Source organism: Giraffa tippelskirchi, chromosome 10, assembly GCF_054371585.1.
Source record: "Giraffa tippelskirchi isolate mGirTip1 chromosome 10, T2T-mGirTip1v1.2.pri, whole genome shotgun sequence".
NCBI classification, from domain to species: domain Eukaryota; kingdom Metazoa; phylum Chordata; class Mammalia; order Artiodactyla; family Giraffidae; genus Giraffa; species Giraffa tippelskirchi.
The window spans coordinates 95,577,887-96,135,904 of NC_137284.1; the positions used below are offsets into that span (position 1 = coordinate 95,577,887).

Here is a 558,018-nt window from a genome sequence, read left to right on the forward strand (position 1 = left end):
GTGAAAAGAAAATAGATGCAGAAGATTATATATTATATGATCCCATTTATAGGAAATATCCAGAAACAGTAACTCTATACAGACAGATAGCACATCACTGGTTATCTGGAGCAGGGGACAGGAGTAGGGAATGGCTATAAACAAGCGTGAGGCAAGATCTGTGGATGACGACATTGCTCTTAAACTGGACTATTTGATGGTTGCACAACTCTATACATCTACTACAAAGTGCTGAACACTTGCAGTGGATGACTTTTTTGGTATGGAAATTACACCTCAATCAAGCTGTAAAAAATGAAGGAAAAAAATACACTTCACGAGAAAGCAGGAATGATCCAATATGGGTGATGTAAAGGGTGGAGTCAATCTTGAAACAAAGATGTCAGTTAATAAATACTTGCACAGTGAATAATGAACTTTTGAACCTGGCTACTTCAGAGAAACAAAAAGTTCAAAACGTTTATGATTTTTCTCTTTGCCTCACTTGTATTTAACTTTTTTTTTTTTTGGCATGTGTGACCTTAGTTCCTAAAATCCTCTGTAGCAACGTGCTGGAAATATGGAGTCTTAACCACTGGACTGCCAGGGAAGCCCCTTATTTAACTTCCTTTTTTTTAGTCATTAGGAATAATAGTAATAGCACCTCTTCCACAGGGATATAAATAATATAATGAGATAGTGGACATAAAGCTTTCAGCATAGTGTTTGGCATGTAAGTGCTGCTGCTGCTGCTGCTAAGTCGCTACAGTCGTGTCCGACTCTGTGCGACCCCATAGACGGCAGCCACCAGGCTCCGCCGTTCCTGGGATTCTCCAGGCAAAAATACTGGAGTGGGTTGCCATTGCCTTCTCCAGTGCATGAAAGGGACAAGTGAAAGTGAAGTTGCTCAGTCGTGTCCGACCCTTAGCGACCCCATGGACTGTAGCCTACCAGGCTCCTCTGTCCATGGGATTTTCCAGGCAAGAGTACTGGAGTGGGTGCCATTGCCTTCTCTGATGTAAGTGCTAGATATTAGCTAGTAGTAATCATAAAAATATTCCCATTTCCTCTATAGATGTGAAAACACTTAAACAACATTTATGTTTCTCTACTTTCAGAGCTATGAAATTTCCCTTATGGTAAAAATGGAAATATAATCTAATAACTTTACTGGTTTAGCTGTAAAACTATTGACAGTAGATACATTCTGGTTTTTCAATCATTTTTCAAAATATAGCCACCTGCAAGGCACACATTGTTGTATTTTTAAAACATTAAAATAATTTTAAAAATGAGATATATTCACTAGCATGAATGAAAACTAGTTGATTTTAATTAATTTATCAAGAAGCATAAACTGTGTGCCAAAGATATCAGTTAAATCTTACGAGAATAAGTGATATGAATGAATAAGTAGGAATATCCTCATTTCTTCTCTGACATTTAACTCATTTGGTCACTGTTTACTTTTATAAATTATCACAGAATTATTGCATTGGAAGGAACCTAATTTGGCCATTATCTATCTTTAAAACTTTAAAACATTCTTCTCATAAAGAACTGATCGTACTTTAAAAACAGTCCAATAAAGAACCCATAACCTACTTGGTAGTGTGTCTTCATATTTCAAGAGAGTATTCTTTTCTTCTGTTATTTTCTGAAAAGAAATCCACTCTGCTTTTGGACAAAGGAAAGCACTGGCTTCATTGTAAAGTGAAGGTTATCTCAGGTGAATGACATAATTCTTCAGATAATCAGTTTCAAGTACAAATGGGGACAACTGAAAATAGGTGAGCTACCCAACTGGGTGTACCTTTTGTTGGAGAGTGAGAAAAGCAAAAGCAACAAGGACAGAGACAGGGACATGGGAACATACTTAGATGCCATGTGTGTAGTTCCAGAAAAAAGCTACGGCTAAAGTACCTTGTGATGTTTAAGAGGAAAATAATCAGTCAAGCAAAAACAAGGGATGGAGAGTTAACTTTAGCTATAAAACAGATGAACTGCATCATGTTAGGACAAGAATGCAATTTACAAGTATGTAAACTGCATTAATACTTTATTGTACTTGAACTTTGCTATATTACAATGAACATTACAATGAAAATTCAGAATATTTTGATTTCCAATTATCTGCATTTTTCTTATATGTATAAGTTCAGATATATATGAATATGTAATATTTGTGGTCTGAAAGGACTTTTTACACTATTTTTAGAAATCAATGGTAGCTTCATAGTTACTTACACTGTGTTTAAAAACGGTAATTTGGACGATACAGGGTGATGTTTCTAGTCACATTAACTAGCACTGATACTTATGGAATATTTAAAACTGTAACTGGAATTTCTGGGTTGGCCAAAAAGTTTGTTCAAGTTTTCCTGTAAGATGTTACAGAAAAGTCTGAATGAACTTTTGGGCCAACCCAATATCTCTAGAGCATAGCAGGTCAGGTAAAATTTTGACCCTGGAACTCTAGTGGTCCCAGTCCTTCGGTCATTAGCAGATTTATCCCATGTGAAAGAAGGCAGTTATCAGAAACTGCTGGGCAGGAAGCGGGGGTAGTGTCCCCTCAGACTGCTTGCTCAGTGTTCTTGACTTCCCTCCCTCCCAGAAGGTTCCTTTGTCATCTACTTTCTCCTGGATAAAGTATGGCATGGGAGAGGGAGAGGTGCAGAGTGTAATTATAACCCCGGCCAGGCTCTCTCCACCCCTGCCTATATGCCTTGGACAACTCTACCCAAAGCACCATTTTTAATAATGGATAACATCAGCAGCAAGTACAGAAGTCAAATATTACAAGCACAGCACTGATCACATAAATAAGAACAAAATTATCCAAAAAAGACTGAGCTACAACTTTTATTTTCTATATTTTTAAAATAATCGATGAGTTGGATAATTTATTACATTTTCTTACTGAAACAGAGAATTCTTGGCTTCTTTGAAAAGAGCAGATATTTTACCTGTGTAGGACTGAAAATTCATTTTCACATCTCTTGTAATCTTTTGCTTCTACATGTGTAGAATTTTCTTTCCAGCTGCCCTGAGTAAATAAAATTTTAGAGCTAGCTCTTACCACTTTCCCAGAATAAAATATCTGAATCCCAGAGAGGTTATCCGCCCTCCTCCAAGTCAAAACAGAAGGGTTGTGCATCGGAGCCCAAATTAGCATCTAGCCTCTCAGCTCCCCCAGCATCTGTGAACAACGCCTCACTGGCTCTACGCACAGATGCAAAGACACAGTAATGGGTTTAGCTCTAGTTTATGTAGAGAAAGCAAAGGACACTCACCTCTTTTCATTTCTCTTGACAAATCTAAACACAGTAAAGGATTTACATGGTCGATAGATAACACAACAAAGATGGAATTTGGTTAGCATAAACAACGATGCAAGTTGCTGTATATGTTATTAACCTCTGTGAAGTCTAGATGGTTAAAGGAGTTAAGATAAAACAAGCCTGACATTTTTTTAAGCATACTGTTGACAGAGCTACAAAGAGATGACAGGCTACACTATAAATAGTAAATAATTATAAAATGACATTAGCCTTTTAACAGATTATTTCAACAGTTTATTTTTTGCTAATGATGGGGTATTTCTTCAGTAAATTCGAATAATTAATTTCATATGAGTGAATGATAAGCTAGAGCTAGAAAATTGACACACAGCATTATCTTGAAATTTTAGGGGGGCAAAGTGGTTGACAGGAACTTCACCTATCTTTCGGAACCAAACAATGTTGAAATAAACATATTTGGAATAGAAAACGGTATCTGGCTCTTTCATATTTCAAATGTAAAAGTCCTTTGATAGAGAGAATTCCATTTTTTTCTGCATCTGTTTAGATCACATGACAATCGTGGGAGGCAACATTTGGATCATAGAATATAGCTATCAAAAACCTAAGTAATGTTTAAAGTAATGAAGAAGAAATTAGTTTTTCCACTTGAAAGAAATTCAATGATCAAATAAATTTAACATGATTATGGTGACTAAAGTAAAAATACCAAGTATAATGTGATAGTTTTCAGTTCTTGTTTGGCACATATATTAACAAATTTTCAAACATCAAACAATACAACATCGATATGTACTAAAATCAACTAGTACAGTAAGATTCCTAAAGCACAGTTAATTATTAACATCATAAAAACCTAATTTCCATATGAATTCTGTAACCAAGTACACTCTCTCTGTACTGTGCAAGCTGGTCCAAACACTGTCTTTTCAAGATTCCCCAGAATTCAAGAGCATTTTAAAGATAAATCATGCTGAACCCCACGATTCCTTATTGAATTCTGTGGATCTTCTCAACAGGCATTCAGTTAGGGGACTACACGCACACACTCATCACAATTTTGAAAAGAATGGAAGGCCTTCATACATGTCAGTTTTTAGTTTTATCCAATCATTAATTTTCTGCAGAGTTGTTTTTTCTTGACTTAATATTTTTGCAAGTTTTTTCATTTTTTCTTCATTTCTTTCTATGTACTTCAACCCTTCCAACTGCAGCTGATTCAGCTTTTCATTTCGACTTTCATCGAGAGGTATGTTTTCACACATAACAGGATTAAATCTAAAATAGGTGTCAGGAGGTAATAGACCATCAAGCATTACATGGACTTCTGTTAAAACAAAGAGAGGATAGAGCGAATTAAAAAATCAAATTATTCTGCAATGATCTAATTTTATGTTTACTTAAATTATCCTATTTTAGGCAAATCAGAAAGCCTTGCTTATTTTTCACATTCTAGCTAATTAACGGCAGGAGTAAAGAATCCATAATATTGAATATAACTATGAAATGAAATTCAATTCCTGATATATACCATATAATTCTGTTAAATTAGGATCCCAGCTCCAGGACTCTCTTCTCTGTTTTCGGTCCTACTGTTAGCCACTGCTGAGATGCCTTTTCAACCTTTCTTTTGTTGTTTTTTAATTTCCCGAGATCATCTTTATTGAGGTATAATTTATATACAATAAGGTTAATAAATTTTAAATGTCTAAACTGCCAGGTTTTGACAACTGTATACACTTGTTTGATCACAACCATGACACAGAATACTGTCCATCACCCCAAAATCTTCTTCATGCCTCTTTATGGTTGATTCCTCCCTTATCTTTTGCCTTTTCTAGAATTTCATATAAACAAACTTACAAATATATATATAGCTCTTCTGTGTCTGGTTATTGTTTTTACTCAGCAAAATGCTTCTGAAATACATGTTGCAGTATGGATCAACAGTTTCTTCCTTTTTATTGCTAAGTAGTAATTCACTGTAGGGATATTACACAATTTGTTCTCTCTGGTCTGGGTCTACTTCTCTTCAGTTTTCAGCTATTAGAAATAATCCTGTCAATTTGTGGATATATGGTTCTATTTTTCTTGCATAAATACTCAGGGATGAAACTGCTTGTTCATATGGTAAAAGTTTACTTATCTTATTAAGAACAACAACACTCTTTTCCAAATGATTGCACCATTCTGCGTGTTAACCACCAGGATTATCTGAGTTCTCACTGTTCCTTATCTTTGCAAAGACTTGTTATTGTTGGTCTTATTTTTAATCATTTTAGAGGGTGTGTACTGGTATCTCGTGGCTTTAATATTCATTTCCCTAATGACTAATAATGTTGAAAAATCTATCAGTCCCCTGTATATCTTCTTCAGTGAAGCATCTGTTCAAATATTTTGGCCACTTTTTTTCATTGATTTTTTTGTTTTGTTTTCATCTCTATATATTCCTTATATGATATAATGGAAGCATTTTCTATATATTTTGCATCTGATTATACATTTGGTTCTGATGATGGATCAAACACATATTTTACTAATATTTGACTTCAGTAGATAGCTTTCTCTTCATTAAGTGTCTTTTTAAGAACAAAATTTATAACTTAATGAAGTCTAATTTATCTGTTTTTCATCTTATGTACTATCAACAACTCTTTACCTAACCCAACGTCATTAAGATTTTCTCCAGGGTATTTTAGAAGATTTGCAGTTTTAACTCTTATATTTAGATCTATGATCTATTTCAAGTTAGTTTTTGTATATGGTGTGAAGGGTCAAGGTTCAGTTTTTTAAATACAGTTATCTAATTGTCCTGGTACTATTTGTTGAAAAGATTATCCTTTCCTCTTTGAGTTACCTTTGTCAAAAATCTTTTGAGTATACATGTCTGGATCAATTTTTGTATTATTAGGTACCACTGATCTAATGCAAACACCACCCTTCCTTACTGTAGTTTTACAGCCTTGAAGTCGGAGGGTCTAAGTCCTCTAATTTTGTTCTTTTTCAAAACTGTTTTGGTTACTCTAGGTCCTTTGCATACCCGTACGAATTTTACAGTCATCATGTTAATCTCTACCCCACAAAAAGTCCGTTTTTGATTTCTATAGCAGTTGCATGAAGTCTATAAATCAATCTGTGGTTTGCCACCATAACATTACTGACATTTCCAATTCATGAGCACAGTTATCAATTATTTAGGCCTGCTTTAATTTCTCTCAGTAATGTTTTGTACTTTTTACTGTTCAGGTCTTGCATATAACTTTAAAAGGAAACTGCTGTTTTTATACATCAATAACCATCTAATATTAGCAATTACATGTTTCACTCTAATTCTTCATTAACTAGAGTGTATGTGCACAAAGGCAGTATTTCATATTTCTTAAAAATTTCAAGTGAGCCAATAATGTGGTTTGCACAAGGTATACATATGAGTATCATAAGATTGGGTGATCAAAGCTATCTTTTTCTAAGAAGACTGCTTACGGTAAGAATATTTTATTGATGTGACAACAAAATTGTAGATAGTGAGAAGTCCAGAATGTCACCTTTTCTTGGGTTATCATATAATAGATAAACGTCCTTAGTGGGAAGTTTAAGACGCTCATGTAGGCTGATGACTCAGTCAGTAATAAGATAATAGAGAAAGAATGAGATTCAGAAGCAAGGGGCTGTTAATTGGGAACAATTCTTTTTACAAATTTAATAACAGATTTCATGTAGGACTTAAAAATAATATAGTAAAATAAGGAGCTCTAGATGTCAAGGCCAAAATTAGAAAGTCAACAAATACTGACTACCTACTATGTGCCAGGCATTGCAGTCAACATAGTTAGCTGGGTACATTCTGGTGGGACAGAGATTAGAAAGTGAACAGAAAAGGGCTCTCAGGGAAAGTGACATCTGAGCAGAGACCGGAATGAAGTTAAGGGAGGGACTTGAGCACATACTGATATCTGGGCAAGGCCTTACAAACAGAAGACAGATATCTGAGGCAGGGCCTTCTTAGGAAGTTGAGGAACAGCAAGAATTCAAGTGTAGCCAGACACACTTTACAGAGGGGACACAGCTTGAGAGCAGGGGAAGACATGCATTCAAAGGCTAGGTCTTCCAAGGCTGGTGAATTTCAGTGAATGAGGTGTTGGGATTTTGTTCTAAGTGTGATGGGAAGACTACAGGGTTTGGAACCAGGTAAAGACATGATGTAATTTACATTTTAAAGGATCACTTGGGCTTTATTAGGAAGGCTAGATTACAGGGGCAGCCAGAGTGGAAGTAAGGACTTATTCTAGTTTGCCTTCACGTTATTACATAATCCAGAAGTACTCTGATTCTCTCCCTGTTATCCTGTGTTTATCTGAACCAACCTCCTTTTTCTTTTTCTTACGAGTCTTCAACCAAGCCTTTGTGCTACTCCTGCCTCAGCTACTTCTCCAACTGTAAGGAGGCAAAAGTACCACTAGCTCCCACACAGAGAAGTTGCTACTGTAGAAATGAGTGAGGAGAAAGAGAAATTGCAAAGACCTGTTCCCATGTGCTTCCTAAGCCTGCAATACAGACACAACAATGTACTTTTTGCAGTGAGCATCGGCATCGTCTACCAAAAACTGAATTCTACAGGTGAAGTACATTAAGACAGCAAATAAACAGACTAACCTTCCGTGTCTGTAGCACTGTTGATAACATTAGACAGTTTGGTTTTTAGGCTCGTGTAGGTCACATTGTTTCTCACATCACTCTCGTAACGCCCGGTGCCCAGGGATACTATACACTCTAACGGGACGTCTGGCCAAAGGCATTTACACTCGTGCATTGCTAATGCGGAAGGGTTATTCAGGAGCAAACCTCCATCCTGCAAAATGCAAGTCAAACAAATATAGGAGGTAAATTTGAAGTGAAATTCTTTTTTACAAATGTGAAAACAAATTACATTTTCCACAGTTTGAAATTTACTCAGTTAGGAAAACTCAACTATGTAATAAACTTAACAAATTATTTAAAAACAAGAGATTCCTTTAAAGTGAATTTAGTTTATAAACTACAGCTGCAGAACAATTCATATGAAAATTCACTGGCCCCACTGGCTTTATTAAACTTTCCTTTACTATTACGGAGGTTCTTTTTGAACTTTGGATTGCTCTGAATATTTTGCTCAAAATTACTCAAATGAACAGAATTACTTTTAAAGGTTTTTATCCTTGTTTAGTGGTTAATAGAGTCTATATAAAATCTAACAAAAGAATTGTGGTTTTACCAAATAAATAAAGACCAGTTCTTTCACAAATCCAATAAAACCAAATTGGTTAAAGCAATTTAAGTTGAAATTTTATCAACAATACAATTTCAAAGTATCAATTTCATTTACTGCAGATATAACCTAAACAAAGTAAGCAAGCTTTATATTTCTAAGCATCATCAATAATCTACATTATTTTGAAGAATCCACAAGGAAAGAAAATAATTTTCTAAAAGTTTATAGCTGTTCAAAATTTAGTAGATATATCACCTGAGGTTTATGCCAGAAATGGGATAAAATGAACGATGCCCATCCCATACTCCACTTCTAATTCAGCAGAAAGCTATTTCTTTCATTAAATTATTTTTATCCTCAATTCTGTATTTATACTCTGCAACTTCTAATCATTTGGCTATTTTAGATGAAACATTTCATTATCATAAAAACTATAAAGAAGGACAGTTCCATTGGACATGGAACAGACTGCTTCTAAATTGAGAAAGGAGTACGTCAAGGCAAAGAACTAAAGAGCCTTCTGATGAAAATGAAAGAGGAGAGTGAAGAAGTTGCCTTAAAACTCAACATTCAGAAAACTAAGATCATGGCATCCGGTCCCATAATTTCATGGCAAATACACGGGGAAACAATGGAAACAGAGACTTTATATTTTGGGGCTCCAAAATCACTGCACATGGTGACTGTAGCCATGAAATTAAAAGATGCTTGCTCCTTGGAAGGAAAGTTATGACCACCTAGACAGCATATTAAAAAGCAGAGACACTACTTTGCCAACAAAGGTCCATCTAGTCAAAACTATGGTTTTTCCAGTAGTCATGTATGGATGTGAGAGAGGGACTATAAAGAAAGCTGAGCACCAAAAAACTGATTCTTTTGAACTGTGGTGTTGGAGAAGATGCTTGAGAGTCCCTTGGACTGCAGGGAGATCAAACCAGTCAATCCTGAAGGAAATCAGTTCTGAATATTCACTGGAAGGGCTGATGGTGAAACTGAAACTCCAATACTTTGGCCACCTGATGAGAAGAACTGACCCACTGGAAAAGACCCTGATGCTGGGAAAGACTGAAGGTAGGAGGAGAAGGGGACAACAGAGGATGAGATGGTTGGATGGCATCACTAACTCGATGGACATGAATTTAAGCAAGCTCCGGGAGTTGGTGATGGACAGGGAAGCCTGGCGTGCCACAGTCCATGGGGTTGCAAAGAGTCGGACATCACTGAGCAACTGAACTGAACTGATAAAGGATTAAGAAAAGAGAAAAAGGGGAGAAAAGAAGGGCAAACAAGGTTTAGCAAGAAGTGATAATAGTAAAATTAATCCCCCATCAAAAGTTCCCAAGTTTTCAGTGGTTTTACTAGCTTGCTTCAAAATTAAAATTCCTGTTCCTTAAACTTTACTTGGTTTCCATCCAAAAAAGTACAGAAGTTGACATTTTTGGTATTCACTTCAGCCCAGTGGTGAGGCATACCATCCCTTAAACATTTACAGAGTTATTAGCCCACTCTTGTTAGATGCCTTTTCTATCAGCAAGTCATTAGGCTAATGTAATGTTTACGGCATCTCCTGAAGCCTTTCCGCTCACACAGTATTCATACTCACATTTACTTATTTATTGTATACTTCGCGTTTATCAGCCACTGCTTATACTAAGCACTGAGGTAAAACAGACTTGAAAAATAAACTTGGTAAGTAAATTGATACTTATCTTTTAAGAGGTACACAGGATTGTGTTTTAACTGTAGTACATCATGCATGTGCTTAAAAGCCTAATATCTGGATACTTTTTACTGCTTTTAATGTATATTCATAAGTCAGAATTTATACTGGAAAATAACTGATGGACCATACAAATGAATGTCTCTTAATCAACTCATGTTTAGCTTTTTTTTTTTTTTTTTAATTTTGGCCATGCAGCAAATCTTAGGGGATCTCAGTTCCCTGACAAGGGACTGAACCTGGGTGATGGCAGTAAAGTGCCAAATCTTAACCACCGGGGAACTCCCTAATAGGGTGTTTAAAAATTTGTCTTTTATTATGAAAAAAATAAATTTGGTCCTTTTAAGCATTTTTAAGGTTACAATTCAGTGGCATCAGTAACACTCAGAATGTTTTACAATTATCACCACTATTTCCAAAACGGTTTTATTACACCAAATAGGATCTGCAACCATTAAGCAATGATTCCCCGTCCCTTCCATCCTATTTCTATCCTATTCAACTATTCATTCTTTATATGTAAACTCAGCAGAAGACTTCTTTGTAAAGTCAATCCTGACAAAATAAATCACATCTTTTATACTACTTCTTAACTCTGTACGTATTTTTATTATTGAATTTATCATCTTATTCTATAACTGTTTATATTCTTCTAGTTTTGAGTTATTTGATGATAAGATCCAGGAAACACAAACAATATGTCAGCAATTATTAAAAACCTTCATATTTTTTATGGTTAACATAATGTCTGGCACCGAATAAGCACTCTCAACATTTTATCCAGTTAAAAAGCAAGAGAGTTTCAGAAAAACATCTATTTCTGCTTTATTGACTATACCAAAGTCTTTGACTGTGTGGATCACAATAAACTGTGGAAAATTCTGAAAGAGATGGGAATACCAGACCATCTGACCTGTCTCTTGAGAAACCTGTATGTAGGTCAGGAAGCAACAGTTAGAACTGGACATGGAACAACAGACTGGTTCCAAATAGGAAAAGGAGTACGTCAAGGCTGTATATTGTCACCCTGCTTATTTAACTTATATGCAGAGTACATCATGAGAAACGCTGGGCTGGAAGAAACACAAACTGGAATCAAGATTGCCGGGAGAAATCTCAATAACCTCAGATATGCAGATGACACCACCCTTATGGCAGAAAGCGAAGAAGAACTATAGAGCCTCTTGATGAAAGTGAAAGAGGAGAGTGAAAAAGTTGGCTTAAAGCTCAACATTCAGAAAACTAAGATCGTGGCATCTGGTCCCATCACCTCATGGGAAATAGATGGGGAAACAATGGAAACAGTGTCCGACTTTTATTTTTGGGGGCTCCAAAATCACTGCTGATGGTGACTGCAGCCATGAAATTAAAAGACGCTTGCTTATTCCTTGGAAGGAAGGTTATGACCAACCTAGATAGCATATTTAAAAGCAGAGACATTACTTTGCCAACAAAGGTCCATCTAGTCAAGGCTATGGTTTTTCCAGTAGTCATGTATGGATGTGAGAGTTGGACAGTAAAGAAAGCTGAGCGCCGGAGAATTGATGCTTTTGAACTTTGGTGTTGGAGAAGACTCTTGAGAGTCCCTTGGACTGCAAGGAGATCCAACCAGTCCATCCTAAAGGAGATCAGTCCTGGGTGTTCATTGGGAGGACTGATGTTGAAGCTGAAACTCCAATACGTTGGCCGCTTCATGCAAAGAGTTGACTCATTGGAAAAGACCCTGATGCTGGGAAGGATTGGGGGCAGGAGGAGAAGGGGATGACAGAGGATGAGATGGCTAGATGGCATCACCGACTCGATGGACATGGGTTTGGGTGGACTCCGGGAGTTGGTAATGGACAGGGAGGCCTAGCGTGCTGTGGTTCATGAGGTCGCAAAGAGTCACACACAACTGAGCAACTGAACTGAACTGAACTGAAAATGAATACTGTTAGTTGTGGCCTGGCACAGGCATAATTTAGCACAGAAAATGCTAGGCAGGATCTTTCTGCTTAAAACATCCTTTACTTGGAAGGTTCATATGAAATATCATAATTTGTTTTAGGTTAATGTATTCTGAGTTCTGAACCTAACATTTTAAAATGTAAATAAGGACTAAAAGAAATAATATATTAGAATCTGCCAGTAAAACCTTTAGTGCAAGCTAATTTATCAGGATCTTTCTCCAAAGACAGTGAAAAAATGATTTAATTTTGGAAGAGGAGGTGGAAAGAGAGAAGGGATATGCATATGATCAACTTCATTAAACTGTATACATAAAATATGTGTAGTTTTTTGTCTATCAATTTTACTTCAATAAAGCTGTTAGAAAGAGAGAAGGGATAATTTTGTAAAAAGTAATTATTTCAAGACAAATATGATGCTACTTGGGTTGGGGGAGACAAATAATACATTAGAAGCTATTCAAAAAGAATTCTTCCTACTTTATAGTTTCCCAGGACATCTAATAAACCTTGCAACACTGTAATATCATTCATTTCTTTACAAAGACAAATGAAATCTACCCATCCACTAACTTGTACTTCAGTGTTAGTCACTCAGTTGTGTCTGACTCTTTGCAACCCCATGGACTATGGGAGAAGCCTGACAGACTTCTCTGTCCATAGAATTTTCCAGGAGGGAATACTGGAGTGGGTTGCCATGCCTTTTTCCTGGGGATCTTCCCAACTCAGGGACCGAACCTAGGTCTTTTCCATTGCAGGTAGATTCTTTATAGTCTGAGCCACTAGGGAAGTTCCATAATTTATAATTTATACTCTACCTGATTATAAAAAGGATATGAACTTACATTAAAACATATGTCAGACATGATAGTCTCATTTTAAAAATGAGACCAGAAATACTGAATGTAATTATTCTAAGGGCTAAGGAGAAAAGGATTGTAATAAATAGTGAGTTATAGTTTTAAAACTTCTTGGCAACTTTTGAAGAGTAGGAAGGGAACTTTGCTTGAATGTTTTCTTTGTTTAAGCAATTAAGATCATTCATATCTTAGAATACGCTAATCAGCCTTACATGGTGTCTTTGGAAGAGAAAAATATCCCATTTCTTCAAGTATCCAGAAAGGAATATGGAATAAGGAAAATATTTGCTCAAAAATGGTTTGCTTAGATTCTAGATTCTATCAGAATATTGAGTTAGATGTGCTAATCTTTCTGGAATCAAGTCACTGATTTACATGAAAGTATATTCTCTTCATATATGATTTTATGCATTATTTTTTAATTTTTTACAATTGAAGAACAGTTAATTTACAGTATCATGTTAGTTTCAGGTGTGATGGAGGTGGTGGTGGTTTAATCATTAAGTCATGTCTGCACAGCAATTCATTTATATATATATATATTTATGAAACTAAATATTTTCTTCAGATTCTTTTCCCTCAGAGGTCATTACAAAATATTAAGCATATTTCCCTGCATAGTTACATGCTTTAAATAACATTTATATCAATTATTTTAATCTGTATACCAGCCTAAGTTCAAAGATTATGGTCATCAAAATAAAAACTGCTTTGCATGGAAAGGAGTATCACTAGTCTACCTAAAATGGAAAAAGAATCACTGAATTACTTTGGTTTATGATTTGCATTCTATAGGACTAAATTAAATCTCAGAACTACTTCCTCTTAGATAAAGCATAAAGAGCAAATGAGATAACTTCTTTTGAAGTCTGGGAATGTATGGTCCTGAAATGCAGTAACTTTTCATCTGAGACTTTCACTAATATTTGGCATAACTGCAATTTTGTAGCATGACAAGTCTTCAAGTTGTAAGCTATAAACCTTAACTATTACATCTCCAAATACACTGTTATTTCTCCATTTATGACATGGTGAAAATACTGTTATTTCTCCATTTATGACATGGTGAAAATACTATGGAATATGAAGAAGTTGTCGTTACAAATGGCAACATATATATTAAAATACAATTTTTATTTTGACCAGTAAGTCCTGAAATAAAATGTCAGAACTAAGCTCTACAGCTAGCACTTTCTGCCCTGAGGGGGAGGAATAAAGCAAAGGAAAGTGAGAATGGGAAGTGCCTTACATAACTCCGCAATGACTGAGCTGACCAAGTAGGAAACAGTCTGCACTAACTCCAGAGACCAAAGGAACCAATTTTAATATCTTAACTACCAAGATTATAATATTACTTCTGGTAAGACAGAAAGAAAATGAGATAGCTGAATCCAACACTTAAAAATACAATATATCTAAGCTGGTACATAAAATTATAGAAGGTGAAATTGATAACAATATTTTAGATATTATAACATTAACACATATATAGATGCTATGCATTTATACAAAAAACTATGAGTTTTTGAACAATATCTAAAAATTATTATTAAAATAAGTTTTCTTTATCTGAATACCGAGTCAGACAGGAGAGTTAAGGTTATTGACTCCATCAAAGAATTTTTTAAGTGCAGTAGCATATAATAAATTAAGCACACATTAAAACATATATTTTGGAAGTTATCAGCTCAAAAGCTTTGTTGACTTTTTTATCACTGAGTATAAACTATGAGTTAAAATTTTCATAAATAGTGGGAAAACTTGATAGGGAAAATAATTTATGATAAATAAAAGTCTCTGTCACAGGAAAAGAATGTATCATTCAACATTACAGAAACAATGTTCAGCTTAACAGATCATTTAGCCATAAATGTTTAAATAGTATAATTATAGACAGCATGCTAACTCCATCAATTAACAGCTGAAACCCCAGTCAGGTCACTTAATTTTTCTTAAGACTTCAATTTCTCATTTGCAAAATGGACATCACTCTATCTGCCTCATAAGCAGTCATAATTAAATGAGGAAATATGTACAAAGGGCTATATAGGTGTCTGGCACCTAGTTAACCCACTGAGTGTTTACTATTATTATTTTATTACATCTCTTTCCAAATACGTCCACCAAATCTGTCAATTGACTGCATTCTGCATTTTTAGGGACTGTTTCACTTTTAATTTTTATCACATTTGGAAAGCCAAGCACGCATACTACTTCGTTTTTCCATCAAATTAAAATTATCGTTAACTGGTCATGAATCTCACTTCAGGAGATACAAACAAATCTTTCCTAAAATACGCTCTCAAACCAGAGGGCTTATTAATTTAAGAAAAACAAACAGCTAAAAATATCCTATACTGCACACACATCTTTTACCACATGGAGACATGAGGGAAGTTTCCTTGGTGGATCCCTCCAAGTTCAGTTGTAAGTGTCAACTCTTTTCAGTCATGTCAAGTTTTAGAAGACAAGCCACACAGTCAACTTACTTGATGAAGATCATTTCCTAACGCATATTCTGCAAAGTAGCCTGGAGCAGCGGATGAGGCTCTGATGGCCTGCCACATTTTATACTGACAGCCTCCCAAATAGTGAGAGTTGATTCCAGGAAAATGTCCATAGTTTCTGAACACAAAGGCTTTTGGTGTTATCCCTCTGTTCACTATGGTACTTACTGCAGCAACCTAGTCAATTAAAAAGTAGACAATATGCATTGTAAGCAGCAATATGTGGGACTGTAAAAATTAAATATTATTTAGTGGTATGAATGAACACTCTACAACTCTACCCATCAAGGTAAAGTGTATAACATAACTCTAATGTTAAGCAAACAGAAGCAGATCCTTTTAAACAGGCTTTTTTTTAATGGGAAAACAGTAACAAGGGCTGGGACAATTTTGAGAAATGCATTATGAGAGGACAGTAATGAAAGATATTCTTTGACTACATGATTTGATTAGCTATTTAAAAAGACATTCAAGAAGGCAAAAATTTGCAGACCTTTATATGATACTGCAGTAGTAGCAACAAACAACTACTTAAAGATGAATAATACACTATTTTCATATCACTTATAAATCAATCTTTGTTCCTGTGCTCTTTGAAAGCATTATGACTTTAGTAACTGAAACTCTAACACAATAAACTAATTCTCAAGGCTTTTTGATCATAGTTAATAACTGGTGGCTGGGTATTTTTTTTTTAATTAAAAAAACTAATCTTTATCACCTAGGGTCTCAGATTTTATCAATATCAGTGGAGTTTATATAAAATGTGATGTATCTGTTAATGACCTGCAATATGAACTTTAAGAAGCTGAATGGTACTGGTGAGGCCTGAGTTGTTAGGGCTCTATGCCAAGTCCTGCAAGAGGCCTGTGTGCTTTGCTATTTTATAAACCAAAAGTCACATTCCAAGTTCCTGTGAGTGACCCAAGTGTGTCTATAGGCCACTATGGATAAGAATTGGCCATATACTAAAATCTAGAGTCTTTCCATTAACTGGTATACAGGCAGGCTCAATTAAGAAATGTGTGGGTGGTTGCCTCATTTATCAGGAGTGAACTACTTTTTGAGGTGGCTGCAGTTCCCTCACGCCCACTCTTTTTTTTTTTTTAAAGTCTGGCAACACTCACGCTTTAAGAACAAACAAAAAAGAAGCCCTGAAGATACAAGAGAACAAACAAGAGGTGTAGCATTCATCCTTGGGTCCTTTCCAACCAGCTACTGCATCTCATCATCACGGCCTCACGTGGTCTGATGGAGCTATCCCTCCAGCCTCGTTGCACACACTGCCCTTGGATCCCTAAGCCCCAATCTTTAGGGCCTGCATTTCTCCAAGGTTCCTCCTGTATAGACTGTTCCCTTTGCCAGGATTGCTCAACAGCCTTTACACAGAGACCTCAAGGTACATTTCCTTACAGCAGCCTTCCCTCAAGTCCTTGTAAATACATAATTTCAGAGAACTGTTTTTGTGTTCCATAGCACTTATTTCAGGAAAACTGCATCTCATTTGTGTGATCATTTGACTAATGCTTATTTGCCCTACTGGACTGTAAACTCCATGCCTGCATTTACTCACTAATGTATCCAAAGTCCCCAGCACAGTGCTGGCACATGGGGTACATAATTAATATCTAAAGAATGAATGAAAATATGTGTAAGCAGGAGTGAAAAAGCAATAGAGGGAGATGTATTTGATTTTTTGTGGTTACAACTTATTATTCAAGAATAAATACAAGCTGCATGGGATTCCTAGGTACATAAACCCTTATTCCTTAATCAAATAACAAGTCTTATTACAGGACACAGAACTCAAGCAATACTCAGATCACAAAATAAATAAAAAGAGGAGCCATACCAAGACATACTCTAGTGACAATGACATTTTAAAAGTTGGGATTCCATTTGTATATTAATCTAATATATATTCACGAGGCACATGAAGTTTCTTTAAAAAAATCTATGGGGGGAAATGCCACAATTTTCCTTAAATCCCTAGATTAGATTAACCTTATAATAATTCTTTATCTTTAGTCCCAGTCTTTCATGTTCTTAAACTTTTGTTTTATTTTACTTGATATAGAAAAGCTCCAACGTTCACATTCTGTATCTTCATAAAATGACCCAATATATAAGGAATCAATATAATCTATTAACAGCAGTTCCTAAGAAAACTTTTCTTTTAATAAAGGGCCTTCATAATATTCCATTCACCTGATCTTCAATTTCATATAGGTGTTATATTTAAGAGACTCTAAACTCACCTTAGGACACATGGGGTTTCTTGCTGTTTCAATCATTAGTGAAGATCCCATCCTGTCCCTTTATTAAAGGAGAAGAATTATATTATATCAAAATGATTTTATTTCCCAATATCAGGGAACATACACTATACAGTTCCTGTTATGTGGGACAAAAAAGAAAAATCTCCTCTAGGAAGCTTACAATCCAACTAATGCACATAAAACAATATATAGCTACCTATTAACCTCCAATTCAAACTACAAGTATCTACAATTCTGCAGGAGGTTGTGTGTGTGGGGGGGAGGGGTCAATACAGGCTTTCTTATCTAGGAAAGACGGATGGAGGTGCAGCTTGACAAGGACACCACTGATTAAAAGCCCGACCATATACAGAGTAAAGGCACAGAGGCATAACAAATTTGTTGTTTTCAGGGTCCTCCTGATAGGATAAAGGAACTGTGCTGAAGTAAGAGTGCTGAACTATGGCAGGCTATATACAGAGCAGTCTAACTACCAGATCAAGACATTCAGACTTCAAACCTGTTTTAGCAATACAGAGCCTATGCCACCCCCAAAAAATGCTTTTTAAACCATCTGAACTGGCATATGAATTACTGCAACATTATAGAAATTACCCTTGGGCAGCAATTTTCACAATTCCATTACAAGGAAATTTTATTCAGTGCTGATTTTTTTTTCCATACTTAAAAATCATGTATTTTTCCCCTGTACTGAATATAAAGAATGTTTTTGTTTTTTTTTACCAACTTGCCTCAATAAGGAAAAATGCCTTTCTAACAACATTTTTTTCAAACAGTAATTACATTTCTGAACTAGATTATTAGTGAATTTCACATATTTACAAATTAGGTAGCAATATACACTTTATTATCTTTTATAAATACAATGTAAAATGCTTTCTATAAAGGACAAGATCTTTGTCTTCCCCAACCAGATCTACATGTTTCTTCTGCATGAAGATCAAGGCAATTTTATTCTCCTAAGGGTCTTTCACTTTATCTTTTCATAGAAATCTACTGTAAGATTGGGACAGAGATCCTGGGAGCATGCTACTTTCACACTTTAAGCAAAGGTCACATTTATTTTTTTGTTTAAGCCTTAATTTTATAAAGAGTTAAAATGTTTTAGTGAATTGTTATGAATATAATTTGAAGAGAAAATTGAAACATTAATTGCTTATTTTAGAGAAATGTTAAAATAAAATAAAACATTCCCAGACTCTACTGATGTTGTAATTAAAAATAGTGTCCGTTAAGTAACACAAAATCATCATCCCAAGGAAAAAAGAACATAAAAATGTTCTCAATAAACAATGAGAGGAAAAAAATGACCCAAAAGGCCAGGGAATGGGCATGGTAGAGCATTAACAGCAAGGCCTTCACTGAATTTTCCAATCTTCCCTTTCTGATTTCCATACCCTTGTATACAGTCCCTTTCCACACAGATCCTGGGTTTGAGTGGTTTTGGTCAACAGGACATCAGCAAACACTGCATTAAACTAAGGTTTGGTGAGTCTCATGCTCTGGGCTTGCCCTGATGGAATTCTGAGACTGCCACAGTGGGATAAACCCCAGGATGAGAGAGACCAGCTGCCCCAGCCATCTCAGCTGAGCTGCCCACTGGCTGCCAGCAGCCATGAGTGAGTTCAAACCACAGAATCATGAGACTTAATCATGACCTAAAAAAACAAAAAAACTTAAACTTTAGGACTAGAAAATAATATAAAGATTTGCCTGATTTCAAGGTAGAAAACATTTTCTAAATATCAAAGTTCAAAATTAAAGGAAAAGATCTGACTACATGAAGATTTTAAGCTCACATTAAAAAATACTGTTAATTAAAAAGCACATTTTCAATATATCAACAAATGATTAATACATTTATAATATAGTGCACAATGCCCCAGTAGGAAAATGAGCAAGTACTATGCTCTTGAAATCTGCACACTAAAAAGAAATTAAAAAAGTTCAAATTTATCAATAACCAACGTGATGCCAACTGGAAATACCAGTTTAAAAATCTCTAAAACTGACAAAGTTTTAAAAATTAAAATGTTTGGTGTTAAGTATTTCATGAAATGGAAACACAAATTGATGCTGGTGGCTAAGCTGGGACAACTGATTTAAAGAACAATTCAGGTATACACATATATCTATCTTTAAAATGATTCTTAAAACATGTATACTCTCTGACCCAAAAAACTTCACTGAAGAAGTTTATCTTAAATATATAACCAGAGATTTAAGTAGAGATGCAGGGTATCCACCAAAACTTTTATTTTAGGTGCAAAAATATCTGAAATATCCTCTTTTTTCACTAGGAAATTTGTTAAAAAATAGTACATCCATAAAACGGACTGTGAACAATCATTAAAACATGTCTCAAAAAATATCTAATGACATAGGAAACCAATCAAAATAAAATGCTAAGTGAAAATGCATATGCATTATCATCCCAATTTTATGAACAGTATGAATACAAATGCATACTGACAACCTCACACACACACACACACACACACTTATTTATCTCTAAGAAATTCTAGAAAAATGTACATCGCATGTTAATAGTACTTTTGGTCTCTGCAGAACTATACATTTTCACTATTTTCTTTATATATTTTCTATTTCATATTTAATAATTACTTTAGAAAAACATCAACATTGACCCAATAATTATGCTTCTTATAGACTGATCTACGGATATATTCTGAAGTGTGGGCAGAAATGTAAACTTTCCTACAACAGCACTGTTCATAATCACAAAAAAAATCAGAAACATAACTGTCCTAAATATTAGGACATAAATCTTAACATTAGGTTAAGAAAATATGGCATCACCCTGCAGAATGTAGCAGAGTCTTTTTAAAAATTTGTCAAGGGATTTTAATAAAGTTGAAAAAAGGGAAAAAGAAAATTGTAATTGCAATATAACTTCTACCATATAAAATATATATGAAAATATGTATCATTTAGGGAAAAAAATTAGAAAATACAAGGTCTTTGGCTCTGAATAAGACTGTGGGTGATTTTAAGTTTCTACTTTACGGTTATATTTTTAGAAAATGAGTATAATGGCTTTACAGTATTTTGGGGAAAATGTTTAAAAATTATTAAATCTTTTAGAACAATATCTGTTAATGACTTGAGAAAGGCTAATACTACAATGCCTTTTTAAATAAGGCCGGTGAACACCTGTGGATTCTGGTACCCTGAGGGTTCCTAGAACCAATCCCCTGCAGATGCCTAGAGGAAACTGTATGTGAAGGAAAAACAACAGGAGGCAAACATGTCCTATACACAATGTGGTCACAACTTTTAAAAAGGTGATTGTAATTTTTACATACCAATCTCACACATGTGAACCCATCAAAGCAGTGAATAGAATACAATTCACCAAAATATTAACAGTGGTTATTTCTAATGAATGAGGTCAACAACCGAGTATTGACATTTTTCTGCTTTGTTTAAATACAAGACATTTTTAAAAAGAATAAATACAACTTACTTCAGAATGTTTTCCCATGTTTGACTGTCATAAAATGCATGGCTCCAACTCATTTTGACTGTTCCAACAATGACATTTTGTGAAAACACATCTGATCCTAATTTTCGATAAAGTTCCTCACATTCATCCAGGGGCATATGAAACAATCCCAACATGAAGGCTAATATAGCACCTGAAAGAAAGAATCCTTAGTTTTTATCAGCACGACCATTATAGTACTTATAAGATCTTCTGACTCACAGACCTAGTTAAAATTCTAGCTTTCATACTTTTTGATTGTTATCACTTGAGACAAACCTCTTAACCTCCCAGAGCTCTAATTTTGTTCATCTATAAAATAAAGATAATTACAATAACTAAAATTTATACATTATTCTAACACTGGGATAACACATGTAAAGGGCATTACCAGGCCTCACTGAAGAGTCAACAAATACTAACCACTGATGATAATTTTAAAATATATAAAAAGGTGTTATTTTACATTAAATAACATATAATTAAGATACTGTGGTAGATAATGTCCTTTCTAACCTTAATTCCTTAATTTTAGTCACAGAATACAGTATATATGACAACTTATCAACTCATTAAAATAATTACACCTTCAGGTTGGTCCCAGGAACTCACATAACAAAGAAATTAGGTCTCTGGGATGTCTTTTTAAACAGCTGATTTAATACCCTAGCTGCAACTGATATCACACACTGCCATCTAGTGTACCTAACTGGCATAACCCTGAACTAAGGAGGAAAAGGGGAGAAGACTGCTTTGGGGGATGCAGAGAGGGTGGGAGGAGCAAAGATCTGTATGGCATCACTGCTTACAAAAAGAAACAAAAATAGTACATCATTATCATAATGCATTTTAAATATTTTATGTATTTTTTAAGTCTTATTCAGTAAAAGAAGACTTCAGTTTGTTTTAAAATTCACTGTATGGTATAACTGTGTAACAGAAATTGTTATTTATCAAGTTTCAGAAAACGTTTACACTAGAAATAACTTGCCAAAAAAATTAAGTTACTTTTCAGGAAAGCTACTATAAAGATAAACAGATATTTAAAAAACTGAATTTTACTGCATGGGTAGAAAAAAGAACAATAGGGACATTAACCTTAAACTAAATATGTACTTTTAACTTTATAAAAATTATATGTGCAAACAAAAGTTTTACATTAGAATATACAAAATGAAAAAGAAAGGAAAATTATGAGCACTATTAAGTTAAGGTTAACATAATCAAGAAGACACAGTGGAAAAGATACACTGTGTTAAGTGCAGAAATGCACGTATCACACAAGACAGTCTACTCCATGGATGAATCTCTGATTTAAATCCCCCTTATTGAGCATCCACCTACTAACCATGGTGCCAAAGCAAGAAGTTAGCCTGCAGATACATTTAAAGGTATGAATTGCTAAGACCATTCCAAATATTAACAGAAATGGCCAGGATAAAAAAAAAATTCCAAGAACATTTGCCCTGGGAAAGGTCTCTTTAAGAAAAGTTTCCATAATTATATCAATTGGGTACATAAGTATTACTTTCCTTTCCTGAGAGTGAGTCACGATGTATTTTTAACATACTAGAATATCTAAGAAGTGCCTCTGTAAAGAAAACTGTTTGACTTTCTTTGTATGTGTTAGTCGTTCAGTCATGTCTGACTCTTGAGACCCCATGGACTGCAGCCCGCCAGGTTCCTCTGTCCGTGGGATTTTCCAGGCAAGAACACTGGAGTGAGATAACACGCCCTCCCCCAGGGAACCTCCCCGACCCAGGGATCAAAGCTGGGTCTCCTGCATTGCAGGCAGATTCTTTACCATTTGAGCCACCAGGGAAGCCCCTTAACTTTCTTTAACCCAGGCTTTTCCAAATTTGCTATCATCTGAGGAATCACTGTTCAGTGGAACATCACAGGAATCACCAGCTCCTTATGCTTCTGAAATTATCCCCACAACCGTTACTGAGTTTTCAAAATGCAGCATAAATTAACATGCCCTTTGGGAATATGTCATACTTGATCCAGATAACACAGAGAAATCATTTGGCTTTGATGCTGGTAGTCTTTAGGACTACTATCATAATTCTAAAGAATGAGAAAAACATAGGAAAAAAAAAATCTATGATGACAAACTAATGTAAAGCAAGGAATTATCAGGGAAAGCAGTACAGTATACAGCAGGGATCTGTAACGCTAATAGTCCTTGAGCGTTACCTGGGCAGCAGGCAGTAGCCAGGGTGCCCTGAGAAGCCTCCTGCACACACAGTGGAGTAGGGGTCGGGGCGGGGGGGTGGGGGTGGCGGTGATACATGGGTGAGAGAGCTGATACAGGAAACAGAAAAACACAACAAACGGAAAGCAAAACAAACATTCACCTGATAGTGAGCCAGCGAAAAACTAGAAAATTATTCAGAAACAATCATATTCTAACTTGCCAATTTCTTCTATATAAATATGAAACCAGAATTTTCAATGTACATCAGTTAGGAATATTAGAATAGCAAGACTGTCCCTCTGTGAGGAAATTGCTTCTTATATCCTTCTTTATCTAGTTGTCTGAAATCAAAACTTAAACAGATAAATGTGAGAATCCGTTTAAAAGATTTCCTCACAGAGGGACACTTTCCAAAAGAAAGCAAAATCTTACCCATCCTTGATGTTCTATTGGTTCAAGTACAGTTTTGAATACCCACCATTTTGTGGGCTTCCCTGGTAACTCAGACGTAAAGAATTCGCCTACAATCCAAGAGATCCAGGTTTGACTCCTGGGTTGGGAAGATCCCCTGGAGAAAGGAATGGCCACCCACTCTTGTATTCTTGCCTGGAGAATCCCATGCACAGAAGAGCCTGGCGGGCTACAGTCCATGGGGTTGCAAAGAGTTGGACATGACTGAGCAACTATCACTCACTTTTTCACCATTTTGTTACTTTCCTTTAGGCAATTAATTTACAAACTGTTCTTGTCACTATGGCTTATTTAAAACATATTAGAAAAGCACACTAAAATCTATTTCTAAATGTTAACTTATTTCCAATAAGCATTTTTAAAAGTTCATTAAGCAAATTAAAGGACTATTCAGTATCAAAATATGAAACTAACATCCATCATTTCAGGAAATGTCCACCATCTTAATCATGAGAGTTTAATGTTCTTTTTCTTAATGCACTGCTGGGATGCACCACTTCCATATAATAATAACAATTACCTGTGCTTACACCACAAATGTAATCAAAGAGTTGATGAACTGGCTTCTGAGTAAGTTCAACTAATTTTCGTAGTGTCTGAAGAGCAACCACACCCCTGTAGGAAAAATAAAAGGCAAAAATGAGAATTTCTGTTTTAAGGAAAGCTAATCTATTGACTAAAATAATCCCTGGTTTTCTAGTTTGTATGCTAACATGAAACCTAGTAATATAAATTAGCATCAGTTAAAATTGCCAAAGGTTTCTGGATTGCTTTTGAAAATACAGTATCAAAATAATGGTATTAAAACCTGGGTTACAGCAGCACATTTTGAATTTACACTAGTCTCTCTTTAAATAAGACAATGAAGACATAGCAATATAAGGTATTTTAGCAGACACTATAACTGGAAATTCCTTAAACTCTGTATTCACTGGTTTTGGGATGTCATGCACTGGTTTCTCCACTTACCAACATGGTTGGTAACCTATGCTTCTATACATTTCATTTTCTGTAATTCAACAGTCATATTTTTAAGCTTTATTTTATTTATTCATTTTTTTAAAACTCTCAACTATCTCAACACAAGGTTCTGCACTAAGGAGGTATTAATTTATGCTGCTGACTTTGTTCATTTCTGAATCCTTACCAAAGGCAGCAAGTAGCTTCAAATGTGAAAGATGAAACAGCCTAGGAGAGGTGGGCCAATTCAGGGTGTGTGTAACAGGTGGACAATCCTTAATACTGGAGGATATACATACACAATGAAAAATTTTAATCTCAATACAAGGTGTGGAGCAGAGAACACTGTATTAATCAGGTACCATAAAATAAAGTTTAGTGCCAAATTGTGCTTTGATATTGCAAGCACAAAGTCACTAGAAAATATTGTATTATTAAAGTAGAAAATGAAAGATTATTTATTATTAATTGTAGAAATAATGTTAATTTGAAGACAGCTGATAAGACAAGATGGTTTATGAAAGAGACACTGCAGATTTAATGTGCCTTTAATGTGAGACATGAATTAAAGATCATGTCAGATAAAATTTATGAAAAGCAAATAAAGCATGCACACACACACATGCACATATGTATATATTCATACAGAAAAAAATATTTTAAGAAATAAATCAAAATAGTAAAAATAATCTTGGATACATGAGATATGACTGTTATGTTTGGCTTATTTCTCTATATTTTTTTTTCTCCCAAGTTTTACTTGTATAAGCCAGAAGAAAACTGTTTTTAAAATGCAGTATTCATAAAGTAATTCTGGACAAATTTTAAAATCAGTATTATTTCTAGGTTGATTCTATGTTCAATGCTGTACCAGGCTCTCTTTTATAAAAGAAATACAAGGCATGGGTTCCTTTTCTCATGAGCCTTCTTATCTTAACTCGTTCTATACAAATTTCCCATCCTAGCTGCTTTCTCATAGTCCCCTAAACCAGGGTTTCCCAACAGCAACATCATTGACATTTTAGGCAAGATATTCCTTTGCTGTAGGAACTATTCCAGGCACTGCAGGATATTTAGCACCAACTGTTCTCTTCTCACTAAATTAAAGCAGGGATCCCCCAGTTGTAACAAGGAAAATATGTCTCCTGACACTGACAAATATTCTCCAGGGGGCAAAATCATCTCCAGTGGAGATAATCACTGATCTCAATCCACCTTCATCCTAACCAATCTCTGGATTTTCCCAAAGGTCTTCACTTCAATTTTCTCCCTGTATTGACTAATAAAACGAAATCAAATACTCTTTGGTCACAAACCTCTTTTCACTCTATAGATCCCTCACTCTAAACAGACATTTGAATGCTCTTTAAGGTTCTTATTTCAGATCTCAACTCAAATGTTATTTCTTCAAAAACTCACAGTCATGATCACTCTTTAAAACAGCACTGTTATGCTCTATCCCTTCACTTTGCCTCATTTTTCCTCATAGCACACATTACATATTTCTGTTTTTCTAGTTGTTATCTCTTAAGGGAAGAGTAGAGATGGCAGGGAAGTAGAATACAAGCTAGAAATTTTAGGGGGAAAAGATTTATAAAACCAAGCCAAAGTGTCTAGCCAACAAATAATAAGGAACTACAGAATTAGCAAGCATGGATGGATTGCCAGTAGAAAGAAAGGAGTCTGATGGTGAAACTGGTGAATTTTACCAATTGGTGAAAGGAGATGATGAAATCTCCTTCTGAGCTAAAAATGCATTAAATATTTCCTGTGTACACCAGAACTGGCATTTACAAGAGGTAGGGAGTCAGGAAGTTACTGATAGAGGCTCCTTTTCTAACAATCGCCTTATTACTAGTTGACTAATACATATAGGTAAGATACACACAATAAAAGAAAGGTAACATTACACAACACTGCCAAAATTTTAAGAGAATCATGGTTGATAAACTGTCCTAAACTACCAAAAATGTCTGAGAAGATCAAACTAAAATATAAAGACTAGGTCACATTAAAATAAAAGAAAATTCAGGTATATGTTAAAAGAAGTTCTTAGAATTAAAATAAGTTCTTAGATTGATAAATCAGTAAATCAAGAAAAATAATTTCATGTTTTACTTTAGAATTTGATTTTATATTGACATAATTATCCTGAATCAGTTTAAAAAATTCTTACAATTGAACTGATCTATAGGTTTGTTTTTTTTCAATTGATGTATAATTGCACACAACATTGTACTAGTTTCACATGTACAATGCAATGATTCAACATCTGTATGCACTGCAAAATGACCACCCCATCTGTCACCATATAAAGTATAAAATTTTTTCCTTGTGATGGGAACATTTAAGATTTACTTTTTAAAGCAACTTTCAAATTTGCGAATACAATATTATTAACTACAGTTCCTATGCTGTACATTACATGCCCATGACTTACCTATTTCATAATTGGAAATCTGTACCTTTCACTTCTCTTCACTCATTTCCCCCGCCTCCAACTTGCCTTCCATATGGCAACCACCAAGCTCTTCTCTGAGTCTTTGCGTTTTCCCTTGCTTTGTTTCTTATATTTCATATATAAGTAAGATCACACAGTATTTGTCTTTCCCTGTCTTATTTCACTTAGCAAAATAACCTCAAGTTCTACCTATGCTGTCACAAATGACATTTCATTCATTTTTATGGCTAAGTAGTATTCCTGTGTGTGTGTATACACATATTCCTCACATACTCTTTACCCATTCATCCATCAATGGACACAGATTGTTTCTATATCTTGGCTATTGTAAATAATGTTGTAACAAACAAAGGTACATATATCTTTTCAAATTAGTGTTTTCATTTTCTTCTGATAAATACTCAGAAAGTGAAATTGTTGGATAATATGGTAGTTCTATTTTTATTATTTAGGATCTATAGTTTTAAAAAGATCATTTTTCTAACACACTAATGGATAGAGAGAACAGTCTTATAGTCACTAACGGGGTGAGGGTTGGGGAGGGATGCAGTGGGAGTTTGGGGTTAGCAGATATAAACTATTATATACAGAATGGATACACAACAAAGTCCTACTGAAGAGCACAGAGAACTCTTTTCAATATTCTACGATACACCTTAATGGAAAAGAATATATTAAAAAAAAATGTATGTGTGTATAACTGAATCACTTTTGTTATACAGCAAAAATTAAAACAACATTGCAAATCAACTAACTTCGTTAGAAAGAATTTTTTAAAAATCATTTTTCTAGCTTTACCTGGTTCCTCCACCATCAATTGCAAGAATCCGGATTCCTCTTCCTTTCACTGGATCCACATAGCCAATTAAGGCCAAAATTTCTCTAACTGCAGCCTGTAGAGTTTCATCCTTAATTTGTCTCAGTCGTAGTAAATAAGGAATAATTTTTTCCTATATTGAAAGTAAAGACATTTTGCTGCTTTTGTCACAAGAGTGAAAATATATGATTGTTTTTAATCAACACATGTAGATCATCTCATGTAATCAGAATGCCAGTGTTTATTACTTTCTCAGTAATCATAAATGATAGACTAGCTTTTCACATATTACTGTCAACTAATATCTACAATGTATTTGTCCTAATATCCAGGCCAAAAATTAACTTCAATCCAAATATTTTTTAAAAGGTTCAATGCTTAAAAATTAGAGAAAATGCCATTTGCTTAACACAAATTTACAAAGTACTGTCACAACAAAAGGTTAATGTAATATAGTTCACACAATATTTTGTCCAAATCCTAAAGAAGATGAAATTGCTTCATAGTAATTATTGGAAATTAAACTTGTTATTAACAGAAAAAAATAAACCAACTCATGTATACTGCATATGGAATACAAGAGTAGTTCATCATGAAATATGAACAAGTGTTAATAAATAAAACTAAGGGAGAAGGCAAAGGGTGACCATTACAAACAAGTAATTAGTTTAAACAAACCTAGGACCTCAAGATTCTAAGCATTCAACTTCATGTTGTTGATCAAAGGCAGGAGATTAAATAAATCCTAGGGGTTCTATCTTGAGTTTACCTGAGATTCTCTAGCTTCTATACACAGAAGCATCTCATCTTGTCAGCACCCCAAGTTTAAGAGAACAAAAGCATAGCACAGCTATACTTGTGCTTTGCCGTTGTTCAGTCGCTCAGTCATGTCCACTTCTTTACGACCCCCTGGACTGTGGCATGCCAGACTTCCCGGTCATTCAGTAAATCAAGTGACTTCACAATGCTGCAGTCATTTTGTCTACTATGATAAATCAGATTTGGAAGGGGGATAACTGCTGGGAAGTATAACTTTACTTCCCTTGAGGCACTTGCTGATTTGGGGAAGGAATAAAGGATTGAAAAGCTGGGCTTGGTTTAGACAGTGGGCCATGAATGGAGGCCAGAGAAATCAGCTGAGCATTTAGAATCTCAAGGGTTTGGAGCCACAATACTGAAGCCTTGAGGGGCCTCAATCACATGACTGGTTTCACCTCAAGACATTAGCTAGATTCTTTATGTGGAATTCCAAGTTCAAAAGCTAGAATGAAAATTCTGAATATGAGAATGGAATTCTCTGTAGTTTTGAGATTTTAGTGGTCAAGAGGGTAGTGGCAGTAGAGAACACGACAGGTTCTCAACTAAAAGTCCTAGAAGAATATACCCTAAAAATAGGGCAAACTCGAGGTGTCAGCCAATTGTAAGCCAGCCATGACTCAGCTCTGACCCTAACTTAACTGAAGCTATCAGTGCCTCACTCTGTATGTCAAGTGAAGAAGCAAACAGACTATCTCTGGAAAAAGAAATCATCTGATATAGTCTCGATCCTATGCAATTTTTAAAAATTTACAACATCCAGCATCCAGGAAAATTATAAGCTATGTGAATCTGGTACCAAACGACCAAACACTAAAAGGTGATCTTGATATTATTAAAATACAATAAAAATAACAAAAATAAAATTATTATCCCCAAACATATGTGTGTGTGTGTGTGTGTGTGTGTGTGTGCTCAGTCCCATCCGACTTTTTGCAACTCTATGGACTGTAGTCCACCAGGCTCCTCTGTCTGTGGAATTCTCCAGACAAGAATACTAGAGTGGGTTGCCATTTTCTACTCCAGGGCATCTTCCCTACCCAGGGATCAAACCCAAATCTCTCACATACCTAGGAATTAAATTTTCAAAAAAATCTAACAAAAGATATACAAGACACCTACATTGAAAAGTTTTTAAATATTGAGTGCCCTGGTCTGAATACTTGTGTCTTCTCAAAATTTCATGTGTTGAAATCTTAACTCTCCCAAAATGACAGTACTAGGAAGTGAAGCCTTTGGGATGTGCTTGGTCATGAGGGTGGAGCCTTTATGAATGGGATTAGTTCCCTTATGAAAGAGGCTCCAGAGGGATCCCTTGGAGACTCCACCAGGTGAGGACACAGTGAGAAAGCACCCGCTGTGAACCAGGAAGAGGGCCATCATCAGAGAGCAATCCATGCTGGCACCTTGATTTTGGACTTCTAGCTTTCAGAACTCTGAGAAATAACTGTCTGCTGTAAAACTACCCAGTTGGTGGCATTTTGTTACAACACAGCATCCCTAATAGACTAAGACATAGAGAGAAAATAAAAACAGCCCAAATAAATGGAAGAAGACATGATTCTCAAGGCTTGGGAGACAATACTGTAAAGACTTAACTCACCACAATTACTCCATAAATTTAATGTAATCTCAGGATGATTTTCTTATTTTTAAATTTTTTTGATAATATCAAATTCCCCAAGAAAAAGAAATGCAAAAAAAAAAAAAAATGGTTCTCTAAGGAGGACTTACATATACCTGAGGAAAGAAGAGAAGTTAAAGACAAAAGAGAAAAGGAAAGATATACCCATCTGAATGCAGAGCTCCCAAGAAGAGCAAGGAGAGATAAGAAGTCTTCCTAAGTGAACAATGCAAAGAAATAGAGGAAAACAACAGAATGGGAAAGACTAGATATCTCTTCAAGAAAATTAGAGATATCAAGGCAACATTTCATGCAAAGATGGGCACAAAAAAGGACAGAAATGGTACGGACTGAACAGAAGCAGAAGATATTAAGAAGAGGTGGCAAGAATACACAGAAGAACTATACAAAAGAGATCTTAATGACCTAGATAACAACAATGGCATGATCACTCACCTAGAGTCAGACATCCTGGACTGTGAAGTCAAATGCGCCTTAGGAAACATTACTACAAACAAAGTTAGTGGAGGTGATGCAATTCCAGCTAAGCTATTTCAAATCGTAAAAGATGATGTTGTGAAAGTGCTGCACTCAATATACCAGCAAATTTGGAAAACTCAGCAGCAGCCACAGACCTGGAAAAGGTCAGTTTTCATTCCAGTCTCAAAGGACGATGTTCAAACTATCACACAATTGCACTCATTTCACATGCTAGTAAGGTTATGCTCAAAATCCTCCAAGCTAGGCTTCAACAGTATGTGAAACAAGAACTTCCAGATGTTCAAGCTGTATTTAGAAAAGCAGAGGAACCAGAGATCAAATTGCCAACATCTGCTGGATCATAGAAAAAGCAAGAGAATTCCAGAATAACATTTACTTCTACTTCATTGACAACACTAAAGGCTTTGACTGTGAATCACAATGAAGTGTGGAAAATTCTTCAAGAGATGGGAATACCAGACCACCTGACCTGCCTCCTGAGAAACCTGTATGCAGGTCAAGAAGCAACAATGAGAACCAAACATGGGACAATAGACTGGTTCCAAATTGGGAAAGGAGTGTGTCAAGGCTGTATACTGTCATCCTGTTTATTTAACTTATATGCAGAGTACATCATGTGAAGTGCTGGGCTGAATGAAGCACAACCTGGAATCAAGATTTCTGGGAGGAATATCAATAACCTCAGATATGTAGACGACAATACCCTTACAGCAGAAAGCAAAGAGGAACTCAAGAGACTCTTGATAAAGGTTAAAGAGGAGAGTAAAAAAGCTGACTTAAAACTCAACATTCAAAAAACAAAGATCGTGGCGTCCAGTCCCATCACTTCATGGCAAATAGATGGGGAAACAAGGGAAATAGTGAACAACTTTATTTTCTTGGGCTCCAAAATCAATGTGGATGGTGACTGCAGCCATGAAATTAAAAGATGCTTGGTCCTTGAAAGAAAAGCTATGACAAACCTAGACAGTGTATTAAAAAGCAGAGACATTACTTTGCCAACAAAGGTCCATAGAGTCAAAGCTATGGTTTTTCCAACAGTCATGTACGGATGTGAGAGTTGGATCATAAAGAAGGCCGAGAACCGAAGAATTGATGTTTTTGAACTGTGGTGTTGGAGAAGATTCTTGAGAGTCCCTTGGACTGCAAGGAGATCAAACCAGTCAATCCTAAAGGAAATCAATCCTGAATACTCATTGGAAAGACTGATGCTGAAGCTGAAGCTCTGATACTTTGGCCACCTGATGTGAACAGCCAACTCATTGGAAAAGACCCTGATGCTGGTAAACATAGAAGGCAGGAGGAGAAAGGGACGGCAGAGGACGCGATGATTGGATGGCATCACCAACTCAATGGACGTGAGTCTGAGCAAGCTCCATGAGATGGTGAGGAACTAGGAACCCTGGCATGCTGCAATCCATGGGGTCACAAAGCACTGGACACAACTGAGCAACTGAACAACAAAGCTGATTCCAAAATTCATACAGAAGCACAAGTGCCAAGAATAACTAAGCCAATTATTAAGAGGAAGAACAATATTGGAAGATTTACACTACAGACATCAAATTTATTACAAAGCTACAATAAATTGGGCTTCCCAATGATAAAGCATCCACCTGCAATGCAGGAGAGCCAGGTTTGATCCCTGGGTTGGGAAGTTCCCCTGGAGACGGAAATAGCAACCCAATCCAGTATTCCTGCCTGGAGAATTCCATGGACAGAGGAGCCTGGTGGGCTACAATCCATGGGGTTGCAAAGAGTCAGACACAACTGAGCGACTAACACATGCAATAACTTAGACGGTACAATATTAAAACAAGGATAAACAATGTATTAACAGAAAAGAGTACAGTGTTCAAAAATATATCCATAAATAATCACCTGATTTACGATGAAACTCTTCAATAAATGGTGCTAGGTCAACTGGATATAGGCATTTCACAAAATCAAGGCTCCTACCTCACACTATACAATCAAACCTATCCTAGATGAATAGTATATATGTAAAAATGAAAGCAACAAAGTTTCAGAAGCAAACACAGGATAAATCTTTGCCTGATTTTAAAACAGGCAAAGATTTCTTAAATAGGACACAAAGTGCTAATCATAAGGAAAATATTTATAAACTGTACAGGCAAAGATTTCTTAAACAGGACACAAAGTGCTAATCATAAGGAAAATATTTATAAACTGTAGGATACTAAAATTAAGAACATCTACTCATCAAAAACCATTAGAAAGAGTGAAAGGTAACCCACAGAGTAGGCGAATATATTTATAAGACACATACATGTATAACATATACATATGTTGTAATATATAAAGACATATCCATAATTGATAAAGAAAATTTCCAGGTCAAATAGAAAAAGCTGATCAACCCAATGGAAAAACGAGCACGACCTGGACTAGGCACTTCATGAGGGCAGTAAACAGTTCAGCTCAGCCGCTCAGTCATATCCAACTCTTTGCAACCCCATGGACTGAAGCACGCCAGGCTTCCCTATTCATCACCAACTCCTGGAGCTTGCTCAAACTCATGTCCAATGAAGTTGGTGACGCCATCCAACCATCTCATCCTCTCTCATCCCCTTTTCCTCCTGCCTTCAATCTTTCCCAGCATCAGGGTCTTTTCCAATGAGTCAATTCTTCGCATCAGGTGGCCAAAATATTAGAGTTTCAGCTTCAGCAGTAAACAAATGGCCAATAAACACTGGAAAGCTGCTGAACTTCATAGTTACCAGAGAAGTACAAATTAAAGCCACAAGTTAAATCACTAAACATCTAACAAAATGGTTAAAATAAGAAGAAAATATAAGGCATTGGAGAGGAGGAAGCATAACCAGAAGGCTCATACAATCCTGGTGAAGGTATCAACTGATAAAAGCACTTTGCAAAACCATCTGGCACTATCCACTAATATGAGAATAGGCATACTCTATAAGCAGGACTACTGCTGCTGCTGTTGCTTAGTTGCTTCAGTCGTGTCTGACTGTGCGACCCCATCAACTGTAGCCTGCCAGGAACCTCTGTTCATGGGATTCTCTATGCAAGAAAACTGGAGTGGGTTGCCACATCCCCCTCCAGGGTATCTTCACGACCTAGGGATGAAACCTTGGTCTGCTGCACTGCAGGCAGATTCTTTACTGCTGAGCCACCAGAGAAGCCCAAGCAGGACTAGTACTCTTACGTTTTCCAAAAGATACATCCCAGTAGTACTATTCCTAAATATTTCCAAACAGGAAGCTATCCAAATGTCCACTATATTCATACAACAGAATACATAACAATGAGAATAAATGTTTCTTAGCCACACTCATCAGTATAGAAGGTTCTCACAAACATAATGCTGATGGGGGTGGGGGGACATAAAAGAGCACATTCTGTATCATTCCACTTATATAACAAGCAGAAGGAGGTACTACTAATCTATACTGCTAGAAAACTGGTCAATCTTTTTAAAGATAATGATTGGAAGGGGTCATAAAGAGGCTTTGGTAACATTCTGTTTCTTAACTGGGTGGTTGTTATATAGATGTGTTCAGTTTTTGAAAATGTATGGAGCTGTATACTTTCACTTCATGGGAGATAGATGGGGAAACAGTGGCAACAGTGTCAGACTTTACTTTTCTAGGCTCCAAAATCACTGCAGATGGTGATTGCAGCCATGAAATTAAAAGACGCTTACTCCTTGGAAGGAAAGTTATGACCAACCTAGATAGCATAGGTAAAAGCAGAGACATTACTTTGCCAACAAAGGTCCGTCTAGTCAAGGCTATGGTTTTTCCATTGGTCATGTATGGATGTGAGAGTTGGATGGTGAAGAAAGCTGAGCGCCGAAAAATTGATGCTTTTGAACTGTGGTGTTGGAGAAGACTTTTGAGAGTCCCTTGGACTGCAAGGAGATCCAACCAGTCCATCCTAGGGGAGATCAGTTCTGGGTGTTCATTGGAAGGACTGATGTTGAAGCTGAAACTCCAATACTTTGGCCACCTCATGCGAACAGTTGACTCACTGGAAAAGACCCTAATGCTGGCAAAGACTGGGGGCAGGAGGAGAAGGGGACGACAGAGGATGAGATGGGTGGATGGCATCACCGACCAGATGGACATGGGTTTGGGTAGACTCTGGGAGTTGGTGATGGACAGGGAGGCCTGGCTGCTGCAGTTCATGGGGTCGCAAAGAGTCGGACACGACTGAGCGACTGAACTGAACTGATACTTATAGTATGCATATTTTCTCTGTATAATATTTTTACAAAAAACTTCAAAAAAGACACAAGAAAAAGCTTGAAGGGCACCCTACTAGTCAAAGTTAAAATAAATTACACATTAAAAAAAAGGATGGGGGAAAGATTATGGAAACACAACTTATGAAAAATTATGAGTTCATAATGATAATGAAAAGAAAACAACACCAAGGATTCATCTCACCATTGAAGCAACTTTTAGAGCCAACTCTTTACTTTGAAAACTGGTGACTAAGTAGAAAGAAATTACGCATTTCTTTTACTTTTCCTGCAACATTGATTTCTAACAGTAACCAAATAGCTTTAGCTGGGTGAAGAAAGCTCTACTTTTACAGGAAAATGTCAATTATAAGGCAGTAGGAATGACAGAATTAGAAATTTATCATTCTGCAACCCTAATAAAATGACAAGTTTTGGAAACGATTAGGTTAACAGTTGGTGGACTAATACTTCTAGCCTAACTGTACAGTGAAAAGATAAGACTGTAATCTTCCAAATTCAGTGGTCAACCTTAGCATTACTAATTGTTGTTCAACCAAATATGTTCTGACATGATGCAATATAAGGTGCATAATATCATCTACAGTGTGTTTCAACAAGAAAACGCTCAACGCAATCAAGTCTTTATATTTAAATTCCAATGTGCAAGAAACAAAAAGGAAGAAGGAATACATCAACAATACCAAAAGGAAGCCAGGTAAATTCAGAAGGTTAGCCACTCTACAAGAAAATATGTATCACATTTCTCCAAGGTATTGAAGGGTCCCTAGATTTAAGGTCAGTTATGAGTTCTCAAAGTTTCTATTAACAAAACAGGTCACTACAGATTAAAACTGAAAACTATCCAGAAATCCATCAACACTACAATGAGTAAATAAGCTGCAATACATTCACACAATGGAATACAAAAGGAACAAGAATGAATGACCTACAACTACCCACAACAATGTAAAAGATTCCTAACTGTGCTGAGTGACATAAACAACAGTTTACATAATGTACAAAAACAGACAAAACTAATTTGTGATCCCTTTTTTGGCAGACTGTGACTGAAACGGGGTCTAGGGGAGACTTCTGAAGTGCTGACAAGTTCTGCTCTTCATCTGGGTGCTGGCTATGTGAAGGTGTATGAAAATTTATTGAGCTTTATACTTATAACTGCATGTGTATTATATTTCAATAAAATGTTTTTTTTAAAAGTTCATTAAAGTATGCATCTTTATCTTAGAGGTTTGCTTTCAGTGTACCACCCAAATGTTAAAATGACTTAAAAGCATATCCATATTTGGAAAATTTATCTTTTACGTAAGAGATTACACATATATTTAAGATAATTCCAAATTCTATGAACATGATATTCTAAAGTTTAGCTATTACAATAATGTATTATATGAAATTTCAGAGGGAAAATTAATTTAAAATGTGTAACTTTTTAGCAAGATGGTTATCAGACTGTTGAATAAATATGAACTAAGTTAACTGACAATTTTCTGGATGGCAAGTAATAGAATCACAAGCTCAACTGCCAATAAGATCATAAAAATTTTTAAGCTTTCAAATACAAAAAGATCATGAAATAAAAACAGGCAATGGTTTTACTTATGAGTTACAACTCCTGTCCGAAGAGTAGCTGCATAGCATATACACTTAACATTGCATTTAAGAAAACCTTGGTAGCTATTAGGCAATTCAACTAATACACTGAGATATATTTTCTATTTTAAAATGTTGGAAGTATCTTAAAAGTACAGATATGAGTACTAAGGCATAACATATTACAGAAGAAAAATGAGCATTTAGTGCAACGCATATCACAGAATAAACAGGCAATTAACTGAGTGTGTAAACCACCACATGTATGATAAAACCACAAAAATGTTTAAATAGAAAAATGAAAGGTGTTGCCTTCCCCATTTCAGAAGGTTTACTAGTACTTTTATTCCAAGAAAAAACCAGGTTAAAGGTAATCAAAATTACCTTGACAGCCACTCCTTTCCCCTCAGGAAATTCTAGAAGATGGAAAGTCAGTTCTTCAACCCTATTAATGCAGAGCCTTGGGTCAGTTGTTCTTCTTAATGCTTGAACTAATGCCCGGGTTCTGTTATCAATACTCACTCTGGCAATGATCTGCAAAGACATATTAAAATATGTATGAATTGAGTATGAAAACTGCTCCAGTGATACCAACAGATGATCAAAGTTCTTAAATCACATTAGGAAATGAAACTTAAAAATCTGACAAAAATTAAAACTTAAAATCACAATGAATAACAACTTGCCTTTTCTCGCTGAAGAGATAACCGCCTTTTCTCCTCTGCGTTTTTGTCTTTGCTGACCGCCTGCTCAGCTTTTGTCACCTCTTCCTGCTCTTCTAACTGACTCTTTGAATCATACTTTAGTTTGGGGACAAGTCCACCAATATAACCACCTACTAAGGCTTGTACACCTTCCGTGGGACGAGAAAGAAAGTTAGCAATACTCTGTTTAGTAGAAATGGGAAGAACCTCAGGTGTCCCACTGGGACTTCCAGGCTTGTCTTCAGAATATAAAGAAGCTTCTGAGTCTAGCTTCTTATCAGACAGGATGCCAGGATCTGGAGAACTGGGTTTCTCATCTTCAACCTTTTTAAGTTCAAGCTCTGATTTTTCCTGGAAATGTTGATCTTCCTTCTGTTGAGACATTTTTTCCTCACGCTTGAAGTATGAATTAATATGACTTGACAAAAAGTAGAATGACTCTCCGAATTTTGTGGTTATATTATTTGTGTAATGAAAAAGGCTTGGTTTACCTATATCGTCTTTTTCTATAATCTGACTTTCCTTTGCTGGAACAGAACTCTTTTCTGCTGACTTGTCACTATACTTTTTCAGAAACTTGATGGTTTGTTTAACGCTTTTCTGTTTTAACCAACCGCTATCTGTCACTTTTCTTAATATTCGAGAACTTGGCTTAAGTTGAGCTAAACGAGAGATCATTTCATTTTGCTTGCCAAAGACAGCCTTTGAAACAGAATTCAAAGTATTTTTAATACGGGACATACGAGGGCTCACTTTTGCAAGTCCCTTGGGAGCAGAAGTGCTAGGTCTCAAGATTCCAAGATGTAAACCATGGTGGCTCAGGGGGGAACAGTGCTTACTGCAAGAATGAGCTTCACTTTTGGTCCATTTACATCTTGTTCTGCTCGTATGAACACCTCTCTGTAGACTGATGTGGCTTATCCTCCAGTAATGTTCAGGTGAGCACAAGAAAGGCAGCTGCTTGCTCCTCTGCTTCCCACAAAGACTTTTCGCATTACTAAGGAGGTAAATATAATATAGATCTATAGTCAAATTAATAGACATAACTTAAAAATTACTTATTTTCTATACGTTATGACTTTCACTTCATTCCTGAATGCTTCATTTAAGAAATGCCATAATTCATGGTCTTACCTAAAATGGCAAGAAAAAAAAAAAAGATTAGGATTCAAGGTAAAACTGAAGTTGGGAAAGAGATAAAATACATTACACTACTTGAACTAAACTCAGCAACTTGTCTCAAAAGAAGATAGGACAATATATTTTCATTATGGCAATAGAGATTTCATTTTTAAGCAAATAGAAGGTAATTAATCTTTTAGTATAGAAATCAATGAGAAAAGAAAGTGAGTAGTAGGATGTTTCATGAAAACTAATTTAGAGAAGCTACCGGATAGATAAGGTCTCCTACAACACAAAACTGAACATGCAACTGTGAAACAAAATCTATATTCATAGTAAGCCAAGGAAAACTTAAACATAAAAATTCTTCTCTGCCCCTTGGCCTCCTTTCTACCTGCACTCTCTACCTACCACACCTCCCCCACCAGCAGGAATACCTGCTCTACATTCACAGCAACATTCTCCCAACATCAGCAAGACAGAACATTTTTTCTTGACCTTGTAAAGGATCACATGACCCATCGTGATGGTACTTAAGTCTGGATTATGCAAACTGTCAATATACATTATTTTATGTACAGCCTTCCGTTTCAGAAAAACTGATGTAAACTGTGTCTCGACTTCTAACAGGTGGAACAGTTCTCAGAGTTTTCTGAGATACTCTTCCTGGGTTATAATCCTCAAATGTGGCTCAAATAAAATTTCCCAATTCTTTCTTAGACCTACTGATTAGTTTTTCACTGACACAATTTAGATATTCTGCTGTTTTTCTTCTTTATTATTAAAGTCTTGACTACTGCATGTGACACTAGACTTGAAGTTCTTTGAGGACAATAGTCAAGTCTTATACTCCTATTCACTGCAAACCATTTATAGAATACTTAATCTGAAACTTAGTCCCCCTGAAACCGAGTTCCTCTGCTGAATTTATTAACCTCTATCCAAAATGTTATTCTCCTGTCCAACACCTGTTCCCCTCAGGATTGAGGCATATCAAAGAAAAGGGGGGACTGAAACCAAGCAGGACCCTATGGGACCCTCCCACGATGAAAGCCTCTCTGTGTCCCCAGTTTCTTGTTTTAAGAAAAAGGCCTTCAGCCTCCGAGACCCTCCCTGAGTTCCCAAGGGCAGATTCAAACAGTTAATTAAGAGAGTGAGGGAATGCAGAAAGAGACATCAGTGCAGAGATGGGACAGGGTCCTGGTTCATCCTGGGGGGATGTATATAATAATCTGATAGAAATCTCTTCTATGGGAACTAAGGCCCCTCCCCAGGAAGACGATGGTAATGTCAGGCTGAGCACAAGCCCTAAGACCCCAGACAGGCTGGAACCAGAAAGCTGATGACTGAGATTCTTGGGACACCATTTTGTCACTTCAACCTATCAGAAGAGGCCTCCCCACAAATTTTGCTTATAAAATCTCTTCCCCCAAACCCATCAGAGTTCAGGTCTTTCGAGCAGGAGCTGCCAGCTTTATGGCTCTTGCAATAAACCCTTCTCCCACTCCAAACATGGACATTTCAGTTTGTCTGGCCTCACTGTGTGTTGGGCACACATTCAACAACTTGATGCCAGATATAGTCCTAAACGCTGAGACCACAAAGAGGATACCAAGAAACTTTCAGTCTAGAGCTTGAGATAGCCTTGTAAAGAAGATTTCACGGTCTAGTAGTAACTGCTCATTTAATCAAAGAAGTCAGACTAGAATAAACTATGTGCATACATGCTAAGTCGCTTCAGTAGAGTCTAACTCCTTGAGACCCCATGGACTGTCCATGGGATTTTTTAGGCAAGAGTACTAGAGTGGGTTGCCACACCTTCTCCAAAACTATGTGCAACACCTAACAGACAAGGGGCTCATAACCACAATGTAAATGTCATTTAAAACAGACATTTTGTTCTTTCAATTGGTAAAATGCAAATAATTGATAATATCCAGTACTGATAATAACCTGGGGAAATGGGACACAGAGGGCTACCTGACAGAATCTAATGAAATTTTAATAGCTATCTATCAAAACTTTAAAGGCACATGTTCTTTGATTAGTAATTCCACCATAAAGAATCTATCCTACAGAAATAACTGCACAGGAGTACAGGTATATACACACATTCTTTGCTACATTGCCTGAAATATCAAAACACTGATAAACAACTCTTAAGTGTCTTCTAGAAAGGGATGGTTAAATAAATTATGGTAGATAACATATAATACAATGAATTACAATGTAATGTTATATAGCATTTGGGAACTAGGTGATCCAATGTATCCAATGTATATATCCTTCATATACAGTATAGAGAGGAAGGCAAACTGCTATAACATATGTATGAATATCATACACAATAGCATATGTATGAATAACATATGTATGAAAAGGATACACAGATGTAGACACAAAGGTATTATGTAATACGAGAAAACAAAAACCTATATATGCAGCTGAAATCTGTGGCTACACACACATACACACACTCTGAAAGGGTAAGCATCTATTTATTTATTTCTGTGAACTGAGAAGTGGAATTGAAAGGGAAGGGCTTTCGAGAGAAGGGCTTTTGAGAAGGGCTTTTACTTTTGGATGGATTCTATTATTTACAAAGAGAAGGCATCATATTTGTAATTTAAGAAAACAATGCAATGCACTTTAACAGATGGTACTATATGAATGGAAGACACAAAGTCAGAGTAGACATCCAGGTAAGTCTGAAAAAAAAGATGCTGAAAACTGGGCAAAAAAGTAATTCATCACATGGTAAAAGATGAGAGGGGAAGGAGAGAATTCTAAATAATGGGGAAAACAAACACAAACAAACAAAGAAAAGCATTTAAGAAAGTACACACAATATAAGCAAAAATTGCAAGCAGTCAATTCTTTCCAGGACCTGGAGCCAATAATGAGGGAGAGGCTGAAGGTGATACTGCAAAGACAGGAGGAGCCAGATTATGAAGGGTCTGACAATCTTGCCAAAGATATTAAAGATCGAACTGTCAATGAACTTTATTAAGCAAAGGAATGACATTAGGAAGATGCTTCCAGCAGATCTCTGACAGATGGAGTAACGGGACAAGACTGAGAATGACAGGAACCAAGAACCCACTGTGACTCTTCTGAAGATAGTGAACTAACATCTTTCCAAATTGCACGTGAGCATACTATTTTAAAATCTGTAGAGGGGAGGAAAGAAAAGAAGCAAACCTATCTGCCTTGCTTGCTCTTCTGAACCCCTCAGGATCTGCAGTCAATGTAATAAGCTGAATTAACACAAAAGTTCCACAATCCCCAACACAGAAATACATGATCAAATACATCTAAAGGACTCGTGGATAAAAAGCTATACTCAAAACTAATAATGGACTCCTGTAACTCAACAACAAAAATCAAATAACTCAATTAAAGAATGGTCAAAGGACTTGAATAGATGAAAGATGTCATCTTTCTCCAAAGATGACATACAGTAAATAAGGACAAGAAAAGATGAACAACATGACTGATATCAGAGAAATACAAATCAAAACCAAATGAGGTATTATCCCACACTTATCAGGATGGCTAATACCCCCACCTTCCCCATAAAAAAACAGAAAAAATATCTGAGAAATAAATTCTGTTTAAACCAAAAAACAAAACAAAACAAAAACGCCAGAAAATATCAAGTATTGATAAAGATGTGGAGAAGCTGAGCACTGAACCTGAGCACTGTTGGTGGAACTGGAAGATGGTGTAGTCACTATGGAAAATAGTAAAACACAACATTATAAATCAACTACACTTCAATAAAAGTTAAAAAACAAAAAACAGTATACCAATTCCTCAAAATATTAATAGAGACCTACCATATGATCCAGCAATCCTACTTCTAGGTATATATTCAAAGAAATTGAAAGCAGGGACTTAAAAAGTTTTCATAACAGCACTCATAATAGCAGAGGTGGGAACAACCCAAATGTGGTATATGCACACAGTGGAATATTACGCAGACTGAAAAAGGAAGGGAACCCTGTCAAACACTAACATGGATGACCGTTGAGGATATTAGGTAAAATAAGCCAATTACAAAAGGAACAAGTACTATATGACTCACATGAGAGATCTAGAACAGTCAAATTCATAGAGACAGACAGTAGAATGATGGTTACAGGGGCTGGAGGAATGGGGCAGAGGGGAACTGTTTACTGGGTAGGGTTTCAGTTTTGCAAGATGAGAAAGTACTGGAGGTTTGTTTCACGACAATGTGAATCTACTGGATGCTACTGAACTATACACTTAAAAACGATTAAGATATTAAATTTTATGATTTTTTTTTTTTTACCACAATAAAGTTTCTTAAAAAAGAAACCCCCAATAAAACAAAACCAACAGTGGAAAACCCACAGTTGAGGTATCACATACCTGGATCTGCAGTCACATTTCCTTTAAGGTGCAAAGACTCTAAGCAAATGGAAACTAGTTCGAGCTAGGGAACTCCATGCGGCCTCTGCAGAGCCCAGTGAAACCACCATGGAAGGACACTTCCAAAGCTCAGGCAAGAGACTCTCCAGTTCAGCAACCCCCACTGAAGAGGAACTCACAGTTAAAGAACCATCACTGCAAGAGACTACTGGCAAGTACAGCCAACAGGAAAAAGTGTAACCAAGATTAAAAATAATAGAAAAAAAATTAAGTAGGTTTAATACGTTCAATGATAGAACAAAAATAAGGAAGTAAAAAAAAAACTGTACAAAATGTACAGGAAGAGTAAAATTTTAGAAATGAAAATTCCAGCTACAAGCTAGTTACTAGATGTTACTGTAACATAATGACAAAGAAAGGCTGAAAATAAAGGAATAAGGGAGAATATATACCAAGGCCTATACAATTAAAAGAAACCAAAAAGCACTTTAAAGCAAAAGCATTAAATAAGATTAAAAAGGCATACTATTTCATAGTAAAAGGAATAATCCATTTATTGAGAGTTATTAAACAACAGTTTCCTAGGTCTTGGAGAACAAGACAACTTACTAATAAACAAGTAACTAATACAATGTATAACAACATTTTGAGAAGTACCATGAAGAAAAATAAGGCTGGAGGCTAAGGAGAAAAGGGTCCAGGAAGGGCTATTTCAGCTGATGTAGTCAGGAGAAGAATTGAGTTGACACGTTACTGGAGATCTGAATGAACTGAGGAAGCAAATTATTTAAAAGTATACAGGAAAAAAGCACTCAAGGCAGAGGAAAAAGCAACCAAAGCTTTGGAGACAGGAATGAGCTTTGTCTATTCAGCAATAGTAAGAATAAAGTAGTTAAAGGAAAGTAAGAAATAGGAAAAATGGTAGACATGGGTCCAAGAGTCAAGCAGAGAACAGAGCTATAAAAGCTGGGATTACAGTAAGGGATCCGCATTGTTTCTTTCCAATAAGAGACAATCCTCAAGACCAACTAGAATACACCTATCAACCTGGCAAAGAAATACAGCATATAAAGCAAATCTATCAAAAGGAGAACAATTAAGGGAAGTCTAGACAATCTCATGATCATACAGTTATCAGGCCAAAACTGCCAAAAAGAGCTATCAACAAAATCAACAAGCTGAATTTAACTGCTTCCAAATCACAACACTAGTAAATGCAGATAAGGATTTGGAGAGCAAATTGAGCTGAGACAAAAGTTAGATTGCAAACAGATAAAGAAGGTAAACTGTCAAGTGCCATCATCAACTAGAAAAGAGCAGGAGGACCAGACTCTCTATTTACAGGATAGTACAAATACAGATGTAGGCATAAATAGAAGAGTGAGGCTTAGACCAACCACTGGTGAATGGAATGAAGTTGTAACTAGAAGAAATTCAGGAATTGCTAGGTGGAGGCTCTGCTAAGGATGGAAAGAATTAATTTATGGGGGACTTCACTTGGTTATACTGCAATTATGCAGACAAGAAATGACAGAGGTTTGGACTGGATTAAGATAAAAGTACTATAATGGAGATGACTATTGCTCTGAGCCACACTTTGAAAATGGAGCAATCAGCGAAACATAGGACTTGGTGACAGGAAAGAATAGGGTAAGGAGAGGGAGGTGTCAAGACAACTTAAGGGTTTTTAACCAGAGAAATAAGGAGAATGCCATTTGTGGATATGAGATAGCTTAGAAGGGGGCCAATTTAATAAAAATCTCTTGGTTTTACAGAATGCAGAAACAGTGGGGTATTCACATGGAGACATACTACAGGAACACAGGCTGTTGGATTTATGTTTGGAGTTACTAGCACAGTGACAGCTGAAATCGTAAGGCTGGATTTACCAAAGAAGGGTATACAGTTAATACTTCTCCAGAATTTGGGGATCGCAAAATTTGATAAAAGTTTCTCTTCCTCAAAAAAATGCTTATCTGCATATATAGGCTATATTTTCCAAGACATTTCAGGATATTTATAGAAGTACCAAAGTATTCCTTGGGTTTCAAATTTTAAAATTCTGGTGTAGAGAGAACAAGAGTAGAGCCTTGACAGCCATTCAGAGTTAGGAAGAGGCAGTTTGCCAAGCAGATAAAAAAAAAAAGAAGCACAGGAGAAAAGACATGCAGAAAAGCTCAGGGCAATGGCAGGACGTCCGAAAAAGTACTGGACACTGACCGAAACAAAATATAATACACGGGAAATAGAGGTCAGAACTAAGACATGACAGGAAGATGTTCGGCTAGACCTCTATGATCTTTTCACAAATATATGTTCCACACACGAAGCAGCACGTACCCTTCAGCACAAATCCTCTGTCATTATTACTAAGCAAAAAAACAACTCAAAGATGTACCTTGATTAACTCTGCACTTGAAGCAAGTAAACATATAAACTAGTGAAAGTGATCTTTTCATCCAACATGACTTGTTAAAAGGACATTGCTCTCACGGTTTTAATTGAGATCTGACCCAGGAACATAAAAACAAGATCAACACTGAGAAAAAAGTTTAAGAAAAATGATAAAGTAAGAATATGTTCTTATATTCAAAGTACAATCAATGTGCACAAGAGATTTGACAAAAACAGCTACAAATGGGCATGAAATATTTGCCTCATAAGAGGCATTAAACTCTTGGTTCACAGTGTAATAAACGTTTCTAAAACTCCCGGATTTAAAAATTCTTAGTATTTCACTGTCGTAACAGCATTTCCTCGATACACTAAACCTACTTTTGTCATTTTTGAAAGCTCAATAACCAGGCCTGTAGACTGGGATACAGTTCAACTGGGATGTTACCGGAAGTAAAAAGCACCACTTTAAATAGGATTTTGTGACAGCTCCTCATGTATGTTTTTCCTAGGTGTCACCACTTTTTATTTAAAGTTATCATGGTATTAGGTATAGAAACCAGTCTCCTCCCCGCACGATGACTTACATGACAGCGACTGGAAGCAGTGCAACAAACCCTCACCTATTAAATAGCACACATCTGAAACCGATTAAGCAACAGGAGCGAGGGACAGAGTTCAGTTGTGGGTGGGGTGACAAAGAAACTGCTGATAATTAAAAACCTGGAGCAGCCGACTCATCAGGTGCACTGACAGTGGAGAATGATGCAGGTAGAACAGGGAAGCGGTTTTGACAAGCAACCAGGAACTGCCGGAGCACCTACTGCCCAGGGGAAGTCAGACAGACTCAGGGAACCTCGGCTGCGAGGTTCGGGGGTGGAACAGACAGCTCGGGGCGGGACCAGAAAAACCTAAACAGTCTGAGCCGTGCTGACCAGCAAAGCCCACCAGGCCAGAAGAGGCGGAGAGCATCGCGCACCCCTCAGGCCTGGGACCAGCGGACCCTTCCGGTGCCCGGTCGCCTTCTGGAGACCGGGTCCGGGCGTCTCCCCGCCCTCTCGCCCTGGAAGCGCCTTCCGAGGAGAGATAAGAAGTCCCGGAGGGCTAAATGAGTCCCCGGGGCGACCCGCGGCCTTCTCCCCCAGCCTACCGTCCCGCCGGTCCCCCACGGGCCACCTACCGGGATGCAGGCCGTAACTACTTGGGCGGCAGGGGCGACGCGCCTCTTCCCCGTCCGCGAGTCCCCTCTGCCCGCCAGCATCAGCTGAGCGTCCAGCACAAACACCCGGACAGCAACCGGGATGCCACCCTCCCCCAGCTCCGTCCCGCCCCAGCGGAAGTGACGCAAGGCGGCCCGGGTCTACTCGCCGGCCGGGGAGGAGCTCCTCCGCCTCGCTGAGGTCTCTGCCTGCCCGTCAGCCGCCGCTCCGCCCCCTCCCCCGACATGCGCAATAGAGCACGGCTGAGCGCGGGCGGGAGACGTGCGTGCGTGCACGCGCCTGCTTGCACCAGGAGAGGCGCCGCCTGGCGACCAGCCGTGGGAGTTTCTTTGGCTCCGCGGGCTTGTGTGCAGGGCTCCGTACGCGGTCAACTGAGCTAAGCATCCATCTCCGCGTCCGTTGAGATTTTGTCCGCTCTCCTTCAGGTTCTCAGAACCCGGGCTGGGTACCAGCCGCCTGGAGGATGGTGAGCGGCATGGACCGGGGTCCTAACCACTCTGCTGTCATCATTCCTGAGCTTCGCCACTTGGACTAAAAATCGCTGGAAAGCTCTTTCACAAACGTTATCCTGTTGGAAGTCAGCCACGCTCTTCTTTCCAAAAGGTCCCGCACTTAACACATTCGTTTTTCAATCCTAACATTTTATGCCTACCAAGTCTGCAAATAGCCTATACAACCCATAAGGCAAATACAGCCCGTGGCCTGTTTCTGTACGTCTGCAAAGTAAGAATGGTTTTTTCATTTTCAATAGTTAAAAAAAAAAACTTTTGGGACATTGACATGTGACATGTGACATTGACACAAAATTCAAATTCAGTGTCCTTTAAAAAAAAAGGTATTTTTTAGAGCATAGCCTTTATGTGTCAAGAAGCTTTACCGCTAAAACAGAGAATTTGGATAGTTGCTGTAGCTTCCTTTAAATAAGTTGAGGTTAGAAAACAGAAAAGTAGTCGTTACTAACCTCAAAATGTTACCATGACAGATGGTAACAGATCTTTTCTCTAGACTTGTCATGTCTCACACGGGTGAGTGTTACTGCTTTAGTCCATATAAGATGATTGTGAAGTGTTTAAGGAAGTAATTGTATGAGCTGTCACATAGTGGGTGTTAGACTTACACCTTGTTTTTTCTTTTTAATTAAGAGGAGGAAGACAGCTTGCCAGGCTCTTGGGGCAGAAATGGCTGGATTGTGTACATCATAATGCCTGATAAACCCCTGCAGTGCGTGATCTAGACAGGTTATTCAGCCATACTACAGTTAAAAGGTACACGCACAAGCTAAACTTGAGAGGCTTATGGAAGTAACCTTAGTTGCAGAGAGACGTTCCTCCCTGTTCTTAAAAAAATTATACTTGTTAAAACAATAAAGACTTTACTTAGGACTTTTGCCATAGGTATCAAGACTTCTGCAATTGGGGAGACAGATTGGGCTGAGTTACAAATACAACAAAGACAGTTGGAGATGTGTAGCCAAGGAGCAGAGGGGCAGGAGCCAGTGGATGGAAAATTACTAAGAGGGGACGCCAAGGGTAGGGGTGATTCTTGCTAAAGCATTTTAACAAGATTCTTGCTAAAGACTGACCAGTGTAACTAGATATCAAGGATGGGAGATTTTCTCTAAACTGACTCAGCAGGATTCTTGATAAAATTGGACTTGGAAGACCAAAGACAGGACTGGGTGGGAAGCCTTGACGGAAGAGGGCTCAGAGAAATCAAATTAAAGTTTGATAAATGAGAAAGTCTTTGTCACCATCCAATCATCTATCCCCCTCTCTTGTTTTCCTCCACTTCCTAATTTAGTCAGACTTTATCAAATATCTAAATTTTCCTCCCTTGCCAGAATTTTTAAAAAACTCTTGAATCCTTCTCCTTTGTTCTTTCTTCCCCACTGTTGTCCACCTCCATACCTTTAATCCCCATAACTTTAACCATCCTGAAGTCTAAGGATCTTAGTGCAGGATCTCTCAAGTCTTTCCATTGCTCTACATCTTGGCCTCCATTGCTTTAGTTTAAGCTTTCATCCTCAATCTTGCTAAACTGGTTTTCCAGCCTGTAACTGACCTCCAAACCAGAGTTATTCTCTTCTGGGCAGCCAAGGTAATTTTTCTAAAATGCAAGTCCAGTCACATGATTTCACTGATTAAAAACTTTATGCTTCATCTTCATGGAATTAGGAGAGGACAATGGCAACACGCTCCAGTACTCTTGCCTGGAAAATCCCGTGGACGGAGGAGCCTGGTAGGCAACAGTCCATGGGGTCGCTAAGAGTCGGACACGACTGAGCGACTTCACTTTCACTTTTCCTTTCATGCATCGGAGAAGGAAATGGCAACCCACTCCAGTGTTCTTGCCTGGAGAATCCCAGGGACTGTGGAGCCTGGCGAGCTGCCGTCTATGGGGTTGCACAGAGTCGGGCATGACTGAAGCGACTTATTCCATGCAGCAGCAGCAGCATGGAATCAAGTCTTCAAGCCTAATGAGCTTCCAACCTTAATTTCACTACTTTGCCCTTGTTCTTTACCCTCTGGCCATACTTTGTTGTTCAGTTGCCCAGTCGTGTCTGACTCTTTGTGACTACAAAGACTGGCAATAATTCAGTTCAGTTCAGTTCAGTTCAGTCGCTCAGTCGTGTCCGACTCTTTGCGACCCCATGAACCGCAGCACGCCAGGCCTCCCTGTCTATCACCAACTCCCGGAGTCTACCCAAACCCATGTCCATCGAGTCAGTGATGCCATCCAGCCATCTCATCCTCTGTCGTCCACTTCTCCTCCTGCCCTCAATCTTTCCCAGCATCAGGGTCTTTTCAAATGAGTCAGCTCTTCACATCAGGTGGCCAAAGTACTGGAGTTTCAGCCTCAACATCAGTCCTTCCAACGAACACCCAGGACTGATCTCCTTTAGGATGGACTGGTTGGATCTCCTTGCAGTCCAAGGGACTCCCAAGAGTCGTCTCCAACACTACAGTTCAAAAGCATCAATTTCTTTGGCGCTCAGCTTTCTTTATAGTCCAACTCTCACATCCATACATGACCACTGGAAAAACCATAGCCTTGACTAGACAGACTTTTGTTGGCAAAGTAATGTCTCTGCTTTTAAATATGCTATCTAGGTTGGCCATAACCCTCCTTCCAAGGAGTAAGTGTCTTTTAATTTCATGGCTGCAATCACCATCAGCAGTGATTTTGGCCATAATTATGGTTCCTCAAATACCTTGTGCTTTTTCATGCTTCAGTACCTTTGCTCATACCTCCTTCAAAACTAGAAAAGCTTACAAAACTAAACATACTCCTATTATACAATCCAGCAATTGTTATTCTTGGTATTTACCTGAAGGAGTTGGCAACCTGTGTGAACACAAAAACTTGCATGTAGATGTTTATAGCAGCTTTATTCATAATTGCCAAAACTTGGAAGTAACCAAGATAAACTGCAGTTAGTGAATAGATAAGTAAACTTTGGTATATCAGATAATGGAATATTATTCAGAGCTAAAAGCAAACTTTCAGCTATGAAAAGATATGGGGAAATCTTAAATGCTTATACTGATCTACACAGGCCATATATCGTATGATTCCAACCATATGAAATTCTGAAAAGGCAAATTATAGAGCTAGTAAAAACAAACAAAAAATCAGCAGTTACTAAGGATTGGGATGGGGGCAGGGTGTGAATTAGGCAGAACACAGAGGATGTTCAAGGCAGTGAAAACACTCTGTGATATTTGATAATGGATACCTGTCATTAAACATTTACTCAAACTCATAGAATATACATTACCAAAAGTAAACCCTAAGATAAACTATGGACTTTGGGTTATTATGATGTGCCAGTGTACATTCATTGATTGAAACATATATGTACCACTCTGGTGGGGATGGCTTTCCAGATGACTCAGATGGTAAAGAATCTGCCTGCAATGGGGGAGAGCCGGCTTTGGTCCCTGGGTGAGGAAGACCCCTTGGAGAAGGGAATGGCTACCCACTCCAGTATTCTTGCCTGGAGAAACACATGGACAGAGGAGTCTGGTGGGCTACATCCATGGGGTTACAAAGAGTCGGATTTGACTGAGTGATATCACAATCTGTAATGTATGTGTGAAGGCAGAGGTATATGAAAAATAGCTATACCTTCCTCTCAGTTTTGCTGTGGACCTGAAACTGCTCTAAAAAAAGTGTAATTGAAAAGAAAAAAAAACCAGCAACAATTATTCATTGAGTAAAACATGCCTTCCACGTGTGCTTGCTTCTCCACTTTCCCTGCCTGCACGGGATTTTTATTTATTTGTTTATATGCCTGTGAGTTTCCTATAGGCGCGGAGTATAACATAACTATACATGTATCCTTTGGGTCTAGCATACTACCCAGCAAAGTGTAGATTCTCTAAAATTTTGTATTATTGAATTGATTTTTAACTTCATTCAGATTACCAGTTAATAAGTTACAAACGGAAATTAAAACCCATTCATGATTCTTTTGATGTTAGAAAAAAATTTAAGAGAAAAGAGAAGTCCTTCAGGAAAAGATCACACTTGCAATAATGTTAAATACAGTAATTGTTCTACCCTATATCCTTTGGCTACTAGATAAAATAGATATCCACATTGCTGCTGTATCATTTATTTGTTCTCATTTGATATACAAGGTTTACCAGTGATGTATTATAGATCTTTCTTTCTCTAAATCAATAGTCAACCTCTCCTTCTATTGATTATTAAAGTTTGGCTTATAAGAACTCTTCGAAGAACATTTAGCCTCTTTATTGTTCAAACAAAACTCAATGCTGTAGCCAAAATAAATTAAGCAATATTGCTGTAAGATATTTCTCCAAATCATCCAAGTGAAGGATATGCCAGAAAATAATCCTAGAAGAATATATCCTGTGGTAGGCAGAATAATGGCCTAATCCCTTGAACTTCTGAATATGTTACATTATAATACATGGCAACAGGCACTTTGCAGATGTGATTAAGGGCACAGATTTTAAAAAAGGGAAATTATCCCAAATTATCCAGGAGGTCTCAATCTAATTATAAGAGCTTTTTCTCGTGCTGGAAGCAGTAGAGATGTGGTAGAAGACAGAGAGACTCTCAGGTGGTAGGGGTGGTTCAAACTGCTGCACAACTGCACTGACCTCACACGCTAGCAAAGTAATGCTCCAAGGTCTCCAAGCTATGCTTCAATAGTACATGAACCGAAAACTTCCAGATGTTCAGGCTGGATTTAGGAAAGGCAGAGGAACCAGAGATCAAATTGCCAACATCCGATGGATCATAGAAAAAGCAACAGAGTTCCAGAAAAACATCTACTTCTGCTTTATTGACTACACCACGGCTTTTGACTGTGTGGATCACAACAAAGTGTGGAAAATGGGAATACCAGCCCACCTTGCCCGACTCCTGAGAAATCTGTATGCAGGTCAAGAAGCAACAGTTAGAACTGGACATGGAACAACAGACTAGTTCCAAATTGGGAAAAGAGTATGTCAAGGCTGTATATTATCACCCTGCTTATTTAACTTATATGCAGAGTACATCATGAAAAATGCAGGCTGGATGAAGCACAAGCTGGAATCAACATTGCTGGGAGATATATCAATAACCTCAGATATGCAGATGACACCACCCTTATGGCAGAAAACGAAGAAGAACTGAAGAGCCTCTTGATGAAAGTGAAAGAGGAGAGTGAAAAAGTTGGCTTATAACTCAACATTCAGAAAACCAGATCATGGCATCTAGTCCCATCACTTCATGGCAAATAGATGGGGAAACAATGGAAACAGTGAGAGACTATTTTGGGGGGGCTCCAAAATCACTGCACATGGTAACTGCAGCCATGAAATTAAAAGACGCTTGCTCCTTGGAAGAAAAGCTATGACCAACCTAGACAGCATATTAAGAAGCAGAGACATTACTTTGCCAACAAAGGTCCATCTAGTCAAAGCTATGGTTTTTCCAGTAGTCATGTATGGATGTGAGGGTTGGACTATAAAGAAAGCTGAGCACAGAAGAATTGATGCTTTTGAATTGTGGTATTGGAGAAGACTCTTGAGAGTCCCTTGGACTCCAAGGACATCCAACCAGTCCATCCTAAAGGAAATCAGTCCTGAGTATTCATTGGAAGGACTGATGCTGAAGCTGAAACTCCAGTACTTTGGCCACCTGATGGGAAGAACTGACTCATTGGAAAAGACCCTGATGCTGGGAAAGATTGAAGGTGGGAGGAGAAGGGGACAACAGAGGATGAGATGGTTGGATGGCATCAGCAACTCAATGGACATGAGTTTGAGTAAGCTCCAGTAGTTGGTGATGGACAAGGAAACCTGGGTGCTGCAGTCCATAGGGTTGCAAAGAGTCGGACACGACTGAGTGACTAAACGGAACTGAACTTTTTAGTATAAATATGTCCCATAAAATGTCTTTAAACTGTGCAAAGGTAATTGTATTAATTTTCTTTTGCTGCTGAAACAAAATATCACAGTCAATGACTTAAATCAAATTTATCATGTCACAATTCTGTAAGTCAGAAGTCCAGGCAGGGTCAACTGGGTCCTCTGCTCCAGATCTCCTGAGATCAAAATCAAGGCGTCAGCTGGCCTAGTCTGATCTCTGATGGCTCTGTCAGAGAACATTCTTTAAAAGTTATTTAGGTTGTAGACATAATTCTGTTTTTACAGCTATAGGGCTGAGACTTTGATTCCTTTGCTGGCTGTCAGCCAGGAGCAGCTCTTCACTCCTAACACCAGCTGTGTTCCTTGTCAAATTGTCACTCCTCCTCCTCACCAACCTTCAGTTCAGTTCAGTTCAGTCGCTCAATCGTGTCCGATTCTTTTGTGACTCCATGGACTTCCTTGTCCATCACCAACTCCCAGAGCTTGCTCAAACTCTGGGAGTGATGCCATCCAACCATCTCTTCCTCTGTTGTCCCCTTCTCCTCCTGCCTTCAATCTTTCACGTACTGTTGAAGCCTGACTAGGAGAATTTTGAGCATTACTTTGCTAGCGTGTGAGATGAGTGCAATTGTGCGGTAGTTTTGAGCATTCTTTGGCATTTCCTTTCCTTGAGATTGGAATGAAAACTGACCTTTCGCAGTCCTGTGGTCACTGCTGAGTTTTCCAAATTTGCTGGCATATTGAGTGCAGCACTTTCACAGCATCATCTTCTAGGTTTGACATAGCTCAGCTGGAATTCCATCACCTCCACTAGCTTTGTTTGTAGTGAAGCTTCCTAAGGCCCACTTGACTTCCCATTCCAGGATTTCTGGCTCTAGGTGAGTGATCACACTATCGTGATTAACTCGGTCATGAAGATCTTTTTTGTACAGTTCTTCTGTGTATTCTTGCCACCTCTTAATATTTTCTGCTTCTGTTAGGTCCACACCATTTCTGTCCTTTATTGTGCCCATCTTTGCATGAAATGTTCCCTTGGTATCTCTAATTTTCTTGAAGAGATCTCTAGTCTTTCCCATCCTATTGTTTTCCTCTATTTCTTTGCATTGATCACTGAGGAAGGCTTTCTTATCTCTCCTTGCTATTCTTTGGAACTCTCCATCCAAATAGGTATATCTTTCCTTTTCCCCTCTGCCTTTTGCTTCTTTTCTTTTCACAGCTATATGTAAGGCCTCCTCAGACAGCATTTTTCCTTTTTGCCTTTCTTTTTCTTAGGGAGGATCTTGATCACTGCCTCCTATACAATGTCACGAACCTTCATCCATAGTTCTTCAGGCACTCTATCAGATCGAATCCCTTGACTCTAATTGTCACTTCCATTGTATAATCATAAGGGATCTGAGTTAGGTCATACCTGAATGGTCTAGTGGTTTTCTCTACTTTCTGCAATTTAAGTCTGATTTTGGCAATAAGGAGTTCATGATCTGAGCCACAGTCAGCTCCTGGTCTTGTTTTTGCTGACTGTATAGAGCTTCTCCATCTTTGGCTGCAAAGAATATAATCGATCTGATTTTGGTGTTGACCATCTGGTGATGTCCATGTGTAGAGTCTTCTCTTGTGTTGTTGGAAGAGGGTGTTTCCTGTGACCAGTGCATTCGCTTGACAAAACTCTATTAGCCTTTGCCCTGCTTCATTCTGTACTCCAAGGCCAAATCTGCCTGTTACTCCAGTTATTTCTTGACTTCTTACTTTTGCATCCAGTCCCCTATAATGAAACAGACATCTCTTTCGGGTATTAGTTCTAGAAGGGCTTGTAGGTCTTCATACAACCGTTCAACTTCAGCTTCTTCAGCATTACTGGTCGGGGCATAGACTTGAAGTATTAGAATGGTTTGTCTTGGAAATGAACAAAGATCATTCTGTTGTTTTTGAGATTGCATTCAAGTATTGCATTTCAGACTCTTTTGTTGACTGTGATAGCTACTCCATTTCTTCTAAGGGATTCTTGCACACAGTTATAGATATAATGGTCACCTGAGTTAAATTCATCCTTTCCAGTACATTTTAGTTCGCTGATTCGTAAAATGCTGATGTTCCCTCTTGCCATCTCATTTTGCCTTGATTCATGGATCTAACATTCCAGGTTTTTATGCAATATTGCTCTTTATAGCATTGGGTTTTACTTTTATCACCAGACACATCCACAGCTGGACATTCTTTCCACTTTGGCTCAGGCTCTTCATTCCTTCTGGAGCTATTTCTTCTCTCTTCTCCAGTAGAATATTGGGCACCTAACAACCTGGGGAGTTCATCTTTCAGTGTCATGTCTTTTTGCCTTTTCATACTTTTCATGGGGTTCTCAAGGCAAGAATACTGAAGTGGTTTACCATTCTCTTCTCCAGTGGATCACGTTTTGTCAGAACTCTCCATCATGACCCATCCATCTAGGGTGGCCCTACATGGCATGGCTCATAGTTTCACTGAGTTAAACAAGGCTGTGGTCCATGTGACCAGATTGGTTAGTGTTCTGTGATTGTGGTTTTCATTTTGTCTGCGCTCTGATGAATAAGGATAAGAGGCTTATGGAAGTTAGTTGTTGTTTATCTGAAACTTACATTTAACAGGGAATCTTGTGTTTTATTTGGCTAACTTAATTAGGAAGAATTGATGAGAAGCCATTGATAATTATTTCCAAATGAAAGGATGTGTAAAATGTAGAATAGGTAAAGAAAAACATTTAGTATAAGAAGAATGACAGAACACATAAATGAAAATAATGGCTGTACACAGCTTTTCCTGAGAATGGGGTAAAAGCCAAAAGTTTAGATGTTGGGTTGGGAGACAAAGCTGAAAATTTTACAAAGAGCTAAATCACAAATAGCCTTGGATGGCTGACCTAGAAATCACTCTTTTCAATGATGATTTACAGTGGGTTATAATTTTGGTGAAATAGATATTATAACTTTTTGTTCCATTTTTTAATTCGTTACAAATGAATGTGGCTATAGTAGTGGCAGAAGCTATTAATGAGCTAATTTAAATTAAATAAATGAATAAACAATCAAAAATACTTGAACACCTTGAGAAGAGGAAAAAATCTGTTTAAAAGAAATAGGAAGTTAGTTCTCTCTGGGAAAATTAGTTAATACTTAGATATGTGAGTCATAGACAAAGGCAAAGCAAGCCTGCATGCAGTTGAAATATTCAGAAACTATGATGTACTTACAAATCCCCAAAGAGCAGGAAGTGAAACTATTCAAGGGAATCACACTGTGTGAGTCAAGAGAGAATCTTAGCACATCAAGAAAGCACAAATGGAAAAGCTTTCCATTTCCCCCAGCCAAACACGTACAAATGTCAGAAATTTGGCAGCATGGTGGAAGGAGAGGTGCCCTGCTAGCTAATGTGCCAGGTACTATAACTCAAATGAATGGTTTTGAGTTAATTATACTGTACGGAGGAGAATTTCCTAAACTGAAGTAAAATAGTCCACCAAATGTTGTGTGGGCAATGGGAAGAGATGGGGAGCATGCTACCCCAATAACATCCATAATACTACCTGCTGGAAACCATCTGACGATATTGGTGTTACCTTCCTCCTCTTCCTTTGACATTACTGAAGTAATTTTAACTTTAAAATGTATTTGCTATTCAAATAGAAAGAGTAATTAAAACCTGACTCCAACCTCCTTGGAGAATATTATTTCAAATAGTTTCAAACTTCTTAAGCAATTTTGAAAGCTGCAAAAGGCACATTTTACACTATTTTCTGTGTTTTAAAAAAAATGGCTTGTCAACATATAGATGGCCAATAGGTACTGTGAAAAGATGCTCAACATCACTAATTATTAGAGAAAGGCAAATCAAAGCTACAATGACCTCACACTGGTCAGAAAGTCATCATTACAAAAATATACAAGTAACAAATGCTGGAGAGGGTGTGGTAAAAAGAAAACTCTCCTACACTGTTGGTGGGAATGGAACTTGGTGCAGCCACTGCAAAGAACAGTATGGAAGTTCCTCAAAAAAACTAAAAATAGAGTTGCCATGTGATCCAGCAATCCCACTCCTGGGCATATATCTAGACAAAACTCTAATTCAAAAAGATACATGCACCCCTATGTTCATAGTAGCACTATTACAATACTCAAATATGGAAACAAATGTCCATCAACAGATGAATAGATAAAGAAGAGGTGGTATGTATATACAATGGAATACTATTCAGCCATAAAAAAGAACAAAAATAATATCATTTGCAGCAACATGTTTAGACCTAGAGATTATTATACTAAGTGAAGTTAGTCAGAAAGAGAAAGACAAATATTATTTTTAATCACTTATATGTGAAATCTAAAATATGGCACAAATGAGCCTATTTATGAAACAGAAACAAATTGACAGACATGGAGAACAGACTTGTGGCTGCCAATGTAGGGGAGGGATGGATTGGGGGTTTGGGATTATCAGATACAAACTATTATATATAGAATGGATAAAGAAGATCCTACTGGATAGCACAGGGAGCTATATTCAATATCCTATGATAAAGCATATTGGAAAAGACTATGAAAAAGAATGTATATATATATATATGTGTGTGTATATATATATCTGAATCACTTTGCTGTACAGCAGAAATTAACACAATATTGTAAATCAACTATACCTCAAAGGGAAAAAAAAAACAGCTTCTCTAAACAACAAAAGAAATGACTAGCAGCGCTATATAGGTGTGATTATATACTCTATATTATAAAGTCATTATATTCATAGTTTTTTTAAACTTACACCCAAATTTCTTGCCTTTGCTTTATGCCCAGAATAAAATTGATATATATATATTCCATATAATGGATCTTAAATCTAAAGAACTCAAGATATTTTGACTAGTTGATTTAGTTAGCTTTATAATACTTACATAGATGTCTTAAAATTTCTTTTTAAGCATAATAATTAAAAAATAATATTTATTACTGATAAATGAATGAAGACAGAATTATTTCTCAGAGGTCCAATAAATTAGAACTCCTTGGTATAGTTCTAATGTTTGATTAAAAAACAAAGTTTAGGGGAGACCGGGATTCTTCATAAACTCAACCAGTTCCTACTAATTCCCAAATTATTTGTACAGCTGGATGTAAAGCCTCATTGCCTCTACACATCTCTTCCAACTGACAGTAATGTGCTACACAAGATCAGCAAATTGTTTCAGAGTGGGCTTTCCATGGATGCAATATTCTGTCTTCAAACATGTGTATTTAAGAAAGCAGTTTTATAGCTTCAGGTATGATCAGACTTTTAGAAAATGAATTAACTTTAATTAGATTCATGAGTTTTTTTTTCTCCCCCATGCAGTACATTTTAATTAGATTTGTTCTTTAATGGCTCTATCTGTGTATATAGACTGGGCAGCATAGCCACTCATTGATAAAACATTTCACAGCATAGAAAGTCAGAAGAATTCTTTATTACATGTGCTCTCTCTCCCTGTCCCAGATTTGAGATGTAATTGAGTACTACCTTGTGTAAGTTTAAGTTGTGAAACATGTTGATTGGATACACTTACATATAGCAAAATGATTACCAAAACCACAGTGTTAGCTAACACCTCCATCACCTCACTGAATTATCATTCCTTTTTAATGATGAGGACATTTAAGATACAATCTCTTAGCAATGCTCAAGTATAGGATGCAGTATTATTAACTATAATCCCCATGTGGAATACTATATCCCCAGAACTTCATCTGGAGGTTTGTACTCTTTGACAAATTTCCACATCCTACCCCACCCACTTCCCAGTAACCAACATTCTCCTCTTTGATTCAAAAGAATGCCAATATATTTTTTTTACATTAGAAGATATGTGGCTGTTTTGGATACATGATATCTCAAATATCCTCTTTTAGATTAAAAATCGAAGTACCAGAGGCACAAGAAAAAAAACAAAGTACCTGGCAAATATCGGTTGGCATAGCAAAATGATGGAAAGAAGTGATTACAGAAAACTTGGAAATAATAATAGCATGCTTTTCTGTAACACAAGAGGTTCCTCTGAGTTTTTCTTTATTTTTATGTAATTCTATGTTTTTTAAGACTTTTTGGGTTAATTTAGTTACAGTTTCTGTGTGTGCTATAATGTCCTCCAGGAGGGGACTTAGATGGTGGCCAAGTGTACCAGGGGAAAACAAAACATACTCACCTGGCCACGAGGAGACAAGGTTGGCAGCTTGAGGAACTTGGCCTGGTTGTATTTACCAGACATGTTAGCTGGGGAAGTAGCACTGTCAGGGGTGGGATGTGCCAGAGCAGGACCCTCACTCTCTCCTCTCTTTTAATGCTGTGTGTTCCACTTACAGCAGGACCGTGAGATCTCAGTGGAGATTGGCTCGCCCCTCAAACCCCCAACCCTGGGGTGTGAAGTAGCTTACCCATCCCGGCAGAACTTCCTACCTTAAATTCCAGTAGATAATGCCACGCCCAGGCATGATGGTGCTTGGTATTCTCAGCAGAATAGCTTCTTCATGCAGAGTGAGACTCAGGGCAAAGGCTGTTTCTGGTGACTTCTATACCTTTATGGTGTTGGATGCCTCAGCAGAAGTCCCCACTATGGCATACAGGGTAATAGGCCCTAGTGTTTGATCACTCAGATGTAAAATAAGCCTGGGACAGTACTTCAGTTCACCTAGCCAAAGTGGTTTTACCTGTTAGTAATTTAATCTGTTGCTTTAATAGTCTATTCTTTCTTTTTATCAACCAGATTATAGGGGAGATAGAACCTCCATTTAATGTCATGGTCTTTTGATCAATCACGACCTTTGAAATGTGACCACTAATCACTGTCGATTTTATTCAGGTATCCACACAAGCTACTCAGCTTGTCTAATCCAGTAATGGAGGCACCCTTTTTTGCACAATGACAGGAGAAAGCTTTAGTTAAACCAGACAAGGTGTCCACACAAACCAAGGCACATTTAGAACCCTTACTTATAGGGAGGAGGCCCAATATAATCAATCTGACAACCTCTTACCAGGTGGGATCTCCAGTGTATGCCCCCAGATTGCTTTGGCAGTTGCCTTGGGCATTGTTTAGAACATCCAGGACATGCTATTGCTGCTTTAACCGAGTCACTGTCTTTCAATAGCAACCCAGCGTCCTTAGCAATATGGTATCTTACCAGGGCACTGTGGTGGTCACTCTTTTTTTGCACTCAATCTGTTGTATTTACTGAAAGATCAGTTCTTTGAGTTCGTACTAGAGCTAGGCATCAGCTTCCTAATTACGGGGGATGTCCATGCTTTATGAGCTGGGACATGGAAGGCAATGAGGACTGCCTGAGGCTCTTGCAGGTGAACCCAAATGTCTTTCCATATATCCTGACCCCACAAGGGCTTATTTATGTCACCTGCCTATTGGTTTTTCATTGTCCAAGCCATAGGGTTAATCTCTTTAGAAGGGCCCAATTGTGAGTTCAAAGGGTTAATGACCAGGGCTTATGAATGACCCCTAGCGAATGCTCTGAGTTCCACCCACTGGCTGCTGCTGTCCTGTTTTTATCCAGATGGTGTCACTGTTGGACCGAGTGGCTACTGCAGACCAAGTGGATGCATTGTCTCCTTCAGATCCATTTGTATATCAGGCATCAGTGGGGATTTTCTTTCTTCTCTCTCTACAGGGTGCAGGGGCCACCACAGGAATAGGGGTGGGACATTTGGAAGATCTACTTAATCTACTTGCCCATCTCAGGGAAGGCAAGTGGACTGCACATTACAAGGAGAGGGGAGGGAAGTAGGGAGGAGCCTTCAATTGCCTGGGTCCTGCTCATGAGTCAGCCAGTGATCATATTCTCTTGGTTACTGCCTTCAATAGTTTATATTGTCTTGATATCAAGATCATGTTTCATTTCTTTATTTTAATATTGGGAAAGGAAATACAAAATTGGAAAGCTGGCAAAAGCTGCCAGTGGAAATACAAAATTGGGAGAAGGAATACAAAAATAAACTAAAATATTCTTTTGTTGTTCAGTTGCTCAGTCGTTTCTGACTCTTTGTGACCCCATGGACTAAAACACACCAGGCTTCCCTGTCCTTCACCATCTCCCGGAACTTGCTCAACTTCATGTCCATTGAGTCGGTGATGCCATTCTTACCACATGTATTTATTCTCTTGAAATAGCTTTAAAGCACAAACTAGATGATAAAATTGGGGCTTCCCAGGTGGTGCTAGTGGTAAAGAACCCAATGCTGGAGACGTAAGAAATGCGGGCTTAATCCCTGGGTAGGGAAGATCCCCTGGAGGAGGGCATGGCAATCCACTCAGTATTCTTGCTTGGAGAATCCCATGAACAGAGGAGCCTGTTGGGCTACAATCCATAGGGTCACATAGGATCAGACATGACTGAAGCAATTTAGCATGAACACACGCAGATGATAAAATTAATGAATCATTGCTGGAATCAAGCAAGAAGTCTACAGGTTTCTAAGTTGCCTGACTCTCAGAAATTATTAAACATTCATGTTTTCATGGGCATGCAGAAAAACATGACTTCATATTATTTCAAAAACAGAACCCAGACTACCTTCTTACAACACTTGTGAAGAAATGTTTCTTCACTTTCCCATGAAGAAGGAAGTATGTTAGTGTTTTAATATCTGAGATGTTTGATTAATATGGAATAAAAAGGAGGTTGGAAGATGGAATCTTTGGTTTTGAAATGGAAAGTGAGAAAACTTCCATGTTAAGAGGTGCAACTAAAAGTATCTCAACACAAAGGTTGAGATGACCCTAAGAGAAGACTCGCAGGACACTGTACAGGAGGATGTGTCCTGGGAATGTATGTTGTGTCCTAGAGTAGGATAAATGGAAGAAGGATTGGCAGTGCTCTAAGTTACATGCAAAAGTTTAGCTTCTTAACCTGAACTTGACAGCCTTCATTTAATAGTGGACAGACCATAAGGGGTTCATGCAGTAAATTGTGGACCTGTTCTCAGCACTCAGAATCCTTTAATCGTGTTCCTGAGATGACAGATAAAGACGCTGCTAATTGCCTCCTGAAAAGATCTACCCAATCCCTCCTGTGCACTGTACCACAACACTTTCAGTAGTGGGAGACAAGAAAGGGAGCCCTCTTCCCAGCCACAGAATGTAAACCATGGAGGTCTTAAGATTGGATGAGGAGTCAACAAATAACCCCTCTGGCCAACAAGGTGTAAAGACAGGTCTGCTAGAGGGCTTCCAGAATGTCTTCTTTCCTGATAAAAAGAGTCACCACGGTTTTTTGTCTGCCTCCCCACAAGGTTGTGTGAGGACAAGTGCAACAACAGCCGCCATTTTGTATCTGTGAGAGGAAAGCCATGAGACACACGGGAAACCAGCCCAGAGTTCCGCCAGCCCTGAGTGCTCAAGAGAAACCTCCCCTGGAGCCATCCATCCTGGAACTCTTGTAATGTGAGAGAAGAGCTTTCTCATCTTATTCAAGACATTCATATCAATATTGTTACTTGAAGGCAGAAATCACTAGGCTATAAATCACACAGTGAGGCTAATTTAGATTTGGTGTATTCCCACTCTGATCTGCCTTTAAGCTCCACCTCTAGGGTCATATCTCTCAGACTATAATCAATGCAGGAGATAGGGCAGGATGTTTTGCCAGTGGGTATACAGTGAGCCTGGCTACTGAGTTAGACATTTTCTACTCACCAGTCTGTTTCATGCTCCATAAAGCTGTGACTCTGTCTCAGTGTCTCCTCTGCAACTTCAGTTTCCTTTTAGGCATTTGGCCCCAAAGTAAACTTCAGTCCTTCACCTGAAGGATGAAACCCACTCTCACCCTTCTCAGAAGTGGTCCTCTGAAGGACTGCATCAAGATAAATCAGGATGACCTGGCAGTTTATTAAAAGAATGGGTGCCTGGCCCCCCCACAGGCTCTCAGGAAGTGCTGTGCTAACAAGTTGTCTAGTTAACTCTGATGTAGGTGAAAGCTGAAAACTCTGCCTTATCCTCTGACTGTCCTTTCCCTGGGCTCACGCAAGAAAAGGCACAATACCAGTCTCATTGCCTCTACCTACCCAGATCTGGGTTGCATCCACCTGGATTTCCTTTTGTTTTTTGCCCTTCACACCAGGTTGAGCCTGCCAAAGCCTGTCACTTCCACAGGATATGTCATTGGACTGCCCACCTGCCCCCAGGGGCAAGTCCATTGAGTGGAGTCCATTTCCTTGATCCCATCTTTTCTGGCTCAGTCTTTCTCCCCAGTGCCCACTATTAAGCCAAAATTAGTTAATTATCACATCTGTAAGTTCTTAGTGAGCCAATATCCAAGTGTCTGAAATCCACTAATTATCAGAAACTCAGATTTTTAAAAAAAAATTCCCTAAAAGAAAAATCTGAGCCATAAACTTAGAGAATGATTGGAGCATGAGAGCTAGGTCACCACTGCATGGTTATCTTATGAAATCAAAATGCTTTTGATGTATCTGTCAGCTTTGTATTTTGTTCCTTTAAAAAAAAACTCATAGGACAGGGAAAAAATTCTATGTTGCTTATTTATTTATTTATGTATTTATGTATGTACCTATGTATGTATTTATTTAGAAAAGCCCAAGACTATTTTTTGACCATGCCTCAAGACTTGTGGGATCTTAGTTCCCTGACCAGGGACTGGCCTGGGCCCTTGACAGTGAAAACCCAGAGTCCTAACCACTGGACTGCTAGATAAGTCCTAAGAAAACCCAAAACCTTTAATTTTCAACATGAGCTACATGGTCATGAAGATAGTGCAATATGACCCACTCCAACCCATGGGCCCAAGAAACCCTCCCTTCCCAGGAGCCCAAGAGACTCCTGCTCCCAGAGATGAAAGGGGGGAAAGGTGAGTGAGTGGAGAGCAAGACTGAGGCCCAGGGGTCCTGCCTTCCTGCCAACCCCTTAGAGGCAGTAGTAGAAAGGGCTCTAGAGATGATACCTGAGGCCCTGGGTTTAAATCTCCACTTTGCCCTCACAGAAGCTATGAGTCAAGTGGGTCCAGTCAATATGCTGCCTATTTTAAAAATAAAGAGATTCAAAGACTCTGTCCCTTGCCCAAAGTGATATGGTGCCCATCTGAGTCCAAACTCTAGTGTAAATAAGCAAAAAGCTTTCCTCATTAACAGCCCTGGTTTAGTTTTATATTCCATCAACTATGCTTGTTCTGCCTCCCATGCCTCTACAGTCAATGGGCAATTTTCAAACCTTAGCTTATTTGTTCTCATGGCAATATTTGTTCCTGTTGACCTTTACCTTTCTTGAAATCCTTTTATTCTTTGGATTCCTCAACAACTCTTCTCCTTGGTTCTCCTCTGCCCCATCTCCCCCAGCTTCAAGCACACCTGCTTATCCAACCAATGCTTGGTTGGATATTCTCCACATAAAAGCTGGCAACCTACAATTAGAAAAGAAAGGAGGTGAGATCACAAGGAATAGGAACTATTTAATGTATTGTGTTTTCCTTAGTAAATCTATTCAACAGAACTTTCTGTAATTGTGCATTCGACTTATGACTGAAGAAGTGAATTGTTTTAACTTAATTGAAATGGCCACAGTGTGGAGAATGGACCGTATTGGACAGTATAGTGTAGAGTCTCACAACATAAAGGATGGCGCATGGTGCATGGTCTGTGGGACAAGCAGGTTGTCCATCACCTAGGTACCAGTTAGAAATACAGAATCTCAGGCCCCACTCCAGATCCACTGAAATAGAATTTGCATCTTAACACGATCACCAGGTCATTCATAAGCACAATAACATTTGAGAAACATTGCTTAGAAAGTTTAATTTTGAAGCACTATAGTGATGGACACCTGTTTATATCCCAGTACATCTGTGGCTATTATTATACCTGAAGAACTTTCCTTCTGTGAATTTTTACAAAGTCCTTTTCAATACATTAATTAAATACTTCATTAATTATATCTTGATTGAAGTCTCACTGGATGTCAAAATTCTAAGATAAGTCTTTTATTTCAGAAAACAACTGAGTTTAATCTATTGACCTGAGCTACATCTTCTCTTGAGGGGGTATCATGTGTTAGTAAAACCACTGCTTTCTTTCCTTTGTTCTAAGGAAGTATTTTCTTCCTTTCATAAAGGAGTAGAATATAGAAGAGAAAAAAAAATTAAACTACATTGTTCAGTAATCTCCAAACAGGTAACCAGCTTGACTGTGAAATCAGGTCACTCCCCAAGGTTTATGAGAAGACTCATGCAAAGCGTTTAAAGATCTGAAGCTAAAAAGATTAGAGAAAACGTTTACGTTGAACAAATGTTTTTTCATTTTCTGTTGAATATCTCCATGTTCTGGGATCTCCCAAGGGTTAAAGAGATTCAATTTCCTAAAAAAGAGACAAGACTCTTTGGAATATGGTGAAGCTTCCAGATGTAGTGGCCTGGGAGATGGTCACTTTGGGTGACAGGACAGGTCATAAAGGAGGGTGGGCTGGGAGTCTCAGAGGCAGGGCGTCTGTGTGGCCTCTACTTGGGCTGCCTCAGTTCGTCCTGTAAAATTCAGTATTTGGATTTGTTAGAGCCTCTTTTAGGTCAGTTCTAGCTCTTACACTCATCCTTGAAAACCTGTAAGAATGAAGTTAAAATGATTAATCTCCAAAAGTCACTTTTAGAAAATCATATACATTTATGCATTTATTCAACAAATACTGAACTCATTCTACAAGTATGTGCTGCACACTGATCTGGGCACTGGGAAGTGACAGTGACAGTACCGTTAGGGTCAGTGAAATCCAGCTTAGGAAAGTGGTAAATCAATCAGCAGCTGATAATTCTCAAACCTTGTTTACATGCCTAAGCCATTGACTGAGGCTTTGAAATGCCAGGCAGGGTGCCCTGTTTGATTTAGAGTCCAAAAGTTAAGGACATAGCATATCCTTAGGTATGTTCCAAGCATCATATCTCAGTAGGCCAGAAGGCAGGCAATAGACTCACAATGAACAATTAAGCATTTAAAACACCTTTTGGAAAATCATATGTAAAAAGTTCAACTGGGGCAGTGTGGTGTGTTTCTTGAGCAGTTGCCTAACACTGTGGCAGTCAGAGAGGGCTTCTCAGAGGTGGTTAACACCAGCGCTGAGAACTAAATGACAAGAGGCAGCCTGACATGTGGAAGTGAGAAAAGCACTCTGAGCAGAGACTCACAGATGTACCTGAAACTAACACAACACTGTAAATCAACTTTACTCAGACATTAAAAAGAATGAAATAATGCCATTTGCAGCAACATGGATGGACCTAGAGACTATCATACTAAGTGAAGTAAGTCAGACAGAGATAAATATCATATGATATCAATTATATGTGGAATCTAAAAAAAAATGATACAAATGAACTTATTTAAAAAACAGAAACAGACTAATATTCATAGAAAGCTATCTTAAGTTTACCAAAGGGGAAATGGGGGTGGTGAGGGATAAATTAGGAGTTTAGGATTGACATATACACACAACTACAGATATATATAAAACAGATAAAAAACAAGGACCTACTATACAGCTCAGGGAACTCAACTCAATATTCTGTATTAACTTATTTGGGAAAAGAAGCTGAAAAAGAATAGATATATGTATATGTACAACTGAATCACTGGGCTGTACACCTGAAACTAACACAACCCTGTAAAACAACTATACTGCAATAAATCATACTTATGATTAAATCATAAACCTAAAAAAAGAAGAGGATTGTATTGTTCTGAACTGGGTAATTTCTAAGGTCTCATACAAAGGTTTTGTTATTTTTCTTAAAAATCTTGGCACACCTGAATGAAAAGAGCTGAATTCTGAGTATATGGAGAAAAATATACTAAATACATGAATTCTTCTAGCTGTGTTTTAACTACAATATATACATTTTTTAGTACTTTGAATTCCTTATGCTGTCAATGTGAACAATTAATCTGTGTGCTGGCCATAGTTTTGAATTATAGCTGACTTTTATTTTTAGGCTCCACTGTTGGTCACAACTGACATTTCCTAGTTAGTCCTTCGTCAGAGAAGCAAACCCTAAATATAGCATAGTTTCTATGGGAACATACTTTATCTTGAAGATTCCAAGAAACACATTTTATCTGAAAAACGAGACCTGCCAGATAAAATGTGAAAATCTAGGCTTACAACCCAGATTTTCTATTTTCAAAATAATATGATTTAAGGAGAGATGTTTAAAATGGATTGAAAAATTGGCTCCATGAGAAATCTTTCTAGCCGAGTTGAATTGGTACTGATCTGCTTTTGACTGTAAGAGTTGGAAATCTCATCTTTTATTGTTTTTCTTGAAATAATCAAGCACGTGACTCTATTTTGTTTAGATTCTACTGTTTTATATTTCTGTGGCTACAAACACTGTTGGGTGATCATGTGGCAGATGGCGTAGGTGGTGACGATATTCATTCTTTCCAAAGTAAATGAAAATTTAATCAGTTGTTACTGAAATGACTCATAATGAAACTCATAATGAGTTTGCTTTACAGGTTATAGAGTTTTGGGCCTTTTAAATACCTGTAGCTGAACAGTAATATGATTTGGGGCTGCATTTGCCTGCGAGTGTTGAAGGCATGTTGGTTTCTTTCATCTTTAGGTGTGCTAAACCCAATTTCCTTAAAATTATGCTTTGAGACCTTAAGACAGCTAAAGATGACTATGCAGTTAGAACAGAAAGTAAGAAGATTGATGGAAGAAAATTTAAGACTTTTGAGAAAAACAAAACGAGCCCTCTTATGGAAGCTACATCACCAGACGGACAAGCTCCAAAGGAATCATATCTCCAAATGGCAGATATTGAGGGAAGGAAGTCTTTGGAAATTGAACACCAGAAAGATAAATATTTTGAGCTTACTGCTGAGAATATGAAAGTCTCACAGGAAGTACTCCTCTCCATCATTCTTGTACTGAATATGAAACATTTAGGATATAATAAGTGCAATAAGGAACAGCACTGGGGGTGAAAAAAGCTCTAAATTTTTCATGCTAATAAGAAAAATTACTGCAAAGAAGTCATGGATAGTGAAAATGAAAGTCCTAACTTAAGAAGAATGATTTGAGTCTGTCTCACCACTAGCTTTAGAGATAAACATCTGTTGGTGGCACAGATGCTTTATCTGGGCCCTCCATCTTGACTGTGTAACTTCGGAAATTCTCAGTCTAAAGCTTGAGCTCTTTGCTAGTTCATTATTCATCCCCTGACTTCCTTTGACTGCTGTTAGTGAAGACTTGATTCTAGAAAATTGTTCTTATTACCTGCTCTGATGTAGATCACCAACAAATGACCAGGTTGTCTTGAGTCTTCCACCAGCAGCAAATCATAAGAGGAAAAGAACAAGTAAGTAGTTTGAGTGGTCGTTTAATGGTTTCTGCATGTGAAACAGAGCTAGAGATCTCAGTACTTGGTTTTTACAAGCAAAGAAATACTTAGAAATTTCCTGGGGTTGGCGGTCCTAAGGGTAAGGTCCTGAGAGAAAGGAAAGGGGATGATCCAACTCCTCTCTTTGTTATTAATTTATCCCAATGCATTTGAATATTTATAGGGTGATTCTGAGAGATAACTTCAAAAGGATGAAATTTTTTGTTTACGATATATCTTTGTGTACATTGTAGACAGAGAAGTAGTGTTAACACTTTTAAGACCAAGTCCATGTTAGGGAATTTGTTGGCTCTTTAGACATGGAGTCTTTCTTACTTCTCATAACATTCTTACAAACTAGATCTCATTCCCATATTTGCAATCGAAGAGGCAACTTCAGTGTTAAGCATATAAAAATCACTTAAACTGGTTGGACTTGATAGATTATTTAAGTTTACCTTGCTTTAAAGTCATTTCAAACTTACATCTTGTCTTCTTAGACTGCAGGACTACCGACATTTTAAAATTGTTAGTAGTTTTGTATTTGTTTTTTATAAATCACATAAAACTATTTTGTTTTGCACAAAAAGTATATAAGCATTATGTATTTTATGTAAATGTACTTCGCTAGAATGCATATTTCACCATATAAAATTTAGATTGTTATGCAAAATATAATTATATTTCTAAGTTACAATAAAATCTTATTTGAGGGTAGTCAACCTGACAGGGCCAATGTAAATTTTTTCATAAAGAAAAATTTAATTATTCTAAGAAGATTCCATGGTAGCAGAAGAAAAATTCTAAGATATTAAGGTATTCACTGTGGAATAACTTCTCCCTCAGAAACATATGCTCAAACTTCTGGCCACATGGAGAGCAGATACATGAGGAAAATGAATACAGATCATTCCAGATGGGAAAGTTTGACTTGTTGATGCCTAGGTCTCATATGATCTAATCAAAGGTCTGAAAATGTTTTTTTTTATTGTCAAACATTTATTATATACTTAATAATGCAACAACAATTTTATGTAACATAACTGTGTATCTGCCCCTATGTAGAGTAAGGAGAAAAAAGTGAATAATGTCTTTTTTGTCTTTGCTGTTTCACCTTAAGGATCATAACTTTGTGTGGTTCTTTTTTTTTTTTAGTTATAAAGTTGTCTCAAACACACTGACTCATTTAATTTTACAGTGATATAGGCAGTATGTGAAGTGAAAGTCGCTTAGTCGTGTCCTACTCTTTGTGACCCCATGGACTCTATAGTCCATGGAATTCTCTGTAGCCTTTCCCTTCTCCAGGGGATCTTCCCAACCTAGGGATAGAACTCAGGTGTCCTGCATTGCAGGCGAATTCTTTACCAGCTGAGCCACAAGGGAAGCCCAAGAATACTGGAGTGGTAACCTATCCCTTCTCCAGTGGATCTTCCCAACCCAGGAATTGAACTGTGGTCTCCTGCACTGCAGGTGGATTCTTTACCAACTGAGGTGTTGTAAGCAGTATGATCTTCTGTATTTCATAGCTAGAGTTCTGTGAGGCCAGATGACTTATGCATGCTCTAACAGCGAACAAATGATGGAGTGGCCCTTAGGTACGGCAAAGCACATTGCCAAGCATTCTTGTCTTTCTGCTATACGATCACTGCCCCTTATGCGTCCAGTACCTGAGAAACTTAAATGAAAGCTAAACAGAACCTACCCTCAAACCCCAACTTTCTACCAAATGTAGCACACCAATCCAGGAAAGTTTCAGAGTTTGGGAGAAGAAAAGAGTGAAGGCAATATGTATTTTATAGGCCACTTCTTCCTCAAAGCTGTTCACAGAAAATATTTTCAAGTGTCTGATATATCTTCTTACAACAGTTTCATGTGACTTACATGATCTCTATAGTATCTCAAACTGGATTTCCTGACAATAGGAAGGATGGCCTTTATATTATAGATCTGATATGGATGTTTGCTGGGTACATACAGGCCCTACCATCATTTAAACTTTATTTTGTTCATCATGATTTTTTGCATTAATTTTGATTCTAAAAAATATTGCATTAGACTGTTATTTATTTTGATGACTGAGTCTCTAGCCCTTCCTTAAATTTTATGCCAGAGAATAATATGTCTTATGCTCAGCCCTGTGCTGGTACGTGAATTTAGACATATCCGTGAACAGAATGCCTGACTGCCCAATGACAAGTTTTGTATTCAATCTTATTTTTGTCATTTTGTTTCACTCTCTGTCTTTTCAGTATTTTTGAGTAATGAAGATGTGTCTCTGACAATATTTATTGGGTACTCAGTTCATGGGCAGTTGCTGTGCAGTTTTAATATATCCACTCTAATTTTGTAAAACTTTTAATTCAAGGGTTTATGGCCTCCTAAGCATTTTGTGGTGAAAGATGGAGCTGACCAGTGCAACCACCCTGTCAAACGCTTCGAACACAGACCTGAGTCGCTGTGACAGGCACTGCAGGATGATTCTCATATCGCTGTACAGTGTGGTTTTGCTGGGAGGTGCTGCAGGAGCCATTGTGATGTCTTATATGATGCTCAAAAGGAACAGCCAATCAATGGTCGCCATGATTGTTCTCAATATCATCGTGCTACACTCCATTCTCCTGTTCAGCCTTCCCTTCCGCCTCAGCTATTATGTCTTAGTTGTCTGGGAGTTTGGATCCTTCACCTGCCGATTGGTTAGCAGCATAATATATGGTCATATGTATTTCACCTTTGTTTTCTATGTGGCCATCATCATAAGTCGATTGCTCATGTATTTTAAGAAACTCCAAACTCAGCTCCAAAAGTACCATGTGGTGGTTTTAAGCACTATTATTTGGATGGTGGGTAGTGTCATTTTTTTGCCAATAGTTTTTTTACAATATGGCACCAATCCAAGTTACTCAGAACAACAATGTTTTGAGTTCTACAAAGACCTCAAACACGAGGAGTTTATTATCTTGAACTACTCTATGATTGTCATTATGATGACAACAGTTGTTACCCTCTTTCTGATACAGATGTGGGTCATTGTTCAACTGGTAAAGGCTCTTTGGCCAGACATGTGGACCCATCAAGAGTACAGAGCCCAAATCAAGAGCTGCTTCTTCCTCCTCATAATAGTGGTTTGTTTTATACCCCACCATGCCTACCGGATACACTTCATTCAACATTACTCAGAGACAGAAAATTCTGAGTTAGTTCTTTATAACGAAATTTTTGTTGCTTTAACTACAGCCTGTTGCCTGGATATGCTGTGTTTTGTAGGTGGTGTTATCCATTAAATACGCCTATGTTACTTGCTTTGTAATCAGTTTCTCACAATTGTGATAAAATAGTTTCAACTGAGTGGCTGCTTCCACAACTTCAAAATTTTTCAAATTCTTGTTCTTAATCATCACCAAAATGATTTTTCCACAAAAAGGTAATGAGGATTGATTCTTTCCCTCTTCTCAGCAAACCGTTATTAGTTCTTCACTAACAGAATATGTTCGATTGCCTTAACTCTACACAAGTTGATCCCAACCATCCAGACTCAACCCTTATCTCTTTTTTTTCTTGTACTATTTACTTCTGCTACGCATTGGCTTTCCCAATGTATGCTCTTCTTTGCATTTATTCTCACTGAGCTTTGATCCTAGAATGTTCTTCAAGGTCCTGAAAACCCAAAGATAAAGACTCTACAGAAGGCTTAACTTAGTCAACTTATGGTCAACTTGGCGATGGCTCTATTTTGAAAATTACTGATATTTTACCGTATTTGGAGGAAAGAATTAGCTCAGAAAGTCAAGAGACCTAGAGTAAATTCTTTTGGGATTGATGGGGCATTGTTGTGGTTTTATTCTGATTAAGATATAACAGGTAGTCAGGAAGCTGAGATTACCTCCCAGATCTCCCTTTCCAGACATGCAGCCATAAAGCAGGAAAAGAAATAGGAAAAGGTGGAAAACAGCTGGACTTAGTATAAGCATGCTGGCAGACTGTATTATAGCCATGCCTCCGAGACTGTGGGACTATTCTGAAGCTTCTTTAAGGCACCATATATAAGCAGGTAGTGTTATACAAAATCAGTAAGTGTCAGTTAAACTCAATAAAGCAACCAAGACAACCAACTCAGATTCTACTTATCAAACACAGATATCGATAGATCCTTACACTTTGCTTTGCTTATAATTATACTCCATAAGGAGGGCTTACAAATTCTTCCCTCTCTAGTAAATTGGCCAAAGGCTTTAGTCTTGGCCAAGACAACTTCATGCCAGAGCACTGAAGAATCTGGCAGGAAGTTCTGACTTGGCTCCATTACCTTCTTGTCAAAAATCCTTCCCACTCATTCTGGGTTTTGGAGAGAAATTTAAAAAATTCACCAAGAATTATAAACGTACATGCATCTTGAAATTGGCTTCTGAGTTTCCATTTCCTTGTGATTTTCTACTGGGTCTATCAGACAAAAAGTCAAATAGATTACTGGAAAAGGAGGGAAAATTGTAGCCTTGTGCCAGAGAGAAATTGTGCAGTACCTAAAGTTTACCGTATTGTAAGATCAATATCATAAACCTGTTATATGGGAACAATCTTTTTTTTTAACGCATTTACTTTTGAACAGTAGTCTTCAGAATGGGAGTGGGTACAATAATAATTTAGTGGAATGTAAAAAGAGTAGTAGTAGAAATCTATTTCTATTTATTTTATATTAAAATATAGTTTATTGTACTTATATTCATAAAGGAACTTATCAGCAATGTATGGGTATAAACTATGTATAAATATTACTTAATGGGGATGTATACAATTTTTTTTTTTACTGATAAGGATGTAAGCTCAAAATAATCTGAAATCTACTGTTTCTGATGACTGTTCAAGCAATGACAATGTTCCCTGTCAAAATGTTTTTCTCTTAGGGATAAGACCATTCTTTCTTTAGTGAAAGTATCTTGATGAAATGTAATGAAATGTAACTATCAAGATAATATAGAAAGCATATCAGATATTACCATTGGATACTTAACAAACAAATGTATTTGTACAAATCATCTATTATTGCCCTTGTCAAATTGCCTTATAAGTATGTTTGTGTGTAATTATCTCTTATACTCTCCACAATTCAGACAAAAGGAATGGGTCTTATTTGATTGTGTATATTTAATCCTACCTTGAAAATCAAACCGCTCTTGAAGCTAGAAAAGTGTGAAATCAGACCCTGGAGGTTGGATATTGTGAGATCTAGGAATTGCAAATTTGGTCCTCAAGTAGTAATCATCTGTCCTATGAGCCCTCTGCCCAGGGTGGAAGCTGCTTACACAACAGGTAATAAACCAATGATCTCATAAATCCGGTCAGATGGAGGTTTGTGCTGGTATCTCTCAATCTGGATGATGATAAATATTGATATTTCAGAGTGAAAACTACTAAGATGGAGAGTACTCTAGATCTCCGATATTAAACAGATCAAGGATACATCTTCAGATTAGCTGATTTATCAGTAATTTTCTTTTTCTCTCAAGCAGTTATTTTGCTACTTGATAGCAAATACATCTTCAATAAAACTCTATGCATAAAAGCTTACTATTAACTCTTTCATTTATAAGGAGCTAAAACAAAGATAAACTCTCCACCTACTTTATTTATACTAAATCCAGAATCTTTAGTGCTTCAGGCTTACAAAGGGATTATCAGTTGGACAAAGTACTGTGAGCTGATCAAGTATTCATTTCCTGTCAAGATCTCACCAGGAAATGAAGTCCCACATTGCTGCTGCTGCTGCTAAGTCGCTTCAGTCGTGTCCGACTCTGTGCGACCCCATGGGTCTGCAGCCTACCAGGCTCCTCCACCCATGGGATTTTCCAGGCAAGAGTACTGGAGTGGGGTGCCATTGCCTTCTCCGGAAGTCCCACACAAAATTAGGCTAATTCAAGGATAACACAATGATGAGACACTAGTTATAAAGAACTGCATACAATGCAGGGAAATCCAAAACAATGGCACTCCAAGGCTAGTAATAGTAGCACTGTCACTATCCTTATGCCCAAAATGACAAACAGGGGTACTTGTGACCAAAAACTGGAAACAGGAGTATTGTTGAGTGAAAGTGAAAGTCGCTCAGTTGTGTCCGACTTTTTGGGACTCCGTGGACTACACAGTCCATGGAATTCTCCAGGCCAGAATACTGGAGTGGGTATCCTTTTCCTTCTCCAGGGGATCTTCCCAATCCAGGGATCCAACCCAGGTCTCCTGCGTTGCAGATGGATTCTTTCCAGCTGAGCCACAAGGGAAGCCCAATTGTGCAGTGAGCTGCTTTTAAAGAAGCTATGACCTTAAGCCAAGAAATCAATCATCCCATGGCAAAGCTGTAGAAAATAAACCAGTGGAATACATACCATCATCTTTTTCTTCTGCATCCCTCCAGTGTTTTGGTGATGTTCTATATTTGCTGAATTCACCAGAAGGCAAGGGAGACTGTTGAGGTGGTTAATACAACTAAGCTTTTCTGGGTAGAGAATCATGGAGAAAAATGTTGACAGACCCCTACTTCCAAAAATATTCTTTTTTTTAAAATAAATTTATTTATTTTAGTTGGGGGCTAATTACTTTACAGTATTGTAGTGGTTTTTGCCATACATTGACATGAATCAGCCATGGGTTTACATGTGTTCCCCATTCTGAACGCCCCTCCCACCTCCCTCCCCATCCCATCCCTCTGGGTCATCCCATTGCCCCAGCCCTGAGCATTTGTCTCATGCATCGAACATGGAATGGTGTTCTGTTTCACATATGATAATATACATGTTTCAATGCTATGCTCCCAGAACGTCCCACCCTCACCTTCTCCCTCAGAGTCCTTAAGACTGTTCTATGCATCTGTGTTTCTTATTCTGTCTCGCATATAAGGTTATCATTACCATCTTTCAGATTCCATATATATGCATTAGTATACTGTATTGGTGTTTTTCTTTCAGGCTTACTTCACTCTGTATAATGGGCTCCAGTTTCATCCATCTCAATAGAACCAATTCAAATGTATTTTTTTTAATGGCTGAGTAATATTCCATTGTGTATACGTACCACAGCTTCCTTATCCATTCGTCTGCTGATGGACATCTAGGTTGCTTCCATGTCCTGGCTATTGTAAACAGTGCTGCGATGAACATTGGGGTACACGCGTCTCTTTCAATTCTGGTTTCCTCGGTGTGTATGCCCAGCAGTGGGATTGCTGGGTCATACGGCAATTCTATTCCCAGTTTTTTAAGGAATCTCCACACTGTTCTCCATAGTGGCTGTACTAGTTTGCATTCCCACCAACAGTGTAAGAGGGTTCCCTTTTCTCCACACCCTCTCCAGCATTTATTGCTTGTAGACTTTTGGATAGCAGCCATTCTGACTGGTGTGAAACGGTACCTCATTGTGGTTTTGATTTGCATTTCTCTAATAATGAGTGATGTTGAGCATCTTTTCACGTGTTTGTTAGCCATCTGTATGTCTTCTTTGGAGAAATGTCTGTTTAGTTCTTTGGCCCATTTTTTGATTGGGTCGTTTATTTTTCTGGAATTGAGCTGCAGGAGTTGCTTGTATATTTTTGAGATTAATTGTTTGTCTGTTGTTTCGTTTGCTATTATTTTCTCCCATTCTGAAGGCTGTCTTTTCACCTTGCTTATAGTTTCCTTTGTTGTGCAAAAGCTTTTAATTTTAACTAGGTCCCATTTGTTTATTTTTGCTTTTGTTTCCAATATTCTGGGAGGTGGGTCATGGAGGATCCTGCTGTGATTTATGTCGGAGAGTGTTTTGCCTATGTTTTCCTCTAGAAGTTTTATAGTTTCTGGTCTTACGTTTAGATCTTTAATCCATTTTGAGTTTATTTTTGTGTACGGTGTTAGGAAGTGTTCTAGTTTCATTCTTTTACAAGTGGTTGACCAGTTTTGCCAGCACCACTTGTTAAAGCGATTGTCTTTTCTCCATTGTATATTCTTGCCTCCTTTGTCGAAGATAAGGTGTCCATAGGTGCATGGGTTTGGAAGCTGTGGTACATATACACAATGGAATATTACTCAGCCATTAAAAAAAAATACATTTGAATCAGTTCTAATGAGATGGATGAAACTGGAGCCCATTATACAGAGTGAAGTAAGCCAGAAAGAAAAACACCAATACAGTATACTAATGCATATATATGGAATTTGAAAGATGGTAACGATAACCCTATATGCGAGACAGAATAAGAGACACAGATGCATAGAACAATCTTATGGACTCTGAGGGAGAAGGTGAGGGTGGGACGTTCTGGGAGAGTAGCATTGAAACATGTATATTGTCATATGTAAAATACAACACCATTCCATGTTCGATGCATGAGACAAATGCTCAGGACCGGGGCAATGGGATGACCCAGAGGGATGGGATGGGGACGGAGGTGGGTGGGGGGTCCTGGAAGGGGAACACATGTAAATCCATGGCTGATTCATGTCAATGTATGGCAAAAACTATTACAATATTGTAAAGTAATTAGCCCCCAACTAAAATAAATAAATTTATTAAAAAAAAAATTAAAAAGCAAGTTACAATTAAAAAAAAAAAAAAAAGAGATGCAATGGACCTTTGTAGACAGGCTCCTTATTCCCACAGTGGACCAAGTAGATGAGCACAATTACCTGCAAGAGAATTTCTGAATATAACCTCACCCTATCAAGGATATATATCAAGAGTATGTATTGTCACCTACACTTCACCGTCTGGTGTTTTAGAAGGAGTATTATATATTTTCAATCACTGCTGCTTCACCAGGGTTAGATTGTCAGTAAACTGACTCGGATCCATCTCAATAGTTGCCAATAGAGGAAGAGGTTCCTAAAGAGGAAAGTTCTGGTACCTATGTTGTTGTCAACATGAGTCCAGAGGAAAACTTAGGTTTCCCCAGAGGTTTACCAGATGGCTTTCTGGGGTAACCTATGAGAAGAACTGGGATAAAAACACTAAAGCTTGTGAAATGGACTCCAGAAATTAGGTTGACTGCTAGCCTAAAATCAAGAAATAGTTACGTATGTTATAAAAACAAACTATAGGACGTCCCTGGTGGTCCAGTGGTTAAGACTCTGTGCTTCCCTGAAGCAGGGATGGGTTTTATCCCTGGTCTGAGAAGTTCTGCATGCTGCTATGGTGCAGCCAATCCCCCACCTCCACCACACACACAAAAAAAACAAAAAACCAAAACCCCAAACCCAAACAAATTGTGAATGGAACAATCATGGTGGGAGGTGTGTTCCCAGGTTGGATCATCAGAATCAGGATGAACCCGAGTAGGGAATGTTGGCAGTTAGAGTTGTGTTTTTCTTTCTCCAGAAAATCAGAGAACTAAAAAGCTAGTGAGAAAGATGCCACCTCAGAGGAATAGAGTGACCCATGTGAAACTTGCTAAAAACAGGGAATAAACTGGAAGTTACACACACGACTTGTACTCTAAGTATAGATATTACCAGAGAATTCACCCCCCATAAAAGTGGGTACAGAATACTTCCCAAGCCAAGCCAGCCACTCACCTTATCAAAATAGGACAAGTCTCACACTGAGGAGGGGTGATGAGAAAGAACACATCATGGGGCAATGGGAAAAGGAAGTTAGACTCCTGGAGAGGCAGGAGCTAAGGAAGCCTCAGAAGCACCATCTCTAAGAATTACCTACTGTAGGACACTAAAGAAAACTTGAGGAGTGTTGGATTTTTAAGCCAAGTGAAGAATCACAAAGTGATAAGGGAAGTGATAATCACAGAGGAAGTCGTGATGAAAAATCAGCAGGCTAAGATCCAGTGAATGTGGTTGATGGAGCTGCTGCACAAAGATGCCCAGTTTAGACCTAAATATGTGGAAATACTAAATAAAATAACTCAAATTTTTAGTACAACAACTTTAAATTTAGCTGAAAACTAAGAGAAAGAAATATCTAGGACAGAGAAGTACCACAGGAAATTGAAATCATGAGCATTACTGGACCAGAAAGGATTCATCGGAGTATTAGAATGGAGAATCATCCTTCACAGATGGGGCTGGGATTCTGACCTCTACATCTCTGCCAGTCCACACACTCTGAGGCGCTGAGAGGTTATGATTCACAGTTGGCCGAAACTACTTGTATACTGCTAGAAATAAAGATGGGCTGTCTTATATCTGAAGTGGGACTATAAATATTTCTCCTCCAATTAGTTTAGTGGCAGGAGGTGCTTGCCATCCATTGGAATTCTATGTGGATTAAAAACTAACTGATGAGAAATTCAGGTCCGAGAATTGTGCTAATCATAGATATAGATTCAGGTTTTCTGCTGAGGGAAGTAGGAAATCTAATTTGAGAAATTTACATACAACATGTCTGGTGCTGTTAATAATGACAGACCATGCAAAGGCACATGGGACATCATTGTGTAGCCATGCTTCTGCAGTCCTGTCACAGAAAGTGAAAAAAAGTGAAAGGGTCAGTTGCTCAGTGGTGTCTGACTCTGTAACCCCATGGACTGTGTATCCCTCCAGCGTCATGGAATTCTCCAGGCAAGAATACTGGAGTGGGTAGTCACTCCCTTCTCCAAAGGATCTTCACAACCCAGGGATCGAACCCAGGTCTCCTACACTGCAAGAGATTCTTTACCATCTGAGCCATCAGAGAAACCATGTCACAGATGCTCATACTAAAAGCAATCCCTGCAAGATGCACACTATTATATACAGAGTAAACAGAAAGGCCCTACTGTATAGTACAGTGAACTATATTCAATATCCTGGGATAAACCATCATGAAAAAGAATACAAGTATATGTATAACCAAGTCACTTAGCTGTACAGCAGAAATTCACACAACATTGTAAATCAACTATACTTGAATAAAATAAGATTTTTTAAAAGGCAATCCTTGCTAAAAACTAACTCACAGAAAAAGTCATAGACACCAAAAAAACAACAGCAAAAAATCACCATGAAGAATAGTGAGTTGACCTAATGTATTTGGTGTATTTGATTCCTAAGAATAAGAGAAAAAAGAGCAAGCTGAAAAGGCAGTTAAGGTAACTTTAATGATCAAATTCATATGGCATGAAAGGAGAGTATTTTTTTTTGTTACTTTAAAAATTTCCTGATATAAATTCTGCAAATGACATAATGAAATAACACACATACACACATACTCACACCCACACCAAGGCTTTACAAGATAAAGATAGTCCAGAAGAATGGTCCTAGATGAGAGAAGAGCAAGGAGAGGTAAATGAAATGTGGGACTCAGGACTGAATCCCAGAACAGGAAAAGGACATTCTTGGGAAAATGGAAAGGACCTGATAAGGTCTGTAGTGTAGCTAATATTGTATCAACTTTAGCCTCCTGGCTTCAATAATTATACTATGATTGTGAAAGATAAGGTAAGGGGAGAATGTATAGGAGCTCTGGGTATTAATTTTGCAATTTTCTTGTAAGTCTAAAGTGCTTTCTAAATGACTTTTTAAATATGAAGAAGGGAGGTAGGCACAGGGGAATCTGGATGATTGGCTGGGCTGGACTTTGGGGAGCCCTTCTTTCCAACCAGAGGCGCATAGGATTCACACTGCCCTTGGTGAGCAGCCGTGGCCGGCGTCAAGTGCAGGAGATGATGGAATCTGCACTGAGCAAGCGCACTTTGGAGGAGGAGGGGAGACGCTGAAGGTACCCAGACGCAAGTAGGCAGCAGGAAGTGGACGAACTTGGGAGCCAACTGCTCTGTAACTGCCGCCCAGGTCTGCGTGCTGGAATTTCAGTACGTGGGTGGCAGGGACGGGGCTCGCGGGCAGCCGGACGGGTGGAGGGAAACGTTGGCCTTCTTCCGCTGCCCGAACCATCCTGGCATCCATCGTCATCCTCGGGACCAGCACCAGCACCAGCATCGACGCCGCGGGAGTCCGGCCACCGCCCAGGCCTGCTGCTCACCCCAGGGACTTGCGCTTGGCTGAACTTACCCCGCGGAAACACAGGCCTCGGTAAGGGATTTGTGCCCTCGGGGATTTTGAGTTCTTGTTCTTGAAACGTCCGAATCTAGCAGCTAGACAAGGGTCTGTTTTGTGCAACGCTCATGAGAGAATCCCCTTGGCTGGATGTAGTCTTGTTTGTGGTCACTCCTTTGTTCACACTAGTGTCCAGGATACACACAGTTGGATCCATATGTAAACAACCTTGACACCAGGGAGCAGGATGTTTGGGCCTCATTGATTTAACATCTGCACAAAGTTTATGCTGTGCCCCAGAACACACTGGTGGCCTTGCTCTAAAAATTAAATCTCCTTGGAGAGGAACCTAAGGAAGATCCATGTGCATGTTCGTGGACAATTAACATGTGGCACACAGACAGACACTCTATAATCCTCCAGGAAAAACAAACAACACTCTGTTTAAGAACCTGTGTCTCCTAACAGCTCTGACTTCTTTGTCTCAGAAGCTACTGCTTTATGGGAATTCAGTCCCAGGAAATACAGAATGAAGGACAGAGGGTTCATTATTGAGCTGGCCATAGTTTTGCAAAACATACAAGTGGTTGCCCACCTTATAGAGCACCTTTAAAAAAAATGTTCAAATTTTTATACAATTTTTAAAGGTTACTTTCTATTTACAGTGATTACAAAATATTGGCTGTATTCCCTGTGTTGTACAATACGTCCTTGAAACCTTATACCCAATAGTTTGTACCTCTTACTCCCTATCCATGTGTTGTCCCTCCACCTCTCTCTCCCCACTGGCAACCAGTAGTTTGATCTCTATATCTGTGAGTCTGCTTCTTTTATGACTTACTTTGCTTCAGAATTATTGGGAGGGTAAGATAGTATGGCTGCTACAAGCATTTAGCACAGAGCCCAGCCTGAAGAACTCTTCAGAGACCACAACTCCTCTCTCTCCAAAAGTGGGGAAAGTACATAATCCAATATTGCTGAGGGAAAATTTCTGCAGTACTTAAGATGCTGCTTGAATGAATAAACAACATTATTTAAATTTCCTTTTACATGTTTTCTATTTTTCATCCCTCTTGCGTGTGACAGTGGATAAATGGCAAGCAAAAAGCGAGAAATCCAGTTACAGGTAGGCATGACACATCAACAATTCTTTACTTTGTGCATTGGCCCTTGGAGAGTTTTGACAGCCCCTTCCTTTTTGCAGGCGGTCATCAATAATCAAACCCTGTGGGATGAGATGATGGAGAACAAAGGCCTAACAGGTACTAGGCTTCCTAGGTGTTTACCATCTGGAGTTAGGCTCAGGGCATCTGGGAACCCCAACACTGAGCACCACTCCCCACTTCCCAGAGTAAAAACCTGCTCTGTCTTTTCTCTTCCCTAAGAATTGGGAGAAGCTGCTATTCGAGACTCTTTGCCTCTGTTCTTTCACGAATATTTCCATCTTCTAGTGATCGATGTTTACCAAGCCTGGTGTGGACCTTGCAAAGCAATGCAAACCTTATTCAGAAAATTGAAAAATGAGCTGAACGAAGATGAACTTCTGCATTTTGCTGTAGTAAGGATTTCCACTATACTATTATCTTATTACTTTCAATTTTTGAGGATTATCTTAATTTAAGCAATCTGTCAACTCTTCAAAATGGACAGTGTTTACTTGGTAATTTACTGTATATTTAATTCCACTAGGTCTGAGAGCAAATGTGATTTTTGTCCCATTCCTATAAAGCTAAGGTCATTTACCATGGTTTTGAATGTTAGAAAAACACAAAAATGAGTATCTGTTTATTGCCATATTTATTTTCACCAGAGCATATGGTGTGTGTTCAGAATAAGGACTGCAAATGGCATTTACTAGAAAGCCTGGGGTAGGACTCTGGTCATTTACCCAGTTAATGTTAGATATGTGACTCTACCTCTTTGAATTTATGAAATCTAATTAGAAGTCAATTATTTATGATTAAAATTTGGCCCATAAATTGAGATGCATCTTAACTGTAAGTTCGATTTTGAAGACAGTATGAACGAAAAAGAAAGTGAAATACTTCATTAATAACTTTTTATATCCATTACATGTTAGAATGATCATTTGGGGATATATTGGACTAAGTGAAATGTATTATTAGATTATTTTCACCTGTTTCTTTTTAGTTTTTAAATGTGGCCACTGGAGGATTTAAAAGTATGTATGTGACTCATTTTCTATTTCTATTGGACAAAAACATGTCCAGACCAGCTAGACCTAAAATGCAAAAGCAGATAACTCATGTATTTTTACTTCTTATCCCTAAACCTCATAATCCCTGATACAAATATGAAGCCTCAATCTACTGCATGTTCTCATATATACAGGCCTTCCTGACCCCTCCCAACCCCAGCCTCACAACGAATTTACTTACTGACCTTAACTTATGTTTTTCCATCCTCTTCTGCAGACACATTATTTACAGGGCTTCTTTTTCTTAGATCAAGGTTACAAATAAACGGTCTAAAGCTTAGAAACTCATCTTTTATTATTTTTTCCTCTTAAAGAAGGTGGGCTGCAAAGAAGAAAAAAAAATAAAACTGAAGATGCAACAAAGAGAAAACAGAAAGAAAAGTTTAAAAAAAAGAGAGTAGGTGGTTGTATACAATCATTTGTCAAGAGATTGACTTTGTCTTTTGAAATAAGGGGCATATAAGTTTTTAAAGGGCAGCATTATATTATTTGGAGAAGGAAATGGCAACCTACTCCAGTACTCTTGCCTGGAAAATCCCATGGACAGAGGAGCCTGGTAGGCTATAATCCATGGGGTCGCTAAGAGTGGGACACGACTGAGCGACTTCACTTTCACTTTTCACTTTCATGCATTGGAGAAGGAAATGGCAACCTACTCCAGTGTTCTTGCCTGGAGAATCCCAGGGATGGAGGAGCCTGGTGGGCTGCCGTCTATGGGGTCGCACAGAGTTGGACACGACTGAAGCAACTTAGCAGCAGCAGCAGCAGCAGCATTATATTACAACCTTAACTCTGAAGAGTCAGAACCACCTGAGTAGAACTGGATTGTGATTCTAGATTTGACTTTACTTTGGCCATCTGATGTGAAGAGCTGACTCATTGGAAAAGACCCTGATGCTGGGAAAGATGGAAGGCAAAAAGAGAAGGGGGCGGCAGAGGATGAGATGGTGGATGGCATCACTGACTCAACGGACATGAGTTTGAGCAAACTCCGGGAGATAGTGAAGGACAGGGAAACCATGATGTCGCAAAGAGTCAGACACAACTTAGCAACTAAACAACAACAACAGGGAGGGAAACTAATTTCAGAGGACAGAGAATGAGGCCTAAAGGGAATTGCCATATGCAATAGACAGTGGGTTGGTGTAAGAAATTATAAGACAATAACAGAAGGATCTAATAGCTGGGAAATGGCTCATGGAGAATCAAGGGTCAGAAAATTCTCGTGACTCATGGCAATCTGTCTGGAAGTGATAGGAGTGCAAGTTCATGGTCTAGGGATCATGAAGAAACTCCAGGTCAAAAAGGAAATTGGGGTCAATGGGGAGAGACAGCAAGGCAGAACCCCTGCTCACTTGTCTGGCTACCTGGAAGGGAACTGGTGCATAGAAAGCAAGGCGAGAGGAAAGTGTAATTTGATGCTGTGTTCCCAGATGGTCTGGAGTCATTAAATCCCTCCTTGTTTATAGATCCTGAGTAGGAACAGACCTGGGGTATGTGTGTGGGTTGGGCACTGTGGTGGAGGCTGAGGAGTGGGTCCAGGAGGATTGGCCCATGTGGTTTTTTGGGCTACCATTTCAGCACAGCACAGGGCTATGTGAGAATACGGTCTTAACAGTGCCTCCTCCCACCCAGAGCCTTCTGACTCTGTCCTCCCAGCAGTACCCCAACCAGCCAGACTTCCTCTACCTGCCTCACACGAATCAGTTTCATCACTCTATCTATTCCACCAGGGAGTGCTAGTAAACTTCCTAAAATATAACCCAAATATGTTCATATTGTTCATTTGTTGAATTTAACAACAAAAATGTGTTCATTGTCTCCAAATGGCTTCTCTTTTGTTTGAGCACAATCAACAATAGTACATTCACTTAGACTGATGCTATTTTTCTTCTATGACCTGCTTATTTAAAAAAAAAAAAAAAAATGTATAATAGCTTCCAAACCTCCACTGGGAGCAATGGAGGGGTGCCCTCTGCTGGATATTTTATTTCCTGCCGTTAACTAAAGAAAGACCCTTTCTGAACTTGAAAACTGGAATCCAAAACTAAAACCTATGAGGTTAATTACCTATTGAAATCACCCTAAGTTGCATGGTCAGTATAAAATTTTTTCTATTATGTGGTCTTTTAAAAGACTTGAAGACTTGTACTAACATTGTGCCTATACATATAAAAATTCAGTAAATGTCATGTATTATAGTTTTTAGTTTTTATGTATTATAGTTTTTAATTATATGCTTTATTTGCTAGTACTTTACTATAATATTAAATTGCAACAATGATGGCTAGACTACTTTTAAATGTAATCTTGGACTACTGTCCTTTAACATAGATTAGTTCCTTTTAAGTTTTTTCTTTCTTTTTTTTTGGAAAGCAGTGAAGCCTACATTTTGAAAAGAGAAAAATAGAGAAAGAAGGAAGGAAAGAAAGAGAAAGAAAGAAAGCGATGAAGAATCCAATGTGTTAAAAAAAAATGATTACAACACAACCCCTGTGGCTGACATAGGGCCGAGGGACCCTGCCTTGGCTTGCACTTCACTATCCTTGGCCATGGTTGAGGAACGTCTAGAAACCCAGTTTGGAAACAATCGCTCTAGGTTCCAAAAAGCAACTCTTATATAGAAGATCCTATAACACGCATCCTGATATCTGGCCCAAAAGATGTTACATTAATTTGCAGGAACACTATTATTTAATACATAGTTGTTGATAATCCATTTAAGACAACTTGAAATTTGTGAGAAAACTTTAAAATCAAAGGCTATTGTAAAGTAATTAGCGCCCAACTAAAAAAAATAAATAAATTTATTAAAAAAATAAAATAAAATCAGTCTTTTAAATCTGACAACCAGTTTATTCAAAAAGCATTTAGGAAGCTCTGACTGATAAGGTAGGGGGTGACATGCAAGGGTGAGTGTGATTCTCTGTGCATGTAGTTCACTTTCTAACAGAGGACATGAGCTAGGTTCGTACAACAGTAGTACAGTACTGAAAGGGACTATTGCTGCCCTGAGAGAAGGGCGGTGAAGTGTTATGTGAAGGGAAGATGATTTGCAGCAGAAGCGGGAGCCAGGCAGAGTTCTTGGAGGAAGGACACTGGAGCTGGGTTGGAAAAGGAAGGGCAGGAGCAGGTAACAAGGGGAAAAGCCCGGGTACAGAAAGCAGTCTGTGAGGAGATGAGTTTAGCTGCAGGTTGGGAGCTATAAGGATGAAGAGCGGGAAGTAAGGTTGGAGCCAAATGAGATAGGGTCTGAATTGCCAGAATGTGGAACTTGATTCTAAATACAGCTATAACATACTCATGAAATGTTGTAGTAAACATAATAATTTTCATGTATCTCTGCATTTTTTGAATATAGTACATCAAATGACTTGAATATAGTGTCCTTTATCATTATATAAAATAATTTTTTTTAGGCAGAAGCTGACAGCATTGTGACTCTCCAGCCATTTAGAGATAAATGTGAACCTGTTTTTCTCTTCAGTGTTGTAAGTATATTTATCATCTCAAATGTATCATCAGACCTCAATTCACAGCTAAAGAGCAAATAACATTACACAATGACTGGGACTGTTCTCTGATGATAGTAATTGTAGACATTTTTGCCTTACATTTGCTTGTCTGTTAACATACTTTATAACTTGACCTGTAGGAGCTCATAATGCATTGTGAAGATTAGACTACCATACACTGAGATATTCAGGGAAAAGAAAAACAAAATGGTATTTACCTTTCCTAAGGAAATAATCAGAGATTGTTATTATAGGATGAGGTATTATAGGAGTGAAAAATTGGAAATTTCTTAGGTACCCAGTAGAAGAGAATTGGTTATAAATATTCATATATATCAATACAAAGAAGTATTTATATGGTCACTATTTTGTAATATAGATTGCTTTTCTCTCTCTATTTACAAATGCATAGAAAGCAGGTAGTGTATTCATCAGAATGCTAATAGAAGTTTTCTGTGTATGGGAGAAGTATATATAATTTAAATTTTTGTCTTATTCTTTTCTATATTTTCCAAATACCAGGATAAACAACTTTAATAATCAAAAAATATTATAAGTGCTGGTTTCTAAAAGAAGATTCAGGTAACTAGTCACTTGTGTGATATAGAAGCAAAAAGGAAATTCTTCTCTGAGAGGGTTTAGACTGTTTCTTTGCTGTTGAAGAGACCATTTTTGATATTATAAATAATTATTTTAAAAACACGTCTCAAATATAACTTTTTGCTTCTGTTAAACAATAATCTTGCAGCTATTTTAGGGAAGTGAACAACAGGGTTAACTGAATTTTTAAAATTGCACTATAGATCATGCTGACTGTCAACTGGATAGGAAAGATTTGATGATTTATCTGAGGGGTAGCAAGCTGTTGTTTATATGGGGCCAGACAGTAAGTATTTTAAGTTTTGCAGAAGTATCATCTCTGTATAGGTCATATTTGCAGACCCCTGGCCTAGATATAATTCAGGGAACCAGAATGAGTAGCCATCAGAGGCAGGAATGGGCTTGACAGGTTAATGTGCCCATGAGGTGGCTTTAGTAACAGCAGTAGTTGGGAGCCTGAGACTCAGGAGGAGAGGCTGGGCAGGTGGCCACCACATAGAGTCTGCAGCTTTGGGGTGGCTATAACCTGCCAAGTGAGTCAGGTCTGAGCAGCAGACCCACGCTTACCTGAAGACAGGGCTCAAAATCTTCCTCTCATGCTCACATGCTGCCATCATCCCAGGACTGCGGGATCCTGGCCTCTCCTAACTACCAATGAACTTTTCTTCCAACTCACTTCCTGCAGTCATGCCTCACTTTGTTATCACCCATTGCTCCCATGTTCAAAATCCTAATTCAAGAACCTCCATGGGGAATATAGCCAATATTTTGTAATAACTGCAAATGGAAAGCAACCTTTAAAACTTGTATAAAAATTAAAACTTTTAAAAAAAAGAATCTCAATCCATGACCACAAAACCACCTTTGTTTTGGGCAGTGTTCTTAGCTGACAACAGATTCATTCCAGCCTGTTAGCAGGAAGGGCTTTTTCAAGGGTTATTAGAAAGCTCATGGAGGTCCATTTTAGTGATAAATGGTAATTAGAGTGTCAGGTTTCATTTAGATCTTTCTCAACTGGATTCTTCTCTTTGGCCTTTGAATATGATTAAATCTTTCCAATTAAAAAAAAATTCCTTTTGATACAATTCCTTTTGATACTATGTCCCTCTTCAACCTCCACTCACCTCTCTCCTCTACCTCAGAGCTAAATTTCTTGGAAGACTTTCTGTATTTTCACCCCATCTCTTCTCATCCCATTAATTCTTCAACCCATTCAATTGAACTTCTTTCAGATTATCCCACCAAACTGGCTAATGCTAATGTATCCAATTACCAGCCTGTTGTTAAACAGAGTGAGTGCTTTCAGGTCGTTCTGTACCTCTCAAATGTATTAAATGTGGTGGTCATGCCCTCCTTTTTGGAACAGTTGCTTCTTTTGACTTTTGTGACTTGGTTTTCCTTTTGCTTCCTAGGTGCTACTCACAATCCCCCCCACCCATTCTCCTTTACAGGTTCACCTTTCTTTATTCAGCCATTACATATTGACTTCATTATGCTATAAATCTCCTTAGAAAACTTCTCCCAAATACAGTTTAAATTGTCACCTCTTATATATTAATAACTCAAAGTTTATGTCTTCAGCGAAATCCTACACTTTGAGCACCAGACTTGTGTATCCAACCGGTCCTTTGATCTTTCCTCTTGATAGCTCAAGGACATCTCACGATGAACTGGTCCAATACTAGACCCCTCCAGCCCTCCCTATCCCCATTGGAAATGTTATCTTCTAGTGTTGCCTCATCTGGTGAGTAATATCTTAACATACCCAGTTTCTCAAGCCAGAAATAGAAAAGTCATCTTAGTGACTTCTCCTTACATTACACCCCATCCACATCAGACCTTGGTCCTGTCAATTTTACCACCCAAGCTTGCCTCACACTCATCTCCTTTTTTCCATTTCCAACAGAACTGCCATAGCCTGAGCTCCCACCTCTCCTATCTTCACCTCCAGAGTAACTTCTGGTTTGTGTACAAACATCTTTTCTTGTTCCATCTGTAACCTTTTCTCCATATGGTAGGTAAAATGATTTCTACAAACAGCAGTTCTAATTGTGATCCCTGTCTCTGTTTAAACATTTCAAAGTCTTTCCACTGCACTTAGGATAAAGGTTGCATCCTCCCAAGACCCACAAGCCTCTGCACATTCTGGGTCCCCTTAGCTATTGGGCTTTGTCTCATATCAGGCCTTCCCTTAGTTTCTCTGCTGGCTTTCTAATTTACCATGTTTATTTCCAGCCATAGAACCCTCACATCTCTATTTCTGTTTGCCTAGAATGATCTTTCTTCTTTTTATTTCTTACCTGTCCTTCACATTTTAAACCAAGAATCACTTCCTGATACTTATACCTTTACTTATCTACTTAACCAGAATAAACTCTTACAGATGCTCCCAGCTCTTTGTACCTCCCTTAGTGGTTCCCGTCACGGTTTTTATCTCACATGTGTTTGTAGTTTTTTTCTTTTTTAAAAATAATTATATGGTACCAGGACTACTGGCTTCCCCAGTGGCTCAGCGGTAAAGAATCTGCCTGCAATGCAGGAGACGTGGGTTTGATCTCTGGGTCAGGAAGATCCCCTGGAGAAGAAAATGACAACCCACCCCAGTATTCTTACTTGGTAAATCTCATGGACAGAGGAGCCTGGCGGGCTACAGTCTATGGGGTTGCAGAGAGTTGGACACGACTGAGCAACTGAACAACAACAAAAGCCAAGACTATTACCTCATACCACCATGCCTGGTACAATGGTAGTACACAAGTGTTAAGTAAATATGTGTTGAAAGACAGACAAAAGGGAAATAATATCAAAAATACTGAGGGAGAGTAATGTTGGGAGGCCTGAACAGAGCCAGTAAAATTTAATGCATGGATGGCCTGTCTTTGGTTGTAGGAGAATTAGTGGTAGAACTAATCATCTAACAGATGAATTAGAGGTAGAACTCAAAGAGGTGGATTTACCAAATGGACATTCTTTCATACCACTAATATTTATTTTTAAATGGCTAATTACAGTAGCTAAAAAAAGATTTGGTGAGGATGTGGGTCAGAGTGGGGTGACTTATTCCAGTTGAAGTATTAATTCTTGACTTACCCTGAAAATGACTTTCCTTCCTGCTTTTATTTCCCCTTATAGAATGGCACAATTGTTGCAAAAATCCAGGGTGCAAATGCACCACTTGTGAATCAAAAAATTATTACCTTGGTCAATGAGGAGAGGAAAATTGCAGCAGGTGAAATGGTTCGCCCTCAGGTAATACTTGGAATTACTAACAATTTTATTTAAAAAAATTTGTTTTCAAAATGATTTATTACATCTTTTTTGTTGTTTTCCTGAAGTGTTTCCCCTCGTTTTGTAACTATCTAGGTATCTAAATGGTGCAACCTTGTTGGGAAGTATTTTGATAATATGAATCAAAGGCTTAAAATAAAACGCATATCTTTTGACTGACAATTACACTCCATTAAGTTTCCTTAAGAAGATCATGAGACAAATAAAGAAAAGGATATTTATTTCAGTGTTGTCTATGTTACTAAAATTTTGGAACCAATCTAAATACCTAGCAATAGTGAATAGGTGACATAAATGTTGTAATGTATCACAAATTATATGAATTCATACAGTAGAATATTATTTAGTACATTCTAGCTCTGTTTATTGATATGAAAAGAGGGCCAAGATACACTGACAAATGAACAATAGAGTATTATACTTTAATATGATGCTTAGAATAAGATCCTATGTGTGTAAAGTGTACTACCTGGTAATAAAAAATAAAATATTTTGAAATTTTGAAATGAATCATAAAGCATGTAGAGCTATGAACATAATATACCATAAGAAAGAAAGCCACATAGGAAAGTGATTATAAATATAGACAGATAAATAGAAGTGACATATTGAAACATGCACACACCTATACATACACAACAACAAAAACAAGAAGTGTGAATTTAAGAAACAAAAAGTAAGGACTAGCTGAGAAATAATGAAAAATAAAAATTATGAGAAGGTATAGGCTCAAGCCTGTATAAGTATCTGCTATAAAAACTGTCAGCTTAAATCTAGAAAGGGTTAAAAATTCACAAAACAGTAATACTGGGTTAACCATTTGTATAAGAAAGTTATATCATTTCCTCATGGACATAAACAAATTTTAGATGAATGAAAGAGCTATGAAGAAACAAAGCATAAAAGTATTAGAAGAAAATATTGGAAAGCATTTATTTTGTCATAGGTTGATAAAGGCCTTGAAAGTATAATATAAAACAGATATCAAAAAAGAAAAAAATGATAGATTTGATTATTTAAAAGTTTGAATAAAATATAAAAGTAAAGCAGCAAACTTGGAGAAATGTTTGCCCTGTGTCTCAATGTGTTAATGTCCTTAGTGTGTACAAAGTATAAGCATTAAGGAAAAAAATGAATATTTTGGTGGAAAACTGACAGATGGCAAACATAGGGGATTTACATTTACAATAGTGATTTTTCTCATCCAAGGGCATTTTCCTTTATGTTTTTAGGTTTCTTGTTTTTCAGGGACCTTTGCCCTTCCTTTCTGTCTGTATCTCCCTCCCTCCCTCTTTCCACCCCCTCTACTTCTTTTTGAAGTTATAATAACTAGGAATTTTTGAGGACTTACTGTTTGCTAAGATTTTAAAAAAGATATCCTCATTTAATCCTTACAGAAACCATTTTACTCCTCACTTTTATTGAGATATAATTGACAACTAACATTTTATTAGTTTAAGGTATACAACATAATGATTTGATGTATGTGGATATTAGGAAATGATTACTACACTTAATTGGACATGACTTAGCAACTGAACAACAACAATAACTACACTTAGTTAACATTTGTCATGTCATTTTTTCTGAAAAAATTTGTCATTACAAGTTTTAAAATCTACTCTTTTAGCAACTTTCACATACACAATACATATCATTACCTATAGTCATTATGCTATACAGTATGCCCTCCAAACGTATTTGGAGGTTTTACCTTTTGACCTCCTTCACCCAATTCCCTGATTCACCATGCTCTGCCTCTATCAACTACCATTCTGTTCTCTGTGCCTGTGAGTTCATTCTTTCTAGATTCCACATCTAAGAGAGATCATACAGTATTTATCTTTCTTTGACTTATTTCACATAGCATAATGTGCTCACGCTCCATCCACGTTGTCACAAATAGCAAGATTTCTTCCTTTTTTATGAATGAATAGGATTTCATTGTGTATAGATACAATACCTTTATCCATCGTAAGTGTCCATTAGGTTATTTTCATATTTTGGCTGTTGTAAATAAGGCTGCAATGAACATGGGAGTGCTTTCTGAGACAGTCATTTCATAGTTGGTCATAATAGTCTTTAAAGATCCTTGTGTTTCTGTGGTGTTTAGTTATAATGTCTCCTCTTTCATTTCTAACTTTATTTATTTGAGTCTTCTCTTTTCTTCCCCCTCACAATCTAGCTAAAGTTCTCGTTTGTGTATTTTTTCAAAATCCAGCTCTTAGTTTCACTGATTTTTTTCTGTTGTCTTTTAGTCTCTGTTTTATTTATTTCTGCTCTGATCTTTATTTCCTTCATCTACTAACTTGGGCTTCATTTAGAGCCAAGCACTTGGGGCCCCATCTCTCTGTTGGAAGTCTTAAAGTTGGGGGTACTCGATGTTGGCGTCAAGCCCTTCACTCCTTTGGGAGATGCTGGGAGTTGTGAGTCCCCTCTCGATTTTATGCCTCTGTGTCGGGGAGTTTATGGTGAGATTATGACTCAGCCTCTCCTACCCAATTTGGCGTGTGTTTTTTTTCCTCATTTGTCTGATGCATAGGAATTGCCCAGTTGTTTTCTGGATTTCGCTCAGAGGGAACTGTTCCACAAATAACTGTAGGTATGGTGTGTCTGACGGAGGAGGTGAGTTCAGGAGCCTCCTATGTTGCATCTTGAATCTGAACCTAGGGGAACCTTATGAAGTATTTGTGCTCAATAAGACAGGCTTAGAAACATTATGTCCTTTCCTTAGAAACAGGTAGCTAGTAGGCTGTAAAAGCAGAATTTGAAGTCAGGCAGAATAACTTTTAAACATTTCTCCTAATTACTATACTGCATCTGGCTTTCGCTGTGTGTGTTCTGTACTATGGTTTTATTGTTGTTATTCTCATTATTCTTGCAGAATGACATCCTATTTTAATTAATAATAGTGGATATTTAAGAAATTTATTAATATCTGATATTTAATCTTATTTCATTTTGTTGGACACTTCTATTATTTAGGTTTCTCATCAATTGCCTTGTCTAGTGCAATAATAGTAATCAAATACAAGCCATAATGTGACCCACATACATAATTATAATATTCTACTAGTCAATTAAAAACAATAAAAAAAGGTGAAATCAATTTTCAAACGTCTTTTCTTACATCTGACATATTAAAAACATGCCCATTTAAAGATGTATTCAATATAACTTACAAGATTTTGCACAATGAAGTAACGCATAGACAAAATGAGAAGACAGTCTATGAACTGGGAGAAAATATTTGCAAATGATGTGACCAACAAGGGCTTAATTTCCAAAATATACAAAGAACTCTTACAATTCAATAACAACAACAACAACAAAAAACAACCCAATTGAAAAATGGACAGAAACCTAAATAGACATTTCTCCAAAGAAGACATACAGAGATCTAATAGGAACATGAAAAGATCTTCATCACTAATTATTAGAGAAATGAAAATCAAAACTACAATGGGGTACCACTTTATACCTGCCAGAATGGCCATCGTTAAAAAGTCTACAAATAATAAATGCTGGAGAGGGTGTGGAGAAAAGGGAACCTTCTTACACTGTTGGTGGGAATGGAAACTGGTGCAGCCACTATGGAGAACAGTGTGGTAGTTCCTCAAAAAGCTAAAAAATAGAGTTGCCATATGACCCGGCAATCCCACTTCTGGGCATATACCCAGACAAAACTATAATTCAAAACAATACATGCACCCCTAGATGAATGGATAAAGAAGATGTGGACACACAGACACATTTACATACACACATGATGAACTATTACTCAGCCGTGAAAAAGAACAAAATCATTGCAGCAACATGGATGCATCTAGAGATTATCATACTAAGTGAGGTCAGTCAGAAAGAGAAAGATAAATATATGATATCATTTATATTTGGAATCTAAAATATGACACAAATGAACATATCTATGAACCAAAAACAGACACAAATATAGAGAACAGACTTGTGGCTTCCAAGGGAGAGAGGGGGCCAAGGAGGGGAGGATTGGGAGTTTGGGATTAGCAGAGGCAAGCTATTATATATTAGATGTATAAACTGTATAGCACAGGGAACTATATTCAATATCCTCTGATAAACCATAATGGAAAGGACTATGAAAAAGTATATATATAAAACTAAGCCACTTTTCTGTATAGCAGCAATTAAACACAGCATTGTAAATCAACTATACTTCAATAAAATAAGAAAAAGATGTAGTCAATATAAGGAATAAGGTATTCCACATTCATTTTTTCAAACTAAGTCTTTGGAATGTGCTGTGTATTTTTTACTCATAGCACATCTTAATTTGGACTAACCTCATTTCAAGCTCTCAAATATAGCCATATGTGGTTAGTGGCTGCCCTGTTGGTCAGGGTAGATCCAACAAATACAAGACAGGTCACTATGAAGTTATAGCTGGCCTAATTATCTTATTCCTGATTATAAGAGAAGTGAATGCTTTCAGTATAGTTATTTCCAAACATTTTTGGTTCTGTAGTCCATTGAGAATCTATAATTATACAAACTTCTTGCCCTCAAAATGTATATACATAAATATATAAACTTTTCAGGTAGTTTACAGAATCACAGAAGCATTTTCAGGGCTTCTTCAGAAACTAAGAATCCCTTATCCTTCCTAGGGTTTTACTCTATGGAGGAAATTGGCTATTGTTTTGAGAAAGACATTTTTTTATAAGTTAGGGAAGTATATTTCTGCTTCTAATTTACTCAGAGCAATGGTCAAGAATGGATCCTGAAGCTTACAAATGTTCTTTCAGTTTTTAACATAATGATTGTGTGCTTATTGCTTTCTTGTTAATCTTTTCTTCTTTCTCATTTTATTCCTTGTGCTCTTACGTTTTAAAGGTTTTGTTTTTAAGCATTTTCCATATAGCATATATGCATTATTCCTGATAGTCTCCACATCCCAACTATTTAAATATTCCTTGTTTTATTTTAGTGGAAATGTTGGGGAAAAGTAGTGTTAGATAAATGCAGGCATATTTCCACTTTAATTTCTACCCCTTTGAGTATACATATTTACTAGAAACAAAATTTCTAAAAACTCTCTCACTATCATATTAAAATATAACTGTTTTATTTGCTTTCCTTTTTCACAGTATCATGAAATTGCGTTTGTAGACTCAGATTCAGAGGATGCTGGGGAACTAAGCTCTGAAAGCACTGGCAAGTAAATTTACTTTAATAGTGAAGGATTTGTGTACATGAATGATGTTCATTACAGCATCACTTGCAGCAAAATCCTTGTAATGACATCAGTGTTAATTGATAAGGTCTGGTAGGATTAATGATGATTTGTGCAATACCAGACTCAGCTCTTAAAAAGCAGTCTGTTTTGCTTCCCTTGCCTTGCCTTTAGTCTCTATGCCTGGAGTCTTTCAGAGATTACATTCAACCAGGGGCTTCTGTCCCCTGTGAGTAATCTGGACAGTAGTTTACTCCTACTTTATCCTTCATCATCTTTCCAAAACTTGTAAAAATTTCTTCCCTGATGACCTGCACTCCTAGTTTACTTTATGGATGAACAACTTCCTGCCTTCATTGGATTGTCTTGAGTGAGTGTGTGAATGTGTGTTCATACCCTGAAGGGATTAGAGGCAAACAAGATGCTAGGTGAGCTAGTCTGCACTAAAAGCTAATTATAAGAATGTGTAGATAAATGTGGATAAATTCATAGATGGTTAAGCCATTGGTTTATAATGTTTGCTTGCACTGAAACTCCAGCCACTAGTGATACTCAAGCTGGATGGATCATTGGTGTGACTCTAATGCATGTGAATTGTATTAAAATAACTAGTGCTGGGAATTCCCTGGTGGTCCAGTGGTTAGGACTTCACATTGTCACTGCCGAGGGCCTAGATTCAACCCCTAGTTGGGGAACTAAGATCTCACAAGCCATGAGATGTGGCCAAAAAAATAAAATAACTAGTACCCACCTACACTTTTCTTTTGGCCTTCTGAATGTAAGCTCTTGTGAATGTTTCTCCTGCATGCAAATACAGGAAATATACTTTGATTCTAAGTAGAAACTCTTTGGTAGTTGCAATGCCATAAGGACAAAGCTGCCAATGGACAAAATTCATTGGACATTAGTAGTTTACGCTTGCAGTTGTCAAATCCTTCGTTATCTAGACTTTGTGCCAAGAAAATGAAATCCATCCATTTTTTCCTAGACCAAATATACACTATTGTTATGATCAAGCCTGATGCTGTGACTGCTAGAAAAGTTCAAGAAATTAAAGAAAAAGTAAGCAATATTTCCCAACAATAGTTTAAATTAATTGTAAAAGAAATCTCTTAATTTTCAATGTGGAGACAAGCTTATCATTTAGAGTAAACTAGAACATAAAGAACATCTGGTACTGCTGCTGCTGCTGCTAAGTCGCTTCAGTCGTGTCCGACTCTGTGCGACCCCATAGACGCCAGCCCACCAGGCTCCCCCGTCCCTGGGATTCTCCAGGCAAGAACACTGGAGTGGGTTGCCATTTCCTTCTCCAATGTATGAAAGTGAAAAGTGAAAGTGAAGTCGCTCAGTCGTGTCCGACTCTTAGCTACCCCATGGACTGCAGCCTACCAGGCCTCTCCATCCATGGGATTTTCCAGGCAAGAGTACTGGGGTGGGGTGCCATTGCCTTCTCCGCATCTGGTCCTAGGTACCTCTAAAGGCTTTGGATGTTTTGTCTTACAAAGGCTTGACCTACTCAACATCCTTATTTAAATAACTCTGCTCTACTAGCATCCAATATAAAAGATAAAAATTGCCATTCTTATGTTGGATGGTAACAAATTCTTTGTATTTAGTTGTCATCAGTGCAAACTTCCTATAAGCTCACATTAGCTTGTATTAGTCCCTGATATTGTCACAAATACATGGTCCTTTTAGATACATGATAACTTAAAGAAGCATTTAAGGTTTTGCTTTTAGAGCCCAAAGAAAAATTTTTGGAGTAAAATTGCATTATAATCCAAAGGTCAGCATATTTCTCCTGTAAAGAGCCAGATAGTCACTATTTTCAGGTTTATCGAGCATATGATTCCTGTCACAGCAGTTTAACTCTGCCATCATCTGGAGAAGGCAACAAGACAATAAATAAACAAAGGGGCGTGGTTCCAGTAATCTTTGTTTCTAAACATGTGTGGTGGAAGGGGCTATGGTTTACTGACCCCTGAAGAGAGATTTTGTGTCGAAACAACAAAATTATATTAAAATTTGCAAGAATGTTGCATGTGCAGTAGAGGAGGTCACATGGGAAGCTGTCAGGAGGGATTGGGTATTTCTTTATGAATTTCCCATCATGCATTCTTTCTTCAGCCAAAGGAGCATTGATTAAACTACAATAAAGTAGATGGTCCATTTTATACATTGTTATACATGAGTGACATACACACTGAATTTGTCATTAAATTAAAAAATTTTAAGACAAAGCATGGCTGAATTTTCAATTCTATTCTTCCTTGTAATTTGGATATTTTTGTTGCTGTCAGAGTAAGATATACTAGATTATGAGTTACAGATTTAGCAAAGGTAAGCCTTGAAAAAAAGTTAAGAAAGTTAAAATAATTTTGAAAATAGATGGTTAAAAGTGCTTATAAATGTATGTCTTTTTGAATGATTTAGAAAGCTATGATATCTTTCCTTGGAATTCAGTTAGTTCTTTTTTTTTTTTTTAATCTTGAAACAATTCAGTTAAATAATAGAAATAGTGTGGAGTGTCTCCTTCAAGCCATGAAAATTTAAACACTGAGGTGGGGGGGGGGCATGAAAAGAACCTTCTTTGTTTACATATCTTTGGGCCTCTTGCAACTTAGTGCATTATGGATTGTGCTGAGGCATAATCATGTAATACATTCAAATCTGGATGATTTGTTAAGTCTAGGAAACAAATGTCCTTAACTTCTTTTACCTGTGGTCCCACTACCCATTTGGATCTGACCTTGTTCTCGAATTGAAGATTATCAAGGCAGGATTTGTCATAGAAGCAGAGGATAAGAAACCACTTACTGAAGAACAAGTAAAGCACTTCTATAGTCAAATAGTAGACCAGGTAAGAAAGTTAAACAAAAAAATACATTGTATGTCAAATACAGTGGATTCCTGTAAGTTTAGTATTCTCATTATAGAAAAAACAAATGAATAAGTCTGACCAACCAACTAAGCTCCAGATTTCCTTGGCGGTGTCCATATCATGGTTAACCCAAAGAGAGCGACTATGGAGAAAGCTCCAGTAGACACAGAGGCAGCCAAGCAAAAATGGATGCTCTGATTGTGTTTTATTGGAGCAAAGATCTCTTTATGGTATTTGTCCTCTAAGACTCTGTGCATCAGCCCCCAGAAAGTGAGTATCCAGACCTTTTCTATAGATTCTGATCAGAGGTTGAAGGTTCCTTGTCATAAACTTCATAGGAAAGCTTTAATCCTTTCTTTACCTACATGTAAATCCTTTTCGTCAAGCTATTTTAAAAATTCTCTTTTGTCTGGGGTAATACAGTAAAGACTTTGTATTGGCAAGTGCAATGGCTTGGGTGTCAGGAGATGTAGGTTCTAGAAATGCACTGTCCAATTTGGTAGCCATTAGATACATGTGGTCATTTGAACTTAAATTCATTACAGTTAAAGTTAAAAATTCAGAGTCTCAGTGGCACTAGCCATATTTCAAGTGCTCAGCAGCTGCCTGTGGTTACATATGCTGAAGAGCACAGAGCATGTTGGTCATGAGAGAAAGTTCTACTGAAAAGCACTTTGTAAACCAGCTACACCCCTCAGACCATCTTTCTTGGCTGTGGAAAAGGGTTGGACCAGTGACATCAGCATCACCTGGGAACTTTTGAGAAAATCCAGTTCTGGGGCCCCACCCTATACCTACTGAATCATAAAGTCTGGAACTGGACTCCAGAAAACTGTGTTCAACAAGCCCTCCAGTTGATTTGGAAGCATCCTATAGTTTAACAATTGTTATTAGACTGCCTTGACGATCAGTCCCTGCCAACTGTGAACTTTTGTCCTTCAGAGATGTGTTAGTTAACAGGAGGCTTGTGAGTAACTTTCTCTTGACCAATAATCATGAAAAGGAAGATGTCCCTGACTTGAGTAGGGGTCACCATTGTAGTCTATCCATTTCATGAACCTAATAATATTATTTTTATTTTATTTTGTAGCCCGACTTCGAGGATTTTGTTTCTTTTATGACAAGGAACCTAAGCTATATTCTAGTTGTTTCACAAGGAAAGGTAAAACAGCCTTCCTGGGATGAAAGTGAAGTTAACTCTGAGACGGAATCTAAAGAACAGTGGGATGAACAACAGGAGATGGCCAAGCCTTCGAGGATGAAGGGGAAAAGGTAGCTCCAGGCCAGGAATCTTATTGTTTACAATGTTTTAGCAGGTAACATAGTATAACATACAGATATCTCAAATCTAAAGACAAACATCTTTATGTTGAAGCCACAGGTATTCTTCTGAGTCCCAAATTTTATATGATCAACAAAGCCAGAGTTGCCCTGAAAGTTATTGTCAAGCAGTTTCGAAAGGGAAGAAATTCCTGTTTGTCTCTCTAACACTGGGTGCACCAATCTGGCTTCATGGCCCTGGATCCAGGGTTAGAATGGGACCAAGGCTGGTCTCTTCCAAACCAGACCCCTTTCCTGTCTCTCCACATTCCATTTCTGCCTCCCCTTGTCCTAGAGACAGCAAATGTCCTCTGTCCTTTTACTCAAGGCAGTTAGTGATGATAAATTGCTAAGAACTAAATAGTTGTACAGTTTTTTGTTAACAGTTTGTAAATATTCAAAAGTGAACATAAGTCACTTACAGAATGTTGGGTTTACGCACTTGCCATCTGTGCCTTTTATTCCTCTGAAGACTCAGAAAATCCAGGATTTAGCCCATGAGTTGTCCGAGTCATGTCTGAAAGAAAGGTGGGTGAGCAGGAGCAGGTTCCGAGTGGCTGAGTCCTGGGGCTTCCTAATGTGTATCTCCTCCCGCCAGGCAGCCCATCCCCACTGCATGTTCTGGTTGAGCATCTCCAGAACTCTCCTGGTTATCTTATTAATAAATTATAGCAGTTTTTTTTTTAGTTGGTCCATCCGCTGGTTCCTAACCATATCATAATTTTTAGGTATCAGGGAGACCCTAATACCATTAATTCCCAGTTTTAAGTGAGATAGACAGACTGGTAGGATAAATCAAGTGCTGACAAAGGACTTTGTAAACAGTAGGAGATACTGTGAGAGTTTTAAGAGAAAATGATACTTACTGGTTGGGGAGCAGGCTTGGGTGGGAAATGTTGGGCTCAAGATACCAGGTTTCATGCCAGAATTTTTGAGCTATTTTTTAAATGTTCTGTGAAACACTATTAACATAGCTGCCATAAGAGGAGTCAGTGTTTGTTGGTGCTGTTGTACAGGTAGGTGTCTATTGCATCTGACTTTCAGAAGCAGTTGTTCAATACACACATAATAAGATAATTTAAGCACTTGGCAGGATAGCGGTGGAGTGAGATGTGTCAATGTTGTTTTGCAAAGTTTGCAGCATTTTCTTTTTAATATTGTCCTGTGTTTATACTGAACATCAACCCAAGCAGGCAGCATGAAATTGTGGGTTAGGGAGCATATTTTTCTGGAAATCCATTTTCACAGATCTTATTCTGCAGACATGGCCTAACAGGTGCTGTGAACTTCCACCTGCCATTTTTAAAGTAGATTCAAAACCTAAAGGATCAAGGACACAAACTCTCATGTAGAATAAACAGTATATATAAGTATTATAGCCAGGTATATGACTGCTATACTAAATATGAAAAGGTTAACTATCCCATCAAATACAGAGATTACCAGATTAAGATAAAAAAAATTAAAAACTACCTAATGATAGCAATGACACCCCACTCCAGTACTCTTGCCTGGAAAATCCCATGGATGGAGGAGCCTGGTAGGCTGCAGTCCATGGGGTAGCTAAGAGTCACACACGACTGAGCGACTTCACTTTCACTTTTCACTTTCATGCATTGGAGAAGGAAATGGCAACCCACTCCAGTGTTCTTGCCTGGAGAATCCCAGGGATGGCGGAGCCTGGTGGGCTGCCGTCTATCGGGTTGCACAGAGTCGGACATGACTGAGGTGACTTAGCAGTAATGATAATCAATGCAGACAGGAATCATCAATGAGTGCTAAATCCATCGTATGAATAATATATGGACTTCCCAATAGTGCCCTTTCAGATAACAAGGATAAATAAATAATAAGGATATTATTTACAAAGTGAAAATTGTTGCTTTTCAGTGGTGAAAATTGGGGATTCCACTTTGAGTATGTTATTATAATTTCCCAGTGATGGGAAAAACTGACATCGTGTACCTCCTATTGTGATGTTTCAAGAAGGATACAGCGCCACTGAGGTGATAGTCCTATAGAGTATCATACCCAGAGTGTAATAGGAAACTATGGGGCCATTCCATAGTTTGAAACCATCCAAAATGAGGACTGGCCTGGAGTCTTCAAAATATTAGTATCGTGAAAGACAAGAAGGGCTGAGGCATTTGTTAGAGGTTGAAGGAGACTAGGGCTTAGGGCTACTGCATGCAATATATGATCCAAAATTAGGAAAAATTACTATAGATAGGTGGTTTCCCCAGTGGCTCAGTGTTAAAGAATCTGCCTGTAATGCAGGAAATGTAGGTTGGGTTGTATCCCTGGGTTGGGAAGATCCCTTGGAGGAAGGCAAGGCAAGCCAAGCCAGCATTCTTGCCTGGAGAATCCCATGGACAGAGGAGCCTCTCTGGCTATAGTCCATGGTGTTGCAAAGAGTCAGACATGACTAAAGCAACTTAGCATGCATGTATGCACTATAGACAGGACATAATTATAAAATTGCTGAAATTTGAATATGGATTGTTCATAAGATAATACTCTTATAACAGTGTAAACTTTCCTTGGATATTTAGGAGGGTGAATGGTGAAAATACCTGTAGCCAATTCTTAAATGGTTAAGTCAAAACACACACACACACGCTACACTCTTAAGTGGGGGTGCAGGAATAAGAGAGAAAGAACAAATGTGACAAAATGCTGACAGTTGATGAATCTAAAGTTCAATATCTTCGCCTTAAAACTTTTCTGTCAATTTACATTTTTTCAAAATAAAAAATTTTAAAAACTACTCATCTATATTCTGCTTCTTTGTTGTTGTTCAGTCACTCATGTGTGTCCTTCACCATCTCCAGGAGTTTGCTCAAACTCATATCCATTGAGTTGGTGATGCCATCCAACCATCTTGTCCTATGTCGTCCCCTTCTCCTTCTACCTTCAATCTTTCCCAGCATCAGGGTCTTTTCTAATGAGTCAGCTGTTCGCATCAGGTGGCCAAAGTATTGGAGCTTCACCTTCAGCATCAGTCCTTCCAATGAATATTCAGGATTGATTTCCCTTAGGATTGACTGGTTGGATCTCCTTGCAGTCCAAGGGACTCTCAAGAGTCTTCTCCAACACCACAGTTCAAAAGCATCAGATCTTTGGCACTCAGCCTTCTTTATTGTCCAACTCTCACATTCACACATGACTACTGGAAAAACCATAGCTTTGACTAGATGGACCTTGTTGACAAAGTAATGTCTCTGCTTTTTAATATGCTGTCTAGGTTGGTCACAGCTTTTCTTCCGAGAAGCAAGTGTCTTTTAATTTCATGGCTGCAGTCACATGTGCAGTGATTTTGGAGCCCAAGAAAATAAACTCTCTCACTGTTTCCATTGTTTCCCCATCTATTTGCTATGAAGCGATGGGACAAGATGTCATGATGTTAGTTTTTTGAATGTTGAGTTATAAGCCAACTTTTTCCCTCTTTTCTTGCACTTTCATCAAGAGGCTCTTTAGTTCCTCTTCACTTTCTGCCATAAGGGTGGTATCATCTGCATATCTGAGGTTACTAATATTTCTCCTGGCAATCTTGATTCCAGCTTGTGCTTCATCCAGCCCAGCATTTTGCATGATGTACTCTGCATATAAGTTGAATAAGCAGGGTGACAATATATAGCCTTGATGTACTCCTTTCCCAATTGTGAACCAGTCTGTTCATTTTCTTGGGCTCCAAAATCACTGCACATGTGACTGCAGCCGTGAAATTAAAAGACACTTGCTTCTTGGAAGAAAAGCTGTGACCAACCTAGACAGCATATTAAAAAGCAGAGACATTACTTTGTCAACAAGGTCCGTCTCGTCAAAGCTATGGTTTTTCCAGTAGTCATGTATGAGTGTGAGAGTTGGACAATAAAGAAGGCTGAGTGCCAAAGATCTGATGCTTTTGAACTGTGGTGTTGGAGAAGACTCTTGAGAGTCCCTTGGACTGCAAGGAGATCCAACCAGTCAATCCTAAGGGAAATCAATCCTGAATATTCATTGGAAGGACTGATGCACGTTCAGTTCTAATTGTTGCTTCTTGACCTGTGTACAGGTTTCTCGGGAGGCAGGTACGGTGGTCTGGTGTTCCCATCTCTTGAAGAATTTTCCAGTTTGTGGTGATCCACACAGCCAAAGGCTTTAAAGTATTCAATGAAGCAGAAGTAGATGTTTCTCTGGAATTCTCTTGCTTTCTCTATGATCCAACAGATGCTGGCAATTTGATCTCTGGTTCCTCTGCCTTTTCTAAATCTGTGTGAACATCTGGAAGTTCTCAGTGCATGTACTGTGGAAGACTTGGAGAATTTTGAGCATTGCTTTGCTGGCATGTGAGATGAGTGCAATTGTGCAATAGTTTGAGCATTCTTTGGCATTGCCTTTCTTTGGGATTGGAATGAAAACTGACCTTTTCCAGTCCTGTGGCCACTGCTGAGTTTTCCAAATTTGCTGGTATATTGAATGCAGCACTTTCACAGCATCCTCTTTTAGGATTTGACATAGCTCAGCTGGAATCCCATCACTTCCACTAGCTTTGTTTGTAGTGTGGCTTTCAAAGGCCCACTTGACTTCATATTCCAGGATGTTTGGCTCTAGGTGAGTGATCACATCATTGTGGTTATCCGCGTCATTAAGAACTTTTCTCTATAATTCTTCTGTGTATTCTTGCCATCTCTTCTTAATATCTTCTGCTTCTGTTAGGTCCACACTGTTTCTGTCCTTTATTGTGCCCATCTTTGCATGAAGATGTTCCCTTCGTATCTAATTTTCTTGACGAGATCTCTAGTCTTTCCCATTCTGTTGTTTTCCTCTATTTCTTTGCATTGATCACTGAGAAAGGCTTTCTTATCTCTCCTTGCTATTCTTTGGAATTCTGCATTCAAATGGGTATATCTTTCCTTTTCTCCTTTGCCTTTCACTTCTCTTTTTTCTCAGCTATTTGTAAGGCCACCTCAGACAACCATTTTGCCTTTTTACCTTTCTTGTTCTTGGGGATGGTTTTGATCACTGCCTCATATACAATGTTACAAACTCTGCCCGTAGTTCTTCAGGCACTCTATCAGATCTAATCCCCTGAATCTATTTGTCACTTCTACTGTATAGTCATAAGGGATTTGATTTAGGTCATACCTGATTGGCCTAGTGGTTTTCCCTAATTTCTTCAATTTAAGTCTGAATTTTGCAATAAGGAGTTCATGATCTGAGTCACAGTCAGCTCCTGGTCTTGTTTTTGCTGACTGTATAGGGTTTTTCTGATCACATGGATCACAGCCTTGTCTAACTCAATGAAACTATGAGCCATGCCATGTAGAGCCACCCAAGATGGATGGATCATGGTGGAGAGTTCTGACAAAACGTGGTTCACTGGAGAAGGGAATGGCAAACCACTGCAGCATTCTTGCCTGAGAACTGCATGAACAGAATGAAAAGGCAAAAAGATATGACACTGAAAGATGAACTTCCCAGGTTGCTAGGTGCCCAATATTCTACTGGAGAATGGAGAAGAAATAGCTCCAGAAGGACTGAAGAGGCTGAGCCAAAGTGGAAACAACACCCAGTTGGGGATATGTCTGGTGATAAAAGTAAAGTCTGATGCTGTAAAGAACAATACTGCATAGGAACTTGGAATGTTAGGTCCATGAATCAAGGTAAATTGGAAGTGGTCAAATGGGAGATGGCAAGAGTAAACATTGACATTTTAGGGATCAGTGAACTAAAATGGACCAGAATGGGCGAATTTAATTCAGATAACCATTATATCTACTACTGTGGGCAAGAATCCCTTAGAAGAAGTGGAGTAGCCCTTAGAGTCAACAAAAGAACCTGAAATGCAGTAGTTGGGTGCAGTCTCAAAAATGACAGGATGATCTCTGTTCATTTCCAAGGCGAACCATTCAGTATCGTATTAATCCAAATCTATATTCTGCTTAGAAGAGAGAAAAATAAAAAAATTAAGAGATGGCAACAAAATAGCCAGAAAAAATAAAGAACTAGAATTGAATATTGAAAGTGTTAAACTTGATGAAGAAGAACATGATGTAAAAGAAAACATTTGTGAAGAAGATATAGTGGTCAAAAAACTTATTCCCGAAACCACAAAGATGACATAATAAAAATATAAGTATTAGAAAGATAATAAGGAGAACTGGATAAAAGTAACATTATGGTCATAGATCTCAATACAAAGCAGAGAAAAAAGCAAGGATATATAGGAATGGCAAATATGTAGTCCATAATTGTGTATAATAAATGATCTATAATATTTGAAATATGAATATGTATAACCTTAAATCCCACAAGTAAATTTGCTTTGTTTACAAAGAAAACCTAAACAAACTTTTAAAAATTAAGATCTTACCACGTACATTTCCTGATTATAATCCAATAAAGTTGGAAATAAATAATAAATTTCAAATAGAAAACATCTATTTGAAAACATGAAATGTGCTCCTAAATTAGCCTAGATTCAAAGACAAAATTATAAGGAAAAATAGAAACTATCTGGATTGCTTTACATGGAGGAAAGAAAAAAAATTTTTTAAACATACTTTATTTTGGTGTCTTTAATATCCTCTCATGAAATCAAACCTATGTGATTTCATGTAATTGATTTTTGCACTGGTTCAATAAAACTGGAATTAAATACATATTCTTTAATGTAATAGAGATGTAACTTATCTTTATGTGATAAAGTTCAATATTCATTTGTTTTATTAAAATGTAAATTATTTGTGAGGATATATTATCAGTTTTAATTTTCTGGCATGATTATTAAACTTCAGTTTATAATTATGTTTTGGATTTCAACAGTTTACAACAATATCTGGAAATACAACAAATATCTCAGTTTTGTGATGTTGAAGAGAATATAACTAATACTAAGTTTATTGATGTCTTAATCCCTGATTTTAAAAAAATTAAAGGCATAAAATTTGAAAAGATACTGGCATTACTTCGACCAGCCCTCTTCAATGAAAGAACAGGTAAAAAATAAAGTATAAATTGTTTAACTACTTTGTACATATGATTTGAATAATTATATTAAAAGATATTAGTTTAAAATTTAACGTTCAAGAAAAAGCACTTGAAGTAAGAAATTTAATTGACACTAATTTACTAATTTTTCAATAAAAAGAATAAAACAATTTTATAGTTAAAAAGTTCAGAAAGTGCTTTCTAACCTAGGAATTTGTTAGGGCAGATTTAACATACAGGAATTACTATTATATATAATTATTATTATAGTTATTATAATAAAGATTAGAAGTATTCATGTCTGAAATGCCTAAGTTCAACACTTGGGTAAACCTCTTATTAATAGTGTGATTTGGAAAAAATGTACTTTACCAAATCTTTCTTCATGTTTAAATTCAGAAGGTTAAAATGAGAAAACATAAAGTGCCTAATACTTAAAAGGTGCTAGCTATTTGTAACCTCACAGAATAGAGTGAGTATTGGCAGAGCAAGAACAGAAACTATAAAGTAACACTATTAATTCTTTTTTATATCCAGTGTATGGAAATAAATTGATACTTGTACGTTGATCTCATATTGTCGGACTTGCTAAACTACTTAGTTCTAGGAGCTTTTTGACATCATTTCCTTGAGAATTTCTGTTACTAGGGTTTCTGAGGCCTTTCCAGGTGGCACAAGTGGTTAAGAACCTGCCTGCCAATGCAGGACACATAAGAGAGGAGGGGCGGAAAGATCCCATGGAGGAGGGCAAGGCAACCCACTCGTCTTCTTGCTTGCAGAATCCCATGGACAGAGGAGCCTGGCAGGCTACAGTTCATAGGGTCACAAAGAATAGGACATGACTGAAGTGACTTAGCACAGCACAGGATTTCTGAACATCAGACCTACTTACATTTTGGGCGAGGTAATTGTTGAGGGTGCTGCATCATGAGCGTTGGAAAATGTTCAGCAACATCTTTGGCCTCTACTCACTTCATGTCAGTAGCATCCCCTCAACTCCTAGTTGTGAAAATCAAAACACATCTCCAAACATTGTTAAATGCACCCTTGAAGGATTGAGAACCACTGATGTAGACAATAATATAATCTAAAAATTGAGACAGTTTTGCCTCTTTCTTTTTAATATGTACACTTTTTATTTCTTTTGCTTGCCTTATTGTACTGGCTGGAACTTCCTGCATGATGTTGAATAATAAGAGAGATAAGAATATATAAGTTACCTTGCTCCTGATCTTACAGTGAAAGCATTAAGTCTTTTACCATTAAGTGTCATGTTAGCTTTATATGCCCTTTATTTAAATTAAGGAAATTCTCACCTACTCTTAGTTTGGGGAGGCATTTTTTTTTTAAATCATGAATGGATGTTATAGTTTCTCAAAAAAATTTTCCTGTATCTACTGATATTTTTTCCTTGAGTTTAATAATATGGCAGTTATTTTGATTTTTAAATATTTAACCAGCCTTGCATTCTCCAGGGAGAAGGCAATGGCACCCCACTCCAGTACTCTTGCCTGGGAAATCCCATGGACGGAGGAGCCTGGTAGGCTACAGCCTGTGGGGTCGAGAAGAGTCTGACACGACTGAGCGACTTCACTTTCACTTTTCACTTTCATGCACTGGAGACGGAAATGGCAACCCACTCCAATATTCTTGCCTGGAGGATCCCAGGGACGAAGGAGCCTGGTGGGCTGCCGTCTATGGGGTTGCACAGAGTCGGACACGACTGAAGCGACTTAGCAGCAGCATTCTCCAGATAAACTATACTTGGCTGTTGTATATTGTCTTTTACTATCCTTTTAAACATATTGCTGGGTGTGAATTTTCAATATTTTGTTGGAGACTTTCTTGTAATGTCTTTATCTGGTTTTGGTATTAGGGTAATGGGTAAATGCAGACTTCATAAAATGAGTGAAAATGTTTTCTGGAAGAGATGGTGTAGAATTGATATTGCATCTTTTTAAAATCTTTACTAGAATTTACCAGTGACTCTCCCTGGGCCTAGAGTTCTCTTCTTCGGAAAGTTTCATTTGCCTTTTTAAACCTTGAACAATATGTATATGTTTTTTAGATGAATAGACTTTATATTTTAGAATAGTTGTTGATTTACAGAAAAATTAAGAAAGATAGTACAGTGTTCCCATATGCCTACACCCATAATAGTTTCTTCTAATAATATTTTATTGTGATACATCTTTATAACTAGTGAACCAATATCAATACACTATTATTAACTAAACTTCATAGTTGATGTTAAGGTTTGCTCTTTGTGTTGCACATTCTGTGGGTTTTGATAAATCCAGTGTCATCTGTCCCTTTTACAGTATCATACATAGTAGAACCACTGTCCTAAAAATCCCTTGTTCTTCTCCTATTTATCCATCTCCCCCTCCCAACCCCTGTTGTAATCTGATCTTTTTACTGTCTCTGTCATTTTGCATGTTCCAGAATGTCACAGAGTTGAAATCATATAGTAATAAATTTCTCTTACACAACTATATACACTTAAGGTTCCTTTGTATCTTTTTGTGACTTAAATAGCTGAATAACATTATATTGTATGAATATACCAGCGTATGTCTAGTTACTTATTAGAGGACATCTTAGTTGCTTCCAGTTTTTGGCTATTATGAGTAAAGCTGCTTTAGGCAGGTTTATTATGAGCGTGTAACATTGGTGATAAGGATATCTCTGATGTATTGAGTCACTAGGGTTTTAGGTTAAATTTTCTACACAATATAATCTTTATCCTACCAGCACAACAACCTGCTGCAAAATACATCTCCGTTCAGTTCAGTCACTCTGTCACGTCTGACTCTTTGCAATCCCAAGGACTGCAGCACGCAAGGCTTTCCTGTCCATCACCAAGTCCCGGAGCTTGCTCAAACTCATGTCCATTGAGTCAGTGATGCCATCCAACCATCTCATCCTCTGTCGTCTTCTTCTCCTTCTGCCTTCAATCTTTGTCACCATCAGGGTCTTTTCCAGTGAGTCAGTTCTTTGCATCAGGTGATCAAAGTATTGGAGTTTCAGATTCAGCATCAGTCTTTCCAATGAATATTCAGGATTGATTTCCTTTAGGATTGACTGGTTTGATCTCCTTGCAGTCCAAGGGACCCTTAAGATTCTTCTCCAACACTACAGTTCAAAAGCATCAATTCTTCAGTGCTCAGCATTCTTTATAGTCCAACTCTCACATCCATACATGACTACTGGAAAAACCATAGCTTTTTTGGACTTTATTGGCAAAGTGATGTCTCTGCTTTTTAATATGCTATCTAGGTTGGTCATAGCTTTTCTTTCAAGGACCAAGCATCTTTTAATTTCATGGCTGCAGTCACCATGTGATTTTTGAGCCCAAGAAAATAAACTCTCTCACTGTTTCCATTGTTTCCCCATTTATTTGCCATGAAGCGATGGGACCAGATGCCATGATCTTAGTTTTCTGAACATTGAGCTTTAAGCCAACTTTTTCACTCTCCTCTTTCACTTTCATCAAGAGGCTCTTTAGTTCCTCTTCACTTTCTGCCATAAGGGTAGTGTCATCTGGATATCTGAGGTTATTGATGTTTCTCCTGGGAATCTTGATTCCAGCTTGTGTTTCATCTAGCCCGGCATTTTGCATGATGTACTCTGCATATAAGTTGAATAAGCAGGGTGACTATACAGCCTTGACGCACTCTTTTCATAATTTGGAACCAGTCTGTTGTTCCATGTCCAGTTCTAATTGTTGCTTCTTGACCTGCATACAGGTTTCTCAGGAGGCAAGTAAGGTTGTCTGGTATTCCCATCTCTTGAATTTTCTACAGTTTGCTGTGATCTACACAGTCGAAGGCTTTGGCATAATTAATAAAGCAGAAGTAGATGTCTTTATGGAATTCTCTTGCTTTTTCTATGATACAGTGGATGTTAGCAACTTGATCTCTGGTTCCTCTGCCTTTTCTAAATCCATCTTGAACATCTGGAAATTCATAGTTAATGTACTGTTGAAGCCTGTACATGTACTATTGAAGCAAAATCGGTTCAGTTCAGGCGCTCAGTCGTGTCCGACTCTTTGCGACCCCATGAATTGCAGCATGCCAGGCCTCTCTGTCCATCACCAACTCCCAGAGTCTACCCAAACCCATGTCCACCGAGTTGGTGATGCCATCCAACCATCTCATCCTCTGTCGTCCCCTTCTCCTCCTGCCCCCAATCCTACCCAGCATTAGGGTCTTTTCCAATGAGTCAACTCTTCGCATGAGGTGGCCAAAATATTGGAGCTTCAGCTTCAACATCAGGCCTTCCAATGAACACCCAGGATTGATCTCCTTTAGGATGGACTGGTTGGATCTCCTTGCAGTCCAAGGGACTCTCAAGAGTCTTCTCCAACACCACAGTTCAAAAGCATCAATTCTGCAGCGCTCAGCTTTCTTCACCGTCCAACTCTCACATCCATACATGACCACGTGAAAAACCATAGCCTTGACTAGACAGACTTTTGTTGGCAAAGTAATGTCTCTGCTTTTAAATATGCTATCTAAGTTGGCCATAACCTTCCTTCCAAGGAGTAAGTGTCTTTTCATTTCATGGCTGCAATCACAATCAGCAGTGATTTTGGAGCCCAAAAAAATAAAGTCTGACACTGTTTCCACTGTTTCCCTATCTATTTCCCATGAAGTGATGGGACCAGATGCCATGATCTTAGTTTTCTGAATGTTGAGCTTTAAGCCAACTTTTTCACTCTCCTCTTTCACCTTCATCAAGAGGCTCTTTAGTTCTTCTTCACTTCCTGCCATAAGGGTGGTGTCATCCGCATATCTGAGGTTATTGATATTTCTCCCAGCAATCTTGATTCCAGCTTGTGTTTCTTCCAGCCCAGCGTTTCTCATGATGTACTCTGCATATAAGTTAAATAAGCAGGGTGACAATATACAGCCTTGACGGACTCCTTTTCCTATTTGGAACCAGTCTGTTTTTCCATGTCCAGTTCTAACTGTTGCTTCCTGACCTGCATACAGGTTTCTCAAGAGGCAGGTCAGGTGGTCTGGTATTCCCATCTCTTTCAGAATTTTCCACAGTTTATTGTGATCCACACAGTCCTAAGTAATTGACAATAACAGCTGAGTATGGAAAGCACTATGATAAGAGATGCCTCACTGGATATCAAATAGGATGTGCAGCCCATAATTGAGTGGAAGGATATGTATGGCTTAATCAACCAGGGACAGTTGCATAATACTTCCTGGAAGAAGCACTGTTTATGCAGAGACTAAAAAGTCAAGTTTGCATTAGCAAGGAAAAGGAGAATCTTGAGTTATTTCACTGGAGTGCCTGCCACAAAAGTCAGTCTCAAAACTGGGGTGAGAGATTATATTCAAAGAAGTCAGAACAATTCAGAATTAAAGAAGTAATGTTTGACAGATTTGTAAATGTTATTTTGAGATTGGAAAAATCTGACTGTAGACTGATGCTCATGGGAAGGAACCAACCAGTTGAAGATACAAGAAAGAGAGAAAAGATTAGGACAGGCCAAGGTCACTGAGAGTCAGGAGGAAATAATTTCTGTAGCAGATGTATAGGATTGGGCTTAGAGATTTTTATTCTATGTAGCAAGAGAGAAAGAGGGCTGGATAGACACAGATCCAGTTTATAGGTTTGTGGCAGGAAGTTGAGGGGCTTGTCTTCCATTACTTGGTTTCTCTGTGAATAAGAAGCAGTGTTATTGGCTGAGAGGACAAGAGGCAACCCTGTTGTGTACATGATGCATCAAAGGCCAGCCCTTTTCTTATCTATGTATGCCATTTCTACCCACTTTCCTGAGTGTTTCACACTCGAAAATGTCCCTTATTTTCTGGCAACATCACTTTCTCCCTTGCTACTGAGTTTTCCCTGTTAGCACAAAAACATGGTCCAACATAATAATAAACAAAATTCAGTGAAATAAAAACAAAACCAGAAAAACTGCCTTGGATCCTCCGCCCCCTTAGCTGACCCCCCGTTTCTTTACTCCTCTGCGATGGACACTTCTCAAGGAGTTGTCTGTGCTCAGTGAATCACCTTCTTGACCCTCACCCACTCCTGAACCCCCTCCAATTGAGCTTCTGTCAGAACTGTCCTAGTCAAGTTTACCAGTGACCTCCAAATTGCCAAATCTAACTTTCAAATGGCCTGTCTTCTGTTCATAGTTCTCAGTAGTATTTAGCAGTTTCTGCTTCCACATTGATCACCTTGGTTTGGATTGTCCCTGAAATCCTGACTCTTGTTCCTGGGAAACAAATACAATTTTTTCAATTTTTCTGAGCAAAGCAAATCTACCTCCAGCCAAGTTGCAAAGATATCACCTTCTACTCAATAATTTGTTGAAATAATTTTTCCCAAACAAATACAGTTTTCTCCTACAGAGAATTTTGGTGACAGCTGTCAGTGTCATAACATTTTGCTATTGTGATATGCAAACCATACTGACATTTAAGGATGGCATATAGGTGTTAATTAAAAATGGGGAAACCCAAAATTTGAAGTTGGTTAGTCTCATCACTCTCCCTCTTGCTTGACTCTCACCTCAGTTTTTGATTATTTTGTGTTTACTATCTTTGCCATTTGGTAGTAAATGGTAATTCATCACTCTTTAAATAAATGTTGACCTTTATTGATATTTAATTATTCTGGGTCACCTCAAGAAATTCTAAAGCAAAGTCTACGTGGATTATTTAACTTGAAAAAAACAGACATCTTCACCATATTCTCATGTATTTTCAAGAAATATAATGTACCTCTATTTAACTCATCTATTACATCTTTTATTCAGATATAATAGTTTTCTTCATTATACTTCTTGTTATCTTATTTTTCAACTAAATGCGGGAATATATGTAATGTTCTTTGCTCTAAAGTATTCACTCAATAAAAGGTAACCTGTTCATAGTTGTTGTTTTAGTGCCAGCTAGTTCTTTTCAGCATTATTCCTAGTTTTTAACCCCATAGTGAATGAAACTTCCCCCCCCAAACTTATTTTCTATGTAAGAAAGATAGTGGCTTCTGTATATTTTTACTTACTGACTCCCTTACTGAATTATGTTATTTAATACTACTAACCTTTTAAAAATACTCCTGAATTTTCCAAACAGTTTATATGCAAACACACTGTTATCCATTTTGTTCAATTTTGTTATTTTTATGTATGGCTTAGTACTTCCAGAATAACTATTAAATAATTAAAGGCCAGTATGATAACATTTTGCCTTTGTTCTACCCCTGACTGCTTTTAATGCCTCCAGTGATTTCAATTATGATGTTGGCTTTAGGTTTTAGGCAAAAATCTCTATACTCTAAAATATTTCTATCTGCCACATGGTACAAAAAGATTTTGAAGGTAATCCAATGACATGTCTTTTGATGGTATGTTTTGAAATTTATATTTTGTTTATAAAATAGGTGTACAGGTGTACAGTGGATGTATTTAGAATTTTTCTTATATAAACTAGTTTTCACGCTTTCCACAGCCCTTAGGTCCATTAATTTCCCACTTTTTACTCAATTATATTTCATCTTTCAGTTATCTAGAGCCTATATTTAAGCACATTAAAAAAAGATATGTACCTAGTTATTTTGTTTTCTGAAAGTGAAAGTCTTTCAGTCATGTCCGACTCTTTGTGCCCCATGGACTATACAGTCCTTAGAATTCTCCAGGCCAGAATACTGGAGTGGGGAACCTTTCTCTTCCCCAGGGGATCTTCCCAACCCAGGGATCGAACCCAGGTCTCCTGCATTGCAGACGGATTCTTTACCAGCTGAGCCACAAGGGAAGCCCAAGAATACTGGAGTGGGTAGCCTATCCCTTCGCCAGCGGATCTTCCCAACTCAGGAATCGAACTAGGGTCTCCTGCACTGCAGGCAGATTCTTTACCAACTGAGCTATCAGGGAAGCCCAACGCTAGAACCCTAGCATATCTGAGAATGTCAGTACATCACCTTTATGTATGAAATAAAACTTATCTGACTGTACACATTTTAAAAAATAAATTCCCCATTCTCAGATCTATAGTTTTTGGTCCACTGAAGAACTGGAAATGGCATCATAAATTTGACATGTTAAGAATACTGTTCACCTTAAATTAAAAATCTAATAATCTATTTTTGTAAACTTAAACTTCATATGACAATGAAATACGTTCTGTGTCCTTATGATAATATAGTCTGTATTGTGTGTATATCCAATAACCTAGCACTTTACAACATATGTGACTTTTTATTTAGAGGATGTTTTGAATATTATTCAAGATGAAGGCTTTAAAATACTGCTACAAAGACAGATAGTATTATCAGAACAAGAAGCAAAAACACTGTGCAAAGAATATGAAAATAAAGATTATTTTGGAGATGTTATAGAAAACATGACCAGGTAAAAGAGAATTCAGGTTGAGAAAGCACAGGTTTATTTATGTTTGAATCATTTAACCTTCTTTTAACTCTGCTTTCTGTTCAAGTTGCCAAACCTCTCAATTCTGTAAAGATGTGCTGAGTCTACTTCTTTGCCAGTATCACCTCCATTTTGATTCCCTGCTCAACTGTGTGTCTTCTGTGGTCCCCCCAGAATGTTATTAGAGCAATGCAAGTTCCAAGTGAAGCCTCTGGAGTCTAACTAAGCTGAATTGCAGAGCCAGTTTGTGCAGCATCATCAAGTCCAAGTAGACAGCTATGACTGATTCTCAAGGGTTTTGGTAATCCTAAAGATCACTAGCCCAAGGAGATGAATGGGATGCTAGAAACCTATCAGGTTTCTAGCAGAATAAATGAAACAGCAGCCAGACCAGAAAGCCAGCAAGCATGTATAATATAAATCAGCAGGGGCATGGGGACAGTACCTGTATTTTCCCTAGACCACTTGATCAGAACCAAGGCCCTTCTTTTCCCTTCCTTTCTCTGCTTCCTTTCTTTGATGAACATACTCTCTTGAGAGTACACCAACAGAAATTAATTTCATACACTTGGTAAAAAGGGTTATTTTACTATTTTCATCTAACAAATACACTTGGATTATCTATAATTAGCTACAAGCCATAGTTTCATTAACTTTGTTTTTCCTTTTCTAACAGTGGTCCATCTCTAGCCCTTGTTTTAGTAAGAGAAAATGGCTTAGGACACTGGAAACAGTTAATTGGACCAAGCAGTGTTGAAGAAGCCAAAGAATATCTTCCAGAGAGGTATGATTCATGTCATGGGTCCCCAGCTTTTTTCATGGGAGCCATTCTGACTTCCTTTTGGATATAGGGTACAGGAACTACAGCTCTCGTCCAAAGTAGGTTCTCAGGAATGCTCCTTTTGCTGCGTAAGGAGTGGACTATTTATGACTGAAAGCCCAGCCCAGTGCCAACCTGAATATGGCCAAGGCTTTGCAAGAGAATGTTGTAAGCTGCTTCATTTGGGGCTGGAAGTAAGTGGTGGCTACCCAGCCAGAAGTCCATATCTTGGCAGAAATATCTGCCCCATGCACTGTTTAGGAGAAATTCTCTTGATAAGGGCATGATAGTCCTGTAGGTTATTTAATTGATATAGGAGTCTTAGGACAATGATGACTAACTTAATATGTAGTCTACAGTTTGGTGGGAACATTTACAAAGTAATTTACTGATGAGTCTTAGAATTTTGTAATCAGCTCAAAACCTGGCATGTTACCTGTTACCTAGTTCAGCTCAGTCGCTCAGTCGTGTCCGACTCTTTGCGACCCCATGAACCACAGCATTCCAGGCCTCCCTGTTCATCACCAACTGCCGGAGTCTACCCAAACCCATGTCCATTGAGTTGGTGATGCCATCCAGCCATCTCATCCTCTGTCGTCCCCTTCTCCTCCTGCCCTCAATCTTTCCCAGCATCAGGGTCTTTTCCAATGAGTCAGCTCTTTGCATTAGGTGGCCAAAGTATTGGAGTTTCAGCTTCAACATCAGTCCTTCCAGTGAACACTCAGGACTGATGTCCTTTAGGATGGACTCGTTGGATCTCCTTGCAGTCCAAGGGACTCTCAAGAGTCTTCTCCAACACCACAATTCAAAAGCATCAATTCTGCGGTGCTCAGCCTTCTTTACAGTCCAACACTCACATCCATACATGACCACTGGAAAAACCGTAGCCTTGACCAGATGGACCTTTGTTGACAAAGTAATGTCTCTGCTTTTTAATATGCTGTCAAGTATCTGTTACCTAGGGGCACTTTAAAAAATATTTTTGATCTTAGCTGCTGGGCTTGGTCTCAGCTGAGGGAGGGAGATAGTATCTTATTCATCTCTGTTCTTGGCATGTAGCTGTTGGAAACAAACTGACTTGCAATTCACCTAAATTCTTTGTGCTAATTTCAGAGCAGGAGTGAATTCAGGAGAAGAAAAGCCCTTCTTCAAATGAGCAAGAATAAAGATGCTTTATCAAACACAGGAAATGTTTGCATCCATGCTGCCACAATAAATAACAGGACTTATGAAACATCATGTATATAAAGTTGAAGTGTTTTCTTATGGGTAGGAGATCTTCAGTTGGACTTGTCCTGAAGGAGGCATTCTGCACTCTTTTGACCTTCCTCTCTTATGTCTTTGTTCCTGTGCCAGGAAATTACTGTAAAGGATAATATGGCTTGGACACTCTTTACATGGTATGAGCAGGGTGCCATAGAACCTCTTAATGAAATGTAGCACAGAATGCATTACATGGCATCAGAGAGAAGAATCCTTATCAATACCTGGCCTATATATGTAGGCACACTCTTCCAGAAATTCTGACTCCAAGTGTGGAGGCTACATACCAGCACAGAGACATTTTCTCCAGGTGAAGGCACTCAGTAGCTGCCCCTTTTCTCCCTACTATTATAGTGAGAATTTAAATCCTAAGCCCTTATGATCCCTAATGTTGCCACAAGTTCACAATGACTCTTAGCCATTATTTTTGATTGCCTCCTTTTCTAAGTTGTCTTAGAAATAACTCCTGCACTTGGGCATCAGACTCTTTACCCTCCATTGCTTAATCTGAAACATGGTCACTTGCATACAAGAGAAACACAGCAATCCTACTCTCCTATCCTTACACACACGCACACACAGACACACACACACACACAGACACTTTTTCCAAATACCATGTCTAACACCCTAATAGGGGGCCTGCTTGTAGTTCTCTGCATTGAATGTAGTCGGTTCTGGTGATGTATCATTCATTGTACAAATCTCCCTGACAATCACAGGCTCTTAGTCTACAAATATCTTCAAATCAGAGATGTGAGAGCAGCCAAGGTCTGAATGGGAAGATCACGTTAGATAAGGAAATCTGAAATGGTCACTGAAAAAATTAGATTTTACCAGCTGAGCCACAAGGGAAACTCAGAGATAAGAAGGAGGTCTTAAAACTTAGGACAGAAAGCCAAGTTTCCAGTGATGTCAGTCTGTTAACAGGAAGGGAGGTTATTTGCTGTGGCTGGATTTTGTGGGTTGCTTGTTCAGGGCTATGTTTAAAGGGCGGAGAATTAATGAGCAATGAATATCACTTCTACTGAAATATAAATAGATAGGCAGAAGGACATAAAGACAGAAAAAGGTGCAACTGGAAAACACTGAGGAATAATGGTTGACTTTGGAGATATGTATTCATCTATCATACAAAAACAGAACTGGAATAAACTACCCTGGTATGGCTTGTCCATTACCATCAATGTCACTCCTGCCTTGTTCCACAAAGCCATTTGGTATGCTCCTTTTTTACTGCTGCTTTCCTTAGCTAGAGGGTTCCACTGCCATGTCTCCTGGATTCAGTGTTTACAACTTGGTATCTTTGGAATAGGTCAAATGCCATCTCTAGTGCTTGATATTATTTAGTGATTAAGGAAGGAGAAGGAATTTATCGACAGCTTAAGATGCACTGTATGTTTCAAACATCAGCAGATTACACCTTCAAAGACTCCTTCCGAAACAGGGTTTATTATCATATTCATATTTGAGACAACTGAAGCACAGACAAGGAAAATAGTTGATCAGTATTATGTAGCTAGCACGTGCTGCCACCAGAATTCGATATTTTGTTCTTTTCCACTGCACCACGGTGTTCATTCCATCTTTGACATTTGTCAGTATCCATTATCATGATTACTGAAATGTTCAACTCCTTTCTTCCTAATGACTGCTACCTCCTTAAAGGTAATAGCATGCCCCAAACCATTCTGCAATTACTTCCTTTTGCAGAATGCCAATATGAAGTTTTACATTGTGTTATGTTATTTTATATGTTATGTTATAACAGTTTTCGACTTGACTTCTTTTTCAAAGTTTATGCGCACAATTTGCAATGGAAGGTTTGCCTATCAACCAGTTGTATGGAAGTGATTCACTAGAAGCTGCTGAAAGGGAAATACAGTATTTCTTTCCTCCTCAACACACTGTGGCACTGATTAAACCTCATGTAACACAAGAACAAAGAGGTAAATATATAAAGATAGAACCACTGTATATGTTTTTCTTCAACTCCTGTGGAATTTTGCAAAGTAAAGTTGAAAGACTAAAGCAATGAGCATCTTCATTATCAGGCAGTAGTGTTCCAAGTTTAGGCTGTGAGAGATTTTGACCAGATTTCCTTTATTTAATCACCTTAATGGTGCCCTGCCAGTTCAGTGAGAAGAGTTCAGGTTGGCTGTCTCTTCCAATCTATATCTAGAAGTTCTATATTCAAGAAGTTCCTTGGCATTTGCATTGTGGAGATGAAAACATGTCTTCACTTTTGGCATAGAAACAGATTTCCTCCTTTATAGACCACTAGACATTTCAGGTGGTTTCTGGAAAGATGGATCCCAGAAACTGAACATCTACATTAACATATTGAAGTTCTTCTGAATGTCCCTCTGGTGCCTTTTCAGTTTAGTTTAGCACAGTTTTGGTGTTTTAAAACCACTGTATGCAAGTGATACTATGGCCTTCCTTAGCTATTTCAATCTACTTAAATACAGAACAAAAATGAAGGCAGTCTTCAAGACTATCAAATATCTGTTTTCCCTAGAGGATATCATGAAACGTATTAAAGAGACTGGATTTGACATAACACAGATGAAAGAAATACTCCTAACTGAAGAGAAAGCAGAGAAAATTTATTTTAAAATAAAAAGGAAAGAGTTTTATAAGGATGTCTTGGATGTTTTAGCTGAGTAAGTTTCTGATATATAAAAGTTCTTTGCATTGTAAACATAGTAACTGTTTGTTATAGAAACTTTGAAAAATACAAAAAATTCATTAAAACATTCTATCTAATCTAATTCATGAGAAAAAGCACCCTGGTAATATTTGGAGTTCACGTTTATTCTAATTCCTTTTTTTCCTTCTCTGTTTTCTCTTTGTTTCTTTAGGTCTTCACATTAGATATAGAGGCTATCTGCTTTTAAACGTCTGCTTTGCCAACATATTTAATCTTTAGCTTAGTTTCCGTATCCATAAAATGGGGATGTTAATAGGACCTACCTACAGGCTAAATAATTGATACATTGAAAGTAACTGGAATAGTGCCTAGCATGTATCCCTAGAATAAAAAACAACATTCTTCTAGAACAAAAATCCTGTTGAAAGCGACTTCCCTGGTGGTCCAGTGATTAGGACTCTGTGCTTCCACCGTGGAGGGCACAGGTTCAATCCCTGGTCAGGTAACAAAGACCTAGCAAGCCATGCAGCATGGCCAAAAAAACCCCAGAAAAACAAATCCCAGTAAACCTACTGGGTGAGGGAGAAATTAAAATTTTTTAAAAAAAGCAGAAAAATCACACTGATGAGGACAAAGAATAAAGATGAGGTCTCTGGACGAAGCTGTGGCATTCTGTCTTTAGTCTCTACTGTTACCAATAGTCCAAGTCTTCTGAAAGCATTCTTGTTTGCAGGGGTACATCTTTGGTCATGATTCTGACCAGGTGGAATGCTGTTTCAGACTGGAGACGATTGATGGGTCCCACAGACCCAGAGGAAGCAAGACTACTGTCCCCAGATTCTATTCGAGCCCAATTTGGAAAAAATATTTTGAAAAATGCTGTCCATGGAGCATCTAATATGGAGGAGGCAATGGAGACGATTAGTAGAATGTTTGAAGACTTTGTTCCTGAGAACCTTGAGGAAAATTAAAGTACAGTACCTCTTGAATTATTATTATGTCTCCTTATTACAGTGGCTGGACCTAGGACAAGGCTGGTCTATAAAGACCAGAGTTCTCCCCATATTCCTGAATCAACTTTATTTCCTGCCAGACACACTCTGCAGGTCTGTAGCAGCCTGGGAGCCTTGTAGATGCCAGGGACCTGAGAAGACAGTAGGGCAAGTGAGACATCTGTGGATTTGTCGGTGTTGGTTGCAAGCCCTGGTCTCCAGCTGTGTCTGTGCCATCTGCTATGACTCAGTCTCATCAGTCTCTCTCCTTTCTTCCCTTCCAGTTCTTTACTCTGAGTGGTCAAAGTCTCATTCAGAAGCCTCAACTCTATCCTTTAAGTGTCTGGAAACTTGGAGCCTATTAACTACCTGTGGGTACTATATGACCATGGAATAGAATAGAATATTAGAAAGTATAGAATAAAAGGCAATTAGTTCTATTATTTGGTGCTTATTGGGGAGAGGCAGCTACATAAAATGTATGTGCATTGAGTCTTGCTTAGTTGTTGATCGAAAGCTTTTCCATCTTGGACAATGTGGGAGATAAGAGTGTAAGACAGATAATTTTCCCCATAAAACCTACTTTCTTTCTTTAGTTTCAAAGAGAAGGCTCACAAATGTACACCCATGTGGCTCTGGTTGCTGACTTGAATGTGGAGTATAGTCCCCACCTGGGCAAGCCAAACTGAGAATCAGCCTCCAGAACATAATGAAGAAACAATGTGAAATGGAGCAATCCCTTCACACCCAACCAGTTCCTCAGGGAGAGATGAGCAAGCACATTGATTCCTAATATTATTGATAAGCTATGATTTCTCTAGATATAAGAATGTTGTATTAATAGATTATGCATAGAAATAAAGGTAAATTCTAGCATAGTGCAGCTCATTCCATTAGTCCAGCTCAGTTATAGACCAAAGCATGATGGTACGACCCTTGACCACTTATGTTGGGAAAATATGTATCGTATATGTGCTTGAACTGTGGGTTCTTAGTTAATACAAAACTATGAGTTCTTGGTTAATAAATAATAATTAAGGTTACTTTTAGGGAAATACAAATATGATGAGACAAAATCACAGAAATAATGTCTTATTATAACTACCATCTGTACATTATTAAGCATGTCAGTAATGAGTACCTGTGGAGCAGGTGGTGAGTAGAATTACATTCTGTTTATAGTGTCTATTAGAAATATAGTGTAGATCTAATGTCAGCATATCCCCCCTTTTGTGATGAGGGAAACATTATGAATAATATAGGGGATTTTTAATTAGTGTATATTTCAATGCTGAATTGATAGGTGTGTGTTTGATGGGTAGGAACTGGAGAAGGTAATGGATCAAATAGATCTTGAAAAATGGGTAGGATTTCCAAAACTGGAGGTAAAGAAGCAAGAAAGGAATTCAGTTTTAAAAGTTTTACACACACACACACGGGCTTCCCTGGTGGCTCAATTGGTAAAGAATCCACCTGCAATGCAGGAGACCTGGGTTTAATCCTTGGGTTGGGAAGATACCCTGGAGAAGGAAATGGCAACCCACTCTGGTAGTCCTGCCTGGGAAATCCCATGGACAGAGGAGCCTAGCAGGCTGCAGTCCACGGACTCACAAGTTGGACATGGCTTACTGACTAAACCACCACCACCACTACACACATATATTCACATTTTGCTAGTTTCTGTTTTATGCTGTCACTATATCATAACTCTCAGGGGGCTAGTATTGTGGGTATGTTTCAGACATTCAAGAATCATTTGTTCGGCTCTTGTTGGACATTGTTGCAGGGCTGTATATACACAGTGCTTGTCCTAAAGGAGCTTAAGACTCTAAAGGCTGGAGATAGAAAATTAATATGTGTTCTAGGATTCTTAGAGGTAAGCACAGAGTGAGCAGATGCATATATGTGACAGAGAGGGAAAAAGAGATTGAAGTTATCCAGACAGAAGGCACTGCAATAATCAAGTGGAAACTGACAGCAACCCAAAACAATGTGGAAATGTGAGTTAGTGATAAGTGAAATAATCAGAATTTTTAGAAAGCTGCATTGCACCCACAAGACTTGATAATTGGCTACAATTCTACCACATTACAGTTGAATTGTCAGAAGCCAAAAATAAAGACTGAAACTAGAGAGCAATAAGAGACAAACACTTGTTATGTACATGGAATCCACAATAATAGCTGATTCTCATCAGAAATCATGGAGGCCAGAAGGCAATAGGATAACACACTTAAAGTACTGAAAGAAAAAATAAAACAATCAACCAAGATGCCTATAGCTAGCAAAACTATCCTTCAAGACTGAAGATGAAACTAAGACAATCCTAGTTTAAAAAAAAAAAATAAATAAAGGAATTTATTACTACTAAATCTGCTCCACAAGAAATGATAGAGAGGGTACTTCAAACTGAAATGAAAGGTCACTAGACAGTAACTCAAAGCCACATGAAGAAATAAAGGACACTGGTAAAAATGTAAAAGCCAGTGCTTTTGGTTTCTAACTCTTTTTGCCCCCCTATGGTATCAACATATAAAAAAGATGATAAAATAATGATTATAAATATATATTAACGGGAACACAGTGTACAAATATGCAGTATGTGCCAACAATAATATAAAAGGGGAGAGACAGAAAAGTTTAGGAGAAAAGTGTATACTATTAAAATAAATACTAGTGATATATTCCACTATATACTATTGAAATTGGTATTCTTCACAGCAGGTTGTTATAAGTTGTTTTTTTGTTTTGTTTTGCTTTTGTTATAAGTTTTAGAATGTTAATTGCAATTTATGAGGAACCACTGAGAAGTTTTATAAACTACTAAAAAAAAGAGGGAAGCAAAATGGTGTGCTAAACATAAAAAGTCAACCAATACAAAAAGAGACAGTAATGGAGGGACCGAGGAACAAAAGCACACAGGACATATAGAAAACAGATAATTAAATGGCAGACACAAGTCCTTCCTAATCAGTAACTACCTTAAATGCACATGAGTGAAAGTGAAAGTAGAAGTAATACTCATATTACTCATCGTGTCCTACTCTTTGTGACCCCACGGACTGTAGCCCGTCAGGCTCCTCTGTCCATGGGATTCTCCAGGCAAGAATATTGGATTGGGTTGCCATTCCTTCTCCAGGGGTTCATCCCAACCCAGGGATTGAACATGGGTCTGCTGCATTGCAAGCAGATTCTTTACCATTTGAGCCACTAGGGAAGTAAAACGAAAGTGAAAGTTGCTCAGTCGTGTCTGACTCTTTGTGACCCCACGGACTATACAGTCCATGGAATTCCCCAGGCCAGAATACTGGAGTGGGTAGCCTTTCCCTTCTCCAGGGGATCTTCCCAATGCAGGGATCAAACCCAGGTTTCCTGCATTGCAGGTGGATTCTTTACCAGCTGAGCCACCAGGGAAGCATGGAGTAAGTTCTCCCAATTTAAATGCACATGGAGTAAGTTCTCCAATTTACAGGTGGAGAATGACAGAATGGATTAAAGCATGTGATCCATTAATATGTTATCTTCAAGAGACTCACTTTAAATCCAAAGACACAAAAAGCTTGAAATTAAAAAGATGGAATAGAATATTCCATGCTAATAGTAACTAAAATAAAGCTACAGTGCCTATATTATAATCAGAAAATTATATTTTACATCAAAGAAGTTTATGAAAAAGACAGTAAAGGATATTAGATACTGAAAAAGATTCAATTTATCAATAAATTACAATTATAAACTTATGCACAATGACAATAGAATTCCAAAATACATGAAGCAAACTTTGACAGAATTGAAGAGAGAAATAAGTTCCACAATAATAGTTGGAGACGTCAATGGAACTCTTTCATAATAATAATGGATAGAAGAAGACAGAAGATCAGCAAGGAAATGGAGGACTTCAGCAATACTATAGTCCAATTAGACCTAAATGACACACTGTTATTGCCTCAGGAGTGCTCCAGGACTTCAGTGGCATTAAAGCCAAAACTCTTAATAACCAGCAGATGGCATGCTTCACTCAGTTGTACATAGTTGTTCAAAGATTTTTAAAAGCAAGACATAGGGACAGGCTATTTTTTTCAGGTTGTAGAATGAGGTTTAAGTAGTCAGAAATCTAATAATGTCCAAAGAGATATATTCAGTTAAACTTTAGTTTGTGTTGGTGTTGGTCTTGAGGGGTTTGAACTTAGTAAAGTGATACGCAGCAGCATGAGGCAGGCATCTCGGGGCTGGGGTTGATGGTATCTGGGAATATATTCTTACCCCAGAGGAAGAAAGGTTAGAAAAGACTAGAAAGTTGTCAGGGCTCCAGCTCACTGGATCTTGAATCTTAGCTGGACCTTAGGCAGCAGATGTATGCCATTGGCCATTGTGGCTTAGGTAATTGGTGCATATACCTTGAAGCAGTGGGCTGAGATATGTAAACAAGATGAGAAGCGCATGATGGTGGGGCCATGGGTCCAAATACAGGGACTAGCTCAGAAGGCAGGCAATGGTGTATCTGTGAGGGAAGGAAGCACATCTAACCTGACAGCCAGACAGAGCTGGGGATGAGTCTCGTCTTCATGAACTATACAGTACAGAATAATCTCCAGCCTCTGGCACTCGATCAGTCATGCACCTTGACCCTGAGGCCAGAGTTTCCTTCATTGCCCTACTTAACCCTTGTAGCCCGCTTCCAACATAGGAGACCTGAAGCATTGTTGATTAGAGAGTAATACCTTCCAGGATCCCCTCCCTGGATCCTGTTCCTTGTAAGCAGATGCTTTGCAGAAAATGGACCAGTTTCCTAAAATGTGCTCTGCTATATTCTATGGCCCTCTACCTGGAGTCTCTTGGTGCCCTGAGACACCAAGAGTTGATCTGCTGCTAATGATTCTTGCCGGTACAGTGTTTGAACTTGCTCACCCCTTGGAAGTTACTCTGGGAGACCTCCAAAGCCAGTTCTTTTTTCAATGCTTTTAAGAAAGAAGAAAGTTTACTAAGCAATGGTTTATGTGATTTTCAGCTGCTAAAATATTTCAATGACATAATAAATACTTGAAATTATTAGATGACTAAATGGTTAATGAATTTTAAAAATCCATCTGTTTGATTCAACAACAGCATTTGAGAGATCCCTTGATACCATGATGAAACTTTATTCATAATACCATGTTTTGCTTAACCTCAGTGTTCTGAACCTCATACTGTTATTCATGTTATTACAATTTTGTGAGATTTGGGATCAGCCCTCTGGCTATGAGTCTTTTCTCTTATCTAAATGTAGTTGCTAATCAAGTATGCTCCTTTTCCCTCTAAAATATATTATTTATGTGATTTAAATTTGCCATTACAAAATGGTTCTCCTCTAGATATTATAGCTGCATATAAGAATTATCTAGTTGTAAAACTACTCTCATGCAAATATTGCAACTAGATACATTAGACTTATGCCTATACTGCCTGAAGTTGTAAAGGCAAAATTACACACCATAGAGATTCTTACTGCCATTGATTTCCTTTCAAAAAAGCTTTCCTTACATGCTAGTAGAAACAGACCTCTCTTAAGTAGAAGAGTAAATAATGTAAGATATGTAGGATATGAAGGCAGAACTGTCCCTGGGAGACAAGGGAGTCCCTGATGGCTGGCTTGGGTCAAGGTTCCCAGTAGTCTTGACAAGCCTTCCTTAGACACTGGAGCAGCCTGGAGAGTTTCTTCCCCAACTTTCTGTCCATCTTCCTTCTCTCTGTCTCAGCTCTCCCAGCCCTATTCAACTCCCGCCTCACTCTTTTTCACAGGTGTTTCCTCTAATAGGATCCACATTTGATTGAATTCCATTTTGGTGCCTGCTTCTCTGAGTACCCAGACTAACACACATGTAATCAATAAAAGTTTTCATGTCTACCTGGCTTAAATCTGTACTATATTTCATCACCCTCTTTCTCTTTGTCTCTCTGGTAATATGTTTGTGCATGCATGCTAAGTCACTTGAGTCGTGTCCAACTCTGTGTGACCCTATGGACTGTAGCCCGCCAGTCTCCTCTGTCCATGAGATGCTCCAGGAAAGAATACTGGAGTGGGTTGCTATGCCTTCCTCCAGGGGATTTTCCAAACCCAGGGATGGAACCTGCATCTTGTATGTCTCCTACACTGGTAGATAGGTTCTTTATCACTAGTGCTACCTGGGAAGGCCTAGTATGTTTACAGTATTTTCTAACTATAAAACCAACACATGTTCATTAGACAGAGTACAAGAAAGCATTTATGGCTTATACTCTTCTGTGCCACATTTTTTTTTCCTGGTTCTGAGAACTCAGTAACAGTAGAAAATTATTTGTGTCATGAAAATCTGTCCTCCCCTTATGCCTGGGGAGCCACATTCAGAAGTCCATTCTCACAAGTTATTGACAAAATTAGTCATTCATTGCCCAGTTGCCTGGAGTGTGGAGAATGTTGTCAGTTGAGGGCTCATAGATGAGAAGAGACATCAAGTTCGCAGTTCAAATTTAAGTTATAAGAAGGTGAAGACAATCTTAGTGGGGAGCTGGAAAATCACTTTAATACACATATGGGCCAAACGTTCTGCAGGATAACTGACACTAGGATCAAGAACTTTCCTGGCTGGGCATACTCCTCGGCCCAGCAATGCCCCTTAAATGAACTTATCCCCCAGGACTAATTAAGGCTGTGCACAGATATTAGCTATCAAGCTGTTTGAGTTATTTAGTACATTCAGTTAAGAGTCAACTTAAATCTCTAATAACATGAAGGTCTAAGTGATGCTCACCATGGAATACCTCATGGCCATTATAAATAAGCTGGCCTGGGTTTTAGTGATGTGAGAGCTAATTCAAATAAAGGGCTGAGTGAAGAAGGCAGGTTATGAAACAGTATAACCTGTGTAATAGGTTTTGTTTTTTATCATTATATAAATGCACAGAGGGAGACTGCAAACTGTGAGAGGAGTGACTGTCAGGAAGTGGAAATTTGGACACAGACCTATCTATAGGAACACTGTGTGACTACCAAGGCATAGATAGGAGTTATCCTGCCTCAAGCCAAGGAATGCTCAGGACTGCTGGCAACCCGCAGAAGCTAGGGAAAAGGATTTGGTAACCAAACTGATGGATTCTGAAGGAATTGGGAGTTTTCTGAAGGAAGTAGCTTCATCAAGGGGACAAGGTGGTGAAGTCCAGGGACCCTGGGCGTGCCTCTTCTCATGAGCACACCTAAACTGCAACTAACTACCAAACAATCATCAATAACAAAGACTGGAGCCTACCAAAAATGATATTTTACATCCAAAGAGAAAAACCCAACAAGATGGCAGGAAGGGTGCACCGTTATATAATCAAACCCCATCCCCCCAGGTGAGTGATTTACCTCTTATAAGTATTTAGGTGGAAAAAATATTTTAAGGGAGAAAAATTTGTGGCTCTCACACAAAAGCCACTTCCACACTTGTTATATTACTCTCAATGTGGGCTGATGTTCATTTTCAACTTTTTTATAACAGTGGTCTGGTTGATATTTTATCAATTAAAGTAATTAATGTACCTAATTAAGTTGTGATATGCAGTATATGATTTCAGTTAAATATTCAAAGGAAACAGTGTTTAAATTTGTCAGTCATTTCCAAACTCTCATTACACTGTTTCGCACTTAAAAAAAGTTTTGCAGGGAGTTTTTCCAGTTCCATTGAGAGTTCTAACTCCCCTCCCCACCCTCCAAATTCCTACTATGCTAAAGAGGTAATCTAGGCTATCAATGCCTTTTCATGGACTTTCCTGGGTTTCTTTAGATGCTATCCTAAATACCTATCTGGTTTTCCTTAAGGGCCAGAGTGGTTTGGTTTTCATACAGAAACATATATGGAGTATTTTATTGATACCTCTGTGTGGGTGTTTGTATTGGATTCCTTCAGCTCTGTTGCCGTGGGGTAGCAGGATGCAGGTGAAGTTACACTTTCAGGAGGAGATGGGTGCCCGTTCTCATTAACCCTGTTTCTTCACTCTGCCCTGGCTTACCCACACACCTCACCTCTGTGTCCCAAAGGCTACAGAGATGAAATTAAATTATCTGTTTAATCATCGTGTGTGAATGCAACGTGTAACTTACCCCTTCTCTGAGAAGCAGCAACAACGGTACATCTAAAGGAGATTTTACTCTTAAGCTTGCAGTTTGTTCTTCTACATCCTTGAGTGGTGGATGGACAAGTGACTGCAACTGTCTTTTCCAAGTGCAGAGCTGGTATGTGGCAAGGGTGCCACAGCAGGCTGAAGACCAGGGGCTTTGGATCATGACCCTCCTACCTCAGGCCCAAGGCACCCTTGGGGGCACCAGCAATCAGCAGAGAGGCTGGGCGTGAGGATACCTGGGATGTCCTGGGAAGTGAGATGAGTATCACACCCACAGGTGTAAGATGCTTGGGGATGACTAATTGATACCTGAATTATAGAGAAGAAACAAAGTGTTTCCAGTGCTGCTTAAAGGGGCTAGTAAGAAACATTGTGCATATGAAACCAGAGCATCTCCACTATGGCATGGTAACCAGAAAAGAAGGACCCAGACTTTGTCTGTCTGCCTTTCTCTTTTATCCATTTAGCAATACTATTGTTTTAGTTTCTAGGGTTTCTAGCTGAAAACAGAGCAGAAAGGCTTCTTTGTAAAAACAAAAACCATAAAACCAGACTCATTATGATTTTCCATGTCCTACTTTTCCAGATTGTTCAAAAATCCCCTTTGATCACAAAAATTCTTCTGCAAACAGTAAAGATCTTTGAAACATTCATTCCTCTTGCTTTCCTCTCTAGAAGCATTATATTTTCAATCACATTGTGAAAAACTGCTCACATCCTAACCACCAACTGAAATAAAACATATTGTAAAAAAAAAATTGGATGTTTTGTTTGTAATATGGCATTTATTTTTCAATGCACATATTAGGTCAAATTGTAAGAACAAAAGCATCTTTGCCCTAGTGGAGCTCTCACAGAGTCTGCACACAGTTTACTCTCAATACAATAAGCTTATTTGACCAGCTTTCTTATACCTTCCATACCAAAGGGCATACCTACCACTATGGTTTGTAGTGACTTAAAAAGAAAAATTGAAGCATATCATTAAGAAAAATGCTGCAAGATGTGTCTATGAAGAGGACTGTGGTTGTTAAGGTGAGGGATATGTGGCCTTCTATAGGCTGTCTGGGTGATGCCTGGCCTCACTCTGACAGGAAGTCCCCATTTCGGAAAGCAGTTAGCTCACGCTCGTTTTGGGTTTGTGCTCTTCGGAGCACTCCTAGCTTTGATGTTCTTCTTGGGGCTGGCTGGTTTGGGAGCAGGTGGCTTCCCCTTGGGCTTTGGGGCATTACTGCGACTGGCGCGCCCTGCTGTTCGCTTCTTGTCCTGGGTTGTCCTCTGCTGTTCCTGCAGCCTCTCTTCCCACTGCTGGGAGGCAATGTGTACATGTGACCATCAAATATGTCTCACCTCTTCATGCTATTAAACTGATATTCAAAATAATGCATATTTTCACTGTAATATACTCATCAAGACATTCATGATTACCATAGCTACTCTACCCTGTGATGTTGAGTATGTATCCTGTAACAGGTGCTTTGGAAAGCACTGGATATATATGGTGATGTCTTGACATGTATTTATTTCATTGAAACAACAGCCCTTCTAGGTAGACACCATTGTCATGACTGGAAAACAAGCATACTGATGTTATTTGCAGAGCCAACGAAGTCAGAGCTGGGATTCAAATTTACCAGCCTGACTCCACAGCCTAAGGCCCTTTGTTGTTCAGTTGCTCAGTCATGTCTAACTCCATGGACTATAGCACGCCAGGTTTCTCTGTCTTTCACTATTTTCTGGAGTTTGCTCAAACTCATGTCCATTGAGTTGGTGATACCATCCAACCATCTCATCCTCTGTCATCTCCTTCTCCTCCTGCAAAGGCCCTAATGTATGCAATTTTTCCCATAGGCCCTCTAATGTAACTTTCCTATGTAGCCAGTCATTCTTAAAAGGCTTTGCCAAGGCTAAAAGCAGAAATGGATCCAGCCTCACTAGGAAGTTGGGATTTCTTACCACACTTATAAGTTCACCTAACTCTCTTACATCTGAAGGAACATGTAAGCCCCACCCACATTTAGTAATCCACTCAAGTGTTAGCTACCCAGAGCTGATGAGAAATGCCATTCTAGACAGTCAAGATTCCATGATAGAAAAAGAATTTACTCTTCAAATATGAAAATGTCTAAGAAAAAAATGAAAAAGAGTCTACTTGAATAGACATCGATTTTCATTATAACACATATGTCCCTACTTTATGTTAGAGTATAAAAATTAGACCACAATCATAGGTCAGGCAGTAAAAATACAATGAAATGAAAAACAGAGTCCCCACCCTCCTAGGGCACAACTCTAGTCCTAAAATAATAAACTTATTACTGTGCATTGTTATACCATGATGATATTTTCATATTCTTAATAATGTATTGGAATATTTGCTGCCAAAGTGAATGACCCAGTTATGATTCTTGAAAGCTTTCTTTCCTCTCAACAATCTCAGTTTTCAAGGTGGATTTACCTTCTAGATTGATTCTTCTAATCTACTGAAGTCTTGGAAACCAGATAACCAACTCTGCTAGAATTTTCTGTTCAGTAAGACAAAATGTGCTCCTGAGAAGCTCATGAGTATTTAGCTTAGATGCAGCAGCAGTGTTTGGGCCTGTTATTTAGAAAAGGACTCAGTAGGAGAGGATGTGTTGAAACTACTTTCTCCATGCATGCAAGCATGCTCAGTTGCTCAGTCATGTCCAACTCTTTTGTGACCCCATGGACTGTAGCCCGCCAGGTTCCTCTGTCCATGGGATTCTTCAGACAAGAATACTGGAGTGGGTTGCCGTTTACTCTCCCAGGGGATCTTCCCAACCCAGGGATTTATCCCATGTCTCCTGCATTGGCAGGCAGATTCTCTACCACTGAGCTACCTGGGAAGCCCACCTTCTCCATAAACCAGTATTAATATACACTCTTCCCTTGCTCAAGAATTTTCATTCCTGCAAACTAAGAGAACACAGGCAGTCGCAGTATCTTTTCTGAACCGGGTAACACAAACTCTCCTGCATACATCTAAACATATTTTAAGGAAAAGGGATGCTTTTAAAATCCAAACCAATAACCTGATTTCTTCAGTTCTGGAGTGATTTCACATCTCTGGACAGAAAATTATTCTAACTCCTCTAACTGAGTGACCAATTTTGCTATGATGTTACCATTAAATTATGGATTTGACCACAAAAGTATTACTTTTGTATATGATTGATTTTGACAAAAGTCTTGAAATTATCTTGAATACAGGGAAAGAATCTTCTCTGTACAGTGACACCATGAATTTCAAAAGCAGGTATTCACACCCATATATGTCTGTATTAATACCACTGGATATTAATTCTGTTCAAGCATTTGACTGTCTGCTAAACAAATTAAACATAATACAGTAAAGAAAGCAATAAATAAATTTAATCTGGAAATGTTAAAAACCCGTAGATCAGTATTGAATGCAACCAAATCACCTTTGAAACTGAAGAGAAATTTATGATAAAAACTCCAAATGAGAAAAGTTATTCTTTTAATTACCTATTCAAAAGACAAATACTGCTACTGTTGCTGGCTCCTTTTTTTTTTTAATTTTTTTAAAATTAATTTATTTATTTTAGTTGGAGGCTAATTACTTTACAATATTGTACTGTTGCTGGCTCCTATCATAGCCTAGCTGGAGCTGGGTATGGCAACCCACTCCAGTATTCTTGCCTGGAGAATCCCCACGAACAGAGAAGCCTAGCGGGCTACGGTCCACAGGGTCACAAAGAGGCGAACACGACTGAGCGACTAAGCACAGCACATGATAGCCTAGAGATGAGAGAATATGAAGAATTCCCAAATACATGCATTTAAATCCATATTTATGAATTCCTAATTATACTTACTATGGATCTTTTACTGAGTTGGTCTCTCCATTTTTCAACTAAACAGTTTTCAAGAAGCATCATCCTGAAAAAAGTAATTTATCTTAATAAGCAATGCTAGTTATGAAAATAAAAATTTCAAAAATACAAAAGTTCAAAAATATAAAATACAAAAAATTGTAAAAACCAACATTCTTCAATAACCGTTAGCCCCACAAGTCCCATTTATATTTTACTAATATTTTCTTTCTGTGTATTTATTTTACTAATATCTCATATTTTATTAGATCACACTGTACATTTAGATCATACTGTGTATTTCCTTTCAGCATTGTATGCATTTTCTTATATACTTGAAAAATTAAAAAAATATAACTTTCCTAACTATATAAATTATAACTATGGATATACATAATATATTTAACTATTTCTCTATGGTTGAACCTCCCTTTTGCTTAGCTATTATCATCAGCATTGCACTGAATATCACTAGTGTGCACTGGCTAATTATTTCCTTAAGATAGATTTCTGAAAGTGGCAATCTGGGGTTGAAGAGTATGTATTTTCTTCTTAAGGTTTTCAGTGAATAGTTCTAAATTATTTCCAAAATGGTTGAACTATCATTTAATTCATCAACATTAAGACTAGGTAAGAATGGAGTCTTTTATTTGGGTTGGAAAATTAAGGAGGTAAATATTTTAATGTTTATTTACTATTTGTACTTCTTTGTATAGACTTTGTACATGCATTTCTATATTGTAGTCAACCTTTTAAATATTGATTTATATGTAAATTTATAGACTAATTTTTTATCAAGTAAGATCACTATCTTTTGTTATACCCATTGCAATAATTTTTTTTTTTTTGTCTTTCTCTTTCTAAAAAAAATTTTTTTTGGCTGCCTGGCACACAGGATCCTAGTTTCCAGACCAGGGATTGAACCCATGCCTCCTGCAGTGGAAGTTTGGAGTCTTAAACACTGGACCTCTAGGGAAGTCCATGTCTTTCTCTTTTTATTTTAGATTTTAATATGCACAATATTGTCATCAGATATGTGCACTGACATTTTTCCTCATAATTTCTTACATTACTTTTATGTTTACAGACAACTTTATTTTTCAGACAGTACACATTTATTTACTGAACTTTATCTTTTTTGATTAAGTTTTTAAAATATTTACTTTTTTACCCCATTTGAAATTTATTGAGTACAAAGTGAAAATACATACTATTTTCCCAAGTAAAGCTATTTGCAACATTTACTAAACAACAGTTTAATTTCTATTGATTTGCCACATCTCTTTTATAATAGAAGTTCTTGCATGCATTATAATCTGTTGCAAGATTTTCTTCTCTGCTTTATTTATCTATATGTCTACTGTTGCACCACATAATTTGAACAAGTGTAGCTTTACACTAACTTTGCTCATGATATAAGGCACATTTTCTCTCATCCTTCGATTTTCAAAATCTCCTTTACATGTCCTTACCACTTTATTCTTTCAAATGATCATTAGCATTACTTGTGAAGACATAAATCTCAATCATCCAAAAGATGTTTACTAGGATTTTGATCAGAATTACACTATCTATAATCTAATGGCGAAAATGACACAAAGGCTGTTATTTAACTCATGTATTATCTATTCACCTGTTTAGCAATCCGGCACATCCTCAGAGCTGCTTCTAGTACTGGAGCATATATAAGCATCATAGAAGAGACGAGCCCAGAAACAGTCATTCAAAGTTCATTCATTCAATGTCTTTAGAAAGACAAGATATAAGCAGTAAAACAGCTTTAAAGCCAAGAGCACAAGACAGTGTGAAGAGGGTACTAAGTACTGATGACTGAAGAATAAGAGAGTATTCAAGTGAAGTCAGTATCAAAAAGTGTTTTTTTGGAGAAATAGAATCTTGAGCTGTATCCAGAAGGAACAGGAACATTATTAAAGGCAGAGAATCAAAAGGAAGACTTTTTAAATAAAAATGAGTAGTTTTGCTGGAGAAACGAAGTGAAGCAAGTTATGGGGCTCTTTCTGGAACCTGTGCTGAAGTGTTTGATTTTTATATTTTAAGGACGTCTTACGTTGTAAGGATATATATATAAAAAGATGTTAGGCAGAGATAAGTGAGGAGACACACTCCCAGCTGTAGTGATGCATACAATACATGTGTGTGAGTGTGTATATGTGTTTATATAATACTCTAGTAAACAAATGTAAACTAAGTGTGGAACTGTGTTTCAAATGGCCATCTTTTCTTGGTTAGTAATTTATTAAAAAGGTCTTAAAAATTCAGTATTTGCTACAATAAGATTGATTTGAAAAGAACTGGTTTTACTCAATTTATTTGCTTATAAGTTTCTGAAATCAGGTAAATTCTGAAATTGATTTTTAAAGAGTCCACTGAAATACTCATATTTTCATTTTTCCTTAATTCTATGAAGAATTAACTGATGTTTAGGATATATGATATCCCAATCAAACCATCTATTAAAAGTGACTTTTTTTAAAAAAGCTAGTGCTGTTTTTTTTAAAAACAAACAAACTAGGACTTCTAAGTGGGATTTATGGTTTTCCTAAGCTGTGTGCAGTTTTTTCCTGCCTCTCTGTACCTACCGTGAGCGCCACTCGTAACACATGATGAGAACGTCTTGATGAGGCAGGATGTGTGGACACTGGCAGGAAGAATTCGTAATAAGAGGGACTTGAGTCCGAGGGATGGGTGATGAGGACTTGAAGATCTCTTTCACATCCACCACTGTCGTTACTTCATTACAGCCACTCCTCTGCACGGCTTTTATTTTTGCATGAATGACTGCAATTGAAAAATTGGTTTAAGTGTTGCTGAAGCTTTGGAGAGAAATATGGATGGTGTATTCCTGCCAACTCTGAGCCTCTCTTAAAGAATCACTCCTGTAATTATGGTCATGTCCAAGGTGCCCGAATGCAGGCAAAAAAGCCCACACAATCATATGCTAAATGTAAGGCCTCCCATATTGTCAACATGTCTTAAAAGTTCTGAATCATGCTGCAAGATGGAAAAGGAAATTCACAAGCAGGCTTACTCTGGGATCTGTCTTTAGGTCAGTGACTGCTCCACACTGGGCTACAGATAGAGTTTCAATACAGAATCCCATGGATTCTTCTCAGACCTAAAATTCTATAATTCTATGATGAGGGGGTTTTTTTTGGGTGGAGGGGAATATCGGGAAATGTAGTTACATAGAAGGTTGACTAAATTTTGTAGAAATACTTGTCTTTCTACTCTGTCCTGGAATGATCTGAAGTGAGAATCATATATTCTCAGATTCAGAAGGCACCTGAAAGTTTGTGGGGTTCAATCACCCATCTGCTGCTTGAACTGTTCCAGAGAAAGTTGTTACAGTCCTAACATTCTCATGCAGGAAGGAGTCTCTGAAGATGACTGTTCTCAATTCTTTAATTTCCCAAACTGCCAAAGCAGGGTCCGCGGTGGGCAGAGGTGGAACTGTTATCACAGAAGACTGGTAATGTCGCTACGTCTGATCATGCTTGCAGTTCTGACCTCCTTGGTCCCTTGCTATTACCACCTGCTATGGAGTTGTAATCAGCCGAGGATGGATCTGTCTTGGATTCCATCCTAGGAAGCTGGTTTATGAAGGAGCTAAATAATTTAAATAGAAAATAGTTTCATCATCAATGTGGTTACAAAGCAATGATGCCGCAGAGAACAGCATGACAGTGAAACTCAGACTGCCCAACTAAGTAACTAAGGCTGGACGGTGCCAGACAAGGGACTAAGTGGATCAGATTAAGATGATATCTACATATAACAGGTTTAAAAAACAGTAACAATAAGCTACTAGAAAAGATAGTGTTTTCCTTTTTCTTTGTTTTCCTTTTTTTTTTGTTTTTTTGGTTGAATTACCCATTTTGGCTATGTGTGGTTCTCAAATATGACAACCTAAATAAGAGGTTATTTTTTCAGACTTTTATAGTGCCATGATCTTCCTGCTTTTATGTGGGTTGTATAATACAAAGGTTCTTATGACATAAAATTTCAGTTTGAAATATGGAAAACTAAGTTACCAAATAAAACAAACATTTTTACCCAAATAGTTTCCACTATTTCAAAAGAAATAATTGAAGAAACACAAAAAACCCCATAAAATAGCCCAAAAAGATATTTTAAAGGAACACATTTTCAATTAAATTTACTTTCAAATTATGATACTAGAATTAAATTCACTGAAAACATTCAAGACAGCATGATTGACTTATTCTCTGAAGAAAGTGCTGACTGGGTCTTTCAAAGAAGAGAAGAGAGCATTTAAACTATGCTAATACTTACAGCCGTAGGTCTTGTGATTAACATATTCCCACAATTTTTTAAAAAGTGTTTTTATAAGTAAAAAGATACATGTGCACACCTTAATTCCTTGGTCTCTGGGCCTCAGGTCAAATCCACAGATCACTTACCCATCCTTTCTGCAGCAGTGAAACTTTTTTTCCCGTCCCCTCCCACTGCTGCCCTAAGGCCCTGCAGTGAAACCATGAGAGAAGTGAGGTGATGTCCTGGCTGACAGAACTTCTGGACAAATAGGACAATTAGGATCAGGTGTCACACTTGTAATCTGATTCACAGCACTGCCCTCACCCAGGTAATTTACTTTGTTTTTACTTGATTTACCCAGAAAAGCAAGATATATTCACAGTTGTTATTGTGCCATCTAGGACCCACATGACTGAGAGAAATCACCAACCCGCTTTTTCACTTCATGACTAGCAGACCTGGCTGTGTCATGTGCCAAGTCCCCAAGCCAATGGATTCAGCAGATGATTTACCGTAACTGTAGTTTTTGCTCAGATACGTCGCCAGGGTTGGCTTCACCTTTTTGCACTTGCACCGGTCTAAAGAAGACAAAACAGAGACAGAATGTTGAGAAAAGGTTCAGAAGTCACTCTGGAGAGAAGAAAGAGATGGAGCCTTGAGGCTAACAAACTTACCCGGGCTTAGGCGTTTACAGTCAATGTCAAGAGGCCTTTCCTGTACCATCATGTCTGGAGTGATGTCTATCCACTTAACGTCTGAAAAACACACAGGGTCACATGGGTGTGGTCAGTGATTTGGCCTCTTCACCCAGCTGGAGTAAGGAATCATATGGAGACACTGACTAACAGCAGCACACACAAACACACACAAATCCTAAATAGCAAAAATTATGTGTGATTGTCAACTACTTCTTCCATATAGACTCTTTGGGCTTAGGAAAGAAGACTTATGGCTGAGACTGCTTATCCAGAACAAACTGAAGTGAAGGCACATCCGTTTAAACTGGTTGATACATACAGCCAATCTGGATAAATTAGGTCATTCCCTCCTAAATCTATTTTAAAATGTTGATTTTCCAAGTTGACAGTTTACACTAATCAAAATAACCAAAATAGTCCCCAATTCCCACCTCACATTTTGCAGAAACAGTCCAGAGCTACCCCCCAAAGAAACATAACCCTGTATCATTTCTATAATTAAAGCAATAAATGTTTTTTTTTCTAAAACTGAATTAGAGAGGAGCTTCAATTTTCCCCCTTCACTTCACTTCGCCTCCTCCACGTTTTGGGCAAGGCTCTGAGGTATAACTTCAGAAACTACACTAAAGCAACACCATAATTTCTTTAAATGTGTAGCAACTTCAGTCAGGGATAAAAGGAGGCAAAAATATTCTTAGGTTTTATTTCAAGAAGTGGATTTAAACCTGTCTCTTCTTCCTAGAAAAGCAGCAAAAAGACTAAAGAGAAAAGAAGGAAGTGGTGGTTGAGTTCGAGTTAACTAAGATGCCACAGACGCTGGCATTGGGTCAAAGACCATGAAACAGACATCACAGTTTTCCAGGGCAACTAAATTTATAAACTGTATTCCTGGTGGGAAGTGACAGCTAGTACTGCTTTTTCAGAAAGAGCTTTGAAGAGCTAACGTTAAATGGAGAATCCTGGTAGGAGTGTTTTATTTATTAAATGATATATAGAAAGTGCTGAAAGCTGGTTCAGACCCAACTGTCGCTGCTATTACTATTTTATTACTACAAAGAAAAAAGTCTCTAATGTCACCTATCTAAGCAAAATCGCCCATCCCTCTTTATGGGGACATGGTATTCTTTAGCTCCCGAAATTCCTGTGGAGAAAGCAGACTTTTCCAGAAGACGTCACCAGCCCTTCCCACCTCCTCCAATTCGCTGAAGTAGAATGGGGGGCTGCCCGACCACCCACTGGCAGCTGTCGGTGTGTCTGTCGGGTTCTCACGTGGCAGTGACAGTCCAGAGTGCCTCCTCACCCCCCGCCCCCCACCTCGGTCCTTCCCCGAGTCTCACCGTCAGGGAGGTCAGTGACGATGGCCTCAGGCGAGATGCACACACCCCGGTCGTAGACAGGCAGCTCGTCGCAGGCCAGGCTCTCAGGCCAGCTGTGGTTGTACATCTTCATGAGGGGCTCGCAGTCGTCACGCGCGCGCTGGCACACCGACTTGCACGGCTTAATGGGGTCGTGCAGGAACTCCAGGGTGCAGATGGGCGCGTACATGGCACAGAGGAAGAACCGCAGCACCGCGCTGCAGTTCACATCCACCAGCTCCTCGTACTGCTCGATGGCCAGGATGGCGTTCTCCTGCGTGCTGTGGTGCAGGTGATTGGGCATCCGCGTGATGTTCCAGGGCATGTGCCGGCACATGGGGATGCGCACCGCTTCGCAGGGCGCGCCGCGCACGCCCAGCGCCAGGCGCAGCCACAGGCACAGCGCGGTCAGGATGGAGAGGAGCATGGTACTGCCCTCCCGCGCCGCCACCCTGACAGACAGAATGGCCCCCCTAGTCTTTCTCTCTCCCTTCCCGAAGGAAGAAGTCCTTTAGGGCACAGGGGATGTGCTCTCCCCAAACTCCCGTGGGCAGCCTTGGGGGCCGGTCGGGGATATCCGCAGTCCGGCGCGCGCGGCACGAGCAGCGACAGCTCTCAGCCTCCCCGGCGCGAACCCGCCCTGGCAATTCCAGTCCCCGGCCCGGCAGCTCCGAGCGCAGCCAACCCCGGCCATTGCCGGACCTATTTATCCCGACACCTCCCCTGACGTGGGCTCGGAACGCTCCCTTGGCAGCTGCACGCTCGGCGCGGGCTCCCCCTCGGCCGCCCCACCCCCCAGCCCTCTCTTGCAGAAGCGGTGACATCATCTCCTCCGGGCCGCAGCCCAGGGCTTGAATCCTGCATTCCCCCAAAGTCCTTCCTTTTTAGTCTGGCCAGTCCTTTTTCTTCAGACCAAGAAAAAAGAGCCTCTGGCAGTCGTTTTAGACACCAGATCCAAGAAGGTGCAAGATACGATTTCAAGAGAGGGAAGGACCGTCTTTCGAATCAAAGCTGAACTTTGCGCCCTCTGCCTTTTGGGTTCCCCAACTGTGAAGTTGGAGGGAAATGGAACTTCTGCAGCTCTTTACCTCTTAAACGTACTTGCTTTCTCCAGTAGGGGGCATGAGAAGCGCCGAGCGGTGAGACGTGTGGGACCAGGAGAGTGCAGTTGGAACAGGATGGACACATTATATAAGCAAACCGCCCCCTCCCGGCCCTGAGTTGTATGGAATTTGTTTTTGTTATTACTGTCGTGGCTAGTAGACATTACTTTGGGCTCAGGTTTTTTCCAGAATGGCCTTTGATCTGTACCTGCTCCAGGAAAAGGACTGACCGAAGGTGTCACAGCATCTTCCAGTTTGAGAAATGTCTTCCGTCTAACATTTCTCCCTCTTTCTCCTACTCCTTGTTCCTCTCTTCAACTTGAACGAAAGCAGAAGGCCAAGACGACTTTGATATCACAATCAGAAAGATTTTTTTCCTCCTTTATGCCAAGTGATTTCCAACCCAGGTGTCTAACATCTTGATTTACTTGGAAACTGTTATTTAAATGAAGTAAGAAGCTGTGTACCATGGAGATCAATGATGTATGTTTTGTTCTCTCTTTTATCTTATTTTTATTCGGAACAGGTAGTAGAATCCACTGCTGGCTCAGCTATCCCCAGAAAAGGGAGGTTTTACTGTTCCAAGTATACACTGATTTGCAAGCAGTAAGATTTTTGGTATATATTTTCTTAGGGCATTAGAATATGAAAGCATGTTATCTGAATGGTAATCTTCATGGTTTAGTTGGAAATCTGAACTTAAGGCAGACATTGGTTTTCTTTCCAACGCTTAGATCACAGAATTAGTTTAGTTTTGACTCTGATTAGGACTGAGGATTAAAATAGCCCAATAAAGGAAAAGCACAGCTGATGTTTACTGAGCATGTACAATGCACTTGATGTGTAAATGCATTACCTTATTTATTTTTTTCTGGGTACATGAATCAAACATGGTTAGTTGAAAAAGTAAATGAGACAAACACATTTCAGGATTCACCCAAGGAGTCCAGTTCTATTTATGGGAAGACCAGGGTAACCATTGCCTTCTCCCAGCAATGGCACTCCACTCCAGTACTCTTGCCTGGAAACTCCCATGGATGGAGGAGCCTAGCAGGCTGCAGTCCATGGGGTCGCGAAGAGTCGGACATGACTGAGCGACTTCACTTTCACTTTTCACTTTCATGCATTGGAGAAGGAAATGGCAACCCACTCCAGTGTTCTTGTCTGGAGAATCCCAGGGACGGGGGAGCCTGGTGGGCTGCCGTCTATGGGGTCGCACAGAGTCGGACACGACTGAAGCGACTTAGCAGCAGCAGCAGCAGCAGCAGGGTAACCAAATACAGCAGGGCCTGTCTAGAGAGGTATCTTTTTTCTGTAGAAAACCAAGCTTCAAATGCCAGTGCAGGCTAGTGAAATATCAAGCAAACAGGATAGCCCAGATGAGATCTCAAGCTGTTTTCAGTATTAGATTCTAGTAGGTCTAAACTCTGGTTTAGTGAAAATGAGTTTTAGCCCACGTTCCTACCAGGGAAGAAGATACAGTTTTGAGAATGAACTGGGCTCCCTACCCTTTTCCTAGGAATTGGCTGAGGAGGGCAAACTTGGGGAGGACTCAAACTTCTACAGCCAGTTTGAACCTGCTGCATTAGTTTAGCTCTGCAAGTACCAAGTCACAACATTTCAGGTACTTCCTTGATGTTCTCAGATGGAATATCCTTTAAGAAATGGAGGGGAAAAGCTGAGAACCCTTCTCCACAAAGCTCCTTGCTTACCCGATTAGGTCTGTTGGTAGTTTGGCTTTAGTGTTCCTAGGAGAGGGTGGCAGCATTGAGGAATTCATCTGGAGAGTGTGACAACCAGCCTCCTTCTTCTTGCCTGGCTTTTAGCACTCAGTCCAATACCCCATACTTGACATTGATTTGCCAAAATCTCATGTAACTGGGGAAGTTCCCCTGGTCAGTGGCTTCTCTCTGGTGGCTCCTCTTCAGTCTCCTCCAGGGCCTGCTTCTCTGCCCATCCTTTCAATGTCGGGAGTTCTCTGGGGTTCCATCCTCAACCCTCTTCTCACTCTCTACACTCCCCACTGCTCCAGGTTGTCTCAATCTCAGCACTAGTGACAAAAGCACTGGATAATTCTTTTTTGAGTGAGCCATGGGAGCTGGGGTGGGAAGGGTTGTCCTGCACATTGTGGGTAATTTAGTAGTGTCTTTGGTCTCCTCCCACTAGATGCTGGGGGCAGCTTGCCCCCTACCCCATTCTAATAGTCAAAAAATGTCTCTAGATATTGCCAACTGTACCCTGGGAGACAAAATCACCACGAGTGGAAAATCACTCTTCTACTGTCCTTTCTGGGTTCAGTGACCACATAAATGCCAATGGCTTCCAAATCCAGACCCCTAGGCCTGCTGGGCTTCCTTGATGGCCCTAGTAGTAAAGAACCTGCCTGCCTGCAGGAGACATAAGAGATGTGGGTTTGATCCCTGGGTCAGGAAGATCCTCTGGAGCAGGAAATCGCAAGCCACTCCAGTATTCTTGTCTGGAGAATCCCATGGACAGAGGAGCCTGGCAGGCTATAGTCCATAGGGTTGCATAGAGTCGGACATGCCTGAAGCGATTTAGCAGGGACACACGCAAGCCTGCTGGTCTCTGGAAATGTTTATCCAATTGTCCCCTGGGTATTTCCATCTGTATATCCCATAGTCATCACAAAATCAGCCAATCCTAAACTGAATTTATCTTCTCTCACTCAGAACTGAACTTCCAGTGATCCAAACCACTCAGAGGAAGTGGTCTTCCTCCAAGTCTGTCCTTTTCTCTAGTCTCCAACTCTTCCATCCTCTGCATTGCTACTACCAAGGTGTTAACTCAGACAGTACCTCCTCTAGATTGTGACCGCATCTTCCTCTTCCCCCTGCCCTCTGCCTTGCCCGGCCATTCTCCACACTGACCTTGGGGAGCTTCCTAAGACTTCTACCTGATGACACTCTCCCTAGCTTTACATTTATGGTTGGCTCCAAAACTTCAGAATTAATAATAAATCCTTAAAAGGATTTTCAAGGCCCCGAGTGATCTGGCCTCAGATTACCATCTGCCTCATACTTGAACCCCCAAATCACACTCATTTCTTCTTGCCCCACATCTGTCTCTCATCCAGGAATGCTCTCTCCCACATTCACCTTCCTCACTCTTCCTCATCCTTGAAAAGCAGATCAGGTGAAAAGATGATACAAACTTTGAAACCAAGGTGTTTGTTTTTGTTTTTTTAAATTAATTTATTATTTTAATTGGAGGCTAATTACTTTACAATATTGTAGTGGTTTTTGCCATACATTGACATGAATCAGCCATGGGTGTACTTGTGTTCCCCATCCTGAACCCCCCTCCCACCTCCCTCCCCATCCCATCCTTCAGGGTCATCCCCGTGCACCAGCCCTGAGCACCCTGTCTCATGCATCAAGCCTGGACTGGCAATCTGTTTCACATATGATAATATACATGTTTCAATGCTATTCTCTCAAATCATCTCACCCTCACCTTTTGTTTCTTAAACGGTTGCTTTTTACCTTGATTCCATCCTACAGATTCTAACCTTACACAGACGTAAACCATAAACCCAATTAACATTGTTCTTAATGACCCTAAACTTCCAGACACACAAAGGTGTAGGCCTGTGGTATTGTCAGGTGATGGGTGAGGTGATGGGTCTCACTGCAGATGTGGCCACCAGGCGTGTTCCTGAGTCCTCAGCCCAAGAGCAAAGGCATCGTGTCTAGTCCCACAGTGTCTAGGGTCTAGACTAGTCCCCATAGTGTCTAGTCCTGCAGGCTCTCTACTGGGAGTGGGGGCTGCCAAACGGCCATAATGAATGACTGGTGTCATTTCTTCAGGAAGGGACCCTTTTTTCCACTTTTAATTTGGAGTTAGCGGGTGGTAATTTTGATAAAGTCAGCCATGGCCACAGGACTGGAAAAGCTCAGTTTTTCATTCCCGTTCCAAAGAAAGGCAATGCCAAAGAATGTTCAAACTACTTACTGTACAGTTGCACTCATTTCACATGTTAGCAAGATTACACTCAAAATCCTTCAAGCTAGGCTTCAGTAGTAAGTGAACCCAGAACTTCCAGATGTACAAGCTGGATTTAGAAAAGACAGGGGAACCAGCGATCAAATTAGATCACAGAAAAACAAGACAACTCCAGAAAAACATCTACTTCTGCTTCATTGACTATGCTAAAACTTTGTGTGGATCACAACAAACTGTGGAAAACTCTTAAAGAGATGGGAATATGAGACCACTGTACATGTCTCCTGAGAAGCCTGTATGCAGATGAAGAAGCAACAGTTAGAACTGGACATAGAACTATTTGTGGTTCAAAATTGGGAAAGGAGTATGTCAAGGCTATATGTTGTCACCCTGCTTATTCAACTTATATGTAGAGTACATCATGTGAAATGTTGGACTGGATGAATCACAAGCTGGAATCAAGATTGCTAGAAGAAATATCAACAACCTCATAGATGCAGATGAGGAACTAAAGAGCCTCTCGATGAAGGTAAAAGAGGAGAGTGAAAAAGCTGGCTTAAAACTCAACATTCAAAAAACTAAGATCATGGCATCTGGCCCCATCACTTCATGGCAAATTGATGAGGAAAAAGTGGAAATAGTGACAGATTTTGTTTTCTTGGGCTCCAAAATCTCTGCGGACAGTGACTGCAGCCACGAAATTAAAAGATGCTTGCTCCTTGGAAGAAAAGCTATGACAAATCTATTAGCATATTTAAAAGCAGAGACATCACTTTGTCAACAAAGGTCCATATAGTCAAAGCTATGGTTTTTCCAGTAGTCGTGTTTATGAGATATGAGAGACCATAAAGACGGCTGAGGACTGACAAATTGATGCTTTTGAATTGTGGTGTTGGAGAAGACTCTTGAGAGTCTGTTGGACTGCAAGGAGATCAAACCAGGCAATCCCAAAGGAAATCAACCCTAAATATTCAATGGAAGGATTGATGCTGTGAAACTGAAGCTCCAATACTTTGGGCACCTGATGTGAAATGCTGAATTTTTGGAAAAGACCCTGTCTGGGAAAGATTGAGGGCAAGAGGAGAAGGGGGCTACAGAGGATGAGATGGTTGGATGGAATCACTGACTCAATGGACATATATTTGAGCAAACTCCAGTGAAGGACAGGGAAGCCTGATGGGGTCGCAGAGTTGGACATGACTTAGCGATTGAACAGCAACAAAAACAATTTGATAAAGGGACAGGGTTATGTGGGGCACAGCAAGTGCAGCGATCCAGCTTTCTTGATCTTGACTTTGAGTTCGTCCTCCAGTGTTGGTTGTCTGCTGAATACTCAACTTAGCAGAAAAATCTTTTCCTTCTCACCCCACCACCCCACCCCACCCCCCCTTAAAACGCGGATACTCTTCAGGATGCTAGTGGCACCACTGCCACTGCATTTCCTGTTGGCAGCAGAGAGCAAGTGAAAACAGTAGCGGCAGCGGGCAGCGGCCCAGGCAGAAACAGCTCTCACACGGGAAGCTTTCCCGTGGCCGATCCCGGCTCCCAGGCCTTGTGCGTCCCGATCCCAACAGCTTGAAAGGCCAGCCGCCGCAACCTTCAGCAACTTGGCCAAGACCGCCCTCGGGCACAGTTGGAGAAAGACCCGCTGAGTGCCTGGGCTGCTCAGCGCCCCCTTGGGCGCGGGCTGGCTCTCTGGGGACTGCGGCCGTGGCAGAAGGCGATGCCTGGCCGCGCGCCCCTCCGCGTGGCCCGAGGGTCCCTGGACACTTGGCTGCTGGGCGGCCTCTGGGTCTGCGCGCTGGGCTGCCTCTGTGGCGTGGGGACGACGGCGCCGGGGGCTGGGGAGGGGTCTGAGGGCTCCCTGGGGGCTCAGCGCCCTTGCCAGGCGCCGCAGCAGTGGGAGGGACGCCAGGTGCTGTACCGGCAGAGCACCGGGCGCTACAGTCGCGCCCTGCTCTCTTACGACGGGCTCAACCAGCGCGTGCGGGTGCTGGACGAGAGGAAGGCGCTGATCCCCTGCAAGAGGTACGCGGGGCGCGGGGAGCGAGGCCGGGTCGGCCCTGGGAGGGCGAGGTCGAGGTAGCTGCGCCGGAGCGCGGGGTTTCCAGCAGCTCCCGTCGCCTTCCTCCCATCAAAGACAAACTTCGCGGAGAGGATCTCTTGGGGACAGCAGAGTTGGGGGCTGGGTGTCGGGCTGGCCCACTGGGTGCGGCCTGCTGGCGGGCACTCAGTGAGACCTCGCAGGGCGGTGGCCGGTGAAGAAAGGTGGCGCCCCCAGGCCCTAGTTCGCCCACATTCAAAGGCTGCTGAGTCAGCCTCCTGACTCCTGGTGCCCCCTTCAGCCTAGGGTGTGTCTTCTGCACTATCTCAGCGCTTTCAGGAGCCATCTGTGAGGGAGACACGCCGAATACATATTTTATACGTGTTTTTTTTTTTTTTTTTGCATTTTAAAGGAATATGACAACTCTTACCAAAAGTGTGCGGGATCACTTAAAGAACGTCACAACTGGTGAAATTTTAGTCTACTCCCTTATAATTTCATTTTGCAAGTTTTACATTCGGTGATCAAAAAGCCTGTATGTCTGTATCTTTTTTATAGAACATGATCTCTTATGTGTTGTTATTTGCCATTTTAATAGTTGGCCCCTACCTATTTTTAATGGCTGCACAGTATTCCACAGAGAGGTGATGCTACAATGCTTTTTAACCACTGGGGTGATTATTCACCTTTCCGCATCTATTATGACAAAGGACACCCTCTTTCCTGAGACTGCAGTTTGTTCTGACCCCATTAAAACCTGATTTCTATTTTGGGATCGCCACCTGTCAGTTCCTTCTGCCTCATTACTGTTTCTCTGTGTGTGTTCCTCCAAGGGTTATGCTGGCTTCTCATATGGAGTTGGCATAATTAGGAGGTGCCATGTGAATGTCCACAGTTTAAAGCTCCAGTGGGCAATAAAATGTGGGGAAAATTTGATACCATTTCACCTAAAAGTGTTTGTTGAAGTATTAGGCATCTTGAAGACAGTATGCAAATGCAAGAATTGTTCAAAACAATATATTTGAGAATGCAAAATAGTACATGATTGTAAACCACCAGTGCTGAGGAGGCCTGGAGTAGCCGAGTCATCATGGGGTATTGGGAGTATCTTTCCTCTTTCAAGAAGATGACTGTTTTCTGTTAAGTCTGGAAGAACTTTGTAATAATAATAGCAAAATCCAGCATTTGAATACTTGTTATGTACCAGGCATGGTCCTGAAGATGTTCCACATACCGTATTATTTAGTTTAAAAATCACAACCACTGGACAATGCAGGTTTTATGATCTCCATTTTACAAGCAGAGAAATCTGGGGCCAATCCAGATAACTTTCTCAGATCAAGAGCTAGGACTTGAAGAAGCTGCGTGTATTCTGACATCTATGATATACTGGGCACTTGTTCATTTCCTTATTCATTCAATCTGCATATTTTGTGTCAGTCATTTTGTATAATCAGAGTGGGTCCTGGGTTTCAGGGAGGTCATGGTCTGGGGGTGGAATCATATAAGGAAGAATTCCCATATAGTGGGGTAAGGGATGAGCTGGACTTGAGAGCACCCTAGATAAGCACCTAACCTGGAGGTGCTTCCCGGAGGAGGTGGAACAGGAGTGAGTCCCCAAATCCCTGGACGGGGTGACCATTAGGGGGAAGCAGGTGTGGAGGGAAGACTGATCCAGGAGGATCCATCCAGGTGTATTCTGGGACATCCTGCCACAGGCAAGGCTGAGAATATTCCAAGAACTGCATGCCAATCACTGTTAGACTGAAGCATGGAGTATGGCGGGAGGTTAGGGATCCAGGGAAGGATATTTAAACAGTGGAATGCCATGGCTTGGTTTTTAAAAGAGCACTGGATGAATGGTTGAGAATAAAGAAGAACAAGAGAAGAAGCCGAAACATGACCTAGGAGATGTTTGTAGAGAGATCCAGGTGGAAGATGGGGTGTGGCAATGTGATGGTAAGAAGTGGACACTTTTGAGAAATATTAAGGATACTGAAGAGGCTTATTGAAGGAGGTGCAGATGATTAGATGGTATGCTGCAGGGTGGTGGTGGGGGAAGTCAGTTTCAGCTTGTGAAAGCTAATGGTACTGACGGCATCGAGTAGATGGTGATGCTATTTGCTGAGACGGGATTTGGCTTCTGCACTTCTGAAGAAGGGTCAAGTACCGCTCTTCGTGTGCATTGTCCTGAAGCCTTGTATAGTGGTGGCTTACGGATGAGGAGTCATGTCAAAGATGGACTAGGATTGAGACAGACCTGGGACCTGGGACCCTATGCTGCAGTGCTCGCACATGGACATACTTCTCCTCCAGCAACAAAATACAAAGAAACTATATGGGACTAAAAATAACTGTGCATGCACAATTAGGGTGAATTCTGGACAAAGGATACAAAGAGATCCAAAAACCCAATCACCACATTTGAAAGAGCCTGGAGCAAAAGCAGCCTACTATGTGCATTCCCCTGCACAAAACACCACTGATAAAGGGGTGGGCAAACCACCTAAGCCATCCCCCTCCAGCCCGACCCCTGGATACACCCCTACCCTCATCCTGTGTAAGGAACAAGCTTGCTCCCCTTGGGGATTTGTTTGTTCTTGTTCCCCTCGCCCCCTCCACTGCAGCAGCGGCACCTATAAAGCCTTGCCTGAATTTCTTGTCTGGCCTCTGATCAGTTTCTATTGATTAAAGAGGCCAAGAACCCTGATCAGTAACAGGATGGCCCAAAGCACACAGCTGACACAGCGGAGTGAGGACAGGAGAAGGAAAGGAGGATAGGGTTCATCCCCCAACCTCCCAGAGGTAGGATTTTCATGATTTAAGGGATTAGGCTTTAGAGTCAGATAAATCTGCCTCTGAATTCCAATTTCTAATGCAGGTCTTTGGGTTACTAGATGGGAATGCTAATGCTACTAATGCCTAATGTATTGCTTTGCTGTGGGGATGAAATGAGTTTAACTATGTACAGCACATAGTGCAATGTAGAAGGTGTGGCAGCAATTGTCCCTCTGGCCACCACCATCTTTGCCATCCCGGTAAATTTACCATAGTCCAGAGACTCGCTGCCAGCCCCGTGAGCTCAGAAACTTGACCTTGTGGCACCCTCCAGGGCCTTTTGTTTGGGAGCTGACTGAGAATAAACAAGCTCAAGTGCAGCACTGTATATCTCAGGGAGTGCTGTAGCTGGCATGCGGGCCAGAATTCTCAAATCTGACTAGGTCATTCTCTCCCTGTAGGCATAACTATGTAGAGAGCCAAACTCTAATCAGGAGGCTATGAGCGAAGAGTTGGAGCAAATTCATGGAGTCTAATGATTGCCTGCTTTAGGCTGGGCTGTGTGCTCAACGTTGAGCTTTCCATCATGCATAAGAGGCCAGCCCAGCGGAATCAGGTTAAGATTAAGCAATGCATCATTTTCACTAGAGAAGTTAGAAGCATAGAAGTCCCTGATCCTATGCTACCCCAACACTGCTGGTCCAGACCCCCTTCACTCTGCACAGAGCCTGGGCGGGTATTGCTCAGGTTGTCTTAGCAACCTTTCTTCTTCTGTGACTCCATGATCATTAATAGAGTCTTCAGATGTGTATATTATAGCCTCACTGAGGTCACAGCCAAATCTTGCTGGCCTGGAAGCTTTTTTTTGTTCCCATGTGGTGATTTCTTTCTTTCTTTACTTTTTAAATTGAAGTATAGTTGATTTACAATGTGTGGGTACAGAAAGGTGATTCAGTTTTACATATATATTCATGTTCTTTTTCACATTCTCTCCCATTATGGTTTATTACCGGATATTGAATATTGTTCCCTGTGTCCATCTGGTGATTTCTCACTTCTTCACACTTGCCCTGATCTGTCAAGTGTTAATCTCACAGTTTAGCTTTTAGAGGCAATTTTATTCCTTTTCTTCCCAATTTCTTGGCAAGGTTCTATTCTTACAGTCCCATCTCTGGCCCTAAGTCAGAAGCAGAAAAGAATGGTGTGCACAAATGCATTTTTAAGCTTTTAAATGTAGATTTGTTGGAATAAACTCTGAAACTTTTTCAGGTACTAGCAGTCTTGCCAAGAAACCAGATACGATTTGAAGAAAATATGGATGTGTTGTCTCTTCATATTTATTAGTAAGTTGAGAAGTAAGTTTTAGAATTGGATCAACTTCTTAAGATTTTTATTTTGCATCCAGATAGTTATGGAAAATCCCACTGATAGTTACTGTGGAATGACTAGGATTTTCCAGGCTTTCTTCTCCCTGAGATGATGGAAAAGATTAAATAACTTTACAAGCTTCAGATAAGACAAGCCTTAGCAGAGAATGGGAAATATTAGTAATTGATACCATTTTGTTTTCTGTTTCCAACTGTTTTTTCCGGTAAACTCACAAATATTACATTTGGAAGACTGAAGGAAAAGCAAGATTTTTGTATTTCAGTAACATAGTGAATTTTATGGGAGAAGCAGTGTAGATACTGGATGAATTTTGTTAGACTACCAATAACTTACTGTTCTTATTTACAAAATGATAGATTGGGAGTTGGAATTAATGAAGTTATTGATGCAAAGGGAGCAGAGTGGCATTGAGAGGATATGCACTGGTAAGTTAGACATGTATCTTAGAGGACTATTCAACTACCAATCCCACATGTTTGAGGGTTTCTTTTTTTTTTTTGCTAAAGGATGAAAAGAAAAGTATGCCTTAAATGGGGTGACAAGTATCCACTTTATCTTATACAAATTCTGATTAGTTCATCTCTGTCTCAGATTTTCCAGAGCATTCTACTTCTTGGAGAACAGAATATCGTTTCTCTTCTCTATTCTTGGAGAAAACCACCTAGTGTAGTGGAGAGCATGTGGAAATCCATTTAGACAGTCGTGGGATGCCAAACATGGCTTCTAATCCTGGCTTCACCCCCACAAGTTCCTTTGCTTCTCGGAATATCAGTGCTTTTCACCTTTTAATTTGATTTGAATGATATCTACAGTATTTATACTAAATAATATTATGGCTTCTTAAAAGCTAAGTACAAATAAAATTATACGATACCATGATAGCACTACTTGTACTTTTATTACATTAGGCTGATTCTTTTTTCTTGCAAGATGCAATGAACTTGACATAGATTCTAAATTTATTTTTCAACTTGTCCCTTTGTGTAGATAAATTCAGATACATCTCTTTCTTCTTTCACCTTTCCACCAAAGCTTGTGTTCATGGGTAGAGATGAGATGGGCTGCCTTTCTATGCTTTGGCTCCAAACTCAGAAGGCTGTCTGTCCTCTCCATGAAGCCTCCTTGTATACTGTGGGATTGAATGGGACTGTTTACAGGAGTGTCCCTCCAAGGATCTGCTGTGGAAGATTCATTCCAAGGGAAGTTATCACATGGGGCAGCTTTGACAATTATATGTGTTTGAGAATCAGGATAAGGGTTTTTTTCTCCAAACGCACAATTTTATTTTGAAACTACTTCACACTTACAGAAAAAGTTGCACTTATAGTCCGTAGCCATTTTTTCCCAAGTCACTTGAGAGTGGTTGCCAGCTTGATGTCCCCATGGCCCCCCAGTATTTCAGTGTGTATTTCCTACAAACAGAGACATTGTCTTGGGACACAACCATGCAAATCAGGAAATTAGCATGTGTTCCTTGCTACCATCTGAAATTCAGGTCTTACTCAAATTTTGTCATTTGTGCTTTTGATGTTCTTGTAGCAGAAGGACCCAGTTTATATTTAAGCATTGCATTTAGGTGTTGTGTCTTTTTAGTCTCTTTTTGTCAGTTAACAGTTCCTCAGCCTTTCTTGCACTTCAATATTTTTGAAGATGACATGCCAATTATTTAGAATGTTCCTTGATTTGGGTTTTTCTAATGCTTCCTCATAATTAGATTCAAGTTATTCACCTAGGGTAGAAATGGCACATCTGGATGTTTACTTTGATAACTTGATGACTGATGTCTGCAATATTTCTTAAGTGTGAAATGACACTTTTATACTTTGTAATCCGTAAGTATTTTACAGGGAGATATTTTAAGACCATGTACATATTCTGTTCTTCATTAAAGTTTCAAGTTATTCTTTTATTTTTATCAGCATGGATATAAGGATGCTCATTGAATTCCACTCGCTTTCACTATTTATTTGATGTTCAGATTTGGCCAGTGGGAAGCTCTTCAAGTTGGCTTCTATGTTCTTTTGACATGTCTCTCTTCTTTGAACATATCCTCGATTTCTGCCAAGATATTCCAAGATCATCTGTACTTTCCTTGCTGGAGTATTGGAATAAGTCATTTCTCAGGAAGCTCTGGTTACTTTTACTAGAGAATAATACTTGGAAACCAAGGTCCCTGCTCTAGCTGTGCTCATGGCTATTGGGTGGCACTTTCCAGGCACCCTCACAAGACAAAGCAAAAAGATACAGGCTTGAATACATACACACACACACACACAAACTCACTCATTCACACATATATGCACATATTTACATCCACATTTATTTCTAAGCTTCCAATTCTAATACATAGAGATATTTATACCAGTGTCTCTAATTCTGATTCACCACCACATGGGTCATTCTAGATTTCTCCCGTTCATTTTTTGTAACTCCCTTTTCAGACCATGAGAAAACTGGCTCCCTTTATTCAATTGCAGTAGGTATTAGGCATAGCTATGCTACCTGCTCCTTACTTGGATGTCTTCCTGTTGGGCTCTGCACTCCAGGCCAGGCCATGCAGAGACATACCTTGCTTGACCCTGCCTAATGGCTCTAGACTAAATTGTTTAATGAAGGAAAGGGAAGGTCAGGTTACATTTTTTCGTATGTTTTTCTTTGGGATTTCTTGGGGCTAACATCGTTGTAAATCCTCAGAATGTGTCTGTGTGCTGGGGAAAGTAAATTAGTATGAAATATTCAACAAATTTATTTGATCCTGAGCCCTGTTTTGCACGGGTTGGGCTTTCATTTGAGGAACTCTTTTCAGAATTTCAGGAGAATTACTCTTTTGCCCTTACTCCCTCCTCCTTGATCTCTGAAGGCTGGAGCCAGTATTTTATTAGCTCAGGAAGTCTGACTGCTTGTGGCATTTTGATCCTCGAAAAATAAACCATGCTGATTTGTAATACTGAGTTTTTCTTCACGAAAGAGATTTTCTTGGAAGCACGTAAAGTTTGCTTTAAGAATCTTAATTCTGTGGGTCTATTGACCCTGAATTTCAGAGGACTGATGCTGGGATGTGGAAAAAGTGGGATGCAGAGATGAGGAAAAAGAAATTCCAAGGAAGATAAGCCCAGGAGATTAAAGGCATTGGTGGAATAGGAGACTAATTTATAAATAGAAGCCAGAGGTGGTCGCCATACTGCTTTGAAAATATCTTTATTTCTCTCCATTAACCTTGAACTGTTTCTTCCTGATTCTGACCTCAAAGATGGTGGTCAAGGGCAAAGTGCCCAAAGATCTGAAAATATTCCACCAATTAGTGGTTTGTTTTTCCTGGAATAAATGTGATAGGCTTATATTTCCCCAATTCCAGTAAAAATCTTCTATTTTTCCCCTTTATAATTTATTTTATTTTACCCAGCTTTCAAGAAAAAAAAATCTTCTCTTGATCTTCTTACTAACTGAAACTGCATTCTCTTCATCTATTTAAAGCAAATCTCATGCTAATTCCCATTTTTGTCCTCCCATGTTCTCTTGGACCCTCTCCAAGCAAACTTTCTCCATCCGAGCTCTACTGCAATGGCTCTGATCAAGGACAGTATGCTCCACATTACTAATCAAGTGATCTTTTATCTGTTTTCATTTTACTGTTGGTCATTTCCTCCATCTTGATGTATTTTCTTCTGTGGTTTTCAGGACATCATGCTCTTCTAGTTCCCCTCCTTTTACCTCATTTTCTTACCTTCTCTTTCTCTTTACTGTCACACATCTTTACTGTCAGGCTGGTCCAAACCTTCATCATTCTTGCCTGGGTTTTTTGCAACAGCCACCTAACAGGTCCCTACTTCTGCCCTTGCTCCCTTTGGTCTCTTCTCAACATCGCAGCCTGAGTGATTTGCTAAAATTGTTGTATCATGTTGCTTGTCTGCTCAAAACCCTCCTGTGTGTTTCTATGTCTCAGTGTAAAGGTTTTGCAAGGACTTCACCATCCTGTGGGATCTGCTCCCCCCAGCCCCTCCACACCTTGTCTTGACCTCTTCACTCTATCATCCATCCATTATCACCTTATCATCAGCTCACTCATTCAGCCCACAGCCTCAGCATGCTCAGTCCATTGGAACTTGGGTGGTTGATTCTTCTGCCTGGAAAGCCTTTTCCCTGAAAAGCTGTATGACCCACTCGCAAATTAGACTGTCCTTTCTCTCCATGACATATACGCCACCTCACTGCCTTTTATCTTCAAGATATTTACTTACTATTTCATATTTTTTATTAACATACTATTTTAATATTTTATTAATATGCTATTTAATTTAATTTAAATTTTAAAGTCTGTTCCCTCATTTCCTCTGCCACCCAAAGTAAAGCTCCATTAGGTCCAGGATTTTTCCCTGGTTGTTGCTGTATTTCCAGCACCATAGAATAGCCCTACTAAATTTTTTTGAATGAGGGAATGAATGACAATGATAACATATATTCATTGTAAAAGGATATCTAAAATATAGATATGCAAAGAGTAAAAATTATCCATAACTATCAAGCCAATATGACTACTGGTAACATCTTCTAAATATCCTAGGAGACTTTTGGATGCACAGTTTACATACTGTAGCGCACACTGTTTGGTAACAGGCTGTTTTTCATTTAACAATATTGTGCAAGCTCATCCATACTGACTAGTCTGCTTGTATCATCTTTGAACTCCTGGCTTTTCCCCCTTCAGGTCTTAGCCCAGAGGGGCCTTATGTGATTATCCAATAAAGCCCTCTCCACTACGCACTCTCCATCTCATCTCATTCTGTTTTACTCAGGACACTATCACTGAGTGACATTGTCTTGAGTCTCTCTTCCCGGGAGTGAGAGGAGAAATTGATCAGTCTGGTATAGTACCGAAAGTCCAGCACCTAGAAGTGCTTGGCACATAGTATATCTCAATAATGTTTATTGAATGAGTAAATACCATTTTTATGACTTTTGGATTACTAGTATCATACATGTTCATGGTGGAAAATCTAGGTAACCAAGAATAGCAAAATAGAGTAAAGAGAATCATGTTGTCCAGAATTAACAACCCTTATATATGTGCTTCTAGATTTTTAAATTTCTATTTCTGAATATACAATTCTAAAATTAAATTAGAAACATGCTATGTGATTTTTAAAAATTTAACAAAACATTGCATATTTTCATGCCACTATGTAATCTTTAACAGAATCACTTTTAATGACTGCATGGTATTCTGGCTAATGGATGGAACACAGTTTCTATAAGCAATCCCTAATAGGGGACTGTTAGATTTCTTTCTCCTTTATGTCTCACTACTACAAATAACTACATGTATAACCTTGTATTTGTGTGCAATTTACTTCAAAAATATTTTGCACAGATTCCTGGATAAGAAAATGGTTGAAAAGGGATTACACATTTATAAAATTTTGACCACTTTGCTTTTCAGGAAGGTTGTTCCAGCTGATATTTCAACTGGCAAAATATGAATGTTCTTATTTACCCCACTCACACATATAAGGAGCCTCATTAATTTTTAGCGATTTCAAATATGATAAACAAAAAAACTGAAAGGCAAAATGACATACTGCAGTGATGTCATACTCCCTTGTCATGAGTCTCACTCTAAAGTGAATGCCTCTAATTAGCCACAGTTATGTCTCCTACAGGCTGCTGGTTTAACAAAGGTACACTATCATGTTCAGTGAATATTTTTCTGACCTATTTTATGAAGAATTTATTCTAATCAGGATGAGTCTTAAACTTCCCCAGCCTAGTGATTTATACTAATAGATTGCCTAACATTTAACCATCTTTGCATTCCTGAAGTAAATTCTATTATTATGTATTATCTTTTAATAGTCTGCTTGATTTGCTAATATTTAATATTCATTTTTAATCCATAGCCATAATTTAATTTGATCTATAGTTTATATTTTTGTGTTTTCTATATTTTAATGTCAGAGTTTCATAGTTTTGTAAAAGAACTGGCAATCTTTCTGCATTTCTGTATGCTCTATAGCCTTGAGGTTGGAAAAAACTGATTCATGAAACCATGTGGACCCAACTCTTTTTGAAGAAGTAACTCTTTGATCTCTTTTTAAGATCAAAGATCTAAGATCTCACTAGGCTATTATAAGGATTTTTCCTCTAGTTATTGACCAGTTTACTTTTCTGCTTAAGTCTGAGTCAGTTTTGGTTGTTTATATTTTCCTAGAAAATCTTTTACTTAATCAACATTGTATTTATCATCGTAACAAGTTTGTGCATGGTATTCTCTTAACTCTTAAAAAAATTCCACTTTATCTATCAATATCCCCTTTTCTTCCCAATATTCTATATTTAAATTTTCTTTTTTTCTCTAAATTACATTTTAACAATAAGCTAATGGATTTGTGTGATGGCTTTATGGTTTATTATTCATTTATATTTTACATCCAATATCTTCTTTGTTAAGAATAATTTTTGTGAATTAAATTTCAGTGTCTACCCACATTTTGAAAAGTTCTGAAGCAGGGTTATAGTGGAGCATACACTCCACTACAGGTAGAAGGGCATGCCCTGACCAGTACATCCCCCAGATTCCTTTCACCTATGAGCTACTCACAGCTCTTCTCTCATCAAACACTGTTTACTCACTGCTCCTCACTCTGGTTTGGAGAATTCCCCCTAATATGGGCATTGGAAGTTCCCCCACCACCAACGGTTTCCTTCTGAAGCAGTACCTCTTGAACCAAGAGGTCCTCTGAAGAATCAGACCCCTTGCAGGGTGACTGCATTGCCCTCAGACCTTCCAAAGAAAAGAGGAACTCTTGGGACAGATGGCTCCCAAACAGACGCAGCAGCTGCTCCTGGACAAAAAGGCTGCAGTTCCTTGGATGACCCCTGTCCTTTCATAGCAGGCTGTTGTGTTAGCTAAAGTTAGGTCTATTGGGAAAGGTACAGAGTGTGAATTCTGCCAATAAGTGAGGACCCTCTTCTGGGTTTGAGTTTTCACTGTATCTTCACATGGTGGGCATGGTCAGCTAGCTCTCTGGCATTTCTCTCTTTTTTTTTTTCCATTCATAAATTTTATAAAATTTGAGGGAGACATATCAATCCTACCAAAGTTATTATTAAAAAGGAAGGCCAGAACTTATTCCAAATATTTTATCATACCAGGATTATATGATAACAAAATCAAACAATATGCTGTAAGAAAATCACAAATTTCTTCATGAGTATAGATGTAAACATACTTAATAAACTATTAACATATTACATCCAACAGTGTATTCGTGCGTGCTCAGTCACTTCAGTCATGTCCGACTCTTTGTGACCCTTTGGACAATTGCCTGCCTGGCTCCTCTGTCCATGGAAGTCTCTAGGCAAGAATAGTGGAGCACATTACCATGCCCTCCTCCAGGGAATCTTCCGACCCAGGGATTGAACCTGCGTCTCCTACGTCTTCTGCATTGTAGGCAGATTCTTTACCCACTGAGCCACCTGGGGAGCTTTAAATCCAACAGTATGTAATTTTATATACATATATATAAATATATAAATACATATATATACATATATACATATATACACACACACACACACACACACACACACATATATATATATATATAAAATGGATCTTGACCTAGTGGTGATTATGCAAGTTTGATTTAATTGTTAAAAATTCAGTCAATATAACTCACTATATTTATAGAATAAACAAGAAAAATTATACAGTCATCTGAAGAGATATAGAAAGATCATTTGGTAACATTCAACATCCATGGCAGGCAGGCCCTGAACCCAGCCCCAGCAGGGCCTTCCTTCTGCCTCTGAGTGCTACTATGTGAATTTTTTTTTTTTAATTGGAGGATAATCCCATTCATGAAGGCTCTTGGCCAAATCATCTTCCAAAGACCTCACTTTTAAATACTCATCTTGGGCTTTAGGTTTTCAACATAACTTTGGGGGAGAAAAAAATTCAGGTCATAGGACCCAGAGACTCTGCTCTTGAGCATCTCAGAAGTTGTCAAGGAAGATGCTAGCCAATAGGAAGATAGTGGCACAGGGCCAAGGGGCACGCAGGTTCCTGGGTCTGATGTAATCTTGTCAGCTATAGGTGAGATATAACTTACGAGGACTATAGGAGGCATCATGAACCACCAGACTAGTTGGTGTGGCATCCAGGAACAGCCATAATGAATGCAAGGGCTTCACGGTTGCTTGAAAATACTTGCAGGGAAGACTGTGGTGAGCAAAACCATCTGCACTGATGCCAAAGCTACTAAAACATTGCCCCCAAGACCCTTAATGGAACACCTCTTATATCCTTTGCAATCATAAGGCCTGCTGCCCAGAGTATCTCACTGAGAAGCCAATGACCCAGGATCCAAGCTGGAAAAGGCAGACATTCCTCTGAGGAAGATGCCCGACCACCATGGAACTATCTGAGTTGGCTGAAGTCAAGTGGAAACAGCACCTGCTTCAGAATTTCCAGGACAACTCTTGGCAGAGAGGCCCTGGTGGAAGTGGGGAGGCAGAGGCAGTAAAGGTAGAGAAAGCCCAGGGGGATAGAAATTCTCATTTCAGGAAAAACAGGCAGTGGGCCAGTGAAAATTCTACAGCCTATGCTCTTGGGAGCAAAGGATGCTGGGAGAGAATCCACCTCATATTTAATATCCATTGAGATGCCACGTTATGTGCTGTGTTCTGGCGTGGTTTACGTGTTTCCTCTGGATATGGGAGTCCTCCCTTTCAGTCGAGCTCTTTGTAACAGATTCTATTTTGGACAGTGATTCTTCTTGCAGCCAGTGTTGGTTATTGTCTGGCTTACCCCTGAGACCCCAGAGGAGCCACCCTCGTGAAGGCTTGGTCCTCTTTGGGATCTGCTTTTCTGGTGCCAGAACACAGTTTCTTTTGTAAAAGATCAGTATTTATTTAGGTCCCACTTGGTATGTGGAAAAGAATTTAAAGTGTTTGGATGGCTTCTCATCTTTCCTTCTTTCACCACGCTGAGTCAAGCCTCTAAAAGGTCAACTTCTTCACTTGTTAAAACACAGAGGAATTTTTATAGTGTGTGTTTGTATAAATTGCTAAGTAGCTTTGCCACAATGTTCTCTGTTAAATGAGAAACATGAATTATTTTACTACTTTTATTATTCACTGCAGTTTCTTTTATATTTATATTCACATTCACCTGACTCCTAGATTTGATTCATGTCTTGGTCAGCTAGAGAATATATTCAATTAATTTTTTTCAGATATGGTATTGCTGTGGTGGTGTAATTTCAGAGATTTTGAATGTTGGGGAATTTCTTATTGTTTTTTCACATAATGATAATTTGGGGGCGCATATAATTCATTGGGTAATAATAGTATTTTTGCTTAAATTTTTTATGGCATTTAGAATTCTAGAAGAGAAGTTTGATACCAAAGTAATTTTGGTTTAGTTTTAACAATTTTTTTGTGCACAAGTCTTTGTAGACTGTATTTTGTTAACCTTGAACTTTTTTAAATTAAAAATTTTTATTGAAGTATAGTTGATTTACAATGGCTTAGGAATACAGAAAAGAGGTTCAGTTATATATATATAATACATAAATATATATTCTTTTTCAGATACTTTTCCATTATAAGTTATTATAACATACTGAATATAGTTCCCTGGGCTATATAATAGGTCCTTGATGTTTATCTATTTTATAGATAGTTGGGTGTGTATGTTAATCTTTGAACTTTATTAACATCTCTTGGTTAATGTGCAGTTCTAGGGAAATTTCTGGAGGCTTGATACTTTGTCTTCTCTATTTGTTCCTTGTAGAATATCTACTTATCATGTACTGATTCTCTTACACCTGCCTCCCCCCATTTTTTATCTTTTCACTAGCCTTTCATCACTTTTTATGTTTTTTTCACTTGAGTTCTGGAATAGCACCTTTTAACTCACCACTTCTGCTTTTTGCTTTTGTTGGTTCCCATAGCCAGTCTGCTTCATACTACTTTCACTGCAGTTTCTATCTTGATAATCATGTTTTTCATTGGAAAGCTATTCTTGTGGTCATACATTATTCCTTTTTTTCTTAAATGCAAAATCCAAAATCCTAGTGAAACTGAAAAATAAGATTTGTATTTTTGTTTTGTTAACTGTTAGCTGGAAGGTTATGTGCGTGTGTGTTTGTATTTCAACATAGTGTGTGCTGTGTGCTAAGTTGCTTCAGTCGTGTTCAATTCTTTGCAACCCCATGGACTGTAGTCTGCCAGGCTCCTCTGTCCATGGGATTCTCCAGGCAAGAAGAGTGGAGTGGGTTGCCTTGCCCTCCTCCAGGGGATCTTCCCAACCCAGACATTGAATCCGTTTCTCTTAGGTCTCCTGCATTGGCAGGCAGGTTCTTTAGCACTAGTGCCACCTGGGAACTATTATTTTCTGCTGAAAAGCAGAGTGCTGACTATATGACCCTGACTATGCTTGTATCCTCTCAACCTCCTTAATACCCCTGATATGAAGTTTTAGAAATCACCATGTACCATGGCACATGGGTATCTCGGTACTAATGACGTGTTTTCTTTTAGTGGTGGTAGAAAAAAACCTTCCTTGAATTATTGCCTCATGAGAAATTTTTTTATTATCTTTCATCAGATGAAAGAATATATGCCTACACATTGCCAATATTCATCCAGATACGTTTTTTTTTGGGGGGGGGGACCTCTTTAGTTTCTTGAGCATCCTTTTTTTCTTTTGAACTAGAATCCAAGTAGTGGAGGCCCATCACCTTACAGCTTCTTAAATTGCACACATAATTATTCTTTGACTTGACTTTTCCTAGGGCTGCATTTTCAAGTAATTGAATTTTCCTTTTGTTATGTGCGGTTGGCATCAGCCTGCATGATGAGTTGGTGTCTAACACGACAATTTTGAAATAGTGTTTTTCTTTTATGTCTCATGATTACTGGAGGGTGTAACTCGATCTTGGTATACGCCAGAATGTCAAGTGGCCGCAGCTCAGTTCTTCCTGCTGAGAGTCAGAGAGCCGGCATGCATTACTAATCTATTATATTGCATATTAAACAAATCCAAAATTTTTCCAATTTCTTCCATAAAAGCCAAAGTACTTTTGTAATCACAATATAATATTTGTCCACTCCCTTTTCTGTAATTTAGTATATCTTGGATGGCCAAGTACTTCTATGTGAATGGGAAAAATCATTCCTTTCCCCTGTGGAAGGAGGCAAAGAGTGTAGTATTAGTGAATTAGAGTGAGTCTGATTGGAGATCACATCTTGGGTTTGATCATGGCATCATTACTTACTACCAAATTATGCTTCGAGCCTCATATTTTCTCATCCATTTTTTTTTTTTAATGAAAAAAGCTAAAAATGTCAGCCAGCTGAATTTGCCAGTCTGTAACTTCTGCCCTATACTGTTTTTTTTTTTTTCTGACTACCCCAATTCAAGACAGAAAAACAGTTGCCATTTGGCTGTGAAGGCAGTAGCTCTTGGGTTCATTTATGCCCAGGCCAGGCTCTGGTATTTCGAGTTCTAGGATTAATCAAATCCTTGGACGCTGCTCATTCTGGAAGGGAAGGCTCTCATAGACTTGTTATTATAAAGTCTCCAACAGGTAATACCTATGAAGTATTCGTTTTTACTTGTTTCTTCTTTTGGCTGCAGAAAATTTGACTGTCATTGGCTTAAATTAAAAGGATGTTTGTTGTTTACTTCAGAATTCTGGTGATATGTGTTTGTAGGTTTGACTCAGCAGTTTCATCAGGTGTCCTGGTTCTTCTCCATCCACCCACTCTGCCACTCTTAGTATGCTGGCTCAGAGTTGCAACAGGGTACGCTGACATGTTGCCTCATGGCTTCAAGGTGGCTGCCTCTACGCCAAGCCTTATATTCTTACTCAACTATGTTCAAAGAAAATGAAGGAAGTGGAAGTGGAACAGAGATTCTCCTCTTCTTTTTTTTGAGAGCAAAGAAATTTCCAAAGGATTCCCTTTCCCCATAGACTTATTTTTAGGTCTTTAAGACCAGAACTGATAATACTCCTAGCTTCAAAGAAGACTACGAAAATGAGTATATGAGTATATGAGTATACTGTCTCAGCCTCTATATTGAGAGGCAGGTCAGGAAGAATGGGTGAGAATGCCTGCTGTGTCTTCCACAAAAAGCCTCATTATGCCCTCAAAAGTGTTGTTTCCTTCATCTCTCCATTTCATCTGAAAGAATTAACCTTTTGCTACATAGTAGATCACATCTTAATGTGTACATGTTAAATGAATAGTTTACTTGTTAAACATTAACTGATTATGGCAAATACAACTGTAATCAGACTTTCCTACAAAGCTATAAATCCTTGCATTTATGCAATAATTTCACATTCATTATCTAAAATTGTCTTCATAATGCTGTGAGATTTAAAATTTTAGTCTCTTTACATATGGAAAATACAGAGTTTAAAATTATGGTGATATACAAAAATAAACTCAAAATGGATTAAAGATCTAAACGTAAGACCAGAAACTATAAAACTCCTTGAGGAAAACATAGGCAAAACACTCTCCGACATAAATCACAGCAGGATCCTCCATGACCCACCTCCCAGAATATTGGAAATAAGGGCAAAAATAAACAAATGGGACCTAATTAAAATTAAAAGCTTTTGCACAACAAAGGAAACTATAAGCAAGGTGAAAAGACAGCCTTCAGAATGGGAGAAAATAATAGCAAACGAAGCAACAAACAATCTCAAAAATATACAAGCAACTCCTGCAGCTCAATTCCAGAAAAATAAACGACCCAATCAAAAAATGGGCCAAAGAACTAAACAGACATTTCTCCAAAGAAGACATACAGATGGCTAACAAACACATGAAAAGATGCTCAACATCACTCATTATTAGAGAAATGCAAATCAAAACCACAATGAGGTACCATTTCACACCAGTCAGAATGGCTGCTATCCAAATGTCTACAAGCAATAAATGCTGGAGAGGGTGTGGAGAAAAGGGAACCCTCTTACACTGTTGGTGGGAATGCAAACTAGTACAGCCACTATGGAGAACAGTGTGGAGATTCCTTAAAAAACTGGGAATAGAACTGCCATATGACCCAGCAATCCCACTGCTGGGCATACACACTGAGGAAACCAGAATTGAAAGAGACGCGTGTACCCCAATGTTCATCGCAGCACTGTTTACAATAGCCAGGACATGGAAGCAACCTAGATGTCCATCAGCAGATGAATGGATAAGGAAGCTGTGGTACATATATACAATGGAATATTACATAGCCATTAAAAAAATACATTTGAATCAGTTCTATTGAGATGGATGAAACTGGAGCCCATTATACAGAGTGAAGTAAGCCAGAAAGAAAAACACCAATACAGTATACTAATGCATATATATGGAATTTGAAAAATGGCAATGATAACCCTATATGCGAGACAGAATAAGAGACACAAATGCATAGAACAGTCTTATGGACTCTGAGGGAGAAGGTGAGGATGGGACGTTCTGGGAGAATAGCATTGAAACATGTATATTATCATATGTGAAACAGAACACCATTCCAGGTTCGATGCATGAGACAAACGCTCAGGGCTGGGGCAATGGGATGACCCAGAGGGATGGGATGGGGAGGGAGGTGGGAGGAGGGTCCAAGAGGGGGAACGCATGTAAACCCATGGCTGATTCATGTCAATGTATGGCAAAAACTACTACAATATTGTAAAGTAATTAGCCCCCAGCTAAAATAAATAAATTTATTTAAAAAAAAAAATTATGGTGATATAGTTCACCATCGGTAGACTGGGATCCTTAATTCCTTGACTAAAGCTTCTTTACAGTGCTTTTAACACTGTAATGTCTGTAAACATTATCCCGAGGTAGGAAAATTAGACAGAAAGGTTTTCTCCCATTTTCTCATAGTAGCATACACTTTTAGTATCTTTTCTAATGGGAGGAAATTAATGATACTCTACACCCAGTTAAAAATTCCACTGTTCCTTTTTGGGAAATAGTAGTACCTCATATAATATAAAATGGGAATTTCCTTTTGATCCAACAATCCCAGTTCTTAAATTTTAAATAGGAATATAAAAACAGAAAGCAATGTATGGCAAAACCAATATAATATTGTAAAGTAAAAAACACAGATAAATAAATTTAAAAAATGAAATAAAATAGGCCATAAGGAAGTTGTTGGAGACGATGCATTTGTGTAGGTATGTTTTAACAGGTGTTTACATGTGGAAAAACATAACATTGATATATTTTAGATATGTGTAGTTTACTGTATGCCTATTAACTGCAATAAAACTGTTGCAAAAAAAAAAAAAAACACAGAAAGCAAAAGGGCATATCTCCAATTTGTATTTAGTATTGTTAATACTAACAAACTGTGAAAATAATCTTAAGTGGTCATGAGTACGGAACTACTGAAGCAAATTATGATGTGTGTGTATATATACATACATACAAGAGAAATATGCATCTAATAAGTATTGTAAAGCATTGTCATGTAGGAAAATTGATGGAATCATTGATTACAAATTCCTAAATAGTAGACTGAACCCAATACCACATGAAAAAAGAATACATTATGACTGAGGTTTATTCCAGGAATGTAAGGATGATCCAGTTTTAAGGAATCTATAAACATCTGTGAAAGGTGGATGATAAAACTCAATTAACAATCTTGATACAAAATATTCAGTAAGAACAAATTGATCCTTCCTTAATATGATGAAATCTGTATCGTTCTTAATGTTGAAATCATAGCCCCTTTCCCACTAAACTCAGGAAGAAAACAAGAATGTCCATTAGCTCCATTTTATTTAATATTGTGTTTGATTCACTGGCCAATATAATCAGAGATAGAATATTTAGAGACATGAGAATTAGAAAAGAAGAGATAAAAATGATCTTTGCTAATGATATGGATATAGTATACTGGAAAACATAAAAGGCCTAAAGAATAAAACTAATTCAAACAGTAAGATAATTCAGGAAGGTAGCTGTATATAAAATTAGCCTGAAAAATCACTAGACTTAGTATATACAAACAATAATCTAGAAATAGCAAATAACAATGGAAGGTCTCATTTAAAAAAGCAACATCAAAAACAACAAAAGACTAACTACTTATGAATAAATTTAAAGAAAATGTGAAAAATCTGTATAAGAAAAATTTCAAATACTGCTGATATATACAAAATGACAAAACGAGATTTGAAAAAATGCAAATACATGCAAGGATGGGCACAATAAAGGACAGAAATGGTAAGGATCTAACAGAAGCAGAAGAGATTAAGAAGAGGTGGCAAGAATACACAGAACTATAAAAGAAAGGTCTTAATGACCCAGATAACCAACGATGGTGTGGTCACTCACCTACAGCTGGACATCCTGGAGTGTGAAGTCAAGTGGGCCTCAGGAAGCATAACTATGAACAAAGCTAGTGGAGGTTACGGAATCCCAGCTGAGCTATTTCAAATCCTAAAAGATGATGCTGTTAAAGTGCTGCACTCAGTATGCCGGCAAATTTGGAAAACTCAGCAGTGGCCACAAGACTGGAAAATGTCAATTTTCATTCCAATCCCAAAGAAAGGCAATGCCAAGGCACATTCAAACTATCTACAACTGCACTCATTTCACATGCTAGCAAGGTTATGCTCAGAAACCTTCAAGCTAGGTTTCAGCAGTACGAGAACTGAGAACTTCCAGGGGTACAAGCTGAGTTTTGAAGAGGCAGAGGAACCAGAGATCAAACTGCCAACATTTATTGGATCATGGAGAAAGCAAATGAAACTGAACATCGCTCAGTCATGTCCGACGCTTTGCGACCCCCTGGACTATACAGTCCATGGAATTCTCCAGGCCAGAATACTGGAGTGGCTAGCCTTTCCCTTCTCCAGGGGATTTGCCCAACCCAGGTATCGAACCCAGGTCTCCTGCATTGCAGGTGGATTCTTTACCAGCTGAGCCACAAGGAAAGCCCAAGAACACTGGAGTGGGGAGCCTATCCCTTCTCCAGAGGATCTTCCCAGCCCAGGAGAACGAGGGTCTCCTTCATTGCAGGTGGATTCTTTAGCAATTGAGCTACAAGTTCCAGAAAAACATCTACTTCTGCTTTATTGACTATACTAAAGTCTTTTCACTGTGTGGATCACAACAAACTGGAAAAATTCTTAAAGAGATGAAAGTACCAGAGCACTTTACTTGTCTCCTGAGAAATCTGTATGTGGGTCATGAAGTAACAGTTAGAACCGGACATGGAACAACTGACTGGTTCAAAATTGGGAAGGGAGTATGGCAAGGTTGTATACTGTCTCCCTGTTTAACTTCTACGCAGAGTACATCATGTGAAATGCCAGACTGGATGAATGAAGCACAAGCTGGAATCAAGATTGCCAGGAGAAATATCAACAATCTCAGATATGCAGATGATACCATTCTAATGCGAGAAAGTGAAGAGGAAGTAAAGAGCCTCTGATGAGGGTGAAAAAGGAGAGCAAAAAATCTGGTTTGAAACTCAGCATTCAAAAAACTAAGATCATGGCTTCCAGTCCCACCACTTCATGGCAAATAGAAGGGAAAAAAGTGGAAACAGTGACAGATTTTATTTTCTGGGGCTCCAAAATTACTGTGGACAGTGACAGCAGCCATGTAATTAAAAGACGCTTGCTCCTTGGAAGGAAAACTGTGACAAACCTATTAGCATATTAAAAAGCAGAGACATCACTTTGACACCAAAGGTCTGTATAGTTAAAGCTATGGTTTTTCCAGTAGTCATGTACAGATGTGAGAGCTGGACCATAAAGAAGGCTGAGTGCTGAAGAGTTTTCGAATTGTGGTGCTAGAGAAGACTCTTGGACTGCAAGGAGATCAAACCAGTCAATCCTAAAAGAAATCAACCCTGCATATTCATTGGAAGGACTGTTGCTGAACCTGAAGCTCTAATACTTAGGCCACCTGATGTGAAGAACAGACTCATTGGAAAAGACTCTGATGCTGGGAAAGATTGAAGGCAAGAAGAGAAAGGGGTGGCAGAGGATTAGATGGTTAGATAGCATCACTGACTCAGTGGACATGAATTTGAGCAAACTCGGGGCGATCGTGGAAGACAGAGGAGCCTGGGTGTGCTACAGTCCATGGGGTTGCAGAGTCAGACACAACTTAGCAACTGAACAATAACAAGGACTTTTTTTTTTTTTTGCGGTGTAATAGGATAACAATATCATACAGGTATCCATTCTTCCTTGGAGTAGGAAATGGCAGCCCACTCCATGGCAACCCAATCCAGTATTCTTCTTGGAAAATTCCATGGACAGAGGAGCCTGGTGGGCTACAGTCCATGGGGTTGCAAAGAGTTGGACATGACTGAGCACATCCAATCTTCCTACATTAATATTAAAACTTAACTCAGTCCTCCCAAATGCCAAAAAGTCGGGGTTTTTTGGAGCTAAATAAGTTAATTCTAAATTTTATATTGCAAAACTTAAAAAGCAAGTATTTAGGAAAGGCCTGGAAAAGGAGGACACCATGGAAGGTCTAGTAAATTCTACGAGATTATGAAATGGCATTCTAGTAAGTCTCTGTAATTAAACCAGTGTGACACAGGTGCATGGATAGATAGACAACCCAATGGAATAGAGTTCTGGTGTAGACCAGTGTACACCTAGAATTGGTGTATAAGGAGGGCAGCCTCTCAGGTCACTGGGGCAATGATGGACTTTTAAATCAATAGAGTTAGAACAACTGGGAAAAGATAACACTGTACCCATATGTCACATCATACACAAGAATAAATACCAAATGAATTAAAGATCTAAATGTTAACAAAAGAAAACCATACAGTGATAAGAGAAGTCATCGGTGAATTCTTTTATAACCTGGGAGAAGGCAAAGGTTTTCTAAATCTGACAAAATCTGAAAGCAGTGAAAGGAATCTGACTTCAAAAATGTGCATTGTAGGAAAAAATGTAAATAATGCCAACAGACAAATGGCAGAGAAAAAATATCTGCAACTAAGACACAAAAGGCTAAGTAAGTCACTAGCTACAGAAAACTGAGAAAGTCATATGGTCCTTAAACATATGAAAAGATATTTCAGCCGACTATACTGAATGAAGACAAATTAAAACTACACTATTTTAAATTCAACAATTTGTCCCTGGTAATGGGCTTCCCTGGTAGCTCAGTGGTAAAAAATTCGCCTACCAATGTGGGAGATGGAAGAGACAAGGAATTGATCCCTCGGTCGGGAAGATCCCCTGGAGGAGGAATGGCAATCCACTCCAGTATTCTTGCCTGGAGAATCCCATGGAGAGAGGAGCCTGGTGGGCTACAGTCCATGGGGTTACTGAGAGTTGGACACAACTGAGCAACTGAGCACTATTCTATTCATTGTGGAAGGGAAGTGACTGGGAGGGGCCAGAGAAGCCTTCGGAGGTGCTACAACTGGATATGGATGGGGGATCCCAGTTCTTCAGTTAGTAAAATTTATCATGCTCTACACTGTAGATTTATGCAGTTTAGTGTATGTTCATTATGCTCACCCAAAAAGGAAAATGTGTTGTTTTTTTAAAATCCTGACGTTTCTTACTTATCAGATTCGCACACATCCAAGTTTGACAGCATGATCTGTTGGCAAGACTATAAAGGAAACAGGTGCTCTCATTTATTACTGATAGAAGTGCAAAATTGTACAACTCTGTAAAAAGAAATTTGATAATATTTAACAAAATACTGTTGTCTTTGTAGTTTCAAATCAGTGATTTATTCAAAATATATACCTCCAAAATGGCACAAGATTATTCACTGTGGTGTTTGGAGCTATATAAGAATGGAAACAAGCCAGTGCTCACCAGTAGGAGACTGACTAAATAATCAACGCTACTTACCCACAATAAACTATTGCTATGACCATAAAAAAGAATAATGATAACCTCAGTGTATTAATAGAGACTGGAAAAGGCAAGGTGCCAAAAGTGTATATAGTATTCTACCCTTTTTATAAAGAAGAGAGAGCAGTAAGAGAACATACATGTGTTTGCTTATATTTTTGAAAGGAAATAAAGGAAAATAACAGGAAAGCCGATGAAAAGTGCTGTTTGTCGGGAGATCAAGGGATGGGGCAGGGGTTGAGATGGGAGACTTCTCTGAATGTGGTTTTTTACATTTTTCTGAGTTCTGAAACATGACAATTTTTACATATTTAAATAATAAAATTAAATCAAAGAGGAAAAGTGTGAAGTCCTTGAGGAAAAGTGTGAAGTCCTTGAGTTGACAACAAACAAATGAACCTAATGACAGATCAACCTGGAAATGTACCCACTCAGGGAACAGGCTTAATCCAAGTGAATTTTTACTGCAGTATTGAGTTGTATTCTAAGCATGAAAAGAATTACAATGAAATTTTAAACTTCACTGGGGAGTTTTATTCTTTGATAACACTTTTGAAAGTATTTCAGAGCTACTGTAGGATTAAGCAAATAAATAGATTATTTTAAAAGAAAATATATACAAACATAAAAAATGATAGAGAAGAACCTATAAATTAGATTGGAAATATATGTATGAACTCACGATTTTTTAAAAAATGTACAAGGCTCCAACCACTAAAATATTCTCAAAACAAAGACATCCCAGTGACAATGAGCACATCTAGGGCCCTGATGTTGGTTTCCAAGCTATTTCCCAGTTAGGTTCAGGGATCCTTAGAGAAATGACTGATTTTAGATTTGGTGCAAGAAAAGTCTAAGATGAGTCTGGGACACTTGTGTCACAGAAGGCCATGAGTCACTCAAAGACTAATGGAGTCATCTTATGGTCACAAATATCAGGTAGACAGAGCTCCTACTGACAAAATTGGGATAATTTGAGCATCAAATGGAATAATGACTTTAATCATTTGTTGTATGTTAAATAAAAACCCAAGAGTGCAGAGTGATACTAGATCGATGGATAGATGCCATTTGCTACACCAATGGTAACACTGAATCAGACACCAGTGAAATAATTGATTCAAGAAATGGTTTTACCTAAAATGATTGGGTGACAGATATTTTCAGCATCACAAGGTATTATCCACCCATTACTTTGCAGTTGGGGCTTCCCAGGAGGCTCAGTGGTAATGAATCTGCCTACCAATGTAGGAGACCCAAGAGACACGGGTTATATCCCTGGGTCGGGAAGATCCCCTGGAGGAGGAAATAGCAACCCACTTCAGTATTCTTGCTTGGAAAATTCTATAGACAGAGGAGCCAGACAGGCTATAGTCCATGGGGGTCACAAAGAGACAGACACAACTTAGCAACTGAGCATGCATGCACTTTGGCAATTGCAAAAAGAAATGCCTTTATGATGGAGACATTTGGAGTAATCACATGACTTGGTGATCAAAGTTGGTAGCATTGATAGTGGAATGGAACATCACCTATCTTCTGATGTGATGGGACATGAAGTACAGAGTCTTATTTGTAAGAGATATTTGGAAAATAGAGCAAATATGATGAAATGTAAAATTGTTGAATTCAAAATGGCAGATACAAAGATGATCATTGTACTAGTCCTTCAATTCTTGCATTTTTAAAATATTTCATAGTAAATTAGGGAAAATGATTTGACATCTGTATTTTTTGGAAATACTTGGAAGAATGTTGTTTTTGTTTAGTTGCTAAGTCATGTCCATCACTTTTGTGACCCCATGGACTATATATATAGCCCACCAGACTCCTCTGTCCATGGCATTTCCCTGGTAAGAATACTGGAGTGGGTTGCCATTTCCTTCCTCAGGGGATCTTCCCGACCCAGGGATGGAACCCATGTCTCCTGCATTGGCAGGCAGATTCTTTACCACTGAGACTCCAGGGAAGCCCACTACCAAGGACAAACTGTTGAACTTAAAGTACAGGTTAGAAAATATATATATAATTATTTTTGTAAAATGTGGTTCATACACTAAAAATTAATGTATTTACATACTTATGTTCATAGCAGCACTATTTACAATGCCAAAAGATGGAAACAACCAAAGTGTTCATCCTTGAATGAATTAATAAAAAATATGTGATCTATACATTCAGTGGAATATTAGTTAGGCTTATAAAGGAAAGAAATTCTGACTCATGCTACACTATGGATGAATCTTGAGGACATTGTGCGAAATGAAACAGCCCAGTCACAAAAAGGTATGATTCCACTTATGTAAGGTACTCAGAGTAGTCAAGTTCATAGGGACAGAAAACAGAATGGTGCTTGCCAAGAGCTGGGGAAGGAAGAAATGTGGAGTTGTTTAATGGGTATGGCGTTCCAGTTTTGCAAGATGCAAAGAGTTATGGAGATTGGTTGCACAACAATGTGAAAGTACTTAACACCACTGAACTGTACACTTAAAAATGGTTAAGGTGTTAGATTTCGTGTTATGTGTATTTTACCACAATTAAAATTAAAACTGAGAAATCAGAAGACACACATGCACAGAGTTGTTATTTCTGTAAATTAGAGTTTCAGTTTTTAGGAAAATGGATTTTTCAGGAAACAATAGAAATTGTCCATGCAGCCTGAGAATTTTATCAGAAGCCACAAAAATCCTTTGTCCCACAAGGTGAGAGGCAAAATGGTGCACTGGGCACTCCTCTGCAATCGGGTTGCTGTGGAAAGCTTGGCCTGCTGACCCCTTGGCTGGGCCTGGAGAGCCTGAGATCCCGGCGTCGGGGCCGTCCTGGGAACAGTGCTTTGCTTGGTGTCTGGCCAGCGAGGAGGCTAAGTTTGCAGGCTGTTTTCGACCCAGGGCTGGCCTGCCTACCTCGTCCTTCACACCCATTCTAGTCCCCCACCTTGCTTGACTGCAACCCAGGGGTGTGGTTTGTGACTCCTGTCCTCACAACTTCCTTCTCTTCAGAGCCAGGCTTTGATCTCACCTCCCAGGATCCAGTTTCTGTTGAAGTCTGTTACTCTTTCAGATCCACGGGTTATTACCCGCACAACATCCCAGACAGATGATTCATTTCAACCCTGGCTGATCTCTGCATTGTGACCTTCTGGCTTAATTGGGCTCCAGGCCCCTTTATCCTGGCTGTGATAGAGAACCCACATCTTGACTGTGAATATGTTCATATAAACATACAAGCCATGAACATCTTCTTTTCCAAAACTTTGAATGAGGCAGTGTTAGCATTAATATCCATATGAAATTTTGAAAAGATGATTATACAGTTCTATTTTGCTTCCCATTTAATTAATATTTTCTGTTTTACTTAAGGCACTGTCAACATAACGTCAGTATCAGACTATGCCCTCTTTTTTTTCAAATTAAATATTTTGAAAACTTAGAAAAGTACAGAGAACATCATAACAAACACCTGTGTTCAGACCACCCAGAATTAACAAATGTTAACCTTTTGCAGTGATTGTTTCAAGTCTAGAATTCTCGTTTTTAAATTAAATTTTACTTCTGTGTATGGACAGATCTGGCCTCGGGCAAACAGTGAAGTTGGCAGAGTTCCTTTTCTGCTGCCCTCCTCCCTTGCCCCACAGGTGACTGACAGGCATCCATCTGTGCCCTTGGCTCTGCCGTGGTCTGTGTGGTGCCTCTCCCAGAACAGCTGTGCTGGCAGCTGTTCCCGGGGCTCTCGATGGAACAGTGGAATCCTCAACTGTATTAGAAATGAGTCCTGGTTATGAGTCACACAAAAAGTTCCAAGCAGAAAAAGGAAAGTTATTAGAACAAAGGAAACATCATAATTCTGCAGGTGGATCTGTAGGCATTGGGCCTCAGAGAGGAAATAATTCAGAAAATGAATAGCTGTTGGAATCCCAGCTTGTTGCTGCTCCTCTATTCCTTCTTTACTTTTAGTTCACCTATTGCAAATTAGCCTCCCATGACTTCTGAGTTTACGTATGACACGACCAGCCACTAGAAGTGACTGACTAGTAGATATTTGGTATCAATTCCACATGTCTGAACGAGAGATAATCTGGTTGTTTCCCCCACCTCCCCACCCCTCCCCAGGTCAGATGTCCCCCTGTGCTCTGTGAAGCTCTGTGGAGGGTGACCAGCTCACATACAGAAACATGGCTGCCAGGCTGCCACTTCTGTGCTCATGTGGATTCTCTGGCTGAGTTTCAAGAAGGAAGCCCCTCTTTCCTGCACCTGGCTGCATATCTTTTAGTTGCATACAACTAGAGTATCAGCCAAAGCTAGGAATGACTGTCTAGCCTAAACACCTTAAACTTGGGGAAGCACAGTAAGATGAAGCTGATGGTGAGGAGAAGGAGGATGGAGGCAACCACTCCTTAGGGCGTACAGCATAGGTGCTGCTCTCACTGAAAGGGGAGAAGGAAATGGCAACCCACTCCAGTATGCTTGCCTGGAAAATCTCGTGAACTGAGGAGCCTAGGGCTCCAGTCCATGGGGTCACAAAGAGTTGGACACAACTGAGCGACTAACACTAACTCACTGAAAGGATCATGGAGCAGGATTTGTGTATGAACAAAGAATCCCCTATGATGACTGGACTGTGCTCTAAAGTTGATGCTAATATTTCTGTATTCCTCCCATGAATGTTTAGACTCTGATGTGCCACAGTCCAACTCCAAACTCCTCCAAAGGACTTATAATTTGATGTGAACCCTGCTTCTATATGAGAGATTTGCTCCATTTTTGAGCAACAGCGCATAAAATGAACACTTCCTTTTCTTCCTCCAGTCACTCCCACTTCTCAAAGTCTGTGCTTGGGTTTTACTCTCATAAGCCATGTCAAACATTTACTGGAAAAGCAGGGTCAATATTTCTAAATACATAAAATGAGGTTATATTCATATTTTTATGCTAGCTCATAGAAAATGGAAGTATAATACTACTAATGGTACTACTTGACCATACAGAAAGTTATCATTTACAATAATTTTTTGAAGAAAATAAATTTCAAACCCTGACTTGAGATGGAAAACAGGCATCCTCTGGGGGGCTTTGGGGTGGAGTGAGCCTTATGTACCATGGATGAGCTGTTGACTATTGTTATTTGCTCATGGAAAGCTATTTCTCTGGGCTCTTCTGCCTTCAGATGTTTCAAATTTCACTTTTGAAGTCAGGGTTGCAACCTCACTCCACTGGGTCAGCAACAGTGCCCTGAGTTTTAGACTTACAGCTGAATGCATGTAAACTCAGCGAGCTTCATCCAACATCAAGATGGCTTAGTTTTAAGAAAGATACAAGGCTGATGACCACACAGCATGCAAGGTGATGGCGGGTGGTCTGTGAGCTCAAGCACAGCCTGGGAATACTTCCGGCTTGCTCTGCACAAAATGTGTGCACTGGGCGTGAGGGATGAGGCTGAGAGCATGCAGACAAACTCAATCCAGCGACGCCATTTGATTGGGGTCCCTCAGCTTTTGTCCTTGCCTGTCTCAGCTCATTCCCAGTGCAGCTGCACCTCACCGAAGCCCATTCCTATGATGACAGTTGAGACAGTGGGGCACAGTTACCTGGTACATACTCAACTCTTGTCATCCTGTCTACAGCATATCCCTGTAGCCCCTGACTCACTGCTGCAAGGACTCAACTAAGACCAAGAGTCAAATCCTCCTGTGTCTCTAAGGCCAAAATGTCACAAACCAGCTGCTAACTCAAGGCCTCACCTCCTAATGTTTGTATCCCAAGCAGAGGGTCTGTCATACAATAGGTACTTGATAAGTTAATAGGGAATTGATAGGTAATTGTCTCAGGAATATTCAGTTTTGACCTCTGAGCTTTATTTTATATTCAAGTTGTTCGGGTGCCTAGTGTTTATAAATAAGTAAATAATTGCCTCACAAGCAAAACTTTTTTTTCTATTTTAACAGTAATTTGTATCAAAGGCCTTTGACATTTATGCTGATAAAAGACATGGTGACTGCAACATAAAGTCCTGAATGTTCTCTCTTAATCTGTCTTCCAGATTATTTGAATATATTTTGCTCTATAAGGATGGAGTGATGTTTCAGATCGAACAAGCCACCAAGCAGTGCTCCAAGATCACCCTGACAGAGCCCTGGGACCCTCTGGACATTCCTCAGAATTCCACCTTTGAGGACCAATATTCCATAGGGGGGCCCCAGGAGCAGATCACCGTCCAGGAGTGGTCGGACAGAAAGTCAGCCAGATCATGTAAGGGTTCAACAAAGTATTCAAGTATTGCATCTCAAGAGGCAGGAAGGGAAAAAATGTTTAAGCTCATTAAGGAAGGTAGTCATTAATAAGGAAATTTAGAAGCTTAATCAAATTGTTTAACTCCATTGAAGTGCCCACGTGTACTCTGTTAGTTGTGTAGTGCAGGGATCTCAGCATCGCATTTGAAACCCCTCAGCCTTCTAAGACCCCCCTGTAACTTTCTCCACTCTGACTGTTAAGGGATGCCCCCAAGGTCTGTGACATGTTTGTCTAAGGCACACGTTAGAATTGGGCACCTCCTTTTCCTTCCCCCCAAACACTAACTAAAGTTGTAGTGACCAGATCGACCACCATTATGTGTCTTTTATACAGAGATGTGAAGCAATTCTCTGCAGTGCTGCCCACACATCTCCACCAAGAGTGTTTCATAAACACAGGCCTTTATTGCTGTAGAAAACAGTATGATGGCTCCCTCTGAAATTAAACATAGAATTATCATATGACTTAGTAATTCTACTTTTTGGCATATACCCCAAAGAAGTGAAAGCAAGGACTTAAAGAGATATTTGTACATCCATATTCACAGCAGCACTATTCTTAACAGCCAGAGATAGAAACAACCCAAGTTTCCAACAGCAGACAAATGAGTAGACAAAGGTGGTGTATACATACAGTGGAATATTATTGAACCTTAAAAAGGAAGGAAATTCTGATACATGCTACAACATGGATGAACCTTGAGGACATTATGCGAAGTGAAATAAGCCAGTCACTAAAGGACAAAACTAGTCAGACTCATAGAGACAGAAACTAGAATGGTGGTTGCCAGGGGCTGGGGGAGGGGGGAATGAGGAGTTAGTGTTTAGCAGGCAGAGTTTCAGCTGGGGGAGATGGAAAATCTCTCAAGATAGATGATGGTGATGCTTTCATAACAATGTGACTGTATTTAGTGCCACAAAACTGTACTTAAAAGTGGTTAAAATGCTACATTTTACCACTATTAAAACATACTGTATTTTGCCTGTCTTCTACATTAAAGACTCAACTTGCCTTCCTCTTATAGATGAAACTTGGATTGGCATTTATACTGTCAAGGATTGTTATCCTGTTCAAGAAACCTTCACCAAAAATTACAGTGTGATATTGTCCACACGGTTTTTCGACATACAGCTAGGCATTAAAGACCCATCAGTGTTCACCCCCCCAAGCACGTGCCAGACAGCCCAACCAGAGAGGATGAGCGAGGACTGCTCCTGGTAAGCCTGCAAACACTGAAGGGACAGTATTGGACATCAGATACCAGCGGCCCCAGCTCTAGCCAGATTTGAGACTTGAGAAATGAGAGTCTTTGTTGGAGATAAATATCATAATTCTTTGATATGCTTGTTTCTTTGTATGGTTTTTGACTACTTGGGCTAGGTTTAAAAAAAGGAATGGAATGGAGAATATATGGCAATATATGAAAAGATGGCAAACACAGGGGCCTCAGGTATTTTCAGAGCCTGTCTGGACCCTGCCCTTTCTGTGTATGCAAGTGTATAGGTCATGTGGTAGCATACACAGGATGAGGGAAGGGTCATAAGGGGTGAATGTGTTATTACTGACATTACTGGGACTTGCTGGATTGCTGGCACATGGTGATAAAAAGAGCAGATTGATTGTGGTCGGTGTTAGTATTAATTTTTAAGCTCTCTACACACACTGGCCCCCTTACTGCCTGTGCCAGGGTAGGGATTGCTTCCACTGCTGCATCCCTCCACCACCTCTTCCTTTTCCCTCACCCTGTGCTCCCTTGGTCTCTGACACAGTGATCTCTGAAAATCCCTTCTGGCCTTAAGAGCTTTATGGCATGACCCAGTGGATGTAAATATTTGGGGAGGAAATAAAAGGCTAAAGTACAAAGAAATGATTCCGCTAAAGATATATTTTTACATAGGAGGGTTTGGAAAATCTTAATGTCTATTTCTGGGTAAGCATGAGCCATATATTCTTCCTTTTTTCTATGCAAGAGTATTGGTATGTGTGCTGATTCAACTTGTCAAGAGACCTAGAGAAACAGGTAGCATTCTAAAAATAGCTGGGATAATAATAATAATTCTAATAATAACTGGGATTCAGGAGACTCTTGTTTCTGAAATCCAGGATGAGAATTCCTTTGTACTGGAGCTCCTTTGATTCACCAGACTATGCTTCCTCTTACATCCCTGGGGCAGCATTTCATGACCTCTTTGTTGGTCTGACTTCTGCTCATCCTTCCCAGGTCAGCTCATGTATGGCCTTCAGAGGCTGCTCCCCAGCCTGGACTGGGTGCACCTCGTAGCTTGAACATGCTATTCTGATAATGCTTACTAGGCTGTGTCAAAATTTCCTGCTTCCTGGACACTGACTCACTAGCCTGACTATGAGTGCCATGAGTATGGCTACCATGTTCTGTTTACTTTTATATGCCCAGCACTAAGTGCCTGGCACATGGTCAGTGCCCTAAAGTTTGTAGAATGGAGAATGTTAGCCTCTCTGGTACTTATTTCCTCGTTTGCTAAATGGGATTTGGTTTGCTGATCTCTAGGGAGACATCTAGTAATAAAATTTATCATTCTAGATTCTTTCTAATATTGCATTTTATCTGGCCATCTATCTATCCATCATCTATTGCCAGGAGAAATGTGTGACACCTATATGTTATGCTGAAAACGCCTATATGTTATGCTGAAAACACCTATATGTTATGCTGAAAACACCTATATGTTATGCTGAAAACAATCTGTATTACTCACAGTTTATCTATACTGTTTCAATAAACAAATTTAATTGCACTTCTCCGTGTTCTTTGATATATTTGTTTTTGTAATAAATATGTATTCGGTTCAGTTCAGTCGCTCAGTCGTGTTCGACTCTTTGCGACCCCATGGACTGCATGCAGCACACCAGGCCTCCCTATCCATCACCAACTCCTGGAGTTTACTCAAACTCATGTCCATTGAGTCGGTGATGCCATCCAACCACCTCATCCTTTGTCATCCCCTTCTCCTCCCACCTTCAATCTTTCCCAGAATCAGGGTCTTTTCAAATGAGTCAGTTCTTTGCATCAGGTGGCCAAAGTATTGGAGTTTCAGCTTCAGCATCAGTCCTTCCAATGAATATTAAGGACTGATTTCATTTAGGGTGGACTGGTTGGATCTCCTTGAAGTCCAAGGTACTCTCAAGAGTCTTCTCCAACACCACAGTTCAAAATATGTATTATCTTGTAACAAATATGGCTATCAGTTCAGTTCAGTTCATTCAGTTGTGTCTGACTCTTTGCGACCCCATGGACTGCAGCACGCTAGGCTTCCCTGTCCATCACCAACTCTTGGAGCTTACTCAAATTCATGTCCATCGAGTCAGTGATGCCATCCAACTATCTCATCCTCTGCTGTCCCCTTCTCCTCCCACCTTCAATGTTTCCCAGCATCAGGGTCTTTTCAAATGACTCAGTTCTTTGCATCAGGTGGCCAAAGTATTGGAGTTTCAGCTTCAGCATCAGTCCTTCCAATGAATATTTAGGACTGATTTCCTTTAGGATGGACTGGTTGGATCTCCTTGCAGTCCAAGGGACTCTCAAGAGCCTTCTCCAACACCATAATTCAAAAGCATCAATGCTTCGGTGCTCATGGCTATAAGGCATGAGCCTTATATGGCTTATATATGGCTATAAGGCAGTCAAAACACTCCTCTAATGAATAAAGTACTTCCTAAGATCTACACCAAATTCATTATCTTTTCTCAAAAGCCTGCTTTTCCTCTTTAAAGTCCCAGTTTCCTGAGTCAGAAGCCTCAGAGTCATTCTTGACCCATATTTTCTCCTTCAATCCTCATAGGCACTTAGTGTCCTGAGTTTCACCAAAATAGTTCTTAAAGGTACAGCCTCTTGTCCATCCCCTCAGTCACACCCACATCCTGGCTCTTAGCATTGCTGACCTTTGCAAGATCTTTATACCCTCTGTCCTTTTCCTTGTTCTAGAAACCATCCTCTGTTCATTCATTCATAAGCCAATCCTGAACCCCTGCTATCTCCATTGCCTATGCTGGTTCCTAGAGTCACAGAGAAGAGTGCATCCTGACCAAGGCCAGTATCTGGACTGCACAGATGGGGGGAGACTTTCATAGCTGCCTTCGAGGTGGTCTAGCTTGATAAAGCATAAGTGACAGTGTTTGACCCACTTCTTTTCTCTCCACCCACAGGATAACCCTGCTCCATTTCCCTTAGCTCTGCATTTTTGCCTTCACCCACCTCAATACACGCCACCAATCAAATGAGAAAGGAAAGGAACTCCTCTTATTTTATTCGGGACATGTGAAGTTGGCACCCTTCATTTTTCAGCTTGTCCACTTTGGGAGTTAAGCCATTTCCCAGTTAAGCTAAATCTTCCTTGCAGAAGGATTTTGTGTCTGGTGGGACCTCAATACATACCTGATGATGCCCTGCTTCTGTGGTTCTCCACTGCCTCCAGGAAAAGTGGAGGCTCCGTGGCCTGGGTCCAAGGCCCTTTTGATCAGGCCCTGACTCCCTCTCCAGCCTCGGCTCTTGGCACTGGTCTCTCTTTTCAAATGGCCACAAGAGCCTGAGAAATGAAACTTGGGTTACTTCTGGGTGCAGGGGGTTTTATCAGTCACCAATCTTGTATAAAATTCTCCAGTGGCCAGAAGAGTAAAAAAAAAAGAGGACTCTCGAATAGGGCAGGGACTGGTTCCTATTAACAGAGAGGAGCATCCGATGCCTCACTTATCTGCATAGTCCTGACATGGATCAGGACCAGGGTTGGGTTTCACTTTGTGGACCTTCTGCCTTGTGTCTCTGACCTTTTATATTACATCACAGCAACTTCCTTCCACCCCTCCCAAGGCAAACTGCCAGGATCCATGCAAGCACAGGGGTCTTCTCTAACCTTGGCCTTTGACTCTGAAGGCCCTGCCTGGGCACAGAGCCATCCCTCCCTCTCCCACTGGCTCATGTGGAGTCAAGAGGGCCTGGCCTTTCTGCTCCCAAATGCTCTGATTATCAGGGTGACTTTCTTGTCAGAGGCTTTGCAAATTGAGATAATGTTGCATTTCCTAAGACTGGGACCCAGTATTCAAAATATAAAATTATTTAAATATTAAAAGGGCAGAAAGTTTAGATCTCTGAGGAGATTTCCTGTGAAGTACTGAGTTTCCCATCAAGCTAAATTCCACACCATTTGAAAACTCAGTACTCACTCTTTGCTGGATTTTCTTTACTAACTCCATCTCTCAGTGTCCCCTCAGTTACTTTAAATTGTTTTGCTGGTATAGTCACCCATGTCACACGATTGTATCTTTCAGTTTTTTGAAGTGTGTAGACTGTGTTTTCGTCCATCTACTGAAGGCATCTCAGATGCAGGAAGGGCATCCTTGCCTTTCTTATTGATGAAAAATGACTTCAGCTGGAGGAGATTATGAGCCTCTTCAACCAAAGTCTTGTGAGTAATTTGTGAGATTTAAAGGCCTTATGAGTGGAAAGCTCTTAAAAAAAATAAACTTAACTTTAACTTTATACATGGATATCCTAGTATCAACAATCTTTTTTTTTGGGAGGGCGGTGCTGCGTGGTTTGCAGGATCTTAGTTCCCTGATCTAGGATTAAACTCAGGCCACAGCAGTGAAAACACAAAGTCCTAACCACTAGACTGCCAGGGAATGGCCTCAATAATCTTTTGAGAACTCTGCTAGAATGATAACAACTGAAATATACTTTTATTTGTTTTAAAGCAGAATTATTAGTTCAGGAACATGTACAGAAAAAACATTGGGCTATAATTTGTAGTATATTTTATTCAGGGAGAATGACACTTTTATATCGCTATTTTAAAATTCATATTGCTTTCATTAGGGCAAATATTAACACAGTTACCGTATTTATCTCCTATTTAAAGATGAGAAGTGTAATATATTTTCAACAGTCAAGAAGTGGGATATAATTGGCAGTGGATACATCTTCCCTGGTGGCTAAGATGATAAAGAATCTGCCTACAATGCAGGAGATGCGAGTTCAATCCCTGGGTTGGGAAGATCCCCTGGAGAAGGGAATGGCAACCTGCTTCAGTATTCTTGCCTGGGGAATCCCAAGGACAGAGAAGCCTGGTGGGCTACAGTCCATGGGATAAAAAGTCGGACACAACTGAATGCACACACACAGCATTCTTGGTATTCGGGTAATCTAAGTATACGTGTTTGTGTGTGCTACGCTTCGGTTGCAGCTATAACATTCTCAGTGGTATGTTGTATATTTATTTTAACATACCATTTGCTCAAATTGGATAGTTAAGTGTTCTTTTCCTTCATTGGGGTACTTTTTGATGATAAGACAAGTACTCTTCTTATTAAAATATGACTGCTATCATTATAATTTCACTTGAGCTCTATAATATCAATAAAGAAAACTAAAGAAAGCCACAATAAGTCAAAGGTTTTCTTGTGAAATGGTTTTTCAAATCTACAGTATATTATTCAATAACCTCTCAGCCTAGTTAATTAGTTTTCTCAGCCTGGAGAAAGGAAACATAGTTTCCCAACCAGAAGGCATCAACCTAAACTATTGGAAAATTCCAAGTTAACTAAATATACAAACTTGTTTGGTTAACAGTATAGTCTTGGAATGGGGGGGGGGTTATATGAAATAGATATTTAAGTTCTCTTGATTTTGCTTCATTTTTGTGGCAGAAGTGGTACCTTTGTTGTGGATAGGTATAGCTGTCCTATCTTATGGAACGAGTACCCTTAGCAAAGTTAAGTTTTCCATTAAATTCTACTGCAAAATTTAACACAGTTAAATTCCAGGAAAAACAAAGTTGTGTAAAAGCTAAATTGAAAACTTTTGATGAGAAAAAGACTAAGATAAAAGTTATTTCTGAAACATTCTGTGATCACTTTAGTTGACTGGCAGGGGTGATCAACAGTTGCAATTTAGTATCTTATTATAAGGGTCCTTTGCTTTTACAAAACATTTTGATTCTAAAGTATTAAGTGGCCTTTCCTTAGTAGCTCTGGCTGCTCCAAGGGCTTGGGGATAAAAAAGTGAAAACACAAACTGATCTGTCTTGCAAGACCTTAGGAAATTTTAATGACCTATAGTGCACATGGGCATCACAGGAGTGAGTAAAGTGGTGTTTCAAACCCAACAAAGGTGTACACTTTCATGATGTGTCTTTTTGGTTAAATTTCTCTCACTTAACAGTTTTAATCAGATCAGCAACCACGTGTGTTCTTATTGCCATAACTCACACTATATTAAAGCAAACAATAGCACTGCAGAGATTTTAGATGGACCCCAGTACTTCTGGTAGCTTGACATTAAAGGCGTTGCTTAGATCTTTATGCGTCTAATATAAAAAATATCATGATTATAGCAATCCAATAAATTCTAGCTCACTCAATCTATGTCGCAAACAGCAAAGATAATTGAAGAGTAAGAATAAGGGTAAGAATAAAAGAATAGGAGGAGAAGGAGGAAAGGGGAAGGAGAAACCATTTGATATATCATCATAAATTCTCAATCCAAAGTTACTGATATATATATATTGATAAATAAGCATGGGAACAGTTTAAGCCATACTGGAGCAGCACCTTAGAGATTTTCTTTTCATATGTCTCTCTATTAAGTCATCCTAATATACAGCATTTCCAAACTGAATGTTCTTTCCTAAGCCACTAAACATTGGTCTCTTTTGTCAGAAATTTAGAATTATTTCCATGTCTGTGGATCTGTGCACCTCATAGTAGACGTTGTCATTTAATGATAAAGGAAAACAGCTTGAATGAGAGAGTCTACTAGTTTGGGGAGTACTGTCTTTGCTTTTTCAGTTCAAAAAATTCAAAATGACTTTTACTTTGTCAGAACAACTAAAGTTCAGTATTCTGGTGTGTTCAAGTGTGTAGCAATTGAACTTTGGAGGACACTTCTTAGTTTAACATTGTGTGGAAATTATATTATTATGTAGATAGTTCTTATTTAAAAATGGATTATCATACAATTCTAAAAACTCATGAATCTATTTTACTCTTTCTAAACCCCTTACCTTTCTAGTTCTGTCATGAGAACTTTGCATTTCCTGGATTAAAGGTTAGAAAGAGGGGGAAACAAGTCTTTAGATGATTCAGTTAGTTCCAATAATATACGAATGATAGATTTTTTTAAAAAAAGTATTAGCAGTGGGTGCTCCTAGAATGCAGATAAAAATTTCCCCAGATTCTTGCCATATATAACCATTTGGTATGACCAGTTTGTTCAAAAATAAACTATTTAATAATTTTTCTATTTAGATAGATCCATGTATCTCTAGAAGAATGTTAGTAGCTAATTTACTTAATGAAGTCAGATACAAATAGGCTAAACTTAATTGCTTCCAAACTCAGAAATAAGGTTAAGCTCTGTGACTGAAAACATAGGACCAATAAATAAGAGTTATTTAGAGATTTAAGCCATGGAAAGAGAAGGTCTGCATATTCAGGGCTGAAAAACTGGAGAAATCATGAAGTCCTATTAAAGCAAGATTGCCATTGGAATGCTATTTCATTAAGATGCTGTGGAAACTGGGCCGATATGAAAGAACACTAGCATGTTCTCATTTTGTCTGAAGACAAAGTGGTTTAGCAGAAGGAGGTTGGTTTATGTGGAATTTAGTTAGGGAATCTAAGACCAAGGATTTGGCACTGTTTGCATGCAGGAGAGAAAACTATGGAATCTGGCAGATATCTGGAGAACACTGGGGACAATTGTGAGATTAAAATCATGTGTTGTTACTTTGGGCAAAATCCATGAATATCCAGATTTTACTTCCCTCTCTTGTCAAGGATCCATAGAGGAGCATGCTCAGAAGACAGAGCCAAGTGAACCATCACCATTATTTAGCTGGGACTCTGGCCCCCAAGTACTTCTGTAGGACTCTGGGGAATTAGGCGAGATCAAGCAGAGGAAGTAGAGGCCAAGGAAGCCACAAACCAGAGCAGGGTAAATTACTAGGTGTGTCTACTCTACTACCAATCCCAACTCAAGTAGATCTTATCATCCTGGGTCAGCCAAAGGGCAACACATTAGACCCTCTGGCAGCAGAGAACGGGAGCAAGGACACAGGAGGAAGGCATTTGCCTTGGTGCCTAATACCATCTACCCTAGACCTTGGCTCTTCAGAGCAATAGCCAACCTGCATGAACAGAAACACCCAAAAAGAAGAGAAATATTTAACTAGGCCTATGGATCAGGCATAATTCAATAAACTCTGTGGCCAAGAAGAATTACTCCTCCAGACTAGGTGGATTCCCTTCTGATTAGAAATTTTACTTCTCAAATAATTTGTTATCACAGGCAAGTATTCTACTCACTGAAAAGATTCAAAGCACCATTGTAAAATAATGCATTGCCATTCTAGCTTATATGCCTGTCTCAACGAAGTTAAGTTGCTTAGTATTTGTCAGTTTCTGAGAGAGACTATGGAATATAACAGAAAGGAAATGGGCTTGAAAGTATACAAGCATGCATGCTATGTTGCTTGAGTCATGTCTGATTCTGTGATCCCATGGACTGTAGCTAACCAGGCTCCCCTGTCCATGGGATTTTCCAAGCAAGAATACTGGAGTGGGTTGCCATTCCCTCCTCCAGGGGGTCTTCCTGACCCAGGGATCAAATCTGCATCTCCTACAGCTCCTGGATTGCAGGCAGGTTCTTTACTGCTGAGCCACTGAGAAAGCCCTGAAATTATACACACTTGAGTTCAAATGCTGACTAGGTCCCTTATCACCTTGGACAAGTTATTGCAACTCTCTATGAGCCTGAATTTTCTCTGTGTCTACTAAAGGATTTTGTTAGGATTGAATGAAACAGTATAAAGTATGTAGTCAATGACTTTGTAGGTAATAGGCCCTCAAAATGGTAGATGATATGTCCTACGTTTGGTTTCTTTCCCCTGAGAGTCTGACCAACCCTTCACGGACCAACAAAATCAACCCTTTATGACTGTATAAATCTTCTAAGGATCTTACCTAAGGTGGCCCATGAAGGCAGCGCCTACTATGTGCTCATAGATCCACTAGCTGGCCTGCTCTCTGGGATACCTCTGCCCATTCTCCACTGCTTCACACCCATAGGCAGAAATGTACCCACTCTTAGCCATACTCAGGTACCATGAGGGATAATATAAGCTTAGTTTTTAAAGATAACAGTGACTTTCTCTTAATAAGTGTGGCTCTTGTAGTTCTTGCTGTTTTTCACAGAATATATGAAGGATACATAAGACTAAAATAGTATCAACCTCAGTCTTAAAGAATAGTAACCAGTACTTTATGTAGGGTCTCTATTCAAAATTTTATACTGATTACTTCATTTAATCTCTGCAACAATCTTTGAGCTAGAAACTTATTATTATTATTCCCATCTCATAAATGAGAACACTGAGGTTCATATCAATGTCCTTGACTTAAGAGGACAACTGATAACAATTTTTAACTGTTATTTGACTTCCTAGGTATATGTTGTTAGAACATTACTTATAAAAGTCATGTTTATTAAATGAGGAAAAGACTGAATGATTACATTCGAACACAGTTCTCTACATTCAGTTTTGAATACGAGCTGAATGGAAAACCATGAACATCATCTCTGTTTAATCAACAGCACTGCCTGTGGACTTCTGGGTTGTGGTGGAACCTTCTTATCTTTCCCTCGACTTCATGGTCAAGTGTCCATTTAAATAAACAAACAAACATATAAAGCTACAATAGTGCTAGAAACAGGAAGAATCCATCAACAGTTTATCAATCTGCAAGAATGATCACTAATTAGCCATCAGAGGGGTTAGCTGAGTAATGGCCAAGACTATTCTGCCCCTAAGCTTTGAAAAGCAACAGGCAGGCAGGAATAAGGTAGGAAATGTTCTCACCACTATTACTACTTCTGCCAAAAGTCTGTTCTGATCAGTCAGAAAGCCAGCAGGTATCTCCACAGTGGGAAAATATTTCTGGAGTAGCCAAAGTCATCGTTTCATCCTATATTTTCATGCCACTTCTCAATAACATCACTTTCCTGAATTAATTACAGGTAATACTATTTCTGGGGCTTCCCTGGTGTCTCAGATGGTAAAGAATCTGCCTGCAATGCAGGAGACTTGGGTTCAGTCCCTGGGTCTGGAAGACCCCCTGAAAAAGGGAATGGCTACCCACTCTAGTATTCTTGCCTGGAGGATTCATGGACAGAGGAATTTGGTGGACTACAGTCCATGGGATCACAAACAGTCTGACACGACTGAGTGGCTAACAACAAGAACAATATTATTTTTAACAGCAGCCAAGAGTGAAATAGGACAGGCTGTGGGCCATTGTTAACAGTATGTGAAGTTCCCAGAGAGAGAAAAGGGTCCTGGGATTGTGGTTTTCAGACTGAAGAAGCATCATCAGTTCATATTCTCAGGAATTCATTTAATCATTAAGCTTTACTGAGATGCAACTATGCATAAGATTCTCTTCTAGGTACTGGGATACAGTGAAGGAGAAGACAGGCCAGGTCCTGTCCTTAAGGAGCTTCCATTCTGGTGTTGGTGAGTGGGCAGGCAACAGACAGACCATTGAAAAAGCCAGAGAGTGAAGAGAACTATACAGACAAAAAAGAGTGATGAAGTAGAGTGAATAAATAGCCACTTTAGATGGAGATAGTCAGGGAAGGCCTCTTTGAGGAGGTGCACTTTAACTAGAAGCTCAATGTCAAGAAGCACCTCATTATGAAAAGATTCAGCATCAGTATGCAATAAATTCATCTTGTGTGAGGAAAGATATAGGCTGGCACTATGGAAAGCAGGTGCACAGCTTCTGAACAGAGGCTCACTTTCCCCTGTGCACATGGGGAAACTGTAAACTGAATGTGTCTGCCTGTAAACTGTAAATGTGTCTGTAAACTGTAAACTGAATGTGTAAACTGAATGTGTCTGCCTCTTAGGGAGACCGGCCTGTCGTTACTCAGTTGAACATCTGTTTAGACAGAAGATATTTTGAGGGTGAATTTTTTTTCAATCAATAGTTTAAAAAAATAATAGACATAATCAGAAATAAAATGAGAGCAAAAATTATAACTCACTAGCATCAGGAAGACAAAGACTCCTGGAAATAACCCTTACAAGAAATTTGTGGAAACTATATGCTAAAAAAGATACAAAAACTTCATAAATGTGCAGCAGTATATAATAATTTTAATCAGTTCCTGAAATTACCTACTCAGCAGTCTATAAATTTTTCCACTTAAAATGGGGGTTAAAAATCTAATTCAAACTCCAAATATTTTCCTTTGCAGTTTGACAAAATAATTTTAAATTCTGCCTTGGAAAAATAAAAAATCAAGGCTAGAGAAGAAAAGGAAGCACAGTTGTGTACTTTCCCTATGAAATGCTAGTTATAAAATGAAGTGTTAGATAAAACATTGGACAGACTGTCGAATTCACATATAAATCATTAGGCATAATAGTCTTGAAAGAGACACACAAATTTAACATTTCAAAATAAAGCATCATAAGCCCGTGGGAAGGATGGGTTTTCTTACTAAAAAAGTATTGGGAAAATAATTCTTTTATTGAGAAACAAAATATAGCTGTAGTTTTCCCCATACCATGCACTGAAATAAATTGTAGTGCATTAAAGACATGGATATTAAAACAGTATAAAACCGCTCCAGGATTTCTAAAAGAATACTAAAATAAAATATATGAAAACAGCCTGATTTGGATTCCAGCATTTAAGTAAAAAAGAGAGAGAAAGAAACAGATTGACTATATAAAATTGTCTATATAAACATTGACACAAAATATATATAATACTCTATATTATATATAATAGACTATAATATTACATATATAAATAATATAATAACATAAAGAAGATTAAAAGGCAAATGACAAATCGAGGAAAACATTTACAACATTTCCTACAAAATATGACATTTTATTAATCATTAGTCTTCATTGAAGACTCTTGAGAGTCCCTTGGACTGCAAGGAGAACCAACCAGTCCATCCTAAAGGAGATCAGTCCTGGGTGTTCACTGGAAGGACTGATGTTGAAGCTGAAACTCCAATACTTTGGCCACCTCATGTGAAGAGTTGACTCACTGGAAAAGACCCTGATGCTGGGAAGGATTGGGGGCAGGAGAAGAAGGGGATGACAGAGGATGAGATGGCTGGATGGCATCACCGACTCGATGGATATGGGTTTGGGCAGACTCTGGGAGTTGGTGATGGACAGGGAGGCCTGGCGTTCCGCGATTCATGGGGTTGCAAAGAGTTGTACATGACTGAGCAACTGAACTGAACTGAAATAAGCAAAGGACATAAGTAGATAATTCATAAATAAGAAAGACAGACGTCTAAGAAACATATTAAAATGTCCAACTTCAGTAGTAATCAAAGATGTGCAAGTTAAGCCATATACCACCATTTTCACCTTCTTTGATTGATAAATATTAAAAAGTTTATAATTCCCAGTGATGTTTGAGGGCTGATAATGGAATAAAGACTCATGCACAGCAGCTGACCTGTACTTTGGTGAATTTCTAGAGAGCATTTTGTGATATGAAGTTAAGAGCCTTCCAAAGTTTCTTAAGCCACTCTCCCTCCATTCTCATCCCAAATTAAGATGATCATTTAGCGTCATCAACTTTAAAAAAATTTCCAACTAAATTCTTATAGTCTAGCCGTGACACTTTTAGGTTTTAATGAATAACCTGACCATTTCTTGGCATAGGCTCCACGTTAGTTTTTAAAGAAAACTCCTTTGATTCATCTTTGAGAGTTGGGGCAATCTTCTTAGTATCAGTTTTGTAACTTTTATCAAAGGTGTTAACTCAACTTGATGGGCTATTAAAATTTTGGAGCCTTCCGTTTGCTGGCAATGGAATCGCTGGGTCCTCTTATCTCTAAAACACACATATTCAGGAGAATATATTTGGAGAACCACTGGCCTAGAAGCGAGCAGGACAAGCAGTCATTTGAATTTTTTCTTTTTTTGGAGGGAGGGATTGGCAAAAATCTGAGTTGAAAAGTGAAATTATGCTGTGATAGTTTCAATCACATTTCAGCCAGTGTATGAGAGCTATTTTGATGCCATCCTAACATCCCAGCTAGACTTGGACAGTCACATACTACTTTTAATGTGAGACCAGTTCATGGTTTCCCAGGTAGACTTGCTCTTCCTCAAGAGCAAGTCTGGTCTTCAACTTTTTTTTTTTTTTAATTCTCCATAGTTATTTGTACAGATAAATGATCAGTATAGATTTGCTAAATGAAGTTAATTCACAGAACAACAAACTCTGAGAAAAGCTTATAGAAAGTTCTGGGTGCCTACCCACAGCAGCAATTTAGGATTTACTGAGTAAGCCTGTTAAGGAATGTCACAAAATCCTTATCTTTTCATTATCCCAGTTGTAGCTGAGGATAAGCTGAATAAAATTTGAGGCTGAAGATTTTAATGACTGTAAAACTCCTTTAAAATTCTCTAGATTCGCTCTACCTCAGGATGCCAATAACAATGGCAGATAATCATGGGACTAAAATGGTATTATCCAGTTCATCCAGATCCTTAATTATGCTATGGGGAAAATGCGAGGGGGTGTGAGAGATGCAAATAAAGGAATTAGCTCTTACTGGAAAACAATTTTTAAAAACCAACACTTCTCATGTATCTGCTTTGGAGGTTTCTTTTTTTTTCTTTTAAGGGAAGATTTCTTGGAATGAGCTATTGAGGCTGGGTATTGAATGTTCTTTGTCTTGTTCTTTTTATATATATATATTTATTTTTATGTATACACTTTCAGACCAGAGATTTTGGGCAATATCCTATTTTGCTCTGATCGTTAACGAAAGGTACAGCGTTCGGCTGCTTGTCGCTCAAAAGCCAGTAAACAGGCCAAGTTGGTGAAAAGGAAAGTTTGCTTTGTTTCAGATGCCAGCAACTGCAGGGGAGTGCAGACATCTGTCCAGAGGCTGACTCCCCCCCTCACCCCCCGCACTGGCATCCAGTGGGGCAAGAGCTTTTACAGACAGAAGGAGGGGGTTATATGCAGAAATAGCGCAGTCAGCTCTGACAGTCATCTTCAAATTGGTCATCGGTGGTCTGACCAGCATCACCTTGGTTGTTTTAGGTACAGTTAATCTTCAGTTCCAGGGTCCGTTTGTTCCCATTCCTTTGAGGCCAGTTCTTGGAATTGTGGTGGCACATGTCATGGGTACAGTCTGGTCATCATGTAGTTAACTTCTTCTACCTGGGGTTTCAGTAGTTATAAGACAGCTCACAGGATATGGTTCAGAATATTATCTAGTTCTTGAGAAGGAGCTAAATGTCCTTGCCTATGCTTCATGACTATATTATTATTTGGTTATATATTATTATCTGGTTACATATTATTATTTGGTTATATATATTTATTATTTGCTTCAAATAATAAATTGAAACAATTTTGACTGTTTCAAACAGAAACAAATTTGACTGTTTTCCTTTGTTTCTGCATTTCTCATTTCTCTTATTAAACTTATTCTTTGGCTAAAGTTTTCCACAGACAAAAGGCAGGCAAAGGACATGGGGTGAGGATAGGGTGGGCAGCAAGGACCATAAAATCCTGCTCTGTTTCATGATGATGTTGAGATTTTGCTCTCTTTCCAGTTACGATAATAGTAATGGCTAACTTGTTTACAGCATTAATTAATCATCAGGCACCATCCTAAGTATTTCACAAATACTAATTCATTTAACTCAATGCAGTCTTGTTAGATGAATATTTTTTATTACTTATTTTATAGTTAAGGAATTGGAAGCACAGCAAGATTAAGTAGTTTGTCCAATGTCATAGAGCCAGGTAGTGTTAGCGTTGGGCTTCACACGTCAGGCTCTTCCTACAATGGGGTAGAGGGTACAGGGAGTCTGTTGACTTTTGAGTGAAACTGCGCATATGAAAATCTGGTCTGATCTATAGACCTTTCTGGGCTGTATTTTCCATAGCAGTAAAAATGAGAATCATAATTACTTCATAAGTTTAATAGAGTAAAAGATGATGTATGAGCCAACAACTACAACAGGTCCCTGAGCATGGTGGATACTCAGCATGTATGAGGTTCTGTCTTTAATGACAAGAAACTCTCTGAACAAAGAGAGTCTGTTTTCTCTGGTAGCCATGTAATCTAGGCCTTCTGTCCTCACCCTCAGAGGCCTGGTGGCAGGAAATAAGAATAGCATGAACGTGACCTTAACTCTCATGTCCCACAGCCTGCATGTTTGGAAGAGCTATCACTCACACCCGCACGTATTTTGAGTAAGTCTCTAAAACTGCATATAAGGAGATGAAAGTGAAGTCTTCTAGTGGACTGAATTTCCTGGGATTTTTCTATGGTGATGAAGCGGTGTATTATTTTTAAGTACTACCAGCCATAGGCCTCACCAAAGCTTCTAGGTTTTTTCAAAGCTGTAAGACAAAGAGGTGTATGGCATAAAGATTCTGATGCATGCTTCTGGGGTGAGTCTCTACCATCTCAAAGCAACCCAAAAACGAAATAAGCCTTGGTGGGCCGCAAACTGAGAAGGAGGGTGGGCCTGCCAGGGCCATTGGCCTGCAGTTCATGTGAGTGTCCAGTACCCTGGACTCTGCCTGCTGCCCCTCCCTGATACAAAGCCTGGACAGCCTGCCTTCCATAGACCTGGAGATTTGCAGATCTTGTCTGAGGATGATACGAGGAAAAACCTTGCTCTCTGACCAAGGTGGAATAGGACAAACCTGTTGGAAACTTGTGTATGTTCCGGGGGCTAGGATCAAAGCATCACCATGGCACCTGCCTCTGAGGAGTTCTCTGGAAATGGGTGGAATGAAAGGCATGGTGTTTAGAATGCAGCACCTGACAGTAATAGGGCTCCCCCCATCTGGCCCATATTACTGTTATGATATAAAAGCTGATGCTTCTGGAACACGATTCTAAGAGTATTGCATGAAATGACTCATTGAGTCTTCACAATGGCCTTATTATCTCTTACTATGAAGTAACAGAGACTCAAGAGAGCCCAGTAGCCCTCTCTCCAACACCTCCTCCTCTGCTGCCAATCTTTATTGACCTCCCCCTGCTCTCTGGGAGAAACCAGTCTCCATCACACAGCTGCTAGCATGTTCATGACCTAGCTTCCAAACAGCCCTTGGGGTCATTATTTTTTCCACTTCACATTCCACATTGAGGTTGTGATGAATTGGGTTCAGGTCTTCAAATGTATTATATTTTCCATTACCGCAGGACCTTTGCACAGGACCTCTGCCTGAAATCACCTCTCTCTTACTCCCTAAGCAGGATAATCACTACTTGGACTTTGAGGTAAACTTAGACCCAGCAGTTACCCCTACTGTTTATTGTTTACTCTTCTTTGCTTATCAGACACATTTTACTTTATTGTATTGACTGATGTAACTGTTGGTTTCCCCCCCTCTAGATTCAAGGCTCCATGTGGCCAGACTTTTTCCACAGAACATGGAGCGTACCATTGAGTGGGTCATCAAAAAATGTGTTTTGATGAATGAGAGATTGACTTTCTTTTGCTCTGCTGTCTCAGCCACACTACTGTTCCACCCCTGAAAATCATAATTTAAAGTGTCTGTTGATAATTATCATCATCGGTTTGACTTAATTAATCCTTTGTTGTCTCTATCCTTGCCAAGCAAAAGCAAAAATCTTTCTATGCCAAAATCCTTAGTTCAAAAGAAGTTATAATGTCAAACAATGAAGGAAAGCAGTTAAAACAAATGGCTTTTTTTTTATAGCTATTCTCCTATTTCCCTCGAAGCCACTGACACATGCATAACCCTGGTCTCTCTGTAACCTTACAGCCCCGGAAACCACACATCATGTGCTTTGGATCTCACATATCACTCATGCTCAGAGGCAGGGCAAGAATGGAAAAAGCTTTGGTTTTAGGGTAAAACAAACTCAGGTCATATTCCCAGCAGAGCCACTCTCTAGATATGTGAATTTGTGCATGAAGTTAAATCTCTCAGGGTCTCAATTTCCTCTTCTCTGAAATGGGGATCCTAACATCGACTTCATGAAGTGGTTATGAGGGTTCAAGGAAATAAATGTCAAGCGTCTGGTGAAGGGACAAACTTATAGCGAACAGTAGCTGATGCCAATTTTTTTTCCTCTCTTCTTTCTTTGCCTTATCCCATGGGATTTTGGCCCAGGAATTTTATAGCATCTGTGCAGGAATTATTGACTGGGCTTCAATGGATCTGTGAACACCCTGAAATTACATGAAGAGCTGTGGAAGTTGATAAGGGCTTTTATTTCTAGAGAGTATCTGGATAAGTTTCCTGAGGCTGCCGCAACAAACGATCATAAACTTGGTGGCTTAAACAATAGAAAACTTTGGCCTCACAGATCTGGAGACTAGAGGTCTGCAATCAAGGTGTCTGCAGGGTTGGTTCCTTCTGAAGGTGGTGAGGGACAATCTGTTTCAAGCCTCTTTCCAGTTTCTGGTGGTCTCAGGCACTCCTTGGCTTTAGAAGGTATTCACATTGTGTCTTCACATTGTCTTCCTCTATACATGTCTCTGTGTCTCCTCTGTCCATGGGATTTCCCAGGAAAGAATACTGGAGTGGGTTGACATTTCCTTCTTCAGGGGATTTTCCCAACCCAGGGATCGAACTCTTGGCTCTTGCTGCATCTCCTGCATTGTAGGTGACTTCTTTACTGCTGAGCCAGCAGGGAAGCCCTGTCTCTGCGCTCAGATTTCCCTTTTGTATAAGGGTATCAGTTATATTGGATTAGGGCTCACTCTAATTACCTCACCTTGAAATTAACCGATTGCAAAGACCCTATTTCCAAATTACATCATATTCCCAGGATCTAGGGGTTAAATTTCAATATATCTCTTTAGAGGTGACACAATTCATTCATAGCAATACCCATAGCTTTCACTGGATTCCTAAAGGAGTCTATAGCCCTTCCAAAGATTAAAAACTAGTGGCTGGAAAATCTGCTTTATGGCTTGTCTTATATAAATCTAATTGACAAGTTTGTAGGCTCAAGATGTGCCAGGGTGTGCCTTAAATGCTAAATCATGGAGAAACAACAACATGATTTTGATGAGGTTATTTAGGCATGTACTAATGGATGGAGAGTACAGAAAGTCTCTTCTCACACAAGACTTGATTCTGGTTGGCAACCGTTGCTGTTTGGTTAAAATCTTAATGGCTGTGTTAAGAATTCCTTGAGTCCCACTCATAAAGTTTACATTCCAGTGGGTGAGACACTTTTATCAAATAACATAAATGAACATATAATTATAAATTGAGATTAATGCTACGATAGAAAGAAAAATGATTCTCTAAAAGCATATAATTAAGGAATTTGACTTGGCCTGAATTAGTCAGGGAAGGTTTCACTGAGGAAATGATGCTTCCTCTGAGACTGGAAAAACAAATTCAAGTGCACCTAAGGAGAAGAGTATTTCAGGCAGAGGAACAGCACATACAAAGGTCCTGTGGTAGGAGGGAACATGTTACCTTAGAGAAATTAAAAGAAAGCCAATGAGGCTGGAGCAGAGATTTGGAAGTGGGAGAGTGAGAGAACGGTGTGAGGTAAAGCTTTAGCTTTTGGACACTGAATAATTTGGGATCTCATCCTAGGAGAAATGGGAAACCACCAAAAGGTGTCTCCATCTTAACCTGTGTTTCACCCTGTACTCTTAGCCTTACTCCTCTTGACTTTTTGAAATTCTTAGCCCTGATTCTTTAGAGATACTACTTTATTCTGGTACCTTCCTATTACTCTGGCTATGCCTTTTCAATGTTATTTTTATTTACTTATTTTTCTGTCTGTTCCTTATATGTTGCCTTCCACTCTCTTCCTGAGTCATCTCATCCTATTGCATCGTTTCAGCTACCACCCTTCTGTAGACACATCCAAAACTTTTCCTCTGGGCTGAAGTTGCCTTTTGCTATTTGCTTATGAAATAAACACTACACAATTTTGATCACATGAATATCAACATGGTCTGCTTGAACTCTGTTTTGGAATGCTATGCGTAACTTCTATATAGACGATGTTATTAAATCCATATCATTTGGACTATTAACACAGATTTGCCACAGGGCAAAAGAGAATGAATCACATTTCAAGAGGCTTGAACAAGGATTGCTGGGGTGCTGTCAGCAAGGCCTCCCAGTCAGCAGTGGAAACAGCTGACAGATAAGTTTGCCTTGTGCTGTCTCCTAATACATGAAACACATGCTTTGAGTTTGTTGAGGTTTCTGCTCATCTTCCCTAAGGGACCCTGAGTCAGGGTTACAGTCACCCTCTGCTTACGTCCATGTGGGCGTAGAACATCTCCCTAGCCAGTGGCTGAATGCATTTGAATGTTGATGTGGCAAGGTCTACGTGAGTACTGAAAATCAGATTTAATTGGAAGCTGGTGGGTCTGATGCTCAGAGAGTGATGCTTCTAAGGTACCTATTGTGGAAGAGAATCTGAAGGAATAGAGGAAGAAAGGAACAAGAGAGAAAAAGATCCAAACCAGTATTTACTAAACACAGCACAATTTGCTTTCACATATATATTAATACTTAATCCTCACAAGCATGCTGGAAAGGTGGGTATTTGGGGCTGGGAATCAAACATATTTATTTTGTAGTTGATGCTCTTTTGATTATATCTCAAAGTCTAGATCATGGATTTGGTGAAAAAATCAGAACTTTGAGTCATACTGGTTTCTCTCACTCCCATAAAGACTCAGCTACCATCGAGTTTTCTGAGCATTTTTCTTGGGATATCTTGTCCTGACCCTACACATTTAAGTTAAGACTAGTCAGCCAGAAACTCAAACCACATGGGACTCAAACCACAAAACCAGAAACTCAAACCATAGCAAGTACTGGCAAGCAAAGGAACCCGCAGTTGAACTGAGACAATAAACTCTGTCCTAGCCCCTAAATCTCTCCCATTTTATGGCAGTTCTTCCTGAATGCTAGTCTAGGTTTGTCCTCCTAATGTGGCTCAGTTTACAGTCTTTGAAACTGAACTTGTTTTCCCTTGTGTGTTTTTTTTTAACTGGCTTTAACTCAGTACTTAAAAGGATTCACCTGCCAGGCCCCTCATGGGTCGTAGTATACTTATTTTATTTCCTTGGATGCTTCGTAATTTTACCTGAGCGCAAAATTCTCGTACTTATTTACTTGGCTGATACTTCACATGCTCCACTGCTGAACCCTTCTAGGACAGGAGAGAATTTAGAAAGGACTATGTATGGAAGAATCGATTATAAGAAGAGCCTTTGAGTGCTTCAACAACAGCTTCCTTAAATTGTTTGTACTCTCCCCTGCTCCCATGACAGAAATATTATATTATGAAATTTGAAGGGAAGTTTGTCCAGAAAGAATGATCTGTTCTAGTCATCATTAATGGATTATATTGAGAAAGTGCTCATTCAGCCAAACCCCATTACCCTGGGAAAATTCCTTTCTGCTCGATTCAATTAGTCATTCTATCCTTGGGGACTCCAAAAAGTTTTGTACAAAATCTATTAGCATATATATTAATCGCTCTCCAGTGGTGAGTACCTGCGTTGGGTAATCCCAATATACGTGCATCTACTTCTGGATTTTTTTTTTGCCTCAGTGCTCAGAGCTTTGCAGCTAATACCAGTGCACTGAATTTTTGGAAGAGTTTACATTCTCACAGTCACCTTCAGCCATGATGTCCGGACACTGCTAAATCATTCCCTGCTCCACACTTGCTGCTATTCCTTATTATCCACATCTTGGCACTGACTGAGACATAGATACCCATTTCCATTGTTTCAACAAACAGACAAACAAGAAAATTATTCAAGGTCTTTGCTGAAGTTTTAAGCAGATAGAAGGGGATGCAGTCTAAGAATGAACATGAAAGCTCTTCAAAAGCCCCTTGGAAATTGCTCCATGATGCTTGGCCAACTCTTTCAATAATTCTCTCTCCTGCCTTTTTCCCTCTCCCCAGTTCCCACATCCATGTTCTTTACTAATTGAGAGGAGCTGAGTTCTTTCTTTACTTCCTTTCCTTTTCTTACCAAGGCTCTCAGTGACTCAGCTATTCCAAGCTGTTTGTCCAGGTATTTTGCTAAATTAAGGCAGTTGTTTCCATAAGAGCTGGCAACTAAGATGATAGCTTTTTTTTTTTTTGCAGAACATAAATACAGAGCAATTCTTGTTACTAGAGGAGTCGTACACCCACATGGATATAAACCTAAAACTAGCAATGGCAATTCTCTTTCATTGAACTCTAAAGGTGTTTTTGCTCCTCCTCCCTTTTTTTTTTTTTAAAAAAAAGATATATTTCAGTCTGGCCATTCACATCTTCTCAGCTGAAGCATATTTAAATTACTCCATATGTGTCTCTAGGCAGCATGAGAAGGTGCAGAATGGGGCAAATGAGCAGCCCCCAGACACACTTCTGATACATACTCTGGGTGTTGTCTACATGAGAGTGTCACATCTTCTGCATTTCAGTGATGAACTGGAGTATGCTCTGATTGTCAAAACTTCAGTGTCATTCAGGTCCCTAAAAATCAGGCAGGGAGGTGAATCCCTTTGCCTGATAAGCAAAACCAAGTCAGCCAGTTATTAAGATAATCTATTTTTATCATTATCTATGCCAACCAACATTCAAGCCACTCTGTGTCTCTGGAAACTCAGTGGAACCTAGTTAGAGGGAGTATGAACTTGGAGTCTGTAAGTTGGAAAAGCAGTGGATATTTTATTTTGGCTATTGTAAGTAATAAAAACACACAGGCTTCCCAAGGCAATAGAAACAAGCAAAAATAGACAAATAGGACCTAACAAAATTTACAAGCTTTTGTAGTACAAGTGAAACCATAAACAAAATGAAAAGACAATCTACAGATTGGGGGAAAATATTTGTAAATGATGCGAATGACAAGGGTTTAATTTCCAAAATATACAAACAGCTCACACAGCTCAGTAACAAAAAAAAACCCCAAACAACACAATTGAAAAGCGGGCAGAAGACTTAAACAGACATTTTTCCAAAGGAGACATATAGATGGCCAATAGGCACATGAAAAAATGCTCAACATTCCTAATTATGAGAGAAATGAAATTAAAACTACAATGATGTACCACTTCACACTGGTCATTAAAAAGCCCACAAATAACAAATGCTGGAGAAGGGTGGACAAAAAGGAACCCATACTATTGGACATGTAAATTGGTACAGCCACTATGAAAAACAGTTTGGAGATTCCTCAAAAAACTAAAAATAGAGTTTCCACATGATCCTGCAATCCCACTCCTGGGCATATCTCTGGACCAAACTATAATTCAAAAAGACACATGAACATCAAGGTTCACAGCAGCACCATTCACAAGAGCCAAGACATGGAAACAACCTAAACGTCCATTGACAGGTGAATGGATAAAGATGTGGTACATATACACAATGGAACAAAGTAATGCTCAAAATCCTTCAAGTTAGGCTTCAGCAGTACATGAACCAGGAAATTTCAGATGTCGGATTTAGAAAATGCAGAGGAACCAGAGATAAAATTGCCAACATCCACTGGATCAGAAAAAAAGCAAAGGAATTCCAGAGAAACATCTACTTCTGCTTCATTGACTACACTAAAGCCTTAGTGTGGATCACAACAAACTGTGGAAAATTCTTAAAGAGATGGAAGTACCAGACTACTTTACCTGTCTGCTGAGAAATCTGTATGCTGATCAAGATGCAACAGTTAGAACCAGACATGGAACAATGGACTGGTTCCAAACTGGGAAAGGAGTATGAAAAGGCTGCATATTGTCACCCTGCTTATATAACTTATATGCAGAGTGAAAGTGAAGTGAAGTCGCTCAGTCGTGTCCAACTCTTTGCGACCCCATGGACTGTAGCCTACCAGGCTCCTCCGTCCATGGGATTCTCCAGACAAGAATACTGGAGTGGGTTGCCATTTTCTTCTCCAGGGAATCTTCCCAACCCAGGGATCGAACCCAGGTCTCCCGCGTCAGAGGCAGACACTTTAACCTCTGAGCCACCAGGGAAGTCTCTATGTTAAATGCTGGGCTGGATGAAGCACAAGCTGGAATGAAGATTGATGGGAGAAATATCAACAACCTCAGATATGCAGATGACACCACGCTTATGGCAGGAAGCAAAGATGAATTAAAGAGTCTCTTGATGAAAGTGAAAGAGGAGAGTGAAAGAGCTGGTTTGAAACTCAACATTCAAAAAACTAAGATCATGGCATCTGGCCCCATCATTTCATGGCAAATACATGGGAAAAAATGGAAACAGTGGCAGATTTTATTTTCTTGGGCTCCAAAATCACTGCAGATATGGTGACTGCAACCACGAAATTAAAAGACACTTGCTCCTTGGAAAAAAAGCTGTGACAAACCTAGTGTGTATGCATGCTAAGTTGCTTTAGTTGCGTCTGACTCTTTGTGACCCTATGGACTGTGCCTCCCAGGCTCCTCTGTCCATGGCATTCTCCAGGCAAGAACACTGGGGTGGGTTGCCATGCCCTTCTCCGGGGGATCTTCCTGACCCAGGGATGGAATCCGCATCTCTTATGTCTCCTGCAGTGGCAGGCAGGTTCTTTACCACTAGTGCCACATGACAAACCTAGACAGCATATTAAAAAGCAGAGACATTTCTTTGCTGATAAAGGTCCATATAGTCAAAGCTATGGTTTTTCAAATAGTCATGTACAGATCTGATAGTTGGATCATAAAGGAGCTGAGTGCTGAAGAATTGATGTTCTCGAATTGTGGTGCTGGAGAAGACTCTTGAGAGTCCCTTGGACTGCAAGGAGATCAAACCAGTCAATCCTAAAGGAAATCAACCCTGAATATTCATTGGAAGGACTGATGCTGAAGCTCCAATACTTTAGCCACCTGATGCAAAGAGCTGACTCACTGGAAAAGATTCTGATGCTGGGAAAGATTGAGGGCAGGAGGAGAGGGGGGCAACAGAGGAGGAAATAATTGGATGGCATTACCGACTCAGTGGACTTGAGTTTGAGCAAACTCCAGGAGATGGTGAAGCACAGGATTGTAGTGGCATGCTGCAATCCATGGGGTTGCAAAGAGTCGGACACAACTTAGCAACTGAACAACAATATACAATGTAATACCATGCAGTCTTAAAAAAGAATGAAATAATGCCATTTGCAGCAACATAGATGGATCTAGAGATGATCATACTAAGTGAAATAAGTCAGAAAAAGAGAGACTAATACCATATGATATAATTTATATGTGGAATATGAAATACAATATAGATGAACCTATCTATGAAGTAGAAATAGACTTACAGACATAGAGAACAGACTTGTGGTTGCCAAAAGAGAGGGAGCTGGGGGAGGAAAGGATTGAGTGTTTAGGATTAACATATGCAAACTATTACAGAGAGAATGTATAAACAACAAAGTCCTGCTGTATAGCACAGGGAACAATATTCAACAGCCTGTGATAAACCATAATGGAAAAGAATATTGAAGAAAATGTATGTATATGCATAATGGAATCATTTTGCTCTACAACAGAAATTAGCACATTGTAAATCAACTATATTCAATAAAATAAATTTTAAAAGAATATATAGAGAGGCCTTAATAGACTTACATGTTACTTTAGATATCTACCTGGTTTATGCCCATCAGGGCTTAAATATCTCGACTGAAATTCTTCTCCCTTGAATGTTTTGAGATATTTGATCTTTAGGGTTAATGAGGGGCTGCTATATCTTTCTGAATTGTGATTATTTTCAAGTTTACCCTACTCTGTATAGAGAGCCCCTTAAAGTGTTAATAAATATAGACTGAATGAATGATTGAATAAACAAATGACCTTGAGAAAGAGAGAAGGAAAAGGGGGTCAGAAGAGACAGAGAGAAGAAGCTAGAGGATATAGGCAGGAGAAAGAGAGTTGATTTGAGAAATTCTTTTCCTTAAAAAAACACTGTCTAGAATGGTCAGAATCATCCAGTAATAATGTGTTATTTAAGTGGAACCCTCAACCCAACAGTAATGAAAAACAGCTATTATATTATGATGAGACACCATATCAGAAACTGACTTGGCACATTTTATTAAGACCATTTGATTAATAACAGAAGCAGCGTTTCTGGTTAAGCCTTGAAAAAAAGTATGAAAATTCTTTCAAAACAAATATCAATACTTACAGTTCACTCAAGACCTATGCCCAGATGTTTTATTTTTTGTAGGAAAGGGAAAAATAATTCTGAATTATGCCACCTATTCCCATGACAATACCATCTCAAAGTTCTCACAGTAGAATAATATTTTAAACATTAATTGATCAAATACTGTTTTATCTAAAACTAAACTAGCAAATATTTAAGAAGAAAAAAAGCCAACTGGTGGTTTTATCTTCATCATTTTTCTTTTTCTTCTTTTCTCCTCCTTTCTTCAAAGGTACCAATCAGCATAAGTATAAAAGAACCACTACCTAACCACAGGGTTTAATTCAAGGAAGACAGAAATTTCAGCTTTTAAGCCCCAAAGGTTCCCTGGTAGCTCAGATGGTAAAGCGTCTACCTACAATGTGGGAGACCTGGGTTCGATCCCTGGGTTGGGAAGATCCCCTGGGGAAGGAAATGGTAACCCACTCCAGTATTCTTGCCTGGAAAATCCCATGGACTGAGGAGCCTGGTAGGCTACAGTCCATGGGGTCGCAAAGAGTCGGACACGACTGAGTGACTTCACTTTTACTTTAAGCCCCAAAGTGATGAATCCAGTGATTCAATAAAAAAAAAAGGAAAATAATATTCTCATGGAGATAAAGTTACCTTCTTATGTGGAATCACAGGTTTTAATTTAAATGGCTCAGAAGCCTGGAGGTGGCCAAGAGGACTGATTTCTCAAGTAGCTTCTAGAAGAGCAGCTGCTGGGCACTTTCTCTTTCTTCCTTTCTCTGAAGTGGTATCTGGTGTGGTCACAGTGGAAGTGAGGCCTATGGCTGATTCAGAATTGTGTGAGCTTAGCCATTTTGGAGCTCAGACAGGAACTGAGTGGCATGGCAGGGGCCCTTTCGGCCCAGGTCACAGCAGTGGCTGATCGTCATGTGGGGGTTTTTCTCTTTGGCTCTGTCTTATGCATCTTTTCAGACAATATTTAGGATATTGAAGAGAATTAAAGGATACAGGTTGTCATATCTATATGCCTATATAGAGGCATATCACTAAATTTTCATTTTAGAACAGCTGCCATAGTAATAATTTATGCAGCAAGTACCATTTCAGGAGCTTCTGCTTTGACTCAGATACATTTGCTGAGAGTCTTATATGCATCATTATAGTCAATGATCCTCAATATATAAAGAAAGTACTATTTTTGTTGTTTTCTTAAATTAAAAAACATAAAAAATTTTTTGAAATATATATTTTTGAAACATATTTACAATATTATGTTAATTTCAGGTGTACAACATAGTGATTCAATATTTTTACAGGTTATGCAAAGTTAAAGTATTATTGACTATATTCCCGGTACTATACAATACATCCCTGTGACTTATTTATTTTATAATTGGCAGTTTGTGTCTCATGATCCCCTTCACCTATTTTGACCATCCTCCTCATGTCTGACAACCACTAGTCTGTTCTCTGTAACTGAGAGTATATTTTTGTTTTGTTATATGTGATCTTTCATTTTGTTTGTTTTAAATTCCACATATAAGTGAAAACATACAGTATTTGTCTTTCTCAGTCTGACTGATTTCACTTAGCATAAAACCTTCCAGGTCCATCCATGTTATTGCAGATGGCAGTAGTTCAAATTGCTTTTTAATGACTGAGTAGTATTCCACTGTAAATATACCACATCTTCTTTATCCATTCATTCATTGATGGATATAGGTTGGAAAGCATTATAATTATCACATTTGGTTGCACAGAAGATGGACCTGAAGCTTACATAGGTAAATTAATGTGCACTAGTTCAACAGGACATGGCCAGGACAGAGCTGTGATATGAAGTCAGGTTGTCTGCTCTAAAAGCCTTCACTTTAAGCCATTACATAATATTATATATTTTTGGAACATAAATACTTTGAAAATCAGGTATAACATATAAATTTTTTATCCATAACATTTTAACTTTTTTCCCATCGTTTCTGAATTCTACCCTGGCTTAGAATCACCAATACCGGTTGCCATGGATGGCCCTACAGCTCCTTTTCAGTCCTATTTGTAGCCATTCCCCACCCTTTAGTAGAACCACCCTCAACTGTTCCTATTCCCAGAATATATTCTGTGCTTTTGTTTAAACTGCACTTTGCCTTAAATGTCCTTATTCTCCTTTCCTAGCAGAGTCTAGCTCAATAGTTACTGTCACTCAGGAACTGGGAAATGGCATGAGATTGAAATATGGCTATTGAAATGTGTGTGTTTTAGTGAAACTGATACTGGTTGGAGTGAAGTGGTATTGGTTTAGGGAGTCCTAGTATTTGCCAACTGACAGCAGACATTTCTGATTTTCTATATTCACTGTGATTCTCCATGAACAGAAGAGGATTTCTCTCTAGAACAGGGAGAGGCAGGGCTAGAAAAGTTGCAATGGTGCAATTTCTTTATATTCAAGGGAAAATTTAACCACAGGGGAGGCTGACATGTTTTCCACATAAATGGGAATAGCAGTATTTCCAACAGGTCTTTGATCTCCCATGAAATTGTTTATACTCACCTCCTTGTTTTGTAGTTAAGGTTTATTAGAATGACCTCATTGAAGGTATATTGAATTTCTGTGCCTTTTCAAGGAAAAATAATAAGCATTTATATGCACTTGTTTTTTAACTTGTTGTAAGTTATCACACTGGACAACTTCTGTGCAATAATAAAAAATCCCTCAAATCCCAGTGACTTAAACAAAAAACCATGTATTGGCCACTTGCATTTACATATTAACAGCTGCTCATCATCTAGGCAGTTCTGCTCCATCATCCCCTCATTCTGGTCATTAGGCTGAAAGAGCATCCCCTAACATTACTGTGGCAGTGGAAAAGGAGCAAGAGAAAGAGAAAACAATTGCTGGTCCTTGAAACTTCTGCTTGGGAGTAGGGTGTGCCACCACCACTGGCCACTGACCAAATCAAGCTATGTGGCTGAGCCCATGACTGTGGAGTACACCCCACTCCCGGAGGCACTGCCAGTACGAATTGCAGAGGGTGCGGATGTACAATCCTCTTAAAAGAATAGTTGTTAGTGTTTACACAGTTGCCAAAGTTACTTAGATATCATCTATAATGTGTGTGACGTCTGTTGCTAAGGGTTATACACTGGATTATGTCTCCTCAAAGTTGACATCTTGAAGTCCTAGCTCCCAGTAACTGTAACAATGTGACATATTTTAAGAGAGGACCTTCAAAGAGATAGTTAAGGTTAAAGGAGTTCATTGCTACTGCTGCTGCTGCTGCTAAGTTGCTTCAGTCGTGTCCGATTCTGTACAACCCCATAGACGGCAGCCTACCAGGCTCCGCCGTCCCTGGGATTCTCCAGGCAAGAATACTGGAGTGGGTTGCCATTTCCTTCTCCAGTGCATGAAAGGGAAAAGTGAAAGTGAAGTCGCTCAGTTGTGTCCGACTCTTAGCGACCCCATGGACTGTAGCCTACCAGGCTCCTCCGTCCACGGGATTTTCCAGGCAAGAGTACTGGAGTGGGGTGCCATTGCCTTCTCTGGGAGTTCATTGAGGTGGGCTCTAATCCAATATGACTGATGCTCCCATAAGGATAGAAGATTAGGAGACAGACACACACAGAAGGAAGACCATGTGACGACATGGATAAGACCACCATCTACAAGCCAATGAGGGAGGCTTCAGAATGAAGCCAACCTTTCCAACACTTTGATCTTGGATATTTAGCCTCCAGAATTGTGGTAAAATAAATTTCTGTTTTTAAGTCACCATACTGTGATACTTTGTTATAGCATCGCTAGCAAACTAATGCATCAATGAACAAATTAGCAGAGTTTATGATACTGATAGTTTTACTTTTTACTTTATTCAGTTAATACCCATAATAATAGTAATCCCTAACAAACATGAAGCATTCACTATGTATTAAGTGCAGAATTAAGCATTCTACATACATTATCTCTCTTATTCTTTCAGGATACTTCTATGATATGGTACTAATATGATCCACATTTTTTATATTAACAGGGTTTGAGAAACTTGTGCCAGTTTATCCCCAAGAGCTGTGATCTGATCCTAGGTCATCTGATTACAGAACTAGCTTCCTACTATTGTCATCAAGGGATGTTCAGACATCTCATGGTATTTGTTAATCTCAGGAAAGTTAAGGGAATATAAAAATGAGTGAGCCATGAGGTGGTTGCAATCCAGTTACCAAAACAAGAAAAGGAGTAACTGTAATCCTAAGGAGGAGAAGGATAAATGTCATGTAAAAGGTCCTGTCCAGAATTGTTATTTATAACTTGGATGAAGAAATTGATGGCAAGATAAAAATGTTGCTGATGATACAGCTGGAAGAGACAGTATATTCCTCGGAAAACAGACTCAAACTTTGAAACAGAAGATAAAAGAAAACCATCTTATCAGAGGAGAATGACTGGCCAAATATAAAGAAATGGTGTATAATGAATAAATAAAATGAACTTCTCTTAAGTCCAAAAGATAGCTGGATCAGAACAACAAAGAATGAAAGCAGACTGTTACGTGAGCAAAGAGTATTTAAGCTTTATTAGTCAGCTAATTAGTCACTTATTATGGACACGTCATTCAGAGAATGTTTACAGAGTGCCCCCTCTGCATCAGGCACTGTGCTTGGAGCCTGAGATAGAACGATGACCATGTCAATGCTCTCAAAGTCCCCTCAGGCTGGAAGAAAGAGAGAGATGTAACTATATTATTATCAAAGAATTTGGTAGATGTTTTAAATGAATGAAGCATGTTTGATATACAGAAGACATTTTTACAGGGTCCAGGGAGGAAGACAGAGGAGACAATTTAAGTTGTGATAGGAAGATGAAGCTTGCATGATGCTTTAGAATGGATCAGTAAGTAAAAATTCATCAGTATTCAAAAGCTCAGGTCTATTTGGCATGGCAGAAATATAGGTTTAATCATGGGCAGAGGCATATGATGAAGCTGAAAAATTTGGTTCAGGATGGGTTTTGAAGGGCAGGGCAGTCAATGCTATAAAGTTTGACCTTTCTCTCGTATGTAATAACAGGGTGATGAAAATTTCTAGAGTAGACCCAGGACAACATTTGATTTTGGGGAGAAGGTGATTATTGTAAGCAATATAGTCCATGGGGTTGCAAAGAGTCGGACATGGCTGAGCGATTTTCACTTTTTCACATAGAGAAAAGACTGGGGGTATAGAGAATAGTTCCAGACAGATCAGTTAGGTGATGGTTGTAATTCTCCAAGTAAAAGACAGCTGAAGACTGGTCTAAGCACATTCTACTAATATTCATGCTGACATAACAGGAGTAAGTCTACCATTTTGGCTCAGAGTGAAGTTTTGAGTTGTTTTCTTTTTTTTCCTCACACAAGTTCAAGTGCTGATTCCTTCTATACCACTACACTCCCTCAAATGTCCAAGTCTCTGCCGTCCTTTAAGGAGTCTTAAAAAAATGTATTAGGTATTGAAAAGAAATACAGGGACTTCCCTGGAGGTCCAGTCGTTAAGACTCCACACGTCCACTGTAGAGGGCATGGGTTCAATCTCTGGTCGATGAACTAAAATCCTGCATGCTGCGTAGCATGGCAAAAAATTTTAAAAAATCAGTAGATTTTAAATGGGCTGAGTGAAATCTTGGGATATACATATGATATTCCTATAGGGGTATACTTGGGTCAGGGGTTGAGGTGCAAACAGCTCCCATAGGAAGATCTTCACTGGAAGGCAATAAGAGAGACACTAGCAACACTCCTGGGCAGGATGACATTCAGGGTTCTGTTGAATGGAAATGGACAGCTCTCAGCATAGGCTTGGCTCTACCATCTGTCCCTGGATTGGCCATAATGGTCTTTCTGTAGGCACAGACATTTTTACAGGGTCCAGGGAGGAAGACAGAGGAGACATTTTTAGGTTCTTTCTAAAAATTATCTCTGATCTCCTCCAAGTTATTCCTCCAGGTGGTCCAGAAGGTCACCCTGACCTCTATTCTTGTCAGGTTCTCTATCTTCCTATTGATTCCCTGGAAAACTGCAGTCTTAATTTATTATTTGTAGACTGATTTTATATGCTTATCTTTCAAATCTTTGCCTTTTGGTTTTCAAAAATTATCTCAAAAACTTAGTTCTTATAAAATAAGAGTGCTTATCTTTTATATGGACTTCAAAAAATGGTCTGATTTTCTTTGTGTTCATGCTAAATCAACCTTAACCTCCCTTCTTTTCATTCCCCATAAACTAAAGGGTATCTCTAAAGTCTGCATCCCTATATAGGAACACACATGATCAGGCAAGTATGGGGAAAAAAAGCATACTAATTGATTTTTTCCAAACTACAATTTTATTAAAATAATTGTTTTTAAATCTAGCTAAAATATATGATACCCTAGGAAAAAAGGTTCCAAAAGTTGGCTCAAGAAGAAACAGGAAATACCACAGGCTAATAACCACAGAAAACAAATTGCAAAAGATGTCAAAGTACTAAACTAGCTCACAAGAAGGATGATTATATAAAATTCCTATTATTTAAAAAAATGCCCTTAAGCATTGGTTTCCAAAATATCTAGGCACTAGAATCACTTGAGGGGTTGGTAAACATCCTTCTTTTAACACTTGGATGCAGGAATTATGGAATGGGACCCAGAAATCTAAATTTTAAGCAAACAGAACCATGTTTGGGGAACAATGAACCATGAATCATGCTATTCTTTGAGAAATCTGTTTAAAACCAGTCTTTAACAAGAAATTTGGATGAAAAATCCAATAGAGTGAAGTGAAAAATAGAACTTTCATTTATGTTTTATTTTCCTGATGAAAGAAGTTACTTTGAAGTTTTTTTAAAACTGATTGATCTGGTCCCCTGAGTCTGTATGTCAGGTGGCCAAACTGAACTCATAACCCAGCAGAGAAAGGTTCTGGGAGAAAAGTATGAACCCATCTGGCCCTTTCACGGTCACGTTTGCCCTTACACACTGCACTGAAATTTTCCTGGGTTACATCTTATGGTTTGTCACTAAATGAGTCTCTACAAAATAGACAAGTGGCATAATTATATTCTTGAAGTAATACATTTGAGAAAGAACTCCTAATAAGTTAATACTTTTCCTATTCATACTTAAAGAATTAAAACTACATCAGTCACATTATGAGGTAAAAACAAAGATGATCTAATCAGATATGAAAACCATCAGCTTTGGTTTTCATCAGCATCAAATAATGCTGAGTGATCAAAAACGTAATGGGAGACTATGAACATACACACAGTATCATCAACAACAGACATTCTAAGTGTTCACTGTGCATTGTGTGTTAAAAGGATGAGATTATCAGGATCTATGGAATTTAAAAGCTAAGCGTCTAGAATATTATTAATAATTTTACTTACAAATAAAATACATACACAAGATTATAAACACTGGAAGAAAGTATGGAATTTTCTCAAACAACTAAAAATAGAACTACCATATGATCCAGCATTTCCACTCCTGGGAATATATCTGAATAAAACAAAAACACTAATTCTAAAAGATATACGTATCCCAATGTTCACAGCAAAAAATGTTATTTACAATAGACAATATATGGAAGCAACCTAAGTGCCCATTAACAGATGAATGGATAAATAAGATATGATGTAGTATATATATATACACACACATATATATATGCAAATTGCCAACATCTGTTGGATCATAGAAAAACCAAGAGAGTTCCAGAAAAAACATCTACTTCTGCTTTATTGACTATGCCAAACTTTTGGCTATGTGGATCACCACAAACTGTGGAAAATTCTTAAAGAGATGGGAATACCCGACAACCTTATGTGCCTCCTAAGAAATCTGTATGCAGGTCAAGAAGCAACAGTTAGAACTGGACATGGAAAAACAGACTGGTTCCAAATTGGGAAATGAGTACATCTAGGCTGTATACTGTCACCTGTTTATTTAACTTATACACAGAGTACGTCATGCAAAATGCTGGGCTGGGTGAAGCACAAGCTGGAATCAAGATTGCCAAGAAAAATATCAATAACCTCAGATATGCAGATGACACCACCCTTATGGCAGAAAGCAAAGAGAATCTGAAGAGCCTCTTGATGAAAGTGAAAGAGGAGAGTGAAAAAGCTGGCTTGAAACTCAACATTCAAAAAACTGAGATCATGGCAACTGGTCCCATCACTTCATGGCAAATAGATGTGGAAACAATGGAGACAGTGATAGACTTTATTTTCTTGGGCTCCAAAATCACAGCAGATGGTGACTGCAGCCATGAAATTACAAGACACGTGCTCCAAGGAGGGTTATGGCCAACCGAGATAGCATATTTAAAAGCAGAGACATTACTTTGCCAACAAAAGTCCGTCTAGTCAAGGCTATGGTTTTTCCAGTGGTCATGTATGGATGTGAGAGTTGGACGGTGAAGAAAGCTGAGCACTGCAGAATTGACACTTTTGAACTGTGGTGTTGGAAAAGACTCTTGAGAGTCCCTTGGACAGCAAGGAGATCCAACCAGTCCATCCTAAAGGAGATCAATCCTGGGTGTTCATTGGAAGGACTGACGTTGAAGCTGAAACTCCAATAATTTGGCCACCTTCATGTGAAGAGTTGACTCATTGGAAAAGACCCTAATGCTGGGTAGGATTGGGGGAAAGAGGAGAAGGGGACGACAGAGGATGAGATGGTTGGATGGCATCACTGACTCGATGGACATGGGTTTGGGTAGACTCTGGGAGTTGGTGATGGACAGAGAGGCCTGGCGTACTGCAATTCATGGGGTCTCAAAGAGTTGGACACGACTGAGCGACTGAACTGAACTGCTCCTTGGAAGAAAAGCTATGACCAACCTAGACAGCATGTTAAAAAGCAGACATTAATTTTCCAACAAAGGTCCATATAGTCAAACCTATGATTTTTCCAGTGGTCCATGTATGGATGTGAGAGTTGGATCATAAAGAAGGCTGAGCGCTGAAGAATTGATGCTTTTGAACTGAGGTGTTGGAGAAGACTCTTGAGAGTCCCTTGGACTGTAAGGAGATCCAGCCAGTCCATCCTAAAGGAAATCAATCCTGAATATTCTTTGGAAGGACTGATGCTGAAGCTGAAACTTCAATACTTTGGCCACCTGATGTGAAGAAATGATTCATTGGAAAAGACCTTGAGGCTGGGAAAGACTGAAGACAGGAGGAGAAGGGGATGACAGAGGATGTGATGGTTGGATAGCATTACTGACTCGATGGATGTAAGTTTGAGAAGGCTCCAGGAATTGGTGATGGACAGGGAAGCCTGGTGTGTTTCAGTGCATGGGGTCGCAAAGAGTCGGAGACAACTGAGCAACTGAACTGAAATGAATGTGCACAAATACATATGCACACACTGGGGTACTATTCATCCATAAAGAGAATAAAGTCTTGCCATTTGCAGCAACATGGATGGATTTGGAAGGTATTATGTGCAGTCAAATAAGTCAGACAAAGACAAATACTGTATGATATCACTTACGCATGAAATCTGAAAAATACAAAAAACTTGTAAATATAATAAGAAAGAGGCAGACTGGCAGATCTAGAGAACAAGCTAGTGATTACCAGTGGGGAGAGGAAGGGGAAAGGGGCCGTGTAAGGGTAGAGGATTAAGAGGTACAAACTATTATAAATAAAATAAACTACAAGGATATATTGTCCACATGGGTAATATAGCTAGTATTTTATAATATGTATTAATGGAGTATAAAGTTTCACTATACCATATTCCTGTTACTTATAATAACATTGTACATCAACCATCAACACTCAGAAAACTAAGATCATGGTATCCAGTCCAATCACTGCATGGCAAATAGATGGGGAAACAATGGAAACAGTGACAGACTTTATTTTGGGGGGCTCCAAAATCACTGCAGATGGTGACAGCAGCCATGAAAATAAAAGACGGAGCATATTGTACAGTGTGAAGTAAGTCAGAAAGAAAAACACCAATACAGTATATTAATGCATATGTACGGAATTTAGAAAGATGATAACGATGACCCTATATGTGAGACAGCAAAAGAGACATAGATGTAAAGAACGGACTTTTGAACTCTGTGGGAGAAAGTGAGGGTGGGATGATGTGAGAGAATAGAATTGAAACATGTATATTACCATATGTGAAATAGATCACCAGTCCAGGTTGGATGCATGAGGCAGGGTGCTCAGGGCTGGTGCACTGGGATGACCCTGAGGGATGGGATGGGGAGAGAGGTGGGGAGGGGTTCAGGATGGGGGACACATGTACACCCATGGCAGATTCATGTGAATGTATGGCAAAAACCACTACAATATTGTAAAGTAATTAGCCTCCAATTAAAATAAATTAATTAATTTTTTAAAAAAGATGCTTGTTCCTTGGAAGGAAAGCTATGATCAACCTAGACAGTATATTGAAAAGCAACAAAGGTCCATCTAGTCAAAGCTATGGTTTCCCAGTAGTCATGTATGGATGTGAGAGTTGGACTATAAAGAAAGCTGAGCACTGAAGAATTGATGCTTTTGAACTGTGGTGTTGGAGAAGACTCTTGAGAGTCCCTTGGACTGCAAGGAGATCCAACCAGTCCATCCTAAAGGAAATCAGTCCTGAATATTCATTGGAAGGACTGATGCTGAAGCTGAAACTCCAGTACTTTGGCCACCTGATGGGAAGAACTGACTCACTAGAAAAGACCCTGATGCTGGGAAAGATTGAAGGCAGGAGGAGAAGGGGATGACAGAGGATGAGATGGTTGGATGGCATCACTAACTTGATGGGAATGAGTTTGAATAAGCTCCGGGAGTTGGTGATGGACAGGCAAGCCTGGTGTGCTGCAATCCATGGGGTCGCAAAGAACTGGAGATGACTGAGTGACTGAACTGACTGACATCAACTATACTGCACTAAAAGTAAGTTCTTAAAATTAAAAAAAAAATACTGTAGTTATATTCTTACATCATTTTGGGTTAATAGGTATGTATCATCAAAAATATTAGACCTCTTCTTCAAGCATGGGCACCAGTCATGAACTATTTTTTGCAAGTCCACAATAAATACAGCAATTGAGAGTGTTTTAAAACTTTTATAGTAATTTGGCAGAGTTATTTTATGTCTATTAAATCTAATAATAAACAAATTTAACTCATATTTTGATTGCTTTTTTATTTCATTTTTCTGTTAATTTCTTATTTTGTGCTAACAAAGTAGCAATAAACGGTCATTTGTAAACTAAGAAAAAAAGATCTCTAACCACAGATCATTTGAAAATCACTGTTCTAGAGCATAGAAGAATATGTAAATTATCCTATTCTACAAAGTCCTAGTACTAAAATCTCATAAATATCCCACAAAAAGAAGTCTACAAATTAGTTCCAACTATGTTATACATAAAATATTAGAAAAATCAATCTAGTCTCAAATTAAAATAATAATATGCCCTCAGTAAGTTTTATTTTCCCCCTTTAACTCTTACAAAATTAGAAAATCTATTAATATGTATTATGATGTTAATTCTTTTTTTGTTGTTCAGTCACTAAGTCATTTCTGACTCTTTGTGACCCCATGGATTGCAGCATACCAGGCTCCCCTGTCCTTCACTATCTCCTGGAGTTTGCACAAATTCATGCCCATTAAGTAGGTGATGCTATCTAACCTTCTCATCCTCATCCTTCACCTGGTTCTCCTTTTACCTTCAATCTTTCACAGCTTCAGAGTTTTTTCCAGTGAGTCAGCTCTTTGCATCAGGTGGCCAAAGTATTGGAACTTCAGCTTCAGCATCAGTCCTTCCAATGAATATTCAGGGTTGATTTCTTTTAGGATTAGCTGTCCAAGGGACTCTCAAGAGTCCTCCAGCGCCACAATTTGAAAGAATCAAATTTTTGGTGCTCAGTCTTCTTTATGCTCCAACTATCATATCCATATATGACTACCATAGCTTTGACTAGACAGACCTTTTTTGGCTAAGTAATGTCTCTGCTTTTTAATATGCTGTCTAAATTTGTCATAGCTTTCCTTCCAAGGAGCAAGCATCTTTTAATTTCGTGGCTGCAGGCACCATCCACAGTGATTCTGGAGCCCAAGAAAACAAAATCTGTAACTGCTTCCACTTTTCCCTCTTCTATTTGCTATAAGATGATGGCACCAGATGCCATGATCTTAGTTTTTCTAATGTTGAATTTTAAGCCGGCTTTTTCCTCTCCTCTTTCATCCTCATCAAGAGACTCTTTAGTTCCTCTTCACTTTCTGCCATCAGAATGGTATCATCTGCATATCTGAGGTTATTGATATTTCTCCTGGCACCATTGATTCTAGCTGTGATTCATCCAGCCCAGAATTTGGCATGATGTACTTTGCATAGAAGTTAAATAAGCAGGGTGACAATATACAGCCTTGTCATACTCCCTTCCCAATTTTGAACCAGTCTGTTTTTCCACATCCAGTTCTAACTTGCTTCTTGACCTGCAGACAGGTTTCTCAGGAGGCAGGAAAGGTAATATTGTACTCCCATCTCTTTAAAAATTTTCCACAGTTTGCTGTGATCTACAGTCAAAAACTTTACCGTAGTCAATAAAGCAGAAGTAGATCCTTTTCTGGAAGTCCCTTGCTTTCTTTATGATCCAATGGATGTCGGCAATTTGATCTCTGGTTCCTCTGCCCTTTCTAAATCCAGCCTGTACATCTGGAAATTCTCAGTCCGTGTACTGCTGAAATCTAGCTTGAAGAATTTTGATCATATTTTAAAGACAGTAACACAATTATCTTGGGAAATATACATAAAAATTATTTCATTAACAAATTAGGTTATTAGAGCTTCCAGGTTGGTGAACACATCGAAGTTTGAGGAAAGTGGCACACCTGCAGAGAGCATGGGAGCTCTGGGTCTTTTGTTCACACCTTGCCTTATGCATCTCTTCCTTCTGGCTGCTCCTGAGTTACATCTTTTTATAATAAACTGCATAATCTAACCCACTCATTTTGCTATCAAACATCTACAATGTGGTGTTGCAAGACCTTCTGTTACTCATGATGTGTAGTTGTCACATTTGACCTGCCTAATGCTCCAGGGAGGGGCTCTTATACTCCTTCCACCTGACTCTTCAATGAACAACTACATACTTATCCTTTTATATATAAATATGAAAATTCCGTTTGAATATATGCCCAGAGAAGACTTTCATAACAAGACTGTTTAAACATTGAATTTGACTAGGAATAGCTGGAATGTTCTCTAAAATGTTTATACCCATCTACTCTATAACTTGCAATGTATGGTAGCTTTGTATCCTCATATCCCTGGCAACATTTGCCATTATTGAGCTTTCCAAATTTTTTCAATGTACTTTCTACATTATGGCACATGTGGTACACAGTACTTCATTTTATCACGTCACTCTTTTTGTCATTCTTTTTAGCCTGTGCTCCATAAGGGTGAAATTACACAGTACAAACTTGATAAAAACAAGCTTGAATAAAAAATCAGGTATGTTCCATCCCTCAAAAAAACCCAAGGCAGGTTATTAAACATCAGTGAGTGCTAATTTTCATAATTATATAATCACTTATTTATATGAATGAATAGAAAAGCACATGGAACATTATAAATCCAAAATGTTCAGGGTGGTTGTTTTTGTTTTGATTCACTTTTTCTTCTTTTCCCTCCATACCTTTGAGATATAACTGACATATGACATTGTATAAGTTTAAGGTGTACAATATGATTTGATACATGTATATATTGTGAAACAATCACCACAATAAGGATGGTTTATACATTCATCACCTTGCATAGTTACTGTGTGAGTGTGTGTGGTACAGTTACTGTGTAAGTGTGTGTGTGTCTGAGTGTGTGGTGAGAACATGTAAAATCTACTCTCTTAGCAACTTAGTATACAACACAGTATTATCTACAGTCACCATGCTGCTTATTAGATCCCCAGAACCTATTTGTCTATAATTGGAAGCTTATACCTTTAACCAATCTCCCTACTTCATCTACCCCCCACACCCCAAGCTCCTGGTAACCACCAATTAGCTCTCTGTTCCTATGAGTTTTGGCTTTTTTATTCCATATATAAGTGAGACCATACAGTATTTGTCTTTCTCTGTCTGATATATCATTTTGCATAATGCTCTCAAGATTCACCCATGTTGTCACAAATGGTAGGATTTCCTTTTTATGGCTGAATAATATTATATATAATAAATATATTGTTTATGCATGACTCACATTGTCTTAATCCATTCATCTGGAAACACTGAAATTGTTCCCATGTCTTGACTATTATGAATAATGCTGTAATAACATGGGGGTGCAACTATCTCTTTCAGATATCAATTTCCTTTCCTTTGTATATATACCAAGAAATGGGATTGCTGGATCATATGGTAGCTCTACTTTTGTTGTTGTTGTTGTTTTTCAGTCGCTCAGTCATGTCTGACTCTTTGCAACGCCATGGAATGCAGCATGCCAGGCTTTCCTGTCCTTTACCATCTCCCGGAACTTGCTCAAACTCATATCCAGTGAGTCAGTGATGCCATCCAACCATTTGCCCTCTGTTGTCCACTTTTTCTCCTGCCTTCAATCTTTCCCAGCATCAGGGTCTTTTCCAGTGAGTCAGTTCTTCACATCAGGTGGCTAAGGTATTGGAGCTTCAGCCTCAGCATCAGTCCTTCCAACGAATATTCAGGACTGATTTTCCCTAGGATTGACTGGTTGGATCTCCTTGCAGTCCAAGGGACTTGCAAGAGTCTTCTCCAACACCACAGTTCAAAAGCATTAATTCTTCAGCACTCAGACTTCTTTATGGTCCAACTCTCACATCCATACATGGACCACTGGAAAAATCATAGGTTTGACTATATGGACCTTTGTTGGAAAATTAATTTCTCTGTTTTTTAACATGCTGTCTAGGTTGGTCATAGCTTTTCTTCCAAGGAGCAAGTGTCTTGTAATTTCATGGCTGCAGTCACCATCTGCTGTGATTTTGGAGCCCAAGAAAATAAAGTCTGTCACTGTTTCCATTGTTTCCACATCTATTTGCCATGAAGTGATGGCACCAGTTGCCATGATCTCAGTTTTTTGAATGTTGAGTTTCAAGCCAGCTTTTTCACTCTCCTCTTTCACTTTCATCAAGAGGCTCTTCAGATTCTCTTTGCTTTCTGCCATAAGGGTGGTGTCATCTGCATATCTGAGGTTATTGATATTTTTCTTGGCAATCTTGATTCCAGCTTGTGCTTCATCCAGCCCGGCATTTCGCATGATGTACTCTGCATATAAGTTAAATAAACAGGGTGACATTATACAGTCTTGATATACTCCTCTGCCAATTTTGAACCAGTCCATTGTTCCATGTCCAGTTCTAACTGTTGATTCTTGACCTGCATACAGATTTCTCAGGAGGCAGGTCAGGTGATCTGGTAAGCCCATCTCTTTAAGAATTTCCACAGTTTGTGGTGATCCACACTGTCAAAGGCTTTAGTGTAGTCAATGAAGCAGAAGTAGGTGTTTTTCTGGAATTCTCTTGTTTTTATGATCCAACGGATGTTGGCAATTTGACCTCCAGTTCCTCTGCCTTTTCTAAATCCAGCTTGAACATCTGGAAATTCTCGGTTCATGTACTGTTAAAGCTTAGTTTGGAGAATTTTGAGCATTACTTTGTTAGCATGTGAAATGAGTATAATTGTATGGTAGTTTGAGGAACCTCCATATTGCTTTCCACAGTGGCTTTACATTCTCATCAATAGTTCACAAGGACTCCTTTACCCTTACATCTTCAGTATTTGTTATCTCTTGTCTTTTTGATAACAGCCATTCTGGCAGGTATGAGGTGGTATCTCACTGTGGTTTTGATTTGCATTTCCATGATGATTAGTAATGTTGAACATCTTCTCATGTACTTGTTGGCCATTTGTATGTCTTCTTTGGAAAACTGTTCAGATTCTTTGAGCATTTTTTAAATCAGGTTATTTTTTACTATTGAGTTATATGACTTCCTTATACACATCAGAATATTAACCTCTTAACAGATACACAGCTTGCAAACATTTTCTCCCATTCTGTAGATTCCCTTTTCATTTTGTTGATTGTTTCTTTTGCTGTGCAGGAGCTTTTTAGTTTGATGTCATCATATTTGCTTACCTTTGCTTTTGGTGCTTGTGCTTTTGGTTATTCAAGAAAATCATTGCCAAGACCAAGGTCAAGGAGTTTTTTTTCATATGTTTTCTTCTAGGAGTTTTACAGTTTCAGGTTTTACATTTAAGTCTTTAATCCATTTTGAGTTAATTTTCGTAAGTGATACAAGATAGGGATCTGACTTTTTTTTGTATCTGAATATCTGATTTTACCAATATCATTTATTAAAGAGATTATTCTTTTCCCATTGATTATTCTTGGGTTCCTCATCAAAGAGTAATTGGCTATGTATGCATAGGTTTATTTCTGTGCTATTTGTTGTGTTCCATTGGTTTATATATCTGGATTTATGTCAGCATCATATTTATTTGATTATTTTAGCTGTGTTAACACCATTTGAAATCAGAAGGTGTGATGACTCCAGTTTTGTTCTACTTTATCAAGATTTCTTTGGATATTTGGGTCTTTTGTGGTTTCCAATGAATTTGGTGATTTTTTTTTTACGTTTCTGTGAAAAATGCCACTGCAATTTTGATAAAGATTGCATTGAATCTCCAGATGATTTGGTGGTATGAGTATGGATATTTTAACAATATTAATTCTTCTGATCCATGAACATGGGATGTATTTCCACTGGTTTGTGTCTTCTTTAATTGTTTTCATCAAAGTCTTACAGTTTGCAGTGTACAGATCTTTTACCTTCTCAGTTAAATTAATTCTTGCATTTTTTATTGTTTCTGATACTATTATGAATGAGATTATTTTCATTATTTCTTTTTCAGATAGTTCATTGTTAGCACATAGAAATGCAACTTATTTTTATACACTGATTTTTGTATCCTGTAATGTTACTTAATTTATTATTTCTAACATTTTTGGTGGAGTCTTTAAGATTTTCTGTGTGTAAGATTATGTTATCTGCAACCAGAGACAATTTTATTTCTGCCTTTTTGATTTGGATGTCTTTTGTTTGCTTTTCTTCCCTAAATGCTTAGGATAGAACTTCTAGAAATAAAACAAAACAAAAAGTTACAGTGGGTGTTTTTGTTTTGATTTACATTTTCTTTTTTATAGCCATTTTCTAAGCTTTTTATAATAAATACAATTGCATATAATAAGTAAAATATAGTCATTATAAGCACATACCTTTGCATGTGCTTAGTTTGTATAAAATATGTTAAGTATTAATATTATTCAGTTAATGGTCTATACATTTACATCAGCTTGTTATGGAAGTTATTTGCTCAATGGCTTATTTGAGTTTCATCTTCAGGAATTAACAATTTGTATTTGACAAAGAAAAAGAACTAAAATTCATTTAGTGTCTCAAACTACTATGTTTTAAATATATTCACATAATGAAGATTTACTTTTTATTCTCTTAAAACACTAAGTCTTTTACCTACCCACTCTGTACACATACTTATTTCCCAGCTAAAAGGGTTCAGTAGGGCCCTTCTTTCCTTTTGAAATTTCCCTTCTTCCACAACAATTCTTCCATCATTTCTGCTTTGAATTTTTGAATATGCAATTTATCTGAATTTTCTGAAGCTTCTTTGCTACCTAGGTACCAAATGTCTTTTCTAATAGCTCTAGTCACTATCGCCTTATCTTTTTTGACCAATTAAACCATGTGAATAATTAGTTACCGCAAATCACTAGTACTCTCTAAATATCTTGCTTAACCAATAGAATTCAGTAGTATCTTTACTTTCCTGTATATTTATTATATTAGATTCCTCAAATAAACCTTGTTCCCTTTAGAAAAAATACTTTAGTCACATAAAAAGAGAACCAAAAGCTATTGTGTAGAATGAAAATTAAAAGATGAAAGAATTGTGAATACAGCATCAAATCTTCATTCATTCTTTCACAAAAATATTTTTTGAGTGCCTACTATGTGCCAGTCACTGTTCTAAGAGCTGGTGATATGGCAATAAATATAACAGATGGGATTTCTGCCATGAAGGAGCATATATCCATGCATAAATACATATCTATAATAAAACACCAGTCTGCATTAAAAAGAACAGAGTAAGAGGACAAAGAGTATACTGATTATTCTTCATGCATCTTTCTAGATCTATTCTACATTTTCCTGCTTGAATTTGGAGACAAATTGAGAGATTAAGGTCAAAGATAAAATGAGGCTTGTTGCTCTATGTGGCATCTAGAGCCAACTGGACTGGATGAGATCATTTAGGCAGCGAGTGTGAACAGAGGAGCACTGAGCCATGGGCACTGGAGCATTGTAAGGATGGGAATGGGGCCAGCTTCATGAGTATACAACTTATGTGGTCACATAGGACTTTGTGTTTAAAAGGCCAATGTTTGGTTTAATGATCTGTTCTCACTGTCCTGAAATTCCTAAGAATTTTTGAATATGGGCTCTGCATTTTCATTTTTCACTGTATACTGCAAATAATATGGCAGGCCCTGGTTGGGAATATAAGGATTAAGAATAGTCAGGGGCAATGAAGTAAACTGAAAACCAAGTGAGTGTGTTAGTGTTGTCATAAAAACTAAGTAAAGTACACAGAAACCCCTTGCATTTCTATATACTAACAATGAAAAAACATAAAGAGAAATTAAGGAAACAATCCCATTCACCATTGCAGTGAAAAGAATAAAATACTTGGGAATAAGTTTACCTAAAGAAACAAAAAACCTACAAAACACTGATGAAAAAAATCAAAGATGACACAAATAGATGGAGATATACCATGTTCATGGATTGGAAGAATCAATATAGTAAAAATGAGTATACTACCCAAAGCAATCTATAAATTCAACACAATCCCTATCAAGCTACCAATGGCATTTTTCACAGAACTAAAACCAATAATTTCATAACTTTTATGGAAACACAAAAAACCTCAAATAGCCAAAGCAACCTTGAGAAAGAAGAATGGAACTGGAGAAATCAACCTTCCTGACTTCAGACTATACTACAAAGCTACAGTCATCAAGACAGTATGGTACTGGCACAAAGACAGAAATATAGGTCAATGGAGCAAAATAGAAAACACAGAGATAAATCCACACACCTATGGACACCTTATCTTTGAAAAAGGGGGCAAAAATATACAGAGGAGAAAAGACAATCTCTTTTAACAAGCGGTGCTGGGAAAACTGGTCAACCACCTGTAAAAGAATGAAACTAGAACACTTTCTTACACCATACACAAAAATAAAGTCAAAATGGATTAAAGATAGAAATGTAAGACCAGAAACTATAAAACTCATAGAGGAAAACACAGGCAGAACACTCTCTGACATAAATCACAGCAAGATCCTCTATGACCCACCCCCCAGAATAATGGAAATAAAAACAAAAATAAAAAATGGGACCTAATCAAACTTAAAAGCTTTTGCACAACAAAGGAAACTATAAGCAAGATTAAAAGGCAGCCTTCAGAATGGGAGAAAATAATAGCCAATGAAACAACTGGCAAAGAATTAATCTCCAAAATATACAAGCAGCTCATGCAGCTCCATACCAGAAAAACAAACAACCCAATCAAAAACTGGGCCAAATAACTAAACAGACATTTCTCCAAAGAAGACATACAGATGGCTAACAAACACATGAAAAAATGCTCAACATCACTCATTATTAGAGAAATGCAAATCAAAACTGCAATAAGGTATCATCTCACGCCAGTCAGAATGGCTGCCAGCAGAAAGTCTACAAACAATAAATGCTGGAGAGAGTGTAGAGGAAAGGGAACCCTCTTACACTGTTAGTGGGAATGCAAATTGGTACAGCCACTATGGAGAACAGTGTAGAGATTCCTTAAAAAACTGGAAACAGAACTGCCATATGACCCAGTAATCCACTGCTGGGCATGCACACTGAGGAAACCAGAATTGAAAGAGACACATGTACCCCAATGTTCATTGCAGCACTGTTTACAATAGCTAGGACATGGAAGCAACCTAGATGTCCATCGGCAGATGAATGCATAAGGAAGCTGTGATACATATACACCATGGAATATTACTCAGCTACTAAAAAGGACGCATTTGAGTCTGTTCTAATGAGGTGGATGAAACTGGAGCCTATTATACAGAGTGAAGTAAGTCAGAAAGAGAAACACCAATACAGTATATTAACTCATATATATGGAAGTTAGAAAGATAGTAATGATGACCCTGTATGTAAAAGAGACACAGATGTAAAGAACAGACTTTTGGACTATGTAGGAGAAGGCGAGGGTGGGATGATTTGAGAGAATAACACTGAAACATGTATATTACCATATGTAAAACAGGTGACCAGCAAGTTCAATGCATGAAGCAGGGCACACAAAGTTGGTGCTCTGGGACAACCCAGAGGGATGGGGTGGAGAGGGAAGTGGGAGGGGGGTTCAGGATGGGGGGACACATGTGTATCCATGGCTGATTCATGTTGATGTATGGCAAAAACCACTATGATACTGTAAAGTAATTATCCTCCAATTAAAATAAAGTAATTAAAAGAGAAAGAAAACATAAAAACAACAGTGATGTGGCTGGCACTGCTAAGAATCGTCAGCTGTTGTACTGTGTTACTGTAATTTTCAAGGTACTGTACTATAAGATTAAAAATGTTTTCTTAAAAAAAAAAACTAAGTAAAGAAAGTATATGAAAATGAACACAGTGATCAACAGTCTCAAAAGCTGCTGCAAGGTCAAGTTACCTTTGGTCTGAACTCTGATTATTGGATATAGTAACTTGGTTGTGATTGTTGCCCAGGTTGAACTGGGTTGTAGAGAGAAGATAGGAGGATAGAACAAACACTGAGCATGGACAACTCTTGTGAGCACTTTTTCTGTCCAGGGGAAAGCTTAAAACTGAGCAGGAGCTGAGAGAGATATGGGGTCAAGACAAGGCTTTTCTAAGATGGAGATATTCTGGCATATTTTTCCCTTTGGTAATGACTCATTAAGGAAGGGAGGGGAATGATGAGACAGGGATGGAAATAATTACAGAAGCAAATTCTTAAGAAGAGAGAAATGGGATCCAGTGCAAAATGGAAGGTTTGAAAAGGCAAAGAGCATGGACAATGCTTGTGCCTGGTGCATATTGTAGAAATATCTGTTCTGATTGCTTCTGTATAAGAATCAGAGTCTTCAGTTGAGGTTGGAAGCAAAGAGGGAATGTTGAGGTTTAAGGAAAGAAAGAAGTGAAGTCAAGTCACTCAGTCATGTCCGACTCTTTGCGACCCCATGGACTGTAAGCTACCAGGCTCCTCCATCCATGGGATTTTCCAGGCAAGAATACTTGAGTGGGTTGCCATTTCCTTCTCCAGATCTTCCTGACCCAGGGATTGATTGTCCCCTGCATTGTAGGCAGACGCTTTACCGTCTGAGCTACCAAGGAAGTATATTAAGGAAAGAGAAGAGAATGCAAAACCTCTAAGAGGATAGGTGAGTGAATGTTACCAGATTTGACAGGCAGCACCAAGGGCTGTTAAAAGGCTTAGCTACATAGAAGTACATACAGTTGGCTAAAATATCCATGCCAGCTATCTCTGGTGATTGTTTTGCAACTTTCCTGACTCTCCAAATTTTCCCTAAGAGGCAGATAGTACTTTCATAATTAGCCTTTTCAAACTGTTATGGAAGGGTAAAGAGCAGGACATTAATGCATGAGGCAGGTCTTATGCTTTTCAGGACTTGAGTGGGGAAATCAAAAAGAATAGAGACGGCATTTGGTTGCCTCTAAAACAATGCCATGGACTAGATAAAAAGCAGTCCAATATTCTTCAGAAATGAGGGACAAGACAAAATATCTTTGACCCTTCTATGCTTGAGCCACTGATCGTGTTTCTCAGTTGAGCTTGAAAGGCCTATGGGTGGAAATCTTTCCCAGTTCTGACACCAAGTTGGCTTCCATTCTTGGTAGTTGAGTAGTGATGTACACTTTCACCCTTGCCTGATCTTCATGGATGTTCCAATGCAAAGTCGGGTGAGGCTCTGTCAGGGATGAACCAGTCACCTTTTATACCAGAAACTGAAATTTATCAATATTGTAAAGTTTTCTTGTTTGCTAAATAATTCAAAGTAAATCTCTCTTCTCAGAAGTTGAAGTCCTTGATGTCTGTTTTCAGATTGTCCTTAGCTACTCATTATTTGTCTTATTAACAGTTTTGCCTGTTATTTTTTTAAAAAGTGCAAATCAAGATCATTGTTCCCGAAAGGAATTTCAGAGATAATACACTGTTAGGAAGGGATTGTTACTAATTCCAAAATGTTTCCACCCTGTTAGACCCTGTAATATTAGCTCGTGTGTGCTTTTAATTTGATCCATGATAGATGGGGTGGTGAATGGGGAATTTCAGGGCAACATTTTAAATCAAATTCCTCTGAGTAATTTACCCTCATATTTTTGTTGAAATCTTTATTGGGATCATAAATCAGCTCTCAGGACAAGATGTGGGAATTAGATCCTGTGACTGTTAATACACCCCTTGGAGATCAGCTGTGTGGATGCAGAGGCGGTAACTCTGCATGGGGTGTGAGGTAGAGTGTGTGTTTGGAACACTGAGTGTGGTCAGCTGAAGATTTAAGAGCCAACAGCAGCTGTGGAAGCCACATCAAGAGTTTTATATTAGGAGAAAAGTAGGGATGTGTGGATATTTTTCTTGTGGTGGAAATGATATTTAACTTAACAGTATGTATTTGGATTATGTCACCATTCCTTCATAAAATGCAGAAACTCATTGATAATTGTAATCAGTAAACTCTTTTATAATGAATTTCTTACATAATAAACTTCCTTTACAAGTTTATATGGTCTTTATACTTGAACTTAAATTCTTAAAAGGACAGCAAAATTATTTTTAATATCAGTTTATATATATTGCTATTGAAAATAAAAATTACAATGGATGAAGACTACTGTATGAGCACTAGGTCTAATCACAAAAAAACAGCCAAATTTTGGGTGGTGCTGGTATTAATCTACAAATCAACTGAAGGGGATTATTTGCAACTAGGCATTTATTTTCATGAAAGATTGTGTGTGACATGTAAGATGGACTGAAATGGGGAGGTGATCACTGCAATTACTGTGGGGAAAATCTCAGGATATGGTGAAAAGCAGATTTTTAGAATCTCATAAGGAAGGGCTCAAAGAGCAGCATGATCAATACGTCACTAGGCGATGATTTGCTTTGGAGGATGATGAGTGAAAGATAAGGAAATGAATTCTTATTGCCTGGAACTCTTGGCAGTCAGGCAAGCTTAAGTAGATATTTTTGAGAAAATCAGTAAATCTCATTTATCATATTTGTGCAACAAAAATAATATCTACATTGTAGGTGGTGGGATTTAAAAAATACACCCCCCCACACATATCCTGGATATATTACAAGTTTAGAACATTGTAGTCTATTGTCAGGCCTCTTAGAGATGGCATCTATGGAAAAAGGGTCACCAAAGCTAGCCCTTTAGAATTAGAAAACAACTCCAACTTTGGGGACAACATGTGAGTTCAAGCACCTATATTATCTGTAGGTCTGTCCTCTCCCCCTTCTTCATGGGCAAAACTGGGATTCTGTTATGACTGAAGGACCTGTCTCCATACTTGCAATCCTAGATGTTTGGGACACTTGCATGGAGTTGCAGATTTTGTCCAACACTTTCTCCGTTTTCATAGCCAGAGTAGAGAACTGATCTCAGGCTGCTTTTTGAAGGAAGGGTAGGGAGGTGGTGATCCTCATCTGGGGATGAGTCTACATAAGTCATAGAAGACCTTGCCAGTTTGGGTGGAGGATAACAGCAAACCCTGCATGGATGGTCAGGGAGTCAGTTGCTGGCCCTGCTTCAACCATCCGGGAGTCTGGTGGTTGAGGAAGATCACTGGGTGTGGAAGGGGAGGATCAAGTCAACCCTCTTTCAAACTCACTATAGTCCCCTAAAGTATTAATGGAGCTTCCCAGGTGGCGCTAGTGATAAAGAACCCACCTGCCAATGCAGGAGACATAAGAAAGTGGGTTCTATCCCTGGGTCGGGAAGATTACCTGGAGAAGGGCATGACAACTCACTCCAGTATTCTTGCCTAGAGAATCCCCATGGACAGAGGAGCCTGGTGGGCTACAGTCCATGGGGTCACAAAGAGTTGGGCACGACTGAAGCGACTTAGCACACACACATGCACAAAGCATTAATGACCTTTTTGCTTAATACTGATACTGGGAAAATTTTAGTTCATTGACCTAACAAATAATTACAGCTCTTTGGCAAGATTTTGTTCGTGGAAACTGGCAGCATTTCCAAACACTTTAATGATGTTTATTGTCTTAACCAGCACCTGTCCTTTACCCTGTCTGCATACTCCAAAAAAAGTTAACTAAAAGAGAGAATGATTCATTTCATACCCTGATGTTTCCTTATGACCACAGCTGTGGCCACTTCTGTGTCCAGCAAAGTATTTCTTTGGCGAGTGACCTTGGGAGGGGCGGGAAGTGGAGTGGAAGAGGCCTCTGGAAAGTCTTTAACACAGGGGCGTATTCTCTCCTATTTGACGCCAAGAAATTCCCACTCATGGAATCTGGCCTATCATAAATAACCTTTTCTATACTTGATTCAACTTAATAAATCATGTCAACCAATTGTGGTGAATGATGATTGTTCTTTACCCAACAGAACAATAGCCTTCCTAGTTGAAGCTCTGGAAGGACAGAAATCTATCAGTTCCAATTTCCTCCTGCTGGGCAGTCTTCTGTCTCAGCTGTCTAATTCTTCTTCCTTATAACTCCTCCACTACAATGAATTCTTCCTTTCTCTGATCCCTAGGACACCCTGACATGTGTTCTTCTAACTAACTTTGCTGGTCTTAATTCTGAAATGATATCTCTTTTAGATACAGAAAGGTGAAAATTGTCATCTAAGAGGCAAATTCTCAATAAGGATTTTCTTTTTAAAAAACTTATCTTAAAAACTCATGCCCAAACCAGCCAGATTTAGAAAATTCAGAAGCTCTTCTACTTTTTTTTTAAATGTAGACTTTAAAAGATACATTTGTTCCACTAAATAAATGGTAACTGGTACATGAAATGGTATGGGAGTGGAAAGTATTCCTTCTACTGGTACCAACAAAAGTTCGTATGCCTATCCTCCCAATTATATTACAAATGGTCAAATTTTCATGTCATATCTGATATTTCACATAACTGAACCTTTCCTAAATAATTATTCTGCTTCCAAAGCTCACAACTTTTTTTCTAAACCAAGCTTCTCTTGTAATCTGTCTCCACACAGAGATATTCTTCCCTATTTTCTTCTTCTAATAACATTTGTGTGCTTATTTTTATAGCTGCTAAACACACCTACCATCATCTCCAATATCATTCTTCACAACCATTCAATCCTGGTCCTCTAGTTTTGCTACATTTCATATCTTCCATTTTGTTTTCCTCCCCACTGCTGCCCACCTAGCTCTGATATACAGGCAATTTTTGCTGTGCATGGTAGTGAGAGACCCATAAAAATGACTGTTCAAATAGAAACCATGAAAAGCAATCTTATCACTCAAATGGGGAAAATGACAACTGTTTTGGGACCTTGAAAATTTTTTAATCAACAGTAAACACTTTTTCCTATGGATTATAAAAATATAGGGAAACTGAAAATTGAAAAACTCACAGTTATTTAATACACTGTAATTTGACAACATTTGAAGCACTGAACAGTAAGAGCTTTTTTCTTTGTAGAAATCTTACCAAGTGCAGTTTGAACAGTGCTTGCTGTACTCTTATTGTATTACGTACAGTGTGGAGTGAGCATCTTTATTATATTTTGGTGAACTGTCATATTCCTTTTCAAATATGCATTGGCTTCTGACTATCCTTTGTGCTTTCAATGTCATCGAATACCTCTGACAGCTTCTTTAACGTGAGGATTTTTTTTTTGCCAGTGTGCCTTCTTCTGGGACAACTTCATCCTTTATACCACAACCACTTTCCTCATTTGTGTCACTTATTTGCCTTCACTCAGTTCCTCTGGCTTCACACTGTAGTCTCTCAAACAGTGACAGTATCAACATTTCCATAGATAGCTATTTCTTCTAAAACACTGTGTATGTTCAATTTGAATTTCACCTGTAGCTTTATAAATTTGTTACTTTGTCAAATTCAACATTTAGCCAGTTTTCTTTTTGGTGTTCCATTTTTCAAACGTTATGCACATTTGTCACTGGAAGAGAAGGTGGAAACACAACTATAGGCTTTGCTGTCTGGGTGTGAACCAAATAACCGATGTGTGGTGGCCAATCACAAATAGATATTGAAGTAAGTGAGGTGATTGGTCATGATGCATATATATTATTTATGTAGTGATTTGTGAACTGAAACTCTAGTAGTGAAGTTTCTACTTCATGCAATTATTCACAGCTAATGGAAACTGAAATCAAAACTGATGTTAAGGAATTGGTGTTATTTAACTAAACTGTGGTAACTGCAATCTATATATTATTGTAATCATGTAAAGCAAGGATGACCTGATTGTAACTAGGATAACTTGCTGGCTTTTCTTTTTATCTGTAGTGTCTCTAATCCATCTGACATTCCCTGGTCCAAATTTCCCACTAGGATTGATATTGCCTTCTTCACCATTTAACCACTTGCTGCTGCTGCTAAGTCACTTCAGTCGTGTCTGACTCTGTGCGACCCCATAGACAGCAGACCACCAGGCTCCCCCGTCCCTGGGATTCTCCAGGCAAGAACACTGGAGTGGGCTGCCATTTCCTTCTCCAATGCATGAAAGTGAAAAGTGAAAGTGAAGTCGCTGAGTCGTGTCCGACTCTTAGCAACCCTGTGGACTGCAGCCCACCAGGCTCCTCCATCCATGGGATTTTCCAGGCAAGAGTACTGGAGTGGGTTGCCACTGCCTTCTCCGTTTAACCTCAGAATCTCAGGACCTCAGAATCTCACCCAAAGTTTCACCAACACAGTTGTAATGTAATTATAACCATCCTCCTAGTTGGTCTGAGCACCTGTACTTACAATTTGCAGTTTCATCTCTATTAAGCCTAGGAGAGTAATAGGTTTTTCAGAATCCTGCTGCAGGATTAGGAAATTGAAGCTGTTTGTTCTTGTTGTCGCTGCTGTTACTCTTAACTTCTGTAGGAAGTTAGTTCTATAGGAAGACTTAGGTATTTTGTTAAAACTGGACTTTCTGGGTGTCATATCTGGGTGATACCCCAGTGAGGCAGATTTGAAGAACTGTCCCTTTTGTTTCCCTACGCTTCTCCACAAGAATTACTCTCCAAATACATGCAGGCCTGTGAGAATAACTGTTGAACTTTGAAGTGGGAAACACATGGTTAGATATCTCAAACTTGTTGCTTTGCAGGTAAGAGCAATACAAACATTTACGCCTGATATTTTATCTGTTATTTCTCAAATCAGACTTTGGGAACAGTCATCTTGCCTTGGTTATTTACTCAGGAGTACCCCTCTCCTTGGGACTGCTACAGTGAGATGTCAATGCCTCCTTCACAGTCTCTCTTTTAGTTTCTAAGAAATAGGACAATATCTCTGAATTTTTCTTTTTATTTACCATAAAACATCCTCTAAAGAATAAAAGGTGAATATAATTTCCTTTCTTCTTATTCTGAGCCCCAAAGGAAAACCCACAGAATCAAGCTGGGCAGACTCCTGTGACCATCTTGACCATCACAGTATAACAGAAGTAATGCCACAAGCCTTCTGGGGTTAAATGATAAGAACACCTTGCACTTTTGCCTTTTGCACTTCTTAGGACACTTATTTGTAGAACTCAGCTGCTATGTAGGCTGTAAGGATACCCAAACTAGCCCACATAAAGAAGCCATAAATAGGTAATTTAACCAGTAGCCCAGCCAATAATTGGTGTCAACTGCCGGTATGTAAGGGAAGATGCATTCAGATGATCCCTATCCTCATCTCAGTCTTTCAATCTTTCCAGCTTATACCCCATGCCTGTTAAAACACATAAGAAGTCTTCCCTGGGTCTAGAGTAAATTCTTGACCCACAGAACCTGTGAATACAATTGTTATTTTTATAAAATTGTATGCAGCAATAGTAACTGGAACAGAAATACTTGATTCTTAAAACTGAGTGGTAAAATAAGTGAATTTATCTTTTCTTGTCTATACTTTCTAACACTTATACAATGCATACGGTAACTTGTGTAGTCAGTAAGGACAAGTTGGTTGATTAGGTATGGATGGGAGAAGGAAGGGTCTGGGGTGCTGTCAGATTTCATGTCCTTTGAAATGAGTAAGGAGAGATTGTTATGCATTAATTGTTCTCCTTATCTCATCCATATAAAGAACACTGGCAGCATGCTACTTCTTATTAAAGCATTGTACTAAGCAGCCTCTTTAAAGTAGCCCCCAAACTACAATAAAACGTGATATGATAATTTCCCATACTTACCAAATACTGCCTACATGTAGAAATCTCCTTATTCTTTGTAGCTAAATGGTTAATTCTGGGAGATACCCATCTAAATTTGATACAGCCCACTTGATGGTCCAACTGTGGACCACCTTTCATTTTCCCCCATTTCATTTTCCTGGTTTTGTGCTTCAACTGATAAACTTCAAGATTTACGATTTTTCTGACAAAAATGAAATGAGCCAGCCAGATAGTTGTGGCCCTCAGAAGGATAAGAAACAGTCTGAATAAGAAGCAAGGATCATTTTGACCACCAGTTTACCAAACAAAGCCAAGACATTAGCATCAAGGAATAAGCCAATTGCTGACATAAGTGCAAGTTCCAGGAGTCGCTTGTTTCACCTAATTGAATTCAATAAATCATCACAACTAGACAATTCTAAATACTTTATTTTCCCTTAGTAAGTGAGTCTTGCTTACTCTTCCAATTTCTGGGGAAAAAGTCATTTACCATGTCTGGAATGGATTGAGCTAGTTTAGGATGGGGGTTCTACAACATAAGCAGAAAGCAATTTCTATACACAAATCTCTCAACCACACTAGAACTTTAAGATTGCATTCTGGTGGTACTCCATAGAAAAGAGAAAGAAGTAATGTTTAATCTGAGACATAAATTAGAGGCTAATTTGTTTCTTCTAATCTTAAAGGAGTTAGTCTATGAAAATCTAAAAAAATTCTCTTGGCCATTTTGGCATAGAATAGTTGGAGATTAAAGAGAGGAACAACAAGGCCTTTGGGGGGATAAAAAATGAAAATAACACAAAAAAATACATCTTTGTTACATGCGTGGCCAAAAGTATAAAGCTTGATATCATACAAGATTTTCTTTCTTGGCAGCAAGTATTGCTCTTACACCACTGAATGTCATTGCAATCATATGGTATCAATAACAAATGAATTATGGCCAGAATGTCTAAAGACTGCTCTTGCAGACTTTAGATCTGAATTCTCCTTCTTACAAATTTCAAAAGCAGTTCTTTTGGAACTCTGGCCAGTTTTTTGACCTTTCTGCTGACCTGAAAGGGTTATGTATCTAGGATAAGACTCAAACTAGTGTATGGAACATCCCTTGGAGTGGCCAAATTTTCTCTTTATGACTGTGAAACAATTTCCAAGTCACATTTTTTCTGTTGTAGATCTTTCTAGACTACTGAGTTATATAGTATAACCCCAGTATAATCACATCTAATTTCTATCTCGAGATTTTGGTTAGGCTCTTTCAAGATGGTCTAAACACTCTACCAATTGATAGCATTATAACAGGCCTTTTGAATTAGATTCTGGTCCCAGAGGCCAGACATGGGAGCTTATGTCTATTTTCTACCCTATTTTAATTGGTCTTTGTGGCCAGCATGGTCAAGACATAAAAGTTTTAATTAAGGTGGTAGGAGCGGAGTAAAGAAAATAATAAGATAACTTGATGACATTCTGAACGTGGGTTGTAGGGGGAAAGGAAACAAAGTTGACTAAGTCTTCTGGGTATCTGGACTAATAATAAGACACATGATGTAATGTGGATGATTTAGCTTTGGATGGTCTCATGCTAAGAAATAATGTATTGTTACCAGGCTCCAACCAAGTCTTAGGTTTATTTTTAAACTATCTTTCCTAGAAGTAAAACTGTTGTCAAACAATATTGTAATGTAAGCACTCTCTCCCAAAACAGACAGGTAAATTTTATAGTCAGTGTACAGTCCAGAATTATTTCCTGCTGGATCTCCAAACTAAAGCATTCTGAAATTAAGTCACTTAACAAGCATTCTAAAACTCAGAGCCAATGAAAGTGTTCTCTCACCTTCAGGTTTTTTAAAGGTCTCTTCTCTTACTTAGCAACCTTAAGTGCAAGAAATTCTCCTGTACTACCACAGAAAAATCATTTTTTGGTTATATTTTAAAAATAATGTATTAAGATGAGACTAAACATTAAAAACTTGATCTTAATTAGATTTTAAAAATTGATTAAAAGCCTACTTTAAACGTCATACTTAATGGTGAACTATTGAAGGAATTCTCATTGGTTAAAAAAAAAAAAGATTATGACTACTTTAACTATTATCCAATATTGTTCTGGTTTTATTCCCAAAACAATATGACAAGAAAAACTAAGGTATATTGTCTATTCAGTTCAGTTCAGTCACTCAGTTGTGTCCAACTCTTTGCGACCCCATGAATTGCAGCATGCCAGGCCTCTCTGTCCATCACCAACTCCCAGAGTCTACCCAAACCCATGTCCATCGAGTCGGTTATGCCATCCAACCATCTCATCCTCTGTCTTCTCCTTCTCCTCCCGCCCCCAATCCTACCCAGCATTAGGGTCTTTTCCAATGAGTCAACCCTTCGCATGAGGTGGCCAAAGTATTGGAGTTTCAGCTTCAACATCAGACCTTCCAATGAACACCCAGGATTGATCTCTTTTAGGATGGATTGATTGGATCTCCTTGCAGTCCAAGGGACTCTCAAAAGTCTTCTCCAACACCACAGTTCAAAAGCATCAATTTTTGGCGCTCAGCTTTCTTCACCATCCAACTCTCACATTCATACATGACCACTGGAAAAACCATAGCCTTGACTAGACGGACTTTTGTTGGCAAAGTAATGTTTCGGCTTTTAAATATGCTATCTAGGTTGGCCATAACCTTCCTTCCAAGGAGTAAGCGGCTTGTAATTTCATGGCTGCAATCACCATCAGCAGTGATTTTGGAGCCCAACAAAATAAAGTCTGACACTGTTTCCACTGTTTCCCCATCTATTTCCCACGAAGTGATGGGACCAGATGCCATGATCTTAGTTTTCTGAACGCTGAGCTTTAAGCCAACTTTTTCACTCTCCTCTTTCACCTTCATCAAGACGCTCTTTAGTTCTTCTTCACTTTCTGCCATAAGGGTGGTGTCATCTGCATATCTGCGGTTATTGATATTTCTCCCGGCAATCTTGATTCCAGCTTGTGTTTCTTCCAGCCCAGGGTTTCTCATGATGTACTCTGCATAGAAGTTAAATAAGCAGGGTGACAATATACAGCCTTGATGTACTCCTTTCCCTATTTGGAACCAGTCTGTTGTTCCATGTCCAGTTCTAACTGTTGCTTCCTGACCTGCATACAGGTTTCTCAAGAGACAGGTCAGATGGTCTGGTATTCCCATCTCTTTCAGAATTTTCCACAGTTTCTTGTGATCCACACAGTCAAAGGCTTTGGCATAGTCAATAAAGCAGAAATAGACGTCTTTCTGGAACTCTCTTGCTTTTTCGATGATCTAGCGGATATTGGCAATTTGATCTCTGGTTCCTCTGCCTTTTCTAAAACCAGCTTGAACATCTTGAAGTTCACAGTTCACGTATTGCTGAAGCCTGGCTTGGAGAATTTTGAGCATTACTTTACTAGCATGTGAGATGAGTGCAATTGTGCGGTAGTTTTAGCATTCTTTGGCATTGCCTTTCTTTGGGATTGGAACAAAAACTGACCTCTTCCAGTCCTGTGGCCACTGCTGAGTTTTACAAATTTGCTGGCAGAATGAGTGCAGCACTTTCACAGCATCACCTTTGAGGATTTGAAATAGCTCAACTGGAATTCCATCACCTCCACTAGCTTTGTTCGTAGTGATGGTTTCTAAGGCCCACTTGACTTCACATTCCAGGATGTCTGGCTGTAGGTGAGTGATCACACCATCGTGATTATCTGGGTCGTGAAGATCTTTTTTGTACAGTTCTTCTGTGTATTCTTGCCACCTCTTCTTAATATCTTCTGCTTCTGTTAGGTCCATACAATTTCTGTCCTTTATCGAGCCCATCTTTGCATGAAATGTTCCTTTGGTATCTCTAATTTTCTTGAAGAGATCTCTAGTCTTTCCCAATCTGTTGTTTTCCTCTATTTCTTTGCACTGATCGCTGAGGAAGGCTTTCTTATCTCTCCTTGCTATTCTTTGGAACTCTGCATTCAGATGGGAATATCTTTCCTTTTCTCCTTTGCTTTTCGCTTCTCTTCTCTTCCCAGCTATCTGTAAGGCCTCCTCAGACAGCCATTTTGCTTTTTTGCATTTCTTTCCCATGGGGATTTTCTTGATCCCTGTCTCCTGTACAATGTCACGAACCTCTGTCCATAATTCATCAGGCACTCTGTCTACCAGGTCTAGTCCCTTAAATCTATTTGTCACTTCCACTGTATACTCATAAGGGATTTGATCTATGTCATACCTGAATGGACATAAATTATTTGCTAATTGATATGTTTTTCAGAAAATGAAAAAATAATAAGTTAAGGGGACAGATAAAAGATAACATGAGACTCAGTTCTCACCATAAGGAAAAAAATTTGTAACTGTTTTTGGTGATGAATGTTAACTAAACTTATTGTGGTAATAATTTTGAAATATATATGTAATATTTTATTATGTTTGACTTTTTGCAACCCTTAGACTATAGCCTGCCAGGTTTCTCAGTCCATGGGATTCTCTAGGCAAGAATACTGGAATGGGTTGTCATTTCTTCCTCCAGGGCACCTTCCCGACCATACATAAAGGAGACTTCATTAATGTGCATTAGAGGATATCCCAGGTTAACCTGTCATACAAAACTGTCTCTTGAGCCTTTAAATTCTATAGCAATTCTACACCTACTTTATCATATATAAATGCATAGTATATTCAGGAATTCTACACCTAAAACTAATACTGTTACATGTCAATTATATCTCATTTAAAAATTATTAAATGAAAATTTGCTCAACTTCCCTCAACAAAGACATGAAAAAGAAAATTAGGTTTTGTTCTTTTGTTTTGATTCATTTTTTAATATAAGAGGTTTGGCAAATTGACATTCAATGTACGTAAAGAGAAAATGTCACTCATAATATAAGTGGTATTGTAATTGATACAACATTTAGAAGAATATTTTACAGTATCTACAGTTTAAAATGTTCTTAATTTTTGACCCAACAATTCTACCTGTAGTAATTTTTTTCTGCAAAGTAGAAATTTAAAAAATATAAAGATGTATAGAAAGATACTCTCTGCCACATTGTGTGATAAAATTTGGAAGCTAACTTGTATTAGTCATAATTCATTTCATTTATGAGTGGCAGGGAAAAATTTTAGCTCAAATAAGATGGATATTAATTTCTTATTCATGTAAAATTCCAAGGAGGCAGTCTAGGGTAGGTATAAAACTTGATTAATCAGGGCCCAGATTCCCTGTGTCTTGTGGTTCCACTCTGTGGGCCTTAACCTCAAGAAACAAGCATGTGCTTATAGGCAATAGAATGAGGAAAGGAAGTAAAAAGGCAGAGGGGGTAGTCTTTCTGTTTCTTGGGAAGAATCTTGGAATCTGCTATTTGATACTCTACCTACAGTCTGTTGTCCAGAACTTAGTCATATGGCGATGCCTAGCTGAAAGGGAGATTGGCAAATACAGACTGCATTCTGGGCAGCCATGTATCTAGCTAAAAATGTGGAGGCACTATTACATAGAAGAAAGGAGAAATGGACCTCAGGAAACACACCAGTTTCTGCCACATGACTTGCTGACCAACAACAGAATAGGATATAGAACATCATACAGTTAAATACTATGCAGTCATAACAAAATAAGTCAGCCCTACTTGGAAACTTGTTACAGAATGTGATCTATATTCAACAGTTCTAAAAAAACCACATGTGAGAAATGCCTGCATATGCTTATCAAAAGACATGTTAAAATGTTCATTTCTGAAAATTTAAAATAGCCCCAAACTGAAAATGCCACAAATGTCCACTCACTTAGAATGAATAAGTAAAAGATGGCATATTTACCTAGTGAAATTCTTTACATAATGGGAATGAACACCGTTGCCATATGCAACAATATGACTGGTTCTTAAAACATAATGTTGAACAAAAGAAGTCAGACCCCAAAACAATGTATACTCCACTTTATAGAACTTAAAAAAAACAGAGAAAATTATAACCCTATATGGTGAGAAAGCAGGAAAAAGTTACCTTTAAGAGACAGCAGGAAAGGAGCACAGAGAGAGGCTTTTGAGATGCTGGTAACATTCTATTTCCTGAACTGAGTTCTGATTACTCGGGGATATTCACTTTGAGAAAATTCATCAAGCTATACAGTTACATTTGGGTAATTTTTGCATACGTGTGACATCAGTAAGATTTTTAAAAAGCACATGTACATTGTTCATATGTAGAAAATCTGGAAGTATATATGCTACATTAAATTAAGAGTCAGTAACTCTTTCTATAAAGGGCCAGAGAGTAAATATTTTAGGTTTTGTTGGTTACACAATCTCTATCACAACTACTCAATTCCATTGTTGCAGTGCAAAAGCATCCCTCAGTCAGTCAGTCAGTTCAGTCGCTTAGTCGTGTCTGACTCCTTGCAACCCCATAGACTTCAGTAAGCCAGGATTCCGTGTCTATCACCAACTCCCAGAGCCTACTCAAACTCATGTCTAGACAATACATAAATGAATGGGTGTGGCTATCCTCCAGTAAAATTTATTTACAAAACCAGGTGACAGGTTGTAGTTGGCCAACCCCTGTACTAAAAACTGTTCATAGTAGTTACCCCTGAGGATAGCATTGAGGGGAAAGAGGATTTTTACTCTTTACATGTAAATGTAAGATGTCTATAATGTCTAATATTTTACAATTAACATTTTATTTAAAGGATCTACTTTTATTAAAAATCAAATGCTCACCTGAAACAAAAAACCGGATTTGAGTGCAATCAATGGACACCTCAAAGTAACAACAGAAATCTGATGCAAGTCAGGCATGAGTATTCTGCATTTTAACTATCACCTAAAATGCCACACCCATGGGATTCTCCAGGCAAGAACCCACTCCAGTATTCTTACCTGGAGAATCCCGTGGACAGAGGAGCCTGACTGTAGTCTATGGGGTCACAAGAGTTGGACATGACTTAGCGACTAAACCACCACCACCAAAATGCCTATAAGAATACAGAAAATTTTATTACCAATTATCAAGAGAGGATTAATATCTGTTAATAATAAAAAAACCTATTCATCAAGGCTCTTTATCTATACTTGTAATTTCCATTTAAAACAAATATTAGCCATGGTACTGCCATATTTCAACTTTCCATGGTATAACAAGAAAATCATTGCTTTTGCTCTGTACATGGAACACATGTTTTGATCAAGGTATAAGAATGCCAGTGGCATAAACGTACATATACAAAAAAAAAAATTCTGATTAATGCACCTGGAAAATATTCACAAGTAAGCTGAAATTTACTTTTGAACTTTGTCAAGATAAATTTCAATTGTTTTGCTTTAGTAATAGGAAAACAAATGTAAGCCAAAGTTCTAATAATCTATGGCTTCTAAGGATTTAAATCCACTTGTAGACCCAAGATATACACAGACAATAGGTAATAAGCTTTGAACAGTCTGTGCCTCTTATTTTGGCAGGTATATATCAGTGCTTTAAAAAATGAGAGAAAAATTATTGTAACCCAGTATCGAAGAGATCAACTGTTCAAAGAAAAAGAATGGAAAAGATTTGGGGAGTGGCAAAAGAAAATCAGATTCTTTTAGTTGAGGGGAACAGCAGGAGAAACAAAGAACAAGGTTCCAAATGAGAAGGCCCTCCTCAAAGGACTGTGAAACCGGTTTCCTTTGGGAGAAATCCAGTTTAAAGTATATAGGCTTTCTCTTGAGTTCAATGGGAAGTCAGTGGGAGATTGAGCAAGGAATTAATGATTCTTAAGAAATCTAACTTTGAGACCATGTGTACAGCTCATGACTTTCTTCCTCACTCCCTTCCAAATATGCATCCCTACAATTGCAAAAATTCAAACCAGGATCTTAATACATGACAGAGCCTGGAAGGTGAAAGTGAAAAGTGAAAGTGTTAGTTGCTCAGTCATGTCCAACTCCTTACAACTCCATGGATGATAGCCCACCAGGCTTCTCTGTCCATGTGATTCTCCAGGCAAGAATACTGATTGGAGTGGGTGGCCATACCCTTCTCCAGGGGATCTTCCCGACCCAGGGATCAAACTCAGGTCTCCGGCATTGCAGCAGATTCTTGACCATCTAAGCCAACAGGGAAGCCCCTAATCACGGTAGTTCTGGTATAAATAGCTATATGTGGCAGGTAGTTAACTTTCCACATCTAAATGACCAACACTTTTAGCAAAACTATTGTTGAATGGCCCATACTAATGCTGTTTTTTGTTGCTGTTGTTAGTTTTGATGTTAGTTTTTCATCACTACGATTTCTACCAGCATCTCTGACAAAATTTCATTCAAGCTCAGCTCTTAAGAACTCCTAACAGGTGGCCAAATATCTAGCAAAAGCATTTTTTAAGTGCCATAGTTTCTTAGTAGTTGCCCATTCTTTTATACTCATCAAACCTAAACTTTGTGTCTCTAGGCTTCTGGACCTTATGAAGAGTGTCAGAACTAAAATATTCTTGCTGAGGTATCTCTCCTCCTCAGGAGGCTTGTTTTGTGTTTTATTTCTAATGCTTTCAGGGATGGTTGTACTGTGAGAGTAGGAGAAGGTAAACATAGCTGTTTACCTACATCTTCTATCCTAAGCTACCTAAAATGCCTATGTTTTTCTGAAAGTTTAATTTTTGTTTTAGGTTTGAAAGATTCATTAACAAAAGAAACCACTTGTCATGCACAAAAAAAGAATTTCAATATTTAACAGAGGATTAATGGACTTAATTTCAGTACACAGTCATTAAAAGAAAAGAAAGAAACAATAGAGAAAAGTAACAGCATACATATACATCATCAAATTGGACTGACCAACATCCAGACTTAAACAGTGCTGAGAAGTCCCTTGTTAAAAGCAATCTGGAGTCCCAATTAGGAAAAGGTCCCCAGCAGTGCATCCACCTCATGGGTGACACTTCAAACTGTAGTTTTGGGAGCACCCACTTATAGTCTCAGGCCACAAACTGATATCATCAGCATGTATGCAAAAATGCAGCTCTGTGTTTTTTGTTTTTTTTTTTTTAATTATTACAACACCAATTGTTTCATTTGATAAGTCAGAGGATTTCTTTAGACTCCAGGGGCTTGGCCAGACTCTCAGGGGCTCAAGAATTCCAAGACACACTCTTTTTCTTATCTAAAGTGCCACCTGACTTGCTGTACTTGCAGGCAGGCATGGAATCCAAGCGGTGTCCAGGCAGGTCAGAATCAGGTTAGAGGCCTGATCTCCTGCTTCTGAAGCCTGAACAAGACTTCCTCCATTTTAATTTGTGTCTGTAGGAGAGTTATAGACCCAGACTACCATGTAGAAATCCAAGTAATATTACAAAATGAGGGAAAGGGTGATCTGTTTATAATAAACATGATCAAATCACCCAATTGCTGATTGTTCCATGTGTAATTGGCAAAGTACAAAAAGAGAACCTCTTACCTTATTAACAGTTACAGGTGATACAGGGTTTGGACCCACAAATGAAATACACGCAATTGGAGTCTGGGTGGATGAGGCAGCCTCCTGGTTCTCCTGTACTTGCTCATGTGATTGCACATGGGAAGGATAATACCATATTAGTGATGATTCCTGGACATGAAAGATGGAAATATGTGCCATTAACATACTGTTTTTATCATAAATTAAATTAAAAGATGCTTGCTCCTTGGAAGGAAAGCTATGACAAACCTAGACAATATACTAAAAAGCAGAGATATCACTTTGTCAACAAAGGTCCATATAGTCAAAGCTATGGTTTTTCCAGTAGTCATGTATGGATGTGAGAGTTCGACCATAAAGAAGGCTGAGTGCTGAAGAATTGATGCTTTTGAATTGTGGTGCTGGAGAAGACTCTTGAGAGTCCCTTGGACTGCAAGGAGACCAAACCAGTCAATCCTAAAGGAAATCAACCCTGAATAACCACTGGAAGGACTGATGCTGAAGCTGAAGCTCCAATAGTTAGGCCACCTGATGTGAAGAACCGACTCACTGGAAAAGACCCTGATGCTGGATAAGATTGAGGGCAGGAGGAGAAGAGGATGTCAGAGGATGAGATGGTTGGATGGCATCACTGACTCAATGGACAGGGGTTTGAGCATGCTCTGGGAGATAGTGAAGGACAGGGAAGCCTGGTATGTGGCAGTCCTTGGGGTCGCAAAGAGTTGGACATGACTTAGTGATTGAACAACAACTTTCTCATAAATATACTATTCTTGGAAGCCAGACTGTAATGTGGATTGTCATTCTGCCTCAACCTTCAAGGATATGTTACAGTAAAAGGAAAATATGAAGAAAGCTACTGGGTAATCTTCAGCTGGAGAAATATGAGTCAGACCTGAACTCAGGATAACTTCACCTGCCCGGCAAACAAGGCCTGTCCTTTCTTAACTTTGACATTGTTTGGACAGAATTTATCTGTTAGACAGATTACACAGCACTGGTAGAGATATAGTTCAAGCCTTGACCATTAATGCAAGTGGATGCCTACAACACTTAAAGCACATGAACTTACCTTAACGTATGACAAAAACTTTCTGCAATTGTTTAATGCCTCAGTAATATTTCAGCTACACCAAACTAAATCCTTAACTGACATATTTGATTGGACTGTTTTCTCTATGCAGGTATTATATTACCTTGCTCAAAAGGATAAGGCCCAAGGCATTTTTAATGTCTACTAATGTGTACACATGGAAAAAATTATTTAGAGAACAGACTCCTAACAATCATCCCTAATGGCTTACAAAGTGCCCTGACACCTTGTGCCAAGGAATGTTATCATTATAGTGTAGTTAACACAAGTATCATGTGCCAATTTCATGTGTTACCTATTGCATATAGAGAAGAATATTGTTCCCTCATTTCACGGGTAATTATTTGGACTTTGATAACCACACCCACTAACTGATAGATTGAGTTAAGGCTACCAAGGGACTGCTATGTGGACCAACTTCTTACATTTGGGAATCCTGCTTATTGGAGAACTCCATTAACTATTGTGAATGGACTATCTTTCCTAAATCCTATGTTTTTTTAAAATAGCCCCCCTCAATTTGTATGTATTACAACCAATGGCATAGAAACTATTTCTATGTATGGAACCCCTTTTTTTTTCGGATGCCTAACACATGTTGATCATTTAATTGGAAGGGGACCACCTATTACTTCCCCCCCCGCAGGAGAACTCAGGTATTGTGGATGCAAATGTTACTCCTTACTCTTTCTGATCCCGTATTAGCTTCCCCTTAAAACCCTTATGTAAGATTTTGCAAGGAACCAAAGAGTTACAAAATTTAACTTTTTACAAAAGATAAATGTAATGCTACCTTGATAGAACATTCTGTTGTTACTACTATTGCAGGAGTTGATGTATAAAAACATACTTCTGATTCATGGTGGGGCTTTTTCTTTACTAAATCCCCTACTGCTCAAAAATTGTTCTCTGCTTTGTTTAATCCTTTACTTGTCTCTTTGATCATGCTGTTTTTTTTTAATTATTATTTGGAATTGTTATATAGAATTAAGAAAGCTGCTTATGTAATTTTGCCTTATTCCTATGCTCTTCAGCCTAAACAACCCTGAGGCTGACTGTTACTGCTGCTGCTGCTGCTGCTAAGTCGCTTCAGTCGTGTCCGACTCTGTTCGACCCCATAGACGGCAGCCCACCAGGCTTCCCCATCCCTGGGATTCTCCAGGCAAGAATACTGGAGTGGGTTGCCATTTCCTTCTCCAGTGCATGAAAGGGAAAAATGTAAGTGAAGTCGCTCAGTCGTCCAACTCTTAGCGACTCCATGGACTGTAGCCTACCAGGCTCCTCCGTCCATGGGATTTTCCAGGCAAGAGTACTGGAGTGGTGTGCCATTGCCTTCTCTGTTAGGGAAATTAAAATGCAGGAAGTTTGTTCAGGTTTCAGAAGCAGGAGAGTAGGCCTCTGACCTTCCTGCAAGCACAGCAGGTCAGGTGGCACTCAGATAAGAAAGGGAGTGGGTCTTGGAATTCTAAGGCCCTGAGGGTCTGATCAAGCTTCAGGGGTCTAAAGAAATCCTGTGACTCACAAGGTGAAACAAACAGAATTATAAAATTAAAACAACAAAACAGAGCTACATTTTTGTAAACAAACTGATGATAATATTAGTTTGTGGCCTGGGATTATAAGTGGGAGCCCTCAAAACTGCAATTTGAGGTCTTTCCCATGGGGTGAATACACCGCCTGGGACCTTTGCCCAATAGGGACTCTAGATTACTGTTAAGGAGGGACTCCTCAGCACTGTTTAGTCTGGATGTTGGTCAGCTCAATTTGGTGATGTACATGTACTGTTACTTTTTTCTTTTCTTTTAATGACTGTATATTGAAATTAAGTCAATTAATCCTCTATTAAATATTGAAATTGCTAATTGAGTGTGACAAGTGGTTTCTTTTCTTAACAAATCCTTTGAACCTAAAACTAAATCCTTTGAACCTAAATTCTTTGAAAGTAAAACTTTTGGCAAAACAGTCTATCATTCCTAATATCTTGAACCAGGTAAGAATCGCATTTGAGGAGGAAAAGGAAAAGGATAGAAGAGGATGCCATCCTCTCTCATTAAGTGAAAGTAGACCTTCTCCTTGGAAGACAGAGGTGTAAATATGAGGGTAAAAAATACTAAAGGGGATGAAGTCAAAGCATGGCAACAACAAACTTCAGGAAAGAGATCGCCTCTGCAGAGGGAGACTATATTAAAATGAAATGCTTTTGGCAAGCAAACATAATAGACTCTCGGCTGGCTGGGATAAAGTGATCTGGGTGTAGCAGCATATTTTTTCCATGGATATATATACTAGTTTTTAATGTTGAAAAAAGGGATGTTTAATTTTCAAGGAGGACGTTTTTTGGAAATATCAGATGGTGGAAAAAAGTCCATATTGGTTTACCCTTTTGGAAGACCATGGCTAAACCATGTACATCAGCCAGCTTCCAGACTCACATGACCATATATTGGGAGTAAAAGGGGATGATTCATAATTTTATGGGATCCCAGCTTCCAGTGTGGCCCTCACCAACCATTTAATATCTGGAGTTCCTGCCATTTCCATCTTCTGATCCCTAGGCATTTAGAAGACTATTGTTTACTAGATACATTATCTTCTCATTAAAGATAGGATTGTTTGCATGTTATATAATTTCCTTATTTTTACTTTATCTATATAGTTACATTTGAATTGAGTTTCTTATAGACAGTGTGTTGTTGAGTCATATATTTTTATCCACTTTGACAATCTCTTTTGTGTGTTCAGACCATTTACATTTAATATAATGATGGTGTTTTTGGATTTAGACCTGTCATTTTATTGGTTGTTACCTCTTTTTTTTTTCTCAAATTATTGGTTTCCTCTTGTCTACTTTCTTTTGGATTATGTGAATATTCTTTTGGTATTAAATTTTACTTGTGTTTTCTACTATATCTATTCATAGAACTTTTTATAGGCTAATCTAGGAATTATAGTATACATACTTAACTTTCTACAATCTACTTAAATCAGTATTTTACCACATCAAGTGGAAAATAGAAACAGTATTATAGACTTGTCCCTCCTCTCTTTAAGTTGTAGTTGTCTTATGTATTACATCCAGATACATTGAAAGCTCCATCAGACAATGTTATAATTTTTGCTCTCAATCATACTTTAATAAATTCAAAGGGAGGGAAACTGCCTATCAGAAGCATTCAGATATTTATCATTTCTGTTGCTCATTCCCAAACTTTCAAGTTTCCTTGTAGTATTATTTTCCTTCTTTCTTAAGAGCTGTATTTAGTAATTCTTTTAGTGTAGGTCTGCTGGGAAGAAATTTTCTTAGTTTTCTCTCAGCGGAGATGTCTTACTTCACGTCTGTTTCTGAAAGATATTTTTGTTGCATATAGAATTCTGTATTTGAGGGTTTTTTTTTCCTTTCAGAACTTGAAATTTGTTGTGTCATTTTTTTTTTTGTGGTTTCTTATGAGAAATATAGTAATTAAAATGGTTGTTTCTTTTTTTTTATGACAAACTATTTGGCTATTTTAAAGATTTTTTTTGATCTTTAATTTATAGAAATTTGATTATGTTGATTATGATTTTGGGGTTTATCCTGTTTGTAATTTGCTTAGCTTTTTCAATTTGTACATTTATGTCTTTCACTGAATATGCAAAGTTTTCCTCAAATACATTTTCTTCAGAAACTTTTTCTTTATATTGCATTTTTCTCCCCTCCTTCTGGTTTTTCAGTAACATAAATGTTAGACTATTCTCTATTGTTACTCAGGTCCTTGAGGGTCTGCAAATTTTTTCTTTTCAATTTTTTCCCCGTGTTCAACCTGGATAATTCCAGTTTTTCTACCTTCAAGCTCATTGTCTTGATCCTCTGTCATCTCCACTTGACTGAGTTAATCCAGTGAGTTTTAATTATTATACTTTTAATTCTAAAATTTCTCTTTGGTTTTCTATCTTCTACTTATTTTCTGAGAGTTTCTATCTTCCCATTCATTCTAATTTGTTCTTACTTTCTGGAGCATGTTTTAAAAATAATATCTGCCTTAAAGTGTCTGTCAGTTAGTTCCAATATCTGTGTCATCTCAGCACTGGCATTTATTGTTTTCCTATCTGAGTTGAGATTTTCTTGTTTCTTCATCTGCTGAATAATTTTGGAGTGTATCCTGAACATTTTGAAAATTATATCATAAAACTGAGTCTTAATTAAGTTCTATGGAGAATGTTAATATTTTGTTTTACCAGGCATTTTATAAATTGGATTCATGTTGCAAGGTCCAAGTAGATTTCTGTGGATGGTGATTTTGATGTCAGTTCCATTTTTAAAGCCTTTGTAAAGCCATTTAGATCTGTCCAGAATGTATGCCACCCAGTGGCCAGTCTGGGACCTGGGCAGTGGTCTATCTCTTCATTTAGTTCTTAACTGAACAACTGTTCACTTGTTATTTAAGATCAGATCCATGTATGTGCAACTTGGGAGTGAGTCCAGGAGCTCACAAGCAAATTTACAGAAGTCACTTAACCAAGTGCTTCCTTCTTCATCATCTGTTACTTTTTGGTCCTTGTGGCTCTCCTTTCAGTCCTCTGGACAGAAATCCAGTGTTTTATCTACCCTACTCTGCTGCACACAGTCCACAGCTATATCTGTGTTTCAACTAAGAGGAAGGAGAACAGGGAATAAAAGAGCGACCAGAGTTCACCCCACTCTCTTGAAATTATAGGTCCTCTGATTGGAGAGAAATAGTCCCATCCTGCAGAATTTAAGTCACCTGCATGCCTTTGGTGCTGCTGCCTATAGCCACTGCCATGGAGCTGGGATGCAAGAAAACCAAAAAATAAGACAAAAAGAAAGAAAAAAGTAAGAGATTTTCTCCACTCTCTCTAAGAACTCAGAGATCCCTTTCTCAGTTCAGGACTAGAGGACTTCTCCAGTAGCTCTCTCTTTGACAGAAGTGTCAGTATCAATTCAATATTGATGCTGAAGTGTCAATATCCACTTCTGGGTTTCAGGCTGTCTTGAGTCCAGGCTGGAGGATCTTGGAGTCAAAAAATGTTAAACCCATTACTGGATCTGTAGTATTGTAAATGATGGTCTTCTTCAATCTGTCTGCTGTTTTTCACTTTCAGGATCTTTAAATAGCTGCTTCCAGGCATTATGTAAAGATTTTATGGGTCCATTCAGCTAAAGAGATAGGTTGAAACATACCGATTTTGTCTTAGTCCAATATTTTAAAAATAAATAAATAACATGACAGCATAAAAGCAAGAAGAAAGAATAAAGTGAACAAGATTGCATGTCAAATTTAGTTGCAAGTAAAAAGTTGATATTTTAGTACTGGGTGCTAAAACTATTCAAATGTTTTGCCTCCTGCATGGTAACTGGTGACAAGAGCCAGATATGGATTCCCTAGTTCCACGTACCAATAGAATACTCAACAGAAGCCAGAATTCATTACTCAGGCTAACTAACTTAGCTTATTTGCTTAGCTTTCCTGAGAATATGTCCTTGCTTCTGCTTTCTGCTGGATACATTTGTATATCAGAAATCATTTAATAACCACAACTCCTTGATTAAAGAGTGGGAATTATTTTCAGGTTAAGTGACTTGTCCATTAAGTGATAAAATGTTAACTAGATGGATAGGGGGGTGTGATTGGCCTACTGAGTGGAAATACACTGGGAACTAATGGAAGTAGGAGGATAATTAAGCATTTTTTTCATTCATGGAATAAAGTTGGCATTTATTTTCTATAGTCACGAGCTACTCATATACCGCAAGCGGTATAAAATGGATGGAGAACTAACCACCTCTACAAAGACCAGTGTTGACTGACCTTGCTTATTATCCTAACTTTTCCTGAGTTTTCTCAACTTTAAACTCTACCTTTCTGTTAACTTCTCTCTACCTTAGCTCAATCTGCCATTCTAGATGGTCTACTTCTCTGACGCTAAATGTTACTCAATACTTAGTAGTTTTTCATTTAATTTATGCTAAAGTTTAATAAGAAAAAAACTACCCCTGGTCACAATCAGGTGCTTACAAAACTTTTGCAAGCCTGAAGTAGCAAAAGTCACTCATTTTAGTTTCAGCACTACAGACAGACATAGTTGCAGACATCCAGAGTCAGCAATCTGCAGAAATCTGCTAAAGCTTTCAGAACTCCTTCCTAGCATAAAGGAAGGTGGATGGCATTAGAAAGCAGAATATTCTGCAAAAACTCATATCTAGGAAATCTACACTCCCTCCTACTGTCATAGGAGAAAAAATATATCTTTTGTTTCTCCTCTTTGGAAGAGTATATGTCATTGGTGGAACACTGAACAAATTCAAAACCTGGGCAAGGGCATCTAGGAAGGGAGTATAGGAAGCTCCCTCCTAGGCCTTCTAGCCCTGAAAATACAAGAAGAGGACTAAAGGGGGTATGAAGTATTCTTCATTACTAAATCATAACAAATTCTTCCATATTAAATGCCAGCAGTTAATATTAACAAACTAATAATGTTTAATTCTAGTGTAAAAAAAACTAAACAAAACATGTTTTTCATGTGGCAAGTCAGACCTTGGTTGGTGCTGACCCTTGTGAAAGAATTTCATTAGTCATAAAACATTTGATAATCATATAGATGCAGTGTTAAGTTTTGATTTTGCATGTAGTCTGAGACTACTGAAAATGATAGTATTAAAAATATAATGTAAAAGCAAACAAAATGTAATGTAATATAATGACCCTCAATGCTGAGATTTTTTTAATTACCAGAAAAGGATGTCTCATTCTATTGTTGCTGTTGAATGATCTATTTGTTACAAATTGTGATGCAGAAAATCTGAATGCCACAAGGAGTCTATAACTGGAATGAACATTTTGGAAAACATTAGGAAACATTTGAATTCACTGTAAATTGAGTTAATGCAGATATTTGTGATAAACAGTCTTATTTAAAATTGGTTAAAGAATAGAATGTACCCAGAATTTACAGTAAAATATACTTATTGTAGAACTGTAGAAAGCATAACACATTTTTTTATGAGTAAAGGCATTATTTTTTTCATTAAAAAATCTGAGCAAAGTTAAGGAAAAAATATTTTAACTTATGGGTATTTTACTCCTACAGATGTGCATATTCCAATGGTTTCTTTTGAGAAATACTCATTTCACACTTGAATTTAACAATTTAAAATCTATCATTAGATTTAAAATAATTCTAATGGTCTCAAAATGAATCTTAAGATACTTTCTTAAGTTATGACCAACCTAGACTGCACATTAAAAAGCAGAGACGTTACTTTGCTAACAAAGGTCCATCTAGTCAAAGCTATGGTTTTTCCAGTGGTCATGCATGGATGTGAGTTGGACCATAAAGAAAGCTGAGTGGTGAAGAATTTATGCTTTTGAAGTGTAGTGTTGGAGAAGACTCTTGAGAGTCCCTTGGACTGCAAGGAGATCCAACCAGTCAATTCCTAAATGAAATTGGTCCTGATTATTCATTGGAAGACTGATGCTGAAGCTGAAGCTCCAATACTTTGGCCACCTGATGCGAAGAACTGACTCATTGGAAAAGACCCTGATGCTGGGAAAGATTAAAGGCAGGAGGAGAAGGGAATGACAGAGGATAAAATGGTTGGATGGCATCACTGACTCAATGGACATGAGTTTGAGCAAGCTCCAGGAGTTGGTGATGAACAGAGAAGCCTGGTGTGCTGCAGCCCATGGGGTTGCAAAGAGTCAGACACAACTGAGCGAATGAACTGAACTGAACTGAACTGAAGATACTTCCTCAGTCTTTCAAAATAGGACAACACCTCATCTTCTATTATCTCATGTTTCTAATATTTCTATTACCTAATATATCCAGAATGAAAGAATTATAAATTAAATCACACACGTGCACATACATAAACACACCCAAGTGAAGCATTTTGAAGTTAAATATCTTTTGGAGGATGTTAATGCTGAAAAAAAAGATGGTGTAATTTCACTTCATCAGAACTATATACTATAATATTTACAAAGAATGGATAACATATTACTAAATTTATATGTACACTGATTGTTACAAGGGATTATAGTAAAATGAAGTGCAATTTTTGTCTCTGTAGACCAAAGCTGTCTCCCAACAGTCTGCTATCCATCTACTCAATTGTTCAGTTCCAGTACACTTGGATAGCAGCAGAATTACTGACTTATAACCCAGTAGGTAACAGCTTTATCAACTAGTGCCGTGCTGTGCTAAGTCACTTTAGTCCTGTCTGACCCTATGTGACCTTATGGACTGTAGCCTGCCAGGTTCCGCTGTCCATGGGATTCTCCAGGCAAGAGTACTGGAGTGGGTTGCCATGCCCTCCTTCAGGGGATATTCCTGATCCAGGGATTGAACCCACGTCTGTTAAATCTCCTTCACTGGCAGGTGGGTTCTTTACCATCAACTAGAATACAGTTCTTAACGTGGGGTTCCTTTTGCCTTTACTCTTACAGTCTCCACTTATTACCATAGTTACTTAGATCAGCCCCTTTCCCCTCAACCCCTGCAGAGAGGTTGTGTTATGTAGTTTAGATGCTCTTGTCACAGTCTGAATTCCTTCCTGGTATCCCCAAACCTCCTAAATGATTGTTTTAAATATTGTATACATTGATGTTCACTCTTTGTGCTATAAAGTTCCACAGACTTTGACAAGTGCATGTTCATGTGTCACGATTACATACAGAAAAGTTTTGCTGCCTAAAAGTCCCTTGTGCCTGATCTTATCCCAGAACCCTTGACAACTACTGCTCTTTTATTTCCTCTACAGTTTTGCCTTTTATAGAATGCTATACAATTGGATCATACAGTCTGTATTTTTGCTACTTGGTAGCTCACTTTGTTTTATTGCTGAATAATATTCCTGAATGATATTCCATTGTACAAATGTACTCCAGTTTAGCCATTCACCTATTGAAGGATTTCTTCCAGTTTTTGGTGATTATGAATAGGCTGCTATTAACATAAGTATGCAGGTTTGTAAGTTTTCAACTCAAGTGGATGTAACCTAGGTAAATACCTAGGAGTGTGACTGCTGAACTGGGTTATGAGACTATTTATAGCATTGCATGAAACTGCCAAACTGTCTTTCAAAGCAACTGTACCATTTTCCATTCCCAACAGGAAGAAATGAGAGTTCCTTTTGCTCTGCACTCTAACCAGCATTGCCAGTATTTGGTATTATCTATTTAAATTTTAACCTCTAATATGTATGTAATGGTATTTTATTGCCATTTTAATTTGAAGTTCCCTAATCACACATGATGTTGAATATCTTTTTATAAATACTTGCCATTTGTATGTCTTCTTTGGTGTGTTGTTTTTTCAGATCCTTTGCCCATCTCTTAAGTGGGTTGTTTGTGTTCTTATTGTTGAGTTTTAAGAGTTCTTTGTATATTTTGGAAACAAGTCCTTTATCAGATATGTGTTTTACAAATATTTTCTCCTTTTCTGTGGTTTGTCTTTTGATTCTCTTAAAAGTGTCTTTCACAGAGCAGAAGTTTTAAATTTCAATAAAGACAACATTTTATTTCATATTGTGGTTTTTATATTGTATCTAAAAACTCATCATCAAACCCAAAGTCTGACATTTCCCTCTATGTTTTCTTCTAAAAGTTCTATAATATTGTGATTTATATTTAGATCTAAATACATTTTTAGTATTTTTTTTTTGTTAAAGGTATAAGGTTTGTGTCTAGATTTATTTATTTTTGCTTATGAATGTTGTTTCAGCACATTTTCTTGAAAAGATTATCCTTTCTCCATTGAATTGCCTTTACTCTTTTGCCAAAGATCAGTTGACTGCCTCTGTGTGTGTCTAATTTATGTATCTTTCATCTGACTTAACTATTTAAGCTTTGTAATAAGTCTTGAAGTTGGGTAGTGTCAGTCCTCTGACTTTGTTCTTTTGTATTGTGTTAGCTAGTCTGAATCTTTTGCTTATCCACATAGACTTTAGAATGATTTCATTGATATCCACAAAACAGCATGATGGAATTTTGATGTGGTTACAATATATAGAGTTGAGAAAAATCAATGTATTAACAATATTGAGTCTTTCAATCCATGACTATCTTTATATTTATTAAGATCTTCTTTGATTTCTTTCATTATAATTTTATACTTTTCCACATAGAGATCCTATACATATTTTCTTAGATTTATATTCAAGTTTTATTTTGGGGGTGCTATCATTAATTGTATTGTGCTTTCAGTTTCAAAATCCAATGTTCATTGCTGGCATAGAAGAAAACAATTGACTCTTGCAAACTAACTAGCATCTTGCAAACTTGCTCTAATCAGCTATAGTTCCAGGACTTTCGAAAATTTTTCTATAGAGAAGATCATGTCACCTGTGAACAAAAGATTGTTTCATTTCTTCCTTCTTAATATGCATACTTTTAATTGTTCTTTGTCTTATTGAACCACCTAGGACTTCTAGTATAATAATGAATAGAGGTGGTAAAAGAGGATATTTTTACCTTGTTTCTGACTTCCTGGCAAAGCATCTAACTTCTCACCATTAAATATGATGTTAGCTTTAGGTTTTTTGGTAGATGCTCATCACCAAGTTGAGAAAATTCTTGTCTATTACTAGTTTGCTGAGTATTTAAAAAATGAATTATTCGATCTTGATTTTGTCAAGTGCTTTTTTTTTTATTAATACAATTATGTAATTTTTCTGCTTATACAATCTTCATCATATGAAACTGGGGAGAGGGATCCTGGAGTAAAACCTCATGAAATTGTGAGGGCAGCCACTAAGACTGGACTACCAAGATTTTTCAACTCTCAAATTGGTCCACACTCAGCCTCTAGCAATTCATTAAAATTAAAAATTTAATCTTCCAATGAGTACACAGCTTCAGCAGTTTCTGTTCCTAGTGAATTGGTATTTGGGATTCTTTATATTCACCTGTCTCTCCAGATTTCAGAGTGGCAGTTTGTCCTGTGACCTTCTTTCTCTGATGAGTCTAATGAAAGTCACTGAATCTTAGTTTACTTGAGTTTTTTTCTTGTTCTGAAAAGGGAAGTGGTGACTTCCATGCTCTACATGTCAAAGCTGAAACTGAAGGTAGACCTGAATCTCTTCTTCATGTCTACAATCAAGCAACAAGATTTCAAAACTTCTTGTCCAGTCCCTGCATTCATGCATGCTAAGTCACTTCAGTCATGTCTGACTCTTTGCAACACTATGGACTGTAGCCCACCAGGCTCCTCTGTTCATGGGATTCTCCAGGCAAGAATACTATAGTGGGTTGCCATGACCTCCTCTAGGGGATCTTCCTGGCCCAGGGATTGACCCTCCATCTCCTGCAAATCCTGCATTGCATGTGGATTCTCTACCACTGAGCCACTGGGGAAGGCCAGTCCAGTTCCTACTATCTCGCTAAGGGTTGATACGCCATCTTATTCCCACTTCCTTGCTCTAACACTCTCTGTGGGCTTGTTATTGTTGCTATTCTATCTTTTAAGATATGACCTAAAAGAATGATGACCACAATGATGACTCAGGAGGACACTCCAAAGGTTTGAGTCTGAGAAAACTTATGTCCTTTGGTTTTTCAGTGTTTTCATGACTGTTCATTAACAACAATATAATTTTCACTGTTTTATAGGTCAAAAAACATCACAATGACATCCCCAGAACATGATTATCAGCTGTGGTAACTAAGACGGGGCAAGTTATGTTTTATCGTTTAATGCTTCTGCTACTCAGGCTTTTTCTGTATATTTCTACTCCAGTTAAGACAGATTTGTAAGTACAATCTTTCTCAGATCAGTGAACTAGCACCAGCACACCAAATTTCCATTAATACTGTTACCTTTTTAGGGATTGCCTCTAGTTAACCAGGTTCTGACTTGACTGGAATGGAAGACAGAGACGGTGCTATTCTGGTGAGGTATGTGCTTGTGTCTAAATCAGTGGGCCACTTGGTATCTCCCTGCCTACTTGCTAGAAATTTTATTCCTTATCTCATAGCATATATTAGTACAATAAATGACTGCACCATTGTCATCTTCTCTGCCCATATGATCTCATTCCATCACGCTTGAAATTGATGAAAACAGTTCTCATGTTTGGGAAATACCAAGATGGACACAGAGAGTCAAGCAAAATGAAGAAACATAAGAATATGTTCCAATCTAAAGAACAAAATAAAACTCCAGAAGCAGATGTTAGTGAAACAGGTAAGTAATTTAGCTGATAAAGAGTTCAAAATAATGGTCATAAAGATTCTCACAACCGTCAGAAGAACAATACATCAACAAAGTAAGAATATCAACAGAGATAAAAATATAAGAAAGTACTAAAAAAAAATGCTACAAAGATGAAGAATACGATAACTGAACTGAAAAATTTAAATTGAGGAGCTCATCAGTATACTAGACCAACCAAAAGAAAGAATCAGTGAACCTGAAGATAAGGTGGTAGAATTCATCCAATAAGAAGAGGAAAAAGAAAAAAGGAATGAAAAGAGTGAAGACAGATTAAAGAAATTATGGAAAAGCATCAAGTAGCACGATATATACACTGTATGGGAGAGGAGAAGATAGAGAAAAAGGGGCAGAAAGCTTATTCAAAGAAATAATAAATGAAAATTTCCTTCACCATTGGAAAGAAAGACGCTTACTCCTTAGAAGGAAAGTTATGACCAGCCTAGACAGCCTATTGAAAAGCAGAGACATTACTTCGTCAACAAAGGTCTGCCTAATTAAGGCTATGGTTTTTCCAAGTGGTCATGTATGGATGTGAGAGTTGGACTATAAATAAAGCTGAGTGCCAAAGAATTGATGCTTTTGAACTGTGGTGTTGGGGAAGACTCTTGAGAGTCCCTTGGACTGCAAGGAGATCCAACCAGTTCATCCTAAAGGAGATCAGTCCTGGGTGTTCATTGGTAGGACTGATGTTGAAGCTGAAACTCCAATACTTTGGCCACGTGATGCGAAGAGCTGACTCATTGGAAAAGACCATGACGCTGGGAAAGATTGAGGGCAGGAGGAGAAGGGGACGACAGAGGATGAGATGGTTGGATGGCATCACTGACTCAATGGACATGGGTTTGGGTAGACTCCGGGAGTTGGTGATGGACAGGGAGGCCTGGCATGCTGCGGTACATGGGGTTGCAAAGAGTCAGACACAACTGAGGAACTGAACTGAACTGAACATGGAAAGAAACAGATATCTAGATCTAGAAAGCTCAGAGAGTTTCAAATAAGAATCCAAAGTGACCCACACTATGACACATTACATTAAACTGTTAGAAGCTAAATACAAGGAAAGAATCTTAAAAGCATCAAGAAAAAAAACAACTTGTTACACACAAGGGAACCTCTATAAGACTGTCAGCAGATTTTTCAGCAGAACATTTTCAGGTCAGAGGGAGAGGCATAATATACTCAAAGTGCTGAAAGAAGTAAAAATTTCCAACAAATACTCTACCCAGAAAAGTTGTCCATCAGAATTGAAGGAGAGAAGGAATTTTCCAAATAAGCTAAAGCTAAAGTAGTTCATCACCACTAGATCAACCTTGCAAGAAGGAAAATGTTAAAGAAAGTTCTTCCAACTAAAAAGAAAGGACATTAATTAGACATAGGAAAATATGAAAGTATAACTCTCACTGATAAAACTAAATAAATACTTAAATTCAGAATACTGTAATGTTGCAATAGTAGGTAAAAAATTACTTATAAATCTAGTATAAAGGGATTTATATTTATTGTTTTTTATAAAAAAACAAACATATTTTCTTTAAATTTAACTATTACTTCAATAATTTGTTAATGGATACACAGGTAAAAAGATATAAATTGTGACATCAAAAACATAAAAGGTAGGGATAAAGAGTAAAATGTAGAGCTTTAGTATGTGTTCAAAGTTATTATTAGCTTAAAACAGACTGCTATAAATATGCAATATCTTATGTACACTTCATGATAACCACAAAGCAAAAACCTACAGTAAACACAAAAAAAGATAGAGAAAAGAATATATACATGTACTACAGAAAATTATGAACTCACAAAGAAAGAGAGAAAAGAATAAAGGAATTACAAAAGAGGCAGAAAACAAAACAAAATGGGACTAGTAAGTCCATAACTGTCAATAATTTTAAACGTAAATGAACTAAATTCTTCAATTAAAAGGAAAGATAGAATGGATTAAAAAAAAAGCAAGAATCAATTGTATCAACTATATCCTGCAAACAATCTCATTTATAATTTCATCAAAAAGAATACAATATCTAGGGATAAATTTGATCAGGAGGTGAAAGATCTGTACATTGTAAACTATAAGATATTGATGAAAGAAACTGAAGAATTCAAAATTAAATGTAAAGATATTCAATGTTCATGGATTGGAAGAATTAAAATTGTTACATGTCCATACTACCCAAAGCAATCTATAAATGCAATGCAATTCCTGTCAAATTTCCAAAGGCATTTTTCACGGGAATAGGAAAAAAATTCTAAAATTTGTATGAAACTGCAAAAGACTCTGAATAGCCAAAGTTATCTTGAGACAGAAGAATGAAACTGGAGACATCCCACTTCCTGATTTTTAAATGACATTACAAAGCTATAGTAATCAAAGCAGTATAGTACTGGCGTGAACACAGATACACAGATCTTTTCTATTAGAAAGCCCAGAAATAGAATAGAAAGCCCAGAATAGAATAGAAAGCATAGAATAGAAAGCCCAGAAATAAACACATATCTACATAGTCAATTAATTTATGAGAAAGGAGCCAAGAGTATAAACTGGGGAAAGGATAATTTCTTCAATAAATGGTGTTGGGAAAGCTGGACAACCACATGCCAAAGAATCAAACTGGGGACTTCCCTGCTGGTCCAGTGGCTAAGACTCCATGCTCCCAATGCAGGGGGCCTGGGTTCAATATGTGGTAAGGGAATTAGATCCCACATGCTGCAACTAAAAGATCCTGCATGCCGCAACTAAAGATCCTACATACTGCAATAAAGATTGAAGATCCTGTGTGCCACAACTGAGACCTGGAAGAGCCAAATTAAATAAATGAATAAATATTCATTAAAAATAGTAAGTGCTTAACTAATATTAAAAAAAGAATGAAACTGGACCAATATCTTACACAGAACACAAAAATTAACTCAAAATAGACTAAAGACTTGAACATAAGACCTGAAACCATAAAATTCCTGGAAGGAAACACAGAGAGTAAACTCTTTGGAATTGATCTTGGCCATGACTTTTTGGATTTGACACCAAAAGCAAAAGTAAACAAGTGTGACTACATCAAACTTAAAAACAAAACAACAACAAAAATTTCTGCAGGGCAAAGAAAACCATCAACAAAATGAAAAGGCAACTAACCTACAAAATGGGAGAAAATATTTGAAAACCACATATCTGATAAGGGGTTAATATCCTAAATATATAAAAATTTATACAACACAACAGCAAAACAAATACACAAATGATCCAATTAAGAAGAAGGCAGGGAGGGCCATAAATCTAGCCTTGGTAAATTTAAAAAAATGAAATCATTTCAAGCATCTTTTCTGATCATAATGCAGTAAGATTAGATGTCAACTACAGGAAAAAAAAAACTATTAAAAATACAAACATATGGAGGCTAAACAACACATTTCTGAATAACCAACAGATCACAGAAGAAATCAAAAAGGAAATAAAAACATGCTTTGAAACAAATGAAAGTGAAAACATGACAACCCAAAACTTATGGGATTCAGTAAAAGCAGTGCTAAGAGGGAGATTCACAGCAATACAAGCCTACCTCAATAAACAAGAGAAACATCAAATAAACAACCTAACTTTACATCTAAAGCAACTAGAAAAGGAAGCAAAGAAGAGCCCAAAGTTAGTAGAAGGAAAGAAATCATAAAAATCAGAGAAAAAAGGAATGAGAAAGAAATGGAGACTATAGCAAAAATAAACAAAACTAAAACCTGGTTCTTTGAGAAGATAAATAAAACAGACAAACCATTAGCCAGACTCATCAAGAGAAAAAGGGAGAAGAATCAAATCAATAAAATTAGAAATGAAAATGGAGAAATCACAACAGACAACACAGAAATACAAAAGATCATAAGAGAATACTATGAGCAATTATATGCCAATAAAATGGACAACTTGGAAGAAATGGACAAACTCTTAGAAAAGTATACCCTTGCAAAACTGAACCAGGAAGAAATAGAAAATCTTAACAGACCCATCACAAGCATGGAAATCGAAGCTATAATCAAAAATCTTCCAATAAACAAAAGCCCAGGACCAGATGGCTTCTCAAGTGAATTCTACCAAAAATTTAGAGAAGAGCTAACAACTATTCTATTCAAACTTTTCCAGAAAATTGCAGAGGAAGGCAAACTCCCAAACTTATTCTATGAGGCCACCATCACCCTAATACCAAAACCAGACAAAGATGCCACAAAAAAGAAAACTACAGGCCAACATCACTGATGAAAGTGAAAGAAAGAAAGTGAAGTCTCTCAGTTGTGTCTGACTCTTTGCGACCCCATGGACTGTAGCCCACCAGGCTCCTCCATCCATGGAATTTTCCAGGCAAGAGTACTGGAATGGGTTGCCATTTCCTTCTCCAAGGTATCTTCCAAAAATCCTCAACAAAATTCTAGCAAACAGAATCCAACAACATATTAAAAAGATCATACATCACGACCAAGTGGGCTTTATCCCACGGATGCAAGGATGCTTCAATATTTGCAAATCAAACAATGTGATATGCCATATTAACAAACTGAAAGATAAAAGCCATATGATTATTTCAATAGATGCAGAGAAAGCCTTTGACAAAATTCAACATCCATTTATGACAAAAACTCTCCAGAAAGCAGGCATAGAAGGAATATACCTCAACATAACAAAAGCCATATACAACAAACCCATAGCAAACATTATCCTCAATGGCGAAAAATTGAAAGCATTTCCTCTAAAATCAGGAACAAGACAAGGGTGCCCACTCTCACTCCGACAATTCAATATAGTTTTGGAAGTCCTAGCCACAGCAATCAGAGAAGAAAAAGAAATAAAAGGAATACAGATTGGAAAAGAAGAAGTAAAACTCTGTTTGTAGATGACATGATCCTCTACATAGAAAACCCTAAAGACACCACCAGAAAATTACTAGAGCTAATTAATGAATATAGTAAAGTGGCAGGATATAAAATTAATACACAGAAATCCCTTGCATTCCTATGCACTAATAATGAGAAAACAGAAAGAGAGATTAAGGAAATAATCCCATTCACCATTGCAATTAAAAGAATAAAACACTTAGGAATAAGTTTACCCAAGGAACAAAAGACCTATACATAGAAAAATATAAAACACTGATGAAAGAAATCAAAGATGACACAAACAGATAGAGAAATATACCATGTTTGTGGATTGGAAGAATCAATATAGTGAAAATGAGTATACTACCCAAAGCAATCTATAGATTCAACACAATACCTATCAAGTTACCAACTGAATTTTTCACAGAAATAGAACAAATGATTTCAAAACTTGCATAGAAACACAAAAAACCTCGAATGGCCAAAGAAATCTTGAGAAAGAAGAATGGAACTGGAGGAATCAATCTGCCTGACTTTAGACTATACTACACAGCTACAGTCATCAAGACGGCATGGTACTGGCACAAAGAAGAAATATAGATCAATGGAACAAAACAGAAAGCCCAGAGATAAATCCACGCACCTATGGACACCTTATCTTTGACAAAGGAGGCCATAACATACAATGGAGAAAAAACGATCTCTTTAACAAGTGGTGCTGGGAAAACTGGTCAACCACGTGTAAAAGAATGAAACTAGAACACTTTCTAACACTATACACAAAAATAAACTCAAAATGGATTAAAGATAGAAATGGAAGATTAGCAACTATAAAACTCATAGAGGAAAACACAGGCAGAACACTCTGTGACATAAATCAAAGCAAGATCCTCTATGGTTCACCTCCCAGAGTAATGAAAATAAGAGCAAAAATAAGCAAATGGGATCTAACTAAACTTGAAAGATTTTGCACAATGAAGGAAACTATAAGCAAGATGAAAAGACAGCCTTCAGAATGGGAGAAAATAATAGCAAATGAAACAACTGACAAAGTTAATCTCCAAAATATACAAGCAACTCATGCAGCTCAATACCAGAAAAATAAATGACTCAATCAAAAAATGTGCCAAAAACTAAACAGACACATCTCCAAAGACATACAGATGGCTAACAAACACATGAAAAGATGCTCAATATCACTCATTATCAGAGAAATGCAAATCAAAACCACAATGAGGTACCAACTTATGCTCGTCAGAATGGCTGCCATCAAAAAGTCTACAGACAATAAACACTGAAGAGGGTGTGGAGAAAAGGGAACCCTCTTATACTGTTGGTGGAAATGCAAACTAGTACAGCCACTATGGAGAACAGTGTGGAGATTCCTTAAAAAACTGGAAATAGAACTGCCATACAACCCAACAATCCCACGGCTGGGCATACACACTGAGGAAACCAGACTTGAAAGAAACACATGTACCCCAATGTTCGCTGCAGCACTGTTTACAATAGCTGGGACATGGAAGCAACCTAGATGTCCATCAGCATATGAATGGATAAGGAAGTTGTGGTACATATACACAATGGAATATTACTCAGCTATTAAAAAAAGAACACATTTGAGTCAGTTCTAATGAGGTGGATGAAACTGAGCCATTATACAGAGTGAAGTAAGTTGGAAAGAGAAACACCAATACAGTATATTAATGCATATATATGGAATTTAGAAAGACGGTAATGATGGCCCTATATGCAAGACAGCAAAAAAGACACAGATGTAAAGAACAGACTTTTGGACTATGTGGTAGAAGATGAGGGTGGGACGATATGAGAGAATAGCATTGAAACATGTATATTACCATAACGTAAAACAGACGACCAGTGCAAATTTGATGAATGAAGCAGGGCACCCAAAGATGGTGCTGGACCCAGAGGGATGGGGTGGGAAGGGAGGTGGGAGGGTGGTTCAGGATTGTGGGACACATGTACACTCATTGCTGATTCATGTTGATGTATGGCAAAACCACTACAATTATTGTAAAGTAATTAGCCTCCAATTAAAACAAATAAATTTATTTTTTTTAAAAAAAGAAGATGGCAGGGAAACTGAATAGACATTTTTCCAAAGAAGATATCCAAATGGCCAACAGACCCATAAAAAAGGTGCTCAACATCACTAATCATCATGGAAATGCAAATCAAAACTATAATGAGATACCACCTCACACTTGTTAGAATGGCTATTATCAAGAAGACAAGTGATAACAAATGCTGGTGAAGATGTGGGGGAAATGGAGTCCTTGTGCACAATTGATGAGAATGTAAATTAGTTGCCATGTATGGATAACAGTATGGAGGTTTCTCAAAAAATTAAAAATAGAACTAACATGTGTTCTAGAAATCCCACTTCTGGATCTATATTCAAAGGAATTGAAAATAAGATAGTTAAAAGATACCTGCAGCCACATTATTTATTGCAGTACCATTCACAATAGTCAAATACAGAAATAAATTTTAAGTGTCTGTCAACAGATGAATGAAGATGTTGTTTATATACACAATGGAATTTTGAAGTCATGAGAAAGAAGGAAATTCTGCCATTTGCAACAACATGAATGGCCTGTGAGATATTATGCCATATGAAATAAGTCAGACAGAAAAAGACAAAAACTACATGGTTTCACTTAACTGTTGAATCTAAATTTCAAGCTCATAGAAATAGAGTGCAGAAAAGTGGTTGACAGGGACTAGGCAGTGGGGAAAACAGAAAGAGGTTGGTAAGAGTATACAAACCTTCAGCTCTGAGATGAATAAATTCTGAGTATCTAATACAAAACATGATGACTGTAGTTGATAACACTGTGTTGTACAAATGAAAGTTGCTAAGAAAGTAAAACTTAAATGTTCTCTCATATGCAAAAAAGATAAATATATGAGGTGATGGATGTGTTAATTAACTAGATGGGGGATACTTCTATGACCACAAGGCATATATTAAATATTTTATAGTTTTATATATGAATTACACCTCAATGAAGCAGAAATATTTTTAAAAGAAAAAGATAAAAAAGAAAATCAGAGAATCTGCAAAGGTAGTGCTTTTTGGAAATATTAAGGAAGAGGTAAAATAACAAATGTAAAGAATTCATTAGATGTTCACAGCTGCAAAGGAATTCTATTAGTAGTCCGAACAGGGTGATGTGTTGGGCTTTTGTGTTCAATTTCAGCAGCCAACTATGAGTGAAGAGAGACTTACAGTCTTTCAAGGGTGGCCAAGACTTTCTCCATCTAGAGCTGTCCAGAGCTGATCATTGTGATCTGGGGATATACTTGTGATGTTCCTCAGACTGCAGAACAGTGAAAATTACACTGTTGCTAATAAGCAGTCAGGAAAAGACCAGAGAACCAAGAAACATATGTTTTCTCAGGCTCAAACCTCTGTAGATTCCTCCTGGATGGACAATGTGGTGATCATTCTAAACACTCTCATAGGTTGAAACTTCTGCCAAAAGTGGCTAGAGGCACATGGCTTGCATATCTTAATAAAGTTTCTAGAAGTCTAAAGTTGTGATGATCTCATTAATCCCTTCCAATGTTATGATCTTTTCCAGTCATACCTCTTTTATCTAAAATGTTGTATTTTCAGCTCACTTCTCTAACTTTGTGTTACCCAGAGTTTAATTCATTTTTATCTTAATCATGTAAGAAAAGTTAAGGAAGTTAGTATATCTCTAATGAACACTAAGGGGGAAAGGGGGGTTGAGGTGAATTGGAAAATTAGGACTGATATATATACACTAGTATGTATAAAATAGATAACTAATGAGAACCTTCTGTATAGCACAGGGAAATCTACTTAATGCACTGTGGTGACCTAAATGTCAAGGAAATCCAAAAAGAGGGGATATGTGTATACATATAACTGATTCACTTCACTATATAGCAGAAACTAACACAACATTGTAAAGCAACCATACCCCAATTAAAAAAAAAAAAAGTATAAAAAATTAATGTAATCTCTACATATCAATGCTTCTCCAAAATAAAAATCCTATACAATCCTACATACTTTCAGTGAAATAACCTATCTGGTGTCACATCCATTCTTCCAAAAACCTTAATTACCTCATGTATTATTAATAATGACCTGGGTTCGATCCCTGGGTTGGGAAGATCCCCTGCAGGAGGGCATGGCAACCCACTCCAATATTCTGGCCTGGAGAATTCCATGGACTGTACATCCATAGGGTCACAAAGAGCTGGACATGACTGAACAACTTTCACTTCATTATTAATAATATTAATCCCTGAAGATTTGAGTAGACTATCTTCAATCTGAGGTAGAACTTACATTTTGTTGCCTCATTTTGCAGCCTCTACATATTGGTCCAAAGAACTAACTCTGGAAATTTCAAGAGATATACTTAAAGAATCCCAAATAGTATCCTGTCACATTCTTTTATCATATCTAGCTAAATGCCTACTCTGGCCTATCTATAATAAAGAAGGTAGACAATTTTTTTCAACAAAGATAACTATGTTATTTCCATTTATCTTATCTATTTTCTTCCCAAACATCCATATACACACACCTCTTCTTTTGGAAAAAGAGTTATGGTACAGGGTGAGTTTGTATTGATATTAAGACTCAGAGGACCACTGAAATTCTCTCCTTGGTGTTTAATGTTTCATTGGCTGTCTGACTCTATATTCCTGAAGCTTTGCCAATGTATCAAGCTGTGTTTGGAAAAAAACTTGTCCAAATTCTCCATTTCACCTCCACTTAATGTAACTGGTGATGGCATGGAAATTCTCTTCAAGGTAAACATGAAGAAACTCTAAGGTGGCAATACTTGCCCTTCAGTTGAAATAATTACCTGGTCTTTACCAACTGCAAACTTTTGGGTGTTGATAGAACACATTCGGCAGGTTCTTTTTAAAAATAGGTAATGATCCTTTAGAGGATGAAACCCCACTTCATAACATGCAATTTTGTTAACCACTCTGTTTAGAAAACTGGGCTCCCTCTGGTTTCCCAGCGCTGGTAGCTCTGCTTGACGCATGAGGTTGGAGCTGCGTCCGTCATGCCACTTTAGATTACTGGATCTCACAGGATGCTACAAGGCAGACACACCCCAGGCTGACTCACTGAGTGGGAAGTTTAAAAAGATGGTTTTCCTCAGCCATCAATTAGATAAACCACATTTTCCAGGAGAAAAACAGCATCTTGAAAAGTTCTTTACAAACAAAGCTCTCTTGCTCATAATGCTTTCGGTCATGTTTTCTTGTGAAGGGAAGTATAACTTTAACCTTAATTGCACTTACAAATTAGCAAGTAAAATATAATGCCACCCTTTCCCCTGTCCTTCCTTCCTTCCTTTCTTTTTTTTTCCTTCAAAAGGAGACCCTTTCATGATTTTAGCTCTGGTAAAATTAGAGCTTTCTTCCTCTTTGCCTCTTCCCTCAAAGTTGTGGTTTTGACCAACCACATGGTAAATAAGTTATAGATGCCTGAGCTCTGTTTCTTCTGCCCTAGTTACTCTTCTCTATACATTTTCTTTCTACCTTTTTTGCAACCTCCTTGAAAATATAGTGAGGAAAGGACATTTTCAGATTGTGTCTTTATGAAAATGGAAATTTGGACTTAAGATATTTGTCAGGAAGAATTAAGCACCAAATAATAATTTAAATCCCCTTGCCTCATGTTTCTCCAGTGCTGGCTCTGTGTTTGGAAAGTACTGGGTAAGTGTCTCTCACTGTACTGTAGGATTCCAAAGAACAAAGGGCATGTTTGTGGCTTCTATCTCTTGGTATACAAATACCTAATGCACATTAAGTTACATGTTAAAAAACAGACCTTCTTTATCACATAAATGAACAAATAAGAGAAAAATACATAATCAAATAATTTTCACAAAATATTTTGTACAAAATCTCTTGTCCTTACTCATCCAAAACTTGAGACCAAGATGACAATAATATTGCTTGGGATTCCATACTGATATTCTAGGTCTGAAGATCCTTTGTATATCCTTTTAATATCGATATCTAGATCTGAGACCAGCAGTTGATCATCTCCATCCCTTTACTGTGCTACTTTTGGGTATGTGAATATAAGTATCCAGGATCATTAAGGCATTCCCCTGCTTTCTGGTCTCTTGTGCTAAGTCACTTCAGTCAAGTTTGACTATTTGAAGATTTCTCACCCCCTACGGTCTGTAGCCCACCAGGCTCCTCTGTCCATGGGATTCTCCAGGCAAGAATAGTGGTCTCTTAGATTTGTCTTTATTGGAGTCAATTTACAGCAGCCAATGATAATATGTGCTCAGTAAATTCAGATGAAAGCAGTGCCAACAGGTAAGAATAATGTGACCAGCTTTTCTTGTGTGGATACATGTGTGGGTATGGTGTGTCTGTATTATCCCATTTAGGTCTCATAATTGAGAAAGTTATTATCTTCATTTCACAAATGAGAAAATAGCAGCTGGTTCAGATGAGTAGTTTGCTGCAAGTCAGAAAACTGAATTTTTCATTCTGGCTTCAAGATGTGTACTCTTGAATATTAAATAATGCTGCTCCTACCAAATTATATTTCCTCTCTGGTATTAGATATTCTGCCACTCTTTTCCATTTGAATTACATTGGATATTTTTGAAAATTTATTTTACAACAGAATAGTAGTAAAACAGACACCATAGAGATAGAGTCTGTGCCCTTTGATAGTGGTGTTATGATTCCTGTGTTACGGCTGAAGGCATCACCACTGCTTCTTTAGGGGATGCAGCAGGTAAAAACCCGCCCCCCGCTCCGGGGGGACTAGGGGAATGGGGCAGGTGAAACAGGAAATACAGTTCTTAATATGGAATGAACAAAACCATCCAAAGCTTTCCATATCACCACTGTCTCCTTGGGTGTTCTGAGCTCCATCCTATATTTTGAGAGGCTTAGGAACACCCCAGGCCTACGGGTTGGATGCCTACATATGGTAACTCAGACAAGCCAACATTCTTTGGACATAGCAGAGTACTGTCCTGTTGGACAATCAGAGGGCATACAGGCACCTGAAATGGGTGCTCACCTGGAGGACAAGGGATGGCCTCTGAGCATCACTATTCAAAAGCATCAATTCTTTGTTGCTCAGCTTTCTTTATAGTCCAACTCACATCCATACATGACTACTGGAAAAATCATAGCTTTGACTAGACAGACCTTTGTTGGCAAAGTAATGTCTCTGCTTTTTAATATGCTGTCTAGGTTGGTCATAGCTTTTCTTCCAAGAAACAAGCATCTTTTAATTTCATGGCTGCAGTCACCATCTGCAGTGATTTTGGAGCCCCCCCAAAATAAAGTCTGTCACTGTTTCCATTGTTTCCCCATCTATTTGCCATGCTCATGGGACCAGATGCCATGATCTCAGTTTTCTGAATGTTGAGTTTTAAGCTAACTTTTTCACTCTCCTCTTTCACTTTCATCAAGAGGCTCTTTAGTTCTTCTCTGCTTTCTGCCATAAGGGTGGTGTCATCTGCAAAGCTGCTGCTGCTGCTGCTAAGTCGCTTCAGTCATGTCTGACTCTGTGCAACCCCATAGATGGCAGCCCACCAGGCTCCCCCATCCCTGGGATTCTCCAGGCAAGAACACTGGAGTGGGTTGCCATTTCCTTCTCCATTGCATGAAAGTGAAAAGTGAAAGAGAAGTCGCTCAGTCGTGTCCGACTCCTAGCGACCCCAAGGACTGCAGACTACCAGGCTCCTCCGTCCATGGGAGTTTCCAGGCAAGAATAGTGGAGTGGATTGCCATTGCCCTCTCCATCTGCATATCTGAGGTTACTGATATTTCTCCCGGCAATCTTGATTCCAGCTTGTGCTTCATCCAGCCTGGCATTTCTCAAGATGTACTCTGCATAGAAGTTAAATAAGCAGAATGACAATATACAGGCTTGACGTACTCCTTTCCCTATTTGGAACAGTCTGTTGTTCCATGTCCAGTTCTAACCAGTCTGTTGTTCCATGTCCAGTTCTAACTGTTGCTTCTTGACCTGCATACAGATTTCTCAGGAGGCAGGTCAGGTGGTCTGGTATTCCCATCTCTTTAAGAATTTTCCACAGTTTGTTGTGATCCACACAGTCAAAGGCTTTGGTGTAGTCAATAAAGCAGAAGTAGATGTTTTTCTGGTATTCTCTTGCTTTTTTGATGATCCAACGGATGTTGGCAATTTGATCTCTGGTTACTCTGGCTTTTCTAAATCCAGCTTGAACATCTGGAAGTTCAGAGTTCATGTACTGTTGAAGCCTGGCTTGAGAGTTTTAAACATTAAAATGATAGCTTTATCTTAGAGGTTGCTTACTCTTTGTTGTAGCCATAGCTGTCAGAGGCTAAAATTTCTTTACTGTCTTTGTTTACTTTAGTGACCCCTGTTGACTTTAAGTTTCCTTAGAGATTCTTTCTTAAGTAGGGTCTGAGCTTTGCAGTTCTTTTAGCTATAATTCACTGTTGTTCTGTTGGAGCCCTATCCCTGTGGTGGTAAGATGTGGAGGAAGGGAAATGCTCTAGTGCTGTGATTAAGTCTTAGTCTTTCAGGGAGCCTATGCCCTAAACTGACTTTCTCAAGTACTTCTTAGGTCCCTGCTCCACTCCAGTGTGATAGTAAGGCTAGAGGGGGCTAGAGGAAGACATTTCCCTTCTCCCCAGTCAGTTAGGCTCTGGTAAATGGTTTACCTTGAGGGCAGGCCTTTGTTAAGGAGGGCCAAGAGTTCTGAGTGTATTTCAAAATGATTACTTTCCCTTCCCCCTGCCAGAAGCACTGGAGGCAAGGTAGGATGGGGTTTCCTCTGATATTCACCCTAAGAACCCGATTAGGTCCTTGAGGTAAAACTTATAAAATGTGAAGTTTATCCACACTGAACCTCCAGCAATCTATCAATGACAGTTTTAAGTATTCCTGTCTATAATCTGTTCCTGGGCTTCTGTTCCCATATTCTGTGATTCTCAGTTTCTACATCTCTCTAGATTTTGTGGCAGCAGTTTGTCATGTGACCTCAATTCTCAAATGGATCTAGAAAGAGTTGTTGATATTTCAGTCTGTTCAGCATTTTTCTTGTTTTGAGAACAAGAGTGATGACTTGTTCCAATCTCTTTATATATCAGGCCGGAAATTGGAAGTCAGAAAGACAGATTTATTAATATATCTAGTTTAGAGAGATAACAGTAGTCCTGATACAGACTAACTACGTTCAAGAAATGAACTTCAGCTGTAGTTAACTCACTTGAAAAATCATATCCAAATAATAGTGAAAGGAAAATAAAATCATCCGCAAATAAGGATTATTTAAAAATCTGAAAATCTGACTCAGAATTAGTACCATGCTACCATTCAGGAAATTTATCCATGATTGGTAAGCTATCCTAACCACTACTTTCGAGATCTAGATTTGTAAAACATACAGACAATATCAACAATTGATTTTTTGTTACTTAGATACACATTGTGAAGTGATTTCTAATGAGATACCAAGAATTCTACCACATAAACAGAAATATTTGGCACTCTCCAGCCATTGTTGGTAGAAATTCAGTAAGTACATTCTTTCTCATAGATAATAATGCTTATAATTTGGTAAAGTAAAAGTACTATGATTCACCTGCCAGTGAATTAGTGCCTCAGAAAATACCATGAAATGCATATTAGATGATTCAAAGTCAATAAAAATTTTCCCACAGAGAAAACATCAGACCCAAACAACTTTATAGAGTAGTTCTACCACACATTCAAGGAAAAAAATAATTTCAGGTTTTTACAAAACTCTCCAAGAGGATAGAGAGAGAGAATATGCCCAATCTCATTTTATAAGTCCAGCATTTTGATGTTTAAACCTGACCAGAACAGTCAAATAAATAAAAATTATGCAACAATCACACTATTGAACAAATACATAAAATACAAATACATGCATGCTAAGTCGCTCCAGTCGTGTCCAACTCTTTGTGACCCTATGGACTGTAGCCCACCAGGCTTCTCTGTCCATGGGATTCTCCAGGCAAGAATAATGAAGTGGGTGGCAACGCCCTCCTCCAAACATAAGTAATTAAATAAAATATTAGCAGTTGGCATAAAGTAACATATAAGTTAATACATCATCAGTGAGATAAGTTTATCCCAGGATTGCAATGTTGATTTAACAACAGAAAATCAACTAATATAACTTTTCATATTATTAAAGGAAGAAAGGCAGATGATTATCTTAATAGATGCAGAAAAAGCATTTTTAAAATTCAATATTCATATATGATTTAAAAGAAATCTTAGCAAATTAGGTAAGCATGAAACTTCACTAATTTTATAAAAGGCAAACATAGACAGTCAAACAAAAATGTATATTAAACATCAAACCTAATGATGTAATATTGAAGGCATTTCCATTAAGATCAGGAAAGAGATAAAGATGGCTGTTACCATCACTTCTAGTCAACCACTGACTATGGGATCTAGCTGATGCAACCTAGTAGGAAGAAAAGAAACAAAGGAAATAAGAATGGAAAAGAAGAACCAAAAGACTCATTTTTTGCAGATGATGTAATTTTCATCTTAATGTAAAAAAACTCTAAAAGAAATTTTAGAAAAATTAAGACATTTAATAAGAAAGTTTGGCAAGTTTTGATATAAAAATCAGTTGTATTTATACATCAGGGATAACCGTTACAAAGCAGTTTTAAACAAGGACATTTTCAATGGCAACTAAAAATATAAAAATACTTAGGAATAATTCTATCAAAAGTCAGGCGAACCCTTAATGGAGCAAATTAAGAAATTTTGATAAAAATCATCAAAGATGATTAAACAAGAGAAATAACCTGTTATTACAAAGACTCAATTTTATGCCCCTATTAAGCCATAGATTAACTGACTTACAATAAAAATTCCCAAATGGTTGTAGAGAGCACTGCAATGCTGCAGGGCCTGGTAACATGTATCAGCAGGAAGTGGTAGAGAATACAGGGAACTAGATTCTGAAGGTGCTGGATCAAGCGGATCAGATCATAAAATTGGATAAGAGAGAGTTTTTTGATTTGGAAGCACATTTCTACACTAAATGATTTAATCCCTTAGCAAGGATGCCAGGAGACAATGTTATCACACTGCTAGGATAGCTCTTTGTTGTTGTTGTTTAGTCACTAAGTTGTGTCCAACTCTTTGTGACCCCACGTATTGTAGCCTGCCAGGCTTCTCTGTTCATGGGATTTCCCAGGCAAGAATACTGGAGTGTGCTGCCATTTCCTTCTCCAAGGGATCATTTCAACCCTTGCATTTCCTGCAAGGGATCAACCCTGCAGTTCCTGCATTGGCAGGCAGATTCTTTACCACTGAGCCACCAGGGAAGTCCCAAGGATAGCTCTTAGATGCCTGGGAAAACCAATAGCACTCACTAAGTGAAGTATAAGTGCTAGAACTGCAACAGCCAGGAGAGGATCAACAGTTCACAGAAGTGGGCATTCCAAAGTGGATATAGTACATAAAGCAAAAAGCTGTCATCTGACTATATCCTACAGGAAGGCCTGAAAGAGCTTCCATTTATTAGAACAATAACTAATGTTCTGGTGAGACAGGCACCAACATCACTGAGAAGCCCTTTAACTTGGTACTGTCATTACATAACTGGACTCACAGACAACAATTGGGGGTCATCCCAACATACTAGAGGCTAAAAGTGTGGCTTAACCATTAGAATAGAAGTGGGCACAGTTATCACAAACAATAACAAATTAGAATGGCAGCCAGGAGCAGCCATGGAGATATTTAACAGAATGCAGTCTTCCAAATGGCCCAAGAGATGGACACTTTTATGATCCAGACCCACTGGGTTTAAGCAGAAACTGGGTGATTAGGAGGCAGGATCTTAGAACATCACAACATCAGAGCACTCTGGTAATTTTCCTAGTCTTTCCTCAAAGGATGTAAAAGCCATTACCAGAAGGGAAAGGGAAAATCCAAATATATTGAGAACTGTTGGCCACAGGGGCTAAAGTAGCAAATGGTACCCCTCACTTAGGATGAGGGCATGTAGAAGTAAAGTAATAAATAAAAGGAATTTTGACCCATGTCTAGCTCACAGTGTCCACTGAGTCTGTGAATCCAGTCAGTGGTCATTTCTCTCAACTCTGAATTTAAAATGTAGACAGTATACTTAGTAGATGGCATAACCTTCACATTCATCTCTTGATCTGTAAAATAACATATATCCCAATGGGGAAAGCCAGGTTGAAGACTCTGAAACTTCTCTCCTTCACCCAGCTAAAATAGTAAGTTACAAACAACATTGCACCTTGGAGTGAGGAGGGTGGATTGCCAAAGATGAGTGCTACCATCGAGGTCTTAAAGTGTGCAGGGGTGGTAGCCTCTAGCACATACCCATTTACTTCACTTTTGTGGCTCCTTCAGAAACTAGATAGATCCTGGTGGATAATAGTCTACTGCAAATTAAGCCAAAGAATACTGTTGCTATGCTAGTTGAGGTATCTTTCTAGAGCAAATTATCACAGCTTTAGGTACATGGTATTTTGAATTCACATGATAACACCCATCAGTAAGCATTCACCATACAAGAAACGTTAAACAGGCAATAGAGAATATAGTGTAAACAGCTGACCTCAGCCATCCCCTCTCACGGTCTCCTCAGTACTAACACAATGGGCTTAAATAGGAAGTAGCTGTGGATGCACCTGACAAGTGTTCCAATTCACCAAAGCTAATCTAGCTACTGCTGATACTAGATATTCAGTCTTCTGGAAACCAATTCTAGACAACTCAGTTTAACATAACTCTCAGGAAGAGCAAGCAGCCACTTGGTGGCAGGTTGATTACAATGGACCTTTTTATGATTGAATTGTGTCCCCACAGAAGATATGTTGAAGTCCTAACACCTGGTATCTTTGAATGTGAACTTGTTTGGAAATAGGTCTTTGAAGATGTATTTAAGATATAAGTTAAGATAAGGTGGCATACAGTGGGTTGGCCCTTAGTCTAACTTGTATCCTTAGAAGAGGAGAAGAGACACAGAGAGAGACACAGAGAAGAATGACATGTGAAGACACAGAACTGGAGGTAAGACAACCATGTGACCACAGAAGCAGAGATGGGAACTATGTAGCTATAAACTAAAGAACAGGAAGCACTGCTGACAACCACAAGAAGCCAGGAGAAAGAGCATGGCCCCGCCATCACCTTGATTCTAGACTTCTAGCCTGTGGAATTGTGAGAAAATAATTTTCTGTTTTAAGCCATTCAATTTGAGGCCATTTGTTACTGTAGCCCTAAAAACTAATACAAGACGTTTCAGCCTTGGCAAGGGATTTATTTCATCTAAAACTGATATGTATTATGGGTATGGTTTGCATTTCCTGTCTGTAAGACCTTGGTCAGCACAACCGAAAGCTTACAGGGATTCACCAACACAGAACACAGCATGCTACCTAACACTGCCTTGGACCAAGGGCCCTAAAACAGAGGTCTTCAGGGACTGGGCAAGAGCCATAGTTTTACATTCAATAAAACTCCAGCTATTTTCTTAGTGAAAACACTCACTCTCTGGGAACCAGGAGCTCTATACCTACAGGTTGCAGAGATATATCCTGGAAGATGGCATCCCATCTTTTCAGGGCATCATCCCCAAGTTGATACCTCATCTGTACCTCTGAAAGGCCATTCAATTGCTCTATTAGGCCAGCATATTCTGGATAGTATGTTTTGTGATAGGACCCATGGATTCCATTGGACATGTGTCTACATGTTGTACCATCTTTGGCATATAGGTGATCATCTGTGTTATTTCTTGCCACTCCTTTGCTCAATGGTGACAGTAAATAGACAAGTGCAGGAGCCATGTCCTGAGAAGGGCAGAGAGTCTCAAACATTTAGGGGTGAGGGTCTGGGTCATGCTTTGTGTAAGTCACCTGGACCAGTAGAGGTGCTGGTGAAGGGTGAGAAGAGTCTACAAAGGGTGGTGGAGAAGTGGAATTATAAGTTGTACCCTTGAGTAACTTGAATAATTAGTTAATCGCATAAATAGGTATGATGGGCAGTTAATTCAGTTAGCCTTCATCTTATAAATTTACCCCCAAAAGAGAATAAGCTGAATCCTGAAGGATCTCAACTGTAGTGGAAGCTATAGTACGCTACCTGAATCTACCATGGCACTCCTTCCTCAAGCTGCCTGGACTGTTGACTGCTGATAATTTATAGTCAACGCTCTCTGTAGCAAAGAGAGCTGAAAGGAGTTGCCTTACTCCAACATTCTGTTCCTCTTGGAGAAGCAGTCTACATGGAACATTTGACTAATGTGGGGGTTAAAAGGTCTGGCTCCTTTAACTCAATTTAGGACACCTCTGAAGAGTCCATGTAGCTTCATAGCTCCTCATGATATCTATTGAGGCCTCTAATAAAATTGTATCATGGCTATATGTTTCCTTCTGTTCCATCTTGCTTGTCTCACTCCTTTCTCAGGTGCTGACTGAATAAACTGCATAAAGGGCATAAACTGCTTTATATGAATCCCCATCTGAGTCTGTATCTCAGGGAACTTAAGCCAAGAAAAAGTTTTACTATGGCATTTGAGAACCTGATCTTAAAATTTATATGAAAGAGAAAAATTCAAAAAAAGTCAAGAAATTGCTAAAGAAGAACAAAGTTGGGAAATGGGTGTGGTTGGTGGTTATCTCTGCACTATCAGATGTCAAGACTTATTACAAAGATGTAGGAAATGAGACAGTATAATTTTGCTACATAAGCAGATGAATAATAAAGAATAGAAAACTGGACATAGACTGAAACATACATGAAAACTTGAATCATGAGAGTGAGTCTCAGAGATCATCGAAGGAAAGATGAAATGTGTAGTAACTGTGTTGCTAGAATTTGCTATTTCATACTATAGGTAGAAATAAAATCCAACTGGATTAGTGACATATATAGAAGACAAAACTATAAAACCTTTAGTTGTCAACTTGGGAGAATATCTTTCTGACATCAAGATAAGAGAAGGATTTTCTAAACAAAGACACAAAAAGCATAAACTGCAAAGGAAAAGATTAATACATTTGACTGTATTAACATGAAGAACTTATTGTCCTCAAAAGTCACCATAAACAAGATAAAAATGTCATTCACAGACTAGAAAAATATCTTTTAAATTCACACAGCTACAATAGAGTAGTATCCAGAATATGTAGAAACCCTACAGATCAGTAAGAAAAACTAAAACTTCTTTTTTTGAAACAAAAGACATAAGCAAGTATTTTTTATAACATAAATAGCAATCTTTTAAAAACATTTTATAATAAAATAAAAGTTGTCTAAAAATGTGTACCACCTAGATATACACATGTTTAGCCAGGAGATGTAGAGCACTCATGCCTTTTGCTCATCTATGTACATTTCTTTAATCTTTCTAGTGACTTCAATCCTCATGAAAATCTCATCTTAAAAATATTCTTAACATATTAAATATTATAACTAGCAAGCAAAAATTGGTTTCATCTCAACTAGATATTCAAGCACAGTTCTTGAAAGATATTAAAATTCTTCATCATGCTTAAGAAGCACTATATATATAAACACACATATATATACACATATGTATATACATGTAATAGCTGTGAACATGCATTTTATATGTTTAAACATTATAAATGGTAGAATTTATTTTTAAAATTAGCACATGGGGAATTTCTCAACCAGTAGGAATTATGGTAGAAACTGCCTAGGAAATAACAACTAGAAATGGAGGATTTAACCTTATCCCTCTCATTTTGCATTAGTCTGGAAATATTAAATATGTTACCATATCCTGCCTTTCCTCTCACACTGAATCCTTGGTGTTATCATTAACATTTAGCATCTTTTCCAGCAGAACATTAATTTTCTATTCCAATTCCCCTCCACATAGTTCTCCAGACAGCCACTATCGATTCTTCCGAGTTGGTAAATAAATGACACTTATTTGCCATCTCTACTCTAGACCAAGAAGCATAATAAAATATTTTTAATTTTAGCCTTCAGGAACATTTGTTCATACAAATAATATAGACAATATATTTTCCTCATCAATGAGCACCCTTATTTGAAATCTGAAGCACCAAATCCAGAATCATGAGGACTTTGAAGACTGGTACACATGCCATCTTTTAATGCTAGAAAAGTTTGTTTTCATAAAAGCCAATCTTATTTTTAGTCCTAGTCACTTTAGTCACTGTAACCAAAATTATGTAAACTTTCTAAATAGACTAAATATTCTAAAAATACAGTAGAACACCAGCCTCCACACCAACCAAGTCACAATATGGGTGTCTGGCCTAAACCCACAAAATGAGAATGATGGGAAGGTCATTTATCAAACTGCAGGGACCATAACACACTCCCATCCCCATGTCGAAACAAGGCAATCAAATGGCTGTTACTCAAAGTGATTCCATTATCTTTGGGAAAGCTTCCCGGCATACCTGAAAATGCTGATCATATTAGGCTTATGACTTAAATTCCATGATTATATCCATGTGCATTTTTAATACTTTTCCATACTTCAAAAAATAGTAACTATTTCCAACTTTGTTACTATGTTTTCAGAACCTCCCTTGAAGAAATAAGAATGTGACATGGGCTGTGGAAAAATAGTTTGTCTCAATCTATTTGTTATCACTTATACTGCAGCCTTGGGTACTTAAGATTGCTAAATGAACAACTGCCTTGACCATTAGGAAGACTTAGAAGGATGACATCAAACGTTATGACTTTCTCATCTCCTCTTGCAGCCTTGGCTAATGGAGGTCCCATGACTGATGCCTTTAAATCACTGAAGCACATTAGGTAAAACAGAGAAATGTGTTTTCCCTTTTGTTGTCATTTGCTATTTGGAAAAGCAACAAAACCAAGCTGCTGCCTTATACCTGCTACATAACTTCATTTACTTTAAAATATTTCAGTTAGGACAATGTCTGGTTTCCATGCTCTAGAAGCAAATTTTTAAAGTATTTTAAATTGCAAGGTCTAAATCCCCACCATTGTATTTGTTGATTAGAAATGTTTTCAGTGGTGAAATTAGTGGTGATCAAGCTATGTGATTAGCAAAGAAGATTAGTGGGGGTGCGCCACCCTTTCCAATATAGGCTGTAAGAATTTGGTAAGTCCAACTTTCTAACACTTTTGCAGCAAGTAAAGCCTTAGCACTAAAACTCCATACCCTGCTATAGCCCAACCCCTCCACTGCAATGACTTAATGGAGGATTTTGTCATCTTCACTGACTGAAAAACAAATAATCTTGGTGTTGCCAAGTTTTTTTCTTGCATTTCCCTTGCAATAAACCTTTAAAGAAAGGTGCTCTTAGAGTATAGTGAGGGCAGGGAGTAAAATTATTGCAACATTGTTTAAAGTGTCAAAAAATAAAGTGTAAGCAAGATGAATGCTGATCAAATGGAAAATGGTCCATTTGTGGAATATTATGGAATATTAGAAACTATTATTAAAGAATAATTAAGCTATGTAAAAGTGACTTGGGACATGAAGGTACTCTAAAAAGTGTTATATGAGGAAAATGGTCTGTGAGGAAGAGCATTTAATATTCCATTTTTATAAAGCAGTGTGTAGTGTATGTTTATATGTGTGTGTGTCTGTATGTGTACATGAAATTACAAAAGAATACATAACATGGGGCATTAAATGAGAGAGATGAGTGGGATGGGAAAGTGAGGTAAGCAGAAAATGCTATGCTAAGTCGCTTCAGTCGTGTCCGACTCTGTGTGACCCCATAGACGGCAGCTCACCAGGCTCCGCCGTCCCTAGGATTCTCCAGGCAAGAACACTGGAGTGGGTTGCCATTTCTTTCTCCAGTGCATGAAAGGGAAAAGTGAAAGTGAAGTCGCTCAGTCGTGTCCGACTCTCAGCGACCCCATGGACTGCAGCCTACCAGGCTCCTCCGTCCATGGGATTTTCCAGGCAAGAGTACTGGAGTGGGGTGCCAAGCAGAAAATAAAAGCTGGGAAAAGAATGTAATATGAAATTTCATTTTGTATGAAATTATATGTGCATATGTATGCTTACAAAAAGTGGAAGAATAAGGTGATTTTCTACCAATGACTTATTGTTCATGGTACACTAAGTAGAAAAAGTATCTTGTAATGAGTATCCTATGATCCTATTTCAGGATAAAGGGAATAAACCACACTTCTATGTGGATATATCCATGGCCATGTATGCTCGTATGAGCAAAAAAATGATACACAATAAGACCTCCAGGGTCTGATCTTGGGTTGGGGTGGATTAATAGGATGTGAGGTGCTGGAGTGTGTGATTATTAGCTTTGCCAATTTTTGAATTGCATTGTGTTGATTTATGTATTACAACACAAATGCACTACTTCTGAAATTTGAAAATGGGCAAATTTGAGACTGTGGATATCTGAACGGTTTTCTAAACAAGCTTATTTATTTAAAAATTTATTTTAAACCATTAACTTCACTAAATTCACCAATGTATGGAATCCTATTTGGAAATCCTTTAACTTAGTTCCCTATTTTGGCCAAAGAGTGCTTAAAATTAATTCATTTGTAGTACTAAAATTCTTAAGCAACTACTTGACTAAGGCCATCAAAGTTAAATCATGTTCATTTCCATTTGATCATGTTTATTGTCATTTTGGGCTTCCCTAGTGGCTCAGCAGTGAAGAATCCACCTGCAGTGCAGGAGACACGGGTTCACTTCTTGGGTCAGGAAAATCCTCTGGAGAAGGAAATGACCACCCACTCCAGTGTTTTTGCCTGAGAAATCCCATGGACAGAGGAGCCTGGCAGGCTACAGACCATGGGGTTGCAAGAGTCAGACACTGACTAAACAACAATTGTCATTTTTGCATAGGAGTAATACTTCTGATTTTTGAGTGCTGACTAATGAGAACTACCAAAAATTAGCATTTATGGAGCTGCTTCTATATGCCATACGTTACACTTTTTTTTTGGAGCTATAATTTACGTTCAGTAAAATTTCCCCTTTCAAGTGTACTGTAACCATAAAAGTCCTCCAAGGAACAGATGCCAAGATGGGAATAAACATGTATTATATTGGCAAGTGTTTGCTTGTTTGTTTGATTGACTTTAGCTATTGTAATAGGAATTTAGTTGTTTCCCACTGATATCTTTTACACAATCCTATACTGCAGGTATAATTTGTAGAACAAATTTACTTTAAATAGCTTGCCCATGGCAACTCAGAGCTGGTCTGATCTTTAAAACGGTGCCTGTAGCCACATGTGACCTATTGTTGCCAAGATCCTGAGTTTTCCTTAAGTGATAGTGGGTTGTGCATGTGGTTACTCAGAAGCAGTGGAGCATGGAGTATATTTCCTGGCTATTTCCTCAGTTCAAGGATGTGATCAATATCACAAAAACTTTCAAAACTTTTTACCGACTTATCTTTGCATAGTGGGACTATACAAAGAAAATATGGAAGAGTAGAAAATAGAGAAAAAAGTCACCCAAACTCTATTTAGTAAGCACATAAATTTAGGTTGCAGTTATGGCAGTTGAGGGAAAAATTATTGAAAGATAACATCAATAATAAGCTGGGTGAGACTACTGTAAAATGAGCTGTTTATTTATGTAAATTTTCTCTGATGTGCTTCATGTGTAGTGGTGACATTACTAAAAATCAATTTTTGGTTTTTAGGACCACAGCATAAAATTCAGAAGAAATAAGAACATGTAGACAATATTCAATCTTCTACCTTTATGATTCAGATTTTTGTAAAATTAGTGGAATGATTCTACTGAAAACTAGCATTATTAATCATAATATGACTTCTAAGGAATTCACTTGATGGAAGGTGGTAGGGAAGGGAAGTTAAACAAAATCTTTGTGATGTTGTCTTTAATGTTCTTCTGGTCTTTTATTTTCAGCAGGGATTAGAGTGTCATTAAGGAAGTAAGAAATGTATAGAAATGAAATAGTGTGATTTATGGATAAGTAACTCAGTAATATGAGACCAAGGGGTTGGGGTTTGAGGGTGGGTTTGAGAGAACATGATCTGAAAGCTATCATTTTTTTTCTGTATTTTTGGCTTTTTAAATCTAGGGTTACATTTATTCCTACAGAAGGTTATCAGTAGAATACAGAAACAAGAACACAGAAACTAGTCTTTATTCCAGACCCCTTGTGTGTATGTATGTGTAAACTAGCAAGCTACAAGCTCTAGAGAGCTTAGAAAAGGCATCCTAGCCTCATCTAACCAGAACATCAATGTTTATCTACCTCTCCCATAATTAAAATCACATGTCTGACCATAAGCTCTGGGTGAGGGTTTGCTTACCTTAATGACTGCTTGTAAACTACTTGGCCACTTAAGTGTCACTGGCTCTGTGAATTGAATCAGAAGAGAGAAAAGTGTCAATGTCAGAATCCACTTTAGGCATTTAAGCTGATTCCACAACTTATAAAACCATTCATATAAACAAATTCCAACCTCAAATATTTTTCTCCTCACCTCAGTCCATCAAATTGCAAGTTAAGTACTAATTCTGGTTGGCTGAATAACTCAACAGACCAAAAATATGTAATCATTACCTTAAAGTGCAAATGATTGGCAAAATTTCACCTCGATGTTTTTATTCATGTCATGGAAAATTATATATATTACCATTATTCAATATTTAGTCATCAGCCACTTTCTAAACAGTTTGAAACGTCAAGTCAAATCTAAACGCTCTAAATTTTAAAGTGTTTAATTACACTAAGAAAAGAAAAATAGGATGAAATTATTCAGAGCTTAATTCTTAGACTGTTGAAAGGAAAATGTAAATTTCAACAATTTCCAATAGGTTCAAAATCAGAAGTTAATTTTATTTTTCAAGTGAACAAAATTCTTTTGTTTAAATGTCAATCTATTCATAGGATTATAAACTTACTGTATTCTAGAAAAGACTTAACTGATATAAATATTTAAAAACAAATCATTGGTATTAATAACATACAAAATGTATGCATTCTAGATAAGTGATTCCACTCAATTGTACATTTAATTGAAACATGTTAGATTTCCAAACATAAGTTTAATTTTTTCTTCCCAAGTTTGGTCAACTTTGACTTAACAAGTAGTGCATGCCTGCCTGGTTCTACCTTTTTACTCTACTGGAATAGATAAATATCACATTAATGAAATTTTAGTATTTGTTTTAATTTTATAACACACTTTATCTTACAATAGCTTTTGTCTTTAGTTTTCAAGTAAGGGATCTATTTGGAGACCTTAATTCTTGGCTAAGTAGATGGAAGCATTTCTTTAGACGCATCTGATGTATGGTAACAAGACTATGACCAACTTGATAAATGTACACCAAAAGACCGCAAGACATTTGCCCATGTAAATTTAAGAAAACAGAATGCAAAGATAGGAGGAAGAGAAATGTAGAGAGTAAAGTGAAACTAGTTTATGTAGAAATAATAAGTGACTTTACTGAAGTGGTTTGTGTCTTGACCTACTTTAAAGAGGAAGCTATTTAGAATGATCATACATTATGCCAACCTTCTTATAAAAGTTAGTGAACCCAGTGGAGGAACTTTTAGGAAAAGGTTTCGCTTTTTTCCTTCCCCTGTATTATATGATCTAGACTTGTAACTGGCATGACTTGATTTTCAGTGGTTGGCATCTGCACTGTAAATTCATCAGTTCATTATTATTATATTTTGTCAGGATTTAAAAAAGCTTAGAATGATCCCCAAAGCAAACCATTCATTTTGATAGTCACTGAGATTTTAAAATCAAATTGGAATAGAAGCTTCGATTTTATAAATAAAATAAAATAATTAATTCAAGAACAATAGTTTTAATATCACATATATTCTTTTAGAATCAGCATCTGATGAAGAGTTCTGACTTTCCAAGAAAAAATGAGTATTCAAACTAAATTTTGTATACAATTTCTCTGCAAGCTTGTACTTTGACACAAAAGTTTAAAATTTTTAAAGTAAAAGTTGGGATCAAGTTAAAGAATATATGCATGCAATAAGGATCTCTGAGTGATTATGTTTATCATTTCAAGACTGAGCACAATTTGGCCCAGATTCTTAGGAGCCAGGGGAAAATAGAAACCCTAGCTACGATGATTCTTATAAAAAAAACTGAAACATAGCTCTTAGGGAAAATGAAGCTATGCCTAGTAATAAAGCATAAACAGTTCTCTCGGGGACTATTTTGTAAACTTTACTTTGGAAGCTGCATAATCTTAAATTCAATAGTAAATTTCATACAATTTCTTATTTTGGCCATTTAATAAAATAAGTGAGCATAAGATTAGTAGGAACCAGGAAGCCTATTGTTTTCCTGAATCATAGCGAACAGGCATTCAACTCACCTAGTTGTTAATCACTTTTATTCTTGGACTATGTGCCCTAAAATTATACTTCTCTCTCAAAGTTGGGCTTTTATAGGTGTAATTCAGATATAAGCCCTCTGAAAACCTCTGCTACATCTAGCCTTATGGAAGGTAGGTAAAGAAGAAATAAAATACGTATTAAAAAAATCCCCAAAGAAGAAAACCAAACAATAAAATTAGATATTTAAAAAATTACAAACTTCCCTAAAACTTAGGATATACCTATATATATAAATATGCTCTGAACGTACACGTTGAAAGGGCACATTATGTGCCTGGGAAAATAGACTGAGAACACTGAGAAAATCTAACAAAATTATAGGTCATTCAAGAAAGTGAGTAAACTCTTTTGACATCTGGATTAAAAGTCTAAATCATGTAAAAATGAAAGAAAAGCAAATTGTTAAGAATCCAATAGCAAAATTTTATGCCTTCTGGGGTAAACCAAAAATGAAAATCTGAACCAAGTATTTTACATTCAGATAAATTGTTTTCCAAGTGTAAAGTCAAACTCTTTTCAATATCCCATGAGTTAGTCCTGAGGTATCTACTAGAGAATAACCTTCAGACAACTAAAATGACTGGTTAATATATAAATATAAGGACTGGTGGTGAGCATTACCTATTGTTAATTGTAGCACTATGAATAAACAATGATAAAAAAGAAAGATAGTACATAATGCTTGCTCTTGAACAGGTCTCAGTAATTAATGATCTTAAAGGTGGTGGTGGTTTAGTTGCTAAGTCGTGTCCGACTCTTATGACACCATGGACTGTAGCCTGCCAGGCTCCTCTGTCCATGGGATTCTCCAGGCAAGAACACAGGAATAGGTTGCCATTTCCTTCTCCTGGGGATCTTCTTGACCCATGAATTAACCCGGGTCTCCTGCACTGCAGGAAGATTCTTTACCAACTGAGCTACAAGGGAAGCTCTACTACATAATGTACCAATTCTAATGCTGATATCTTCCCCAGGGGTATAGAGTAAATGGCAAGAAGGAACAGGGATAGAACATAAGACTGCTTTAAACATACTTTGTTTTACAGAACTGACTTTAAAACCATGTAAGCATTTTATGGACTTCCCTGGTGGATCAGACTGTAAAGAATCTACTTGCAATGAGGGAGACCTGGGTTCGATTCTTGGGTTGGGAAGATCATCTGGAGGAGGGCATGACAACTCACTCCAGTATTTTTGCTTGGAGAACCCTCATGGACAGAGGAGTCTGGTGGGCTACAGTCCATGGGGTCACAAAGAGTCGGACAAAAAAAGTTAAATCTCTAAACATTGAAGTTAAAATGAGATAAATGAATCTAAATGGGTAACTAGTTGCTGGCATAATAACACAGAAACTAATCAAAATAACTTTAAAAAAAGTTTTGGGCTGTACATTCCTAACAGTATATGCCCTAAAGGACAAAAATTACGGGAAAAATTTAAACAGCTTTTTTAGGTGAGTCAGAGGTAAAGAATTTGCCTGCCAATGCAGGAGATGTAGGAGACACAGGAGACGCCAGTTCAATCCCTGGGTGGGGAAGATCCACTGGAGGAGGAAATGGCAACCTACTCCAGAATTCTTGCCTGGAAAATTCCATGGACAGAGGAGCCTGGAAGGCTGCAGTCCTTTGGGTCGCAAAGAGTTGGACACAACCGAGCACGCATGTATGTATGTTTTTTCAGTCATATTATAGGTAGTAGTGACTGTATTGCAATTCAAAAATGTTATGTGCATAAAGTATAATTCTGTGATCTTGTAATTCTATAATTCAGTGTCCTTCACAAGCAAGATTCTTGGCAAGTGAGAAAGGAAAAACAGATGTCAGAAAGAAGAGATAAAGTAAAGACCTTTTAGTCCTGAATTTGAAGTATCAATATAAATCAATGATATTTTTCTGCTTGAAAAAAACTATTTTCTAAATTTTTCAACTGAAAATTCCCATAAATACAGATGCACCCATTAGCAATGAGTACCTCCAGCACCTAGAATTTAGTGCTGAAATCTACTTTCTTTCTGAAAGGAGAGAGAGCTCCTTGGAAAAACAGCTAATTCCAGGACAGGGACAGGAAATGTACAGATCATGTTGTATGCACTTGTCACATCAAATAATAAGGAAGCTGTCAAAGATTACTAGGTTTATATCAAAGATTTGGGAACCAACTTGCAGAGACTGTCAAAGATGAGACAATACGAAGATCAATGAGAGGAAAAAAAACTTCAAAAGATTGTAATATACCAAATAAGTTTAAATCCAGGAGTTCATAGTGATAATTAAAAATTTATCAGCAATTGAAAGACACTAGTGAACCAACTCATTATCTTGAAAACTTATAAACAAAGAACTACTGGATAATGAAATAGAAGAGTAAGATTTTCTTTATTTTGGTATTTTAGCAAATAAATAAAAAAAAACTGATAGAATTAGAATATCACTGTCTTGTAACCCAAAATGAAAGCAGGGGTCCTCAGGCTTTCTGGCACCAGGGACCGATTTCGTGTAGACAATTTTCCACAGGCCAGGGATGGGGTGGGAAGGTTTGGAGATGTTTCAAGCACGTTACATATATCGCGCACTTTCTTCTAATCTAATGCTGCCGCTGATCTGACAGGAGGTACCTGTGGATGGCTGGGAGTTTGGGGACTCCTGAATTAATGGATCTAGGCATAGAGTTACTGCTAATATCAGAAAGAGCAAGATAATCAGATAAGTGTCTCCTAATGGAGGAAAAAAGTGCCTCCTAAAAAAAAAGTATTTTCAGAAAATCAAGTCTCAATCTGGTCAATCCTTCAGATTCAAAGACCTAATTTATAAAAAATTCAGAGGGAAGAGGAACATACTAAACTATACTTTGGGGATGTAATCACCAAAATCCTATAGGACATACAATCAAGTTTCTTCAGCAAATACATTACAAAGAGAAAAAAAAAAAGATGGAGTCAGAAACCAATAGATGAAAAGCAACTTAAAATGAATATATTAACCAATCACTACATGTGAGCCTTGTTTGGATCCTGATTCAAACTAGAAAAATTCATGACATTAAAGTGATAATTGGAAATTTGAACACTGAATATTTGATGATATTCAGGAATTATTAATTTAAAAAATATGATCATGATATTGTGTTATATTTTAAAAAGTCCTTTTCTTTTAGATTACATACTGAAATATTTGTTCATAAAATAAAATGTTATCTGGAATTTGCCACAAAATAATTTGGCAAGATGAATATAGGGTAAGGGTATTTTGTTAAAGCTGGATAATGGCACATGAGGAGTTTACTACATTGTTCCCTATATTTTGGGGGTAAATGTTCAAAAATGAAACATTTAAAACAAGAGCCTGCATGGCACTGTCATGCCTGAAGGCACTTGAAATATTTGCAATTTTCTCCGTTAAGGAGTTATTTCTTTTCTGCTGTGTCTGAAAAAAGCAGCTAGTGCTGCATGCGAGACCAGCGAGGGTTAAAGAGAACAAGCAGCTGATACATCTGGGGAGCATTAGCTGTTAAGGACAAGCCAGCATGAAAAGGTAACCGGAAGAAGCAGCTGAGTATTCTCTGGTCAAGCCTTGAGGTCATCTGAATTAAGGGACTGCGGTTTACAGTCTAGCATACGACATTTATCATTTCAGCACTTTGTTTCAAACCCCAGCACAAGAGTTCCTTTGGTTTGGAGTTGGATCAAAACCGAGTAAAAGACTTTTTTATTCTCCATAAGCAATTTTAAATTTTTTGTATACCTTTCAGGGAAGAAAAGACAGGATTTATAGTATAGTAACAAAAATTGAATGTCTCTTAGACTTTTTTCTATACTACAAAAATTTTCATTAGCCATAAATGTGAATATGATAAACACTTCTTTTGACTGTCATATCAGTTTACGATCTACAGTATGTATTATATGTGGCACTGTGAAAAGCATGGTAGTTACAGGGTTATTGCAATTTCATGGAATATAAGACTGAAATACAACAAAATTATCTAAAATATCGACTCTGCTATTTCTCAGCTTGTTGGGTTGGAAAGTCTACTTTGGTTCCCTCATCTGTAAAACAGGATGTTTTGTAGTAAGATTTAGAGATAATATATAAAGCACCTCACCTATAGCTTAAATATGTGGAAGAACTGTCATTTTCAGATTTGCTTTCTTATAATCAATGAATTCTGCCACTTGCCTTTGAGTAAAGGCACCTTTCAGTATGAAATCTTTCTCCTTTTATAAACACCACTACTACTCAGTACTGTCCGATGCTATCAGATCAATCTCTTCTGAAAAAAAACCTGAAGAGTCAATGCTCACAGACTCATTTTTCTCATATGGTAAAACAATGTTTATTAAAAGTTAAAGACTTTTGGATAACAATGTGTCATAAAGACTCAAGTACAATACTACTTTTAATCTTCTAATACTCTGATAACTAATGCTAAGAAAGATGCAAAAGTGTGTAGTAGATTACACAATTGGAGAAAGCACAGCTCTGCCTGAGTCAAAATGGAAATTGAAGACTAAATATGCTATACTTCAGCCATTCATAGTTTGAGCTGCGACATGACCTCTCTTCCTGGTCTCTTGTCTTTTCTTATTAAAAACAGCAGTGAATAATTAAGATGTATAAACTATTTTGATGCAATTTTAATGCACGTAACTTCATGACATGCTTATAATCAGCCACATCTATACTGTAAATTTCATTCAAACTACACGATAAAATAAGTCCCTTTCACTTACAGCAAAAGGTAAGACTAGCAAGTGTTTTCTATCAACATATGTTGTCATTTAATGTAGGACAGAAGTTAACAAAGCAAGAGTGCTGGTAGTTTAAGCAACAGTTAGAAAGGCCATGAAGCCACTCTATAACGCTATGGGCCTACTTTCATTCCTACTAGTTACATCATTGATTAGAGACTGAGACTCTGGGAAATACTATACTTTTTATTGTACTCAGCATATTTATTATATAATCAATCCAAATCCATTGCAGAAAGATTAGAAGTAGTTAAGTTAAAAAAAAATAATATCTCCCATTCAGAAGTAATTACCATTATTATAGACTTATGCATCTCTATCCAGATTTTGTATGAACATAAGAAAAATTTAATTTTACAAATATTTGGCCAACTAGCTATGTTTCATAACTTATTTTTCCACAAAACTTTTGATATTCTTTTGCAAATATTTTCAATGATATTTAATATACATAAACATTAAGAACTGTAATACCACAGCATTTTGTGATATGGAGGACATATACTTAACCAATTTTCTGTTGCATGTTTTTTTTCTCTTTTTCTTTTATATATATATGTCTTGGATATAGATCTTTATACTAAGGAAATATAATGTGTGAAAATTCCCAGAAGTGGAATTTTAGTATGTTTTGAGTTCTTCTTCCTAATCTCCCAGTTTGTGCTTCTTAAAGAAAGTAGCTTATTCACTTTTCATGGCATAATTTTCTGTTAGCAACACAGCATGTTAATAGAAAAAGGCTGCATAAGGTGGATAGTAATAGGTTTATTTACTTATTTATTTATTTATTTTTGTTCACAATCCCTCTGCAACAGGCTTGCTGTCAAATGAGAAAAAAATTTCTCAGATATCTGATCTGACCATTGGTGATCAAGCCAAGGAATGTACAAAGGCATTAAGTGGAGATGTATGTGACCTGGAACTGCAACCCCATAGGTGCAGCTGGAACCATCTCTGAGTTTGAAAATAAATCCATTTAAACAAGTATTTTAGAAAGTTTTTGAACAGTTAAAAGTTTAACCTAGATATAGCTTTAGTTCAGTTCAGTTCAGTCGCTCAGTCATGTCTGACTCTTTGCAACCCCATGAACCGCAGCATGCCAGGCCTCCCTGTCCATCACCAACTCCCAGAGTCCACCCAAATCCATGTCTATTGAGTCGGTGATGCAGCTTAGTTCCTTACAAAGTCAACACTACAATATTCTTTGGTCATTTTTAATTTTATAGATAAAATTTGACTTATCAAACATTGTGATGGGTGCTTCATGCATTATGGCTCTTCTTCATAAGCTTCTAAATTTCAATTTTCTACTCTTTTAAAGTCAGCCATTTCCCATGAACAAAACCAGAATAAAATGTCCTGTTTCAAATGCAGAATTGGGTTACACTTCTGGTTTCAATGATTATGCATAAGAAATACATTTTGGTGACTGAAGCTCTGTAATTTTTAGTGACTAACTATAAAGAAAATATTTACAAAGAAAAGTTTTAGTCAGTGTCTATGTGCTTATACACATTGATATCCCCTCAGGGTCCATTCTGTGAATGTTCTCATTTTATAATACACTGTTAGCACTACCTACCTCAAGTACCTAATTTAGGAGCATTCTGCACACAAGAGGAGTCAGCTTGTGGCCAAAATTAGAATGAAGCCAACCTTCCCAACAGATCACTCGTCTATGCATCTCTGCTCATGGCTTGGGTTTGTCTGCATTTGATAGAAGATGAATACTGCTAATCCTGGCAAGTGAAAAGGTTGCTTGAGACTTGAATCCAGAGAATAGAAAAATGTTACGACACAAGAAAGTAAGGACAAAACCAGAAATGAAGAAACATACATGAATAAGGTTGATGTACATGGAAGTGCAATCAAGATCTGGGATCAGTACAACTGCTTAGATAAATGGTACCCTTATTAAAAGAAAAAAAAAGTGCTTTCTCCAGGTCTGCCCTGTCTTGTTATATTAATACCACACCTAGGCTCGGGGAAAGTTTGACCAACCACTTGTTGACCATGTGCAAATTGTGTTGAAATTGGTTTAAGTATATCCCATTTGTTAGTTGTGTTAAAATTAGTTGCATATGTCACTCTGACAATTACTGCCAGATCATAGTAAGAAACAAGAACGCATAACTAAACCAATAAATAAAACAGAACAAAAAATCAGGCTCCTTTTCTACCCTGATTTGACAGTGTACTGGTGAGCAGCTGGGGACATGGTTTGCTTGGCAGTGGAAGCCTCCAGGTCTACAGGGATACAGTTAGTAGGAGTTTCACCAGGAGAAGGAGTTTGAACACAATGAGGATTTTCATCAGGTAAAGTCAGTTACCTGAGCAGCCTTTGCAACAGAGAGCCACTGGTCACACTGCCCATGATCCACATCCTCACCTCTAGCTTAGTAGGTAAGCAGCAACTCATACCAAAGAAAACATAGGAAGAGATTTGATGTTTAACATGGGTAGGTGTAGTACTAGGAGCGGGGAAGCTATCTCAATCCATACAGTGACACAAGTCCCCAAGGTGACGGCCCCAGTATCAAGCATATAGTGAATCCATTAGTCAGGGAAATCCCAGCTAGCTATGGGACTGGAGGCTGCTGCCCCCATAATTTGTTGGGTTAATGTAATCACAGAATTCTCTATCAGACTACAGACTGCCAGTTTTGTAATTGGTACACAAGACCATGTTGGTCTAAGAAAGGAGGTAGTTAAGGGGCAGAAGTGACAACTAGATTAAAGCATGGATGAGGAATTTGAAACTGACACATAATCCAGGCAGTGCTCCTAAAATATGTAGTGAACTGGAGTCCCAAACCCAATCAGGACCTTCAATCAGCCTTGATGCCAATTTTGCATCTGGAAAATCCCCTGGGACCTCTAGTTCAGTTTAGTCACTCAGTCGTGTCAAACTCTTTGCGACCCCATGGACTGCAGCACGCCAGGTTTCACTGTCCATCACCAACTCCCGGAGTTTACATGAACTCATGTCCATCAAGTCTGTGATGCCATCCAACCATTTCATCCCCTGTCATCCCCTTCTCCTCCCACCTTCAATCTTTCCCAGCATCAGAGTCTTTTCCAATGAGTCAGTTCTTCGCATCAGGTGGCCAAAGTATTGGAGTTTCAGCTTCAGCATGAGCCCTTCCAATGAATATTCAGGACTGATTTCCTTTAGGATGGACTGGTTGGATCTCCTTGCAGTTCAAGGGAGTGGGAGGGAGCCTTATGCTGAGGTGACCACTCACTGGAAGTGAGCTGTCAGTACTAGAAGTCAGTCCAGAACAGCCCAAGTAAAGAAGTTGAAGTATATACACAGGACTTTAGAAAGACCAAAACTGCTGCCACATAGGTTGGGGACAGATCTTGCACTAGCATCAGTGTAGTGGTGGTGAGTGAACACTATTACATATTAATAATAGGAAGAGACTCAACTCAGCCTAGAGGAAGCCTCTGTTAGGGCAAGTCCCAAGAAGCCAGAACCTCTCTGAGCAGGAAAAGCAAAGTGGAATCTGAGTCTGGTAGTCAATCCTGAATGATGATGGAGATGGAAAGAAAGAAGCACTTTTGACAACAAAAAAGTGAGGGTCATCTGTTATTTGACTTCTCCCCTATTACAGTGGTCATATCTCAAAGGGAATGGTAGAGCCACCTAGCCAGGCATTTTGGAAATTTTAGGAGACTTCTCCACTTTTTGTCACACTAATTGGGAAACCTTATGGACATTTAGTAAGAAGGTTCAGGGGATACATAGTGTCCTGCAATCAAATATTTGTCTTACAACTGCACAACTTCCAAATTGTCTCACTGGATATTTATATAGAAGAAAAAAAAATCTATCTAGAGCCTAATTCCTTTTATAGAGAACATAAAAAAATTCTGTGCTATTCTAATATACATTGAATCTTGTAATAAAGATTGTAAATTGAGGAGGTATTTGACTTGATTAGAATGATTCCATGAGGCGTTCACCATCTCAGAAAACCACATTCCTGAGAGTAATGCTGCTAATGATATTTGGGCCAGCTACATAACACATCTGGACTGTTAAGAGTCTGTAGCTATCACATTCACATAGATTCTATACCTAGTTGCCAACACTGGGATGCTTGATTATCTGATGATACAGTCATATCTGAGTTCTTAAGCATTAGAATTAAACTAAAACAAACATATAATTGTTGTTATTGTTCAGTTGCTATAAAGAAAATAAATAAAGTCAAAATTTAGCTATGAAAAAAGATTAATAAAATAAATAAACTCCTAGCAAGATTAATGAAAAAGAGAAAAGGCTCAAACTACCAATATCAGAAATGAAAAAAGGAGACATCACTAGAAATCATGCAGGCATTGAGAAGGTAATAATGAGATACTATTTAGAACTGTGGTTCCCAATCTTTTGGCAACCAAGGACCAGAGTTTTTCCACAGATTAAGAAAGGGGGGTGATGGTTTCGTGATGACTCAAGCTCATCACATTTATTGTGCCTGTATGCTCAGTCACATCTGACTCTTTACAATCCCATGGACTGTAGCCCACCAGGCTCCTCTCCCCATGGGATTTCCCAGGCAAGAATACTGCAGTGAGTTTCCTACTCCAGGGGATCTTCCCAATTCAGGGGTCGAACCCACGTCTCCTGTTTCTCCTGTATTGGCAGGAGGATTCTTTACCACTGTACCACCTGGGAAGCCCTAATCTAAAACCACCACTGATCTGACAGGAGGTACCAGTCCACAGCCTGAAGGTTGGGGACCCCTGATTTAGAACATTACAATAATTACCTTGAAAATTTATTTGCAAAAAAGGTCAAATTTCTAGAAAACCTCAAATTACCAAAGTGCCACTTGAAGAAAAAGAAGATATGAATAGTTCTACATCTATTAAAGAAATTGAACTTGAAATTCCAACCTCCCCACAACTTTAAATAACATACATTTTACTCAAGGTCTTCCAAAGATTAGAAAAGAGGAACACCCTGCTGACTTCTATAATGAGCTGAGCACTTTCTTGACCTCCACAGCCCAGCAAGGGCATTTCCTTTTCCAAAATGGAAAGCTAGAAACTAAACTCTCCCTTCAAACTAGGTAAAAATTCTAAAGAAAATAATTGCAAACATAATTCAAGCTCTATATAGAACGGATCATATATCACAACCAAGCAGGATTTATTCTGAGAATATGATGTTGGATTAACATTTGGTAATCGGGCAATGTAATTTAGTAATTAACAGAAAAAAGGAAAAAAATATGGCTTACAATAGAGGTGGGAAAAGCATTTGGTAAAATTCAATACTTGTTCATGATAATAACTTAAAATACTCTAGAAACAGAAAGATATCTAATGATAAGCATCTCAAAAGAATACGTAGTACAAACACAAAAAAATCATTTCAAATTTAGAGGTAAAATTTCAGGCTTTTATCATAGGAGTGGGAATGAGACATGGATGCTTACTATCACCACTTACTGTATGTATAGGGCAGACATCACAAACCCAAATGCCTATAAGGGTCATGACGACAGAGAAAGGAGGAATCTATGGAATGTGAAAAAGAAGCTTCTGCCAAAAGTCATTCAAATTCAATTACAAAACAAGACCAAACAAAACCAAGACAAAACAAAACAAAAATCACTGGCCCAGCCAAACAAAATATCTGCAGGCCAGATTTAGTCTGGAGTCTGCAAATTGGTAAACTTGGTTGCGGTTATTTTGGGCCCAGCCTTTAAAGATTCTTTCATATAACCAGCTGATAGGATAGGATACAAAACTTCACATCCTAAGTGAAAACACTAATAAGTATACTACTACCTGAAGAAGATCTTGTGTTTTAGTAGATGTCAAAGCCTAAGCTAAACTGTCTTATTTGGAAACAAGAGCTGAAAAGGCAAATCACATAACAGAAAGAATAAACAATACAAAGGATATAATATGAAAAGGGAGGCTTAGACTGTGGGCCATCAGGAGTAGTGATATAATAGCAAAATCAGTTGGTTATGAATTATTCTAAGATATCCCCAGGCCACCTCTGCCTGAATTTGTCATATTGTGCAAGTGTGAAGGGAAGGTGAGTAAAAAATCCATTATAGAGTTGGCTGTTTTCATTTGTTAAACCCTTTCCTACACTTTACCATTGAAGTGTTTTGCATGTAATAGCCACTGGTGAAGGCTTTGAATTGAATAGTTTTCTCTCCTGCTGTCTTTGATGCCCACAGTGACTAGGAATGGTCCTCTATGTCCCTAGACTGCTGTCATCAGCTTGCTCCTGGGCTCACTGTTGCAAACACAGGAAGGCAGAAGGAAGGCAAGCCATTTTGCTCAGGAAGAGCAACCTCTTGGGTGGTCCATTTTGCACATGTGTTAAGATCTAGCTTGACCCAGAACCGCCTCTCATTTTGCAGGGAGAGGTTCATGGAATCTTTGGTGCACTGACTTTTTGAATCTAAATTGATCTTGGCTTTTGTGTTTCCTTGGAAAATCTTCTCTCAGCTTTGCAAAGGGATGAGCTTTTTGCTTGCTTCCCAGAATGAGGCGGAGATTGCATGCAGATGGCCAAAAGTCTAAACCTGATCCCCTCTGGTGCCTTTGGCACTTGGTGTGGGTTTCCCAAGTCAGCCAGTTAGGCAGCTCCAAGAGTTCACCCAGAGTCCTCAAAGGAAATCTCATCCTTGAATCAAGATGTGCATCAGTGCAGCCTGACAGAACTGACCACCCGCACAGAGGTCAGTCTGGGCTGTCACCCACATGGCCCCTGCCAGGCTTGGCACATGGCTGCAACTGCTTTCAGAAATGCCAGCATTTGGAGGAGGTCTTGACTGTGTTGGTATTTATGATCACAACTCTATATTTTAGATGATGTGACTTGGATTCTTCCAGTTTGTCTTCCAGCCTTCTTGCCCTTCAGATAACTAAACTACAATGGCTGCCACCAAAAGCCTAAGCCAGTGACACCAGGGACCAAGAGAGAGAATAAAGCTATTTCCTACAAATTCTACTTACCTTTGCACTCCATCCTTTTAAACCACCTCCAGTTGTCTCTTCAATTCACTAAATCACCTTTTGTTTTTTCCTTAAAAAGAGGGGTAAGAGAAAAAAAAAATTAAAACATTCTGTGAAGGCCAGGAGCTCAATTTTGTCAATGAACGTCACATTGCTTACACTAATAGCACTTATAAATGAGTGCAGGTAAATCAGAGCATAAATTACAAGATACTTTTCAAAGACAAAAGACCTGAGAGGAAGAGCTACCAAAGCAAAGTGAAGGCGTTTTATAACATGTTATGAGAGCCATGGGTTTCCCAGGTGGCACAGTGCTAAATAATCCCCTTGCCAATGTAGGAGACACAGGTTCTATTCCTGGGTCAGCAAGATCTGCTGAAGTAGGAAACAGCAACCCACTCCAGTATTCTTGCCTGGAAAATTCCATGGACAGAGGAGCCTGATGGGCTACAGTCCATGGAGTTGCAGAGTCAGACATAACTGAATGACTGAGCACACACACAATGAAAGTCTTAGTATTAATGCGGTTTGATAAGCACTTACCACATGCAATATCTAATATATCCTGAAAAAAACCCAATCACTTCTACTTAAGAAAGAGAAAACTGAAGCTCATTTTGGTTAAATGATTTGGCCAATGATACATGGCTGATAAGTGCTGATGAGGGCATTCCAAATGGCTCTAAACTCAAAATTTCAAGTTTCTTTTGGAGAAGGCAATGTAACAAATTGGGTAAAAATTTTACAGTGTCAGTTTTGATAAACAATGTATTCAAGTGATATTCTCACAGATGAAATAAAATCAAGAAAAACTGTACTCTGAACCATTTATAGAGATTATTCCTCATGTGAAAAATTATAAAATCTGAAATTATTTTATTCTAGATACTCTCATATAAGTCTCCCTAAATGAAAAAACTTAACTGTGTGTCTTCAGGTCTGTGGGCTGAGCAAAAGGTTGAACGCTTGCATGACTTGTGGTAAAATAAATTCTTCTGTTCCCTTCATTCCTTCCTTTGTAAAAACTCAGTGTTTTCATAATAGTCCCTAAACAGTGTCTGTCACTTTTAACACTGCTAACTACTCCAATACTTTCATGATGCTCTATGATAACATCACATTCTTCCATTTTCCTTCTGTCTTTCTGTTCTTTTTTGTAATCTGTTCCATCCATCTCTTAAATGTTGATATTCATATTCAATTTTTGGAAATCTCATATCTTGGGATCATATCTTACATCTTATCTACCTAGTGGCTCATGCTAGAAAATAAGAGTGATAAGTGACTTATACATCATTAATACTTCAATATAAATATACAATATCAGTTTGATTATTAGTATTTTCTTTTTGCTAATCGACCTTAACTTTTTAAAAGACTTAAAAAAATTAAGACTTAAAATTTTTAGTCATTTTAGTCAAAGTAACATCAAGAGGAAGGTAAGAAAACTTTCATATACACTTTGCCCCTCCACATGTATAGCGTCCCCCATTATCAACATTCCTCACCAGATTGGCCCACTTGTTATAACTGATGAGCTACACTGACACATTATGATCACCCAAAGTTCATCCTTCACCTTATGTTTCACTTTTGGTGTTTTATACTCTACAGATTTGGACAAATGTATAATGACAAGTATCCATCATTATAGTATCATACACAATATTTTCACTGCTCTAAAAATCTCCTGTGCTCTGCCTATGCACCCTCCTACCCCCCAAATCCTGCCAACCACTGATCTTTTTACTGTCTCCATAGTTTTACCTTTTCAATCATGTCATATAGCTGAAATCACACAGTACACAGCCTTTTCAAATTGGCCTCTTTCAGTTAATAATATGCATTTAAAGTTCCTCTATATCTTTTCATGGCTTGACAGTGCATTTCTTTTTAAGTATTGAATAATTTCCAATGTCTGACTATACCACATTTATTTATGCATTGAGGTACAGAAGGACATTTTGGTTTCAAGTTTTGACAATTATAAATAAAGATTCCATAAACATTTGTGTGCAGGTTTTTGTGTGGACATTAAGTCTTCAACTCCTTTAGGTATATACCAACAAGTGTGATTACTGGATCCTATGGTAAGAGTAGGTTTAGTTTTATAAAACCACCAAACTGTCTTTCAAAGATGCCATAGCATTTTGCAATCCCTCCAGCAATGAATAAGAGTTCCTGTTGCTCTACATCATCACCAGCATGTTGTCAGTGTTCTGGACATTGGCCATGGTATGCAGCTGTGCTTACGCAGCAGTATCTTGTTGTTTTACTTTGCATTTCCCTGATGGCATATGATGTAGAGCATCTTTTCATTTGCTTACTTGCCACCTGTACATGTTCTTTGGAGAGATGTCTATCGATGACCTTGGCCCATTTTCAAATCAAGTTGTTTGCTTTGTTGTTGAGTTTTAATGGTTCTTTGTATATTTTGAATAATAGTGCTTCATCAGGTGTGTCTTTGGCAAATATTTTCTCTTAGTCTGTGGCTGGTCTTCAGCATTATTTTTTATGTTCTTCATTATACAGAATTCCAACATTGCAGAAAATACAAAGATAAAAATTACAACAAAAAAGCTTAAATGTACAAAGTATATTATACATATACTTGGGATAATTAAATATGATTTTAAAACATTAAAACATGGAAATGGTGAATAGCAAATGAGAAGACTGGTTAACTCTGAGGAAGGAGACAGAAGTAGGATCAGTGAAAAGTGTATAGAGTTTTAAAATTCAGATTAAATAGTTTTTGACTAAAATATAGTAAAACTTTGTATCAAGAATTATGAACCATGTTCTACATTTTTATGTATTCAAAAGATTTCATAACTTACAGAGGGAAAAATAGAAATCAAAATGTGTTCTGTTATTTGATACATATGATGGTGAATCTTTTAGTTTAACCTCGTTTTAGGGTTCAGTTTCTTTATTTAGAAGTTTCCTTTCCATTCCAAAATTTGGGAATGATTTTATTCCTTTTCTAGGCACACCTTAATTTACAAATGTGAAACTCCAAATGTTTGCTTGAGCAATCGTTTATAACGGGAATGTAAACACATTATTGCCCTAGTGCTTAAAGTGCTGAAACAAGTACCCTCACTTGAATCTGGACTCTTCTCTTAACTGAGTAAATAAACTTGGTAAACAGTAGCTTATATAAACATCACTGGTCTAAATATAGGATGTGTTATATCATGCCCACATTGGGTCAACATCAAAAGGAGGTATGTGCTAAAGAATTTTTCTCACTGCTTTGGGAAAAGCATGTATCCACTGAGTTCAGAGATCAGGATTTCTCATACGTACTGCATTTAATGCTTAGCTAAAATTTAAAAAAAGAGAGGAAAAAAAACCTGTTTCTAAAATGATTTGACAAATCACAACTACTGTTTCTAAGTGGTCCCTAGAGTGACCCTAAAAAAACATGGGCTTTTGGGCTCTTCTTGACTGAGGCCTCTGGCCATATCCCAGAGCAGTTAGAGCAAGGATCTGACATGCACCAAGCCATAATCATCTACAGCAGCTGAATCCTTTAAAAATATTCTCTGAAAGTGAAAGTTTACATAATAAAGCTGGGACTTGAAATATGTGCATAAGTCCTAAATGTGAGGAATTAAAGAACTTTTGACCCTGTTCAGTTTCTTAGTGGATAGGCCAGTGTCAGGGCCTCCAAACATGAAGAAGGAACTTTAAGATTCTTATTTGCCTACATGAAGGAGGTCATTGAGGATACTTAGGCTGGTGAAAGGGAGAATGAGCAGTAAGAGACAGGCAATGGCCCGAAAGCTGGAAGGATGCCTTTTACTCTGCTCCCCATGTTCACACTCACTCCAGTATGGATCTAAGATGGCTGATGTGTGGACTTCTATTGATAATCCTGTTTGTTCATCCTCTAAGTAGCAACAAGTCCTTTTGAAGTCTCCTTGTTTACTTTTTCATCTTATTCTCTACTTCCTAACTTCTTTAAATCCTCAAATGTTGACTCTATCAGAAGTTTGAAGTGCCATGGCAGTTTGGGGATCTGTGGTAGGAGAGTCTGCCTTACTTCTTTTGAATTGGGGCTGGAAATAAGAAAAGGCAAAGATATGACTTTGGTGATATTGAGACAGAGGCTGAAATATTTGGGTATGCTATATATTTTTTTAAATCATTGTAAATTCAAAAATTTGAATTCTAAACATGTGGAACTTGATTGAACTTATATGGTTGTCTGTCCCCAGGAGCTATTTTCTAGGAAGGCTATATCTGAACTTCTGATAGGAGGTCATTTTTATCAGACCTCAGCGTATGTGTGCAAGGTGAGATGTATGAAAAAAACCAAAAGCAGAACAAGTTCTGATATATCTGGAGTTTGGGGCGGGCGGCGGGAGGATGTGGACATTGAATTGAAGAACAGAAATGAAGATCAAGCAAAAGTATCAGTCAGCCAGCTTGACAAATAGCAAAAAAAAAAAAAAAAAAACAAGTTGTTTTTTTTTTTTTAAGAACACTGTCAACATGAACTTTGAGAGTAAAAAGAACTAAGCTCTGAAGGGATCAAGGATAAAGATTGTGACAGAGCTTAGAAGGGGAATATATGAAAAAACAGACCTTCCCATGAGGAAATATGGCCAAGAATAGGAGAAAACATGACCCAGGAGGAGGACAGTGGAGCCCTGCTCAGAGGAGGCACCTGAAGGGGAACAGAAGATGCATACGAGTTAAGAGCTGGCCTGGCCTGTGCCAAAGAAATCATCATTTATCTTGGGCTGAGCCAACAACTGCGGAGCCCACTACATTTGAGACAGCTGTGCATACCATTCTAACTGAGTACATTGGTTGTTCTCCTGGTTATCATACACGGAAACCTCCCATTTGGAGATGCCTGCCTATTACCTGTTGATCCTTCAGCAGGAAGAAGTGTTGGTGCCCTGAGTTTACACAGTCCTATCTGAAATGTCCTCAGTGGAACTACCCTCTTTTAGATGGCTCAAGACAGCCATAAGACTTCTTTAAGAAGAGGTTGAATCCTTGACATCGAGAACAGAGGATGTTGGAAGAGGAACACCTCTGCAAGTGTCCATGTGTGGTGCTAAAAAGAATGAACTCCAGGTGTACATCTGAGCTAAGAGAGAGATGAAACTCCATGCTCCATCTACAGAAGATCTTTCATCCTGCCTCCAAACATCCATCACCTCACCAAGCTTCTTGATTCAACTCATGGTTCCTTGGGTTTCTCTACATGGACTATCTTTACTGTATAAGTAGTTAACTGTATTTAGGTCAAACAAACAAACAAACCTGAGCATTTCTATCTCCCTTGAGAATACCAGCTTGTTTTTAATTCTTTCTTGGGAGTCTACATAACTTTCCTCCCAAAAGTAAGTAATGTAAAAAAACATTCTATGAAACTCAGCTAATTGGTACCTTTAAGAAGTCCCACAGGATAACTGTGAATGTAGCCTGACTCTATTTTTCAAAAAGATGATTCTATTTCTTAAAATATTACATAGAAATAATTCAGTAATTCTTCCACTACCACCTTTTGCCTCTGTTCATTCCTGCTTTTACTTCCCTTCCTTCTGTTCTTTCTTGTCTCTGATTTCACATATTCATCCCGGCAGCTCCTAGCAATTTCTGTACTGACAGCTTGTCTCTGACTCTGACTTGCCTTCTTATTCTTGACCTGCCTTTCGAACTGGTCCTAGTGTGTGTTCTCTATCTCAGCAACAACTCCTGTCAAACTCCTATTTTAGAGCTCCTGGTGTTTTGTGGCCAGTACGTCAGTATAATTTTAGCGAAGGCAGAAAGGGGAAATGTTGTGAAATTCTTTTATTCTTCCTAAACTCTCCCTTGGGAGAAATAAATCTGGGGAAAAGGATAGGGAGGTGCAATGGAAAAGGTCAGCACAGACTGCTATGCTTCTGAGAAGAGGGAGGATTATACAGACAGCTGGACTGGGCTCGATAAGTTGGCCCCAGAGTTACCCATGAAGAGCCAACAGCCCCTTCCCTGTGACCCCTCCCCAGCCCACTCCCCTCAAATTGCTACTAGTATTGATTGATAGAATTGAAGAGATCAATTTAGGAACTCCATGGCCCTAGTCAATCATATTCCACCATAGGACACTGCATCAGCTAAGACCAGAAAGCATAAACAGATTAATAGCTTCCTTATATTTCTTTGGGAAGTAATATTCTTAGCTAGTTATATTAAGTTATTTAACGCTCGCAGTAACCCTGTGAGGAAGATACTTTTATCATTCTCCTTTCAGAGAGGAGAAAACTGAACAGAGAGGTTAAATAACCTCCCAATATCTTGCCAGTAGTCAGTTGTGGGACAGAAATTCAAACTGAGTTAATATAACTCTGAAGTCTAGGCTTCCAATCATTAAATCATGAAATTGTCTTTACACAGTCATCAATGCCTAAAACAGCATTAAATAAATGAATGATTAATAAAAAAAGATCCAAGTTCATTATTCTAATTGGGGATGTTAAGTAAAGTGCTTTAATATTTTAAGTATTTTATTTAATACATTTTCCACCCACATTAGGAAACTAAGAGAGTTTAAGAACCCTGACTTTTTGGTTGGGGCCAGGATTCAAAATTACCTGACTCCATATTCAGGTCTCTGCCTACCTTGCCAAGTGATCTTTCTACTTACCCTTGGAACTGCACAGTTGGATCACTTGGTCCTCTTGTAGCTGCAAAAGTTCTCAGAGGCTCTCATACCAGTGGATTAGCAAGGGACCTTACTGGATTTTTTTTGCACAGCCAAGAATAAATGTGGAGGGAGATGTGTGATACCCATCGAACTGAGGTGTTTGCTGGCCCTCAGATGGCCCTGCCTAGCTTCATTCAATAGCTCAACTCTCAAATCAAAAATTGGCAAGCCTAGGTTCTGTCCCTGTGTCACCAAGAATCTTGTGCTATTGAATTATTTCCCTTCTGTGTACAAAAAGGTAGAGAAAAATCAGGGCTGGCTCTTAGTCTCCAATCCTGTTTTCCAATAACCAGGAACTGAACTACATGGGTTCCTCAGGAAGGCTTGAGCACAGAAGGTGAGGTGCTCTTTCTCCTCTTGGGATCCTCCTGAAGACCAAAGAGGTAGTTGTCAATTTAGAATACTTCTTCACCTTTTGGTCTTAATAACAAATCCCACCATGCCTAAAATTAAGATATAACTTTTCAAAAATGTTTTAAATACAGTAACTGTTAAGGGTCCTCAACAGACACAATAGAGAGAGGTTTGGTTTATGAATAGGAGTACAAGGGTTCTGGAGAAGGGAATGGCAAACCACTTCAGTATTCTTGCCTTGAGAACCCCATGAAGTTCAAACTACCGCACAATTGCACTCATCTCACACACTAGCAAAGTAATGCTCAAAATTCTCCAAGACAGGCTTCAACAGTATGTGAACTGTGAACTTCCAGATGTTCAGTTGGATTTAGAAAAGGCAGAGGAACCAGAGATCAAAATGTCAACATCCACTGGATCATCGAAAAAGCAAGAGAATATCAGAAAAACATGTACTTTTGCTTTATTGACCACGCCAAAGCCTTTGACTGTATGGATCACAACAAACTGTGGAAAATTCTTAAAGAGCTTGGAATACCAGACCACCTGACCTGCCTCCTGAGAAATTTGTATGCAGGTCAGGAAGCAACAGTTAGAATTGGACATGGAACAACAGACTGGTTCCAAATAGGGAAAAGAGTACATCAAGCCTGTATATTGTCACCCTGCTTATTTAACTTATTTGCAGAGTACATCATGTGAAATGCTGGGCTGGATGAAGCACAAACAGGAGTCAAGATTGCTGGGAGAAATATCAATAACCTCAGATACGCAGGTGAGACCACCCTTATGGCAGAAAGTGAAGAAGAACTAAAGAGCCTCTTGATGAAAGTGAAAGAGGAGAGTGAAAAAGTTGGCTTAAAGCTCAACATACAGAAAACTAAGATCATGGCACCCGGTCCCATCAATTCATGGCAAATAGATGTGGAAACAATGGAATCAGTGAGGGGCTTTATTTTGGGGGGCTCCAAAATCACTGCAGATGGTGACTGCAGCCATGAAATTAAAAGACGCTTGCTCCTTGGAAGAAAAGCTATGACCAACCTAGACAGCATATTAAAAAGCAGAGACATTACTTTACCAACAAAGGCCTATGTGATCAAAGCTATGGTTTTTCCAGCAGTCATGTATGGATGTGAGAGCTGGACTATAAACAAAAGCTAAGCGCCAAAGAATTGATGCTTTTGAACTGTGGTGTTGGAGAAGACTCTTGAGAGTCTCTTGGACTGCAAGGAGACAAAATCTGTCAATCCTAAAGGAAATCAGTCCTGAATATTCACTGGAAGGACTGATGCTGAAGCTGAAACTCCAATACTTTGGCCACCTGATGCGAATAACTGACTCACTGGAAACGATCCTGATGCTGGGCAAGATTGAAGGCGGGAAAAGGGGATGACAGAGGATGAGATGGTTGGGTGGCATAACCAACACGATGGAGATGAGTTCGAATAGGCTCCGGGAGTTGGTGATGGACAGGGAAGCCTGGCGTGCTGAAGTCCATGGGGTCCCAAAGAGTCAGACATGACTGAGGGACTAAACTGAACTGAACAAGGGTTCTAAACTACCACTTTTCATGATTTTTGCAAAGTCATGTCACTTAATTATTCCAGTGAAACTAAAATTTACCCAGTATATTTCATGGGACTTTAAAGATGATATGACGTGTGGCATTCAGTTAGTTATCCTTTCACATAAACTCAGGTTTTCTCTCTCTCAGCACTCTTTATTCTCAATTGCCTTTAGTAAAATATTCCACTTTTCTTTACCCTGTTCTCCCTTGGAAACAATAAGAGGTTAATTCAGAATCTTTGTAAAGTAGAGAAAAAATAACTTTGGGGGATTTTACGAGGTGGCTTTCTAATCCAGGCACAGGACTCCAGTCTGAGTCTTTGTTTAGAGAGGACTTTTTCACAGGCTGTTTCTCCACAGACGGCACTTTGGTCACTTTACAGTAACCAAACCTCTCTGTAACCAATCTCTGTGGGGAGACAATCATGTCCTGGCTCTTCCAGCCAAACAGTTACATTTCTGTTCTTCCCTTTGATTTCAGGGAAGAAGGCTCATGTTATAGCTCAGTGTTTTCTTTTCAATCTCAGCTCCTTACAGTCCCATTACATGCAGTCTAATAATAAAAAAGGGTAAATTTTTAGTTCTTGAATGTTGATTATATAGCAGCCAGAAACTATGAACGTGTAAAAAGTTAATCACCAAAATTCTACCACAGATGGGATATATTGTTATACTGTTGGTGACTACCCACTTAGATAAATTTCTATGAAGCTAGTACTTAGTGGTTATATTTAGTGTGTGTGTGTGTGTATATATATATAAAACATATATGTGTGTGTGTGTGCATGTGTGTGTGTGTGAAAGTGAAAAGTGTTAGTTGTTCAGATGTGTCTGACTCTCTGCGACCCCATGGACTATAGCCAGCCAGGTTCTTCTGTCCATGGAATTCTCCAGGCAAGAATACTGGAGTGGGTAGCCATTCTCTTCTCCAGAGGATCTTCTTGACATAGGGATTGAACCCAAGTCTGCTGCATTGCAGGCAGATTCTTTATCGTCTGAATCACCAAGGAAGCCTTCATGTGTGTGTGTACATATATCAATATAAAGAGTATATATACTATCAAGTGTTTATAGAAATATATTAAAAGTGCTTATGTATATATAACCAACAACATAATCTCAGAGATCTATACTGTGATATATCTTTGTGACATCTATGTGTATATATATGTATTTTTTTTTGAGTGTCTACATTTTTTACAAATACGAAATCATATGAATTACTTTGTTTTGCAGGGTTTTTTGTTTGTTTGAGAGAACATTACATGTTTCCTAACTCAGGTGACCATAAAACATGAGACGAAATAAACCATCGTGCATTTACAGAATGGAATAGTACTCAGCAATAAAAAATGAATGAACCATGTATACACATAAAAATATGGATGAATCTCAAAAATAATACTGAATGAAAGAAGCTTTACCCAAAGCAGTATGTATTGTATGAGTTTATTCATATGACATTTTAGAACAGGCAAAGCTCATTTAAAAGGAAAAAAATCAGAAAAGTGGTTGCCTTGACAAAACTTGAGGCAGGTAGTGAGGAAGGGATACGAATGAGGGTGGTTGTAATGTTCTACTTCTTGATAGGGATTTGGGTTACGCAGGTGTATGCATGTGTCAAAACTCATCTAATGGTCCACTTAAGATTACATACATTTCATTTTACACAAATCTTACTTAAGCACAATAAATATCAAACTCTAGTTAATAATGTGCATGCTGAAGTATTTAGGGGGAAGTGAACTGGTGTCCGCACCTTACTTTGAAATGAATTTTTAAAAAAGACAGTTGGAAACAAGGAGGGATAGGTGAATAGATGAGTTATAAAGAAAGCATAGTAAAATGTAAATTATAGCATCCAGTAGTAGTTATGTGTGTGTTATCTGTACAATTTGTTTAACTTTTCTATATGTTTGAAACTTTTTCATATTAAAGTGTTAGTGAGAAAAAAGACTAGATAACATGTTTCGGTGTCAAATATGCTTTCACAATATTTTTAAGGACTGATTAAATCAACATCTGTAAAATGGAATACAATTTGATCACCGCTGAACATTTAGGCTATTTAAAACTTGCAAAATAAGCTATAATACAACTATCCTTATATGTAGATACTTAGATTCTTATTAGATCCTTAGGACAAAATCCTGTGAGCACAGTTGCTAAGTCAATAAAGAATTAAAGATTTGGGTCCTATTATCATCCAGAAGACTTGGGACAATTTTCTCTTATTAAATAGAAGACATTTACTTCATATTTCCTTTTAAGATTTCCATAAAGATTGCATTTTGTTCTTTTTCCATCTTTGCTTAAAAATTTTATAACATTAATGGAATATTGTTATAACTTATTTTTTGGCTTTCTCCCTCAGCATGTTAGAATCAAGGAGAAAAGGACTTAAAAAAGAAGAGAGACCGTTCAACACCCAATGTTGAACTAACAATCTGAATCTCAGAGATCCAAAAAGAAATTTGCCTGAAATCTATTTTTGTGGTTTGAAATGGATGCCGTGTTTAATCAGAGATTGTCTGAATGAATGCGAAAATCAATTTCTAGGTTTTCTATATAGTCTTTTCTCTCTGTAAACACCCAAAGAATGTGCACCAATATAAGAATATGGGAGGCATTTACCCTTCTTATCATGATATCACTATGTTTTGAAAAATCATAACTTGGAGTGGTATGTGCTAGCACCTTTGGGTGATCAGCAAGCTGGATAGAAAGCCAACTAATGCCAAGGTTGGATCACTTGTATTTATGATTAAAAGCCCTTGCAATCTGTGCAACGATTCAGTGTGCCAGAAGGGGCAGCACAAAAACAAAACATTCACTTGGCTGCTGGTCCCACTCATTGTGGTGTGGATTACAGTCCTGTTTTACCCCTTTCTCTTGGCTCTTTCAGCAACAGATGAAACCGCTAAAGCCACTCAGCAGACAAACACGCCAGCTCACGGGCCAGAGGACAATTTCCCTTTCCCAGCAGCAGCTAAGGGCCCTTCCCTGGACTTTCCAGATGACTTTTATAGCAGCTGCTGACTTCTTGAATAGTTTTTATTTTGATGGTGTAGAGCAAAATAATGCAACATTGCCTTGTGAAAAGTCTGGGATTCAAACTTTATGTCTACGTCTTTTAGTTTCGACTTGAATACAAGAGATTTTTAAAAGGCAACAACAGTGAATATGTATATATTTACTTCTCTTGGAGGTTTAACCAGTTGCTGAGCAATAGGTGTATTTTACAATTTCCTAAAATGATATTAATTGTCAAACAAGTTCTGTACAGTATTTTAATAGCAGCTTTCAAAGGGGTCAGCCCATTTCATCCATTTGAAAATTATGTTCATTGATTCTCTGTGGAAGTTGACAGAGTTGACATCTTGCTGGAATTTCATTTCCTCTCTGATTTTCTTGATATTACATCTTCTAGTTATCCTTCTACTTCTCTGAAAGTTTCTTTTCTCTCTTGGCTGGCTCATTTCATTTATTTCAGACCCTATAAATAGTTGTCACTCAAACTTCAGTCTTGATGCTTTCAAACTGTGGTCCTGGAGAAGACACTTGAGAGTCCCTTGGACAGCAAGGAGATCAAACCAGTCAATCCTAAAGGAAATCAACCCTGAATATTCAACCCTGAATATTCATGGAAGGACTGATGATGAAGTTGAAGCTCCAATACTTCAGCCACCTGATGCAAAGAGCCGACTCATTGGAAAAGACCCTGATGCTGGGAAAGATTGAAGGCAACAGGAGAAGAGGGCAGCAGAGGATGAGATGGTTGGATGGCATCACTGACTCAACGGACATGAGTTTGAGCAAACTCTGCGAGATAGTGAAGGACAGGAAAGACTGGTGTGCTGCAGTCCATGGGGTCACAAAGAGTCAGACACAACTTAGTGACTGAAGAACAAAACTTTTTCTTACAACATTAGGGAAAAAAGTCAGTTCCAAAATTTGGTTGGGTTCCAAAGAGTGGAATCAAAATTTAAATTCTGGTAATATGTACCTAAATTGGTATAATTGTCTGGTATAACCTGTTGCTTCCCACCTCCTGAAGATAATAGCAATTTTCTTGCATACTTGTTAAGCAGGTCCCTTCCATGCCCAGTGTTGGGTAGATTGATGGATGAAAAACATGATATCTTATCCAGCCAGTCCTATGGATGTCCATGTTCCTTGTCTGTTTTTAAGCAATAATATTTATCTTTTTCTTATTTATGTCTGTTTCCTTTATATTACAAATAAGCAATTGTCTATTATGAATATTACAAATTTTTTTCCAGTTTCATTTACATTTTAGTTTTCAATGTGCTCTTCTTCCATGTGAAGAACATTTCATATAGTCAACTCATCTGAGTATCTATTTTCTATGAAATAATGGATACACATAGAGCCTAATGAGTAAAAACAACTCAAAGGTGAGCATATAAAATAGTTATTGTGAATATGAGAAGAGATAATTTACTGGACAAATGTGGAAGAAATGGCAGACAATATTGAGACCCCAGATGACCACAGAGAACCTGAACTGAGCACTACTCTGTATGGATTATTTTTAACCAGGTAGAGCCATTAGTCTAAGTATATAATTACCAACTGTAGACATTTGTGTTGACCTAAAGTACAGCTTTTGGAGAAAAAGGATTAGTAAGTGAGGTAACTGAAAATCTTACCAAGGTAACTTATATAACAGATTATGAAGTCTGATATCTACTACTGAATTAGATGCTGTTTTGAAATATAGAACAATACGGGGTAAGTGACAGATGGCCAGATTGTGACTGAAACAGACTAATGTCAGTTGACCATCTAGATGAACATCTTAAGAGACTATTCTTCAGAGTTAGAAAAATTTTCCATTTCATTGAACTTCCTGTCCATGAATCTATAAATTAATGATAAATAACCAGGAAAACCAATGACAACAGTGGTGAGAGGGAGAAAGTATGCTATAATAAGAGGCAAAAATCTCAGAGAATGGTTTTTTACCAAAAAAGAAAGAGGAAAAACAATAGTTTTTAGGTGTGTTTATGAAACTAGCTCACCCAAATCTTTTGGCATCTGGAATGAAATGTTTGCTGAAGCAGAGTTCTGAGGTGAGAGAAAAATTTAGTTAAGGCAAGGAAGGAATGGAGTGGTTGGTGGAAGAGGTATGTATGAAGGTTAAGGACACGATATATGGAGAAGTTATACTATTGAAAAATGTTTTAAAATGATTTTTAATCTCTGAATGTCAGTTTTGCTTTAATATGATTTACCCAGTTGTGGTTTGTTTTAATGTGTCACATTTGAGCCTCAGCAAGATCTTTTATTCCAAAAAGTCATGCCTTTATTCTGGAAATTTCTCCTTAATTAACCTTTTGTATACAGGGTATAGCATCCTTTCTATTCTTTCCTCATGAAATACTTTGGCCACCTGATGCAAAGAGTAGACTCATTTGAAAAGACCCTGATGCTGGGAAAGATTGAGGGCAGGAAGAGAAGGGGATGACAGAGGATGAGATGGTTGGATGGCATCACCGACTCAATGGACATGGGTTTGGGTAGACTCCGGGAGTTGGTGATGGACAGGGAGGCCTGGTGTGCTGCAGTTCATGGGGTCACAAAGAGTCGGACATGACTGAGCGACTGAACTGAACTGATGCCTCTTATCCCATTATTTGTATTTATTCATACTTTTTCATATCTTTTGCTATTAATCAATCTTCCAGTGTATCAATTCTCTTTAGCTTGTCTCATCTATTTAATTATTCCACTGAATATTTTTATTTCGATTACTGTATTTTGCAATTTTAGTTTTCAATTGTTCATTCTCCTGTTGCATTTATTAAATCTCCCTCATGGTGATCTGTTTCCAAATGTAGTTTCTCATTTTGGACTGAGAACCTCTCCAGCAGAGGTTGTTACTTAAGTTTTGGAGGTACTCTCAAAAGTCATTGCTTTTATTGGGATCCCCTGTAGGTCAAGTGCAAAAGAGTCAGACACACTTAGCAACTAAAGAACAACGACAATAGGTCAAGCAGTTATAGTGTATTTCAATGTTAACTTTTTGGTTTGAGTTTTTATAGGTATAATATTTTTGTACTCAACACCCTTGCATGGCACAGATTTGCTCTTTTATTGCCTTAAGGTAAATGTTTATTCCACGGGCTTCCCTAGTAGCTCAGATGGTAAAGAATCTGCCTGCAGTGCAGGAGACCCAGGCTCGATCCCTGCGTCAGGAAGATCCTTTGGAGAAAGGAATGGCTACCCACTCCAGTATCCTTGCCTGGAGAATTCCATGGACCTGGCAAGCTACAGTCCAAAGGGTCACAAAGACTTGGTCACGAGGGAGTGGCTAACACTTTTACTTGTTTTCAAGGCTTTGGGAAGCTGATAAGAATCTTGCAGTTTCTCAGGTTAAATAAGGTAAAATTCTTCTAAACCTTAACACTTGAAAGAGATGGCCAGCATGAATCAAACCTTTATGTAGGAAATTCAGGTCTAGCTTAAACTCCTACTCATCACTCTAACTTTGTGTTTCCATTTTTGGTTCAGGCACCTAAAATTTTTCATTTCTTGCTTTAAAACTTTACTATGTATTTTAAAAATATCTATTATTCCAGGCTAATGTAAAACTGGAACAGTTTCCAAATAATTTTATGAACCCAGGATAACTTTAAAACCTGATAAAGACAGTATCCAAAAAAGATATAGATTGATTTCACTTATTTAGACAGATACATAAATTGCACTATATATTAAAAAATAAGTATTTTTTAACATGGAACTACCAGTGTATTCCTAAAATAAATCCTACTTAATTTACATTTACTATTATTTTGATACATTGCTAGATTTTTATCAATATATTTTATTATATTAACAGGTTAAAAGGGAAAAATCATGTGAATATAATAACTGATGTGAATATAATAACCAACATGATATATTATAATAAACGATGGTGAAAATAGTAACATTCAATAGTCATTTCTCATAGAAATTCTGTGTAAAATTAGAATGCATGGAAAATTTAAATATGATTAATTCTTTACCAAAAAAACCATTAGCAAAACATGAAAGTATTTTATTTAAAAATCAGGATCTAGTTAGGGGTAGTGAATGTAATAACATAAAATTTAAATGACTGGTTCTGTTATTTGAAATAAAGTGATAAAACTATTAATTTTGCAAATAATATGATTATACAACTAGAAGTTTCAAGGATCTTATAGTTACAATAGAAAAAAAAAAGGTCTGTGAGAATATTAACAACACAGCTAAATGAAAGCTAAGTATATTTTATCATTAGATTTAATCTATTTTAGCAATTAGCACCTATAAATGAAACCAGGGAGAAATATTCCACTTTTAACAGAAATAACTATAAAAATATTAAAAACAAATATAATAAAAAGTCATGCAATCAATTTGCAGAAAACCATAGTATATTAGTAAAAGACATGTCAAGATTTGAGCATATGAATATATTCTCAGATTGGAAGAACTGCCATCATAGAAATGCTAATCTCGCTAAATATGAAATGTATCAAATTTTCATTAGAATTCTAATAATTTCTTGTTGCAATTAGATTAAGTTAGCTTAAGGTTTACGTGGAAAAAAGGTTCATATAGAATAGTCATGACAATTATAAAAAAAGAACAAAGAAGAGGTGACTTGTTTCTCAGGTTATCAAAACTTAGTACAAAGAGACTGGGGAAAAAAATATGGTATTGGCATAGCTATGGAATGACTTTACTCAATGGAGCAGGTCACAGAGTACAGAAATAGATTCTAATAAATAAGATAGTTTTAATACTTCACTAAAATTATGGTTTTACAAGTGTAAAAAGGGAAGTAATTTAATGCATGGTGCTATTACTGCGTGAGTGCGTGCTAAGTCACTTCAGTTACGCACAACTCTTTGCAACCCTATGGAATATAGCCTGCCAGGCCCCTTTGTCCATGGGATTCTCCAAGAAAGAACACTGGAGTGGGTTGCCATGCCCTCCTCCAGGGGATCTTCCCAACCCAGGGTGTGAACTTTCATCTCTTATGTCTCCTGCATTCACGTGTGGGTTCTTTACCACTAGTGGCACCTGGAAGCCCCTCCTAGCTATCAAAATAGAAGAAAATAAAATTGGATCCTACTCTTAACCATTAAAAGAAATCTTCTAGATGCAGTAAAAATAAAGACAATAATAACTGCTTTACAACACAATTATGTACAACTGTACAATTGAGACTATGTGTTTAATCTAAGGCAGGGGAGATCTCAACTCCTCTATTGGAGTTAAATATTGGAAACCCAGAATCTATTAAGAATACATATTTGCACTTTCAATATTACAATTTTATGACAATAAAACCAAAGATAAGATTTTAAAAGTCATGTAACAGCTACAATATTTTAAAAAAATGAGCTCTAACAAAGAAAAGATAAATAACTGAAAAAATATTGATGATGGCAGTAGAAATAGCTGTAAACTTTCTAGAAACAAAACAATGAATAACTACTAAAACCACTGTACATATAGATATACTACATTTGTGATTTTCAAATTGCAATTACATATGTAAATTATTATGTTTGTCTTTATACATTTTCAAACATTTATAATCTACATTAAAAAAATAAAGTATGTGGTCATATATTAGTATCAGACAAGACAGGCTTTAAATCAAAAAGTTTATAAAAGACAAAGAAGAACATTATATATTAAAAAAAACTTCAATACAGAAAGTATCACAATATTAAACATTTATGCACCCAATAACAAACTAACAAAATGTATAAAATAAAAATTGATAGCACTGAAGGGATAAATAGAAGAAATAAGTATTTCTACAATAATAACTGAAGACTTCAATATCCTACTATCAATAATGGATAGAAAAATCAGACAAAGATAAGTAAGAAAAGAGATAATCTGAACAACACAATAAACCAATTAGATCTAACAGACATATACCAAATTCTATCAACAACACATTCTTCTCAGTTCTACATGGAACATTCCCAGGATAGAACATATATTAGGACACAAATTAAATCTCAGTAAGTTTTGAAAGGTAGAGATCATACAAAATATCTTCTCCAATTACAAGGATCAAAAACAGAAGGAAAACCGAAAATTACATGAATTTGTCAAAATTAAACAACATATTCTGAAAAAAAAAACAATGAATAAAAGAAGAAATCACAAGGGAAATTTGAAAATACTACTAAGATATTAATAAAAATGAAAGCACAACATACCAAAACTTTTAGAATTCAGTGAAAGCAGTGGTAATGGGACATTTACAGCTATAAATGTTGGCATTTAAAAAAAAAGAACAATCCTAAATTAACCATCTAAATGTACAAACTAAGGCACTAGTAAAACAAAAAATAAATCAAGTCCTAGTCTAGCAGAAGGAAGGGAATAATAAAGATTAGAGCAGAAATAAATAAAATAGAAAAAAGGAACAAAATAGAGGAAATCAACGATCTTCAGAAAGATCAACCAAATTGTCAAACTTTAGCTATACTGACTATGGAAAAAAAAAGAAAACTCAAGGTACTAAAATCCTTGAAATGAAAGTGGAACAAGGTAATGCTCAAAATCCTTCAAACTAGGCTTCAACAGTACGTGAACAGAGAACTTCCAGATGTTCAACATGGATTTAGAAAAGGCAGAGGAACCAGAGATCAAATTGCCAACATCTGCTGGATCACAGAAAAAGTAAGGGAATTTCAGAGAAAATCTACTTCTGCTTCACTGACTACGCTAAAGCTTTTGTGTGGATCACAACAAACTGTGGAAAATTCTTAAAGAGACGGAAATACCAGACCCCCTTACCTGCCTCCTGAGAAATCTGTATGCAGATCAAGAAGCAACAGTTAGAACTGGACATGGAACAACAAACTGGTTCAAAATTGGCAAAGAAGTACGTCAAGGCTGTTTATTATTACCCTGCTTATTTAACTTCTATGAAGAGTACATCATGAGAAATGTCAGGCTGGAAGAAGCTCAAGCTGGAATCAATATTGCTGGGAGAAATATCAATAACCTCAGATATGCAGATGACACCCACCTAATGGCAGAAAGCAAAGAGGAACTAAAGAGCTTCTTGATGAAGGTGAAAAAGGAGAGTGAGAAAGCTGACTTAAAACTCAACATTCAAAAGACAAAGATCATGGCATCTGGCCCGATCACTTCATGGCAAATAGGTGAGGAAAAAATATTTTCTAGGGCTCCAAAATCACTGCAGATGGTGACTGCAGCGATGCAATTAAAAGATCCTTGCTCCTTGGAAGAAAAGCTATGACAAACTAGACAACATATTAAAAAACAGAGACATCATTTTGCCAACAAAGGTCCGTCTAGTCAAGGCTATGGTTTTTCCAGTAGTCATGTATGGATGTGAGAGTTGGATGGTGAAGAAAGCTGAGCACCGCAGAATTGATGCTTTTGAACTGTGGTGTTGGAGAAGACTCTTGAGAGTCCCTTGGACTGCAAGGAGATCCAACCAGTCCATCCTAAAGGAGATTAGTCTTGGGTGTTCATTGGAAGGACTGATGTTGAAGCTGAAACCCCAATACTTTGGCCACCTCATGCGAAGAGTGGACTCATTGGAAAAGACCCTGATGCTGGGAAGGATTAGGGGCAGGAGGAGAAGGGGATAACAGAGGATAAGATGGCTGGATGGCATCACTGCCTCGAAGGACATAAGTTTGAGCAAACCCAGGAGATAGTGACGGACAGAGAAGCCTGGCATGCTGCAGTCCATGGGGTAACAAACAGTTGGACACAACTGAGTGGCTGAATCACAATGAGACCTAAATGGAAAGGAAATCCAAAGAAGTGGGGATGTATATATGTATATATATGTATGTGTGTATATATATATATATATATATATATATATATATATATATACAAGTATACACACATATACAACCTAGATAGCATATTAAAAAGCAGAGACATTACTTTGCCAACAAAGGTCCATTTAGTCAAGGCTACGGTTTTTCCAGTAGTCATGTATGGATGTGAGAGTTGGACTATAAAGAAAGCTGAGCACCGAAGAATTGATGCTTTTGACCGGTGGTGTTGGAGAAGACTCTTGAGAGTCCCTTGGACTGCAAGGAGATCCAACCAGTCCATCCTAAAGATCAGTCCTGGGTGTTCATTGGAAGGACTGATGTTGAAGCTGAAACTCCAATACTTTGGACACCTCATGCAAAGAGTTGACTCATTGGAAAAGACCCTGATGCTAGGAAGGATTGGAGGCAGGAGGAGAAGGGGACGACAGAGGATGAGATGGTTGGATGGCACACTGACTCGATGGACAAGAGTTTGGGTAAACTCCAGGAGCTGGTGATGGACAGGGAGGCCTGGCGTGCTGCGATTCATGGGGTCGCAAAGAGTTGGACACAACTGAGCGACTGAACTGAACTGATATAAACACACATATATATATATTTATATGTGATTCACTTTGCTGTACAGTAAAAACTAACAGAATATTGTAAAGCAACTATATTCCAATAAAAATTAATTAAAAATAGAAATTGAGCACCAGCAAATTATATAATCTAGAATGAATTGGACATTTTCTAAGAAACATAAATCCTATCAAGACTGAATCTCTAAGAAATAAAGAATCTGAATAAGCTTATAACTAGTGAGGAGATGAATCAGTAATCAAAAAACCTTCCAATGAAGAAAAGCATTGGAACTGATGATTTCACTGATGAATTATACCATTTAAAGAACTAACACCAATCCTTCTTATACTTTTCCAAGAAACTGAAGAGTATGGAACACTTCTTAATTTATTACGTGAGACCAGCATTACCCTAATACAAAGCCAGTCAGAGATTCTATAAGAAAACTACATAACAATAAATGTGATTATTGATGTCAAAATCCTTGACAAAATTACTGAATATATTCCCTATGCTGTATTTACATCCTTGTGATGTATTTATTTTATAACTGGTACTTTGTACTTCTTAATCCCCTTCACCTATTTCATGCATCATCCCACTCCCCTTCTCTCTGGGAACCACTAGTTTTTTTTCTGTTCCCGTGAGTCTGTTTCTGTTTCATTGTATTTGTTCATTTGTTTTGCTTTTTAGATTCCATGTGTAAGTGAAGGAAGGTGTTTTTTAAATTATTTCTACTCAATACAGAGACAAAATCAACCATATTGAAACTTGTCTGAACAGTGAATGCTATGCAAATATGTCCCTTCCTAGTCAACAATATTGAAATAAAATTTTATTGGAAACAAAAAAATCTTCAACAAAATACTAGGAAACTTTATTCAGCATTATATTAAAATAACTGTACATCATGACCAAGTCTATTTTCAAGTATTTATGAAAAGATGCTCAATGTCACTAATAACTAGGGAAATATAAATTGTAACCACAGTGTGATACCATCTCCCACCCATTAAGATGGTTACTATCAAAAAAGAGAAAACAATTGATGTTGGCAAGAATGTGGAAAAACTGGAACCCATGCACAAAACTGTACAGCTACTGTGAAAATGGATATGATGCCTCTTTAAAAAATTAAAGTTAGAATTACTATTGTAATTGTTGTTTAGTTACTAAGTCATGTCTGACTCTTCTTTTTGACCCCGTAGACTATAGCCCACCAGGGTCCTCTGTCCATGGGATTTTCCAGGCAAGAATACTGGAGTGGGTTGCCATTTCCCTCTCCGGGGATCTTCCTCAACCAGGGATCAAACCTGCAGCTTCTGCCACATCTCCTGCACTGTAGGCTGATTCTTCTACCACTGAGCCACTGACAAAGCCCTAGAATTACTATTTCATCCAACAATTTCACTTCTGGGCATATACCCAAAAGAAATGAAAGTGCAGTGTTGAAGAGATATCCAAACTACCATGTATATAGCATCATTATTCATAACAGCTAAAACAAGGAAGCAAAACAAGTATCTGCACAGAGATGACTATAAAAACATGTCATATATGCCCACAATGGAATGTTATTCAACCTTAAAAAGAAAGGAAATTCCGGCACATACTACAACATAGATGAGCCCTGAGGACATTATGCTAAGTGAAATAAACCAGTCACAAGAAGACAAATACTATCTGATTTCACTTACATGAGATACCTAGAGTAGTCAAAATCATAGAGTTGAATGGTGGTTGCCAGGGGCAAACACAAAATAATTTCCTATAAATTGTTGTGATTGGATTAAAATGTTAGGCACAATTTTAACTGTCATCTTTTGCAATCCTGAGCAAAGGAACACACTAAGTAACTTCTGAGAGAAAAATGTTCCATTGGGCATCTTCTTTTGGGATACCTCAAATCTTCAAATTCCTTCAACACAGAAATATACCAATGCATCTTCAAAACAGTACTGTTTAAGATTAAAGGGTTAAGCATTTCATAGAATATGGTTGATCTGAGTTTGTTATTAATGGCTGGTCACATGGCCTTTGGCAGGCCAAGTGGTAACACTGGCTTCCAGGAGAGAGGATGTTTTGGAAAATGATAATGTATGTGACTATCTGTTCCAGTCCACCCTGTGTTGGCAGAGCCTCCCGTTCTACCGTCTGTTTCCTTTGGTTTGGTTTAACCTATTTTTTAGTATCGTCAGTTTAAGTTTTTTCCTGGGTTCTGGAAAGGGAGTTTAATTCTTGCTTAGGATCATATGAGATTTTATTGCAAAACCTCAAACCATATTAAATTTGATTGTTTTGAAATATGCCATTGACTTTGAGTTCCAGGGATCTGCTTAAATATTGCCTCTTGGCCCAAATTTTTCCTTAAAGGAAGTAGATAAGCTTTCAGCCTCCAAAATACCAGATCCAAGTGGCTAAATTTTCATGAAGGGGCTTCTGTTTAGAGTTCCTCCTGTAACCCTAAGATTTCTGTTAGTCAGAGACATGGTCTTTGAGTGTAACATTCCAATCACCAGAATGTAATTTGGAATGATAGGACAGAAAATGCAATATTTATAAGACCTTGAAATAATTTCCATTTCCTTTATTGCCAAGGTTCATAGAAGACATGGAGGAGAATCCATGAGACTGATATTGGATTGATCATCTGTACAGTTTTCACTTACTAACCTAATAACAACTTGTACTGGTGCCATCAGCATAAAGAAATAAGAAGTGTATAATTACACCTCAGTAAAAGCCCCAACACCTACAGTTAACAAGCAGGGTTAATTTATTTCCCCACCAACTGTCATCTAGTTTTGATGTTAATAATGACAAATCCTCTCTTATCCTTAGTCATCATGAGACAATATAAGCATATGAACAGTCACCTACAGTTATGACAAGGCCTAAGAGCAATTAAGCGGGACAGGCCAAGGCAGGGACTGTTATCTTTGGGTAAGCTGCTTTACCTCTATGGAATCTCAAGTTCTTCCACTGTGATGGTACTTGTCATTCAAACTTGTTAAAAAGATTTGGAATTATAAATGAGTGATATATGTGTGGGTGTGGGGCATCTTGGCTTGAGTCAGAGACTGACATGTATATATGATTGCTCCTGATGAATATGTGGGGTAGGACCACAAGAAACCCACTGAAGCAGGACCACAGTGCCTTAAAAGATTCTTAAAGGATGCTTCAAGAATAATGAAAGTGATCCCATAGGGCAGACTCAAGAACACTACAATTTTCTAATCATTTAGAATCACTGAAACATAGCTCCCATATTGAACTCAAATCTCATAAATACTCTCTGAGATGAAGGGAGAAAATTCAAAATAAACTCCAAATGACAATAGGAAATAAGTTTCTGTTGTCTCATGTATCTTCTAGCATGCTAAGTTGCTTCAGTTGTGTCCGATTCTTTGCAACCCTATGGATTGTAGCCCACCAGGCTTCCCTGTCCATGGGATTTTCCAGGCAAGAATACTAGAAATACTGGATTGAAACCACGTCTCTTATGTCTCCTGCATTGGCAGGTGGGTTCTTTACCACTGGCACCACCTGGAAGGTATGTATATTCTACTCCTGAAATACAAGTAGAGTATAGTATAAATATGAAGTAGGCTGATTGTAAGTGCATCTGGGACACTCTGAAGACTCCCCAGATTACTTGCCAGAGAATTTGGATAGTACCAGATCCTGTGTTAGAGAAGTAAGGCCATTAGTTACTGATGTGAATTATTACCGTTTAATCTGGGCATCTTCCATCTGCTTAATCCCTTTGTTTAACCTTTATTCAGATCCTCATAATTTCAAGATCGACAAGGACTGCTAATGAAGCAAAGGGAGAGGCAAGCCATATACACATTTCTTAAATGAGGATCTAGGTAGTGTGTTACTTCTGCTCTGCTTACAGTTATACATAATGTGGTAACTTACTACTTTTTTCTCTTTTTGTGTATTTTAAATTGGTTTAGTAAACTGAATGATTCAAGCATCTTAATTTAGTCTATGAGACTCTGGAGTAGCCTGATGGTAAAGTCTAACTTGGACATTACCACTGCATCAAGGCAACTTCCCACATAAAAATTAAGTTTTCTGATATGCTTCTGTACTTATGAAGAAGTACAGATACTTCTTATAAATACTTCTACACTTATACTATTTAATTAGTATGTTAGAGAATGAACTACAAGCAATGAAAATCATAACAATGTGAGGTGGTATTTTTGGAGTTGAAAAAAGATAATACGTGTGGATTGTCAATACGAGATCAGATATGCTTGTTTTAGTACATATTGTAGGTTTGTGCTTGTGGAAGTGTCTTGGGGAAAGCCTGGGGTTCTTGTCTGGTGTTAGAAAAGAATCCTCTGATTCTGTCTCCTTTTCACTCCTTCCCTCTCAGTTCAAGGCAAGCATTATTTATATGTATCTAATAACATATTGTGAGAGTTGGACGGTGAAGAAAGCTGAGCGCCGAAGAATTGATGCTTTTGAACTGTGGTGTTGGAGAAGACTCTTGAGAGTCCCTTGGACTGCAAGGAGATCCAATCAATCCATCCTAAAAGAGATCAATCCTGGGTGTTCATTGGAAGGTCTGATGTTGAAGCTGAAACTCCAATACTTTGGCCACCTCATGCGAAGGGTTGACTCATTGGAAAAGACCCTAATGCTGGGTAGGATTGGGGGCAGAAGGAGAAGGGGACGACAGAGGATGAGATGGTTGGATGGCATAACTGACTCGGTGGACATGGGTTTGGGTGGACTCCGGGAGTTGGTGATGGACAGAGATGCCTGGAGTGCTGCAATTCATGGGGTCGCAAAGAGTCGGACACGACTGAGCGACTGAACTGAACTGAATAACATATTATAGTAATCTAATAGCATATTAGAATGGGCAACAAAGATGAAGTCATTACTATACATTTTTAAAATGAAGTCATTCCAGCTACTTGAATTTATTATTTTTTTCAGGCCCCTAGGTGATATTCTGAGGGCTTCCCTGGTGGCTCTACCTCTAATCAAAAAAATTATTTATTTGGTTTTAAAATTGAGGTTAAATTCAGATTTTAAAATTAACCATTTAAAAATGTGCAATGCAATGTCATCTGAGTGTGTGCATGCTCAATTGCTCAGTCATGTCCAACTACCTAGGTTTGGGCTTCCCAGATGGTGCTAGTGGTAAAGAAGCTGCTTGCCAATGCAGGAAACTTAAGAGATGTGGGTTCAATCCCTGGGTCAGGAAGATCCCCTCGAGGAGGAAATGGCAATCTACTTCAGTATTCGTGCCTGGAGAATCCATGGACAGAGGAGCCTGGCAGGCTACATACAGTCCATAGAGTCGCAAAGAGTCAGACATGACTGAAGTGACTTAGCAGGCACACGTGCACAGACTGTAGCCCACCAGGCTCCTCTCTCCATGGGATTTCCCAGGCTAAAATACTGGAGTAGGTTGCCATTTCCCACTCCGGGGGATCTTCCCAATCCAGGGATCAAACCCATGCCTCTTGTATCTCCTGCGTTGGCAGGCAGATTCTTTACCACTGAGCTACCTAGGAAGCCCCTAATGTCACTTAGTATAGGCAGTGTTGTTCAACCACTACCTCTATCTATGTGAACATATTTTTATCACAAAAGAAAACTCCATACCTGTTAAACAGTCACTCACTTTTTTTCCCCTCTCCTACCCCCTAGCAACTATCTGTCAGCTATATGTCTCTATGGATTAACTATTCTGGATATTTCATATAAATGGAATCATATAATATGTAACTTTTGTGTCTGGCTTCTATCACTTAGCTTAATGTTTTTGAGCTTCATCCACACTATCTATACTTCATTCCTTTTTTATGGCTATTTACAGAATAATATTCTATTGTGGGCTTCCCTGGTGGCTCACTGGTAAAGAATCCGCTTGCCAATGCAGGAGAGCCAATTCAATTTCTGGATTGGGAAGATCCCCTGGAGAGTAAAATGGCAACTCACTCCAATATTCTTGCCTGGAGAAACCCATAGCCAGAGAAGCCTGGTGGACTATATAGTCCACAGGGTTGCAATGAGTCTGATACTACTTACCAACTGAACTGCATATTCTATTGCATGTATATACCACAATTTGCTTACCCATTCGTCAATTGCTAGATACCTGTGTTGTTTCTATTTGGGGAATATTGTGAATAGTGCTGCTATGAATATTCACATACAAGTATTTGTTTGAGTACAATTCTCAACCTGGGGGGATATATACCTAGGAAAGAAACTGTGAAATTATAGATCAATTTTACATTTAACTTTTTTAAGAACTGCAAAGCTGCTTTTTACAGTGATTGTACCTTTTTACATTTCTACCAACAATGTACAAGTGTTCCAATTTTTTCCACTTCCTTGTCAACATTTATTCTCCTTTTTAAAAATTATTGCCAGTCTAGTGGGTCTGAAGAGGCATTTTATTGTGATTTTGATTTGTTTTTCCCTAATGACTAGTGATTCTGAACACTTTTTCATGTGCTTATTGGCCATTTGTGTATTTTTTCCTGAAGAAATGCATTTCAAATCATTCGCGTATCTTAAATTGGGTTGTTTATCTTTTTGTTTTTGAGGTATGAGTTCTTTATACACTCTGGATACAAGACTCTCATCAGATATACAATTTTTAATGTTTTCTCCCATTCTTGTCTTTTCACTTCCTTAATGTTGTTCCTCAATGCAAAAAGTTTTTAATTTTGAAAAGATCCAATTTATTTATTTTTAAATTCTGTTGCTTATGCTCTTGGTGTCATTTGTAAGACTACATTGGCAAATGCAAGGTTTGGAATGAAGATTTACCCCTAAGTTTTCTCTTAAGAGTTTTACCACTTATATTTATCTCTTATATATTATTTATCACAATGTTTGGGTTATTTTATGCATTCTCAACTCTATTCCACTCATCTATGTGTCCATATTTATGCCAGTACCATGGCCCTCACAGGTGGCTCAGTGGTAAAGAATTCACCTGCCAATGCAGAAGCCACAGCAGATGTCGGTTCAATCCCTGGGTCAGAAAGATCCCCTGGAGGAGGAAATGGCAACTCACTCCAGTATTCTTGCCTGGAGAATCCCATGGACAGAGGAGCCTGGAAGGTTACAGTCCATGGGGTCACAAAGAGTTGGACACAACGGAGCACGCACACTGCCAGTACCACACTGTCTTGATTACTGAAGCTTTGTAGCAAGTTTTGAAACTGTGAAATATAATCTCTTCTTTTTCAATAATGTCTTGGTTATTGAGGGCTCCTTGAAATTACATATGAATCTGAGGATGGGCTTTGCCATTTCTGCAAATGAACACCATTGGAATTTTGATAATGTTTGCAGTGACTTTATAGGTGGCTTTGCATATTATTGCCATCTTACCAACATTAAGTCTTTCAGTAAATGAACAAGGGATATATTTCCTTTTAATTTGTGTTTTCAATTTCCTTCAGCAATGTTGTAGTTTTCAATGTACAAGACTTTCACCTCTTTGGTTAAATTTATTCCTAAGAATTTATTCTCTTAGATGACATTGTAAATAGAATTGTTTTCTTAATTTCCTTTTCAGATTTTTCACTTGTAGCTTATAGAAATAAAACTGATTTTTATGTTGATCCTTTAGGCTGCAATTTTACTGAATTCTTTAATTAGCTCTAGTATTTTGTGTGTGTCATGTCACTTGCAAATATAGTTTTACTGTTTCCTTTCCAATTTGGATGACTTTTATTTCTTTTCTTGCCCAATTTTTCTGGCTAGAACTCCATGTACAATCGTGAATAGCAATGGTGAAAGTAGGCATTCTTTTCTTGTTCTTGATCTTAGGAGAAAATTTTCAGTCTTTCACCATAAAGTATGATGTCAGCTGTGGGTTTTTCATAAGTGCTCTTTATTGCAATAAACAACTTCCTTTTTATTCCTAGTTCTCTCTTTTTTTTAAATCATGAAAAGGTGTTGAATTGTGTCAAATACTTTTTCTGCATCAACTGAAATGATCATCTAGTTTTCCCCCTTTGTTGTATTAATGTAGGTATATATTACACTGATTTCCTTATATTGATATGCCTTTGCATTCCTGGAATAAGTCCCCCTTGGCTATGGTTTCTTTCAATATGCTGTTGAATTCAATCTGTTAGTACAATAATTTGGAATCTATATTTGATTTTGGCATCTCTATTCATAAGGATCATTGGTACTTTGTACTTTCTTTTTTGTAATATCTTTGTCTGAGTTTAGTTTTAGAATAATTTTGGCCTCATAGAACAAGTTAGGAGGTGTTCTTTCTCTTCTATATTTTGGAAGAGTTTGAGAAGGATTTAATTTTGAGAAGGTGTTAATTCTTTAAATGTTTGGTAGAAGTCACCAGTGAAACCAGCTAATTCTGGGCTTTTCTTTGTTGCAAAGTTTTGATTACTCCTTCAATCTGTTTGCTTGATATTGATCTTTCCAGATTTTTATTTCATTCTTATTGAGTCAGTTTTGGTAACTGTACATTTCTGTCCACTATTTCTATCCATTATTGGAAATGAGGTAAGGAGACTTTAACTAATATTGTAGAACTGTTTCTCCCTTCAATAATCACATTTTTCTTTATGTATTTTGAGGCCCTATTGTTTGGTGCATATATGTCTTCTTGATGAAATGAACTTTTAGTTAATTGATGATACCTTCATCTCTTGTAACAATTTTTATTTAAAGTCTTTCCCCCTGTTATTAGCATACCATAGCTTTCTTTTGGGTACTATTTGTATGAGATATATTTTTACACCCTTTAATTTTCAATTTATGTCATTGGATATAAAGTGAATCTCTGTAGACAGTACATTTTGGATCTCCATCCACAAAAATTATTTTTTAATTTATTCTTTCAATCTCTGACTTTTAATTGGTGAGTTTAATCTATTTGCATTCAAAGTGATTATAGACAAAGAAGGACTGTTATTTTGCTATTTATGATCTATATGTCTTACATTTTTGGTGATCAAATCCTCCAATGGTGCCTTATTTTACATTAGATCTTTTTCTTAGTTTATTCTTTTGGTCTCTCATTTCTCTTTTTGTGTATTTTTTTAGTTATTTTCTTCATTGTTACCCTAGGGCACTACTAAGTTTTTTAAGACAAGTCCCTCCTTTTGGAAATATTGTCCTTTTTTGGCATTCATTATAAAGTGCCTTTCAATCTATTTATTTTCTTTCTCTTATAGCAACTGTTTCTTAATTGGAAATTTCATTCACAACAATAGTAGAATATTATCAATTAAGAATTATGCTAGACAATAATTAAGATCTGTTTACAGTGGCTTAAACACATAAAGGCTTATGTTTATTTTTGTGTATGTGTGATGAGAAGTCTAACAAGGTTTGCAATGTTTTCTGGCATAATTCAGTAACTCAAATATATCAGAATCAAGGGCTCTTCTCTACTTTTGCTCTTTCCCTCAGGATCCATGAGGCTTCCTGTAGCTCCAGTCATGATGACTTTATTCTATGAAAGGAGGAGGAGGAAAAGAAAAGAGAAAGCATTCCAACTAGCCAAATCAGCCCTTTCAAAGAACTCTCATAAACTATATCTAAAAACTTATATTTATAGATCATTTGCCAGCCACATCAATTAGGGAGATTTAGAAATGTAGTTTTTCTTTCAGCTAAGTAAGATTGTCATCCCTAACAATTGAAGGTTTCTGTTACTAAGAAAGAAGAGCACAATGAAAATCAGCAAGGTAACTGGCACATAATTAGTTGTTAGCATTTATACAGCAGGTATTATGTGCCAGATACTATTATAAATTCCATATATACATTAATAAGAGTTTGTTTAATCATGACAATCTTAGAGAATAAGTGCCTTTATTATCTCCATTGTACAGATGAGAAAGCTGTGCTGTTGTTGTTCAGTCACTAAATTGTGTCCTACTCTTTGTGAGCCCATGGACTGCAGCATGCCAGGCCTCCCTGTCCTCACTATCTCCTGGAGTTTGTCCAAGTTCATGTCCATTGAATCAATAATGCTATCCAACCATTTCATCCTCTGCCATCCTCTTCTCCTTTGGCCTTCAATCTTTCCCAGCATCAAGGTCTTTTCCAAAGAGTCGCGTCTTTTTCAATGAGTCGGGCCTTTTCCAATGAGTCAGCTCTTTGCATCAAGTGGTCAAAATATCAGAGCTTCAGCTTTACCATCAGTCCTTCCAATGAGTATTCAGGGTTGATTTCCTTTAGGATTGACTGATTTGATCTCTGTGCTGTCCAAGGGACTCTCAAGAGTCTTCTCTTGCACCACAATTCCAAAGCGTCAATTCTTCAGCGCTCAGCTTTCTTTATGATCCAGCTCTCACATCCATACATGACTACTGGAAAGACCACAGCTTTGATTACATGGACCTTTGTTGGCAAAGTGATGTCTCTGCTTTTTAATACACTATCTAAGTTTGCCAGAGCTTTCCTTCCAAGAACCAAGTGTCTTCTAATTTCATTGCTGCAGTCACCATCCGCAGTGATTTTGGAGCCCAAGAAGACAAAGTTCATCACTGGTTCCACCTTTTCCCCTTCTTCCCCTGGTCCCATCACTTCATGGCAAATAAATGGAAGAAAGCTGACTGAAATAACAAATACTAACTTTTAATTTCTCACACTTACTAAATATTAGAGCCAACTAAAACCTGGTTATCTTTCAGATCTCATTTTTTCTCTTTCTCTCTTTTGGCTGTGCTGCTCAGCTGTGAAATCTGAGTTCCCTGACCAGGCATTGAACCCGGGGCCTTGACAGTGAAAGAGCTAAGTGCTAATCACTGGACTGCCAAGGAATTCCCAGATCTTATTTTCTAAACCATCCGGCTATATTAAACAGAAGTAAGTAAGTGTTAGTTACTCAGGCATGCCTTACTCTTTGACACTACAGATCACAGCCCATCAAGCTCCTCTGTCCATGGGATTTCCCAGGCAAGAATACTAGAGTGGGTTGCCACTCTCTTCTCCAGGGGATCCTCCCAACCCAGGGATCGAACCTATGTCTTCTGCATTGCAGGAAGATTCTTTACCATCTGAACCACCAGGGAAGCTCTGTAACACAAAAGAGACCTCGATCTTCATATATCTTTTACCTTTTTTCTTCCATAATCATTTGCTAATATTTATACGCCATATTAAAGTCAACAAGATCAAAACTAGCCTTTATAGCTGGTTCCTGAACTGGCTTACTGGCATCTGCAGCCTCCATTGCTATTCTCCATTACCATCAAGGTTTGCTGCTCATGATGCCTGTAAGCAATAGGAAACCCATTTTAATCAAAAAATGAGCAGGAAGGTGTAGTTCACTGGTTCTTTACTGCCATTGTATCTCTAGTGTCCATCTTCACATTTGATCACAGAGACAGCCTCCCACTAGGTACTCTTACCTCCATTCCTTGACACTGATGTTTAGAGCAGTCTGATAAATAGATTAATTGCAAATTATAAATTGTAAATAGATTAATAGTAAATAGATTAATTGGTGGGTAGTGGGAAGACATTAACTGAAAGATAAAAGATGCTGAAAGATTCAATTTTTCCAACATATTGTGAAAATCTGTCTTTACTCCTTAGTCAAAAATCCTTGGATTGAAATTCAATGTTCTAAACTAGGTTCAATGTCATTACAACTTATTTTAACGTACTTCTTTATCTGCAACACATTTACAGTCTCTTTGCCATTTCAAGCAAAAGCAAAAATGTAGAAATAAATAATAACAACCTCCCTGTTTCCTCCTTCCCGCCAAGTTATTTCCTAACCCTTTCAAATCTTATCACTTTAGCTCATGGCAAAACAACTTTGATAGAAATGACTAGAAAATCAGAAGGCATATATTTTCCTACTTACAGAAAAATTATTAACAATAAAAAGCAGAATGAATTTTCTTACAATAAAAGAAATTTTCTTTTTCTCTATACCCTCACTAAGAAATACAAGTTTCATTAAGAACTATATTTGTATTGATTGTTTAAATTTAAAACAAGCCATTTCAATTATCTACTGCTGCATAACAAAGACCCCTCCTCAAAAAGCTTTGTGAGTTAAAACAATAACTTTTTTGATTATAATTCTTCAACTTGAGCAGAGCTTGGCAGTGATAGGGCCTCTTGGCTCCATGTAATTTTGACAATGGTAGTTTAGCTGGAGTATAACTCACATGATTACAACTAGGGTGGTTAGAAGGGCATGGGTTAACCATCTTTCCCTTTTTCTGTTTGCAGTCTCTCTTCTTTCAGTGCCTCTTTCTGTCAACATGGCTTCTTTCTTTTACAGTATATTTGACTTTTTCTTACAAGACAGCTGATATCCAAGAGGGTAAAAATGGATGCTGCAAACACCTAACACCTATTTCCTTGAGTCATATAAAATAATTTCTACCACATTTGGCTGATCAAAGTGAGTTTCAAGGGGAGGAAAAAGAGACTTTTTAAGGGATGGGAGTAATCACTGATAGCCAACTTTGCAAACAATCTACCACACAAGTTTTTGCTTTTGTTTTGCCTCAGTAAGATATAACCAAAGTGTTTTCCAACAAAAGTATGGCGTGGAAACCATGATCTTTGTTCTTTTCTTCCCCTATAGCTACATAGCAGTTTGACTGCAAAACTACACCCCACTCTATGTTTCTTAAAATTCAAAATATGTGGAATTTTAGTGAATGCTAAATCAGTTAGAAAGGATTCTTTTATGAGTTATGAAACATAACTCATCATCTTTCATGCTAGCCCCTAAAATTATGTGTCTAAACTTTAACCCCAAGAGCCCATGAATATGACCTTATTTGGGAAAAAAGTCTTTGCAGATGTAACTAAGTGAAGGCTGAGATCAGTGGGCTCTAAATCTAATGATGAGTGTCTTTACAAGAAGAGGACTCAGACACACAGAAAGAAGAATGTCATGTGAAGAAAGCAGCAGAGATTGAAGCTGCTACCAGCCAAGGAATGCCTGCAGCCTCCAAAAGCTAAAGAGCAAGCTAGAATTCTACCCTAGAGTCTTGAGAGGGAATGTGACCCTGCTAACACATTTATTTCAAACTTCTGGCTTTAATAACTGTGAGAGGACACACTTCTACTGTTTTTAAGCCAAGCCGTTTGTGATAATTTGTTATGGCAATCCAAGGAAACTAACTGGTAGTTCTTTATCAAACTGGTCAGCTGGGCACTCAGCATTGGCTGTAGCCAGGTTGGCCTTAGTGAGTGAAAGTCCATGCTATTTCCAGGGATTACAGACTTCAAATCTTTGAGGTAACCAACTAGATTTCTTACTTATGGATATGCTGAAGATATTTTTTCCCAATTGATTTCTTTTTCAGATTTCCTTTCCTTTTTAACCTGCCTCATCTAGCAAGTGTTTTTACTAAGATGGCTGCTGTCCAACATCTGGGTCTGAAAGGAAACTACAGAAATCCATCAAAACACATTTGCTTGATTCCTGTGGGTTTTGGGGTGGGGAATAAATTTAAACTCTGGGTGAACCTAATGAGGGTAAAATAAGCAAGAACAGAAGAATGTAACATTGGGTTAGGACTATAGAAAACCAAAACTGTTAGGTTTATGCCCTGATCCATTCTTCTATGACAGCCATACTGCTGGGTCCAAAGGAACTGGTCTTCTACACAACCTCTCTAGCACTGCAAATACAGGTATTCATTATATCAGCTATCCTGTAAGCATCACTGAAATCTTTCTTCTTGCCACTTTAAAGTGGGAGAGCTACATTATTATGAACTGACTTAATCCTATTCATGGGCATAGTCTGCAAGAGACTTTCTCTTCTCAATCCATACTCCCTACTCAAGGAATGAGACATACAGCAGAATTTAGTAGAGGTTGTTGCATAGAAGTATGACAGATTTACCAGAAATTCCAGAATAGTCAACCAACAATGTGAATTATAGAATTTTTTTAATCTTTCAACACTATAGTCTCAGTCTAGCTGCCCTGCTTATAAGAATATTTATGTGGAAATCACATGCTTGAAGAAATGAGAGGTTGGAAATAGAGGAATTTATCACTGCTGCTGCTGCTGCTAAGTTGCTTCAGTTGTGTCCGACTCTGTGTGACCCGATAGACGGCAGCCCACCAGGCTCCTCTGTCCCTGGGATTCTCCAGGCAAGAATACTGGAGTGGGTTGCCATTTCCTTCTCCAGAATCTATCACTAAGCATTCAGTAGAATAATACCTGATTCCTTCCAAAGATGGCAAGTTAATTGATATTTAGTAATGTATGTTAACAGCTTCCAAGTCCATAGCAAAGAAAAAGCTCTTCATACTTTTTAAGTTGCCACTTTATGTGGCAAATTTTATGAACCATATTTATAATATTATCAATTGTAAAATGTATCATTGTTTTATATATCATAAGAAGGAAAAAGTTGCCAACTGAATCATCTTATGTCTTTATTTTATAGTCAAAGAGTTCTTTTAGACATATTTAGATCTAGATTTTTATTATATAACTATTATGCTCTTACTAAAATAAAAAGTTAGTAAAATATTAGGGGCTTAATAATCTTAAAATTTCTTCCCAGAGTTCAGCTTTTCTGAATCAGCGGTGTTGATGCCCAGGTGTTCCCCCATGATACTACCTTGGGGGCATCAGGAGATGCAGTCACATCAGGTATTTAAAAGAGTGCTCCACTCCTATCTCCAGGCTTTTTCTTCCAAGTTCCTGACATGTGCTCTTTAAGTTTTGGTGCTGACATTAAAAAGCCTATCAGAAAGTTGATGGAAGGTTTTCAAACAATAAAGATTCACATTACTTTTTAATGAGACTTAGAATATTGTTGACTAAAATGTTCAGAGGTATAGTTGTCCAGTTATGCCATTAGAAATAACCACAAAGTCACTATAATTATTGATGAGCTTTTCCTTTAACTCTTCCAATGCATGTCCACAAAATGAAATGAGAAGTAGCATATTTGTCACTAGTGTAGGACTCCTATCATCAATTTCTTTTTTTAAAGGTATGTATTTATTTGTTTGGCTGCCTCGGGTCTTAGTTGCAGCACACAGGATCTTTGCTGTGGCAGATGGACTTCCTAGTTGTGGTGTGAGGGCTCAGTAGTTGTGGCATGCAGGCTTAGTTGCTCTGAGGCACATGGGATCTTAGTTCTCTGACCAGGGATTGAACCCATATCCCCTGAGGTTGGCTATTCCAAGAGATTTGCAAGATAATCAACTCTTCCCCCTCTTAATTCTTCCTCAACTCGTCCCCCTCTCTGTCCCATAAAAGAACCTGGCATCCAGACAAGATGGTTATTTTGAGACATCAGTCTGCCATCTTGGTCAGCCAGCTTTCCAAATAAAGTTGTGTTCCTTGCCTCAACACCTCATCTCTTGGTTAAATGGCCTGTTGTGCACCAAGCAGACTAAGCTTGGACTCGGTAACAGAACTATTAGTGATTAATGGGATAAAACACAAAGAGAAGTAAAGAGAATGCTAAGGAATAAGTGGATGTAAGGGGCAGCAGGTTGTGAGAGAACACTCAAGAAAGGAACAGACTAGGAAAAGCATGCCTGCATCAGTACTAACTAGACCTGCCAGGAAGCCACCCACTGAGGTTCACATCACTATTCCCTAGCACAGCTTCCCAACAAGGAAGCTAGCCTCTGGCAGATGCACCACAGAATCAAGAAGAAAAGCACCACCACAAGGAAAAGAAGTCCTCTCCTCTTACAGTGTCCCTCCAGCACTCTCTACTGACAAGTCTTAATATTGTGTCAACTGGTTAGGAGAAATGTTTACAAGGTCCATCTCCAGTATTGCAAAGCAGGGAAAGAAGGGTGGATTTGGAGTTGAGAGACAATGAATTGACAACTGGCATAATTAACTTGGCTTCCCAGGTGGGGTAGTGGTAAAGAATCCACCTGCCAATGCAGGAGACACAAGAGATGCAGGTTCAAAAACTGGGTCTGGAAGATCCCCTAGAGTAGGAAATGGCAACCCACTCTAGCATTCTTGCCTGGGAAATTCCATGAACAGAGGAACCTTGCAGGCTACCGTTCATAGGGTCACAAAGAGTCAGATACAACTGAGCATGCACACACACACACACTATAATTAACTTATCCCCCTTTTCTCCTACAACTTTAACAAAAACTCTAACTTTAGAGACATCCAATACCCAGCGCAAAAAGACTGATGGAGGAGAGGGAGGAAAATCACCACTTCATAGGTCATTGCCACTTCAGATTAATAGTATCTCATTTCACCTGGTCCTTAGCTACACAGTAATACTGTTGTGTTCATGACCATCTACCTATTCTACATTCCCTAAAAATATCCATTTAAAAATTATTTCCTCAGTTCTCTACTCCTTAGTATTTCCCCTTATTTTTAGTAAATTATTTTGCTGCTTATTTTAAAGAGAATAAAAGAAACCTTTAGAATAAAACTCATTCATTTTTGTGTAATTACTATAAACATATGTGCACCTAGAGCGCCTTCCCTCCTATCAGAGTGGGGTAAGTATATTCTTCCTTTATCAATCTATCACCTGTTCTCTAGACCCCATACCCTCCCATACCTCTGTGGACCAGGTTTTCTCAGTTTTATTCTTGCTTATTTTCTCTTGCTTACTGCAGTATTTCTAAACTGTGGTCTTTGTAATACCTACCTTACATTCACCTGGGGAACTTGGTAAACACAGATCCGCTCAAACCTACCCTAATCAGTAGCTCTGTAAGGCACAACTCAGGAGTCTTCCTTATCTGAATGTCTTCGACAATACTTATTACATGATAAATTTTGAGAACCAGTGTGATATACTATCTTTTCTGCATGCTTACTACTTTTCACTTGTTCAAAATAACTTGCGACTCTTCCCCTCTGTTTTTATTCCATCTTTCTTTGCCCTTTCACAAAAAAGTTCTTTGAAGGCATTGTTCATAGTGGGTTGCTGCTGCTGCTGCTAAGTCGCTTCAGTCGTGTCCGACTCTGTGCGGCCCCATAGACGGCAGCCCACCAGGCTCTGCAGTCCCTGGGATTCTCCAGGCAAGAACACTGGAGTGGGTTGCCATTTCCTTCTCCAGTGCATGAAAGTGAAAAGCGAAAGTGAAGTCGCTCAGTCGTGTCTGACTCTTAGCGACCCCATGGACTGCAGCCGCGGAGAAGGCAATGGCACCCCACTTCAGTACTCTTGCCTGGAAAATCCCATGGACGGAGGAGCCTGGTAGGCTACAGTCCATGGGGTCGCTAAGAGTCGAACACGACTGAGCGACTTCACTTTCACTTTTCCCTTTCATGCACTGGAGAAGGAAATGGCAATCCACTCCAGTATTCTTGCCTGGAGAATCCCAGGGATGGCAGAGCCTGGCGGGCTGCCGTCTACGGGGTCGCACAGAGTCGGACACGACTGAAGCGACTTAGCAGCAGCAGCAGCAGGACTGCAGCCCACCAGGCTCCTCCGTCCATGGGATTCTCCAGGCAAAAAGTACTGGAGTGGGGTGCCACTGCCTTCTCCGCATAGTGGGTTGCAGAGGAGACTAAAAATCACCATCTTTAGAAAGGCTTTCCTTTCTAAGATACTAGAAATGTTCTCCCAGGTCATGATGACTACTTGGTTATAACTCAAAAAATTTTTTAAGCTTTTCACCTCTTCTGTAACTAGATTTCTGCAACGTTTGCCTCTGATCTTTACTCACTTGGCTTTTATTTTTCTTTTTAGATTTCTTCTTACTGCTTTATCCTATCCCTTAGTCTTCGGCTCAGACTTATATAGCTATCTCGTAAATATTGATATATCCATGGTTCTGTATCTGACAGAATGGGTTAAGCTTTAGGCTTGGTTTTCTTCATCGAAGTCCCACTCTTTCTTTCTCTACCTTTGTGAACAATACTATAATGCCTCCAGATGTCAAAGTAATCGTTAATTCTTTCCTTTCTCTCAGAATATATACAAGACTATCTTATATCTATTTTTTTTTTTTGCCATAGCCACAATTTTAAGCAATACCACATGCATTATGCATAAGCCTACTAAATTGTCTTGTTCCCCAGGCTTGACCCTCCTCTAATGCTCTTCTCTATGGTCAACAAACTTTTGTTCTAAATATCAAATGTGATTATGTCACATCCCCTTTAAAAAAAAAAAAATGTTGCCATATACCAACAAATAGAAGATGAAGTTTTTGAGAACATACAATTTAAAACATAATTTAAAATATCAAATGTTTAAAAATAACGAATGATGTGCAATATCTCTACAGAGAAAAACATTATTTAGAGAAAACAGATAAGACATAAATAAATTAAGAGCTAAGTTGCTTCAATTGTGTCTGACTCCGTGCGACCTTATGGACTGTAGCCTGCCAGGCTCCTCTGTCCATGGGATTCTCCAGGCAAGAATACTGGAATGGGTTGCCATGCCCTCCTCCTCCAGGGGATCTTCCCAACCCAGGGATTGAACCCGCATCTCTTACATCTCCTGCATTGGCAGGCAGGTTCTTTACCACTAGGGCCACCTGGGAAGCCCAAATTAAGAGTATACCATGTTAATGGACTGGAAAGTTTAATACTTTACAAATTTGTCATTTCTCCCCAAATTGATTCATCCTCTGTCTTCTTCCCTTGTGGGAACCCCAATTTTTTATACAGTAGACCTTCACTGAAACATCTTTTAAAAGGTGTGCTTCCAGAAAATGAAATGCAACCTAAAGGAAGAACTGCAAAGCAACAAACAGTGATAGCTAAAGGAACTGACAAATGACAAACATCAGGGTACAAACAAGAATTTATTACATAAAATATTATAATTATTATTTAAAACTTATTTGAAGCATATATAAATAAGTTAGAAATAAAGAGGGAAACATTAGATCTGAGGAAATATGATATTTAAGTATTTTAAGAATTTGTGCTTTTCAGGTGAGGAATAAATATACTGACTAACAATGGACTTTTCAAAGTAATGTGTGTTTTTAAAATTTAAGACTATTTAAAGAAAAGAATGAGAACACAAAACTTTCAAAATATTATTGGAGCAATAGGATTTTTAAATAAAACTCAATCTACTAAAAGTTTGAATGGAGGGGAAAAATGGAATATGGGAAAAAAACAGGATAAACAAAAATCACAAGACAGGATGGCAAAAATGGATGATCAAAAATTTAACTGAGTCCGAGAGTAAATTAAAAATTAAGCTTGGTTTAAATAAAATGCAGCAATACTCTGTTTCAAAAAGACATACTTAAAACATAAGCATACAAAAAGATCACAAGCCAATGGAGAGTAAAATATTTCCTACACATGCCATAATCTGAAAAATGTTTTATTGCAGTGGTCAGGGCTTCCCCGATAGCTCAGTTGATAAAGAATCCACCTGTAATGCAGGAGACCCCAGTTCGATTCCTGGGTCGGGAAGATCTGCTGGAAAAGGGATAGGCTACCCACTCCAGTATTCTTGGGCTTCCCTGGTGGCTAAGCTCGTGAAGAATCCACCTGCAATGCAGGAGACCTTGGATCGATCCCTGGGTTGGGAAGATCCCTTGCAGAAGGGAAAGGCTCCCCACTCCAGTATTCTGGCCTGGAGAATCCCATGGACTGTACAGTTCATGGGGTAATAAAGACTTGGACATGACTGAGTGACTTTCACTTTCAGCAAAATCTTTCTGTAAAGGGCCAGAAAATATATATTTGGGGCCATATGTCACAGCTACTGAATTCTGTAATTGTAGCAAGAAAGCTATCACAGACAACATGTAAACAAATACACATACATACATTATAAGAAAACTTTATTCACAGAAACAGTTGGCACGCTATATTAGACCAACAGGCCATAGTTTGCTGGTTTTTGTTCTATTGAAAGGTCATTATCATGGGCCTAATAGATGTGCAAATAAATAAGATACAACAATAAATCAGGACATCATGATTTTGCAGGAAAAGTCAATCTCAGAAGCTTGAATAGGTATTCAGAAAAAATAGAGAAGGAATTGGACAAAAATGGTAGATAATATGATTTTTTATTATCCATCATTAACCCATACTTCTTTGTTTACCCCTCACTTCCACCTTATACTCGTTCTAGACAAGGTAAAAATTAAGACACAGGCTTGGAAGAGTGATTTCAGACAGCAGATGATCCAGAGTTTATGAGAATAGAATCTCCAGAAACTGCAGGATGGAACGGAAGTGATGTTATAGCTACATTATTGGAGCAATTCTTCTGTAGCCACTTTCGCTATGAGAGTGAGATAAGAGTATGGGATCACTGCTTAGCTTTCTCAAACTAACTGATCCCACTAGTATTTATGATAATACTAATAATAATACTACTAATAATAATTCAGTCAATTATTTAGGAAATGATTAAAAGATACCAATCACCTTTTATACTTTAGTATTACAATCATAAACTGTAAAATAGCATGTAAAGCAGTTTATTATCACTTAATTGTAATTTGTACCACTAGGTGGCACACATCTTAAACTGTATCTACCCAGGATACAGGCATTCTCTGTCACCCAGAGAAGTTGACAGAGACAGAGAAGTTGCAAACTGAGAGGGTCTGACTCTGGCCCACATGTGTTTTGATTGGCTCATCATGGTTTCAAAATTTTCTATTACTGGTTAATGTTTAAGATTACAGAATTCCACATTATAAAGCTGTATTTTTTTGCTTCAGTTGGAAAAAATATAATTTAACACTGAAATGTATTTTAGAAATATAGATGTAAAGTTAAAAGAGAAGAAATACAACAGGAATCAGGATCTGGTTTCTGTATTATAGAATGAATTCTTGAATTAATGAAATAAAGGAGTCTTAGAGCAAGATAAGCAGCAAGATAGTATAAAAAGATTAAAACAAAAATAATGCCTAGCAAATGTCAGTTGACTGGGTCTACCAGTGGATTAAACACTTTCTGTAGATTCATGCATTAAATTCTCAAAATCATCCTATGAGGTGTGTTGTTTCCCTCCTATTATACAAAGATAAGAAAAGCGAGACCCAGAGTTGAATAACTTTTCTGAAGTCATAGACAGTAAGTGGCATGACTGGGTTTAACTCTAGGGACATTCAAGGCCAAGTCCAAGATTTTACTGTCTACTCTAATAAGGCCCTTGCTGCAGAAAGATTATTTGGTGATTGGCTTGAGATGTAGTTTGGTTTGCTTTGCCATCTCTTATCAAATCTTTCTGAGCCCTCAAGCTGACTAGTCCTGATTTTCCCTGTTGAGTGAGAAGAGAACTCCTGCCTGGAGACAGTAGATGAGTGCTTCTCCTCTTTCTCTATGGTGACCAGGAGGGAAGTACTGGTTCCCTCTCAGACAGTGGCTTGGTTAATACAGATTGAAGTCATCCTTGCCCTTCTCTTTGAAGGATTCTCCTTCCTCTGAGAACACCTAAACTCCCAGGGCTGCTTAGTCCATCCACAGAGAACCAGAAAACCTACTTCCTCAGTGGTGAAGGCCTTTCTTTTTCACAGTTGCTGCCACACGGTGTCGCTGTTGAAACGCAGGGAACAGAGCCACCCAGGTAGGGTCCCTGCTGCACACTGCGCCCCAGGCCAATACTGTGACTGGTGACCACTGCAGAGAATCTTGGTGACCTACAAGCACTGCTGCCATTCATCATTTATCTGTTAGCAGTTTCTCCACAGGATGAAGGAATCTCTTCTTAGTGTCACTGTCAACTGTGATAGTTCTATGCAGGTGTGCTGCTGCTGCTGCTAAGCCGCTTCAGTCGAGTCCAACTCTGTGCGACCCCATAGATGGCAGCCCACCGGGCTCCCTCGTCCCTGGGATTCTCCAGGGAAGAATATTGGAGTGGGTTGCCATTTCCCTCTCCAATGCATGAAAGTGAAAAGTGAGAGTGAAAATGCAAGACAGAATAAGACAGAAAATGCGAGACAGAATAAGAGACACAGATGCATAGAACAATTTTATGGACTCTGAGGGAGAAGGTGAGGGTGGGACGTTCTGGGAGAATAGCATTGAAACATGTATATTATCATATGTGAAACAGAACACCATTCCATGTTCGATGCATGAGACAAGGGCTCAGGGCCAGGGCAATGGGATGACCCAGAGGGATGGGATGGGGAGGGAGGTGGGTGGGGGGTCCAGGAAGGGGAACTCATGTAAACCCATGGCTGATTCATGTCAATGTATGGCAAAAACTATTACAATATTGTAAAGTAATTAGCCCCCAACTAAAATAAATAAATTTATAAAAAAAAAAATAATAATAAAGTGAAGGAAAATAGAAAAAAAAAAAAAAGTGAGAGTGAAGTCGCTCAGTCGTGTCAGACTCTTAGCGACCCCATGGACTGCAGCCTATCAGGCTCCTCCATCCGTGGGATTTTCCAGACAAGAGTACTGGAGTGGGGTGCCATTGCCTTCTCCGATGCAGGCATGAACCCCTCACAAAACTGGTCTAACTGGAAAAGAATGTGCTTGCAATGTGGGAGACCTGGGTTTGATCCCTGGGTTGGGAAGATCCCCTGGAGAAGGGAAAGGATACCCACTCCAGTATTCTGGCCTGAAGAATTCCATGGACTGTATAGCCCATGGGGTCACAAAGAGTCAGACACAACTGAGTGGCTTTCACTTTCAAGAGACTATTTGAGTCTACATTTAATGCCATATTTACAAGATCCATGCTTAATCCCCAGAGTAGTTGAATCTGGAAGGATTTTCAGTCTCAGCCATGTAATTGCTCAGAATTACCCCTCCTCTCTCCCATCTTTAATCAATCTCTAATGTAAAAGAACTTCCTCTCCATTTCTGACTCAATGACCATCTCCATTTTTATTCAATGAAGAATAACATTCCTTTATGATAACTCTAGTACTCTTGGCTAGAGAATGCCAAGGACAGATGAGCCTGATGGGCTACAGTCCATGGGGTCGCAAAGAGTTGGACATGACTGAGCAACTGAGTACGCATGGTAACACCTAACCTTGCTGCAAAAGCAAGCTACAGTGTAAATCCCTAAAAATCTTTCTACACTCAGAGAATTACTCTGCATGGATTAGATCACTCTGTAGAATTAGAGCAGAACATTTTGGTTTCAGACACTTGGATGTGGACAGACTGTTTGAAGCATACTCAGCAGTTCATGTCAAGAGAATGGATCCTACAAATCCCTTCTTGTTGGAGAATAACTGGTGTCATTATTATGCTAGGGATGCATGCAACTGAACAACAAATGATATCCAAAGTTTCCAATTCAGTAAAAAATGTGTCTTTTAATTCTACTGTATACCAATGTTGTTTTTAATTTTCTATATCTTTAAGTAGAGATTTGAGATGAAGAATAAACATGAAGAGAATGTTGAAGATGGATTTGAGGATCATGACATGATCACACCAGAAATGACGCTGAAAAATTGTCCATTAGGTTCTGGTCATATAGTATTATAGATATGCAGTCAACTCTCAACCAACCAGAGAAGAGAGAAGTTCACAAATAACCCAGACAAAGGTGAAATAAACTATGCATCATCTTCTATTGCTTCCCAATGGCCTGACTTCCACCATCCTGTAAGCAGCCTTCCCTGGGTTTGGTTCTGATTCATCTAAACCTGCCATGCCTGCTCTGGTCCTCTATGGGAGTAGGAAGGGTGTTCTAGTGAACATCAGTGGCAACAAATAACAGCCATTACCTAATTTCTGAGTCCTGTTGCATTGTTACCATAGCTAATTAGGGATTTGATTTACTCCATCCCAGGGTGATTGAAAAGTGCCTGTATTTTAATGTCTAGAATCTTCCAGGAGGTAGAATTGCCAATCCTTTCTTGTCAATCAGTCCTAGAGGTAATTAGCCAGGAAAGCATTTTTTTAATTAATACAACATCAATTAATTTCTCTATTAATTAAAAAACATGATTTCCTGAGAGGCTATTTATCTTTAAAATAGAGAGTATTAAGTAATATTTTTTACATCAATGATGGAATCCATTCCAAAGCAAAAAGGAAAAGTTTAGAATCATAGAAAAGTCTACAGGTCATGAGATTCAAGCTTCTGATATTTTTACTTACATATAAGGAAGCTCATTGCATTCAACATTAATCCTCTCATCTGTTAAATGAAGGGCTCCAAGTGATTTGATCTCAATTGAAGAGTTAGTTACTTGGGTGACAGAAAAAAAAAAAAAAAGCTAAAATTCCTATCTAAGGCACTTTCTGTTACCCCATATTGCATTAGAACTAATCAGTCACTGTCTTCTAAAACCACCCCCTCCCCCACTGAAACCCAATGATATTCCACATTATAATTCCAGGATACAGCTTTTAGAACACTTGGCTGGAGCTTAGAAGGAAAGTTGCTGGAATTGTGGCTATTCTCTTGTGGTTTAGAGGCAATCCAAATATCAGTTGTGTGTTGTTATATTTCAGTTCTCAAAGCCGGTGATGGGATCCCATGTTATGGTATGCTTCAAATAAAAACAGAGAGACCTCCTTTCTGAGGCTGTGGGATGACACGGAGTCTTGTGCCACTTCATCAGAACTCCGTCTTTTAGCCAGAGTGCTTATTACAAAGTGCAGTAAAGCAGAACAAAACCACAGAAAAACATTAGAGCTCTCCCTCCCTTTCTGAATTAGTCTGAGGAGACGACTTTCCTTCAGAAACAAACATTTCTGCCTCAGTGCTCACTATGCCCAATAGCTCTGTCTCACTGAATGAATTCCTCATGGGATTTTACAAGGAAGACACATGACTAAGTTTCAGAACTGGGGAAATGTACACTTTATAGCTTCTTTCATTGAACGTCCTCCCTTCTTTGAATGGAAACTGTATTATCAAGTTATCTTTGGTTGTGGGAACTGAGTGGGCAGAGAGGTATTCAGACTTAGCCTAAGCGACTTCAAGGTGTGGTACAGAATGTAAAACGAAGGTGTCCTTTGACAACTAGAAAAAATAAACTAAGCAAGACTGGAATTCTAGAGTCAGAAAAATCAAAATAAAGGAATTTATTGTGTGTGGAGTTAACTAACATATGCAGACAAGAGTTCTAAAAGTTTATCCCCGGCATTCCAGTCAATTCCTGTTACCACCCTGTTGGTTTGGGTTCATCTTGTTACCATTCTACTGGTTGTATTTCCATCATTCTGTGATCCTGAGATGGTTAAGATGCTGAGAAGGATTTCAACTTAACTTTTTAAATTTCAATCTGTATTTTCCCTTATTCTTAAAAAAAAAAAACACAAATATTTAATTTGGTTAGAACTTCTATTACATAGTTGCCTGAGGTCTTGTTGGAGCTGGAAAGTTGTGGAATAAATCAAAGCAAGCTGTGCTCTCATGTTTCTGAATTATTAAACATTTACATCTGACTGGTCACATAGTATCGTTTCGCTAAAAGTACACACCATTGATTTGAGGACAGAGTTTGGTGTTAATAATTTGGAGGATGCCTCATTCTATCAGAAGGCATATTTTAGGTCCAAATCAGCTAAACTTTGTCAATAGAATAGAAAATTTAAGTATAAGGGTTGACTTTTTTAAAAGCTTACTTAGACCCATAGAGTACATAAACACTCTAAGCCAGCAAAGAAAATGATGTGTTTATGATGCTATTATTGAACTTCAACCAGCCCAGTTCTAGATATGTTAAAAAGTCACTTAGACTGGCAATGGATTTGGTTCAGTTAAACGTTCACCTTATTTTACCCTAAGTTTAGAGCACCAATCCTGAAGGAAGAGCCTAGAAAATCCTAATGATATTATAAAGTGATCCAAGAATAAAAGAACACTACCATAACTGCTACTCTTTTGGGATCCAAAGGTCACATGATTTTAGGGTTGAAAAAAGTTCATAAAGGCTTCAAAGATAACAGACATGTAACCAAAACGGAAACCAAGTACAGTGTACTCTAGCTTCTGGGAGAGTTGTAGGTAAAATGTACAATGGAAAACCAAGGTAAGCTCTAATAGTCTGCTCTAGAAGAAAAATCATTTATCTGTTTTCTTGTTGCCACTTTCCAAAGACCTTTTCATGAATATTCCACAATTTGCATACTTGGCAGATTGGGAAATACAGTGGTTATCCACAGTAGCTAATTAGAATAGCCCAAGATTTCCATTTTTTCCATAGTGCTTCAAAACCTCTAAGCTAAGTCATCCTCTTTTGACGTATCTTTAAACATTGCACCTAGTATCAGATTATTCCATCACACAGCATTTTGTTAAAATATACTGAAGCAAGTATATAATATGATATTTCCTGTGGTACAATATTCCCACCTTGCAAATATCCCAACCAGTGGTTGCTCATCATCACATATGTTTGCACGGTAATTGAGGGCCTGTCTAATAGATTAGCTTTCCCATTTTTCTGCATAGTCAGCTTACCCCAGGCTCTCAGAGATAGCTGCTTTTAACCAGATTTCCCTTAAATAATAAGATAAAAGGGGCGGGAGTCAGAAAAATTGTGAATTAATAACCACTGTGCTGCTTTTTCCTCTAGTACTGATCTGGGGCATTGATGAAGAGATAGTTGCATGTGATAGAAGTAATCCTTTGGGTCTTCATCTTCTGTCCTTAAGCCCAAAGACGAGTCTGGTTCCATTTTGGCCTCAAGAATGTGTTTAGGCCTCAGAAACATAGATTCCAATATTTCAGACCCTCACCACAACCTCCTGACCTTCCACCTCTCCAAAGATCTCCTCATCTTTATCCCACAGACCTCCCTCCTTAGCTCCTCATCTCCCCTCCCTCAAGCGTATGTGCCCTCATACCAGCAATTTGACTACCTACTCCAAACCTTGGTCTGCTCTCTACCTTCTCACCAGCACCTCAGTTTACTTACATTCTATCCTCCTGCTATACCCAGTATGCATGTTCCCTGACCTCTGGATAAAAGACAAAGAATAATCCACCTTTTCTCCTACTCGTCGCAGGGGTTGAGCCACACAACTCTGCAAATTGATGAAATCATACTTTGAGGCATGGCTTCGTAAGGCCTGGGCACCTCCTATCTACAGTCGTGTTAGCTAACAGAAGTTTCCCCTTCTATTCCATTCAATGACTCTCATAAATCTAAACCATAACTTCCCTGCCATTAAATTCACAATCCAACTTTCAGTTTCCCTGTCGCTTGTTCTCACATATCTCAATGTTACCTTCTACTGATGTTATGCTTAACATTTTCAGTGGATTGTTTGCTTGCTTCTTTGTGTGTTTGTTTTCATTTTGAACTTTCCACCCTATCTAAAAACATATTTTCCACCAGTCCATTTTAAAAATTTTTAAAACTTCTTTCCTCTGGTCTAAGTTCTCCGTTATATAACATGGCAACCAACCACTCAGACCTTGAGCCTACACACTCCCTTCAATCATCTACTTTCTCTCTTATAAGTACAACCTCTTCTGTCCTATTTGTTCTTTTACTGCCCTTCCCAAAACAAGATACATTCCCTTGAACTGACTTCTTTAAGAGTGACATTTTACTCTCAGAAGTTCAGATTAATAAAGGAAAAGAGACCAGTTTAGACAAGTTTATCAAGAAATCACACTTTGTCAGTTGAATTATGGCTCCCACTCTCAGCACTCCACTGAAGTTACTCTTGTTGGGGTCCATAATAATGTTTTCACTTAATTTAATAGTCACATTTAATTGTTCTCTTACAGTATCTCTTCATTTATTTTGCATTGTTCATCCTATTCTTTTAAACATGTGTTCTGCCCGTGTTATCAAGACAAACTATTTCCTTACTTCTATTCCCATGAGAAAAATAAAACAAGTAAGAATAATTTTTTACTTTTACTCCCATTTCTATAAGTGGAATCTCTTTCTCTCACATATTTTTAAATTTTGGATTCTTCTCTCAATACTCTGCCTTCATCACAGACAAAAAAAATATGTAAAATTATGTCATTTTAAAATATCATCAGTATGCTTTTGACATTCACATTTTTATTTTCAACTCAATTCCCTCTCTTTCTTGAGATTTGAAGACATACTTTCACTAGCTGCCTGGATCTGTTTAATAATTTTTGGAAGGATTCTAAATTCAGTGTTTCTAAACTTATCTCCTCCTACTAACCTGCATCCCTTCCCTAAACCTAACAATATAGCAGTGATATTATGATTTTTAAAAGTTGGCTTAAAACTCAACATTCAGAAAACTAAGATCATGGCATCTGGTCCCATTGCTTCACAGCAAATAGATGGGGAAACAATGGAAACAGTGACAGACTATTTTCTTGGGCTCTAAAATCACTGCAGATGTTGACTACAGCCATGAAATTAAAAGACGCTTACTCCTTAGAAGGAAAGTTATGACTAACCTAGACAGCATACTAAAAAGCAGAGACATTACTTTGCCAACAAAAGGTCCACTTACTAAAAGCTGTGATTTTTCCAGTAGTCATGTATGGATGTGAGAGTTAGACTATAAAGAAAGCTGAGCGCAGAAGAATTGATGCTTTTGAACTGTGGTGTTGGAGAAGACTCTTGAGAGTCCCTTGGACTGCAAGGAGATCCAACCAGTCCATCCCAAAGGAAATCAGTCCTGGGTGTTCATTGGAAGGACTGATGTTGAAGCTGAAACTCCAATACTTTGGCACCTGATGCAAAGAACTGATTCATTGGAAAGGACCCTGATTCTGGGGAAGATTGAAGGCCGGAGGATAAGGGGACAACAGAGGATGAGATGGTTGGATGGCATCACCGACTGGATGGACATGAGTTTGAGTCAACTCCAGGAGTTGGTGATGGACAGCAAGGCCTGGTGTGCTGCAGTCCGTGGGGTTGCAAAGAGTCGGACACAACTGAGCAAATGAACTCAACTCAACTGCAGTTCCGCGTTCATAGTACCCCAAACCCTTCGAATTTGCTTCCCAGGTGACTCAGTGGATAAAGAATCTGCCTGCAATGCAAGGCATTGCAAGAAACATGGGTTCAATCCTTGGGTCAGGAAGATCCCTTGGAGGAGAAAGTGGCATCCCACTCCAGTATTCGTGCCTGGAGAATCACATGGACAGAGAAGCCTGGCGGGCTACAGTCCATGGGTCACAAAGAATTACTTACTTACTTTAGCTCCCTACTCCCTCACTGTTTTGTATCATCCCCTTAACTTAGTCATTGGTTATATCTCAAATATTCTGGTTTCTGGAACCTTCTTCTTCATCTGCACTAAAATTTCCAGGTATCAGGGTATCATCATAAACCTCTTGCAGATACAGAAAATGATTACACACATTCTGATGTGATTTTTGTCCCTTTGAATTCATTCTCCACAAAGCTTACAATCACTTTTCTTAGATTTAACACTGGTTACATCATGCTCATGTTGAATACCCCAATTGGTATCTATAGAATAATGTCTGAGCAACTTATTATGTTACTTCTTCATGATCTAACACTCACTACCCCTTCAGTTATAAATGTCATGATCCCCTGCCTCAAGCTTGATATCACTACAGCAACATCAAACAGATGGTATTTCCCAGATTCTTGAAACTGTTTCTCCCCTTGTTGCCTTTGTTCATGTGATATCTTTTTCCCTTTTTGTTTTTGAAATGAAAGATTTATAGGGGGAGTATCTGGTAGAAATTGTGATTGTGGAAGCTTTTAATAAATAGTGGGAATTAGAAGTAAATCTCCTCTGATAACCTTCCTCAATTTTGTTCTCCAGGATTCAATTCTATATAATCCCTCTTTTACTCTGTTATTCTTTTTCTAGAAAATGAAGCTATTCAGCTGTTCTGAGATGTCTGGTAAAGTCCAGATCCTTTAGCATTTGTGGAAAGATGATAAAAATTACAAGGAGTAAAGAGCTAAAGGAAACTATGGGAGATTTCCAAGGACAAACATCCCTGCTGTAGTAACATGTGCTACTAGTGACCCTCACATCACCCTCTGATGGTCTACTTTTCCACTGCCATGTTGTGAATTATTACAGTGTTGGGTGCATTGTGAAATTAGGACCCAATGTCAAAAAGTGGCAATGGGAAGAGGGTTTGGGGTGATGTTTACACATCTTGATCTAAACATATTCTTTCAACCAAATCTGAATTGTGAGTAGCTGGTGTCACCTGGGGCTCATTTTCAATCCTGAATATTGATTGGAAGGACTGATGCTGAAGCTGAAGCTCCAATACTTTGGCCACCTGATGCGAAGAACTGACTCATTAGAAAAGACCCTGATGCTGGGAAAGATTGAAGGTGAGAGGAGAAGGGGACGACAGGGGATGATCGTTGAATGGCATCACTGACTTGGTGGACATGCGTTTGAGCAAGCTCTGGGAGTTGTTGATGGGCAGGGAAGCCTTGTGTGCTGCAGTCCATGGGGTTGCAAAGAGTCAGACACGACTGAGTGACTGAAGTGAACTGAACTGGGGTTCATTTGAATATGTCATTGTCCTTGTAGAACCAGATAACAGGTAACTGCAAGCAGGATCTGCAAGCAGGATCTGTCTTTCCTTTTATTAATTTTCTCTTAAGGAGCCTGGTAGGCTACAGTCCATGGGGTCGCTAAGAGTCGGACACGACTGAGCGACTTCACTTTCACTTTTCCCTTTCATGCACTGGAGAAGAAAATGGCAACCCACTCCAGTGTTCTTGCCTGGAGAATCCTAGGGACAGCAGAGCCTGGTGGGCTGCCATCTATGGGGTCGCACAGAGTCAGACACGACTGAAGCGACTTAGCAGCAGCAGCAGCATGTCTCATAGGGATCATGACTCTGGAAGGAGTCCAACATCTTTTGTCTGAAACTTCCTACCTCTTTTTCTGTATCACATGCCGTTAGTACCTGTCTCAGACCGTCTCAGTCTTGCTCTTGATTCTGTGGCTGTGGCAAAAGTCTCTAAAGACTTTGTCTTGTGTCATACTAACATAACTAACACTTCAAGTGCCTACATTTTCTGCCCAAGGCTTCTTGCTGTAGCACAGGACACAAATGACTCCGCTTGCCTGCATTTGCAGCTCAGAAGCTCTGGAGCTTTAGTAAACAGTCGAGGAACTCTGAACTAATGGGGGTCGGGAATTGATGGATGATCACTTCTACTACTGCTCCTTGGAAGGATAATTCTGAGAGGCATCTGCACTTCCTTAGGGGTCCAGCCCCAGTAACTCATGGAGATGGATCTACACCATTTGAGCAGGCAGCAATAGTATCTGTGCCTAGCAAGAGTGAGTGGTGAGAAACAATAAAAAAAAAAGAGTAAGTGGTGAGGATTTCTGCTAAGAATTAGGTTGGTGCCACACCCTGTATAAAGTTCTCCCCTTGAGCGTGGGCTGGGCCTAATGATTTGTATCTAATGAGTAAAATACTTCCATTGATTAGGTTATAAAATTATGACCTCTGTATTGATGGCAGACTCTATTGCGAGCCTAATGACATGTCTGAGAGACCCACATGGCAAGGAACTGGGCGTGACCTTTGGCCAACCACCAGAGGCTGGTGAGGAAGTGAATCCTACTGGCAAGCACCAAACAAGCTTGCAGCAGATAAACCACTGAAGAATATTTAAGTCCCTTTATACTATATTTTGACATAAAAAATTGAGAGTTTGTTTCTCAAGAAATTTTCCTACAGATTTGCTTTTTGTATTATTTTGTGGGAACTGTGTTGATTCATTATTTGTTTGCTATAGTTAAAACTTACTCATCACCCTTGTGGATGATGGAATTCAATCCACTGTCTGTGACTTCACTAATGTTCTATAAACAATACAACTGCCAATGCAAAAGCAGTGTGCATTTTCTTGGAGTTAAAATAAGCACTTTTAAGCTTTTCCTTTCTTCTATGGGTTATGGCAGATTTATTTTTGAAATACAACATGAATTCTCAAACTTTTCATCTCTGCTTAGTTACTGATCTAGCTTTCCTAAAAAATTATCTGGGTTGGTATTCTGGCCCACCGTATACTCTGTCATCATGGGAAAGCCTCTCTGCTTTTCTAAATCTACTTCTTCATAAGTAAAATAGAAACTGTGTTCAGATTTGAAAAGTTATATGGCACAATGGCATAAAATTCTTGATAAGTGCTCAAAATAACACTATTTCTATAAGAGGCAGGTTAATTTTTCTTTTATCTCTATAGAATTGTTTTTTAAAAACAAGTAACAGTGTTTCATAAGCAATTACTTAGAATTCTCATTTAGTTAAAAGATGCTGATTGGGCAATTCATTGTGATGATGCTATTATTATAGAAGATGAGGCACAGGTAAAATCTCAGGGTTGTGAATCTGAAAAATCATCATCCTCAAACTCTGAAAAGACTTATGATCTCTCTTGGATATTCCTCGCTTAAAAAGTGTGTTTAGTCAATGGGGTACTTATTTCCAAATATATGTTATGATAGTTGTCAGTGCTCTATTATTTTCCTTCTCAGAAATATTTCCCCATATTTGCTAAATGGTTCAAAACTTGCCTGATCAAGAGGCTTTTCTTAACTTAAGAATAGATGTTCAAAGCCCCTCCCCTGGAGAGGCTGATGCATGGGGCTGGGGCAGAAATCTGGACATTCAACTATTGCCTCAGGTGGTTCTTATGATAAGACAAGCATAGAAAAAGGTGCATCAGCTGATCTACCTACTTTGCTGATTGGGAGAAAATACATACATGCAAGTCAACCACTAAAATTATATTTTTTCCTAAGTCATAACATGCTTAAATTCAATCATTTTTCTCTTAGAGTTAGCAGCTGGCTAGTAACCTGAAGGACTAAAAAGTTAATTACAGTGAAGGGTGAGAAGGTGATTTTGCTGAACAGCCTTTTTGAGGCAGGATTATATTTCAGTGGGCTTCCCTGGTGGCTCAGACAGTAAAGAATCTGCCTTCAATGCGGGAGACCTGGGTTCAGTCCCTGGGATAGGAAGATCCCCTGGAGAAGGGAACAGCTATCCACTCCAATATTCTGGCATGGAGAATTCCACGGACAGAGGAGCCTGGCAGGTTACTGTCCATGGGGTCACAAAGAGTCAAACATGGCTGAGTGACTTTCACTTTATATTTCAGCATTAATCTTTGTGTTTTCCAAATAATTTCCTCCCCATCCCACTTTCTCTCTGGTACACTGAGGATCTCTGTTCTTCCTTGCCGCCTTCCTTGGACTTTCTTTCCTTCTATCCATCAAACACCAAAGCAGAAATAAAGACTGAAAGAAGCTATCTTAGTCCACATGGACTGCTAAAACAAAATACCATAGACTAGATGACTTATAAATGACATAAATTTCTGTCTCTCAGTTCTGAAGACTAGAAGTCCAAGATCAAGGCACCAGCAGATTTGATATATGGTGACAGCTCCTTCCTCATAGATAGTCATTTTCTTACTGTAACCTCACATGGCAGAAGGTACCAGGGAGGTTGATGGGATGTCATTTATAAGGACACTAATCACACTCAATGAGGGCTCCACTCTCATGATGAAAGCATCTCCCAAAGGTCTTACCTCCTAATACCATCATATGGGCATTAGGTTTCAACATGAATTTTGGGGAGGACACAGATATTTCGTCTATAGCAATGTCAGTAAGGAGAAGGCAATGGCAACCCACTCCAGTACTCTTGCCTGGAAAATCCCACGGACAGAGGAGCCTGGTAGGCTGCAGTCCATGGGATCGCTAAGAGTCTGACACGACTGAGCGACTTCACTTTCACTTTTCACTTTCATGCATTGGAGAAGGAACTGGCAACCCACTCCAGTGTTCTCGCCTGGAGAGTCCCAGGGACAGTGGAGCCTGGTGGGCCACCGTCTATGGGGTCGCACAGAGTCGGACACAACTGAAGCGACTTAGCAGTAGCAGTAGCAGAATGTCAGTAAGGTTGGAAAATGTGCTTACCAAGATCAGATCCACATAGAAGGAAGTGAGGAAGGCAGAAACCAAAAGCGGATGGGGGAAAGGAGTGGTGGGCTGAGGGACAGAAATATATATTCTCTCTGTCAAAATCAATTCATCTTTTCCCTCCATTTAATAACCCACTTTATGCATCAATTTGAATCTGATTGCCTCATACCAGTAACATATGTGTATACAGTTGACCTTTGAGTAACATGGGCTCGAATTGTGCAGGTCCACTTATACATGGATTTTTTCCAATAAATACACACTACAATACTACATAATCCACTGTTTGTTGAATCCACAGATACGGAATCTCAGATACGGAGAGCAGACTGAATTTATACATGAATTTTTTACTGCACTGGGGTCAGTGCCACTGACCTCTACATTATTCAAGGGTTAACTGTAAATGCCGTATGTGTATCTGGGCAAAATACTAGATAGCCCTAAGAAAGTGAAGTCGTTCAGTCATGTCCAACTCTTTGCGACCTCATGGACTGTAGCCTACCAGGCTCCTCCATCCATGGGATTTTCCAGGCAAGAATACTGGAGTAGGTTGCCATTTCCTTCTCCAGGAGATCTTCCCCACCCAGGGATCGAACCCCGGTCTCCCGCATAGTAGACAGACACTTTAACATCTGAGCCACCAGGGAAGTCTCTAGATAGCCCTAAAGGAGACACTATATCTACTGTGATTGTACCTGTCTAGCTACTTGGCAGAGGATCTGGTACATAAAAGATGATTTGAAAAACTTTAAAGGGCTATTCAAATTAATTCACAGCACTAAATGTGAAATACAAATGTTAATGATTATCTGTACTTACGTGACTTTCAATTTCCATAACCCCCCTCTCTATATCTGACCCCAATATTATAGTTCAAGAAGAAATCTTAGCCTTAGTCATAATTCCTTATCTCTTTTTGCTAATAGACTGCTTTGGCAGTAAGTTAGTTTCTTAGTTTCATTGATCTTAGTTACATTCTGACCTTTGTTCTGATTCTCATAACTGAACTTCTGTCTTATTCTTTGTTCTTTATATTTCTAGGTAATCTGACCACTACTGCTCTAGTACCTCTACAACTGGGTTTAGTCAATGTTATTGGTTGAATTGTGTGCCTTACAGAAATACACTGAAGTCATAACCCCCCTATACCTCAAATGTATAACTTCCAAATGTGATTTTATTTGGAAACAGGATTGTTGCAGATGTAATTAGATGAGTAGGACAGGCACTTAATCTGACTAGTGCCCTTATGGGAGACAACCAAAGACAGACACACACAGAGAATACCATGTGATGACAGAGGTCGAGAATGGAGTGATACAGCTACAAGCCAAGAATTGGCAGGGATTGTGGCCACCATCAGAAGCTATACAAAGGCAAAGAAAAATATCCACTAAAGCTTTCAGAGACAGCATAGTCCTGCTGACACTCCTAACCTCTAGAAATGTGAGACCATACATTTTTGTTGTTTAAAGTCACTTGGTTTGTGGTACATAGTTAAAGTAGCCCTAAAACTAAGGTAATCTTGTTGTCACTTTCTTTCCAGATATGTTATAGACAATTGTTGCAGACAATTTCTTAGTATTAGTAATCACTATGCTTACTTCCCATTACACACCTCAGAACACCCATTAACTAATGGAATTGGGTTAAAAGTTCACATTTGTACGTATACTAGACATCTACTCATTAAAATATTTTTTCTACAATTTCCACATGATTCTGTCCTCCAATTATCTGACAAATTCCACAGCAGAAAGATCAAATTCTAAGTCCTATAAAATATTACAATAGTGACTAACCATGTATCAACATATTTTTCTTTTACTTTGCTAATTAGACAAAATGCTCCAACCAAAATACACACTGACTGAATGGATACAAAAACAAGGGCTGTATATTTGCTGTCTACAAGAGTCATTTCAGATCTAGAGACATATACAGACTGAAAGTGATGAGATGGCAAAAGGTATTCCATGCAAATGGAAATCAAAAGAAAGTTGGAGTTGCAATACTTATTTCAGACAAAATAAACTTTAAAATAAAGACTACAAAAGAGACAAGGAAGGACACTACATAATGATCAAAGGATAAATCCAAGAGGAAGATATAAAATTGTAAATATATATTCACCCAACACAGGAGCACCCCAACATATAAGGCAAATGTTCAGTTCAGTTCAGTTCAGTCGCTCAGTTGTATCCAACTCTTTGCGACCCCATGAACTGCAGCACGCCAGGCCTCCCTATCCATTACCAACTCCCGGAGTTTACCCAACTCATGTCCATCAAGTCAGTGATGCCATCCATCCAACCATCTCATCCTCTGTCGTCCGCTTCACCTCCTGCCCTCAATCTTTCCCAGCATCAGGGTCTTTTCCAGTGAGTCAGCTCTTCCCATCAGGTGGCCAAAGTATTGGAGTTTCAGCTTCAACATCAGTCCTTCCAATGAACACCCCAGACTGATCTCCTTTAGGATGGACTGGTTGGATCTCTTTGCAGTCCAAGGGACTCTCAAGAGTCTTCTCCAACACCACAATTCAAAAGCATCAATTCTTCGGTGCTCAGCTTTCTTTATAGTCCAACTCTCACATCCTTACGTGACTACTGGAAAAACCATAGCCTTGACTAGACAGACCTTTGTTGACAAAGTAATGTCTCTGCTTTTTAATATGCTATCTAGGTTGGTCATAACTTTCCTTCCAAGGAGTAAGCATCCTTTAATTTCATGGCTGCAATCACCATCTGCAGTGATTTTGGAGCCCCCCAAAATAAAGAAAGCCACTGTTTCCACCATTTTCCCATCTATTTGCCATGAAGTGATGGGACTGGATGCCATGATCTTAGTTTTCTGAACGTTGAGCTTTAAGCCAACTTTTTCACTCTCCACTTTCACTTTCATCCAGAGGCTCTTTAGTTCTTCCTCATTTTCTGTCATAAGGGTCAAAGTATATTACTATAAAAAAAAAAATCAATGAAACACAAGGAAGGTAGCAAGAGAGAAAAAGAGAGTAGCTGCAAGACGTATGGAAAACTGTTAATAAATGGCAATAGCAGGTCCTTCCCTATCAATAATTACTTTAAAATGTAAATAGGTTAAAATTCCCAAAGATTTGTTAAATAGATTAGAGAAAAACCAAAACAGATCCATCCATATGCTATGTGTAAGAGACTAAATTAAGAGCATACATATGCTGAAAGTGAAAGAATGAAAAAAGACACACCATGCAAGTAGTAACTGAAATACAGCACGTGTGGCCATAATTATAACAGACAAAACAGACTTTAAGTCAAAATCTGTCACAAGAGACAAAGAAGGATATTTTATAATGATAAAAGTGTCAATTAACCACAGAGATATAACAATTATAAATATATAGGCACCTAACATCAGAAATCCCAAATATATGAAGCAAATATTGACAGAATTAGAGAATTGAAGACTGAAATACACAGCAACCCAACAATAGTAAGAGATTTCAATAGTCCAGTTTTAATAATGGATAGAACAACTAGACAGAAGTTCAGTAAGGAAACAGAAGAGCTGAACAACACTATAAACCAATTAGACCTAACAGACATAGAGAACATTCCACCCAACAGCAGCAGAACACACATTCTTCTTAACTGTACATGGAACATTTTCCAAGATAGACCATGTGTTAGACCACAAAATTAAGTTTTAAGAAATTTAAGAAGATTGAAATCATACCAAATATTTTTTCTGGCCACAGTGGGATGAAATTGGAAATCAATAGCAAAAGGAAAACTGGAATATTCACAAATACATAGAATTTAAACAACACACTCTTAAAGAATAAATGAGTCAAAAAAGAAACAAACAATATCTTGAGGAAAATAAAGATGAAAAAAACCCAACATACCAAAACTTATGGGATGCAGTGAAAGCAGAACTAAGAGGAAGTTTATGGCAGTAAACACTTAAATTAAAAAACAAGAAAGAGTTCACATTAATAACCTAGCTTTACATCTCAAAGATACAGAAAAGAAGAACAAACTAAGTATAAATTTAGCAGAAGGAAGAAAATAATAAAACAAAAATAAATGAAGCAAAGAATAGAAAAAAAGTCAACAAAACTTATGAATTGTTTTCTTTTAATCAACAAAATTGACAAATCCTTGGTTAGACTAAGAAAAAAAAAAGAGAACACATATAAATAAAATCAGAAAAAAAGAGAGGGCCCTTATAAATAAAATCAGAAGTGAAAGAGGAGCTATTACAACTGATTTTGCAGAAACAAAAAGGATTATAAGAGACTTCTATGTAAAAAATAAAAATAAAAAAGAGACTATTATGAACAATTTTATACAATAAACTACATAATCTATAAGAAATAGACAAATTTCTAGAAGCATAGAGCCTAACCAGACTGAATCATGAGGAAATTAAAAATCTAAACAGATCTATAATCAGTGAGGAAACTGAATCAGTAATCAAAAACTTCACAGCAAAGAAAAATCTAGGACCAGATTGCTTCTCTGGATAGTTCTACTAACATGTTAAAGAGTAAGTTACCAATTCTCTTTAAATTCTTCCAAAATACTAAAGAAAAGCACATTCCCAATCACATTTTATGAGGCCAGTATTACCATGATCCCACAGCTAGAAAAATATATTGCAATAAAAGAAAATTACAGACAAATACCTCTGGTGAATATTGATATAAAAATATTCATCAAAATAATAAAAAACTAAATTCAGTAGCATTTTAAAAGCATCCCAGCATGACCAAATGAGTTTTATGCCTGGAATACAAGGATGGTTGAATGCACAAAAAGCAATCAATTTCACACACCACATTAACAAAATAAAGAACAAAAATTAAATGATTATCTCAACTGAGGCATAAAAAGAATTAACAAAATTCAATAACTTTTCATGATAAAAACATGCAACAAACTAGGAATAGAAGAAAAACAGTTCAACATAATTAAGGCTGTATATGAAAAGCCTGCAGCTAACATTATACTCAATATAGAAAAACTGAAATCTTTTCCTCTTCGATCAGGAACAAGGCAAGGATGGCCACTCATCACTTCTATTTAAATAATGCTGGAAGTCTTAACCAGAGCAATTAGTTAATAAAAACAGGCATCCAATTTGGAAAGAAAGAAAGATTACCTCTGTTCACAGATGACATATTCTTATACAAAGACAACTAAACATTACACACCTTAACCCACACAAAACTGTTAGAACTAATAAACAAATTCAGCAAGTTTCAGGATACAAAAACAAATGGTAGAAATCAGTTGTGTTTCTATACACTAACAATAAATAACCTTAAAAGGAAATTAAGGAAACAATTCTATTTACAATAACATTAAAAGGAACAAAATACTTAGGAATAAATCCACTCAAGAAGGAACAAGACTTCTATACTAAAAACTATAAATCACTGCTACATGAAATTAAAGACAATGCAAATAAACGAAAAGACATCTTTTGTTCATGGACTGGATGATTTTATATTGCTGAAATGTCCATACTATTCAAACCAATCTATACATTTAATACAAACCCTATGAAAAACGAGGGGCTTCCCTTGTAGCTCGGTCGGTAAAGAAACTGCCTGCAGTGCAGGAGACCCGGGTTCAATCCCTGGGTTGGGAAGATCCCCTGAAGAAGGAAATGGCAACCCACTCCAGTATCCTTGCCTGGAAAATCTCATAGACAGAGGAGCCTGGTGGGCTGCAGTCCATGGGATCGCAAAGAGTCGGGCACAACTGAGCAACTAACACTTAACACTTCCTATGAAAAACCCAAAGATATTTTTGCATAAATTGAAAAGTCATTCTACAATTCATATGGAATCTCAAGAGACCCCAAATAAATCATGAGAAAAGACAAACTGAAGGCCTCAAACTTGATTTCAAATCATTACAGATATAGTAATTATAACAGTGTGGTACTGAATAAAGATAGATATATAGACTAACTGAACAGAATAGAAATAAACACTCACACATATCGTTATATGATCTTGGACAAAGGTATTAAGCTCACAGAATGGGAAAAGGACAGTATCTTGAACAAATGGAGCTGGCAAAACTGGGTATTGACAAGCAAAAGAATGAAGTTGGGTCTTTATCTTACACCATATACAAAAAATAACACAAAATGGTAACAGTTAAAGGCCTACACATAAGATCTAAATCTGTAAAAGAAAACAGGGAAAGAGCTTCATGAAAATGGATTTGGCATTGATTTCTTAGATATTACATCAAACACACAGAAAGAAAAAGGAAAAAGAGACAAACTTAAAAACCTCTGCACATCAAAGAAAATAATCAACAAGTTAAAAAGCAACCTACAGAATAGGAGAAAATATCTGCAAGATCATACATATGATAAAGGGTTAATGTCCAAAATAGTGAACTAAACTCAGCAACAATAAAAAACCAATTTAAAATGTGCAAAGGACTTGAGTAGAAAATAAACAAACAGCCACCAAGCATATGAAAAGATGGTTTATCATTACTAATCATTAGAGAAATGCAATGCGATATCACACACATAGACACACACACAAATAGACACAGATAGACTTAGAAAATGGCAAGTATTGGTAAGGATGTGGAAAAACTTGAAATTTGTGCACTGTTGGTGAGAATGCAAAATGATGTATCACTATGGAAAACTATATAAAGGTTTCTCAAAACCATAAAAATAGAATTATTGTATGATCCAGCAATCCCACTTTTGGGTATTCATCCAAAAAAATTGAAAGCAGGATGGAAGACATTTTGCATAACCATATTTATTTTAGTATTATGCCTAATACCCAAGAGGTGGAAGCAACCTAAATGTCCATGGAAAAATGAATAGATAAAAGAAAATGTGGTAAATATGTACAATGAGATATTATTCATACTTAAAAAAGGAAATCCTGTAATATGTTACAACATGGAAGAAACTTAAGGACATCATGTTAAGTGAAACTGGAAATAAGTTATTCACAAAAAGACAAATAGTATATGATTCCACTTATATGAGGTATCTAAAGTAGTAAAATACATAGAAACAAAATAGAATAGAAGATGCCATGCTTTGGAGTGAGGGAGAGATAGGGAGCTAGATAGGGAGCTGTTTTCCATGGGTACAGAGTTACAGTTCTGCAAGATAAAAAAGCTCTAGAGAGCTGTACAACAGTGTGAATATAGTTAACACTACTGAATATAATTAATATTCATAGCAATGTGAGTATAGTTACGACTATAATTAAAAATGGTTAAGATAGTAAATTTTGTCTTACATGTTTTTAAAAAACAGTTAAAATCATACAAAACTTTCAGGCCCAGAGATCACAGCACCATCTTACAAAATTACAATTAATGTAATATAATATAAGTTACATTTCCTACCTGCCTCCCATCCCATCTCTCTTTCTTCTCCATTCTCTATCATTTTCCTACCTGTCTCCCATTCCATCTCTCCTTCCCCAATCCCCACCCCTTTAGCTCCAACTCCAGCAGGGTCAAAATTACTATTATAAATTTTAAACAAACTAATTTTCTAAACAGAAAAAATAACTCACTAACTCTATCAGTTTCTGGTAATAGTGAATGAGTTCACCAAGACCAAACACAGCATTATAGTGCTGCCTGTATTCTTTTACTTAAAAAAAAACAAACAAAAAAAAAAACCCAAACTTTTATGGATAGCATAGTTTTATGGAGAAATCTTATATCAAGCACATAGTGCTTCCAAAAGTTAAGGATTACTAATAGTGCTTTTTACTTGAATTCCTTTTTGAACATAGAAAGAACATCAGATTACAGAGGATTACAAAAAGACTAACAAAACCCCAAAAAGTCAAAAAAGAGATGAGGAAAACTTTCTTTGAAAATAACTAATGTTAATGACAAACATTGTTTTCCTGGATATTCTGCCATTATTTTGGCCTTTCTTCACATGTTACCACTAGAATCTTATAGGAGCTGCCCCTTGCCAACATAAGCATTGTGTGAAAATTTTACAAACATAGCTGGGAAGAATAGACCAATGACCTCTGTATGACTTCTTAGCAACTTTGCAATATGGAGGCCTAATTTGATATGTGGATTTGGTGGTTTGACCAGCCTTGGCTAACATCAGGTCCACATGCAAAGGAGGGTGCAGTGGTTCCCTACTCCAGAACACCAACTCAGTCTCATGCCCTGTGAGTCACAGTGGCAGAAGAAAACCTTCTTCCTGGCTGTCTTGACTCACCCTGGAGCAGAAGAGGATGCTCATTGGGATTGTGGTCCTCTATTACGTGACAGACCATGGTGAGCTAAACAGATTCACCAAAATGCAACCAAATCCCTCAAATTAGGAGAGAACAGGATGAGAATGACCAAAGTCCCTGATGTTTTGGGTTGGCAAACTTCTATGAAGTTCTAACATTAGCTCTGGTCCCATAAGTCAAGTTTTACTTAGTCTTTTAGACTTCTAATACTTAAACTGCTGCAACTGAAGTTGTATCTTCAATAAATTCTATATGAATTTATATTCTGTTTAAGAGTAAATTAGTATTTAAAGTCTATCTTGGATCAGACCCAAATATCCCAACTTGTCTCAGAACTCATGTCTTTTTAGATGGTATGGATACTGCTCTTCCTAACAGGTATCCACTATTTCATTCTTCTCCAGGATTGGTGTGTTTTTCTTTTTTTAAGTCAAAATCACCTATTCTAGGTTTTTAACTTATTTATATATTTAGTAGTAATATTTAGTGGAAACTAAATTGCAGTGTACATCAGTGATTTTGAAACCAAGCAGGACCTTGCTGGGCTTTCTTGCGGACAGACCCCTACCTGTCTCCCATCTCCTGTTTGTAGAAAAGCTTTAGCCTCCTAGGCCTTTACCAAGTTCTAAAGAGTAAATTTAATCAGAGAGGTGAGAAAAGGCTGAAACAAACGAACAAACAAAGACAGTCAAGCAAGACAAAATAATTATAGTTTACCCATAAAACAAGGTCAAAGACCTTTCCTTCCTCCTTAAGGGCCATAGATAATATCCTGACCCATATCCTTGAGTTGTTTTAAAGATACTAAAATCCTCACCAGCCAGGATAAGTTAACTGCGTGCTGACCAGCAACATGTCAAAACTAGGCCAGTTGGAATCAGAGGTAAACGATTTCTGTTCCCCGAACTGTATTTTGTTATCTCGTCATCAACCAATCAGAGAACTGTGCTCAAGTTGATCACACTGAGACCCTTTCCCTCACACTATCTTTAAAAACCCTTCTCTGAAAGCCACTGGGGAGTTCCAATTTTTTAACACAAGCTGCACATTTTCCTTGCAATAAATATTGCATTTTCCTTCACCACAACCTAGTGTCAGAGCATCAGCTGTGCTTTGGGCAAAGAGATTCAAGTTTGGTTTGGTAACAATATGTCTAATTATAAAATTACTAAAAGGACTGTCCCTTTTAGACAAACTTCTAAGATTATTTTAGTTGCAAACTAATAATAAAGGGAATGTTAATATAGGTAAAATGTTAGGAAAAATGTGTTAACCTCTTCTTTCATCATATGACCAATCACAGGTCCTCTCAGAATCTAAAATGATTTATCAATTAAGATAATTCAAGGGCCTATAGTTCCAGGTATTCACCATTCAATCATGGCTACCCTTGAGGTTATTAAAACATTATTACCACCATTTCTCTTCCTATAGTTCTTATCCTCCATCTTCCACTTAACTTTCTTACTGCTTTATATCACATCCTTAAAATTCCAAATTACAATTTATCTTTTTAAGTAAATATTCTCATATTTCTAAGATGGCTGCAGTATCTGGGAGGTGGCTGGTCAAGGGCAAGTAAAAACACCCCAAATACTTCTACCATTACAAAGTTGCCTTGCTTTGATTCAGCACGTGCTTGGTTGTTTGGAACTTTATCTGCTTTCCTGACTTTCAGCAAACTTTATTCTGACTGTTTCTGGTTAATTTTTCAATTTTTCTGTAGAGGAATAGACCACTGATGGTGCCTACTCTGCCGTTTTCACCACTGACATTCCAAAACATTTTTCTTGTGGTGGACAGCACTATACTAGGCTAAGGGATACTAAAATATTAATGACACCAATCAACATGCTCAATTCTTTCTGAGCTACAATTGAGTATATGGTATCAGACCAACTTCTCACCATGAATAACTTCAATGTTGGATGAAGTATGAAAAGGAAACAGTTGCATTTGAGAGTATGGGAAGCAGTTAGGAAAGCTAGCTTAAGTATCTCATCTTAGATAGCCTGGTAGTAAATTTCTGTCACCAGGAGATATGCTCTAAAATTTAATAAAGAATGAAATGATTTCAAATTTAATCTCAGAAAAGCAGAAAGTAATGAAAAGCAAGGGCTTCCCAGGTGGTGCTAATGGTAAAGAACCTGCCTGCCAACGCAGGGGACCTAAGAGATGTGGGTTCAATCCCTGGGTCGGGAAGATCCTCTGGAGGGGGGCATGGCAATCCAATCTAGTACTCTTGCCTGGAGAATCCAATGGACAGAAGAGCCTAGACGGCAACAGTCTGTAGGGTCACGAAGAGTCAGACACAATTGAAGTGACTTAGCCATCTATGGGGTCGCACAGAGTCAGACACGACTGGAGCGACTTAGCAGCAGTAGCAGCAGCACACACACACAATGAAAGCAAAGTAAGACACTATAAATCTAAACCAATATTGTCCATTTAAAATAAATAATATTTTGTTGGGCTTTAAAATGATTAAATACAATTAAATTAAGCAACAACTGTACAAAAATCAGAAATTGAATAAATGAAATTAAAGTGTTCAAAGTCCTTGCATTGTCCAGAAGCTAAATAAAGTATTAATTTGCAGAAGATTCTAATAAGTCAAAGATTCATTTTGTAATGAAAAAATCAAAGAGTAAGAAAATTATCTATAAAACAACTACCTGACAAAGAATCATATCTAGAGAATAGCAAACTAACTAAAAATCAGTAAGAAAAACACAGATAATCTAATTTAAAAATGGGCAAAATACTTGAACAGGCATTTCACAAGAAAATATCTAAATGATATACAGACAAATGAAAAGATGCTAAAATTTTTTTGTCATTCACAAAATGCATATTAGATCCATAATGTGATACCCTACAGATGCATCAGAATGTATAACATTACCAAAAATCCACCATGCTGTTTTCCATAATGGCTGTACCATTTCATATTCCGACCAATAGTGTACAGGGGTTCCAATTTTTCCATATCCTTGCTAACACCTGTTATTTTGTTAATATCCTTTTTAACTGATGTGAAGTGATATCTCATGGTGGTTTGATTTGCATTTCTCTGATGGTCAGTGACATAAAGCACTTTTTCATACACCTGTTGGTCATTTGTATGTCTTCTTTGGAGAATGTCTAAATCCTTCACCCATTTTTTTAGTTTTCTTTTTTGTTTTCTTGCTAAACAGTTGGAGGAGTTCCTTATATTTTTTAGGAAGTGATGTCTTGTTAAATATACAGTTTGCAAATGCTTTCTTCTATTTTTAGGTTTCCTGTTCACTCTGTTGATTTTTTTCATTTACTGTGCAAAACCTTATGGTTTGATGTAGTCCCACTTGTCTATTTTTCGCTTTTGCTGCCTGTATTTTTGGTGTCACATCTATGAAATCATTGCCAAGACTACTCTCATGAAGCTTTTCCCATTTTCTTCTAGGGGTTTGGGTTTTGCAGTTTCAGGTCTTATGTTTAAATCTTTAATCCATTTTAAATTGATTTTTGTGTATGTTCTAGGATACGGGTTTATTTTCATTCCTAACATTCAGTGGTCCAAACACCATTTGGTGAAGAGATGATCCTTTCCCCACTGTGTATTCTTGGCACCCTTGTTGAAGATCAGTTGCCTATATGTGTGGGGGTTAATTTCTGGGCTCTCTATTCTGTCCTATTTATCTGTATGTCTATCTTTATCCCATTATCACACTGCCTTAACTATGGCAGCTTTGTAATATATTTGAAATCAGGAAGTGTGATGTTCTCACATTTGTTCTTCTTTCTCAAGGTCACTTTGGGTATTCTGGGTCTTTTAGTGTTCTTTATGAATTTTAGAATTATTTTATATTTGTTTTAAAAATGCCAGTGGAATTTTAATGGAAATAGCATTGAATATATATATTCGTTTTGGTAGTCTGAACATTTTAATAATATTAAGTCTTCCAATCCATGAACACAAGATGTCTTTCCATTTATTTGTGTTTTAATATCTTTCATCAGTGTATTGCAGTTTCACATCCATTGTTAAACTTATACTTAGATATTCTATTGATTTTGATGCTATTGAAAATGAGATTGTCTTACCATTTCTTTTCTTTGGTAGTTCATTATTAGTATATGAAAATGCAACTGAATTTTGTATATTGATTTTGTATCCTGAAACTTTCCCGGATTTGTTTATTAGTTCTAATAGGATTGTTCCATGTCCAGTTCTAACTGTTGCATCTTGGCCTGCACACAGACTTCTCAGGAGGCAGGTAAGGTGGTCTGGTATTCATATTTATTTAAGAGTTTTTCACAGTTTGTTGTGATCCACACAGTCAAAGGCTTTGGAGTAGTTAATAAAGCAAAAGTAGATGTTTTTCTGGAACTCTCTTGCTTTTTCAATGATCTGGCGGATGTTAGCAATTTGACTTCTGGTTCCTCTGCCTTTTCTAAATCCAGCTTGAACATTTGGAAGTTCACGGTTCATGTACTATCGAAGCCTGGCTTGGACAGTTTTGAGCATTACTTTGCTAGCATGTGAGATGAGTGCAATTTTGTGGTACTTTGAGCATTCTTTAGCATTGCTTTCTTTGGGATTGGAGCAAAAACTGACCTTTTCCAGTCCTATGGCCACTGCTGAGTTTTCCAGATTTGGTGGCACAGTTAGAACTGGACATGGAATAACAGACTGGTTCCAAATCGAGAAAGGAGTACATCAAGGCTATATATTGTCACCCTGCTTACTTAACTAATATACAGATTACATCATGTGAAATGCTGGGGTGGATGAAGCACAAGCTGGAATCAAGATTTCTGGAAGAAATATCAATAACCTCAGATACGCAGATGACACCACCCTTATGGCAGAAAGCGAGGAAGAACTGAAGAGCCTCCTAATGAAAGTGAAAGAGGAGGGTGAAAAAGTTGGCTTAAAAGTCAACATTCAGAAAACTAAGATCATGGCATCCAGTCCCATCAGTTCAGTTCAGTTCAGTCACTCAGTCATGTCTGACTCTTTGCGACCCCATGAACCACAGCAAGCCAGGCCTCCCTGTCCATCACCAACTCCTGGAGTACACACAAACCCATGTCCATTGAGTCAGTGATGCCATCCAGCCATCTCATCCTGTCATCCCCTTCTCCTTCTGCCCTCAATCTTTCCCAGCATCAGGGTCTTTTCAAATGAGTCAGGTCTTCACATCAGGTGGCCAAAGTATTGGAGTTTCAGCTTCAGCATCAGTCCTTCCAATGAACATTCAGGACTGATTTCCTTTACAATGGACTGGTTGGATCTCCTTGCAGTCCAAGGGACTCTCAAGAGTCTTCTCCAATACCACAGTTCAAAAGCATCAATTCTTCTGCACTCAGCTTTCTTTATAGTCCAACTCTCATATCAATACATAACCCCTGGAAAAAACCACAGCCTTGACTAGATGGACCTTAGTTGACAAAGTAATGTCTCTGCTTTTCAATATGCTGTCTAGGTTGGTCATAACTTTCCTTCCAAGGAGTAAGCGTCTTTTAATTTCATGGCTGCAATCACCATGAGCAGTGATTTTGGAGCCCAGAAAAAAAGAGTCAGCCACTGTTTCCACTGTTTCCCCATCTATTTGCCATGAAGCGATGGGACCGATGCCATGATCTTAGTTTTCTGAATGCTGAGCTTTAAGCCAACTTTTTCACTCTCCTCTTTCACTTTCATCAAGAGGCTCTTTAGTTCTTCTTCACTTTCTGCCATAAGGGTAGTGTCATCTTCATATCTGAGGTTATTGATATTTCTCCCGGCAATCTTGATTCCAGCTTATGCTTCCTCCAGCCCAGCATTTCTCATGCTGTACTCTGCATATAAGTTAAATAAGCAGGGTGAAATATACAGCCTTGATGTATTCCTTTTCCTATTTGGAACCAGTCTTTTGTTCCATGTCCAGTTCTAACTGTTGCTTCTTGACCTGCATACAGGTTTCTCAAGAGGCAGGTCCCATCACTTCACGACAAATAGATGGGGAACAGTGGAACAAACAATGGAAACAGTGACAAACTTTATTTTTGGGGGCTCCGAAATCACTGCAGATGGTGACTGCAGCCATGAAATTAAAAGACGCTTGCTCCTTGGAAGAAAAGCTATGACCAACCTAGACAGAAGATTAACAAGCAGAGACATTATTACTTTGCCAACAAAGATCCATCTAGTCAAAGCTATGGTTTTTCCAGTGACATGTATGGATGTGAGATTAGGACTATAAAGAAAGCTGAGTGCTGAAGAACTGATGCTTTTGAACTGTGGTGTTGGAGAAGACTCTTGAGAGTCCATTGGACTGCAAGGAGATCCAACCAGTCAATCCTAAAGAAAATCAGTCCTATTATATTCCTTGGAAAGCCTGATGCTAAAGCTGAAACTCCAATACTTTGGCCACCTGACGTGAAGAACTGACTCACTGGAAAAGATCCTGATGCTGGGAAAGATTGAAGGCAGGAGAAGGGGACAACAGAGGATGAGATATTTGAATGGCATCACTGATGTGATGTACATAAGTTTGAGGAGACTCTGGGAGTTGGTGATGGACAGGGAAGCCTGGGGTGCTGCAGTCCATGGGGTCACAAGGAGTCGGACATGACTGAGTGACTGAATTGACTGGACAGGACTGTGCGTGTGTATAATCTTTAGAGTTGTCTATATATGAGATCATGTCATCTACTAATAGGGACAATTTTCTTTCCTTTTCAATAAAGAACACGCCTTACGATTTTTTAAAGATTATTTAATACTTTTCTTTTTTGGCCATGCTACATAACTTGTGGGATCTTAGTTCCCCAGACAGGGACTGAACCTATGCCCTCAGCAGTGAAAGCTTGGACTAACCACTGGACTGCCAGGGAATTTCCTGGATGGCTTTTATTTCTTTTTCTTGACTAGCTGCTCTGTCTAGGATTGCCTATAAGTTGCACATAAATGGTAAGAGTGAGTACCCTTGCTTTGTTCCTGATCTTAAAAGGAAAGCTTTCAATTTTTCACCATTGTACATGTTAACTGTGGGTTTCTCATATCTGATCTTTATCGTGTTGAGGTGCCTTCTATCTATACTTAATTTGCTAAGAGTTTTTATCAGGAAGGGAGGCTTAAATTGTCAAATGTTTTCTCTGTATCTGTTGAGATGATCATATGATTTTCATCCTTTATTTGCTAGTGTGGTGAATCACATTGATTTATTTGTATATTTTGAACCATCCCAGCATTCCATAAATAAATTCCATTTGATCATGGCATAGATGCGTGTTCTCAGTCACTCAGTCATGTCTGACTCTTTGCGACCCCGTTGACTGTAGCTCCTGAGTCCAGGGGATTATCATGGCAAGGATACTGGAGTGGGCTGCCATTTCCTCCTCCAAGGGATCTTCCTGACACAGGGAACAAACGTGCATCTCCTCAGGCTCCTACATTGGCAGGCGGATCTTTACCACTGAGTCATCTGAGAAGTCCATGTACTCTTGAATTCTGTTTGCTAGAATTTTTGTTATAAATTTTGGGGTATACATTCACCAGGGATATGGAGCTGCAATTTTCTTTTCCTGAAATGCCTTTTTATGGTTTTGTTATCAACGCAATAGAGGCCTCATAAAATGGATTTGGAAATGCTGCCTCCTCTTTGAATTTTTGAAGAAGTTTGAGAAAAACTGGTGCTGATTCTTCCTTAAATGTTTAGTAGAATTCACCAGTGAAGCCATCTAGTCCTGACTTTTCTTGTTTGAAGATTTTTGACTGCTAATTCAATTTCCTAATTTGTTATTAGTCTGTTTATAAATTTTCTATAACTTTTACCACCTGATCCAGTAACTCTACTCCTGGATACATATTCAAAAGAAGTGAAATCAGGATCTTAAACATATATCTTCATTACCATGTTTGCATGCATTCTCAGTTGCTTCAGTAGTGCCTGACTTTTTGCAACCTCATGGACAGTAGCCTGCCAGGCTCCTCTCTCGATGGCGTTCTCCAGGCAAGAATACTGGAGTGGGTTGCCATGCCCTCCTCCAGGGGATCTTCCTGACCCCAGGACTGAACCCACATCTTCTGTGGTTCCTTTACTGCAGGTGGATTCTTTACCATAGAGCCACCAGGAAGTCCATCTATATCTCTACATTTTTATAAAAAAATTCATTTTTCATTTTAAATACTCTTTTATCTAAGTAACAACTGTGGGCTTTTGGGGGGTTTTTTTGACTGAAGCAAAAGCTAAAGTGCTACTCCATGTAGTTCTTGCCTTTCGAATTTAATCGGGTGACAAATAATTGCATCATCTAGTTCTAATTGCTTAAAAGGCATGTTATATAAAACAGCTGTACAACCAGAGACACCTTCTTACTCTTACACTGCTTCATTTGGTTCAATCATCACTTTTTCTTTATAGCATTTTTTTTTTCTAGTCAATTCTCAGAGATTTCTGGAATACAAAGTTCAGACCTAAAACCTCTCATGGACTATTTCAGCAGTTGTGCAGTCCCAGAACCCAAACTTGGAAGGGGCAGAGAAGTTTTGGGGCTCAGGTACCTGGCCTGGAGGAGTGTGAGGTGAGGGCTAATTTGGACTGTACTTGGGGGAGGGGAGAGGGAGATCTACAGTTGTAGCAGCATTTCCTACCTGCATGCACGTGTTCCTCTTATGGCACCAACCATCTGAAAGGTAGACATCAAAGTCCAGCGTAGCTCACGGCTCACACAAAGTTCAGAGGGAAGAGCTGGAGATGCAGCATTGCCATGGAAAATATTATGTCTGGAAATAAGTCAGTCATAGAATTACAAATATTGCACGATTCCACTTAAATGAAGTATTTAGTATAGTTAAACTCACAGATGCCGACAACAGAATGGTGGGTGCCAGAAGATGGGGGAGGAGAAAACTCGGGATTTTTCAGTGGTTATAAAGTTACAGTTATATATAAGATTAATAAGCTCTAGAGATTGGCTGTACAACATAGGGAACATAGTTAACATAGGTTGTTCACTTAAAGACAGTAGATCTCTTGCTACGTGTTCTTACCATTAAAAAAAAGTGCAAGGGGACAAAAGAAATCTTTTAGTGGTGATGAGTATTTTTTAAAATTTTATTTTATTTAAGTATAGTTGATTTACAATGTTGTGTTGGTTTCTGGTGTACAGAAACTGATTTAGTTATATGTATAAATTGTTTAATATTCTTTTCTATTATGGTTTATTATAGGATATTGAATATAGTTCCCTGTGCTATACATTAGGGCCTTGTTGTTTATCCATTCCATATATAATAGTCTGCATCTGCTAATCCCAGACTCCCAATCCATCCAACCCCCCTCCCTTGTGCCTTGGCAACCAAAAATCTGTTCTCTATGTCTGTGAGTAATTTCTGTTTCATAGATAAGTTGATTTCTATCATATTTTAGATTACACACATAAGTGGTATCATATGCTATTTTGTCTTTCTCTTTGACTTACTTCAGTTAGTGTGATAATCTCTAGGTCCTTCTGTGTTGCTGCAAATGGCATTATTTCTTTCTTTTTTATGGCTAAGTAGTATTCCATTGTATATATGCACCACATCTTTGTCCTTCATCTGTCAATGGACTTCTGGGTAATTTCGTATCTTGGCTATTGTAAATAGAGCTGCTACGAACGTATGAGCATATGAATCTTTTCAAATCAGAGGTTTGTCAATGGATATGTTTATTACCTTGTTTGTGGTGATGGTATCACAGAGTCCAAAATCATTCAAATGTATACATTAAATACTTGCAACTTTTTGTATATTGTCTCAGTAAAGTTTAAAAAAATAAAAAAAGAAGATGAACACAAAACTGAGAATTTCAAGTGGTGGCAAATACATGAAGAAACTGGAATTTTCATTCACTGCTAGTGCACTATAAATTGATAAGAACAGAAAACTATTTGGCAGTATCTACTAATATTGAATAATACTGAATATATGTACACCCTGTGGCTACTAGTACTGCATATACATACATTTTCTGGTAATATTACACTAGGTATATATCAAAATCAAATGTATAACTATGTGCATCAACAGGTACAAAAATATTCATAGCAGCATCATTTTTACTCACTGCAAACTTTAAACTCAATGTTAAGCAATATTTCACTAGACAAATTTTGGAATTACATAAAAATGAATACACTACTACTATATTCTTTAATATGTATCAATCTTACAAATTTTTATTGAGTGAAAAGAGCCAAAAAAGAGAATATACTATGTGTGGTCATTTATAACCATTCAAAAGCAGGCAAAACTAATTCTGGTATAAAATTCAAAATAGTGGCAATTTTTCTGTGGGTTGTGATGACTCAGATGGAGTATAAGATTTTTTATATTTCTGGTAAACATCTAAAAATCTTGATGTAGGAGGTGGTAACACAAGTTCATTCATTTTGTTACCAAGATACACACTAGGGATTATTGCACTTTTGTACATATGCCATCTCTTAACAATTTTTCACAGAGATCCATTCAGAAAATTTTTTAAATTGTATTTCATTAATTTTTGGCGAGGGCAAGGGGTACTCATATATTTAGGGTACAAATGTCAGTTGTAGCAGCTACTTAAAAGAGTAAATGGAAGGAATCTACTACTGAGAATTAAGATGTGCTCCATCCAGCACTTCCACGTTAGTATCTTTCCCTAGAGAACACTTGGATATACCTGTAGAAAGGTACAAACACACGTTGAAGGTAGCAACATTTCTAAATAAAAACCAAAAAAGAAACAAACATATCCAAGGGAAAGGGAATCATAAATTAAACCTATCTTTTGGTTCTGAGAACTACCACAAGGATATAATGTTGCTTGGGGGGAAAAAAACCAACATCTACAGGTATATAAATGCAGAGAACTATAAGTCACCATATGTGAAAGTCACTCAGTCGTGTCCCACTCTGCGTCACCACGTACTATACAGACCATTAAATTCTTCAGGCCAGAATACTGGAGTGCGTATCCGTTCCCTTCCCCAGGGGATCTTCCCAACCCAGGGATCGAACCCTGGTCTCCAACCCAGGTCTCCCGCATTGCAGGCGGATCCTGTACCAGCTGAGCCACAAGGGAAGCCCAGGTCACCATATAGTGACTGGTTTTTAATTACTCCCTGAAAACGATTAGCTGACGTATGACATTTAAATTTATGGTTACATGTAATTTAACATGAATAATAGCACTTATAATGTCTTTAGAAGGATATCCAAAAAATCAGCAACACTCAAGTCATTGACTTCAATAGGCGAACCGAGTGCCTGAGGACCTGGAAGCGGAATTCCCTCTACGTAACTCTCTAGTCCTTCATATATTTGAACGGTCTAACTGTAGTATCTATAGGAAAAGTAGTTTCATTAAAATATAATCTGAAGTCAAACAATAAAGGAGGTCAATTTCGAGCGAAAACTTATACAAATATAAAAAAATGTGACTATTAATAAAACTGATTGGGACGATCCGCTGGAAAAGGAAATAGCAACCCACTCCACCATTCTTGCCTGGAAAACCCTACAGACAGAGGAGCCTGGCGGGCTACCTACAGTCCATGGGGTCGCAAGAGTCGGACACGACTTAGCAACTAAACCACCAGCACTACCGCCACTATTAAAACTGAAGTGTTATGCGCTAGGAGCGTTGAGAGAGTATCCTAAATCGGGGTGGGGGTGGAGCTGGGGCCGAGGAGAATTCAAAGCTGAGGTAACTCTTGAACAGGGAAATTGAACGTCCTACTTTTTCACTTCTGGAGCGCCCAAGGGCCCTGAAATCCAGTCCCATGATTATTTTCCAGAGTTGGACCCTAAATTGCCACCAAGAGACTGGGGGAAGCCAGAAGAATCTATCAAGAGAGCGAAGGGACGCATCATAAAACCCTGCGGTAACCGGATTTGCGAAAATTCAGTCAGCCGGAGTTTCATATTCTCACCCTCGCCTCAGGGCCGGCCGGACCGCCCCTCGCGCCTTCCTGCGACGCTTACTGGACAGTATACGATTGACAGAGTCACTTACCAATCGCCGCTCTGCTATAGGGGCTCTCTGGCCCTAACCGGGTCTTTGGTCCCTGGGGCGAGATGCGACCTCTGTGCGTCGACGTCAGCGTGCTGACGTCATAGGCCGGGTACTCTAGGAGGTCCGGGTCGACCGTACGCTGGCGGTGGGCTGCGCGACTTCTGCAGGACTAGATTCCTGGTCCCGCCCCGCCGAGCCCCGCCCCTCCGCCGGCGGAGACTGCCGCGGCCGCAGCCACAGAGCAGCGGTCTCCCGGCCAGCCTGGGGCGGCCGGCCTGGAACCACCAGATGAGGTAGGCTGGGTTTCTAGTCACCCTATTTGACAGATTGGAAAACTGAGTCATCGGGATCAGATGATTTGCCCGGGGCTCACTGGAGACCCGCGAACGGAGGCCAGAAGCGAGCATCCCGGCTTGTTTGTACGGCCCTCGCCGTCCCCTGGAGAGGAGGAGGGGCTTGGCGGGCTTGTTTATAATGGGTACAGAAGTGAAGTTGCAGATTGCGGAGCTCCTTTTCATCCAAGGTTTGGGTGGGAATTCAGGGGATGGATGCTAGTAGAGACGTCTCCATTCCTTCATCCTGCGGAGCCCTCGGTGAAATCAAGCCCTCTGCTGGCCCCTTGGGCCCTCCATAGTGACCAAGAATGGTGACTAGGTTGATGCGTGGGTTATAGGAACAAGGCCGGTTACCGACCTCTTTTTTTTTTTTGAATCAAGGAAAGCTGTGTTCCAAACAAAATTTAAAAATTAAAGCACAAGTCACGAATGTTCTGGCTCTGGTTTCAGTTCACTGCTTTGCTCACTCATGGGTATCTGGCCATATTTTGAAATCTCAGTAGCATGCTTGTTTTTTGGTTTAGGATTAGAGAGGGATTTTTTTTTTCTTTCTTTTAGTTCAAACATGAGTTAACACTGTGGAACTTTTCTTACTCTCTTAATGTACCAATTGCTCTTCATGTCATTTGTCTTCTATTTCACAGATGGAATGACTGAATTCATCACTTGACTCAGTAATAGTTTGGATAAGCTTAGCTAGGTAACAAAATAACAGGTCAAACCTCTCCATACTAATGCTGGAATTAGTTCAGTTTATCTCAGAATTCTTTGTGGAGAAGAGTTCTGAAAGATAATTCACATATATTTATTCCATCTACCTGTACATCCTCAGAAAACAAAACATCTTAGGATACCTTAGATGCTTTATTTATGGGTTCTAATAAGGTGGGGCATAATTCATGCTCATAAAGTAAAAATTTGTACTGTATAATATATGTATCCATATGTAATGTTTTTGTATTGTCATGAAGAATTCATTCTCTATAAATCTTTCTGTCTCAGACTTTGACCTTTAAGACTGCATTATTGCATAAAACTGCATTTAAAGAAATGAAATTAAAACTACTTCAGGGGACTTTTCCTTACTAAGGTTCACAGAAGGATGGTTATTATCATTTGACTTTAGTCTTTGGACAAATTTATGTGATGATCGCCTCATCTCTGCCTCATCTCATGCTTTGTTTTAGATGTTGAGGATTGAATGTGGAAACATTTAAATAATAGTCTTGCCCTCAAGACCTTCCATTTTGGTGGAGATACTATAAGTATATAAACAAAAATGACAATTTTAGATAGTGATAAATGCTAGAAAAGACGTTACCAGGGGCTGGAGTACGACTGGGATGTGGGGGGAATTTAGATATGGCTGGTCAGGGAAGATTTCCTTGAGGAAGTTTGGAGGAGATCTGAATGTTTAGAATGAGTCAGCCATGGGAAGATCTGCTGGAAGTTTCTAAGCAGAAGGAACAGTGCAAAGGAGCTAAAGGAAAAAGAAGCTTGATATGTTCCAGGGATAGAAGAGAAGCTGTGTGGCTGAAGTGGGGTATACCTAGGGGAGAGTGAGGTGGGAGGACAGTAGTGGGGGAAGTGGCACTCAGAGGTGGGCAGGATTGCAATCATCTGAATCCCGTGTGGGAATTGCAGGCAAAGAATTGTCAAAGCTCTCTTCATTTTTCTTAGTGACATTCAAATAATGCTAACCCAGCTTTCTGCTTTATATTGGTTATGAAATCATTGTAGTAAATCACTGTATATGTTTTTTCACCAGTGGTCCTCTTTCTTAATGGAAAAATGTCTTCTTCCCTGAAGCACTGTGTCTGACGCTGTTTCTTTCCTGTTCATTGTTACTATGTGCACTACTCTGAATCTTTGCTTATCTTCTACTTCCTGCTTTGATCCTTCTTCCTCCCAACTGTGAGTCCTCCCCAGTATTTATGTGCCAGGCATTCAGCCCCTGCTCTTCTCCAGGCTGAGTTCTAGGAAACTGCTTTGTCAAGTGGATTCCTCTTCTCCATTAGAACTTATCTTACTGGCCAGAGACTTAATGTCTGCATTTATTTAGTGCCTACAGTATACCAGATGCAGTATATACTTTCTGATTCTTCTTTCCTGTTGCAAAAGTAAATGTTATCCTTTCTTGGTAGAAGAGGAAACTTCTGCGTAAGGCTACCACCTGGTACTGAGGGAGCCCAGGTTTGAACACTCCAGTTAGTCTGCCACTGAAGCTTGATCCATGATACACCACCTCCCTGAGTGTATAACAACAACTCTCTACTCTGAAATTCATATTTTATGAAATAGCACTTTAGAGGTCATGATCCAATCCTCTTAGCTTAAAGATGAGACTGGGGAAGCCTATTCAGTGCTTTTCGAGACAGAACTGACATCAGATTCTCATCCTACTAATTTTCAGCCTAATGTTTTTTCTGCTTACTTAAACTTTATGGACGTTCCATCACAAGGGGTTTTGGTATATAGAGAAATATAATATTTCAACATCATGAATTTACTGTCCATAAACTCATACAGGGCAGTTTTAAATAAACTCATACAAGGCATCTTTTAAAAAGATGAGACAGTGCTGCTGCTTGGGCTAAAATAGCCCCTTGGTGGTGGTGGTGGCTTAGTCGCTAAGTTGTGTCCAACTCTTGAGACCCCATGGACTGTAACCCACCAGGCTCTTCTGTCCATGGGATTTTCCAGGCAGGAATGCTGGAGTGGGTCACCATTTCCTTCTCCAGGGGATCTTCCAGACCCAGGAACTGAACCCGGGGCTCTTGCATTGCAGGGCAGAGTCTTTACCGACTGAGCTATGAGGGAAGCCCCAAAATAGCCCTTTACTATATTTTAATTCTCTTTTTCAGCAGTGAGCAGGTGTAAACTTTCTTTGTGAACCCTGGTTTTCTTAGTAGAAAGTGGCTTCAAAATGACTTTAAAATTTACATTTCAACTTCACAAATCTTTGTAGGGAGTTGACAATGTGTTCTTTTCCCAGCTTTAACCATTTGCTTACAAGTACGGGAACATTGCTGAGCATTTGCTGGTTCATAGTTTCTGTTGGCAAGTAGAGTTTCTTCCTATAATTGAGGAAGCTGTTGGGCCAGCTCAGGGATACAACTTCTCTTTCTTAGTAAATCATTATCAGTTTTAAAAATGAGTCAAAATTCATTTCTAAATTATATTGTTGAAAAAGGGGGTCACTTTCTTTCTACAATTTAAAAATACCCATTCTTTATTTCTAAGGTTTGCTTATTTTATTAATTATGGTTGGGATATGACTGATGAATTATAGTAAATTAACAAATAGCTGAATTTACTTTCTGATAGCTTTTTGACTCTCCTGTAAGTGACTCAGATGGTAAAGAATCTGCCTGCAATGCTGGAGACCTGGGTTCGATCTCTGAGTTGGAAAGACCCCCTGGAAGAGGTTATGACAACCCACTCCAGTATTCTTGCCTGGAGAATCCTATGGACAGAGGAGCCTGTTGGGCTGTGGTCCATGGGGTCACAAAGAGTTGGACATGACTGAGTAACTAAGCACAGCACAAGAACTTAATGGTGATCAACTTTTCTATTAGTCAAATCAGAATAATGTTACTGGAATTAGTTCCTGCAGCTGACTTACACCTTCTGAAGGTCCAAGCTGTCATGATTTGGCCTCAGATTACAGTGCTGTCCTTCCATCATGAACCCAGTGGCCCAAACTGGACTCCTGGGCATTCCAGCTTTAGTGCCATTGCTTGTGCTCTGCCTGCAGCCTGAAATGTGTTCTAGATAAACAAATGCAGCCAAACTTCTGCCTGTGCCACTGTGTCCGTCTGTGCTCCTTTCTCAATGAGCTGTTTCTTTTGTCTCTTTAATGGAAGCCTTCTTTTTGACAGCACTTCTGGTAGTCCCACTCCAGTACTCTTGCCTGGAAAATCCCATGGACAGAGGAGCCTGGTAGGCTGCAGTCCATGGGGTCGAGAAGAGTCGGACACGACTGAGCGACTTCACTTTCACTTTTCACTTTCATGCATTGGAGAAGGAAATGGCAACCCACTCCAGTGTTCTTGCCTGGAGAATCCCAGGGACAGGGGAGCCTGGTGAGCTGCCCTCTATGGGGTCTCACAGAGTCGGACACGACTAAAGTGACTTAGCAGCTGGTAGTCTTGCTCTGTGATGCGGTTTACCAATCTGGATATCTTTGGTAGCGTACTATATTGTACGTGGGTGTTCAAATATATGTTAACTTGAGCTTAAAAGAAGATTTAACAATTAGTTTTAGACTTGAAAAGTTTTTTTTTGTAAATGATAGAGCCCTTTAGTTTAGCCTTTTTAGATTTGTAGAACTTTTATTACCTCACCTTTGCTAGAAGCATCTTTAATGCTTTTCTTGGCTTTGATTCAGCAGAACTTCTTTCCTGTTACAGTTAAGGGTCTGACTGCTACAGTTACCAAGGGGTCCCTTGAGAGGAACTCAGATGTTTGGGCTGTAAGTATTGAAGGCACATTGTTGCAAATAAGAATCAATGTTCTCTGTGTTTATGGCTTTGGGAAAAAAATAACAGCAGTTCCACTTTTTAATAGTGACTGGGAAAACTGAAGCCCAGAGGGCTAGTCAGACATTCCTGCAGTGCTGGGCTACGGAGCTTGATCAGCACTCCTGGTTCACAGCAGGGGCTGGCACTCATTCTGATGTCTTGCCACAGAATTCCTGGTAGCCTCTTGAGCATATTTCAGCACAGCTGAGGCCTTTCCAGATTGTTTGACTTGCTTGACTAGTGAGCTGCCCTATATCTGGAAGACACCTCTTGTTGTGACTCCCAAGTCAAAGCAGGAACTCTCTCCAAGGATCCCCATCTGAGCTGTTTAAGCCCACAGGATCTTCCTGGGCAAGCATTGGCTGGTATCCAGTTTGGTAGGCTCTTTAGTTTAAAGCCTCTTTTTGGGGGCTTTCCTGATGATCCAGTGGTCAAGACTTGGAGCTTCGATGGTAGGAGACATGGGTTCAATCCCTGATTGGGGAACTAAGATCCCACATGCTGCTCGGGGCAGCCAAAAGAGGTAAAATAAAAAATAATTAATGAAGAAGCAAAACCTTTCTCTCCTAATTCCCCTCTCATCACAGTTTTCTAAAAAATATCTTGGGATTAATGGGCATCCTCTGTATTAAACTAGGAGCTTGGAGGAAAATCAGTCTGGTGCCTTCTAAGTTGCAGTAATCACATTTCTGTGTCCCATGTTTTCCAGGACAATTTACTTTTCTGACACTGTGCATTGTTACTCACTAGAGGATGTTCTTGTTTGCTTTTTGTTTCGGGAAAATATATTCTCGTGGTTCTTTAATTGATTAATGACCTGCTGAATGAATGAAGTAGAACCAGGGAATTTCGAGTACATTTCCTTATTTGTTAAATTCCTCCAAGGTAGCAGAAGGAGCTCTTGAGAAATTAAGAGTTTTCTCCAGCTGAGGTGGGAGCCCCAGCTAGGGCTTGCTTCTGTTATTAATGATAATAACTGAGAGGGCTTCCTCTGTGTCAGGTGGTATTTTAAATGCTTTATGTCAGGATTTGGTATCCTGAGCACTGTTGACATTTTGGGTTGGATGATTTTTTTGTGTTGGGGGCTCTCCTGTGAGTTGTAAGGGGTTTAGCAGCATACCTAGGCTCTACCCCCATGGATACCAGTCCCCTGTCCCCCCAGTTGTGACAACCAAAAATGTCTCCAGTCTTTGCCACATCTCCTGGAGTGAGTGAGCAGAGTCCTTCCCTCTACAGACAGCTAAAGAACCACTGCTTTACTAAACTAATTTATTCCCCTCAACAACCCTCTAAGATGGGTTGTATTATTGTGTTCATTTTGTGGAGGGAGAACCTGAGGCATGGAGAGGGTTAAGTGACTTGTCCGGGATTACACAAGTAGTAAGCAGTCATACTGGATGTGAAACTCGCCAGTGTTTTTTGTGAACTCTGGCCCTACGCAGCCAGCACACTGGCCACAGACTGTTAGGGACCCAAAGACTATGTAAGTTCAGTTCAGTTCACTCGCTCAGTTGTGTCCGACTCTTTGCGACCCCATGGACTCGAGCATGCTAGGCCTCCCTATCCATCACCAACTCCCAGAGTTTACCCAAACTCATGTCCATTGAGTCAGTGATGCCATCCAACCATCTCATCCTCTGTCATCCCCTTCTCCCGCCTTCAATCTTTCCCAGCATCAGGATCTTTTCAAATGAGTCAGTTCTTTGTATCAAGTGGCCAAAGTATTGGAGGTAAACCAGGGGACAAAACAAAAGCCAGCAGGACCAAACAGGACTGTAAGTGAGGTAGCTGAGTGAACTGGGGAGGGTTGCCAGAATTGCCTCTTTTTCAAGAGAAGCTAGAGATCTGGATTTTAGTTGTGTGAAAAATGCTTATCTTTTAATATTGGTAATTAATCTAGTGACTAAAAATATCATGCAAGCCAGTAGACAGACAAGCAGTATCACTTATGTATGGACAAGGTTTGGTCCCATGCCATCAGTTTGTGGTCTTTTTTGTGGAGACTTTGCAGCATTGTGCTATCATAGAGAATTGTATATTCATTTGATTAAAAGCACGGATATAGATTCTATGTAGAGGGCAAAAGTTCTATGTGGAGGGCAATCTCTGGAAATAAAGATTGGTGGGGTGGTGCTTCTAGGCTAGAGGTAGTTGTCTCTTTTTTTAAGCCAAAAGAGTGTGAGAATTAGGCTGCTCATCCATCACACTTTGAAATTTTAATGCTCTGCTGCTCAGCACAGACTCAGTCTGAAAGTTCGGTACTTTGTCCTCCAGCAGCGTCACCAATAACTATTTTTTTATGACCTCTGCTTGTACCAGTGCTAAAGGCAATATCATATAGGACAACTGGGAAACAAAAATTCTGGGATTCAATATCCTGGAGAAGTGAACCACAGCCACACGTCAGTCTTTTGACAGCCAGTAGCCAATGGAGTCCAGTTTAACCCTGTGGGAAAAGACCGGACTCTCTGCCTGTTTCAGTAACAGGTGGACTTCTCTGGCCTTTGTAGCCTTTTCCGTGAGCCTGTGTGCCTTCGTACCCCTGCTGTAGGTGTGAAAGCGACCTCCTGCTCTCACACTGGCTGTGCATGGCCTTGGGATCTGCCCTGCGCCTCCTCGCGTGGGCCCCTCTGAGACTGGGCAGCCCACTCTCCTGGATGTGCTCCTGCTTCTCTTCTGTTTTAATTGAGTCTGCCTCTTCCTTGCTGGATGGCACCTTTTCGTTTCTTTCGAAGCCATACATTTTCTTTTAGGCAAGCTTTTTTTTTTTTAGATTTGAGGGCTTGTTCTTCTTTAATCGATCAGTTAAACTCTGAGCTCCAAATGTTCTTATCTATAAAAAGGGAATAGTATCTGTCTACACAGAGGTCTAGGTCAGTGACAAATATACACAGTAACGAAACAATCCTAGCTATCTTGAACAGAAAAGAAATCATTGAAAGGACATTGAAAGGTCATGGAATCCAAAGAAAGGCTGTAGAACCAGGGGAAAGCTATGAGGAGCTGGGCAGCAAGAGCCATGATGAGGTCCTGCCACAGGGACAGTCCAGGTAAGTCACAGACTTTGAATCCCTCAGGACTCCAAGGTAGGGGTGGGAACAGTATGGTTGCCCTCCTGGGTCTTGTGCCCTGACTACCAGCTAGGCCAGCTTTTTTTTTTTAATCAAGCTTTTTTCTGGCTGTAAGAACCTAAAGTTCTGTCCTTTAGTGTTACAACCATCTTAGACTTTGATTTCTAATTATTTGTATAACCTCTTTACCTCCTCTATAAAATTATATTTTACTTGAGGATAGGGAACAGTCTTTCCCATCTCACTTTTCCCCCCAGCATCTAGCAGAGTGTTTTCCGTAGGGTAGATGCTTCATACATTTCAGTTTATTCATGGGGTCCTGGTAGGTTCCCAATCATATAGTGATTTCTTCCTTTTTTTCCTGTATGTTTGTATCAGTTTATCTAGTGTGTTGTTAGAGTGACTTCACTAAGTAGAATTCAAAGTAGGAATGAAGAAGTGATGACCAAATTAATTTGGGAAGGTTGGACCATTTTTATTAATTCCATTGTCAATGCTAGTAATCAGAGATGAAATATTCTTCATTTATTGATGTTGGAACTCCAGACATCTGTGTAAACTTGGCTAACTTTAGGTAGCAAGTACCCAGACTCCAAACTTTTATACAGCAATATTTGTAAACATATTTATAATAACAAACGAATGCCTAACAAACACATGGCCAGTTATTTCCCTAGGTGCTAAGGATACAGAAGTGTCTTCTGGGACCTTTGGTATAATACTGAGAATAAGACATGTAAACAATGTGTAAAATTGTACGAAAGATTAGAAGTGCTGGTAAAGACAGATAATCTCTCAGTGGGATCAGAGAAGATTTCATTGAGGAAGTGGTAAGTAAGCTTCCTTGAACAATGAATAGGCTTTCATTGCTGTTAATTGTTTAGCAGTTGGAGGAAAAGGCACTCCAGGCTGAAGTATTAGGACAAAGACAGTGATAGTGTGAACCACCTCCTGTACAAGGAGACCAACCATAAGTTAGTCCGTCTAGAGCTCTGGGTGTGAGGAAATGGAGTTTTGAGCAGAGGGAGGAAGCGGTTCCTTCAGGCTTTCAATTTAGAAAAACTAGCATGATTCCAGTATGGAGAATGTTTTGGAGACAAGTAGACTGAATTACTGAAGTAATGTGGGTAAACGCTGACTGGGAAAACCATGGAATAGACTGATGAGAGCTATTGGGAGGAGTGACATGGTCATCAGTTAAGAATGTAATGTTTGAGAGATGGAGCCAGCAGAAGAATCAAGTTTAACACGTTCTCTTAATTATGAAAGCTTAAGTATGAGATCTTACTGATTATTACTGGCTAATTTTTCTTACCTTAGGCATTTTTTATTTATTTACAGGTGTGTATATGTATATATATATATGCATATATATATAATACATCAATATCAATATTTTTAAGTCATTCTTAAATTTTTCTTTTTGATTTTGTAATTGTTTATCTTTTTAAATTATTTGAGAGCAGATTTTGTTTTGAGACATAATAGTTTCAGACCTTTATTGAGAACCTTGTGAGCTTAAAGAGGTCTTACTTTAGTGATGTCCTCTCCCTCTGTAACATATGCTCCCAGCCCATTCTTACCATTAGGCTGCAGTTCTAACTGTTTTATTGCTGTATCAGCTAGCTGTTGTATTGAGTCTTATAATTAGTGGTCCTTGTTCATGTGATCCTGTTTTCTGAAGCACAGGCTAGGCTGATAAAGTCATCTGATGCTGATCTCTTAAGGCTCTGTTTTCCTTTGTGACCTCCTAACAAGTCTGATGAAGAAAGAGGAAAGGCTACTGGTGTTTTTTTAAATCTCACTATCAAGATTTGAGATTGAATTTCCTTGTAAGTCACATGCACCCAAGCTTTGAACCTCAAATCTTGACTTATAGTAGAGATTAGTAATTTTTTAAAGAACTATGTTTACCCATGTATCAAAGTATGGGAAATAACATATGTAACTTCTGCCTATTGGTAGATATTCCTGGGCAAGCATATAAGCGGCACTGCCTTTTATTGACTTGGTATAGTTTGTGAGATGGGAAGTTGGCCTTGGGTAACTCCAGGGACAGTTGATGTTATATCTTTCTTAGTATTGCTATTATTGTGTCATTTCTACCAGCTGTAGAGCCACTACAGGGGTAGTGAGTAGATGAAGATGGCTCTGAAAGCTTGAGTGACACCTGTGGGAACCCTTACCCTTCCAGAGGAGTCCTGAGTCACTGAATAAAGAGGAAATGCAGCTTGCTTCTAAATATCCACCTTGGCTTTGCTGTCTGATCATCAGCTGGCTACATGGAATTTAGCTTTTGTTTTCTCTGCCTTTGAGAAGGCTTATGAAGAATGTGTGATGAACACATTTTTAATTCTAGTCTTTAAGATTAAGAAAGACAGTTACTAAAACAAATTTATATCTTTAGCTGCCTTCCTGTGACTCCTACGATAGCAGTGAGCTCAGTGCCTTGAGATACTGATTTTCAGATCTAGATCAGTAAGATCATGAGTTCCACTCTGAGAATTGAAAGCATTTGTTTGAAAATTGCTTACAATAAGTACTTAAGTGGCATTACAAAGGGCAAAAATGTCCTTATATGCATTGGAATATATTTCAAGTTTCTTAACTGAGGGATCTTCATCTGCCTAAACAGTAATACGACTGTTGATTCCATTATTGCCAAAGTTGGCAACACATCCCTAAGAGGAAGCTTTACATATTCATGAGAATATATGCACTAAGGAGCAACATGTTTCCTCTGAATTGCTGTCTGCTGCTGATTGACTGGTTGACAGTAATAATGAGGTCAACATTGGGAAAAATAGTGGTAACTCCATAATCATTAGATATTTTACAACTGATCTATTGTGATTTTGGGGGAAAGGTTAAAGTAGACTTAGTTCTTTTGGGAGAAGAAAAAGTTTTGGAAAATGATAGGTAATCAACAACCAAAAAAAAAAAAAGTCAGCAGTATTTTGACTTGTGGAAATGACTAATTATGAAGAAAAACGAGGTTATGTATAACTTCTGTGATTGGGAAGATTAAGACAGACGAGTTTCTGGATCAGCTCTGGAAAAAATATTTGAATGTACAAGTTAGAACTCAATCTCAAAAAGGGGAACAAGCTGTAAAGTCAGTTTGAGCACCAGAAGAGGAGAACCAGATACTGGAGAGAGACACTAGAAGCTGGAGGAAGGCAGTTATGGTGACTTTTTTGTTCCAGTTATTCTGGGCCATTTGATAGCAGCTTCTGAAAAAAATGAGAGAAAAATAAAATAATATTCTTGTTTGTCTCTCTCTCTCTCTCTCTCTCAAGAGAGAGAGACCTTTGAAAAGTGATGAGATATAGCTATAACATTCCAGCCATCTGACTCAGCCAGTGCTGGTGATGTAACTGACTATTGAGTTGTTGAGCCCTGCAGGCTGGTGAGCTAACAACATACACCACCCAACGTGACTTTGATTACTGTGTGGCATAGTGCCACTTTGTCAACCTCTGATCCTTAGTAGAACAGATATACGTTGTCAAAGACCTTCCTCTGTCCAGCTGACTCATCCTCCCCTGGACCAAGCAACATCCTAGTGACATGTTTATTATCAAGAGTATATACTTGATTTCTTTCTCTTCTCCTCAATCACCCCCTTGTAATATTTATATATCTGCCTCCTTGACTGGGGCTTCCCAGGTGGCTCAGTGGGTAAAGAATCCGCCTGCAATGCAGGAGACATAAGAGATGCAGGTTCAATCCCTGACTCAGGAGATCCCCTGGAGGAGGTCACAGCAATCCACTCCAATATTCTTGCTTGGAGAATCCCATGGACAGAAAAGCCTGGTGGGCTTTAGTCCATAGGGTAGCAAAGAGTCAGACACAGCTGAAGTGACAGCATGCACACCTGTGCTCTGTGACTATTTGGAAGTTTTTCTGAGAGCAGAGAAAAATTGCATTACCTTTTGGGAGTTTTACATTTTGTAGGTGTTCGATGATTATTATTTAAGAAAATGAGAACTCTTAGAGGATTTAAATTAAGATTTAAATGAGGATTTAAATAGAGAATGAGATGGTTGGATGGCTTCACCAACTTGATGAACAGGAATTTGAGCAAGCTCCGGGAGTTAGTGATGGACAGGGAAGCCTGGCGTGCTACAGTTCATGGGATCGCAAAGAGTCAGACACGACTGAGTGACTGAACTGAACTAGAGGATTTATATAGGGCCCACCTCATAATTATTTTCTGTTCTACAAATAGATGCACTTTCTTTGTTTTTTATCCCTCCCCCTCTTTTTTTATGGAGAGAAGGGAGACTATTCTAATTTCTGTTACATCTCATGGCTGTTAATAACCTCCATCTACATGCTGTTGACTCCCAAATTTCTATTTCTAACTCAGACCTCTCTCCTGAACTCCTGACTCATACCCTACTGCTTGCTTTTATTTTCACTTAGATATGAATAAATATCTTATACTCATCGTGTCCAAACTGCACTGATGTTCTCCCTCAGAGTCGCCCTTCCTCCAGCTTCTCCCTTGCAGTAAATAGTGAGTCCCTCCTTCCATCTCCTCAGGCTGTAAGTCTGGGAGCTGACTTCTAGTCCTCTCCTTGTCCTGTATCCCATGCCCAATCCATCCCTTACTGATTTGGCTCTGTATTTGGAACCAACCACCATCACTACCGTTGTACTAAGGCACTATGTCTTCTCTCTCCTGAATTACAGCCACCATAGTCCTCTAAGTAGGCTCCCTGCTTCTTTGCCTCTCAGCCAGAGAGTCTCCTAAAGCTTAAGTTGCATCAGGCTTCTCTTCTACTGAAAAGCTTCTGGTGTTTTCCCACCTCATTCACCATCTTTACTGTGGCCTGTGATGTCCTCCAAGGCTCCCCCAGGTTGTTAACTTCTCAGCACCTCCTGCTGCTCTCCTGTCTGTCAGTTCTTGCAAAGCTGGAAGCTGATGACCCGGCTGATCTCCTGCCTGGCCAGCTCCACCCCTTCTCAGGGCCTCACCCATCCTCTTCCCTCCAGTAGCCCTGCTCTTCTTCCTGATACTTATGTAGCATGTCTTCCTTATCTCCTGCTAGTCTCTGTTCCACCTTTGTTCACCTGTAATGACTTCAGTGAAGTCATCCTGACCAAGCAAGCAGTTTACAGTTAGGGTTCAGGTTAGTGCTGCTTTATCCTGTCCCTGCCCTCTAGACGGTAAACTCGGTTAGAGGAGAGCATTCTTTCAGTTTTATTCATTGCCACATCCCCAGTGCTCAGAGGAGGACTTGACATATTTTTGGTATGAAAAGTATATTTGTGGAGTAAATGAAGTAGATGTGGTATATTCTTGGCAGACGCTGAATTTTCAAAAATTATCAGGTACAACTCTTAAATCTTATAGTATATATCCAGATTCAGTTTCTTAATAAATGTTTTAGATTTGCCTCATAAATTATGAAAACAATATGTATTTGCCCAGCTATCTTTAAATCTTAATATTTCTTTCTGTGTTATATGTCAAATAAAAGTTCACTGATATTTTTAATATTGGTATGGATGCAGTTGCCATAAGAACAGGTTTATTCTTGGCATATCAGTTAGTATCAGTGAGACGAGTGACTTAAAAACTTCATAATATACTTTGTTTTCTGCTTTACTTTTTCCAAGTCATTAATGCCAGTTTCTGAATAAATTTGAGTCTTGAAACAGATTGTCAAAAAGTTAAATTCTCGTTATACATACACAATTACTTTAATCTGTTGATATTAAGAGAAATTATTAAATGAGATGAGACTGCAAGAAATGACACAGAATTTGAATGGAGAGCCTTGAAGGGGGAAGAGAGCAGCACACATAGAAGCAAATGGTGAGCAGACTTATCAGGATGGAATAAAAGCTTTTCTTACCTCTCGGTGTTAACAATGCTAGAAAATAGGACATCTGGAACATAAGTACAGTATTCAGAATGCAACCATGGAGTGAGTATATAGGGATATTACTATGGAGTTGGACACCTAATTCTTGAAAAAAAGTAAGAAAAAAGAAGGAAGTGCAGTTGAAATGTAGGTCCCAGTGGAATAAGTCAGCTACATGAGTAAAACAACACGTGGTACATGATGCTGTGTAGTAGATCTGTCTCTCCCCAGTGTCTGGGAAGAGTATGAGTACTAATGGATGGAACAAATGAAGGGTAAATTTGACTTTTTAAAGCTTACGATAAAGTAATGGCTTGTGTACATTTTCACTAAAGATCAGGTCAAACTTTAGACCCCAAACCATTGTGTGATGTGCACTTTATTGTTTCATTTAATAAAGCTTTGTTGACAACAACAATAACAAAAAGACAGTTATTAGGTATTCGATATTGGCTCAAAAATCCAGACAGGATGACTCCGATCTTCAGTCACACGCATTTAGAAGTCTTCAAACATCTCCATTTGTGTCTTGGAAATTCAGTATTTTAATTAGGGGCAGAACGATTTGGATGCCCAGAAATCTTGCGTAGGTTTTCCTTTTAGTCTATTAGTGTGTCTCAGTTGTTGTATGTGTGCGTGCTCAGTAGCTTCAGTTGTGTCCAACTCTTAGCCACCCTGTGGTACAAAGATGTGTTTACAAAATCTCCATGCATTTGTTCTCTTTTGTAAAACAATTTGAGAAGTTTTCTAGGATCATTCCAGTTCCTTATTCTACTCTCAGAGGTAGCTCATACTTAAAGTTAACTTAATGATTTTTCACTGGAAAAGGAAATGGCAACCCACTCCAGTGTTCTTGCCTGAAGAATCCCAGGGACGGCAGAGCCTGGTGGGCTGCTGTCTATGGGGTCGCACAGAGTCGGACACGACTGACGCGTCTTAGCAGCAGCAGCAGCAATGATTTTTCACAGTGAGAATTTACTTTTATTCACATATAAACACACACATATGCATATATATATACAATATACATATTGTACTTAAAAATATATATGTTTATATTGTACATATATGTTTGTATATACTAGATGGATCGATAGAGCAACCCCATCCCAAAACATCCTTCTATCCTTGTTTTTCTGAACTATTCAGAGGTTAAGAAATTCATAACCAGAATCCTAAACTATAATCAGTTTTTCAGTTGTTTTTTGTAGCTTTATCTTTTGGGTTTTTAGTTTTTGTTTTATTCAGAATGCAGTCTAGACGTGTGCATTACATTTGATGGTTTTGGCTCTTTTTACTTTTTAAGTTTGAAGAGTATCCACATCGCTTTCTTACCTTTTGTTTTTGTTTTGTTTTTCATCCTGTTGACTTTGCTCAAGATTCAGGATAACTGTCTTATAGAATATCCCACATACTGTGTTTGATTGTATCCTTATGGAATTTAGGTTAAACTTTTTTTGCACAGGAACATTATAATTGATGTTATAGACTTCTGACTGTATCACTTTAAAAGGCACCTAGTGTCAGCTTGCTCTAGTATTGGTAATGCTGTTTGATTAGTTGGTACGGGTGGACTGCCATATCTCTCTACTATAAAGGTATATTATTCCTAATGAAATTATTGTATAATCTAAGAGTTGACACTTTGAGACTTTGAATACCCTCTTCCTCAACAATGTTTTTTTTTTCAAATGTTTATTTAAATAAATAAAATATATTTTAATATATTTATATTTTATATTTATAAATAAAATATATTTTTTGGCCGCACTGTGCAGCAATGTGGGATCTTAGTTCCCCGACCAGGGGTTAAAACCACCATCTCCAGCACCAGAAGCATGGAGTCTTAACCACTGGATCACCAGGGATGTCCCTGCACAGGCTTACAAAAAGTTAATGAAACAGTCTTTTATTTCTAGTTTGGGGGGGGGGGAAAGTCCCTTAAATTACTAGAAAACTATTTACAGGGTTAATCACATTTTAAGCCAGGAGACTGGGTGTCTAGGGCCACTCAGTGTCCCTTGTTGGGAGTGGCTGGGACAGGTTATATGACCTGCCCAAAGGGCCTGAGGTCCTTGCCAGAACCAAGGAGAGGACCTCGTCTCCTGACCACCTAGCCCAGGCAACAATGTCCAAAATATCACAGGGGTGTCACAGCCCATTTGCTAACAAATAATTACATGCCTTTTTAGTGTTTAAGCAAAAACTTTTTTTTTTTGGTATGCAAAATCAGTTTAGAAACTTGCAGGATTTAGGCCTTGTGGCTCAGGTGGTCAAGAATCTGTGTGCAATGCAGGAGACCCTGGTTCGATCCCTGGGTTGGGAAGATCCCCTGGAGAAGGGAAAGGCTACCCACTCCAGTATTCTGGCCTGGAGAATTCCATGGACTATATAGTCCCTGGGGTTGCAAAGAGTCAGACACGACTGAACGACTTTCACTAGTTTAAAATAAGTTTTTCTCTCCCGCAACTGACTTCTTCCCAGGCCCCCCTGGGGTTTTTTTTGTGACAAGACTAAGGAGCAAGTGGCTCCATTCAGTCCTGACAGGCGTGACGCAGCTTCCTTGGCTCAGAGAACTCCTTCCGTGGGCTGATGGCTTGGATCAGCGCTTTGGTGTAAAGTGCTTTGGAGACTCCCTTCTTGCTCATTCTCTGGAAACATCACGATGGACACAGGGTCCCAGGTGTCATCCTTTGGCAAGCTGTCCTTGTCCAGGGCATCTAAGATGGGCTGAGCCGGATCCTTTAAATACTCTTCTATCTGTGATGGAATGCTTGGCGGAGAGTGAAACCAGTATTTAACCAGGCCTCTGTATTTCAGAACCAGGAAGAGACAGGACCCAACCACCACTGACAGCACCAAAAAGGTTGTTGCGGCGGCCAGGATGTCTTGTTGAAGCTTGACAGAGGCATCTGCTGCTGTTTCGGAGCAAGATATGTTGCTTAAATGTCCAGGTCGAGAGATGTTTTCTTTGACCAAAAACAGTTCTGCCTTGACTTGAAAACAGTATACTCTTAAGGGTTTTAAATCATTCAGTTGTGATGAAGTTGCTCCTGAAAGGGCCTGTCACCTGTTTGCCTCCTGCCTTCTCCCAGTAGTAGACATAATACACAAAAAAGGCCACCGAGGCGGAGACATCGAAGGGAGAGGACAGTCTGATGATAAGGGAGCCTTCTTCTGGGGTCACCCGGATGTTTTCTGGCGGTCCGATGGTCACATTCCGATAGTGTTCGAACCAAGGCACTTTTGCCCAGGCAGAAAGGAGGCCCCCCAGCTTAGCTCGAACAAGTAAAGATATGTTGAAACGCCGTGGGAACCCTTCCGAGAGGCTGTTTGCGGTGAAGTCACACTCTGTCCTGATGCGGTTCATACTGTCCACCTTTCTATCTTCTTTGTTGATGTCATACCAGTTACTACTGGTGCTGTATTTATACTGCACCTGGTAGACCACCGGCCTCAGATCGCTGTCCAGGGACACCGGCTCCCAGCTCAGCGCCTGCTGGGCGTTGTACAGGTGAACTTTCAGGTTTCCAGGAGCAGGCAGCTGGGCCAGGGAGTCTGCGGGGGGCGCCGCAGCGCCAAAGTCGCTGAGCAGCAGGAGCAGCGGCGGTAGCAGTGTCGGCGGCGGCGGCCGCATGGCCCAGGGCTCCGGGCGCCGCAGGCTCAGCGGCACTGGGGGCGCAGCCCGGCCCCGGCGCGGGGTCGCCGAGCCGTTCACGTGGCCGCCTCGGCTGCCATGGTGACCGCAGGGCGCGCGCAGGGCCCGCCTCTTGCCGAGCAGCGCCGGCGGCGGCGGCTGCACCGTGTCCCGGGGCGGAAGAGCGCCCCGAGCAGGCGCCGCACCCGGGCCCGGCCCCTCCTGGCGCGCGCCCCACCCCTGCACCCCGCCCGCCGCGGGGACTTCCCTGGCGCCCCCTATCCGCGCCGGCGCTCCGGGGAACCGCGGCCCCAGGGGACCGGGGCTCCCCACTGCCCGAGCGCCCCGCGCGGCTCCGCGCGAGCCGGGATCTCCTCAACAATGTTTTAATAATTTTAAGCATCCAGTAAAGATCCTTGTCTGAATCAGTTACTCCAGCTGGGGGTTACAAACTGTTGATATTTCTTATTATTTCTTCTACGTTTTAATCTAACATTTGCTTCTTGTAAAAGAAAACTACCCTCTCCCTCTTTTGCAGTATTACTGTGGACTCATGGAACTTCTTAATTTTTCCAACATAAATTCCAACATTACAATCATTATTCATTTTTATATTCAAGTCACTGCATCTGGCCAATGGAAACACCTCATGACAGCCTACACATTTTTTTTTAAATGATCTTGGCTTTTTGTATCTTCTCTTACGAAAACTTGCCTACAAAAATGTTTTAAAAATATTCTCCTGCAAACTTTTAAAACAGCTTTATCTTTTTAGTTTTTATGTTTAGACCTATGATCCATCTTGAATTATTTTTTGCGTGGGTTTGTTAGGGTTTGAAGTTATTGTTTTTCTTTTCTTTTCAGTTTTGATATCTGGTGGTCTCAGCATCATACATTCTTTTTCCAGTTGGATTGCTTTCACATCTTTGTCAAAAGTAAAATGATCATATAAGTGAAGATCTCTTTCTAAACTCTCCCTTATGTTCCATTGATCTGTCTGTTTTTCTTTATGATAGTGCCACACTGTCTTCATTACTGGAGTGTTGCAGAAGGTCGTTAAGTAATGTGTTTTCCAGATTTGTTCTTTTTCAAGATTGCTTTGGATATTCTCATTTCTTTGCATTTCTGTATACATTTTAAAATTAGCTTGTCAGTTTCTACCAAAAAAGCTTGATGAGATTATGGTTGAGATTGAGTTGAATCTCTAGATCAATTTGAGAAGAATAGAAATATTAACCATGAATCCTTCCAATCCATAAACCTGGTCAGCTGCCTGTCTATTTTCATCTTCTTTGAGTTCTCTCAGCAGTGTTTTACAGTTTTCAGTGTTGGGACCTTGCATATATTTTAAGTTTATTGCCTAGTGCTTGATGTTTTTGATGCTATTTTAACTTCACTGTGGCCCCTCCTCGTTTATTCCTACTCCCAACTGCCCAGAATGGAGGGATTGGTAAACAGGTGAATCACAACATGCTGAATAAGCTAATCTTTTTTATTTGTTTGTTACGTCTAAGACAGATCAAAAATAAAATAATCTTGGGCAGGATGATAGATATCTGTGTACACTATTCTCTGATAGGAGCAGAGAGGTGTAGAAACATGGGAGGAAGCAAAAGCTTCCTTGAGAAAGTGACCTTTGAGTTAAGGCTTATTAGAATGAGTAAGAGTCATTTCTGCCATAAGGGTGGTGTCATCTGCATCTCTGAGGTTATTGATATTTCTCCCAGCAATCTTGATTCCAGCTTGTGCTTCCTCCAGCCCAGCATTTCTCATGATGTACTCTGCATATAAGTTAAATAAGCAGGGTGACAATATACAGCCTTGACGTACTCCTTTTCCTATTTGGAACCAGTCTGTTGTTCCATGTCCAGTTCTGACTGTTGCTTCCTGACCTGCACACAGATTTCTCAGGAGGCAGGTAAGGTGGTCTGGTATCCCCATCTCTTTAAGAGTTTTTCACAGTTTGTTGTGATCCACACAGTCAAAGGCTTTGGAGTAGTCAATAAAGCAGAAGTAGAGCAGGAGCTAGCATCACGACCTCTTGCTACCCCCTTCCCTCCATCTGCGTCCGCGACCGCGTGAGTGACTGGTTCGAGAGCCTGGCGCAGTGTCTGCACTGGAATGTGTGGAAGAAGCAGGCCCACTTCCCAGAGGACGAGGAGGATGCCGACGAGGAGGGCGGGGAGGAGCGGGTGGGGAGCTAGGCCGGTGCCCTGTCTGCACTCTGTGAACGTCACGGGCCCTGCGCTGCTTGTCTCTGGCCAGAGGAAGGGCCTGCAGTCTGCCTTGTGTCAACCAGATCAGTTGTTTTTAACGTTTTTTTTTGTTGTTGTTGTTGATATTTTTCTGGAACTTTCTTGCGTTTTTGATGATCCCATGGGTGTTGGCAATTTGATCTCTGGTTCCTCTGCCTTTTGTAAATACAGCTCGAACATCCGAAAGTTCATGGTTCCCGTACTGTTGAGGCCTGGCTTGGAGAATTTTGAGCATTACTTTACTAGCGTGTGAGATGAGTGCGATCGTGCAGTAGTTTGAGCATTCTTTTGCATTGCCTTTCTTTGGGATTGGAATGAAAACTGACCTTTTCCAGTCCTGTGGCCACTGCTGAGTTTTCCAAATTTGCTGGAAAAGGTCAGTTTTGGTTCCAATCCCAAAGAAAGGCAATGCCAAAGAATGCTAAAACTACCGCACAATTGAACTCATCTCACATGCTAGTAAAGTAATGCTCAAAATTCTCCAAGCCAGGCTTCAGCAGTACGTGAACCGTGAACTTCCAGATGTTCAAGCTGGTTTTAGAAAAGGCAGAGGAACCAGAGATCAAATTGCCAATATCTGCTGGATCATCGAAAAAGCAAGAGAGTTCCAGAAAAACATCTATTTCTGCTTTATTGACTATGCCAAAGCCTTTGACTGTGTGGATCACAAGAAACTGTGGAAAATTCTGAAAGAGATGGGAATACCAGACCATCTGACCTGTCTCTTGAGAAACCTGTATGTAGGTCAGGAAGCAACAGTCAGAACTGGACATGGAACAACAGACTGGTTCCAAATAGGAAAAGGAGTACGTCAAGGCTGTATATTGTCACCTTGCTTATTTAACTTATATGCAGAGTACATCATGAGAAACACTGGGCTGGAAGAAACACAAGCTGGAATCAAGATTGCCGGGAGAAATATCAATAACCTCAGATATGCAGATGACACCACCCTTATGGCAGAAAGTGAAGAAGAACTAAAGAGCCTCTTGATGAAAGTGAAAGAGGAGAGTGAAAAAGTTGGCTTGAAGCTCAACATTCAGAAAACTAAGATCATGGCATCTGGTCCCATCACTTCATGGTTAATAGATGGGGAAACAGTGGAAACAGTGTCAGACTTTATTTTGTTGGGCTCCAAAATCACTGCTGATGGTGATTGCAGCCATGAAATTAAAAGACGCTTACTCCTTGGAAGGAAGATTATGGCCAACCTAGATAGCATATTTAAAAGCAGAGACATTACTTGGCCAACAAAAGTCCATCTAGTCAAGGCTATGGTTTTACCAGTGGTCACGTATGGATGTGAGAGTTGGACGGTGAAGAAAGCTGAGCGCCACAGAATTGATGCTTTTGAACTGTGGTGTTGGAGAAGACTCTTGAGAGTCCCTTGGACTGCAAGGAGATCCAATCAGTCCATCCTGGAAGAGATCAATCCTGGGTGTTCATCGGAAGGACTGATATTGAAGCTGAAACTCCAATACTTTGGCCACCTCATGCGAAGAGTTGACTCATTGGAAAAGACCCTAGTGCTGGGTAGGATTGGGGGCGGGAGGAGAAGGGGACGACAGAGGATGAGATGGTTGGATGGCATCACTGACTCGATGGACATGGGTTTGGGTAGACTCTGGGTGTTGGTGATGGACAGAGAGGCCTGGCGTGCTGCAATTCATGGGGTTGCAAAGAGTCGGACACGACTGAGCGACTGAACTGAACTGGACTGGACTAGCACTTTCACAGCATCATCTTTTAGGATTTGTAATAGTTCCACTGGAATTCTATCACCTCCACTAGCTTTCTTCTTAGTGATGCTTCCTAAGGCCCTCTTGACTTCGCATTCCAGAATGTCTGGCTCTAGGTGAGTGATCCCCCATCGTGGTTATCTGAGTCATGAAGATCTTTTTTGTATAGTTCTTCTGTGTATTCTTGCCACCTCTTTAATATCTTATGCTTCTGTTAGATCCATACCATTTCTGTCCTTTATTTTGTCCATCTTTGATGAAATGTTCCCTTGGTATCTCTAATTTTCTTGAAGAGATCTCTAGTCTTTCCCATTCTATTGTTTTCCTCTATTTTTTTGCACTGATCACCAAGAAAGGCTTTTTTATCTGTCCTTGCTATTCTTTGGAACTCTGCATTCAGATGGGTAAATCTTTCCTTTCTCCTTTGCCTTTAGCTTCTCTTCTTTTCTGAGCTATTTGTAAGGCCTCCTCAGATAACCATTTTTCCTTTTTGCATTTCTTTTTCTTGGGAATGGTTGATCACTGACTCCTGAACAATGTCATGTACCTCCGTCCATAGTTATTCAGGCACTGTGTCTATCAGATCTAATCCCTTGAATCTATTTCTCGCTTCTACTGTATAATCATAATGGATTTGATTTAGGTCATACCTGAATGGCCTAATGACTTTCCCTACTTTCTTCAATTTAAGTCTGAATTTTGCAATAAGAAGTTCATGATCTGAGCCACAGTCAGCTCCTGGTCTTGTTTTTACTGACTATATAGAGCTTCTCCATCTTTGGCTGCAAAGAATATAATCAGTCTGACTTTGGTATTGACCATCTGGTGATGTCCACGTGTGGAGTCTTCTCTTGTGTTGTTGAAAGAGGGTGTTTGCTATGACCAGTGCATCTCTTGGCAAAACTATGTTAGCCTTTGCCCTGCTTTATTTTGTACTCCAAGGCCAAATTTGCCTGTTATTCCAGGTATCTCTTGACTTCCTACTTTTGCGTTCCAGTCCCCTATAATGAAAAGGACATCTTTTTTGGTTGTTAGTTCTAGAAGGTCTTATAGATCTTCATAGAACCGTTCAACTTCAGCTTCTTCAGCATTACTGGTTGGGGCATAGACTTGGATTACTGTGATATTGAACAGTTTGCCTTGGAAATGAGCAGAGATCATTCTGTCGTTTTTGAGATTGCACCCAAGTACTGTATTTCAGACTCTTTTGTTGACTATGAGGGCTACTCCATTTCTTCTAAGAAATTCTTGCCCACAGTAGTAGATATAGTGGTCATCTGAATTAAATTCACCCATTCCAGTCCATTTTAGTTCACTGATTCTCACAATGTCAGTGTTCACTCTTGCCATCTCCTGTTTGACCAGTTCCAATTTACCTTGATTCATGGACCTAGCATTCCAGGTTCCTATGCAATATTGTTGTTCACAGCGTTGGACTTTACTTCCATCACCAGTCACATCTACAACTGGGCGTTGTTTTTGCTTTGGCTCCATCTCTTCATCCTTTCTGAAGTTGTTTCTCCTCTCTTCTCCAGTAGCATATTGGGCACCTACTGACCTGGGGAGTTCATCTTTTAGTGTCATATCTTTTTGCCTTTTCTAACTGTTTGTGGGATTCTCAAGGCAAGAATACTGAGTGGTTTGCCATTCCCTTCTCTAGTGGACCACATATTGTCAGAACTCTCCACCATGACCTGTCCGTCTTTGGTGGCCCCTCACAGCATGTCTCATAGTTTGATTGAGTTGGACAAGACTTTGTTCCTTGTGATCAGTTTGATTAGTTTTCTGTGGTTGTGGTTTTCATTCTGTCTGCCCTCTGAAGGATAAGGATAAGAGGCTTATGGAAACTTCCAGATGGGAGAGACTGCCCCTGGGGCAAACTGGTTCTTGTTCTGATGGGTGGGGCCATGCCCAGTAAATCTTTAACCCAATTTTCTGTTGATGGGCGGGGCTGTGTACCCTCCCTGTTGTCTGATATGAGACCAAACCTTGGTGGAGGTAATGAAGATAATGGTGACCTCCTTCAAAAGGTCTCCTGCATGCACTGCTGCCCTCAGTGCCCCAGATCCTGCCACAGGCCACTGCCCATCCAGGCCTCTGCGGAGACTCCTGGACACTCACAGGCAAGTCTGGCTCAGTCTCTTGTGGGGTCCCGGCTCCTCTCTCCCAGGTCCTGGTGCTCACAAGGTTTTGTTTGTGCCTTCCAAGAGTGTTTCCCCAGCCCTGTGGAAGTTCTGTAATCAAACCCCACTGGCCTCCAAAGACAAATTCCATGGGGATTCTCAGTCCCTTTGCCAGATCCCGAGGTTGGGAAATCTGTTGTAGGTCCTAGAATTTTCTTAGCAGTGCGAGAATTTCTTTGGTATAATTGTTCTTCAGTTTGTGGGTTGTCTGCTTGGCGGCTCTGTGGTGGGGTTAATGGCGACCTCCTCCAGGAGGGCTTATGCCACAGGCTGTGTGACCCAGGTAATTCTTCTAGGGAACGGCTTGTGATTTGTGGTGTGCTGAAGTGGTTCTGGAGAGGTTCTGGAGGAAGTAAGCCATGTGTTAGGTTAGGCAAGATTAAGACCTCTACCTGAAGGTCCCAGGCAGGTATTTAATAAATAATCTCATGAATTTAATTTGCTCCCCTAAAAAATGAGTAGGTATTGAGTGAGATTTACACTAGTTTATTAACAAATTTAGTTTTCTTTTGTGCCTTGACTTGCTTTGCCCATTTTTCAAGCTGAATTTTAAGATTTCACGACCTGTCTTTCAATATTCTTGTTTAGCTTCTAATGTTTTTGAATAGAAACTTGATTTTTATGTATTCAGTTCTGTGTCCCATTGTAGATTTTCTAAGAAGGAATTCCTCATCCCGAAATCATGTGTTATTTACCACAATTTCTTCTGCTGCATAAACCATAGGAATGATTTTGCTTTGTTAACTTTTTAGTAAAATCTTCAATATATTTTGATGCATAGATTTCTTTCTCCATGTACTTGAACAGCTGATTAATAGCTTTCTTTTGCAACTGAATTTTGATGATATCTTTATCATCTGTAGGTATTTTTTGGTTTACACAAGTTTTTCCTTGCAGAAAAGCTTAGGGAAGTACAGGCCACACAGTGGTTTGTCTGTAATGAGTTTTCCTTGACCATCAGTATGCTTATTGTTGATTTAATTGAACTAATGCTTAATATTTGAGAAATTTGCTATTAAAGTCCATGTTTCTGGCTTCTACTGATGAATAATCTTGTGACCTCTACGTCCACACGTCTGACCATGGAAGACTGGGCACACATCTCTCTCATTTATAAGTTTTTCCTTGTCTCCTGACACTGACTGTCTGTTGCTTGCACTGATTTTCCTTCAGCTTACTCTGGTGTTTTTCTCCTTATCACATATGTTTCCAAACCTGGAGAATAAGAGACTTGAGAGAGCCATAGTTTAAAAAAAGTGGAAGGTGGTGGATATCTTTGTGGAAAGGAAGGATTCCCCCCCTCCAAGATTTGAAACCAGTCAAAACATACATAATTTCAAAGTTCTTCAGCCCACATAAGTTTAAGTTGTATGCATGCATGCTTTCAAAATGTAGTTAAACATCTTAATGGGTAAACAGAAATATGCACCTTCTAGTTAGGTTTCATTTTTTTCTTTCATATGAATTTTGACTTATTTTTGTGATGTTTCAGGAATACATTCTAATACGTGGGACCTACCTCTGGGAGCTATTGTGAAACTTAAATGACATAATGTGTGTTAAGTACTCAGAATTGCACCTGACTCAGTCTCAGTGTAGGGAAGGATTTTATTATGTTGATATAAGGCATCCACTCTGACATAATATAATGATAGTTAATAGGTGGAATACGTTTATACTTGTGTTCTTTTGTTCTTGTGTGTTCTTGGTCAAATTATGTTAGGATTATACTAACTTTGTTTAATGAGGGGACAGCTTTTCTTTCTTTTTAATGTTTATCTTTTATTTCAAATTTTGAAACTCCTGTCATACTCTCTGACTCTAGGCGATCTGTGTCAACTTTTTCACTATTCTTTTTTCGATGGTTCATTCTATCCAAGCCATCTATGCCTTCTTGATGCATCATATATATCTCATTTGTATTGACTTATTTATGATTTTTAAACGTGATGCATATAAAGTATCACTTACACTTTGAAAAATAGCCTCTCCTATTTATATTATGAGCCATGTATTCCTTTCTTAATCTCCCCTTCCCAAACTAAGTTTTGATTTGGGGGGGAGTTATGTATGTAATTTAAATTTGTGGAAATATTCATTCATGTACAAAAGTAGAGGGTTTAATATAATGAATTACATTGTAGTCATCACTCAGATTGGAACAATTATCATCATTCTTGGTTTGAATTTATTTATTAATTGTATCATTGTTTTTCATTTTTTAAACTTTTTCCCCATGGGATAGTTAGAGCTTTTATAACTTTATTGTTTAAATGCCCAATTCTTTAATCTTATGCAATATTGAAAAAGTAATTAGAGCACTTTAAAGAAGTGAATTTGATAATAAGCCTAATTTTGACAGCATTCCACTGTATTTTCTAAATAGTCTGTTTTAATTGTTAACTATTTTTATCTCAGTAGTTATTTTAGAAAACACTACTATGTTATACATTTCTGTTTTATGCATTATTTATTCTGTATTTTGCACCTAATTGCAAGGCTTGCTAAATTATATATTTTTAATAGTCTAGCTTTATGATCAGTATTTTGAACATGGCATATTATATCCTTAAAATAGCATATAGTATGTAGGGTTGTAGGTTTGAAAAAATAATTATCTTTAAAAAACTTATAGTGTTTGAATAATCTATATCCATTTGTGTCTTTAACATGCTAAACAGATAAAAAAGTAAACTGTAAAACTTCCCATTATGATTATAATCTATCACTAAGTAAGCTTTCGCATTTTCTTAGTTTTTAAAGATGCATTTTGTATTTCTGTTCTTTCTCATAAGAAATACATGGATACCGATTGGTAAATCTTAAACCTGATTTCAATTATATTGTGTGTGTGAGCATGTGTGCTAAGTCGCTTCAGTCATGTCTGGCTCTTTGTGACTCTAAGGACCGTAGCCCATCAGGCTCCTCTGTCCATGGAATTCTCCAGGCAAGAATACTGGAGTAGGTTGTCATGCTCTCCTCCAAGGGATCTTCCTGACCCAGGGATCAAACCCGTGTCTCCTGCATTGGCAGGCAGATTCTTTACCACCGGCGCCATCTGGGAAGCCCTTCAAATATATTAGACTACTATCAGATCATAGCTATACTTGCTTAGGTTACGAGTATGTAACTTCAGAGAATCTTCAGAACTTTATGCATCTTGAGTTTTTTAAGTTTTTGTGTACTTATTAAAAATCTCTAGCTGAACTATGTACCCTCCCCAGGTTTTTACTGAGTATGAATTTGTAATCATACCTAAATGCTTGCAAGTCAGATTGAGAATAAGCAAATACTGTATCACCGTCACAGAGTCAAGTTCAGTTATTACAGCTTTGGGTTGAGCTTGGTAACTGTCATGCACTTAATAATTCTACTTAAGAAAAATGATTATTACATGTAAGCTTATGAAGAGATATTGGAAGAATACTGAAGTGAAAATACAACCTTTCTATAATTCTCTTTTGAAATATTCCCACTTGCATACTATATATAGGATATGCTAAATTTTTTGGTGGCTAACCATCACTAATATGGTCTCTAGGTGCTATTCTAGGAGCCACTCAAGAGCAATTTTGCATGATAATACCACTGAGGGTCATCAGGAGACATCTTGACATTCACCTCCCCAAAAAAGCTTTTCAGTGGTATCACATTCATGACTTTGTTAGCTTTGAGTCCAGCCGTCTTTCTTGTTGACTGAGAAACCTGATTTTGTCAGCCTCTGTGTCCAGAGCCCTATGAGAAGGGGCACTTCCTCACACAGGTAAACTCACATCTCAGAATCTGCAGTAAACAACGTAACTGCTGTGTAGGCTGTTTATCTCAGGCTAACTGGTGTGCTGTTTCCCTGTCACATCTTAATAAGAAGCACAGAATTAGGACAGGTTGTGGGAGGCATGTCGGGAATTATTAAATTGTTCAGTAACAAAAGGCACTGATGATGCCCTGATGCCATCATAGTAATCGTAGGAATCATCTGGCCAGTGTGTTGAAGACTTAAAATCCAACAGACAAGGTGCCCCTACTTGAAGGGTGCCAGGCTGGGCGTGGCTGCCATTTGTTTGTGACCCTGTTTTTCCTGTATTTTGCAGACTGGCCACCCCCCTTTCCCGTGGGCATGTTCCCACCTTTGAACATATGTCCAGTCATCTTGTTCTTGTTTCTTGGCCTGTGAGCCATTTTGCTTCTTTAAGGACAGAGCACATCTACTCTGATTCACTATGTGTTGATTTTATGGTTTAACTTTCAGAGGACAGTATTATCTTAATTTCCTGTTTTAGTCCTGGTGATATAGGCAAATGTATAAAACGCCCAGCAGAGTTTCATACTTGCACATAGATTTTTTTCTTCTTCTAAGTATTTCATTCATTTTCAGTTGGAAAATTAATAGGATCTTCTGGAAAAGTTTGATTCCTTGATTCAGGAAAGATTTTTAAATTTATATCAAACAGTTAGTGAGTGATTTTATTTAGATGCTTTAAATTTTTTTTATTTATTAACTTAAAATAACTTTATTTTCCAGACTTCTCTATACAGTAATTTCCTATTGCTGCAGCTGCTAATTTGAAAGTAATGTGTAGGTGTTTTAAATTTCAAGCCAATTATCTAGATTTTAGAACAGCTTTTCTAGACATTATATTAACTTGGAGTATGTAAGACATAAATTAATCCAGGACTATTTTGAAATGTGAGTGCCGGAGTCCTGCTCCAGCTAGTCCAGGGGTTCCCTCAGGATGGATGGCGTCGGCGAAGGGAAGAGAAGACACAGCGAGTCTAGGCAGGTGTGAAGCAGCGTCTGAGCTTTATTTTTCAAAGGGAGTTTTTATATCTTAAGTTGTACATAGAGGAAAATGTAAAGTGTAGAGTCATGCCAAATCTGCTCAACGGGTCAGCAGTTTTTGACCCCTTTCGAAACCAGGATACTTTTTGTATATCTTAATTACAAAAGTCTCGTGTTGTTTCATCCTTGGATGAAAAAGTCTCATCCAGGGATGAAAAGTCTCATCCCTAGAGAATCCCAGGGATGACGGAGCCTGGTGAGCTGCCGTCTGTGGGGTCGCACAGAGTCGGACACGACTGAAGCGACTTAGCAGCATGTTGTTTACATCATCTTCTGGCCTGGAGGCCTGCTAACATCTTATGACTCTTTATTGATAAGGGTTGATCAGCCAGAACACCTTTTCTAAAAGTATTTTTGTGTCAGGCACAGAACGTACCAGCTAGATTAACAATTGTCTTATTATTTTTATATTAGTGCTAAACCTTTATTTCTGTAAGTCTCTAACTATTATACTTTTATTATACAGTTTCAACATGTTAGGAGCAAAAACAAGAAAGTAAATATTGATTGAATAACAGTTTTACAGAATAATATTTCTTATGTTTTTCTAATAGGTTTTCTCCCCCTCGAAGGGTTCTGTGCCCATTGGGATTTTTTATGTGTTCAGGCTCTCAATGCTGTTTATTGTTAAGGAGCAGTCATGCACATTAGCTCTAAAGGCACAGGCACATTTATCAAACAAACTAAGATACTAACAAGAGGAGTTTAGATTAAAATACTCTCCTTTATGAATAATCTTATAGAATGCCACCGTTCTGGGGGCATGTTGATTAGAGTTTTAAATTGACCTGATTAGAAAAGGATCAGGGAAGGCCTTCTGCCTAAGTCACAGAAATTAGGGAGCAGTCTATTATAGCAAGCATCAGAAAGATAGATATCATCTTTAAGGTGAGTGCTGAGGCAGCACTGAGGCATCGAGATCCCTGAGGCCTGAGTTGCCTTGCCCTCCTCACCCATATTTACTGTCTCCATAAATCATTGTTGTCCTTCAGAGTTCCCTCTTAAGTGTCCTTGTGATGACATTGTAGCTCAAGTTTGTCTCTGGGCTGTATATCACATTCCTCAGTTTATTTCTTATCTCTTTAAATCCTGTTATCCCCTAGTAACTTAAGCTCATCATCTCCTAAAAAGGCTTTTAGCTATTAGTATCTCTAAAATTTCCAGTTTCTATAAGCTATAGTAAAACATGCCAACACTACAACATACCTTAAACTTTTAGCTTCTAACTATTCTTAATTATTCCTAACCCCTAAACTCAGCAAACTTCTTTTGCCATAAACATTCCCCTTACAGGCAGGTTTCAGATAACAATGTTTCCCATGGTCTCAAGCTGCAGCCTATGTGCTCATCCTGGAGCATTCTTTGTAAAGATCCTTGAACAAATGTCAATAGTTAACTTTATGGATTATAACATTCTTTCCAGCCAACTCAACCGGAGGAAGGAAAGGACAAGTCAGAATCACAAGACCTAACTCCTTCATCCTGGGTCGGTGCCTGCAGGATGAGGAGAGGGGGTTGGGGCCGTGCCTCCATTTTGTCAGTCATGCCTATTGCGGCTCCCGACATGTGAGCATAATGATAGTGGACATTTGCCAAAGACAGGTTTGTTTGATCTTGATTTTGTTAAATTTCCTGTAGTTCTTCATTGTGATAGTCCTCTAGCCCAGGAAGCTGGAATGTAACACAAATTCATCAGCTTCCTAACCTTGGCCACTGCCAGACTTTCTAAAGCCACTGTCATCAGAGTTCTACCAGGTCTTTCTTTACCTTGCAAGGTAGAATGGACATACTAGAGCATTAGTATCAGGAAGCGCAGGACAATGAATCATTTGTTGTTGTTGTTGCTTAGAATATCTTTACTGCAAAGCAACTTGGGATATTCTAAAAATATAAGCAGCTCATCTAAACAGACACTAAATAGAGGTTTTTATTTTTTGAAAGTTTGAATAGTTAGTTGAATTCTGACATGTAGAATCCCCAGGTCTTCTTAATCATGCAGAACTTTACTCATTTCACACTGATACCTTTAGAATAGAAAGGTTGTCTTACTATGTTTTTCTGATACTCTGGATTAGTTTCCTTTCCACAGCACTGTCTTCTCTGTGCATGCTTACTTTCAAAGCATCTGTGTTTTTTTAGCTATCAAGCCTTTTTATAATACTGGCACATTATGCTTGTAAATGTCAGGTTACTCCCATGTTGTTCCCATTCTCCACTTCTAGCTATTTCATTTTGGAAACTGTCAGCTCTAAACAGGACTTTAAAAAAACCATCATGTACCAGGTCTCATAACACGTGGTGGGCCTTGCAAGAGGATAGCCAACTCGAGGTGCTTCCTGCCCCCTGAGAAACCCAGTGGACAGAGTGGGTACCCCTGAGGCAGCTCTTGTCTTTAGGGACAAGCCCAGTGACTGTGTCCCAAGGGGCGTTTGAACACCTTCTTATGTCCCTCCCTGTTTCCTTCCAGGAATCTGACAGAGAGGAAGGAAGTGGAAGACCCAAGTCTTAATCCTCAAATATGTCTTGAAATATCTTTCAGATGGGTGAACCCTCATAATCCACGTAGGCCTCAGCTGCTACTTTTTTGTTTTCTCCATCTGTAAGCAAACCTTTCTAGGCAAGAATAATTTCAATAACAAGCATGAAGAAAGCTTTGAAGCAGCACCTTGAGACACATCCTTCAGTTGTAGGACTCTCTGCCTGTCAAGCAAGGGAGGGGGAGTAGATGAGAGTGGTGGACTCAGATGCCCCCAGGCAAGGTCGAGGCTGAGGCCAAGTGGAGAGTGTGGGCTCCATCTGAAGAGCTCAGCAGTTTCTTGGCTTTGTTCTCATGGTAAGGGAATGCAGGCCTGGGCCATTCTGTGTCTTTTAACTTTTCCAGAGAAACTAGACATCTGGAATTTCACTTGAAAGATCATTATTTAAAATGTTAGCAATTAGTTCAAAATCTTTAGAAATCCTGTACAAGACCAAGCAAAACATGTCTGTAAGCCAAATCTGCTCCCCAGGCCTCTGGATAAGTTGATGACTAAGGTCTTGCTGAGTTAAGTGTTTTTAGTGTCTGTTATTCTCACATTCTCTCTCTCAGAGTAGAACATACAGTGTCTTGCTGTGTCTTACTGTGGCCGGAAGTGATACAGGGAAGAAGGCTGGGAGCCTGGGTTGAGAGACTTGATTTGACTGCCCCCAGTAGGTGCCCAGAGGCCTTTCCACTTCTCCCAGGAGACTGTGGGACTTGTGTAAAATGCTTGGTGTGGTGGCTACTGCCCCAGAGCAGCTGCTGTTTACCATCTGGGTAGTATCAATTCTGTGTCGAAGCAGATGGAGCTGAAGTTTTGGCCAATCAGTTTTACAGCCAGCCTGGGGACATCTCAAAGATATAGCAGCTCAAAGATGTAAGCTCTTCTTTCTGTAAGCAAAAGGATCTCAGATTTTTGTTTTTCTCCAGGTGTGAAGGGTATCATGGTTTAGGAAGCTACCAGTATAGATGGGACAGGGTTTTTCTGCAGCTCTAGTAGTGTGGGATTAAGGGAAGAGAATAAGGCAGAGAGCCGTGCATTGGGCTAAAAGTACTGCTGAAGTGGCCCTCAGGTAAGCCAGCATGAGACAAGACCACCCGTGCCTGAGCTGTGCTGTGTCACAAGGGCCACCTGTGGAAAAATAAAGAGGAGAAGGAATTATAAGTTTTTCCTCATTGAAGAATCAGAGCATGCACTGGAAAAATTAATATTCATCAATTAGCCTAGTTTTTGCTGATTACAACACAGTAACTCTAAATTTCAGCTAGCTCCCCTTTGAAAAGGGGATGGAAGCAGCAGTCCCCCTTTTTAGAAAGTTACCAATAGTGAAGTATTTTAGGCTTTGTGAACAGTATAATCTCTGTTGTGACTATTCCCTTCCACTCTCTTCGTGTGAAAGTATCCATAGCAATCGATACCAACCACGGGAATGGGTGTGGCAGTATTCTGATGAAACCTCTGCATTCAGAAACAAGTAGCCTGCTGCATTTGACCTACAGGCTATAGTTTGTTGACTCATATTTTAGAACATTGGCAGCTGTGATAGATTGAAATATTTGTCAGCAAATACTCACTTACCTTCTTCTCCTCTTTGGATGGAATGTATACATCTCAGCTCCATGCCCTTTGGACTTTAACCAACAGAATATGAGCAAACATGATGTGTACAGAGATTCCACTGTGCTTACACAGTTGAGCTTGTCCCCTGTGCTCTTGCCATCTGCCATGAAGAGAACATGCCCCAGGTCGTCTTGGACCAAGGGGAAAGACAGACAGGACAGTCTAAGACAGACTTAGACCCAACACACAGTTTGAAGCCATGCTCTTCTATGCATCACCTGAAGCAGAGTTGCCAGCTGGGCTCAGACTAGACCAGCTGAACTGAACTAGACCCATGAACTTGGGAATAAATGTAGATTGTTTTAAGCCTCAGAATTTGGGCATGGTTTGTGAACACAGCTTGACTGTCAAAATAGCCAACACAGAGGAGGAGTGTTACCTATCCAGATAAAACAATTAAGATATGAATCTCTTTCAAAAACCAAAACAACAAAAGAGGATTCTCATCTCCTCACAAATTCCAGAGAAAAATAAGGTGATGTTTTTCTTTACTTTATAACCCTTCACTCAACTCTTCCTCACCTGCCCCCTCTCCCATGCTTCTTCCATTGTTGGAATAAACCCTGCTTTGTGATTCAGGCCCCCATATGTACAGCTGATAAGTACTTAACACCTCTTTAGAGAGGCATAGCTTTCCTCCAGCCAACTCCAGAGAGGACTCAGTACAAGAACTGGGTGTTTAATATTTTCACCATTGTATCTGGGAAAATATCCAAGCTCTTCCTCAAAAATGAGCAGTAGAGGTTTCCGAGAGCCCACTCTGCATTATTGTGTGGGCTAGATGCTAGGCAGGATTTATCCAGTCAATATCTGTTTTGTTTCTGCTGCATGCTGTGTGCTGAGGTGGTCCCTAAGGACACAAGGGTGTGCAAATCAAATTCAAGGCCTTCAAGGAACACTCCAGCTAGCAAGAGAGATGGGCAAGTTAAGTGGGTAATTAAAGCACAGTGTGGTAAGCATTATCATAAGTGGCATATCCACAAGCTTGAGGGAACTTGGAGGAGATGTACTTGGCCTTGCCTGGGGATAGGAACATGGGGAGCATTTCAGGGAAGTTTTCCTGAAGGAATTGACACTTGAACCGAATCTTTCTGAAGGACATGATTAAGGTGAAGTCCTGCAGTTGTAGAGCAGAAAAGAGGCTTTAGAAGTATCTTCAACTTTACTCATTAAAAGGAAGCTTTCACTCCCTTTTAAAATTTCAGTGTGTCCCAGACAGAGGTCCATCTGATGAGTCAAGCTGCTCAGAGCAGTCTGTGCCATGGGTAACTTTACTGTTAAAGCCGTTGCAAGTAGCATCTAAACATTCTAGCTAATTAGCAGTTATATAAACACATGTATGAAAAATAAGGTAATGATTCTCATTTCCCAAGTCAGGTGTACACCCTTGCATGATGTCAGTTTTTAGTTGGAAATAGCCTCAGATTTCTCGGCTGTTGGTGTTTGCTGTCCTTTTTCATTGGTGAGGGGAAAGGAGAATGAGTAAGACTAAGGAAATGATCTAATTACCTTGCAAATGGTTTTCTTCCTAAAAACAGTCCTCTATTTGAATTGTGAATTCATTAGATTTTCTGTGCAGTTTAGTGAATTTGAGCCATTGATATGACAATAAATTATTAAACAAGTACAGCCCTATTAGCACTACTCAGGCCAAGACCATCTTGTGCCCTCTAGTCACTTTTTCCTTCCTTTTGCTTGGGGATAATCACTGACCCAGCCTCTAATGACACATCAACTTTTGCCTTGAAGGTCTACAGTTAAGTTCCTTTAGATAACCAGAAGTAGGGTTACAGGATCAAGAAATACAAATATTTTAAAGTATCATAGTTAATATAACCAAATTGCTTTCAAAAATGTTATGTCATTAAATCACTACACTGTATGAAAATGTGGGAAGCACTTTTGTTCCTGAGTGTGGGGAAGGAGAGAAATGAAAAGCCAAGTGTAAAGATACAGAGTTCTGGACTGTGAGCAGGACCAAATGAAACCATATTACTTTAGGGAAATTCCAGCCATGTTTTGAAGTGATATTTTGCCCACCTGAAAAATGTTCTTCTTTCTCTGGACTTTGCCAGTCACCCCATTATGGCAGCAAGGAGAGCATGGGAGCCTTGTGCTGGTTAAGGTCTGGATGTAAGTGACACACATTACACTGGCCAAAGAAAGGCACAAGGTTCAGCAGAACCAGGGGTATATAATCCTCCCTCAGGGAGAGATGATGTAGGAAAGGAAACCAGAATATTTAGCAAAGAAAACCCATCGTAATACTCCCTATTTGCTGACTTTGTCCCATCCTTAGGGAGATCAGATCGTTCAGATTACCAATCTTTTATTAATTTTAGAAGCACGTGCTGGCCTTGAGAGGAGGGATCCTGTGTCTCCATATGGGACAGTGATTGTTGCAGTTATCAGTGGGGTGTTTGCATATGGTAAACTTCTTAGGGTGGGCATAGTTCTTTCCTAAGGAGAGGCACAGAAATGTACTTATTCATTAACAGGTAATGGAAATGCTAAATTTGGCTTATTAGATACCTGTGGTGGAAAGCAATTCCTCTATAGGAAGTACATTTTTTCATAGCTGATTTGCATGTTTTAGTTACATGCTGTCAGTGAAGCTGTTCGGTAAATGTTTCCTGGTCCACGGGGAATGACACTGACAGAATTGTAGAAATTTTCTGCCTGGCGCAGCAAGGGAGCTGCCTTGGCTTGTTCACCCAGAGGCATGCTTCAGGTTCCAGGCATACATTTTTGTTGTGGTTAACAACCTGTCTTTACCATTTACTGTAAATTTGTATTCTTCTTAACTGACAGCCTTTTCCATAACAGTTCTTTCTGGAGTAGTATCGATGGATAACATCAAGAATTGCTTCTCATTTCACTTTCTCACTGTGTCTTCATCAGGACAAAAATGTCTTCAGTTAAGACACCCTGATGCTCAGAGAGATGGACTGTTGCACAGGACGGGGGTCATACTGCAGTATCAGGTGGGCTCTGATTTAATGTGGTGTCTCTCTTCCATTCCCCAAAGATCTCTTCCCTCGAGGGATGGTGAAGTTGGAGAGAGGCTCCTTTAACCCTCCTGCAGGATGAACCCCCTGCCAGAAGACATGGAGAATACTCTCACAGGGAGTCAGAGCTCACACGCTTCCGTGCGCGACGTCCACTCCATCAACCCCACGCAGCTCATGGCCAGGATCGAGTCCTATGAAGGAAGGGAGAAGAAAGGCATATCTGATGTCAGGAGGACTTTCTGTTTGTTTGTCACCTTTGACCTCTTATTTGTAACATTACTGTGGATAATAGAGTTAAATGTAAGTGGGTTTTGGTTTTGTTTTCTGTGACATTATATGAATTGTTTCCAGAGGCAAAATTGTTTCTTATTTTTCTCATCATTTCTGTCTCACTTTCGTGAATTCCATCTTTCTTTCAAATGAGGCATTCTTGGTCTTTTCCAGTTGATTTGGACTTTCCTTGTTTTTTACTGTTATTGTTTAAAACAAACCTGGTTAGTTTAAAATGTATTTTATGGTTATGAAAGTTGAATTCATGGGGTTTTATTTTATAACAGGAGTTGGCAAACTGCAGTCTGAGAACCGAATTCAGGTGGCCTGGTTTTATAAATAAAGTTTTATTGGAACATAGCCCTGCCCATCTGTTTACATATTGTTTGTGGCTGACTTTCGTACTGAGTGGTTGAGTTGGTAGTTTTGACAAAGTCCATCTGGCCACAAAGGGAAAATTTTTTATCCCCTGGCCTTTTAAAGGAAAAAAAAAAGTGCTGGTCCTTGCTTCAAAAAATGTAGCATGCTTCTGGAATATGTTTTAATGTTATATCTACTTTCTAGTTCCTACATTTAAGATTTTTGCATGCACTTATTTTTCACCTTTTTTCAAAGAGACTATTTATTCATATTTTATCTAAAAGAAATCCTAGAGACATTTGGAGGTTTGTCTGTTTTGTCAGCTTTCTGTGGTTGTATTGCCAAATAATTGTCTAGACCAGTACTGTCCTTGTTCAGGCGCTCAGTCGTGTCTGACTCTTTGTGACCCCATGAACTGCAGCACACCAGGCTTCCCTGTCTTTCACTATCTCCTTGAGTTTGCCCAGACTCATGTGCATTGTGTCAGTGATGCCATCCAACCATCTCATCCTCTGTCGCCCCCTTCTCCTCTTGCCCTCAATCTTAACCAGCATCAGGGTCTTTTCCTATGTCCTAGTGAAATACAATGTAAGCCTTATATGTAATTTTAAGTTCTCTAGTTGCTACATTTCATAAAAGTAAAAATAAACAGGTGATAATCACTTTAGTAATATATTTTATTTACCCAATATGTCTGTTTTTTTGAAAACCTTGCCTTTGACTGTTTATATTTCTTATAAGCACATGGGTGAACTCTTTCAGAATGTTTTCCTCTCAGGCAAAAATTGTCCATTTCCTTTACTTTCAGCAATTCATTTATTTCAAAGAAATATTTGCTAAAGCCTGGGTAGCAATAGTTATTAGCTATTGTTTATTACTAAGAGGTTACTCTTTGCAGGCATGGTGCTAGGTGCTTTATAAGAAATTTATTAAAATATAGAAAATATGAAAGGATGCTGAGATTCCTGTTGGAAAATTATTTTTAATTTTGCCTCGTAATAGAGTCAGTGTCTTAATCTAAACTGATTAGCATTCTGATTCATACCAAGAATTTCTGTTTTAGATTTTAGACTCTTAATGGTTAACAACACTGGAGTCATTTAATTTCATCATAAATTCTAATAGAGGAATAAAGCTCTTTTTGAAGGCAGATATATACTTATATTAGAAAATAAAAAGCATTTTTTTAAGAAGAGGAAATTGGTTCCAGAATCAAGGTCATGTGCAACACAAATCTACTGTTAGGTTTCTGTTCACAGATTTTCCTTCTTTTAATCTAACTCTATGGGCGTGCCCTATTATTGTTTAAAGCCAGAGAAGCCAGCGATATGACAACAGTAATTTCAAGTGTCTCTTTTTACTATGTGTTGCATCAAAGAATGTATTTCAATTGATATATTTAAAAGAATAATGTATTTTCAAAACAAGCAGCTGTGGAATGAGAGATGAAAAAGAAACACATCTTTTAATAGGAAAGCTTAACAGTTTTAAGGACGCACACTTAACATTATTATAGTGATAGCACGAAATCAAGGCATTTGTTGGTTTGCCACTGATATGACCACACTGAGCGTGTTCAAGTAAGAGAAGCTGTGGCTTGGGGCTGTGGTGGGTCATGGGGTTACACTTCTCACTTCCCTCCTTCCTTACTGCTTTGAGGAAACTAGAATGGAAGTAAAGTAAGTGGGATGTGCCCTGTTTCATTCGTCATAAGGGACCTGTTTCCATCTGCATGCAACTTGTTATAAATGAAAAATAACCAGGCCTAGCAATTGAGAAATGTGTTTTTATCCTCACTTTTCCTCTGACTGCCAGTTTGCCGATTTGTAAAAAGATCATAAAAGAGTATATGATCTTTAAGATAGTATATCTTGACTTTCTTAGCGAGTTTATTTTTTTTTCTCTAAAGGCACATTTAATTTTCTATTCTGTTTGTTTAGAACTGTCAGTTCTGACCTGGATTTTTCATAACACGCTATACCATCCCTTTTCTTTTGTTGTCTGTTTCTGTAAACTTCTATAATCACTCAGGTCCATTGTTATTTTTACATGCTTATACATTTACTGAGTGCCAAGACATAGGATTCTGACTGAGGTGTTGCAGGCTCCACAAAAAGCTACAGGAGATTTAAAGTTAGCTGAGGAGATATAACAGGTATCTTATATTGCCTCCTTGTGTTAATCTTTAAAAGAGGAAAGAAACAGCATAAAGGGAACTTAGGCCTTCAAAGGAATATGGGGGCCCAGATATTCTAAGCAATCATAGCAAAATACTTTGACCAAAATACTTTGCCTTCATGTACAATTTCCAAGTTGGCCCCTTTCCTCCTGGCTCCAGGGAGCTGACTGGTGCCAACCCAGCCTGGAGCACATGGCTGGGCGAGCTGGAGCAACCTGAGAGCACCGTGGTTAATTTTCCTGCTCAAAGACCTTGGGGTGGCTGATTTCTTTGGGTCCAGTTGAAGGGATGGTTCTGGTTCTGTGTCAGACCTTTTGATACATGCCTGAGTAGACTGATTTCTCAAACTGGATCTAGAATTCACCATTGGCTTGGTTTGCCTGAAGATTCTATTTCTCTTTTCCCCTAGACTCAGACTGACAGGGTCAGAGATCAAAATGGCAGCAGAAGAGAAATCATTTTTCTTAGCTTTTGATACCTTGGTTGAGATTATAGATCAAGAAAGGCCATTATCAGTTGCTTATTGCCTGTCTTACTATGTTTTCCAACTGATGTATTAGAAAGGGCCAGGATGCTTCTGGTTTGCCTTGGAGCCATCATGACCAGCTCTGTGGCCTCAAGCAAGCCATTTAAGTTCTCTGAACCTTGGTTTCTCAGTCAGGTAACTAAGCTGATACTTGTCTTGCCTTCCTTGTGACTTCTTATGAGGATCAAATGATAAGATATATACCACAGCCACTTGGCAGTTATGAAGCTCTATATAACTATGGATTATGTAATTTACTGTTACCTAAAGTAAATTTTAGGGCTTCCCATGTTGTGCAGTGGTAAAGAATCTGCCTGCCAGTGCAGGAGATGCAACAGACATGGGTTTGATCCTTGCGTCAGGAAGAGCCCCTGCAGTAGTAAATGACAATCCATTTCAGTACTCTTGCCTGGAAAATTCCATGAACAGAGGAGGCTGTCAGGCCAGAGTCCATAGGGTCGCAGAGTTGGGACACGACTGAGCCCACACACACTAAAAGTAAGTTGTACCCAAAAACAGGAATAAGCAAGTTGCTTATTATTCTCTCATTACTGTTACACTTACGTTTCAGGTATTTATTATCCTACTGACTCTGATTTTATTATTTCACTGTCACTATGTTCTGTGGTTAAACTGTGATGACCAATGATAACAGAAATTCACTGGGAGAGTTCAGTGGATTGGAATTATCTAAGGAGTGAGTGGAAGAGATGAACTGAATTGTGTATGGGAGGAATTATGTGTGGGTAGAAGGAATTGGGGATAGAAGGATGATGTAGGATCACATGGTGGGACGAGTGGGGAGACAGTTTGGAGAAGGAGGTGAACAGAAGCACTGAGGCAAGAGTGTGCTTGTGTGTGTGTGTGTGTGCGAGTGTGTGTGTGTGTGTGTGTGTGTGTGTGTGTGTGTGTGTGTGTGTGTATGGTTTGCGGGGCGGACAGGGAAAATATTAGCCTGGCTATTAGCCTGGCTAGAAATAAGGTTCCCATAGGAAACAAAATTGCCTAGGTAAGTTGGTTCTAGACTATTGAAAATCTTAAAACAGCTACAGAGAAGTGTTGGACTTACTGCAGTTGTGAGCTGAGATAGATTCTAGAGCAGACTGGAAAACACAGTTTTGAGATCTTCCAGATGTTAGTGACTCATACTCCACATCACATCACGACTTACCTGCTGTGTCTGTTTGGATGCTTAACGTGACGTGCTCCCCAGTGACACACACATCTCTGCTTTCCTTCGCTTTGTTCTTTATCAGGAAACGATACCCAGATGCTCAGGCCAAAGGTTAAGACTCATCCTTGATTGATTTGCTTGGTTTATTTTGTCTTTCTCATGCCTCCTATCCTTAAAAGTAAGGCCTGTCAAATCCGTCTGCAAAACACACTCAAAACGTGACCTCTTCTTTCCATTTCTGTCATTCTCATCCTTGACCAAGCCAGCATTATCACTCATCCGAACCACTGCGCCCTGTCTGGGCCTGACCAGTCTACCCGCTTCCATGCTTGTGTGTGTGTTAGTCAGTCAGTAGTGTCTGACTCTTCGTGACCCCATGGACTGTAGCTCACCAGGCTCCTCTGTCCATAGGATTCTCCAGGCAAGAATACTGGAGTGGGTTGCCCTGCCCTTATCCAGGGGATCTTCCCAACCCAGGGATCGAACCTGGGTCTCCTGCTTTGCAAGCAAATTCTTTACCATTTGAGCCACCAGGGAAGTCCTGGATTCCACTCTTGCCCTCCCCAAATCCATTCTCCTGATAGAAGCCAGAGTGACTTTTAAAAGTAGAAAAAGTAGAAACATAGGTAACATTTTCTGTTTAAAACTTTTCATTGACCTATCAGAGCCCTTGAAATAAAATCCAAGGCACCCAAGAAGCCAACCGCAATTTCCTTTCCCACTCTTTGTTCCTGGCCCACCCAGGTCAGCCAGACTTCTATTCACAGAATAGAACAAGCTCTCTTCTGTCTTAGACCCATTCTTCTATATGAATTGGTTCATTTCCTTCATCTTGATGTAGATTTTGTTTTACTATGCTAGTATCAGTCATTTCAACTGATTTAATTCATTTAAATCAGTCACCAAGGGAAGATTTCCATGACCACCCACCACAAAGGAGTTATTCCACCACACCGTCCTGCTTCTGTCCTTTGTAGCACCAATTTTCTTTTTTCCTTTTCTTCTGATTTTCTTATGTGTCGTCTGTCTGCACTTGCTAGAATGTTAGTTCCACAAAGACATAGATATTCATTTGTTTACTGAAGTATTTCCTGTGTGTAGAATAGTCCTTGGCACTCACTAGGTGCTCAACAGATACTTGGTGAATGGATCAAGTTCATAGCAGTGGTTTGCAGATTAGGTTAAATTCCAGGCAGATTGATAGTAAGAACGTTAACTCAGAAGTTTTTGGAGGATCTCCATGGAAGGTTGTGGAAGTAGAAAAGAAACAGCTAACTTGAGAGACATACTAAAGGAAGAAATATAATGATTTGTTGATAAGCTGATTTTATCACCCCAGTATCCAAAGATGACTCTTAGGATTTCTAAGGACAGAATCTAGAATAACAGTACCAGTTCTGACAGAACCATGATTGGGAAGTGGGGTCCATGTGAAATTAAAGATGAATCTGTCTGGGACATCTTATACTAGAGGCCAAGATTTTGAAGTAATTTTGAGTGTAAGTTGGGGTTAGAGATGCAGATTTTACTCTATTTAAGTTCTTCTTTTGTGCACATGCTCAGTTGTGTCTGACTCTGCGACCCCATGGACTGTAGCCCACCAGACTCTGTCCATGGAATATTCCAGGCAAGAATACTGGAGTGGATTGCCATTTCCTACTCCAAGGGATCTTCCTGATCCATGTCTCTTGTGTCTCCTGCATTGGCAGTTGGATTCTTTACCATTGAGCCACTGGGGAAGCCCTTTCTCTGTTTAAAGGCAACATGAAATGACAGTTTATTTTAAAGTTTATGGATACTGAAGAGGACCTCTTTCTACTGGCTTGTTATTGCAGAACTGCATCAGCAGCTTTAATTCCTGTTCACTCAGCCAGGAGGGTTGGTTTCTGTGTGGTAGAGAATGCCTCTTTGCCATAGTCTACTTGGAATAATCATTTTTTAGAATATTTTGGATATTAAGTTTCCCTGGTCTGGAAAAACACAACAGTGATACTAGGTGCTTGGTTGGCTTTCAATTATTTCTCCTTGTTCCCAGGTTTTTAATTCTATTCATTGGTAAAGGCTTATATTCAGGTCTGTAGCTCATTTACACAAATTACACAGAAATCTAAGCCTCGTTAAGGATTTAAGGTACAAAATAGTGTTCGTTGTATATTCCATTTTTATAACAAGTACATTTGACCTTGGACAGTGCAGGGGAGGGGATATATTGTATAATCTATAGCCAGCCCTCCATATGCATGATTCCCCCGCACCCGTGGATTCAATCAACCATGGACTATGTAGGACTATAATATTTACTGTTGAAAAATAGCCACCTGTAAGTGAACCCATGCAGTTCAAATCCCTGTTGTTCAAGGGTCAACTGTACTTGAAAAGATATCTAAGCCAAGAGGATTCTTTCCTCGTGTCAACTTTTACTCTAAAACGACCGATTAGTAAATCGCAGTAAATCCCTGTTAGCTCAGCTGGTAAAGAAATCGGCTGCAGTGCAGGAGACCCCGGTTCAATTCCTGGGTTGAGAAGATCTGCTGGAGAAGGGATAGGCTACCTACTCCAGTATTCTTGGGCTTCTGTGGTGGATCAGATGGTAAAGTATCCACCTGCAATGCAGGAGACCTGGGTTCGATCCCTGGGTTGGGAAGATCCCCTGGAGGAGGGCATGGCAACCCACTCCAGTATTCTTGCCTAGAGAATCCCTATGGATAGAGGAGCCTGCCTGGTGGGCTACAGTCCATGGGGTTGCAAAGAGTCGGACACTACTGAGCAACTTTCACACACAGACACACACACACACGTAAATCGTACAAAGGTATTCCTTACTGACTTTTTCCCCTTTTTTCTTTCACCCAGATCTCTGGTTAATTGCCCTTTAATTTGTCCTCAGACAACTGCACCGGTTTGTCAGGACCAACAGTGTCTGTACTCCAGATGGGAAACTCGAATTTGCTATTGTACATCATGTTCCCTATTATCAGCTAATCACAGGTCCTCACAGTTATAGAGGGTCTGCTTGGGCCCTTTCTTAGCTGTCAGACAGATGTTCCTTTCTGATTTTTTTGTTTAAAAGAATACTACTTTTAAAAAAGTAGTATTCTTCGTAGTTTGATATGCAGAATTTTAAACTTGATCATTTAAAATTCATCTTGATAGAATTGGGAGAGGACAGAAAATTTATCATAATAGGTTTACTTTACATCATCTACTATGACTTTGTCACATATGATTGTAGGTCTAGCTTGGCCTTTATTTTGTTATCTATTCAAGAGTGCAGAATTTTAAAATGCTAGGAGCAAATAGGAACAACCAGGGAGATTTTTTACATTTCTCTTCTGTGTCATGATAACTGTTGTCATGGATGTTTGCTAAGCGATTATGGGACAACTTGGCCTTCCAAGACTTAAAATAGTGAAGAGTGATCAGAAAGTGAGAGGAAGCCTGGATAAATGTTAATTGTCTTCCATAAAAATACATGTTTGTATGATTGAATTCATTCTCTTACAAGAAACAAAAATCATGTTTAACATTTTGGTGTGCCAAAATACAAGCTACAAAAAGGCACTGTTCGCCATTATCTATTTGTTGAATTCAGAATTGAAGTGGGAAATGCCCTTCACCATTTTTCTGTTCAAAATATGAGGGTTCTTACATGTTATAAAATTTCTGGTTATTGTTCTCTGTCTTCTGAAGAAGATACAAAAGTGTTTGTAAAGCCTTACTTGTATGTTCTCCTGTTTCCTTTTCGCACATAACACTCTCATTTTCATTTCTTCCTGTCCTTCCCAGGTGAATGGAGGTATTGAGAACACGTTAGAGAAAGAGGTGGTGCGGTATGACTACTACTCTTCTTATTTTGATATATTTGTGAGTATTCTGTTGTATATTGCATTTCGGACATGATGAGACTAACCAAAAAGCATATTTCCTCTCAGTAGACCTCAGTTTCTATGTAATTCTTTTTTCCTCTTTTAAACATTATCTTTCCTTTACCTTTATCCTTGGTAAAGGACCATTCAGTGCTCCTGTTCTCTCTGGTCGTTTCAAGGAAAGAAAAGATTAATGAGAAATAAGGGAGCAAAGCAGAAGAAGTCATTCAGATTTTCCTTTATTCTTTCAAAAGTAGCTGAGATAGAAGCCATCAGCAGATGCTAAAAAGGAAAATTTACCTGTTAATATAATAACACAGTGAAAATGCCATTCCTTTTCTGTCTTGTGGTAGATTTCTGAGTGTATTTTTAATAATAATTCTGTTTCATTTTTCCATAATAGGAGTTTTTGAGAAAACTGATATATTGACAATCTGGGCAACATTAGTCAGTTGTAGAATTATATAGACGCAGTTATCTGTAGATGAGGTGTTCATTTTATTCAAAGGAATATTTGCAGTATCTTTCTAGGATACACTGTGACTTTGATTGGGTTTGATAGATCTCCATGGTATCTTTTTACAGGTGATAGTATGAATAAGTCAGGTCCTAGCATTGTGTTAGTATAGGCAATTAAAATTCCTTAAAAATTCCCCCAAATTCATCTTAACTATTCACTATCCTTAGAAGCTGTGTGTACAATGATTAAGACCCTTACAGTCAGAAAAACCTGGGTTTTATTCATAACACAGTCACTAATTGTATATCTTTGTATATATTAGGTCTAAACTTCAGTTTGCTCCTATGTGAAATGAAATCATCATAGTTCTGAAACATAAATAAAGTAATACCCAGAAAACACTTAGCCCAGTGAAAGGTATGTCTCAGAAGCTCAGAGATTTACCTCTAATCATTGTTATCATCATCATAAGTTTTGGTTGAGAATATTAATGATTATAGTTTCTAGTGGCTTTTGAACTGCTCTAAAAATTCTAGCTTTGTTTTGTTTTTCTGACTTACCCTGCTGAAGTGTGTAGCAGGAAAGAGATGAGATTCCCAGTAAATAGAGATCCAGGTTCCTTGTCATCACCCCCTTGCAATCTGAGTAGATTCCATTTTCATCTGTACAGTATGTTAGTGTTCCAATAAGATTGTTTTGAAAAAGTATTTGGCTGCCACAGAGTATTTGGAAAACCACCAATATTTTAATCTGCTTTTCCAGAGGAAGACATTGAGTCTCATGGGTCAGTGTCTTGACCTACCCCAAGTCACTGAACTTGTGGCAGAGCATGTTAGATCCTAAATCCCTTGATAATTTTTTTCTGTAAAGCTATTGACATGTAATAACAAAATTGACTTCTCTCTTTCCTTTTATTTCCTCTGATGAATTTCTCTTAAGTAGTCTGAGCCAGGAATTATTAGGAAGCCAAGTTAATCCTCTGGCCAGATCTCCAAGGGTTGTCTGAACTCTGCTTAGAGAGTTAATGATATTGGACAATTAGGTGGGACCTATTAGCTCAGCTTGGAAAGACTGTCACGCCTGGCCCTGAAAATAGGCACAGCCTCCAGGAAACCTTGGGATCTGGGAGACTTTGAGATAAAGGAATAAAGATTTATGCTTTTGCCAAGTCCAGAATGCAGAGATAGGAGTAGGATAAATAAAGAAATTAAATGGTTAGCACATTACTGGTAAACCCATTTTTAATGAAAGCCCAAATTAAAACAAATATAGCTGTAAACTTCATTTACATGAAAAGGACTTGAGTGAGGTCATACAGCCAGTGACAGCAATGAAGTTGTCAGCTTCTAGCCATTCAGCAGTTTTGATTAGTGAGGAACATTTGGCAGACCCCTACCCCAGGGCATTACTCAAGAGCCACCTGACTTCTTACTACTCAGAATAAGCATATTTTTCAAGTAAAATAGGTAAAATTTTATTCTATGTTTATTCCTTAGTAAATGAGAATTACTAAGACAATTGAAATAGTGGCTAAAGGCCTGATCTTTGAAATCAGGCTACCTAGGTTCAATCCTGGCTTCCTCACTAAGATTATGTGGCCTTGGACAGTTTCTATATCCATTGTAATGGTTGCTGACTCATGGAATTGCTGGGGTAGGGGATTATGTGGGAGAGTAATACACATAAAGCGTTTCACAAAAGTCCCTGAACCATGGTGAACAGTCAGAGGGCAGCTCCTGGGATTGCAGAACTCTAGCAACACCCCAGTAACTCAGAGCTTTCCAGCGGACTTCACTAACAACCCGTTATCAAAAGTGAGTGGAAAGGTACTTGGAGTGGAAAGTCAACTTTCAAAACATTGTCTCCAACCTTAAAAGGATATCAGAATCTATGTGGACTCAAATACAAAGGTATACGAAACACCTCACTATATATTCTTTTGTTAATAATGGGAAGTTAATTTGAGTCCCTGTCTACTCGATATTCCACAAATTCTAGAGCAGAGATCCCAAACTGGTCTATAGACCAGTACCCATCTGTGACAGTTTTCAACCAAATCAGAATAATGAAAACACTTTGGTGGGTTCTTCATAAAACTTGATGTATATCTTTGTGCATATTCCTGAAAACTTGTCTTTTTTTTTTAATATAGCTTTTGGCAGTTTTTCGATTTAAAGTGTTAATACTTGCATATGCGGTGTGCAGACTGCGCCATTGGTGGGCCATAGCGGTGAGTATGCCTGGTGAGTGGTTCCCCCCGCCAGTGCTGGTGGCCAAGGCCTGCTCACAAGAGGGCTGAGCTGGGGGCGCATGTGGTTTCCACCTGAGTTGAATCCCCCCAGCTTCTCCTGAATCCCGATAATTCACACCTCAGTAGGTTTCGTTCTCCAGGGCTTCTCTGCAGAGGTGATGAGTAACTAGCTTTATTGCTGTGGAAACTGAGACAAATGAGGAATCCAGGGGCCCAGCAGTGATTGTGGTCAAAGCACTAGCCCACCCTCTACCTCATTTTGCAAATGAGAGATGAGTTCAGTCCCTCTGTCTCAAAGCAGTTTGGACCATTTCCTCTTATGTTGAAACTTCTTGGTGATTTTTCGCCATTTGGTCTCTGCTGATTTTGATCCCTGCCTTCCTCCCTGTGTTACCCACCTCCCTCTAGTCTTAAAGGTAAAGAAAGAAAGTGAAAGTGAAGTCGCTCAGTCTTGTCCGACTCTTTGTGACACCATGGACTGTAGCCTACCAGGCTCCTCCGTCCATGGAATTTTCCAGGCAAGAGTACTGAAGTGGGTTGCCATTTCCTTCTCCAGGGGATCTTCCCAACCCAGGGATCGAACCCGGGTCTCCTGCATTGCAGGCAGACGCTTTACCATCTGAGCCACCAGGGAAGCCAAGTTCCCTTTTATTGCTGCCTTCAGATTTCTTGAAGGCAGTGGCATTTTTTACTCAGCTCCATTTCCTGGCATCCAGCCCAGAGCTTTGGCACAAGCTCTTCTCAATAAATATTCATTGGTTGAAAGAAGAATTATAAACAATTCTGCCTGAATTATTTTTGTCATTTCCATGGACCTCTGAACAGTCACCGTGTTGAGAGCTCTAAACAAGGCAGGTATATGGGGGAAGCTCCTCAGACTGGAAGACTTGGGCAGGACTAAACTGTGTGGGACCTTGGTCTGTGTGGGCCTGGCACGGGTTTGTCCAGCTGGGCATGGAGTTGTGTGCTGTCCTAAGAGGGCATCTGCCAGGTGCCTTGTCTACCTGGACCATCTCTTCTGAGCATCCACAGAACCCCTGGGCTGCTGTCAAACCATCCATCGGACTCCAAGCTCACATTTCATGGATGGAGGCCATCAGTTTCAGTCAGACTCAGCTCCCTTTCCTGAATGTACGCTATTGCTGATCCCAAACAGCTGTGATGGTTGTCGCTTGTCCATTTTCTCCAGCCATCCCAATTTGGGACATTCTGTTCAGTTTCCATGATGTGCACTGATATCTTTCAGAAAATCTGTCTCAACGTTTGTTTCGGAAAGTGGTTGACTGTGCAGTGAGTTTTAAGAAACCTTCCTCAATCTCTAGCCTGAAATTATCAAAGGGTCACTTTAAGCACATCCACTTTATTGTTTCTGATTCTTGTTCTAAAAACATTTACAGAGAGGGGGCCAGGCAGCTGGAAGGAGTCAGCTGGTTCTTGAAAAGCACTTAGTGTCAGCCTGTAAAATTAATTAGTATCAGAATGGAAGATGCCTCCTCTCCCAATCCTGGGGTGTCTATGTGTGTATGTATTAACATGTATATGTGCGTGTGTGTGTGTGTGTGTGTGTGTGTGTTGTGTTTTGCTAACAAAACTGACTCTGCAACTTTGTTAATAGTGACCAAGCATGACACCTGGTATTTCTTGACCTCCATCTTGTCAGTCAAGACTCCTGTTGGCATTCACTTTGGTTAGGTTTCTTATTGCTAGATATATTAGTTAGAGGATGAAGACACAAGGCCTAGGTCCTGTGGGAGTAATCTCTGGGCTTCCTGAGCCCTGGCAGAGCCCTGCCTTGCTTTCACTGGTCCCTTCTATGCAGATAGCGTCTTTACATGTTGTACCCTCCAGTGGACAAAATTGAGTTTCCCGACATACCAGCATGTGGGTGAAGGGAAGCCTCAAGCTGCCACACAGGGCATACGTGCCATGTGGAAGCCCTCTTTGCCCCCATCTGGTTTAGGGGACAGAGGTAAAATGAAATGGGTGGAAGCCAGGTGTGCCAGGGCCTTTTCAAGCATTACCTGATCCTGGCTCAGATGGTTCTCCTGCATGAGAGAGATGCCTTTACAGTGTCAGATATCTAATTTGAATGTTGCTGGATTATGTGTCTTTCAGTTGACAACCGCAGTGACCAGTGCCTTTTTATTAGCAAAAGTGATCCTCTCAAAGGTACGGCTTTCCACTTTTTCTGTGCCGTGACTGTCTGTACTGATGCCTTGTTCTCTAGAATGAGCTCATGGTAACTATGTTTGTCTCTCCTGGTCACGTCTGTTCTTCCAGCTTTTCTCACAAGGGGCTTTTGGCTATGTGCTGCCCATCATTTCCTTCATCCTTGCCTGGATTGAGACGTGGTTTCTGGACTTCAAAGTGTTACCTCAAGAGGCAGAAGAAGAAAACAGTAAGTTTCTCTCCGAGTTTACCTCCTGAGACTAGCGAGGTTAGGAGGAGGGGCTGCAGAGTTCTGACTTGTTTTTTTTAGTTTTTTAATTTTTATTGGAGTATAGTTGATTTACAATGTTTGTTAGTTTCACATGTACAACAAAGTGATTTAGTTGTTCATATACATATATTTATTCCTTTCCAGATTCTTTTCCCTTATAGAATATTACAGAGTATTAAATAGAGTTCCCTATGCTATACAGTAGGTCCTTGTTGATGATTTATCTTATAAATATTAGTGTATATATATAATCCCAACATCCTAATTCATCCCTTCTTCTCCCACCTTTCCCCTTTGGTAACCATAAGTTTGTTTTCTAAGTCTGTGAGTCCATTTCTGTTTTGTTAATGAGTTCATTTGTATTGATTTTTAGATTCCATGTATAAGTAATTATCATATTTATCTTGGCCTAACTTGTTTCACTTAGTATGATGATCCCTAGGTCCAGCCATGTTGCAGCAAATGGCATTATTTCATACTTCTTTTAAGGCTGAGTAATATTTCATTGTATATATGTACCATTCTTGTTTATCCATTCATCTGTCAGTGGACATTTAGGATGCTTCTATGTCCTGGCTGTTGTAAATAGTACTGCAGTGAACACTGGGCTGCGTGTATCTTTTTGAACTATGGTATTCTCCAGATATATGCCCAGGAGTGGGATTACTGGATCACATGGTAGCTTTATTTTTAGTTTTTTATACTCCATACTGTTCTCCATCGTGGCTGGGACAATTTACATTCCCACCAAAAGTGTAGGAGGGTTCAGAGATCTGGCTTTGCATGGAGCTGTGGGTGGAGTTAGGCAGATCTGGGGTCTGTACCCTGCAGGCTGCAGGAGATATTGTGGGAAGAGTTGGATGAAGGGAAAGGAACAGGAACAGGGACAGGATGTGGCCCCTCGCTCCAGCTGTTAGGGCAGACTTCCCTGGAAGGAAGTGTGAATACTGGTGGAAAAGACATTCTAGCAGCAACAACAGTAGCCAACGCCTCCTTCTCCTCAGACAGGTTGACCTTTTCTCCCTGTTGATAATAGCTAGAGGTCACGGAGCATTTGGTGCCAAGGTAGCAGTTCTACATAGAAGTTCTTGATTCTCCAGAGCCTCCTATCACTGTCCATCCCACAGGTGGTGCCTTTGGGCTGCCATGTGAATAACTGAGCGCCTGCAGGGGGACTGTTGATGGGTTGCTGATGGAGATGGAAGGGAGAGGAGGAAGTTAGCCAGCCAGAGAAATGTTCACCCGTCTCAGGCTTTCCATCCTCCTCTGAGTAGAGGGTGAGAGCTGGCAATGTGTGGTCATGAATCCTGTTAAAGTTGTTATCATCTCCTTGTGTGGCTTTGAGCATCACAGCATGTTCACTGGGAGATCCAAATGATTGAACTTTAGACTGAATTATTGGGCTGGAATTCTTCTCTGCATGATGGCCTTCGTGGAACCACACATATTCCACCTGTCCCCTTAGACACATATAATCAAAGTTCAAAGCAGAGACTCAGACAATTGTAAGACTTGCTGTTTTTATGTTCTCTGAATCATCTGGCTGGATTTGCCCCACCTAATAGGCAAAAAAAAAAAAAAAATTCTATGTCTTACAGAAAGTTAAACATGATTATAACCTCAAGATATAGTAGAAGGAAAAATAACCTTGTAAGTGGTTTTATTTTTCAAAAGTTCATATACAAAGAAGAAATCAGTGAGAAAAGAATTATCATTCAAGAATAGATTTTAAAACACATTAATCAGACTAAGATCCATCTTCTATCCTGTGCCCTCTGTTCTTTTATGAAACTGTATTGTGGAAAAGGGACAAGTAAAGCTAAATGAAGCCACTTGTTAAAAAGTTGTAAATAGAGGAATTCCCTGGTAGTTCAGTGGTTAGGACTCTGGGCTTCCACTACAGGGAGTGTGGGTTCAAACCCTGGTAAGGGAACTAAGATCCCTCGTGCTGCCAGGCCTGGCCAAAAGTAAAAAAATAAAAATTGTTTAAGTTGTATATAAACATCAAACTGAACTTTAGTGAAAGTATGTCAACTGTTCGTATGACTGAGGCTTGCAATCCTATGTGAGTAAACTAAAGTAACTAATAAAGCAAAACACATAATTAGTGAAAACATTGAAAACAGCATTTATTTTCACTGTAACCAATATTACATGTACACCTGGCTCCTGCTGTTTGGCCTGGTGCTTCTTCCAGCTTTATCTCAGTGTAACTCAGCTTCAGCCAGAAGAATGCATTGTTGACAGCCTCTCTGCTAGTGTTTTTTTGCTTTTATGCTGGCATTTCTCTAACCAGATGTAGACTGGAGGCCATTTGTACAAGATCATGAGTTCTTTTTTTTTGGTTTGGCTGTGTGCTTTGGTTTTGATGTTGTTGATTTCTATAGGGAAGTAGGTATTTCCAGATGCAAAGATTCTATTAACACTTAGTTTTTGGTTGAAAGATTTTTCAAAGTACCCTTTCCTACTAAGAGTTTTAAAAATGTAATAATAACACTGTTTTATTTTGGTTAACCTGGCCACAAAGCTACCAGAACAGTGACATCATTCCCAGCATCTGAATTTCTTCTCTTCCAGGACTCTTGATAGTTCAGGATGCCTCGGAGAGGGCGGCGCTGATACCTGGGGGTCTTTCTGATGGTCAGTTTTATTCTCCTCCTGAATCTGAAGCAGGTAGAATATTTGATTTATCATTTATGTTTTTGTCTATCATTCAGAAGCTTTCCCCCCTCACCTCACCTCCTCTACTTCTCAATACTCTTAGCAAACATTTAACATACCAGACATTTAGGATATGAATATAAATAAGACGTGGTCTTGATGTACAACCCATGATGAGATACAGAGATGTAAAAATAAACTGATAGAGGGCCTTACGCACTAATATGTGGACAGGCGAGAGGCTTGATGCTCTCTGTTATCTGTCATCCCCTGACTGACCTTCCTCCAGAATCCCCCATGTCTGAGAGCACCACCCACCCAGTTGCCCATGTCAGAAACCAGAGCCTCACTGGGGACTCTGCCCCCTTACCTGTGGCTCCCAGCCCATCGTTCACCATGTCATTTTGATCCTCTTTGTTGCTACCTCCTTGATTTCATTTAAATTTTCATCACTTCTGTTTCTGCAACAGCCTCTTCCTCAGTTGCCTTCTCCCAACCAGCCATAATAATACCATGTTAGATAGAATGACTACATTGTTCTGAGGGTTCCTCATAACCTCTCTAAGGAGGTTAAAGTCTCATTATTCCTGTTTTAGAGATCAGCAAGTTGGGGCACAGAGAGGTGAGATAGTTCATCCAGTATTACACAAAGAGTAAGAAGGTGGAGCTTGGACTTGAACCCTAGCTCCAGGGCTAGCTAGCATCTATGATCACAGCAAATATATGCAAATTTTATATATTTTTCAATATTAGCAAAATTGACCATGTTATTATTCCCTTACCTAAAAGCCTTCAGTGACACAAAAGATTAAGGAAGTGATTGGATCCTAAGCCTGGCAGAAAGCACCTGTATCCACCCTTACCCATGGTCCAAACTCTCCTCTCATTATGCTCCTGTGTGCCATTCTTAGATTTCTGAAAATACACCAGAGCCCCCAAGCCATTGTGCATCTTGCTTGTTCTATCCTTGACATACCTCTGTGGTCCTAGTGTCCACTCAGATGTTGAGAAGCTTTCTTGCTAACCCCAACTGCACCATGTCCCCTGACTGCCATCAGTTGTAGGTAGGGCATCTTTTGCCTCATGTTCTGTAAGATCCCTTCCACAGCACTGTCATCCTGTGTTGACTGCACTGACTTTGGCAGTGACTTGGCCTGTTTCTATTATTAGGATGTAAACTTGAGTTAGAGACTACATTATTTTATTCTCACATTACACATAGTAAATATTTTAAACACACACACACACACACACACACACACACACAATAGAGTAAAACAAACTCTGTTTCTATTATTAGGATGTAAACTTGAGTTAGAGACTACATTATTTTATTCTCACATTACACATAGTAAATATTTTAAACACACACACACACACACACACACACACACACACACACACAATAGAGTAAAACAAACTCCAGGCAGAAAAAGCCATGTGAAGATCAAGGACATCATATTGTGACATAGGGAGTCAGGGGAACTTGAAGTAACTTGATATTCTGGACTGTTGGTGTTGAATTTAAAAGCAATATAAAAGAAAATCATAGGGCTTCCCTTGTGGTCTAGTGATTAAGAATCTGCCTTGCAATGCAAGGGACACTGGTTTGGTCCCTGGTCCAGGAAGATCCAACATGCCACAGAGCAACTAAGCCTGTGTGCCACAACTGCTGAGCCTGAACTCTAAAGCCCGGGAGCTGCAACTGCTGAGTCCATGCATTGCATCTACTGAAGCCTGTGCACCTAGAGCCTGTACTCTGCAACAAAAGAAGCCACTGCAATGAGAAGCTCATGTACCTCAAAAAATAGTAAAGCCTGCAGGTAGCAACAAAGACCTAGCCCAGCTAAAAAATAAATAAGTAAATATTAAAAAAAAAAAAAAAAAAATCATAGAGTCAGATGAAATAAAGATATGATTGAGCAGAAAAGCTGTTTCTCAGTCAGCAGACACTAGGATGAGTATTAAACTTTTCATTACCTCGTTATAAGGGTGATTTCCTTGAGATTTTTGTATGTCAGAGGACTCGTTCTTTTTTTTTTTTTTGAAGTTTACATTATAGTTCATGATTTTGTGTACCTTTTTCCTGAGACTAATAGAATTTCTCAGCACCTATGTGTACTTTTTTTTTGAATCAGAAGTTCAGAACAGCAGGATAATAATGTGAAGAATACCTGCTCAGGCATTTTTCATCAAGGAAGCCATGGGCTTCCTCCTTTGTCTTTTACCACCGCCTAGTGGCAGTTGATAGCATTACCACGTCATAGAATTATGAAGCTAAACAAAAACAACACTGAAAGCATTCCACTGGGTGGCTGCATTGTTTAAGACAAAGACCAACCCTATATGCGAGACAGAATAAGAGACACAGATGCATAGAACAGTCTTATGGACTCTGAGGGAGAAGGTGAGGGTGGGACGTTCTGAGAGAATAGCATTGAAACATGTATATTATCATATGTGAAACAGAACACCATTCCGGGTTTGATGCATGAGACAAATGCTCAGGGCTGGGGCAATGGGATGACCCAGAGGGATGGGATGGGGAGGGAGGTGGGAGGGGGGTTCAGGATGGGGAACACATGTAAACCCATGGCTGATTCATGTCAATGTAAGGCAAAAACCACTACAATATTGTAAAGTAATTAGCCCCCAACTAAAATAAATAAATTTATTAAAAAAAAAAAGACAAAGACCAGATTAGTAGTGGGCAGAGGAGTGTTCAAGGTGACTTACTTTACTGTATATTCTCATTGTCTGTGTTCAGTTTAGGAAAGAATTGAGATTAAAAACTATTCTTGGAATTAATGTGCCCAGAAAAGATTTTACTCTAAAGCTTTCTTGTTAGGTCAGTGGAAAAATATTAAATCGTTTTCAGCAGCAGAAGTTATAAGCTTTTTATCCTAGTACCCTGCTGATTGGCCCCTAATCATTAAGAGGACAGCTGGGGCCTGCCTTCAATTTAAGTCCGAATTTGGCAATAGTTCAGTTCAGTTCAGTCGCTCAGTCATGTCCGACCCTTTGCGACCCCATGAATCGCAGCACACCAGGCCTCCCTGTCCATCACCAACTCCTGGAGTCTACCCAAGCCCATGCCCATCGAGTCGGTGATGCCATCCAGCCATCTCATCCTCTGTCGTCCCCTTCTCCTCCTGCCCCCAATCCTTCCCAGCATTAGGATCTTTTCCAATGAGTCAACTCTTCGCATGAAGTGGCCAAAGTATTGGAGTTTCAGCCTCAACATAGTCCTTCCAATGAACACCCAGGACTGATCTCCTTTAGGATGGACTGGTTGGATCTCCTTGCAGTCCAAGGGACTCTCAAGAGTCTTCTCCAACACATGTGTACACTCATGATGTACACACGATTGAGCGACTGAACTGAACTGGGGCCTGCCTTGCCCCTTCTTGTCTGTCTTTCTCTAGTACCAAGTTGAGTGCCTGGTACATAGTAAACTTAGAACTTTTGAAGGAATGAATAAAGAGAGGAAGAAAGAAATTGGAGACACCAGAAATTTAAATATTAGCATTTTTCCTTGTAAAGGAATGGCTTGAATTTTAGAGTCACAGAGCCTTGGGAAGTTAGCACATTTTAGTGGATGTATTTTAAAGGATATAAGGTGGTTTGTTTGCAGATTTCCTTGCTGCTTTAGCCATATCCTGTTTGTCTGTGTATTAAGTTGAAAGAATGAGGAAGCCCAGTTATCTCTCAGATGGTTGGGTTGAAGTTCTTATGTGCTCAGATAATGTAAATGAACCAGTTGTGATGTTGGATAAAAGGTAATTTATCATGTCCTGAATCATTGAACGGTTGACTTAAAGAATAACTCAGTTGCATTCTGTCATCTGTGCTAAACACGTCTAGATGAAGGCACTAAAAATTTAATTTGACAGCATCCATGCTGGTGTGGGCTGTCTTTGAAATTATGTCCCCTGTGGTGTGGCTGCTGATGTGTCTTCTCAATTGTTATTGTTAATTCTTTCATTTTTAAGCCTGAGTTCTTAGGAGTTACCTTTGTGTCCACATAGCATAGTGCTAACCAGTGATTGCACAGGTTTTGTGATCAATCACCTTGGTTAAGACTTGCATCCTTGGCCAGATGGCCATTTGTATGTATTGGATAGCACATTTGAATTTCAGGTCTTTTTGAGTCTTCTTCCGCTTGTGCTTTTTACTGAATATTTTTGCATCTCCTCTGCACATGTTTACAGCCTCATAGTCGCCTGGTCTAGCATGGTTTCTCTTGGGTTTCCGTTGAGTTTGCACACAGCTTCAGGCAAGCATATGCTCGCTGCAGCCTTGACCATCACCTCAAACCAGCAGAGACTCTGGGCCTTATGCTCACACACCACTGTTGCACTATTGCATTACTCCTCACCTCAAATGAAAGGAGCTCCTTCAACTGTGTAAATCTGCTTCCAGTCCTCACAGCCTGCCATACTCGGAAGAACCTTCATACCATGAAGCTGAGTGATGGGAGGTGGGGGAACAATATTGTTCTCTCAGTTCTGCAGTTTTTCAAGCACTTCTCACAAAGTTTCAAGCCTTAGATTGCCTCCCTAGCACTGAATTTGCTGTTTGGTTCATTAGTTTTTATAGTCACTTTTCAGAGAAGACTGGTTGAACTTGTTCTTTGACAATAGCCAGAACACCTTAGTAGCTTTCACTTTGAGATTAGGGAAAGCATATGTATTATTGTGTTTTAAAAATTTGACTTTATTTAGGACTTCCCAATAGTTCTAAAGCATGTCAGTTTTTTGTGGCTTGAATGCCGTTATCTTCACAGGTGGAAAGTAAGCCCGGAAACAGGAAGATTCCATGTGACCACCTTCCTTAGACTCCTTGCCAAGTGAGATGGCAGTTAAACCACCCCGGAGTCTCTAAGATTTCTGGCAGTGTAATAAGCTGGGAAGTGAAGCCTTCCTGCCACTGTATCTTTATGTATTTGTTTTACCACAAGCCTAATCTGAACGACATGACATTTGTGAGGTTTAGGTATGGCACACAGACTTTTCTTAATCTTCGGGGGTTCATTCTTCTGTGCCAGATTTGTTCTTGGCTATAATCCAGGCAGATGTTCTCCAAAAGGTGCCCTTTTTTAAAAAAATAAAATTATTGGAATATAGTTGATTTACAATGTGGTGTTAGTTTCAGTTGTATAGCAAAGTGCATCAGTTACACACATACGTAATATCCACTGATTTTAAGATTCTTTTCCCTTATACGTCATTATAGAGTATTGAGTAGAGTTCTGTGTGCTATACAGTAGGTCCTTATAAGTTATCTATTTTGTATATACTGCTGTGTCTGTGTCAGTCCCACTCTCCCCGTTTATCCTGCCCCCCAGTTTCCCTCCTGGTCAAAGTGCCCTTTTTGAACTGTATTATCTGATAAGATGAAGTGACAGTGAGGCAGGCTGCTCTTGTAGGCGAGTGGGTGACATCCTAACCTGTCCCCTTGGTCTCCTCACCACCGTCTTTAGTTTCCTTCCCTAAGTATGAGAGGAATGTGTAATTGCTATAAAAATGTGAAAAGAACAAAAGTAGAAGATAACTCTCCTTCAAACTATTCAGCAATGTTAGTATTGACAGTTTGTTTCTTTCTACTTTTGTGTTTGTAATTTACATAATGTGTGTTGGCTATACTGTCTATATTATTTATACCCTTTTTAAAAAGTTATAAAGTCGCTTTAAGTGTATTGTAGAAATTTTGGAATATCCAGAAATGTACATAAGTCACCTGGTCTTTTTTTTTTTTTCCTAGTCTTACTGATTCATGCTAGTATATAAAGTTTATAAGTTTTTATCAAATATGATCTTATACTGTATTTCTTGTTATATATTTGCTTTTACTTTTATTTCCTATTCATTTCCCATGTTGTTATATACTATAGAATTATATTTCCATGAAATGAAAGATACTTCATGGAAATATAATCATTAATAATTTTCTACACTCAGACATTAGATTTTTCTTTTCATTTTTAGAGGGAAAATCTCATAATGGAAAAAAGTGTTATTTCCTCAAGGATATATCCTAAGGATATCATCCCAGAGTAATGACTGGGTCAAATTCAAGAACAGTAGAAGGTAGGGGCTTCCCTGGTGGTCCAGTGATTAAGACTCCGTGCTTCCAGTGTAGAGGGCATGGATTCGGTCCCTGGTCAGGGAACTAAGATCCCACATCCTCAATGTGGTGGCCAAAAAATGAATAAAAATAATAATTGAAAAATAAAGTATGTTCTCAAAAGAAACAATAATAGAAGGCTCATGCAACATTGACTCAGAATGGTTGTAACTATGGTTGCTGAAATAGCACACAGTGGTGACTATCAGCTTCCCCCATACTTTAGACTCCCTCTCTCACTCACTGAATACAGCCATTTTTTAAATATGTATATTAAATTATTTATACCAAAGAGATTTTCACTTGAAAACCAGGTAAGCTTTTCAGCAAAGAAGCAGACGAGGAGGAGCAGTGGATAGCAGTTCTTGGTCTATATGAATATTTTTAGAAGAACGTACATGAAATCCATTGGACAGATTAGTGTGAATGATATTTAAAGGTTTTCCTTCTACAAGACATAATGTAAAAATATTTTACAGTTTCATTGACTTAAATCTCTTGTGGATTGAGCACATGTAGCCCTCATTTAAAATTTTATGCACATATATTATAATGTTAAATTATTTGTTACTGTAATTGAATGTGGTACTTTTTCTCCTTCCCCTTCTCTACCATCTAGGATCTGAAAATGAAGCTGAAGAAAAGCAGGACAGTGAAAAACCACTTTTAGAACTATGAGTAAGACTTCTGTTAAAGTAAGTCTTTGAAAATAAAACTGTAACAGTGAAGTAGTTAAATATGGAGCCTTCCTTCAAGTAGATTCAAAGTTAAATTCAGAAAATATGAGAGTGATTATAGTTATATTTCTAATGAGAATTTGTCAGGCACATTTTCTTATGTAAAATCTCTTAACATTTTCTGGGTATAAATTGGTGAAGGATGAAAACTACGTCAGAGTCCCACATTTCTGAATAAGGATGACTTAGTTCGTTTTGTTTACTGTAGCCAGAATGTCTCCATGTCACGCATGATTTAATTACAAACCCTATCTTCTGAGGGCAGCAAGGACAGCAGTCCCGGAAGGTGGTACTGTCCTTGTCTCCACTTACACGGAGGCAGAGAGACTGAGGGTGAGTGACTGGTCCAGGGTCCCACAGCTGGCAGGGGCAGAGGGCAGACGCAGGTGCCCCGTCTGTACCAGCATCCACTCTGGTCTGCACAGGATGGTCATCTTTGGAGTGTGCTGGAGCTTCTGAGATGACAGGTGTGGTCCAGTCACAGCAGTCGGGCTCCACCTGCCTCCGGTTTGGGGCACATTGTTCAGTCCCTTCAAATCGTCAAAGGAAACATTTCAACCTCACAAATATGAGCAAATCAACAGTCAATTGTAAAAGCTGTATTTCTGCTTAATTATTTAACCACAGAAGGGAAAGACTAGATCTTAAAACTTCATCTGATAAGAAAAAAAAATCTGTAACTATGTATAGTGAAGGATGTTAACTTATGTAGACTTATTGTGGTGATCATTTCAAAATGTATACAAATATAGTCATTATGTGATATAACTTAAACTAATAAAATGTTATTTATCAATTATATCTCAATAAAAAATGATGAAATAAAATTTTAAAGCAGGAAAAAGTAGTGCACTGATTCATAGAAGGTGGGCAGTTGGCATAGAGTCAGATAGGCTGGCAGAGGCAGCCGGAGTCCTGGTATTGAAGGTCCTGCATCAGTGATATCCACTGTGCTTTGGGCCCTTTTCCTACAGACATAAGACAAAATTGTGAGCCTCTGAATAGTAGATCCTTTTCTAAAAGGCTTTAAGTTCTCGTGTTGCCCTACCCATGCTTTTTCAAGTGTAGCATTTTGCCTTGTACACTGCATCTCAAACATTGTTGTGTTCTCTCTTCTTCTAAGTGTGAAAAACCTTCATTGAAAGTCACCAGAAAGAAAAAGGAACTGGAGATGGGGTCTCCCTATTGAAGGTTGAAATGGTGACATCCACTGCTGACATTACTGAACGGCTAATAAAGAATTTATTTATTGTAATACCTCACAGACATGGTACCATACCCACATCCATTTATGTCGCCTGTCTGTGGCTGGTAAGATAATGTCGTGGTCCACCCTATATTCAGTAAGACTGGATCATATCTGTCAATGAATAGTTGCAGAAAGTCTTGTGCTGTGTTCCTAATCAAAGAGACTTCTTAATATATTGGAATAACACTTTTTTAGTATGCAAAATATCTTTTTATTTTGATTTGCAGAATGGAATTGTTTTGTCTCATGTTTCGATTTTCTTTTGTATTTCTTTTTTAACTCCCTACATTTCCCTTATGTTTTTTAACTCATTCACATGCGCTATTTGTACAATTTTAAAAGGTAATAAAATCCAACATATCAAATGATTAGTTTTATTTTTCCTGTTTGCATTATGTATTTGGCCTAAAGTGTTGGAATTACAAAAGGGGAACCTGAGGGATTGTGAATACATATAGAAGGTCACCAGAGCTAGAATCTTTCTCTTAGAAGTATGATCTAAAATAGTCTGAATACCCTTCTTTCAACCCTTTCTATGAAATTATTTCCCCTTGTGTTTAGTTAGCTTGAATCAAAATGAACTCAATTCTATTGTGAGCTGTTTTTCTTAAAAAGAAATATTCAACTCAGTGCTTCATGGGAAGCAGCATGTCTCTCGGTTTCCTGTCATTATTCATTATGACATTTAAGAACAGAAGTGCAGCTGGAGCTCCCTGGGAGCCTGGGGCCTCACCAGAAGGAGCACCTCACGTGGAGAAAGGGGGAGCTCCAGGGTCGGGGTGTGGACTAAAACCTCAAGACTTCAATGGTGTCGTCACAGTGAGAACGTCCTGTCCCAGGAGTGGACCCGCGTCTACACCATGACCACAACGGGGCCTGAGCCGGACATCAGTGTGTGACTTTAACCTAGGAAGGAGCTCTCCCCCTACGCTCAGGCTGGACTAGTAGGACGTGGCCAGTTGTCCTGGGAGGGCAGGGACCCCAGATGTTGGCTCTCAGAGAAAAGACAAGAGGAAGGAAGGATGTGACTTGACTGTGCTGCAAGTTCAGACTGTGAGAGCTGAAGCCTTGACCTCAGTCATAGAGCCCTGCTTCCCCCTGGAGCTGGATGGATGGAGTGCAGGGCCTGGACCCCTGCTCTGGACCTGCTGGGTGGGGAGGGGGGCCACCTGCTCTTCATGCTCATGTTGCTGAGCAGCCCTCTGCTATTTACCCATCAGACTGTCATCTGATTTACCATCTGGAAAGCCTTGCTGAGATTGACTCTGAAGTCATTTTGTCCCTTTAGGGGGCTTGAGTGACTCAGTATATATGATACTCAATTGCACAGCTCGGTGACCCCAGAGCCTTCTGTATCTCGTTTCTCATGAGGGAGAGAGCACATCCCTGATGCCCGCATCTGCAGTCTTTCCATGTTACTGGGTTCGGGGATCAGGTCTCATGTCACCCAGTCTACACTGAGAAAATAAAACCAAGACATATCAGCCTCACGGATCATGGAAGAGCACAGGTGGTTGGTGGAAGGAGTCCTGTGTTCCAAGGAGTCCTGTCTGCCCTTTCCTTCAGGGTCTTGAGGTGCAGCATTTGGCCATCCTGAGCATAAGGTTCCCAACTCACAGAGGAGCTCATTGGATGAAGTCTGTCTATAAAAGTGGGGAACCTGAACCCCCAGCCCAGAGTATGTGTGATAACAATCGCAAGAGTGTGTAGAAGGACCTTTTATTCCATTAGCTGTGACCCTTTGAAAGTGAGCAAAGTTGGTTGTGGTTTAACTGTTCTCATTTTTTTGTGACACCCCAGCTACACTTTGCAGAGACCCAGCCAGTCAAGGCCAGTTTGACTGTGACCTTTTTCCAGGAATCAATCACACTTGACAGAGCACGTGAACAAAATTGAAACCTGAGAGGGTGAAACCCCACCAACCACACCAGTGCCCTCCTGCTGCCCCTCAGGCTGTCTCCCCACCCCCACTGCCCTCCCTTCTCTGCACCTCCCAGGCCACAGCTGCCCAGGGTGAGAGAGGCAGGAAGTTGCTGAGAAGTTGGAAACTACCCAGCACTGCCCTCAGGGCCCCAGCAGGGAAATCAGCTGCACAAAACTTTCGTTGATTTGCAGTTTTTCCATCTTGCCTTCTATGCTTTCCCAATGTAGAAATAGTTTCAGATAGCTAAGAGGAGGGCCAGGTATTTGAGCTAAAGACACCGGATCACATTCTTCAAAACCAAGAAGACTACACTAGATTTATTCCTTCTTGTACCTGGTTGCTCTTCTTTTGTTTCCAGCTCTGAACTTCTATTTGGTTTTCAAAAGAACTGGTTTCAGGGAAGCTGAAGCAGGTTGTAAGCAAACAAACAAAAAACACCTTCCCAATTTTAAAGGAGACATGTTTTTTCTAATACACAAAAAGGATTTTCAAATCACTTATTTTTTTCACCCACACACCATGCAGTGAACTTTTTGTTTTGTCTGTACCTATAGAAATAGACACATGTATAAATAAGCATTGTTATAATATGTGTTACTATTATTACTGGATAGAAAAAGTGATCAAAGGATATGGATAAATATTGCAGAGGACAGGAAATCTGAATTGACTTTAAATATGTAAAGAGATGCTTATCCTCACTCACAGAAAGAGAAAAGCAAATTAAAACCACAATGAGATAAATGAGATATTATTTTTCACCTGACAGATCAGCGAAATCCCGTCCTACGACATCAGTCTCCCGGCCTTCACCTACATTGTGGTATAGGTGCAGGTTGGTGCTGTGTCCATCACAGCCCATCCTAAAGGAAATCAACCCTGAATATTCATTGGAAATACTGATGCTGAAGCTGAAACTCCAATACTGTGGCCACCTGATGCAAAGAACTGACCCAGTGGAAAAGACGCTGATGCTGGGAAAGATTAAGGGCAAGAGGCTGAAGGGGGCGACAGAGGATGAGATGGTTGGATGACATCACTGACTCAATGGACATGAGTTTGAGCAAGCTCAGGGAGATAGTGATGGACAGAGAAGCCTGGGGTGCTGCAGTTCTTGGGGTTGCAAAGAGTTGGACACAATTGAGCAACTGAATAACAGCAACCATCATGGGCAAGTTGGCCATTGCTGTCAAAATGACCAAATACACATAGTCAAAATAACACAAAACAGTTATAATTTCAACATTTTTTGTAATAGCGAAAGAGTGGAAAAAAGTCAATAATATATCACAGGGGAAGTTTGTCAAATATTGTATATTCACCAGTGAAATATCACAGAGCTTTCTATGAGTCCCTAGAGACTGACATAAAAGAACCCTATGCTGTGTAAGTGCAAAGAATTGCAGAATAATGTATATTGTTTCCTCCCTTTGTGTGTGAAGCAGGAAATTAGAGTATGTATTCATGCATATACATTTGTGTTTTATCTATTTACTATTTGTATGTTCATTTGAATTTGCTAAATAAATAAAAGCTAGAATGATGCAGAGGAAATGGAAGTGTAACCTGTAAGAGGTAGGGAGGTACATAACAGTGGTTGAAGCAAGATATCTTAATGCCGTTTTTAGTGTTTTGATTGATTTTGATTTATGTGATGGTATAATGTAATGATTTTACTGGGGTTTCCTAGGCATAATAGTTTTCAAGTACACTTCTTAATTTTCCTTTTCTTTAAATAACATACATTTTGGGGGAAGATGCATAGTAGTCTGTCATATGACATCCTTTATTTTTTAGTTTCTAATTGGGCATTTGGATTAATTTGAGTTTCTATAAATGGTGCGATAGTGAACCAACATCTTGGCACCTAGATCTTAGTACATACATTTTATTTCCTTAGGAAATTGATGTGTCAGTGGTCAGAACACTTTCCAGGGAAGCAAGTTCTACACTATAATGAGCCCTATGATGGTTCCTTGCTGCCTGAGATCTGAGCTGGCAATGTTGGAAAAGTTTCGACCACTTGCTGCCTCTACCAGCTGCACATTCAAATTACTGAAAGAAAATTTTTTAAAGTCTGATGCCTGGCTTACAATGAAGTCTGGATCTCAGTGTTTCTTCCTTCTCTTCCTTTCTTTTCTCTGTCCTTCCTCCCTTCCATTTATTTTGAGTTATAATTCACATACCATAGGTTCCCCAAAAGATACCAGCTCTTGTAATGGATAAAGCAGCAGGACTTAGGTCAGGCCGACATGGCCCATGTGGACTCTGGCACTGATCCATGTTAACTTGGAGTACATTTCTTAGCTTCTCTGGGCTCTGGTGTTCTCATCAGTGAAATGAGTCATACCTGATCTGTATTTTAGTGAAAACATCAGACGTGAAGCAAGCAAACTGCCCAGCAGACCTGATGCTCACTAAGTGGTAGGGACTTCCTGTAATTCAAAGGAAACTAAAGAAAGCAAACATACAGGAAGTAGCCTAGGAGCACATTACAGGGACCATGCATTTACCCGAATTCATTCTCATGACTCAGAGAAATACTGAATTTCTAGCTTTTCAGCTGAGTTTTACCAGCTTGGTGTAGTATCTCTAACTGTCTCTTTTTAGTCAATTTCTAATTGACCATTATATAAGACTTTGAATAAAGTGGGAAATCCTGTATCACTTAATCGTGACCCGCTTGATTGACAACGAGCTTTCAAAAAATGAAGTCTATGAGGGAAAGCATTCCAAAATAGTAGAGAGAATTCATAATGGGAAAGACTTTGAGAATTGTTGCCTTGGAGTTTCCCTTTTTTATTCTTGAGAAGTGTATGAAGTGCTCCAATTCTGTAAAGACTATGGAGACGTGAGGGTTTTCATCTGGAACTGTACTCATCCCTGCCTCACTTTTCCATTGCACACCTGCAGATGCAGGCTGCTCTTGAGATATTTATTTTATTCAACTGTCATCGACTTGATTCACAGAGGTCGTATTACTAGATGGAAAGTCAGTATATAAAAGCCTTTCCAGCATGAAAAAATTGGGGATAGGTTGTCCTAGGACCCTCTAATTGCACACACAGCCTAGGTGCAAGGAGAGGAAATAGATAAAAGGCCGTTCTCTTCACCTGCTCTTAGCCTAATAAGGAAGGAAATTTCCCGGTTTTATTTTTTTTGATAAGTGGATTTATTATCTTTCTAGTTTTTATTGGAATATAGTTGCTTTACAATGTTGTGTTAGTTTCTGTTGTACATCAAAGTGAGTAAGCCTTACATATACATATATCCCTTCTTTTTGAATTTCCTTCCTGTTTAGGTCACCACAGAACATTCAGTAGAGTCCCCAGAGCTATACAGTAAGTTCCCATTAGTCATCTATCTTATACATAGTATCAATAGTACGTGTCTGTCAATTGCAGTCTCCTAATTCATCCCACCTTCCTTTCCCCCTTGGTATCCATCTGTTTGTTCTCTACTTCTGTGTCTCTATTTCTGTTCTGCAAATATGAACCTCCAGTTGAAAGTAAAAGTAAACATCTATTCTTGCAGCAACTAATGTAGAAGTTAGGAGCAGAGTTCCAGTAACCAGGGTGCTTGGGTTCCAATCCTAGGTCTCTTTTCTTATTAACTGTTTTAACTCTGGTGTGTGTGTGTGTGTGTGTGTGTGTGTGTGTGTGTGTGTGTGTGTACGTGCTAAGTCACTTCAGTCATGTCTGACTCTTTGCAACTCCATAGACTGTAGCCCGTCAGGCTCCTCTGTCCAGGGGATTCTCCAGACTCCGTTCTATAGATGAGGAAACTCAGGCAGAGAGGAAATAAGGAGGGTCTAACTCTGGGAACCCTCCTTATCTCCTCTCTGCCTCAGTTTCCTCATCTATTAAACAGAGATCATTGAATATGTCTTGTGAGAGTTCAATAAGTTAACAGATGCGAAGACTAGAACCAGAAAGCCTTTGCTGTTACTACTTCATTGGGTTATTAATCACTGTATTTGTAAATTGCCATAGATATCTGAAATGACTCAATTTGAACACCTGATTCTAAATATAGGTAAACTTAGGCAACGTGATGTGGTCAAGGAGCTACAGCTGGTTAGAACAGACTAGGAAGTGAAGGTTCTAACTTGAGGTGTGAGGTGGACCTCTGGTCCAGTGTTCCTCCCCCCATACCACATGGTAGCTGTGCCATAGTGGAAGAGGACTGGACCAAACTGATGTATGCCTTCCTCCCACCTCAGAAATGCACCTGGGCATCTAAGAGGCTTCCACGGGGATTCTGAGGCCCCTGCGGTTTGCTGAGTCTAGGGCAGGAGCTGGGGTGTCAGGATGTTCAGAGCACTATCCACTGTCTTGCTCTGTCTGAGACTCTCAGTCTAGTTCATTATACTCCCGAAAGAGCAGTTACTAACTTAGACACACTCACAGAGTCAGGCAGAGTTTCCATAGTGTTGATAACAGAGGGAGCAGCTATGGTGATTCCAGAGAATATACATGAGGCGAAGGCAGACACACCCGCAAGTCCTTAAGAAAATTCTCACGGACTCTTTGGAGGAGGCCTTTAGCAAAGAAGCAATGCATATTCTGTTTTGGGGGGGTTGTTTTGTTTTTCTCAGTAACAAATGAGTCAAGGGAAAGCCACAGGATCCTAGGAAACAAAATATGGGCTCTGAGATCTTAGAGACCTGGCTCTAAGTGACTATTACTTACAAAAGAGTAACCACGAGCAGAATACCCAATTTCTCCAATCTGTAAACTATCAACTTTAACTGTACCTTCCTCTGAGGGCTCTTAGACAATTAATGGGATTCCTGGTGAATTGTTAAAACTGAGTCCCTCAAGACAAGTCCAACTTGTCTGCAGGGATATGAGATTACAGATGATTCTTGGTAGTTCTGTATAGGTGTAGAATCTACCAACTTTATAGTACAGCTACAGACAGTAGATTGCTGTCTAATGGCCCTAATATTGCTGAGGGCTTGCATGGTCCATGCATCACTAACATATCTACTCCTCACGTTCCAGGAGACAGAGCTGTAACTCTGTTACACAGACGTGGAAATGATGGCACTGAGAGCTCAAATCGCTACCTGAGGTCGCACAGATACTAATACAGACCCGGGGTTCAAATCCAGGCCCTCGGGGGTCAGAGACTTCATGCTGCACCCTCCACCCAGTGCCCCTCTGGTGTTGGTGCAGTTCTCAAGGGGTTAATGTGAGGAGCAGGAGGCAGTGCTTGTGAGGCACTACCAGGGATCTGATCACATGCAAGTGCAAGTCATGCTGGGTGTCAGTCACACTGTTGCCATAGGAACATCTCAAACCAATGAGTCTAAATCTGGTGACTCTGAAAGAGAAGGAACCTGGGCACCTTCTTTTGGCTGTGGGTCCCCTTGGAGCCAGGGCCCCCAAAGAGAGCACCATAACCACTGTCTCAGGGAAAGACCTAGAAATGTGGTGTTGGCCATAATTATAAGCAGAACTGAATTTGATATCACTGTTGTCATGCTGTTTCTCACCTTGATTAGATTTCATGACATTAAAGTACACAGACAAAAAGGGACTTTAGATTTCTTTTTTAAAATTTATTGTGCTTCTTGTGAAAATCAAAGTACAGGATTCAAGTAGCAAAGCCAGCATCTCCAGGGTGTGTGACAGGGACGATCAGGGCCGTGGTCTCAGTGGAGGTGCTCAGGGAGGAAACAGGGAACTGCCCGCTGCGTGTGCTCAGGGGGCATGAGGACTTGGGGGTGGGGAGGAGCTGATGCGGTTGTGGAGACAGTGGTGGGAGAGGCTCCCCTGGACTAGCCCTGGGCCGTGCCTTTGAGTAATGGCAGAATTCCTTGTTACAGAGGAAAACTGTCTGCCCAGTGGTTTGAAAAACCCTTACACAACGATAGAAAATTATACACAACATCTAAAATAGCCCAAACCCAGAAAGCAAGCCTGGCTAGGTCCTCAGTAGAGAATTTCTGGGACAATAGATGAAGGAGGAAGATTGACCCCTTTGTTGTCCCCTCTGTCACGAGCTCTTCCCATCACAGCAGACACCTGTTCTCCTAAACACACAGAAGGAGGTGATGACAAAGTAGATGGCACTCTTGAGGAGGAGGACGAGGTAGGTGTAGTAAGCAGAGTTGTATGTGAACTGCAGCTGCACGGTATCTAGGAGAAGTCATGTGATTATTACCCATTCTTTCAAAAGGATAGGACACGCCTCCTAACAGTGTGTGCTTAGTCGCTCTGTTGTGTCCGACTCTTTGCAACCCCACGGACTGTAGCCTGCCAGGCTCCTCTGTCCATGGGGATTCTCCAGGCAAGAATACTGGAGTGGGTTGCCATGCCCTCCTCCAGGGGATCTTCCCAACCCAGGGATCAAACCCAGGTCTCCCGCTTTGCAGGCAGATTCTTCGCCCTCTGAGCCACCAGGGAAGCCCAATAAGTGATGTGGTCACAATTATTTACTTCTGATCATCTACATTGGCGTGATACCCCTATAATACCAAACCCCAAAGTAAACATCTATCATCACAACCACCACCACCAGGACAGCTCAGAATTCAGCTCACAGTTCAAGTTAACAGCCTCAGCTAAATCCAGTAGAACCTTCCAAAATATTAAAAAGTAACGTTATATTTTTAATGCAGTCCAGTAGAGAAAATCATTTGTGATAAATTGCTTTCAGCATTTTCTTCACACCCTTGCCATATGTCTAAAAAATAATGAATAATATTCATTAACCACTAACCAAACGCTAAACACTTTTCTGAGAGCTTTGCATGCAAATATTTAATCTTATTTAATTTTTACAATAACCTATGAGATCATTATTTTCAACCCCCATTTTACAAATAAACTGAGGACAGAGATGTGTAATTTGCCTGACGTCACACATTTAGAAAGTACCAGGAGCCACATTTCAATCCCAGTGACATGATTCTAATGAGCACATTCTTAGCTGTCATGTAGTTCTGCATCTCCACATTCAGTGCATACCCCAGACACCGAAAGGTTTAGCATAAATACCAAGTCGAATCACTGGTGTGGAAGGATCTGATGGATTACACCTTGTGCATCAGTGAGATTCCTAAAAAGGTCACGATCTGTGAAATTTGGTGGCGTCTACACTGGGTGGTGCAGTGTGTAGTAAAATGAACATTGTGCAAAATGGAAGAAAGTGGTTAGCCCAATTCTCAGCAAGTTTAGGCGCTCATGCCTCACTCACTTGTCTGTCCCAAATATCTCTCATCGTGGCTGTGATGTTATAGGCTAATTGCACTTTGAAGTTTTACAAGGAATATATGATGTCAAGGCATAATTAACAACACTGATGATGGATGATGATTTGGCTAAAGGAACAACAAGGCTAAAGTCTGTTCCTGAGGAAATTTCTCTCTTTATAGAGGCAGAACTCCAGAATCACTAGTATATGGTGTAGAAAAGATCTCAGAAGGTGACATGCTCATAACTTACCGCCCAGTGTCAGGTCAGGTGTTAGCTGAGTTTCAGACCCCCTGACACATTGAGAATGAAGAAGGGATCAGCAGGACCAGAGCCAGTGCTTCTAAATTCACTAAGAACCTTCATGTAGGGAGAAGGGGCCACCAACTAGTACTGATCCTGTGCCAGCTAAATGGATACCCTATGGAGATATTCCTCATAGGTGACTTTATCTCTTCAATAACTGAAAGTGAAAGTGTTAGTTGTTCAGTCATGTCTGACTCTTTGCAACCCCATGGACTGTAGCCCACCAGGCTTCTCTGTCCATGGAATTCCCCAGGCAAGAGTACTGGAGTGGGTTGCTGTGCCCTTCTCTAGGGGATCTTCCCAACCCAGGGATCAAACCCAGGTCTCCTGCATTGCAGGTAGTTTCTTTACTGTCTGAGCCACCAGGGAAGCACCCCCCTTCAATGACTGTGTTAGGTGTAATTCTTCCCTATTGGCAGGTGAGGATCCTGCTGTTCAGCAATGTAAGTAATGTACCTACATTAATGCAACTAATAACCAAAGAACTCTAGTCTGTGATAGCTGGAAGCCCAGGCACTTACACCCCCGGCCAGACATCCGTTGTGTCAGGGCCTTGGTTTGTGGATTTCTTACTCCATATCAATGTCTTAGAGGAGGGATTCAAATGTCCTGGGTTGAAATTCCAGATCTAGCTGTGAGACTCAGTACAAGGGATTTAATTAATTTTAGCTCATCGCCCTCATCTGTAAAATGGGGGGGAAATTAATATATACCCTCTCACGAGCTTTATGAGAATCATACTTAAAATACATGGGAGACATAGTATAAGGCCTTCTGTAAGAATATGAAACTATAAGCACCAGTTATGTTATTAGCTACTAGCAACAACCAAAGACTCAACATATATAAAAGCAACTTGGTATCATTTTCGCATAGTCACTATAATCAAAAGCTACACAATTGACTGAAACCCACTGTTGAATAATTCAGAGCGTATCACTGCATCCTCTAATTGAGAGTCATCTCACACCAAAACCAGTATTTATTGTGTTAAGATGACTATTACAGAATGTTGGATTTACTTAAAATATGTGTAACTTAAAATATATAGACTGTGTAGCGGTCTATATAATAGACTTACTTAAGATTTACTTATGAACTGTATAACAGTCTATTTTGCAATATCCAGACGTGCTGATTTTCTGCCTTAAACCAAGTCCAAAAGTTTAATTTATCAAGAGGAAAAAAGTGTTGTAAAATGACATGAAGGCAAATACAGATAAAACTTACTGTTTTCATCTTTCAGACATGCTTTTGTAGAATTAGTGGCTTCTAGAAGAGAAAATAGTAGTCAATTGTTCATACTTACTATTTGATACATGATATATATGTATATGTATGTTTGTGTGTATGTATATATGTACACAATATACATACATATATATAAAATTTGCCAATAGAGACAGGAGAGACACTGATCAAATGTATGAATCTTAAAGTTTCAGAAATAATTGGTCTTTCCTACCATACACCAGGAAAATTCAAAAGGTAATTTCATCAGGAGGAAAAGAAAATGCTATTGGATGACATGAAGGCAAACATATACAAAAACTTACCACTTTCACCTCTTGCACAAGCTTTTGTAAAATCAGTATCAGTGACTTCTAGAAGAAATGAGAGCAAATATTAATCAATTGTCCACACCCATTATGACTGTGTCTGTATGTATATATAAGTGTGTATATATATATATATATATAATCTGCTGATAGACAAGTCAGTGGGTTCTTAAAACTATGAAAATTTTTAGCATTACCATTCCAGATAATTGGTCTTTTCTAATCTAAGCCAGAGAAGTTCAAAAGAAGTTAATTAATCAGAAGGGAAAAAATTACTAAAGCATAACACGAAGATGCATGCAAGCCTGCTAAGATGCTTCAGTCGTGTCCGACTCTTTGAGACCCTATGGACTGTGGCCCTCCAGGCTCTTCTAACCATGGAATTCTCGAGGCAAAAATAATGGAGTGGATTGCCATGCCCTCCTCCAGGGGATCTACCTGACCCAGGGGTCGAACCCATGTCTCCTGTGGCTCCTGCATTGCAGGCAGATTCTTTACCACTGAGCCACCAGGGAAACCCAACATAAAAGCAAACATACACAAAAACTTACCGCTTTCATCTTTCAAACAATCATTTGGAGGCTCAGTAGTAGTAACAACTGGGGTGAAAACTACAATAAATGAAAGAAAGTATTGTCAATTATTCATGTTCATTATTTGACAGTGTGCATATGTGTTTATATGTGTACGTATAATATATATATATGTATGTATGCATGTAGCATATATATATTATATATATAATCTGCTGACAGATTAAAATATGAGCCCTACATATCCAGGAATAGTTCATCTGATACTATGTAATTCAGTAGACCTAATTCATATATTGTTTTCTACACATGACAGTGTCTGTCCAAAACACAATTTCAAGAAATATTTGCAGAAAGGCAAACAGAAGAAGTGGCTGCTCGACATCTTCAGCATCTACTGCTGACATGAAAGGATGTTCCCAAGATGAACACGTCCTGAATCCCACGTTCAAGGGAGTCTGGCTCAGGTAAATTTTTTCCTGAACGCCAAAGAATTGATGCTTTCAAACTGTGGTGCTGGAGAAGACTCATGAGAGTCCCTTGGACTGCAAGGAGATCCAACCAGTCCATCCTAAAGGAAATCAGTCCTGAATGTTCATTGGAAGGACTGATGCTGAAACTGAAGCTCCAATACTTTGGCCACCTGATGGGAAGAGCCGTGTCATTGGAAAAGACCCTGATGCTGGGAAAGATAGAAGGCAGGACTAGAAGGGGACAAGAGGATGAGATGGTTGGATGGCATCACCAACTCAATAGACATGAGCTTGAGCAAGCTCCAGGAGATGGTGAAGGACAGGGAAGCCTAGCATGCTGCAGTCCATGGGGTCGCAAAGAGTCAGACACAACTGAGAGACTGAACAACAATACACTATTCTTGAAAGTGAAAGTGTTAGTCTCTCAGTCCTGTCTGACTTTTTACAACCCATGGACTGTAGCCCACCAGGCTATTCTGTCCGTGGGATTCTCCAGGCAAGACTACTGGAGTGGGTTGTGATTCTCTTCTACAAAGTATCTTCCCAACCCAGGAATAGAATCCAATTCTCCTGCATTGCAAGGAGATTCTTTACCATCTGAACCCAAGGAAGAAGCCCATATAATATTCTTAACTTTTATCAAAAACAAGAAACTTCAAAAAATAACATTAGAAATTTACTAAAGAATGACATTTACAGAAATGCCCTCTTTAGCTATATGGCCATTAAACCCATAGGAAACATTTATTTCAGAAAGTAAGTGCCAAGTATCACACATGATGAAAGGAAACTTGTCTCCTTTATGGTAATTATTACCATGAAACCTACTACCCTTTTTATTTTTCCTTAATCACTGAAAAATTAAACCTAATAGGACAGTTAGAGCCATGATTATATTAAACTACATTTAGCAAATTTGTTTATCTATTTCTTAGAGTAGAAATAGAAATTTAGGGAGTTTCTGTAATCTTACTTTTGATCAGTTTAAGGAAAGAATATAAATAATACAGTAGATTCATAAATAAATACACCCATTTATGTTTTGGAATGCAAATTTTTTGCGGACTAGATTTCATTTGCTCTTCATTGCAGTCCCCGAACAAAGCCAAGGCAAATGTTGAAGCTTCATTTGATCTTTGGACAAACTAAGAATCAGGGAAGATAAAGACTTAACTTCAGAAATTCAGACTGGTGCACAGCAAACATCTGTGCTCATTTTATGTGCTTGGTTCCCACTGCTTAAAAAGGCTTCCTAACCACAGAGAAAAGCACAAAATGATTCCTCTGATGGGCACTCTGTGGCTTTTGGTCTGTTAGGTGAATTACTCAGAACGTTAAGTCCCGAGTCCAGGGAGTTAGAGGACCACTGTCAAGGTCAAGATACACCCAGCACTTTGCCCCCACCAGTTGGACACATCCAGCATCTGCTCACAGGGGTTGCTTTGGGACGTCATGCCTCGATCACAAGTGATCCTGAGTCATCCAGAAAAGTGTATATTCTCTTGACTGTAGTGTATCCTCCTAGGACAGTAATTCACCCCAGTGTGTCCATCCACACATCCCTCCAGACCTGGCATGTGCTAGGGCTACAATAAAAGTATCTTGAAAGACCTTTTCTAATAGCAAGAAGTACATTCATTATGTACAATGGGAATAAGTTTGCACACTTTAGTCTCACCCAATCTTTAATTACAGAATTTAACTTCAAGGTGGTAAATAAAGTACAAATTTTAACTAAGACCATAATAAAACTGCAGCAGTAAATTATTCTCTTCAGTTGGTCAAAAAGTTCTTTCAAGTTTTTTCCATAACATCTTATGAAAAACCCAAATAAGCTTTTTAGCCAATTCAATACTTTTTGTTGAACTGCAATCTGGCTTCCTCATAAGAACATCATTTTGTCATTTAATAACTCACTGTTTCTGACTTATACTTTGAGTAAAGCAGGATTAAAGTGAGAATGACTTTGCTTGGTGAGTAGAGCATTCCTGAAAGATATATAAATGTTTTTATTTCCTGATCAACCAAGATGATCAAAAGTGGAATTTCTTTTTGCAGATTTGTTGTGCACCAAGTTACCAGACGCTTTCACGTGTTTTCTTTCATTTAATCCATACAAAGACCCTAAAATCATCATTGTGACTATAACATTTTGGAAGATGAAACTGGGGCTGAGAAAGCTTAAAAATGTTTTTTCTTTTTTTGTTTTGTGTTCCTATGACTGTACTATTTTAATTCTAGTGGAAATTTCAGGACATTCATGCTACCATTAAACATAATTAAACATCTTAGAAAGGCGTATTTATTTGACTTGACAGAAAAGTTGGGTATTGTCTTTGAAAAGCTGTGTTCTGGGAGGTTATTGTCGTTTAGTTGCTGAGTTATGTCTCACTCTTCTTTTGTGACCCAGGCTCCTCTGTCTGTGGAATTTCCAAGGCAAAAATACTGGAGTGGGTTTGTGTTTCCTAATCCAGGGGATCTTGCCAACCCAGGGCTCAAACCCATGTCTCCTGCATTGGCAGGTGGATTCTTTACCACTGAGCCACTAGGGAAGCCCGAGGGAGGTTATATTTATATTTATGTTTATATTCACATACCTTCATTCGCTGCAGGAAAAAGAATCTCTTGATCTTTTCCTCTTGGATTTTTATCATGTTTGACGATGCATACGTGCTCTTTCTTCATGGAGTTTTCTGTCACTGTCAGCCAGCTGAACTTCATGTATGTGTCATTGGTCTTCGTGGTATTTCCCTGCTGGAATGGCAGAGCTCTGTTGCCATTCTTTTCTTTCCAAGAAACCTTAATAATGTCAGGGAAAAATTTTTCCAGGAGACAAAGATATGTTGCAGCCTGGTGATGGTTGATTTCATTAATTGAAGGAAGAAAAATTGTGGGTTTGGGAAAAGTATCTGCAGGAAGTTTTTTATCTGCAGAGGGAGATAGAAAAGAATTTAAAATAGTTATTAGAGAAACCCAGAGAACCATGGAATAAACTAGCATGTAATAAAAGGAAGAAAACGTGTCACTGAATTAGGGCTCATCATGGATTCCAATAACAGTAAATTGTAAGGGACTTACTATCCTTCTTATTTTCAATAGGAAGAGACGTTCAAGAGGTTATGTAACTTGCCCAAAGTCACAGCTAGCATAGTAGAACCTGGATTACACGTTGGCCTTTGTTCTTTTTCCACATGGTAAGATGGGGTATGAGTTTTATCTCCTTTCAAAATTCATGAACACGTTTATTTTTTTAACATCTCTTTTGTTCTATCATAGTGGAGCCTGTTTTAAAGTAGATGGGTGGGCTTCCCTAATGGCTCAGTGGTAAAGAATCCTCCTGCCAATGTAGGAGACACAGATTCGATCCCTGATCCAGAAGATCCCACATGCTTCGAGCAACTAAGCCCCTGCACCACAACTATTGAGCCTGTGCTCTAGAGCCCAGAAGACACGACTACTGAGCCCTGTGCTGCGACTATGAAGCCCCGTGGCCTAGAGCCCACATTTCAAACAAGAGAAGCCACTGCAATGAGAAGCCCGCACTGCAATGAAGAGTAGCCCCACTATCTGAAACTAGAGAAAAGCCCATGTTGCAGCACAGAAGATGCAGCAAGGACAAAAATTAAAAAAATAAAATTATATTAAGAAAATGAAGCGTTTGGGTGTGTGGTGGGAATGAGAATGGGGGAGAAGTCCAGGTAACTTTGATAGTTTCTCTAGAGGTGAGAATCTTTGACTTTTTCCTTTTTTCAAGCTTTTTATTTTATATTTGAGTATAGCTGATTAACAATGCTATGTTAGTTTCAAATGTATAATAAAGTGATTCAGTTGTACATACACATGTATCTCTTCTTTTTCAAATTCTTTTCCCAATTAGATTGTTACAGAATATTGAGCAAAGTTCCCTTCCCTGTGCTATATACAGTAGGTCCTTGTTGGTTATCCATTTTAAATATAGCAGTGTGTATATGTCAGTCTCAAAGTCCCTCACTATCCCTCCCTCCACCCTTCCCCCGTAACCATAAGTTTGTTCTCTAAGTCTGTGAGTCTGCTTCTGTTTTGTAAATAATTTCAATTGTATCATTTCTTTTTAGATTCTACATATAAGAGATATCATATCATATTTATCTCTTTCTCGGTCTGAATTACTTCATTTGGTACAACAATCTCTAGGTCCATCCATGTTGCTGCAAATGGTATTGTTTCATCCTTTCTAATGGCTAAGTAATATTCCAGCATATATCTACATACAAACACACACACACCATAGCTTCTTTATCCATTCTTCTGTCATTGGACACTTAGGTTACTTTCAGGTCTTGGATATTGTGAATAGCGCTGCTATCAACATAGAGGTGCTTGTATCTTTTCAGACCATGTTTTTCTCTGGGAATACGCCCAGGAGTGGGATTGCAGGATCATATGATAGCTCTATTTTCAGTCTCTTAAGGAACATCCCTACTGTTGTGCATAGTCACTGCACCAATTTGCATTCCCACCAACAGTGTAGGAAAGTTCCCTTCTCTCCACTACTTTCCCTTCCTATCCTATTTTGTAACTTGTGCTCTCTTTGGCCGCATAACTCATCCTCATGTTTTGCAACTCTGCAGAACTTCATTTAACTACTCTGGAATGAACCATATTTATCTTACTTTTCATATAAATAAATGTCAGTAGGAAATTTATTGTATTTTGAAACAATATGCAGTCATTTTTTATAATGGGAATTAGTGTCCCTGAGTACTCGACGATCTGTGATGTTGAACTTACAGCTTCAAATGTGGATCACCCGCCCATTTCTGAAGTGATGGGATTCTTCTGGTGGGTTTCTAATTTTATATGACATCCGCACTTCAGATCTGAAAACTTTCAGATTTTTGAGTGGAGGAGTTGATTGTTTACAGTGCCTTGAATTTGGAAACAAAATAGCAATATTTCCAAAACTTCTATTAAAAAAGATATAATTTTCTGACATGCTTTATATAAACCTTATCAAGTAATGCATTTATTAGAATTTTGCTTCACTTCAGAGAATGTTTACCAAGGCACATTTTCTTTTGAAATTGCATTTCAAGTTTAAGCATGATGAAGAATGCACAGTATTTTGATTCTGTGTCTCCCCCAGTGTTAAATCTACCCTATAAGTTTGCTGAACTTCTTTAGAGCTCCATGGTTTACTCTGTTTTCATCTGCTACATAAAGTATACAGTTAAAAATTAAATGTATGCTTCCTGAATTTCTTATAGACATGATGTCAACATATATAACAAAACATGGTTTACAAATGATCCCACTTAAATGCTGGAATGTTTCTTGTTTATATATTTATGGTTAAAATAATGGTTGAAATTATAAATGTTAAAACTCTTTCCAATTTATTTCCAAATGAATACACAAATACTTTACTCATATTCTCTTTGAGCTAGTTGAGAGTTGGTTTAATCATTCTGAGGGCAGTTGCTTAAGAACAGAAAAATTAAACTTCTCATTTGAAAAGAAAAAGAAAAAAATTCTTGAGAAATTTTTCCTCTGTAGCAAAATTCCTGAGTTTTCTACTAAAGAAGTAAGCAAACAGAGGTCATTTTTAAACTTACGTTGCAAATACAATTAGGTCCTAATGTGTTTAATTTTATACACTTCACTTATGGTGTAAATAGTATTTTCTTGATTATGATAATAAGATACTATATATTTCTCCCATCACATACTTTGCTTTTATTGTTTAAGAGTACTCTATTTTTACTTATATTTTATAAATTAAATAATTAGAACTATTCCACATTTAAATAAGCAAATTACATTATGACCTTTGTATCTGTATTTAATTGACTTCACATCATGATCATTTAATTTATGAATTAAAATTTTTCTGATAAATATGATCATGAAGCCCAAGTTTATTGGCTAAGGGCCAATAAATGTTTGTGTTAGAGGTGATATCAATTAAGTGAAAGGATTCAGATGTAAAACACATAGAAGAACAACAAATATAAAAACAAATACACGTTAACTTCCTTTTTCTTGACAAATAGAAAGCAGTCTGTTAAAGAGAGACAAATAACCTCCCAATTCAATTTTGTGTGTGTGAGTGGACAGTAAGATAACTTTTTGTTTAAGGAGTTAGAAGTACAGCTGCATCCTCTGAAGAATTTCTCTTCTGTCAATATTTTTGGATGCAAACAACTCTTCTTCCTGGGTACAGTTTTCCCTTTGCATTTGAATAGAGTGTGGATACACCTATCTAGCACCGACAATGTGTTCCACAGTGTGTTAGGGACACTACTGACAGGCTTTCATTGAATTCTCATAGGATACCTGCTGGACACATATGACTATCCCATTTTGTGGATTCAGAAACTGAGGCCAAAGAATAACTGACCAAGTGCTCATAAACAGTAAATGGTAGACCCAGACATCCTGATCAAAGTGACTCCAAAGCCAGGTTCTTTGAAAACACCCCTTTGCCATCAGGAAAGGAAATGTGTCAGCTCACAAAACTTACCTATAATAACCAACTTCGGCCTTGGACCAAGCACTTTCATGATGATCACATACGTTATACAGGAACCCTTTATATATTTCCACATGTTCACAAAGCCAAATCCTACTATATTTGCACACAGTTGTCTACAGTATGCTCTAAGGATTTGTTTTAATATCTTTCCTAAATTGCTACATCTAATCCCCATTCACATTCCCATTTTCCCAAACATTTTAAACTATTATTCCAATTTGTTTCTTGCCTTCCCTCCACTACCTTGAAAAAAAATGCCCTTCTTCAGGTACTTACCTAGGACGAAAACTTTTGTTCCTTCACCAAAGATCATGTTGTTTAAATTCCACAGTGATTCAACTTGTGACAAAAACTTTAGACTAATTTAGCTTCTCTGAGTTCTTTAAATCCTAGTGGAATCGTGACAGCCTGGGATACAAGAGACCAAGTTTCTGGTCCTGATTCACTTTGCTCATAACAGATTGCATCGCTGAGCTAATCAGGTAAATTAAAGTTTTCGGTGTTTGTTTATTTGAAAACATAGTGTTAGCGTGAATCAGTTTGACATCCCTTTTAATGCTGAAGTGAGACCAATATGAAACAAGATCTGAAAAAGTGATTTGATTAAAAATGCTATGGAGACATGTGTATTGTCATATGTGAAACAGAGCACCATTCCATGTTCGATGCATGTGACAAGGGCTCGGGGCCGGGGCAGTGGGATGATCCAGAGGGATGGGAGGGGGAGGGAGGTGGGTGGGGGGTTCGGGAAGGGGAACACATGTAAACCCATGGCTGATTCTTGTCAATGTATGGCAAAAACTATTACAATATTGTAAAGTAATTAGCCCCCAAGTAAAATAAATAAATTTATAAAAAAAAAAAAAAAAAAATGCTATGGAAAAGAAAGACCATAAAAATTATTATCATTATTATTAGTGATTTCTTATTATTAGCTGATTGTGTGCTCCAACATAATATTTTAATATCATGGGACCAGGGCTTGCCCTTACTGATGGGAATTCAGTATTTTGGGGTTGCAGCTGAGTCTGTGGCAATTAACTGTGAAGATTGGTTCCTTTGTTTGCCTTCTACTATGCTCCCCATGTCAGGAATTCTCAAAGCCATTGTCATAGGACACGTGCTTTTCATACACACAGCTTAAAGGCAATTGTTTATCTAGTATTACCCGCTGTATTTTCAGGGTTAAGCAACTCAAAGGGAGCATTGGCTAAAGCCTAATATGTATAGTCAGTATATGGAATTACTTCACTTGTGTTGTCCAAAACAAATGGCTTCCCCCTCCTGCTCAATCAACAGCACAATCAATATTTTTCCAAGCTTTTACTAGAAATTTCAGCCTCAGACTGACTTCTCTCCAGCTCATGAGTAGAATTCAGCTTGCAACTCTTGGCCTTCAAGGCAGTTCGATAAGAGAAATGATAGGATGCCTGGCTCTCAAATCCTATTATTGTCATGTTGGATTGTGAAAACCTTACCTGCCTGACCCTATCTGCTGAGGGTCACCATCTGGAAATGACATTCAATGTTATGGTATCCGTAGCACTGATGAACTGGTAGTATAAATGGGTTTGATTAAAGACCATTTCTTCCATTTTATAAAGTGGATGTTGAAGACTATAGCCATCTTTATTTCACTTTTCTCTTAACTTGATGTATTAAAGTCCTTTTCTAATTTTGTGTTGTAAAAACACATCATATTAAAAAATTTGGTGTGCTTATTTTATCAGCTAATAAAAAGTATGTATTTCACCACCTTTTCATTTTTTTCTTTTTTATATTCACTTTTTTAATTGAGCTAGAGCAGACACATAACTCTCCTACCCTTGAGCAATAAAATCTTAACCTGTGCTTTCTGCTAGAAGTCCTTTTTCTTCCTGCTTCCCTGGGTGCCTTTGATCTTCTTATTTCATGCCCTTCCTGTACATGGCATTTTCTATCTTAGGTCTTTACAAATAAATTTTGGAAACATGCAATTTAAATAAACAGAAGCACTGTTTTCACACACGAGTAATAATACAAATTATAACCTATTACAAATTAAGAAGTCAATTAAATAATCCATTTAAAAGATCAAGCTACAGAGGAGTAAATGTTCAGAATATAAAAACTTAGACTTCATTTTTCTCACCTTCTGTAATGGTCCAGACTCTGTCCTTTGGAATAAACAAGTCTCTACTGAATCCCAATATTTGCCACAGTAACTTGTTATGTGACTTTAGGCAAGTACCTGAACTTCTCTAAACCTCAGTTTTCTTATCTGTGGAATGGGAAGAGGAGGATTCCTTCTGAGGAAAAGATAAGGCACTGAAACTACTTATCATGATGTCTAGCCCTCAGCAAATAGTAGCTGATATTATTATTCTTCTCTATAGTGGGACAGCTTGGGGTCATTTTATCAAATTCTTTGGACAGATAAAATATATGAATTTTATAAGCAATAACTATTACATCATTTGAGAAAGAAACAAGCTCACCAATGCAAGATCTGTTGTTTCTCTGACAGCCACAGGCCATAGAATATGGGCCCAATCAAGCCAGCATCTAGAATGCTTTTCCACTAGACTACAAGCTGTTTGAGTGTTGGGATTTGTTCTGTGTCTTGTTCACACTTCTGTCTCCAGCGTCCGCACAGAAACAGTCCTCAAAAAATGTTTGCTGAGAGAATGAGCAAGTGAGGATGTTCCACCATGCAGACTCTTTTCATGGACTTTGGAGCTGAGATGGCTTGAACTCACAAATTCCATTACACTGGTCCATTTCCAAGCAATGCAGCAAGAATTGTCATGACATACATTCTGACTGCTCTCAGCTTCCCTCTATGAAACTAGAGTAACAAGAAGTGGGATTTACAAATGTTATATAGTCATTTATGATAAGAAATTTTTTTTGCACTGCTGTTAGGTCTTAGGTGAAGATCAGTAATACAGGTTTTGCAGGTTATTGGGGGAAAACTATAGAGAATAGAAAATTTAAAAAGTGTTTCTCACTTAATAAACCATTTATAAGAAAAGGAATTTTTTTTTGTAAATTCCTTTACAAAAAACTTTACTGACATAAACTTTGCCAACAACTTTACTGACATAATCACATATTATGGTAATGGTGTAAGTATATTCAAACATAAATGAAACAATGAAACAGATATAGTCCTTAAAATATTTTAATTTCTAGCCTGAGTCTATTGTGCGTGTGTGTGTGTGGATATTCTAAAAGATGAATTTCAGTGGCTTACAAGCAGGAAGTAGTTTTGTTTCCACGTACATCCATACACAGTGACCACTAGCTGCAAAACTGCTGTTCGCATGCTGAGGCCAAGTATGTGGCAGTCATTATGGGGGATTTTAAGTTTTTGGGTTTTTTTCTGAAAAGCATCTATCAGTCTTTCATGACTAAGGTAAACATAGAAAAAATGTTACTTACCACAGGGAGCTACTATGAGCTTAGCTCCTTCTCCAAACATCTTCTTCCAAACTGAGCTGTCATACTGGTTCAGGCTCCTACAATGATCTCAGCCTTCTCCTACCTTCATGAAGTGACTAGCAGTTTAACACCTTCGGGCTGACAATTTGACCTTCTGAGTTCTTTTGGAAGTCCTTGATAATGGGTTTTATGGCATCTGATATTTTATAAGTTTTCCTCAGATCAATGGGCCCAAATATCTGTTTTCCATGGTGGACTAATCATTGACAATACTGATAAAAAATGAAAAGGATAAAAGCAGGAAAAGAAGAGTTTGACACTAGCAGGTTAACCACCTGTTCTCCTTTCCCATATTTCCAGGAATTGTATTCAAAGAATTAAGACTTTTTTTTTTTTTAATTTCCAGGTGTTCAGCTGTGTTGAAACTGCTCAGAGTTCACATCAAAGGAAAAGCTCTTCTGTTCTCACAAACACCAGGGCTGCTCAGTTAGTGATTTGGGACTATATTTCTGAAAGGAGGAAACTTTTCAGTAACTGAAAATGCAAATTTTCCAATTCAAGTGTACTTGAGAAATGTGGACAAAGTTCTCCATTCATCGGGTAACATGATTCTGTTTTGGGGGAGGGAGAGTATTGTTGACTTACAATGTTGTGTTAGCTTCTAAGATGAAAACCAGTAATACATATTTTGCAAATTATCGGAGAAAAGAGAACGATGTTTTTTTTATCTTAAACGATAAAAGAAAATTCAGAAAAGTGTTTGTCACTTAATAGACCATTTACAACAAAGTGATTCAATTATACATATATATGTGTGTGTATATGTATATATATATATATATATATATATATATTCTTCTCCTATATGCTTATTATAGGATATTAAATATAGTTCCCTATGCTATACAGTAGGACCTTGTTGTTTATATATTTTATATATAATAGTTTGTATCTGCTAATCCCAAACTCCTAATCTATCCCTTTCCCACCCGTTTCCCCTTTGGTAGCTATAAGCTTGTTTTCTATGTCTGTGAGTGTGTTTCTGTTTTGTAAATAAGTTCATCTGTGTCGTATTTTAGATTCCACATATAAATGATATTACACGATGTTTGTGTTACTCTGTCTGACTTCATTTAGCATATCATCTCTAGGCCCATCCATGTCACTGTGAATGGTGTTATTTAATTCTTTTTTAGGGCTGAGTAGTATTCCCTTGTGTATATATACCACCTCTTCTTTACCCATTCAACTGTGAATGGACATTAGGTAGGTTCCATGTCTTGGCTATTGTAAATGTTGGTGCTATGAAATTTGGGTGCATGTATCTTTTTGAATTATAGTTTTGTCCAGATAAATGCCTAGGAGTGAGATTGCTGGATCATATGGCAACTCTATTTTTAGTTTTTTAAGGAACCTCTGTAATGTTCTCCACAGTGGCTGCAGCAATTTACATTCCCATCAACAGTGTAAGAGAGTTCCCTTTTCTTCACCATCTCTCCAGCATTTGTTATTTGTAGACTTTTTAATGATGCATTCTGACCAGTGTGAGGTAAATCTTCATTGTTTTGATTTGCATTTCTGTAATAATTAGTGACAGGCAACTTGATTCTTTACCGCAATAATTAGAAATGAGAACACAAGTTCCGTGATGATTTATTGTCTTTCATAGGATAAAAGAAGAAATTTGTAGAATACTATTTTCCTTGAAATTATAGATTCCTTATTTAAACTAAAATTTGAGAGCAAAGGCCAGGTCTCTTAAGATGAAAGAAGAAATGTCTTCCAGACTGTTCTGTAATCTTAAGCCACTCAGTTGGATAAAGAGAAAAAGAAATTGCCAGAAGCAGCTGAATGCTCCTCTGAGTACAGATGAGCTGTCCATTTGCCAGGACACAGACAGGACTGACCGTGACTATCCCCCTGTCCACTCCAGACCCACCCTGGCATTGTTAAATCCCTTACTGCATCAAGCATAATGCCTTTCCTATGGAGATAAATCTATATGATAGATATTATTGGTACAAAAGAAAAATGTTAAAATAAAGCTGTAATTCTTTAATACAATGTTTACACTATATTTTCAAAAACAGTTACACTCATTAGCTCATTTTATGTAAATGATGGTATTTTGAGCCAAGAAACAAGTCTCCACAGAGATGGGGATGTAACATAAGGATGGATGATCAGCTAGAAAATGATAAAGCTGGAATGCAAACATTTCTGTAATACCAAGTGCCCACAGTGTGCTACAGAAGGGAACATGGAATCATTCAATACTGCTTTTAATTCTTTTTAAAACAATTTTTAGTTCCTTTTGGAAGATAGTCGATTAACAATGTTCTGTCAGTTTCACGTGTACAACAAAGTGATTTTAATTCTAACTTTGCCTATTACCTGCTTGATTTATTTGCTATCTAACACTCAGTGTTCTAGCTCTGAAAGTGTAGTAAGAACACCTATGTCTCACATCATTATAAGGAAGATGCATAGCACAATCCAGATATAACACAGGAGTTCAGTGGATCAGACCTGTATCTCCTTCCTCTCGGCTCCTTCTCTTTTTGGAAAGAGGCAGGTCACAGAGATACCACTGAAAGGACCTAATGTGGACCGGGGTACACCCTTTGCATCCCCTTAGTTCCCTGACTTGAATGAGAGCATTGGTATCTCCCGACAGAAGAACTCTCTGTCATAGGCTGCTAGAGATCTCAGCCTTGCCTCCCAGTATACACTCTGTGATGGAGCTTCATGGTCAAGGCTGTGGGGCAGCCACAGCCATCTTTGTCGTTGAGGGAGATCCCCAACCATCTCACACCTAACATGAGCAAGGAAGGAGCTGACTGTAAATGTCCTATTTTTCCTGTGCCAAAGAGGAATGGAAAATTAATGTCAGAAAAGTTTGATTCAAAAATTAACAACTATATACCAATAAAGTTTTTTAAAAATTAATAAAAATCTATTACTATTCTACTCTATCACACTGCCCTCAATGAACATGACCTGGGGCATCAGCACAATACACAGCCATGCCTTTGCCATCCTACATCCCTCACTTTGAAAGAGACAGACTAGCTGAAATGCTTCCCAAAGCAAGTGACAGTCTTGGGACCATGTCTTTCATCCTGGCAGTGATTACCCTGAAAATGAGATCACCCAAGACAGGTATAGTCTAGGTTTCTAAATATGTCTCAGTAGGATTTTCATGCAGAAAAGAGCTAATCTATCACCGTGGAGGTTGCAACTGACATTAAGTGGTATGATTCCAAGAGAGAGACATTTTGGAATGGTTGTATTCTGCTTTAGACCTGAGAAAACTGATGCTTAAAAGCGTGAAGATCTTGCTTAAGGTCACAGAGCTCATAAGGGAAAAGCCAGAGTCAGTGAGGGGTGAGAATAGGGTTCAGAGCATAGTCGAGGTTCACAGCAGAGGCACTGGGCTGTCTCTTCCTGGGGACTGTGGACCATGTATTAATAGCTCTGTAAGGACATGGGTGACAAGCTGGTTCTTCTTGTTGGCCACATTGTCACCAGTTCAAAGAATTCACTCTCTGTGGACTCAGGCATTGGTGTGGCTGCAAGAACAGGAAAGGGTTGTATTAGGATGATGGGGAAGATGAAGTAAACGGGTGTGAAACAGAGCTGGAGTAAGTTTCCGTCCCCTTTACCTCCACCTCTTCTAACACGTACTGGGGGATCTTAGCTTTGAATTAGGCCTTCAGTGCAGGGTTGGGGGTTGGGCTCTTTCAGATAGAAAGCATATATGAATTATACATTTCTAACTGCAAAATCAGAGCTCAGGGAGGTAGACAATGAGTTTAGGAATCTGCAGGAACAATTCAGAATTTTTTACACTTTCCTTTTACTAATTGTTTTACTATTGCTATTAAGCTGTACATAAACTTTGAATTTCCACTTGAAAAGGGTCTAAATTCAGCTTAAACTTCAAAAAGATTTTATTTCTCTTCCTCATACAGCATCAGGGGCTTTCCTGTTTGGGGGTTGAAGAATCAGTGACACAGGCTTTCTTTTTTTTTTCTTCTTTTCATAAGAAGGTAGTGAGTATAGTGATAAGTGATTTGTGTAATTTTCCTATAAATGCAGAGATCAGAGGCATATACTTTTAGCTGTCCAACCTCCTCATTTTATAGAGGAGAGCAGAGTAGCCAGAGATTCACTCAAAATTCCATATGTGGTGACATTCAAGAAGACGTGTATAATAGGATACTGAATATAGCTCCCTGTGCTATACAATAGGACTTTTTTGCCAATCCATTCTATACATAATAGTTTGCATCTGCTAATCCCAAGCTCCCAGTCCTTCCCTCCCCCACCCTCCTTCCCCTTGGCAACCACACGTCTGTCCTCTATGCCCCTGAGTCTGTTTCTGTTTCATAGATAGGTTCATTTGTGCCATATTTTAGATTCCACATATATGTGATATAATAGAGTGTCTGTCTTTCTATTTTTAACTTACTTCACTTAGTATGATAATCTCTAGTTGTATTCATGTTGCTGTAAATGGCATTATTTTATTCTTTTTTATGACTGAGTAGTATTCCATTGTGTATATGCACCACATCGTCTTTATTCATTCATTTGTTGATGGAAGTTTAGGTTGTTTGCAGGTTTTGGCTATTGTGAGCTATATTTCAATGAAAAAAAAATAAATTAAAAAACAAAGAGAAGTGTAAAGCAGAGAATCTGATGTCTCATCCAGGGTTAACTGCATCACCATGAGGATTTTTATCAACTCAAACTCATGAGTGCCAGGCATGCCAATAGATGAGGACACTGAGACATTGCCAATATTTTTTCCTGGGCTTCTAACTGCTGTCTATTCCCCCGAAAAAATGATAACAATGGGTGAACAACTTAGAGACTGGAATCAAGCATACACTTCCAGGCTCAGCTTTCAAACATTTTGTGGCAGATCTAGACAGTCCTTCCCCCTTGAAATCATTTATATGACATTTTATCTGTGCATCCTTCGAGGGAAATGGTCAGATTTTTATATTTTTAGTCAATACCAGAGCTGTCATTAGAAATAAATGTGAGTCACCAATTCAAGCCATAGATGAAAATGTTTTGGCTTCTGCATCAAAAAAAAAGGACACTTAAAATGAATGTTAGGACTATTTTTACTTAGTCCAAGATATCCAAAATATTTCAACAGTAAGTCAATATAAAAATAATTAAGGAGATATTCCACTTGTTTTTTTCTGCAACTATTTTCAATATATAGCTTGTATTGTAGACATACAGTCCATCTCAGCTTGGACTCTTGAACTAAATACATTTCAAGGGCTCAATAGCTGGATGTGTTTAGTAGCTGGTGGATTGAACAGTCCAGATTTTCCTCCAAATGCTCCAGACAAGCTGAACTGAACGATCTTTAGAAAAGTCCCTGTCACCTGCACAGTCGTCAGGATACTGAGAGATCACACCAAGGCAACCTAAGGGACTCGGAGGCAGTGGCAGTTGCCAGGTCTGGGCGAGCAGTGGGTCTCAGGGCTTTTTGTGCAGATCCCGGGGCTGCGCGCACTGCTGTGCCAATTCCCAGGCAGCACAGTAGTACAGGCCCTCGTCGCTCTTCGCCAGCTTCATCAAGGACATGGTGCAGCTCTTGCCATCCCCGCCGCGGGCCGCGTTGACTTTATCACCTTTCAGGACCGAATCCCACTGCACATCCCGCTTGGACAAGGCTACATAGAGAAGCCTCTCAGGGGCCTGGCCCTCCAGCTGGCGGAACCAGTGGACGTAATCCACAGACCGAGTGACCCGGCAGGACACAGTCATAGATCCACCTGCGTGCCCCACCATCACGGACCGCTGTCCCAGTCTGAGCTCCTGCTGGATACCTGCAAGGGATGCGATGAGGGCAGGGTGAGCCCGTAGCCTCTGGGTGCATCCCGCCCGGCCCAACGGGGAAGCCGCGGGGACTCACCTGGAACCACGAGGGCCCAGAGGAGGGCCAGGCGGCCCAGCACGACTCTGCCCCCTGCCCCGAGGGAAGAGCCCATGGTGGTGGGGGCTCAAATTGCCCGGAGGCTCCACACCTGGGTGTGTGATGGAGGTCAGGTCAGGGTCTGAGTGGGTGCTTCTCTCAGGCTACCGGGGGCAACTGGTGAGAGAAATAAGGGAAGGGTGGAGGAGGGAGGAGCCAGAGGGAGGAGACAAGAGTTTGACCACAGGGTGAGGGGAGGAATGATAAACGAGAAAGTTCTGAGAAAACACTCACGGATATTGGTGGAATAATAAAACAGGAATACCGAGATCGGTGATTGGGCATCAAATATACTTTGGCAGTGTGCTAACTGATTTATGCTCATTGTTTTATTAAATCCTGAAACCTTGTGGGATAAATAATATCTTCAGTTTAGAAATGGGGAAACCTGGGACTATTTTATTTCATTTTGTTCTAACTTTTATTTTAGAGTATAGTATAGTCGATTACAATGTTGTGTTAGTTTCAGCTGTACAGCAAAGTGATATATATATATCCTTTTTCAGATTCTTTTCCCACATAGTTTATTACAGAATATTGAGTAGAGTTTCCTGCGGTATACAGTAGGTCCTTGTTGTTTATTTTATATTTGGTGGTGGTTTAGTCTCATAGTTGTGTCCTTTGCTTTGCGACCCCATGGACTGTAGCCTACAAGGCTCCTCTGTCCATGGGATTCTCCAGGCAAGAATACTGGAGTGGGTTGCCATGCCCTCCTCCAGGGGATCTTTCCAACCCAGGATTGAACCTCTCTTGCATTGCAGGCAGATTTTTACCAACTGAGCCACCAGGGAAGCCCATTTTATATATAGTAGTGTGTATATATTAATCTCCAATTCCTAATTTATCCCTTCCCCAAAGGAGATGACAAAGAATGCTCAAACTACAGCACAATTGCACTCATCTCACATGCTAGTAAAGTAATGCTCAAAATTCTCCAAGCCAGCCTTCAGCAGTACGTGAACCGTGAACTTCCAGATGTTCAAGCTGGTTTTAGAAAAGGCAGAGGAACCAGAGATCAAATTGCCAATATCTGCTAGATCATCAAAAAAGCAAGAGAGTTCCAGAAAAACACCTATTTCTGCTTTATTGACTACGCCAAAGCCTTTGACTGTGTGGATCACAATAAACTGTGGAAAATTCTGAAAGAGATGGGAATACCAGACCATCTGACCTGTTTCTTGAGAAACCTGTATGCAGGTCAGGAAGCAACAGTTAGAACTGGACATGGAAAAACAGACTGGTTCCAAATAGGAAAAGGAGTCCGTCAAGGCTGTCTATTGTCACCCTGCTTATTTAACTTATATGCAGAGTACATCATGAGAAACGCTGGGCTGGAAGAAACACAAGCTGGAATCAAGATTGCCGGGAGAAATATCAATAACCTCAGATATGCAGATGACACCACCCTTATGGCAGAAAGTGAAGAAGAACTAAAGAGCCTCTTGATGAAAGTGAAAGACGAGAGTGAAAAAGTTGGCTTAAAGCTCAACGTTCAGAAAACTAAGATCATGGCATCTGGTCCTATCACTTCATGGGGAACAGATGGGGAAACAGTGGAAACAGTGTCAGACTTTATTTTTTTCGGCTCCAAAATCACTGCTGATGGTGATTGCAGCCATGAAATTAAAAGACGCTTACTCTTTGGAAGAAAGTTTATGGCCAACCTAGATAGCATATTTAAAAGCAGAGACATTATTTTGCCAACAAAAGTCCGTTTAGTCAAGGCTATGGTTTTTCCAGTGGCCATGTATGGATGTGAGAGTTGGACGGTGAAGAAAGCTGAGCGCCGCAGAATTGATGCTTTTGAACTGTGGTGTTGGAGAAGACTCTTGAGAGTCCCTTGGACTGCAAGGAGATCCAATCAATCCATCCTAAAGGAGATCAGTCCTGGGTGTTCATTGGAAGGACTGATGTTGAAGCTGAAACTCCAATAGTTTGGCCACCTCATGCGAAGAGTTGACTCATTGGAGAAGACCCTGATGCTGGGTAGGATTGGGGGCAGGAGGAGAAGGGGACGACAGAGGATGAGATGGTTGGATGGCATCACTGACTCGATGGACATGGGTTTGGGTAGACTCCAGGAGTTGGTGATGGACAGAGAGGCCTGGCGTGCTGCTATTCATGAGGTCGCAAAAAGTCAGACACGACTGAGTGTCTGAACTGTACTGAACAAAGGAGCTGGTTTTTAAGTCACTGCATGCCCAAGAAGAATTAGGTTGGGATTTGAAGCCAGGTCTGGCTGGAGACAAATCTCATGCTCTCTTTGGCCACTTTATCCCCAAAGAGCAGTGAGTGCCCTGCTAATTTGGGAGAAGACAAGCCCAGAACAACCATCCTTGCTGAAAAGTCCTGCTGTTATCTGAGCCAGCATCGGGGTGTATCCTCCAAGGGTCCCCATCAGAGGGGGACTAAATTTTCCGACTAATATGATAGCTGTGTAGTTTTGGGCAAGAGGTTTCACCTCCTTTTTTCCATCTGGGAAAAGGGAAATCATGGGGTTGTATGGAGAGTAAACAGGATTATGTGAGCACAGTGTGTAGTCCAGTCCCAGAGGCAGAGAAGGAGCTCAGGAAATGGTAGGGCTTATTGTTTACCTTGAACTTGTGTGTGTGCTCAGTCATTCTGTCATGTCCAACTATCTGTGACCCCAGGGACTGTAGTCCACCAGGCTCTTCTGTCCATGGGATTCTCCAGGCAAGAATACTAGAGTGGGTTGCCAGGCCCTCCTCCAGGGGATCTTTCGACCCGGGGGTTGAACCCGAATCTCCTGTGGCTCCTGCATTGCAGGTAGATTCATTACCTTCTGAGCCACTAGTGAAGCCTGAACCTGGACAGTTTCTAGTAAATGATGTCTGGGGTCCACTTAACATGGAAATTATAGGGAAGATTGCAGTTTTGGAGATTGGGGTGTGTGTGTGTGTGTGTGTGTGTGTGTTTGTTCAAAAGAGGACTCCTAAATTGAACCAGAGGGCAGTGAGGACCAGGGGACAGGGCCAGGTCCCTCTATCTCTGCATCATATCCTCAGAAATTTTAAAGATAGGGCACTGGGAGGGATCAGCTGAAGGATCCAACTGAAATGAAGCTTCAAGAATAAAGATAGCAATCACTTCCAACTGAAATACAGGTTCCTTTCCAGTTATATTAATTGTACCCAGGGCTTCCTTGGTATTTTTTTTTTTTTTTTTTTAGTCACTCAGTCATGTGTATAGCTATGCTAATTTTCAGGCTAATTTTGCCTTGAAGCCCAGGAGAAGGGGTGGTGAGGGTATGGTGAGGAAAGGGGACTTGGGTTGGGCAGGAAAGCTGTGAGTCCCTCAGCATGCACACTAGGCCTAGTTCCTGAGCTTTTCTTCTGCAGCACAAAGTCAGACATGCTCAGCTACAACCTAGATGCAAGACTCAGTGTCCTGAAATGAAGGCTTCGGTGAAGTGTGGGGCAAATATAAAGCTAATGGAATACTTGCTGAAAGAGTATTCTGGTCTATCATTTATACCATCCTAAGATGTATAGCCCAGCTGTGGTAAAATGTTAAGTAGAAAAGAAAGTGACAATTGAGGTGACATCTACATAGAAAAACAACAGTGGAAAGAAAGACAAGCAGTGGCAGTTGGAAGCCTTGTACTGCATCAGTGTCCTCAACATACTTCACCCTGTCTTTCTTCAATAATGTTCAGACTTAAAACAAAAATGTGGGCATGTGAACAGTAGATCCCTTTCTAAAATGTATTCTAAAAATAAATCCTTCGATAGCCTTCCATATGGTTCTTTAAGTGTCTAAAACACAGTCCATGTTCAGTACATAAACTTCTTAATGAAAACATAGGGCAAAAGGTAGCATTTTGCCTTTTTACACCACATCTCAAATATTCTTATTTTCTCTCTTTCTAACTGTGAAAAAATCCTCACTGAAAGTCACCAAAAAAGAGAAAAACACCAGAGATGAGATCTTCCTTTTGAAGGCTGAAAAGGTGACATTCACTGATGATGTTATTGAACAGCTAATAAAGAATTTATTGATTGTAATATCTCACGACATAGTGCCATATCCATATACATTTAGTCACCCGCCTGAGGCTGGTAAGATAATGTCATGGTCCACCCTGTATTCAGAGGAGACTGAATCTGATCTCTTAAAGACAAGTCGCCAGTAGTATTTCATTGTAAGCAAAATAACTTTTTTATTTTGACTTGCAGAATGGAATTTCTTGTTTCACGTCTGAGATTTCTTTTATATTTCTTCTTAGTGTATGTGTTCAGTTGTATCTAACTCTTTGGGACCCCATGGACTGTAGCCCACTGGATTCCTCCGTCCATGTAATTTTCCAGGCAAGAATACTGGAGTGGTTGCCATTTCCTACTCCAATATTTCTTAAGACCCTACATTTGTGTTGTTTTTTTTTTTAACTCATGCACATGCCCTTTTTTAACAGTTTTAAAAAGTAACAAGTTCCTACATAACAAAATACTTAGTTTTATTTTTCCTGTTTTGCATCATGCATTTGGCCTGACATGTTGGAATAAGGGGGACACAAGAGATTATGAATGCATCCCAAAGTTCTCCAGAAACAGTATCTTTCTCTTAGGAGAATGATCTAAATTAGTCTGGATACTCTTCTTTGAAACTACACCATGAAATCATTGCCATCATTTTCCCTTGTATTTAGTTAGCTTGTATTAATGAACTCAATTATATTGTGAGCTATTCTTTTTCAAACAGGAATCTTCAACATAATGCTTCATAGGAAGGCATTCTACACGTTTTTGGATTTTTTTTTTTATTTATTGTGTTATTCAAGAAACACTTAGTTGTGTATAGATAAAATGGCACTGATTTGGGTGGAAATGGTCATTTGTGTGGATCTAATCAACTCCACCCAGGCTCAGCCTAAGAATGAGCCACAGGACAGAAATTCAGCTGGAGGCTCCCTGGGGAGCTGGGACCTCACCAGGGGGCAGCTTCTTACATGGAGAGAGGAGAGAGGGGAGCTCCAGGGTCTGGCCTTGGACTAAAACCTCAAGACTACAGTGGTGTCATTACGATGAGAACATCCTGTCCCAGGAGTGAAACCGTGTCTACACCACGATCATAGCTGGGGCCTGAGCCAGACATCAGTGTGTGATTTTAACCTGAGAAGGAGCTCTCCTCTCAACTCTTGGGCTGGACCAGTATGACTTGGCTAGTCCCCCTAGGAGGGCATGGCCCCTAGACGTTGGCTTTTAGAGCAGAGACAAGAGGAATGAGGATGTGACTTGAATGTGCCCTGTGGTCAGACTGTGACAGCTGAAGCCTTGCCCTCAGCCATGAAGCCCTGCTTCCCTCTGGGACTGGATGGAGTGCAGGGTCTAGACCCCACTCTGGACCTGCTGGGTGTGTGTGTGGGGGGATACCTGCTCTTCATGTTCACATTGCTGAACAACCCTCTGCTATTCACCTGTCACACTGCCATCTGATTTACTATCCCCTAGTAAGCCTTGCTCTGGTTGACTCTAAAGTCATTTAGACCCTTTACGGGGTCTTGGGTGACTCAGTATATGACACTCAATTGCACAGGTCAACCCTGGCCTTCCATGTCTATTTTCTCATGAGGAACAAAGCATCTCACATCTGTCCATGCAGCTTGGTTCAGGGATTGGGTCTTGTGTCCTCCCATCTACACTGAGAAAATGAAACCAAGATGTACCAGCCTCAGTAAGTCACAGATTAAGGAAGAGCACAAGTGGCTGGTGGAATGTCAAGGATGATTTTAGTGCTGCAAGGAGTCCTGTCTGCTCTTTCCTTCAGGGTCAAGGGCGTGGTTGAAGGTACAGCACCTGAACATTCTGGGCATAAGTTTCCCAGCTCACTTAGGAGCTAATTGGAGGAACTGTATATTTAAATGGGCTTCCCTGGTGGCTCAGCAGTATTCGATCCCTGGGTCAGGAAGATCCCCTGGAGGAGGGAATGGCAACCCACTCCAGTATTCTTGCCTGGAGAATCCCCATGGACAGAGGAGCCTGGCAGGCTGCAGTCCATAGGGTCACAAAGAGTCAGACATGACTGAAGCAACTGAGTATGCACTTGCATATACTTCCATAATGGGGAACCATGATCCAGAGCCTAGTGTGTTTGATAACAATTACATGCCTGTGTAGAGAGATCTTTTCTTCCATTAGCTGTGACCCTTTGAAAGTGAGCAAAGTTGGTTGTGGTTTAACTGTGCTTATATTTTTTTGACACCTCAGCTACCCCTTGCAGAGTCTCAACCAGCAGGGCCTGTTTGACTTTAAACAGTTTCCACAAGTCAACCAAAATGTGGTTTTGAGCATGTGAACAAAATTGAAGCCTGAGAGAATGAAACCCCATCAACCACACCAGCGCCCTCCCTCCTGCTGCCTCTCAGCCTGTCACCCCCACCCTCACTGCCCTCCCCTCTCTACATCTCCCAGGCCAGGGCAGCCCAGGACGAGACGGGAAGAAACCCCTCGGAAACCACAGCAGACACTGTCTACTATGGTCCTGGTGGGGAAATCAGCTACACAAAACTTTTCAGAGATTTGCAGATTTCCCTTTTAAAAATTTTTATTGCTCCCTTTTTAAAATTTAATCTTTATTTTATAGTAGTGTATAGTTGATTTACAATGCTGTGTTAGTTTCAGGTGTACAGCAAAGTAATTCAGTTATGCATATACATATATCCATTCTTCTTCAGATTCTTGTCTCATATAAGTTATCACAGAATGTTGAGTAGAGTTCTTTGTGCTATGCACTAGGTCCTTGTTGATCATCTGTTTTATATTTAGCAGTTTGTATATGTTAATCCTAAACTCCTAATATATCCCTCCCCCAACTTTTCCCCTTTGGTAACCGCAAAACTGTTTTCTAGTCTGTGAATCTATACTGTTTTTAATATAAGTTTATTTGTATATACTTTTTTTCCATTCCATATGTGAGTGTTGTCATACAATATTTGTCTTTCTCTGTCAGATTTACCTCACTTGGTTTGATAATCTCCAGATCCACCCATGTTTCAATAAAACTACCATATGATGCAGCAATCCCACTCATGGGTGTATATTTGGAGAAAACCATAATTTGAAAAGATCTTTGCACCCTAAAGTTCATCACAGGAGTTTGTACAATAGCCAAGGCAAGTTTCCCCTCTTGGCTTCTGTACTTACTACATTATTTCTTCCCAATGAATAAATATTTCCAAATCTCTAAGATGAGGGCAATGTATTTTACCTAAAGAGGACTGGTCAAAGTAATGGGACCAAGGGGTCAATCTAAGGGCTTCCCTCATAGCTCAGTCGGTAAAGAATCTGCCTGCAATGCAGGAGACTCAGGTTCGATTCCTGGGGTGGGAAGATTCCCTGGAGAAGCAAATGGCAACCCACTCCAGTGTTCTTGCCTGGAGAATCCCAGGGATGGGGGAGCCTGGTGGGCTGCCGTCTGTGGGGTCTCACAGAGTCGGACACGGCTGACGTGACTTAGCAGCAGCAGCAGCTTGCTGTTCCTCACCTTGGTTAGATTTCATGAAATTAAAGTACACAGACAAAAAGGGACTTGTGATTCTTCTTTATTTATTGTGCGTATTCTGAAAATCTAAGTACAGAATTCGAGCAGCAAAGCTGACTTCTCCAGGGTGTGTGACGGGCAGGGTCAGGGTCGGGGTCTGGGTGGAGGTGCTGAGGGAGGAGACAGGGAGCTGCCCACAGTGTGCGCTGAGGAGTTGACAGGACTTGGGGTGGGGCAATTATGACGTCACAGATAAATACACATCTGAACTGAGATAACCCAAACCAAAAAGCAAACAGAGAATTTCTGGGACTGTAGAGGATGAAGGAAAGTTGAAGTCTCAGTAGCCCCCTCTGTCAGAAGATCTTCCCGTCACAGCAGACCCCTGTTCTCCTAAACACACAGGAAGTGATGACAATAAAGTAGACTGTGCTCGTGAGGAAGAGTAAGCGGTAGGTGTAATAGGCAGAGGTGTTCACGCGCTGCAGCTGCACGGTACCTAGGAGAAGTCATTTTGGTTAGTTTCAAGTGTTCTTGTGAGAGGAGAGGACGTATTCACGGAAGTGGTCACAATGATTTATTTCTGGTGATCTGCAAAGAAGTGGCACCCCTGTTCCACCAAACCCAAAGAAAACAGATACAACCACCATGAGCACCACCACCACCAGAACAACTCGGAATCAAGTTGACAATTCAAGTCGATCAACAACCTCAACTAAATTCAACAGAACCTTCCAAAATATTACCGAGCAAGGTTCTGTTTTTAAAGAATGAGTCCAAATGGGAAAAATATTTGTGATAAATAGCATTTTGCATTTTTTGCCCCATCACATCTCTGAGTAATAATAACAGGTGATATTCGTTAACCGTAACCAAATGTCAAACACTTATTCTGAGAGCTTAGCATGCAAAATTCTAATCTTATTTAAGTTTTCAAATAACCTATGAGATAATTACTTTCAATCCCCTTTACCAGTAAACTGAGGACAGAGAGAAATAGTTTGCCTGGTGTCACACCTTTAGAAAGCACCAGAAATCACATTTCAATCCCAGCAACCTGAGTCTGAAGAAGGTATTCTTAGCTGCTCTGTAGTCCTGCATCTCCGTGTGCAATAAATAGCCCAGACATCAAAGTTAAGCATAAATAGCAAGTTGAATTGCTGATGTGGAAGCATCTGAGCCATCACATGTTGTGCACCAGTGAGATTCCTATGAGAGGGATAAACCAGGGAAATCTGGTTGTGACACAGTGAGGTGGGTGGAAGGTTTTAGTAAAGAGAACTTTGTCCAAAATGGAAGAAAGTGGTTAGTCCAAAATCCCCGAAACCTTAGGAGCTCATGCCTCAGTCACTCGTCTTGCTTAGATATCTAACATCGTGCCCCTGATGTTGTAGGATAACTGCACTTACTCTCCTTTGAAGTTTTACAAGAAATACATGATGTCAAGAAGCAATTAACAACGATGCTGGGCCTGTCTTCCTACTCAATGGACCACAAGGTTGAGTTTCTTCCTGTATACGTTTCCCTTTTCTGTGCTTTACCTTCATGAAGTCAGAACTCCAGAATCACTAGTATGTGGTGTGGAGAGGATCTCAGGAGGTGACATGCTCATAACTCATGGCCCCTGGGTCAGGTCTGGTGTTCGCTGAGTTCCAGGCCCACTGACACACTGGGAATGGAGGAGGGATCAGCAGGACCATTGCCAGTGCTTCTAAATTCACTGAGAACCTTCGTGTAGGGAGAAGGGGCCACCAACTAGTACTGATCCTGTGCCAGCTAAATGGATACCCTATGGGAGACACTCCACACAGGTGACCCTATCTCTGTAATAACTGAGTTGGGTGCTGTTGTTCCCTACTGGCAGAAGAGGGCACCATTGCCCAGAAATAAAAGTAATGTACCCACATTCATGCAGCTAATAATAAAAGAACTGGAGTTAAAGTCCTGTCTGTAATAGTCGGAAATTCATGCACTTGTACTCAGCCCAGTGGGTCGACTCTGTATCAGGGCATCCATTTTAGGATTTTTGCTCTATATCTTAGAGAAGGAATAGAGAACTCAGTAAGTGTCTGAACCATTGATTCAGATGGCCTTTATTGAATCCTCAGATCCACAATTTCAGATAATTGATCTTTTCCACTTTAAGCCAGAGAAGTTCAAAAGATAAATAGACCAGGAAGAAAGAAAGACTAAAGCATGACATAAAGGCAAATCTGTACAAAAACTTACTGGTTTCATTGGTCAAACAATCATTTGGAACCTCAGTAGTGGGAACCTCAGTAGTAGGAGACTCAGTGGTAGGAGCCTCAGTGGTAGGAGCCTCAGTGGTAGGAGCCTCAGTGGTAGGAGACTCAGTGGTAGGAGCCTCAGTGGTAGGAGCCTCAGTAGTAGGAGCCTCAGTGGTAGGAGCCTCAGTGGTAGGAGCCTCAGTAGTAGGAGCCTCAGTGGTAGGAGCCTCAGTGGTAGGAGACTCAGTGGTAGGATCCTCAGTGGTAGGAGCCTCAGTGATAGGAGCCTCAGTGGTAGGAGCCTCAGTGGTAGGAGCCTCAGTAGTAGGAGCCTCAGTAGTGGGGACAATTGAGGCGATAACTACAAGAAATGAGAAAAAGTATTAGCGATTATCTGTGCCCATTATTTGATACTGTGTGTATGTTTCAGCAGTAAAGAATCCACTTGCAATCCAGGAGTCGCAGGAGACATAGGTTCGGTGTCTGGTTCGGGAAGATCCCCTGGAGGAGGGCACAGCAACCCACTCTGATATTCTTCCCTGGAGAATCACATGGACAGAGTAGGCTGGTGGGCTACAGTCCAGAGGGTTGCAAAGATTTGGACACGACTGAAGTGAATTTACACGCATGCACATAGGTTTATTCGTGTGTGTATATTGTAATATATATGTGTGTGTATATATACACATATAAAATCTGCTGACAGAGAGACAGTCATTAAAAACATGAGCCCTACAATTCCAAAAACAGTTGTTCTGATTCTATGTAATCCATAGTTTTAATTCATATATGATTTTCTACACGTGAAAATGTTGTAGTTCATGAAGGCTACATTTTTCTTTTTACTGTAACTGGAGGGTAATACACAAGGGCATCTTATCTTCCTTCTGGATTCATAGCTCCTAGCACTGTGCTTGCTACAAAGTAGGTGTTTGAGAAATACTTGTTGCAAAGACAAATCATCAGAAAAAGTGGCTACTCTGCATGGTCAGCACCCACTGCAGAGATGAAGAGTTGCTACCCGGTCAAATTCATCCTATCCAAGAGTCCACCAAGCAAATCCCACCTTTGAAAGAGTCTGGCTCAGGCAAACTGCCTGTCTAAGCAAAGGAAAGCAGTCACACCTTTCCAAATCATGCACATCCCCTGATTTTCTGCATTTGTGGTGTTTGTGGGCATAATGAAAACAGTATTCATTAAGTTATTAGCCAGAGAGTGACTATAACTTGCTTAAGTACTTCACATGTATTATCTTCTTTAATCCTCCAGTGACACTGGAATGGGGTGTATTTTGGAGGATTCCATGTTACAAAGAGGAAATAAGGATCAGAGAAAAAGTGACTGGCAGAGAGTTGTACCAAGTGTATCAGTAATGGCAGACCAAGCATTCAAAGAATCATCGTGGGAGATTAAATGAGACAGGGCCTGTGGAGAGTATCTTGTAAAATAAGCCACAGAAATAAAGAGAAATTAACCTATAAACAATATAATTCCTCTACTGTAGATGCTAAAAGCATCTTTTTTTTCCAGGTATCTTAATTACTCTTCTCGATGACCTTACTTTTTTTTATTACAAGAGTTCAACATTTCAGTGCAATTCCAGCTATAGAAAGTTCCAGATATAGAAGAACAGGCCAAATCACATTTATAATTCTGTGACTTGAAAGAAACTGAGACGAATAATGTAAAAAAAAAAAAAAAGACAGTCATACAAGTAGAAAGTTTTTAAAAAAGATAAGGGACTATTAGATGGAGGAAAACAAAGTCACAATGACTGTTTTGCTTTTCCTTTTTCTCCTGGATGTGTCTTTATTCATACAGATTTGGTTCTGATATGCCATTTTATGCCCCCAATGAGATCTTTTCTCAGTAAGCTCTAAAAAATTGATTTGAGGTATAAAGACTTAAGAGTAAATCCCAAGAGTGAAAATATTAGTAGTCATTTTTAGGTGTTAGTGTGTTAGTGTTAGCTGGTCAGTCATACCTGACTCTTCGTGACCCCATGGACTGCAGACCACCAGGCTCCTCTGTCCATGGGATTTTTCAGGCAAGGATACTGGAATGGGTAGCCATTTCCTTCTCCAGGGGATCTTCCCAACCCAGGGATCAAACCGGGTCTCCTACACTGCAGGCAGATTCTTTACCGACTGAGCTACCAGGAAACCCATGTTAAAATATCCTCAAAAACTGACTTTAATGTGTTTAAAAACCTCTTTCTTTCCCTTACAATGACTTTATTCACTAAAAGATAATCAAACCTCTTATTACCATGCATTGATTGAGGTAGAAACAATAAAGTAACAAAGTTTTATAATAAACTCAGTGGTTTATTATAAGTTCTCTTTCTCAGTGAAGGTTGGTCGAAAATTAGAACCAGATTAGGTTTACTTCTATGCAAAATCATTTCATTGATATATACTTCATGTTATATTCTTACCTTTTATCAGAAACAAAAAATTTTAAGAAACAGCATTGGAAATTTGCTATAGAATAACATTAACCGAAATGCCATCATTAGCTTTACAGCCATTAGAAGTCCTTGGAAGGTATTTGTTTTAGAATTGTGTTCAGATAAAGCACATTATGAACTGGAATGTCTCTCTAATATGGTAACCATGACAATGAAACTTACTATACTTATTTTTTTCTCATCACAAGAAAAATTAAAACCTAGTAGGACATTTAGGGTCATGATTACATTAAACTGCAAATTTGCTTCTTTTCTATTAGAATTAAAAATTAAAATTTAGAGCTATTTTTGTAATTTTATTTTTAATTAGTTTTAGGATAGGAAATAAATAGATATGATGAATATATGAATAAGTACAGCCATGGCATATTTTGGAAAGCAAGTGTTTTCTCTGATGTTATTTCATTTGGTCTTCATTGCAGCCCCAGGACAAAGCCAAGACAAGTGTTCAAACCTGATTTGATTATTGGATAAACTAAGAATCAGAGAAGATAAAGACTTTCTTCAGAAATTTGGACTGGTGCAAGGCAAACATCTATGCACATTTTATGTGCTTGGTTCCCACTACTTAAAAAAGGTTTCCTAACCACAAGGAAAAGCACAAAATGGTTCCTTCTCATGGGCACTTTGGGGTCTTTGGTCTGTTAGGTGAACATACAGGACATTAAATCACAAGTCTGGTGAGCTACAGGAACACTGCCAGGGCCAAGGCACATCCAGCTCTCTGCCCACACTGCGTGAACATGTCCAGCATCTGCTCACAGGGGCTGCTTTGAGTCGTCATGCCTGGATCACAAGTGATCCTAAGTCATCAAGGAAAGTGTATATTCTCTTGACTGCAGTGCATCCTCCTAGGACAGTAATTCACCCCAGTATGTCCATCCACACATCCCTCCAGACCTGGCATGTGCTAGGGCTGCATGCAATAAAAATATCTTGAAAGGCCTTTTCTAATTGCAAGAAATGTATTCATTATGTAGAATGGGAGTAAGTTTGTACACTTTAGCATCACCCAATCTTTGATTACAAATTTTATCTTATAGTGGTATGTAAAATACAAATTTCAATAACCTAAGACCTTAAAAAACCACAGTGGTCAAATTATTCTTTCGCTGAGCTACAATTTGGCTCCCTCATACAAACACCATTTTGTCATTTAATAACTCACTGCTTTGGAATTGAAAAGGAGAACTGAATCGAGAATGACTTCGTCTGCTGAGTAGGACATTCCTGAAAGATGTATGAATGTTCTTATTTCCTAACCAACCAAGATCACCAACAGTGAAGATCTGTTGTGTGCTAAGTTGCTCGATGCTTTCACACATGTTGTTTCACTTAATCCATACAACAACTCTAAGGCTTAGACACCATATGTTCTTAATATTTTGGAAGATGAAACTGAGGATGAGAGAAGTAAAATTTTTTCTTTTTTATGTTTCAAAGCCTATCCTATTGTAATTCTATGGGGAGATAGCAGAACATTTGTGCTACCATTAAATGAAACATCATTTTATCAAGACATATTTGTTTGTTTTTCATTAACACTTAGCTGGAAAGATGGGGTATTGCCTTTGAAAAACAGTAGTTTGGGAGTTTATATTTATATTTATTTTCACCTACCTTCTTTTATTGAAGGAAAAATAATCTCTTGATCAATTCCTCCTATATTTTTCTTGTGTTTGACAACACATACATGTTGTTTATCCATAGAGTTTTTGGTCACAGTCAGCCAGCTGAACTTCATGTATGTGTCCTTGGTCTTCATGGTATTGCCCTGCTGGGATGGCAGAGCTCTGTTGTTATTTTTTACTCTCCAAGAAACCGTAATGACATCAGGGAAAAATTTCTCCAGGAGACAAAGATATGTTCCAGCATTATCATGGTTGATTTCAGCCATTGAAGGAAGAAAAATAGTGGGCTTGGGGGAGGTGTCTGCAAGAAGGTTTCTCTCTGTAGGGGAATATGAAATAGTAATTAAAAAGAATGGTTAAAGAAACACCAACATGTTGTGGCTTGGAAAAACCTAGTGAGTAGTAAAAGAACAAAAGGTTACTGCTCACTATGGCCTTTCATCCACAGTACATTGTTCGGTGCTTAGTACTGTTTTATTTTCAATGGCAAGACAAGTTCAAGACTTCATGGAGAGCGGGGCTAAGATGGCGGAGGAATAGGACGGGGAGACCACTCTCTCCTCCACAAATTTATCGAAAGAACATCTGAACGCTGAGCAAAACTACTTCTGAACGCTGGCAGAGGACGTCAGGCATCCAGAAAGACAGCGCATTATCTTCGAAAGCAGGTAGGAGAAATTATAAAAGATAAAAAGAGAGACTAAAGAGTTAGGGATGGAGACCCGTCCCGGGGAGGGAGTCGTAAAAGAGGAGAAATTTCCAAGCACCAGGAAACCCTCTCACCGGAAGGTTTGGGGGAAGATTTCGAATCTCGGAGGGCAACATAACTGGGAGAAAAAATAAATATAACCCACAGATTACGTGCCTAAAGGCAACTCCCAGCAAAGAACCCCAGACGCTCACATCCGCCACCAGCAAGTGGGGGCTGAACGGAGAGGAGCGGGCGGCACTGCTTAGGGTAAGGACTGGGCCGGAACGCCCTGAGGGCAATCTGAGGGAGCTAAGGTGAGATAGTAACCTAAACTGTGGGACAGCCAGAGAGAGAGAACTATCCCGCGAAAAGCCCAACTCTAAGGCACTGCCAGCCCGCTCACAGAACAAAGGACTGAGCGATACCAGAGGAGAGCTAGCCGGCTGCGGACCGCCCCATCCCCCACCGGACACAGCAGGCAGGCGGGGCCACCCAGAGCTGGAAAGGGGCAAACTCGGCCCCAGAGAGGGCACCCCCTACCAAACTGCAAACAGGTTCCCAGTTTCTAAGCAAAGACTGCCTGAGATCCTGGAGGGTCGACAGCCCCCGGGAGGGTCGCAGCCAGAGACCAGCTCTCCAGAACCGACACAAAGTACACCGGAGCCGGGCGCGCCCATAAACCGAGGCGGGGACCAGGGAGGTGATAAGCCTCACCGCCCCAACAGGGGAGAGTGTGCTCGCCAAACTCCTGGCTGTCTGAGCAGCTCTGACCGGGAACGGCACAAACCGCGGGCGCAACCGAGTCGGCGCCTTTGTGGAGTACCCGGGAGCCTGAACCTGAGCGGCTTAGACCTGGGAAGGGCACGCATCTCAGGGCCCACTCCACCGGCAGAGTAACCTGAAGCCTGAGCAGGGTAGACCGGGAAAGCACAACGCCGTTAGCGGGGGCGAACCCAGTGCGGCCGAGACACTGTGAGCTCGCCACACAGACGCCAGTGATACAGGTTTGCAGTGTTCCTCCCTCCCCACAGCACGACTGAACAAGCGAACCTAAAGAGACCACCCCTGCCCCTTTGTGGCAGGGCGGAAATTAGATACTGAAGTGGGGGGTCCAGGAAGGGGAACACATGTAAACCCATGGCTGATTCATGTCAATGTATGGCAAAAACTATTACAATATTGTAAAGTAATTAGCCCCCAACTAAAATAAATAAATTTATTAAAAAAAAAAAAAGAGAGACCCCCAAACAGAAGCCAAATAAACAGAGGGAAGCGCGTTGGAAGTGATAGGCCAACAGATTAAAATCCCTGTAGTTAACACCGACTGCATTGAAAGGGGCCTATAGATCTTGAAAAGTATAAGCAGGAACAAGGATCTATCTGAAACTGAACAGACTCCACACTGCTCACAACAGCTCCAGAGGAAGTCAGGGATATATATTTTTACTATTATCATTTAAAAAAAAATTTTTTTTGATTCTTTTCTTTCTTTTTTCTTTAAGTCCTCTATTACACCTTTAATTTTCATTTTCATAACCCACTATTACCTTGCAAAAAAAAAAAAACCAAAAAACCCTATTTTTAAAGCAAACTGCATACATATATCTTATACCTTTTGTGTTTTCTTCTTTTTTACTGTTTTTTTTCCTGTTTTACTTTTTTTACCGTTTCTTTTTTTACTGTTTTACTGTTTTTTTTCTTTTTATACTGTTTTCTTTTTTTTATATTGTATGTTTTATAAGAGTCTAACCTCTACTCTAGATTTTTAATCTTTGTTTTACATATTTGATATCAATTTTGTACATTTAAGAACCCGATCTTTAGTACCCATTTTTACTCAGGAGTGTGATCACTGGCTTGATTACTTTCTCCCCCTATTGACGCTCTTTCTTCTCCCCCAGGGAACCTCTATCTCCCACCCTCCTCCTTCTCTTCTCAACCCAATTCTGTGAATCTCTGAGGGTGTTCTGGGTACCGGAGAACACTTCGGGAAAAGAATACTGCCCAGATCTCTCTCGCCCCTCTTGATTCCTCCCTTTCTGCTCATGCTCACCTCTATTACCTTCGTCCCTCCTCTCTATGTATCTCTGTGACCCGCTCTGAGGGTTCCAGACTGTGGAGAGCACAGAGGGAAGTGCTTACTGGCTAGACTGCTCTCTCCACGTCTGAGTCCCCCTCTTCTCCTCCTGGTCACTTCAACCCCGCCTCCCCCACTTCACCTCTCCATGTAACTCAGTGAACCTTGCTGGGTATCCCTCACTGTGGAGAATCTTTTCACCATTAACCCAAAAGTTTTATTATTGATGCTGTATGGATGGAGAAGTCTTGAGGCTACTGCAAGAATAAGACAGAAAGCCAGGGGAAACATTAATTAATAAGAGATCATCCAATAGCCTCCACATATACACTGAAACCAAGCTCCACCCAAGAGCCAGTAAGTTCCAGAGCAAGACATACCACACAAATTCTCCAGCAACGCAGGAACATAGCCCTGAGCATCAATATACAGGCTGCCCAGAGGCACACCAAATCCATAGACATCTCAAAACTCAATACTGGACACTCCACTGCACTCTAGAGAGAAGAAATCCAGCTCCACCCACCAGAACACTGACACAAGCTCTCTCAACCAGGAAACCTTGACAAGCCACCCGTCCAACCCCACCCACAGAGAGGAACCTCCACAATAAAGAGGAACTTCAAACTACCAGAATACAGAAAGGCCACGCCTAAAACAGCAATGTAAACAAGATGAAAAGGCAGAGAAATACTCAGCAAGTAAAGGAAAATGAGAAATGCCCACCAAACCAAACAAAAGAGGAGGGGATAGGGTATCTATCTGAAAAAGAATTTAGAATAATGATAATAAAAATGATCCAAAATTTTGAAAGCAAAATGGAGTTACAGATAAATAGCCTGGAGACAAGGATTGAGAAGATGCAAGAAATGTTCATCAAGGACCTAGAAGAAATAAAAAGGAGTCAATATATAATGAATAATGAAACAAAGGAGATAAAAGACACTCTGGAGGGAACCAACAGTAGAATAATGGAGGCAGAAGATAGGATAAGTGAGGTAGAAGATAGAATGGTGGAAATAAACGAAGCAGAGAGGAAAAAAGAAACAAGAATCAAAAGAAATGAGGAAAACCTCAGGGACCTCTGGGACAATATGAAACGCCCCAACATTCGAATCATAGGAGTCCCAGAAGAAGATAAAAGGAAAGGCCATGAAAAAATACTCGAGGAGATAATAGTTGAAAATTTCCCTAAAATGAAGAAGGAAATAGTCACAGAAGTCCAAGAAACCCAGAGAGTCCCAAACAGGATAAACCCAAGGTGAAACACCCCAAGACACATATTAATCAAATTAACAAAGATCAAACACAAAGAACAAATATTAAAAGCAGCAAGGGAAAAACAACAAATAACACACAAGGGGATCCCCATAAGGATAATAGCTGATCTTTCAATAGAAACTCTTCAGGCTAGAAGGGAATGGCAGGACATACTTAAAGTAATGAAAGAGAATAATCTACAACCCAGATTACAGTACCCAGCAAGGATCTCATTCAGATATGAAGGAGAATTCAAAAGCTTTACAGACAAGCAAGAGCTGAGGGAATTCAGCACCACCAAACCAGCTCTCCAACAAATGCTAAAGGATCTTCTCTAAACAGGAAACACAGAAAGGATGTTTCAACACGAACTCAAAACAACAAAGTAGATGGCAACGGGATCATACTTATCAATAATTACCTTAAATGTAAATGGCTTGAATGCCCCAACCAAAAGACAAAGGCTTGCTGAATGGATACAAAAACAAGACCCCTATATATGCTGTCTACAAGAGACCCACCTCAAAACTAGGGACACATACAGGCTGAAAGTCAAGGGATGGAAAAACATATTTCATGCAAACGGAGACCAAAAGAAAGCAGGAGTCGCAATACTCATTTCAGATAAAATAGACTTTAAAATAAAGGCTGTGAAAAGGGACAAAGAAGGACACTACATAATGATCAAAGGATCAATCCAAGAAGAACATGTAACAATTATAAATATATATGCACCCAACATAGGAGCACCACAATCTATAAGGCAAATACTAACAAGTATGAAAGGGGAAATTAACAATAACACAATAATAGTGGGAGACTTTAATACTCCACTCACACATATGGATAGATCAACTAAGCAGAAAATTAACAAGGAAACACAAACTTTAAATGATACAATAGACAAATTAGATTTAATTGATATTTACAGGACTTTTCACCCCAAAACAATCAATTTCACCTTTTTCTGAAGTGCACACGGAACTTTCTCCAGGATAGATCACATCCTGGGCCATAAATCTAGCCTTGGTAAATTCCAAAAAATTGAAATCATCCCAGCCATCTTCTCTGACCACAATGCAGTAAGATTAGACCTCAATTACAGGGAAAAAACTATTAAAAATTCCAACATATGGAGGCTAAACAACACGCTTCTGAATAACCAACAAATCACAGAAGAAATCAAAAAAGAAATCAAATTATGCATAGAAACAAACGAAAATGAAAACACAGCAACCCAAAACCTATGGGACACTGTAAAACAATGCTAAGGGGAAGGTTCATAGCAATACAGGCGTACCTCCAGAAACAAGAAAAAAATCAAATAAATAAACTAACTCTACACCTAAAGCAACTAGAGAAGGAAGAAATGAAGAACCCCAGGGTCAGTAGAAGGAAAGAAATCTTAAAAATTAGGGCAGAAATAAATGCAAAAGAAACAAAAGAGACCATAGCAAAAATCAACAAAACTAAAAGCTGGTTTTTCGAGAAGATAAACAAAATTGACAAGCCATTAGCCAGACTCATCAAGAAACAAAGGGAGAAGAATCAGATCAACAAAATTAGAAATGAAAATGGAGAGATCACAACAGACTCCACAGAAATACAAAGGATCATAAGAGACTACTACCAACAGCTATATGCCAATAAAATGGACAACTTGGAAGAAATGGACAAATTCTTAGAAAAGTATAACTTTCCAAAACTGCACCAGGAAGAAATAGAAGATCTTAACAGACCCATCACAAGCACGGAAATCGAAACTGTAATCAGAAATCTTCCAGCAAACAAAAGCCCAGGACCACACGGCTTCACAGCAGAATTCTACCAAAAATTTAGAGAAGAGCTAACACCTATCCTACTCAAACTCTTCCAGAAAATTGCAGAAGATGGTAAACTTCCAAACTCATTCTATGAGGCCACCATCACCCTAATTCCAAAACCAGACAAAGATGCCACAAAAAAAGAAAACTACAGGCCAGTATCACTGATGAACATAGATGCAAAAATCCTTAATAAAATCCTAGCAAACAGAATCCAACATCATATTAAAAAGATCATACATCATGACCAAGTGGGCTTTATCCCAGGAATGCAACGTTTCTTTAACATCCGCAAATCAATCAATGTAATACACATTAACAAATTGAAAGATAAAAACCATATGATTATCTCAATAGATGCAGAAAAAGCCTTTGACAAAATTCAATATCCATTTATGATAAAAACCCTCCAGAAATCAGGAATAGAAGGAACATACCTCAACATAATAAAAGCTATATATGACAAACCCACAGCAAACATTATCCTCAATGGTGAAAAATTGAAAGCATTTCCCCTAAAGTCAGGAACAAGGCAAGGATGCCCACTTTCACCACTACTATTCAACATAGTTTTGGAAGGTTTGGCCACAGCAATCAGAGCTGAAAAAGAAATAAAAGGAATACAGATAGGAAAAGAAGAAGTAAAACACTCACTGTTTGCAGATGACATGATCTTCCACATAGAAAACCCTAAAGATTCTACCAGAAAATTACTAGACCTAATCAATGAATATAGTAAAGTTGCAGGATATAAAATTAACACACAGAAATCCCTTGCATTCCTATACTCCAATAATGAGAAAACAGAAAGAGTAATGAAGGAAACAATACCCTTCACCATTGCAACAAAAAGAATAAAATACTTAGGAATATATCTACCTAAAGAAACAAAAGACTTATATATAGAAAACTATAAAACACTGATGAAAGAAATCAAAGAGGACACAAACAGATGGAGAAATATTCCGTGTTCATGGATTGGAAGAATTGATATAGTGAAAATGAGTATACTACCCAAAGCAATTTATAGATTCAATGAAATCCCTATCAAGCTACCAACGGTATTTTTCACAGAACTAGAACAAATCATTTCACAATTTGTATGGAAATATAAGAAACCTCAAATAGCCAAAGCAATCTTGAGAAAGAAGAATGGAACTGGAGGAATCAACCTGCCTGACTTCAGGCTCTACTACAAAGCCACAGTCATCAAGACAGTATGCTACTGGCACAAAGATAGACATATAGATCAATGGAACAAAATAGAAAGCCCAGAGATAAACCCATGCACCTATGGACACCTTATCTTTGACAAAGGAGGCAAGAATATACAATGGAGAAAAGACAATCTCTTTAACAAGTGGTGCTGGGAAAACTGGTCAACCACTTGTAAAAGAATGAAACTAGAACACTTCCTACACCATACACAAAAATAAACTCAAAATGGATTAAGGATCTAAATGTAAGACCAGAAACTATGAAACCCCAAGAGGAAAACATAGGCAAAACACTCTCCGACATAAATTATAGCAGGATCCTCCATGACACACCTCCCAGAATATTGGAAATAAAAGCAAAAATAAACAAATGGGACCTAATTAAAATTAAAAGCTTTTGCACAACAAAGGAAACTATAAGCAAGGTGAAAAGACAGCCTTCAGAATGGGAGAAAATAATAGCAAACGAAGCAACAGACAAACAATTAATCTCAAAAATATACAAGCAACACCTGCAGCTGAATTCCAGAAAAATAAACGACCCAGTCAAAAAATGGGCCAAAGAACTAAACAGACATTTCTCCAAAGAAGACATACAGATGGCTAACAAACACATGAAAAGATGCTCAACATCACTCATTATTAGAGAAATGCAAATCAAAACCACAATGAGGTACCATTTCACACCAGTCAGAATGGCTGCTATCCAAAAGTCTACAAGCAATAAATGCTGGAGAGGGTGTGGAGAAAAGGGAACCCTCTTACACTGTTGGTGGGAATGCAAACTAGTACAACCACTATGGAGAACAGTGTGGAGATTCCTTAAAAAACTGGGAATAGAGCTGCCATATGACCCAGCAATCCCACTGCTGGGCATACACACCGAGGAAACCAGAATTGAAAGAGATGCGTGTACCCCAATGTTCATCACAGCACTGTTTACAATAGCCGGGACATGGAAGCAACCTAGATATCCATCAGCAGACGAATGGATAAGGAAGCTGTGGTACATACACACAATGGAATATTACTCAGCCATTAAAAAAAATACATTTGAATCGGTTCTATTGAGATGGATGAAACTGGAGCCCATAATACAGAGTGAAGTAAGCCAGAAAAAAAAAAAACACCAATACAGTATACTAATGCATATATATGGAATTTGAAAGATGGTAACCATACCCTATATGCGAGACAGAATAAGAGAAACAGATGCATAGAACAGTCTTATGGACTCTGAGGGAGAAGGTGAGGGTGGGACGTTCTGGGAGAATAGCATTGAAACATGTATATTATCATATGTGAAACAGAACACCATTCCAGGTTCAATACATGAGACAAATGCTCAAGGCTGGGGCAATGGGATGACCCAGAGGGATGGGATGGGGAGGGAGGTGGGAGGGGGGTCCAGGAAGGGGAACACATGTAAACCCATGGCTGATTCATGTCAATGTATGGCAAAAACTACTACAATATTGTAAAGTAATTAGCCCCCAACTAAAATAAATAAATTTATTTAATTAAAAAAAAAAAAAAAAGACTTCATGGAACTTGCCCAAAGTCACAGCTGTTAAGATGCAGAGCTGTATTATACCTTCACCCTCACTTTTTCTCCATATGCAGAGATGGGGTGCATCATCTGTGCGTGCCAAGCCGCTTCAGTCATGTCCGACTCTTTATGACCTAAAGACTATAGCTTGCCAGTCTCCTCTGTCCATGGGATTATGACTTTTAAATATTCCACATAAATACCCCACATCAAGTCTTCCAACATTCATGAACATGTTTACTGATTGAACCCATGCCTCCTACAGTGGAAATGTGGAGTCCCCATCACTGGACTGCCAGGGAAGTCCCCAATTAATTTTTTAAAAAATCTCTTTTGTTCTGTAATACTGGAGCCTGTTTTGAAGTGGATGGGTGGGTGGTGGGAATAGGGATGGCGGGGGCAATTGGGTAACTGATGGTTTCTGCACTGGTGAAAATCTTTGCTAGCTTCTAAACTGCTTTCCTTTCCCATCCTGTGTTTTGCAGTTTATGCTCTGTTTGTCCAAATAACACATGCTCATGTTCTGCAGCTCTTTGGAATCTCATTCTTCATTTAACTGATTCTGGAATGAACCATAAAAATAAATACCCGGAGAAAATGTATTGGTTTTACAAAACAATATAGTTACTTTTGAGAATGGGAATCAACACTCATGTGTACTTGACATGTATACTATGAAGTTGAACTTTGAGCTCCAGATGTGGATACCATGCCCAATTCTGAAGTGATGAGATTCTCTTTATTTCTAATTTTATATGACCTCTCAATTTTATACCTGAACCACTCCAGATTTTGGAGTAAAGCAGCATGTTATTTATAGTGCTTTGATTGTATAACAGTATTTCCAAAACTTCTATTAAAAATGTATTATTAATCCCAAACTCCTAATTTGGGATTAGCAGATACACACTACTGTATATAAAATAGAGAAACCATAAGAACATACTATGTAGAATAGAGAAGTATATTAAATATCTTGTACTACTTTAATGGAAAAGAACCTGAAAAACAATACACACACATGCAAAACTGAATCACTATGCTGTGCACCTGAAACTAACCCAACATTGTGAACTAACTATACTTTCATGTAAAAAAATGTATTTTCAGAAAGGCTCTTATACTAAACTTATCAAGTAATGTACTTAGAATTTTTCTAAATTCAGAAAATGTTCACCAAAAGCGCATTTTATTTTGGAATTTCATCTGAAGTTTTAGCTTGAGTAATAATACACAATATTCTGGCTCTCGGTGTTTCCCCTATAATTTGAATTTGCCTCCTAAGGCTGCTGAACTGCTTTACTGCCACTATTTTCTTTTTTATCACCAGCTGCTTGAAATATATATCCCGACAAGGGATCAAACCTGTGCCACCTGCATTGGAAGGCGGAGTCTTAACCGTTGGAGCACCCGGAAAATCCTTCATGGGGAAATATCTTAAGAAGAGAGAAATTGGACTTCTGATCCGAGAAGAAAAGAAAATTCTTGAGAACGTCTGTCTGTGCAGCAAAGTTCCTGTTTTTTTCTACTAAATCAGTAAGCAGACACTGTCGATTTTTCACTCATGCTGTAAATAAAGTGGGGTTGTAATGTGCTATTTTAATTTTATACATCTTGCTTTTAGTACAAGTAGTATTTTATAGATTATAAAAGCAAGACACTGTGTATTTCTCCAGCCATATACTTTGTTGATAGTGACTTATGTCTTCCCTCTTTTTGCTCTCTCATTTTTCTTTTATAAACTAAATAATTGGAGCTCTTTCATACTTAAATAAGAATTTTTGATTCATGAGATTTCTATCTATCTTTAATTGACTTCACTTCTTGATCATTTTCTTTATAAATTAAAACATTTTTTCTGATAAGTATGAGCATGAAGCTCAAGCTTACTGGTTATATATTTTAGAGTCAATAAATGTTGTTAGAAATGACATCAATTAAATTAAAGGATTAATATTTAAAGCACATAGAACTACAGGACATATAGAAGTAAACATATTTTAATCTCATTTTTTCCTGCCATGTAAAGCAAAGTCTGCTAAAGAGAGACAGATACCTTCCAATTCAATTTTATGTGTGTGAGGGAACCATAAGATAACTTTCCATTTGAGGAGTTAATAGTACAGCTGCATCCTTTGAAGAATTTCAATTCATCAATAGTTTGGCTACCAACACTCTCCCTCTTGGATGCAATTTTCCCTTTACATTTGAATAGCGTAAACACCTATCCAACACCTATGACGTGTTAGCCAACAAAACGTATGGTGCTCAGTCGTGTCCAACTCTTTGCGACTCCATGGACTGTAGCCCGTTTGGCTCCTCTGTCCCCCTGCTGATCAGACAAGAATACTGATGCATTAAACAACATGCTAAATATTTCATCACAGTATGTCATTTAATCTCTTACATGACATTACATTTTGGTGCCCATTGCATTGATGCATTCGGAGTATAAACGTATTTGTTTGAAGACCATTTCTTCCATTTTATAAACTGGATATTGAAGGCAATGTCCACTTTTTACTTCATACCACCCCTGCTGGATAATACTGTTATACTATATTACAGATTAGGAGACTGAGTCCAGAGAATAACTTCCATGTTCACATATGTAGTTAGTGGTGGATCGAAAGTTCTAGGTCAGCCTGACTCCAAAGCCCACTTTCTTTGGAAACACCCCTTCAGCATCAGAAAAGGAGACATGTTAACTCATGAAACTATCTGTAATGACAAACTTCAACCTTGGGCAAAATACTTTCATGATGATTATGTACATTATACACGAGCCCTTTATAGAAGTCCACACGGACACGAAGCCAAATTCTATTACAGTATTTGTACAGTGTTGTCTATGCTATCCTTTACTATGTGGATTTTTTGTAAAATCTCTCCTGAAACTCTACATCTAATTCCCATCCACATTCCCATTTTTGGTAAATATCATTCCTATTTAGTTGCTTCTTACCTTCCCTCTATTACCTTGAAAAAAAATTATATTCTTCTGATACCTACCTGTGACAATGACGTTTGCTCCGATGTTGAAGTTTTTTATGTAATTATTCCACAGTGATTCAAGTCATACCAAAAACTTTAGACTAATTAGCTTCTCTGATTTCTTCAAATTTTAGTAGAAATATGATGACTTGGAATTCAAGACACTAGGATTCTGGTCCTGGTTCATTTTGCTTCTAACAAGCTCTGGGGTTGAGCAAATCAAGTAAACTAACGCCTTTGGTACCTTATTTATTTGAAAATGACGGTGCTACTGTTAGGTCAAGTGAACATCCTTGTTAGTGTTTCAGTGAGCTTAAAATGAAACAAGATCTGAAGAGTCATTTGAATAAAAATTATATAGAGGTAAGAGATTGTAAATATTACTATATTATCATTGACATTTTTATTAGCATTTTTATTTGTGATAATTGTGTGGTCCAACATGACATTTTAATATCATGGGAGTAAATCTTGCCTATCTGATAGGAATTCAGTATCTGGGGTTTACAAGTAGATCCATAGCAACTAATGACTTGTTTGCATTCCTCTGTGTTTTGATGTCTGGGATTCTCCAAGCCTGTATCACAGCTTTTCACACACCCAGTTAATAGGCATTCGTTTTGTCATGTTTGCTCATTTCCAGGGTGAACAAAATCAAAGGGAACATTGGCTAAAGCCTAATGTATGCAGCCAGTATATAGCATTTCTCTTCTGTTGTCCACAAGAAATGGGTTTTTCCGCAACAACAGCACAATCTATGGGCATCTCAAGATTTTACCAGAAATTGCAGCTTCAAAAAATCTATCCAGTTCATGCCCAAAGTTCAGCTTGCAGCTCCAGGTATGGGCCTTAAGACAAATGACCACAAAAATGGCAGGATGCCTGGTACTCAAATCCTCCATTGTTAAGTTGGATCACTTCATTGCCTGCCCCATCTTATCTTCTGAGGGTCACCATTCATGACTGACATTACATTTTGGTGCCCATTGCATTGATGCATTCGGAGTATAAACGTATTTGTTTGAAGACCATTTCTTCCATTTTATAAACTGGATATTGAAGGCAATGTCTACTTTTTACTTCATTTTCCTACTAAAGACTCCCACACTGAAGTTCTTTTTTCTAATTTTGTTGTGGGAAAACATATTTGAAAATTTGGTGTGCTTATTTTAGTCAGTTAATATAGGGTATCTATTCCACTGCATTTTTTCTTGCTTTCTTATTTCTTGTTTTTAATTCACTTCTTTTGGATTGAGATAGAACTGACACATATTATGAATGTTTAATACATGCACATTCATGTGACTTACATGATCTTTCTCAGGGAAAGAGACATCATTTCAGTGTTATGATTAAAAGCAAGAACATTGTTTTCAAATGTGAGTAGCAATACAATGTATGAGCTATTACTAATAGTTAGTTACAGAATCCAGGTCAGGCTGCAGAAGGGTAAATATTCAGGATATAAAAACATGACTTAATGTTTCAAATATCACATAATGATCCAGTCCTCTTACTTTGACAAGTCTCTACTGGATCCCAAACTGCCAGAGTAGCTAGTCATGTGACTTTAGGCAAGTAACTAAACTTCTCTAAACCTCAGTTTCTTTATCTGTAAAATGGAAATGAAAGGATTACTGGTGAGGATAGTGTAAGGCATTGAAACTACATATCATGGTGTCTATCCTTCAGTAAATATTAACTAATATTAAAATTCTCCTTAATGGCATGGTTTGAGGCCATTTCATCAAAATCTTCCACCAAACAAAAGGTATGCTTTTTATAAGCAATAACTATTACACCAAGCTCAACAATCCAAGACGTCCTACTTCGGCAGCCATGGACCATAGAAGAGAGGTCTCCATTAAGCCAGAATCTAGAATGCTTTTCCACTAGCATAGAAGCTGTTTGGTGTTGAGACTCGTTCTGTGTCTTGATCACCCTTCTGTCTGCAGCTCCCAGCACAGAAACTGTCCTCAATAAATATTTGCTGAGAGAATGAAACAGCAAAGGAGAATGCCCAGCCATGAAGACACTTGCATGAACTTTGGAGCTGAAATGGCTCATTGAGCTCACAAACTGGTCCATGTCCAGACAATTTCACGAGAGATGAGATAGTTTAAATTTCAAATAATCTCAGCCTCCCTCTAAGAAGCTAAAGTAATAAGTGAGATTTATCAATGTTGTGTAATCATTTACTGTAAGAATTTTCTTCCACGGCTCTTAGGGATGAAATGAAAATCAGTAATATTGGTTTTGCAGGAGATTCAGGAGCACAGTATTTTATCTCAAAATATAGGGAAGAGATAGTAAGAAAAGTGTTTGTCACTTAATAGACTGCCTACAAGAAAAGGAACTCAAACTAATAACTTATACCAATGTGATGATATAATATGCTATTTATTTTAGAATATATTTTAGAATATTTTAGGATATAGAAAGATAAATGAAGCAATAAGACTGTCCTTCAGAATACTTTACTATCTAGTGTGAGTCTATTTTGTATATGTTTTCTAGAACACGACTTTCAACCGCTCTCAAGCGGAGACAAGAATAAACCGTTTACAGGGGTTTAGGTTCCATATACAGTGACCAAGAGCTGTAAAACTACTGTTTAGATGCTGAGACCAAGAATGTGGCAGTCAGATCAGTGAGACCCCAGTTGTTTCTACAAAGCATCTATCAGATTTTTATGACTAGAGTAAGAATAGAAAACGATACTTACCAGGAGGAGTTACTATGATGTTAGCTCCTTCTCCAAATATCTTCTTCCAGCCTGAGCTGTCACGATGGTAAAAGCTCCTACAATAATCCAGCCTTCTGCCATCTTTATAAAGTGACTAGAAGTCAAAAAACTTCATACTGGGAGTTTGATCTTCTGAATTCTTTTGGAAGTCCTTGCATATAGGTTTCACAGCATCCAATGTTTTATAAGTTTTCCTCAGATCTGTTGTTACTATTTAGTCGCTAGGATGTGTCCAACTCCTTTGCAAACCCTTGGACTGTAGCCCGCCAGGCTCTTCTGTCCATGGGATTTCCCAGGGAAGAATACTGGAGTGGGTTGCCATTTCCTTCTCCAGGAAATCTTCCCGACTCAGGGATTCACTAGGGAAGCCACATTCCTCAGGTAAATGGACCCAAATATCTGCTTTCCAAGAAGTAGTAATCACTGAAAACGTTGATGAAAGATGAAAAGTATAAAAACAGGCAAAGAACACATCACTGACACCAACTGGTTAACCACCTGTTTTCTAAATTTCCAGGATCGGTATTCAAAGAATCAAGACTTTTTTAATTTCCAGGTGTTCAGTTCTGTTGAAATTGCTCCGAGTTTGCATCAGTTGAAAGGCCGTTCTCTTTTCACAAACACCAGGGCTATTTAGTGATTTGGGAATGTATTGCTGAATAGAGGAAAACCTTCAGTAACCGAAAATGCAAATACCTCATTAGCCATCACATGTGTACTTGAGAAGTGTCAACAAAGCTCTCTATTCATTGAGCAACACAGTTCTTTACCAAGGTAAAGGGAAATGAGAAAATAAGTCCCATGATGACTTATTTAACATTATTTTTCCTAGGATAAAGGAAGAAATTTGCAGAATTCTCTCTCCTTTGAAATAATACTTTCTTTAAACTAAAACTTGAAAACTATATCCATTTCTTTGATAGTCAAAAGAAGTTCTCTTCATGGCTATTCTGTAATTTCAAGCCACTCATCTTGGGGCAGGGGGAAAGAAATTGCCAGAAGCAGCTGAGTATTCCTCTGAACACAGCTGTGCTGTCCATCTGCCAGGACCAGACAGGACAGGCTCTTACTCTCCCCATGTCTACTCCAGATACATTTGTTAATGGTCTAAGTCCCGTGAACAATCAGTTCCTCTGCCCCGAGGATGAAAATAAGAGGAAGTCAACACAATGGGAGGGGATGAGAGATTCAGATGCCAGTTATATTTAGGTAGAGTTTTGTTTTTTTTTTAATTGAGAGTTCATGGAAAATTCCTGGCTGTACAGTGGTTAGGACTCTGCACTTTTACTGCTTTTACTGGGCTCAATCTCTGGTTGGGGAAATAAGATCTCATGATCCACAGAATGTCCACCAAAAAAACTGAGAATTCTAAGTTGTTAGTACTCTGGGCTGTCATATACCCTTTGCATGTATTGTAGTCATGAATGATGTCCCTTCAGTTCCTTTCTGAAAACTTGTCCTCTGACTTTCCTTATTCCAAAACCATGAGAAGAATTATCAGGAGCTTTAGGAACTGTCTGTTTTTCAAAATGCATGAAAGATTTAAGTGATAAAATGCAAAAGAGTAACTGAAGAGTTATGCAATTATTAAGTTTTATTAAATATAAGAACAGTAAGAAGAAAGAGTATAAGGTTTTACTAACGGGCATAGAATTAAACCTGAATAAATGGAGAGACATATCATATTCATGAAGGAAAAGCTCAATGTCATAAATGGAAACTCTTCTTAAAATCATGTGTATAAATAGACTAATTCCAATGAGACTTAAGGTAACATTTTATTTTTTTGTTCCATGTTGTAAAGATTGGGGGTGAGCTAGTTATATTTAATTTAAATTGATATAAAAAGTAAATATAAAATAATTAATAAATTTTTATTAAAAATATTATTTTTAATAACTAATTTGGCATAGCAGCTCTTAACCGTTGTTGCAAAGTTACTGACATAACACAATAATGGCATAAGTCTACTGAGGCACAAATAAAACACAAATCCTCCAACCATATGTTAATATAAAAATATAATTAAGGAATTTTTAATTGTTGGGAAATGATAATTGTCTTAAAATTAGTTATGAACTATTAATTATAGGTTGGAAGAAAAAATAGCTCTCTATCAAGTACCATAAAAGTTAGGTTTGTATTAAAAGGCATCTAAAAGTGTGAGTTATAAAGAACAATGAATAAAAGTCACTCAGTCGGGTCCGACTCTTGTGCCCCCATGGACTGTTGTAGCACACGAGGTTCCTCTGTCCATGGGATTGTCCCGGCAAGAATACTGGAGTGGGTTACCATTTCCTTCTCCAGGGGATCTTCCTGACCCAGGAATCAAACCCGAGTCTCCTGCATTGCAGGCAGATTCTTTACCGACTGAGCTATGAGTAGGAGACTAACTGAGTCCTTGGGCAGAAAAGCTTGGAATGTCAAGAGGACAGGAGACACCTTTACTTAATGTTTAATTTTTAAGAAGGAGAAATTTGGAGAATTTTTTCTGTTTTTTAAAAATTGAAGTGTAGTTGATTCACAATTTGTACCAATCTCTGCTGTATAGCAAAGTGACTCCGTTTTACACAATATATGTTCTTTTTTTTTCAACATGTTTTCCATTATGATTCATCCCAGGATATTAGATGTAGTTCCCTGTGCAATACAGTAGGATCTTGTTGTTTATCCATTCTAAATGTAATAGTTTACATCTGCCAACTCCAAATTCCTAGTCCATCCCTCTTCTCCTCTTCCTCCTTGTTGGCAACCACAAGTCTGATCTATATGTCTATGAGTCTGTTTCTGCTTCACAGATAGATTTATTTGTGTCATATTTTAGATTTCATATATAACTAATATCATGGTATTTGTCTTTTTTTTCTGACTTACTTCACTCAATATGATAATCTCTAGTTCTATCCATGTTGCTGCAAATAGCAGTGGTTTGTTCTTTTTATGGCTAAGTAGTATTCCATTATAGATATGTACCCCATCTTCCTTATCCATTCATCTGTCAATGGATGTTTAGCCTGTTTCCACGTTCTGGTTGTTGTGAATAGTGCTGCTATGAACATAGGGGTCCATATACCTATTCGAATGACTGTTTTCTCCTGGTATATGTCAGCAAAAACAAGACCGGGAGCAGACTGTGGCTCAGATCATGAACTGCTTATTGCCAAATTCAGACTTAAATTGAAGAAAGTAGGGAAAACCACTAGTCCATTCAGGTATGACCTAGATCAAATCCCTTATGAGTATACAGTAGAAGTGACAAATAGATTTAAGGGACTAGATCTGATAGACAGAGTGCCTGATGAACTATGGACAGAGGTTCGTGACATTGTACAGGAGACAGGGATCAAGACAATCCCCATGGAAAAGAAATGCAAAAAGGCAAAATGGCTGTCTGAGGAGGCCTTACAAATAGCTGGGAAGAGAAGAGTAGTGAAAAGCAAAGGAGAAAGGGAAAGATAATCCCATCTGAATGCAGAGTTCCAAAGAACAGCAAGGAGAGATAAGAAAGCCTTCCTCAGTGATCAATGCAAAGAAATACAGGAAAACAACAGAATGGGAAAGACTAGAGATCTCTTCAAGAAAATTAGAGATACCAAAGGAACATTTCCTGCAAAGATGGGCTCGAAAAAGGACAGAAAAGGTATGGACCTAACAGAAGCAAAAGATATTAAGAAGAGGTGGCAAGAATACACAGAAGAATTGTACAAAAAAGATCTCCATGACCCAAATGATCACGATGGTGTGATCACTCACCTAGAGCCAGACATCCTGGAATGTGAAGTCAAGTGGGCCTTAGAAAGCATCACTACAAACAAAGCTAGTGGAGGCGTTTGAATTCCACTTGAGCTATTTCAAATCCTGAAAGATGATGCTGTGAAAGTGATGCACTCGATATGCCAGCAAATTTGGAAAACTCAGCAGTGGCCACAGGACTGGAAAAGGTCAGTTTTTGTTCCAATCCCAAAGAAAGGCAATGCCAAAGAATGCTCAAACTACTGCACAGTTGCCCTCATCTCACACACTAGTAAAGTAATGCTCAAAATTCTCCAAGTCAGGCTTCAGCAATACATGAACCGTGAACTTCCAGATGTTCAAGTTGGTTTTAGAAAAGACAGAGGAACCAGAGATCAAATTGCCAATATCCGCTGGATCATCGAAAAAGCAAGAGAGTTCCAGAAAGACATCTATTTCTGCTTTATTGACTATGCCAAAGCCTTTGACTGTGTGGATCACAAGAAACTGTGGAAAATTCTGAAACAGATGGGAATACCAGACCATCTGACCTGTCTCTTGAGAAACCTGTATGCAGGTCAGGAAGCAACAGTCAGAACTGGACATGGAACAACAGACTGGTTCCAAATAGGAAAAGGAGTACGTCAAGGCTGTATATTGTCACCCTGCTTATTTAACTTCTATGCAGAGTACATCATGAGAAACGCGGGGCTGGAAGAAGCACAAGCTGGAATCAGGATTGCCGGGAGAAATATCAATAACCTCAGATATGCAGATGACACCACCCTTATGGCAAAAAGTGAAGAAGAACTAAAGAGCCTCTTGATGAAAGTGAAAGAGGAGAGCGAAAAAGTTGGCTTAAAGCTCATCATTCAGAAAACTAAGATCATGGCATATGATCCTATCACTTCATGGCAGATAGATGGGGAAACAGTGGAAACAGTGTCAGACTTTATTTTGTTGGGCTCCAAAATCACTGCTGATGGTGACTGCAGCCATGAAATTCAAAGACGCTTACTCCTTGGAAGGAAGGTTATGGCCAACCTAGATAGCATATTTAAAGCAGAGACATTACTTTGCCAACAAAAGTCCATCTGGTCAAGGCTATGGTTTTTCACGTGGTCATGTATGGATGTGAGAGTTGGACAGTGAAGAAAGCTGAGCGCCGAAGAATTGATGCTTTTGAACTGTGGTGTTGGAGAAGAGTCTTGAGAATCCCTTGGACTGCAAGGAGATCCAATCAATCCATGCTAAAGGAGATCAGTCCTTGGTGTTCATTGGAAGGACTGATGTTGAAGCTGAAACTCCAATACTTTGGCCACCTCATGCGAAGAGTTGACTCATTGGAAAAGACCTTAATGATGGGTAGGACTGGGGGCAGGAGGAGAAGGAGACGACAGAGGATGAGATGGTTGGATGGTATCCCTGACTCGATGGATGTGGGTTTGGGTAGACTCCGGGAGTTGGTGATGGACAGGCAGGCCTGGCGTGCTGCAATTCTTGGGGTCCCGAAGAGTTGGACACGACTGAGTGACTGAAATGAACTGAACTGATGCCCTGGAGTGGGGTTGCTAGGTCATATGGTAATTCTATTTTTTATTTTCTTAGAAACCTGCGTACTGTTTTCCATAGTGGTTGCACCTATTAACATTCCCACTTACAGTGTACTAAGATGCCCTTTTCCTCACACTCTTTCCAGTATTTGTTATTTGTAGACATTTTAATGATAGTCATTCTGACTGATATGAAGTTTCACCTTGTCGTAGATTTGATTTGCATTTCTCTAATAATTAGTGATGCTGGGCATCTTTTCAGGTGCCTACTGGCCATCTGTATGTCTTCTTTGGGAAAATGTCTATTAAGGTGTTCCACTCACTTTGCCTCTGTGTTGTTTGTTTTTTGTTATTGTTGTATGATCTGTTCACATATTTTGGAAATTAAGCCATTGTCGGTCACATCATTTGCAAATAGTTTCTCCAATTCTATTGGTTGTCTTTTATTTTTTTTATGGTTTATTTTGATATGAAAAAGCTTGTAAGTTTGACTAGGTCCCATTTGTTTATTTTTGGTTTTATTTCTATTACGTTCGGAGACTGACCTAAGAAAGCATTGGTATAAGTTATGTCAGAGAATGTTTTGCCTATGCTCTCTTCTAGGAACGTTATGGTGTCATGTTTTATGTTTAAATACTTAAGCCATTATGAGTTTATTTTTGTATATGGTGTGAGAGTGTGCCCTAACTTCATTGATTTATGTGCAGCTGCCCAACTTTCCCAGCACCACTTGCTGAAGAGATTTTTTCCACCTGTTTTTATATTCTTACTGGAGAACTTGTACTTTTTACAAAATTTTTAGGAATGTATCCATTTCTTCTAGGCAGTCTATTTGCTTGCCATTTATTGAGTAATTATTTGTAGCAATGAGTTATTGCCGTTTGTATTTTGGTGGTATAACTGTTAACTTCTTCTAATTTCATGTCTAATTTTGTATCTTTGAGTTCTTTCTCTCTCTTTTTTTTCCTGTGAGTTTGGCGAAAGTTTTACCAATTTGTTTGTCTTTTAAAATAACCATATCTTAGTGTATTGATCTTTTCTATGATGCTTTTAGTCTCTATTTTACTTTTCTCTGATTTTTATTCTCTTTCATTTACCTTTGGCTTTATTTGTTCTTTTTTCTAGTTCTTTTAGGTGTAACATTAGGCTGTTTGTTTGAGGTTTTTCTTGTCTCTTGAGGTAGGCTTGTATCACTATAAACTTCTCTCTTAGAACAGCTTTTGCTCTATACCACAGATTTTTTTTTTATGGTGTTTTCCTGTTTTCATTGTCTTCAAGTATTTTTGATTTCCTCTGATTTCTTCAATCACACACAGGTTGTGTATAGCATACTGCTTATCCTACATGTGTTTTTGTTTCTTGTACATACACAGTGTCTCTACCTCTAGCTGTGTCCTTAGAAAAATTGACCTGTGTAAGCAGAGACAGAGAATGGAAACTGAGGGAGAGATCATAAGGGTTCTGTCAGTACATCGAAAAGTAGTTATCACAAAGCGCAAAGAAAAACAGTGATATAATAATGCATTAGTCAGTAATTGGGGGAGAAATTGGATCTCCACATTAAGATTGCTACCTTATGCCCATACACAAAAATTCAAATTAAAGTGGATGAAGAAATCAAATGTGCAGAACAAAGTCTTAACACCAGCGGAAAAGTATAAATGAAAATTATATTTATGCTTCAGGCTTTCCTAAAGCTGCAAATAGTTAAAGTATGTGGTTGCTGATACAGTAGAGCAAGCTAAAGGCAGTGTATTTACTATCCAATTCCTTGCTGTCTGCAGGCATAGAACTAAGAAGGATCTAAAGCTTTGACTTGTGGTGTGAGTCTGGTTTTTTTTTTTGATTGCGAGATTCTGATGGAAAAATGTGATGACTTGGAGAGCAGTAGCACCCAGGATGCAACAAGACAGATGGGGCTTCAGAGTTGGGGACAAGACCATAAACACTGTTCTAGCAAGCATTCCTGTGCTAGCGCAGCAAGACTTCCAAATCAACTTGAAGAAGAACCATTAGGAGCCTATCAAAAAATGCACATTTTCAGCCTTCATTCCATGATTCTGATTCACTGTGTTGAGTGCCACCCAGAACATGCACTTTTCTTCCAACTCAGGTGATTCTGATGCAGGTGGTGCATGGATCAGAGTTTGAGAAACACTGTTCCTTGGAGAAGGAAATGGCAACTCACTCCAGTGTTCTTGCCTGGAGAACTCCATGCACAGAGGAGCCTGATGGGCTACAGTCCACGGGGTCGCAAAGTGTCAGACATGACCTGGCGACTAAACAACTCAGACTCTTCAGGTAATTTTATAGTTAGTAACCCTATCTTAGAATGTTGTCTATATTACTCTTTTTTTTTTTTTTTTTTTTGTCCCAATTGACACAGAATCTCTTCTCGGGTGAGAATGTCATAGGCCAAGGGCCTGGGTGGGCTTGAGGAGAGAGCTGTTATTAAACGGAACTCTCTCTGTGCTTTTAATTCGCTTTTAATTCTCAACACCTGTTTTATTTAATACCCTCCTACATACTGGGGACCATTGTAAACCTCTCAGATGATGTGTAGTTTTGTAGCGTTATAAGATTTATTTACATCCCTGTAAAGAGAACTGGATGTTTGCTTGAACTCTGGACCAAAAAAAAAAAAGAGAGAGAGACACTGTTCTAGAAGCTCAGATACTGGTACACATTTGGAGGAACCAATACACAAGAGACATTATACACGTGAGCTGGCATTTCTGTATTTCAATATTAATTTTGCTTCGTTAAATCTAGCCCAATAAGGCAGCCACAATCCTTGGCTATATGAATTTTCAATCGAAATATAGACCATTCATTGATTGTTCACCTAAAGTGTTCTTTAATTTTAATTATTGAGAAAATTATGATCTGATAAGTCTTATTCTAGTTTGGCTCTTGGCCTTGTTAATGGTAAGGAGTAGGGGTAGAAAGAAGCTTTGGCTTTACTTGTTTAAGACAGTTCTGGCTGTGGGCTGAATTTTAACAGAGGATATAAGCAGAATTTCTAGGTTGGCCATAACCTACCTTCCAAGTAGTAAGCGTCTTTTAATTTCATGGCTGCAGTCACTATCAGCAGTGATTCTGGAGCCCGAAAAAGTAAAGTCTGACACTGTTTCCACTGTTTCCCCATCTATTTCCCATGGAGTGATGGGACCAGATGCCATGATCTTAGTTTTCTGAACGTTGAGCTTTAAGCCAACTTTTTCACTATCCTCCTTCACCTTCATCAAGAGGCTCTTTAGTTCTTCCTCACTTTCTGCCATAAGGGTGGTGTCATCCGCATATCTGAGGTTATTGATATTTCTCCCGGCAATCTTGATTCCAGCTTGTGCTTCTTCCAGCCCAGCGTTTCTCATGATGTACTCTGCATAGAAGTTAAATAAGCAGGGTGACAATATACAGCCTTGACGTACTCCTTTTCCTATTTGGAACCAGTCTGTTGTCCCATGTCCAGTTCTAACTATTGCTTCCTGACCTGCATACAGGTTTCTCAAGAGACAGGTCAGATGGTCTGGTATTCCCATCTCTTTCAGAATTTTCCACAGTTTCTTGTGATCCACACAGTCAAAGGCTTTGGCATAGTCAATAAAGCAGAAATAGATGTTTTCCTGGAACTCTCTTGCTTTTTCGATGATCCAGCGGATATTGGCAATTTGATCTCTGGTTCCTCTGCCTTTTCTAAAACCAGCTTGAACATCTGGAAGTTCACGGTTCACATATTGCTGAAGCCTGGCTTGGAGAATTTTGAGCATTACTTTACTAGCATGTGAGATGAGTGCAATTGTGCGGTAGTTTGAGCATTCTTTGGCATTGCCTTTCTTTGGGATTGGAACGAAGACTGACCTCTTCCAGTCCTGTGGCCACTGCTGAGTTTTCCAAATTTGCTGGCATATCGAGTGCAGCACTTTCACAGCATCACCTTTGAGGATTTGAAATAGCTCAACTGGAATTCCATCACCTCCACTAGCTTTGTTCGTAGTGATGCTTTCTAAGGCCCACTTGACTTCACATTCCAAGATGTCTGGCTCTAGGTGAGTGATCACACCATCGTGATTATCTGTGTCGTGAAGATCTTTTTTTGTACAGTTCTTCTGTGTATTCTTGCCACCTCTTCTTAATATCTTCTGCTTCTGTTAGGTCCATACCATTTCTGTCCTTTATCGAGCCTATCTTTGCGTGAAATGTTCCTTTGGTATATCTAATTTTCTTGAAGAGGTCTCTAGTCTTTCCCAATCTGTTGTTTTCCTTTATTTGTTTGCACTGATCGCTAAGGAAGGCTTTCTTATCTCTCCTTGCTATTCTTTGGAACTCTGCATTCAGATGAGAATATCTTTCCTTTTCTCCTTTGCTTTTCGCTTCTCTTCTCTTCCCAGCTATCTGTAAGGCCTCCTCAGACAGCCATTTTGCTTTTTTGCATTTCTTTTCCATGGGGATTTTTTTGATCCCTGTCTCCTGTACAATGTCATGAACCTCTGTCCATAGTTCATCAGGCATTCTGTCTATCAGGTCTAGTCCCTTAAATCTATTTGTCACTTCCACTGTATACTCATAAGGGATTTGATCTAGGTCATACCTGAATGATCTAGTGGTTTTCCCTACTTTCTTCAATTTAAGTCTGAATTTGGCAATAAGCAGTTCATGATCTGAGCCACAGTCTGCTCCCGGTCTTGTTTTTGCTGACTTTATAGAGCTTCTCCATCTTTGGCTGCAAAGAATATAATCAATCTGATTTCGGTGTTGACCATCTGGTGATGTCCATGTGTAGAGTCTTCTCTTGTGTTGTTGGAATAGGGTGTTTGCTATTACCAGTGCGTTCTCGTGGCAAAACTCTATTAGCCTTTGCCCTGCTTCATTCTGTACTCCAAGGCCAAACCTGCCTGTTACGCCAGGTGTTTCTTGACTTCCTACTTTTGCATTCCAGTCCCCTATAATGAAAAGGGGACTTGGAAGGAAGGTTACTACTTGGGAGGAAGGTTATGGCCAACCTAGATAGCATGTTTAAAAGCAGAGACATTCCTTTGCCAACAAAAGTCCATCTAGTCAAGACTATGGTTTTTCCAGTGGTCATGTATGGATGTGAGAGTTGGACGGTGAAGAAAGCTGAGCGCCGCAGAACTGATGCTTTTGAACTGTGGTGTTGGAGAAGACTCTTGAAAGTTTCTTGGACTGCAAGGAGATCCAATCAATCCATCCTAAAAGAGATCAATCCTGGGTGTTCATTGGAAGGTCTGATGTTGAAGCTGAGGCTCCAATACTTTGGCCACCTCATGCGAAGGGTTGACTCATTGGAAAAGACCCTAATGCTGGGTAGGATTGGGGGCGGGAGGAGAAGGGGACGACAGAGGATGAGATGGTTGGATGGCATTACCGACTCGATGAACATGGGTTTGGATAGACTCCGGGAGTTAGTGATGGACAGAGAGGCCTGGTGTGCTGCAATTCATGGGGTCGCAGAGAGTCGGACACGACTGAGCGACTGAACTGAACTGAACTGATAAGCAGAATACAAAAATGGGGCTTCCCTCGTAGCTCAGTTGGTAAAGAATCTACCTGCAATGATTCAGGAGACCTGGGTTCAATTCTTCCGTCTGGAAGTTCCCCTGGAAAAGGAAATGACAACCGACTCCAATATTCTTACCTGGAGAATTCTTGCCATGGACAGAGGAGCCTGGCAAGCTACACTCCAAGGGGTCTCAAGAGTTGGACACGACTTAGCGACTAAACCACCAACCACCACCACCTAAAACAATCACTTTTCCCCCTATACTTTCACTAGGTCAACCATGCCATAGATGATTATGTAATAGAAATATCAATTTGTCCAAAAGATAAATTGGATACCAGCTTGAGGTTCAAGAAATCCGAGTTTTCATTTCATCATTTCTCATTCTTCATACTCCTGGATAATAAAGATGCTCCATTCCCAGTCATTTTCTCTGGATAATCATCAGGTGAATGGTTCACTAATATCTAGCTTTTCCATTTTCCTCTCCTAAATATCTCCCCTAACAGATAATCCTAGGTTCTCTGTCTGTCTTAAAGAGAAAATAATATGAACTCTACCAGCTTCTGGGAGAGCTGAGAATATGCTGCCTGCCAGACTGCTTGCCGACAGACTGGAGATGGAGGACTGTTTTTAGGAAAAACTATGGCTATTGTGAGTAATGCTCAAAATTCTCCAAGCCAGGCTTCAGCAATACATGAACCATGAACTTCCAGATGTTCAAGCTGGTTTTAGAAAAGGCAGAGGAACCAGAGATCAAATTGCCAATATCCGCTAGATCATCGAAAAAGCAAGAGAGTTCCAGAAAGACGTCTATTTCTGCTTTATTGACTATGCCAAAGCCTTTGACTGTGTGGATCACAAGAAACTGTGGAAAATTCTGAAAGAGATGGGAATACCAGACCATCTGACCTTTCTCTTGAGAAACCTGTATGCAGGTCAGGAAGCAATAGTTAGAACTGGACATGGGACAACAGACTGGTTCCCAATAGGAAAAGGAGTACGTCAAGGCTGTATATTGTCACCCTGCTTATTTAACTTCTATGCAGAGTACATCATGAGAAACGCTGGGCTGGAAGAAGCACAAGCTGGAATCAAGATTGCCAGGAGAAATATCAATAACCTCAGATATGCAGATGACACCACCCTTATGGCAGAAAGTGAAGAAGAACTAAAGAGCCTCTTGTTGAAGGTGAAGGAGGATAGTGAAAAAGTTGGCTTAAAGCTCAACGTTCAGAAAAGTAAGATCATGCCATCCGGTCCCATCACTCCGTGGGAAATAGATGGGGAAACAGTGGAAACAGTGTCAGACTTTACTTTTTCGGGCTCCAGAATCACTTCTGATGGTGACTGCAGCCATGAAATTCAAAGACGCTTACTCCTTGGAAGGAAGGTTATGGCCAACCTAGATAGCATATTTAAAAGCAGAGACATTACTTTGCCAACAAAAGTCCGTCTAGTCAAGGCTATGGTTTTTCCAGTGGTCATGTATGGATGTGAGAGTTGGACGGTGAAGAAAGCTGAGCGCCGAAGAATTGATGCTTTTGAACTGTGGTGTTGGAGAAGAGTCTTGAGAATCCCTTGGACTGCAAGGAGATCCAATCAATCCATCCTAAAAGAGATCAATCCTGGGTGTTCATTGGAAGGTCTGATGTTGAAGCTGAAACTCCAATACTTTGGCCACCTCATGCGAAGGGTTGACTCATTGTAAAAGACCCTGATGCTGGGTAGGATTGGGGGCGGGAGGAGAAGGGGACGATAGAGGATGAGATGGTTGGATGGTATCACCGACTCGATGAACATGGGTTTGGATAGACTCCGGGAGTTGGTGATGGACAGAGAGGCCTGGCGTGCTGCGGTTCATGGGGTCGCAAAGAGTCGGACATGACTGAGCTACTGAACTGAACTGATGGCTATTGTGGGGAGGGAGAAGGTGACCATGGAATATAAAGTTTGATTCATGGGCATTGAGTTCAGTGTTTTTCTTTGTTCAGGGTAAAAAGAAATTGGGGGAGGAAGTGAAGCAGCTGCTGATATCAGGGCTGTGATTTCCAGCCTCAAGCAAAATTTCCAGTGCAGTGTAAAGGAAATCTGAACCAACGTGCTTATCCCAGATAGCACAGTAGTATATGCCGGAATCACTTTCTTGCAGAATTTGGATTGTAAATATATAGCTCCTCCCTGTGCTCTTATAGACATGGTATTTTGTTCCATCGATTCCTGATTCAAGCACAGGCTTTGAATTGTAGCTGTCGTAATAAAAAAGGCGTCGGGGGGCCATCCTCTTCTCGTGTTTGTACAAGTGGATATAGGTGGCCCCTTGTGTAAGATCACAAGGGAACGAAGCAGTCTCCCCAGTCTTACTAGTGATTAACATCAAGTTGGAAGATACCTGCATGACTGCAATGGGAAAAGCAGCAAAAATTAATGAGGAAGAGGAAGTACTAATTTCTTAGTACAACCCTCTTCCCCCGCTAGCCCCCTCCCCTCAAATTGCCACAAAATACAGAAAAATTCCAGGAGCATCCAGGCAACACACTTACCGGGAGCCAGGACAAACCAGAAGCAGCGCTGGTCCCCGCTTCCTGCCTGTGCAATGAGCTAGACTGGGATTCCGTGCAGATGTGACAGGCAGAGAAGTCAGGGAGGATCTCTCTTAAAGACCACCAGGCTGATCCCAGAGGGGTGGAGGAGCCCCTCCTCTCTGCACCAACCCCTTTCTCGAGGGCCCCCCTGTGGCAGGCTGGGAGCTGCCATCTCCCCCACAGGAGAGAAGAGGCCTGAGCACTGAGACTCAGAACTGCAAGCAGATGGATCAAATGTGAGCTGTGGGGAGGAGAGCCATGCCTGTTGCCTGGTGGAGTGAGCAGTCCTGAATGAGGCTAAGTTCCCTGCAGTTCAGCATTTCAGTGTTTACGCTGCTGCCACGGTCTTGTCCGGTGACATCCTTATATTCCTTCCCGGAACTACCTTTCCTTTTACACCTGTAAGCAAACTCTGAGGCAACAACCAGTGAATCCAATAAGAACTGAACCTGCTTTATTATAAGAAATTAAAATCGATTATGTTGGTCTACATTTGACTGTCCTTAAAATTAAATGGATGTGTGTTCGTGTGTGTGTTTGTGTGTGAATCAATTGGAGAGAGGATTCATGTTCATCCCCAAGTAAAAGGCTGCCTCATATAGAGTGTCCAGATTTCATGAAAAAATAAGGAGCTTCACAATAGTTGGAGCAGACAAACTAAAAACATATATTGTTTTTGAAATTCAGGGAAATGCAAATCAAAACTACAATGCAATATCACCTCACCCATGTCAGAATGGCTATTATTGACAAGGCTAGAAATAACGTGTTGAAGACGTCCAGAAAATAGAACCCTTGTGCACTGTTGGTGGGGATGCAAATTGGTGTAGTCACTATGAAAAATGGTATGGAATTTTCCTCAAACAGTTAAAATGAAACTACCACATGATCCAGCAATTCGACTTCTGAGTGTTTATCCGTAGAAAACGAAAACACTAGGAGATAGCTGCCCCCCATCTTCACTGTTTATAACAGCCAAGGCACGGAAAAAAACCTAAGTGCCCATCAACAGAAGAGTCAAGTACCTGTGGTATACACACACACACACACACACACACACACATGCATATAATACCATTATGTGGCCCCTGGTTTATGTCATGGGTTTAGACAGCTCTCCCAACTGCTTTACAACTCTGTGTCTTGACCGGTTCTTTCTCTTCCATTCTGTTTCTCTACCTCTCTCTGTCTGTCAGTCTCTGTGCACAGATCTTCTCTATTTCCTATTGCTACCCCACCCTTGTACACTCTTTCTTTCTACCTCTGACTTTCTTCCCTTTCTCTCTTTCACTTTATCTCTCTTCCGTTTTACAATTTCCTTTCTTATCTTTACTTCTGTCACTTTCTGTCTCTCTTCTTGCCTATCTCTACCACCTGTCTTTCCTTTACTATTTCTCTATTTACATTTCTTACTGATTTGATTTCTCTCTCTCTTCCTCTCTTTCCATTTTCTCTCATGATCATCCTAACTACTTTAAATTTTCTGTTATTCCAACATCTGCGATATCTCAGCATTGGCCTCTGGTAACTGACTATTCTATATTACCATGTTGTGATGTTCCTGGTTCTATAAGTTAAGGAGTTTGGGATTATATCCTGCACATTTAGAATATCATGTTGTGGACTTTAGCCAGTGTCTAATACTATGGAGTGTGATGACTTTTTGTTAGCCGGGAATTGACCCAGTTGTGGAATGCTCTCAACGGGCAGGTCCAGATAGTAGAATTTTCAAAGACTTTGCAGTGCTATTCACACTACATTGTGTGTACCACCCCGAGTAGTTTCAAATCAAAATTTAAAGAATATGGTTGCAATTGTATAGCCACATTTTTATAATGTGGATTTTTAAAACATTTTCTTATAGGTATACATTGGTGAAGGATGAAAACTATCTCAGAGTCGCACATTTCTGAATAAGGATGCCTTAGTTCGTTTTGTTTACTGTAGCTAGAATGTCTCCATGTCGGGCATGACTTAATTACAAACCCTAACTTCTGAGGGCAGCAAGGGCAGCAGCCCCAGGAGGTGGTACTGTCCTTGTCTCTACTTACACAGAGGCAGAGAGACTGAGGGTGAGTGACTGGTCCAGGGTCCCATAGCTGGCAGGGGCAGAGCCGGGATGCAGGCACCCCGTCTGTACCAGCATCCAGTCTGGTCCGCACAGAACGGTCGTCTCTGGAGTGTGTTGGAGCTTCTGAGATGACAGGTGTGGTCCAGTCACAGCAGTCGGGCTCCACCTGCCTCCGGTTTGGGGCACATTGTTCAGTCCCTTCAAATCATCAAAGGAAACATTTCAACCTCACAAATATGAGCAAATCATCAGTCAACTGTAAAAGCTGTATTTCTGCATAATGATTTAACCATAGAAGGGAAAGAATAGATCTTAAAACTTCATCTGATAAGAAAAAAAAATCTGTAACTATGTATAGTGAAGGATGTTAACTTATGTAGACTTATTGTGGTGACCATTTCAAAATGTATACAAATATAGAGTGATTATGTGATATAACTTAAACTAATAAAATGTTATTTACCAATTATATCTGAATAAAAAATAATGAAATAACATTTTAAAGCAGGAAAATGTAGTGCACTGATTCATAGAAGGTGGGCAGTTGGCATAGAGTCAGATAGGCTGGCAGAGGGAGCTGGAGTCCTGGTATTGAAGGTCCTGCATCAGTGATATCCACTGTGCTTTGGGCCCTTTTCCTACAGACATAAGACAAAATCGTGGCCCTGTGAATAGTAGATCCTTTTCTAAAAGGCTTTAAGTTCTCGTGTTGCCCTACCCATGCTTTTTCAAGTGTAGCATTTTGCCTTGTACACTGCATCTCAAACATTGTGTTCTCTCTTCTTCTAAGTGTGAAAAACCTTCATTGAAAGTCACCAGAAAGAAAAAGGAACTGGAGATGGGGTCTCCCTATTGAAGGTTGAAATGGTGACATCCACTGCTGACATTACTGAATGGCTAATAAAGAATTTATTTATTGTAATTCCTCACAGACATGGTACCATACCCACATCCATTTATGTCGCCTGTCTGTGGCTGGTAAGATAATGTCGTGGTCCACCCTATATTCAGTAAGACTGGATCATATCTGTCAATGAATAGTTGCAGAAAGTCTTGTGCTGTGTTCCTAATCAAAGAGACTTCTTAATATATTGGAATAACACTTTTTTAGTATGTAAAATATCTTTTTATTTTGATTTGCAGAATGAAATTTTTTTGTCTCATGTTTCAAATTTCTTTTGTATTTCTTTCTTAACTCCCTACATTTCCCTTGTGTTTTTTAACTCATTCACATGCGCTATTTGTACAATTTTAAAACACAATTAAATCCAACATATCAAATGATTAGTTCTATTTTTCCTGTTTGCATTATGTATTTGGCCTAAAGTGTTGGAATTACAAAAGGGGAACCTGAGGGATTGTGAATACATATAGAAGGTCACCAGAGCTAGAAACTTTCTTTTAGAAGTATGATCTAAAATATTCTGAATACCCTTCTTTATACCCTTTCTATGAAATTATTTCCTCTTGTGTTTAGTTAGCTTGAATCAAAATGAACTCAATTCTATTGTGAAATGTTTTTGTTAAAAAGAAATATTCAACTCAGTGCTTCATGGGAAGCAGCATGTCTATCAGTTTCCTGTCATTATTCATTATGTCATTTAAGAACAGAAGTGCAGCTGGAGCTCCCTGGGAGCCTGGGGCCTCACCAGAAGGAGCACCTCACGTGGAGAAAGGGGGAGCTCCGGGGTCGGGGTGTGGACTAAAACTTCAAGACTTCAATGGTGTCATCACAGTGAGAACGTCCTGTCCCAGGAGTGGACTCGCGTCTACACCATGGCCACAATGGGGCCTGAGCCGGACATCGGTGTGTGACTTTAACCTAGGAAGGAGCTCTCCCCCTACGCTCAGGCTGGACTAGTAGGACGTGGCCAGTCGTCCTGGGAGGGCAGGGACCCCAGATGTTGGCTCTCAGAGAAAAGACAAGAGGAAGGAAGGATGTGACTTGACTGTGCTGCAAGTTCAGACTGTGAGAGCTGAAGCCTTGACCTCAGTCGTAGAGCCCTGCTTCCCCCTGGAGCTGGATGGATGGAGTGCAGGGCCTGGACCCCTGCTCTGGACCTGCTGGGTGGGGAGGGGGGCCACCTGCTCTTCATGCTCATGTTGCTGAGCAGCCCTCTGCTATTCACCTATCAGACTGTCATCTGATTTACCATCTGGAAAGCCTTGCTGAGATTGACTCTGAAGTCATTTTGTCCCTTTAGGGGGCTTGAGTGACTCAGTATATATGATACTCAATTGCACAGCTCGGTGACCCCAGAGCCTTCTGTATCTCGTTTCTCATGAGGGAGAGAGCACATCCCTGATGCCCGCATCTGCAGTCTTTCCATGTTACTGGGTTCGGGGATCAGGTCTCATGTCACCCAGTCTACACTGAGAAAATAAAACCAAGACATATCAGCCTCACGGATCATGGAAGAGCACAGGTGGTTGGTGGAAGGAGTCCTGTGTTCCAAGGAGTCCTGTCTGCCCTTTCCTTCAGGGTCTTGAGGTGCAGCATTTGGCCATCCTGAGCATAAGGTTCCCAACTCACAGAGGAGCTTATTGGATGAAGTCTGTCTATAAAAGTGGGGAACCTGAACCCCCAGCCCAGAGTATGTGTGATAACAATCGCAAGAGTGTGTAGAAGGACCTTTTATTCCATTAGCTGTGACCCTTTGAAAGTGAGCAAAGTTGGTTGTGGTTTAACTGTTCTTATTTTTTTGTGACACCCCAGCTACACTTTGCAGAGACCCAGCCAGTCAAGGCCAGTTTGACTGTGACCTTTTTCCAGGAATCAACCACACTTGACAGAGCATGTGAACAAAATTGAAACCTGAGAGGGTGAAACCCCACCAACCACACCAGTGCCCTCCTGCTGCCCCTCAGGCTGTCTCCCCACCCCCACTGCCCTCCATTCTCTGCACCTCCCAGGCCAGGGCTGCCCAGGGTGAGAGAGGCAGGAAGTTGCTGAGAAGTTGGAAACTACCCAGCACTGCCCTCAGGGCCCCAGCAGGGAAATCAGCTGCACAAAACTTTCGGTGATTTGCAGTTTTTCCATCTTGCCTTCTATGCTTTCCCAATGTAGAAATAGTTTCAGATAGCTAAGAGGAGGGCCAGGTATTTGAGCTAAAGACACCAGATCACATTCTTCAGAACCAAGAAGACTACACTAGATTTCTTCCTTCTTGTATCTGGTTGCTCTTCTTTTGTTTCCAGCTCTGAACTTCTCTTTGGTTTTCAAAAGAACTGGTTTCAGGGGAGCTGAAGCAGATTGTAAGCAAACAAACAAAAAACACCTTCCCAATTTTAAAGGAGACATGTTTTTTCTAATACACAAAAAGGATTTTCAAATCACTTATTTTTTTCACCCACACACCATGCAGTGAACTTTTTGTTTTGTCTGTACCTATAGAAATAGACACATGTATAAATAAACATTGTTATAATATGTGTTACTATTATTATGGGATAGAAAAAGTGATCAAAGGATATGGATAAATATTGCAGAGGACAGGAAATCTGAATTGACTTTAAATATGTAAAGAGATGCTTATCCTCACTCACAGAAAGAGAAAAGCAAATTAAAACCACAATGAGATAAATGAGATATTATTTTTCACCTGACAGATCAGCGAAATCCCGTCCTACGACATCAGTCTCCCGGCCTTCACCTACATTGTGGTATAGGTGCAGGTTGGTGCTGTGTCCATCACAGTCCATCCTAAAGGAAATCAACCCTGAATATTCATTGGAAATACTGATGCTGAAGCTGAAACTCCAATACTGTGGCCACCTGATGCAAAGAACTGACCCAGTGGAAAAGACGCTGATGCTGGGAAAGATTAAGGGCAAGAGGCTGAAGGGGGCGACAGAGGATGAGATGGTTGGATGACATCACTGACTCAATGGACATGAGTTTGAGCAAGCTCAGGGAGATAGTGATGGACAGAGAAGCCTGGGGTGCTGCAGTTCTTGGGGTTGCAAAGAGTTGGACACTACTGAGCAACTGAATAACAGCAACCATCATGGGCAAGTTGGCCATTGCTGTCAAAATGACCCAATACACATAGTCAAAATAACACAAAACAGTTATAATTTCAACATTTTTTGTAATAGCGAAAGAGTGGGAAAAAGCCAATAATATATCACAGGGGAAGTTTGTCAAATATTGTATATTCACCAGTGAAATATCACAGAGCTTTCTATGTGTCCCTAGAGACTGACATAAAAGAACCCTATGCTGTGTAAGTACAAAGAATTGCAGAATAATGTATATTGTTTCCTCCCTTTGTGTGTGAAGCAGGAAATTAGAGTATGTATTCATGCATATACATTTGTGTTTTATCTATTTACTATTTGTATGTTCATTTGAATTTGCTAAATAAATAAAAGCTAGAATGATGCAGAGGAAATGGAAGTGTAACCTGTAAGAGGTAGGGAGGTACATAACAGTGGTTGAAGCAAGATATCTTAATGCCGTTTTTAGTGTTTTGATTGATTTTGATTTATGTGATGGTATAATGTAATGATTTTACTGGGGTTTCCTAGGTATAATAGTTTTCAAGGACACTTCTTAATTTTCCTTTTCTTTAAATAACATACATTTTTGGGGAAGATGCATAGTAGTCTGTCATATGACATCCTTTATTTTTTAGTTTCTAATTGGGCATTTGGATTAATTTGAGTTTCTATAAATGGTGCGATAGTGAACCAACATCTTGGCACCTAGATCTTAGTACATACATTTTATTTCCTTAGGAAATTGATGTGTCAGTGGTCAGAACACTTTCCAGGGAAGCAAGTTCTACACTATAATGAGCCCTATGATGGTTCCTTGCTGCCTGAGATCTGAGCTGGCAATGTTGGAAAAGTTTCGACCACTTGCTGCCTCTACCAGCTGCACATTCAAATTACTGAAAGAAAATTTTTTAAAGTCTGATGCCTGGCTTACGATGAAGTCTGGATCTCAGTGATTCTTCCTTCTCTTCCTTTCTTTTCTCTGTCCTTCCTCCCTTCCATTTATTTTGAGTTATAATTCACATACCATAGGTTCCCCAAAAGATACCAGCTATTCTAATGGATAAAGCAGCAGGACTTAGGTCAGGCCGACGTGGCCCATGTGGACTCTGGCACTGATCCATGTTAACTTGGAGTACATTTCTTAGCTTCTCTGGGCTCTGGTGTTCTCATCAGTGAAATGAGTCATACCTGATCTGTATTTTAGTGAAAACATCAGACGTGAAGCAAGCAAACTGCCCAGCAGACCTGATGCTCACTAAGTGGTAGGGACTTCCTGTAATTCAAAGGAAACTAAAGAAAGCAAACATACAGGAAGTAGCCTACAAGCACATTACAGGGACCATGCATTTACCCAAATTCATTCTCATGACTCAGAGAAATACTGAATTTCTAGCTTTTCGCCTGAGTTTTACCAGCTTGGTGTAGTATCTCTAATTGTCTCTTTTTAGTCAATTTCTAATTGACCATTATATAAGACTTTGAATAAAGTGGGAAATCCTGTATCACTTAATCGTGACCCGCTTGATTGACAACGAGCTTTCAAAAAATGAAGTCTATGAGGGAAAGCATTCCAAAATAGTAGAGAGAATTCATAATGGGAAAGACTTTGAGAATTGTTGCCTTGGAGTTTCCCTTTTTTATTCTTGAGAAGTGTATGAAGTGCTCCAATTCTGTAAAGACTATGGAGACGTGAGGGTTTTCATCTGGAACTGTACTGATCGCTGCCTCACTTTTCCATTGCACACCTGCAGATGCAGGCTGCTCTTGAGATATTTATTTTATTCAACTGTCATCGACTTGATTCACAGAGGTCCTATTACTAGATGGAAAGTCAGTATATAAAAGCCTTTCCAGCATGAAAAAATTGGGGATAGGTTGTCCTATGACCCTCTAATTGCACACACAGCCTAGGTGCAAGGAGAGGAAATAGATAAAAGGCCGTTGTCTTTACCGCTCTTAGCCTAATAAGGAAGGAAATTTCCCGGTTTTATTTTTTTTGATAAGTGGATTTATTATCTTTCTAGTTTTTATTGGAATATAGTTGCTTTACAATGTTGTGTTAGTTTCTGTTGTACATCAAAGTGAGTAAGCCTTACATATACATATATCCCTTCTTTTTGAATTTCCTTCCCATTTAGGTCACCACAGAACATTCAGTAGAGTCCCCAGAGCTATACAGTAAGTTCCCATTAGTCATCTATCTTATACATAGTATCAATAGTACGTGTCTGTCAATTGCAGTCTCCTAATTCATCCCACCTTCCTTTCCCCCTTGGTATCCATCAGTTTGTTCTCTACTTCCTTGTCTCTATTTCTGTTCTGCAAATATGAACCTCCAGTTGAAAGTAAAAGTAAACATCTATTCTTGCAGCAACTAATGTAGAAGTTAGGAGCAGAGTTCCAGTAACCAGGGTGCTTGGGTTCCAATCCTAGGTCTCTTTTCTTATTAACTGTTTAACTCTGGTGTGTGTGTGTGTGCGTGTGTGTGTGTGTGTGTGTGTACGTGCTAAGTCACTTCAGTCATGTCTGACTCTTTGCAACTCCATAGACTGTAGCCCGTCAGGCTCCTCTGTCCAGGGGATTCTCCAGACTCTGTTCTATAGATGAGGAAACTCAAGCAGAGAGGAAATAAGGAGGGTCTAACTCTGGGAACCCTCCTTATCTCCTCTCTGCCTCAGTTTCCTCATCTATTAAACAGAGATCATTGAATATGTCTTGTGAGAGTTCAATAAGTTGACAGATGCGAAGACTAGAACCAGAAAGCCTTTGCTGTTACTACTTCATTGGGTTATTAATCACTGTATTTGTAAATTGCCATAGAAATCTGAAATGACTCAATTTGAACACCTGATTCTAAATATAGGTAAACTTAGGCAACGTGATGTGGTCAAGGAGACATGATACAGCTGGTTAGAACAGACTAGGAAGTGAAGGTTCTAACTTGAGGTGTGAGGTGGACCTCTGGTCCAGTGTTCCTCCCCCCATACCACATGGTAGCTGTGCCATAGTGGAAGAGGACTGGACCAAACTGATGTATGCCTTCCTCCCACCTCAGAAATGCACCTGGGCATCTAAGAGGCTTCCACGGGGATTCTGAGGCCCCTGTGGTCTGCTGAGTCTAGGGCAGGAGCTGGGGTGTCAGGATGTTCAGAGCACTATCCACTGTCTTGCTCTGTCTGAGACTCTCAGTCTAGTTCATTATACTCCCGAAAGAGGAGTTACTAACTTAGACACACTCACAGAGTCAGGCAGAGTTTCCATAGTGTTGATAACAGAGGGAGCAGCTATGGTGATTCCAGAGAATATACATGAGGCGAAGGCAGACACACCCGCAAGTCCTTAAGAAAATTCTCACGGACTCTTTGGAGGAGGCCTTTAGCAAAGAAGCAATGCATATTCTGTTTTGGGGGGGTTTGTTTTGTTTTTCTCAGTAGCAAATGAGTCAAGGGAAAGCCACAGGATCCTAGGAAACAAAATATGGGCTCTGAGATCTTAGAGACCTGGCTCTAAGTGACTATTACTTACAAAAGAGTAACCACGAGCAGAATACCCAATTTCTCCAATCTGTAAACTATCAACTTTAATTGTACCTTCCTCTGAGGGCTCTTAGACAATTAATGGGATTCCTGGTGAATTGTTAAAACTGAGTCCCTCAAGACAAGTCCAGCTTGTCTGCAGGGATATGAGATTACAGATGATTCTTGGTAGTTCTGTATATGTGTAGAATCTACCGACTTTATAGTACAGGTACAGACAGTAGATTGCTTTCTAATGGCCCTAATATTGCTGAGGGCTTGCATGGTCCATGCATCACTAACATATCTACTCCTCACGTTCCAGGAGACAGAGCTGTAACTCTGTTACACAGACGTGGAAATGATGGCACTGAGAGCTCAAATCGCTACCTGAGGTCGCACAGATACTAATACAGACCCGGGGTTCAAATCCAGGCCCTCGGGGGTCAGAGACTTCATGCTGCACCCTCCACCCAGTGCCCCTCTGGTGTTGGTGCAGTTCTCAAGGGGTTAATGTGAGGAGCAGGAGGCAGTGCTTGTGAGGCACTACCAGGGATCTGATCACCCGCAAGTGCAAGTCATGCTGGGTGTCAGTCACACTGTTGCCATAGGAACATCTCAAACCAATGAGTCTAAAACTGGTGACTCTGAAAGAGAAGGAACCTGGGCACCTTCTTTTGGCTGTGGGTCCCCTTGGAGCCAGGGCCCCCAAAGAGAGCACCATAACCACTGTCTCAGGGAAAGACCTAGAAAAGTGGTGTTGGCCATAATTATAAGCAGAACTGAATTTGATATCACTGTTGTCATGCTGTTTCTCACCTTGATTAGATTTCATGACATTAAAGTACACAGACAAAAAGGGACTTTAGATTTCTTTTTTAAAATTTATTGTGCTTCTTGTGAAAATCAAAGTACAGGATTCAAGTAGCAAAGCCAGCATCTCCAGGGTGTGTGACAGGGACGATCAGGGCCGTGGTCTCAGTGGAGGTGCTCAGGGAGGAAACAGGGAACTGCCCGCTGCGTGTGCTCAGGGGGCATGAGGACTTGGGGGTGGGGAGGAGCTGATGAGGTTGTGGAGACAGTGGTGGGAGAGGCTCCCCTGGACTAGCCCTGGGCCGAGCCTTTGAGTAATGGCAGAATTCCTTGTTACAGAGGAAAACTGTCTGCCCAGTGGTTTGAAAAACCCTTACACAACGATAGAAAATTATACACAACATCTAAAATAGCCCAAACCCAGAAAGCAAGCCTGGCTAGGTCCTCAGTAGAGAATTTCTGGGACAATAGATGAAGGAGGAAGATTGACCCCTTTGTTGTCCCCTCTGTCACGAGCTCTTCCCATCACAGCAGACACCTGTTCTCCTAAACACACAGAAGGAGGTGATGACAAAGTAGATGGCACTCTTGAGGAGGAGGATGAGGTAGGTGTAGTAAGCAGAGTTGTATGTGAACTGCAGCTGCACGGTATCTAGGAGAAGTCATGTGATTATTACCCATTCTTTCAAAAGGATAGGACACGCCTCCTAACAGTGTGTGCTTAGTCGCTCTGTTGTGTCCGACTCTTTGCAACCCCACGGACTGTAGCCTGCCAGGCTCCTCTGTCCATGGGGATTCTCCAGGCAAGAATACTGGAGTGGGTTGCCATGCCCTCCTCCAGGGGATCTTCCCAACCCAGGGATCAAACCCAGGTCTCCCGCTTTGCAGGCAGATTCTTCGCCCTCTGAGCCACCAGGGAAGCCCAATAAGTGATGTGGTCACAATTATTTACTTCTGATCATCTACATTGGCGTGACACCCCTATAATACCAAACCCCAAAGTAAACATCTATCATCACAACCACCACCACCAGGACAGCTCAGAATTCAGCTCACAGTTCAAGTTAACAGCCTCAGCTAAATCCAGTAGAACCTTCCAAAATATTAAAAAGTAACGTTATATTTTTAATGCAGTCCAGTAGGGAAAATCATTTGTGATAAATTGCTTTCAGCATTTTCTTCACACCCTTGCCATATGTCTAAAAAATAATGAATAATATTCATTAACCACTAACCAAACGCTAAACACTTTTCTGAGAGCTTTGCATGCAAATCTTTAATCTTATTTAATTTTTACAATAACCTATGAGATCATTATTTTCAACCCCCATTTTACAAATAAACTGAGGACAGAGATGTGTAATTTGCCTGACGTCACACATTTAGAAAGTACCAGGAGCCACATTTCAATCCCAGTAACATGATTCTAATGAGCACATTCTTAGCTGTCATGTAGTTCTGCATCTCCACACTCAGTGCATACCCCAGACACCGAAAAGTTTAGCATAAATACCAATTTGAATCACTGGTGTGGAAGGATCTGATGGATTACACCTTGTGCATCAGTGAGATTCCTAAGAAGGTCACGATCTGTGAAATTTGGTGGCGTCTACACTGGGTGGGGCAGGGTGTAGTAAAATGAACATTGTGCAAAATGGAAGAAAGTGGTTAGCCCAGTTCTCAGAAAGTTTACGTGCTCATGCCTCACTCACTTGTCTGTCCCAAATATCTCTCATCGTGGCTGTGATGTTATAGGCTAATTGCACTTTGAAGTTTTACAAGGAATATATGATGTCAAGGCATAATTAACAACACTGATGATGGATGATGATTTGGCTAAAGGAACAAGGCTAAAGTCTGTTCCTGAGGAAATTTCTCTCTTTATAGAGGCAGAACTCCAGAATCACTAGTATATGGTGTAGAAAAGATCTCAGAAGGTGACATGCTCATAACTTACCGCCCAGTGTCAGGTCAGGTGTTAGCTGAGTTTCAGACCCCCTGACACATTGAGAATGAAGAAGGGATCAGCAGGACCAGAGCCAGTGCTTCTAAATTCACTAAGAACCTTCATGTAGGGAGAAGGGGCCACCAACTAGTACTGATCCTGTGCCAGCTAAATGGATACCCTATGGAGATATTCCTCATAGGTGACTTTATCTCTTCAATAACTGAAAGTGAAAGTGTTAGTTGTTCAGTCATGTCTGACTCTTTGCAACCCCATGGACTGTAGCCCACCAGGCTTCTCTGTCCATGGAATTCCCCAGGCAAGAGTACTGGAGTGGGTTGCTGTGCCCTTCTCTAGGGGATCTTCCCAACCCAGGGATCAAACCCAGGTCTCCTGCATTGCAGGTAGATTCTTTACTGTCTGAGCCACCAGGGAAGCACCCCCCTTCAATGACTGAGTTAGGTGTAATTCTTCCCTATTGGCAGGTGAGGATCCTGCTGTTCAGCAATGTAAGTAATGTACCTACATTAATGCAACTAATAACCAAAGAACTCTAGTCTGTGATAGCTGAAAGCCCAGGCACTTACACCTCCGGCCAGACATCCGTTGTGTCAGGGCCTTGGTTTGTGGATTTCTTACTCCATATCAATGTCTTAGAGGAGGGATTCAAATGTCCTGGGTTGAAATTCCAGATCTAGCTGTGAGACTCAGTACAAGGGATTTAATTAATTTTAGCTCATCGCCCTCATCTGTAAAATGGGGGGGAAATTAATATATACCCTCTCACAAGCTTTATGAGAATCATACTTAAAATACATGGGAGACATAGTATAAGGCCTTCTGTAAGAATATGAAACTATAAGCACCAGTTATGTTATTAGCTACTAGCAACAACCAAAGACTCAACATATATAAAAGCAACTTGGTATCATTTTCACATAGTCACTATAATCAAAAGCTACACAATTGACTGAAACCCACTGTTGAATAATTCAGAGCGTATCACTGCATCCTCTAATTGAGAGTCATCTCACACCAAAACCAGTATTTATTGTGTTAAGATGACTATTACAGAATGTTGGATTTACTTAAAATATGTGTAACTTAAAATATATAGACTGTGTAGCGGTCTATGTAATAGACTTACTTAGGATTTACTTATGAACTGTATAACAGTCTATTTTGCAATATCCAGATGTGCTGATTTTCTACCTTAAACCAAGTCCAAAAGTTTAATTTATCAAGAAGAAAAAAGCGTTGTAAAATAACATAAAGGCAAATACAGATAAAACTTACTGTTTTCATCTTTCAGACATGCTTTTGTAGAATTAGTGGCTTCTAGAAGAGAAAATAGTAGTCAATTGTTCATACTTACTATTTGATACATGATATATATGTATATGTATGTTTGTGTGTATGTATATATGTACACAATACACATACATATATATAAAATTTGCCAATAGAGACAGGAGAGACACTGATCAAATGTATGAATCTTAAAGTTTCAGAAATAATTGGTCTTTCCTACCATACACCAGGAAAATTCAAAAGGTAATTTCATCAGGAGGAAAAGAAAATGCTATAGGATGACATGAAGGCAAACATATACAAAAACTTACCACTTTCACCTCTTGCACAAGCTTTTGTAAAATCAGTATCAGTGACTTCTAGAAGAAATGAGAGCAAATATTAATCAATTGTCCACAACCATTATGACTGTGTCTGTATGTATATGTAAGTGTGTATATATATATATATATATATAATCTGCTGATAGACAAGTCAGTCGGTTCTTAAAACTATGAAAATTTTTAGCATTACCATTCCAGATAATTGGTCTTTTCTAATCTAAGCCAGAGAAGTTCAAAAGAAGTTAATTAATCAGAAGGGAAAAAATTACTAAAGCATAACACGAAGATGCATGCAAGCCTGCTAAGATGCTTCAGTCGTGTCCGACTCTTTGAGACCCTATGGACTGTGGCCCTCCAGGCTCTTCTATCCATGGAATTCTCCAGGCAAAAATAATGGAGTGGATTGCCATGCCCTCCTCCAGGGGATCTTCCTGACCCAGGGGTCGAACCCATGTCTCCTGTGGCTCCTGCATTGCAGGCAGATTCTTTACCACTGAGCCACCAGGGAAACCCAACATAAAAGCAAACATACACAAAAACTTACCGCTTTCATCTTTCAAACAATCATTTGGAGGCTCAGTAGTAGTAACAACTGGGGTGAAAACTACAATAAATGAAAGAAAGTATTGTCAATTATTCATGTTCATTATTTGACAGTGTGCATATGTGATTATATGTGTATGTATAACATATATATATGTATGTATGCATGTAGCATATATATATATTATATATATAATCTGCTGACAGATTAAAATATGAGCCCTACAAATCCAGGAGTAGTTCATCTGATACTATGTAATTCAGTAGACCTAATTCATATATTGTTTTCTACACATGACAGTGTCTGTCCAAAACACAATTTCAAGAAATATTTGCAGAAAGGCAAACAGAAGAAGTGGCTGCTCGACATCTTCAGCATCTACTGCTGACATGAAAGGATGTTCCCAAGATGAACACGTCCTGAATCCCACGTTCAAGGGAGTCTGGCTCAGGTAAATTTTTTCCTGAACGCCAAAGAATTGATGCTTTCAAACTGTGGTGCTGGAGAAGACTCATGAGAGTCCCTTGGACTGCAAGGAGATCCAACCAGTCCATCCTAAAGGAAATCAGTCCTGAATGTTCATTGGAAGGACTGATGCTGAAACTGAAGCTCCAATACTTTGGCCACCTGATGGGAAGAGCCGTGTCATTGGAAAAGACCCTGATGCTGGGAAAGATAGAAGGCAGGACTAGAAGGGGACAAGAGGATGAGATGGTTGGATGGCATCACCAACTCAATAGACATGAGCTTGAGCAAGCTCCAGGAGATGGTGAAGGACAGGGAAGCCTAGCATGCTGCAGTCCATGGGGTCGCAAAGAGTCAGACACAACTGAGAGACTGAACAACAATACACTATTCTTGAAAGTGAAAGTGTTAGTCTCTCAGTCCTGTCTGACTTTTTACAACCCATGGACTGTAGCCCACCAGGCTCTTCTGTCCGTGGGATTCTCCAGGCAAGAATACTGGAGTGGGTTGTGATTCTCTTCTACAAAGTATCTTCCCAACCCAGGAATAGAATCCAATTCTCCTGCATTGCAAGGAGATTCTTTACCATCTGAACCCAAGGAAGAAGCCCATATAATATTCTTAACTTTTATCAAAAACAAGAAACTTCCCAAAAATAACATTAGAAATTTACTAAAGAATGACATTTACAGAAATGCCCTCTTTAGCTATATGGCCATTAAACCCATAGGAAACATTTATTTCAGAAAGTAAGTGCCAAGTATCACACATGATGAAAGGAAACTTGTCTCCTTTATGGTAATTATTACCATGAAACCTACTACCCTTTTTATTTTTCCTTAATCACTGAAAAATTAAACCTAATAGGACAGTTAGAGCCATGATTATATTAAACTGCATTTAGCAAATTTGTTTATCTATTTCTTAGAGTAGAAATAGAAATTTAGGGAGTTTCTGTAATCTTACTTTTGATCAGTTTAAGGAAAGAATATAAATAATACAGTAGATTCATAAATAAATACACCCATTTATGTTTTGGAATGCAAATTTTTTGTTGACTTGATTTCATTTGCTCTTCATTGCAGTCCCAGAACAAAGCCAAGGCAAATGTTGAAGCTTCATTTGATCTTTGGACAAACTAAGAATCAGGGAAGATAAAGACTTAACTTCAGAAGTTCAGACTGGTGCACAGCAAACATCTGTGCTCATTTTATGTGCTTGGTTCCCACTGCTTAAAAAGGCTTCCTAACTACAGAGAAAAGCACAAAATGATTCCTCTGATGGGCACTCTGTGGCTTTTGGTCTGTTAGGTGAATTACTCAGAAAGTTAAGTCCCGAGTCCAGGGAGTTAGAGGATCACTGTCAAGGTCAAGATACACCCAGCACTTTGCCCCCACCAGTTGGACACGTCCAGCATCTGCTCACAGGGGCTGCTTTGGGACGTCATGCCTGGATCACAAGTGATCCTGAGTCATCCAGAAAAGTGTATATTCTCTTGACTGTAGTGTATCCTCCTAGGACAGTAATTCACCCCAGTGTGTCCATCCACACATCCCTCCAGACCTGGCATGTGCTAGGGCTACAATAAAAGTATCTTGAAAGACCTTTTCTAATAGCAAGAAGTACATTCATTATGTACAATGGGAATAAGTTTGCACACTTTAGTCTCACCCAATCTTTAATTACAGAATTTAACTTCAAGGTGGTAAATAAAGTACAAATTTTAACTAAGACCATAATAAAACTGCAGCAGTAAATTATTCTCTTCAGTTGGTCAAAAAGTTCTTTCAAGTTTTTTCCATAACATCTTATGAAAAACCCAAATAAGCTTTTTAGCCAATTCAATACTTTTTGTTGAACCGCAATCTGGCTTCCTCATAAGAACATCATTTTGTCATTTAATAACTCACTGTTTCTGACTTATACTTTGAGTAAAGCAGGATTAAAGTGAGAATGACTTTGCTTGGTGAGTAGAGCATTCCTGAAAGATATATAAATGTTTTTATTTCCTGATCAACCAAGATGATCAAAAGTGGAATTTCTTTTTGCAGATTTGTTGTGCACCAAGTTACCAGACGCTTTCACATGTTTTCTTTCATTTAATCCATACAAGGACCCTAAAATCATCATTGTGACTATAACATTTTGGAAGATGAAACTGGGGCTGAGAAAGCTTAAAAATGTTTTTTCTTTTTTTGTTTTGTGTTCCTATGACTGTACTATTTTAATTCTAGTGGAAATTTCAGGACATTCATGCTACCATTAAACATAATTAAACATCTTAGAAAGGCGTATTTATTTGACTTGACAGAAAAGTTGGGTATTGTCTTTGAAAAGCTGTGTTCTGGGAGGTTATTGTCGTTTAGTTGCTGAGTTATGTCTCACTCTTCTTTTGTGACCCAGGCTCCTCTGTCTGTGGAATTTCCAAGGCAAAAATACTGGAGTGGGTTTGTGTTTCCTAATCCAGGGGATCTTGCCAACCCAGGGCTCAAACCCATGTCTCCTGCATTGGCAGGTGGATTCTTTACCACTGAGCCACTAGGGAAGCCCGAGGGAGGTTATATTTATATTTATGTTTATATTCACATACCTTCATTCGCTGCAGGAAAAAGAATCTCTTGATCTTTTCCTCTTGGATTTTTATCATGTTTGACGATACATACGTGCTCTTTCTTCATGGAGTTTTCTGTCACTGTCAGCCAGCTGAACTTCATGTATGTGTCATTGGTCTTCGTGGTATTTCCCTGCTGGAATGGCAGAGCTCTGTTGCCATTCTTTTCTTTCCAAGAAACCTTAATAACGTCAGAGAAAAATTTTTCCGGGAGACAAAGATATGTTGCAGCCTGGTGATGGTTGGTTTCATTAATTGAAGGAAGAAAAATTGTGGGTTTGGGAAAAGTATCTGCAGGAAGTTTTTTATCTGCAGAGGGAGATAGAAAAGAATTTAAAATAGTTATTAGAGAAACCCAGAGAACCATGGAATAAACTAGCATGTAATGAAAGGAAGAAAACATGTCACTGAATTAGCGCTCACCATGGATTCCAATAACAGTAGATTTTAAGGGACTTACTATCCTTTTTATTTTCAATAGGAAGAGACGTTCAAGAGGTTATGTAACTTGCCCAAAGTCACAGCTAGCATAGTAGAACCTGGATTACACGTTGGCCTTTGTTCTTTTTCCACATGGTAAGATGGGGTATGAGTTTTATCTCCTTTCAAAATTCATGAACACGTTTATTTTTTAACATCTCTTTTGTTCTATCATAGTGGAGCCTGTTTTAAAGTAGATGAGTGGGCTTCCCTAATGGCTCAGTGGTAAAGAATCCTCCTGCCAATGTAGGAGACACAGATTCGATCCCTGATCCAGAAGATCCCACATGCCTCGAGCAACTAAGCCCCTGCACCACAACTATTGAGCCTGTGCTCTAGAGCCCTGAAGACACGACTACTGAGCCCTGTGCTGCGACTATGAAGCCCCGTGGCCTAGAGCCCACATTTCAAACAAGAGAAGCCACTGCAATGAGAAGCCCGCACTGCAGTGAAGAGTAGCCCCACTCTCTGAAACTAGAGAAAAGCCCATGTTGCAGCAAAGAAGATGCAGCAAGGACAAAAATTAAAAAAATAAAATTATATTAAGAAAATGAAGCGTTCGGGTGTGTGGTGGGAATGAGAATGGGGGAGAAGTCCAGGTAACTTTGATAGTTTCTCTAGAGGTGAGAATCTTTGACTTTTTCCTTTTTTCAAGCTTTTTATTTTATATTTGAGTATAGCTGATTAACAATGCTATGTTAGTTTCAAATGTACAATAAAGTGATTCAGTTGTACATACACATGTATCTCTTCTTTTTCAAATTCTTTTCCCAATTAGATTGTTACAGAATATTGAGCAAAGTTCCCTTCCCTGTGCTATATACAGTAGGTCCTTGTTGGTTATCCATTTTAAATATAGCAGTGTGTATATGTCAGTCTCAAAGTCCCTCACTATCCCTCCCTCCACCCTTCCCCCGTAACCATAAGTTTGTTCTCTAAGTCTGTGAGTCTGCTTCTGTTTTGTAAATAATTTCAATTGTATCATTTCTTTTTAGATTCTACATATAAGAGATATCATATCATATTTATCTCTTTCTCGGTCTGAATTACCTCATTTGGTACGACAATCTCTAGGTCCATCCATGTTGCTGCAAATGGTATTGTTTCATCCTTTCTAATGGCTAAGTAATATTCCAGCATATATCTACATACAAACACACACACACCATAGCTTCTTTATCCATTCTTCTGTCATTGGACACTTAGGTTACTTTCAGGTCTTGGATATTGTGAATAGCGCTGCTATCAACATAGAGGTGCTTGTATCTTTTCAGACCATGTTTTTCTCTGGGAATACGCCCAGGAGTGGGATTGCAGGATCATATGATAGCTCTATTTTCAGTCTCTTAAGGAACATCCCTACTGTTGTGCATAGTCACTGCACCAATTTGCATTCCCACCAACAGTGTAGGAAAGTTCCCTTCTCTCCACTACTTTCCCTTCCTATCCTATTTTGTAACTTGTGCTCTCTTTGGCCGCATAACTCATCCTCATGTTTTGCAACTCTGCAGAACTTCATTTAACTACTCTGGAATGAACCATATTTATCTTACTTTTCATATAAATAAATGTCAGTAGGAAATTTATTGTATTTTGAAACAATATACAGTCATTTTTTATAATGGGAATTAGTGTCCCTGAGTACTCGACAATCTGTGATGTTGAACTTACAGCTTCAAATGTGGATCACCTGCCCATTTCTGAAGTGATGGGATTCTTCTGGTGGGTTTCTAATTTTATATGACATCCGCACTTCAGATCTGAAAACTTTCAGATTTTTGAGTGGAGGAGTTGATTGTTTACAGTGCCTTGAATTTGGAAACAAAATAGCAATATTTCCAAAACTTCTATTAAAAAAAGATATAATTTTCTGACATGCTTTATATAAACCTTATCAAGTAATGCATTTATTAGAATTTTGCTTCACTTCAGAGAATGTTTACCAAGGCACATTTACTTTTGAAATTGCATTTCAAGTTTAAGCATGATGAAGAATGCACAGTATTTTGATTCTGTGTCTCCCCCAGTGTTAAATCTACCCTATAAGTTTGCTGAACTTCTTTAGAGCTCCATGGTTTACTCTGTTTTCATCTGCTACATAAAGTATACAATTAAAAATTAAATGTATGCTTCCTGAATTTCTTATAGACATGATGTCAACATATATACAAAACATGGTTTACAAATGATCCCACTTAAATGCTGGAATGTTTCCTGATTATATATATATGGTTAAAATAATGGTTGAAATTATAAATGTTAAAACTCTTTCCAATTTATTTCCAAATGAATACACAAATACTTTACTCATATTCTCTTTGAGCTAGTTGAGAGTTGGTTTAATCATTCTGAGGGCAGTTGCTTAAGAACAGAAAAATTAAACTTCTCATTTGAAAAGAAAAAGAAAAAAATTCTTGAGAAATTTTTCCTCTGTAGCAAAATTCCTGAGTTTTCTACTAAAGAAGTAAGCAAACAGAGGTCATTTTAAAACTTACGTTGCAAATACAATTAGGTCCTAATGTGTTTAATTTTATACACTTCACTTATGGTGTAAATAATATTTTCTTGATTATGATAGTAAGATACTATATATTTCTCCCATCACATACTTTGCTTTTATTGTTTAAGAGTACTCTATTTTTACTTATATTTTATAAATTAAATAATTAGAACTATTCCACATTTAAATAAGCAAATTACATTATGACCTTTGTATCTGTATTTAATTGACTTCACATCATGATCATTTAATTTATGAATTAAAATTTTTCTGATAAATATGATCATGAAGCCCAAGTTTATTGGCTAAGGGCCAATAAATGTTTGTGTTAGAGGTGATATCAATTAAGTGAAAGGATTCAGATGTAAAACACATAGAAGAACAACAAATATAAAAACAAATACACGTTAACTTCCTTTTTCTTGACAAATAGAAAGCAGTCTGTTAAAGAGAGACAAATAACCTCCCAATTCAATTTTGTGTGTGTGAGTGGACAGTAAGATAACTTTTTGTTTAAGGAGTTAGAAGTACAGCTGCATCCTCTGAAGAATTTCTCTTCTGTCAATATTTTTGGATGCAAACAACTCTTCTTCCTGGGTACAGTTTTCCCTTTGCATTTGAATAGAGTGTGGATACACCTATCTAGCACCGACAATGTGTTCCACAGTGTGTTAGGGACACTACTGACAGGCTTTCATTGAATTCTCATAGGATACCTGCTGGACACATATGACTATCCCATTTTGTGGATTCAGAAACTGAGGCCAAAGAATAACTGACCAAGTGCTCATAAACAGTAAATGGTAGACCCAGACATCCTGATCAGAGTGACTCCAAAGCCAGGTTCTTTGAAAACACCCCTTTGCCATCAGGAAAGGAAATGTGTCAGCTCACAAAACTTACCTATAATAACCAACTTCGGCCTTGGACCAAGCACTTTCATGATGATCACATACGTTATACAGGAACCCTTTATATATTTCCACATGTTCACAAAGCCAAATCCTACTATATTTGCACACAGTTGTCTACAGTATGCTCTAAGGATTTGTTTTAATATCTTTCCTAAATTGCTACATCTAATCCCCATTCACATTCCCATTTTCCCAAACATTTTAAACTATTATTCCAATTTGTTTCTTGCCTTCCCTCCACTACCTTGAAAAAAAATGCCCTTCTTCAGGTACTTACCTAGGACGAAAACTTTTGTTCCTTCACCAAAGATCATGTTGTTTAAATTCCACAGTGATTCAACTTGTGACAAAAACTTTAGACTAATTTAGCTTCTCTGAGTTCTTTAAATCCTAGTGGAATCGTGACAGCCTGGGATACAAGAGACCAAGTTTCTGGTCCTGATTCACTTTGCTCATAACAGATTGCATCGCTGAGCTAATCAGGTAAATTAAAGTTTTCGGTGTTTGTTTATTTGAAAACATAGTGTTAGCGTGAATCAGTTTGACATCCCTTTTAATGCTGAAGTGAGACCAATATGAAACAAGATCTGAAAAAGTGATTTGATTAAAAATGCTATGGAAAAGAAAGACCATAAAAATTATTATCATTATTATTAGTGATTTCTTATTATTAGCTGATTGTGTGCTCCAACATAATATTTTAATATCATGGGACCAGGGCTTGCCCTTACTGATGGGAATTCAGTATTTTGGGGTTGCAGCTGAGTCTGTGGCAATTAACTGTGAAGATTGGTTCCTTTGTTTGCCTTCTACTATGCTCCACATGTCAGGAATTCTCAAAGCCATTGTCATAGGACACGTGCTTTTCATACACACAGCTTAAAGGCAATTGTTTATCTAGTATTACCCGCTGTATTTTCAGGGTTAAGCAACTCAAAGGGAGCATTGGCTAAAGCCTAATATGTATAGTCAGTATATGGAATTACTTCACTTGTGTGTCCAAAACAAATGGCTTCCCCCTCCTGCTCAATCAACAGCACAATCAATATTTTTCCAAGCTTTTACTAGAAATTTCAGCCTCAGACTGACTTCTCTCCAGCTCATGAGTAGAATTCAGCTTGCAACTCTTGGCCTTCAAGGCAGGATGATAAGAGAAATGATAGGATGCCTGGCTCTCAAATCCTATTATTGTCATGTTGGATTGTGAAAACCTTACCTGCCTGACCCTATCTGCTGAGGGTCACCATCTGGAAATGACATTCAATGTTATGGTATCCGTAGCACTGATGAACTGGTAGTATAAATGGGTTTGATTAAAGACCATTTCTTCCATTTTATAAAGTGGATGTTGAAGACTATAGCCATCTTTATTTCACTTTTCTCTTAACTTGATGTATTAAAGTCCTTTTCTAATTTTGTGTTGTAAAAACACATCATATTAAAAAATTTGGTGTGCTTATTTTATCAGCTAATAAAAAGTATGTATTTCACCACCTTTTCATTTTTTCTTTTTTATATTCACTTTTTTAATTGAGCTAGAGCAGACACATAACTCTCCTACCCTTGAGCAATAAAATCTTAACCTGTGCTTTCTGCTAGAAGTCCTTTTTCTTCCTGCTTCCCTGGGTGCCTTTGATCTTCTTATTTCATGCCCTTCCTGTACATGGCATTTTCTATCTTAGGTCTTTACAAATAAATTTTGGAAACATGCAATTTAAATAAACAGAAGCACTGTTTTCACACACGAGTAATAATACAAATTATAACCTATTACAAATTAAGAAGTCAATTAAATAATCCATTTAAAAGATCAAGCTACAGAGGAGTAAATGTTCAGAATATAAAAACTTAGACTTCATTTTTCTCACCTTCTGTAATGGTCCAGACTCTGTCCTTTGGAATAAACAAGTCTCTACTGAATCCCAATATTTGCCACAGTAACTTGTTATGTGACTTTAGGCAAGTACCTGAACTTCTCTAAACCTCAGTTTTCTTATCTGTGGAATGGGAAGAGGAGGATTCCTTCTGAGGAAAAGATAAGGCACTGAAACTACTTATCATGATGTCTAGCCCTCAGCAAATAGTAGCTGATATTATTATTCTTCTCTATAGTGGGACAGCTTGGGGTCATTTTATCAAATTCTTTGGACAGATAAAATATATGAATTTTATAAGCAATAACTATTACATCATTTGAGAAAGAAACAAGCTCACCAATGCAAGATCTGTTGTTTCTCTGACAGCCACAGGCCATAGAATATGGGCCCAATCAAGCCAGCATCTAGAATGCTTTTCCACTAGACTACAAGCTGTTTGAGTGTTGGGATTTGTTCTGTGTCTTGTTCACACTTCTGTCTCCAGCGTCCGCACAGAAACAGTCCTCAAAAAATGTTTGCTGAGAGAATGAGCAAGTGAGGATGTTCCACCATGCAGACTCTTTTCATGGACTTTGGAGCTGAGATGGCTTGAACTCACAAATTCCATTACACTGGTCCATTTCCAAGCAATGCAGCAAGAATTGTCATGACATACATTCTGACTGCTCTCAGCTTCCCTCTATGAAACTAGAGTAACAAGAAGTGGGATTTACAAATGTTATATAGTCATTTATTATAAGAAATTTTTTTTGCACTGCTGTTAGGTCTTAGGTGAAGATCAGTAATACAGGTTTTGCAGGTTATTGGGGGAAAACTATAGAGAATAGAAAATTTAAAAAGTGTTTCTCACTTAATAAACCATTTATAAGAAAAGGAATTTTTTTTTGTAAATTCCTTTACAAAAAACTTTACTGACATAAACTTTGCCAACAACTTTACTGACATAATCACATATTATGGTAATGGTGTAAGTATATTCAAACATAAATGAAACAATGAAACAGATATAGTCCTTAAAATATTTTAATTTCTAGCCTGAGTCTATTGTGCGTGTGTGTGTGTGGATATTCTAAAAGATGAATTTCAGTGGCTTACAAGCAGGAAGTAGTTTTGTTTCCACGTACATCCATACACAGTGACCACTAGCTGCAAAACTGCTGTTCGCATGCTGAGGCCAAGTATGTGGCAGTCATTATGGGGGATTTTAAGTTTTTGGGTTTTTTTCTGAAAAGCATCTATCAGTCTTTCATGACTAAGGTAAACATAGAAAAAATGTTACTTACCACAGGGAGCTACTATGAGCTTAGCTCCTTCTCCAAACATCTTCTTCCAAACTGAGCTGTCATACTGGTTCAGGCTCCTACAATGATCTCAGCCTTCTCCTACCTTCATGAAGTGACTAGCAGTTTAACACCTTCGGGCTGACAATTTGACCTTCTGAGTTCTTTTGGAAGTCCTTGATAATGGGTTTTATGGCATCTGATATTTTATAAGTTTTCCTCAGATCAATGGGCCCAAATATCTGTTTTCCATGGTGGACTAATCATTGACAATACTGATAAAAAATGAAAAGGATAAAATCAGGAAAAGAAGAGTTTGACACTAGCAGGTTAACCACCTGTTCTCCTTTCCCATATTTCCAGGAATTGTATTCAAAGAATTAAGACTTTTTTTTTTTTTAATTTCCAGGTGTTCAGCTGTGTTGAAACTGCTCAGAGTTCACATCAAAGGAAAAGCTCTTCTGTTCTCACAAACACCAGGGCTGCTCAGTTAGTGATTTGGGACTATATTTCTGAAAGGAGGAAACTTTTCAGTAACTGAAAATGCAAATTTGCCAATTCAAGTGTACTTGAGAAATGTGGACAAAGTTCTCCATTCATCGGGTAACATGATTCTGTTTTGGGGGAGGGAGAGTATTGTTGACTTACAATGTTGTGTTAGCTTCTAAGATGAAAACCAGTAATAGATATTTTGCAAATTATCGGAGAAAAGAGAACGATGTTTTTTTTATCTTAAACGATAAAAGAAAATTCAGAAAAGTGTTTGTCACTTAATAGACCATTTACAACAAAGTGATTCAATTATACATATATATGTGTGTGTATATGTATATATATATATATATATTCTTCTCCTATATGCTTATTATAGGATATTAAATATAGTTCCCTATGCTATACAGTAGGACCTTGTTGTTTATATATTTTATATATAATAGTTTGTATCTGCTAATCCCAAACTCCTAATCTATCCCTTTCCCACCCGTTTCCCCTTTGGTAGCTATAAGCTTGTTTTCTATGTCTGTGAGTGTGTTTCTGTTTTGTAAATAAGTTCATCTGTGTCGTATTTTAGATTCCACATATAAATGATATTACACGATGTTTGTGTTACTCTGTCTGACTTCATTTAGCATATCATCTCTAGGCCCATCCATGTCACTGTGAATGGTGTTATTTAATTCTTTTTTAGGGCTGAGTAGTATTCCCTTGTGTATATATACCACCTCTTCTTTACCCATTCAACTGTGAATGGACATTAGGTAGGTTCCATGTCTTGGCTATTGTAAATGTTGGTGCTATGAAATTTGGGTGCATGTATCTTTTTGAATTATAGTTTTGTCCAGATAAATGCCTAGGAGTGAGATTGCTGGATCATATGGCAACTCTATTTTTAGTTTTTTAAGGAACCTCTGTAATGTTCTCCACAGTGGCTGCAGCAATTTACATTCCCATCAACAGTGTAAGAGAGTTCCCTTTTCTTCACCATCTCTCCAGCATTTGTTATTTGTAGACTTTTTAATGATGCATTCTGACCAGTGTGAGGTAAATCTTCATTGTTTTGATTTGCATTTCTGTAATAATTAGTGACAGGCAACTTGATTCTTTACCGCAATAATTAGAAATGAGAACACAAGTTCCGTGATGATTTATTGTCTTTCATAGGATAAAAGAAGAAATTTGTAGAATACTATTTTCCTTGAAATTATAGATTCCTTATTTAAACTAAAATTTGAGAGCAAAGGCCAGGTCTCTTAAGATGAAAGAAGAAATGTCTTCCAGACTGTTCTGTAATCTTAAGCCACTCAGTTGGATAAAGAGAAAAAGAAATTGCCAGAAGCAGCTGAATGCTCCTCTGAGTACAGATGAGCTGTCCATTTGCCAGGACACAGACAGGACTGACCGTGACTATCCCCCTGTCCACTCCAGACCCACCCTGGCATTGTTAAATCCCTTACTGCATCAAGCATAATGCCTTTCCTATGGAGATAAATCTATATGATAGATATTATTGGTACAAAAGAAAAATGTTAAAATAAAGCTGTAATTCTTTAATACAATGTTTACACTATATTTTCAAAAACAGTTACACTCATTAGCTCATTTTATGTAAATGATGGTATTTTGAGCCAAGAAACAAGTCTCCACAGAGATGGGGATGTAACATAAGGATGGATGATCAGCTAGAAAATGATAAAGCTGGAATGCAAACATTTCTGTAATACCAAGTGCCCACAGTGTGCTACAGAAGGGAACATGGAATCATTCAATACTGCTTTTAATTCTTTTTAAAACAATTTTTAGTTCCTTTTGGAAGATAGTCGATTAACAATGTTCTGTCAGTTTCACGTGTACAACAAAGTGATTTTAATTCTAACTTTGCCTATTACCTGCTTGATTTATTTGCTATCTAACACTCAGTGTTCTAGCTCTGAAAGTGTAGTAAGAACACCTATGTCTCACATCATTATAAGGAAGATGCATAGCACAATCCAGATATAACACAGGAGTTCAGTGGATCAGACCTGTATCTCCTTCCTCTCGGCTCCTTCTCTTTTTGGAAAGAGGCAGGTCACAGAGATACCACTGAAAGGACCTAATGTGGACCGGGGTACACCCTTTGCATCCCCTTAGTTCCCTGACTTGAATGAGAGCATTGGTATCTCCCGACAGAAGAACTCTCTGTCATAGGCTGCTAGAGATCTCAGCCTTGCCTCCCAGTATACACTCTGTGATGGAGCTTCATGGTCAAGGCTGTGGGGCAGCCACAGCCATCTTTGTCATTGAGGGAGATCCCCAACCATCTCACACCTAACATGAGCAAGGAAGGAGCTGACTGTAAATGTCCTATTTTTCCTGTGCCAAAGAGGAATGGAAAATTAATGTCAGAAAAGTTTGATTCAAAAATTAACAACTATATACCAATAAAGTTTTTTAAAAATTAATAAAAATCTATTACTATTCTACTCTATCACACTGCCCTCAATGAACATGACCTGGGGCATCAGCACAATACACAGCCATGCCTTTGCCATCCTACATCCCTCACTTTGAAAGAGACAGACTAGCTGAAATGCTTCCCAAAGCAAGTGACAGTCTTGGGACCATGTCTTTCATCCTGGCAGTGATTACCCTGAAAATGAGATCACCCAAGACAGGTATAGTCTAGGTTTCTAAATATGTCTCAGTAGGATTTTCATGCAGAAAAGAGCTAATCTATCACCGTGGAGGTTGCAACTGACATTAAGTGGTATGATTCCAAGAGAGAGACATTTTGGAATGGTTGTATTCTGCTTTAGACCTGAGAAAACTGATGCTTAAAAGCGTGAAGATCTTGCTTAAGGTCACAGAGCTCATAAGGGAAAAGCCAGAGTCAGTGAGGGGTGAGAATAGGGTTCAGAGCATAGTAGAGGTTCACAGCAGAGGCACTGGGCTGTCTCTTCCTGGGGACTGTGGACCATGTATTAATAGCTCTGTAAGGACATGGGTGACAAGCTGGTTCTTCTTGTTGGCCACATTGTCACCAGTTCAAAGAATTCACTCTCTGTGGACTCAGGCATTGGTGTGGCTGCAAGAACAGGAAAGGGTTGTATTAGGATGATGGGGAAGATGAAGTAAACGGGTGTGAAACAGAGCTGGAGTAAGTTTCCGTCCCCTTTACCTCCACCTCTTCTAACACGTACTGGGGGATCTTAGCTTTGAATTAGGCCTTCAGTGCAGGGTTGGGGGTTGGGCTCTTTCAGATAGAAAGCATATATGAATTATACATTTCTAACTGCAAAATCAGAGCTCAGGGAGGTAGACAATGAGTTTAGGAATCTGCAGGAACAATTCAGAATTTTTTACACTTTCCTTTTACTAATTGTTTTACTATTGCAATTAAGCTGTACATAAACTTTGAATTTCCACTTGAAAAGGGTCTAAATTCAGCTTAAACTTCAAAAAGATTTTATTTCTCTTCCTCATACAGCATCAGGGGCTTTCCTGTTTGGGGGTTGAAGAATCAGTGACACAGGCTTTCTTTTTTTTTTCTTCTTTTCATAAGAAGGTAGTGAGTATAGTGATAAGTGATTTGTGTAATTTTCCTATAAATGCAGAGATCAGAGGCATATACTTTTAGCTGTCCAACCTCCTCATTTTATAGAGGAGAGCAGAGTAGCCAGAGATTCACTCAAAATTCCATATGTGGTGACATTCAAGAAGACGTGTATAATAGGATATTGAATATAGCTCCCTGTGCTATACAATAGGACTTTTTTGCCAATCCATTCTATACATAATAGTTTGCATCTGCTAATCCCAAGCTCCCAGTCCTTCCCTCCCCCACCCTCCTTCCCCTTGGCAACCACACGTCTGTCCTCTATGCCCCTGAGTCTGTTTCTGTTTCATAGATAGGTTCATTTGTGCCATATTTTAGATTCCACATATATGTGATATAATAGAGTGTCTGTCTTTCTATTTTTAACTTACTTCACTTAGTATGATAATCTCTAGTTGTATTCATGTTGCTGTAAATGGCATTATTTTATTCTTTTTTATGACTGAGTAGTATTCCATTGTGTATATGCACCACATCGTCTTTATTCATTCATTTGTTGATGGAAGTTTAGGTTGTTTGCAGGTTTTGGCTATTGTGAGCTATATTTCAATGAAAAAAAAATAAATTAAAAAACAAAGAGAAGTGTAAAGCAGAGAATCTGATGTCTCATCCAGGGTTAACTGCATCACCATGAGGATTTTTATCAACTCAAACTCATGAGTGCCAGGCATGCCAATAGATGAGGACACTGAGACATTGCCAATATTTTTTCCTGGGCTTCTAACTGCTGTCTATTCCCCCGAAAAAATGGTAACAATGGGTGAACAACTTAGAGACTGGAATCAAGCATACACTTCCAGGCTCAGCTTTCAAACATTTTGTGGCAGATCTAGACAGTCCTTCCCCCTTGAAATCATTTATATGACATTTTATCTGTGCATCCTTCGAGGGAAATGGTCAGATTTTTATATTTTTAGTCAATACCAGAGCTGTCATTAGAAATAAATGTGAGTCACCAATTCAAGCCATAGATGAAAATGTTTTGGCTTCTGCATCAAAAAAAAAGGACACTTAAAATGAATGTTAGGACTATTTTTACTTAGTCCAAGATATCCAAAATAGTTCAACAGTAAGTCAATATAAAAATAATTAAGGAGATATTCCACTTGTTTTTTTCTGCAACTATTTTCAATATATAGCTTGTATTGTAGACATACAGTCCATCTCAGCTTGGACTCTTGAACTAAATACATTTCAAGGGCTCAATAGCTGGATGTGTTTAGTAGCTGGTGGATTGAACAGTCCAGATTTTCCTCCAAATGCTCCAGACAAGCTGAACTGAACGATCTTTAGAAAAGTCCCTGTCACCTGCACAGTCGTCAGGATACTGAGAGATCACACCAAGGCAACCTAAGGGACTCGGAGGCAGTGGCAGTTGCCAGGTCTGGGCGAGCAGTGGGTCTCAGGGCTTTTTGTGCAGATCCCGGGGCTGCGCGCACTGCTGTGCCAATTCCCAGGCAGCACAGTAGTACAGGCCCTCGTCGCTCTTCGCCAGCTTCATCAAGGACATGGTGCAGCTCTTGCCATCCCCGCCGCGGGCCGCGTTGACTTTATCACCTTTCAGGACCGAATCCCACTGCACATCCCGCTTGGACAAGGCTACATAGAGAAGCCTCTCAGGGGCCTGGCCCTCCAGCTGACGGAACCAGTGGACGTAATCCACAGACCGAGTGACCCGGCAGGACACAGTCATAGATCCACCTGCGTGCCCCACCATCACGGACCGCTGTCCCAGTCTGAGCTCCTGCTGGATACCTGCAAGGGATGCGATGAGGGCAGGGTGAGCCCGTAGCCTCTGGGTGCATCCCGCCCGGCCCAACGGGGAAGCCGCGGGGACTCACCTGGAACCACGAGGGCCCAGAGGAGGGCCAGGCGGCCCAGCACGACTCTGCCCCCTGCCCCGAGGGAAGAGCCCATGGTGGTGGGGGCTCAAATTGCCCGGAGGCTCCACACCTGGGTGTGTGATGGAGGTCAGGTCAGGGTCTGAGTGGGTGCTTCTCTCAGGCTACCGGGGGCAACTGGTGAGAGAAATAAGGGAAGGGTGGAGGAGGGAGGAGCCAGAGGGAGGAGACAAGAGTTTGACCACAGGGTGAGGGGAGGAATGATAAACGAGAAAGTTCTGAGAAAACACTCACGGATATTGGTGGAATAATAAAACAGGAATACCGAGATCGGTGATTGGGCATCAAATATACTTTGGCAGTGTGCTAACTGATTTATGCTCATTGTTTTATTAAATCCTGAAACCTTGTGGGATAAATAATATCTTCAGTTTAGAAATGGGGAAACCTGGGACTATTTTATTTCATTTTGTTCTAACTTTTATTTTAGAGTATAGTATAGTCGATTACAATGTTGTGTTAGTTTCAGCTGTACAGCAAAGTGATATATATATATCCTTTTTCAGATTCTTTTCCCACATAGTTTATTACAGAATATTGAGTAGAGTTTCCTGCGGTATACAGTAGGTCCTTGTTGTTTATTTTATATTTGGTGGTGGTTTAGTCTCATAGTTGTGTCCTTTGCTTTGGAACCCCATGGACTGTAGCCTACAAGGCTCCTCTGTCCATGGGATTCTCCAGGCAAGAATACTGGAGTGGGTTGCCATGCCCTCCTCCAGGGGATCTTTCCAACCCAGGATTGAACCTCTCTTGCATTGCAGGCAGATTTTTACCAACTGAGCCACCAGGGAAGCCCATTTTATATATAGTAGTGTGTATATATTAATCTCCAATTCCTAATTTATCCCTTCCCCAAAGGAGATGACAAAGAATGCTCAAACTACAGCACAATTGCACTCATCTCACATGCTAGTAAAGTAATGCTCAAAATTCTCCAAGCCAGCCTTCAGCAGTACGTGAACCGTGAACTTCCAGATGTTCAAGCTGGTTTTAGAAAAGGCAGAGGAACCAGAGATCAAATTGCCAATATCTGCTAGATCATCGAAAAAGCAAGAGAGTTCCAGAAAAACACCTTTTTCTGCTTTATTGACTACGCCAAAGCCTTTGACTGTGTGGATCACAATAAACTGTGGAAAATTCTGAAAGAGATGGGAATACCAGACCATCTGACCTGTTTCTTGAGAAACCTGTATGCAGGTCAGGAAGCAACAGTTAGAACTGGACATGGAAAAACAGACTGGTTCCAAATAGGAAAAGGAGTCCGTCAAGGCTGTCTATTGTCACCCTGCTTATTTAACTTATATGCAGAGTACATCATGAGAAACGCTGGGCTGGAAGAAACACAAGCTGGAATCAAGATTGCCGGGAGAAATATCAATAACCTCAGATATGCAGATGACACCACCCTTATGGCAGAAAGTGAAGAAGAACTAAAGAGCCTCTTGATGAAAGTGAAAGACGAGAGTGAAAAAGTTGGCTTAAAGCTCAACGTTCAGAAAACTAAGATCGTGGCATCTGGTCCTATCACTTCATGGGGAATAGATGGGGAAACAGTGGAAACAGTGTCAGACTTTATTTTTTTCGGCTCCAAAATCACTGCTGATGGTGATTGCAGCCATGAAATTAAAAGACGCTTACTCTTTGGAAGAAAGTTTATGGCCAACCTAGATAGCATATTTAAAAGCAGAGACATTATTTTGCCAACAAAAGTCCGTTTAGTCAAGGCTATGGTTTTTCCAGTGGCCATGTATGGATGTGAGAGTTGGATGGTGAAGAAAGCTGAGCGCCGCAGAATTGATGCTTTTGAACTGTGGTGTTGGAGAAGACTCTTGAGAGTCCCTTGGACTGCAAGGAGATCCAATCAATCCATCCTAAAGGAGATCAGTCCTGGGTGTTCATTGGAAGGACTGATGTTGAAGCTGAAACTCCAATAGTTTGGCCACCTCATGCGAAGAGTTGACTCATTGGAGAAGACCCTGATGCTGGGTAGGATTGGGGGCAGGAGGAGAAGGGGACAACAGAGGATGAGATGGTTGGATGGCATCACTGACTCGATGGACATGGGTTTGGGTAGACTCCAGGAGTTGGTGATGGACAGAGAGGCCTGGCGTGCTGCTATTCATGAGGTCGCAAAAAGTCAGACACGACTGAGTGTCTGAACTGTACTGAACAAAGGAGATGGTTTTTAAGTCACTGCATGCCCAAGAAGAATTAGGTTGGGATTTGAAGCCAGGTCTGGCTGGAGACAAATCTCATGCTCTCTTTGGCCACTTTATCCCCAAAGAGCAGTGAGTGCCCTGCTAATTTGGGAGGAGAAGACAAGCCCAGAACAACCATCCTTGCTGAAAAGTCCTGCTGTTATCTGAGCCAGCATCGGGGTGTATCCTCCAAGGGTCCCCATCAGAGGGGGACTAAATTTTCCGACTAATATGATAGCTGTGTAGATTTGGGCAAGAGGTTTCACCTCCTTTTTTCCATCTGGGAAAAGGGAAATCATGGGGTTGTATGGAGAGTAAACAGGATTATGTGAGCACAGTGTGTAGTCCAGTCCCAGAGGCAGAGAAGGAGCTCAGGAAATGGTAGGGCTTATTGTTTACCTTGAACTTGTGTGTGTGCTCAGTCATTCTGTCATGTCCAACTATCTGTGACCCCAGGGACTGTAGTCCACCAGGCTCTTCTGTCCATGGGATTCTCCAGGCAAGAATACTAGAGTGGGTTGCCAGGCCCTCCTCCAGGGGATCTTTCGACCCGGGGGTTGAACCCGAATCTCCTGTGGCTCCTGCATTGCAGGTAGATTCATTACCTTCTGAGCCACTAGTGAAGCCTGAACCTGGACAGTTTCTAGTAAATGATGTCTGGGGTCCACTTAACATGGAAATTATAGGGAAGATTGCAGTTTTGGAGATTGGGGTGTGTGTGTGTGTGTGTGTGTGTGTGTGTGTTTGTTCAAAAGAGGACTCCTAAATTGAACCAGAGGGCAGTGAGGACCAGGGGACAGGGCCAGGTCCCTCTATCTCTGCATCATATCCTCAGAAATTTTAAAGATAGGGCACTGGGAGGGATCAGCTGAAGGATCCAACTGAAATGAAGCTTCAAGAATAAAGATAGCAATCACTTCCAACTGAAATACAGGTTCCTTTCCAGTTATATTAATTGTACCCAGGGCTTCCTTGGTATTTTTTTTTTTTTTTTTTTAGTCACTCAGTCATGTGTATAGCTATGCTAATTTTCAGGCTAATTTTGCCTTGAAGCCCAGGAGAAGGGGTGGTGAGGGTATGGTGAGGAAAGGGGACTTGGGTTGGGCAGGAAAGCTGTGAGTCCCTCAGCATGCACACTAGGCCTAGTTCCTGAGCTTTTCTTCTGCAGCACAAAGTCAGACATGCTCAGCTACAACCTAGATGCAAGACTCAGTGTCCTGAAATGAAGGCTTCGGTGAGGTGTGGGCCAAATATAAAGCTAATGGAATACTTGCTGAAAGAGTATTCTGGTCTATCATTTATACCATCCTAAGATGTATAGCCCAGCTGTGGTAAAATGTTAAGTAGAAAAGAAAGTGACAATTGAGGTGACATCTACATAGAAAAACAACAGTGGAAAGAAAGACAAGCAGTGGCAGTTGGAAGCCTTGTACTGCATCAGTGTCCTCAACATACTTCACCCTGTCTTTCTTCAATAATGTTCAGACTTAAAACAAAAATGTGGGCATGTGAACAGTAGATCCCTTTCTAAAATGTATTCTAAAAATAAATCCTTCGATAGCCTTCCATATGGTTCTTTAAGTGTCTAAAACACAGTCCATGTTCAGTACATAAACTTCTTAATGAAAACATAGGGCAAAAGGTAGCATTTTGCCTTTTTACACCACATCTCAAATATTCTTATTTTCTCTCTTTCTAACTGTGAAAAAATCCTCACTGAAAGTCACCAAAAAAGAGAAAAACACCAGAGATGAGATCTTCCTTTTGAAGGCTGAAAAGGTGACATTCACTGATGATGTTATTGAACAGCTAATAAAGAATTTATTGATTGTAATATCTCACGACATAGTGCCATATCCATATACATTTAGTCACCCGCCTGAGGCTGGTAAGATAATGTCATGGTCCACCCTGTATTCAGAGGAGACTGAATCTGATCTCTTAAAGACAAGTCGCCAGTAGTATTTCATTGTAAGCAAAATAACTTTTTTATTTTGACTTGCAGAATGGAATTTCTTGTTTCACGTCTGAGATTTCTTTTATATTTCTTCTTAGTGTATGTGCTCAGTTGTATCTAACTCTTTGGGACCCCATGGACTGTAGCCCACTGGATTCCTCCGTCCATGTAATTTTCCAGGCAAGAATACTGGAGTGGTTGCCATTTCCTACTCCAATATTTCTTAAGACCCTACATTTGTGCTGTTTTTTTTTTTTAACTCATGCACATGCCCTTTTTTAACAGTTTTAAAAAGTAACAAGTTCCTACATAACAAAATACTTAGTTTTATTTTTCCTGTTTTGCATCATGCATTTGGCCTGACATGTTGGAATAAGGGGGACACAAGAGATTATGAATGCATCCCAAAGTTCTCCAGAAACAGTATCTTTCTCTTAGGAGAATGATCTAAATTAGTCTGGATACTCTTCTTTGAAACTACACCATGAAATCATTGCCATCATTTTCCCTTGTATTTAGTTAGCTTGTATTAATGAACTCAATTATATTGTGAGCTATTCTTTTTCAAACAGGAATCTTCAACATAATGCTTCATAGGAAGGCATTCTACACGTTTTTGGATTTTTTTTTATTTATTGTGTTATTCAAGAAACACTTAGTTGTGTATAGATAAAATGGCACTGATTTGGGTGGAAATGGTCATTTGTGTGGATCTAATCAACTCCACCCATGCTCAGCCTAAGAATGAGCCACAGGACAGAAATTCAGCTGGAGGCTCCCTGGGGAGCTGGGACCTCACCAGGGGGCAGTTTCTTACATGGAGAGAGGAGAGAGGGGAGCTCCAGGGTCTGGCCTTGGACTAAAACCTCAAGACTTCAGTGGTGTCATTACGATGAGAACATCCTGTCCCAGGAGTGAAACCGTGTCTACACCACGATCATAGCTGGGGCCTGAGCCAGACATCAGTGTGTGATTTTAACCTGAGAAGGAGCTCTCCTCTCAACTCTTGGGCTGGACCAGTATGACTTGGCTAGTCCCCCTAGGAGGGCATGGCCCCTAGACGTTGGCTTTTAGAGCAGAGACAAGAGGAATGAGGATGTGACTTGAATGTGCCCTGTGGTCAGACTGTGACAGCTGAAGCCTTGCCCTCAGCCATGAAGCCCTGCTTCCCTCTGGGACTGGATGGAGTGCAGGGTCTGGACCCCACTCTGGACCTGCTGGGTGTGTGTGTGGGGGGATACCTGCTCTTCATGTTCACATTGCTGAACAACCCTCTGCTATTCACCTGTCACACTGCCATCTGATTTACTATCCCCTAGTAAGCCTTGCTCTGGTTGACTCTAAAGTCATTTAGACCCTTTACGGGGTCTTGGGTGACTCAGTATATGACACTCAATTGCACAGGTCAACCCTGGCCTTCCATGTCTATTTTCTCATGAGGAACAAAGCATCTCACATCTGTCCATGCAGCTTGGTTCAGGGATTGGGTCTTGTGTCCTCCCATCTACACTGAGAAAATGAAACCAAGATGTACCAGCCTCAGTAAGTCACAGATTAAGGAAGAGCACAAGTGGCTGGTGGAATGTCAAGGATGATTTTAGTGCTGCAAGGAGTCCTGTCTGCTCTTTCCTTCAGGGTCAAGGGCGTGGTTGAAGGTACAGCACCTGAACATTCTGGGCATAAGTTTCCCAGCTCACTTAGGAGCTAATTGGAGGAACTGTATATTTAAATGGGCTTCCCTGGTGGCTCAGCAGTATTCGATCCCTGGGTCAGGAAGATCCCCTGGAGGAGGGAATGGCAACCCACTCCAGTATTCTTGCCTGGAGAATCCCCATGGACAGAGGAGCCTGGCAGGCTGCAGTCCATAGGGTCACAAAGAGTCAGACATGACTGAAGCAACTGAGTATGCACTTGCATATACTTCCATAATGGGGAACCATGATCCAGAGCCTAGTGTGTTTGATAACAATTACATGCCTGTGTAGAGAGATCTTTTCTTCCATTAGCTGTGACCCTTTGAAAGTGAGCAAAGTTGGTTGTGGTTTAACTGTGCTTATATTTTTTTGACACCTCAGCTACCCCTTGCAGAGTCTCAACCAGCAGGGCCTGTTTGACTTTAAACAGTTTCCACAAGTCAACCAAAATGTGGTTTTGAGCATGTGAACAAAATTGAAGCCTGAGAGAATGAAACCCCATCAACCACACCAGCGCCCTCCCTCCTGCTGCCTCTCAGCCTGTCACCCCCACCCTCACTGCCCTCCCCTCTCTACATCTCCCAGGCCAGGGCAGCCCAGGACGAGACGGGAAGAAACCCCTCGGAAACCACAGCAGACACTGTCTACTATGGTCCTGGTGGGGAAATCAGCTACACAAAACTTTTCAGAGATTTGCAGATTTCCCTTTTAAAAATTTTTATTGCTCCCTTTTTAAAATTTAATCTTTATTTTATAGTAGTGTATAGTTGATTTACAATGCTGTGTTAGTTTCAGGTGTACAGCAAAGTAATTCAGTTATGCATATACATATATCCATTCTTCTTCAGATTCTTGTCTCATATAAGTTATCACAGAATGTTGAGTAGAGTTCTTTGTGCTATGCACTAGGTCCTTGTTGATCATCTGTTTTATATTTAGCAGTTTGTATATGTTAATCCTAAACTCCTAATATATCCCTCCCCCAACTTTTCCCCTTTGGTAACCGCAAAACTGTTTTCTAGTCTGTGAATCTATACTGTTTTTAATATAAGTTTATTTGTATATACTTTTTTTCCATTCCATATGTGAGTGTTGTCATACAATATTTGTCTTTCTCTGTCAGATTTACCTCACTTGGTTTGATAATCTCCAGATCCACCCATGTTTCAATAAAACTACCATATGATGCAGCAATCCCACTCATGGGTGTATATTTGGAGAAAACCATAATTTGAAAAGATCTTTGCACCCTAAAGTTCATCACAGGAGTTTGTACAATAGCCAAGGCAAGTTTCCCCTCTTGGCTTCTGTACTTACTACATTATTTCTTCCCAATGAATAAATATTTCCAAATCTCTAAGATGAGGGCAATGTATTTTACCTAAAGAGGACTGGTCAAAGTAATGGGACCAAGGGGTCAATCTAAGGGCTTCCCTCATAGCTCAGTCGGTAAAGAATCTGCCTGCAATGCAGGAGACTCAGGTTCGATTCCTGGGGTAGGAAGATTCCCTGGAGAAGCAAATGGCAACCCACTCCAGTGTTCTTGCCTGGAGAATCCCAGGGATGGGGGAGCCTGGTGGGCTGCCGTCTGTGGGGTCTCACAGAGTCGGACACGGCTGACGTGACTTAGCAGCAGCAGCAGCTTGCTGTTCCTCACCTTGGTTAGATTTCATGAAATTAAAGTACACAGACAAAAAGGGACTTGTGATTCTTCTTTATTTATTGTGCGTATTCTGAAAATCTAAGTACAGAATTCGAGCAGCAAAGCTGACTTCTCCAGGGTGTGTGACGGGCAGGGTCAGGGTCGGGGTCTGGGTGGAGGTGCTGAGGGAGGAGACAGGGAGCTGCCCACAGTGTGCGCTGAGAAGTTGACAGGACTTGGGGTGGGGCAATTATGACGTCACAGATAAATACACATCTGAACTGAGATAACCCAAACCAAAAAGCAAACAGAATTTCTGGGACTGTAGAGGATGAAGGAAAGTTGAAGTCTCAGTAGCCCCCTCTGTCAGAAGATCTTCCCGTCACAGCAGACCCCTGTTCTCCTAAACACACAGGAAGTGATGACAATAAAGTAGACTGTGCTCGTGAGGAAGAGTAAGCGGTAGGTGTAATAGGCAGAGGTGTTCACGCGCTGCAGCTGCACGGTACCTAGGAGAAGTCATTTTGGTTAGTTTCAAGTGTTCTTGTGAGAGGAGAGGACGTATTCACGGAAGTGGTCACAATGATTTATTTCTGGTGATCTACAAAGAAGTGGCACCCCTGTTCCACCAAACCCAAAGAAAACAGATACAACCACCATGAGCACCACCACCACCAGAACAACTCGGAATCAAGTTGACAATTCAAGTCGATCAACAACCTCAACTAAATTCAACAGAACCTTCCAAAATATTACCGAGCAAGGTTCTGTTTTTAAAGAATGAGTCCAAATGGGAAAAATATTTGTGATAAATAGCATTTTGCATTTTTTGCCCCATCACATCTCTGAGTAATAATAACAGGTGATATTCGTTAACCGTAACCAAATGTCAAACACTTATTCTGAGAGCTTAGCATGCAAAATTCTAATCTTATTTAAGTTTTCAAATAACCTATGAGATAGTTACTTTCAATCCCCTTTACCAGTAAACTGAGGACAGAGAGAAATAGTTTGCCTGGTGTCACACCTTTAGAAAGCACCAGAAATCACATTTCAATCCCAGCAACCTGAGTCTGAAGAAGGTATTCTTAGCTGCTCTGTAGTCCTGCATCTCCGTGTGCAATAAATAGCCTAGACATCAAAGTTAAGCATAAATAGCAAGTTGAATTGCTGATGTGGAAGCCTCTGAGCCATTACATGTTGTGCACCAGTGAGATTCCTATGAGAGGGATAAACCAGGGAAATCTGGTTGTGACACAGTGAGGTGGGTGGAAGGTTTTAGTAAAGAGAACTTTGTCCAAAATGGAAGAAAGTGGTTAGTCCAAAATCCCCGAAACCTTAGGAGCTCATGCCTCAGTCACTCGTCTTGCTTAGATATCTAACATCGTGCCCCTGATGTTGTAGGATAACTGCACTTACTCTCCTTTGAAGTTTTACAAGAAATATATGATGTCAAGAAGCAATTAACAACGATGCTGGGCCTGTCTTGCTACTCAATGGACCACAAGGTTGAGTTTCTTCCTGTATACGTTTCCCTTTTCTGTGCTTTACCTTCATGAAGTCAGAACTCCAGAATCACTAGTATGTGGTGTGGAGAGGATCTCAGGAGGTGACATGCTCATAACTCATGGCCCCTGGGTCAGGTCTGGTGTTCGCTGAGTTCCAGGCCCACTGACACACTGGGAATGGAGGAGGGATCAGCAGGACCATTGCCAGTGCTTCTAAATTCACTGAGAACCTTCGTGTAGGGAGAAGGGGCCACCAACTAGTACTGATCCTGTGCCAGCTAAATGGATACCCTATGGGAGACACTCCACACAGGTGACCCTATCTCTGTAATAACTGAGTTGGGTGCTGTTGTTCCCTACTGGCAGAAGAGGGCACCATTGCCCAGAAATAAAAGTAATGTACCCACATTCATGCAGCTAATAATAAAAGAACTGGAGTTAAAGTCCTGTCTGTAATAGTCGGAAATTCATGCACTTGCACTCAGCCCAGTGGGTCGACTCTGTATCAGGGCATCCATTTTAGGATTTTTGCTCTATATCTTAGAGAAGGAATAGAGAACTCAGTAAGTGTCTGAACCATTGATTCAGATGGCCTTTATTGAATCCTCAGATCCACAATTTCAGATAATTGATCTTTTCCACTTTAAGCCAGAGAAGTTCAAAAGATAAATAGACCAGGAAGAAAGAAAGACTAAAGCATGACATAAAGGCAAATCTGTACAAAAACTTACTGGTTTCATTGGTCAAACAATCATTTGGAACCTCAGTAGTGGGAGCCTCAGTAGTAGGAGACTCAGTGGTAGGAGCCTCAGTGGTAGGAGCCTCAGTAGTAGGAGCCTCAGTGGTAGGAGCCTCAGTGGTAGGAGCCTCAGTGGTAGGAGCCTCAGTAGTAGGAGCCTCAGTAGTAGGAGCCTCAGTAGTGGGGACAATTGAGGCGATAACTACAAGAAATGAGAAAAAGTATTAGCGATTATCTGTGCCCATTATTTGATACTGTGTGTATGTTTCAGCAGTAAAGAATCCACTTGCAATCCAGGAGTCGCAGGAGACATAGGTTCGGTGTCTGGTTCGGGAAGATCCCCTGGAGGAGGGCACAGCAACCTACTCTGATATTCTTCCCTGGAGAATCCCATGGACAGAGGAGGCTGGTCAGCTACAGTCCATAGGGTTGCAAAGATTTGGACACGACTGAAGTGAATTTACACGCATGCACATATGTTTATTCGTGTGTGTATATTGTAATATATATGTGTGTGTATATATACACATATAAAATCTGCTGACAGAGAGACAGTCATTAAAAACATGAGCCCTACAATTCCAAAAACAGTTGTTCTGATTCTATGTAATCCATAGTTTTAATTCATATATGATTTTCTACACGTGAAAATGTTGTAGTTCATGAAGGCTACATTTTTCTTTTTACTGTAACTGGAGGGTAATACCCAAGGGCATCTTATCTTCCTTCTGGATTCATAGCTCCTAGCACTGTGCTTGCTACAAAGTAGGTGTTTGAGAAATACTTGTTGCAAAGACAAATCATCAGAAAAAGTGGCTACTCTGCATGGTCAGCACCCACTGCAGAGATGAAGAGTTGCTACCCGGTCAAATTCATCCTATCCAAGAGTCCACCAAGCAAATCCCACCTTTGAAAGAGTCTGGCTCAGGCAAACTGCCTGTTTAAGCAAAGGAAAGCAGTCACACCTTTCCAAATCATGCACATCCCCTGATTTTCTGCATTTGTGGTGTTTGTGGGCATAATGAAAACAGTATTAATTAGCTTATTAGCCAGAGAGTGACTATAACTTGCTTAAGTACTTCACATGTATTGTCTTCTTTAATCCTCCAGTGACACTGGAATGGGGTGTATTTTGGAGGATTCCATGTTACAAAGAGGAAATAAGGATCAGAGGAAAAGTGACTGGCAGAGAGTTGTACCAAGGGTATCAGTAATGGCAGACCAAGCATTCAAAGAATCATCATGGGAGATTAAATGAGACAGGGCCTGTGGAGAGTATCTTGTAAAATAAGCCACAGAAATAAAGAGAAATTAACCTATAAACAATATAATTCCTCTACTGTAGATGCTAAAAGCATCTTTTTTTTCCAGGTATCTTAATTACTCTTCTCGATGACCTTACTTTTTTTTATTACAAGAGTTCAACATTTCAGTGCAATTCCAGCTATAGAAAGTTCCAGATATAGAAGAACAGGCCAAATCACATTTATAATTCTGTGACTTGAAAGAAACTGAGACGAATAATGTAAAAAAAAAAAAAAAGACAGTCATACAAGTAGAAAGTTTTTAAAAAAGATAAGGGACTATTAGATGGAGGAAAACAAAGTCACAATGACTGTTTTGCTTTTCCTTTTTCTCCTGGATGTGTCTTTATTCATACAGATTTGGTTCTGATATGCCATTTTATGCCCCCAATGAGATCTTTTTTCAGTAAGCTCTAAAAAATTGATTTGAGGTATAACGACTTAAGAGTAAATCCCAAGAGTGAAAATATTAGTAGTCATTTTTAGGTGTTAGTGTGTTAGTGTTAGCTGGTCAGTCATACCTGACTCTTCGTGACCCCATGGACTGCAGACCACCAGGCTCCTCTGTCCATGGGATTTTTCAGGCAAGGATACTAGAGTGGGTAGTCATTTCCTTCTCCAGGGGATCTTCCCAACCCAGGGATCAAACCGGGTCTCCTACACTGCAGGCAGATTCTTTACCGACTGAGCTACCAGGAAACCCATGTTAAAATATCCTCAAAAACTGACTTTAATGTGTTTAAAAGCCTCTTTCTTTCCCTTACAATGACTTTATTCACTAAAAGATAATCAAACCTCTTATTACCATGCATTGATTGAGGTAGAAACAATAAAGTAACAAAGTTTTATAATAAACTCAGTGGTTTATTATAAGTTCTCTTTCTCAGTGAAGGTTGGTCGAAAATTAGAACCAGATTAGGTTTACTTCTATGCAAAATCATTTCATTGATATATACTTCATGTTATATTCTTACCTTTTATCAGAAACAAAAAATTTTAAGAAACAGCATTGGAAATTTGCTATAGAATAACATTAACCGAAATGCCATCATTAGCTTTACAGCCATTAGAAGTCCTTGGAAGGTATTTGTTTCAGAATTGTGTTCAGGTAAAACACATTATGAACTGGAATGTCTCTCTAATATGGTAACCATGACAATGAAACTTACTATACTTATTTTTTTCTCATCACAAGAAAAATTAAAACCTAGTAGGACATTTAGGGTCATGATTACATTAAACTGCAAATTTGCTTCTTTTCTATTAGAATTAAAAATTAAAATTTAGAGCTATTTTTGTAATTTTATTTTTAATTAGTTTTAGGATAGGAAATAAATAGATATGATGAATATATGAATAAGTACAGCCATGTCATATTTTGGAAAGCAAGTGTTTTCTCTGATGTTATTTCATTTGGTCTTCATTGCAGCCCCAGATCAAAGCCAAGACAAGTGTTCAAACCTGATTTGATTATTGGATAAACTAAGAATCAGAGAAGATAAAGACTTACTTCAGAAATTTGGACTGGTGCAAGGCAAACATCTATGCACATTTTATGTGCTTGGTTCCCACTACTTAAAAAATGGTTTCCTAACCACAAGGAAAAGCACAAAATGATTCCTTCTGATGGGCACTTTGGGGCCTTTGGTCTTTTAGGTGAACATACAGGACATTAAATCACAAGTCTGGTGAGCTACAGGAACACTGCCAGGGCCAAGGCACATCCAGCTCTCTGCCCACACTGCGTGAACATGTCCAGCAGTGTATATTGTCTAGACTGCAGTGCATCCTCCTAGGACAGTAATTGACCCCAGTATGTCCACCCACACATCCCTCCAGACCTGGCATGTGCTAGGGCTGCAATAAAAATATCTTGAAAGGCCTTTTCTAATTGCAAGAAATGCATTCATTATGTAGAATGGGAGTAAGTTTGTACACTTTAGCATCACCCAACTTTGATTACAAATTTTATCTTATAGTGGTATGTAAAATACTCAAAAACCTAAGACCTTAAAAAACCACAGTGGTCAAATTATTCTTTTTGCTGAGCTGCAATTTGGCTCCCTCACACAAACACCATTTTGTCATTTAATAACTCACTGCTGTGGAATTGTAAAGGAGAACTGAATCGAGAATGACTTCGTCTGCTGAGTAGGACATTCCTGAAAGATGTATGAATGTTCTTATTTCCTAACCAGCCAAGATCACCAACAGTGAAGATCTGTTGTGTGCTCAGTTGCTCGATGCTTTCACACATGTTGTTTCATTTAATCCATACAACAACTCTAAGGCTTAGACATCATATGATCTTAATATTTTGGAAGATGACACTGACGGTGAGAGAAGAAAAATTTTTTCTTTTTTATGTTTCAAAGCCTATCCTATTGTAATTCTATGGGGAGATAGCAGAACATTTTGTGCTACCATTAAATGAAACATTATTTTATCAAGACATATTTATTTGTTTTTCATTAACACTTAGCCGGAAAGATGGGGTATTGCCTTTGAAAAACAGTATTTTGGGAGGTTATATTTACATTTATTTTCACCTACCTTCTTTTATTGAAGGAAAAATAATCTCTTGATCAATTCCTCCTATATTTTTCTTGTGTTTGACAACACATACATGTTGTTTATCCATAGAGTTTTTGGTCACAGTCAGCCAGCTGAGCTTCATGTATGTGTCCTTGGTCTTCATTGTATTGCCCTGCTGGGATGGCAGAGCTCTGTTGTTATTTTTTACTCTCCAAGAAACCGTAATGACATCAGGGAAAAATTTCTCCAGGAGACAAAGATATGTTCCAGCATTATCATGGTTGATTTCAGCCATTGAAGGAAGAAAAATAGTAGGCTTAGGGGAAGTGTCTGCAAGAAGGTTTCTCTCTGTAGGGGAATATGAAATAGTAATTAAAAAGAATGGTTAAAGAAACACCAACACGTTGTGGCTTGGAAAACCTAGTGAGTAGTAAAAGAGCAAAAGGCTACTGCTCACTATGGCCTTTCATCCACAGTACATTGTTCGGTGTTTAGTAGTGTTTTATTTTCAATGGCAAGAGAAGTTCAAGACTTCATGGAACTTGCCCAAAGTCACAGCTGTTAAGGTGCAGAGCTGGATTATACCTTGACCCTCACTTTTTCTCCATATGCAGAGATGGGGTGCATCTTGTGTGCGTGCCAAGCCGCTTCAGTCATGTCCGACTCTTTATGACCTAAAGACTATAGCTTGCCAGTCTCCTCTGTCCATGGGATTATGACTTTTAAATATCCCACATAAATACCCCACATCAAGTCTTCCAACATTCATGAACGTGTTTACTGATTGAATCCATGCCTCCTACAGTGGAATAGTGGAGGCCCCATCACTGGACTGCCAGGGAAGTCCCCAATTAATTTTTTAAAAAATCTCTTTTGTTCTGTAATACTGGAGCCTGTTTTGAAGTGGATGGGTGGGTGGTGGGAATAGGGATGGTGGGGGCAATTGGGTAACTGATGGTTTCTGCACTGGTGAAAATCTTTGCTAGCTTCTAAACTGCTTCCCTCTCCCATCCCGTGTTTTGCAGTTTATGCTCTGTTTGTCCAAATAACACATGCTCATGTTCTGCAACTCTGTGGAATCTCATTCTTCATTTAACTGATTCTGGAATGAACCATAAAAATAAATACCCAGAGAAAATGTATTGGTTTTACAAAACAATATAGTTACTTTTGAGAATGGGAATCAACACTCATGTGTACTTGACATGTGTACTATGAAGTTGAACTTTGAGCTCCAGGTGTGGATACCATGCCCAATTTTGAAGTGATGAGATTCTCTTTATTTCTAATTTTATATGACCTCTCAATTTTATACCTCAACCACTCCAGATTTTGGAGTAGAGCAGTATGTTATTTATAGTGCTTTGATTGTATAACGGCATTTCCAAAACTTCTATTAAAAATGTATTATTAATCCCAAACTCCTAATTTGGGATTAGCTGGTACACACTACTATATATAAAATAGAGAAACTATAAGAACATACTATGTAGAATAGATAAGTATATTAAATATCTTGTACTAACCTTTAATGGAAAAGAACCTGAAAAATAATACACAGACACGCAAAACTGAATGACTATGCTGTGCACCTGAAACTAACCCAACATTGTGAACTAACTATACTTTCATGTAAAAAAATGTATTTTCAGAAAGGCTCTTATACTAAACTTATCAAGTAATGTACTTAGAATTTTTCTAAATTCAGAAAATGTTCACCAAAAGCGCATTTTATTTTGGAATTTCATCTGAAGTTTTAGCTTGAGTAATAATACACAATATTCTGGCTCTCGGTGTTTCCCCTATAATTTGAATTTGCCTCCTAAGGCTGCTGAACTGCTTTACTGCCACTATTTTCTTTTTTATCACCAGCTGCTTGAAATATATATCCCGACAAGGGATCAAACCTGTGCCACCTGCATTGGAAGGCGGAGTCTTAACCGTTGGAGCACCCGGAAAATCCTTCATGGGGAAATATCTTAAGAAGGGAGAAATTGGATTTCTCATCTGAGAAGTAAAGAAAATTCTTGAGAACGTCTGCTTGTGCAGCAAAGTCCCTGGTTTTGCTACTAAATCAGTAAGCAGACACTGTTGATTTTTCTCTCATGTTGTAAATAAAGTGGGGTTGTAATGTGCTATTTTAATTTTATACATCTTGCTTTTAGTACAGGTAGTATTTTATACATTATAAAAGCAAGACACTGTGTATTTCTCCAACCATATACATTGTTGATAGTGATTTAGGTCTTCCCTCTTTTTTCCCTCTCATTTTTCTTTTATAAACTAAATAATTGGAGCTCTTTCATACTTAAATAAGAATTTTTGATTCATGAGATTTCTATCTATCTTTAATTGACTTCATTCTTGATCATTTTCTTCATAAATTAAAACTTTTTTTCTGATAAGTATGAGCATGAAGCTCAAGCTTACTGGTTATATATTTTAGAGCCAATAAATTTTGTTGTTAGAAATGATATCAATTAAATGAAAGGATTAAGATTTAAAGCACATAGAACAACAGGACATATAAAAGTAAACATATTTTAATCTCATTTTTTCTTGCCACGTAAACCAAAGTCTGCTAAAGAGAGACAGATACCTTCCAATTCAATTTTATGTGTGTGAGGGAACCATAAGATAGCTTTCCATTTGAGGAGTTAATAGTACAGCTGCATCCTTCGAAGAATTTCAATTCATCAATAGTTTGGCTACCAACACTCTCCCTCTTGGATGCAATTTTCCCATTACATTGGAATAGTGTAAACACCTATCCAACACCTATGACGTGTTGGCCAACAAAACATATGGTGCTCAGTCATGTCCAACCTTTTACGACCCCATGGACTGTAATCCGCTTGGCTCCTCTGTCTACGGGCTTATCCAGACAGGAGTACTGATGCATTAGACAACATGCTAAATACGTCATCACAGTATCTCATTTAATTCTCATACAACCCCTGCTGGATAATACTGTTATACTATATTACAGATTAGGAGACTGAGTCCAGAGAATAACTTCCATGTTCACATACGTAGTTAGCAGTGGATCGGAAGTTCTAGGTCAGCCTGACTCCAAAGCCCACTTTCTTTGGAATCACCCCTTCAGTATCAGAAAAGGTGACATGTTAACTCATGAAACTTACCTGTAATTACAAACTTCAACCCTGGGCCAAATACTTTCATGATGATTATGTACATTATACACGATCCCTTTATAGAAGTCCACACAGACACAAAGCCAAATTCTATTACAGTATTTGTGCAGTGTTGTCTATGCTCTCCTTTACTATGTGGATTTTTTGTAAAATCTCTCCTTAATCTCTACATCTAATTCCCATCCACATTCCCATTTTTGGTAAATATTGCTTCTTACCTTCCCTCTATTACTTTGAAAAAAAATTATATTCTTCTGTTACCTACCTGTGACAATGAGTTTTGCTCCAACACTGAAGTATTTTATGTAATTATTCCACAGTGATTCAAGTCATATCAAAAACTTTAGACTAATTAACTTCCCTGATTTCTTCAAATTCTAGTAGAACTATGATGACTTGGAATTCAAGACACTAGGATTCTGGTCCTGGTTCATTTTGTTCCCAACAAGCTCTGTGGTTGAGCAAATCAAGTAAACTAACGCCTTGGGTACCTTATTTATTTGAAAATGACGATGCTACTGTTAAGTCAAGTGAACATCCTTGTTAGTGTTTTGGTGAGCTCAAAATGAAACAAGATCTGAAAAGTCATTTGAATAAAAATTATATAGATGTAAGAGATTTTAAATATTACTATATTATCATTGATATTATTATTAGCATTTTTATTTGTGATAATTATGTGGTCCAACATGACATTTTAATATCATGGGAACAAATCTTGCCTATGTTATGGGAATTCAATGTCTGGTGTTTATAAGTAAATCCATAGCAATTGATGAATTGTTTGCATTCCTCTGTGTTTTGATATGTCTGGGATTCTCCAAGCCTATATCACACCTTTTCACACACCCATTTAACAGGCAGTCATTTGTTTTGTCGTGTTTGCTCATTTCCAGGGTGAATAAAATCAAAGGGAACATTGGCTAAAGCCTAATGTATGCAGACAGTATATGGAATTTCACTTCTATTGTCCACAAAAAACGGCTTTTTCCGCAACAACAGCACAATCTATGGGCATCTCAAGATTTTACTAGAAATTTCAGCTTCAAAAAATCTATCCAGTTCATGCCCAAAGTTCAGCTTGCAGCTCCAGGTATGGGCCTTAAGACAAATGACCACAAAAATGGCAGGATGCTTGGTACTCAAATTCTCCATTGTTAAGTTGCATCACTTCATTGCCTGCCCCATCTTATCAGCTGAGGGTCACCATTCATGGCTGACATTACATTTTGGTGCCCATTGCATTGATGCATTTGGAGTATAAAGGTATTTGTTTGAAGACCATTTCTTCCATTTTATAAACTGGATATTGAAGGCAATGTCCCCTTTTTACTTCATTTTCCTACTAAAGACTCCCACATTGAAGTTCTTTTTTCTAATTTTGTGGTGGGAAAACATATTTGAAAATTTGGTGTGCTTATTTTAGTCAGTTAACATAGGGTATCTATTCCACTACATTTTTTCTTGCTTTCTTATTTCTTGTTTTTAATTCACTTCTTTTGGATTGAGATAGAACTGAAACATATTCTGAATGTTTAATAAATGCACATTCATGTGACTTACATGATCTTTCTGAGGAAAAGAGAGGCCATTTCAGTGCTATGATTAAAAGCAAGAACATTGTTTTCAAATGTGAGTAGCAATACAAAGTATGAGCTATTACTGATAGTTACAGAATCCAGGTCAGGCTGCAGAAGGGTAAATATTCAGGATATAAAAACATCAAGTAATGTTTCAAATATCACATAATGATCCAGTCCTCTTACTTTGACAAGTCTCTACTGGATCCCAAACTGCCACACTAGCTAGTCATGTAACTTTAGGCAAGTAACTAATCTTCTCTAAACCTCAGTTCCTTTATCTATAAAATGGAAATGAAAGGATTACTGGTGGGGAAAGTGTAAGGCATTGAAACTATGTATCATGGTGTCTATCCTTCAGTAAATATTAACTAATACTAAAATTCTCTTTAATGGCATGGTTTGAGGCCATTTCATCAAAATCTTCCACCAAACAAAAGGTATGCTTTTTATAAGCAATAACTATTACACCAAGCTCAACAATCCAAGACGTCCTACTTCGGCAGCCATGGACCATAGAAGAGAGATCTCAATTAAGCCAGAATCTAGAATGCTTTTCCACTAGCATAGAAGCTGTTTGGTGTTGAGACTCGTTCTGTGTCTTGTTCACCCTTCTGTCTGCAGCTCCCAGCACAGAAACTGTCCTCAGTAAATGCTTGCTGAGAGAATGAAAGCGCAAAAGAGAATGCCCAGCCATGAAGACACTTGCATGAACTTTGGAGCTGAAATGGCTCATTGAGCTCACAAACCGGTCCATGTCCAGACGATTTCACGAGAGATGAGATAGTTCAAATTTCAAATAATCTCAGCCTCCCTCTAAGAAGCTAGAGTAAAAAGAAGTGAGGTTTATCAATGTTGTGTAATCATTTACTGTAAGAGTTTTCTTCCACGGCTCTTAGGGATGAAATGAAAATCAGTAATACTGGTTTTGCAGGAGATTCAGGAGCACAGTATTTTATCTCAAAATATAGAGCAGAGATAGTAAGAAAAGTGTTTCTCACTTAATAGACTGCCTACAAGAAAAGGAACTTGAACTAATAACTTATACCAATGTGATGATATAATATGCTATTTATTTCAGAATACATTTTAGAATATTTTAGGATATAGAAAGATAAATGAAGCAATGAGACTGTCTGTTCTTCAGAATACTTTACTATCTAGTCTGAGTCTATTTTATGTGGTTTTCTAGAACACAAATTTCAACTGCTTACAAGCAGAGACAAGAATAAACCATTTACAAAGTGGTTTAGGTTCCATATACAGTGACCAATAGCTGTAAAACTACTGTTGAGATGCTGAGACCAAGAATGTGGCAGTCAGATCAGTGAGACCCCAGTTGTTTCTACAAAGCATCTATCAGATTTTTATGACTAGAGTAATAATACAAAAACGATACTTACCAGGAGGAGTTACTATGATGTTAGCTCCTTCTCCAAATATCTTCTTCCAGCCTGAGCTGTCACGATGGTAAAAGCTCCTACAATAACCCAGCCTTCTCCCATCTTCATAAAGTGACTAGAAGTCAAAAAACTTCATCCTGGCAGTTTGATCTTCTGAATTCTTTTGGAAGTCCTTGCATATCGGTTTCACAGCATCCAATGTTTTATAAGTTTTCCTCAGATTCGTTGTTACTATTTAGTCGCTAGGATGTGTCCAACTCCTTTGCAAACCCTTGGACTGTAGCCCGCTAGGCTCTTCTGTCCATGGGATTTCCCAGGGAAGAATACTGGAGTGGGTTGCCATTTCCTTCTCCAGGGAATCTTCCCGACTCAGGGATTCACTAGGGAAGCCACATTCCTCAAATAAATGGACCCAAATATCTGCTTTCCAAGAAGTAGTAATCACTGAAAACGTTGATGAAAGATGAAAAGTATAAAAACAGGCAAAGAACACATCACTGACACCAACTGGTTAACCACCTGGTTTTCTAAATCTCCAGGATCGGTATTCAAAGAATCAAGACTTTTTTAATTTCCAGGTGTTCAGTACTGTTGAAACTGCTCAGAGTTTGCATCAGTTGAAAGGCCATTCTCTTTTCACAAACACCAGGGCTGTTTAGCGATTTGGGAATGTATTGCTAAATAGAGGAAAACCTTTAGTAACTGAAAATGCAAATAACCTCATTAGCCATCACACGTGTACTTGAGAAATGTCAACAAAGCTCTCTATTCATTGGGCAACACAGTTCTTTACGAAGGTAAAGAGAAATGAGAAAATAAGTCCTATGATGACTTATTTAACATTATTTTTCCTAGGATAAAGGAAGAAATTTGCAGAATTGTCTCTCCTTTGAAATAGTACTTTCTTTAAACTAAAACTTGAAAACTATATCCGTTTCTCTGATAGTCAAAAGAAGTCTCTTCATGGCTATTCTGTAATTTCAAGCCACTCATCTTGGGGCAGGGGGAAAGAAATTGCCAGAAGCAGCTGAGTACTCCTCTGAACACAGCTGTGCTGTCCATCTGCCAGGACCAGACAGGACAGGCTCTTACTCTACCCATGTCTACTCCAGATGCACTTGTTAATGGTCTAAGTCCCATGAGCAATCAGTTCCTCTGCCCCGAGGATGAAAATAAGAGGAGGTCATCTTGGGCAGCTGTCCATTCACAGGAACTCAGATCACAGTCCCAACACAATGGGAGGGGATGAGAGATTCAGATGCCAGGTATATTTAGATAGAGTTTTGTTTTTTTTTTAATTGAGAGTTCATGGAAATTTCCTGGCTGTACAGTGGGTAGGACTCTGCACTTATACTGCTTATACTGGGCTCAGTCTCTGGTTGGGGAAATAAGATCTCATGATCCACGGAATGTTCACCAAAAAAACTGAGAATTCTAAGTTGTTAGTACTCTGGGCTGTCATATACCCTTTGCATGTATTGTAGTCATGAATGATGTCCCCTCAGTTCCTTTCTGAAAACTTGTCCTCTGATTTTCCTTATTCCAAAACCATGAGAAGAATTATCAGGAGCTTTAGGAATTGTCTGTTTTTCAAAATGCATGAAAGATTTAAGCAATAAAATGCAAGAGAGTAACTAAAGAGTAATGCAATTATGAAGTTTTATTAAATATAAGAACAGTAAGAAGAAAGAGTATAAGGTTTTACTAAAGGGCATAAAATTAAACCTGCATAAATGGAGAGACATATCATATTCATGAAGGAAAAGCTCAATGTCATAAATGCAAACTCTTCTTAAAATCATGTGTATAAATAGACTAATTCCAATGAGACTTAAGGTAACATTTTATTTTTTTGTTCCATGTTGTAAAGATTGGGGGTGAGCTAGTTATATTTAATTTAAATTGATATAAAAAGTAAATATAAAATAATTAATAAATTTTTATTAAAAAAGTGATTTTTAATAACTAATTTGGCATAGCAGCTCTTAACTCTTTTTGCAAAGTTACTGACATAACACCATAATGGGGAAAGAATACTGAGACACAAATAAAACACAAATCCTCCAAGTATATGTTAGTGTAAAAATATAATTAAGGCATTTTTAATTGTAGGGAAATGATAGATTGTCTTAAAATTAGTTATGTACTATTAATTATATGTTGGAAGAAAAAATAGCTCTCTATCAAGTACCATAAAAGTTAGGTTTGTATTAAAAGGCATCTAAAAGTGTGAGTTATAAAGAGCAATGAATGAAAGTCACTCAGTCAGGTCCGACTCTTGCGACCCCATGGACTGTTGTAGCACACAAGTTTCCTCTGTCCATGGGATTCTCCCGGCAAGAATACTGGAGTGGGTTGCCATTTCCTTCTCCAGGGGATCTTCCTGACCCAGGAATCAAACTCGAGTCTCCTGTATTGCAGGCAGATTCTTTACTGACTGAGCTACGAGTAGGAGACTAACTGAGTCCTTGGGCAGAAAAGCTTGGAATGTCAAGAGGACAGGAGACATCTTTACTTAATGTTTAATTTTTAAGAAGGAGAATTTTGGAGAATTTTTTCTCTTTGTTTTTAAATTGAAGTGTAGTTGATTTGCAATCTGTGCCAATCTCTGCTGTATAGCAAAGTGACTCGGTTTTACACAATATACATTCTTTTTTTTTCAACATTGTTTGCCATTATGATTTATCCCAGGATATTAGATGTAGTTCCTTGTGCAATACAGTAGGATCTTGTTGGTTTTCCATTCTAAATGTAATAGTTTACATCTGCCAACTCCAAATTCCTAGTCCATCCCTCTTCTCCTCTTCCTCCTTGTTGGCAACCACAAGTCTGATCTTTATGTCTATGAGTCTGTTTCTGTTTCATAGATAGATTTATTTGTGTCATATTTTAGATTCCACATATAAGTAATATCATACAGTATTTGTCTTTCTTTTTCTGACTTACTTCACTCAATATGATAATCTCTAGTTGTATCCATGTTGCTGCAAATAGCAGTGTTTTGTTCTTTTTATGGCTAAGTAGTATTCCATTATAGATATGTACCACATCTTCCTTATCCATTCCTCTGTCAATGGATATTTAGGCTGTTTCCATGTTCTGGTTGTTGTGAATAGTGCTGCTATGAATATAGGGGTCCGTATATCTATTCGAATGACTGTTTTGTCCTGGTATATGCCCTGGAGTGGGGTTGCTAGGTCATATGGTAATTCTATTTTTAATTTTCTGAGAAACCTCCATACTGTTTTCCTTAGTGGTTGCACCAATTTATATTCCCACTGACAGTGTATTAAGATTCCCTTTTCTTCACACCCTTTCCAGCATTTGTTATTTGTAGACATTTTAATGATAGCCATTCTGACTGGTATGAAGTTGCACCTTGTCATAGGTTTGATTTGCGTTTCTCTAATAATTAGTGATGTTGGGCATCTTTTCAGGTGCCTACTGGATATCTGTATGTCTTCTTTGGGGAAATGTCTATTAAGGTGTTCAGCTCACTTTGCCTCTGTGTTGTTTGTTTTTTGTTATTGTTGTATGATCTGTTCACATATTTTGGAAATTAATTCCTTGTTGGTCACATCATTTGTAAATAGTTTCTCCAATTCTATTGGTTGTCTTTTATTTTTTTATGGTTTATTTTGATGTGAAAAAGCTTGTAAGTTTGACTAGGTCCCATTTGTTTATTTTTGTTTTTATTTCTATTGCCTTCAGAGGCTGACCTAAGAAAACATTGATATGAGTTATGTCAGAGAATATTTTGCCTATACTCTCTTCCAGGAAAGTTATAGTGTCATGTTTTATGTTTAAATATTTAAGACATTATGAGTTTACTTTTGTATATGGTATGAGAGTGTGTCCTAACTTCATTGATTTATGTGTAGCTGTCCAACTTTCCCTGCACCACTTGCTGAAGAGATTTTTTTTCCCCCTGTTTTTATATTCTTACTGGAGAACTTGTACTTTTTACAACATTTCTGGAAATGTATCCATTTCTTCTAGGCAGTCTATTTTCTTGCCATGTATTGAGTAGTTATTTGTAGTAATGAGTTATTGCCATTTGTATTTTGGTGGTATCAACTGTTAACTTCTTCTAATTTCAAGTCTAATTTTGTATCTTTGAGTTCTCTCTCTCTCTCTTTTTTTTCCTGATGACTTTGGCTAAAGGTTTACCAATTTGTCTTTTCAAATAACCAGTTGTTAGTGTATTGATCTTTTCTATGATGTTTTTAGTTTCTATTTTACTTTGTTCTGATTTTTATTCTCTTTCATTTACCTTTGGCTTTATTTGTTCTTTTTTCCAGTTCTTTTAGGTGTAAGATTAGGCTGTTTGTTTGAGGTTTTTCTTGTCTCTTGAGGTAGGCTTGTATCACTATAAACTTCTCTCTTAGAACAGCTTTTGCTGTATACCACAGATTTTTTTTGTTATGGGTTTTTCCTGTTTTCACTGTCTTCAAGTATTTTTGATTTCCTCTGATTTCTTCAATCACACACAGGTTGTGTATAGCATACTGCTTATCCTACATGTGTTTTTGTTTCTTGTACATACACAGTGTCTCTACCTCTAGCTGTGTCCTTAGAGAAATTGACCTGTGTAAGCAGAGACAGAGAATGGAAACTGAGGGAGAGATCATAAGGGTTCTGGGGGTGCCTGGAAAAGTAGTTATTACAAAGTGCAAAGAAAAACAGTGATATAATAATGCATTAGTCAGTAATTGGGGGAGAAATTGGATCTCCACATTAAAATTGCTACTTTACGCCCATACACAAAAATTCAAATTAAAGTGGATGAAGAAATCAAATGTGCAGAACAAAGTCTTAATACCAGTGGAAAAGTATAAGTGAAAATATATTTATGCTTCAGGCTTTCCTAAAGCTGCAAATAGTTACAGTATATGGTTGCTGATACAGTAGAGCAAGCTAAAGGCAGTGCATTTACTATCCAATTCCTTGCTGTCTGCAGGCACAGAGCTAAGAAGGATCTGAAGCTTTGACTTGTGGTGTGAGACTGTTTGTTTTTTTTGATTGCGAGATTCTGATGGAGAAATGTGATGACCTGGAGAGCAGCAGCACCCAGGATGCAACAAGACAGATGGGGCTTCGGAGTTGGGGACAAGACCATAAACACTGTTCTAGCAAGCATTCCTGTGCTAGCGCAGGAAGAGTTACAAATCAATTTGAAAAAGAATCAGTAGGAGCCTATCAAAAAATGCACATTTTCAGCCTTCATTCCATGATTCTGATTCACTGTGTTGAGTGCCACCCAGAACATGCACTTTTATTCCAATTCAACTGATTCTGATGCAGGTGGTGCATGGACCAGAGTCTGAGAAACACTGTTCCTTGGAGAAGGAAATGGCAACCCACTCCAGTGTTCTTGCCTGGAGAATTCCATGGACAGAGGAGCCTGATGGGCTACAGTCTACGGGGTTGCAAAGTGTCAAACATGATGTAGCGACTAGACAACTCAGACTCTTCAGGTGATTTTATAGTTAGTAACCCTATATTAGAATGTTGTCTATATTACTCTTTTTTTTTTTTTGTCCCAATTGACACAGAATCTCTTCTCGGGTGAGAATGTCATAGGCCAAGGGCATGGGCGGGCTTGAGGAGAGAGCTGTTATTAAACGGAACTCTCTCTGTGTTCGTTCTTGTTGTATCGAAGTTAAGAGACAAGATGATTGGTAGTGGGATTCCTTCTCAGGATCACGTTTGCTGCCACATTAGTTAATATCAGAGCACTTTAATCTGAAGGATGATACTGTAACTTGATTGAACTAATTTGCTTTTAATTCTCGACAGCTGTTTTATTTAATACCCTCCTACATACTGGGGACCATTGTAAACCTCTCAGATGACGTGTATTTTTGTAGCGTTATGAGATTTATTTACATCCCTATGAAGAGAACTGGATGTTTGCTTGAACTCTGGACAAAAAAAGCAGAAACAACAAAAAAAGAGAGAAACTGTTCTAGAAGCTCAGACACTGGTACAAATTTGGAGGAACCAATACACAAGAGACCATATACACGTGAGCTGGCATTTCTGTATTTCAATATTAATTTTGCTTCGTTAAACCTAGCCCAATAAGGCAGCCACAATCCTTGGCTATATGACTTTTCAATTGAAATATAGACCATTCTTTGATTGTTCACTTAAAGTGTTCTTTAATTTTAATTACTGAGAAAATTATGATCTGATAAGTCTCATTCTAGTTTGTCACTTGGCCTTGTTAATGGTGGGGAGTAGGGGTAGAAAGAAGCTTTGGCTTTACTTGTTTAAGACAGTTCTGGCTGTGGGCTGAACTTCAACAGAGGGTATAAGCAGAATACAAAAATGGGGCTTCCCTCGTAGCTCAGTTGGTAAAGAATCTACCTGAAATGATGCAGGAGACCTGGGTTCAATTCGTGGATCTGGAAGATCCCCTGGAGAAGGAAATGGCAACCCACTCCAATATTCCTGCCTGGAGAATTCTTGCCATGGACAGAGGAGCCTGGCAAGCTACACTCCAAGGGGTCTCAAGAGTTGGACATGACTTAGCAACTAAATCACCAACCACCACCACATAAAACAATCATTTTTTCCCCTATACTTTCACTAGGTCAACCATGCCCTAGTTGATTGTGTAAGAGAAATATCAATTTTCCAAAAGACAAATTGGATACCAGCTTGAGGTTCAAGAAGTCCGAGTTTTCATTCCATCATTTCTCATTCTTCATACTCCTGGATAATAAAGATGCTCCATTCCCAGTCATTTTCTCTGGATAATCATCAGGTGAATGGTTCAGTAATATCTAGCCTTTCCATTTTCCTCTGCTAAATATCTCCCCTAACAGATAATCCTAGGTTCTCTGTCTGTCTTAAAGAGAAAATAATATGAACTCTACCAGCTTCTGGGAGAGCTGAGAATATGCTGCCTGCCAGACTGCTTGCCTACAAACTGGAAATGGAGGCCTGTTTTTAGGAAAAACTATGGCTGTTGTGGGGAAGGAGAAGGTGGCCATGGGATATAAAGTTTGATTCATGGGCATTGAGTTCAGTGTTTTTCTTTGTTCAGGGTAAAAAGAAACTGGGGGAGGAAGTGAAGCAGCTGCTGATATCAGGGGTGTGATTTGCAGCCTCAAGCAAAATTTCCAGTGCAGTGTAAAGGAAATCTGAACCAATGTGCTTATCCCAGATAGCACAGTAGTATATGCCGGAATCACTTTCTTGCAGATTTAGGATTGCAAATATATACCTCCTCCCTGTGCCCTTATAGACGTGGTATTTTGTTCCATCAATTCCTGATTCAAGCACAAGCTTTGAATTGTAGCTGTCGTAATAGAAAAGGCGTCGGGGTGCCATCCTCTCCTCGTGTTTGTACAAGTGGATATAGGTGGCCCCTTGTGTAAGATCACAAGGGAACGAAGCAGTCTCCCCAGTCTTACTAGTGATTAACATCAAGTTGGAAGATACCTGCATGACTGCAATTGGAAAAACAACAAAAAATAATGAGGAAGAGGAAGCACTAATTTCTTAGTATAACCCTCTTCCCGCCCCCTCCCTCCCCCCGCAAATTGCCACAAAATACAGAAAAATTCCAGGAGCATCCAGGAGAGACACTTACCAGGAGCCAGGACAACCAGAAGCAGCACTGGGGCCCACATCCTGCTGGGACAATGAGCTAGACTGGGATTCCGAGCAGATGTGACAGGCAGAGAAGTCAGGGAGGATCTCTCTTAAAGACCACCAGGCTGATCCCAGAGGGGTGGAGGAGCCCCTCCTCCTGGGGAGGAGCCCCTCCTCTCTGCACCAACCCTTTTCTGGCGGGCCCCCCTGTGGCAGGCTGAGAGCTGCCATCTCCCCCACAGGAGAGGAGAGGCCTGAGCACTGAGACTCAGAACTGCAAGCAGATGGATCAAATGCGAGCTGTGGGGAGGAGAGCCATGCCTGTTGCCTGGTGGAGTGAGCAGTCCTGAATGGGGCTAAGTTCCCTGCAGTTCAGCATTTCAGTGTTTATGCTGCTGCCACGGTCTTATCCGGTGACATCCTTATATTCCTTCCCTGAACTACCTTCCCTTTTACACCTGTAAGCAAACTCTGAGGCAACAACCAGAGAATCCAATAAGAACTGAACCTGCTTTATTATAACAAATTAAAATCGATTATGCTGGTCTACATTTGACTGTCCTTAAAATTAAACGGATGTTTGTTCGTGTGTGTGCTTGTGTATGAATCAGTTGGAGAGAGGATTCATGTTCATCCTCAAGTAATAAAAGGCTGCGTCATATAGAGTGTCCAGATTTGATGAAAAAATAAGGAGCTTCACAATAGTTGGAGAAGACAAACTAAAAACATATATTTTTTCCAAAATTCAGGGAAATGCAAATCAAAACTACAATGCAATATCACCTCACCCATGTCAGAACGGCTATTATTGACAAGGCTAGAAATAACGTGTTGAAGATGTCCAGAAAATAGAACCCTTGTGCACTGTTGGTGGGGATGCAAATTGGTGTAGTCACTATGAAAAATGGTATGGAATTTTCCTCAAACAGTTAAAATGAAACTACCACATGATCCAGCAATTCCAATTCTGAGTGTTTATCCATAGAAAACGAAAACACTAGGCAATAGCTGCCCCCCATCTTCACTGTTTATAACAGCCAAGGCACGGAAAAAAACCTAAGTGCCCATCAACAGAAGAGTCAAGAACCTGTGGTGTATACACACACACACACACACACACACACACACACACGCATATAATACCATTATGTGGCCCCTGATTATGTCATGGGTTTAGACAGCTCTCCAAACTGCTTTACAGCTCTGCCTCTCGACTGGTTCTTTCTCTTCCATTCTGTTTCTCTACCTCTCTCTGTCTGTCAGTCTCTGTGCACAGATCTTCTCTATTTCCTATTGCTACCCCACCCTTGTACACTCTCTTTCTTTCTAGCTCTGACTTTCTTCCCTTTCCCTCTTTCTCTTTATCTCTCCTCCATTTTACAATTTGCTTCCTCATCTTTATTTCTGTCACTTTCTGTCTCTCTTCTTTCCTATCTCTACCACCTGTCTTTCCTTTTCTGTGTCTCTATTTATATTTCTTATTGATTTGATTTCTCTCTCTCTCCCTCTCTTTCCATTTTCTCTCATGATCATCCTAACTACTTTATATTTTCTGTTATTCCAACATCTGCGATATCTCAGGACTGGCCTCTGGTAACTGACTATCCTAGATTGCCATGTTGTGATGTTCCTGGTTCTATAAGTTAAGGAGTTTGGGATTATATCCTGAACATTTGGAATCTCATGCTATGGACTTTAGGCACTGAAACTAAAATTACAGAAAACTAGCTAATCTGATCACATGGACCACAGCCTTGTCTATCTCAATGAAACTAAGCCATGCCATGTGGGGCCACCCAAGATGGATGGGTCATGGTGGAGAGGTCTGACAGAATGTGGTTCACTGGAGAATGGCATGGCAAACCACTTCAGTATTCTTGCCTCGAGAACCCCATGGACAGTATTAAAAGGCAAAAAGATAGGACTCTGAAAGATGAACTCCCCAGGTCAGTAAGTGCCCAATATGCTCCTGGAGATCAGTGGAGAAATAACTCCAGAAAGAATGATGGGATGGAGCCAAAGCAAAAACAATACCCAGCTGTGGTTGTGACTGGGGATAGAAGCAAAGTCCGATGCTGTAAAGAGCAATATTGCATAGGAACCTGGAATGTTAGGGCCATGAATCAAGGCAAATAGGAAGTGGTCAAACAGGAGATGGCAAGAGTGAACGTTGACATTCTAGGAATCAGCGAACTAAGATGGACTGGAATGGGTGATTTTAACTCAGATGACCATTATATCTACTACTGTGGGCAAGAATCCCTTAGAAGAAATGGAGTAGCCATCATGGTCAACAAAAGAGTCTGAAATGCAGTACTTGGATGCAATCTCAAAAATGACAGAATGATCTCTGTTCGTTTCCAAGGCAAACCATTCAATATCACGGTAATTCAAGTCTATGCCCTGACCAGTAATGCCGAAGAAGCTGAAGTTGAATGGTTCTATGAAGACCTACAACACCTTTTAGAACTAACACCCAAAAAAGATGTCCTTTTCATTATAGGGGACTGGAATGTAAAAGTAGGCTGTCAGGAAACACCTGGCATAACAGGCAAATTTGGCCTTGGAGTACAGAATGAAGCAGGGCAAAGGCTAATAGAGTTTTGCCAAGAGAACGCACTGGTCATAGCAAACACCCTCTTCCAACAACACAAGAGAAGACACTACACGTGGACATCACCAAAATGATGATGGTCAACATCAAAATGAGATTGATTATATTCTTTGCAGCCAAAGATGGAGAAGCTCTATACACTCAGCAAAAACAAGACCAGGAGCAGACTGTGGTTCAGATCATGAACTCCTTATTGCCAAATTCAGATGTAAATTGAAGAAAGCAGGGAAAACCACTAGTCCATTCAGGTATGACCTAGATCAAATCCCTTATGAGTATACAGTAGAAGTGACAAATAGATTTAAGGGACTAGATCTGATAGACAGAGTGCCTGATGAACTATAGACAGAGGTTTGTGACATTGTACAGGAGACAGGGATCAAGACCATCCCCATGGAAAAGAAATGCAAAAAATGCAAAAAAGCAAAATGGCTGTCTGAGGAGGCCTTACAGATAACTGGGAAGAGAAGAGAAGCGAAAAGCAAAGGAGAAAGGGAAAGATAATCCCATCTGAATGCAGAGTTCCAACGAATAGCAAGGAGAGATAAGAAAGCCTTCCTCAGTGATCAATGCAAAGAAATGAAGGAAAACAACAGATTGGGAAAGACTAGAGATCTCTTCAAGAAAATTAGAGATACCAAGGGAACATTTCCTGCAAAGATGGGCTTGACAAAGGACAGAAAAGGTATGGACTTAACAGAAGCAGAAGATATTAAGAGGTGGCAAGAATACACAGAAGAACTGTACAAAAAAGATCTTCATGACCCAGATAATCACGATGGTGTGATCACTCACCTAGAGCCAGACATCCTAGAATGGGAAGTCAAGTGGGCCTTAGAAAGCATCACTACAAACAAAGCTAGTGGAGGTGATGGAATTCCAGTTGAGCTATTTCAAATCCTGAAAGATGATGCTGTGAAAGTGATGCACTCAATATGCCAGCAAAGTTGGAAAACTCAGCAGTGGCCACAGGACTGGAAAAGGTCAGTTTTCCTTCCAATCTCAAAGAAAGGCGATGCCAAAGAATGCTCAAACTACCGCACAATTGCACTCATCTCACACGCTAGTAAAGTAATGCTCAAAATTCTCCAAGACAGCCTTCAGCAATACGTGAACCATGAACTTCCAGATGTTCAAGCTGGTTTTAGAAAAGGCAGAGGAACCAGAGATCAAATTGCCAACATCCGCTGGATCATCGAAAAAGCAAGAGAGTTCCAGAAAAACATTTATTTCTGCTTTATTGACTATGCCAAAGCCTTTGACTGTGTGGATCACAAGAAACTGCAAAATTCTGAAAGAGATGGGAATACCAGACCACCTGATCTGCCTCTTGAGAAACCTGTATGCAGGTCAGGAAGCAACAGCTAGAACTGGACATGGAACAACAGACTGGTTCCAAATAGGAAAAGGAGTATGTCAAGGCTATATATTGTCACCCTGCTTATTTATCTTATATGTAGAGAACATCATGAGAAACGCTGGGCTGGAAGAAACACAAGCTGGAATCAAGATTGCCGGGAGAAATATCAATAACCTCAGATATGCAGATGACACCACCCTTATGACAGAAAGTGAAGAAGAACTAAAGAGCCTCTTGATGAAAGTGAAAGAGGAGAGTGAAAAAGTTGGCTTAAAGCTCAATGTTCAAAAAACTAAGATCATGGCATCTGGTCCCATCACTTCATGTTTATTACAGGATATTAAATATAGTTCCCTATGCTATATAGTAGGACCTTGTTGTCTATATATTTTATTTATAATAGTTTGTATCTGCTAATCCCAAACTCCTAATCTATTCCTTTCCCACCCATTTCCCCTTTGGTAGCTATAAGCTTGTTTTCTATGTCTGTGAGTATGTTTCTGTTTTGTAAATAAGTTCATCTGTGTCATATTTTAGATTCCACATATAAGTGACATCACATGGTGTTTGTGTTACTCTGTCTGACTTCATTTAGCATATCATCTCTAGGCCCATCCATGTCACTGCGAATGGTGTTATTTAATTCTTTTTTTTAGGGCTGAGTAGTATT

At 38.9% G+C, this 558,018-nt stretch overlaps 7 protein-coding genes, 2 long non-coding RNA genes, 1 other non-coding gene, 1 pseudogene and 3 gene segments (V, D, J or C); 5 read left to right on the plus strand and 9 right to left on the minus strand.

Annotated features, from left to right (window-relative positions):
* Positions 1-2,825: 2,825 nt before the first annotated feature.
* PNPLA8 (patatin like domain 8, phospholipase A2) lies at positions 2,826-48,017 on the minus strand. 4 transcript variants are annotated; one of them, XM_081535999.1, is made up of 10 exons: positions 47,835-48,017; positions 37,725-38,876; positions 37,423-37,572; positions 28,237-28,388; positions 24,538-24,632; positions 21,329-21,500; positions 17,821-17,878; positions 15,545-15,739; positions 7,935-8,130; positions 2,826-4,608 (listed from the first exon to the last, which is right to left on the minus strand). In XM_081535999.1, exons 2-10 carry the CDS (start codon positions 38,784-38,786, stop codon positions 4,334-4,336), a joined length of 2,355 nt encoding a protein of 784 aa, XP_081392125.1. In that variant the 5' UTR covers positions 38,787-38,876; positions 47,835-48,017; the 3' UTR covers positions 2,826-4,333. The 4 variants fall into 4 exon arrangements, with proteins under 4 accessions (XP_081392125.1, XP_081392123.1, XP_081392126.1 ...); XM_081535997.1 differs by having other exon boundaries at positions 37,725-38,739; positions 47,835-47,887; XM_081536000.1 differs by lacking the exon at positions 47,835-48,017 and adding an exon at positions 46,834-46,985 and having other exon boundaries at positions 37,725-38,739.
* LOC145524194 (uncharacterized) lies at positions 47,159-65,218 on the plus strand. Of its 2 annotated transcripts, XR_014067306.1 has the most exons (3): positions 47,159-47,596; positions 48,016-48,138; positions 62,560-65,218. It is a non-coding gene; the product is annotated as an uncharacterized LOC145524194 (long non-coding RNA). The 2 variants fall into 2 exon arrangements; XR_014067305.1 differs by lacking the exon at positions 48,016-48,138.
* A 15,256-nt stretch (positions 65,219-80,474) lies between these two features.
* NME8 (NME/NM23 family member 8) lies at positions 80,475-135,192 on the plus strand. Of its 20 annotated transcripts, XR_014067281.1 has the most exons (19): positions 80,475-80,623; positions 81,674-81,713; positions 81,792-81,849; positions 82,039-82,145; positions 86,225-86,296; positions 90,053-90,169; positions 95,332-95,398; positions 96,406-96,479; positions 98,185-98,277; positions 99,389-99,570; positions 106,426-106,598; positions 114,826-114,970; positions 115,665-115,772; positions 118,869-119,020; positions 119,593-119,737; positions 120,458-120,696; positions 127,640-128,069; positions 133,590-133,671; positions 134,336-135,192. XR_014067281.1 is itself a non-coding variant. In XM_081536002.1 (17 exons), the coding sequence occupies exons 2-16, from the start codon at positions 81,681-81,683 to the stop codon at positions 120,693-120,695; spliced, it is 1,764 nt and encodes a 587-aa protein (XP_081392128.1). In that variant the 5' UTR covers positions 80,475-80,623; positions 81,674-81,680; the 3' UTR covers position 120,696; positions 127,640-128,257. The 20 variants fall into 20 exon arrangements, 5 of the variants coding, with proteins under 5 accessions (XP_081392128.1, XP_081392127.1, XP_081392132.1 ...); XR_014067280.1 differs by having other exon boundaries at positions 133,590-135,192; XR_014067283.1 differs by lacking the exon at positions 119,593-119,737 and having other exon boundaries at positions 133,590-135,192.
* SFRP4 (secreted frizzled related protein 4) lies at positions 129,603-141,484 on the minus strand. The gene is made up of 6 exons (XM_081536008.1): positions 139,026-141,484; positions 137,665-137,745; positions 137,503-137,568; positions 135,295-135,493; positions 132,698-132,761; positions 129,603-130,145 (listed from the first exon to the last, which is right to left on the minus strand). Exons 1-6 carry the CDS (start codon positions 139,468-139,470, stop codon positions 129,960-129,962), a joined length of 1,041 nt encoding a protein of 346 aa, XP_081392134.1. The 5' UTR covers positions 139,471-141,484; the 3' UTR covers positions 129,603-129,959.
* Positions 141,485-145,573: 4,089 nt separating this feature from the next.
* On the plus strand, positions 145,574-206,147 carry EPDR1 (ependymin related 1). Of its 2 annotated transcripts, XR_014067295.1 has the most exons (5): positions 145,574-146,137; positions 175,238-175,446; positions 176,513-176,705; positions 180,790-180,926; positions 205,675-206,147. XR_014067295.1 is itself a non-coding variant. In XM_081536009.1 (4 exons), exons 1-4 carry the CDS (start codon positions 145,833-145,835, stop codon positions 180,872-180,874), a joined length of 792 nt encoding a protein of 263 aa, XP_081392135.1. In that variant the 5' UTR covers positions 145,574-145,832; the 3' UTR covers positions 180,875-181,008. The 2 variants fall into 2 exon arrangements, 1 of the variants encoding a protein (XP_081392135.1); XM_081536009.1 differs by lacking the exon at positions 205,675-206,147 and having other exon boundaries at positions 180,790-181,008.
* Positions 175,873-366,088, minus strand: LOC145524193 (uncharacterized). 11 transcript variants are annotated; one of them, XR_014067299.1, is made up of 8 exons: positions 365,987-366,088; positions 362,599-362,730; positions 291,919-291,988; positions 278,116-278,162; positions 268,160-268,268; positions 239,610-239,759; positions 179,900-180,050; positions 175,873-175,923 (listed from the first exon to the last, which is right to left on the minus strand). XR_014067299.1 is itself a non-coding variant. In XM_081536013.1 (6 exons), exons 3-6 carry the CDS (start codon positions 291,929-291,931, stop codon positions 206,254-206,256), a joined length of 309 nt encoding a protein of 102 aa, XP_081392139.1. In that variant the 5' UTR covers positions 291,932-291,988; positions 362,599-362,730; positions 365,904-366,066; the 3' UTR covers positions 206,197-206,253. The 11 variants fall into 11 exon arrangements, 3 of the variants coding, with proteins under 3 accessions (XP_081392139.1, XP_081392141.1, XP_081392142.1); XR_014067302.1 differs by lacking the exon at positions 175,873-175,923 and having other exon boundaries at positions 178,276-180,050; positions 365,904-366,066; XR_014067297.1 differs by lacking the exons at positions 175,873-175,923; positions 179,900-180,050; positions 268,160-268,268 and adding exons at positions 222,726-223,752; positions 237,062-237,156.
* STARD3NL (STARD3 N-terminal like) lies at positions 366,062-426,259 on the plus strand. 3 transcript variants are annotated; one of them, XM_081536011.1, is made up of 10 exons: positions 366,062-366,279; positions 370,734-370,795; positions 401,613-401,895; positions 409,891-409,968; positions 412,583-412,660; positions 414,797-414,850; positions 414,962-415,079; positions 417,699-417,794; positions 424,528-424,603; positions 425,769-426,259. In XM_081536011.1, the coding sequence occupies exons 3-9, from the start codon at positions 401,671-401,673 to the stop codon at positions 424,584-424,586; spliced, it is 708 nt and encodes a 235-aa protein (XP_081392137.1). In that variant the 5' UTR covers positions 366,062-366,279; positions 370,734-370,795; positions 401,613-401,670; the 3' UTR covers positions 424,587-424,603; positions 425,769-426,259. The 3 variants fall into 3 exon arrangements, with proteins under 3 accessions (XP_081392137.1, XP_081392136.1, XP_081392138.1); XM_081536010.1 differs by lacking the exon at positions 370,734-370,795; XM_081536012.1 differs by lacking the exon at positions 370,734-370,795 and having other exon boundaries at positions 366,084-366,279; positions 401,486-401,895.
* LOC145524189 (interferon gamma receptor 2 pseudogene) lies at positions 382,291-383,481 on the minus strand (annotated as a pseudogene).
* Positions 413,244-413,315, minus strand: TRNAC-GCA (transfer RNA cysteine (anticodon GCA)). The gene has a single exon. It is a non-coding gene; the product is annotated as a tRNA-Cys (tRNA).
* A 7,104-nt stretch (positions 426,260-433,363) lies between the features above and the next one.
* On the minus strand, positions 433,364-453,933 carry LOC145524195 (T cell receptor gamma constant 2-like). The segment is given in 8 exon segments: positions 433,364-433,964; positions 436,557-436,598; positions 436,883-436,930; positions 437,437-437,496; positions 440,489-440,818; positions 444,682-444,744; positions 453,396-453,686; positions 453,773-453,933. Coding segments are annotated over 8 exon segments (1,053 nt in total).
* Positions 453,934-461,374: 7,441 nt separating this feature from the next.
* On the minus strand, positions 461,375-500,122 carry LOC145524197 (uncharacterized). Its single transcript, XM_081536017.1, has 6 exons — positions 499,885-500,122; positions 497,165-497,675; positions 481,995-482,050; positions 467,648-467,977; positions 463,559-463,918; positions 461,375-461,828 (listed from the first exon to the last, which is right to left on the minus strand). Exons 1-6 carry the CDS (start codon positions 499,889-499,891, stop codon positions 461,686-461,688), a joined length of 1,407 nt encoding a protein of 468 aa, XP_081392143.1. The 5' UTR covers positions 499,892-500,122; the 3' UTR covers positions 461,375-461,685.
* A 5,742-nt stretch (positions 500,123-505,864) lies between these two features.
* LOC145524199 (T cell receptor gamma constant 2-like) lies at positions 505,865-526,155 on the minus strand. The segment is given in 8 exon segments: positions 505,865-506,459; positions 509,049-509,090; positions 509,375-509,422; positions 509,931-509,990; positions 512,986-513,315; positions 517,178-517,240; positions 525,618-525,908; positions 525,995-526,155. Coding segments are annotated over 8 exon segments (1,053 nt in total).
* Positions 526,156-533,601: 7,446 nt separating this feature from the next.
* Positions 533,602-553,459, minus strand: LOC145524198 (T-cell receptor gamma chain C region 5/10-13-like). The segment is given in 6 exon segments: positions 533,602-534,054; positions 535,785-535,994; positions 539,650-539,979; positions 545,770-545,825; positions 552,935-553,229; positions 553,373-553,459. Coding segments are annotated over 6 exon segments (1,074 nt in total).
* LOC145524205 (uncharacterized) lies at positions 533,855-552,519 on the plus strand. The gene is made up of 8 exons (XR_014067310.1): positions 533,855-534,007; positions 534,950-535,053; positions 538,526-539,432; positions 541,504-541,708; positions 543,683-543,879; positions 550,730-551,246; positions 551,569-551,797; positions 552,368-552,519. It is a non-coding gene; the product is annotated as an uncharacterized LOC145524205 (long non-coding RNA).
* Positions 553,460-558,018: the final 4,559 nt, after the last annotated feature.

Excerpts from the sequence above, each read along its gene's own strand:
- PNPLA8 (XM_081535997.1), bottom strand. The coding sequence starts at position 47,887 with ATGACAAGTCTAGAGAAAAGATCTGTTACCATCTGTCATGGTAACATT. Across the intron at positions 28,389-37,422 it reads GGAAAGGAGTGGCTGTCAAG|GAAAAAATTATTCCTTATTT; the intron begins GTAATTTTGATT and ends CTTTCAATATAG. Across the intron at positions 15,740-17,820 it reads GAAACCCCATGTGTCCTAAG|GTTGCTGCAGTAAGTACCAT; the intron begins GTGAGTTTAGAG and ends TTAATTGACTAG.
- NME8 (XM_081536002.1), top strand. The coding sequence starts at position 81,681 with ATGGCAAGCAAAAAGCGAGAAATCCAGTTACAG. Across the intron at positions 90,170-95,331 it reads GTGAAATGGTTCGCCCTCAG|TATCATGAAATTGCGTTTGT; the intron begins GTAATACTTGGA and ends CCTTTTTCACAG. Across the intron at positions 95,399-96,405 it reads ACTAAGCTCTGAAAGCACTG|ACCAAATATACACTATTGTT; the intron begins GCAAGTAAATTT and ends ATTTTTTCCTAG.
- SFRP4 (XM_081536008.1), bottom strand. The coding sequence starts at position 139,470 with ATGCTCCTCTCCATCCTGACCGCGCTGTGCCTGTGGCTGCGCCTGGCG. Across the intron at positions 132,762-135,294 it reads TGTTACGAGTGGCGCTCACG|GATGATGCTTCTTGAAAACT; the intron begins GTAGGTACAGAG and ends TACTTTTTTCAG. Across the intron at positions 130,146-132,697 it reads AACTCAGTAAAAGATCCATA|CAGTGGGAAGAGAGGCTGCA; the intron begins GTAAGTATAATT and ends ATTGCCTCCCAG.
- EPDR1 (XM_081536009.1), top strand. The coding sequence starts at position 145,833 with ATGCCTGGCCGCGCGCCCCTCCGCGTGGCCCGAGGGTCCCTGGACACT. Across the intron at positions 146,138-175,237 it reads GCGCTGATCCCCTGCAAGAG|ATTATTTGAATATATTTTGC; the intron begins GTACGCGGGGCG and ends TCTGTCTTCCAG. Across the intron at positions 176,706-180,789 it reads ATGAGCGAGGACTGCTCCTG|TTTTTTGAAGTGTGTAGACT; the intron begins GTAAGCCTGCAA and ends TGTATCTTTCAG.
- LOC145524193 (XM_081536013.1), bottom strand. Across the intron at positions 239,760-278,115 it reads GTTTACAAGCAGTCATTAAG|GAATCATCACTAATATGGTA; the intron begins GTAAGCAAACCC and ends TTTCATGTCCAG. Across the intron at positions 206,353-239,609 it reads CACCTGTAACTGTTAATAAG|CCTGAGGGGACTTTGAGAGC; the intron begins GTAAGAGGTTCT and ends TCTTTCTTCCAG.
- STARD3NL (XM_081536011.1), top strand. The coding sequence starts at position 401,671 with ATGAACCCCCTGCCAGAAGACATGGAGAATACTCTCACAGGGAGTCAG. Across the intron at positions 401,896-409,890 it reads TGTGGATAATAGAGTTAAAT|GTGAATGGAGGTATTGAGAA; the intron begins GTAAGTGGGTTT and ends TGTCCTTCCCAG. Across the intron at positions 415,080-417,698 it reads AGAGGCAGAAGAAGAAAACA|GACTCTTGATAGTTCAGGAT; the intron begins GTAAGTTTCTCT and ends CTTCTCTTCCAG.
- LOC145524197 (XM_081536017.1), bottom strand. Across the intron at positions 482,051-497,164 it reads CTCGGGGTGGTACACACAAT|CTCAGGCTGGAAGAAGATAT; the intron begins GTAGTGTGAATA and ends CCATCGTGACAG. Across the intron at positions 467,978-481,994 it reads CATCATAGTAACTCCTCCTG|AGAGAAACCTTCTTGCAGAC; the intron begins GTAAGTATCGTT and ends ATTCCCCTACAG.